Source organism: Homo sapiens, chromosome 7 (assembly GCF_000001405.40).
Source record: "Homo sapiens chromosome 7, GRCh38.p14 Primary Assembly".
Lineage (NCBI taxonomy): Eukaryota > Metazoa > Chordata > Mammalia > Primates > Hominidae > Homo > Homo sapiens.
Window position 1 is genome coordinate 23,077,344 of NC_000007.14, and position 573,520 is coordinate 23,650,863.

Here is a 573,520-nt window from a genome sequence, read left to right on the forward strand (position 1 = left end):
CTGGCAGAAAGGAGCCTCACTGTCTGTTCCTGAAGATCCCAGGGCATAGGACGGCAGAAGTTGTTACAGAGGTGTATCAGGCCATTCTTGCATTGTTATATAAAAAAAAATACCTGAGACTGAGTGATTTATAAAGCATTGGCTTAGGCAGGCAAGGAGAGCAACCAAGTAGGCAAGAGCTGAGAGCTAAGCTGGGGTCCTGACTTGTCACCCAGGGTTAGGCGAGAGAGGAAGTCACAACTATGGAGCCAAGTCAGTGCTGGGAGGGCAGGCAGGCAGGAATGGCTGCAACAGGGGACCAGAGGAGCCACAGCACAGGGGAGTCATATAAGGTCCAATTACCCCAAGGGACCCAGGTCCACTCAGTGGATGGGTGCCTGATACTTTTGGAGAAATACTTACCTCTCTATTCAGGGTTAGTATAATAGGAAACAGTGTGGGCTTCCAGAGTCAGACTGCCTGCCACTTTCTACCTCTGTGTCCTAAGGCAGATTGCTGAATCTCTTGAAGCCTCAGTTTCCTCATCTGTAAAACAGGGGTGGTAGTATTCTCTATAGCATATTTTTTTGTTTCCATTGAATGAAATAATGAATGTGGATTGTTTAGTGCAGTGTCTAGCACATAGTGCAAACTGAATATCTGGCACCTGTATCATCACTCTGGCCACAACTTTTAGTCTGCCTTAGGTGCTACACCATTCTGGGGACCATCACTGTCCAGTTCACTCAACTGGGATTTAAGCATCAACTTTGGAAAGTACTTAGGGACAGAGACCATATCTTTTATATCCAAAATTCCCTTTAGCACGTAACGATTTGATATAATCAGCATTTATGTGTCTACTGTGTTAGGTAGTTTATGGCAATAGACACTAATTCTTTTTATTAAATAAATTACTAGAAAATGACTTCAAACAGCAAAGCTAATAGAAGGAAGCAAATAGTTTGCTAATTTACATAATGAGAAAAGTTTCCATTTGCAATCAATTACAGCACCCAGCCTAGCTTAGGGCTTTGCATAAATATTTATATACTTGAATCAAGATGGCTGTGAGATACTCTGCACCTATTTTAAGTACTCAGGAGATTCAACACTTACATTCATCTAGCAAATCTGAAGCAGAATTAAATGCCTTGGACTGAAATCCTTTCATAGAAGGATTCACAGTCATGTTATCTTCTTTAACTAAAACAGCATTTCAATTACAAGCTGTGGTTACAGTGAATTAGTGTATGACCCACAGGCAAACAGCCAACTAAGTAATTATAAGAAATGTATCAACCTAAATAATTCCTTGAGGGTCCTTGAGATACAGTATTGCCTTTCATTCCTGAGCCTTTTTCATTAGCGCATCTATGTATTAATATATAATTTACATCTTTTAAATTGAGGATATGACTAAATAATACTTTTTTTTTTTCAACTTAAGAATTGGATGAAGTTGGATGACTTAAAATGTTTGGCACTTTAATTGGAAAAAAAAAAAAGAACTGCTCCGTTTCTGGGCACCAGCATTTGAATTGACATATCGACACAAGCTGAAGACCACCAACTTGCCATTTTACAATCACCTTTGAAAGAATGTTGACCCTTATATTATACTTTCAGTGTCAGATTTTCCCTTTAAGGTTTAGCCCAAAAGTGCATGGTTATGAAGGACATTTTCTAGACTTCTTGCCTATATATGAATTTTTAAAAATATAATACTGGGCTGGGCAGGGTGACTCACACCTGTAATCCCAGCAAGTTGAAAGGCCAAGGCGGGTGGATCATTTGAGCCCAGGAGTTTGAGATCACCCTGCAAAACCCCATATCTACAAAAAAACACAAAAAATTAGCCAGGTGTGGTGGCACATGCCTGTAGTCCCAGCTACTGAGGAGGCTGAGGTTGGGGGACCCCTTGAGCCTAGGAGGTCAAGGCTGCAGTAAGCTGTGGTCACACCACTGTACTTCATCCCGGGTGACAGAGCAAGACAATGTCTGAAAAAAAATCTATCTATCTAGAGATTTCATACATATATATATCTATATCTATACACATATATGTACATATATGTGTATAGATATACACATATATGTACATATATGTGTGTATATATATACACATATATCTATATATAGATCTGTATATATATATATACACATATATATGTACATATATGTGTATAGATATATATAAAGGCAAGGCAATGTAATTACCCAGAACACCTCAAATTTGAGATCAGCAAGGAGATAATAGTGCTTGGCAATTTAATTACTCAGTTAAGAGTTCAAGGCTGAGCCCAGTTCTTCTGGCTTCTTCCTTCATGTTCAAGGCTTTGTTTAATCAGGTCTAGGTACAACACGAGAATAAACAGGAATGTGGGAAACATGCGAAATAAGTTTCCAGCCCTCCAAGGTAGATGTTTATACAGTTAACAAAGTAATAATTACCACAATAACACACAATACTTTTGATTATCTATTATGTGACAAACACCATGTTAGGTACTATATGATCCCATCTGCAATATCCCTGGTGGTAATAATAGATTCCTACAGTAATACTCCATGACATACATTATTATCTCAATTTTCTAGCTGGGAACCTCAGGTTCAGAGAGGTTAAGTAACACTCCTTGCATGCATCATAACAGCTAGTAAGAAGTAGAAGGAGAAATGTTATTAGGTCAGCTGGATTCTTTATGCCATTTTTCCTCTTAGTTAAAAAAACAAACAACTTTTCACAAAGTTTTGCCAGAAATCAGGGATGGATCCAGATTTTGAGGAGCATAAAGTTTATATGATTGCGGGAAGAGAACTTCTTTAAGAAAAAGAATACAAGATATCTTTTTATTTATTTATTTATTTATTTATTTTGAGACGGAGTCTCATTCCGTCACCCAGGCTGGAGTGCAGGGGCGCAATCTTGGCTCACTGCAAGCTCCGCCTCCCGGGTTCAAGCCATTCTCCTGCCTCAGCCTCCCGAGTAGCTGGGACTACAGGCACCCGCCACCACGCCCGGCTAATTTTTTGTATTTTTAGTAGAGATGGAGTTTCACCGTGTTAGCCAGGATGGTCTCAATCTCCTGACCTCGTGATCCACCCGCCTTGGTTTCCCAAAGTGCTGGGATTACAGGCGTGAGCCACAGCGCCTAGCCACAAGATATCTTACTTTCACAAATTTTACAAAAATATATAAGCTTGTGAATACATTGTAAGAACCTTCCCCTGTCACTTGGAAGGAGCCAGGGCAAGTGACACCTAAGCTTCATTAACATCATAGAAAATCCGCCTCTGCTGGGGACTCAACCCTTCAAGTTACCTTTGCTGGCTGAGAGAGTGAGAGAAGGAGCTTTTGTGATGCAACAGGACATTTTGATAGCTTTAGACATCTCCTGCCACCCCCAAACGTATCCATTGCTGAGGAAACTTACATGCTGCTGGGAATTAGGATGTGTGTCGATCAGTGCCTTCAACACATGAGGGTACTCTTGAGGGGAATGGAAGTGAGAACTTGTCTTTTTGCATCCCAAGTCCAATTGAGTCAAATTTGTTTGATGGACTTTGGTGGCCTAACCCAAATTAGGCAACAGGGAAGAGCAGCAAGATCCTGGGAAATCTTTACCATGAAAACAGGAAAAAGGCAGGCTAGGAGGTCAGCTGGGAAAAGTGAACCTTGCATCAGTCAATCTGCTCTCAACCCAGCCATCCTGAAGGCAGGTTTGGGGCCCAAGGAAACACCTACATGAACCATAAGAGTTTGAAGGTGGTAAGGCTGGGCCATTTTTTGTGTTGACCCATTAGCCAACAAATTGTACGTCTCTCCAAAGAGTACATCATAAGGAATGACCATAGCCTGTGCTGGGATCTGCAATAACCCTGGTGGTAATAATTAGAGCAGGTGGCCCAGCTTGAGCCACAGTTATTTGGCTTACCCTATTTAACAGTAACCTTGAGGTTCAGCTTCAGCAACAGTAGCCACAGCATGGATGGTCATGGGGCAACGGGAGTATGGCCTGGTTAGGGCACACATCTCCAGACTGCCAGTATTATAGGAAAGGGGTCCTGATCCAGATCCCAAGAGAGGGTTGGTTCTTCGATCTCAGCAAGAAAGGATTCAGGGTGAGTCTGCAGTGCAAAAAAGCAAGTTTATTAAGAAAGTAAAGTGGTGAAAGCACAGCTATTCCATACATAGAGTAGGACGTTCCTGAAAGTAAAAGAAGGAACGCATCCACCCTAGGCACAATGCTTGTATATGTGGGGAGATGTGTTCTGCTACAAGGGTTTGTGATAAAGGATTGATTTTCTTAATTACTATATTTTGCAAGGATTGACATTATTATTATTATTATTTGAGACGGAGTCACACTCTGTTGCCCAGGCTGGAGTGCAGTGGCGTGATCTCAGCTCACTGCAACCTCTGCCTCCTGGGTTCAAGTGATTCTCCTGCCTCAGCCTCCTGAGTAGCTGGGATTACAGGCACGCGCCAACATGCCCAGCTAATTTTTGTATTTTTAGTAGAGACAAGGTTTCACCATGTTGGTCAGGCTGGTCTCGAACTCCTGACCTCGTGATCTGCCTGCCTCGGCCTCCCAAAGTGCCGGCCGATACTATTTAAATCAAAATTAGGAATGCCTTTGTTCTCCAGATATCAGGATACTGGACAGTCCCAAGTCTGGGTCTGTTTTGTAAACAATATTAATCTGTTCCCTTAACCATAAATATCTAGGGGCTAGGAATGCCTAACTTTCTGAGAATGCAGCCCAGCAAGTCCCAGCCTTATTTTCCCAGCCCTCACTCAAGATGGAGTTGCTCTGGTTCAAACTCTGACTTCCTCTGACATATCTCCCCCCACCCTTTACAAGAGGACCCTTAATCCTAAGGGTTGCAGAAGGATGAAGATCCGTCTTCTGCAACTTCTTCAGGCTGAATAGGGGTGATTATATTCCTGCCTAACTATTAGGGTCTCTTGCATTCGGGGTAGAGAGAAGCTCAGTCAGAGAGCATTGGTATGGTGAAGGTCATTCATAACTCCAAGTTCTGACAAAAGGTGATATCTGGAAGATTCATAAGTGTCCAATTTAAGAAAGCATTGAGTAAACTTGTCTTGCATTCCTACACAAAGAGTACAACCACAATATATTCCACAACAGCAAAGTAAAATAAGTAAAATCATTCCAAGTAAACTAAACAGGAAGGCTCTCCAAGAGCCGGGCAGTTGTTGGAACCAAGCCGATATAGGGTCGACTGACAGTGCATCAATGGCAGAGATATGAGTGTCTAAAGCTTTCATATCCCAGATAATATTATGTGAATAGTCTGAAACATACACTCATTTGGTTTTGATCAGAGCACAAGTTCCCCCTTGGGCCGCTGTTAAAATCTCCACATACCCAACGGTTTGTCTGATTAGGTAGAGAGGCTAAAGTCTATGCCCACTCGGTAAATAAGTTACTCTCTGCATGATTCCAACCTATACCCAAAAGTAGAATGCCCATCTATATCTTTATGTTATCCATCCCTTTCATTTCTTCTGAACAGGAGTCAGAGGTCACCGATTGTCTCACAGGAATAAACGAGATCACTTGGGTTCCCTAGGCCTGTGGGACTTCCTAAGAGACAGGTTTAATTCAAGATAAGTGGACCCAGCTGTTTTTTCTCAGCAGTTTAACTGCAGTTGGGGTACTAAGGAGAACTTAAGAGGGTCCCTTCCATTTTGGGGAAAGTTAATCTGCTAGGGATCCTTCCTTCCAAGTTCTTAATAGGACCCAGTCTCCCGGCTGGGTTGTAACAAGATTCTCTTCCTTAGTGGGGGAAGGGAGTCTTCGGTTTCCATAATCAAGGAGTGTGCTTTGCACTTGTCCTAAGTCGATCACATAATTCTGTAGCTTGAAAGTATCTACGTCTATTAGGAGGTGTGTAGTTAAGAAAGGCCTTCCATACATTATTTCAAAAGGACTGAGCTGCAGACTTCCCTTAGGGGCCACTTGAACCCATAATAAGGCTACAGGTAATAAAGACAGCCAGGTTTCTGACGTCGTAGTTTAGCAAGAGTCCTTTTTAGAGTTTGATTAGTTCTTTCTACTTTCCCGGAAGACTGTGGCCTCCATGCGAATGAGGGCGGTACTGAATTCCTAGGGCTGAAGATGTGTTTGGGGTAATTGTCACTGTGAAATATGGGCCATTATTGCTCTGTAAGCTCTTAGGCAGCCAAAATCTAGAAATTATTTCCTTTAGTAGGAGTTTAGAAACCTCAATTGCCTTTTCAGACCAGGTAGGAAAAGCCTCGATCCAACCAGTAAAGGTGTCAACAAATACTAATAAATAAACACTTTACATGGGGACATGTGAGTATAGTCTATTTGCCAATCTTCACCAGGGTACGTTCCCCTATGCTGAACAGGCCTTACTAGAGGAGGAGGTAAAGACTGGTTTTTTGGGTTATTCTGGGCACACAGTTCACAGGCCTGAGTTAGTTACCTGCTTTACACTTTTAAGTAAGCCTTTCCTATTAAATACCAAGACATTAATTGAAACAGGGAATTTCTTCCCAAATGAGTAGAGTCATGCAAATGTTTAACTAGTTTCCACTGATTAGCACCTGGTATTAGCAGTTTTTTATTCTGTTTCCCTGGTGCACAAAGCTACTTCCATCTGTAAACCATTCTAACTCAGGATTATCTAGAGTATCATCTTTTAAATCCGGACAGCTGGAGTAAACTTTCTCCATAACTTGTATGCAAGAATGATCTAGGGTACCTTTGGGTTCAGGCAAATAGGTAGCTTGATTCAAAGTTTGGCTTACTTAAAGAATTATATCAGGATGTTTAGCAACAAAGCCTGATATTTATTCAAAGGAAAGGAGAAGGAGCAATTTCTTGTCTGCTTTATGATTTCCAAAAGATACTAGTATTTTCAGCTGAGTTAACAAACCCCTTCCCAACAAGGGGTGCGGCATTCAGGAGAAAACCACAGTCCCTGAAGAGGAGCTTACAGGATAGGTAAATGTCATCTATGAGCTTGTCCATCTATCCCCATGACTATACAGTTTTGGGGTGACAGAGTCCCATTATAATGGGTCAAAACAGAGTACGCATTCTAGAAGGAAGTTAATATTCTTACCTGCCACATCAAGAGTTACCGAGGCTCCTCCAGAGATATGGCTAGCTGTCCAACAGAAGCTGTGGCAGAAGGTCTGAGGCCCCATCACTCTTGGGCTTGCCTGGCTATTTCTGCCATCATTGGTTCAGGTGCTGATGGCTCCCTTCAGAACACTGGGCAATCCTTCTTCCAGTGGCCAGTTTTCTTACAGTGTGCACACTGATTCATGCCTAAGGCACAGTGACTTGGACATCCAGCTTTGGGTTTCCTACCTTTCAGCTTCCCTTGTTCAGTCCAAGAGCCAGGAGGGCAACTCCATGTGGGAGGTGAGCTTAAGGCTGCAACCAAGAGCTGCACCTTGTGGGAGGTCCTTCTTGCTCTTTCTGCTTCCTCTACTTTGTCCTTGTTATTAGAAATTTAAAATGCCATATCCAAAAGCTGTTCTAGGTTAGGCACAGTGGCTCATGCCTGTAATCCCAGCACTTTGGGAGGCCAAGGTGGGTGGATCACCTGAGGTCAGGAGTTCGAGACCAGCCTGCAACATGGTGAAACCCCATCTCTACTACAAATACAAAAAAATTAGCTGGGCATGGTGGCGCATACCTGTAATTCCAGCTACTTGGGAGGCTGAGGCAGGAGAATCACTTGAACCCAGCATGCAGAGGTTTCAGTGAGCCGAGCTCATGCCATTGCACTCCAGCCTGGGCAACAAGAGTGAAAATCCGTCTTAAAAAAAAACAACACAAAACCTGTTCAATAGGAGTTTGGGGACCCATAGCTGCTTTTTGCAGTTTCCTGTGGATATCAGGGGCAAACTGGAATATAAAGTGTACTCCCAAAGGGTTTGTCCTTCCCTTGAGGCAGGATCAGTGTTAGTATATTTCCTGATTGCCTCAACTAAACCCCCTTGAAACAAAGCTAGATTCTCGTCTTTGCCCTGTGAAACTTCCTTAACCTTTTCATAGTTAACAGGCTTTTTCATACATTTCTTTATCCCTTCCAACAAACAAGAGACCATATTATCTCTACTCCCCAAGTCGTCACTGCACCTTTGATAGTTCCACCCTGGATCTTGATCTGGAACTGCTATACCTCCTGCCTGATATATATTATGGTTAGGGTTACGAGCCAATACCTCATCTGCATGGGTCCTAGCTGTCCCCAAAATGTGTTGTTTTGGCTGAGCACGGCGGCTCACATTTGTAATCCCAGCACTTTGGGAGGCCAAGGCAGGCAGATCACCAGGTCAACAGACCGAGACCATCGTGGCCAACATGGTGAAACCTTGTCTCTACTAAAAATATAAAAATTAGCTGGGCATGGTGGTGCGCACCTGTAGTCCCAGCTACTCGGGAGGCTGAGGCAGGAGAATCGCTTGAATCCAGGAGGCAGAGGTTGCGGTGAGCCAAGATCGTGCCACTGCACTCCAGACTGATGACAGAGCAAGACTCTGCCTCAAAAAAAAAAAAGGTGTTGTTTTTCTTCCACTGTACAACACAGAAACAACAAAACATGCTGATTCTGCCAAGTTAAACTACAGGTGAGAGTTAATTTCTCAAACTCATCTATGAATTTTCCTGGATCTTCAGAGAAATGACCAAACTTATCTTTACATAGAGCCAAATCAGACATAGAAAAGGAAACATACTCTCACAGTGCTCTGGTTCAAATGCCTCTGACACCAGGGCTTCAGAAGGTCACTGGGTGTCTTACTCAACAGTGCATGAGCAGCAGGTTCTGGAGTTACAGCATGGGAGTAGCTCTGTGGAACCCTTTAGCCCCAAGGGGGCGCACTGAGTTTGGTGTTTGCCAAGAGGAAAATAATAGCTAGAAGAACAGACACCTGGACATGTTTCAGCACCCCTGGGGCTTTTTGGAAATACTTGGGAAGGAAAACTCAGAAAAAAAAAAAAAAAAAAAAAAAAAAAAAAAAAAAAAAAAAAAAAAAAAGACGGACTTCCTGCAGTCAAGCATGCACGCTAAATTGGATAGTAAAAGGACCTGTGACTGGTAAGGGTCATATAAGGACATGTTTTTTCCAGGTCACTCTGAATACTTCTTTGCCTCCACTGGATCTGTTTCTTCCTTGGGCTCTGATTTCATAATCTGCTTTTGCTCATTTGTTTTATTTTCCTTGGAGACCTCATCCTGCATCTTCAATGACTTACTGGACATTTTTATATGTACATTATCTCCAACTCAGTTTGTCTGAAATCTACCTCAACCAAAAATCCTTACAAGTCAATAAGAAAAAAAAATCCAAAAGAAAAATGAACAAAAATATAAACAGGCAATTCACAGAAGAAAAAATACAAATAGTCAATAAATGTATGAAAACATGCCTAATCTCATTAAGAATTTTAAAAATAACAAGGAGGTGGGAGGATTGCTTGAGACCAGGAGTTCGAGACCAGCCTGGGCAATATAGTGAGACCCTGTCTCTACAAAAACAACAAAAAAAGAAAAATTAGCTGGGCATGGCAGTGCACACCTCTAGTCCTAGCTACTCAGGAGGCTGAGGCAGGAGGATTGCTCGAGCCCAGAAGATAGTTAGCTATAATTGTGGCACTGTACTCCTGGTGACATAGTGAGACACTGTCTCAAAAATAATAACACTGAAAAGTCTTTTTTTTTTGTATGTCATATTGATAAAGATTTCCAAAACCTAGGATTCCATTGTCATTTTATATATATATATAAAGCTCCTTTTAAAAAGTGATCCCAGCCGAGCGCAGTGCTCAAGCCTGTAATCCCAGCACTTTGGGAGCCCAAGGCAGGTGAATCACAAGGTTGGGAGTTCGAGACCAGCCTGGCCAACATGGTGAAACCCCGTCTCTACTAAAAATACAAAAATTAGCTGGGCGTGGTGGCACACCATCTGTAGTCCCAGCTACTCGGGAGGCTGAGGCAGGAGAATTGTTTAAACTCAGGAGGCGGAAGTTGCAGTGAGCCGATGTTGTGCCACTGCACTCCAGCCTGGCAACAGAGTAAGACTCTGTCTCAAACAAACAAACAAACAAACAAAAAGTGATCCCAATATCTCCAAGCTTGTTACCAGCTTAAATCTGTTAAATCTTTAGGTGCTTTTAAAAGTACTAAGGCAGTTCAAATAACATTTATTGCTCAAATGTACAAAAGCCTCCATGGCCTCATAGTTGTTTTTTAAAAAACAATTTTATTGAGGTATAATGGACATAAAATAAACTGCATATATTTAAAATGTACAATTAGATAATTTTTGCGCCCGTTAAATCATCACCACAATCAAGATCATGAACATATCCGTATCCCAAAATGCTTTCTCTATCCTTTTTTGTTTTTGAGAGAGAAAGTCTCACTCTATTGCCTAGGCTGAAGTGCAGTGGCACAATCTCGGCTCACTGCAACCTCTGCCTCCCGAGTCCAGGTAATTCTCATGCTTCAGACTCCCAAGTAGCTAGGATTACAGGCAAGCACCACCACGCCTGGCTAATTTTTGTACATTTAGTAGAAATGGGTTTTCACCATGTTGGCTAGGCTGGTCTCTAACTCCTGGCCTCAAGTGATCCACCTGCCTCGGCCTCCTAAAGTGCTGGGATTACAGGTGTGAGCCACTGCACCTGGCTTCATACATCTTTTTAATCCTATCTTCTTATTCCTCCTTTTCTTAAACCCATGTCCCAGGCAACCACTGATTGCTTTCTGTCACTAAATATTAGTTTGCATCTTCTAGAACTTTCTATAAATGTGTACATTTATAGAATGATACAATGTGTACTTTTTGTCTATATTATTCTACTCAGCATAATTATCTTGATATTTATGCATTTGTTGTATGTTCATTCCTTCTTATTGCTGCAGAATATTCCATTATATGGATACAGTCCTTTTTTAAATCCCTTTGCCTACTAATGGATAGTGGGTTGTTTTCAGTTTTTGGGTATTATAAATAAATCTGTTTGAACATTTACATACAGGTCTTTGTAAAGACGTATGCTTTCATTTCTTTTGGGTCAATACCTAGGAGTGGAGTAGCTAATTCATATCGGAGGCATATTGTTAGGAAACTGCCAAACTGCTTTCCAAAGTAGTTGTACATTTTGCATTCCCACTTGGCAGTGTATGAGAGCTCCAGTGCTTCCATATTTTCACCACCACTTGATATGGTCAACTGTTTTAAGTTTAGATATTCTTTCAGGTGTAAAGTGGCATCTTACTGTGGTTTTAATTTGTATTCCCCTGATAAATAAAAATGTTGAGCATCTTTTCATGTGATTTTTTCCTACCTATGTATATTCTTTGGAGAATTATCTCCTCAAATCTTTGGCCCATATTTTCCCCAAATGGTTTTTTTTTTCTTACTGAGTTGAGAGTTCATTATATGTTCTGGATACAAGACTTTTATCAGTATGTGATTTGGAAATATTTTCTCCCACACTGTAGTTCGTCCTTTCGTCCTCTTAACAGTGCCTTTTGAAGAGCAGATGTTCTTAATTTTCACAAATCCCAAATTATCAGCACCAAGCTCAGAGGGGCATGTGAAGGTAAAGGGAGACTATATAGAGAAAATACGTAACACAGTGATTGGCGCACAGTAAGTGCTCACTAAATGGTAGTTTTTGTCTATTTTACTGAAGGAAAACATGGCTTAAATACTTAAAACTAATTATCAGCTTAAATCCCTCATTTTCTTACTTTATATGATTGTGAGCCTTGCGGGCAGGAATTGGGGATCAAGGCAATTTTCTGGGGCTCTTTCCATATGTGAACATTCACAGCCATGGGTAATTCTCTTTTGTTGGCAATGATAAAATTCTATTTGCTAGACAAAAGCATATACTAAATAATTTCAAAGCATTTTATTTTAAGAGATATAATCTAACAGAAATAGTGACAACCATTTAACATTAATCTAAATAAAATTGAAATAAAAAAGCAGACCAAACTTGTGTTTTCCGTTATTGGTTGTTATGATGAATGTAAATGAATTATTTCTAGGAGGGAAATCACTCAGTGTCAATTGTATTTATCAAGAAACATTCACTCCTATTCAAGTTATTCTTTTATGTCACATCAAACTCCTATTATCTTTTATCACAGTCATTTTCTGACAGTTATATGTGATAAAGCTATGGTAGCTGGTGAAATAGATAAAACAAAACAAAAAGGTAGTAAAATGGGCCGGGCATGGTGGCTCACGCCTGTAATCCCAGCACTTTGGGAGGCTGAGGTGGGCGGATCACGAGGTCAGGAGATCGAGACCATCCTGGCTAACACGGTGAAACCCCATCTCTACTAAAAATACAAAAGAATTAGCTGGGTGTGGTGGCGGGCGCCTATAGTCTCAGCTACTCGGGAGGCTGAGGCAGGAGAATGGCATGAACCCGGGAGGCGGAGCTTGCAGTGAGTCGAGATCATGCCACTGCACTCCAGCCTGGGCGACAGAGCAAGACTCCGTCTCAAAAAAAAAAAAAAAAAAAAAATAGTAAAATGGACAGAGTAGGAAGCATTATATATTACCCTTGAGTCCTGAAGAATAAAGAGAATGTTTATTCCCCAGTCATGCCAGGGCAAAAAAGAGTAATGACAATTTGTTTTCACTGAGAAGGGAGGCATTGCTGAACAATATGTGCCAATTTGGGTGCTAAACGGTATTAATAGTTTAGAGTTGAGTTTTGAGAATCCTACTACTAACCCACTGCCCTACCAGGCAGGGTACCCAAGTATAAAAGCCACCCGTAGACGTGAGAAGCAAGAGTCAGAAGGGAGAAAATACCATTTTATGAACAGCTAGAGAAGCACTCACAGCCCCTCAAGGCAGAACTCTGGCAGAGCCAGAGTGGAGAATGCAACTCGGCAGACAGCCTCCCACCCTGGCCAGCACCCCCTAAATCAGAAATGGCCGTGTCAGAGGGGCAGAGCTCAGCCTGACTTACACATCAAATTGCAGGCTGGAAGAAGCTCAAATAAATAGACCTGCCCAACAGATACAAGCCCTGCCTGGGCATTTTTCAACTTCATAGAATTAGATAATGAGTGATGAGTGTGGGTGCCGTTCTTTAAATGCATAGTGACTCTACCCACTAGTAAAATGGTACCCAATGACTATTAGGCTCTGACCAATTAGATTAGCAGCTACTCCTTCCTTGGGGCAGAGCTATTTCGAGAGGTAAAAGGAGTGGATGTCTGGGAAAGAAGCAAAATGTTTTGGCTGGTTAAGTGAGAGTAGGCAGACATGCTCCTCTTTCCCCCCATCCACGTTCCCCATCCCCTCCCCCATAAGGAGCACCTTTTGACATGAGCAGAAATATTGAAGCTGTGACACTTGGTGGAGAAAAGAGTAGTTAGTGTCCCAGTGGACTAAAAATTAGAACCTGAAATTTAATCATGCTTCAACCACATGCAAAGTGACTTTGGAAAAATGGCTTAGCCTTTCTATGATTATATTCCCATCCTTAAAAGAGAAACACATGTAAAATATCATAAGAAATAATAAATATGCAAATATCCTATGAAAAATAAAATAATATAAAATATAAGGAAGATTGTTTCTGATGGAGCAGATATATAATACGTAGGAGAAAATGTTAATTTCTGATCTGAGAAAAAAGAAGAGACAAGAAATAAGCAACTACTGGACCATGCAGTTTGAGACTGATAAAACTGGGATATTCCCAAGTACAAATTTTTAAAAAGGAAATAACTGGGAAATAATTTAGATTCTGGACTATAAACAATGTCAGAATCATAAGCTTAAAGTGACATAAGGATGGTGATGTTCGTTTTTAGAGTGGTAACACTTTGAATATTCCTAGTTTCCATGTTTATTGCCCTTTTTTTTTTGCTAATCATTCATTTGTTTTGGTTTTTGTATATAAATTAAATTTAATATAGATAAACTTAATATTATATAATTAGATGATTAGATATGCAAAATGCATAATAACCATGTACCTAGCATCTTGCTTAAGAAAAACAAAACAAAAATAAAACACACATTACCCAAAGTGTCGAAGCTTCAAGTGAACTCAACCTAAAATTCACCCATCTCCCTTCCTCACGTAGCTAACCATTATACTAATTTGGTGTTTATCATTCACATACTTTTTAAAAAATAATACTTTTACTACCGATGTGTCAATTTCTAAACAATACATTGGTTTACTATTTCTTACACTTCAACACCATTTTAATGGCTTCATAATGGTGCATCTTTATGCATCTTACTTTCTTTCCTCTATATTATGTTACTGAATCTATGTTTATTCCTATGGCTCTAACTCATTTTTTACTGCAATATAATTATGGTACAGTGTGCCTTCTTTATTATTTTCCTATAAGTGGACATTTAGATTGTTTACAACCAAAAAATACTGCCATGAATGTGCTATTCCCATATATCTCTCCTTGTAGATATGCCCAGTCTAGGTGTGAAGTTGCTTAGGGAGTATGCATTGTCAGCTTTACTAGATTTCGTCAAATTGTTGTCCAAAGTGACTGTGCCAAATTATAATATTGCCAGCAATGGATAAATGCTAAATATCCTTAGTAATATTTGGTATTGTATCCCTGTAGAATTTTGGTCAATCAGATGGATGGATGGATGCCAAAACCTATCTCATTTTGTTTTTTTATATTTATTTTGAGTTGAGGTCTCGCTCCGTTGCCCAGGCTGGAGTGCAGTGGTGCAATCTTGGCTCACTGCAACCTCTGCTCCCAGGTTCAAGTGATTCTTGTGCCTCAGCCTCCCGAGTAGCTGGAATTACAGTCAACCACCACCACACTCAGCTAAATTTTTTTTGTATTTCTCGTAGAGACAGAGTTTTACCATGTTGACCGGGCTGGTCTCGAACTCCAGACCTCAAGTGATCTGCCCAACTCAGCCTATCTCATTTTGGATTTAACATGCACTTCTTAGGTTACTAGTGATGTTGAACACATTTTTATATGTTTATTGGTCATTCCAATTTCCTTTTGAGTACATTTTCTAATTATTTATTTTGTCCTTTTTTAAAGATGTTTTTCTTATGGACTTGTAAGCATTTTTTTATATCCTAGATACTAATTCATTCTCAATCACATGTGCTTCTGGGATCGCAAGACTTTATCAGGACATGATGCATTATATTGTCAAGATGTGGTCCAATATGCCAGGATGTATAAAATATGAAACTTCAAACATAGACAAACTCACTGTTGGTAGTACTGTTATAAAAACATAGTAATTCTGATAAATTCTATTTCATGCATTTCCCCTCAAAAATGAAGAAAAAGTTGCATTTATAATTTTTAAAAATATGCCAGGCACAGTGACTCATGCCTATAATCCCAGCACTTTGGGAGGCCAAGGCGGGTGGATCACTTGAACTTAGGAGTTTGAGACCAGCTTGGGCAACATTACAAAACTCCGTATCTACAAAAAATACAAAAATTAGCTGGGCGTGGTGGCACACACCTGTAATCCCAGCTACTTAGAGGCTAAGGCAGGAGGATCAATTGAGCCTAGGAGGCGAAGTTTGCAGTGAGCTGAGATCACATTACTGCACTCCAGCTTGGGTGACAGTGAGATCTCATCTCAAAAAAATAAATAAAAACAGCTATAGTAAATATAATTTGCATACCATAAAGTTTACCCCTTTACAATATACAATTCAGTGGTTTTTAGTATACTCACAAAGTTGTGCATTTATCACCACCATCTAATTCCAGAACGTTTTTATCACTCCAAAAAAAAAAAAGCATACGTATAAGTAGCAAATTCTCATTGCCTCCTTACCACCCCCAATCCCTGGCAAACAATATTCTACTTTCCATCTCTTTGGATTTGTTTATTCTGGGGATTTCATGTGAATGAAACACGTAAGTTGTGGTCTTTTGTGTCTGACTTCTTAGACTTAGCATAATGTTTTAAAAGTTCATTCACATTATACATGTATCAGAATCTAATTTCTTTTTATGATTCAGTAATGACTAATGTTCCATGTTATGGAACATTACCATTATATGGAATATACCACATTTTGTTTATCCAGTCATTAATTGATAAACATTTGAGTTGTTTTCACTTTCTGGCTATTATGAGTAACAGTGTTACAAACGTCTGTGCCCACATTTTTGTGTGGACATATTTTCAATTGCCTTGTATATATATCTAGGTGTGGAATTCCTGGGTCATATAATAATTCCTTTTTAAAAAAAAAACAACATTTTGAGGAACTGCTGAACTGTTTTCCAAAGTGGCTGCATCATTTTACAATCCCATGAGTAATGTATGGGCATTCCAAATTCTCCACATCCTGCCAACACTTGTTATTATACATTTTTAAAATTACAGTCACCCTAGTGGGTGTGAAGTGGTATCTTGTAGTTCTGATTTATTTTTTTATTTAGTCTCAGATGACTAACGGAACTGAGCATCTTTCATGTGCTTATTGGCCATTTGTCTGTCTTCTGGGGAGAAATGTCTGTTAAGATCCTTTACCCATTTTTAAATTGGGTTATTGGTGTTTTTTCATATTCTGGACACAAGTTCCTTTTCCAATATATGATCTTCAAATATTTCCTGTGATTCCATGGGCTGACTTTTCACTTTCTTGATGGTATCCTTTGAAGAACAAAAGATTTTCATTTTTATGAAGTCCAAATTATCTATTTTTTTCTTTTGTTGCTTGTGCTTTTGGTGCCTAGGAAGCCACTGCCCAAACCAAAGTCACAAAGATTTAAGCATATGTTTTCTTCTAAGAGTTTTACAGTTTTTCCTCTTATATTTAGTTCCCATTTAATTTTTGTATATGATGTGAGATAGGGATCTCAATTCATTCTTTTGCATGTGGCTATCCAGTTATATTAACATAATTTGTTGAAAAATAAAATATTCCTTCTCTCATTAAATGGTCTTGACACTCTTCTTGAAAATCAATTTACCATAACTACAAGAATTTATTTCTGGCCTTTCAATTCTATTCCGTTGATCTATACTTGCATTCTTATGTTAGTACTACATATTAACTTTGTAGTAAGTTTTAAAATATGGAAGTTTAAAATTTTTCAACTTTGCCTTTTTCTTTCAAAATGTTTTGACTATTCTGAGTTCCTGGCATTTCTTTTAGACTGAGTTTTGCTCTATCACCCAGGCTGGAGTGCAGTGGTGTAATCTCAGCTCACTGCAACCTCCGCCTCCCAGGTTCAAGTGATTCTCCTGCCTCAGCCTCCCCAGTAGCTGGAACTACAGATGCATGCCACCACTCCTGGCTAATTTTTGTATTTTTAGTAGAGATGGTGTTTCACCATGTTGGCAGGCTGGTCTCGAACTCCTGACCTCAAGTGATCGAATAGCCTCGACCTCCCAGAGTACTGGGATTACAGGTGGGAGCCACCATGCCTGGCCTCTTGGTGTTTCCATATTAATTTTAGAATTATCTTGTTGATTTCTGTGAAAAAAAAATAGGAGTTGGGATTTCGATAATAATTACATTGAATCTGTAGATCAACTTGGAGAGTACTATTATTTTAACAACGTTAAGTCTTTCACTCCATTATCATGGGATATTTTTCATTTATTTAGGTCTTCTTTAATTTTTTTCTATGATGTTTTATATTTTCCAGTGTATAAGCCTTGTACTTCCTTTGTTAAATTTATTCCTATTTTATTCTTGTTTATGCTATGATAGAATATTTTCTTAATTCCATTTTCATATTTATTATTTTTTAAGTTAGTACACAGAAAAACAACAGATTTTTGTATCTTGATCTTGTATCCTGAAACATTGCTGAATTTGTATTAGCTCTAATGCTGTGTGTGTGTATGTGTGTGTGCGTGTGCATGTGTGTGCGTGTGTTCCTTAGTATTTTTTATATATAAGTTAACGTCAATTGTGAATAAAGATAGTTTTCCTTCCTGCTTTCCAAGCTTAATGTCTTTTAATTCTTTTTCTTACATAATTGCCCTGGTTAGAACCTACAGTACAATGTTGAATAGAAGTGGAGACATGAGACATCTTTGTCTTCCTAATATTAGAGGGAAAATTTTCAGTCTTTCAACATTAAGTATGATATTAGCTGTGGGTTCTTCATAGATGCCCTTTAATGGGTTGAGGAAGTTCCCTTCTATTCATAATTTACTGAATGTTCTTGTCATGAAAGGGTGCCAGATTTTTTCAACTGCCTTTTCCACATCTATAATCATGTTATTTTTGTTTTTTATGCTATTAATATAATATATATTACATTGATTGATTTTTCATATGTTAAACCAACCTTGCATTCCTGGGATAAATCCCTCTTGGTCATGGTGTATAATCCTTTTTATATAAAAAATCACTTAAAACAATAATTCTTTTACTCTGCCAAAGGGTTCTATGTGTGTGTTGGGTTGCACCTTTAATGCTCCAGCAGGCAGCTTATAATTCTGCCTTACCTGTCACTTGTTGCTTGCATAGAGCCACAAAAGTCAACCAGAGGTAAGAGTTTCAGGCCTTCTCAGGTTTCTCCTGGCCTTCTAGATTCCCAAATATATGTCATAGTTTTCAAAGCCAACTATGGACATCTCATTACCTAATGTGGTGATTAATTTAAGGTGTCAATTTGACTAGGTTAAAGATACCCAGTAACTGGTAAAACATTATTTCTAGGAATACTGTGAGGATGTTTCCAGAAGACATTAAGCATTTGAATCAGTAGATTGAGTAAAGAAGACCCGCGGTCACCAATGTAGGCAGGTCATTCAAACCATTGATGACAGATAGAACAAAGAAGCAGAAAAAGTTTGAATTTGCTCTCTCTGAGCTGAAACAGCCATCTTTTCGTACCCTCAGACATCAGAACTCCAGATTCTCAGCTGGGCGTGGTGGCTCACGCCTATAATCTTAGCACTTTGGGAGGGACCTTAGGAACCTTACCTGAGGTCAGGAGTTCAAGACGAGCCTGGCCAACATGGTGAAACCCTGTCTCTTCTAAAAATACAAAAATTAGCTAGGCATGGCGGCACATGCCTGTAGTCCCAGCTACTCAGGAGTCTGAGGCAGGAGGATCACTTGAACCAGGGAGGTGGACGTTGCAATGAGCCAAGATCGAGCCACTGCACTCCAGCCTGGGCGAGAGAGTGAGACTCCGTCTCAAAAAAAAAAAAATGAACTCCAGATTCTCAGGCAAATGGACTCAGACTTACATAAGCAGTCCCTCCAGTTTTTCAGGCCTTCAGCCTAGGACTGAGAGTTAAACCATCTGCTCCCCTGGTTCTTAGGCTTTTGTACTCAGATAATTGCACCAACAGCTTCCCTGGTTTTGCAGTTTGCAGACAACCCATCTTGGGACATCTTAGCCTCCATAATTGTATGAGCCAATTCCCATAACAAATCTGTGTATATTTATGTATGTATGTATGCATGCATTTATGTATGTATATGTGATAGCAGCAGCAGACCATCTGGAGTGGCCACACTGTGAAGACACAGGCTGCAGTGGGGGAAGTGCAGCTGGGGCTGTGCACTCCCCAGAGCTAGCAGGGGCCAGGAATAGGTGGGAGCTCCTTGCCTTACCAAGTTGGTAGGCTAGGAGCACCATGCTCTGGGGCACAGCTGTAGCCACCCAGCCACAACTCCAGACCTGGGCATCCCTGTGCTCTCAGGGACTGGGAAGCTCCCCTGCTCCCGCAGGCTTGGAAGTGCCTGCTCCTGCTCTGTGGCCTCTCCCTGCTCCCAGCACCTGCTCTGGGGCAGAGCAAAGTTGTGGTTGAGCCTGGGCATTGTCATAACCTGGCCAGCTGTACATGGGCTCAGGGTGGTGCTGACACAACAGCCCCCAGCCACCTCAGCCCCCTCCAGACTTTGGGCGCCAAAGAGCATGGGAGGGAGATGGGAGGGGCAGTGACTGAGGGCAGCTTGGCATGGGCCTGCAGACACCCCTCAGTGTGGACAGCCAAGGTGCCATGGATGACATGTTGATGAGGGCAGGAGGCAGACAGGTTCCTGGATGGGAAGGGGCAGGTCCCCAGTAAAGCCCCTCCTTCGAGCCAAGAATGGCCTGAAGCCTGGGGGCCAGGCTGCCAGTTCTGGGTAGAGTCTGTGGCCCAGAGTGAGAACTTACGGTGCTTTTCCTGGGCCCACCCATGGCTGCCCATGGACCAATGAGCACACACTTCCTCCTTTCTGAAGCCCATAAAAACCCCAGACTCACACAGATTTCAAGACTACAAGCTGTGGGAAGGAGCTATCCAATTCGAGTCTCCTTGACTCATCAGGATGACCTGCCTGCAGAAAAGAGCTACCCACTATGGGTCTCCTCTCCACTGAGAGCTGGACACTCATCAGGATGACCTACCTGCAGAAAGGAGCTACCCACTTCAGGTCTCCTGAGAGCTGTTCTGTCACTCAATGAAGCTCCTCTCCACCTTGCTTGCCCTCTCCACCTTGCTTGCTTACCTCATTCTTCCTGGATTCAGGATAAGAGCTCAAGACCCAACAAATGACAGGACTGAAAGAGCTATAACACAAACAGGCATGAAACACGCCCCCCTGCTTGCCATGTTATGGACAACAAGAAGGAGAGAAGAGCTGTGGCCCTTCGGGAAGCCCAGACCTAGGGACTCCCCAGCCAGGGCTGTGACACCCTCTTTAGGGCTGTGTGGTTCCTGGCATCTCCAAGCTTCCGGGTGCCACTGTGTTCCCTTCATCCAGATGTGGGTGTCTGCAACAGAATCTGCACACAGAACATTTGGACCAGCCACAGCCTCGCACGGAGCCAGCACCTGTGCTGGCGCCTGGAGCTGCCTGCCTTGCCACAGTAGCCAGCCTGCCTGGCTGTGCACAGTGGCCGGACCCCACGCTCACTGGCCCACACACTCCTCACCATTCTGAACCTGGTTTGCTGTTGGCAGGTGTGGGATCCGGGCCGGTAGCCTGAGCTGAGCACAGCTTGCCAGGCCGAGTGGGCAAAACAAGTCCAGCAGGTGCAAGCAATATTCAGGCAGAAGGTACCACTAGCCACAGAGGTTTCTGGCTGGTGAAGCAACACCCTAAGGATCCTGTGACATATGTATGTATACATGTGTGTATGTATGTATCATCTATCTATCTATCTATCTATCTATCTATCTATCTATCTATCTATCTATCTTTCCATCCATCCATTCATCTTATTGGTTCTGTTTCTCTGGAGAATCCTGACTAATATACTCAGTTTTTCCATTTAAGTGTTTAGGTCAGCATTTTGAAAGCCCTAAATGGCAATACTGCCTTAGGCAGCTACAATATTAAACAACTGCTGCTTATTGTCTTTGTCAAATTCCCTGCTGGCGGAGCTGTTTGCACAAAGTGAGCTCTGATTCATGTCAAATAAATACAAGCCCTGAGAACGGAGCTTTTCAGTAAGGTGCCAGACAGGCTGAACACTAAAAACACCCTAGGGATGAGGCTTTTGAGGACCTCTTAACCTGTTCTGACTTCTCCAATGACAGTGGGCTGGTGGGTTTCACAGCTACCATAGTTGTGAAGCTGTTGGTTTTTAAGGCTACTATAAAGCTAGAGAGAGTGAGAAGGGATTAGGAAGAGTTAAAACACCTCAAGTCTCATTGTTATGAGATTCAGCCATTTGTCTTAAATAACTACTTCTTGGATTGTTATAAGCTTTTAGTTAGTTTCCAGAGATCTGAAAAAGTTAATTTTGACAATTTCCCAGTGTTCCTGTTGCTTTTATGGAGGAGTAGATTTTCAGAGGCCCTTATTTTACCTTTCTGGGAGTTGAGGTCACACTTACCATTCATACGTCATATTGTAAAATATACACACGACTGGCTGGGCATGGTAGCTCACACTTGTAATCTCAGCACTTCGGGAGGCCAAGGTAGGCAGATTACCAGAGGTCAGGAGTTGGAGACCAGCTTGTCCAACATAGTGAAACCCCGTCTCTGCTAAAAATACAAAAAAAAAAAAAAAAATTAGCCAGGCATGGTGGCAGGCACCTGTAATCCCAGCTACCTGGGAGGCTGAGGCAGGAGAATCACTTGAACCCAGGAGGTGGCAGTTGCAGTGAGCCAAGATTGCACAACTGTACTCCATGCTGGGCAACAGAGTGAGACTCTGTCTCAAAAAAAAATGCATGACATATATATTCCTTCCACTTCTGATTGGAAGTGAGTACCAACCTTCTGCTTAAAATTTTACGTATTTGATGACTGAAGAATTTTCCATAGACCAGCTTGTGGCTTAGCTGATGAAACCTGTTTAAAACTTGCTTCTCCTCCACTACTTAAATACTTTCAGTGCTGGTTACTGTAAGACATATTAGGAGATCTCAGGCCCTGCATCTTTGGCATCACAAGATAGGGTTGGCACAGTGGGACTAGGGACTATTCCTGAATGCCATTCTTACATTACAAGGGCTGGAAATAGCTTAACTGTATGGAAGTAACTGTGATCTACAAATATATATCCTGCTAGATGCCAAAAAATATATCCTCAGTTCAATTTGTGATTTGTTCCCAAAGATATATATGGCAATTTCAACACCACCAGATAGTTAAAAAAAAAAAAAAAAAAAGTATGATAGAGGGAAAATCAGGGTGAAATGAGACAATAGACTCAAGCTATTGTGGTTAAAATATCTTACTTTTATAAATTTTACAAAGCCAAATTGCTATGTGAACACATTGCTAGGCCCACAGCTTTGAAATCAGGCTGTTCAAGTTTAGAGACCCTGAATTTTAAGCTTGGATAATCCCCAGACCCCTGCCCACCACCTGGTCTTTTGTCTGATTTCTCTCTGGGTTTCTGCTTTTTTTTTTTTTTTTTTTTTTTCATTCTGCAGTCTCTGCAGACTGCTGCCTTTCTCTGCTTATCACATACACCGTCCAAATTGGCTGGCTGAGCCCCTTGTACATACTTCCAGTAGAACTGCTGCACACAAGCTCATCAACATCCATCTGTCCAGTGTCCAAAGAGAACATGATGCTCTTTACTTCAGCTTATTAATTGGGTCTCTTTGGTTTAGGTGTTCAACCTTAATCCAATAAACTGAGACCAGGTAGAGGTAAAGCCCCACAGAATAGGTACAGCTTTAGGAATCCCTCCTGTGGGTGAACAGAGGAGTAAGCAACTCACAGAAAATGGGAATTGGCTAAGTTGACACTTCAAGAAGTACTGGACTATAGAAAAGTTCAATAGGTTTAAGTAATAGGTACAGAAAACCTTCTCTAAACACTTAATATGCAAATATATTTTGGGATTTTTCACCAAGGATATATTTTACATGTCTCCCAAAATTGTCGCAAAGGTTCTCTACCAATCGCATGAGTCTGGTGAGAGAGACAGAACACTCACACAGGCTAGACAAAGATTTACTATGCACAGATAGATGAGCAGCAGGAATAAATAGAAGCCTAGGATCCACAGCAAGCCAGTCCTCTAAGGCTCAAGAAAGCTGCTGAGTGTGGAAAGGGTCTTATCTGTGTGTGCTCCACATTCCACTGCAGCTGAGGGACACTGAAAGCACTGTGCTCTGGGTTTTATACTCTAGGTGGCACTAGGATCACTGAGAACAAGCGCTGCAGTACACCCTGTTCTGGGAGGAACAAGGACACAATATGGATTATTCTGGACATCACCTCTCTATCTCAGAAAGTTGCATTCTCGGTTATTCTGAGAACTACAAGTTGCAGGGAGAGCTGGATTGGCCAAGATCACCCAAGGACCTATCCTCCTGTGGGTGCATTCCCAGAGAACCAGTTCAGGTTAGGGGAATCATAAGACTAGTTGTATTCCAAGAAACACATTTTGGGAAATGCTAGATTAAATAGTAACAAAGTTAATACAGGACAGGCACACATTTTATTTGCAGTATGCTTTATTGTGCTTCACAGATACTGCATGTTCTTTTGTTTGTTTTTTTTGCAAATTAATCGTTTGTGGCAACCCTGCATGGATCAAGTCTATCAGTACCATTTTTCCAACAGCATGTGCTCACTTTATTGTTTCTCTGAGTCACATTTTGGTAATTCTTGCAATATTTCAAACATTATTATTATTATCATTATCATTATATCTGTTATGGTGACCTGTGAACAGTGATGTTTGATGTTACTATTATAATTGTTTTGGAGCACCATGAACCGAGCCCATAAAACAGCGAATTTAATCAATAAATGTTGCGTGTGTTCTCACTGCTCCAGTGACCAGCTGTTCCCCATTTCTCTTTGTGTCCCCAGGCCTCTCTATTCCTCCAGACACAACAATATTGCAATTAAGCCAAGTAATAACCCTACAATAGCCTCTAAGTGTTCAAGTGAAAGAAGAGTTGCACATCTCTAACTTTAAATAAATAGCTAGAAATGACTATGCTTAGTGAGGAAGGCATGTTGAAAGCCAAGACTGGGAAGCTAGGCCTCTTGGCACCAAACAGCCACACTGTGAGTGAAAAGCAAACAAGCTTGGAGGAAATTTAAAGTGCTACTCCAGTGAACACATAAATGATAATAAAGCAAACCAGCCTTAATGCTGATATGAAGAAAGTTTTAGTGGTCTAAATAAATCAAACCAGCTACCACATTCCCTTAAGCCAAAACCTAACCCAGAGCAAGATCCTAACACTATTCAGTTCTATGAAAGCTGAAAGAAGTAAGGAAGTTGCCCAAGAAAATCTAGAAGATAGCAGAGGTTCGTTCCTGTGGTTTAAGGAAAGAAGCTATCTCCTTAACATGAAAGTGTAAGGTAAGGCAACAAGTGCTGATGTAGAAACTGTAGCAAGTTATCCAGAAGATCTAGCTAAGATCATCGAAGAGGGTGGCTACACCAAACAACAGATTTTCAATGTACATGAAACAACTTCTATTGGAAGAAGATGCCATCTAAGACTTTCATAGCTAGAGAGGAGAAGTCCATGCCTGTTTTCATACTTTCAAGGACAGGCTGACTCTTCTTGTTAGGAGTTAATGCAGTTGGTTACTTGAAGTTGAAGCCAGTGCCCATTTACCATTCCAAAAATCCTAGGGTCCTGACAAATTATGCTAAATCTGCTCTACCAGTGCTCTATAAATGGAACAACGATACCTAGCTGGCAGCACATCTGTTTACAACACAGCTTTCTGAATATTTTAAGTCCACTGTTGAGACCTACTGCTCAAAAAAAAAGGTGTCCTTTCAAAATATTACTGGTCATTGACAATGCACGTGGTCACCCAAGAGCTATAATGGTGCTATATGAGGAGATTAATCTTGTTTTCATGACTGCTAACACAATGTCTATTCTACAGCCCATGGATCAAGGAGTCATTTTGATTTTTAGGTGTTATTATTTAAAATATACATTTAATAAGGCTAGAGCTACCACAGACAGTGATTCTTCTGATGGAACTGGGCAAAGCACATAGAAAACCTTCTGGAAAAGATTCACCATTCTAGATGCCATTAAGAACATTTGTGATTAGGAGGAGGTCAAAATATCAACATTCACAGAAATTTGGAAGTTGATTCCAACCCTCACGGATGACTTTGAGAGGTTTGAAATTTCTGTGGAGAAAGTACCTGCAGATGTGGTGGAAATAGAAAAACAACTAGAATTAGAAGTGGAATTTGATGTGACTGAATTGCTGCAATCTCATGATAAAACTTGAATGGGTGAAGAGTTGCTTCTTATGGCTGAGCAAAGAAAGTGGTTGTTTGAAAAGGAATCTATTCATGGTGAAGACTCTGTAAATATTGTTGAAATGACAACAAAGGATGTGGAATAGTGCATAAACTTAGTTGACCAAGCAGAGACAAGGTTTGAGAGAATTGACTCCAATTTTGAAAGAAGTTCTACTATGGGTAAAATGCTATCAAACAGCATTGCATGATATGGAGAAATCCTTTGTGAAAGGGAGTCAATCAATGCAGCAAACTTCATTGTTGTCTTATTTTAAGAAATTGCCATAGCCATTCCCAACATTCAGAAACTACCATTCTGATCAGTCAGCAACCTGACCCTGATCAGTCAGCACCTATCAACATTGAGGCAAGACCTTCCACAAGCAAAATGACTGTGAATCTAGTGGGCATGGTGATGTGGGCCTGTAGTCCCAGCTCCTCAGGAGGCTGAAGCAGGAGGACTGCTTGACCCCGGGAGTTTGAGGCTGTAGTGTAGTATGATCACATCTGTGAATAAGCCACTGTACTCAATCCTGGAGAACACAGCAAGACTCCATCTCTTAAAAAAAAAGAAATAAAAATAAAAATAAATTTAAAACTTGCAACTTGCAAAGGCTTAGATGATCATTAGCAACTTTTTGGCAACAAAGCACTTTTTAAGGTATGTGCATTGCTTTTGCAGACATAATATTATTGCACACTTAATAGACCACAGTATAGTGTAAACATAACTTGCATATGTTTTGGGAAACCAAAAAATTTGTGTGATTCACTTTACTGCGATATTTACTTTATGTGGTGGTCTGGAACAGAACCCAAAATATCTCTGAAGTATGTGTGTATTATTAACTCAGTAAAGTAATTTTAAGTGTCTTGTGCTGGCACCCCTCTAAGCATTTTTATAAACCTTACGCCAGTTCCATGTAGTAGGTTCTACTTTCACAGATAAGGAGACTGAGGCATAACAGAAGTTAATCAATTTGCCCAAAGTTGCACAACTAGAAAGTTGAGATGTTTGACTTTGCATCCAGGCAAAGTCTCATGCTTAATCCCTGTACTATATAATCTCTGTGGCCTCTTTGAGCTCTGAATCCTATGGCTCTTCCATGAACTTTGATGTTTTATATTCAGCAATATGTAAAAAGACTGTTCTAACATCAAGGACTAAGGATGCTGTTCCTCGTTTCTTTTTTGCCTTATTACAGGACAGCATTCTTTTTCATCACTTACATTTCTGCCTTTGAATCACGGATCCTTCATCTCCCAAGGCCTTAGAGTTAGAAGACAGATTTCTACTTCTTTTCAATTAAAAAAAAAAGAAAAAAATTTATTCCGTTTTTCTTCAGTGTCCTGGGTCATTTAATAAAGTGAATGAAAAATTTTCTCATTTATAATTTTATTAACAATAAATTATTCCTATTGCCAGGGTTCACCTGAAATCCCCAAATCAACTAGTTAAAATAGAGGCACATCTGAGAACCTCTAGATTAATAGAAGAAAGATAAAGAGTACAGAGACATAAGTATCTTACTCTTTTGTAAAAATTGAGGCGTATATATAGCTTGCTCTTTCATCTGGATTATGCTATATGGTTTGTCCTCAACAAGAAAAGTATACTGTGGGCCAGGCCTGGCCGCTCATTCCTGTAATCCCAGCACTTTGGGAGGCCTAGGCGGGAGGATTGCATAACACCAGGAGTTCGAGACAAGCCTGGGCAACATAGTGTGACCTCTTCACCACCACCACCACCACCACCACCACCACCAAAAAAATTTAAAAATTAAAACTTAGCCCAGAGTGGTGTTGCACGCCTGTAGTTTCAGCTACTTGGGAGGCTGAGATGGGAGGATTGCTTGAGCCCAGGAGTGCTGAGGCTTCAGTGAGCTATGATTAGCCACTGCACCGCACCCCCAGCCTGGGCGACAGGGCCGAGACCCTGCCTCCAAAAAAAAAAAAAAAAGCCTCAATGGTGTAAATTATTTTACATAAAATGTCTCTGTATAGTCCTATATAGACCGAGGAGGAAAACCAATGAGATATAAAGTTTTCATAATGTTAAATAATGTACAATTTCAAATAATCCTGTATATTACTATACAGTAGAAAGAATATGGTTACAAAAAACATTTCCATGAGGGCTGTGATTGAGTTCCGTGTTCCCGTAAAACACTTAGAGAAGCCTAACTGAAGATTTCTAGAACCGACTGACAACTGATTTCAGTTGTAAACACACAGTAAGCCAGCCTAGTTAGGCAGACATTCATTGCACGCCAAGGAGACACCAACGGGACTGTGTGCTCTTGCGTTATGAATCCCACGAAAATAAATCTTGTGCTCCGTGTAACATGACTTTAACTTGCAGTAATATCCTTTCATCATTTAATATTTATTGAGCGCCTACCATACACCAGGCTCAGATACTGCACTGAACACCGACCCTGTCCCATGAAGCCTTACACTGATGGGAGACACCTTTGCATGTTCCACAACCCAATTATCAAAAAAAAAAAAAAAAAAAAGATAATCACGTAACCGAAACCTGGAAATCTGCCTTGGGCACACAAAAGAGCAGGCGCGACCTCGGACCAGCTCCGAGGCAAAATTCACTCAGCGCGGGACAGCGACAGGGAATCCGGCCGCACCTGTGCCTGCAGTCTCATTGCTCGGAACGGCGCGCCACTGTGACGTGTCAGGCCCCGCCCCTGACTCTCCTCATAGTGCCCCCGCCTCCTTGCGCGAAGTGCGCAGGCTCCTGGGCAGGGCTCGGGTTCTGCCCGGGGACGCAGCCCAGTTGGTAGCGTCGCTCCCTGAGCGTTTCTAAGGGGGCCGCCCGGCCTTGTCTTTCGGCAGTGGCCGAGCCACCGCCGCCTGCCGCGCGTTCCAGAGCTGGGCGCTGCAGCTGCACTGCCGATCGCCGTGTTTGGTCGATAGAATCCCCAGTGTGCCCAGAGAGTGCGACCCCTCGCCCGGCCCGGCGAGCCCCGGGCGTGAACCGAGCTGAGGGAGGATGGCAGCCTCTGGGGTGGAGAAGAGCAGCAAGAAGAAGACCGAGAAGAAACTTGCTGCTCGGGAAGAAGCTAAATTGTTGGCGGGTTTCATGGGCGTCATGAATAACATGCGGAAACAGGTACCGCCTCTGTGGGAGTGACGGACGACGGTGGGAGGTGGTCCGGGGCTCGGGCCCCTGGTTCCCGGGGTGGAACCCCGCGCCCTGTGGATCGCGCCCCTCTTTCTCTGTCCTCGCCCCTCCTTCCGTTTTCGCAGGCGAGCGATTCCGCAGTTGGTAGAGGGGCGCGTAAAACAATTCTCGAGCAAAAGTGCTTCTCGTCTGCCGAGGATGTAGCTCCCAAGTCAGACTCCTGGGGGACTCCTCAGGCTGGCTTTCGCCGTCGGGTATCGGTTGTGTAACAGCTCTGCCCTAGTTATCTCTTTGTGGGGCGAGGATCCTTCCATTGGCGAGCCGTTTTAAGGTGCCGTGAGATCTTGTGTGAAGAAACCCGTTGGCATAGCCCAAACCGAAGCCCCCAAAGGGAGGAGAGTTGCTGGCCTGACATCAGCTGCTCTTAAATAAGGATCCCCGCCCCCTCCTGTGTTCCCCGGTGGAGCTAGTTGAAGAGGAGTCCTCCTGTTCGTGCTAATTTAGAGCAGAAGCAGCCATCGATAAATACCATGCCATCTTCTAAGGGCACTGTGCGCCTCTGTTATTAAGAGGAGCTCTTTGTTCTGTCCTTGGTGTGTGGTGCATTCGTGAAATTCTGCAGCACATCGGCGAAAGGTGGGTTATGAAAAGAACGGATTTTAACGCTGGCGAAGGTGAAACAAAGAGGCTTTTTTTTTTTTTAATTCCATAACATCTACACCGATAAGCATAGAAAGTCACTTTTTCCTTTCTGTAAGCTTTATTTATAGATAATACACATCTAAGTAGATTTGTGGGAATGTTTGGGTTTTGTTGACTGGGATCCTGTTTCAAGGGGACAAAGCAGGATGTGAGTTATGTGTAACTGCAAAACCTAGTTTGCTTTGTCTGGTGGTTCTGCTGGGAATATGGGCAACAGTAGAGGAATTTAAGATTTTTATGAAGATATTAACTTCTGGTTTCTATAAGCAAACGCTGACTGCTGGGATTTTGTCTTTGTTCACCAGCTCCTGCTACAGTGCACCAGTGCAGTCTGTGGGAATGCTTTTAAATCTTTCCTGGCCTGGCCTTTGTGCTGAAGTACTGTGAATGCCTGAATTCGTTAATTTATGTAACTGACTTTCATGTATCTATTTTCAAATTCATGTTCCTTTCATGTAAACCTTTTTGTATCTACAATACCACAGACTTCAAATTGCTGGTGCATTTAGCTATTGCCTGCCTGTAATGGTAGTTGAACATAGTTAACCAGGGCTTAAACTCGTTGAAGACTCATTAGGTTCCCTCCCACTCCCTCGAATATATGTTTTCATTCGTGGATCATAGCATTGTAAAGCATTGCCTTAATCCCTAAATAGGGTGAAACTGGATTGCAGCAGCAAATATTTACTTGAGGAGCAGAGGATTATCTGAGACTGTCCGTTTAGCTCTTTGGATTTAAAAAGTGACTCACATTTCTTAGCTTTGGAGTATATTAACATCACTTATTTACCGTTACAATAGAAGTACAATTACTGAAAAATCAGGGTTCTGTTACTGAGTAGGAAGGAAAAAATGGTTACCTGGTGAACAACCAGGGGTCCCCTCCACAATGATTAACTGACCTTAATCTGCCAGGTTCTCCTGTTGTCAGTGGTTTGGCATGTGATTCAAACAGTTCTCCAATAGCACTTTTATCAACTTCATGGAATCATGCATCTTTTGCAAGATGTGCAGTTTCACTTCGCAATTGATTTACATTATGGTTATATTGTATTGTCCTGTTTAACATCATAACACAGGAAACAATTGACCGAGAATGACTGACAAGGGCAGTTGATGGGAATTGGCAGAAACAGTGGCTGGTCTGAGCCAGAGTAGGAATGTTTGAGTGAGGACCAACTTTATAAGTGCTCTTGTTCTTTAGTAAATATTTTTGTGTTATGACTACTTTTACATCCCTTTACAATCTCATTGCTTTAAGGATCAGGATAATGAGTGCCTAGATGACAAGGACCCCTCTGTAAACATCCAGAAACATTCCTTCAAGAATTTGAGAACATTGTGAGATTAGCATACCTCAGTTCCAATCCTGCTCTCTCATTATTTCATTTTGTTATTTTAGATAACATGATTTGGGTCATTCCATCTCTCTGTAGTATAGTGGCCGATTCTATACATAGAGGCAAAAGGGGATTCTGCAGAGCCAGCAGCCTCGGCTTCTTCTAAAGCCTTTTCCTACATTGTTTTTGTCATTTCTAGCCTTTTGTTTCTAAGTAAACTCTCCAGTGAAGTATGGGATACATATAAGAGGGCACAAATCATAAATGTATAGCTCAATTATTACAAAGTGCACATCCCACCAACAAGACGAGAACATGACCAGTACACCAGAGGTCCCCCCTTATGCCCTTCTCAGTCACCAACCCCACAGTAGTAACAACTATTCTAACTCTGTAACCATCGAAGTTAGAGCAGAAGCAACCATTGATAAATACCATGCCATGCCATCTTCTAAGGGCACTATGCACCCCTGTTATTAAGAGGAGCTCTTTGTTCTGTCTTTGGTGTGTGGTGCATTCATGAAAGTCTGCAGCACATCGGCAAAAAGTGGGTTTTTCCTGTGTTTGAACTTATATAAATGTAATCATATGGCATAAACTCTTGTGTTTTGTTTTCTTAAAGCCAACATTGTTTGTGAGATTCATCTGTGCTGTGTGTAGCGCTACTTCATCCTTGTGGTATATAGTATCCCATTGAATGAATATAGCACAATTTATCCATTCTATCATTATGAACATTTGGGTTATTTCTAGTTTGGAACTATTAAGACTAGTACTACTTTGAACATTTTTGTACACTTTGTACATGCCTTTTGGTATGCATATGTATGTATTAATATTTGTGTTGGGAAATACCAAACAGGAATTTTTGAGTCATAAGCTATACCACCTTCAGCTTTAAAAGATATCGTCGTGTAGTTTTCCAAAGTGATTGTACCATGTTACGCTTCTGCCAGTTGTGTGTGAGAGAGGTTTTTGCTCCGCATCCCTGCCATCACTTGATGTTGTCAGTCTTATCACTTTAGCCATTCTAACTGGGTGTATAGGAGCATCTTATTTAATTGGATTGAGTACCTTTTCATTTATTTCTTTAACTTTTTGCTTAGATTAATGTTATTACCTGATATGTAAAATAGAGGCTTTACAAGGCAGGTCTGGGTCACAGTCACTATTGCACATGCACATTGCTGTTGCCATACTCTTCTTTTGTGTTAATGAAGTCCAGGAGTCTCTTAACATTGGAGGAAGATGTTTTAAGACCTTCCTGAGTACCACCATAGTTTATAGTTTCTCCACATTAAATGAATTAAAGCATAACTGGAACTTGAAAGCTTATGTTAAAGTCCTTATTGAGAGTTATGTGAGAGAACTACAAAGCTGATTTCACAATTAGATACTGGGCAGTTAACTGGGCTCACCTTCCGGCTAAAATGACTTTGCTTCTGTATTCTCATCTGTCTGACTGTAAATTACTACATGTCATTATCTTTAGGTTCTCTTGTGAATAATCTAAACCTTCAGTGTTAAACCCTTGATATTAATAAGACTTCTTGAGCACTTATAACTGTTCCAGCCACTCTGCAGAGTGTTTTACATGCTTTGTCTCATTTAATTCTCTTAACTTTCATTGACAATTCCAGTCATCCAGACCTTCTTATTCTTTTTCCTGTACTTTACTGTTTTCTGTTTTCTTTTTCTGTCTGTCCAGCTTAGAAGCTATTGTCACTCCACTGTCTCTCCAGTGTCCCAGTTTTCTTGACCCTCTGTCCCTTTTTCATGTCCATCTGGCAAACTTGAGTATTGATGACTGATTACCTTCTTTGTGCAAGGCTCCAAGCACAGCTGGAAAATATCTCACTGGGCAACTTCTGCCAAGTAAGTGCTTGGCCACTAATTTCCACTAGACTATCAGTGCCCGTGAGCAATCTTTTTGTTTTACTATTTTCCTCCAATCTGAGTCCTTTCTCTAGATCCTCACTTTCAGCAGATCACCTTCTTTTGACACCATAGATAAATAGAAGTCATTAGTCTAGAACTGTCTACCTTTTCACTTTCTACCACCAGATCTATAAACCTATTTTGACACTTTCCCTTTTCTCTTCTTATCCTGCTACAATGGAGATGCTGCTGCTTTTTCTAAGGCCAGTACTTCTACCTAGGCTTTGGCTTCCTGGATGCTGGGCTTCTCAGAAGTATTATACTGTTGGTTATTCCATCTTTGTTGAGCATCTTTAACTTTTCTTCTTTGCTGGATTCTTGCTATTAGCACTTAAGCTTGTTTTAACCTCTCCAGCTTTTGAACCAAACAACCAGCAAACCCATTCTTAATCTCAACATACCCCTCTAAATACTTCTCTCCCCCCATTAAGATGAAAAGCTGAGTAAATTCACTACATTTTCTTTTGTTTTTTTTTTAATTTTATTATTATTATACTTTAAGTTTTAGGGTACATGTGCACAATGTGCAGGTTTGTTACATATGTATACATGTGCCATATTGGTGTGCTGCACCCATTAACTCGTCATTTAGTATTAGGTATATCTCCTAATGCTATCCCTCCCCCCTCCCCCCACCCCACAACAGTCCCCAAAGTGTGATGTTCCCCTTCCTGTGTCCGTGTGTTCTCATTGTTCAAGTCCCACCTATGAGTGAGAACATGCGGTTCACTACATTTTCTTACTTACTATTTATTTATTACTCTAGTTCAATTTGGCTTCCAAGTTCATTCATTGAAATGAATACTTATTGACAACCCACTGTATGCTAAACATTTTGCTAGATTCTGGGGTTGCAATGATAAGCAAACCCTGACAGTCCCAATCCTCTTGTGGTTTATAGGCTAGTAGAAAAGCAAGACATTAGTCAAGTAATCACACAAATAAATGTAATATTGCAACAGTGGTAGGTATTACACAGGAGAATAACATGGTACAACGAGGGCATATGGGTGGGTAATTTGACCATCAGGAAGTTTTCTCTAAGGAAATGGTCATTGAGAGCTGAAATAAGAGTAGGTGTTAACTAGGTAAAGAGAAAAGGGAAGAGTGACTCAAGTAGAGGGAACAACATATTCAGAGGCTCTGAGTTGGAGACCTACTTTATTATAGAATGGCAAGTTCGAGACTGATTAAAGGTCAGTGTAATTGGAGCACAGAACATAAGGCGGACGATGGTTCTAGATGAAACTGGCGAAGTAGCTAGAGACCTGCCCATGCATAGCTTCATAAGTCAAGTTAGGTGATTTGCCCTTATTCTAAAATCTGTGTATGCATGTTTGTGTGCATGTGCATGCATGTTTGTAGAGATGGTATGTTTTCTTCTTTAAAAAAGATGACTTGGCCTGGCACAATGGCTCACACATGTAATCCCAGCACTTTGGGAGGCTGAGACAGGTGGATCACCTGAGGTCAGGAGTTTGAGACCAGTCTGGCTAACATGGTGAAACTCCATCTTTACTAAAAATACAAAAAATTAGCCAGGCATAGTCGCACGTGCCTGTAGTCCAAGCTACTCAGAAGACTGAGGCAGGAGAATTGGTTGAACCCGGGAGGCAGAGGTTGTGGTGAGCCAAGATTGCACCATTGCACTCCAGCCTGGAGACAGAGTGAGACTCCGTCTCAAAAAAAAAAAAAAAAAAAAAAAAAAGACTTACTGCTTTGTGGTAAATGAATTAAAGAGTTTTCAGAGTGCTTGCTGGCAGACCAAATAGGAAGCTGTAGTGGTCCAGTGAGACATGATGGTCCTTTGGACTGAGGTGATGACAGTGGCAGCCATAAGCAACATCAATGAAGAAAAAGTGATAGATTAAAAAGATAATAAAATCAACAGGACTTGGTGATGATAACTGCCATATGTGGTTGTGATAACTAAATTAGGTAACCAAATTAAGATAACTTAAAATACGACCTGATAACAAGTAACATCTCAGTAAGTGTTAGCTATTTGTATTGTGATGCTGGTACATGATTGGATGTTGAGGGATTCAGCATAAGGTGTCACTTATGATCTCTAGGGTTCTGGAATGCATAACTAAATGGATGATGACACTATTCACTGAGAAAGGAGGTATTGGAAAAGGATCAAAGCATTGGGGAAAGGATTATAATTTGTGTTTTAGATGTGTTTAATTTGTGATATCATTGTGACACTGAAGTATATATGACAAATTGACAGGTCTGGAAAGTTGTGGGTTAGATGTATATATTTGTGAATTATCTGCATATAGAAGATAACTTCTTCATTGAAGCTGTGAAGAGTCAAGAGTCCAGAGTCCAGAATAAAGGATAGAAAATGGGCCTATGGAGGAGATAACAAAGGAATCACCAGAAGAATAGGAGAAAAATGAGAGTTTCGAAAATTGGGAAGAAATTGTTTCTCCTTCCCAGCAAGTCAGGATGGCCAAATGGTCTAAAGCACTGTATTCACAGGAGGACTGCAACTTTTGAAGCTGGTAAAAGATCAGAATAAGATTAAAACTAAAAATACTTATAGTAGGACATAGCAACACAGAGTGGTTTGTTGACTGTAGTAAGACTTATTTTGATGGGCAGACAAATGGGAATCAGATTAATGTAAGCTGAAGTGAGTAGAATATGAGGAAATTCTGGCAGCTGTTTTGAGAAATTTGGCCTTGAAGGGAGAGGGAGTCAAACGAAGGTTGCTGGGTTTTATTTGTTTAAATGGGAAAGATATAGGTGTCTTTAAAAACTAGTGGGAAAAAGAGATGTAGAGGTTGGATATATATGAGACAGAGTGGGCAATTAATAGATAATTCCTGATATGAGATCCAAAGCAAATGTGATTAATCTCAGACAGGGGTGGCGGGGCAGTTCCTCTTCCATAAGAAGTGGGAAGAAAGAGGGGATTGATAGTAGGTGTGTTTGGAATCAGAAGAATGAAGGAGTTTCTATCCAGTGATTTCTCTTTTCTCTAAAAAAAAAAAATAGAATGAGATCATCTGCTAAAATGAAGGAGTAAGAAGGCAAAGCTGGAGGTTGAGGAATGTAGTCTTTGCGAAGAATAGAAATGGTATTATGGCTGTCAGTATTTTTGAAGATTCTTTTGACATTGTTATGAACTTACGTTGAATATTAAGCTAGCCTTCAAAGCCCTGTCTTTTGTTCTTTTTACCTGAACAGGAGGTAAAAATGAGGAGGCTAATATAGGCAGGTCACAGTCTTAACTTTCAATCCCATGGAAACATTTTTCTATCACTTGGTGGAATCACTTTTCTTTTGGGCCTCAAAATCTCTAAACTAACAGAACCCACTAGCAGAAAGACTAATTGCTGAGATTAGAAGCAAAATTTTTGTAAGTGAATCATTAAGTATAATATTGAAGGGAGCCAGGCCGGGCACAGTGGCTTACGCCTGTAATCCCAGCACTTTGGGAAGCTGGGGCAGGCAGATCACTTGAGGCCAGGAGTTCACGACTAACCTGGCCAACATGGTGAAACCCCGTCTCTACTAAAAATACAAAAATTAGCCGGGTGACGCATGCCTGTAATCCCAGCTACTCAGGGGGCTGAGGCATGAGAATCGATTGAACCCAGGAGGCGGAAGTTGTTGTGAGCCGAGATCGTGCCATTGCACTCCAGCCTGGGCAACAAGAGCGAAACTCTGTCTCAAAAAAACCCCCCGAATATTGAAGGGAGCCTCTTCCATTTTTTGGTTGCCAGGCTGTTAATTCTTGCTACATAGAGACCATGCTGTCTATATAAATTATATCAGATTAGCTTATTTGAGAATGAATTCTGCTACATAAAAAAGAAGCTTGAAAAGCACGAATGTAAGAAGCTGAAAGGAAATGAGGCATCTTGAGCTCATATCTACCTCACTTCCTCACTTTGTCAAATGAGAGAGGAGTTGCTAATCTAATTAAGTTAGAACTGAAGACACTGTTGTTTTATTAATGGTAAAGTTACTCTGTTGAGGGCTACCTTGTTGTATTTAAGGAATCCATCTGCTGAGTAGGACAGGTAAGGTATGTGTTATGATGGACTCCATAAGCTGGGTTTGGGCCAAACCATCTCTCATTTTTCCCATGTAGGACATACGACTGTGCAGCTTCCAAAATTTAGATTATTGGGATATGTAGGGGCAATTTAAAGTTTGGCTTATCAAGCAAAGCCTCATTTTCCAACTTTGTTTTATGAGAGAAGCACTGCATATGGGAGATTAACAAGTACTTGCCCTTCAGTCAAAAGTGCATCTTCTTATGTCTCGTTTGGTTATTGATACTTCCTTATATAAACAACCTGAGTTGAGAATCTCAGTGGGCTGAATGATAGAATTCAGGCACCAAAGCCCCACCCCAAACTCCAGCACAAAGTAGCTGGACCAAGTAGCTGTAAGTTCTTTTTTCCAAGTTTGCCTTGTCTTTTGGTCTATTTTCTTACTAGCTCAGGGAATGCTTTGTTCTATCTTAAATGCTTATGTGGCTACTTTCCTCTACCAATAACTGTTCTTTTTTGTATCATCCGAATACCAGCTTAAGAGGTTATTTAAATTTTTACCCAAGAAAGCTTTGAAATGGGTGGATAACTATTAACACCAGGCCTTGAGATACTACAGGCTGGCAATTCACTTCTATTTCCCATCTCAAATTTTTCTAAGCCAAGGTGTCATAGCTCTCTAGATGTTCTGTGGTGAACCAAATGACAGCCTAAAGCACTCCATATAATTCTGTATTAGCAACACAGAATCTCCCAAATCTGACTGTTATGAGCCCTCTCATGATTAAATTCCAACATCTATGCTCATCCTCTGAATTAAAATGAAAGGCAATTGAATTCCAAATATGTGCTCACCCTGGTTTCTTATACTGTTCAGTTTAGTCAGCCAGAAAGCGTTTGCTTGAGTGTTTGGGTACAGTCAGGGTAGCTTCTTCAGCAGCTGCAATGTGGGCTGGCTTCCATTGGAATGGATTTAGTTAGCTTAGCACCTCCAAAGCTGAATTTGTCCAATTTCAAGGTAGTTGATGCCACACTTTCCGGTATGTTAGAACGTCCCTAGGATTGATATAAGAAGATCTCTCATCTCTGTACCAAACAGCCCAGATGTTGACATTTTATTTATACAGTCCTAACCCACATTATTTTTTGCAGCCAAAAACAGAATATAAACTTTGGTTTCTGGGGAACAGAGGGTTTTCAAAGAAAACATAACAATCTTGGCTTTTGGCTTGCCAGTCTGAATCAGCTTTCTGTAATCTATAGACTCTAGGGCTAAACTCAGTTGGGAGGAATCTTCCATGCTTATAGGGGCACTGTTTACCATCTATAGAAGAGATTTATTCAATGTATATTGATGCTTCTCTGGCATAGGACTCATTTTGGGTTTTTTTTGTTTGTTTTTTTTTTGAGATGGAGTCTCGCTCTGTCGTCCAGGCTGGAGTGCAGTGGCGTGATCTCGGCTCCCTGCAACCTCTGCCTCCCAGGTTCAAGCATTTCTCCTGCCTCAGCCTCCCGAGCAGCTGGGATTACCGGGCGTCCACCACCACACCCGGCTAATTTTTTGTATTTTAGTAGAGACGGGGTTTTACCATGTTAGCCAGGATGTCCTCGATCTCCTGACCTCGTGATCTGCCGGCCTCAGCCTCCCAAAGTGCTGGGATTACAGGAGTGAGCCACTGCGACTGGCCAGGACTCATTCTTTTTCTTAGACAATTGTTAGAGATTTGCCAGGGTGATAATACTCAGCTACCAGGTATCATAGAGTTTCCCTTTTTTCCCTATTATCCATCCTGCACATTTAAAGCTTAATTTTGATATCTTTTTTGAACCCTATGTTCCTGGCAACCTAATGCTGAAATGATTGAGTTCTATCTAATGACAAAGCCTTCTCTCATTTTTGAGAGGAGAGTGATTTACATTTGTAGCCAGCAGTTCTGCAGAGCACAGTTTGTGGCCTTGCATTCCTTACAATTCTGAGCTTCCTGATTGTTCTGCACTTTTGTGTGCCCATTAAGATCCTGTCATGCTGTGAAATTCCTTGTATCTATGAATCCTGTCTCTTGGAGGGGTTTGTCCTCCTTTCCTCTCCATTTGTCTCAGCTGGAGAATGGCCTTTAACATTCCTTTAAGGCCCGTGGTCCCACAGGGACCACTATGGCCCTTACAGCATGCTCCTCAAAACCTTGCTTTTCCTCAGTATTTGAAATTTCTAGGCCTTGCAAACTCAGCAGCAGCGCAGACATGTTCCTTTCTGTCACCTATTTGTGTCAAAATGGGCTATGTCTCTAGTGTTGCATTTTCCTCTGTGGTACATCTGTTCTTTCAGGCAGCCTCAGCTGACTTGTTAACCTGCTTAAGTTGGATCTTTTCCTTTCTACATCAGGTAGCTGACCTTTTTAGATTAGAATACCTTTCTTTTTCTTTTCCTTATGATTTTGGTGTTTGTTTTGCTTGCATACATATTCCTCTAATGCCTTTCCTACAGAACTTCCCCTAGTGGAAAATAAGAGAGCACATGTGTTCAGAATTAGCTCAGCTACTGCCAGCCGTCACTACTCTCAGAAAGGTAATTCTAATTGTGGGGATGTCCAGCATATAACTTAGAGCTGGACTACTTTTGGGTTATTTGACTTACTTTAATGTGATCTAGTACTCTCCCTTACAGTCTTAATTCCACAAACTTCTCAGTTCCACTATATACCATATGCCATATAGCAAATACCACACCTGTCTTCCCAGCAATATCACCTTGAAAATTACTTAATAATGCAAGAAATACTCTTGCTGATCTTTCTCCTTTTCAAATCTGTCTGAACTTAATTGTAATGGCCTATTATAGTTGTCCTATTCTTTAAGAGAAATCCTCTAATTTTCTCTTAATATCTTTAGCATTAAGAGGAATCATAAAATTTTCCTAGAGCCAGGCCTTTTTTTTTTTTTTTTTTTTTTTTGAGATCAAGTCTCGCTCTGTCACCCAGGCTGGAGTGCAGTGGCATGATCTCAGCTCACTGCAACCTCTGCCTCCCGGGTTCAAGTGATTCTCCTGCCTCAGCCTCCCGAGTAGCTGCTATTACAGACGCGCACCACCACGCCTGGCTAATTTTTGTATTTTTAGTAGAGTTAGGGTTTCGCCATGTTGGCCAGGCTGGTCTTGAACTCCTGACCCCAGGTGATCCACATGCCTTGGCTCCCAAAGTGCTGATCCAGGCCTTTCTGAGAGAACTGTTTTAACCTACTCCTGAATTCTTACTTCTCTTCTTCTATTCCTGTTTGGTCCATAACACCTTCCTTGAATAAATAACAAAAATAGCTTTTTTTTCTTAGTCCCAGCTCTTAAAGGGCAATTATGCCCAAGTCTCCTTTCCTTTGCAAAGCTGTTTGGCCTGACCTGGCATATGTTTCCCTTAAGGAAGGCAGTCCCTCTTTTCCTTCTGCTTAGTCTAGGTATCTTCCTTTGTTTTTCCTTCACTATCCCACTTGCCTTATTCTAATTGTGTATGTGTTTAAGTTCAATCCTGTTTTTCTCTGCTTTTCTGACAAATGTGATTTCTAGAGAAGTCTTTTTAATGTTTCTTAGCCTTTGCATTTATTATTGCTTTATTGAAGCTTTTCTAGTAACTAATCCAAGAAAATTATTTACCCCATCTAATAAGGGCCTCATTTCCCTTTATGTTTTCAGTGATTTAAATCTACCACCCAGCTGTAGTTGAATCTACAATCTGCTCAGGGATTTATACTCAATGCCAATTTGATATCATGCTGGGAGGGACTGATTGCAGAACCTTCTTGACAAGCCACATAAATCTAAAGGTTAGTCATTCCTCAGTCTTCTCTTTGGGATATAACAAAGAATAGAACGTGGGGCAGTTGACTGCATGCCTCTTACTAATGACAGCACATGTGATTAAAAGCTAATCCTCATACAGTGCTTTAGCACTTACATGGACCCAACTGCCTTTTGTAATCCTGTCGAGTAAACTTGATAGAGAGCAAAAGGTCATGATACCAACAGATGCCTAAAATGTCTGCTGCTTCTGAGGTGAGCCTTTACTAGAACCAAAGGATTCTTCCTGTAAAAGCCCCCAAATCTTTCAGGCACTAAAGCAGCACCAAAGTTTCTTTCTTTATGACGCGTTGAGTATCTGTGCATACATATTTGAGGACCCGTCACTACTAGTTCTAACTATAGGACATTGACCTGAGCATTAAATTGGGCTTTCTATTCTTTCTTCCCTAAACTAAACTTACCCACCCAGTCTGAGGCAGAGCAGCTGATGAGCAGGAACAGTCCTCTCCTGCCAGAGGAGCAACCCTGCCCCAATGATTGATGTCCCACTTTTGGGGCAGACCTAGGAAAGAAGAATGAGCCAGAATGCCTGGCTATCTGTTGTCGGTGTCCTCTGCCACACTCTTGTTCATCCTGTATTCACTCTTCCACATGTGATGGATGGAGACTGAAGCTTCCTTCTCAGTACTTACCTTCCCAGGGGAAGAGGGAATACATTATGAGTGAGGAATCTCATGGTTCCTTAAATGATTAAGTTATCTCAGTATCATTTTTGATTATCTGATCTCTTATCACATTATTTCCTAGACTTTTTTTTTAAGAGCAGTTTTAATTTCATAGAAAATTTGAGCCAGGTGTGGTAGCTCGTGCCTGTAATCCCTATACTTTGAGAGGCCAAGGTAGTAAGATTGCTTTAATGCAGGAGTTGGAGACCAGCCTGGGCAACACAGTGAGACCTCGTCTCTACAAAAGAAAAAAAAATTAGCCAGGCATGGTGGTACACGCCTGTGGTCCCAGCTACTTGGGACGAGGGGTGGGAGGATCACTTGAGCCCAGGAGTTCGAGGCTGCAGTAAGCCGAGATTGCACCACTGCACTCCAGCCTGGATGATAGAGCAAAACCTTGTCTCAAAAAAGAAAAAGAAAAATTGAGCAGAAAGTATAGTATTTAAATTTATTCCCTCACCTCCTTCTCTACACACAGTTACCCCTATCATTAACATATTGCATTAGTGTGGTATGTTTGTTACAATTGATGAGTCAATATTGTTCCTTTTTTTTTGAGACAGAATCTCGCTCTGTTGTCTAGGCTGGAATGTAGTGGCACGATCTCTGCTCACTGCAGCCTCTGTCTCCTGGGTTCAAGCGATTCTCATGCCTCAGCCTCCTGAGTAGCTGGGATTACAGGCGTGCGCCACCACGTCCAGCTAATTTTTGTATTTTTACTAGAGACAGGGTTTCGCCATGTTGGCCAGGCTGGTCTCAAACTCCTCAAGTGATCCACCCATCTCAGCCTCCCAAAGTGCTGGGATTACAGGGGTAAGCCACTGTGCCCAGCCCCCAATATTGTCACATATTATTAACATTCATAGTTTACATTAGGGTTGACTCTGTGTTGCACATGTTACAGGTTTTGACAAATGTATAATGACATGTATACACCATTACAATATCCTACAGACTAGTTTCACTGCCCTAAACATGTCCTGTTCTCCACCTTCTCACTACATTTTTGAAATGGTATCTTTGTCATATATCAAATTGCCACTTAATGAAGATCCCTCACATTTTTTTTGTTTCTCAATATTTAATTATTTTGTTGCTTCTATGACTTGGGATTTTTTTTTCATTTGTGTTTCTTTATGGCTTATTTCTCATACAAGATAGCTAATTGTGTTTCCATATTTATCTTATTTGTGTCTGGCCATTTTACTGACTTTTCTTGTTATTTCTATAAGTGTAACTTGATTTATCTTTATCGTCTTACTAATTTGGCTAAGATTTCCAGAGCAAGGTTGAATAACAGTAATGACAAGGATTTGTATACCTGGTTTGTTTTATTTTATTATTATTTTATTTATTTTATTTTATTTTTGAGTCTCACTCTCACCCAGGCTGGAGTGCCGTGGCACAATCTCGGCTCACTGCAACCTTTTGCCCCCGGGCTCAAGCGATCCTCCCACCTCAGCCTCCCAAGTAGCTGGGACCACAAATGCGTGCCACCACACCTGGCTATGTTTTTGTATTTTTGGTAGAGATGGGTTTTACCATGTTGCCCATGCTGACCTTGAACTCCTGAGATCAAGCCATCTGCCCACCTCGGCCTTCCAAAGTGTTTGGGATTACAGGCATGAGTCACCACACCCAGCCCCATATACCTTGTTTCAAGACTGAAATGAGAACATGTCTGATGTTTCACTATTACATGTGATGTCTGCTGTTGATTTCTTAAAAATTTTTTTTTGTTTTAATTGACAAATAATAGTTGTACTTATACGGAATGTAGTGATGTTTCAATGCATATAATGTCTAGTGAACAAATCAGGCTAATTAGCATATCCATTCTCTCAAACGCTTATTTCTCTTTGTTGGGAACATTCAATATCTTCTTTCTAGAATCTAATATTTATTATTATTATTTTATTAGAGACAGGCTTGCTCTGTCACCCAGACTGGAGTGCAGTGGCATGATCACAGCTCAGTGCAACCTCAAACTCCTGGGCTCAAGTGATCCTCCCATTTCAACCTCCCAAGTAGCTGGGACTACAGGCATGTGCCATCACACCTGGTTAATTTTTTATTTTTAGTAGAGTCAGGGTCTCACTATGTTGCCTAGGCTGGCCGTGAACTCCTGGTTTCAAGCAATTCTGCCTTAGCCTACCAAAGTGCTGGGATTACAGATGTAACCCACTGCTCCCAGCCTGAATCTATTACTGTTAACTATAGTCATCCTACAGTGATATAGAATATTAGAACTTTTTCCTCCCATCTGGCTGTAATTTTATGTCCTTTAACAAACCTCTCTCTATCCCTCCTTCCGCCTCCCCTTCCCTCTACCCTTTCCAGCCTCTAGTATCTTCTGTTCTGCTTTTTACTTGGATAAGATCAACCTTTTTAGCTTACACATATGAGTGAGAACATGTAGCATTTAACTTTCTGTTCCTAGCTTATTTCAACTAACATAATGTCTTCCAGTTCCATCCACATTGCCGTGAAAGACAAGATTTCATTCTTTGCTATGGCTGAATATTATTCCATGGTGTATATATACCATATTTTCTTTATCAATTCGTCTATCACTGGACACCTAGGTTGACTCTATATCTTGGCTGTTGTGCATAGTGCTGCAGTAAACATGGGGGTGCAGATGTCTCTTTGTTATAATGATATCACTGGAGTACAGTGATGCAATCACAACTCACTGCAACCTCCACCTCTGGGGCTCAAGTGATCCTCTTACCTCAGCACCACCCCCACCTCCAGTCACTGGGACTACAGACACACACCACCACGCCTGGCTAATTTTTGTATTTTTTTTTTGTAGAGACAGAGTTTCATCATGTTGCCCCGGCTGGTCTCGAATTCCTAGGCTCAAGCAATCCACCTGCCTTGGCCTCCCAAAAATGCTAGGATTGGAGGTGTGAGCGACCACACCGAGCCCCCATTTCTTGTCTGTGGATATACCTTTCTTTAGCTTATTAATAACAGGAGGGGCCTTTCACTATAGGTCAGTCCCATCCTTTTTTTTTTTTTTTTAGTTGAGATAGAGTCTCGCTCTGTTGCCCAGGCTGGAGTGCAGTGGCTCGATCTCAGCTCACTGCAAGCTCCGCCTCCTGGGTTCATGCCGTTCTCCTGCCTCAGTCTCCCAAGTAGCTGGGACTACAGGTGCCCACCACCACACCTGGCTAATTTTTTGTATTTTTAGTAGAGGCGGGATTTCACTGTGTTAGCCAGGATGGTCTCAATCTGCTGACCTTGTGATCCGCCCGCCTCAGCCTCCCAAGGTGCTGGGATTACAGGCATGAGTCGCTGCACCCGGCAGTCCCATCTCTTATTGGAAATTATCAGTCTATTGTAGTATAGGCAAATAAATGTACCATTTGGATACAAAAGACTCTTCCTACTTATTTTCCCCACCCCTCCAACCATTAATATCCAGCTGGACATTAATCTTAGACTAAAACTCAGTTGCTGTACAAAGATCTACATTTCTTCAACCTCCTTCAGTGCCTATAAAGTCATTCTACTTATAAACTCTGTTGTTGAGTATGCCTTGGAGATGTTTTTGCTGTATTTTGGTTTAACCCTATGTTTCATAGAAGTTCCATCACTGGCCATAGATTTCTCCCCATGATCTGATATAATCTGATTTGCTTGATGCTTTATCATCTTTATTCTTCACTCCCCACCCCTTTCTCCCTCTCCTTCTCTCCCTCCTTTGACCTCCAAGGCAACTTGATCACTTGTTTTTTGGTGGTAACCAAATAGTTAACTTGGTTATGCTACTTGGTATTTTTTGGTATAGTATGTAGCAAAAACACCTGAGAGATCTGCCTCTGTACCCCCTCCCCAAATGAAATAAAATTTAAAAATTCAAGACACTATGAGAATAAAAATAGCTTTAGTTATAAACCTGCATATAAGTTTTAAGCAATAGTCAATACTAGGCCTTATTTGAAAATCTTCAAATAAGCTGTAAAAGTGAAATTTTGTTCATTTCCTAGCCTGCTATTTGAGGCTTATTTTCTCTCTCATTCTAAACATTATTATTTTATTTTATCTTCACAAAATAATACAATAACAGATTTATCTATCAGAAACTATATTAACAGTTTTAGTAAAATACTTAAAATTTGCAAAATGCAAATCCTCTGAGCCATGAAGCCAATCTTAGATTTGTAAGCGATATTTTTTTTACTCTGAATATATTATTTGCCTCATATTCCCAGTGCCTAGGACAGTCTTTAATACATTGTATACACCAAGTTTTCTGTAAGCCTAATCTCTATATTTTGTCTTTAACTTCGTTAAGAAATTAAGATTTTATTTGGCAAAAAGGACATTTATTTTTCTTGATATTCATTTATAAGTGTTCTAGTAAGCCTTAAATTTTTTCTTTATTATTCCGTTTTCCCCACATTTTAATTAAGTATTACTCAGAGCTGCCTTCTTTAAGCAGCTTATGGTGATACTATTTTGACGTTGGTCAGAAATCAGAATTTAAAACTGGCTGCTATCCAGCTTCTATCAGAAGTGCATTTGAGAGAAGTGTTATTTAATAAAAGATTGCTGAAAGGACATTTAGTTCATCTCCTCTCTGTATTCTGAGCTGTTTCTGTTTCAAGTTAGATCTGTGAATGCTACTTTCTTAGGAAATGCAGTGTATGTTCTCAATTTCATCAAGGATAAATAATGGAAAATAAATCATATAAAAACTAATTGCTGTGTTTGAAAAACTGTCAGGGTGTCAGGGGCACTGCCATGATGTCATTGAATTTCCCCCAGAAAAGCTTACCATGAGAAATGTCCTAGAATCTGTGTCAGAAAAAAAAAAAAAAAAAGACTTCTCTGAAGGGTTAGTAGACTTGTTTCTGATTATGAGGAACTTTTTCTTTCCTCTTGACTGTTGGAAAACTCAGTGCAAAATTTTTATACTACATGGCAGCGACTCTGTAAGTCCTTTCTAAATATGTCTTCAAAAGAAATTCTGCGCTGGAAAAAGATTGGCTTTAAATAGAAAATAGAGATAAAGCATTTGGCAAGCACCTTTTTAACATGTATTGCCAAGCTAGGCTAGTGAGCCTCTTTTTATTTTATGTATTTTTCCTTTGATTAGAAAACGTTGTGTGACGTGATCCTCATGGTCCAGGAAAGAAAGATACCTGCTCATCGTGTTGTTCTTGCTGCAGCCAGTCATTTTTTTAACTTAATGTTCACAAGTAAGTATCTTAAGGTAAAACATGCCATTATTTCTTCTATGAGAATGAAGTAAAATCTAAAAGAGAATATGTCATTTTTCTAATTTTTAAAGCAGTTAAGAACTTAAGGCCACAGAACAGTGAAGAGATTGAAAAAGTAGTCAGCTGATAACCAAAGGAAAAAATGTCCTTTCATTAGACCTAAAGGCCTGATGCCTTTATTGATGGAGGTACAGCTTCTACTTAAAAGCCCAGGGTTGAGGTGGAGGTTGCAGTGAGCCGAGATTGCACCACTGCACTCCATCCTGGGCGTCAGAGCGAGACTCTGTCTCAAAAAAAAAAAAAAAAAAAAAAAAAAAAAAAAGCCCAGGGTTTTCTTTTTAACCTTAGGTGGAAAGACAAAGAAGCAGATAAATTTCATAATATTTTAGCCGGCAAGTTAAACTTTAAAAAAAAAATAGCTGTAGCATATTGTGCCAGAAAGAACCCTGGATTTGGTGTTCAGAACTGGGTCCAAGTCCTACTTCCTCTACTTAGTACTATTTTATGAGCTTGGGAAAAAAACAAAATCTAGTTTTATGTTTCTGTTAATATGGTCTTAAAAAGAAGTACACTAATTCACTCTTTTCTTAGCTTAATTTAAGGCACATCTTGGGTGGAGAATTAATTTGCATTGACTATAGAAATGTTGGGCTTGCTGGGGCATTTTCTTCCAGAGAGAACTGTCCCGTTATTTTTCTGCATATTTAACATGGCCTGGAATGCCGTGGTTCCTCAGTCAAACTTGTGGTAGTACAGATGCCATTTATGTTTCTTCTCTTCATTGTAGCTAACATGCTTGAATCAAAGTCCTTTGAAGTAGAACTCAAAGATGCTGAACCTGATATTATTGAACAACTGGTGGAATTTGCTTATACTGCTAGGTGAGTTAAGTATTATTTTTATTTTAGAGAAGTAATGTTGGTATCTACCATGGCAAAGCATTGTCGTAACAAATAGTTGCACTACAAATTCTTCAAAATGAAAAACCGCAAGGATGGAAGAGTTTCAGTATCCTATGCCATACTAATTCAAGGACTGAAAGTTTAATTTTGTGTTTAATTTCAGGGGCTATTAGGATACATTCCACAGTAACATTTAAATAATAAAAAATCATGGGTAACTAATATTCCCTCTAACTTATTTGCAGAATTTCCGTGAATAGCAACAATGTTCAGTCTTTGCTGGATGCAGCAAACCAATATCAGATTGAACCTGTGAAGAAAATGTGTGTTGATTTTTTGAAAGAACAAGTTGATGCTTCAAATTGTCTTGGTAAGAAATATCAGATTCCTGTTGTGTGTTTATTTTGTTTTATCCTTTATTTCTAATTTAATTTTTTAAAAAGGCTGATTTTAAGTATCCGCATTTAACCTTAAAGACATTGTCCACTAGAACGTTTTCTAGTAATAAAATTTAAGAGGGGCTTAGAGAGATGCATATTAACCTGGGCAGCAGCAAGCTTATTAAATATTATATCAACATTTTCTAAAACACAAAATGGCATTTTTAATGGTTTTTCACGGATCTAGGACAATGAATAAGGATTGCATGTGGTGATAGTAACATGATTATGAATGTTTCCTTTTATTTAAGCACTTATGATATGCTAAGGTCTATCACAGATGAGGCAACTTATAGTTAGGTAACTTGCCAGAGGTCACATAGCTAGTGTATGAACGAGCTGGGATTGGAACTCAAGTAATCTAATTCTTAGCTACTACACCTTGCTGCCTCCCCACATTGTCAAAATGCTGTTTTATACTAGAAAACATAACCTTAGTCTATAAATTAAGATACTAACTGAGGGACTGCTATAGCCATTTTGAAGCTATTAATAAAGTATTTTCTATTTTGTGATAGGAGAAGCAGAAAAAGTTGATCAGAGCCTTCCAGAGTGTGGTATGCTTTTCACTGTGTGATGATCCTTAGTGGCACATGAATGAACGTCCAGATGTTTGTGCAGTAGCCCACCCTTATCTGCAGGATACGTTCCAAGACCCCCAGTGAATGCCTGAAACTGCAGATAGTACTGAATCCTATATATACTGTGTTTTTTATGATACATACATGCCTATGATGAAGTTTAATTTCTAAATTAGACAGTAAAAGATTAACAACAATAATAATAAAATAGAACAACTTTAACAATATGCTAGCATCACTACTCTTATATTTTGGGGCCATTATTAAGTAAAATAAGGGTTACTTGAACAGAGCACTGCAATACTAGGGTAGTCCACTTCATAACCAGGATGGTTTCTTAAGTGACAGGCAGGTAGGTTATACAGCATGGATATGCTGGTCAAAGGGATGATTTCTGTCCCAGGCAGGATGGAGCAGGATGACGTGAGATTTCATCACACAACTCAGAACAGCACACAATTTCAAACATATGAATTGTTTGTTTCTGGAATTTTCCATTTAATGTTTTTGAACCACAGAAAGCAAAACCATGGATAAGGGGGACTACTCTAATTCCATTTTCCTACGCTTGTTGTGATTCAGAGGCTTTAAAGAAAGGGAAGAGCGCTGGTATAGGAGTGCTAGGAAAGCAGGGAGGAAAGAAAAGTAGAATGAAGGAAAGTATAAAGAGGGGTCAAAGAATCCAGTCAGTGCTAAGATATTTGACCCAGGAGAAAAGAAGAGGGGTGCTAAATGACAAGAACGCAAAGACTGATGCAAAGGGCTCCTGAAGATGCTTCAGAATTTTGGCAAGTCTCCTCTGTCCCTACTTTTTGTAGGCTTTCCTCCTTCCGGACACTTTAGTACTCCTTCCTGCATACCCCCTCACTGTGAGCACAGAGAGAGAGATCTTGGAAGGCAGGTGGAAAGCAGCAGAATAAATTTCAGGAGGAAGTAAAAGTCAGGTGAAGGGAATAAAAATGAGACTTAGCCTAATATCCAGAAAAGGGATTGGACTAGATGGAGCAGGAAGAGAAATAGCTATGCAGGTGAATATACTGAAGGAATTTTTAAAAGGTAGCCATGGGTCTACATATTGAAAAGATCCCTATATTAGAAAATAAAAGGCCAATCTCTAATCCTACCTGTACAGCAGAGACACTCTGGCATGAGTCCTTCCATCTCTTTGGGCCGTAATTGGGGCTTCACTCATCAATAAGATTTATATTCCTAAGACTTAAGGTTACTTCCATTATATAAATAATTATCTTCAGACAATACTATAAACGGGGAATTACCTTAATTAAGTTTTTGGAAATGATGGCTTATGTATGTTTCTATAACTCCCTAGCACTCTAAATTTCCTCCTGGGGTGATTCAACTACAAAGAAGAATGGCTGAAATATAGGTAGGTAGTAGATGTGGTGGTGCAAAGCATAGTGTGGAACCTGGAGTGAGTCTGTGCTAAGCACATCTTAGGCTTTGGGCTTCTGAGGAGACCATTTAGTAGTTTTGCCTCTGGATACCTTCTATCCTTACTGTTCACAAAGCTGGGAGGAAGGACAGCCCCGCCACCTAGAAAGTAGCCTGATTCCTGGCTAAGCTTCTGGCAAAGACAGTGGCCCAGCCAGGTGAGCCAAGTGCCATAGCCCAATAACTAGGGAAACTGCTTCTGCTTGCTTTCTGTTTAGCCTTGAGCATGGCTCTCAATGTCAGCTGATTGGATAATTCCTAGCTTAGTTTTCACCACCTGTCAATTCTCTGCTGCCCAGAAAGAGTCCATCAATCGAGCTTCCACAAATGCTAAAGGAACCGGTGGCAGCTGATGGAATCGGGCAAAGATCATGTAAAAAATTAAACCCAGTACCAGCCTGGCCAACATGGTGAAACCCCTCTCTACCAAAAAAATACAAAAATTAGCCGAGTGCAGGCGTGGTGGCACACACCTGTAGTCCCAGCTACTCCGGAGGCCGAGGCGGGAAAATCGTTTGAACCGGGAGGCGGAGGTTGCAGTGAGCCGAGATCTTGCCACTGCACTCCAGCTGCATGAGACAGTGAGACCCTGTCTTGGAAAAAACAAAAAAAAACAGTAGTTTGAGGAACAGAAAACCAAGCTAAACAGCCAAAATGAATGGCTCCTGTAAGGCAAATTTAATGTGAGAAATAGAAGGGAACAAATTAACCGGGCATGGTTGTGCGCGCCTGCAGTCCAAGCTACTCCAGAGGCTGAAGCGGGAAAATCGCTTGAACCGGGAGGCGGAGGTTGCAGTGAGTGAGCCGAGATTGCGCCACTGCACTCTAGGCTGGACTACAGAGTGAGACTCTGTCTCAAGAAAAAAAAAAAAAGCAAACTTAAAAATACGATGTGTAAAAATATGGTTTTACAGTTTTTTGACATTCAATTGAATTGAAAAATAGAATCGATACTCTTAAAACTCAAACCGAAGAAGATCAAACAGGAAGTTGCCTCATGATACGAAACAAAAATGCAAAGGAAGCCACTAGTGAGAAGATAAAAGAAAGGGAAGGAAGATACAGGAACTGCAGTGTGAGGTAGGAGTTCCAGAAGGAACAGATGGAGAAAGCAATAATCAAATAAGACTACGACTTCTTTGGGTTTAAAAAAAAAAAAAAAAAAAAAAAAAAAAAGAACTTTAACTTTCGGACTAAGTTATACTGAGTATTAAACCTGATCAATGAACTAAGATATTCCTCCCTCAGATATATTCTAGTGATATTTTTCACCTTCAAAGATCAAAAGAGAGCTTACATTTGGGGTGATAAAAATATTCTGGAACTAGATAGTGGTGACTGTGGTACAACATTGCAAATGTAGTAAATGTCACGGTAAGTTTTATGTGTATTTTACCACATTAAAAAAAAAAGTGACCCTACAGCTAGCAGGTCCCAAAAGAAACTCCCACACCCACTAGCAGTCACTCCCCATTCTTCCTCTGGCAGGCCTGGCAACCATGAATCTGCTTTCTGCCCCTATAAATTTGCCTATTCTGAGTGTTTCATATAAATTGAATCATACCAAAGGTGGCCCTTTGTGTCTGGCCTCTTTGAGCACAGTGTTTTTAGGGTTCATCCATATTGTAGCATTTATCAGTACTTCATTTCTTCTTATGGCTGAATAATATTCCATTGCATGGATATACCAAAATGTGTTTATCCATTTACTGATGGGTGAATGTTTGAATTGTTTCCAAGCCAGCACATTTTATAGAGGAAAAGGAAAGCACTGGTTAACTTGAACAAAAAAAAATAAAAGTGCTTTCTACCATCTGGGACCTTGGCTGTGGATCAGGTGAGTGCACAGGTCAGACGAAAGCCCTACAGTTGGCACAGCCTGGGCCTCTGTCCATGGTTGCAGGGGCATCTCCGCAGCTACTGCATGCAGTGATCATGGGGGCCCCAGACCTGGGCTTAGGCAAGGGCACTGTGTTGTTGTACATCACCAAACACTTCAAGCTGAGGCACCTCTCCAGCAGGGACTGCTCCAGGACAACATGCTACAGGGCACATAAATTGGTATGTTAGCCAAGGCTTTTCTTGACCAAGGGAAACTCATCCCAAATGATGTTACGACTCGGCTGGCCCTTCATGAACTGAAAAATCTCACCTAATATAGCTGGTTTTCCAAGGACACTGCCATAGGCAGAAGCCCTAGATGAGCTTATCAGATAGACACAATGATTAACTTGTATGTGCCCTTGGAGGTCATTTAAACAACACTTCACTGCTTGCTGTTCATCTAGCTAGTGGCCGAGTCGACTACATTGAATTCAACCGTCCCCAAACTGTGGGTATTGCTGATCTGACTGGGAAGCCTCTCATTCGGCCTGAGAATAATAGACCAGAGACACAGTTATCAAGAGACTGAAGACTTATGGAGCCAGTCCCAGAACTTTACCAGAAAAAAACAGGGATGTTGGAAACACTCTCCAGAGCAGAAACCAACAAGATTTAACGTCATGTTTATGCTTTCCTACAAACTAAAGTTCCACAAAATCAGAAAGCCCCAGTTACTCCATGAGGAGAAATGATTATAACTAGTAAGATGAGCAGAACCTCCTTGTCCTTGGATTTAGAGGCTCCTTTTCCTAAGAATGGAGCATGTATAAATAAGAATGTAGGCATGTATAAGAATGTATGCATGTATAAGTTCTTTGAAAATTATATTATTTCTACAGATTTTATTCTGGATACTAATGATGTGCCAGATGAATCAGGTACTGATTCATCTTTTGAAATCATCTAATGTGTTTTATCCAGTTATCTTCTAGCAGTGTGCAATTCAAAAACATCATTGGTGTCTAAACTTTTAAAACATCCGTTAGAGCAAAATTAAAAGAGCAATTAGTAGTCTTTTTTCTTCAGTAAGAATAAGTGGTTGATAAAATTTTCATTTTTTTCTGGAAAAGTTTTTAAAAGTTACATGTCATTTGGGGAAAATATCTCATAAGTTTTTGCATAGAGATATTTCTAGCCCTGTGGAACATGGTTTTGTGAGACATCATATCTATAAAATTCCAGAAAAACAGCAACTGGATTTACAGATCTGTTGCAAGATGCAAATTCACTGCTGCCTTTACACTAAGAAATTTATAAGCTAGCCATATATGCTATATTTATTTTGTTGTTAAACATACCTTAAGTTTACTCAGAATTTTCAATTTGCTATACAATTATCAATTAGCATATGGGAATATATTACTTTAAGATGACTTGTTTTCTTTTGAAAATACATATGTGCTGAGGGATATGATTTATATCCCTCAGAAATTGACATTGTAAGTTCTTGGATAAGTTCTTGCACCACAGTTGAATGAATTTTCAATGGAAAATGTAATTTAAAGACTTATTTTTTCATCTGTTACTCAGGTTTAGAAATGTATGTTTTAAGATCTACTTGCCAGTTTCTCTTTTTGATCCAAACATATGATCTGCCTCGATAAATAACAACATCTGGTACCAAGAAAAAGAAAGAAAGAAAAAAGATTAAGAGTAAACCTATGGCACTATGTAAAGTGAACATACTTTGTTGTTACGAAATAGAAATAATAGATCAGGCATGTCTGGGGAGTATTCCCTTTGCATAACAAACACAATTAGTAAACAGGTATAGCAACAAAAAGAATTTACATAATGGTTAACAGGGATCAAGAAAGTGACTTTCCTGAAAGAGTTATTTATTCCTGATGACATTGATACCTGGTAGTGTTCGCTGCCAACCTATCTTAAGGGTAAAGAATTCTGCTGGTGAGTGTCATCTGAGCAACCATTTAAAAATCCGAATCATTTTAGATTTCTTAGTGGGGCAACAAGGATGCATGCTTATGTACTGTGACGTGGTAGGAGAAGTGGGCCAATATGAGAGGTGGAGATAAAACTCGACTGTCTTCCATGGCATATTTACTTTTACTTGATGCTAAATCAAATGAAACAAGACCTTGTACAGCTGTTATTAACTGCCTTTGAAAATTTGGCCCTTTTTTCCCAGGAACTTGAAATAAAAATGCCAACAAATGGTTCTTGTGTATTTTGGTAGAAAAAAACTTATTTTCCTTTTCTTTTGATTGAAAAAAAATTATTGTTGATCTTTGAAAATGAATCAAGGCTTTAAAGAGGATTATAGTAGATATTTCATTCTTTATAAAACTTTCCTTAATGCCTATTTATTTTTGTGTTTGCATGTTTATTTTTGTGGGTACATAGTTGGTATATTTATGTGGTATATAAAATGTTTTGATACAGGCATGCAATGTGAAATAAGCACATCATGGAGAATGGGGTATCCATCCCCTCAAGGATTTATCCTTTGAGTAACAAACAATCCAATTACACTCTAAGTTATTTTAAAGTGTACAATTAAGTATTGACTATAGTCACCCTGTTGTGTTATCAAATAATAGGTCTTATTTATTCTTTTTTTTTTTTTTTTTTTGGTACCCATTAATCCTCCCCTCAATCTCCCGACTACCATTCCAGGCCTCTGGTAACCATCTTTCTACTCTCTGTAGAAAGATGAGTAGATGTAGAAGATGAGTTCAACTGTTTTGATTTTTAGATCCCACAAATAAACGAGAATATGTGATGTCTGTCTTTCTGTGCCTGGCTTATTTCACTTAACATAATTATCTCCAGTTCCATCCATGCTGTTGCAAATGACTAGATCTCATTCTTTTTTATGGCTGAGTAGTACTCCATTGTGTATATATACCACAGTTTCTTTACCCATTCATCTGTTGATGGACACTTACGTTGCTTCCAAATCTTAGCTATTGTAGACAGTGCTGCAGCAAACATAAGGATGCAGATATCTCTTTGATATACTGATTTCCTTTCTTTTGGGTATATACCCAGAAGTGGGATTGCTGGATCACATGTTAGCTCAATTTTTAGTTTTTTGAGAAACCTCCAAGCTATTCTCCATAGTGGTTGTACTAATTTACATTTCCACCAACAGTGTACGAGGGTTCCCTTTTCTCCACATCCTTGCCAGCATTTGTTATTAACTATCTTTTGGATATGAGCCATTTTAACTGGGGTGAGATGATATCTCATTATAGTTTTGATTTGCATTTCTCTGATGATCAAGGATGTTGAATACCTTTTCATAAGTCTGTTTGCCATTTGTATGTCTTTGAGAAATATCTATTCAAATCTTTTGCCCATTTTTTCATTGGCTTTATTAGATTTTTTTCTTATAGAGCTCCGTATATATTCTGGTTATTAATCCTTTGTCAGATGAGTAGTTTGCAGATATTTTCTCCCATTCTATAGGTTGTCTCTTCACTTTGTTGATTGCATCCTTTACTGTGCAGAAGCTTTTTAACTTGATGTGACTCCATTTGTCCATCTTTGTTTTGGTTGCCTCTGCTTGTGGGGTATTGCTCAAGAAATCTTTGCCCAGATCAGTGTCCTGGAGATTTCTCCCCAGTGTTTTCTTGTTATTTCATAGTTTGAGGTCTTAGATTTAAGTCTTTAATTCATTTTTATTTGAGTTTTCATATGATGAGAGATAGGGGTCTAATTTCATTCTTCTGTATATGGATATCCAGTTTTCCCAGCACCACTTATTGAAGAGACTGTCTTTTCCTCAGTGTGTATTCTTGGCACCTTTGTTGAAAATGAGTTCACTGTAGGTGTGTTGATTTGTTTCTGGGTCCTCTATTCTGTTCCATTGGTCTATGTGTCTGTTTTTATGCCAGTACATGCTGTTTCGATTACTATAGCTCTGTAGTATAATTTGAAGTTGGGTAATGTGATTTCTCCAGTTTCATTCTTTTTGCTTAGGGTAGCTTTGGCTATTCTGGGTCTTTTGTGGTTCCATATAAATTTTAGGATTGTTTTTTCTACTTCTGTGAAGAATGTCATTGGTATTTTGATAGGGATTACATTGAATCTGTAGATTGCTATGGGAAGTATGGACATTTTAGCAATATTGATTCTTCCAATCCATAAACATGGAATATTTTCCCACTTTTTGGTGTCTTCTTCAATTTCTTTTATCAGTGTTTTATAGTTTTCATTATAGAGATCTTTCACTTCTCTGGTTAATTCCTAGTTATTTATGTATGTGTGGCTATTGTAAATGGGGCTACTTATTTTATTTTATTTATTTTATTTTTATATTTTTTTGAGACAGAGCCTTGCTCTGTCACCCAAGCTGGAATGCAGTGGTGTGACCTTGGCTCACTGCAGTCTCCACCTCTTGGGTTCAAGCGATTCTCCCACCTCAGCCTCCCGAGTAGCTGGGACTACAGATACATGCCACCACACCTGACTAATTTTTTTGTATTTTTAGTAGAAACTGGTTTTCACCATGTTGGCCAGGCTGTTCTCAAACTCCTGACCTCAGGCGATCCGCCCGCCTCAGCCTCCCAAAGTGCTGGGATTACAGGCATGAACCACCATGCCCAGCCCTCTTATTTCTTTTTCACATTGTTCACTGTTGGTGTATAGTAATGCTACTAAGTTTTGTATGTTGATTCTGTATCCTGCAACTTTACTGAATTTATCCATTCTAATAGTTTTCTTGTGGAGTCTTTTAGTTTCTCCAAATATAAGATCATATTGTCTGCAAACAAGGATAATTTTATTTCTTCCTTTCTGGTTTGGCTGCCTCTCATATCATTCTCTTGTCTGATTGCTCTAGCTAGGACTTCCAGTACTATATTGAGTAACAGTGGTGAAAGTGAGCATCCTGGTTGTGTTCCAGATCTTAGAGGACAGGCTTTCAGTTTTTCCCCATTGAATATGATACTAGCTATGGGTCTGTTGTATATGGCTTTTATTATGTTGAGGTATGTTCCTTCTATCCCCAGTTTTTTTTAGTTTTTTATTATGAAAGGATGTTGAATTTTTTCAAATGCTTTTTCAGCATTGACTGAAATTTTCTTATGGTTTTTATCTTCATTTTGTTGATACGCTGTATCACATTGATTGATTCGTGTACGTTGAACCATCATTTGCATTCCAGAGATAAATCCCACTTGGTCATGATGAATTATATTTTTAATGTGTTGTTGAATTTGGTTTGCTAATATTTTGTTGAGGATTTTTGCATCAATGTTCATCAGAGATATTGGTGCCTGTAGTTTTCTTTTGTTTAATGTGTCTTCATCTGGTTTTGGTATTAGGGTAATGCTGGCCTCATCAAATGAGTTTGGAAGTATTCCCCCCTCTTCTGTTTTTTTGGAATAGTTTGAGTAGGATTGGTATTAGTTCCTCTTTAAATATTTGGTAGAATTCATCAGGGAAGGCATCAGGTCCCAGGCTTTTTTTACTGGGAGACTTTTTATTATAGCTTCAAGGTCATTACTTGTTATTGATATGTTCACATTTGTATTACTTCCTGATTCAATCTTGGTAGGTTGTATGTATCTAGAAATTTGCTCATTCTAAATTTTCCAATTTATAGGCATATATTAATAGTTGCTCGTAGTAACTGTTACTGATCCTTTGAATTTCTGCACTATCAGTTGTAGTGTCTCCTTTTTCATTTCTGATTTTATTTGGATCTTCTCTCTCATTTTCTAAGTCTACCTAAAGGTTTGTCCATTTTGTTTTAACTTTTCAAAAAAACAACTTTTTGTTTCATTGATCTTTTGTATTTTTTTCATTTCAGTTTTATTTTTTCTCTGATCTTTATTTCTCCTACTAATTTTGGATTTGGTTTGCTCTTGCTTTTCTAGTTCTTTAAGATACATCATTAGATTGTTAATTTAAGATTTTTCCTCTCTTGATGTAGGCACTTATAACTATAAATTCCCTCTTAGTACTGCTTTTGTTGTGTCCCATAGGTTTAGGGATATTATCGTCATTTGTTACTTGTTGCAAGAAATTTTTCAGTTGCCTTTTTAATGTCTTCAGTGATCCCCTGGTCATTCAGGAGCATACTGTATAATTTCCATGTGTTTGTATAGTTTACAAAATTCCTCTTGTTATTAATATCTAGTTTTATTCCATTGTGGTCAGGGGAGATGCTTGATACTGTTAAGTTTTTTTTAAATGTTTTAAGACTTGTTTTGTGACCTAGCATATGGTCTATCCTTGAGAATGATCCATGTGCTGAGGAAAAGGATGTGTATTCTATAGCTCTTAGATGAAATAGTCTATAAATATCTGTTAGATCCATTTGGTCTATAGTGCAGATTAAGTCTGATGTTTGTTGATTTTCTGTCTGGAAGATCTCTCCAGTGCTGAAAGTGGGGTGTTGAAGTCTCCAGCCATATAATGCCCTTATTTGAATGATATGTGCTTTCTAAAAATGTTGTGACCTGCTAAACATGTATTATCACTAGGCTATCAGGCATACATTAGTCTTTATTAGAATAAAACAAAATTTCATAACTGTGGCTATTTGTCTTTGGTCCTTCACAGGGCCTACTCTGTCCCGGCTTCCTTTCTGCTGCCCTGATGTCTCACTGGCTTCTGAATGAGTGACTGTGTAAAAATAAGTTGGTCTTAAAACAGTAAAAAAGAAAGAATATCAATATAAAAGAATTTACAGGCTTTCAAAGAGAAGCAGTATAGTATATTACAAAAAATAACCATAAATTCTTTCCATCCATTTGTGTCCACCCTTTTGCAATGTGACTTGGTAGCTCCTCCCATCTCCCTTGTAATCTGTGGCCGTGTGACTTGCTATAGCCTGTGGAACATTAGCAAATGTGAAGTTAGCAGAGGATAGAAAAATGCTTGTGCTTTGGGATTTGCCCTCCATTGTTGCTGGGAACTCTTCTGCTGCCATGAGAAGAAGGCTAGAGACCATAGGGCAGAGATCAACTATCCCAGCTGGTGTCTACAACAAGTTACTTAGAAAAGAAAGAGAATCAGAATGCCATTAATTTTTTATCTGCAGCACAAAATTAGAACATAATGTCACAAGGTTGCAAATGAGAGGGAGAGAAAATTGCATTTCAAGGCATCATTCATTTGGATATTGCAAGAAAACAATCACATGTATCCCTTCTGAGAAAAGTATTAGAAGTACTGAAGCTAGCTAAGTGAGAGAGGTAAAGAGCTCAAGATAAGGATGTACCGGTTAGGTTTCTTACTTGCAAGCAAAATAAACCAAATGTTGCTGGTTTACACAGAAAGGGAATTTATGGAATGGCTAGTGAGTAACTCATAGCATTGCCCAGAAATCTCAAGTCAGATTTTAAAAAGAAGGATTTGAATAACACAAACTTGTTTTAGCTAGATAACACAGAATGTTTTACCTAGTCATCAGAGAACACAGATTGTTTTCAGATACCCTTGGAGTATTTACAAGTACTGATCATCAGCCACAGAAAAGCTGGAGCACCTAAAAAAGAGGAGACACAGGCCACGTCCCCTGATTACAGTGCAGTAAAACTAAAAATTAACTATGGAAGGACAGCTTTTCTCTCCCACCCCATTCTGAACACTTGAAAATTTAACCAAAGAATTATTTAGAAAATTAATTTTTAGAGATATTAAAGGTAAACTTATAGGCTATATAGAAACATGGCAATAAGCACACAATAAACTGAAATCTTTGGAATATAACCAAAGTATTTCTTAGAAGGAAATTGGTAGCCTTAAATTTTTTTCCAAATAAATGTATTTATTTTTATTCTTTCTTGACTTATGTATCCTACTCAGAGAAAAATAATTTGTAAACACCTAATAAAAGTATAAAAAATATGATTTAAAATATAGATTAGGCCAGGTGCAGTGTCTCACACCTGTAATCCCAGCACTTTGGGAGGCCAAGGTGGGCGGATCACCTGAGGTCAGGAGTTCGAGACCAGTCTGGCCAACATGGGGAAATCGCATCTCTACTAAAAATACAAAAATTAGCCAGGCATGGTGGTGTGTGCCTATAATCCCAGCTACGCAGGAGACTGGGGCGGGGGAATCACTTGAACTCCAGAGGCGGAGGTTGCAGTGAGCTGAGATTGCGCCATTGCACTCCAGCCTAAGCGACAGAGTGAGTGAGACTCCATCTCAAGAAAAGAAAAAATAATAAAGCAGAGAAATAAAACTAATAGACTATAGACTTGGAAAAACTAAAGCTAAGTATTTCAAAGAATGATACAAAATAACCTCAGACTTAACAAGTCTTATCAAGAAGAAAAGATCAAAGAACAGCATCAAGAATTAGAACTATAGACATGAAAGCAAAAGGCAGTGACCAAAACTGTCTTTTTTTTTTTTTTGACAGAGTCTCATTCTGTCGCCCAGGGTGGAGTGCAGTGGTGTGATCTCGGCTCACTGCAACCTCCGCCTCCCAGGCTCAAGTGGTCCTCTTGCCTCAGCCTCCTGAGTAGCTGGGATTACAGGCACCCACCAGCATGCCCGGCTAATTTTTGTATTTTTGGTAAAGACAGGGTTTCACCATGTTGGCCAGGCTGGTCTCGAACTCCTGACCTCAAGTGAGCTGCCCGCCTCATCCTCCTAAAATGCTGGGGTTACAGGCATGAGCCACCACGCCTGGCCAGGTTTTATGCTTTTTAAGACAATTTTGGGCTGGGCACGGTGACTCCTAAAATGCTGGGATTACAGGCATAAACCACTGTGCCCAGCCCAAAATTGTCTTAAAAAGCATAAAACCTGGCCAGGCATGGTGGCTTATGCCTGTAATCCCAGCACTTTGGGAGGCTGAGCGGGCGGACCACTTGAGGTCGGGAGTTCGAGACCAGCCTGGCCAACATGGTAAAACCCCACCTCTACCAAAAATACAAAAATTAGCCTGGCGTGCTGGTTGGTGCCTGTAATCCCAGCTACTCAGGAGGCTGAGGCAGGAGGACTGCTTGAACCTGGGAGGCAGAAGTTGCAGTGAGCCGAGTTCGTGCCACTGCACTCAAGCCTGGGCAACAGACTGAGACTCCGTCTCAAGAAAAAAAAGGCACGGTGGTTCACACCTGTAATCCCAGCACTTTGGAAGGCCAAGGCGGGTGGATCATGAGGTCAGGAGTTTAAGACCAGCCTGGCCAAGATGGTGAAACCCCGTCTCTACTAAAAATACAAAAATTAGCTATGCATGGTGGCATGCGCCTGTACTCCCAGCTACTTGGGAGGCTGAGGTAGGGAATTACTTGAAACCTGGGAGGTGGGGTTTGCAGTGAGCCGAGATCGGGCCACTGCACTCCAGCCTGGGCGACAGAGCAAGACTCCATCTTAAAAAAAAAAAAAAAAAAAAAAAGAAGGTATAAAACCTGAAGCCAGTAACCTCAGAAACAATCAAAAAAGTAAAGATGTATTTCTTTTTTCTTTTTGAGACAGTCTCACTTTGTCGCCCCAGCTGGAGTGCAGTGGCCCAATCTCAGCTCACTGCAACCTCTGCCTCCCGGGTTCAAGTGATCCTCCTGCCTCAGCCTCCTGAGTAGCTGGGATTATAGATGCGCGCCACCACACTCAGCTGATTTTTGTATTTTTAGTAGAGATGGGGTTTTACCGTGTTGGCCAGGCTGGTCTCAAACTCCTGACCTCAAGTGATCCCCACCTAGGCCTCCCAAAGTGCTGGGATTACAGGCATGAGCCACCATGAAGATGTATTTCTAATTAGTGCTCCAGGCTTGAAGGCTTTGTGGGTTAATTCTATCAACCTTTCAAAGAATAGATTAATTCTTACGTTATTTAAATTGTTCTAAATCTCTAGAAAGGGTAGAAAACTTGCCAGCTCATTCTCCTGGGGTAGGGTTACCATAATAGCAACATTGGATGAAGAAAGTGTGGGCTTGTATATACGTGTATGTGTACAAACACATATAACATTTTAGTTTCATTGAAAAAGATTTATTAATGCTAAAAAAAAAAAAAAAACAAGAATACCCCTCGTGTGGAATGGGGATAGTGGGAAAGGTTATGCATGTGTGGTGACAACAGGGACATGGGAACTCTGTAATGTTTCTTCAGTTTTGCTATAAACCTAAAACTGCTCTGAAAAAAATGAAGTTTATTTTAAAAATAATAATGCTTTGTGACCAGCTAGGATTTACTTTAAAAATGACACAATGGTTCAATCATTTCAATGTCAAGAAATCTAGTAACATAATTTACTATGCTAACAAGCTGTAGGAGAAAACTGAGTACATAAAATCATAGCAGCAGATGCTGAAGGCACCTTTTGTGATTTCAGTAGCCATTTCTGATGTTTAAATAAGCAAAAATAATAATCCTTAAAATAGGAATACTACTGGGTGAAACTATTAGAAGTGTACAAATACAGCCAACTTTTCACCATGAGCATCAAACATGTCATGGCATTGGTTAGTAAATTTTACAAAGGAGGTGGAAAATGCCAGCTAATCTAAGTTGGTTAACAAGCATCAGCTTTGAGAACCTTTATGGCACAAATATGAAAGCATCAAAATTCATTAAATGAAGACAATGTGAAATTGAAACATGGAAAAACAGATAATGAATTGAAAAAAAGTCAACATGATTAAGGATGCTTGCCACTTGATCACATACAAAAATAATTTGTAGTTTTATATAGAAGAGGGAGCAGACTTTTCCTGTAAAGGATCAGAAAAGTAAATATTTTAGGCTTTATGGACCACATGTGGTCCTTATCCCTCCTCCTTTCCTTTCCGTCTTCACTTCTCCCTTTTCTCCTCCTCTTTTTTTTTTTTTCCTTAACCTTTCAAAAAAAATGTAAAAGCTATTCTTAGTTGCTGACCCTACAAAACAGGCTATGGGCTAGATTTTGCCCATAAACAGTACTTTGCAGACTCCTGACATAAAAGTTTATATCTGAATAAGTTTGATGTATGTCATGTTTTTAAGTGGAGCTCCTCCATGCTGCAGAAGTTGTCCCAAAGTAATACAAAAGTTCAGTGCAATTCTGATTAATATCACATGGAGATTTTGTAAAGTAGAATGTGATAAGCTTATTTTAAAATTTGTCTGCAAGAGAAAATGTTTAACAATAGCCAAGAAAAGTTTGAAAACACATTGAAGGGGGCTTCTCCTACAGAATATAAAAACCAGCTGGGCGCGGTGGCTCATGCCTGTAATCCCAGCACTTTGGGAGGCCAGGGTGGGCGGATCACGAGGTCAGGAGATCGAGACCATCCTGGCTAACACGGTGAAACCCCGTCTCTACTAAAAAATACAAAAAAAATTAGCCAGGCGTGGTGGCGAGCACCTGTAGTCCCAACTACTCGGGAGGCTGAGGCAGGAGAATAGCGTGAAGCTGGGAGGCGGAGCTTGCAGTGAGCCGAGATCGCGCCACTGCACTCCAGCCTGGGCGATGGAGCGAGACTCCGTCTCAAAAAACAAAAAAACAAAAAACAAAAAAAAAACCAGTCTTTTATAAGACAGTATAGTATTGGCACAAGAATAGACAAATCAATGAAACAGAAACGGATCCAGATTTATGAAATTTACTCAACTAATTTTCCTGAAGTCATGCTTCATCTTGAATGTATACTTGGTTTTTCTAAAAATGATTTTCTATTCTTTTATTTTCTTTCTGTGTTTAGGTATAAGTGTGCTAGCGGAGTGTCTAGATTGTCCTGAATTGAAAGCAACTGCAGATGACTTTATTCATCAGCACTTTACTGAAGTTTACAAAACTGATGAATTTCTTCAACTTGATGTCAAGCGAGTAACACATCTTCTCAACCAGGACACTCTGACTGTGAGAGCAGAGGATCAGGTGACTAAATTGCCTTCTCACATTTTTCTTAATAAAAATGTCTTTATTGGTTTCTTAAAACTCATGTTTGGACACATGACAAGGGAAAGAGTCATATTAGGAAAGAATATGTTCTTTACACTAAACAGAGTATTGTAATCTTAGGTGCTTGCCAGGCTGGCTCTTTGAGAAATAGGCCACTTCATAGAGATAAAGCCATTGGGTACCATGGTAGGCAGAACAATGCCTTCCCCAAAGAAGTCCACTTCCCAATCCCCAGCATCTGGAATATACCTGTGTGGCAGATAGGACTTTGCATATGTGACTAAGTTAAGGATTTTGAGATGAGATTATCCAAATGGGCCCAGTGTAATCATAAAGATCCTTAAATTTGGAAGAGGGAAGCAAAAGAAGGCAGCGTCAAGTGGTGCAATGTGAGAAAGACTTGACTGGTCATTGCTGTCTTTGAAGGTGGAAGGGGACCATAAGCCAAGGAATGCAGGCAGCTGCTAGATGCTGGAAAAGGCAAGGAAGTGGTTTCTCCTGTAGAGTCTCCAGGCAGACACACTGGTTTTAGTCCACTGTGACCCATTTTGGACTCTGACCTATAGAACTGTCAGATAAACTGTCAGAAGTGTAAGCTGGTTGCAGTCATTTGGGAGCTGGGTGGGAGAACACTTTATTTAATTCATTCATTCATTCATTCATTCATTTATTGAGACGGAGTCTCGCTCTGTTGCCCAGGCTGGAATGCAGTGGCGTGATCTCTGCTCACTGCAAGCTCCTTCTCCCGAGTTCACGCCATTCTCCTGCCTCAGCCTCCCTAGTAGCTGGGACTACTGGTGCCCGCCACCGTGCCCGGCTAATTTTTTGTATTTTTTAGTAGAGACGGGGTTTCACCGTGTTAGCCAGGATGGTCTAGATCTCCTGACCTTGTGATCTGCCCGCCTTGGCCTCCCAAAGTGCTGGGATTACAGGCGTGAGCCACCGCACCCGGCCTTATTTATTTTTTTGAGATGGAGTCTCACTCTGTTGCCCAGGCTGGAGTGCAGTGGCATGATCACGGCTCACTGCAACCTCCACCTCCCGGGTTCAAGCGATTCTCATGCCTCAGCCTCTCAAGTAGCTGGGATTATAGGTATGTGCCACCACACCCTGCTAATTGAGATGGGGTTTCACCATGTTGGCCAGGCTGGTCTCAAACAGTTGACCTGCCCACCTCAGCCTCCCAAAGTGCTAGGATTACAGATGTGAGCCACCATGCCTGGCTGTGGGAACACTTTAATATGCAGACTCACTTAATCTCTCTTTTCAGCCCCACATCCTTCTCTATATTTTAAGCCACTAAGTTTGTGGTAATTTGTTACAACAGCAATAGAAAACTAATATAGGTACTATAAGATCATATGTTTTAAGTTGCTTTTGTTCTAAAAACAAAAATTTGCACTTAGCAATGTTCTTTTGCCCAGTCTTCTTCGTGGCCCAGAGTATCAATTTGCAAATTGACAGGTTGGACCTGGAGGACCTCACTAGATAAATAGAAAAAATTTACTTCCATGATCAAAATTGGTTGACTTAAATGCAGTATGGAAAAGGAGTAACAAGTAACATTACACTGGAGAAACGTTATAAACAGTACCTGCAGATGGTCAGCATTAGCATCATCAGTGATGTCATGTTGATAGTATGCACACTTGATGTAATGAAAATGCCATTCACCTCTATGATCGTCCTCCTAAAAAACCATAACCTCAGTCTAATAAGTAACACATCAGATAAACCCATATTGAAGGACATTCTCAACAAAATACCTGACCAGAACTCAAAACTGTCAAGGTTGTCAAAAACAAGGAAAGGCTGAAAAACTGTCACAGTCTAGAAGATTCTAAGGTTTAATGACTACATGTAATATGGTGTTCTTTATAGTATTGTGGAACAGAAAAATAACACTAGATAAAAACTAAAGAAATCCAAAAAAATATGAAATTTAGTTAATGTGTCAATATTGGTTCATTAGTTATGACAAATATACCATACTAATGCAACACCTTAACAACTGGGGCAGGGTATGTGGAAACTCTTTGTGCTATCTCTGCAACTTTTCTATAAATCTAAAACTATTCTAAAATAAATTTGTTTAAAAAAAGACCAATTCCCATAAAAAATTAACTCAGAAAGAGATCAGAAGTTAGGCCTTATTAATATCACTCGAAAATTAATTACAAATATCACCCCAAAATTAATTTAGTGGGTATGGGAGATGTGTGTGTATATGAAGCAATTGATTTTTTGGGGGGTGTTTAATGATTTGTAAGTTAAATTATGTTGAGGAACTTGGACTTGTTCAGTGCAGTTAAATGAAGCAACAGTATTATTTTGGAAGACAATTCTTTTGAATATCCTGTAATTTATTTTTAAGTATAGAATTCTTTATATCTTAAAGTTTCTAAAAAGCAGATAAGTCTATCCATTCATAATGCAGGAATATAATATTGAAATAAAATCATGGGTGACCTTCGTATCTCCTGGAATGGACGGCCTCTTGAGAAATTAACCTGTTTTCCTGGTACTAAACTAAATGAGTATATGTTGAAACTTTTGTTGACTGATAGTTTTTTTTCAGTGCAATGTATATCATGTCTTTGTCTGAAAAGGAAGCTATCTTTTTTTTAATCATAAATTCAACATCCTCCCTGTCATTACACTACATAATAGTAGTTAGTTCTAAAAAACATATTACCTACAAGACTCACTAGAGCAGTATGTAAGCTGTTTTGAAGAACCAGCAAGTGTCCAGGGATGAAAAATACTAGAAATAAGTGGTTATCTCCTTATGAGGTTCTCTCCCTTCAATATGAGAGTAAACATAGGTAATTGGAAATGTTGCTGTCTTCTAAGAACTTTACTGTGCTGTTTTTCCCCCTTAGGTTTATGATGCTGCAGTCAGGTGGTTGAAATACGATGAACCTAATCGCCAGCCATTTATGGTTGATATCCTTGCTAAAGTCAGGTTTCCTCTTATATCAAAGAATTTCTTAAGTAAAACGGTACAAGCTGAACCACTTATTCAAGACAATCCTGAATGCCTTAAGATGGTGATAAGTAAGTTGCCTTAATAACCATTTATAACCTGATCATGTAGCCAGTTTCTCATGGGCTTAAAACCCTTTAGAATGGATTAGACTCAGTAGCCAGGGAGAAACATTCAAGATTTTGCTCTTCTAGATAGTTAATCCCTTGGGTTTCTGAACTGTACACCTGGAAGGGACTTGGCCTCAACCCTTATTTTATAGGGGTATATGTGATAGAAGGTACAAATTACTTATGCTTTTCCTATTCTTGTATACAATAACTTTCATGCGCTTTTGTTTCTAGTGTTTCCTTTTTTATTTTACTCAGCCAAGTAGTGTACTGTGATCACATTTTCTTTCTTAAACAGTATTTTGTCTTTTTTGGCCCAGAGATAAATATTGCCACATCGTTTTCATTTGCTTCCATTTTCTTGCTTGCTGGCTAAGTCCCAACCCCTCAACACCTTTGTACAATGCCACTTAATAAAATTGTCTATACAATTAAACAATCTGTTGCTTTTCTTTCTTGGAAATATGCCTTGTAGAACCTTTCTTCTGCCTATTCCAATATGAACTGTTTGCTCTCTAGGCCTGAGGCACAGTTCTTGTCCTAGGGTTTCCTTCTGCACAATCCTGGGAAGCCATTTCACTCCTCTCCTGTTAGATCGGTTGTCTTCTTGGATCCTGGCTGTCCTCTACCTTAATTCTTTTTGTTTGATGCAACATATCCTCTAAAAGGTTCCTGATAGAGTATATTATCAGTAAATATTTGGAGGCTTGACAAATCTCATATGTTTATTTTATCATAAATTATTGAAGGAGGCTGGGCACAGTAGCCCACAACTCTAATCACAGCATTTTGGTAGGTCAAGACAGGAAGATTGCTTGAGGTCAGGAGTTTGAGATTCACCTGGGCAACATAGCGAGATTCCAACTCTCCAAAAAAAAAAAAACCTAGCCGGGCGTGGAGGCATGTGCCTGTGGTCCCAACTACTCCAGTGGCTGAGGCAGGAGGATTGCTTGAGCCCAGGAGTTTGAGGTTACAGTGAGCTCTGATCCTGCCACTGCACTGCTACAGCCTGGGCAACAGAGTAAGACCTTGTCTATTTAAAAAAGAAAGAAAGATAGTTAAACTGAAGATAGAATTATGCTGAAAATCATTTTCAGTTAGAATTTATCTTCTAGCTTCCAGTGTTATTTTGAGAAGTCTAGTGCCAATCTGATCCTTTTCTTTCTTTTTTTTTTTAATTATCCATCTTTGTCTCTTGGCCTTTTTCTGAGAGAGAGCTTGATTTTTTTCAACCCTTTTATTTCAGCTATACTTTTTAATTTCTGGAGTTTTTATTCTCTAATTTATTATTTCATGGCTGCAATATCTTATCACTCTAAAGTAGTCTTTGTAGTGCTTTTGAAGTTTTCTTATGTTGTCTGTATTTTCTATATTAGAGTTTCCTTTTCCTTTTTTTATTGGAAGCTTTTCTTAAATATTTGGTTTTATATCATATGAGAGTGAGTTATTACAAAACTGATAGATAAGGCTGTATGTATGAGTGGGCATCTCAGTTCTTGGGCTAAACTGTAGCATAATCAGAGTAGCTGGTCATTTTTAAAATTGGGGACCCCCAGATGTCAGTATTTGTAGATATTGTCTCAGGGAACTATAAGCTGGGTGTAGGCATTTGGGAACTGGATGAAGTAATATTTTGCTATGCAGACTTTCACTTAATCCATATTTGTATTTGTTTTATTTTACTTTATTTTTTTGAGACAGAGTCTCCCAGGCTGGAGTACAGTGGTAAAATCACAACTCACTACAGCCTTGACCTGTCCGGCACGAGTGATCCTTTCACCTCAGCCTCCCAAGTAGCTGGGACTACAGGCACACACCACTATGCCCAGCTAATTTTTGTATTTTTTTGTCAAGATGATGTCTCGCTATCTTGTTCAGGCTGGTCTCAAACTTCTGGGCTCAAGCAACCCTCCTGCCGAGGCTTCCCAAGATGCTGGGATTACAGGCATGAACCACAGTGCCTGGCCTTAATCCATGTTTTCAGACTCCCATCCTTTTCTGTGCTGTTCTCTGAGTCTGGAACATTTCTCTTTCAGTATTTCCAAAGACGAATCCTGTCTCCTACAGTGGTACAGGTACAGTGGGTACCTGACTGTGCAACAGGGGAAGGAGAACTGGAAGTTCAATTGTCGTTTGTTCGGTATTTTAGAGTTATCTTGTTTTCATCCCTACCTGCACTTCTAGGTACTTAGTATCTCCAATTATGAGCCTTTTCAGGGCTCTGCAGGGTAATTTAGCTTGCTTTTCATTGGTGTCTCCTGGCACAACCATTTAGGTTTAACAGACACTCCATCTGCCAGCTGTCTTCATAGATTGTGTTTTGGGGTTGCAAGTCTCTTAGTACTATCAAAGACGGAGTTTGTGTTTGTTTCTTGTTTCTTTGTTGTTTGGGATAGCTTTCAAGAGAAGAGGAGAAAAAGGATCTTAAAATGGCCAAGTCTGATCTCATGTTGTTTTTATATTGTTAAGTCTGAACTAGTCTTTTCCTTTGTGATGTGGTTGGAAAGGTCTTCCCTGTTCCAAGGAGATTTTTAAAAATTAGCTAAATTTTCCTCTTGTGCATTTATCACTTATAGAGTTCTTCTTCTTCTTCTTCTTCTTCTTTTTTTTTTAATTTTAAGGCTATATCTTACTGAAATCTATTGGGTGTGAAATAAATAATATTTTTCCTAATATATCTGATAAGATGGCTCAATACCATTATTGAAAAATTCATTTTTTCCCACTGATTTGAAACACATTAAACTAAATTTCCATATATCTATATGTACACACATCACTTCTCAGTATTTTGGCTAAGATCAAGTATAGTGTAGGTACACATACACACAGTCAGTTTCTCTTCTACTTCATTCTAATACCTTTTAATTATTGTTGTACTTCATTTAAATTGCCATGTGTCTCTGGAGAATTTGTAATTTTCTTATGAGTAATTTTCTTATGAGTAATTTTCTTAATTTATTTCAGATATTTTTGTTGTCATTGTAAATTGTATCTTTTTCCTTCTATGTATTACTTATTAACCTGGACTTTTTTTTTTTTTTTTTTAGACAGTCTCGCTGGCTTCCAGGCTGGAGTGCAGTGGCATGATCTTGGCTAACTGCAACCTCCACCTCCTGGGTTCAAGTGATTCTCGTGCCTCAGCCTCCCAAGTAGCTGGGATTATGGGCGTGCGCCACCACACCCAGATAATTTTTGTATTTTTAGCAGAGACAGGGTTTCGCCATGTTGGTCAGGCTAGCCTCAAACTCCTGGCCTCAAGAGACCCGCCCACCTCTGCCTCCCAAAGTGCTGGGATTACAGGTGTGAGCCACCAACGCTGGCCTACCCTGGTCATTTTTTATGGTCTTTTTTCCTTGCTTGTGTTTTCAGTTCTTGCTTTACCTTAAACTCTTCAAATGTTATTTTATGTTTTATGTTTGGTAATGTCAGTATCTGAAGTCCCTGAGGAACAGTGCTGCTATTTGTTGGTTCTATTGACTTATTTCTGGTGGCGTAATTCCTTATATGTTTTGTAATTTTGAATGGTATGCTTATATTTGATTGACCTTAATCATCAGGAATATTGGGAGGCTTAGGTTGTGTCTTCTGTGTTCTCTGGCAGGTCTTCTCTCTTCTCCTCAATAGAACGGTGTTTGCTTTTGCCAAGTTCTATAGGGCACAACAATCCAGGACTACTTTGAGTTTTCTTTGGCTTATGGTTTCCTAGACTTGCAGGTAGGGTAAATTCAAACCTCGAACCTGCATGAGGGTAAGACTGTCCATATAAATTCTCAAAAGAGGGAGACTTTACCTCTACCTGAAGCTGAAGTTGAAACAGACAAATTATTGCTGCTGCTTCTGCCATTGGGCAGGTATTTTTCTTAGCCCATCCTTTCACTAAAAGTGTAACCACCAATCCTAGTGATCCAGCTTCATCTCAGTTCCAACTCCTTATCTTGAGCAGATCCAAGACTTTATCTCCTCTGCCTCATACAGCCAATAAAAACAATTTCTAGGTTTCCAGTATTTTCATTAGACTTATCACATAGCTACTGCTTACTAGTATGATGGGGTTTTAGGTAAGTAGACCCAATGTTGTCCATAGATTGGAAAGAAATATATCCATACAATGCAATGTTCTATAGTTACTAAAAATATTTTACATGGATATCTAATAATGAAAATTTTCATAAGTGCCAAATGCATATTTTTTTTAATTAAATGAAAACAAAACTGAAAAAGACTAAGTGTGTTTGAACCTAGTCGAGGTTGTCAAAGGAAAAGGAGAAGAGATGTGTGTCAAGGACACATCCTTACAAATACCTATATTTAAGGGGTACAAGAAAATTAAAAAAAAAAAAAAACAGCAGCCCCAAAGCTACTTGAACCAAAGGCTAGTGTCTTGGAAAACCATGGTATAAGAGAGTGTTTAGAAGATAGAACGTACATGGCCACTTGTCTCTTTAAATGCAGAGAGGAAAGAAAATCAGGACCAAGAAGATGCCTTTACATTAGGACTTTTGTCTCTTAGATTTTGTACATGCTAGTATCAGGTTTTTTGTTATGCCCAATTCCCAAACTGTGTGTTATTTTTCTGGCCTTAGAATTTCTATTTCTTCATACATGGTCTGGGCTGTTGAAAACAACCAGCCAGTCTCAGAATCTAGTGTTTAGTTATTACATGGATTCTGAACTGATTAAGAAACAGGATAGCAGTATTATTTCAGAAATTCAACCAAGTGTGAGGATTAGACACTTGAGCAGGATGCTTTGTTGTTTAGTTTAACTTACTAGGCTTATTACATTTTTTCTTTTCCTTTTTTAAAATAAATAATAGTGGATTGTTCTATTACTCCTTGACTAAGCACAAGCAGCTGAGAAGCTTCCAAGCTTTGGGGCCTGGGCAGAGCTAAACTGGGGAAAGGCTTCCAGCCTTTCTTTTTCAGATCATCAGTTGTCTTCCTACCACCGGACTTTGTTGCCTTTCCAGAGTAGAAGAAAAACAGAAAAGACGGTTGAAAAATAACATAAAACTAAGCTTAAAAATTTTACATCCAAAAGAAAATGAATTACAAAATACAAATGAAGTGCACAGCCAAAGCCACCACAAAGGGCCAGGCCAACTTCTTACTGAAAATTTAGAAATGATTATACCTAAATCTGGAAAGAATAACTCCCAAAGGAATAAGCCTAAGCAACAATTAGCTCCTCAGAGAAAGATACCAAAGTGTCCCCCAGCCCTATTCTTGGGGAGGAAAAAAAAGGCCCATTAGTGAAAGAGCCAAAGGCATGCCTCCTCCAGTGTGTCAGCACAGTTGGCCATGGTCAGCCACTTTTACCACATGGCCTGTTGGTGGAAACAGTTCCCTCTTGTCTCTCTCCTTCCCTCCTACCTTTCTCTTACTGGGAATATTGCGTTCATAGACTACACAGTCCACTTTCAGCCTGTGTGGAACCATCCTAGAGCAGTGGCTCTCAAACCCCTCCCTAGCATTTCTGATTCAGAAGGTCTGGGTTAGTGTTCAATAATTAGGATTTTCAACACACTTCCAGATGATACTGATGCTGCTGGTTATGGAAGCACACTTCAAGAACTACCCACAGGCTAAATGCAGACTTGAGCTAATGTGATTTTTTACAATTGTAAAGGATTATAAAATAAACAAAGAATATTCCACAGAAACCATATGTGGCCTGCAAAGTCTATCTGTCCCTTTACAGAAAAAGTTTTCAGACCCCTGACCTAGAGCTTGCGTCAGCATGCCTTGGCCTCTGAAATATCCAGCTGTTTGAATGCAAAAGAGCTTCTACTCAAACTCTGAAATGGAAGAAATGATAAATATTGATAAAGATGTTCATTAATTCACCAACTATTCTCCAAATGAGTTTTCTTTCTCTATCCTTTTAATAAAGACCCAACATAGCCTCATTTATAGAAATGTTTTGCATGTGTCAGGAATTTTTGGGCCAGGCATGCTGTTTCAGGCCTGCAATCCCAGTGCTTTGGGAGGCTGATGTGAGAGGACTGCTGAGCCTAAGAGTTCAAGGTTATAGTGAGTTGTTATGGCACCACCGCACTCCAGCCCAAGTGACAGAGCAAGACCCTGGCTCTAGAAAAAAATAAAATAAAATGGCCTTATTTTATTTTTAGATTGATAATATTGTACAATTCAAAAGGTATTAAAAGGATACATAGTGAAAAGTAAGTCTCCCTGATACCCCTTTTCCCTACTCTCTCATTCTCTTACCCTGGAGATTAACATTATTATCTTGTATATACCCTTCCAGAGGTAGTCTTGAGATTGTGCATACAGTCATTTACTTATATATCCATGTATAAATTACATGTGTAAAATTTGTATATTTGCATTAAAATATACATTTTTAACACAAACAGTAGTGCACTCTGCGTACTGTTCTACATCTTGCTTTTTTTCATTCCATATTATTTATTGGAGATCATTCCATGCGTACATACTAATCTTTCTCATCTTAACAGCCACATATAATGTTCTATTGTATAGACATAGCATAATTTTTTAACCACTTCCCTAACAGTGAACTTTAGATTGATAAACTCCTAGAAAGGGGAATTCCTGGGTTAAAGGGTGTATACATTTATAATTTTTGTAGATTGGGCTATATCACCCTTCCCATGGTTATACCCATCCACATCCCCACCATCAATGGAAGAGAGTGCTGCCTCCCCCGATACAACCATATTATACCCTGTGGTCCAGGCAGTTTGATCTTGGCCAATCTGATAAGTGAAAAAAGTATGATTTTAATTTGTATTTTTCTAACTAGAGCACTCAAGCATCTTTTCATATGTTTAAGAGTTATAGTTCTTTTTCTGTGAACTATATTCAGATACTTCACCAATTTTTGGTTAAGTTGCTGGTAATTCTTATAAATTAATAAAGTGTCTTTTAATAGTATTTTTTATTATTTATAAATATTTTCCTAGTTTGTCATCTTTTAATTCTGCCTTTTCTTTTTGCCATGCACTATTTTAACTTAAACAAAATTTCATATAGTTAAGTCTGAACAATTTTTTCTGGCTCCTATGTTTTTGGTCATTCTTAGGCTTCTCCATTCTGGGCCTGTTTTGTTTTTTTTTTTTTCTTTTCTTTTTTTTAAGCTTTTAGTGCATTTATGGGTTTATATATTCAGATTTTTATTGATTTGAAATTGAGAGTGAAATATGAGGTAGGGGTATAATTTCTTTCTTCATATTGTTGTCTAACATAGACCATCCTCCTTTCCCACACTGATTTGAAATGATACTTTAACAGTTTTTGATTGTTAAGTGGCACTGACAAAATTAAGGAATTGCTGAAGGAAAAGGATCATGACAGATCACAGTAGTTCTGACCTTATTGCATTTTAGAGTCATCTAAGACAGTGCTTCTCAAAGTTTTATGTACATCCTAATTACCGTGGGGTGTTAAATATGCAGATGCTGATTCAGTAGGTCTGGGATAGGGGCCTGGGATTCAGCATTTCTAACAAACTCCCAAATGCTGAAGCAGGTGGTCTTTGAACCACATTTTAAGTGGCAAGATTTAAGAAGCCCTTTAAAATACCAATTCCTAAACACTACCTAGAGATTTTTATTTAATTAGTCTGTGGTAGGTCCCAGGTATCAATAGTTTCAGAGATTTTCTAGGTGATTCTAATGTAAAGATCAAGAACCACTGGGTTAGGAGATCTGGATTTCAATAATTATTATTTTGGCAGCTGTTGCTTGAGGAGCCAGATAATTCACTGGTACATAGTAGTTGCTTACTGGGTGGGGCAGTCTTAGAATAATGGTGATTGCTGAGAATAAATGAATTGGTTAGTACTCGGATCCTTATGCATTTCTCCTGCCTCTTCCCCCTCACTTTCCTCAAATGCTATAGAGATATCATAAAAGTAAGTTACTGAAATAAAGGCCCTATTATGTCTGGGTATTTCGTTTTCAAAGCACTGGTTAGTGCCTGAAGTTCTTGAAGCGTTGCCATGTATTTTACTACAGGTGGAATGAGGTACCATCTACTGTCTCCAGAGGACCGAGAAGAACTTGTAGATGGCACAAGACCTAGAAGAAAGAAACATGACTACCGCATAGCCCTATTTGGAGGCTCTCAACCACAGTCTTGTAGATATTTTAACCCAAAGGTAACTAATTTTTATTCTTGGTTTTTGTTGTTGTCTTTGAAATCACTGAACACATAAGACACTCACCAACTAGAAGTAGTAATAACTCATACCTTTAGAGATGATAGTTTATGGTGTTCTTTCACATATGTTATGAGATACATAGATCATTTTACAGATAAGGAAATCAGGCTTAGATTCCAAATGTTTCCTTAATTGTTCTGGAATGCTGCGTGGTAACCACTGTCAAAGAAAAAGGGAAACTAGTTCTTCCTCACCCCTTTATGTCAGCAGCTCCTTGCATTCATTACAGTTTCTTCCTTATGTCCCATTTTCAATGAAAATCTCTTTCTGGGCCAAATTTGTTTGTTTTTTTCCCCTTAATAATTTTAATATGAAATAACACATAGTCATTCTAGAATATTTGGAAACCCTAGAAAACCACAAAGAAAAAAGATTAAATGACCTTTATTTGAACCACCTAGAAATGATCACCAAGTTTAGTGAACTTTTCATTACATATCATGCCGACCAACTGGGTCAGGAGAGCTTGAGTCATAGGTATAGGAATAAAAAAATTTTTAATAGATCATTACTTATAACCTTAAGACGGTCCACTCACATTTCTACTCCTTGTTTCATAGACCTGTGTGTTTTGGCTGTGGGAGAAAGAATACCATATTTTTCTGGTACTACATGTATTGCTGGGGAAGAGCAAATACCACATCCTAAAGGATAACACCCCAAACTTGCAAGGTGATATCCATAAGTGGTGCTGAATCCAAACACATAATGATCTCTTTCATGATTTTGCAAACCCATTTTTGGTTGGATAGATACCTGATGAGACCAGAGCATTATTTCAAGCCTACATCCTTCTGGATAAACCACTAGCAACTGCCCAAGACTTGATAAAAACTGACCTTAGGCTTTCTCTCCTAAAAGGTATAATGGACAATAAAATGAACTGCTTGGAATTCTGTCAAGTCAGAACACTTTCCTTCATATTGTCCTTCAAAACAATTCCTGAGGCGGCGGGGGGGCTACAACGCTTCTGCAGCTCATTATTGGCTATTACTATCAAAAGTGAACCAAGCCCAGGCCTCTCAAGTTTGTTAGCTGATATATTAGTGACACCCCTCCATGAAGGCACAGTCCTGGGTGAGGGAGAAAGATAGTGAATTAAGTGAAGGGCTACTGGATAAGCACTGTCATTAGTCTATTTGGGTATTTTGTGCCTTTGGAACCTCCGTAAGCCCAGTCTTGCATTTACATGCTACATTGTTGGTTGAAGGCATGCTGTATTTGTGGCTAGGCAGGTCAGGTAAAATTGTTCAAGATGGGTTAATGACATGGTCACCTGGTTTCCCTTGGTGTTAGACATTTGCCATCTGTCAGAACCTCATGGGCAGCTGGGAATTGTCTACTGAAAGAATGATACCTGCATAAAGGAGGCTGGCCTTGCTCCAGAATTTGGGGCATGCTCTGATTATATTGAGACATACCTCAAGCTATATGCAGCATCCTAATGCCCCAGGATCACAGGCAGTTGAGCCATACTACTGTAGCCTGTCCCACTTAGAAAGATTTCTCCTACTCTAGATTTTACTTGTAACTGATAGCTTTGCAGTTTACCCAGAAGTGTAATAACCATATGCCATCTCTAATATGTAGGAGGTGCTAGGGGTCAGCAAGCTGTCCATTTTCAAGGGGTTCTTCCAACATGCTGTAGATCAGGGCTCCACAGACTTTTCTATAAAGGGCCAGAGTAAGTATTTTCAGCTTTGCATGCCATTCATTCTCTGACCCAGTTGCAGGAAAGCAGCCATAAACAATACATAAGCAAATGGTCATGGCTGTGTTCCAATAAGACTTTATTTACAGGCCAGGTGCAGTGGCTCATGCCTGTAATCCCTGCACTTTGGGAGTCCAAGGTGGGTGGATCACCTGAAGTCAGGAGTTTGAGACCAGCCTGGCCAACATGGTGAAACTCCGTCTCTACTAAAAATACAAAAAATTGGCTGGGCATGGCAGTGCATGTCTGAAATGTCAGCTACTCGGGAGGCTGAGGCAGGAGAATCACTTGAACCCAGGAAGTGAAGGTTGCAGTGAGCTGAGATCACGCCACGGCACTCCAGCCTGGGCAACAGAGTGAGACTATGTCTCAAAACAAACAAACAAACAAAAAAAGACTATTTACAAAACCAGCTAAGGGGGTGGATTTGGCCTTCAGGCCATAGTTTGCCAACCTCTGCTCTAGACCTAAGAACATCTAGGGACTTTGAAGCAATCAGCACTGTATTCTAGGCTAACTTATCTTCTGTCCTGTCAAGCAACATTTCTTACCAAGACATATAGGATCCTTTCCATTTTCTGGTCTCCAGAAATGGTTAGCATTACGCGCATCAACACAGGAGACCAGTATGTGACCTTGGGAAGGTGAGATGGTCCAGGATGCCTGCAGCTTAGATTATGGCATAGAGCTAAAGAGTCAAGGGATCCTTGAGGTCAGACCATGACATTTAAAAATTTTCCCTGCCAGCTGAAAAGGAATTCAATCTAATGATCTGGGTAGATAGAAACAGAAATATGCGTTAGCCAAAGTGTTAGCTATATGGCAAGTTTTCCTGGTTATATTAATCTGATCCAGTAAGAAGACTATATCTGGCCCTCTTGTAACAAAGTTACCAGTCTCAGCAGTTCCTCCAAGGCAAGCAGTTCCTCTTATATTTTGGTAGAGAAAGAAACTTCCATCAGTTTCTCTTTCTTACCATAACACTTAACACCATACCCATAGAGCAAATATGCCACCAGATAGCAAAAACACCTCCCCAAGGAGGGAAGGATCAGGTTAGATTTGTTAATCACCATCATATTTGGACTGTCCCTATTGGCCCGCTCTTGGCTCAGACATCAATTTCTGGTCTATTCCTTCATCTCCAGAATATAGGCTGACTTTTTACCTACAGAAATCTGGCTTTCTCAATAGAAGACTGAGTGACTAGCAGGTGCCGTGAGAATTCATGGCCTGTGTGCTATCCAATAAGCACAGTGTCCTCACTGTGAGGACACCGGCAATGGCTATTTGTGTTTTTTAATTTTTCAGGATCCTTTTGAGTGAAGAACAGGAAAATTATAAACTTTTTTTTTCCCCAAAGAAAAACTGAAATGATAGTTTAAATTGTAATTCTAGGCCAGGCACGGTGGCTCACACCTGTAATCCCAGTACTTTGGGAGCCCAAGGTGGGTGGATCACCTGAGGTCAGGAGTTTGAGACCAGCCTGGGCAACATGGTGAAACCCCATCTCTACTAAAGCTACAAAAAATTAGCCAGGCGTCGTGGCAGGCGCCTGTAATCCCAGCTACTGGGGAGGCTGAGGCAGGATAATCGCTTGAACCCGAGAGGTGGAGGTTGCAGTGAGCTGAGATCACACCACTGCACTCCAGCCTGGGCAACAAGAGAACAGCAACCAAAAAAACAAAACAAAACAAAACAAAACAAAAATTGTAATCCTAAAAACTATAGATTAATAATAATTACACCCAATTTGTTTCCCAAACCATAACTATGGTGTTGATTTTGGCAGTTAAAAAGCAATTAAGCCAAGTGTTGGTGGAAAATATTTTATTTTAAAATAAAGTAGATGGCTATTTTGATGTACAGATGGGCAAGAAGAATTCTGAGTTCATTTAGGAGGCAGGGAGCATTGTTCCTAGAATAAGGCAAATGTGGGATGACTCTTAGCACTTTATTTTTAGTCTGTAGTTCTAATTCTTTCCTTGATTTTTTTTTATTGGACAGTTGAAAAGAGATGCATATTCTTCTACACGAGCCTGGAAGTGAGACTGTAACTTCAGAATTCTCATTTGTTGTCTTGCCTTGCTCTTATAAATGAGTCATTCCTAATTGCACTTTGAAAATTTATGGGAAAATTTAAATAATTGAGGAATGAACTACCAATAAAAACATTTTCATTCCATCAGTTATAGTTCTTGTATTTCATTGGTGACAGGAGGCAAATATTTGTATTTATTGATGACTAAAAAGTTATAGCAAAGAAAAATCTTTTTTCTGAATATTGACAGAAAAAGAAGTCTTGGGTTGCTATATTGAATTGAAATGATATTTTTCTTGTTATCATCCTTTTATAAAGCCTATTGAGCTGCCTCTTCCCATCCTGTATGTTTTTAAATCATCAAGTGCTTAGTGGTTTCTAAAAGAGTTATGTATTCAGTGTTCTATTTATCCTAGTATTGGTGTTCTCAGTCTGTAACATGGTAATGTCTTACGATATTAATACCTAAATAAAAGTTGACTTAACTGATCAGTTTTTATTTGGATTCCTCCTCCCAGTGAAATGGTGAGCTGGGGCTTTGTAAGGATCTTGGCTTCATACGGTGGAGAAACGGGAGACTATGCCCTGGAGAATATGGGACTCTGCATATTCCCTGCCAACAATAAACTAGTAGTAAGACTAGCAGGGCGAGGGCCAGAGCCTGTAAATTACTAAGGCAGAAAACTATGTGGCACCCTATTCATGGAACTACCAGGTTCAGAAGGTTTACCCTGGGTGCATTTTCATATTCAGAACTCTAAGGTAGACTCATTACTGAGCTCAGTGTCTGGCACAGGGTGAGTACTCAAGTTTATAAGGATGAATGAACCAATATAACTTTACATAATTTTCTCAGTTGGTTTTATAAGACTGGATCTAAATATAGAAGGCTCTAAATAAAAGAAGAGAAAAAGAAGTTATCTTTAACTTGGGACACATTTTCCTGTCAGAAATATTTTATATTAAAGATATTGCAGTGCCTGTATCATAGCCGCCTTCCCTCTTAAACAGGTCCTCCCTAAGGAGGAAACAGTCCCACCCTGTGATCATGGCGGAAATCAGCAGTTATAAATTGTGTACGATTTTAAAAGATCATGTGCATAAATGAAGTATAAACCTTAAAGGAAAATGGTGTTACATCACAAAAAATTGAGAGTTTTATAGCAGTATATCAGTAGCGTTTGTCACCAGCAAAGAGCTCTAGAAGTACTACACAGAAGTAAAAATGTGAACACTGCTACAATGATCAGAAGCACCTACAAGAACAAAATATCTAAAATAGGCAGCAATCATCCCAGATGAGGTGGACCTCTAGCTGCAGGCCCCAGCAGCTGACATTGCTGAGATGCAGGTGTGGGTCATCATGAGTATCCCTTAAGCTTCCTTAGTTGTCAGCATCATGGGCAGCCAGGGGTAAACAGTGTTCTCTGCAGTTTGTGCATGAAAGGTATTCTCCCTGATTCTTTGAAGGCAGTTTGTTAGACAGGTGGTCTTCATGTTCATGTAAAGAAGAGAGTAAATCACATCCTGAGGTAAGTTCTCAGTTATATGCTCTGGTTTCCTAGAAGGTCTTCCAAAATAGAGAGTCTCAATTTCTTTTCAAGTACCTCCATAATACACTGGTCGGTAGTTTTGTTCTAAAATCAACTTCACAGCCCCTTCCACCCCACCTTGGTATAGTGCCTGAAGTCCCCACATTCAAAGATTTGTTTCTCTTTGTGTTATGTCACTGCATCTCCAAGAAACCCCCAGTGAAAATATGACTGGTGCTGGGAGTCATGACATCAAACTCATTCTCCATAGCCACAGCTGGCCTTAATTATAAATTAACAGATCACTCTAAAAAGGGTCAGGGAGAGTGGAAACAGAGCTGCACATATTCGATTGAAGGCTGTAAATGGGAAGAAATGAGGAAAATGGGAATGTTATCTCCGTGAAGTTGTGTTGTGTCGTGTTTTTGAGACAGGGTCTTGCTCTGTCACCCAGGCTGGCGTGCAGTGGCACGGCCGTGGCTCACTGCAGCCTTGACCTCCCAGGCTCAAGTGATCCCCCACCTCAGCCTCTCTAGTAGTTGGGACTTTGGGCACTTGCCACCACACCCCACTAATTTTTTTCATTTTTTGTAGCAACAGGGGTCTCTCTGTGTTGCCAGGGCTGGTCTTGAACTTCTGGACTCAAGCAGTCCTCCTGCCTCAGCCTCCCAAAGTTCTGGGATTATAGATGTGAGCCACCACAGCCAGCCTGGGGTGGGGTTTTAAGGGACTCTAGCCTTTGGGAGGTAGCAAGAGAGCAGTGGGTCCATGAGCACAGGGCTGAAGGGATAAGTCAAGCTGAGGTTAACAGGGAATTCACACTCTTTACTAGACCATGTCACCAATAATTAATATTGGTTACCTTTGGTAATTGTTCATATGTTGACCCAGAGGTGCATTAAGAGCTGTCACCTCAGAAGTATTGAATCATATTCAGTTAGATTTGGTATGGATTATTTTCTATGAAAATTTGGTGATCCAGCTATAAAAGATAATTATCCTTACCTGTTACTAACAACAGAGTGTGTTGTATGGTTAGCTGGTTGTAAAAGTATGTTTAAATAAGTAATATTTTAGCATATATTCATGGTTCATATAGGATTTTAAATTTGTGGGTTGGACACCAGCAAGGGATATGAAAGACACATACTACAGGACCCTGTCCTCACACACACAGTGCGTGAGGTGTACACATAAGCACACAGCAGTTAGCACAGAGGTGGCTGTCAACACCTCTGCTGAACTTAACAGTTAATTGTCCTGATGTGTGATAGACAATGACTGTGTTGGTGGCATGGAAAGAAGAGAGCTCCCTGGGTCAGATATGTCAACCAGGAAACCTCTGTGGAAGCTTCATGGAAGTTTTCTTGAGGGAGACTTACTCGTAGGGTTTGGGTAGGAAGAAAGAGAAAAGACTTAAAAGTATATTGAATCCTGGGTATGAATGCATCTTGACTTGGTGAGTATGATTATTAAAATTTTTCATAAAAGCCCCCAAAAGTATTGTATAACTGAATGGAATCTAACTGGACTGCACTTTTTAAAAAAAAGGAAATTAGACATAGGTGGAAGAGCTGAAGGACTAGATCATTGGTCTTTTGTCTTTTGTGAGATCTTTTTGTTGTTTTGTTTTTAAAACAGGGTCTTCCTCTGTCAGACAGGGTGGAGTACAGTGGTAATCACTGCAGCCTTAACCTCCTGGCCTCAAGTGATTCTCCCACCTCAGCCTCCCAAGTAGCAGGGACTACAGGCGTGCATCACCACACATGGCCATTTAAAAAAAATTTTTTTGTGTGGAGACAAGGGTCTCACTATGTTGCCCAGGCTGGTCTTGAACTCCCAGTCTAAAGCCATCCTCCTGCCTTGGCCTCCCAAAGCACTGGGATAAAAGTACCTGAACCACCAAGCCTGGCTGAGATCTTTTTTTCCTTTTATCTTTTTTCTAGATATGACCTTAGGCAAGTCAGTTAGGATTTTCTCCTTCTTCTTCTTTGAAACAAGGTCTCACTCTGTTGCCCAGGCTGGAGTACAGTGGCGTGATCTCGGTTCACTGCAGCCTCAACCTCCCAGGCTCAAGCAGTCCTCTCACCTCAGCCTCCTGAGTAGTTGGAACTACAGGCACATGCCACTACACCTGCTAATTTTTAGATTTTTTGTAGAGACAGGGTTTTACCATGTTGCCCAGTCTGGTGTCAACTACTGAGCTCAAGCAATCTGCCTGCCTCAACCTCCCAAAGTGCTAGGATTACAGCCTTGCCCCACCATCAGTTAGCCTTTCTAAACCAGTTTTCTGGTCTAAAGCCAAAAAGTTTAAATCTTCTCAGGATTTGTGTGAATGTCAGTTATGTTCATCTGACTCTTTTTTCCTTTCTTTGCTCTCCTTCACTCCTCTGTCAGATTCTCCCTGTCACCCTTGGGTTTTCTAATCTTCCCATATTTAAATACAAAAATGCTTACCATCTTCCCCACTTTGCTTTTCCCTTCATCTTCTGAACTCTTCCAGACACCTGGGACATCTCCTGTACTCTGTACAAAGAGTAGATGTTTGTTTCATTGGTGAGAACGTTTTTATAAATGAGTATACTATTGCTTTCTGGGATTTGAGATAATTTAAAGTGTAATATACCTTGCTGCGCCAAGATTAAAAATTGCATGGCAAAGTTCACTTAAAGGCAATCTGTTTAGATAACTGGCAAGGTAGCAGCACAGGGATACTATATACTTCTCTAATATGTTATTTCTACTCAAAGGACAAGTACTGTTATCAAGCATAATATCCATGTCATGCTTACTCAACTTCAGACTGAGTTTTATTTAATGATTGAGTTTCTGAGTAGCTTAGGTTTGATTTTTGGTTTTTGGTGGTGTGGTTTTAATTTGAGAGTGGAGACAGGAAGAACATTTTGTGACTTTATAAAGCAGCAGTGATTCTTAATAATTCCCTTTCAGCTTGCCACTGGCCTCACTTTGGACTGTTTGCTAATTTTAGCTAATCATTAACAGCTAAGAAATGCCCATTTGTATATTGTTTGTTGCTAATTAAGCCTGATTTTATCTAGCAGCCTGCAATAGCACAACCTCCCTCCTCCTCCCCAACTGTGGAAGCTACTGAGCTACAATGTTACTGTTGTTGAAGAATTTGAGTTACAAGGATATTTTTCCTAATGGCTAATTACTAAATTTCTTTCTGGACTTAAGGAGGTTAATATGTTTCCAGTAATATTTATGTGACTACTGAAAATGAGCATATTTCAAAATATGTATACATCCTATGGAATTACTTGACATGATCAAGTGTTTGCTTCTGGAAAACCAGAGTGCCCTTAAGAACGTGCTATTTGGAAGGAAAGCAAAGACTGCCTCTAATCTGTCCTATAGTTTAAATTTAGTCTCATAATATAATAGCTATTTGTGTTTCTCAATTCTTAGAGCCTTTAAATTAGTTTGAATTAAATGTTCCTGTTAAAACATTTAGCACTAGTATAGGCTTCTGCTGACAAAAGTAGTTGTTTTCCTGGTACCATATTTTTGGTACCATTCATTGTATTTTCGTTGTTATTTTTTAAAAAAATACATATTCTTTGTAGAAAATATAGCAAGATATAAAGGAGAAAGTCAAAGTGCCCACAACGTCCAAAGACAGTCATCAGTAGTTAGTGAACATCATTTCAGTCCTTACATTTTACAAATACGGGATCATGCCTACATGCTATTTTACAGACTGTATTTTACTCTCACCATTTTATTATGGAGATATTTTCACATCAGTGAGAATGTCATCATTTTGAAGGGCTGTAGAGTATTCCATCACAAGGATACACCATAATTTAATACCTGTCTTCATCAAACACATTTAGTTGATTTACAGTTTTTTCCTGTTAAAATACTCCTGCAGTGAATTACCTTTATATCTGCCAGCTTTGTACACTGTCCAGTTTTTTCTTTAGGATAAATTCCTAGGAGAAAAATTGCTCTAGCAAAGGATGAAAGTGGAAACTATTTGGATTTACAAAAACAGGAGATGAAAGCCTGGCCCTCAACCCCAGGAACTGCCGGCTGGTTGGTTACAGGTCCCTCTGGTTTTCAGTGGTGCAGCCACCACAGAACCAGGAGCCATAATGATAAGATGCCAGCTGGAGCCAGTGTAACATAAAGATAGTGCTGCAATGAAGAACTGGTACAAACCAGGAGCAGAGTGCAGCATCTACAGTCTCTGACATTTGCAGAGTCAAAAATGAGGGTGGCCCTAATGGATGATATATACTTTTCTACAAATGTGAACTATCACTCAATGAAAACATTCCCTCAGTATGCTGAGCCCTGGGCCAAATACTATACAAACATATGGAGAAAAACTCATTTTCACAACAGCTGTGCTTTTGGCAGTTGAGCGTTGTGCTTATAAGTGAAAAGATACGGAGATTGTGCAGGACCTCAGCAGCCATCCTGCTAACCTCCTGATTTTATAGATGAGTCTGTTGAGATCCAACAATGACAATTCAAGTGCCCAGAATCACTTTGCTAGAAACACAACAGTGACAAGAGGAACCCAGATCACTCTACTCCCAGTCCTTTGTTCTTTCTAGTAGGCCATGAAAGACTTTTAGAGAAGCAGTGCAGGGGCTAAAGACGCAGCTTTGGAGTCAGATGGATTTAGATTAAGATCTTGGGTTCACCATTTTCTAATTATGTGACCTTTGGTAAGTTACTTAATATCTCTTAGTTTTCTTATCTGTAAATGAGTATATTACCTTATAGAGTTATTAAGGAAATTAAATAAGATGATGTTTTAAAATATCTCAGCATAGTTCCTGGAAAGGTAAGTACTCAATAACTAATAAATTAATAGTAGCTATTTGGTTAGGGATGCATCCTAAATCATTTGGATTCTAAGATCATTGGATGCTAGGACTGAAAGGGAAGAGACCTTTGGTCATTCAGTCATTTTGTTGTACAGATAAACTAAAGTCCCTTAGAAGTTAAGTGACCCTAATTGAGATCCATAGCTCCTCCATACAGAGCCTGGCTTCATACCCAAGTTTCCCAGTTCCTTTGAACTACATTCTTTGTGTCCTTGTAAGATGAATGAAGCCAAAACTGTTTCTATGTGTTTCTCATGAAATTACTTCTAGGAATGTTCTGGCATCTACATAAATTTGCTTTTCATGTAGATTGTCACCATAGGTGTATGACCTTTTTTAAAGCGCTTAGAAACTAAGATATATCAAATAATGGCTTAAGAGAAAGTACTTGTAATTTAGTCATCTTAAACTCAGGTTGGATTGATTCCCTGTGGTTTCTCTAAGAAATCTTAAAGTTTTGATAATTTTGCTTTCTTTTTTCCCTAAGACCCTGCCTTCCCTAATTCGGCTCGATTTTCTCTCAAAATGATCCAAAATAAAGTTCTCAGGTATTAAAAATGAAAAGTATTTCATTTTGGATTGTGGTTGCCTTTTTACTACAGTATTTCTATTATTTGAGGATCTATGTGTTTTCAGAATACATTATATAAAATCAGTCCTTACTTTGAAGGAAAATATCACACTGATCTTTTGCCTTGAGGCATTTAGAGAAAATATTTAGAACTTATCACTCCCAAGAAGCTTTTACTCTTTTTTTTTTGCTCGTTTGGAGACGGAGTTTCGCTCTTGTTGCTCAGGCTGGAGTGCGGTGGCGTGATCTCGGCTCACTGCAACTTCTGCCTCCCAGGTTCAAGCAACTCTCCTGCCTCAGCCTCCCGAGTAGCAGGGATTACACGTGCCTGCCACCATGCCCGGCTAATTTTTTGTATTTTTAGTGGAGACGGGGTTTCACCATGTTGGCCAGGCTGGTCTTGAACTCCTGACCTCAGGTGATCTGCCTGCCTCTGCCTCCCAAAATGCTGGGATTAGAGGCATGAGCCACCACATCCGGCCCGAAGCTTTTACTCTTGTAGGAGCAATGAGAACTATTGTATTACAGCTAGAAAATCACATAGGGCAAGATACAATGGAGTGTTCAGTCATCAAGCCTGGACTTCAAGTGGTAAGGATTCAGAAGAAAGAAATCAGGAAAACCTACAAAAAGGAAAGCAGTCTTGAGCTTAGAAAAAAAGTATAGCATGGCATATCACAGCAGAGGCAAGAAAGGCTGACTAGGACCAAGGAAAATAGGACTTTATACATGGATGTGTCCACATGTGTACGTGTGTATAATGAGAGATATATCAAAATTTAAGAAATCCTTCTACCCATATCTTTTCCAGGCTTTCCAATTTTCCGCATTTCACATCTCAGCACCTAAGTATAAGAACTTGCATGGAATAGATACTCAGTAAAACTTAAGTGAATTAAATCATATTTTTAGGGTAACAGCTCCCTGACCCTGCCCACACACATATACCGTCCCATCTGTGACTCTACTGTTATTTGTCCATCTTCTTGCTAACATGAGAACTGCATATTCCTCTAGATTTCCCTGTAGATTTCCCTATTGCAGGGAGCAATAAATAGCACTGCCTTCACCTGCAAGCCCAGGTTGGAACTAGTTTCATCACTAGGGTAATGCCCAACAGTCATAGCCACTGAGCTGACAAGACTGACTTCCCATCTATTCTTCCCCACCCCACCCCCCGCCAACTACATACAGTATCTAGGTACTATAATCAGCAAAAAAAAAAAAAAATTCCCATATAGCTCTCAAGTAATAAATGTCAAATAAATTAGGGGTAAGAGTGACAAGATTTGAGATTCACTGAGTTAATGCAGTTAATGAAATTGTAATTCTCTGCTACATAAACCTGATTAGATAGGTATTATGAGTAGATATGAAGAACATTTAAGAGAATGATTTAGTTTATCTTTGAGGGATTGTTCCCTGTACAATATGATCATTATTTTATCTCTTTATTTCATTCTGTGGTATACAGTTTCTCTAAGAGAACAAGTGAAAATATTTTCCCCCAGTTTTTCAAGTGTTTATTGAGTGGAATTGAAGTTTCACGAACATGTTATGTTTATCACATTGTTTTGTGTGCCCACCACTGAGTAACCTACGGGGATATTAATTAGAGAATAACATCCTAAGCTATTAAGGCTCTATTTTCCTGGTCACCTAAAAAGCAAAATGTTCATCTTTGTCAGGAGTCAAAGTATTCTACATTAGGGGCTCTTCCTTTCCTAAGAGACCATTCCTGATGTTCTGTGATACTTTAATCCAATGAATGCCTGAAACACTGGATACGATCATAGGTTATCAGTCAGATTTTCTCGAAGGAAACTCAATAATCACACATAGTGCTTTCCTTGGTGAGATTGGGAATGGTATGAATTCCTATCTGACCCTGATTATTTTCAGAAAATAGCAGGAACGCTGTAGCTTCCTATCTCAAAAAAAGAGAGGGTCCAAGATACTATAACTTTAGGGGCATCCCCCCATGCACATACATGGAAGGGCGGCACAAGCATTCTTCGATGCTATCAAACATAGTGAAGAAACAGATGCTGTGAACAGCCCTTACTGTCAAGTACTGATAGGTGTGTATTTCTAATCATTGGGGTGAAAAGTGAGTATCCAGAGTACTTAGAAGAGATTACTCAAGTATTTCCTTATAAACATCAACAGTTTTAAAGTCCAGCTGACTACATTGGCTCAACTCAATATAGAAAATTAATAAAGAAGTCCACAAAATACCTTCTGGCTTTAGACTATCAGTAGGATAATGGCAATTTGAGCTTCATATTATCCATTGATTACTTATATCACACTATATATCTGGCAGGGAAGGGATGGAGACCTTTACATTTGAAAAAGCTTTTTTAAAAAATAAAACAACTTATTTTAGAATCTTCTTGTATTGTCTTCAATAACAGAAGGAATAGAAGACAGGGTGGTGATGGTATATCCAAATATATTTAAGTTTATTTTAGAGCCAGAAAGGACCCAAAGCAGTCATGTGCCTGCCTTTTGCCCTCCGCCCCATCTAATCAACATTCTGCAGAAACCACACAAGATTAAATTGGTAATAGTCTCAAGCCAAACATTTGTATGTGTAGTCTAATAAATTAACATATTCTTATATGTTTTTTGACTGTATCTTTGCATTGTCCTTTTCAGTTATATTTTTTTCCTTACTGAAAGCTTCCCATCCTTTTCTGCTACAGGATTATAGCTGGACAGACATCCGCTGCCCCTTTGAAAAACGAAGAGATGCAGCATGCGTGTTTTGGGACAATGTAGTATACATTTTGGGAGGCTCTCAGCTTTTCCCAATAAAGCGAATGGACTGCTATAATGTAGTGAAGGATAGCTGGTATTCGAAACTGGGTCCTCCGACACCTCGAGACAGCCTTGCTGCATGTGCTGCAGAAGGCAAAATTTATACATCTGGAGGTTCAGAAGTAGGTAAGGACTTCTTAAGTATTTTGGTTTGGGGCATATGCTTTAAAGCCAAGTATCTTGGCTTTCATATTTAAATAAACAGCTGGTATTATTTGTCCAGATACTTTCTTGGTAATTTAAATATGTGTTTGTCACATTTTAGAGCTCATCTCCCTGAAGGTTTATGTCGTTGCTTTACAAACCATTAAATTACAGAACTTTAGCTTCCTAGATTAATGGCCCATTTTTTTTATCATAATGAAGCATTAGTTGACATTATCTGAATTATAGTTCTAAATTATTTGGGCTGCATAATATTATTTGTTTTAAAGATTTCAGAGTTCAACTTATAGACTCTTTAAGAACTCGTTACTATATTCAGGCTTTTAAAATTTGTATTATATTTGCTTTCTTTTTATTAGAAAAAAGAATGCTCTTTTTCATTTGTTTTATTCTTTAAGTTTTTAATGACTGTAGTGGTATTTATGCTTATTGAGCAGAATGGGATGTGGGTGTGGATATAAAAACCTTATTGGATAGTGTGTTAGTGTCCAGTAGTGCTCTTTTTCTAAATGAATAATTTTTCTAAATGAATAGGTGCAGGCTAGATACATAATAGCTTTTGTATGCTTTCATTTTCAAGTAATTTCTTTAGCTTAAATAATGGGCTAATAAAGAAAACTAGGGAGACCGTAAATGGTTATACTTTTGGTCTGCATACTTATGTTTTTACCCTCAACTATATGTCAAATGAATACAAGAAAAATCACTATTTCCTAAATGTAACCATTTCCTCTCTTTAAAAGCATTCTTCACAGACTGTTATAATGTAGAATATTTCAAATACAATAAATCCTAAAGATGATAGACGGTAACTGTTCTGTGGTACTGCAGATAACTTCATTTCTTCAGCCTTTGCTAAGTGTGTTTTTAGCTTAAGTAGTAGTTTTTTTTTAATCTACTATATACTATATATTTTCCTATAGTGTCCACCCACTGAACCTACCAAATCAGGAATGTTTAAAAAGTTAAAAATAAGTTATTTTTGGTCATGACCATTGCTTCTTCTAGTTGTTATTTTCTGATCTTTACTTTTCACAGACCTTAGTTGCAACGCAGAATTATAAAGGTGTTGTCGTTTTTAAATCATTTGATATTAGCCCAGAATGGTGGGAGATGAGAAATAGTTTGGTAACTTCTAAAATTTTTTGTCCTTGGGAAGGAAAAAAAAAAGCACTTAAACTTTAATAGTATCATTTCTAAAATTTTTTATTGAACTCCTACAGTGTGTAGAAGTTTCAAAACATGATGAATGTATGTTTTGCCTTTAAATTGTGTAATCAAAATACATCAGAAATATACATCAATATTTTGAGAATATACTCAAGCAGGGACCAGTGTGATTTCAGGATATACCACACTAACTGAGAATAGTTAGGAAATATAATTTTGTTAATGGTGCTGTAGCTATTCCAGAATATTAAATAAGAATATGATCAGATAGTAGTTTTCATATTTTAAGGTATGGGTCTACCATCTGTAAGGAACTATTATGCTTTTCCACTTTATATAAACATTTGAAGTATGGATAATTCCCGTCATGCATAATGGGGCTTGAAGACATATATAAGGCTTCTTATTTAATTTTTCTTTTGAAATCAAATTTATTTTTCTAAAGTTTAATTACCAATAAATAAGTATTTCCAACAGATCCTTTTAAGGATGTTTTCCAGGGTCTATACAAACAGGATTATTAGCGTTTTCTTAAACTATTCCTACACTTTGTTGTTGTTGATTGAGTATGAAAATGGCCGTATGACCCTAAATTCTTCCTTCCTTAACTAATAAGATCTACAGTCAGTTCTTTCCAAACCCCCGCACACACTAAAGTTAAGCATGATGGGGCCTTTTTCTTTTACAGGAAACTCAGCTCTGTATTTATTTGAGTGCTATGATACGAGAACTGAAAGCTGGCACACAAAGCCCAGCATGCTGACCCAGCGCTGCAGCCATGGGATGGTGGAAGCCAATGGCCTAATCTATGTTTGTGGTGGAAGTTTAGGAAACAATGTTTCTGGGAGAGTGCTTAATTCCTGTGAAGTTTATGATCCTGCCACAGAAACGTATGTATCTATTTAAAATTTATTTTACAGTTAACTGTATTCTATAAGCTCTGTAGGAGATGTCAAAAGACCAGAGGAACCCAACAGAAGAATTTTGTCCTTGAGTGAAGAGTGTATATAAACTTTTGAGTGTGCTAGGGTCAGTGGCATATTTATGACCTGGACCTTTCCCTTACACCAGAAATGGCTTGAACTTACACCCCATGGGAACCTCTTTCTTTCTGGTTCTGCGTGCAATAAATGCCTATGAATGAGACACATCTGATTGATTCGTCAACTCATAAAATGTTTTTGTTTGAGCGGTCAGGAAATGTAGAGGAGGAGGGGGGAGTTTATGACCAGCAATAAATTTATCCTTAAGTAGAAATATTAGATATTGGCTCATGGCATTAATAAATCATGCCTCCCTAGTTCTTTTTAGGTGTAAACTTCCTAAGTACATTTAGATTCATGTTTATTAAATAAAATTATTCTTAAATCAACTGCTTTTAAAAAGGCAAAGTGTGTCAAAAAGGTAAAATGCTAAAGAAATAACTGGTTAGCCAGTTTTTCTGACCTTGTAGTTAATGATGGAACACATTCAATGTAGCCAAAGGAAATGTGCTAATCATTGAATAATGGAGAGGGCATGAGGGCACGGGTTGTGAGTAGTGACATTAAAGCTGATGAGGACATAAAACAGATGATACCCTAGTCGTACCTTTTATGGAAACATCCAAAGAGCTTTGATAAGAAAAGTCACTTGATCATATGGCTGGATTGCCCATCGTTCTTCCCTTACTAGAACAAGTTACTGGGTGAATACGTTCACTAAAATGCTATGCCAGAGTTGCATCAAAACTCTCGTGCTTAAAGTTTTATATTTAGGAAATATTGCCAAACTACAAAACATGGAAGTCTTCAACTCCAGCTACTGCTTTTTTTAAAATTAAGAAATAAGATGCCAGGCATGGTGGCTCATGCCTATAATTCCAGCACTTTGGGAGGCTGAGGCAGGCAGATCACTTGAGGTCAGGAGTATGAGATCAGCCTGGCCAACATGGCAAAATCCCGTCTCTACTAAAAATACAAAAACTAGCTGGGTGTTGTGGCGCGTGCCTGTAATCCACTACTGGGGAGGCTGAAGCAGGAAAATTGCTTGAACCTGGGAGGCGGAGGTTGCAGTGAGCCAAGATTGTGCCACAGCACTCCGGCCTGGGTGACAGAGCAAGACTCCATCTCAAAAAAAAATAAAAAATAAAAAAATAAGAGCTTAATTATAAAATATGATTAATTATGTGCATTTATCTATGATTCCCACATATTTTTAAAAGATTTAAGGAAGCATAATCAATAACTTCTTTCCAGTGCAAATAATAGAAAAGCAAGTTGTCTTGAAATTTGTCTTTTGCTAAAGATGTTTACCAACTTTGCTCCCTTTTATGTGAACCTCTACCTTACTTCCCATAAACCCTAGGCTCAAAAAGTGTTACAGCATACTAGTTGGAAAACTGATTCATTCTGCTAATTATTTTTTATTTCTAAAAAATCTCTTAAAAGAGAAGCCATAACCATAAAAACTCTAGGTTTCTAAATTTTTACATCTTTATTCAGGCACTATCAATGTAAATTAATATTGATTTTTTACTTACTTTTTTGTTCAAAGTAAAAATATAAAGGAGTTCTGCAGCTTCTGTATTTTTTAAAACTAGGTGAATATTCAGTTTCAGGAATATTTAAAAACTTACAAGACCTAGCATTTCTTTCATTTTATATATATTGAGCTTAAATTTGAATTCTCTATGTTCCCTTCAATGCCCTTAAATTTTCACAAATGAAAAGCTAGTGTGAATATAATTATCCAACTCTCAAAATAAATGTTATATTATTTCCTTTTAAAAATGTTACCTAGTCCAGGTGTGGTGGTTCATACCTGTAATCCCAGCACTTTGGGAGGCCGAGGCTGGTGGATCGTCTAAGGTCAGGAGTTCGAGACCAGCCTGACCAACATGGTGAAACTCTGTCTCGTCTAAAAATACCAAAAAAAATTAGCCGGGCGTGGTGGCGCGTGCCTGTAATCCCAGCTATTCAGGAGGCTGAGGCAGGAGAATCATTTGAACCCGGGAGGTGGAGGTTGTAGTGAGCTGAGATCGTGCCATTGCACTGCAGCCAGGGCAACAAGAGCGAAACTCTGTCTCAAAAACAAAAACAAAAATAAAAACAAAAAGTTATCTAGCCAGCCAAGTTTTTTTTAATAAGAATTTCTTCCCAATTTTGACATTTTAAGTGTTTGATAATTAGAATGTGTTTAATTGGAAGCTGAAAAACTAAGCCTATGGACCATAGAAACACAAATAACACATGTTGTCACTCATGTGGGAGCTAAAAATGTTGATCTCATGGAGGTAGAGAGTAGAATGATGGTTATCAGAGGTTGGTTAACAAGTACAGAAATACAGTTAGATAGGATAAGTTCTAATATTCAGTAGTACAGTAGGGAGACTATAGTTAACAATAATTTATTGTATATTTCAAAATAGCTAGAGAAGAATTGGAATGTTCCCAACACAAAGAAAAGATATTCCTCAGCAGCAACATGGGAGGCCTGGGTTCCTTCCCTAGCCCAAAAAGAAACAAAAGGAAAGATAAATGTTTCAGGTGCTGGATATCCCAGTTACTCTGACTTGATCATTACACATTGTATACATGTGTCAAAATATCACAGGTACCATAAAAATATGTACATGTATTATGTATCACATTTTTAAAATCAGTTTTAAAAAAGATGGAGAGGAGCAGAAGCTCATAATAAAGTAACTGAAGAAAGAAAGAAATTATGTCTATGGAAACAATGTGACACAGTTTGAGCGGTCAGAATTTTAAGAAATGACTTTTTTTTTTTTTTTTTGTGAGACGGAGTCTCACTCTGTCACCATGCTGGAATGCAGTGGCACGATCTCAGCTCACTGCAACTTCTGCCTCCCAGGTTCAAGCGATTCTCCTGCCTCAGCCTCCTGAGTAGCTGGGATTACAGGCGCACGCCACCACACGGGCTAATTTTTGTATTTTCAGTAGAGACGGGGTTTCACCATGTTGGCCAGGATGGCCTCCATCTCTTGACCTTGTGATCTGCCCACCTTGGCCTCCCAAAGTGCTGGGATTACAGGCGAAAAAACGCTTCTAAACATTAAACTTCAGATTGCAGATAGCGGGGACCTAGTATGTACTCTGCATGTGAATTATAGGAGGAAGGGGAATTTGTGAAAGTTTTTTCTAAACCTTCAGGAGATTTAGATATACATAAAGACATGCTGTCTTTTTATATCATTAACATTATATTTGGAGAAGAAAGTGGTATGTAAATGGAATTTTTCCAAGTCAAATACTGTGTTTTAATGCATGATGATAGCTGAGTCTATAAATCTCACTACGTGCAGGGCAGTGAAGACCTAGTTTTTACTGCTGTCCCACTTCCGAGCTGTATGCCGGTCACTTCACCTGGATGAGCGTGTGTGTTTTTCCTAAAAACAGGAGCCATGCTGTCCACCTCACCTTAACAGAGAACTTTGAAAATGAGAGTGGTGACTGTCAAACCATTTTTAAAACAATACATAAATGTAAGACAAAAGAATTGTTAATACTTCAGAGTTAATCATTGTGCCTTAATTATGTTTTATAAAGTTGAATTCATCAAATTGTTTTTTGTTTTTTGAGACGGCGTCTGCCTCTGTCGCCCAGGCTGCAGTGCAGTGGCGTGATCTCAGCTCACTGCAAGCTCCGCCTCCTGGGTTCACGCCATTCTCCTGCCTCAGCCTCCTGAGTAGCTGGGACTACAGGCGCCTGCCGCCACGCCTGGCTAATTTTTTGTATTTTTAATAGAGACGGGGTTTCACCGTGTTAGCCAGGATGGTCTCGATCGCCTGACCTCATGATCCGCCTGCCTCGGCCTCCCAACGTGGTGGGATTACAGGCGTGAACCACCGCGCCCGGCCGGCCATCAAATTATTTTAAAGAAGAGATATAAACAATAATTATAGAGAGTTACTCTTATGCCAAGTTTCCCTTTTGTTGTTGTCCTTACTGTTGTTTGGCGTCTCTTGGTTTAAGTTAGCTGCTGAAAGCACAAGCCTGTGTGCCAGTACCACCTTCACAATCACAAATGTCAGTCTTGGGAGTGTATGCAGAAGAATGTATTAAATCTCAGAAAAAAATAACTAAACTCGATTGTCTGTGTATATATGCATAATGCTGCAACCTGTGAATTAATATCCTTTAACACTTGGGTCCACATTTATATTCTCAGTTTCATTATTTATATATTAGTGGCTGTGAACAGAGCAACATGAGGTATTAAACTTGACAGAATGATAGTACTTTTTTGTTACCAGAGCAGCATAAAGTTCTTAGTGTAGATTTAAAGATGGACATGTGAATAGTAACAGATACTATTAATTTCCTGATTGCCTGAGGCCCATTATAAGTTTGTGTTTTACTTACGCATATATAAATAATAATTAAAGCTAGGTGTGATAGAACTAGTTAATATTTCCTGCCAGCAGAGGTGTGAAGAAAGAAAAAAGAATTATTTATCTTCGAAGCATCTTCCTCTTCTTTTTTGTTCCCATATTACAAGTTTTTATGAACCTCAGGAAATGGATTTCCTCTAAAAACGTGTTTTTTAATAGATATCCTCATTTTCTTATATCCTATCAGAATTGAAAGGAATAAAATCCATGTTTTCCCCGTGTATTAATAAATTACCCATAATCATTGTTCAACTTTTGTTTTCTACCCTTCTAGACATTTTGTGCGTATATGTACACATATGTGAGTAGTAAATGAGCACTTAATTAGAATAATAGACCTTTCTCATTAGTATGAGTTCTTTTACTTCCTGTAAACAAGCACACTAAAAACTTTAATTTTTTCAGATGGACTGAGCTGTGTCCAATGATTGAAGCCAGGAAGAATCATGGGCTGGTATTTGTAAAAGACAAGATATTTGCTGTGGGTGGTCAGAATGGTTTAGGTATGTGATGTTAATTCACTGTTCCACTTTCCTGATGAGTTTGCTGATACTTCCTTAAATTATTGAAGCATTTTTAAAAATCTAGATAGAAGCATTTACCATGTATATTATTATATCTATTTTTATAGTTTCTGGGAATTAACATACTTGATAAAATATCGCAGGATGTTAAACATTCCTGTTTATGAAATGTCGCAGTAGTCACCAGTCATTGTGACAATTTTAGATGGCTCCTATACATTCCCAGATACCTCCTGGGGAATGATGTCGCACCAGCTTAAGAACTATTGAGCAATAGAAATATTTGAACTTTAAAAAACCTTTAAAAACTTTTTAAATACAAGTTTTAAGGCTTGTATCCAGGTCCTAAATGGTAAAGTTTCCTAAATATTTTTAAACATTGCATGAAAATATCAATATTGTAATTTTTAAATGACTAAATTTGGCATTTTGTTTTCATAAATAATGTACTAAAGAATCTTAAATAATTGTCTTAAATGAAAGGGAGTCGGAACTGAATCTAGACACAAGCTTCAATTTAGTCAGTACTTTAAGCATCACTTAAGTGTACCAGTAACTTCTTTTCCTTCTTCTGTCCCTGTCCATTGCTATTTTCCATAAAGTGCTAAAAGGAGGAAAAAGAAGGACATTTGAGTAATTATAATCAAAGTTAATCAGAGGGGAAATCACCGATTGGTTTATTTTGCATTTTTCCAGAATAGATAAAACATGTTTAATTTTGTAGAAAAAAATCAATATTTAAAAAGAAATATTAAATGTCTATTGTGTTAAGAGTAAGAATTTAGGTGGTGGCTATGTGGACATTCACTGTAAAATTATTACAGTTTTTCTGTGTGTTTGACATTTTTCACAATAAAATATTGGAAAAATACAAAAAGTTATTACTTTAAGAAACCTTAGAATTGTTGATATAGTTTTTCATGTTGTTCATGTTTTATTCTTTTGAAGGTGGTCTGGACAATGTGGAATATTACGATATTAAGTTGAACGAATGGAAGATGGTCTCACCAATGCCATGGAAGGGTGTAACAGTGAAATGTGCAGCAGTTGGCTCTATAGTTTATGTCTTGGCTGGTTTTCAGGGTGTTGGTCGATTAGGACACATTCTCGAATATAATACCGAAACAGACAAATGGGTTGCCAACTCCAAAGTTCGTGCTTTTCCAGTCACAAGTTGTTTAATTTGTGTTGTCGATACTTGTGGAGCAAATGAAGAGACCCTTGAAACATGAAAAATGAGTGGACTTCAGACTCATCAGAGACTCTAAAATATAGCCACCAGTGCTTTGTTCCAGGAGTTTGGTGACAAAGTTTTGGTTTGGTGTTTTGGTAAAGAAAGTTTCAAGTGAAATGAGGTTCCTATAAAATAGATGTTTCTTTTATATGGATTTCCTTAATTCAAAGATCATATTTTAGCTGGCCACAAAACCAAGAACATATCTAGCAAGAAAACTTGAAAAAGTATAAGCATTTGTTAAAAATGTGAATTTCTTGAATGAATTTCACATTTGTAACTATGATTTTGGCAGAATAGAAGATTGGCTCATCAGTGAAGCGCAGTATCTTAGCTCTAGATTCTATTTTCATGCATCACAGAAGTGCTATACGGTTAGGTCTGTTTGTGCTCAGTCAAGAACTAAGAAATAGTATGAATTGTAAGTCAAGATGGGCAACTCAGATGGAGCAGCTTAGTCTCACAGTTTGCTTGTCTATTTATTTTATTTAGTGCCAAATGTATTCCATTTTAAAAGTAAGCCAGAGTGAGTCAAGGCATATACACACTTTCTCACAAAACTTCCTAAACAGATTTGGGGGTTTAATATGTCCAACTCCTCATGAAATATATTCAATCCACTTAAATATATTCCATCTTTTTAACATAAAATGTAAAGCTTAGCACCCATCATTAATTTATGTCTCTGTTTTATCCAGTGGTTAAAAAAGGATTCTGCCTCTTTAGTCCTCACTGTTAAATAAAACCCAATCATAGTAAGTGATTAACTAGCAAAAAGTAAAGCTATTTATAGCAAATTTCTAGATCATTAGAAAAGCACTGGTAGTTGTACAATATCAGTGTTGACTTTGAACTTCTTTAACGAGATCATGAATTCTTTTCCCTTAGCCAAAACATGAAATATTTAACCTAGTTGTCTCTAAAAGTTTTGTAATCATGAGTTAGATATATGTCATCTCCTATTCATTGCTTTTATGTGATCAATAAATCTTTTACAAACCCAACTACTCATTTCCTTCCTAGTAATACTTTGCCTTTTTCACTGTGTATGGAATGAAACATGTAAAGCTGTCACAATCAATGTTTTTATCTGATAATATTAAATATTTTTTAACTTAAAATAGGCCACTCAGTTTGTTCTTCAAGTATTTTAGGTAATGGTTGTTTTTAGAATTTGTGAACCAGTGTCTCTTAATTTTCAGTTTTCTTTATATAGAGGTTATAATAGTCTTAAACCCTAAAAATGTTTAAATCAAAAAGGAATTAGGAAAAACATAATGATAGGTATATTTCTATTTGTGTAGGGTTTTTTAATGTACAGCTTTATTGAGATATAATTCACATACCATACAATTCACCATTTAAAGTATACTATTCAGGCCAGGCACAGTGGCTCACGCCTGTAATCCCAGCACTTTGGGAGGCCAAGGTGGGTAGATCATTTGAGGTCAGCAGTTCAAGACCACCCTGGCCAACATGATGAGACCCCGTCTCTACTAAAAATACAAAAATTAGCCAGGCCTGGTGGTGTGCACTTGTAATCCCAGCTATTCAGGAGACTGAGGCAGGAGGATTGCTTGAACCTGACAGGCAGAGGTTGCAGTGAGCTGAGATCAAGCCACTGCACCCCAGCCTGGGCAACAGAGCAAGACTAAAAAAAAAAAAAAAAAAAAAAAAATGTATTATTCAGTGGTTTTTAATATATCCACAGAGTTACGCAACCATCACCACAATTTTAGAACATTTTCATCACCCCAAAAAGAAACCTTGTACTGATTAGCAATGGTTCCCTATTTCCCCCAACGCCCCTGTATTTCCTAGGGCTACCATAACAAACTACTGCAAACTTGGTGGCTTTAAAGAACAGAAATTTATTCTCTCACAATTCAGGAAGCCAGCACTCCTAAATCAAGTTGTCAGCAGGGTTAGTTCCTTCTGGAGGGTCTGCAGCAGAAACCACACATGCCTCTCCCCTAGCTTCTGGTGGTTGCCAGCAATCCTCAGCATTCTTTGGCTTGTAGCTGCAGCACTTCAGTCTCTGTCTCTGTCTTCGCATGGGCTTTTTCCCTGTGTGTCTCTGTATCTTCACATGGTGTTCTTATAAGGACAACATAGGAGCCAGACACAGTGGCTCAGGCCGGTAATTTCAACACTTTGGGAGGTGGAGGCAGTAGGATCACTTGAGGCTAGGAGTTCAAGACCCTGTCTCTACAAAAAAATAAAAAGTTAGCAGGTGTGGTATATACCTGCAGTTCTAGCTACTCAGAAGGCTGAGGTGGGAGGATCACTTGAGCCCAGGAGTTCAAGGATGTAGTGAGCTATGATTGTGCCACTGCACTCCAGCCTGGGTGACAGACTGAGACCCTGTCTCATTAAAAAAAAAAAAAAAAAAGCTGGGCGCTGTGTCTCACGCCCTTAATCCCAGCACTTTGGGAGGCCGAGGCGGGTGGATTACCTGAGGTCAGGAGTTTGAGACCAGCCTGGACAACATGCCAAAACCCCGTCTCTACTAAAAATACAAAAATTAGCCAGGTATGGTGGTGTGCACCTGTAGTCCCAGCTACTCAGGAGGCTGAGGTAGGAGAATTGCTTGAACCTGGGAGGCAGAGGTTGCAGTGAGCTGAGATTGCGCCACTTCATTCCAGCCTGGGTGACAGAGCAAGACACCTTCTCAAAGCAAAATACAAACAAAAAAAGGACAACATAGGGCCCGCAATCCAGTATGACCTTATTTTAATTACACCTGTAAAGACCCCATTTCCAAACGAGGACACATTCTGAGCTTCTGGATAGACATGAATTTGGGGAGATGCTGTTCAACACAGAAAACCTCCCAAACACCATAGCCCTAGGCAACCACTAATCTACTTTCTGTCTCTAGATTTGATTATTCTGAACATTTTTAGTAGGGTTTTCAATTTTGCACTCTATTGAAAAATGTGGCTAGTTTAATTTTTTGAGAGTGAAATATCCATTTATTATATTACAATATAGCTATATAATTTGACAATCTCCTATGTAGAATATACAGTACCTGTCTAAGATATTTTAAGTACACCAGCATTTCCTTTTAGGCTATGTCAATTGACTAGAACACACTATAGTAAATACATACACAGGTTTGATGTGGATTATAATGAAGTGGTTTTTTTCCTTAGTAATCTGTATCATAATTCCCAATTAGTGTCTTTTTCTGCCTTGGAAATTTCTACAGAATTGTCAATATCAGGATAGTGCGTAAAAGTACACTCACCATACTGACAAGCACATTTTCTATTTTGTTGCCCAAAACTCCCTGTCCTGTAAAGTGCTCTGCTTGCTTTTTAGTAGACATTTGATAAGTTAATGTTATATCCTTTGCAATGATATTATTTTGATGACAAAGTAAGTTTATGCTTTCAAAAATCACAATTCGGTCAGAAAAGTTTAGCATCTTAAAAAAATTGTTGCTATTTGAAAAAAACAAAACAAAACATATACTTGTGACTTTGTGGTCCAGCTGGCAAAAACTTGACATATCATCCCATGAAAATTTTAAGTCATGAATTATTTTGACATGACAATATTGCTAACAAAATCAAAATCAGCCGTTTAATAAACAATTATTCCACCAAGCAGTCTATATTCCTTTTGCCATATATACTGTTAACAGCAAAAATTTTGGATTTGCTACATATGCATGGGTAAAGGAGGTATTTAGACGAAATTTTGCTTTCTAAGGTTATACCAAAGACTTGAGAAAATCCAATTTACTCCCACATGGCACCAAACCAGCTCTCACTGAGAGTCATTATTTGGACCCTTAAGTCCAAATAATCTGTTCTTTTAATGAAAGGACATTTTACAGGTGGCATCATTCAGCGTTTGATAAATCCTTCCTTTAAATAGCCTCCTCCCTCTTTACAGTTGCCTCAAAAGACTTCAAAAAGCTTGAATCCACTTTTATCTTTCTCACCTTCCTCCTTCCCAAGATGATTCACACTACTTTAGAAAAAATAAAAATTTTATTTAAAAAAGTCTGTGCTGGGAAATTGTTTGAAATGTTGCCCTTATTAACTAGAAATCTTTTTACTCTCCAGAGCTTTACGCCCTCTCTCATAACAGATTTAAAATGGGGTTCAAGATCTAGTTTGAATCTTATAGAAATTCCCTCAGACTTTATCTTCTAACCTTCTTTAATTTGTTCCCACTATCTACGTTTTCCAAGAGTACTTTATTTCTATAATTGTTCTTTTATATAGTATGCCATTCTTGTTTCATGTTATCCTCTCTGATGATATTTTAGTTTCTTTAAATTTTAAAAATATTTTAGTGTTTTTGTTTCCTCTAACTTCTTTTTCTGTTTCTTTGCTTTGCTCTTTCCTGTTGGCATCTGCCTTCAAATGTCTAGTCCCTGACTGTGCATTTGGATTTAAATGAGACATCTGAAAATTGATAATTCAGGGGTACAAGGGTGAGCTTAATCAATGAACTTCATTATATGATGAGGAGATGGCCAACTATTTTTGTTGCTAGTCCATAAGAGATCCATAGGTATTTTTCTGGGATGTTTGACTCACCATTCAATAAGCATAAGCCCTCTCTGTACCTGATGTCCTAGAATCTGAAGTGTCTCTCATTCCTTTTTATTGGGGAGGAATCCTATCTCCTATCAAGTCGAGACAGTTGCCTCATCCAATTGGAAGGGGAGGCAGCAGTATTTTTCCTCTGCCATCTTGAAGAAATCAGAAGTTTCCTTCCTGTAACCCCACTCTCCTGATTTCCACCTATATATACCCATCACCAAACCGATCACTACCAAGTCCTGCAAGCCCTAGGCTCTCATTGTCTCACACACACTCCACCTAGACAGTCTCAACCGGCATTCTGGCCTTGCCCCTCTCTACCTTCACCAAGCACTGGGCTTACCCTCACTTAAGTTTCAGTCACCACTGGTATTATTTTAGGTATTTGATCCCAGCAAAGTCCTTACACATGCTGACATGTGCAGGAATGAGAAGTCAGTGGCTACAAAGCAATACTGGTTAACACAAGGTGGTAATAAAATAAATATACTAAGGTTAATGAAAGCCAAGTTTCTTGTTATCAATGGAGTTAAAAATAGAGGAAAATAAAATGAATCATGTGATTTTGGATTGAAATTGGAGATTATCAGTGTGAACTCAAGTTTTTTTCTTTTTTTCATAGTCTTTGACATAGAAGGCATAATAGTTTTAATATATAAAATATAGAAATGTTTGATGTAAATGTTCGTGTTTGTTTATACATATGTATTTCCCAGCAATGTTCATGACAGCAAAGACATCCCAGTAGCAATAAGCACATTAAAGCTCAGATCTTGGTTTCTAAGCAGCACCAAAAGGACCCCTGGAGAAATAACTGATTTCAGGACTGGAGTAGAGAATGTAAAAATGAGCCTGGAACATCTCTGCACCAGAAAGTAAAAAAGTGCTCAAGTAATCATGGGGAATTTTTTTTTCTCCTTTTTCGAATGTGTAAAGGAGCTTAAAGGGGGTCCCATTGGCCAAATTGGAGATGATCTGAGCATCAAAATAAATAATGATAGTAATGGATTATAACCCATTGAATAACATTGGAAATCATGAGTCCATACTGATATAAATAAATAAGTGAATGAGCTAAAAGTTGGATGAACAATCAGATTTTTATATACTTTCAAAGTACCTCCCCACAAAATTCTTATTAATAACAAAAAGGAAAAGAATAACTTTATGGTAGAGCAGCTTGGCAGACACCACCTTAAGCAAGTAATCCATTGAGCATTACAGGTAACAGGACAAATTGAAATTGTGCACAACCTGCAATGTGAAAACCGCAGCATCACTTCTGTGATAATCCTGACAAAGATGCATAATCTGAATCTAATCAAGAGAAAACATCAAACAGACCTGCACTAAGGAACCTCTACAGTATAAGCAGCCTGTAGTCTTTAATAGTGTCAAGGTCATGAAAAGGAAAAACAAAAAATCTTCCAAATTGAAGGAGACACAAGAAATATGACTAAGCAACAATGATTCCGAACTGAACCCTTTTCCTCTAAAGGACAATATTGGGACATTTGGCAAAACATAAATGGAGTCTAAGGATTAGAGAGTAGTAGTGCATCAGTATCAATGTCCTAATTTTGTTGGCTGTGTTGTGGTTATGTAGAATGCCCTGGTTTGTTTGTAGAAAATATACAATAAGTATTTGGATCATGGGGCATTAGGTCTGCAACATAGTCTCAAATGGTTCAGGAAAAAAGTTCTTTGTACTGTTATTTGTAACTTTTCCATAAATTTGTTTCAAAATAAATGAATTGCATTGATTAAAGAAAATAAAAAACTAGTTTGGACAAGTAGTTCCCGTCCTGTAGATTCTGCTGTCTTCAAAATCCAAACAAATTACATGAGCAAGAATGATGGCTCACTCCCAGCTCAATAATCCTAAAACCACCAGCACAAACCTGTAATCCAACAAAGTCAGATCTATTGACTTATTGCAATCAAGAAGACTGCACACCAGAGGAGCTGTGGTGTGTCTCACCGTACAAAATAAAAGGTAGTTATTGTATGTTTTGGCGGGGAGAGTGAAGTTTAGGTGAAATTTAAATGAAATCTCAAAGCATAGCTGTGTGTAAAGGCATTAACATCAGGTCTGGACGAGAATTGAATGTAGGGCATGTTTCCTTGGAAACTGCAAAGTTAAGAAAATACAGAATGTTTTCAGAACCGTTTATCTGAAGCTCTACACCTGGATAGAAATTGAGGCTGCTTCTCTGCGTCAAAGAGACTTAGATCCTCCAGGCAAGGATGGGACTTTTCACTCGTTCTGATATAATTTCAAATAGCAACGTTTATGTGGACTTGAAAGAACAAGGTTTCGGCCAGACGCGGTGGCTCACACCTGTAATCGCAGCACTTTGGGAGGCGGACGCGGGCGGATCACGAGGTCAGAAAATAGAGACCATCCTGGCTAACACGGTGAAACCGTGTCTACTAAAAATACAAAAAAATTAGCCGGGCGTGGTGGCGGGCACCTGTAGTCCCAGCTACTCGGGAGGCTGAGGCACGAGAACGGCATGAACCTTGGAGGCAGAGCTTGCCTCCAAGCTCTGCCACTGTACTCCAGCCTGGGCGACAGAGCGAGACTCCGTCTCAAAAAAAAAAAAAAAAAAGAAGAAATAACAAGGTTTCTCAGTGTGTAGTAAGAATGTACTTAAGTGGTAATACTTTTCCGTTGCAGCATGTCCTAAAAGAAACATTGTTTCCTCTTAACGTCGTCTGGCTTTATTTGACTCTGTTATCCATCCAGATGAAAGGCTAGGCAGTTTGTTACTTTCTCAGCCCAAGCTAAGTTTTACCGTCTCAGCAAGAACGACTCAGTCTCTCAAATCATAGCTAATTCTCCTCTGAGGGCCTTGCTGAAGTTCTGCGTTTGCTTGCTCCGCTTTCCTCTCATTTTGGACCTCCAGCCTTCCTGTAGTCCGAGGCCCTGCACCGGGGTCAAACGCGCCTCCGGTCTTCACGTAACCGTTCAAGCATCCCTCCTTCCCAGGACACACTCAAAGCGTCAGAGCGGTCCGCTCTTCTCAAGTCCTATTGGCTCAAGTCCATGCGTCTCATGGCACTGCCGGGTGAGAGGCGGAAAAAGGCCTTCCCAGGCGCGAGAAGATGACGTCACAGTAGCCCGGCCGGGCGCCGAGGTTGCCTTAGGGCTCTCTGCCCAGTAACAGGCATCGAACGGTGCAGACTGAAGACGCCCTCCGTCAGCGACGCCGTCGCAATGGCCATTTGTCAATTCTTCCTTCAAGGCCGGTGCCGCTTTGGAGATCGGTGCTGGAACGAACATCCCGGTGCTAGGGGTGCAGGAGGAGGACGGCAGCAACCGCAGCAGCAGCCTTCAGGTGACTCTCCTCTGAATCCTCCGCGGTAACCGAGCCGGGAAGGGTCCGCCGGCGGGGACCGGGCGTCCCGCGTGTTTCCCGCTGCTGGTGACCCCAACGTGCCCGCGTCGCGGCCTTGCCGGCCCTACTGGGCCCTGCACAACGTTTTTAAACCGAGGGTTTTATCTACATATTATTCATGTGGTCCGTTTTTATTGAGCTTCTGAGGACCTGGGTTTGGGCCTGGATGCTTGTGCGAAACTGAGTTTTTAAATCGGAAGTACCTATCGAAACTACCTTGTAGGTAAATGCCGGAATTGAATATAATTTTTACTAAGTTGTTTTTTCGAGGGTGAGGCTAGCAGCTTGGGTCAGAATCAGGACTTCATTTTGGAGAAGTCGTGGACTTCTTTGAAAAAATCTAATAAAACCGGCCGGGCGGTGGCTCACGCCTGTAATCCCAGCACTTTGGGAGGCCGAGGCGGGCGGATCACGAGGTCAGGAGTTTGAGACCAGCCTGACCAACATAGTGAAACACCGTCTTTACTAAAAATACCAAAAAAAAAAAAAAAAAAAAAAATAGCCGGGCGTGGTGGCGCGCGCCTGTAATCCCAGCTACTCATGAGGCTGAGACAGGAGAATCGCTTGAACCCGGGAGGTGGAGGTTGCAGTGGGCCGAGATCGTGCCACTGCACTCCAGCCTGGGCGACAGAGCGAGACTATCAAAAAAAAAAAAAGAAAGAAAGAAAAGAAAAAAAGAAAATCTAATAAAACCTATAGAGCCATACCGCAAAAATGCACCTGCTCATAAATTTGGGGTGAAATTGGGAATGTGGGACGCCCAGTTAAGGGCTATCCGGGAGGTGAGGAAAGGAGATGCGGGGGCCACGTTGATCTAGTCCCTGGGCCTAGATCATTGTCAAAGCTTTTTATCTTCAAGGAAAGGAGAGATTAGACATGAAACCTTAGAACAACACAAGATTTTTAAAGATCGGGTTAATAATTCGGTGCTGTCTCCCTTCCTTCCCCTCCTTTAGGGCTATTCATCTGACCTTTATTTTTTTATTTTATTTTGAGACGGAGTCTTGCTCTCTCAGTCAGGCGGCTCACTGCGACCTCCGCCTCCCAGGCTCAAGCGATTCTTATGCCTCAGTCTCCCGAGTAGCTGGGATTACGGGTGCCCGCCACCATGCCCTTGATAATTTTTGTATTTTTAGTAGAGACAGGGTTTTGCCATTTTGGCCATACCGGTCTCGAACTCGTGACCTAAGGTGATACTCCCGCTTCCGTCTTTCAAAGTGCTGGGATTACAGGCGTGAGCGACCGCGGCGGGCCTCATCTAACCTTTAAACCTTGTATTGCGTGATGGTTTCACGTCTGATCCCACTTCAGGGAAGACAGTCCTTTTATTTCCTCCACAATTAATCTAGTGAAATATTTCAGACCGAAAATTAGGACTCATGTCTGATGAATGTGAGTGTAAACAAAATTTGGCAGACAAATTGTATTTAGCTCCCAGAAACAAATGAATGTTTCTGGAATTATAAGTATGAAGACCAAAAGCAATGTAAAAAAAAAAAAAAAAAAAAAAAAGGAGGAAGTGAGTTTCTTCAGTTGTATCATCCCCCAGTGAATTTGGAACTTTAGAAGAAGAAGATACCATTAACTTCTACTTGAGGGATCTGGTCTAGCAATCTCCACTTTTTTTTTTTTTTTTTTTAGGGTAGTTTAGAGTTGCAGGATGAACTTTCACAACTGGGCATGTGTGTCATTCTAACTTTTAATATAATTAATGGCTTATCTCTTTATTCAGTCAGAAACAAGATGAATTACCTTAATCTTGGCCCCAACTAGGAAGTGATGAGTAAATGAGATTGCTAAAATGATTTTAAAAAACAAAACAAAACCAATATATAAAGAGAGGAGAGAATCTTTTTGGCTCATTTTGATATTTATGAAATATTGGAAAGCTGGTAGAGGAACTACATGCATTCTGTACACATGTAAATACCATGTATAATCTCTCTGTGAAAATAGGTGTGTAGGTGTTTGCCCAGAGAAAAGACTGCGTCAAATAGACTTAAGCATCTGTACAAAAACAGAGGGTAGAATGTAATCTTTCATATTCGAGAAACTTTAATTCAATGTCCATTTTTCAGCCTTTACTACAGTATAGGGCCTGGTGGGGGAGCAAAGAATGATAAAAACCCAAGTTTTTATCCTGAAGGAGTTTATGATTTATGATGCATGCCTTCTGTCAACTTTTAACTATCAAGCAGTTGTTCATTTAATAAGCTTTGTCAGCTGAATTTAGTAATATATCACTATTTTTCTATATTATTTTCTTCTCAATCTCAAACAAAAATGCAATTGGCCACTATGTGATTTGTTGATATTACAACCTAACTACTGTATATAAATAAAAAATGAAGAGATTGTCATTTAAAATGAGTTTAAATGTAGTGCTTGTTGAATCTTTCTATATTGTCTAGACATACTAAGATATAATGAAGATTTTTGAGATTTTAAAGAACAGTTGCTGGGCACAGTAGCTCATGCCTATAATTCCAGCACTTTGGGAGGCTGAGGCAGGTGGATCTCTTGAGCCCAGGAGTTTGAGACCAACCCCGGGCAATATGGCAAGACCTTATCTCTACAAAAAGTACAAAAATTAGCCAGACATGGTGGTTTGCGCCTGTGGTCCCAGCTACTCAGGAGGCTGAGGTGGGAGGATCGATTGAGCTTAGGAGGTTGAGGTTACAGTGAGCCAAGATCATGCCACTGTACTCCACCCTGGGCAAAAGAGTGAGACCCTATCTCAATTAAAAAGAAAATAGAAAGAAAAGTTGCTAGTAAAATTATTTTGTTTTATTGTTTATTTTAGGTAATAATAGACGTGGATGGAATACAACTAGCCAGAGATATTCCAATGTCATCCAGCCATCCAGTTTCTCCAAATCCACACCATGGGGGGGCAGCAGAGATCAAGAAAAGCCATATTTCAGTTCTTTTGATTCTGGAGCTTCAACTAACAGGAAGGAAGGCTTTGGATTGTCTGAGAACCCATTTGCTTCACTTAGTCCTGATGAGCAGAAAGATGAAAAGAAACTTCTGTAAGTGAAAGTTTTCAGGAAAATTACTATCCATTTGCTTATGTTTTTTCACCTACAATCTTTGTTGTTTCTCTTTTTTTGTAACATCTTTTCACAATACAATATTTTCTTTAAAAAAAGAAATAATGCATTATTTTTAAATCAGAGTAGCAAAAAGAAGAAAAATCACCCACAATTCTATCACTCATAGATAGCCACTCTTTTGCTGTGTATTACCCTAGATTTTATTTCACTTAAAAATATATCATCTTTCTATAATAGTAGAGTGCCTTCCTAGGGGTAATTACGCTTTTTCCACTTTGTGTTGATAACACTATATTGTGAATATCTTTCTAAGATTAGTCCTGCTTAAGTTCATTCTAACTTACAAGTCCTTTACAAAGTATGATGTAATTTAGAACAACTTGTGAACTTGGAGGTCATTTTACCATCTCATTTATTTATTTATTTATTTATTTTGAGACGGAGTCTTGCTCTGTTGCCCAGGCTAGAGTGCAGTGGTACAATCTCGGCTCGCTGCAGCCTCCGCCTTCTGGGCTCAAGCCATTCTTCTGCCTCAGCCTCCCAAGTAGCTGGGATTACAGGCTCCTGCCACCAAGCCAGCTAATTTTTTGTGTTTTTAGTAGAGATAGGGTTTTACCATGTTGGCCAGGCTGGTCTTGAACTCTTGACCTCAAGTGATCTGCCTGCCTCAGCCTCCCAAAGTGCTGGGATTATAGGCATAAGCCACCATACCCAGCCACATATCTTATTTCTTTCTAAAACTTTTACTTGGATTATCCTATTCAAACTGATCTCATTTGATTTCCTACATTTATTATGGAGTAGATACATGACATTTCTTGAGAATATTTATGGTAAAATTTATGGCTGGTGTCAAAACAATGCTTGGCTATCTGTAATGTTCTCTCAACTCATGGTGACTAGGATGGAATTTAAATGTAATTGGTTAGTCTTTTACTTATCCTAATTAAATCAGAACCAGTTGTAGACATGTTGAGTCATATACCATATACAACCGATTTTTTTTTAAGTAAATGAGCAAACAAAACCTTCCTTTCTGCATTTGTTGCAATTCTAAATTTAATACAGTTTTCTCTGTGATAATTCTCCTTTTATTGACATAGTCTAAGTAGGGAGAAACTTTAATTTAGAGCCGAATCTACCCACGGCATTACCACAGATTAGTTGTATGGATGTGGGTCTGTTTCCCCTGTTGCAAAATGTGAGAATTAGATAAAATGATCTCTGAAGTCCTATAACCCACTTTTAAAATATTATGATTCTGTATCACGTAAGTGGTACTTTGTTCTTCCCAGTTAAATGATTATTGATGTTTGTGATAATTAACAAAGATTAAAGTTAGTATTTTAGATTTTAATTCCTAAAAAAAGTATGGTATCTATGATAGTATTTATGTAATTACTATCATAACCAATGTTACATATCATACCAATGATACCATATGATATGGTTACATATCATAACCAATGTTATGTATTAACATTGGTTAATGGGTCAGTGTATTGGAAAGCCAAACTCATTAACTTCTCTGACATTATAATACTATTTGTAACCATGAAATATAGTTCACACTTCTATAAACTTGTGCTTTAAAGAACACTCTTCAGAAAATATAATGGAAAAGTATTTACTAGAATTTAAATTTTCAGTTGTGGAAAACCATTAACAATAAATTTTACCAAGCAGCTAAGAAGATCCTTTACTCTTTTTTTTTTTTTCTTTTTTGCAGGGAAGGAATTGTAAAAGATATGGAGGTTTGGGAATCATCAGGGCAGTGGATGTTTTCTGTTTATTCACCAGTGAAAAAGAAACCTAATATTTCAGGTAACTGAAAAATTGTGCATTTTTAAAGTATGTTCTAAAACTATTATTTTCTAAAACCAAAAGAATGCCAAATAAAGAAATCAACTACCAACTTAGCTACAACTAGGAGAGTTTGGGCATTGTTTAAAGTATTCGAGTATTCTAGCCAAACTTCATAATTTAGAGATTAAGGTTGGAGAATATAGTCTTTTAAGACATATAGTTCTTGGGAGAAAACATTTAAATAAAGCCCAGGAAGAGACTCTACGTTCTTGATTCCCTGTATGTACAACTTTGGAACCTCTTAGCTTCCTGTTGTGAATAGAAGAGTCATCCTGCCTGTCATTAAGGCCTTGGCTGCCTGGTTCTGTTCTTTCTTCCCTGTCTTTCCTTCTAAGAATAGTTGTGTTGAGACCTGTTCTGGAGATAATGTTTAAATGTGAGGAGGCTTAGCTGGGCTACAGGGATAGCAACTTTTTTTTTTTTTTTTTTTTTTTTGAGACGGAGTTTCACTCTTGTCCTCCAGGCTGGAGTGCAGTGACGCGATCTCGGCTCACTGTGACCTCTGCCTCCCAGGTTCAAGTGATTCTCCTGCCTCAGCCTCCCGAGTAGCTGGGATTACAGTTGCCCGCTACCACACCTGGCTAATTTTTGTATTTTTCTAGAGACGGGGTTTTACCATGTTGGCCAGTCTAGTCTAGAACTCCTGACCTCAGGTGATCCGCCCGCCACAGGCTCCTAAAGTGCTGGGATTATAGGCGTGAGCCACCACACCTGGCCTGGAATAGCATTTGCTTTAGAATATTCTCTGTCTCTCTCTCTCTCTCTGGCCTGGAATAGCATTTGCTTTAGAATATTCTCTCTCTCTTTTTTTATTTTTTATTTTTATTTTTTTTTTTGTCCATAGTCCCTAAGCCCTTTCTGGGCTGAAACCTAGACCACCGGGCTTTCCCAAGCCCACTCTGGGTGTTCCTGGGCCTCCGTCCTTTTGAGGAAACAGTGGGTACCTTGCAAATGGGAGCTCTTGCAATCAATATCGCAGAACCTTGGGATCTTTCCTCTGTCTCAGTTCTAGTTGCTCATTTTCTGTGAGCATTTGCATTACAACGCTTCTTATTTATTCACTTGTCCATTTAACAAATATTTACTGAATTTCTTTTGTGCTAAGTGCTAGGAATATAGTGATGAGCAAGACAGACAAGATCCCTTCCTTATGAATCTTACATTCTTGAGGGAGGAAAACAATAAGTGATGCAAATAAACTAAGATAATTTCAGATAATGATATTTTCTATAAAGAAACCACAAAGTATTAAGCCCTTAATCAGCTTAAGTATTAGTACTTGAGTATTAATCCATTCCAAATTGAACCTAATGCCTGTTGCCCTAAAGCAGTGGTTCTTAAAATGTGGATTCCTGAATATAGTTGTCAGATAAAATATGGGACATCCGGTTAAATTTAAATTTCAGATAAACAGTGTTTTTAGTATGTGTACATGCCATGTAATATTTGGGGCACATTTATACTAAAAAAAGTATTTATTGTATATCTGAAATTCAAATTTAACTGGGCATCCTGTATTTTTATTTGCTAAGTCTGGCAACTTTATCCCTGAGGCCCTTTTAGGAGTTGCCTGAGTTCAAAAATATTTTCTGATAATACTAAGTGATTAATTGCCATTTTTCACTGTGTTGACATTTGCACTGTTGGTGCAGCAGCATTGAGGAGTAGAACTACTTGTATCTTAGCAAGAATCAAGGCAGAGGCAATAAATTACTAGTAGATGTCACAATAAAAAAATGTTTAATGCCATTTGAACTTAAGAACTTCCTTTATGAAGAGATAAAAATTATTAATTTTGTTAACCCTTGACCCTGAGTACGCACCTTTTTAGTATTCTGTGTGACAAAATGGGAAGCACACAAAAAGTGTGTCTGCCCCATGCCCAAGTGTGATGAACAATCTTGTGTAATTGTTCAAGTTGGACTGAGCTAGCCACTTTTTTCAAAGACAATATTTATTTGAAAGGAATGACAACTATGGTTATTTAGAAGAAAACAGTTGATAGTGTTTATTGCCAATGAAAAAAATTAAAACTTTCAAGCAAAAATTGAAATTACGGAAAACTTTGTCATCGTGAGCATGATGGCTTCTCAGTACTTAAAATCTCTTCTGATTAAATGGATGGCAACATTCACAAATGTGAGGGCCACACGCAGCAGCTCATGCCTGTCATCCCAGTGCTTTGGGAGGCTGCGGTGGGAGAATGGCTTGAAGCCAGGGGTTTGAGACCACCTGGACAATATAGCAAGACCTTGTCTCTACAAAAAATACAAAAATTAGCCTGAGTATGATGGCATATGCCAAGACTCTTAGCTACTCTGGAGGCTGAGGTGGGGGGATCACTTGAGTTCAAGAGTTCAAAGTTATGGTGAGCTCTGATGGTGCCACCACACTCCAGCCTGGGTGACAGAGCGAGACCCTGTCTCTTTAAAAAATTTTTTTGGCTGTGCACGGTGGCTCACACCTGTAATCCCAGCACTTTGGGAGGCCGAGGTGGGTGGATCATGAGGTCAGGAGATGGAGACCATCCTGGCTAACACGATGAAACCCCATCTCTACTAAAAAATACAAAAAATTAGCCAGACATGGTGGTATGCGCCCGTAGTCCTAGCTACTTGGGAGGCTGAGGCAGGAGAATGGCATGAACCTGGGAGGCGGAGCTTGCAGTGAGCCAAGATTGTGCCACTGCACTCCAGCCTGGGTGACAGAGTGAGACTCTGTCTCAAAAAAAAAAAAAAAAATTTTTTTGATGTTGTATAATAACGTGCCAATGTTTAGAAGTTCTGCATAACTCAGTGAACTGGCATTTTTCAAATGACTTATATGTGATATTACAAAATTATGCATGGCTGAAAGTCCATTCTACATGCATGATAAACCAGTGAATGTTAATATAATGCCACAAAAAGTTCATTAGTATGGCTTGAGTCTATGTTATAGTTAACCTTTAAAAAACTACCACTTGTTAAGTTTTGGTGTAGTATCAAAGAAAAATGTCCACAGTTATTTGAAAAAGCCATTTAAGTCTTCCTTTTCCAATACGTGTCTGTGTGAATGCCCATTTTCTTCATACACTTCAGTCAGAACAACATATTGCAACAGAATGAATGCAGAAGCATATGTAAGAATCCAGCAGTCTTCTATTAAGCCAAACATTAAGAGATGTATAAACATAAAGCAAGGCTATTCATCTTACTAAATTTTCATTTTTTGTTTTGGAAAATAGCTTTTTCATTTATGTAGATAAGTAATTGTTTTCTTACTTTTAAATGAATTAATACTAAGTTTCTCAGTTTTCATTTCAAATGTGGTAATTATCAATGTAAGTAACCCTTGTAAACAAACATTCTTTGGGGTCCTTAATGATTTTTAAGAATGTAAAGGAGTACTGAGACCAAAAGTTTGAGTACTTCTGTCCTTAGGCATCCATTGTATTAATAAATTAACTTTTTCCATGCAGCTATAATAGAATGATACTACTTTTGTCAATTTTGGCTTTTGTTGCCATTGCTTTTGGTGTTTTAGACATGAAGTCCTTGCCCATACATATGTAACAAACCTGCACATTGTGCACATGTACCCTAAAACTTAAAGTATAATAAAAAATAAAAATAAAAAATTAAAAAAAGAATGATACTACTTTTGCCCCATTTTGCAAGACTTGAGAAAATTATCACTCAAATCATTTTCTGTGTTCTGTGGTTTGGATGAGGAATTCTGGTTGAGCACAGCTGGAAGGAATAGGCAATTAGGGGAACAATATTTCTTTAGATAGAGTGGTTATCTATTCCTGGGAGACAGTATTGGAAATGAGTCCTGAATAAAGAGAGGGTATCAGTTATGGGAAGATTTGGGGAAAACATTCCTGGCAGTAGGACTAGCTATTGCAAAGGCCCTGAGGTAAGAACAAGGTTGGCAGTGTTTACAGACTAGTGGGGCCTGAATTACTGGAGGAGAGTAAACAAGGGAAAGTAATATGACAGTAAGGCCAGAGAGATAGCCAGGGGCCAGATCATGTTGGGCCTAATTGCACTGGGCAGGCAGCCATGAAGAACTTTAAGCAAAAGAGGGACGTGATCTGATTAGAAAAAGCTAACTCAGCATGCTGTGTGAGGGGGGAGAAAGGTCTGTTGGGAGCCGTGGCAAAAGTAGAGATAGGGAGACAAGTTAGAAGACATTGCTGCTTGTGACTAGAGTTCATAGCAGTGAAGACAGAATTGGTCATATTTGGGTTCTCTGTTGGAGCTTGAACTGGCAGGATGCTGATTAACTAGATATAGGGAAAGAGAAATCCAAGGTGATTCCTAGGGTTTTTTGGCCTGAGAGGTCAGTAAAGATGGGGAAGACAAGTCATTAGAAGGAATCCAGGGAAACATTTAGTCTTTCCTTTACTCTGAAGCAGGTGTCCTTGGAGTTAATAATAACTGGATTACAAGGAATTCTTTGTAGAAAATATCTTGAACATTTTTTGCCTTTCTTAGTAAGTTTGCCCAATTATAAAAGTTACAGCTTTTGGGCCAGATGTGGTGGCTCATGCTTGTAATCCTAGCACTTTGGGAGGCTGAGGCAGGTGGATCACTTGAGCCCAAGAATTTGAGACCAACCTGGGCAACTTGGCGAAACCCTGTCTCTACCAGGGTGTGGTGGCACATTCCTATAGTCCCAGCTACTCAGGAGGTTGAGATGGGAGGATCACTGGAGCCTAGGAAGTCAAGGCGGCAGTGAGCCACTGCACTCCAGCCTGGGTGACAGGAATGAGACTGTGTCTCAAAAATAAAAAACAAGTTACAGCTTTTGCTTTAGAAAACTTGGAAAGTACAGAAATATATAAATAAAATAAAAATAACCTGATATCACAGAGGTAACTACTACATTTTAGTATATTTCTTTCGAAACATATACACACACAAACATATTTCTTGTTTATGTATACAATTGACCCTTGAACAACATAAAGTTTAGCGGCACTGATCCTCTGTGCAGTCAAAAATCCACGTATAAGCTTTGACTCCCCAAAAGCTTAACTACTAATAACGTACTGTAAGAGAAAAGAAAATGTTAAGAAAATCATAACGGATCAGGCGCGGTGGCTCACGCCTGTAATCTCGGCACTTTGGGAGGCTGAGGCGGGTGGATCACAAGGTCAGGAGTTCGAGACCAACCTGGCCAATGTGGTGAAACCCCATCTCTACTAAAAATACAAAAAAAATTAGCCGGGCTTGGTGGTGCATGCCTGTAATCCCAACTACTGTGGAGGCTGAGGCAGGAGAATTGCCTGAACCCAGGAGGCCGAGGTTGCAGTAAGCCGAGATGATGCCACTGCACTCCAGCCTGGGCAACAGAGCAAGACTTCATCTCAAAAAAAAAAAAAAAAAGAAAAAGAAAATCATAAGGATAAGAAAATATATTGACCATTCACATAGTGGAAGTGGATCATCATAAAAGTCTTCATCCTTATTGTCTTTATGTTGAGTAGCAGAGGGATAGGTGGGTGTGGTCTTGCTGTCTCAGGAGTGGCAGAGGCGGAAGAAAATCCCTGTACAAGTGGCCCCTGTACAAGTGGACCCTGTACAGCTGTGTGTACAGTTGACCTTTGAACAGAACTGCAAGGGTCCACTTGTACAGGGATGTATAAGTTGTTCTATGTGTGTATATATGTATACCTATGTGTCCGGAATTGGTGGGTTCTTGGTCTCACTGACTTCAAGAATGAAGCCACGGACCCTCGCGGTGAGTGTTACAGTTCTTAAAGACATCGTGTCCGGAGTTTGTTCCTTCTGATGTTCAGATGTGTTCGGAGTTTATTCCTTCTGGTGGGGTCCGTGGTCTCGCTGGCTCAGGAGTGAAGCTGTGGACCTTCGCGGTGAGTGTTACGGCTCTTAAGGCGGCCCGTCTGGAGTTGTTTGTTCCTCCCAGTGGGTTCGTGGTCTCGCTGGCTTCAGGAGTGAGGCTGAAGACCTTCGCGGTGAGTGTTACAGCTCATAAAGGCAATGTGGACCCAAAGAGTGAGCAACAGCAAGATTTATTGCAAACAGCAAAAGAACGAAGCTTCCACAGTGTGGAAGAGGAGCTGAGCGGGTTGCCACTGCTGGCTGGGGCAGCCTGCTTTTATTCTCTTATCTGGCCCCACCCACATCGTGCTGATTGGTTCATTTTACAGAGAGCCAAGTGGTCTGTTTTGACAGGGTGCTGATTGGTGCGTTTACAATCCCTGAGCTAGACACAAAGGTTCTCCAAGTCCCCACTAGATTAGCTAGATACAGAGTGTGGACACAAAGGTTCTCCAAGTCCCAACCAGAGTAGCTAGATACAGTGTTGATTGGTGTATTTACAAACCCTGACCTACACACAGGGTGCTGATTGGTGTGTTTACAAACCTTGAGCTAGACACAGAGTGCTGATTGGTGTATTTACAATCCCCTAGCTAGACATAAAGGTTCTCCAAGTCCCCACCAGACTCAGGAGCCCAGCTGGCCTCACCCAGTGGATTCCACACCAGGGCCACAGGTGGAGCTACCCGCCAGTCCCGCGGTGTGTGCCCACACTCCTCAGCCCTTGGGTGGTCGATGGGACTGGGTGCCGGTGGAGCAGGGGGTGGCGCTCCTCGTGGAGGCTCAGGCTGCTCAGGAGCGCACGGAGGTGAGGGGGAGGCTCAGGCATGGCGGGCTGCAGGTCCCGAGCCCTGCCCCGCAGGGAGGCAGCTAAGACCCGGCAAGAAATCCAGCGCAGCGCCGGTGGGCCGGCACTGCTGAGGACCCAGCACACCCTCCGCAGCCGCTGGCCCGGGTGCTAAGCTTCTCATTGCCCGGCAGGGCCAGCCGGCAGCTCTGAGTGTGGGGCCCACCAAGCCCACGCCCACTCGGAACTCCAGCTGGCCAGCAAGGGCCCTGGGTAGCTCTGGTTGCCACTCGCGCCTCTCCCTCCACACCTCCCTGCAAGCTGAGGGAGCCAGCTCAGGCCTTGGCCAGCCCAGAAAGGGGCTCCCACAGTGCAGCGGTGGGCTGAAGGTCTCCTCAAGTGCCACCAAAGTGGGAGCCCAGGTAGAGGAGGTACCCAGAGCGAGTGAGGAATGTGAGGGCTGCCAGCAAGCTGTCACCTCTCACCTATACATATATACGTATACATATATATGATTAGGATCATAATCTAGTTTTTCTTTGTTTTTTGTTTTGTTTTGTTTTTTTGAGACAGAGTTTCGCTCTTTGTTGCCCAGGCTGGAGTGCAGTGGCGCCATCTCAGCTCACTACAGCCTCGGCTGGCCTTCCGGGTTCAAGCGATTCTCCAGTCTCAGTCTCCCGAGTAGCTCGGATTATAGGCATATGCCACCACGCCGAGCTAATTTTGGTATTTTTAGTAGAAACAGGGTTTCGCCGTGTTGGCCCGGCTGGTCTTGAACTTCTGGCCTCAGGTGATCCACCGGCCTTGGTCTCCCAAAGTGCTGGGACTACAGGCGTGAGCCACCGCGCCCGGCTGTAATCCAGTTTTTTTTGTTTTTGCTTTTGTTTTTGTTTTTGTTTTGAGACGGAGTCTCGCTTTGTTGCCCAGGCTGGAGTGCAGTGGCGCAGTCTTGGCTCACTGCAACCTCTGCCTCCCAAGTTCAAGCAATTCTCCTGCCTCAGCCTCCCGAGTAGCTGGGATTACAGGCTCATGCCACCACACCCGGCTAATTTTTTGTATTTTTAGTAGAGAGGGGGTTTCACCATGTTAGCCAGGATGGTCTCAATTTCCTGACCTCGTGATCCATCCGCCTCAGCCTCCCAAAGTGCTGCAACTACAGGCGTGAGCCACCGTGCCCGGCCCTAGTTTTATATTCTAATTTTTGCTTTCAGTTTGTCTCTGGTACTAAAAATATTAGAATGAACACCCTTATACATAGCAACCTTTGTTTACATATATAACTATTTCCCAAGGTTAAATCCTATAAATTGTATTATAAGTCACAGGATATGAATGTTTTTCAGGCTTGTGATGCTTATTAACAATTATCCCTCCCAGAAAACTTGTACCATTTTAATTCCCTTAACGGTAATTTAGGAAATGATACATTTCACCACATTTGGAACAACAGTAAATACCAGCTTTTAAAATTTCTGCCAGTCTGATAAGTAAAGCATTTTATCTCTATTTTAAGTTGCATTTAACTTTATTTCATTTATTTACTATTTGATTTTTTTTGTGTGTGAATTGCCTGTTCATTATCTTTGCCCAAATTCATTTACTTTTCTCATTTATTTGTAAGAGCTATTTGTACATTAGGGCATTAGTTCTTCTCTTGTCATATATGTTAAAATTGCAATTTTCCTAGTGTACCATTTGCCTTGTAATTTTGCTTAGTATAGTTTCTGGCAGAATTTTTAAAATAAAAGTTTGAATATAAATGTAGTCAAATCTTTCTCCTGTGTTTGTTGTTCATTCTACGCCACTTATCTTTAGAAAATCTTCCCCATTTAAAGATCAGAATAACCAACTATATTTTACTGTAATTTTACACTTTATTAAACATTAAGTAGAGTGTAGGCTTTAAGTTTCTTCCTCATGGTTATGAAAATTTTCTAATCAACATTAGATATTTTCTTGTTTAGCACCTCTAGCTTTACTATCAAAATTATTGGCATTTATTTTAAAGATTCCGATTGATTCCTCACTTCAGGTTTTACAGACATTTCACCAGAGGAATTGAGGCTTGAATACCATAACTTCTTAACCAGCAATAACTTACAGAGTTATGTAAGTTTGTTTCCTATTAATCTACTGCAATAACAGATGAGCTCTTAATTACTGCTTTCTTTATCGTGGCTTGTGTTTTGGCAAAACCGATGAGGTCTATGATCTTTTTTCAGGAGTAGGCTATTTTTCTTTTCTATATTATTTTCATTGAATTTGGTTGGTTATTAAAATGATAATATATTTTTACTTTAATAATTAGGAATATTACTATTTTTATTATAAATTACCCAACAGTCAATCCCAGAAATGAAACCCTTTTATCATTTGACAGATATTTATTGAACATCTGTTAGGTACCAATCCAGTGATGAATGCTAGAAAAACAAAGTTAAATAAGATACAGTCTGTAATACAGATTAACATCCTCATATATCAAATATCAAAAAAAATTAAAAATCTTGACTAGAATAAGTTGAGTACCTGAAGGAAGCAGTTTAAATGCTGTATTTTTCTGTTTCTACAGTCATGATCATGCATTTCAACTAGTACATGTATTCACCGCCCATCCAAATATAACTAACTACGTGCTGCCAGGTACTTGTGATACTAACCAGATGATACAAGGAGTTGAACGGGAGAGGGAACTGGAGCTGGCATATCTTTGACAAATAGGCCAAGTCAATGCAAATTTTGCAAGTCATGGGCCATAAAACTGTTACATAAACCTTTTGTGATTTTGGCAAAGAAGTATGTGAAGTTTTTATTGAAGAAACTAACTTAAACATACAATATTGAACTGTTATTTTTCTGTCTTCCGTTTTCAGCTAAATTCTGTCCAACGTTTAATAAATCAATGGAGGAACAGGGTAAATGAACTGAAAAGTCTAAATATATCAACTAAAGTAGCTTTGGTGAGTATGGGAGAGTTTTCTTGAGGGAAGTGTCTTACCTATTGCTTTTTTGCAGAGGATATTTTACTTTAGATTTGGAAAGCAAAACAAAAATTTTCTATCAAGAATTATGATACACACATTCCCAAAATAGCATCACTTAAGAGTCAGGGTCTTGAAATAGTTTTCTCTGTGTTCCTTGGTCAGAAAAGCAGAAATAGTTATGCTTTTTAAAAGCTTTTTAGGGTAAAGTTTTTAACTTTGGTAGTGCTAGTTTTGAAAATGGCAAACTATTACATAAGTTTAAGTATTTAAGGTTATCTGTATGTAAAAAGAAATTACTTTGAACAGTTATATGAATGCACATTTAGAATGTAATGTATCGTTTTGCGACTGAAGAACACAGTATGTTCCTTGTCTTAAACAGAAATGCCTTTGGAAGATATATACCCACCTGTCTCCAAAGATCTATGGTCCCGACTGTGGCAAGTTCATTATCTTTGTAAATAAAGTTATGATGTTTCTACACCCATTAAAAAGTTCTTAAGAATTTTATTTTAAAATAAGATATTCACATTTATAATTTTAATATTTCCAATTTCTCAGATGGTTTCTACTCTGTATAAGGATATGAGAGTAATGTCTCCCTACACTTAGTGAATGGTTGACAGTCCCAACACCCCACCCCTTTCTTAAATATGTGCTTCCTGAATAACTAGACTCTTGTGCAAGCTAATTTCTTTCATCTTTTAGTTCTTGTAATGCTATTTGAATTTAGTGGGACCTCTTGGAAGTAGTCTGTCCTTGTGTGAGAGGTGGCCCACCATCACCATGGATGAGAGCTGATGGAGAAAGGATAACTGAGTCCAAAGAACTGTGGAACTTCCCTCAGGGCTGGAAGGTCCCTGCTCCTTGCTAACTGCCCAGGGCCCCTTCCATAGGTTAGAATGTGGGACAACCCACCCATAGCTGACTTAACATGTATCAGGAGTTCATGCCTTCTTTATACTGAATGGTAACCCATTGTATGGATATAATTTGTTTATCATCTGCCTGTTAATGAATATTACACTGAGGGAGAGAAACCAGACCAAAAAAAAAAAAATAGTGTAGACCATGTGATTCCATTTGTATGAAACTCTGGAAAAGACAAGTCTCATTTGTAGTGATAGAAAGCAGACAGAGTGGTTGCCAGGGACCAGGAGCAAGAATGCTTTTGAGGGCTGGGTGCAGTGGCTCACGCCTGTAATCCCAGCACTTCGGGAGGCTGAGGCAGGCGGATCACAAGGTCAGGAGTTTAAGACCAGCCTGACCAACATGGTGAAACCCGGTCTCTACTAAAAATACAAAAATTAGCCAGGCATGGTGGCACACGCCTGTAATCCTAACTACTCAGGAGGCTGAGGCAGGAGAATCACTTGAACCCAGGAGAGGTTGCAGTCTCAAAAACAAAAGCATTCTTTTTTTTTTTTTTTTTTTTTTTTTGAGGCAGAGTCTCACTCTGTCACCCAGGCTGGAGTGCAGTGGTGCCATCTCAGCTCACTGCAAGCTCCGCCTCCCGGGTTCACGCCATTCTCCTGCCTCAGTCTCCCGAATAGCTGGGACTACAGGCACCCACCACCACGCCCAGCTTTTTTGTATTTTTAGTAGAGACGGGATTTCACCATGTTAGCCAGGATGGTCTCGATCTTCTGACCTCATGATCCGCCCGCCTCAGCCTCCCAAAGTGCTGGGATTACAGGCGTGAGCCACCACACCGGCCAAAGAATGCTTTTGAGGCTTCCAAATGAAAGAAATCGCTTATGTTTGCTTTGGATGATTAAGAAAGTCTTCTTGAAAGGAAGGAGCAAATACAAAGTTCCTTGAAAGTAGGATTAAGATTTCAGTAAGCAGAGATGAAAGACATTTCTAGAGCACAGAACAGCAAGAACATAAAGTACTTTCAGGGAATGGGAAATGTTTAATGGATTTTTAGTCATAAGCTTTTAATTATATAATAGTGGATCTACTTCGAGTATTAGACTGGGTATTCTATAAAGGTCCTTTTTACCTAATATCTAGATTTCTTGATAAATGCAGATCTACCCTTATAGACACTGAAAAAAATTTAAAAATATTTTTCTGATTATAATATCTGCTCATTGTAGAAATTTAGAAAGTATAAAAAAGCATAAATAAAATTTAAATCACCTGTAATTTATCAGCCAGAGATAATCACTGTTAACTTACTAATGTACATTTTTTATGCATATTCATATTACTAGTTGTGATTATACTGTTTATACAGTATTATGTCTTATCCTTTTCAACATCATATTATGGGCATTTTCCATGTTAAGCATTTAACTTTGCCTTTTTTAATGCACTTTTTTCTTCTCTTTTCTTTTTTTGAGTCAGAGTCTTACTTTGTCATCCAGGCTTTCCCAGGCTCAAGTGATCCTCCCACCTCAGGCTCCCAAATAGCTGGGACCACTGGCTAATTTTTTATAGAGATGGGGGTCTCGCTGTGTTGCTGAGGCTGGTCCCAGACTCATAGGCTCAAGCCCTTCACCCTCCTCAGCCTCCCAAAGTGCTAGGATTACAGGTGTGAGCCACCACACCCAGCCTTTAATGCACATTTTAAAAACTTGAATTTGTCCATAAAGTGTATAGAAAAGATACTGGAGCACTATTCATCAAGCACTTTATTATTTGCACACTTTTTTTTTTCAGCTCTCTGATGTAAAGGATGGAGTAAATCAAGCAGCACCTGCATTTGGATTTGGCAGCAGTCAAGCAGCAACATTTATGTCGCCAGGTAAGTGATAAAGTAATGCAGGACTTCACTGATTTAGAAAAATTAGATTTTATAGGTTTCAAATTACAAGCCTGAATCGCCATTTTAAATTACCTTCGTAAATTCTACAACCTTCCATCATAGAGCCTCAAAGCATTTGACTCATTAGACATTTGTGAAAGGGAGGCCAGATTGGGCATGTTCTTTGAAAGACACTTAAGCTTTAGAAGTACATTTTAGGAATGAGTTTTCAGGAGTTTCGTAGAAGTACATAGCTATGATAGCAGCACCTTTGAGAACTTTCTTGTCACTGTGTATAACAGCATAGCATTGTCCTCAGGTAGCAGCTCTGGTGAGGTAAGTAGAAACCAAAGTGAAAGTCTATTCCCTAGTCCCTGTGGTTTCTCCTTGGGTGAAGGTCGATCAAGGTGAAAATGGGATTGTTAGCAGAAAAGACAGGCAGCAGGCTTTAGTGGGTAGTTCTAGCCTCTCATTTTTACTTTCCTCATCTCGTCCGTCCAGTAAGCTTCTCAACACTGAAACATGACATAAATAAGAAAAAAAGATAGGGGGAGGAAATAATTGTGACATTTTTCTGACCGTAATAGATTTTTGTTGTTTTTTTTGTTGTTGTTGTTGTTTGTAGGCTTTCCAGTCAATAACAGCAGCAGTGATAATGCTCAGAACTTTAGTTTTAAAACAAACTCTGGATTTGCTGCTGCCTCTTCTGGAAGCCCTGCTGGTTTTGGGAGTTCCCCAGCATTTGGAGCTGCAGCCTCTACCAGTTCAGGTATCTCTACTTCTGCTCCAGCTTTTGGATTTGGGAAGCCTGAAGTCACATCGGCTGCATCATTTTCATTCAAAAGCCCTGCAGCTTCCAGTTTTGGATCACCTGGATTTTCAGGACTTCCAGCTTCCTTGGCAACAGGTCCTGTCAGAGCTCCAGTGGCCCCAGCCTTTGGAGGTGGCAGTTCTGTGGCTGGTTTTGGTAGTCCGGGCTCACATTCTCACACTGCTTTTTCTAAGCCATCCAGTGACACTTTTGGAAATAGCAGCATATCCACTTCTCTGTCAGCCTCAAGCAGCATCATTGCAACAGATAATGTGTTATTCACACCCAGAGATAAACTAACAGTAGAAGAACTGGAACAATTTCAATCCAAGAAATTTACTCTGGGAAAAATTCCATTAAAGCCTCCACCTCTGGAACTTCTAAATGTTTAAAAGGGCAATTTTAAATACAAAAAAGAATGATGTTTAAAATTGCTTTGAGTGATTCATACAGAGATGTATATATGCATACATGTATATATTCATAAGGAATATAAGCTTCCATCAATAGTGATTTTAAATTTGATTTTTTTCTTAACTCTAAATATTTAAGTAAAAAGTAACAAAAACTCTGCAAGCAAGGGAATTTTTTTGTACTGTAATTTTGAATGGAACTGAAAAATTATGCACGAATAAAGTACTTTTCTCATGCCATACCACTTTACTGTCTCACAATTTAAAGTTTTAAACTTTTTTTTTTAGGAAGGAGATAATTTCTGTAATTATTAGGGGGAACATGCTCAAATATTTAACCTACTTTTAGAGTAAACATTAGTAGCATGACTTCATGTTCAGGATTCTCTCAAAGAGATAAATCAGTTTGTAAAGAGTGACAAGCTTTTAGTTTTAGAACCATAGGGGCATTTCCCCCCCGATAAGTTTGGTTCCCTCTCAACTTTGGCGGTCTCGTGGACCACCATTTGAGTTTTCTTCAACAATCTTAGGCTGCTTTTTATTTTGGCCTCACTTTTATAGAATTCTATTTATTCATCACATTAGTCTGTCAAATGGATGAGTTGTAAGAGAAACAAATTGTGATCTCATGTGAATAAATAATGTGTGTAGTGGGGTCAGGATTCACCAGTTTCTGTTTCTAGATCTTCTCAGGCATGGCCAGGTACAGTAGCTCACACCTGTAATCCCAGCACTTTGGGAGGCTGAAGCGGGCAGATCACTTGAGGTCAGGAGAGTTCGAGACCAGCCTGGCCAACATGGTGAAACCCTATCTCTACTAAAAATACAAAAAATAAGCTGGGTGTGGTGGCGGGCACCTGTAATCCCAGCTACTCAGGTGGCTGAGGCAGGAGAATCACTTGAACCCGGGAGGCAGAGGTTGCAGTGAGCTGAGATCACACCACTGCCCTCCAGCCTGGGTGACAGAGCGATACTCCATCCCCTTTCCTGCCCTCCCCCAACAAAAAAAGAATTATTGTGCATGTTTGGATCTCCCTGTGTCCTCAGATTGAGGGAGTAAGATTTATATTTTACATATGGATGATCCAAGAAACTAAATGCCTGTCACGAGTTGAAGCAGGTATATCAGACTTCTGCGCTTTCTCAGTCCTCAAAAATTGCATAGCTAGCACTGCCAGAGCAGTTACTAACACGGTTCTGGCATTCAGCTGATTTTTCTAAGTGAATATAAAACCTTACATAATAAAAGATATGCCCTCCAAATGATTTTAACGTATGCAAAGGATTCAGTCCTCAAAAGACCTGCATTCTCCATTACACTTTTGTTGTTGTTCTTGTTGTTGTTGTTGTTATTGTTGTTGAGACGGAGTCTCACTCTGTCGCCCAGGCTGGAGTGCAGTGGCGCGATCTCGGCTCACTGCAAGCTCCGCCTCCTGGGTTCACGCCATTCTCCTGCCTCAGCCTCCTGAGTAGCTGGGACCACAGGCGCCCACCACCACGCCCGGCTAATTTTTTTGTATTTTTAGTAGAGACGGGGTTTCACCATGTTAGCCAGGATGGTCTTGATCTCCTGACCTCATGATCCGCTTGCCTCAGCCTCCCAGATTTCTGGGATTACAGGCATGAGCCACCATGCCTGGCTCCATTACACTTTTTGAGGAGCTGCATGACTCATCTGACAGTTCTGGAACCCCAGTGTTTGGTACAGAATCTATACTATAACCAGGGGATATATATTTGAAACCATGCTGGTGTAGAGATGGTAAATAGAGCATAAGTTCCTTTAGAAGGAGCAAGATTAAAACAAAAAGAGCATAAATTCCTTCTTTGGTCTCAAGCTCTACAGACTTTCCAGTATTCGAACTAATACTTGAATCCTAGAATTTTCCTGCCCCGCCCCCCCCCCCCCCGGGATGACCCCTACACTACCTCTAAATTGCATACAAGCTCCCTGAGGTCTCAGTTGAACTTCCCAGTGTCCTGGAAGATCTCAGAAAATCCTAGTTAAAAGCCCATTGTTTCCAACTGTGCCTGATTATAGGAATCACCTGGGGTGTTAAATAATATATCCAGATAACATATCCAAATTACAGGAGCTGCCCATTGGGATGGGCTTGGGAATATGTCAACAGGTATTCCTTGTGGTCCTTCAGGCAAGTTTGGGAAACAGGACTATCCAGCTGGATTTAGGCTACTTAGTAATACCTGATTTGGGAGTTTTAATTGTTGAAGTCTGTTTTCTGTGCTCCCATATAGACAAAAATGTGGGAATTTAACAGGATCCGAAGTTTTTTAAAAAGCACAAATAAGTGCTACAGGCTACTAAAAAATTTTGAGAAACTAAAGCAGAGAGGCCCACAAAGTAGAAACTAGCACCATGCATACATACTGGTGTCAGAAGTCAAGAAAACTGGTAACTCCCAGACCTAGGCTAAGGGGCATCGCGGCTTCAGAAAATCAGAAACAGGTAACAATGAGGTGGCAGCAGCTGGGTATAAAGGTAGGTTGAGTGTTCAGACCCCAAGAGGGAGGTAGTAGAAGGGAAAAGGCACCCACAACAAAAGGATGTGCCAGCATCTTCTGGATGGTATCTCCTAATCTCATATCCAGTGAGACTAGCAGAGCTGGACTAACTAAGAGGCATACCCTAAAATAGGCAAAAATAGCCTGCCTTCACAGCTGCTGTAATAGCTGTCCTTTTCACCTAAGGTCTAGAGCAAGTGACAGAATTGTAGATAAGGTATAGCAAATAAACTGATTTAACTCGATTGATTATCTGATCACAGATTAGAAGGGGAGAATGGTAACAGCTGAGAGCTGATTAAAAGGGGAGAGAAAGTGAGCTGATATTAAAACTAAAAGGTATAAAATGATTTAGCTATGCAGTATTATTCATGAGTAAAATAATTCAACTTGAAGCATCAAACAATGATTTAATTGTGGTAGATACATACATTGGAATACTAAACAGCCTTTCTAAATGACTTAATAGAGAATAACTTGGAAATGTTTTCATTCTGCAATCAGTGGACGAGAGTTTGCTATAAAAAGAGCATGTACAGTGTGATCCAATTTGGAGAGAAAGAATATATTAATGGGGGGGAGGCTAAAACTTAACAATAATAGCTCAAATTTTAGTGAGTTTTTGCTATGTGCCAGACAATGTCCTAAGCATTCTGTATCTAGTATATTAGCAAATTGCCTCATCACAACCATATAACCTAGGTGCTATTATAACAATTCTCATTTTCAAAATGAGAAGAGCAAGATTTGGAGACATTAAATGACCTATCCAAAGTCACTCAACTTCCAAGTAGTTGAGTTGTAATTCAAACACTGAATTTAAAGGGGCCATGCTTTAAACCACTCTGCTATACCACATACTAGATTATGAGGACACTTTGTCTTTTTTTTTTGTATTTTCTACAATAGCATTACCTTTATATGTTTCCCCCATTTTTCCTCATATGAGTACAATTTGCAGTCCCACCCCAAACTTACTGAATCAGTCTGTATTTTAACAAGACCCACCAAATGATTTGTATGCACATGAACATGTCAGAAACTATTTCATGTGTAAAGGAGATGTACAAAAATGTACACAGTATTGTTTATATAGCAAAACAGAAAGCACCAGAAGTCCATCCACGGGATAATGGATAAACTTTGGCATAATGGAATATAACTGTATAATGACTCAAGTTACTTGTATAAACAACCACCAAAAAGGGGGAAGGTACAGAATAGTATGTATGATATACCATTTAAAGTACAAAAGAGCAAAACAATACTGTAGTATTATGTATGGATTCATAAACACAGGAATAATAGCATGTGGATAATAAGCACTGATATGAGTTGGCTGTGTCCCCACCCAAAATCTCATCTTGAATTGTAATAATCCCCATGTGTCAAGGGCAGGACCACGTGGAGACAATTGAATCATGGAGCTGGTTTCCCTCATTCTGTTCCCACGATAGTGAGTTCTCATGAGATCTGATGGTTTAGGGGCTTCCCCCTTTCCTGGGCTCTTATTCTCTCTGCTGCCGCCATGTGAAGAAGGATGTGTTTGCGTCTCCTTCTGCCATGATTGTTAAGTTTTCTGAGGCCTCCCCAGCCATGCAAAACTGTGAGTCAATTAAACCTCTTTTCTTTATAAATCACCCAGTCTTTATTAGCAGTGTGAGAATGGACTAATACAAGCACCAAATTCAGAACAGTGTTTACCTAGGGAAAGAAAAAAAGAAATGGGATCTGAAAGGCACAGACAGGGAGCTTTATATGTGACTTAAAAAAAAAAAAAAGCTTAATATGAGAAGCATAAAATTTGACAGAGCTGGGCATGATGGCACAAACCTGTAGTCCCAGCTACTTGGGAGGCTGAGGCAGGAGGATCATTTTGGCCCAGGAGGTCAAGGCTGCAGTGAGCCATGATCACACCACTGCACTCCAGCCTGCATGACAGAGTGAGTCGCTGTCTCAAAAAAAAATTTTTTTTTAATTGACACTGGGTGATGAGTAGTACATAGTAATACGCTGTTGTTTTCTATACTTTCCCACATGCTTGAAATAAGTCTGCAAACTTTTAAATATTTGATTTAGGGGGAAAATGCCTTTTTCCCCACCCTAAATTGTGTATTATCAAGTCACTTTCAGATTTCTGCAGTGATCACTGTGAATCCACTGGTTTGCCAAATGGTGTCCAAGCCTGTTGGATTAAATATGTCATGCTGATGAGGCTTGTCATTCAAACACTGAAGCACAGGAGTAAAACTAGAGAACTGACTGTAGAGGTGGAAAATGTAATTTTTGCTATCAGACTAACGAAATATAAAAGGTACACATTTGTGGAACAAAATAAAAATCTTTGATTCACTAGTTGTGTGTTTGTTTCTCTAATTACACTGGACGAGGAAAATAATCTAGAATCAACATATTAAGTAGTTACCTTGAGGCTCTTTTCTCAACCACACATCATCAACCACCTGGAAATCTGTTCCTTTTTCCTGGTTATTTACAATGCAAGCAGCTTTTAGCCCTGGCAGCACAGAAGCAGAAGAATTGAGGAATTCTCTGCCACTCCTGTAGTATCCTTTAACAGGTTAAGTGGTTGTCAAGCTTCTTTTTTAAATTTGTAAACCTATTTGAATCAATTTGTGACTCCTGCATTCCGGCCCGGCAGAAAGAGCTCGAAGAGACGCAGAGCGCGGCGCGCTCCCCCACGGCCCTCCAGGCCGGCGGGTGAGATGGGGAGATGAGCTAGGGGGCCCCGGACTGGCTGCGCCCTCTGCCCTGCAGACACGGGGGGCCCCGCTGTGGCTGCCCACTGGCCGGGCGCAGGCCTCGAAGCCGCGGCGAACCTCTCTTCCCCACCCCACCTCGGTGACTGTTGGCGGCGGCTCTCCCTGCCCAGACCCCGCCGCCGGATCCTGCCCGGCCTCGACGAAACCCCGCCGAGCCGCCGAGACGCAGTGTCTCCGGGTGGCGGCGGGAGAGGCGGGCCGGGAAGCATGGCGGCCGCCCCAACACCGCGCGGCGGAGACCGTTAGGGTGTGCAGGGCCCGGGAAGGCGGTCTCGCGACGCAGGCAAGCTCGGCCGCCTCTTTAGGCCACGGAGCCGCGCGAGTCCGGGCCCGGGTGACCGCTCTGTTCCCACTGGACGAGACCTGCCGAGTCCTCAGGACAACGGACAAAGGCCTTAACGGGCTTGGGAGGTGAGCGAAGTCCCGAACGATGACGGGTGGAACAGTTAGCGGCCTTCGGGCGGTTGGTCTCGTTCTACCAGAGCTTGCTGTCGGAAGAGAGAAATGGTGGAATGACAAGCCACGTCTGGCCTCTTGGAAATGCCCACCACCCTTTGGGAAGATTTACTGGCCGTTTATGGAAGGCCTGTGTATTTAATATGAAACAGCTGCTCTCAACACTACCCAAACCTTTTAATAGAAAACATTTGCCACATCTAGCCCTTCTATGAGCTAGATGGAAAGAGGTTGCTGATGTATGATAAAGTTAGAAAATCACACATCTTGTAAATTCTCATTTGCTTAAAAGAAATCATAGAAAATAAATGTCTTCTGGAGACGACTTTTGGAAATGGAGTTGTTAACACGGCCTCTGGAAGCGAGACGTCCACGTTTGTTAAGTGGTTTAGAGGACATGGAGCTGGAAGACCTGAGAAGGAAGAGAAGAAGCTTCTGTGCCAGACTGGTCATATTTAGAAGACATTTTCATATTCTCTCCATTGTTTTGTGTGCATTTCATTCCTCACTACTGTGTATATGGTTGACAATGCTAAGCTTTTTTGAAATGTCTATTCTTTTTAGATATTCTGAAGTGCCTGATATATGTAGAAAAAAATAACCTTTTGTAAATATCTTTTTGTTACAATTCATATGAAATGTTTGGTGGGGGAATGGCCCAATCACCTGTTGAGTAATACTCATTGTGTTTGTGCACTGGTTCAGGGGAGGAGGGGGAAGTGCAGAGATCTCTATGCCACTGTGCTTACAGCGAGGCAAGATTAATCATTATCTCTGCGCATTTTGTTTTACTTGTCTGTGTATATAGTGTACATAAAGGACAGACAAGTCCTGATTTACAACATCTAGTCTTTCTAGATATTAAAGAGGTTGCCAGTACATGATAAAAGTAGAGTTAGTAAACTAATATATTTTGTACATTTTGTTTTAGAAGTCCTAGGAAAGATTGTCTTCTGAAAATTTGAGCATTCTTGCCCGCTGGGTTGATGGAGATGGGAAGGGTTCTAGGCCAGAATGTTCCTATTTGGAAGACTCTTTCAAATTATAACTGTTGTCACATGTTTGCAGTTTATTCAAGACTGCTGTGTTCGTAGTGGACAAATGAACTCCTTACTTGAAACATCTAGTCTATCTAGATGTTTAGAAGTGCCCAATGTATGTTAAATGTAGAGGTAGTAAAATACCACTTCGTAAATATCTTTTTGCTAAAATTCATGGGGAATGCTGTCTTTTGGAAATTGAATTGTGAAGCCACCTTTGTGAGCAGTATAGTACTGTCTATACTTGTTCAGTGGTTTAGAGGAGATGGGAGGGAAGACATTGCAAAAGATAATATGCCAGTGTGTTCATACTTGGACATTTTCAGACACCATTTTTTGCATGTTTTGTGCATGTTGTTTTGCTCTGTATATAGTGTATAAAACGGACAAATGAGTCCTAATTTTGCAACATCTAGTGTCTAGATGTTAAAGAGGTTGCCAGTGTATGACAAAGTATTTAGTACAATTAGCATATTTTGTAAAAAAAAATTTGTGACTCTTTATGACTCATACCTCTCCTCCACAAAAAAAAAAAGAAGACATTACTTGAATTATCTATTATTTCAGAAGTTTCTCAACTCAGAGACATTTACATAATTCGGTGGATTCAGCATATAGTCCGGTATAAGGAAAAGGTTGCTTGATTGGTTAGATTGTTATTCCTCAATATTAAGGACCCATCAAATGCTACACTTAAGGATTCAGTCCTAACACCTACCCTGTAGGTTTGGAATCAGGCTCTGAAGGATCACGGGAAGTTCCAGGCAAATGATCAACGCTCAAGCAAAAGAGGGAGAGGAAAAGAATAGAAACATTGCATACAAATCCAAATGGTGACAGGTGCAAAGACCAAGAAAGGAGTGCATTAAAATGCTAGAGAGTAGAGTGAATGCAGTCACTAGGGGCTACAGCCTGTGATAACTTCCCAGAGGAAATGGATTTGAGTAGTTTTGAGAGGGAAGTGAAATCATAACGGGAAGGAGAAATAGCCAAAATAGAAGTCACCTTCTCATAGAGACAAAATGAGCCTGTGGAGATTACATTAACCTTAGATAGCGTTTGAAAATATTCTTTAAAGAATATTTACTACCTTGCTGAAATTAGGTTAACTTTTCTAAGTATCACCTGTAGAATATGTAATACCCACCATCTGGTGATTTTGTGAATAGTAAATGAAAAAATGAACTCTAAATGCTTAGCAGAGAAATTATGCTCAATTCTATCATTGAGAAAAATAATGCTTATTCACTATAGAGGATTCCAGTCACATAGAAATACATAAAATGGGTCAGGTGTGGTGGCTCATGCCTGTAAGCCCAGCCCTTTGGGACACCGAGGTGGGAGGATCGCCTTAGTTTAGGAGTTCAAGACCAGCCTCGGCGACATGGTGAAACTCCATCTCTACAAGAAATACAAAAAATCAGCCGAGAATGGTGGTGTGTGCCTGTAGTCCCAGCTATTTGAGAGGTTAAGGTGGGAGGATCGCCCGAACCAAGAAGCCAGCAGTTGCAGTAAGCCAAGATCATACCACTGCACTCCAGCCTGGGTGGCAGAGTGAGACTCCCGTCTTTTTAAAAATAATAATAATACAAAATTAAAATGATATTCTACCTTCCCAATAACAGTCTTTAATGTTTTGCACACATTTCTCCAATGTTTATACAGTCTCATAATTATCAATGTTATACTATTTGCATCTTCTCAAAGAACTTTCTCTGTCAGCACAAATAGATTAATGTGCCTGTTTGTTTGTTTGAGACTCACACTGTCACCAGGCTGGAGTGCAGTGGCACGATCTCAGCTCACTGCAACCTCCGCCTCCAAGTTCAAGCTCTTCTGCCTCAGCCTCCCGAGTAGCTGGGACTACAGGCACAAGCCATCATGACCAGCTAATTTTTGTATTCTTAGTAGAGACGGGGTTTCACCATGTTGGCCAGGATGGTCTTGATCTCTTGACCTCGTGATCCACCCACCTCGGCTTCCCAAAGTGCTGGAATTACAGGCATGAGCCACCGTGCCTAGCTAACACGCCTGTTTTTAAAGGCCGTGTAGTATTCCATTATATTTCCATTGTTTAATTGATTTAACCATGCCCCTAGTTCTGAGCCAATAATGCTTCAATAGAACTTTCTAGAAAATATATCTTTGCACAATGCAGGAATGTTTCGTAAGTGAAAATGTTGAGTTGGAAAGTATGAACAATTTTAATTGTAATATATTTGTTAAATTGCTCCCTGCCCCCATCCTCTCCACAGTGTACATTCTGAAAACAGAAAAAGCCTCTCACATTTCAAAGGGGAGCAAGTAATGAGTTTGCTGTAATTGAATACATACAGCAATAAGAGCCATGGGGATGGGGGGTTTGATCAGCAATGTTTTCATAAGTCCCTTGCAGGGAGCCCCCTGGACCAGCATTGCATGGACATTGCTTTGGGTCTTCTGGGCTTTTTTTTCCCCCATCAAAACCAGAGAAAATGTCCAGGCACATGGCCCATACCTGTAATCCCAGCACTTTGGGAGGCCAAGGCAGGTGGATCAAATGAGGTCAGGAGTTCGAGACCAGCCTGGCCAACATGGCGAAACCCCATCTCCACTAAAAATACAAAAATTAGGCAGGCATGGTGGTGGGCTCCTGCAATCTCAGCTACTTGGGAGGCTGAGGCAGGAGAATTGCTTGAACCCAGGAGGCAGAGGTTGCAGTGAGCCGAGATTGCACCACTGCACTCCAGCCTGGGTAACAGAGCGAGACTCCATCTAACAAACAAACAACAACAACAACAACAAAGATTTGGAGGGAAAGGACTTTCAGCTGCTCTGAAGATGCATCAGGCATTGATCGGCTCTGCAGACTAGTTTTTACAATATCTAATGGTACCGAATGTATGAGCCTGTCATTCACCCCAGAGATGAATCTCGACAAAACAAAAGGAAAAAAAATTTTTACTTCTAGAAAGTAACACCTTACACAGCTCACTGGTCCCCAGAGAAGTGGACAGAGGTGACTCTAATACAACTCCAGCTTTCTAACTAGCCAAGCAGCTTCTAAAAAGCCAAACCTGAGACCAAAATGGGTATAAGCTGCAACAGGGAGAGGAAAACTCAAATAGGGGAAGAGAGAACCATCCCCACATGATTTCGCCACCTCCTGGCCTTGCATATTTCTTTAGCCAAGATTGCACGGCCCATGGCTATAATCATTCTTTTGAAAATGTGTTAACTTCAACTCCTCTGTCTCCTCTTCCTCCAAGCACTTGGCTGGCCAACCTGTGCTCCTGGGAGGCTGTCTCCTCTGCCCAGCCCACCTGTGGGGTGGAGGGCTGCAGAGGAAAGTGCCCTGTGAGGTTGCTGCCTGCCACCTCAGTGACCCTGGGCTGCAGTCCACGTGGCACCTCCAGTGGGCTCAGCACCTGTTCCCACAGCAGCAAGTCCATACCTTCACCACTGTCTTCTCATCTGTCCTCTCTCTGAGGAATAGCCCACCTCCTGCTTCACAGAGAAAACAGAAGGCATCACAGAGGACACTGGTCACTGTCACCTGCACTCCAAGGCCAGCCCTCCACACATGCTGGGTGGCACTCACAATCAACACCCTCTTCTCCTGCATTCCCTGGTCTCCCTCTTCACCCAGTCATGGAAGGACACATGACCCAAGCTGGGCCAGAAAGCATCCTCTCTGGGACTTCCTCTATTGTCCCCAGCATTCATTGGTCCCAGCTACTTGGGAGGCTGAGGCAGGAGAATGGCGTGAACCCGAGAGGCAGAGCTTGCAGTGAGCCAAGATCGCGCCACTGCACTCCAGCCTGGGCGACAGAGCGAGACTTCGTCTCAAAATAAATAGAGAGAGAGAGAGAGAGAGAGGGAGGGAGGGAGGGAAAAAGAAAGAAAGAAAGAAAGAAAGAAAAGAAAAGAAAAAGAGAGAGGATAGCTCTCTCTCTTCATAGCCTCTTCTCCCTTCCCATTTGAAATCCCCCTCCCAAGAGGTCATCGCTGTGAAGTCTGGTGGGCATTCATCCCTTTTCCTCGCAGCACGCTCAGACTGCACGGGCAGTCTGCAGTTAACTGTCCATCACCAGTACCCACTCTGCGGGCTCCCAGGTGAGACGCCGGAACTACATTTCCCAGAGTCCCTATCATCCCATGGTTCCGGATTCAAGTTGGCCTGCAAAAGGTTCCTGCTCAATATCTGCAAGAAGGAAGGAGAGATGCCATTCTCCTCTGGAGGCTGCTCCCTCTAGGCATGTGGGAGACATGAGGTTCCAGCGGCCCGCCACAACCTTGTGTGAGGTGGAGCACGGACCCTCCCTTTTTTTAGAGGCCTGTGGACCGTAAGCATGGAAATAAATCTTAAGTTCCTTCAGGGGAAATTCCAGGCGCCTAGCTAGCCCTGAGAAGTAAATAAATAACTTGTTAAACAAGAAGGTGATAGTAGCCTAAAACAACAGCTAAAGAAGTTGGAGTCCCAGAGATGTTTGCTTTCCCTATAGAAATTAAAGATAGTATCTTCACGTATGTCCCTGAGTTGTCTTTCAGAGGCTTGGACCCCCTAACTGAGGACCCCCCAAACTGATCAGGGGCATGGCAGGTAGACCCCAGATAAGGGGGAAATGAAGACTAAACTTTATTGTCCTTTGTTCTAAGTTTTTTCCTGAAGGGCTTGGAGAAAGTCACTCCCCCTAACCAGTTAACTCTACTGGCTTTACATTTTTAAACAAAGTTTCTCTTCCTTAGCCAATTGCAAACCAGAAGATGTTTAAATCTACCTATGACATGTAAGCCCCTAGCTTCAATATATCTCACCCTTTTCGGCCAAAATCAATGTGGAGCCTCCATGTATTGATTTATGATTTGCCTGTAGCTTCTGTTTTCCTGACATTTACCCCTGCCCTTAAAAACCTTACCTGCAAGCCATCAAGGAGTTAGAGACTTAAGCATAAGCTGACGATTTCCCTTGCTTGGCACCCTGCAGTAAATGCCTTCTTTTCTATCACTGCAAAAACCTCAGTGTGAGTATCTGGTTTTACTGCACTGGAGGAGCAGGCCCCAGTTCACTTCTATAACCTGTGTGAACCTCTCACATTGGTCCTTCAGGCTGAGGTCACCAGCAGCAGCTTCCCTGACCTCCACTCTTTCAGCCTTTCCAATAACTCCCTACAGTAAAAGTCTCCTAAATGGAATACACAGAGGCTCTTCTGATATCCTGATCCAACCGTGATACAGAGATCTACCTTGCTCGTTTTAACAGCTGAATAGTATCCCAGTGCCTAACTGTCTTATAATGAATTTAACTTCTCCCTTAATGATGGACACTTGGGTTTTTCTAGCAATTTACTAACACAATTAATGTCAGGATGAACTTTCTTTCTTGCACACACATACACACATACAAGTTCTTTATTTGCCACCCTCAAGCACATGACTGCTGAATTGTGCTTTAAAGAACTTTCCATCACACCACGAACATGTCACATTGTTAGGTTCGTGTGATCACTATGAGGAAGAGGAGGGGGAGGGGACCATGGAGGCCGTAATGTCTAGACTCTTTCTTCCCTGTCTTCAGTTCACCAAATGTAGTTCAACTGTGGACAAAGGGGCTCTTTGAAGCGTCCTCTAAATGTTTAAAATTTTGTTTTTAGAGATAGGATCTTGTTTTGTTGCCCAAGCTGGTCTTGAACTCCTAGCATCAAGCATTCCTCCCATTTCATCCTCCCAAAGTGCTGAGATTACAGGCATGAGCCACCACACCAGGCCTATATTTATTTATTTATTAGTTTTTTGAAATACAGTCTCTGTCACCCAGGCTGGAGTACAGTGGCACAATCTCAGCTCACTGCAACCTCCTTCTCCCAGGTTCAAGCCATTCTCCTGCCTCAACCTCCCGAGTAGCTGGGACTATAGGTGTATGCCACCACGCCCGGCTAATTTTTGTACTCTTAGTAGAGACCGAGTTTTGCCATGTTGGCCAGGCTGGTCCTGAACTCCTGACCTCAAGTGATCTGCCTGCCTTGGCCTCCTAAAGTGCTGACATTACCGGCGTGAGGGATTACCGGTGTGAGCCACCATGCCCTGCCCCTAAATTTATTTTTTAATTGTCAAGTTGTTACCAGCAGTGAATCCATACAGGTCTGCAACAACCTCAGTTCTTGCCTCCTCAGAAGAAAGAATTCGACCAAGGGGGCATAAGGTAGAGTGAGAGACCAAGGCAAGTTTTACAACAGTAGTGAAAGTTTATTAAAAAGTTTTATGGCGGGAATGAAAGAAAGTGAAGTACACTTGGAAGAGGGCCAAGCGGACAACTTGAGAGAGTCAAGTGTGCTGTTTGACCTTTGACTTGGGGTTTTATATGTTGGTATGCTTCTGGGGGTTGCATCTCTTCTCCCCTGATCCTTCCCTTAGGTTGGGCTGTCCGCATGCGTGGTGGTCGGCCAGCACCTGGGCGGGGGGAAGCATGCGCAGTATGTTTACTGAGGTTGTACGCATGCTCACTTGAGGCGTTCTTCCCTTACCAGCGCAGTGCTACCAGAGGAAGCTAAACCAGTTAAACTACGCCATTTTGCCTCTTAGTGGGCATGCTTGAGTCCACTCACCCAACTCCTGATATCTTATTCGTAAGTTGCTAATCACCAATTTCAGATGTTTCTATTTATTGGGAGACAACCTTTCCCTGGCACTGCGACCAATTATTATTTTAGAGAGACAGCTTAACAACCGCTTGACCATCACCTGATGGTCCCCTGACATTCCTGGTGGGGGCAGGGGGCCTCTCCTGTTCCTGGGGCAGGCGCAGCACTCTCTTAGCTCTACCCTGTAGCCCCTGCTTCCACCATAACAGTTCACAAAGAACTGGCAAACCCTTGAAATTTCCAATTTCCCTTCTTTTGCCATTTTCTGTAGGCTGCTATGATTCAAGCCAGAGAAAGCTGCCGCCTCAGCCCCCACCTCCATCGCCGCGGGGGTGAGGCCCCAGATACCTGCCTGGCTTCTTCAGCTCTCCCCTTGGCTCCTAGCTTTGTGCTGAATGGTCCTGCCTTCCCACAATGCCCTTATCTCACCAAATCTTCACCCTGAAGCCATGAATTAGAGCTTCTAGCTGACTAAATGCAGTATCTCTCAGAAATCTGTCATGTGTCCTTTCTGCTTCTCGTGCCCAATTAACTAATTAGCATCATTTTACAAACTTCTCTGGGCTAGCCCTAGAGCTCAGCTCTAACACCACCCAGGTCTCCAGGTAAAGCCTGGCTATACCTCCTATCCTTGTTTTGTTGCTGATAAATAAGCTTTTTATTGATCTTGCAGAAAAATTATTTTTCTAATTTTTTTCTCTTTTGCCTTTCTATCTTGAGTTGTGCCATGACAAAACACCACCAACCCCATTTTCCAAACCTTACATAGAGGTTCTCTTCCCCCTTCTCCCTGTGTGCCCAGCATGGTGTGAAAACACAGCCTGAAAATATTCTCTCCAGCTTCTTCTGTCAGGTTCCCCACCCTTCTCCATCAGCATTCTTAACGCCACAGGGATTCCTTCCAGCCCACTTTGGAGTACAGTTTCCCTCAGGCCACAACATTTACTGTTATTTTATGAATAAAACTTTATTTTACTGGCGGTTGGTAAACTGAACGAACAAGTACTATTTATAAAATAAATACAGAACATGATACAACAGCCAGCATTTTTTCTTTTTTTCTTTTTTTTTTTTTTTTTTTTTGAGATGGAGTTTCACTCTTGTTGCCCAGGCTGGAGTGCAATGGCGCGATCTCGGCTCACTGCAACCTCCGCCTCCTGGGTTCAAGCGATTCTCCTGCCTCAGCCTCCCAAGTAGCTGGGATTACAGGCATGTGCCACCACGCCCGGCTAATTTTTTGTATTTTTGGTAGAGACAGGGTTTCCCCACGTTGGTCAGGCTGGTCTCGAACTGCCGACCTCAGGTGACCACCCGCCTCGGCCTCCCAAAGTGCTGGGATTACAGTCATGAGCCACTGCGCCCGGCCTACTGCCAGCTTTGTTTCTAAAGGGCATTACAAACATTGCCCTACTGGTGTTAGTAAACATACTTGTTTTAAAGGCTCAATTTTATCAGAAGAAACCTAGAAACAGAAACTGGAATGGTGTAAAAGGCTCTACCCTATGATTATTTGGTTTTCCCAAACCTAATTTTTTTTTGTAGATCTACATACATTAGCTATTCTTTATTCTTTGAAAATAGCACTTTAACTTAGCGTAACTACCTAATCCCCATTTACTCATGAGATTTTAGAAGAGAGGAGTTCAGAAGGAAAAGTTATTCAACTTAAAACAAAATCTCTAAGTAAATGATGCTTGAAGCAGATGAAAAACCAGCTGACCTACTTCCATTACTTAATTAAGAAGGTGGAATCAATATACAAGTGTTTGCTAATTTTATTCATTTTTTTGGTCAGTTACGTTTATGATATTCAGTGATGTCTGTTTACAGTAATGTATGTGTGTATATATATATACACAGTGAGGCAGTGAGGCAGAATCCACCTGCTAGATTAATTGCATTGTGTTTGGGTATCAGAAAAGGCCATGGAGCATTTATCTGTCCAGTGGCCAGTGAGTTGATTTGGGTTTGTTTTGCTTTTAAAAAAGAGGAAGAGGGTGGTAGTGATCTCCTCTCCAAGAGCCCTAAGCAGCTGACTTCAGGGTGTCACGGGGTCTTGCCGGCCTGGAAGCATTTCAACACCAGGCTCAGGTCCCTGCAGAGCAAATCCCATGACTCCAGTCACTGTTGTGCCAGAATTCTGTTGTGGGCAATTCAGTTTAAGTGAGCAAGTCTTGAAACATCTTTTTATGTTATAGGGATTTTATGGGAAGAGAGGCTTAATTCTGCAGGATTTGATTTATTTTAGTATTAATAATTTTTGATTATTTTTTCTAGAAAAGGTGTGAGATGACTTATGAAAATATATACAGGCTGGGTGTGGTGGTTCACGCCTATAATCCCAGCACTTTGGGAGGTCAAGGTAGGCGGATCACTTGAGCTCAAGAGTTTGAGACCAGCCTGGGCAACATAATAGCTGGGCATGGCAGTGTGCGCCTGTAGTCCCAGCTACTCACGAGGCTGAGGTGGGAGGATCACTTGAGCCCAGGAGGTGGAGGTTGCAGTGAGCCAATATCATACCACTGCCCTCCAGCCTTGGTGACAGAGCAAGACTATGCAAAAAAAAAAAAGAAAAGAAAATATACACAATAAAATAAAACTTTAGACAAGTGGATGAGAAAACAGAGGCAAAAGGAAAATGAGGACAGGAAAAAGAAAATGAAGCCACAAAATGTGTGCTCTGTGGGCTCTATGCTTACTGGCAGTGCTGGCAGAGTTGGTTCTTAGCTTCCTAATAGCAAGATAATGAAGGCAACAGTGAGCTCTGTGGCTCACAGTGTCCCTAATTTCTTTCTTTCTTTTTTTTGAGACAGAGTTCTGCTCTGTCACCCAGTCTTGAGTGTAGTGACACGATCTTGGCTCACTGCAGCCTCGGCCTCCGGGATTCAAGTGATTCTTGTGCCTCAGCCACCCAGTATCTGGGACTACAGGCATGCGCCACCGTGCCCGGCTAATTTTTGTATTTTTAGTAGAGGCGGGGGTTTCACCATGTTGCCCAGTCTGGTCTCGAACTCCTGGCTTCAAGTTATCCACCCACCTTGGCCTCCCAAAGTGCTGGGATTACAGCCGTGAGCCACCGTGCCCAGCCGCTAGTACTTTTTTTCTGAAAAGAGAATACAACTGCTCAGGAGAAGGCTAAGCATTCTGTATGCTGAGATCAGAGAGAAATTTCTCACGTACATGTAATGCCTTCAAAAGGATCCTCAGTGAATTCCTTTGGATGGACCACAGTGACTTCCCAGGGCTATTTCATATGATGTCCTTTTGCAGAATAGGGCGCTTCAGGCCAAAGTGAGCATGGGAAATCAGTTCTACAGGGAGCCAAGATGATGCCCTTTGGGGACCCATCTCAGCTTGTTAGCTGAGTGGGTTTTGGAGGGCCTGATGGGTGGTCAGACCTATTATCACTGAGCAAGCTCTGCAGCATCAGTGAGTTCAGGAAAGCATATTAATAACTGCTGGGCTTTGGTGCTGTGTGCTTAAAGGTGCTGAGCGAGAGGCAGGGTTAGGACTGGCTGCATGAATTGTGAGATCCAGGGCAAAATGAAAATACAGGGTTCCTTGTTCAAAAATTAGGAATATCAAGATGGTGACAACAGAGCATTAAACCAACCGAAGCTCGTTTCTAAGAGTGGGGCCCTGTGGGACTGCACAAGTCACACCTCTATGTTGCTGGCCCTAGGCAGGAGATATGTCCTCATGAAAAGTCAAAGAACCTGGTGAGGACACAGCCTGAAGAGAAGGTCAAGCCAACCTGCATTCTGCTGAGCCCCAGACTGCAAACAGGTTCCTAAAGACTATGTCTCTCAAATCCCAAACTCGGGTGTGGGAGAAATACTACTTTATTTCTCATAACAAGTTAATTTTTGGCTCCACACCTCACATTACAAGGCTGACAGAAAAGTAAATGAGTAAACAAACCCCCACCACCAATCACATCCTAAAGCCCAGTACCCCCTGCAGTTTTTGCATAGGAAGCTTTATTATTTGAGTTATTCAGGGTGCTTCCCCATAACAATCTCCTGCAAGAAATATTGGGGAGAACAGGGACAGTGGCATGTAGCCCCACTTGGTCTAACAGAGTGTTTTAATGAGAGCTGGAGGAGGAAGGTCAGTCTCTGGGTGACAGGCAGCCACTGGTGGGAGGATCCTGCCCCATTAGATGCTTCTCTGCCACCTCAGACCCGGGTGGGCCCAGCTCCACCTCCCAGGCTAGATGTAGCCAGGCCCCAAAGCTCAGGACGTTTACAGGAGGTCTAGAGCAGGAACCACCAAAGAATCAGAACTGTTCGTTCATTCAATGCATGTTTATTGAATGCCAGCTAGGTCAGGCACTGCTCTTGGGGCTAGGGAGACAGTCAAGAATAAAACAGACCCAAATCCCTGCTCTTGTGGAGCTCATATACTATTTATGGAAGACAGTCTGTTTTTAAATGAGTCAACCATCTTGTATCTAGGAAAATAATAAGTGCTATGTTAAAAAATAAACATGAAAGGAAATAGGTTATACTAGGTGTGGCTATTGCTATTACCAATAAGGGTGTCAATGACGATCTCACTGAAAAGGGGCATTTGGGCAGAATACGAAGAAGTCAGGAAGCGAGCCAGGCAAATTCCTGGGGGAATGGTGGCTAGTGCACAGGCCCTGAGGTCAGAGAGCCTGGTGGGCTTGAAGCATAGCAGGAGACTGTGGGGACCTTGAGCAGAGTGGGGTTGGTGCTAGGGGGTGAAGTCAGGGAGGGAGCAGTGGCTGCAGCAGCACTTGTGGAAGGATTAAGTGGCGTATTAGAGATAGAGAGGAATGAAAATTGGAGTTTAATTTTGGACACTTGATATTTGAGATGTTATTATATATCCACATAAGTTAAGGTTAGGTTACCCATATGGAAAAAATGGACATCGATCAGAAGTTAACTCTAATTGAATCATAGACCTGCATGGAACTAAATACAGAAGCTAAAATTACTATTAAAATTCTTGGAAGAAGACAGATGAAAGTCTTTGTGACTTGGTGGAAGGCAAGGATTTCCTATATAGAACAAATAAAAGCATGGAATTTTCCTACTAACTTGATAAATTGGACTTTATTAACATTTAAAACTCTTGCTCATTGAAAGATACCATTACGAAAACAGAGACGGGCCAGATGCGGCGGCTAACGCCTGTAATCTTTACACTTTGGGAGGCTGAGGTGGGTGGATCGCCTGAGGTCGGGAGTTCAAGACCAGCCTGGCCAACATAGTGAAACTAAAAATACAAAATTAGTTGGGCATGGTGGCGCACGCCTGTAATCCCAGCTACTCGGGAGACTGAGGTGGGAGAATTGCTTGAACCCAGGAGACAGAGGTTGCAGTGAGCCGAGATCTTACCACTGCACTCCAGCCTGGGTGACAGAGCGAGACTCCATCTCAAAACAAAAAACAAAAACAAAAAAAAAACAAGAAAACAGACAAACCAGAAAATGGGAGAAAATATTCACAGCATAGAAAACTGTTACATTTTCATAATAAGACAAGTAACCCATTGTTTTTAAATGGGCCATCTATTTGAACAGACACTCACACAAGGATGTATAAAAATGGCCAATAAACACATGAAAAAATGCCAATATTATTTGTCATCAGGTATCTGTACTTAAAACCACAATGTGATACCATTACCCATTGATAAAAATCGCTAAAATTTTAAAATTTAGCAGTACCAAGTGTTGATGAGGACGTGGAATAACTAGACATCTAACCATTGCTTGTGGAAATGGTACAGCTGCTTTGTAAAAGTTTGGTGTTTTTGTAAAAAGTTAACCATGCACCTACCTCCAGTAAGACCCAGCCATTCCACTAGGTATTTTTCCAAGAGAAATGAAAATATATGTTCACACAAAGACTTGTACACAAATGTTTATAGCAGATTTATTTGTAATAGCCAAAATCAGGGCGAGGGTGTGGACCCATCAACAGGTGAATAGATTAATAATTAGATATACCCACACAATGCAATACTATTCAGCAATATGAAAGAGCAAACTTCTAATACAAACAACAACATGAATCAATCTCAAAATGATGCTGAGTGGAAGAAGCCAGGCACACAAGCATACATATGGCACGACTTCATTTGTGTAAATGAAAACCAATCTACAGTGACAAAAAGATCATTTTGAGACCCTGTGCAAAGTGACACAAAGAATCTTTTGGAGGTAATAGAGATGTTTTCTATTTTGATTGTGGTTGTGGTTTCATAGGTGTGCACAATTATCAAAATGGATTGAATGTATGTTTACTGTATGTAAAATAATCCACAATGGAGTCGGTGAGAAAAATAGCCAATTCTATAGGCCCCTTCATGACCTCTCCCAGACGTGCTTTTACCCTTTTCACTCCAGACCTTTTGCTAATAGGCTAACAGAACCATAGACAAAGGTCTCCCTTTGGATCCAAAAAGGAGTAGAATAAGCTGGACAGTGACTCTCAAGTGGCTGGAGTTTTTTGTTTTGTTTTGAGTAAATCTAGGAACATTCTACTACGAGATCTGAGAAGGTTGTATCCTAGCCTAGAACACAGCCAGAGGCAAAAGCTTGCACGCTAATGTCTTACTGAAATATACAATCCAAGAGAGGCAGGAGTGATAGAAAAGGAGACCTGGGTCAGGGAAGGAGGGAGAACAAAGAGCAGGGGAGGGACTGCTGAGCTTGTCACAGCTTGCAACAAACGCAGCAGGTTGCTCCTTCTCACAGGACATCTCAAGAGAGGCCAGAGAAACCTACTGCATTTGAAACAGTCTGTTGTTGGGGAGGAAAGGCGAGTCACTTATCTGCTGGCTTCTTTCCATCTTCTCTCAAAATCCCCATAGGGCGTCAGCTTCCCAGTACTGCTCCACGTTGCGGAAGCCGAAGCCTCTGTCAGTGGGCTGTGCACATAGGCACTCCTTGGTCTGTGGTGGCCGAGTCTGTGGCCAGGGCTTTGCCACAGTGGGAGGAATGGGAGCTTTCACTGAGACCACTCACGCTGGGAGGGAAGGTCACTAGGGTCAGCAGGTCTGGGAGGATGCCAGGCTGGTCTGGTAGAGTTGGGTGCCTGCAGTCTGTGCACAGAAAGCTCCCTATATCTGGGTAAGTGTGGAGTTTCCAAAAAGGGTGATGGAACCCAAGGGACACTGCTGTGGTGGTGTTCCCAGACCCAGCAAGACTGACAAGAGTAGGTGCACTAATTGGAAACAACTTTACCCTCTTTTGAGTGTTACCAATTCTACTGGGTTGAATAGTGGCCCCCCAAAATTCGTCTTCACCCAGAAGCCTGTGAATGGGACCTTATTTGGAAATATGCCCTTTGCAGAGGTATTCAAGTCAAGATGAGGTCAAACTGGATTAGGGTGGCCCCTAAATCCAATGACTGGTGGTGTTACAAGAAGAGAGAAATTTTGGCCAGGCACGGTGGCTCACATCTGTAATCCAGCACTTTGGGAGGCTGAGGTGGGTGGATCACCTGAGCTCAGGAGTTTGAGACCAGGCTGGCCAACATAGTGAAACCCCCTCTCTACTAAAAATATAAAAATTAGCTGTGGGGCTGTGGGCATTGAGTGCTCACCGGAGAGGGAAGAAACAGTAGCGCTAAGCATAGCTCTGGTTTTTCTGGTCCACGATGGCCCCAAGTGAAAGAGACATTTCTGCTGATATATTTAGCCAAACATTGCTCACTAAAACTACCTATTCAGAAATTACTCAGACAGGCATTCCCTGTGATTTAAGAGTCCATTAATTATTTTGTCTTCTGGAATGAGCCATCCAGCCTAGGGCAGTGTTATGGCTGAATTGTGTCTCCCCAGAATTCACATATTGAAGTCCTGCCCTGCAGTGCCGCAAAATGTGACTGGGTTTGAAGATAGGATCTTTAAAGAAGTGATTGAGGTGAAATGAGGGCATATGGGCAGGCTGTAACCCAGGGTGATTGGTGTCCTTATAAGAAGAGACTAGGACACAGGCATGTGTGTACATAGCAAGAAGACGGCCATCTGAAAGCTAATGAAAGAAGTCTCAGAGCAAACAAACCTGCCAACACCTTGATCTCAGACATCAGCCTCCAGAACTGTGAGAAGTAAATTTCTGTGATTCAGGGTTCCCAGTCTGTGCTACTTTGTTATGGCAGCCCTAGCAAACTAGTACAGGAAGCATCCTGGTGGCAAGAGATCACTTCGTTGGGAGCATCAGACATGCCTCAGGCAGGATCAGAAGTTGCACAGAGGCTTAGGGCTTGGGAGTAAATGATTTTTAGTTTTCAGTTTCCCTGCTCAGGTCTATTAGCGGAAATGAAAACGTCTAGGATCACTTCTTAGGGCTCCCAAGGACCCTCTCCTGGAGGGATTTAACAAAACAGAACCCAGGAGAGAAGAGGCAAGGGACAGCCAGGGGGCATATTATTCCACACTCGTGGAGCTCAGGAACAGTGCCACCTATGGCACTTCCTATTGATTGATATTTGAGAAGAAGCCCAGGCTGCCCTTTGACCTCTGTTTTTGGTCCAGAGAAAACGGATGCAGCTAGGAAGCCTTGCTCAGTGTGCAGCTAAATTGAGGACACATTCCAAGATGCTTATTGGCCAGTGGCCAAGGCCCCTCAGCCAAACCCCACTTGCCAATAAAAGGAGACCATGACCCAAGTAGTGTGCCCAGAGCAACAGCTGGACAATTGTGTCTGGCTGTGAAATTCGAGTCCCAGGTCAGCACTGGCCAACAGGCTGCTGCACTTAGATGTTATAGCCAGGGAGGAACCAAGTCAAAGTACTGTTACTTGGTGAGGGGAGCAGAAGCCAGAGCCTGAGTTACTCTGAGAATGTATCCCCACAGCCTCTTACCAGTGGGGGGACTGGAGAATTGGTGGAATCCACCCAGCCTCCAGACAGGAACAGCCTCTATCAGAGAGCTGACAATGTTCCAAGTTTACCCCCACCCACTCACCCCTAACCTCTGCAAAGAGAAGGTTTGGGACAATTAGTGGGTGGAGAGCCCAGTGACCCCCCAGTTTTAGCTAGGGGTGGATCCCTTCCCATAGAGTATCAGGGGCAACCAACCTCCTCCCCTAGAATCCTCAGAGGGCTGACTTCAGGAAGAAGGCAGCAGGGCCGGGTCAGTGATGAGGCTAATGTTGTCATGGAAGGAGAGGGAAGTTTTCTGAGCAGAGAGGACCCCACCGTGCAAAGTGTAGGAGCCAGGGACAGCTCCTCACAATGTGTATCAGGAAACCATCTCATTGCAACTGACCTACGACTGGCTCAGTGCATTCCAGGAGACCACCTCTCACATAGCCCAGCAGGACCACCAGCTCTTCTCTATCACTAAACATGGGGGCAGGGTCAGCCCCACCCTTAAAGAGTCGGGAGCTTGTGGCTAAAAGGAACTGTTTGTCTCTTTGCCCATTTTGTCCCTTCACCTCCTCCTCTGTCTGCTGGTGGGATGAGCATATCTTTCAGGATAATAATCTATAGGAGGTAACCAGTATTAGAAAGAGAGAGGTTTGTTGATGTTGAAGCTACTCCAGTCTGAAGAATGGGAATATCTGTGTGGTCACCAGCCTTGGACACAAGGGCACAGCATGAAGCCAGAACTGGATGAGACAGAAGATGGGGGTTAGAGGACGACCGAAGGTAAGGGATTACAAGCATTTGATGGACACAGACTGTCTCTCTATGGATTTGCCTCTTCTGGACAGTTCATATAAATGGAGTCATACAGTGTGGGTCACAAGATGTGCCTAGCTTCTTTCATCCAGAGTAATGTGTTCTTTTTTGTTTTTTGTTTTTTTGGGGGTTTTTTTGTTTTTTGTTTTTTGTTTTTTTCGAGACGGAGTCTCGCTCTGTCACTCAGGTTAAAGTGCAGTGGCACGATCTTGGCTCACTGCAACCTCCACCTCCCAGGTTCAAGTGATTCTTCTGCCTCAGCCTCCCAAGTAGCTGGGGCTACAGGCGCCCGCCACAACATTTGGCTAATTTTTGTATTTTTAGTAGAGACGGAGTTTCTACTAAAAACCCATGTTGGCCAGGCTAGTCTCGAACTCCTGACCTCAGGCGATCCACCCACCTTGGCCTACCAAAGTGTTGGGATTACAGGCGTGAGCCACCATGCCTGACCTCACTCAGGGTAATGTTTTCAAGGTCCACCCTTGAAGCTCTTCTTTCCTTTCCATGACTGGAAAATAGTCCATGGTGTGGATATGCCACATTTTGTTTATCTGTTCATCCGTTGATAGACATTTGGGTTGTTTCTACCTTTTGGCTATTGTGTGTAGTGCTGCTATGAACATTCATGTACAAGATTTTGTTTAAACTCCTGTTTTCAATTTATGGGGGTATAGGAGTGGAACTGCTGGGGCATGCGGTAATTTTATGTTTCACTTCTTTTTTTCTTTTTTTTTGAGACAGAGTCTCGTTCTGTCACCCATTCTGGAGTGCAGTGGCACAATCCTGGCTCACTGCAACCTCTGCCTCCCAGTTTCAAGCAATTCTCCTACCTCAGCCTCCCGAGTAGCTGGGATTACAGGCATGCACCACCATGCCCAGCTAATTTTTGTATTTTTGGTAGAGACAGGGTTTTGCCACGCTGGCCAGGCTGGTCTCAAACTCCTGACCTCAGGTGATCCACCTGCCTTGGCCTCACAAAGTGCTGGGATTACAGGCATGAGCCACCGTGCCCAGCCATGTTTCACTTCTTTAGGAACCACCAAACTGTTTTCTATGGCAGCAGCACCATTTTACATTCCCACCAGCAATGTATGAGGCTTCCAATTTCTCTACATCCTCACCAACACTTGTTATTTTCCATTTTAAAAAATTGTAGCCATCCTAGTGGCATGGAGTGGTATCTCAGTATCTCATGGTGGTTTTGATTTACATATCCCGATGAAGAGTGATGTTGAGCATCTTTTGTGTGCTCTTTGGCCATTTGTATATCTTTTAGAAATGTGTATTCCAGTCACAGGTAACGTTTGAAGGGAGCATTTTGATTTTATACCCTCAGACTAAAGACAAAAAAGAACTGTAAGCAGATATCAAACTCTATTAGCAAGTTGGTTTTTCATACAGGGTTGAAAATTCTGAAACTACTTTCTTTATATTCTAGGGTTAAGCAAACAAGTGATTTTGTTGTTGTTGTTGTTGTTTGTTTTTGTTATTGTTTTTGAGATAGTGTCCCACTCTGTCACCCAGGCTGGAATGCAGTGTTGCGATATCAGCTCACTGCAACCTCTGCATCCTGGGTTCAAGCAATTCTCATGCCTCAGCCTTGCAAGTAGCTGGGACTACAGGCATATCTCACCATGCCCAGCTAATTTTTGTATTTTTAGTAGAGGGCTTTGCCATGTTGGCCAGGCTGGTCTCAAATTCCTGGCCTTAAGCAATCCTCCCGCCTCGGCCTCCCAAAGTGCTGGCATTACAGGCATGAACCACCGCACCCAGCCACGAACAAGTATTATATTGAGGATAACGAGAGCCAGGTTTCTCACTTTTGAACAGTGGATTTACAAGGATGAAAAGGGGTAAGATTTGAATGAGTCCTGCGATATTAGATTGGAATTGAAGGTATTGGTGTGAATGCAAGATTTTGAATATAGATAGAAAAACAGAATTACATGTGGTGCAGATACACAGACACACACACAAAGAAAGGACCTACAAGTAACAACACCCAGTAGCCATGAACACACCTAGCACCAAGGTCACAATTTCTAAATATCACACTGCACTGAGAATTAGGGCTCTTTGGGGAAATATCTGACTCTTCGGCTGGGCCAGGGAAAATACAAGATGAGCCTGGATCATGACAAAAAAGTAAGGGCTCAGTAAGTCTTGGGGCCATTTCAAAAGAATGCAGGAGCTAGCTCAAAGAGACCCTACTGGCCAAATATAGAACAATTAAAATAAATAATTACAGTATAAATTTTAACTCATCAAATAAGATAAGAATCTATCAGTCTAAAGAACAACAAACTTGGAGGACTAACACTGTCTGATTTCAAGTTGTATTATAGGTAGGGCCCAGTGGCTCATGTCTATAATCCCAGCATTTTGGGAGGCTGAGGCGGGAGGATCGATTGTGGCCAGGAGTTGCAGACCAGCCAGGGCAACATAGCAAGACCCCATCTCTACAAAAAATATAATAATATAAATTATAATATAATAATAAAATACATTTTAAAATAAAGATGTATTATAAACCTACAGTAATCAAGACAGTGTAGTGTTGGCAAGAAGACAAATAGCTCAATGGAACAAAATAGACTCCAGAAATAGATCTATACATGTATGGACAATTGATTTTTTTTTTTTTTGAAACAGGGTCCGGCTCTGTTGCCCAGGCTAGAGTGCAATGGTGCAATCTTGGCTCGTTGCAACCTTCACCTCCTGGGTTCAAGCCAACCTCCCACCTCAGCCTCCCAAGTAGCTGGGACTACAGACACATATCACTACACCCAGCTAATTTTTGTATTTTTGCTAAAGACAGGGTTTCTCCCTGTTGCCCAGGTTGGTCTCAAATTCCTGAGCTCAAGTGATCTGCCTGCCTCAGCCTCCCAGAGTGCTGGGATTACAGGCATGAGCACCATGCCTGGCCTGACAACTGATTTTTTTACTAAGGTGTGAAGACAGTTTACTGAAGAAAGGATGGTCTTTCCAACAAATTGTGCTAGAACAACTGGATATTTATATGTATAAACTGAACTTCGAGCTACACCTCACATTATATATAAAATGAACTCAAAATCAATTATATTTTAAATAGCTCTGTTGAGGTATAAGAGACAATAAGCCACACACATTTAAAGTGTACGGTTATATCCACACCCATGAAGAATGGCATTGTCACTCAGATAAGGAAGACTGCAAGCACCAGTCAAGTTTCAGTTGCAGAGAACAGAATCCAGTCGAGCTACACTAAGCAGTAGGAGACATTTTTGAGTATAAAATGAATTACAAGATCATTAAGAGGGCCAACAATGTAGCTGCTAGACTCAGTATCCAGGAACAACTCTTGGAGACACATCATAAAACTTGTTGCCAAGGGAACTGCTGTCCCTGCCACAATCAGCAAGCTGCCTCTGCTAAATTGGGAAGCCACCACTCCTTCCGCCAGCCTCAGAGCTGTACCACTTCTGGTGGGGTTTTCACTAACAAAACAGATGCATATGCCTTGCCTCTCTTCCTCATTAGATCAGTTCCAAATTCAAGTCTCAGGTCTGATTGTCAAAAGCTAAATGACAGTCCAGGCATGGTGGCTCACACCTGTAATCCCAGCACTTTGGGAGGCCGAGGCAGGTGGATCACCAGGGGTCAGGAGTTCGAGACCAGTCTGGTCAACATGGTGAAACCCCCATCTCTACTAAAAATACAAAAATTAGCCGGGCATGGTGGCGGGCGCCTGTAATCCCAGCTACTTGGGAGGCTGAGGCAGGAGAATCACTTGAACCCGGGAGGCAGAGGTTGCAGTGAGCCTAGACAGTGCCATTACACTCCAGCCTAGGCGACAAGAGCGAAACTCTGTCTCAAAAAAAAAAAAAAGAAAAAAAAAAGCTAAATGACATCTGGAACCCTGGCATCAAGGAAGTCTGGAAAATGTGTGTTTTTTTCTGGCCTCTGCAATATTGAAAGGCATTCTTTTTGTTTGTTTGTTTGTTTGTTTTTTTGAGACAGAGTCTAACTCTGTTGCCCAGGCTGGAGGGCAGTGGCACGATCTTGGCTCACTGCAACCTCCACCTCCCGAGTTCAAGCGATTCTCCAGCTTCAGCCTCCTGAATAGTTGGGATTACAGGCATGCACCACCACATCTGGATAATTTTTGTGTTTTTAGTAGAGACAGGGTTTCACTGTGTTGGCCAGGCTGGTTTTGAACGCCTGACCTCAGATGATCTGCCCACCTCAGCCTCCAAAAGTGCTGGGATTACAGGCATGAGCCACCACGCTCAGCTGTGGAAGGCACTCTTAGAGGGTGGTTGGGATAGATGTTGAGCGAGTCAATCCACAATATCCATCACAGTGTGGATGGAATCAATTTGGGAGGGAAAATCAGGAGTTCAGTTTTGAACACTATAAATTTAAGTTGTCATTTCGATATATGACTAGAGCTGAGTAGTAGGCAGGGAAATAAAATGCAGTGTAATGTAGTGGTAAGAGCACAGATTCTGGAACCAGTCTGCTTGGTTTCATATCATAGCTACCTCATTTATTAGCTGTGTGACATTGAGCAAGTATCTTAACCTCCCTGTGCCTCAGTTTTACCAGCTGTAAAATGACAATAATAATGTTATTTAATAACCATTTATTTCAGTATCTTCCCGAGTAGTGTCGTTATGAGAAATTAAATGAGTTAATATTTGTAAAGCATTTAAAACACTGCCTGGCACAAAATAACCAATGTATATGTGTTTGCTATGATAATAATAATAATAATTTTAATTAATAATGGTTTGTTTAATTATTATTATTTTAATTAATAACCTAGCAAATACACATACACAAATGCACTGCTTATTTTATTGTTGTTACTATGAGCTCACCTAAGGAGTACATGTAGCTAGAGCAGAGAAGAGATTGGAGCACTGTGACATCCAGAGGTCAAGGAGATGAGAAGGAACTAGCAAGGTGACTGAGCAGGAGGGACAAGGAGAAGTTGGTTCAAGAATCCAGGAAAAAGGATTGCAAGGAAAAGGGTGACCAGCAGTGCCTGATGGTGCTCTTAGTCGAAACAAGATGAAGCCCGAGAATGGACCATCAGATTTGACATAATAAGAAGGTCATGGTGACAAGAGCTGTCCAATGGGAAGGTGGGAAAGAAACCCTGATAGCAATGGTTTCAAAAGGGAATCAGGGAGAGGGTGTGAAGGCAGCAAGTGTGGCCATTCTTTTGAGGAGCTGCACTGCAAAGAGGAGCAGAGAACTGGGAGAGTAGCTGACCAGAAAGAAAATGGAAACCTCAGTCCTACAACCACAGGAACTGAATTCTGCTAACACCATATGCGTTTGGAACAAGACCCTGGGATCTAGAATGAACACAGCCCACCTGACACCTTAATCACTGCCTGTGTGATGCTGAGCAAAGGACCCAGTTGAGCTGCGCTCAGACTTCTAACCCATGGAGATTATGAGATAATGAATTTGTGCATTTCCAAGCCGCTAAATTTATGGTAATCTGTTATGTAGCCCCGGGTAACTAATACAATGACTAAGTATAATGCAATATTAAGGAATTATTGTTAACATGTAACTGTTGTAATTTGGAGTTACAAAAAATGCTCTTTTTTTAGTGATGCATATGAAAGTGCTAAGGAAGTATCTGTGATTTGTTTAAAAATAAAGATAAAGAAGGCCGGGCATGGTGGCTCACATCTGTAATCCCAGCACTTTGGGAGGCAGGCAGATCACCTGAGGTCAGGAGTTTGAGACCATGTTGGGTTTCACCCAACATGGTGAAACCCCATCTCTACTAAAAATACAAAAAAAATTAGCTGGGTGTGGTGGCGCAGGCCTGTAGTTCCAACTACTCAGGAGGCTGAGGCACGAGAATCACTTGAACCTGGGAGACAGAGGCTACAGTGAGCCAAGATTGCACCACTGCACTCTAACCTGGACGACAGAGCGAGGCTCCATCTCAAAATAAAGAAAGAAAGAAATAAGTAGGATCAAGTGTGGTGACTCACGCCTGTAATCTCAGCACTTTGGGAGGCCAAGGTGGGTGGATTACCTGAGGTCAGGAGTTCAAGGCCAGCCTGGCCAACATGGTGAAACCCCGTCTCTATTAAAAATACAAAAATTAGCCAGGTGTGGTGGCGCACACCTGTAATCCCAGCTACTCAGGAAGCTGAGGCAGGAGAATCGCTTGAACCCAGGAGGCGGAGGTTGCAGTGAGGCAAGATCACACCATTGCACTCCAGCCTGGGTGACAGAGCGAGACTCTATCAAAAAAAAAAAAAAAAAAAAAAAAAAAAGAGCGAGAGAGAGAAATAAAGAAAGAAAATATGAAGAAATATGGTAAAATGTTAATAATTATTAATCCAGGTGATGGATATACAGGAATCATTATACTGTTTTATGTCTTAAATTTTCATAATAAAATGTAAATATATACATAATGATGTGTGTGTATGGGTGGGTGTGTGTGTTAGAGAGAGAAAAAGTGAGGGCCTAGTCTTAAGGCCCCTTTCTTCTCCTCCTGCTCCTCCTCCTTTATGTTGTTTCCTGATTGCCCTTTTGGTCTACCTCTCTTACAGGGCTGTCCCCTTTTGGCCTGCTGTCTTTCTGAAGATTGTACCTTCTAGAGCATATTTTCATAATCCCCTCCTAATAGAAGTTGTATTGAGCCTTTAATCTCCAGCCCTGTGTGTCATGGAATCTGGCGTGAGCTGACCCAGAAGGACAGCCACCTCCCCTCAGTAGGTCTGGGTGAGCCCCTGGGGGCTGAAGTGTCATTGTACAATGGCCCTTATTCACAGCAGGGCTGCCTTTCAGGGGGCCTGGTGTGCTCTCCTCGTGCCAACCCCAGCTGTCTTTCTCACCATTCTGAGCTCTCCTCTGCCACCTTGGCCCAGGCCTTAATACTTTCTCAGAAACCCAATTCCTTCGGCAGAAGCCACATGTTCCGCTCAGGCCCCATCTGACAGCTGTGGCCCCTGGCCCAGCCCCATAGACGTTCAGTGTTCCCTTTCACAGGCCCTGGTGTGTTCCTGCCAGAAAAGTCCACTTCCTTTACGATTCTCTTTTTCATGGTGTCACTTTTTTTGGCCTTGTGCATCATGCCAATTCCTTGCACACTTGATGAAAGGATTCAGGGGCAGAGAACTTGAATCAATGGGGTCTTTTTATTTTTGAACATCAGTAAACAGCACAAATCAATTCAATGAGTTCAGCCCCCTTGGTTATTTTCGTGCTTACTGCAGTCTATGCCCAGCATTAAATCCCACTGAAAATGCCTCTTGTTATTGCCAGCTAATGAAGAATGTCGCTCTTTTTTCTAGGTTTGAACACACTCCAAAACATTGGCCTGAAAGATCAGTTTAACATTGGAAAGCCCTGAATGTAAAATCTTTAACTTTCCCCCTTAAACAGTTCATTGACATTATTCTAATCATTTTCTTTCCTCTGCGTTTTACTGTACTCACTGGCAGTATTTTGATCTGTTTGTTAGTGCAAAATGCAGTCATTTATTTTCGAGACTTAGGAAGATATGCCAAAATCTTTCCCACTGATTAAGTTAAAGATTATGTAATTAGAGATTAAAAGGTACAGTTAACCTGTTGACTTGTCATAGTTGTACTTCCATCAAAGTGGCCCCTTTTCACCTTTTTTGGTCATTCTCAATATCCAGGCCCAGAAAGGACAGTTCACAGTATGTTTAGTGGCACTAGCAAAGAACGTAGACTGGCTGGGTGTGGTGATCACCCAGTGATCACACCCTTGATCCCAGAAGTTTGGGAGTCTAAAGTGGGAGGATCTCTTAAGCCCAGGAGTTCGAGGCCAGCCTGGACAAAAAAATTTTAAATAGTGAGACCCTGTCTCTACAAAAAGTGAGCTCTGATTAATATGCCACTGACCATTTTTAGTCAGAAATGTGGAGGGGCATGTTCTTTTTTTAAAAAAATGCATATATATATATATATATATATATATATATATATATATATATATATATATATATATATATATATATATATATATATATATATATATATATATATATATATATATATATATATATATATATATATTTTTTTTTTTTTTTTTTTTTTTTTTTTTTTTTTAAGAGACAGGGTCTTGCTCTATTGCCCAGGCTGGACTGCAGTGGTGCATTCATGGCTCGCTGTTGCCTCTACCTCCTGGGCTCATGTAATACTCCCACGTCAGCCTCCCAAGTAGCTGGGACTATAGGTGCACACCACCATGTCCGACTAATTTTTAAATTTTCTGTAAAGATGAGGTTTCCCCGTGTTACTTAGGCTGGTCTTGAACTCCTGGGTTCAGGCAGTTCTCCCACCTCAGCCTCCCAAAGTGCTGGGATTACAGGCATGAGCCACTGTGCCCAGTCTATACCCATTACTTGAGAAATAAAACCACAAGAAAAAAAATCCTAAAAAACATATTCAAAACAAAATCTGTATATTTTCCCCTGTAGTACGGAGTGCCTCATTTTATTTATTTATTATTTATTTATTTATTTACTTATTTTTGAGACAGAGTCTCACTCTGTTACCCAGGCTGGGGCGCAGTGGCGTGATCTCGGCTCACTGCAGCCTCCACCTCCCAGGTTCAAGCTATTCCCATGCCTCAGCCTCCTGAGTAGCTGGGACTATAGACGTGAGCCACCATACCCGGCTTATTTTTGTATTTTTAGTAGATATGGGGTTTCACCATGTTGGCCATGCTGGTCTCAAACTCCTGAACTCAGGTGATCCACCCACCTTGGCCTCCCAAAGTGCTGGGATTACAGGCGTGAGCCACCTGGTGGGCTGCCTCATATTTAAGGGGAAAAAAAGACAAAAAAAAAAACCATTAAACTTTTGTTCCCATTTGAAATATCAAGACATGAATTAAGTGGTGCAGACAGGTGGCTTCACCAGATACTGCTAACATCTAGTGAGGCCCTCTGCACAGTGAGAAGGTTCAATGGTAGATTCTGGAACCAGACAGCAGGGATTCAAATGCCAGATCCAGTACTTACTAGCTGTGTGATCTTGGACAAATTACTTCTCTCTGTGCCCTAGTCTGCTCATCTATAAAATCAGAACAATTAGAGTTTCTACCCCACGGGGTTGTTGTGAGTGTGTAGAATGCTTCGATTACTGTCCAGCATATGAAAAGCAATCGTCACAGTCATCATTATGTCCTGGGTGGATGACAATGACTTTCTGGTCCAGCCTTCACAACATTGCCAGAATGGTCTTCCTGGAAGTCTGCTCCTGTCCTCTCTCACATTCCTGCTCCCTAACACAGGATCTGCCTCTCCCCCTAGGAGGAAGTCACCAGGTGATAAACTACTTTCACTCAGAAGGCAGGAATGAGCAGGAAGCCTCCAGGTCACAACAGGAAACTGAGCTGCTTTTTCAAGATGTTCTTCAATTTTTTTGGGGGGGGTGGTTATTAACCTAGGTGAGGAGAGTTGAGTTCATTTCATTCCTCAGTTCAAGGCACATGCTTGTGATTAGTCGGCATAAGTCCCTTCCCTTGCTTTATATTTTATTTATTCTCTTTTATCCACTTTCCTTACTCCTACATCCCCCTACCCCACCATTCTGTTTCCAAGTATTTGTGTAAAGGGAGTGTTGTGGTGGTGAATGCCTGACTTCAAGTTACACGGCTGATGAATGGAGTGTTCCCCACACAGTCTTAAGATCTGTGCTGCCATGAGGACCTCTCATCTTCTCTTCTGACATCTGCCTGTGACCCCCTGGTGTGCATCCTTACATTTCATGCTCCCCTTCCCCAGGTGACAGACACCCAGGTTGCCTCCAATCATCCTCTGCAACGAACCAGGGAAAAGACGGATTTCTCGGAAGATGGTACCAGGAAATCTTGGTACTATGTGGATAAAAATACAGCTGGATCCCCACCTAAGTTACTCCATATGAAGTGAACTCTAGGTCAGGTCGATTAAAGATCAAAATATAGGGCGTGGTGGCTCACACCTGTAATCAGCACTTTGGAAGGCCGAGGCGGGTGGATCACCTGAGCTCAGGAGTTCGAGACCAGCCTGGCCAATATAGTGAAACCCCATCTCTACTAAAAATACAAAAATTAACTGGGCAAGGTGGCATACACCTGTAGTCCCAGCTTCTTGGGAGGCTGAGGCACCAGAATCACTTGAACCTGGGAGGCGGAGTTTGCAGTGAGCCGAGATCATGCCACTGCACTCCCACCTGGGTGACAGAGCAAGACTCCATCTTAAAAAAAAAAAAAAAAAAAAAGACCAAAATATAAAACAATGAGATTACTAGAAGGAAATGTAGGTGAATGAATATCTCAGTGACCTAGGGAAAGAACCTCTCAGGCAAAACTTCAGATACATACAATTCCTTGAACATTTCTTCCATTCAGATTGGTTTTTCCAGTTCTCTCTCACCTCTTGGTCAGCCCTTCTCAACTGCTGAGAGATTATCTTTTGTTTAAGGATAAAAGGGGAAGAAAACCAAAACCTTGAAGGCTGCATTTTCTTTACCTTCAGTTTTGTGTCTGTTTTTTGTTTGTTTGTTTTTTTCTAGATTTCTCCTTTGCCCAGAACAGAGGTCAGCAAACTATGGCTGTGAGGCAAATCCAGCCCACTGCATATTTTCGTACAGCCTACTAAGAAAGGCTTTTACATCTTAATTGGTTAAGTCAGAGAAAACAAAATAAGAATAATATTTTGTGACACATTAACATTATGTGAAATACAACTCTCACTATTCATGTGTTTCATTGGAACACAGACTGTGGATGGCTGCTTTCTCACAACTGCAGAGTTAAGTAGTTATGACAGAGACCATATGGCCCACAAAGCCAAAAATATTTTCTACCTGGCCCTTTGCAGAAAAAAAAAAAATGCCAACTCCTGAACTCTTGTGTGCCCCTTGAGGATGGAAATCATATCCAGTATTTGTCTTGTTTCCCTGACTGCTCAGCACAGGGCCTGGCAGGTAATCGGTGCTATTTCTACCACTTTGGACTACTTTCAGTTTCAAGTAACAGAATACCCTACCGAAAGGGTTTTAGTTCTCACATAACAAGAACTCTAGAGAGAAAACCGGCACTGCTTCAATCTCGGTGACGTTGCATCAGGGACTTGGGTCAACGCCTTCTCCCCCTGCCCTAATGGTTTCAAGATGGCCATAGCACCCACCTCCTTGGGTCATTTCCTCGTACAACCTTTGTTGAAAGACAGAACATGCACAGCAACATATGCAAATAACTTGACCTAGTAAACAAGTCAAGGAGGAAAATAATCCCTGGAGCCCCAAAGCAGACTTCCCCTCATGGCATTAGCCAGGAGTGGATCACATGCTCCCTCACACTAGGGTCCGGACCCCTTCCCTTGAGAACTAGAGATTTCCACCCAAAACTCCAGCAGCATCAGGGAATGAGGAATCAAGAAATGTCTTTGGGGTCGGCAAAGAGAAGTATCTGCCCCAAGGCTGATTAATAGGGAGGCTGATTTCTGACTTTTGAAAGACAACCCAGAAATTAGAACTATTTTTTATGTGCAGAACCAAATTTAATTCCAACCTTTCTTAAGACGCGTAACTCATTTTAAAATAAGATAATTTCTTGGTGGGGCACAGTGGCTCATGTCTGTCATCCCAGCACTTTGGGAGGCCGAGGTGGGCTGATCACTTGAGATCAGGAGTTCGATACCAGCCTGGCAAACATGGCAAAACCCCGTCTCCACTAAAAATACAAAAGTTAGTGTGGGATTACAGGCATGGTGGCACACACCTGTAATCCCACCTACTCGAGGGGGATGAGGCAGGAGAATCATTTGAACCCGTAAGGTAGAGGTTGCAGTGAGATTGCACCACTGCACTCCAGCCTGGGCAACAGAAAAAGATAATTTCTTCAAGTGATTTCACATGGTTTTCAAACCATAGAAGCACAAAAGTTAGCTAAGTAGCTTTTATAAATTCTGGGTGGCTTTTTTGAATCAAATTCAATGTTCCACAGTCAGGACTCTTCTGTTGCTGGACAGTCACGTGGTGCAAGGCTGTAAGTTGAAGAGTGTCCCATAGGCCTTGTGCAGTAAAAGCTCTGCTCTTCATCATAATGGTTGGCTCATCAGGACCATCAGAGTGATCTCTTGGCAATAGTTAAGCAATCAAACGGAGCTATAGTAATGGCTTATAACCAAAGTACACAATCAGTGTCAAAAAGAAAGACAGGGATGTGAACACACAGGTTCCCAGGAGACGCGGAGCCAGAACTTAGCATGGGATCCCAGCCCTGGTGAGTCAGAGCCCATGAGCATGCCCTGGCAGGTGGCCCGTTTGATTCTCCCGGCTCACAGGTTGCATGCTCTGCCTGTGACCCTCTGCCTACAAGACTCAGCAGATGAGCAAATGAAGGCCCAATCAAACAAGAACTAACAAGAAATGCAATATAACTTTTAAAATTAGAAATCTCGAAATGCATCCCAGCACTTTGGGAGGCCGAGGTAGGTAGATCACTTGAGACCAGGAGTTTGAGACCAGCCTGGCCAACATGGTGAAACTCCATCTCTACTAAAAATACAAAAATTAGCCAGGTGTGGTGGTGGGTGCATGTAAAACTCAGGAGACTGAGGCAGGAGAATCGCTTGAACCTGGGAGGCAGAGGTTACGGTGAGCCGAGATCGTGGCACTGCACTCCAGCCTGGGCGACAGAGCTGTCGAGAGAAAGAAAGAAAGAGAGAAAGAGAAAGAAATAAAAAGTGCCAACTTTACAGAGAGCTCTGAGATGATGGTTTTTTATACCTTTTAAAAATTTCCTTGCTTTGCTTGTTACTTATCAGCATTTCTCAACTTTTTTTCAGTCTGTGACTTTGGTGGGATCTGTCTCCCCACTCTTTGCCTGTCCTGCTCTGACCATCCCATCTGACCCAGGTATGAACACAGAGTCCATCCACGCAGTCCTCCCCAAGAGGAACTTGGAGGAAGTAGGGGCCATGGTAAGAAATTACAGATGTCTGTGGGGCAAATAAAATACTGTTTGCACAAAGGCAATTGCTTTGGCCAATCAAGTGCGAAGTCCTAACTTTGTAGATGTTTCCTAATGTGAGAAGACTGCGAAGAATTGCTCAAAAGAGCAACAAAAAACATCTAAACTTTAAAACATCAACTACTGCTATGAACCAGAATCTATCCATATGTCCGGAAATTTAAATATAGCCAAGAGGACGCTCTCTGTGTCAGTCAAATATTGCACCTTTTGTGACCTCTTGTTACCTGCTGCCCAACACACACACACACTCACTCAAAAATCTTAATAGAATTTCCATTTTGTGGAGAACAGGTGGAAAGGAAGGGAGTCAAGAATGCTGCGTCAGCTTCCAGCCATAGCCCTTTCCACCCTATCTGCAGGTTCCTGGAAAGAATGATAGTGGGAAGCCCTGATGCTGGGCCCTAAATCTAACTCTGCTCAGAGGTTAGGCTCTGGAACATCATCCTGTTTCATTTTATACAGGTGTGCACACTCTTTACTGCATTGTATTTCTTTTGCCTCTATTTCCATATTTAGCCTTTAGTTAGAGGTTCTGAGCAAAACTTCCATTTCATTTGCAGTCATTCCATTGTAAAGAATTAGTGAAAATATACCATTTAGCTATAAATATTTGAGCTTTCGAATTCACATGATTAATAAAAGGAAGGTAAGTAAATGTGCAAGAAAGTTATTGTCCAGGCCCAGTGAACTAAGAAAACTCTGAAGGTAGAGGGCAAGATGGAAAACTTCTAGAATGTAGCCTCTTATAAAAAAGGATCTGCTATAATAAGAAAGAGTGTGTTATTTTATATATCTTTTTTTAAGAGTGTGTTTTTATATAGGTGAGCTGAGGTATATATCTCATTACATTTATGTGAATATTCTCTATGAGAGCATGTTCTAAACATTTTTCAGGATTTTCCCATATAGACTAAAATCAGAGAACTTTGCTGCTGTTTATGTGCATGAAACTTTAATTTGTTTTATAAATTTCTTGTGAGAATAGGAATAGCCTCCTTACTGACATAAGGTCTCCAAGCCTCAATCAATTCATAAGAATGTTTCAGAGCCTACTCTATGCCTGGCCCTGTAGTAAGTCTGTAGATATTTCTGTTTAAATCATATCGTCTTTAATTTAATGAATGGAAAGTTATTGGAAGATGTAATGCACTGAAAAGGAAGTAATATCAGGTACGTGGTGTTCTTGTCCAAAACACATAACCTGAATCTACATCATACAACTCCAAAATGGGGGGCACTCTATTAAAAACTAGCCTATGTTCTTCAAAAATATTAATGTCATGAAAGACAAAGTTAGGAATGTTCCAGATTAAAGAAGACGAAAGAGACATGACAACAATATATAAAGCATGATCCTCGATTGGATCCCGAATTAGAGGGGGAATATAGGGCTGTAAAGGATGTTATTGGGATAATTGGCAAAATTTGGGGATTAGATAGTAGTATTGTATTGATGTATTGATGTTACATTTCATGTTTTGTATTGATGTTAAATTTCATGATTTTGATAACTGCACTGTACTTACATTAAGAGAATGCCATTGATCTCTGGAAATAGCAGCTGAAGAAAATAAGAGTAAAGGAGTATGATGTCTGCAACTTATAGTTCATTATAAAACTAGTAAGTATATATGCTTACTACACACACATATGTAAATTAGATATCGTGCAAATGTGGCAAAATTTTAACATTGGTAAATCTGGGTAAAGGATACATGATAGTTCTTGTACTATTCTTTTTTTTTTTTTTTTCGAGACGGAGTTTCACTCTGTCACCCAGGCTGGAGGGCAGCAGTGAACCTCAGCCTCCCGGGCTCAAGCAATTCTCCTACCTCAGCCTCTTGAGTAGCTGGGATTACAGGCACCCACCACCATGCCAACTAATTTTTGTATTTTTAGTAGAGACAGAGTTTTACCATGTTGGTCAGGCTGGTCTCAAACTACTGACCTCGTGATCCTCCTGCCTCAACCTCCCAAAGTGCTGGGATTACAGGCATAAGCCACCACTCCCGGCCCTCTTGTACTATTTTTGTAACTCTTCTGTATGTTTGAAATTATTTCAAAATAAAATTAAATTTTATAAAATTGTTGGTACATACACTAAACTTGTCCTGAAATTAGTTGCCTTGTGAGATTTTACTCTTGGCTAACACTTAAACATTATCTTGAGCAAGGCACTGATGACTAGGTTGAGATCAAAAAGTTTTACAACCAAGTTTTGCAAGATTTATTTCTACTTTGAAAAGAAAGCTGGAGACGGACAGTCGGGTGTGGGGAGTGGTCATTAAATCAATTATGTGTAATGGGAACTCGGCCTCTACATTTCCACTTCTTTATTGCCACTCCTGGGAAATCGGTCAGAGAAAAAAATACGAGATGCACATGCAAACATCTTCCCTGTGATACTCACTTTCCATAAAAATCAGGCACAACCCTGTACCCTTGCCCACTGGAGTTTGTCACCCTCAGGGCTGGCAGGCCTCAGCACTCTCCTGGGCCAGGGCTCCCACGCCGTTTCCCACTGAGAGAGGCCCAAGCTGTGGCTCCTCCAGAAGCCTTTTGTGTCCCTCCAGAACTATGCCGTCCAATACAGTAGCCACTGGCACATGTGGCTGCGAGCTCCTGCGATGAGCTGGTCTGAACTGACATGTGCTGTCAGTGCAAAACCCACACTGGGTTTCAAAGACTTTGCACAAAAAAAAAAAATAAAAGATCTCAATAATTTCATATAGTGATTACATATTGAAATTACGATGTTTTAAATATATTGAATTGAATAAAGTACATTATTTAAATAATTTCAACTGCTGCTTTTTACTTTTTGTTTAATGTGGCTACCAGGAAATTTCATATCATTCACGTTTCACTTCCACTACAAAATAGTAAAAAAAAAAAAAAAATCATATACGTGGTTCACATTATGTTTGTATTAAGCAGACCTACCCAGATGCAGATGAAACTGCACAGCCCCTTTCTCACGCCCTGGCTGCACGCTCTGTCATGCTCTGAGAGCATCTCCCCCTGCTTCTCCAGCTGGCTGCTGCCTCTTACAGCACTACAGGCTCCACAAAGCCAGGAGCCTTGTTCTCCTTGGTCCCTCAGTTTCCAGCATTGTGCCTGCCATAGCTGATCAAGGGTGTTGCTTAGCCAATTTAACTCCTCATTTAAGAACTAGGCCGGGCATGGTGGCTCACAGCTGTAATCCCAGGGCTTTGGGAGGCTGAGGCAGGAAGATTGCTTGAGGCTAGGAGTTTGAGACCAGCTTAGGCAAGATAGTGAGGCCTCGTCTCTATAAAAAAAAGAAAAAATTAGCAAGGCATGTTGGCCTACACCTGTAGTCCCAGCCGCTTGGGAGACTTGAGCCCAGGAGCTGGAGGCTGCAGTGAGCCATGATCGTGCCACTGCACTCCAACCTGGGCAACAGAGCGAGACCTTGTCTCTAAAGCAAAAACGAAATAAACCATATATGTATATATGATTTTATAGTAACTAAGTCAAGTTATACTTCTTCCATAAAGACCTCTCTGTATCCTCCATCTCTCTGCACTCCTGTAGTTCTGTCTTTATGACTTAGTTTGACTGCCACATGATGTTTAGGATTCATTTTTAAATACTCCAGTAGATAATGTTACTGCAGAAGGTGGACAAAACAAGCTTGGCCATATATTGATGATCACTGAAGTAGGTGAGGAGTACATGGAAGTTCCTTATGTTAGTCTATTTTTGTGTATGTTTGGAAATTCCTATAATAAAAAATGTAAATAATGTCTCATACTATGCCTACTTTGAGGGTTAATGTCTCATCTTCACAATGAGTGCCTATGCTCCTAAGATTGTTGTTCATGACTTGTAGATGATGGCTACTGTAGAACAGAGGACCTACATCGGTACTTGCTGAATTAAACTCTATCTTAGGTGCCAAAAATTCCATTGAGAAAAGCTGGATTTAGGTGTAAGAATAAGGATACAAGGTGCTATTCTAGCTTTTGTTTCCTGGCCTTTATCCTACGGTCAACCCCCTTTTTGATTTCTGCTCTAGCTTCTTCTCTCATGGGCTTATGATTAATCTTCAGTGAATGCCTGCAGTGCCCCTGCTCCAGTGTTCTGCGGCATTTCTGGATAGCCCATAGTTATCATAAAACTAAGAACCATCTGGGTGTGGTGGCGCATGCATCTAATGCCAGCTATAAGGGAGGCTGTAGCAGAGGATCGCTTGAGCCCAGGACTCCCAGGAGTTCAAGGCCAGGCTGGGCAGGGTAGCAACATCCCATCTCTAAGTTAATTAATTAACTGGAAGCCAAGTTTGCATTCAGATTTCTATGTTGGTCCCTCCCTTTTTTCTTACTCCATAGATCCCATTCTGCTTCTCTCACTATGTCTCCCTGTTCTATGGGTACTAAAGGTAGAAAAGAAAAGAGTACATTTGCCATTGCTTTCACATCTGCACAATAAGTGTTCATGTCTTACTTTCCTTCTATACTGTAATTCAGAGAAAGTGGTCTAAAAACAATACTAGGATGAAATATTGTGATCATCCACATTTTTCTTTTTCTTTCTTTCTTTTTTTTTTTTTTTTTGATATGGAGTCTCGCTTTGTTTCCCAGGCTGGAGTTCAGTGGCTCAATCTCGGCTCACTGCAACCTCTGCCTCCCAGCTTCAAGCACTCCTGCCTCAGCCTCCCAAGTATCTGGGATTACAGGTGCCTGCCACCACACCCAGCTAATTTTTGTATTTTTAATAGAAATGGAGTTTCACCATGTTGGCCAGGCTGGTCTCAAGCTCCTGAACTCAGATCTGCCCACCTTGGCCTTCCAAAGTGCTGGGATTACAAGCGTGAGCCACTGCGCCCGGCCATCATCCACATTTTTCTATACGTACTGCTCTTTGCCATTTCAAATGGAGCCACTAATTCCATGAGAAGAGTCCTTTTTTAAAAAAAATGTTTGTAGCCAGCACTCCAAGAAGAAAACCCCTTTGCCTGCATCCAGTATCAAATTCCTCCAGGTGAAAAAACAGGCTAAAAACACAGTAGCCATTGTCATTGCAAAGGTGACTGAAAAGGATGCACTAACCTTTGTGATGTTTTTTGTTTTTTTTTTTTGAGACAGAGTCTCACTTTGTCACCCAGGCTGGAGTGCAGTGGCTCTATTGCAGCTTACTGCAGCCATGACCTCTGGGCTCCATTGATTCTCCCACCTCAGCCTCCCGAGTAGCTGGGACTATAGGCATCCACTACTATGCCTGGCTAATTTTCTTTCTTTTTTTTTTTTTTTGTAGAGATGGGGGTCTCACTATGTTACCCAGGCTGGTCTTGAACTCCTGAACTTAAGCGATCCTCCCGCCTCCACCTCTCAAAGTGCTGGAATTACAGGGATGAGCCACTGCACCTGGCCTGTGATTCGCTTTCTTTTCTTTTTCCAAAAAGCCAGGGAAACACATTTTGGTGGGAGAGTAATTTGAAAGCTTAGTAAACCTGGAAACAAGGGATTTTGATTACCCATTCATGTAGAGAATACCCAGACAGGAGAGTCCGAAGAACTATACACAAAGCAGAAGTCTCTGAGTCATTGGCTAATGCTTAAATCTGAAATCCATGACTCTGATTATGACATGTAAAAACGCCCACATTGGGACAGGGCAGTCACATGAGCTGTCTCTCTTTTTGAACTGATTCCTCTACCTGTAGTTTGTTCTTGCCTTTCTGTTCTGCCAAATATCAAAGCTTTGTTTCAACAAGTCTGTAACCTGTGAGAGGTACTTTCCATCACTGCTTCCATCACATGCTTTCTTTAAAAATAGAATTTGTTGAGCTGGTGCAATGGTGTGCACCTGAAATCCCAGCGACTTGAGAGGCTGAAGAGGGGGAATTGCTTGAGCCCAGGAGTTCGAGTCCAGCCTGGGCAACATAGTGAGACCTCATCTCTAAAAATAAAAATTAAAAAAAATTGTTTTTACCATGTCGTCTGCTGTATAACTGTGCTAGACAGAATAATGGTCCCCGAAGACTTCCACATCCTAACCCCCAGGACCTGTAAATGTGTTATATGGCAAGGAGCAGATGAAGGTTGCTAATCCGCTGGACTTAAGGCAAGGAGATGATTTCAGATTATCTAGGTGGGCTCAGTATAATCACAAGGGTCCTTGTGAGTGGGAGAGGGAGACGTGGGAATCAGTGCCAGAGGGCTGCCAGAGACAGAGGGGCCAATGAGACAGGAAATGTGGGCAGCCCCTAGAAGCTGGAAAGGCAAGGAAATCAATTCTGCCCTAGAGCCGCCCTGCCAACACTGTGATGTTAGTTCAGTGAGGCCATTTCACACTTCGGCTTCCAGAAATGTAAGATCATAAATTTGTGTTGTTTTCAGACTCCAAGTTTCTGACCATGTGTTGGGAGAAAAGGATCTTAACTAATTTTTATGATCTTGCTTACAAACACCAGTTTAAATTGAGCAATTCCTAAAATTAAAGATGTTAATTCCTTTTTTTCTTTCCCTGAAAAACTAAGGAAAAACATTTTGGTAGGAGAGTAATTTCAAAGCTTAGTAAATCTGGAGACAGTTCAAATACCAGTTTAAACTGAGCAGTTCCTAAAATTAAAGATGTGAATTCCTTGGCAGCCTGCCGGGATTCCTGGGTGTGCCTGCTGCCTGCCATTTCGAAGGTCTCCTTTGGGGTGGCTGCCTCAGTCCTCACAGCTCAAGCATCGCTCCTCAAGTCGGGACTGTGGCCACCAGGAGGAGTGTCAGAAGCCAAGAGAAGGCAATTTGGGGCATTTCTCAAAAGTTGACTATTCTGGTCGGGCGCGGTGGCTCACGCCTGTAATCCCAGCACTTTGGGAGGCCGAGACGGGCGGATCACGAGGTCAGGAGATCGAGACCATTCTGGCTAACACGGTGAAACCCCGTCGCTACTAAAAATACAAAAAATTAGCCGGGCGAGGTGGTGGTCGCCTGTAGCCCCAGCTACGCGGGAGGCTGAGGCAGGAGAATGGCGTGAACCCTGGGGGGCGGAGCCTGCAGTGAGCCGAGATCGCGCCACTGCACTCCAGCCTGGGCGACAGCGAGACTCCGCCTCAAAAAAAAAAAAAAAAAAAAAAAAAAAAGTTGACTATTCTTTGCTTTCCTCCACATCATTTCCGAACAGAGTAATTGTATCTGTAATTCCAGATAATTGAGATGTTTCCCTTTTCATTTCTCAATTGCCTTAAGGCGAGTTGATTAGCAACCTTCATCCCCCCAGCCATATAATATATTTACCAGACCTGGCAATTAGGATCTGAACGGAACAATTTTTCTTTCTTTTCTTTTTTCTTTTCTTTTCTTTTCTTGTCTTTTCTTTCTTTCTTTCTTTCTTTCTTTCTTTCTTTCTTTCTTTCTTTCTTTCTCTTTCTTTCTTTCCTTTCTTTCTCTTTCTTTCCTTCCTTCTTTCTTTCTTTTCTTTCTTTTTCTTTCTTTCTTTCTTAAGAGATGAAGTCTCACTACATTGCCCAGGCTGGACTCAAACTCCTGGGCTTAAGCAATCTTCCCGCTTCAGCCTCTGAAGTCACTGGGACTTCAGGTACACATCAGTACACCAGCTCAAAAAATTATTTCAACAAAATATTTCAAACTTTCTTTACAGTATAATTTTATCTTTCCAAAACAAACAAACAGGCTTGAGAATATTCTTTACCCAAAATGGCCCTGTCTCTGAGTCCTACATAGAGTTAACTACTTTATATATTATCAACCATTGATTATCAAGAAACAGATTATCCAACTTGTAGTTCTTTGGAATGAAGATCTTTCTCTTGTTCTCTTATTCACCTCTGTCCAGCTGCCTACATTTTGACTCTTGTCCTATCAGTGCCTCTTCTCTTTGATGGTGCAGGGAAGGAAAAAAGACATAAAAGTTGATTTGATCATTGTGTCTCCCTAAACAAAACGAAGGTTTTGTTACAGAAGAATTTAACACTTCCAATTTATTTAGAGACGGGGTGGCTAATCTGGCTAGAAATATGAGCCAGAACTGTGTCTGCAACAAAGGACAAAAATATCTTTAAAAATGTTAATAGTAGCTTTTCCTTAAATTGAAAAGGTGTTTTTTTTTAATTGTAAAAGTTATGTGTTTGTCATAAAAAGCAAATAGTGCTGTAGGCAGCTGAGGTGGGAAGATCACTTGAGGCCAGGAGTTCAAGACCAGCCTGGGCAGCATAGTGAGATTTTTGTCTCTACAAAAAATAAAAAGCAAATAAAAAATTAGCCGAGTGTGGTGGTGTGTGCCTGTAGTCCTACCTACTTGGAAGGCTGAGGTGGGAGGATCACTTGAGCCTAGGAGTTCAAGGCTGCAATGAGCTATAATCATGCCACTGCACTCCGGCCTGGGCAACAGAGTGAGAGCCTGTCTCTAAAAAAAAAAAAAAAAAAAGTTTTTAAGTAATTTAAAAAGCAAATAACTATATACATTATTCGCTTTACATTACATGAAACTAATAAGTATTTCCATTATTCCTTTATTCATCAATATTTGAAAATTGTTTCAGTCATGAATAATGTGTTCCTTTCGTTGTTTTCCCCTTCATATTTGCTGCAAAGGCTGTAAAAGGCACTCTACAGAGTTGTTTGCCGCCTTAGGGATGGAAGTCAGCCACTCCTGCTGTATGGATTTTAGTTTCATAGGCTATTTCCATTCCTCCTTGACACACTGAACCATAAATCAATACCCCAAGTTTTACCCTCACCTGCAACCAAGGTTTCTACTGCACTGAAAATGGCCATGTGAATGTGAGTTTGAGAAAGGTCACATATGGTAAAGTTTTCATGTTGCCACATTTTCTGCATACTCTGTAACCAGGAATGATTTGACTGTATAAATTTATCTTACAGACACACTTGTTTGTACATTTAATGCCTGCTTTCTATAATATGAAAAAATACACAGAACGTTTTATGCAATTGGCTCTGAGTAATGCAACACATAAATGCTTTGAGAGCAGTTACCAAAAATTATGCAGGTTATTACAAAAGTTATATGGAATTGCACAGATATTCTAAATGTGCTTTTGAGTAAATTTCTCAGCTACCAGAGGCCTGGGCAGCTGTTTCCAGCACATCCTGGCACAACATTCATGTTATCATCCACTTATGTATTCCACAATTTCAAATGATTGATAAGACACCTCCCCCATCTTTGCTTCCTCTTGGAGGAAAAAAATATACAAGCAATCACGAGCACAGGAGCAGGTGGACAACTACATCTTAGGAAAGGGTGCGTAACTGTGAACTCTAAACGTGAGCTGGGTGCCTGATGCAGTATAGGAACCACAGTAAGTCGATAATCAGTGAGGCTGGAGGATTGAAATTTTATTTGGTAAAGAATATTGAGCCAGGCGCGGTGGCTCATGCCTGTAATCCCAGCACTTTGGGAAGCCGAGGCGGGCAGATCACAAGGTCAGGAGATCGAGACCAGCCTGGCCAACATAGTGAAACCTGCCTCTACTAAAAATACAAAAAATTAGCCGGGCATGGTGGCGGGCACCTGTAATTCCAGCTACTCAGGAGGCTGAGGCAGGAGAATGGCTTGAACCTGGGAGGTGGAAGTTGCAGTGAGCTGAGATCGTGCCATTGCACTCCAGCCTGGGAGACAGTGTGAGACTCCATCTCAAAAAAAAAAAATGAATATTGAAATAGAGTCTATAGGAAAAAAACTCCTTGAATCTAGTAAATGTGGAATCACAAAATTGAAATAATGTGCATCTGAAAAGTGAATAAATAGATGCCAAGAAGGAGTGAGTCATAAGCACATGAGTTGTAAGAGGTTGAACTTGAGAGACCAGATCAGGCAGTGCCGCTTAATACCATCACATGATCCTCCCCGAGGCCCTGTATTTAATTAAAATAGAGAGGGAGGCACCACAGATGCCAGAAGAACACTGTTGCTCTTGGTGGACGGGCCCAGAGGAATTCAGAGTTAAACCTTGAGTGCCTGCGTCCGTGAGAATTCAGCATGGAATGTCTCTACTATTTCCTGGGATTTCTGCTCCTGGCTGCAAGATTGCCACTTGATGCCGCCAAACGTGAGTAACCCTTAATTTCTATGTTTAACCCATTCTCTGGCCATTGGCTGAAATGATGGCTAATAATATCCTCTGAACTAGAGGTTGGACTGAAGTTCTTCAGGAAGCTTTCATCTCTGGCTCACTCATCTCTTCTTCTGCAAACTGTTGGGAAGGCTGAAACTACAGCAAAATGCCTCCAGCTCCATTCTTTGCTTTCGGCTCATGGAAAGTAAAAACTATGCTGCCCTTCTCTTGTGAAGCTTCTTTTCCATTGCAATTGCAACCCATTCTTGCCAGACAGTGGTTGGGGGAGGGTTGGACAGCCTCCGGCCACAGAACAAAGCAACTCCACCAACTAAACTATGTCCAGCTTCCATCCAAAAGGGTGGAGACCTCACATGAAATGGGGTCTCCAATCTGGAGGCAAATTTACGAATCTCCCCAGCCCTGAAGCTATTGCTCCTCCTGCGGGGCTTCCTCACAGACCTGCAGGAGCTTGCTGGGAGAGGAGCTGAAGCCCAGGCTCTCTACCCTGGTCAGGCAGGAGAGGCCAGGGCATTTTTAACAATACTGATACCCACGCAATGAAACCGGAATCTTTGGGAGTGGGGTCAGAGGATCCTTGTTTTAAAAGTTCCTCTTGGGATCTGCCTATGCAGCCAGGGTCCAGACCACTGAAGCAGTGTGCAGATTCGCGAGAGGAAGAGAGCTGAGCCGCTGTAACCCTGGGCCTGGGATTGCGGGGACGGGACGGGTGGGAAGCGGCCAAAGGCGCAGCGGCTTCTGGTCAGAGCCGCAGAGGCCTGAGACGTGGGCCGCGCCCCGGCCCAGGAGACCCCGCGGCCGCGCCCTAACCCTCAGTCTCCCGACTGCGACTGCGACCCGGGAAAACGCCTACGTTTTTGGAAAGGAAGTCCCATCACAGGGAGCTGACCCGGTGTCAGCGCGCAGCACGTTCCCGGCCCGCAGTGCGCCGCGCGTCCTCCTAGCAGCCCGCGGAGCCCGGCACTGTGATGGTCCCGCTTCCCACACGAGGCCACGGGCCACAGAGTGGGCAAGGAACTCGCCCCAAGCCACACAGCGGGTAAGTTGAGGAGGCAGCCTTCCATCCCGACCTCTGTCCTTCCTGCCCGGGTTTGGGGTTGGACAGGCTCGGGCTCCCCGCCAGCCTAGGGGCTGGGTCTCCAGTGGCTTTGCTCCATTTCCTCATTTCCTTCAAAACGAGGAGTTTTCGTTTCCTCATTTGCAAAACTGGGTAATTGTGTTCTTGTGAGATCAGCTGCTTGGCGTGAGAGACGTGCATGGTGGGGATTGTTCCTACGGAGGCAGACCTGCACCCACCCTCAGGATACCTCCCAGGACAGGCTACTTTAAAGACGAAGGAACACAGAATAGACCCGATGGGGGACACCTGCTATTATTCCACCCTCTTTCACCAGTCCACTTCGCTCTGCTCAATAAAACAGATTAGCAGGAGGCCGAATCAGCGCTGTCAGCTCGAGAGGAGTCCTCAGCCTCTTGGGCAGTGTAACAAAACCCAGCCATTCACCAGGTTCACCTTGCTCTGGACTAAATATTCTGCCCAGAAAAAAATAAGGGCAGGCAGAATGTAGCAGTGTATCAAGCACTAAAGATTTCCTACCATTTTCCATTCGTAGCCCTGAAGGAAGGAGAAAGTGTGGACAAGGTAGGTGGAGGCAGCCCAGCCACCACCTCTCTGCTGGTGGACACAGCAAGGATGCCAAAGTGTGGAGGCAGAGTCGGCTGCAGCACTGGGTGCGACCTCAAATTTACCTTCACATTGATTGCCCCCAAAACCCACCCCCACAGGCTTTTATTTTTCTTTTAAAATCTGCTTACTATTGGGTTTTTTTTTTTTTAATCAATTTTTTTAGAGACAGGGTCTTACTCTCACCCAGGCTGGAGTGCAGTGGTGTGATCACAGCTCACTGCAGCCTCCAACTCCTGGGCTAAAGGTGATCTTCCACCTCAGCCTCCTGAGTAGCTGGGACCACAGGCACGTGCCACCACACCCAGATAATTTTTGTATTTTTTGTAGAAATGGGATCTTACTACATTGCCCAGGCTGGCCTCAAACTTCTGGGCTCAGTCCTCCCTTGGCCTCCCAGAATGCTAGGACTACAGGCATGAGCCACCTTATCCGGATGGGTTTATTTTATTTTTTAAATTTTTGTAGAGACAGGGTTTTGCCATGTTGCCCAGGCTGGTCTGGAACTCCTGGGCTCAGGCAATCGCCCACCCTCAGCCTTCCAAAGTGTTGGGATTACAGGCATGAGCCATTGCATCCGGCCTTTATTTTTAAATTCAACTTTTTATTGTGAGGTATTTATAGATTCACATACTGTTGTAAGAAATAATACAGAGAGATCCCCATGCACCCTTTACCTGGTTTGCCCCAGTGGTATCATCATGCAAAACAGGACATCACAGCCCAGATATTGACATTGATACAGTGAAAACACAGCAGAGCTCCATCACCAAAGTATTCTCATGGCTATAGATGTATAGCCAAATCTACTTCCCTCTTTCCAAACCTCACCCAGTCCCTGGCAACCACTAATCTGGTTTCCATTTTTATCATTTTGTAATTTCCAAAATTCTATACAAATGGAATTATCCAGTATGTAACCTTTTGAGATTTGCTTTTTTTAAAACCCAACATAATTTCCTGGAACTTTATTGATTTATTGAAGTAACTGCATCAATAGTTTGTTCCTCTTTGTCACAGAGTAGTATTCCATGGTATGGATGTACCACAGTTTGCTTAACCATTCACCCATTAAAGGACATCTGGGTTATTTCAATTTGGGCTATTATGAATAAAGCTGCTATAAATATTCATGTGCAGATCTCTGTGAGAATATCAGTTTTGTTTCTCTGGGATGCATGCCAAAGGGTACAATTTCTTGGTTGTATGATAGTTGCATGTTTAGTTTTGCAAGAAACTAACAGAGTGGCTGTACCATTTTACATTTCCACTAGTAATGTGTGAGCAATCCAGTTTCTCTACATCCTTGCAAGCATTTGATGTTGTCACTGCTTTTTAGTTAGGTCTTACTGATAGGGATATAGTGATATTTCACTACTGGCTAATGATGTTGAATATCTTCTTGTGTGTTTATTTGCCATGAGATGAATGAAATGGTGAAATATCATTTCATTAATTTTTACCAATTTTTCTAATTGAATCCCGTGGTTTTCTTATAGTGAGTTTTGAAAATTCTTTATATATTCTAAATACTAGTCCTTTATTGGAAGTGTAGTTTACAAATAATTTCTCCCAGTCTGTAGCTTGCCTTTTCATCCTCTTTCATGTCATGTTTCAGAGAGCAAAGGTTTTTTATTTTAATGAGTTCCAATTTCCTGTTACGGGTTGTGTTCATGTCAAGTCTAAGAATTCTTGCCTAGTCCTAGATCCTGAAGATTTCACCTATGCTTTTTGCTTTTTTACAGCACCATATGTTGAAAAGGCTATCTTCCCTCCATTGGCTTGTTTTTGCATCTTTGTCCAAAATCAAGCCAGGCACTGTAGTGCTTGCCCGTGGTCCTAGCTAATCGGAAGGCTGGGGCAGGTAGATCACTTGAGCCCAGGAGTTTGAGTCCAGCCTGAGCAACATAGTGGGACCCCCATCTCTTCAAAAAAAAAAAAATTAGTAGAGCATGCTTGTGTGGGTCTATTTCTGGATTCTCTCTTCTATTCCATTGACCTATGTGCCTATCCCTTGTAACTCTCCTTTTAAGTTTATACTTTTCCTGGGCTTCTGACATTTAAAATCGGAAGAGAAATCTGCGTTTTGATTATGTTCCTGGAAACAATAACTTTCTTTCAAGATCTGAGGAAGAGGAAGACTCTCTGGAACAGTGGAAAGAACTTGTCCTTGTCCTGGGAATCAAAAGATGTGAATCTTGATTTCTACTAAAGATGACCCTAGGTGAATCATATCATTTCCCTAGGCCTGAATTTCTTCATATATAAAATGAAGGGATTTGAACTAAATAATCTTAGTTCTTTTCATATGACTCAAGTGAATTTCCAATTACAAATACTTATTGATAAACACAAATGTCCTCCCCTCACTTAATGTCTATTTCCAAATAGGAGCAATCTCATAGAATCACAGGACATTTGGCTTTTGTCAGATGTGAAGGCCCAGAGAAGACACATGGCCTGAGGTCACACATCCTGTTTAATAACAGAACCAAGGCTAGAAAACATGTTCCATGACTCCGACTTTGCTGCTCTTTCCCATTCTCTCTGCCTCCTGGAGAAGAAGGGAACGTGTTGCTCCCTTCTCCTACCAGAGAAGAGGAATAGAAGGAATAGGTCAGAGACATGCATCCAATATGGCTTCTCTGAGCACCCACTCAATACCACACCTCATGGAGGATCTCTCCCAGGATTTAAGAGAAGAACAAGACAGAGTTTCTCTCCTCCAAGAGTCTATAGCCAGGCCAAGACATAGAACCACAGAAATTAATGGGAGAACAATTTAAGACCATTGGCTGAGGAATACAGATAATTGAGCTTTGGGCTGTAACAAAATAGGTTAAGACATTTATTATCTTAGTCAGTCCCGAGGTAAGCAAGACTAGAGCAACAGCCCAACAGTTTCATTGAAGGCTCCATTTCTTTTCATCTTTCCACTCTGACACCCTTAATGTGTTAGCTGTTTCCTCAGATTTGTGTCCTCATAGTTAAATATGGCTGCCATAGCTCTGGGCATCACATCATTACACTACCATCTCCAAAATCAATTCTGAGGAGGAAAAAATTGAGTTTGTTCTCACATATCTCTTGTTATAAAGGAGGAAAACCTTTCTCAGAAGTTCCCAGAAGACTGCTTCTCAGCTCTCACTGGCCAGGATCAAATCATCTATCTGCTCCTGCCCAAATTGTAAGGAAAACTAGGAAGTGATACTCTGGAATTTTGAACTGTTAGAGTAGAAACTCTGCCAGCAAGGGGAAAATAGGAGGAGGCGTGCAGGCGGGAAACAGCTTCTTGGAGGCAACCAACCAGTCTGCTACAATTCTCAAAAGAAAGAGACCATGTGACCACCAGACTGGTCAGGCAAGGCAAAATTGCAGACACTAACTCAAGATTAGAAAGATTTTTAAAAGAACTGTAATATTACAAACCTAGAGCAACCACTCAGAACAAAGTAAGTGAAAGAGGTATCACTAACAAGCTAGTTGTAGAGATAAAATGGAATCCAAATGTAACTCCAAAGAGTACAGGAAAAGAAGGAAAAAAGAACAAGTGGAACAAATAGAAAACAAATAACAAGGTAGTACACTTAAAATTTCATCATATTGATCATTACATTAAATGTGAATTATCTAAACCCTGCAACTAAAAGGCAGAGATTGCCAGACTGGATTTTTAAACATCCAATTATATGCTTTCTATGAGAAACTCACTTCAAATATAAAAATGCAGACAGGTTTAAAATGTAAGGATGAGTAGAAACATACATCAATCTGAACATTTTTTAAAGTAAAAGAATGGAAAAAGATATACCAGTTAAACACTAAGCATTCATATCAAAGTATTCTTTAGAACAAGGGATATTACCAGGGATAAAGAGCATCAATTCTTATTGAGAAAAGGGTCAGTTCATCAAGAAGCTGTAACAATTCTAAATGTATAGTATGCACCTGACAACAAAGCTTCAAAATACATACAGCAAAAACTGGAAGAAGAAACAGGCAATTGGAAAAACCACAATATAGTTGGAGATTTCAAGATTTTTCTCTCAGTAACTCAAATAACAAGTAGAAAATCAGTAGGAACACAGAAAATTCAAAAAAACACTATCAACTAGCTTGACATAAATGACATTTAAAAAGAAAACACTCTACCCAACAAATGTAGACTACACAAAGTATATGGAACATTCACCAAGACAGACCATTAAAAAGCTGTTTATCAGTAAACTTCCTGGTACTAGTACGTGTCGCTTGGAATCTTGAAGGCATTCCTGAGCCTGGCATTCCTTTAGCCAAGTGAGTAGTTCAGAATGGGAAAAAAAAATGCAAAAATCTGAAGATTATTGGCATCAGTGTTTTCCTAATAATATTGTATCAAATTTAAATATTCAGAGGATGTGTATTGAGAAGCCAAGTGATGGCTAAAAAATATTGACTTTCAAAATTTTTCTTTGATTCATTTAAAGTTCATAAAGACATAGGGTCTGAATGCTTGTAATCAAGGTATTTCCAGGAGACTTCCTTTAAAAAACAAAGCACCCTCTGTTTACTTGATGCACTGAATATATTATGTATGTGCTTTTCAACAGTAAGAAATAAAAAGTTTCTTTAACCACTGTGAGGTGATTACTAAATGAAGAATGGAATTTGTTTCGAATATTGATACAGGATTTCATGATGTGCTGGGCAATGAAAGACCTTCTGCTTACATGAGGGAGCACAATCAATTAAATGGCTGGTCTTCTGATGAAAATGACTGGAATGAAAAACTCTACCCAGTGTGGAAGCGGGGAGACATGAGGTGGAAAAACTCCTGGAAGGGTAAGTCAAAAGATTCAAACCAAACACCTGCAATTTCCTACTTCAGTAAGTCTTGTAGATGGTAAAGCCTTTTAGATCACACGGCTCACGTCATTTCCACGAATGACAGTGCTCTCATTACCAAGTGGGGAGGCACCTGGACTTGGCAATATTTTCTTTAGCCCAACACTATCACTTCCTAAACCACAAGTAATCTCCTTAGAAATTTCCACATTGGTAGCTCTTGGAATACTTTTGAAGGGTGAGCAGATTTAGCTTTAAACCTATTTAGCCAACCTGGGAATGATCATCTTCAGAAACCCAGTCACCCCAAAGCCATTTTTACTGTCTCAAAGGTGTGGCTTATCAGAAACGGAAAATCTTTCTTTTTAGATAAAAGAATGCATCCTTCAGCCATTGGTTTCGAGATTTAAAAATGCAGACTTCTAAAACTTGTCTCCTTAACCCAACAGAGCTGATTTGTTTTATTATCATAGGTAAATGTTCTTGCTGTGATTAGAGAATTCTTAACTGGTCTGATTTATTTTTTAATTTATCTTCTAGAGTGTTGTACTCTGAAAGCTAAAGTGAGGAATACAAAATATAAATTTAATATATTATAAAGAGGCATATGGGTCCTCTGGTCCTTATTAATAAAGTTAGCTCTAAATGTTTATGAACGAAAGGAAAAAGATGCTGGATCATCGAGCCCCACTTTTTTATACCCTAGGAGGCCGTGTGCAGGCGGTCCTGACCAGTGACTCACCAGCCCTCGTGGGCTCAAATATAACATTTGCGGTGAACCTGATATTCCCTAGATGCCAAAAGGAAGATGCCAATGGCAACATAGTCTATGAGAAGAACTGCAGAAATGGTAAGAACACAGTATTCTCCTAAACTACTGGAGACCCAGTTTCTAAACCTTAATGATCACAGGTGCTTCTGTAAGTGCCAGATGCTGATCTCATCCCTTGCCACTGCACTCCATGAGCTGGATGACAGAGACAGTGAGTGTGTGGTCCTACCCAGTGCCTTCATCAACATCAACGTCAGCCAGACCTACTGCAGCAAACCAGTGGCTCTCCCTTGCTTGGAGCCCTCTTCAAAAGCCACATCACCACCTCCTGCTTTTCCTTAGTGTCCAGTTGACTGGACAGAGAATACCTTGCTGAGTCTCAGATTTTGCTTTTATTACTTGGAACTCTTTTGGCTACTCAAAGAATAGCCAATTTGACAGATGTTTGCTGATCAGTCTAATTTAGGCTGACAAGGATTTCTCAAGCAAATGCTGTGTAGCTGGCGCAAATGCTAAAATGTGTATATTTTGGTTTTGCTTTGCTCTTAGTGAAAGAAATAAGCTCTCTATCTATGTTAAAGAGGACCAAAGGTGCAAATACATCAAGGGAAATTATCTTGTCAGAATGGTACATGCTCAAAAAACGGAGTTAATGGCCGGATACCATGGCTCATGCCTGTAATCCCAGCACTTTGAGAGGCCGAGGCAGGTGTATCACCTGAGGTCAGGAGTTCAAGACCATTCTGGCCAACATGGTGAAACCCCATCTCTACTAAAAATATAAAAATTAGCCAGGCGTGGTGAGATGGAGTCTTGCCTTGTCACCCAGGCTGGAGTGCAATGGCGCGATCTTGGTTCACTGCAGTCTTTGCCTCCCGGGTTCAAATGATTCTCCTGCCTCAGCCTCCCAAGTAGCTGGGATTACAGGCACCCACCACCATGCTCAGCTAATTTTTGTATTTTTAGTACAGACGGGGTTTCCCCATGTTGGCCAGGTTGGTCTCAAACATTTGACCTCGTGGTCCGCCCGCCTCGGTCTCCCAAAGCGCCGGGATTACAGGCGTGAGCCACCGCGCCCAGTCAGCATTTGTCTTTCTATGCCTAGCTTATTGCACTTAACATCATGGCCTCCAGTTCCATCCATGTTGCTGCAAACGATGGGATTTAATTCTTTTTATGACTGAGTAATATTCCATCACATTTTCTTTATCCATTTATCTATTGATGGATACTTAATTTGGTTCCATATCCTGACTATTGTGAATACTGCTGCAACACAGGAATACATACATCTCTTTGATGGATTGATTTCCTTTCTTTTGTATATATTCCCAGCAGTGAGATTGCTGGCTCATATGGTAGCTCTATTTTTAGTTTTTTGAGGAACCTCCATACTGTTTTCCATAGTGGTTGTACTAATTTACATTCCCACCAACAGTGATATACTGTTGGTGATTTGTATGACTTTTTTGAGAAATTGTCTATTCAGATCTTTCAGCCATTTTTGATTAATTTTTTTATTGATACATGATAATCATACACATTTCTGGGCTATGCGTGTTATTTTGATACATGCATACAATTTATGGTGATCAAATCAGGGTGATTGGGATATCCACCTCAAATATTTATCATTTCTTTGTGCTGAGAACATTCCAAATCTTTCTCTTTTTTTTTTCTTTTCTTTTTTGAGACAGAGTTTCACTTTGTCACCCAGGCTGGAGTGCAGTGGCACAATCTTGGCTCACTGCAACCTCCACCTCCCAGGTTCAAGCAATTCTCCTGCCTCGGCGTCCCAAGTAGCTGGGATTATAGGCGCATGCAGCATGACTGGCTAATTTTTGTATTTTTAGTAGAAACGGGGTTTCACCATGTTGGCCAGGCTGGTCTCGAACTCCTGACCTCAAGCGATCCGCCCATCTCGGCCTCCCAAAGTGCTGGGATTACAGGTGTGAGCCACTGCACCCAGCCTAAATCTTTCTTCTAGCTGTTTTGAAATATACAACAAATTGTTGTTAACTATAGTCACCTAGATTCAACAATTTTAGCACTTTGTCATAACTGCTTCTTTCCATATATCTATAATCATATGTAGATATAAGGATAGCTATATATATCTATCTACATCTAGAGACAGAAAGAGGGATTTTAAAAATCATTTAAAGCATCAAAAATAGCCAAATATACAAACCTTGATTGGGGTGATAATGGTGTCAGGGCTATTTAGGACAATGCTCTTATTCTTAGACATGTGTGCCGGAGTCTTTATGAATAAACAGTCATGATGTCAAGTGTGTCAGGAAAAAAACCTACAGAAAGAGGTGTGTCAAAATAAAAAGATAAAGTATCTCTGATTTGAATAGGATTGTGACTTGAAAACCCGATAGGAAGAAAAATACATTAAATGATATCTCTACATTGGATTTTTCTGAATAATTGCTTTGTATAAAACCTTCATTGAAATATAACAAATTCAGAAAAGTGCACAAGTCATAAGCATACTATTGGATGGATTCTACATATTAAGTGTTTAGTTGTCTAACTACTTTTAAACTAGTTATGAAAAAAATACGAAAAAGTGTTTAATTCAGTGATGCATGCACATTGGGTTTTCTGAGCCTAGATAACACTCATGGCTGGTTTCTATCTCTGTTTAGAGGCTGGTTTATCTGCTGATCCGTATGTTTACAACTGGACAGCATGGTCAGAGGACAGTGACGGGGAAAATGGCACCGGCCAAAGCCATCATAACGTCTTCCCTGATGGGAAACCTTTTCCTCACCACCCCGGATGGAGAAGATGGAATTTCATCTACGTCTTCCACACACTTGGTTGGCTTTTACAAACCCCTAAGCTTCTTCTTTACCTTTCCTTAAAATTTCAACCTTCTCTTTTCTTACTCTATAATTGAGAATGATAACACAGAGAGTTAATAACAGTCACCCTGCTAACTTTCCTTAGCATGAGTGAACAGTGAGAGATAAAAATGAAATCTTGGTTAACCTTGCCAAATCTCCAGGACACCGAAGAGTTAAAAAGAGAGAAAAACAAAAAGATTAAGCTCTTTTTCAAAAAAACAAAACCACTTAATTTTTTTCTACCTAAAACCATAACAAGAAAAAATGCTAACACTTATTTATTTGAATGGCACATGGAGACCGGGCATGTGGCTCACACTTGTAATCCCAGCACCTTGGAAGGCGGAGGCGGGTGGATCACCTGAAGTCAGGAGTTCAAGACCAGCCTGGCCAACATGGTGAAGTCCCGTCCCTACTAAAAATACAAAAATTAGCCAGGTGTGGTGGTGCGCACCTGTAATCCCAGCTACTCAGGAGGCTGAGGCAGGAGAATCACTTGAATCCGGGAGGTGGAGGTTGCAGTGAGAGGAGATTGAGCCATTGCACTCCAGCCTGGGCAACAGAGTGAGACTCCATCTCGAAAAACAAACAAACAAACAAAAAACAGAATGGCACATTGATGAGCATTCATTGATTGATTCTTTAGTTTTTTTATGTTCTCTAAAGAATTTTTAAGATTTAAAGAAGCATGTGCTATTTATTTGTAGGAAATCCTCAGAAAAGGTACAAATAAAAAATAAAAATTATCCATAATTAATACCAGAGATTATAATTGTTAATTATTATGGTGTTTTCTTTGCTAGTATTTAAGATCATTATTAAGATCACATACACATTTTTGCTTACTATCATTAGCATTTGATGATATGATTTTTTTAATTTTTATACATTGTTTTAATGGCTGCACGATATTTCATTGTGTACAAATAAAATAACTACTGTTCCGCTTTGACCTAGCCCATTCTGTCTTTTTTTAAATTACAAATGGTATTCATTTTGTTGTATTATTGGGGAAATGATTACTTTTAGAAGGAGCAAATTGAGCTTATTATTAATTAGGCTGCTAAATTCTTAGTTTAAAATGTCACTAGGTGCCACCTGGCACTGAGTATTTGAAAATTGCTACCAATCAAGCAGCCTCCAGATTACTAAATATTTCATCTTTCATCACAGATTAGAGAGAGCTCCTCTTCCTTCAATTAACTTATTTACAAATCAGGACAAAATATTAACAATACATACCCATTGAACAGAGTATAAGCTATGTCAAATATTATGCTCATCTATATAAATCAATTGCCTTAAAGCTAACTTATTTTTCACTGCCATTACGACCCCATTAGCCAACTCACCAAACATTTCTTTGACTTGTCACTCTCATGACAGAATTCTGACATTTTGCATGGAGTCACTTATGTTCACTAACACTCGCCGACTCTTTAGCCTAGTAAACATTCCAATAACTTAACCAGATCAAATGTCTGTATTTAAAATCAACTTTCAGCCTAGAACTTGCTCTGTTTGTCTAACAAGACTGCCTTGAATTTCTGTCTTCCACTGAGGTCTCAGAGTTAACTGATATTCTCCCTCAACTAAGTATGGTCTCACCTCTCAGAGCTGAAACTAACATTTTCCTCACGAATAACCCCTGAGAGACATCTCTTCCCCTTATAACTTCTGATGGAACTACCCCTGCATCTCAACGTGAAGGAGGATTCCAAACCACACATCCCTGGAGAGACCAGTGTGTTTTTCTCACACGTTTGACGGTGTGATACACGGGGTCTTGAAACAACCCGGTCTCAAAAGCATGCAACCTAAGATACCCAGTCAGTGACAGGTCTAAACCAGGCCCCCTGGCAGGATTAGAAAAGTTCTTGATTTGGGAATGATAGTAAGAGGAGTTACAGAGTTTTAAAATTTGTTTAAATGTCCTTGAGCCCTGAAGGAGAGGAATTACTTCCACCTGTTAGCTAGCAGCAGGGAGGGTTGGACAAAGAAAAGGAATGACTCAGGGGTGTCCTAGGAAAGTGCCTGTGGAACCACCCCATTCTGTTTTATGTCTGCCATCCTCTATTTCATCACTTACGGGATTTTTATTTTTATTTTTTTGAGACAGAGTCTCGCTCTGTCACCAGGCTGGAGTGCAGTGGTGTGATCTCAGCTCACTGGAATCCCCGCTCCGGGTTTAACCAATTCGTCTGCCTCAGCCTCCCGAGTAGCTTGGATTACAGGCTCGTACCACCACACCTAGCTAATTTTTTGTATTTTAGTAGAGATGGAGTTTCACCATGTTGGCCAGGATGGTCTCCATCTCCTGACCTCGTGATCCGCCTGCCTCGGCCTCCCAAAATGCTGGGATTACAGGCATGAGCTACCGCGCCCAGCCACTTGCTGTATTTTTATATACAAATACTATTAGGAGATGGAGGATTCCAGTCCCCTTTTAAAAATCCACTTAATAATATAGCGGAAATAGTAACAAAAATAAGGTAGGTTATTGGATAAATAATTTTTTTAACTCTTCTGGACACCTCATCATTATATTAAATGTATTTTCTATGGGGAAAACATGTATTTCAAGTGCCAAATTACTTAGCACAAACAGCATTTATTTGTAAACTAAGGGCTAACTGTTTTATGCCACTAAACAGCTTTTTAAATTTTAACCAACTGTATACAATTACATGTATACAACTGTGGGTTTGTTTTATAAGATTTTACATTAAAATGAGCACCATCTCCCTTTCTGAAGCAGCACCACAGGCCCATCCTATTTTCCCTCCTCAGAGCAATCTATAAATGGTGGTAGCTAGTCTTTAAGGAACAGCTTCCTATAATGATGATATAATGCAGCCAATAACTAAAAATTTCCATCCTCCCAAAGGTCAGTATTTCCAGAAATTGGGACGATGTTCAGTGAGAGTTTCTGTGAACACAGCCAATGTGACACTTGGGCCTCAACTCATGGAAGTGACTGTCTACAGAAGACATGGACGGGCATATGTTCCCATCGCACAAGTGAAAGATGTGTACGTGGTAACAGGTGAGTGGTGTGAACTCTAACTGAGGATGAGGCACTTCATTCTGTTGACGTCAATGGGTTAAAAAAGAGGTAAGGCCAAGTGTTCGGGGTTAGGTTACAATGCATCTGGCCCACCTAAGCTTGTGTATTTAATTAGTTGTAGTTCATCTGTTTTCCAGAATAGCTTAGGGAAACCCCAGAAAACTTGCATGTGAAAAGGAAAATAATGCTAAATTATCCCTCATTTTAATATTTCAACCTAAAAGCATCGTCGAAGCCCTCCACTTACAATCAAGCAATCATGCATTCTTTATTTCTTTGGGGGATGTATCTTTTAGATCAGATTCCTGTGTTTGTGACTATGTTCCAGAAGAACGATCGAAATTCATCCGACGAAACCTTCCTCAAAGATCTCCCCATTATGTTTGATGTCCTGATTCATGATCCTAGCCACTTCCTCAATTATTCTACCATTAACTACAAGTGGAGCTTCGGGGATAATACTGGCCTGTTTGTTTCCACCAATCATACTGTGAATCACACGTATGTGCTCAATGGAACCTTCAGCCTTAACCTCACTGTGAAAGCTGCAGCACCAGGACCTTGTCCGCCACCGCCACCACCACCCAGACCTTCAAAACCCACCCCTTCTTTAGGTAAGGTTTCGCAGTGATCTTTGAGGGAGGCTCCTTAATGGCTAACAAAATATTCACGCAGGTCATATTATTAAATCCCTCCTTAAGGGGATATTGTAAGGACTCTGCGGTGATTCCATTTTCTACCTGTTGATTTTTTAAAGCAAAGTTATCACCATTTTACACCTATAGAACACAGAAGAAGGAAGAATGTATGTAAAGTCACTTTGCAAATAGAATTCAGTGACTTGTAGAAAGTTCTTTGACCCTCCTCATTTGCACTGGTCCCTGCTATGTGTACACACTCTCCCCTCTTCTAACCTGTCACATTTTTGTTTATCTCCCATTTTTTATGGCTATGAGAAGGCACACTGGCTCCTTATACGATCAGGTCATTTCTATGTTCCTTCCTCTCCCCCACTAATTTCTTTCCCTACCCTGCCCACACCTACCCAGTGTCCATGAAAACACAGCTGTACTTGAAAGCAATTTCCAAATGGTCCAAGAAAGAATGTAGCTTGAGAGTATGTCTGGGTTAGCAAGCTGCAGTGACTCCTGACATTAAAATTGTGCTGCATCGTATGTTTATTGCGGCACTATTCACAATAGCAAAGACTTGGAATGAACCCAAATGTCCATCAATGATAGACTGGATTAAGAAAATGTGGCACATATACACCATAGAATACTATGCAGTCATAAAAAAGGATGAGTTCATGTCCTTTGTAGGAACATGGATGAAGCTGGAAACCATCATTCTGAGCAAACTATCACAAGGACAGAAAACCAAACGCCGCATGTTCTCATTCACAGGTGGGAACTGAACAATGAGAACACTTGGACACAGGGCGGGGAACATCACACACCAGGGCCTGTCGGGGGGTAGGGGTAGGGAGGCGGGATGGCATTAACAGAAATACCTATTGTAAATGACGAGTTAATGGGTGCAGCACACCAACATGGCACATGTATACATATGTAACAAACCTGCACTTTGTGCACATGTACCCTAGAACTTAAAGTAAAATTTAAAAAAAAGAGAAAAATAAATAAAAATAAAACTGTGCTGCATTTAAGGCATGATTAATTCAATACCACCCTATATTAATAGTCTGGGGACATTCAAGAAGTCCTTAAGAGTCCACTTTGGGTAGCACTGGCTTCCATCTGATTCCCCACGCTACCCCATGCCATCACCACCCTTTTCCCACTGGGCCAGTTGCACTCAGCACCCCAGGATCCTGGGGATAGCAATAGGCTGACATCCTCTCACTGGTCACAAGAGGGCGCCAGGGACCAAGCCCACGACGGTCCATCATGACGTCTGGGGCTTCTTGTTTTTACAAAATCCTGTTTGTTATAAATTATAAAGTTTTACAATAAGATGTTAGTAATAAAATGAGAGCTTGTTAAATCAAGCATATCTAAGTCAAGACAACACAAGTTATCACTGATTTCGATTATCTCAAAAATGTTTTAAATTACAAAGTTTATGCATGTTCCTTAGTAAAAATTAAAACAATGTAGATGTCTAGAGTAAAAAGCAAAAGTCCCCACTCGTACTCTCCTCCCAAGAGTTAAACCCTGTTAATAATTGGGAGGATTTCTTTCCAGATATTTTTCTATGCATTTATAAACATATACTATATATACACATAAGGTTTGTTTTGGTTGTGTAAATGGGTTCATTTACACAAGAGGGCTATTCATATTGTTTTACAATTTGCTCTTTTTCTAATTTAACAAACATTATAGACATCTTTCCACTGTTAATACATATAAGTCTATCTCACTTTATCCAGTGGCTGCATAGTGTTTCATAGAATGTATGTACTGTCATTTATTTCACCATTCTCTTTTTTTTTTTTTTTTTTTTTTTTTTTTGAGACAGCGTCTTGCTCTAACACCCAGGCTGGAGTGCAGTGGCACAATCTTGGCTCACTGCAACCTCCACCTCCTGGACTCAAGTGATCCTTCTGCCTCAGCCTCCCAAGTGGCTGTGGCTACAGGCATACACAACCACACCCAGCTAATTTTTTTATTTTTTAGTAGAGATGGGGTTTCGCCGTGTTGCCCAGGCTGGTCTCCAACTCTTGAGCACAGGTGATCTACCCACCCCAGCCTTCCAAAGTGCTGGGATTATAAGCGTGAGGCACTGTGCCCGGCCCACCATTCTCTTATTGATGGATGATTAGATTAATCCTAATTCCAACTACAATTATAACTGTATTGAACAACTTTAAATATACAGCTTCATTCTAGTAATCCTTTAGGAGAAGCAATTTTTTTTATCTACAACTATTAATGATCTTCTTTACAAATAAGAGGACCAGGTATAAAATTCAAAATAAATTACAGATGCTTTTAATATTTAAGTTCCAGAATGGTAAAAGACTTAATGTTAGGTTGTTTAATGTTAGTCTACTTTGAATTGCATTTTTATTAAACTAGCTTGTTTTTCTTATAAACTATTTATATCATAGCATGTTTTAAAAATATATTTGAAGCCAATGAAAAGCTATTTAAAATTTCTGTTGTAATTTCTCCCTAGGTGACACCATAAGATATAAACTAGTGGGCCAGGCATGGTGGCTCACATCTGTAATCCCAGCACTTTGGGAGGCCGAGGCAGGTGGATCACCTGAGGTCAGGAGTTCGAGACCAGCCTGGTCAACATGGTGAAACCCCGTCTCTACCGAAAATATAAAAATTAGCCGGGTGTGGTGGAGAGTGTCTGTAATCCCAGCTACTTGGGAGGCTGAGGCAGAAGAATCGCTTGAACCTGGGAGGTGGAGGTTGCAGTGAGCCGAGATCGCGCCATTGCACTCCAGCCTGGGCGACAAGAGAGAAACTCTGTCTCAAAAAAAAAAAAAAAAAAAGATATAAACTAGCAACCCCTACAAGTTAGTTAAGTTTTATTGCGAAGGAAAGCTGCCTGGCTTTATCTAAAGGTGTTAGATCAATCATAATCAACCCCAAAATGCCTTAAACCAGCATCTCTCTTAGGGAGAGCGAGGAGGGACGTTTCTAAAAGGGGTCTCTTCTAGGGAGCATTTCCAGCTGTACAGGCCATATTAAAGGGCTTGGATGACCAAGTATTATATTATTGTTTGGCCAAAAAATATGTTCTCTCTGCTTTGGTAAGTGGCTTCTTAATAATGCACAGCCGAAAATAGAAATCAAATGCAAATGCAGGAGTGAGGCAGAAGCCAGTTGAAGAGGTGACCCAGGTAGATGTGTTTAAATCTGAGGGCAGATGCATGTGTGCTATTTTTAAGTCACGGAATTCTCTTCACTTAGCTAACAGTGCTATTATTTGTTTTTCAGACTTGTGAACAAATCTGAAAAAAAAAAAAAAAACCTTTTGTAAGACTGATGCTAATTACTGTAATACTCTCTCTATATATAAAATAACATCATATCATAGAGAACTTTCCCAGAGAATCAAGAGCTCTCACACCGTTCTCTGGGCAACAGGGACATAAATACCAAATTAAGGATGAAGTTGACCTTCTTTCTCATCTGTCTTTTAAGGTGTGCGTTTCTCTCCATTAGCCCTTGAATCATACCTTGACTTTATAGACACAATGTTTGCGAAGCTCCATATGCTTTTTTATTTTTATTTTTATTTTTTTTTTGAGATAGAGTCTTGCTCTGTTGCCCAGGCTGGAGTGCAGTAGTGCAATCTCAGCTCACTGCAACCTCTGCCTTCTGGGTTCAAGTAATTCTCCTGCTTCGGCCTCCCTAGTAGCCAGCACTACAGGCATGTGAACCACCATGCCCAGATAATTTTTCTTTATTTTTAATGGAGACTAGGTTCCACCATGTTGCCCAGGTTGGTCTCGAACTCCTGACCTCAAGTGATCCACCTACCTCAGCCTCCCAAAGTGCTGGGATTACAGGTGTGAGCCACCATGCCTGGCCTCCATATGCATTTTAAAAGCATTCTATCTAAGGTAGAATCACTGACTTTTATTATTTGGTCATTTTTTAAGAAAATAAGCTTTATTTCATTTTTAGCACTAAAGTATATGCAGAACAAGAGAAGTTTTATTTTAAAATATGCAGGGTCGTGATTCCATGCTCTAACTTGACAACTAAATTCTGCCTGTCAAGAACTTTCAAAAGAAGAAATTTTATGGTTTTCTGGAGAAGAGCTACTGAACTCGAATGGCCTGCACAAACAATCCTATTGCTGTAGAGTAGATCATCTGAATCTCAGGACAGACAGAACGACTGTCTTGTCATTTCCAGAGGACTAATATGAAACTCAAGGGACATTCCCAAGAGGCTGCCACAGTTCTTCCTGCTGGTAAACCACTGCATTCGATCTAACACAGTGTCTGGGCCTTTCTGGCCTTTACCTGAGCAGCATTTCCCAAAGTGTGTGCCATGGAGCAGTCATTTCTAGACCTGTTCTGAGAACTGCTCTGAGAAATCTGCTTTGGGCACAGGAAAATCACAGGGATGTTCACCCGCTGACGATTCTGAGAAGCCCTGGGGAAATCTCCCAGCCTGCTTCACTCACATGTCACTAAGTTAGAGATGCAGCTCTTATGAGGCTTTGATGTCCTTCCCCAAGACTGAGTCTACTTCACATGTCTTTTGAAATTAAAAAGAAGATTGTATTTTCAGTATCGTTATTTTCTTTCTAGATTTTTTATCTTGCTAAAGGAGCAGCGATGTCTTAATTAGAGCCTGTTAAATTGTAACTAATAGGGCATTAGATTCTTTGCTCTAATTATATTCAAGGCTTATTTTTCAAAAATGTCTTGTATTCCCTCCTTTCCTTCCTCACATCTCTGCTCATCACAGTAAGACTTTTAGAATTTAAGCTTTGGAGCTGTGAGACATCCAAACAGGGAAAGAATGATCTTTTCCCATATTACTGAAAGAAAGAAACTGTGATTTATTAAGTACTCCCTCTGCAGCAGTGATGAGCAGCAGGTTTTATATACTTTATCTCATTTAAGTTTCATAGTTCAGCCCCCAGAGGACAGCAGGTATTGTTCTTATTTTACAGATGAGCAAATAGAGGCAAAAACAGATTAAATGATGTGCCTGTGGTCTCAAACAGCTAAAAACAAGGGAAGCTGGAATTTGAGCCCAGAATACCTGCTTCCAAAATTAAAATATAACTGCATCTAGTATGGCCAGGTTTATTTCTTCATGACCATTGTATCACACATTTTAATACAGTTTCAACCTTTTTTTGAGACGGAGTCTCGCTCTGTCACCCAGGCTGGAGTACAGTGGCGCCATCTCGGCTCACTGCAAGCTCCGCCTCCCAGTTTCACGCCATTCTCCTGCCTCAGCCTCCTGAGTAGCTGGGACTACAGGCGCCCACCACCACACCTGGCTAATTTTTTGTATTTTTTAGTAGAGGCGGGGTTTCACCATGTTAGTCAGGATGGGCTCGATCTCCTGACCTCATGATCTGCCCCCCTCGGCCTCCCAAAGTGCTGGGATTACAGGCATGAGCCACTGCACCCGGCCAGTTTCAACGTCTTATTTGCTTCTTGTGTTCACACAAAATGTGGGATTATGCTTCCTTACATAATTTAGCAATTATAATACCTTATAGCTCTCACATCTGTGTAAATTATGACACATTTAGTTCAAATTTCTATAGCAATTTCATAGTATAGTGTTCCTGATATTTTTCTAAAAAGCAAATGGCAAATGTTTAGATTTTTTATTATATCACATGTATCTTTTATGTTCGTAGCAACTACTCTAAAATCTTATGATTCAAACACCCCAGGACCTGCTGGTGACAACCCCCTGGAGCTGAGTAGGATTCCTGATGAAAACTGCCAGATTAACAGATATGGCCACTTTCAAGCCACCATCACAATTGTAGGTAAGGCTGAAGATGATGACCAGTGAGGAAGGATGCTAGACTCCACCTAGGGTCACCCACTCTCTCTGCTAACTCTGAAGGGGTAGAGGTAGGTGGTAAGGGCACCCCTCTGCTTGTCTAAGATGACACCACACATGCAAGAGCAAAGACCCCATTCATTTCTAGATTCCCACCTGCCTCCCCGGCCTTCCTTCCACATCCTGGTGGAAACAAGCCTTCTGTGAAGGCCGCATGCTAATGAGCCTGCCCTGGGCCTGTATCCCGCCTCTGCAGCCCAGCCATCTGAATGGGGTATGTAGGGTAAAGGAAGGCTAGCATCGAGTTCCTACAACTTCCACTGTCTTCCCCTAGTTAATTTTCACAAAGTCAGACTTGTATGTGAAAAGGGGAAAGAGCAGGCCACCACACATGGCTGTGCATTTGGGCACAGCCCTAAGGCATACAACAGAGAAGACAGAGGGGAACTGAAGCCCAACCTGTGCTCACCAGTTCTGGGAGTGAGGATGGAGGTGGAAGCCCAAGCAGTGTCCCCTGAGTCCAAGCCACTTGAGAAGCTGGCCAAGGCCTGAGCCTGGGGCTGCGTCTACCCAGGATTACCTTTTCCTGAAACACTTTCCAAGATGGAGTGCTACTTTCTGATGCACACAAAGGCTCTAGGAACAAAAATCTAGGCTGGACTGAAAAACAGTTCAGTTTGACTTTGGAAATGCTGCATGGATATGTATCCTAAGCTATGGGGGTAGATTGCCAGATCTGATGTGTTTCTGTATGGCAAGAGGGCTGTCTTCCTTTTTTAATTTTTTTCACTTTCTGATGTCTTAAGAGCTGTACCTTAGTCCATTCAGGCTTCTATAACAGAATTCCATAGACTGGGTGGCTTATAAACCAACAGCAGGAATTTATTTCTCGTAGTTCTAAAGGCTGGGAAGTCCAAGTTCAAGGTACCAGCACATTCGGTGGCTGGTGAGGACTCACTTCCTGGTTCATAGATGGCAGATAGCAGTCTTCTTGCTGTGTCCTCATGTGGTGGAAGAGGCAAAAGGGCTCTCTGGGGTCACTTTCATAAGGGCATTAATCTCACACATGAAGGCTTCACCCTCATGACCTAACTACCTCCCAAAGACCCCCCTCCTAATGCTATCACCTTGGGGGTTTCAACATATGAATTTCGGAGGGACACAAACATTCAATCTATACCAGAGTGATTGTTTGGCTTTGTTTGATTTCTGTTGTATTTTGATGTGTTTTTCTCTGGGGGTTATTTTGTTAGAGGGAATCTTAGAGGTTAACATCATCCAGATGACAGACGTCCTGATGCCGGTGCCATGGCCTGAAAGCTCCCTAATAGACTTTGTCGTGACCTGCCAAGGGAGGTGAGTATATTATCTCCGACAGAGGCATGGGTGGGTCAACTGAGGACCTCAAGTCTGAACAAAGGCATTGACCACCAGTTACCCCTTTTAAGTTGATTTGAATTCCTATTGATTTGAATTCCTATTTACTGGTAACCCTAGACAGGAAGGTCCCTAGGAGGTGCTATCAAGCACACACATGTTTTGCTACAGTTGAGCAATTGAGAAAGCTTTAACAATTAAGTTGAATAATAATTATGATAACTGTTTGAACACTTAACTGAATTTTTTAACACCTTATACCTGTTCTCATATTGAATCCTCACAACAATCGTATGAGCCTCCCCATTTTGCAGATGAGGCAACTGAGGCCACCAGTGATCACAAAACTTGCCTACCAATGGAATGCTGGTGGCCAGGAGAGAGCAGCTCACAGGAGTGCTCTTAAGCTCCCAGGTAGTTGTCTATGCTAACATTAATAGCAACGCCTGATAATCCTCTCTCTTTAGAATTTACAAAGCTCTTTCCAATGCATTATATAATTTGGTTTCCTATGATTTGGTCATGACCATATGTAATAAACTAAATATAAATGAATGAATATATAAATACTATATCGATTAACTAAATATACATTAGCAAATCATTTGCATATAATATATAAATTACCTGATTAAAATATATGTGTGTGTAGATACATAAATTAATCAGGAGAATGAAGTGGTATGAAGATGTGGCCTTATTTGGTAGAAGAGAAGAGCTAAGAAGCTCTCCACCTTGGGGAGAGGACCAGAATGAGGGTGAGGGTGGCAGAAAACAGTGAAAGCTGACCCAGGGAGTGAAGCTGCTGCGAGAGGCCTGGCTGGTGAGAAGGGGGACTGTCCCCATCCCAGGCCCCGCCCCATGAGTCCAGCATCAGAGCCTGGTCTCTCCATCTAAGAAGGCTGCCATGAGATAGCGGTCAGGACAGCAATGGCAGGTAGCCCAGCATCAAGGACAGATGAGTCAAACCTCTTCTGTTCAAGTCCCAGCTCCACCCCTGGCTGCTTGTATGACCTGGACTCGTTAATCTCTCTCCCTGATTTGTCATCTGTTAAACTGGGGTAATGTTACTTTCTTCAAAAAGCTATTGAGAGAGGCTGGGTGCTGTGGCTCATACCTGTAATTTCAGCACTTTGGGAGGCTGAGGCGGTTGATCACCTGAAGTCAGGAGTTTGAGACCAGCCTGGCCAACATGGTGAAACCCCATCTCTACTAAAAATACAAAAATTAGCCAGGAGTGGTGGCAGGTGCCTGTAATCCCAGCTACTCGGGAGGCTGAAGCAGGAGAATCTCTTGAACCTAGGAGGCAGAGGTTGCAGTGAGCCAAGATCATGCCATTGCACTCCAGCCTGGGCAACAAGAGCAAAACTCTGTCTCAAAACAAACAAACAAACAAAAAAACTATTGAGAGGAATAAGCAAGATCATGTCATATATCTAAAACTCACTCAGAACAAAGGTCTCTGAGGAAAGATAAATAAATAAATAAAATTCAGTGCCCGGCACATAATAAGTCCTGCAAAAACAGCTGCTGCTGTTGCTGTTACACTTCTACAGGAACCTAGGCAGGGCCAACTATGGCATCTAATAATATGTCTGCCTAACACCCAAGCTATCTGCATCTTCGAACATTCTAGGGATGTAGAAGGAATATAGAGGGAGTGAGCTGGGCTTCACGTGGTTTCCATCAGCCCCTTCCCCTGGGGGAGATCTTTTTTTTCTCCTCCACCCCAGGGCCTCACTTTCCTGAGGATGCAGAGAAAGGCATAGCTCAGCGCACAGGCTTGCTTAAGAGCAGATTATAAGACTAACAATTCAGCATCTTATAGTTTGAGTAACAATGAGGTGGAATTCAATTTCATAGAAATGTAATGACTTTCCCTTTGTAAAATGGATCTGACCTTCCTCTCTCCCCTTCTCTGTGCCCTGTGCGCCCTCGCCCACCTCCCCTGTCGCAGCATTCCCACGGAGGTCTGTACCATCATTTCTGACCCCACCTGCGAGATCACCCAGAACACAGTCTGCAGCCCTGTGGATGTGGATGAGATGTGTCTGCTGACTGTGAGACGAACCTTCAATGGGTCTGGGACGTACTGTGTGAACCTCACCCTGGGGGATGACACAAGCCTGGCTCTCACGAGCACCCTGATTTCTGTTCCTGACAGAGGTGAGTTTTGTTTTATGGCCATATGAGCATTTCATACTGCAAGTAAAGTGTGTATCCCATACTAAAGCTATTTAGGCCTTTGTTTTCAATGTTTAATTCTATTTCAGTACAAAATTCATTGAACTCTTATTAATAAGGATCTGAGGACTGGCATTACAATCCAACAGCAAATCTACTTAGGGAAGTGATGAGACATCTGGTGAAATAGTGGCCAAAGAAAAGCCTTTTGATGAAAAAAAATCAGCTGTGATCATGGACCAGTAACAATGGGATATGATCACTGCACGCTTGAATAGATTTGTATTTCAAGGAGAAAGTTTAAAGGCCAATATCAAAAAATAGCAGTGTTCTCCAATGAAACAACAACAAAGGAGAGGCTGATATCACATTTTCATGAAAATCCACCTGAGCAAAGATATGAAGCCTGGAAGAGAAATGAGACACAAGCTGTTCTCCTTGGTCCCTTCTAACTTACCATGCATCCTCTCTTTCCCTTCCCAAACTCTACCGAGCATTACAGAACACAGTAAGAAACCAACTTATTATTCCTCACATGTTCACCAGAAAAACTACTCTCTTCCCTCTGAATGCTTGGAAAGGTACAATGTTAACAAAGAAGACAAAGGAATTTCATTTAGAAATTTGCATTTACTGGTAGCATCCAACTTCCCCCAACCTCCAAATTAGGGCTCTACCCTAATGGCCCTAGCTGACTGTCACTGATAATCAACTTTGTTGTAAGATATTACTTGTGGCTTAGAAGAAGTGCTACGTGGTAGGATGAAAGGGAAAGACTAAGTTGTGTACATATTACAGCAGCAGTCCCCAACCTTTCTGACATCAGGGACCTGTTTTGTGGAAGACAGTTTTTCCGTGTAACGGGGATGGTGGGGGATGGTTTCGGGATGAAACTGTTCTACCTCAGATCATCAGGCATTAGTTAGAGTCTCATAAGGAGCATGCAACCTAGCTCTCTCGCATGTGCAGTTCACAATAAGGTTTGCACTCCTATGAGAATGTAATGTTGCCACTGAGATGACAGGAGGCAGAGCTTGGGCGATAATGCTCAGTCGTTTGCTGCTCACCTCCTGCTGTGTGGCCCAGTTCCTAACAGACTGAGGACCCGTACCAGTACTGGCCATCGGTCTGGGGGTGGGGGACCCCTGCGTTAAAGCACTTACTTCACTCCTTAATTGGAGTATTGTCAGGTACAATCTAATAGCTCATTCACTTATAACTCCTTTGAACTTGAAGCCTATCTCATAAGGTAATATGTTCTTAAACATGTATTTCCAGCTACAAAAACAAACAAACAAACAAACAAAAACACATATTTCCAGCTGGGCGCGGTGGCTCACGCCTGTAATCCCAGCACTTTGGGAGGCCAAGGTGGGCAGATCACTTGAGATCAGGAGTTCCAGGCCAGCCTGGCCAACATAGTGAAACCCCATCTCTACTAAAAATACAAAAATTAGCCAGGCATGGTGGTGGGCGCCTGTAGTCCCAGCTACTCGGGAGGCTGAGGTAGGAGAATAATTTGAACCCTGGAGGCAGAGGTTGCAGTGAGCTGAGATGAAGACACTGCACTCCAGCCTGGCCAACAGAGTGAGACTCCATCTCAAACAAACAAACACAACAAAAAAAACTAAAAAAAAAATTTTCTCATTAATAATATAAATGGCAGTTTTAATCCCATTAAAAGAAGAGATTTAATCCCATTAAAAGAAAATAATCATACATCTAATTATTTGCGTGAGGGCTTATTGTTGGTGATATCCAAGGTGCAGATTTAAAAGCAAAACCAACGATGCAAGGGTGCCCTGCTTCCTGCCCAGGAAGGTGGATCAGGGCCTGGGTGGAGAGCCGGGGAGGGTGGGAACTGGAGAAGGGAGCCAAAACCTCTGCATCCAAGTGGCCATGGACTCGGATGCAGTCACCATCAGAAGCTGCTAATGTTATTCCTTCAGTGCTGCCACAGCTCAAAGTTTGTTTAGAATTACCTTTAGAGTCTTAATTCATTCTATTAAGCTTCCTCTGCACTGGCAAACCACTGATCTCTTATGTGAATTAGATGTTTTAGACATTTGCTTTCCTTTAATTCTTCTTGTAGTGAGTGATAACTTTAGGTGGGACCTGAGTCATTTTCAAAAGCCAAATAAAGAAAGCTCAGAATGCCAGGCACAGTGGAACATACCTGTAGTCCCAGCTACTCAGGAGGCTGGGGCGGGAGGATCCCTTGAGCCCAGAAGTCCAGCCTGGGCAGCACAGCAAAACCCTGTCTGAAAGAGAGAGAGAGAGAAAGAGAGAGAAAAAGAGAGAGAGAAAGAGAGAGAGAGTGAGAAAGAGAAAATGAATGCTCAGAAGGAAAGGTTTTAATTCAGTGGGGATTGCAGCTTAATAGCTTGGGTTTCAAAGGCAGAATTTCAGAAATAGATCATTCTTCAAAGCAAACCTATAGACTTTAGTTGAAGTGACTTTTATGTATCGATTCAATGGATATTCATGAAGCACCTGCAATTCTTTCAACAAATATCCCTGAGCATCTACTCCATGCTCAGCACAGTTCTAGGCAGAAGATACAGTTCTAGATCGAGTAGAAACCAAGACAAAGAAGTCCCTGCTTCTGTGAGCAGTGACAGATGTTACATGGAAAACTTTAAAGGTGGTGATCTTTTTTTTTTTTTTTGAGGCAAGGTCTTGCTCTGTCACCCAGGCTGCAGTGCAGTAGGGTAATCATGGCTCACTGCAGCCTCGACCTCCCGGGCTCAAGCAATCCTTGACTTCTGCCTCCTGAGTAGCTGGCACCACAGGCATGCGCCACCATGCCAGGCTAATTTTTTAATTTTTTGTAGAGCTGGGGTCTCACTATGTTGCCTCTGCCTCCCAAAGTGCTGGTATTACAGGCATGAGCCGGGGAAGGGCACTCCTGTAAGGGGGCACGGAGGTCTGAAAGAGCACGGGGAGTATGGCCAACTTTCAGGATTTTTAGCACAGCTAGAAGGTAAGTAGAGAGAGAGGAAGCTGGAGGCACGGCCGCCTGATCACAGGAGCCCTTCCACACGGTGGCGCTGCTGGGTCACCCAAGACCTGAGCAGGTGTCTCCAGGACGTGACATCTCTCCCCCGCGCCCTTACCACAGTGTTCCAGACATGCTGACTCATTCTCTAAATAGAAGATAAGCTGACCCAAAGACTATGTATTATTTAATAGAAAAGATTACTGAAAGCCCAGAGGGAGCCATATATCTTCTGTGACGGCTCCCTTCCTCATTTATTTAATGGCATTATAAGCGGCATGTCCTCTAGGTGGAAGACATAACTAACATGCTCTTGCTTCTGTTTTAAGACCCAGCCTCGCCTTTAAGGATGGCAAACAGTGCCCTGATCTCCGTTGGCTGCTTGGCCATATTTGTCACTGTGATCTCCCTCTTGGTGTACAAGTAAGTTTTTGGTTCCTACGCTTTATATCACTATAGTGTATTGTCAAAAGTGAATATATCTCTGTGTAAATAGGCATTTTTCCCTTTTTTGCTTTTAAACATTTTGTGTAGGGGAGGAAAATATTACATTGAATGGTGAATACCAAACTGGCCTGTTAATCTTGTTGTGGTTTGTTTTTAATCCTAAAAGATGCTACCAGATCTCAGTAACTTTACAAAATTATGTCAACTTAATTTTAACATGATAGTCTCAAATTATAGTAAGCAGGCACATTTCTTGCATGAACAAGAGTAAATAAATGTACTTTCATAAGACACCAGTGTCTTGCAAACTGTCAATCATGTTAAATGGAATGAATCCTTTTATACCTGGCATGAAAAAGATTGTAGAAAGTTGTATATTTCAACTGAAGATCTTTTAAAAATAACTAACCAACAGATTGTTTTCAGAAAACACAAGGAATACAACCCAATAGAAAATAGTCCTGGGAATGTGGTCAGAAGCAAAGGCCTGAGTGTCTTTCTCAACCGTGCAAAAGCCGTGTTCTTCCCGGGAAACCAGGAAAAGGATCCGCTACTCAAAAACCAAGAATTTAAAGGAGTTTCTTAAATTTCGACCTTGTTTCTGAAGCTCACTTTTCAGTGCCATTGATGTGAGATGTGCTGGAGTGGCTATTAACCTTTTTTTCCTAAAGATTATTGTTAAATAGATATTGTGGTTTGGGGAAGTTGAATTTTTTATAGGTTAAATGTCATTTTAGAGATGGGGAGAGGGATTATACTGCAGGCAGCTTCAGCCATGTTGTGAAACTGATAAAAGCAACTTAGCAAGGCTTCTTTTCATTATTTTTTATGTTTCACTTATAAAGTCTTAGGTAACTAGTAGGATAGAAACACTGTGTCCCGAGAGTAAGGAGAGAAGCTACTATTGATTAGAGCCTAACCCAGGTTAACTGCAAGAAGAGGCGGGATACTTTCAGCTTTCCATGTAACTGTATGCATAAAGCCAATGTAGTCCAGTTTCTAAGATCATGTTCCAAGCTAACTGAATCCCACTTCAATACACACTCATGAACTCCTGATGGAACAATAACAGGCCCAAGCCTGTGGTATGATGTGCACACTTGCTAGACTCAGAAAAAATACTACTCTCATAAATGGGTGGGAGTATTTTGGTGACAACCTACTTTGCTTGGCTGAGTGAAGGAATGATATTCATATATTCATTTATTCCATGGACATTTAGTTAGTGCTTTTTATATACCAGGCATGATGCTGAGTGACACTCTTGTGTATATTTCCAAATTTTTGTACAGTCGCTGCACATATTTGAAATCATATATTAAGACTTTCCAAAGATGAGGTCCCTGGTTTTTCATGGCAACTTGATCAGTAAGGATTTCACCTCTGTTTGTAACTAAAACCATCTACTATATGTTAGACATGACATTCTTTTTCTCTCCTTCCTGAAAAATAAAGTGTGGGAAGAGACAAGACCTTGGTATTGTAATTATTTTTCTGATTCATCATTTGCTTTTCAATTTCACTTACAGTTGTTTCTTTTTTTTAGATGAGGGTCTCCCTATATTGTCCAAGCTGGTCTCAGACTCCTGGCCTCAAAGGATCCTCCTGCCTCAGCATCCCAAAGCGCTGGGATTACAGGAGTAAGCCACTGTACCCAGCCTCAATTTCATTTATAGTTTTTGACAAGTAAAAAGTTGTTTAACAATGTCTCATAGAGCATTGATAATCTCATAAATATTTTTTACCTAACTACATATATATATATATATATATATATATATATATATATATATATATATATATATGGCTGAGCACAGTGGCTCACACCTATAATCCCAGCACTTTGGGAGGCTGAGGCAGGCAGACTGCTTAAGCTCAGCAGTTTGAGACCAGCCTGGGCAACATGATGAAACCCCGTCTCTACAAAAAATACAAAAATTAGCCAGGCCTGATGGTACATGCCTGTAGTCCCAGCTACTCAGGAGGCTGGGGTGGGAGGATCACTTCAGCCCTGGAGGTCAAGGCTGCAGTGAGCCGAGATGGTGCCACTGCACTCCAGCCTAGGAAACAGAGCCAGATTCTGTCTCAAAAAAAAAAAAAGATATATATATATATATCTTTCAAATATCTGTATATACACACAATCACATCATATGTGAAACTTCAAATAAAAGTTTAATGTGTAAATGTATATAATCAGATCAATCTAAAAGAAGAGATTTTCTATAAGCGATTGTCCTGGACTCTTTGAGTAATCAGTATCATATTAAAAATAAAGGCAGGGGGTGGAATTCTAGGTCACAGTTTAGTAAACTTTTTCCATAAAGGGCTGGGTACTAAATCTCTTAGGCTTTATGGGCCACACAGTCTCGATCGCAACTGCTCAACTCTCTCATTGTAGCGTGAAAACAACCATAGACATTACATAAATAAAAGAGCCTGGCTGTGTTCCAGCAAAAATGTATTTACAAAAACAGGTGGTAGGCCAGATTTGGCCCATGGGACATAGTTTGCCTGTTTTACACTAATGGAGACAAAATGGACACAGCAACCAAACGCAATTTGAGAATCTACATTGGATCCTAGCTTGAGGAAAAAACAGTGATGAAAGATATTCGTGGGACAACTGGGGAAACTTGAGTACACACTGGATACCAGATGATATTATAGAATTGTTAATTTTCTTAAGGAATGGTAAAGGTATTGTGGGGATTAACATTTAGTCTAGGTTCTTCATTTCCTGGATGACCTAGAGGCCAAAAAAAATACAGCTATTTGTTCTAAAATCGCTTCCAAAGAGTGTAAAATTTGCAGAACAAGAATTGAGATTTCTCCCCATTTACGTGATGACTGTAGGGCCATGGTTCTCAACCAGGGGTGATTTTGCCCCCTAGAGGACATTTGGCAATGTTTGGAGACATTTGTGGTTGTCACAACTAGGGTGGGATACAACTGGCATCCCGTGGTTAGAGGCCAGTAATGTTGCCCAACATCCTACAATCTACAAGACAACCACCACAACAAAGAATTATCTGGCCCATGGAGGGCGCAGTGGATCCTGCCTGTAATCCCAGCACTTTGGGAGACCGAGGAAGGTGAATCACCTGAGCTTAGAAGTTTGAGACCAGCCTGGTCAACACAGCAAAAACCCCGTCTCTACTAAAAATACAAAAATTAGCCAGGTGTGGTGGCGCACGCTGGTAATCCCAGCTACCCAAGAGGCTAAGGCATGAGAATCACTTGAACCCAGGAGGCAGAGGTTGCAGTGAGCTGAGATCGCACCACTGCATTCCAGCCTGGGAGACAGAAGGAGACTCCATCTCAAAAAACAAACAAACAAACAAAAAACAATTATCTGACCCTGAATGTAGAACCACCCTGCTTTGTAGTGACTACTGAAGCTCTGGGCATGGACATGAAGACAGAAGACTATTTGAATCCAGCCCTGCCACTGAAGTCTGAGTAACTCTGGGCAAGTTGTTTGACCCTTCCTGAGCCTTTCCTTTCTCAGTCTCCTCATCTGTAAAATGGGTATGTCTGCCCTCCTTGGCTACTTCACAGGGCTGCGGCACATGCATCTGCCCGAATGAGTGGGCATGGAAGCACCCTGTTTATGGCATGGTGGTATGTACTCCATGTGAGGCCTGAGGACGGAAGCAGTGTGGAGAGGCTGTATCATCTTTATAATGACTAGGAGGCCAAGACATTAGTACCTAAAGCAAAAAAGTAATTTCAAATTGCAGCAGAATCACCTGAAGTTTGGTTAAAACACATATTGCTGGGCCCACCCCCAGAGCTTCGAATTCACTGTTCTGGGGTGAGGCCCCTTAAGGCTTTCTAACAAGTTTCCAGATAATCCTGCTACTGCTGGGTGGAAGGAACTAACGTTGAGAAATTTGGTCTTGAAATCCGCTCTTTCCTTCCCTTATCAACAGGGGGTAGCAGAGAGCAGCAAATAGACAGTCATTCTTTGAGGAAGCAGGTCAAAATCCTCATCAAACCTCCCTCAGTTTCAATCTAACAAGTGGCAGGAGAGAGGGCTGAAATAGTGAATTATTTAAATTTATATTATCCCTATGACCCCAGCAACAAGTCATTTAACTTGTGCTGAATCACAATTTGTGAAACGGGGGAAGCAACCTAAAAGATAGTGAGATAATTTGATTAATGTTTGTTGAGCGTTAGAACTTCCAAAGAAAATTGAAATGTATAGGTAATAAATTATTCTGGGAATTTCTTATTCTTGGGACTTTTTCTAAATGTCTGCATTTTAAACACTTCTGACTCATTTATAAACATTGGTTGCCCTCATTGAATTTTCAATTGTTTAATAGTTTAGAGGGCAATACGTTCAATGCACTCATTACATCCAGAATGTGTAGCAACTTCAAACCAGAGTGACAGTGTAAGGGCAGATGAGAAGGTGGTCATCCAGGGGTGATGGTGACCACATTCTGATGGGGCTTTTGGTGGGGGAAAATCCTTTAAGGTTTTTAAAAGAATGGTTCCAAAGCTGCCAGAATAGTTACCTTAAAAAATCAGAGTTCAGGCCGGGCGCAGTGGCTCACACCTGTAATCCCAGCACTTTGGGAGGCCAAGGCGGGCAGATCACCTGAGGTCAGGAGTTCGAGACCAGCCTGGCCAGCATGGTGAAACCCCGTCTCTACTAAAATTACAAAAATTAGCTGGATGTGGTGGCAGGTGGCTGTCACCCCAGCTACTCGGGAGGCTTGAGAATCGCTTGAGCCCAGGAGAAGGAGGTTGCAATGAGCTGAGAGTGCACCATTGCACTCCAGCCTGGGTAACAGAGTGAGGCCCTGTCCCAAAAAAAAAAAAAAAAAAGCAGAGTTCAGCTCCCAGGAATCACCCCTTGCAGACTGATTTCAATTATTCAACTGTCATTTACTGGGCACCAGTATGTCCCAAGCTCTTGTCTAGGAGAGGACTCAATAGTGACAAGAGAGACAAGGACTCTGTTCTCATAGAGCTTGGATTCCAGACTAATGTAACATGTCACCGCACAAGTGTCACTGCAGGAAGAGCGCTAAGCTCTGACCCGGAGTCCCCCATCTTGGTCAACCCCACTGGCCTCAGCTTAATCTGCAGGGACAGTTCCTCTGCTGCTTAGAACTGAACAGCCATTCCTATTGTCCTTGAAATTCTGGAATAAATTTTTTCTTTGGCGCTCTCCCATAGGCATTTTGGGATTTGGGTACCTTAATGGTATATTAGTATTTAACCAATTTTCATTCTATGTATAATTTTCTCACAAATGTCATGTCATCTCACTAATCAAAATGTTTCTCCAGTTTACAATGTAACTGCCATTATTAATTTCACTGCATGGGTTTGTTGTTTTGTTTTATTTTGGTTTTGAGACAGGGTCTCACTCTGTCACTCAGGCTGGAGTACAGCGGTGCGATCTCAGCTCACTACGACTTCCGCCTCCTGGGCTCAAGCGATTCTCCCACCTCAGCACCCCAGAGTAGCTAGGACCACAGGTATGCACCACCACACCAGACTAATTTTTGTATTTTTAGTAGAGATGGGATTTTGCCATGTTGGCCAGGCTGGTCTCAGACTCCTGAGCTTAAGTGATCCACATGCCTCAGCCTCCCAAAGTGCTGGGATTACAGGGAGGAGCCACCATGCCTGACCTATTGTATAGGTTTTAATGATGCAAATTAAGTATCAAGATTTGGGCTTATTGAGTCCTTAATTTTAAAGTGTTTATTTTTTATTTTATTTTTTGAGACAGAGTTTTGGTCTTGTCACCCAGGCTGGAGTGCAATGGCACAATCTCGGCTCACTGCAACCTCCGCCTCCTGGGTTCAAGTGATTCTCCTGCCTCAGCCTCCTGACTAGCTGGGATTACAGGTACCTGCCACCACACCCAGCTAATTTTTGTATTTTTAGCAGAGGCGGGGTTCCACCATGTTGGCCAGGCTGGTCTCGAACTCCTGACTTCAAGTGATCCACCCGCCTCGGCCTCCCAAAGTGTTGGGATTACAGGCATGAGCCACCACGCCCAGCTAAAATGTTTATTGAAATAAATTCCTTTAGAGCAAAAAAAGATTAGCCACTGATGAGAATGTGGCAGAAGGATTTTGTGGCTGTGGATATGGCTTCAAAATTTGATTTTTGGAATTGAGTAGAGGAAGATAACTAGGACTTACATTGAGAGACCTGAGCTGCAGCAAGATGTCTTAGCTAGATGACCTGAAACCAGTCATTCTCCCTTTTCTCTACTGCAGCCTCCTTATCTGCAAATTGGAGGCAAGAAGGTGGCGAGGGAAATTAAACTGGGTGAACTCTAAAGTCTCTCCAGGTTCTCATGTTCTACTGTGCAATATGGGGAGGATAATATTACCCAGTTTCCTTATAGAGATGTCAGGAGGATTATATTCTAAATCAGGGGTTGGCAAACTGCAGTTTACCGGCCAAAGCCAGCCCTCTGCCTATTTTTGTATGGCATACAAGCTAAATATAGTTTTCATATTTTTTAATGGTTTGGGGAAAAAATCAAAAGAATGATACCATTTTGTGACACATAAAAATGACATAAAATTCAAATTTTGGTGTCCATAAATGAAGTTTTGTTGGAACACAGCCACATTCATTCATTACATATTGTCTCAGCTCTGCTTCTGCATTGCAACAGCAGAGCTGAGTAGTGTGACAGAGACTGCATGGCCTGGGAGCCCTAAAAATATTTACTATCTGGCTCTTTACAGAATGAGTTTGCTCATCTGTGTTCTAAAGCATGCTGGACTCCACTTAGAACTGAACTGGGCAAACAAGATTTATTCAGAGAACTTCAATTATGTGAGACATAATTTTCTTTCTTTTTACATTTCTTTAAAAAAAAATTTTTTTTTAGGGGTTTCACCACATTGCCCAGGCTGGTCTTGAACTCCTGGACTCAAGTGATCCACCCACTTTGGCCCTCCCAAACTGCTGGGATTACAGGTGTGAGCCACTGCACCAGGCCAATTTTCATAATAGAGCACTTTGATCTCTTACCCTCAATTTCATGTCACATTCATTATTCTGAAGTGATGACAAATGTTGTATTATGTGCCATAGTAAGCTAAGTGTATATTGCTAATGAATTGCCATCCTGGGATGTCATAAAAGACCTTTCTGAAGAAAAAAAATTCTAAGAATCCTCTCAAGAGCTTATACAAATAGGAGAATCATAACACGAGGAAGCAAGTGATTTGGGGAGAATTTCACACATCCCCAAAAGCACCAACCATAAAGAAAAAGATTGATATATCTGATTATGTCATCATTTAAAAGTATACAAAGGGCCAGGCGCTGTGGCTGACACCTGTAATCCCAGCACTTTGGCAGGCCAAGGCGGGCGGATTGCCTGAGCTCAGGAGTTCAAGACCAGCCTGGCCAACATGGTGAAACCCTGTCTCTACTAAAATACCAAAAATTAGCCAGGTGTGGTGGTGCACGCCTGTAGTCCCAGCTACTTGGGAGGCTGAGGCAGGAGAATGGCGTGAACCCGGGAGGCAGAGCTGGCAGTGAGCTGAGATCACGCCACTGCACTCCAGCCTGGGCGACAGAGTGAGACTCCGTCTCAAAAAATAATAATAATAATAAATAAATAAAATAAAAGTATATGAAAAAGACATTACAAACTTCTTGTTTGTAGAAAAGAACCACAGAATTCTCATTCACTGCTGGTGGAAATGCAACATGGAACAACCACTTTGGAACAGTTCAGCAGTTTTTTATAAGGTTAAATATACACATACCATAACTCCTAGGTATTTACCCAAGAGAAATAAGATATATGTTCATACAATGACTTGTACTCAGATGTTCACAATAGTGTTATTTCTAATAGCCACAAACTAGAAACAATCTTAAGTTTCCACCAACTGGAGAATAGATAAATAAATTGTGGTATATCCATGTACTGAAATACAGTCATGCACTGCATAAAGACATTACATATATGCAACAGTGGTCCCATAAGATTATAATGGAGCTGAAAAATTCCTATTGCCTAGTATTTACAATATTATACTTTGTATCATTTATTTTAGAGTGTAGAGTGTATCATCTATTTTATAAGTAAAGTCCTTCTACTTATTTAAAAAAAAAAAAGTTAACTGTACACCAGCCTCAGGCAGGTCCTTCAGGAGGTATTTCAGAAGAAGGCATTGTTATTAAAACAGATGACAGTCCCATGGGTGTTATTGCCCCTGAAGACCACCCACTGGGACAAGATGTGGAGGTGGAAGACAGTGATACTGATGATCCTGACCCTGTGTAGGCCTAGGCTAATATGTGTGTTTGTGTCTTAGTTTTTAATAAAAAGTTTATTAAGGTCTCTTGGCATTGTGTTTTGTTTTTGTTTTTGAAATGGAGTCTCTGTTGCCCAGGCTGGAGTGCAGTGGCATGATCTTGGCTCACTGCAAGCTCCACTTCCCAAGTTCAAGTGATTCTCCTGCCTCAGCCTCCCAAGTAGCTGGGACTACAGGCACGGGCACCACACTCAGCTAATCTTTGTATTTTTAGTAGGGATGAGGTTTTGCCATGTTGGCCAGGCTGGTCTCGAACTCCTGGCCTAAAGTGATCTGCCCACCACGGCCTCCCAAAGTGCTGGGATTATAAGCGTGAGCACTGCGCCCAGCCACTTGATGTTGATTTTAAAAAGTTTAAAAAGAAAAAAAATAAAAATATTTAAATAGAAAAAAGCTTATAGAATAAGAATAGAATTTTATAATATTGTAATATTATTTTACAATACTTACAATATCGTAATAATTGTATTATTACAAAAGAGTCAAAAAGGGCCAGTTGTGGTGGCTCATGCCTATAATCCCAGCATTTTGGGAGGCTGAGACAGGCAGATTGTTTGAGCCCAGGAATTTGAGACAAACCTGGGCAACATGGTGAGACCACATCTGTACAAAAAATACAAAAATTAGCCAGGCATGGTGACACGTGCCTGTAGTCCCAGCTACTCAGGAGGTTGAGGTGGGAGGATTGATTAAGCCAAGGATGGAGAGGCTGCGTTGAGCTGTGATCACACCACTGCACTCCAACCTGGACAACAGAGTGAGACTCTGTCTCAAAAAAAAGAAAAAAAAAACTGTTAAGAACTGTTCTTTGGGAGGCCGAGGCAGGTGGATCACAAGGTCAGGATTTCCAGACCAGCCTGGCCACGATGGTGAAACCCCATCTCTACTAAAAATACAAAAATGAGCCAGGTGTGGTGGTGGGCACCTGTAATCCCAGCTATTCGGAGGCCGAGGCAGAGAATTGATTGAACTCGGCAGGCAGAGGTTGCAGGGGGCCAGGCTCATGCCTGTAATCCCAGCACTCTGGGAGGCCAAGGCAGGTGGATCACCTGAGGTCAGGAGTTTGAAACAAGCCTGACCAACATGGTGAAATCCCGTCTCTACTAAAAATGCAAAAATTAGCTGGGTGTGGTTGTGGACACCTGTAATCCCAGCTACTCAGGAGGCTGAGACAGGAGAATCACTTGAACCCGGGAGGCGGAGTTTGCGGTGAGCTGAGATCATGCCACTGCACTCCAGCCTGGGTAATAGAGCAGGACTCTGTCTCAAAAAAAAAAAAAAAAAAGAACTGTTAGGGAAATGGAAACTACCATACAATGAGACATCATTTCACACCCACCAGATTGCCAAAGATGAAAAAATATCTGACAAAATCAAGTGTTGAAAGAAAGTGCAACTTTGCTGTTGGGATTTTAAATTGAAACAATGGCTCTGGAAAACAATCTGGCATCATCTGGTGAAACTGAAGATGCACATGCCTAGGATCCAGCAATCTCACTCCTAGGTAGGTAACGCCCCAGAGAAACCCTTGCAACATGTGTTCCAGGGGACACACATAAGAATACTCAGAGCAGTAGGAGGAATAACCCAAATGTCCATCAACAGCAGAATGGGTAAATCGGTTGTGATATGCAATGGAATGTGTTTTGTTTTGTTTTGTTTTGTTTTGAGACAGAGTCTCGCTCTGTCACCCAGACTAGAGTGCAGTGGTGCCATCTCAGCTCACTGCAAACTCCACCTGCCGGGTTCAAGTGATTCTCCTGCCTCAGCCTCCCAAGTAGCTGAAATTACAGGCATGCACCACCACGCCTGGCTAATTTTTGTATTTTTAGTAGAGATGGGGTTTTACCATGTTGGCCAGGCTGGTCTCGAACTCCTGACCTCAAATAATCTGCCTGCCTCAGCTCCCAAAGTGCTGGGATTACAGGCACCCAGGTGATATGCAATGGACTATGAAGCCATATTCTAGTAAAAACGAATGAGATGATAGCTATAAGCACCAAGAGAGAAGACACCAACATAATGTAGACAGAAAAAAGCAAGTTGCAAAAGAATGCATACAACATGATACCATTTATATAAAGTTTTCAAACTCCAGGCTGGAGTGCAGTGGTATGATCTTGACTCACTGCAATCTCTGCCTCCCGGGTTCAAGTGATTCTCATGCCTCAGCCTCCAGAGCAGCTGGGATTACAGGTGCCCGTCACGACACCCAGCTAATTTTTGTATTTTTAGTAGAGATGGAGTTTCACCACGTTGATCAGGCTGGTCTTGAACTCCTGACCTCAAGTGATCCACCCACCTTGGCCTCCCAAACTGCTGGGATTACAGGCATGAGACACCACGCCTGGCCTCTGTAACATTTTATTTCTAAAGGATAAAATAATTAACATAAAATAAAAATTCGCTGGGCTGAATTTTTAATACTTTTTTAAAAGAACAAGTTAATGACTATCTTTTCATTCCTTGTGAGTCTGAACAACCTAATATGAATAAAATGTAAAGAATTCCATTCAAGGCCGAGCACAGTGGCTCATGCCCATAATCCCTGCACTTTGGGCAGCCTAGGTGGGTGGATCACCTGAGGTCAGGAGTTTGAGACCAACCTAGCCAACATAGTGAAACCCCATCTCCACTAAAAATACAAAAATTAGCCTGGTGTGGTGGCACACGCCTGTAGTCCCAGCTACTCGGGAGGCTGAGGCAGGAGAATCGCTTGAATCCAGGAGGCAGAGGTTGCAGTGAGCCGAGATCCCATGACAAAGCGAGACTCTTTCTCAAAAAAAAAAAAACAAAAGAAAGAAAAAAAACAGTTCCATTCAAGACTGTCTAGAGCTTCTTGGCCTTTTCCTGTAAAATCTACCTTCCAAGTTAATGATGTTATTTCTGGTTGGTGACTGTTGGTGGCTGACTCAGAAAATTTACTTGGCCTCATCTCTAAAATGAGAAGACTGGACTTCTGCAACCCTGAAAGCTCCTAACAAGAGGTAGCCGAGAACATTTCGCACTCATGGGGTCCTTGGAGGGCTACAGCAGCAAGCTTTGCTTTGGTAACAGAAGGCTGCTTCAGCAGGTGAGCTGTGTTTCAAAGCTCCCAGCTGCTGCCTTCCTTCATTTTAATGCTGTATGAAAATAGCTGCTAACCCATTGGTCCTGGGCCCCATAGATATCAAACATGTCCTGAGGGGACACTTGGCTCAAAAGCCAGTGACATTTTGATTCCACTCCCAGCCTGAGTCTTCCCTAAGCAACTCATAAGGTTATTGAGGAGAAAAATGCAAATATGTTCACCAATACCATTTCATCCCCTGAGGACTGGGTTAAAAATGCTCTTAAATCAAACTTGTCCAATCTGTGGCCCACGGGCCACACATGACCCAGGACAGCTTTGAATGCACCCCAACACAAATTTGTAAACTTTCTTAAAACATTGGACTTTTTTTGCGATTTTTTTTTTAAAACTTATCAGCCATCATTACTGTTAGTGTATTTTATGTGTGGCCCAAGACAATTCTTTTTCGAATGTGGCCCAGAAAAGTCAAAAGATTGGACACCCCTGTCTTAAATGATGGACTCTTATGATACCTTTAGGTAATAAGTCCTTGTATGTTGTGTTTTTCTTAACAAACAAAATCTCTTTTCTCGACAACATTCTTCCATAAGGCTATCAATCCAGATCTGGATTATACAGTAATGAGGCAGAACAGGGAATTAGGGTAACCAAGGGTTAAGGTAGAAGCAAAAGACCAGCAGGTGCAGCCAGTTCTAGGCAAGATTAGGCAGCAGACAGGCAGCAGACCGGCCACATCCTCACTCCTGTGATGAGACAGAAGTTTCCACTTTGGCCTCTGATTAAGCGCGGACGAATCTCTACTTTAGCCTCTGATTGGTCACGGGCCAATCCTTCATAGAGTGTAACCAATTGGAGCCCTCTAATGGGCACGTAGGGGTGTTACCAAATACTTTTAGCTTAATAAAAACCCTTGAAGACCATCATAACGGGAAGTCTTCGGCCGCTTGCTCTAACCTGCTTCCGTTCTGTGAGTTGTACTTTTGTTCTAATAAGTCTGTGATTTCCTGACTTCGTTGTTTTGTTTATCTTTTGTTGCTTCTTGTGTTTTGTTCAACTCTGTCCAAGACACCAAGAACTTGGACCATTCACAGTCAAGACCTTCCATCCAGTAAAAGTAACGTCCTCTAAATGGTTTTCCCAACTCCCTCTCTCTCCACCCCTCTCCTTCCCCTCTCTCTCTCCCTTCCTTCCCCCTCTCTCCCTTCCTTCCCCCCTCTCCCCCCTCCTTCCCCCTCTCTCCCCCTTCCTTCCCCCTCTCTTCCCCTTCCTCCCCCCTCTCTTCCCCCTCCTTCCCCCTCTCCTCCCTCCTTCCCCCTCTCCCCCCTCCTTCCACTCTCTCCTCCCTCCTTCCCCTTTCCACTACCCTCTCCTCGCTTCCTCCTTCCCCTCTCCACTCCACTCTCCAACACCCCCCCTCCCCCGTCTCCTGCTCATTGCTTTCAAGGCTATCTTTTTGTTGTTGTTTTTGGAGAGAGAGTCTCACTCTATCGCCCAGACTGGAGTGCAGTGGCGTGATCTTGGTTCACTGCAACCTCTGCCTCCTGGGTTCAAGTGATTCTTCTGCCTCAGCCTCTGAAGTAGCTGGGACTACAGGCACGCGCCACCACACCTGGCTAATTTTTATTTTTAAAATTTATTTATTTTTAGTAGAGATGGGGTTTTGCCATGTTGTCCAGGCTACTCTCGAACTCTTGAGCTCAGGCAATCTGCCCACCTTAGCTTCCTGAAGTGCTAGGATTATAGGCATGAGCCACCGTGCCCGGCCTCAAGGCCATCTTTTTTATTTTTCTTATTTTTATTTTTGAGACAGAGTCTCTCTCTGTTGCCCAGCCTGGGGTGCAATGGCGCGATCTCAGCTCACCGCAACCTCCGCCTCCCGGGTTCAAGTGATTCTCCTGTCTCAGCTCCCCGGGTAGCTGGAATTACAGGCGCACGCTACCACGCCCGGCTACTTTTTGTATTTTTTTTTAGTAGAGACGGGGTTTCACCATGTTAGCCAGGCTGCTTTTGAACCCCTGACATAAGGTGATATGCCCGCCTCGGACTCCCAAAGTGTTGGGATTACAGGCATGAAGCTGCCGCGCCCTGCCAAGGCCATCTTTTAAAAGGTAACTTTGGAGGCTGGGCACGGTGGCTCACGCCTGTAATCCCAGCACTTTGGAAGACCGAGGCGGGCAGATCACGAGGTCAAATGTTCAAGGCCATCCTGGCCAACATGGTGAAACCCCATCTCTACTAAAAATACAAAAATTAGCTGGGCATGGTGGCGCACACCTGTAATCCCAACTACTCCAGAGGCTGAGGCAGGAGAATCGCTTGAACCCGGCAGGCAGAGGTTGCAGTGAACCGAGATCACGCCACTGCACTCCAGTCTGGCTGATAGAGCTGTCTCAAAAAAAGAAGAAAAAAAGGGTAGCTTTGGAATTGTCGAGCCACTATTAAGAAGCCTTCAGTGGTCCCCCATCACCTACAGGGAAAATCCAAACTCTTCGGTGTGGCCTCCATGGCTGGCTGTAGTGGCGGTTGGGAAGTGCGACCTCTGTAAATACCAAGTGCCTTCGTTCATATGAGGATTTAAGTTTTGCCCTAAATCCTTCCTTACCTTGTAATGCGCCTAGAGCAAGAGGAGACAGGTGTTGCAACAAAGGCCCGGGGCCCTGTGCTGGGGATCATGCCCTGTATATGATGCACCTTGCTGTGTGTGGCAAGGCTGAAAAGGGCCTATAGTCCCTCTTCATCTGTGCCACCCTCCCTCTCCACCCTCAAGCCCCACCACTTCCTGTCTGAACCCTGTCATCTGGCCATTTGGTTGATTCACTCTGTCTTGCACCACACATGTCCCCTTCCTGCCTCCAGTCTCGGGGCTCTCTCTGTTCTCTCCATGCTCCTCCTTTCCCGCCCGGCACAAAGTGCTTTCTCCTGTTTTCAACAAAATGCCTATTGAGTACCTGCTTTGTGCTGGAATCTCTAATCTTTTTGCACACAATTGGAACAGGTTTTTTTTTTCTTAATTTAGGTGGATCCCAGTGACTATGGCTGCATAACAAACACCCCCAACTTAGTGGTATAAACAACTGCTTTATTATGCTCACAGGTTCTGTGGGTGGAGGATTTGGACAGGGCACAACAGGGATGGCCCATTTCTCCTCTACAATGTCTGAGGCCTCAGCTGAGAAAACTCAAAGCTGGGGGCTAGAATTATCCAGAAGCTTCTTCACTCATGTGTCTGGGACCTGAACTGGGATGAATCAAAGGCTGGGCCCAGCTGGGACTATTGACCACAGCATGCATGTGGCCTCTCGTACTTCTCACTTGATGTGTTCTGAGAGTGTCCCCAGAGGGATGACTAGAGAGATCTAAGTGGGGCTGGGCATGGTGGCTCACGCCTGTAATCCCAACACTTTGGGAGGCCAAGGTGGGTGGATCACTTGAGCCCAGGAGTTCGAGACCAGCCTGGGCAACATGATGAAACCCCATCTCTACAAAAAACTTAAACTAGTCAGGCGTGGTGGTGCAGACCTGTGGTGCCAGCTCCCAGGGAGGCTGAAGTGGGAGGATGGCATGAGCCTGGGAGGTTGAGGCTGCTGCTGCACAGCCTTTCCAAATCTAGCCTTGGATGCCATGTAGTGTCACTTAAGCCATGTTTTATTGGTGGGAACACTCCTGAGTCCATTCAGGTGTAAGGAGAGGAGACATAGACCCCACCCCTCAATGGGCAAAAGTGTCAAAGAATTAGGAGTTATGCTTTTAAATGGCCACAAGGCATCATTCTACTGTGGGATACACTGTTATTTAAATCCCTTATTTTTCTACTTCAAACGTTTGTGTCTTCTTCTACATGGTAAGCCCAGTGAAGCCAAAGCCTGGGTATTCCTGGAGTACCTACCTGGTCAGTCCCTTTCTGGTACAGAAAACCCTTCGAAGCCATCTAATTCAATTCCATCATTAAATGGTGGCTCCAAGGCAACTTGCTGATTGACTGCTATTTACAGGCCATAAATACAAACTTTATTTTTTATTTATTTATTTTTTTGGAGATGGAGTCTCTGTTGCCCAGGCTGGAGTGCCATGTTGCGATCTTGACTCACCCAGGTTCAAGTGATTCTCCTGCCTCAGCCTCTTGAGTAGTTGGGACTACAGGTGTCTGCCACCATGCCCGGCTAATTTTTGTATTTTTAGTAGAGACAGGGTTTCACCATGTTGGCCAGGCTGGTCTCGAACTCCTGACCTCAGGTGATCCACCTGCCTTGGCCTCCCGAAGTGCTGGGATTACAGGCGTTAGCCACTGTGCCTGGCCAAACTTTAGATCTTTAACTAAGATTTTCTTACCTGATTTACTGGTGCAAGTAGAATAGCTGTTCCAGTTAAAACTCCTGACACCCAAACCCGTTGCAGCTTCTGCAGAAGCAGATCTTGTAATCAAGTAGGTAGGGAACCTCGGACAAGCATGGCTCAAGAGCCCCACACTGGGCTGGGCGTGGAGGCTCATGCCTGTAATCCTGGCACTTTGGGAGGCCGAGGCGGGCAGATCACGAGGCCAGGAGTTCGAGACCAGCTTGACCAACATGGTGAAACCCCCTCTCTACTAAAAAAAAAAAAAAAAAAAATACAAAATTAGCTCAGCCTCGTGGCACGCGCCTGTGATCCCAGCTACTAATGAGGCTGAGGCAGGAGAATGGTGTAAACCCGGGAGGCGGAGGTTGCAGTGAGCCAAGATCGTGCCACTGCACTCCAGCCTGGGCGACAGAGGGAGACCCTGTCTCAAAAAAAAAGCCTCACACTTAAACCCTGTTGCTACTGGAGGATCTGCCTTTGATGTGGTAACCTAACAGAGAAGAGCAGAACCAGTGTGAAAACGAAGGCAAAACAATGCAGAGTTCAAGTCACATTTGTGTTCTAGCAAGGCAAAACCCTCTGCATTGGCTTTTTTTTTTTTTTTTTTGAGACGGAGTCTCGCTTTTTTGCCCAGGCCAGACTGCAGTGGCGCGATCTCGGCTCACTGCAAGCTCCATGCCAATTTCCTGCCTCAGCCTCCCGAGTAGCTGGGACTACAGGCGCCCGCCACCACGCCTGGCTAATTTTTTGTATTTTTGGTAGAGACGGGGTTTCACCGTGTTAGCCAGGATGGTCTTGATCTCCTGACCTCCTGATCCGCCCGCCTCGGCCTCCCAAAGTGCTGGGATTACAGGCCTGAGCCACGGCGCCCGGCCTGCACTGGCTTTTTAGTCAGCTGAAAACGTATTTTCTGGAATGTTTTCCCACCGTCATTACCTGTACAGCCTAGAGCCTGAACACTTCTGGGAACACAAATTCTAGACAGAGAAAACTTGAGGGAGTTGTTCTTGAAAGAAAACACTGGCTTAGAATTCTTCTCAATTGAGGATTTTAAAAAACAGGATGACCTTGAATTGAACTTCTTAGAATCAGTGCAGGCCACTCTGATTCGCTCCAAACTTGGAGGTCTCATTCACAGCAGTCTCTTGGTGGGGCACATTGCAAAAATGTTGTAACAGCGGTTGTTGCTATAACATCCCCCCAGAGACTGTTAGGGTCTTAATTAGATCGTAACATATTATTTCCAAACTCTAAATAGAGAACAAATAGCTTTCCTCCACATCCTCGCCCACTTTCATCTTTTTGATATTAGCCATTCTAACAGGATGAGGGGCCGTCCCATTGTGTGGTTGTGTTTCTTTTTCTTAATTGACATAGTGTTCTGTCATTTTTCCTCCCGATTGTTACTGTAGTTCCAATTTGCGTTTCCCTAATGGTTAGTGATGCTGAACGGTTTTGCATGAACCTGTTGGCCATTTTTATGTCCTTTGCCCATTTTAAAAATCAGGTTTTCTTGCTATTGAGTTGCATGAGTTCCTTAAAGGGTTAATATACAAAACGTTTACCAGATGTGTGGTTTGCAAATATTTTTCCTACTCTGTGGAGTATCTTTTCACTTTGTTAATTATTTTGCTGTACAAAAGCTTTTTAGTTTTACGCAACCCCATTTGCCTATTTTTGCTTTTGTTGTTTGAGCATTCAAGGTCATAGCCAAAAAAGAAGAAGAAAAAAAAATCCTTGACTAGATCAGTGTTGTAGAGCAAGCTTATCCAACTTGTGGCCCACAGGTCATATGCGGCCCAGGATGGCTTTGAATGACGCTCAACACAAATACGTAAACATTCTTAAAACATTACGAGATTTTTTAGGCCAGGCATGGTGGCTCATGTACTTGGGGAGGCCGAGGTAGGCAGATCACCTGAGGTCAGGAGTTTGAGACCAGCCTGGCCAACATGGCGAAACCCCGTGTCTCCTAAAAATACAAAAATTAGCCAGGTGTGGTGGTGCGTACCTGTAGTCCCAAATAGTTGGTAGGGGCGAGATCACGCCACTGCACTCCAGCCTGGGCAACAGAGCAAGATTCTGTCTCAAAACAAACAAAAAAATACTGAGGTTTCTTTTTTTTTTTTTCCAGCTCATCAGCTATCATTGGTATTAGTGTGTTGTATGTGTGGCCCAAGACAATTCTTCTTCCAATGTGGCCCTTAAAAGAGGTCTTCAACCTCTTTTAAGATTTTTTTTCCAAGGTATAAAATAAGGGAGCTGTACTTCTGATATTGTTACCTTGTTCCTAAAAGTAGTAGCAGCTGTAAGCGCCAAATAATAACATAGCCTGACAGAAATGGAGTGTCCTGGCTGGGCGCAGTGGCTCACACCTGTAATTCCAGCACTTTGGGAGGCCGAGGTGGGTGGATCATGCGGTCAGGATTTTGAGACCAGCCTGGCCAAGATGGTGAAACCCCGTTTCTACTAAAAATACAAAAATTAGCCAGGCATGGTGGCAGGTGCCTGCAATCCCACCCTCTCGGGAGGCGGAGGCAGGAGAATCACTTGAACCTGGGAGGCGGAGGTTGCAGTGAGCCGAGATCATGCCATGGCATTCCAGCCTGGGCGACAGAGCAGGACTCTTTCTTGAAAGGAAAGAAAGGAAAAGGAAAGAAAAAAAGGAAAAGGAAAGAAAAAAAGGAACAGGAAAGAAAGAAAAAGGAAAGAAAGGGAAAGAAAGGCGTGTCCTTGGAAGCCACTCACACCTCACTAGGACTCAGGCTTGGACCTTTTCCCAGGAAGCTAAGGCAGCCTCTTGATATTTTAATAAGGCTGAATATGGATCAGCCTGTAGTGTTCCTGAACTCATTAGCTACACTTCTCAGAATTTCTTTGCAGTTTGGATTTGTGAAACCACCAGGCAGATAGGAGAATTGATTGGCCACAACTGTTTGGGAATGAATGTCTATTGTCAGATGCTTTCCTGAAGTGTGACCAAAAAGTTTGGAGTAGTAAAGTCCAAGGCCAAAGTTCCAGCTTGACCTGCTCTGTGAGGTGTTCCCTCACCCCCCTAGGTGGAATTAATCACTCTGACCTGCCTTCCTAGAACTTGGGGCTCCCTACTGTGGTGGAAGTGTTCCTTCAAGGGACTTGCCCCCAAACCACAAGCTCCCCAAAACGCACTGGCAGAGGAGGCAGGCTTTGTTTCTTTTGCCCAGCCCTCTAGAGTTCAGCAGCCAGAGGTTCCCCTCACCCGTTAATCACAATGCCTCAAATCTCACAATAATTCCAAAATGGAGGAACCTCATAAAACTGGGATAAGAAAATGAAAAGCAGAAGTTTTACTGGATTGTCAGCAGAGCTGATCAAAAGAAATCGGAGGCCCTTTAGAAATCAGGTTTTGGCAGAAAGAAAACAACCCAAGGTCTGGTCTTATGACATAGTGGGGAGTGAGGCCGTGTCGCACCTGTGAATCAATACTTAATATCACAGTTCAGCTCTGGGGACAAAACACTTCACAGGCTGTGGTAGATATGGCAGTAAAAACCCATGGGCTTCTCCAGGGGTTGATACCGTCACTGTGGTATTCTCCTGGCCTGTAACATCACCTCACAGCACCTCCAAGTTGCATCCCTTTAGGGGTTTCCATTCCCCCCAAGTCCATTGTGAAAGGGGCCCCCTGAAGTTGGCTAATTTGGGGCCCTGTAGTCCACTCTCCTTACCTCTGCCTCAAGACCCAGGTCTGTTCAAATAGCACCTCCCTGCAGAGACTTTTCCAGCTCTGGGGGAGAATTGCTGCTGTGTACCACAGCAGGTGGGCTCTCCTCTTTCAAACACAATTACACGGTATTGATGACATTTAATCATCATCTCTCCTACTCTCTGGGAGCTCCCTGGGTACAGATACTATGTTTTGTTTTTTATTTATTTATTTATTTGTTTATTTTGAGACGGAGTTTTGCTCTTGTTGCCCAGGCTGGAATGCAATGGTGTGATCTCACCTCACTGCAACCTCCGCCTCCTGGGTTCAAGTGTTTCTCCTGCCTCAACCTCTTGAGTAGCTGGGATCACAGGCACCTGCCACCATGCCTGGCTAATTTTTTGTATTTTTAGTATTGGCCAGGCTGGTCTCGAACTCCTGACCTCAAGTGATCCACCCACCTCGGCCTCTGAAGGTGCTGGGATTATAGGCGTGAGCCACCACGCCCAGCTGAGACAATGTTTTATTCATCTTTCCTCTCTCTGGCCTTAGTCCAGCGCCTGGCACAGAATGTTCACTTGAACCTTGGTGAGGCTCCTTGGGAGGGTGAATCACAAGTCTACGCAGAGTGACCCACAACCTGCAAAGCCCACCTACCAACATCGGGGTGACAAGAGGGGACCCCAATACCAATTTCTGAGGCTGTGGGAAAAACAGTCTGGCTCTGTGACAGGGCCCAGTAATCCAAGGGGCCAATGTGAGTGTTCAGAGGCACAGCTTCAGAACAAACAACGGCTGTGAAAGCTGAGGAAACAATGCTGCAAGGGATGGGAGTCACAGCCTGCACTTTGGTTCCACAAATAGACTAGGCAAATGGTGGAGGAGCGGCCTCCTCACATGGGAACCTCCTATGGGAGAGGCTGCAAGCAGTGCTCTGGGACGCTTGCAAACCACAGGCTCGGTGCCCTGAGAAGCCAACAGCTCATCTCATCGCAGGCCTCGGTGCCCACCCCAGGCTGCTCTCCCTGCCCTTACAAGCCCGGAAGACATGCCTGGCAAACCCACACAGAACATCTGAGTGGGACAGACAATACGAACCCCACAGCCCCAGGGGAGTTTGGGGTGCAGAGAGCTAGTACCTTACTCCTAGGTTTATAAAATACAAAGTCCCTGTTTGTCTTCTCTTGAAAAGGATTTTGTCTTCCTTCCAATGAGGATATTTACAAAGTGGGGGACAAAATAATTTTAAAAATATAAATATACAAATCCATAGTATTTATAACATTATAAGAGAGGTCATTTTAATCCTGGCCCTTCCTTCTGCAAGGTCTCTGGAGGGCAGAACCAGTACAAAGGCAGTGGAAATCCAGGAAAAAGGATTAAGTTTACATGAGGTGGGAATATTCACCAACAGCTACAGCTGCCTGGTGGTGGAATGAGCTGTCCTATGATGATGGGAAGGGTAAGCTGAGGCTGCAGGGTGAGCAGTGATTCCAACATTTTAGTTATAATGAACTTTTGTCGTAAAATGTATGGCTCTTTAAATGTCTGTTATTGAGCTCGGCATGGTGCCTGTAATCCCAGTGCTTTGGGAGGCCAAGGCAGGAGGATTCCTTGAGGACAGGAGTTTGAGACCAACCTGGGCAACGTAGCAAGGCTGTGTCTCTACAAAAAGTTAAAAATTAGCCAGGCATGGTGGCATATGCCTGTAGTCCCAGCTGCTCAGGAGGCTGAGGCAAGAGAATTGCTTGAGCCCAGGAGTTCAAAGTTAAGTGAGCTATGATCATGTCACTGCCCTCCAGCCTGGGTGACAAAGAGATCCTGTCTCAAAAAAAAAAAAAAATCATTCAGTACATGCATGACAAAGAGCTACTTGAAACAAAGCCACACTTTTAAATTTTTATTGAATTGCAATACCATCTACACCTATTTGCTGTGAGGGACACATTTATTTGGCCCAAAGACAATGTTTGATGCACATGTGGATTTGAGGGTCCTCTGCTGTCAAAAGGGGGTTCATGGTCCACAGCTTAAGAAACACAGATGCATAATAAATTCATGCATTGAGTAAGCAGAGGTCAGAGTGATAAGCTTCCCAGTATCAAAATTATATAAACGTAGTCATTTATACACTATGTGCCAGTCCCGTAATGTGTGATGTTAAGGTCCCTATGGTCCAGTATGGGCACATCAGGAAGCTTGCGCAATCTCTCCCTAGTTTAGCCCTTGGGCCTTTGGCCCAGCCTGCTCTGTATTTCTCTGAAGCAAGATCCTGAGGTCTGTGTGGTGTCATCTCCCAAAGTAGGCCCCTACCTTCTCCCCAGCCCCTGAGGCTAGCTGCAGAGAAAGTGTTTGTGACTGCAGCTTCTCACCTTCCCATGAAGCCCCAGGACACAAATTTGGGAACCTTTTGGCTCTGCTGCTAACACAGCAAACAGGAGGCTCCCAAATTACCACACCAGGGATGTAATTAGGGTCTGTAATAGGGAAGTCCTTGTACTAATGGACTGTAGTTAATTTATAATTCCTGACTCAGGAAGTTGCTTTTGGCTTCAATCCTCTGGCTCAGTACCCCAAAGGTAGTGATTATCAAACCACCCCCACTTCTGATTCTGCCTTTACTAAGCAACCAATGTCTGAAAACAATGTCCAAGCCCATGAGTAGATGGCAGTTTTGGGGGAAAGAGGGGCATTTTGCATTTCTGAGAACCTCTCTAATTTTCCTCAGGAAATATGACCTGTAAAAATGGATTTTGGTAATTAACATTAAGGACATGCATAGTGCTGGCAAACCTTGTCTCTGAAATCACAGATGATGAGAAACTGTTGTTTGGAATCATTTCAGTGAGAATGGAACATCCCGGTCTTGCCTGAAGACTCCGCATGGGGGTCATTTCACATCATTCCACACAAAGACACAGCTTCAGCATCAATCCTCCCCAAGGGCCAGCACTCCACATTTATCTTAACTTTTATAGTTCTAAGGAACAAGGACCCTGAGTCTGTTTCTCAGCCCTGCTGCTAATCAGAATGTGATGTTCCTAGTGAAGCCTAAAATAATGTTTTTAATAGGACATGATTCTCCCCAGACCACACGACTCTTGTGAGTGACTGACCAATAACATCTCCAGCCCCTGTGAACATTCTCCTGTCTCCTGAACAAAGATTACTGAGAAAAATTCCTAAACTTCCCTTGCTTCAGGACAGCACCCAGTCCACAGCTGACACCACTTCCTCTGATCTCTCCTTAGACTCACTGAGCATAAGCACGAGCCCTAAACAAAGCCCCTTCTAGTCCCTCTTCCTGAGCTGCTCCTCTGTCCTCCATAGCATGCAGTCTCCCTTGCTACAGCGAGTTAATAAAACTAACTTTGGGCCAGGTGCGGTGGCTCACACCTGTAATCCCAGCACTTTGGGAGGCCAAGATGGGAGGATCACAAGGTCAGGAGTTCGAGCCTAGCCTGGCCAACGTGGCGAAACCCCGTCTCTATTAAACATACAAAAAAATTAGCCAGGCGTGGTGGTGCACGCCTATAATCTTAGCTACTCAGGAGGCTGAGACAGAAGAATTGCTTGAACCCGGGAGGCGGAGGTTGCAGTGAGCTGAGATTGCACCACTGCACTCCAGCCTGCGTGACAGAGCGAGACTCCGTCTCAGGAAAAAAAAAAACTTTGACCACACGTGTTCCTGGTTGTCTTTTTCTGATGGGCTTTATCATAATGACTGGGTTCAAGCCATTTCCTCTCCATGAGGTCAATTTGTAGACAGATACTAATTTCCATATGATTACTACATGCCAAGCACTATGGTATATAATTTGTGCTGCATATTTTATCCAATTTTTCGAGACTCTGTGAAGAAGGTATCATTCCCTCATTTTACAGATGAGGAAACTGAGGCTCAGATTAAGAACTTCAATAGTACACTGCTAATAAACAGAAGAGGTGGAATTAAATCTAAGTCTTTTCTAGTGGGGTATCATGCAGTCAAACATAAATGTTAAAGACATTTATGAACAAAGGGATGAGGGGTTTCTGAGGGGCCATCTGAGAGAGTAGGGGGAGATATCTTAATGCTTAAGGTATGTCTTACAGAGTGAGTCTGAGTTTGTCATATGAAAAAATGGGAAAAGGGTGCTCTAAAAAGAGTAGTGGCCAAGCACGGTGGCTCACACCCGTAATCCCAACACTTTGGGAGGCTGAGGCGGGTGGATCACTTGAGGTCAGGAGTTTGAGACCAGCCTGGCCAACATGGTGAAACCCCGTCTCTACTAAAAATACAAAAATTAGCTGGGGGTGGTGGCACGTGCCTGTAATCCCAGCTATTTGGGAGGCCGAGGCAGGAGAATTGCTTGAACCCTGGAGGCAAAGGTTGTGGTGAACCGAGATGGTGCCACTGCACTCCAGTCTGGGTGACAGAGCGAGACTCCATCTCAAAAAAAAAGTATATGCAAAGCTTGGCATTGAAAGGATATGGTGAGGTTGCCAGGCATGGTGGCTTATGCCTATACTCACAGCTACAGTGGGGTAGATTGCTTAAGGCCAGGAGTTTGAAACCAGCCTGGGCAACATAGTGAGATCCTGTCTTTAAAAAAATTAAAAACAAAAATTAGCTGGCCATGGTTCCACATGCCTGTAGTCCTAGCTAATTGGGAGGCTAAGGCAGGAGCACCGCTTGAGCCCAGGAGTTTGAGGATGTAGTTAGCTATGATTGTGTGACTGTACTCCAGTCTGGGTGACAAGAGTAAGACCCCATCTCTTTAAAAAATAAAAATAAAAAAGGGTATGGTGAGTTTGAAAAACAGCAAAAAGCAGATAAAGCGAAAATGATTGTAGTTGATAGAAGGGCAGCATGGAGGATGAAAAGAGTAGAAACAGACTGGAGACAGGAAAGCCAGGTAGGAGGCAGTCTCTGTAATTAGGCAAGAACTAATGAGGGTGTGGACTAAGGAAGAAACAGTGGAAATGAAGACAAGAAGCTGAACTCACAGAAACATTTTGGAGGTCACATAAGCAGGATTTTGACAACAGATTCGTTTGTTGTATGAAGATCCTGGACTGAATGAAGTCTAGGGTTTGGGAGTTTTGAAGGGATAATGACCCATTAAATGAGCTGGCAAATACAGGTGGTAAAGCAGGTCTGGGATGTTCAGAGAAGGGTGGGAACACGGAATGGATGCCAGAAGCTGGGAGAAAAGCCAAGTTCATGCCTGTGGAAAAATGGAATTGAGGATGGGGCTAAAATTGGACAGAGGAAACTTAATCTGTAATGTTTTTCTTCTTTTCAAAAATAACTTGAAGTGGTTGTACATATCTGGTGTGATATACACAAATGCTTAATTTCTCTATTTTTAAAAAACTTCCCAAAATTAGTGCTTGGAATTATTTAAAATAATGTAGCAAACATTTTTGGAGTGCCTGCTATGTGTCTGGCACTGTTTCAGGCATTTGAAATATTTGCTCTCTATGAAGCCTTCCTTTCAGCAGTTAGCAGGCCTGGAGTTCAGAAGCCAGAAACTGGCTTCTGATTCTGACGCAGTCAGTAAGTGTATGACCTGGGCAAGTTGCTTCCCTGCGGCGTCCCACGCCCCCAAAACCCCCCACCCCCCCACCCGTGCCAGGAATCTATCGCAGTTCTCAAGTCCTGTGACTTAATACCGCAGCTGGCACCTCAGAATTCCTTATTCTTACAGAGCTGGTCCCCACAGTACCGCCCCTGGGCGTAAACTCCTCCATACAGGGAGTGTAGATGATGGGCTGACCTAAGAACGGTTTCCAAATGGTCCTTTACACCTCTGCCTCCCACCCCACTCTAGCCCAGGATAACAGATTTTCCTCGCGCAATTTCAAATTTGCAAGGGAATCTTGAATATTTTCTGGTAATGAGAGAGGGTAGATTATATGTCCTAATCCCAGCCTAATCAGATTAACAGCAACTTCTGGACATTCAGTACCAGGAACTGTTTTAGGTGCTGTGGAGAGAAGAGTTAAAAATGAAACAAAAATTATTGCCTTCATGAGCCTCACATTAGTGGACAGAGTCCAAAAAAAAAGTGACAACGTAATGCGCTACTGCGACACAAAGCAAAGCAAGGTGGGCAAGCAACACTAGTTCTTTATTCCCGCACGCCCTAATCCCCAAGTAGCTCTTCCGGGTCACTGCAGTCTTCACGGGCTCCAGACTCCGCCCATGGTCCGTCCTTCAGGCCTTGACTCCGCCCACGCATCGACGTAGAATTTCCCGGCCGGGCTCCATGAAGTACCACCCACCCGCGACGCCGACGCAAGGCTGCTGCTATGGGGCCGGGCGGCCGTGTGGCGCGGCTGCTCGCCCCACTAATGTGGCGCAGGGCGGTTTCCTCGGTGGCGGGGTCCGCGGTTGGAGCCGAGCCCGGGCTTCGGCTGCTGGCCGTGCAGCGGCTTCCCGTAGGAGCAGCGTTCTGCCGGGCTTGCCAGACCCCAAACTTTGTCCGCGGCCTGCACAGCGAGCCTGGGCTGGAGGAGCGGGCGGAGGGGACGGTCAACGAGGGACGCCCAGAATCGGACGCGGCAGGTACGGGCGTGGAGAAGAACGAAGGCGACCCTCTCCGGGCAGTCTGGAGTCAGGTCCCAGCCAAGGTGGCTCTGGGTTCCCCTCTATGTGCATTTCTCTTGGAGTCACAAAACTCCTGCACATCCAGAGCTGGAAGGGACTTCAAAGGTTGTTGGCGCCAACCTTCCCGTTTCACAGTGAAGAAATTGAGGGCAAGAGATGAACTGCAGAATCCCAGCCTCCCGGACGGCCATCTCCCACCCTTGGCATCACAGTCTCACCGTCCTCACTTCCTTTTACCCTCTTCCTAGGATCCTGGGAAATGGGTTTGTGGGGACTGTTGGGGCTTGAGGATTCTGAGGAGCCAGGGTCTGGGTGCGAAGGGGTGCGTAGGAAGCGCCAGTAGGAGATGGGTCCAAGTTAATATCCTCTAGTTATTGCTGACGTTTTTAGAAACTTAAGAATGGTAAACAGATCACATCTAAGAATGTAGAGTATGAGAGGGAGAGGCCTTAGTGGGCTTAGCTACTAGGTCCTTTGGAGTCGGCTTTAGAACTTGGGCGAGCTTTTAAATTTACAGCCTGTAATACTCCAAGCTGAAGATCAGAATATCTAAATCTTTACGGGAAAAAAAATTAGATTTTCATAGGTAACAGTTGTTAATAACCCGGTGGTTTTATATGAAAACTGGAAGGTTCAAAATAATAATTACTCAAAAATGTAGCTCTTTCAGTGACTGATCTTAGGCCACAGTAATTCTCCTAGGCCTCAGTTTCTTCATCTCTCAACTGAAGGTTGTGGACCAGATACTGCCTAAGAGCCCTTCCAGCTCACAATTCTGTGACCCGTTATGACTGAGATTCAATTTAATATGCTCCAGGATATCACCTCCTACCCATTTTGTGGTGCTGTTTTTCTTTGCACAGCATTTCTGTGATTGTGGTGTATTGCTCCTTTTAAGTATTAGTAGAAAGTCATTTGTCACTGGTGTCTGGTTCTACTTGCATATGGTTAATAGCGAAGGATGTATAGTGGCTCTGCGTAATCTGAGCACCCTGACCATAAAAGTTGAGCGGTGCTATGATACTACTGCCCAGGTTCACCTTCCAGGAGGCCTTTACCCTGCTATCTGTAAAAACACTTTGGATCTAAACACCCTCATGGAGGAACAGTCAGCTGCCGGCATCTCTGGGTGCATACACGTCTATCTGCTTGGCCATCCTGATACAAACAACTATTTGTGCATTTCAGATCATACTGGTCCCAAGTTTGACATCGATATGATGGTTTCACTTCTGAGGCAAGAAAATGCAAGAGACATTTGTGTGATCCAGGTTCCTCCAGAAATGAGATATACAGATTACTTTGTGATTGTTAGTGGAACTTCTACCCGACACTTACATGCCATGGCCTTCTACGTTGTGAAAATGGTAGGATGCTTTCTTTTCTCTTTTGGACCATTAACTGAGTGGAATAGTGACAGTGCATCAGGCCAAGGAGCAACACTTAGAGGGTAAACCCATCATACAAAGTTACAGAAGAAGCCCAAATTTTCAGAATTTGCATGAATTCATTTTATGTTCTTTGATAGTGAAACATATGGGAGCAAATATCCAGCCCTATTGAGTTAGGATATATCAAAATCTTTTCTCTTGTGACCGCAAGGAAGATTTTTTTTTTTTTTCTAATTGAGATGGAGTTTTGCTCTTGTTGCCCAGGCTGGAGTGCAATGGCGCGATCTCTGCTCACCGCAACCTCCGCCTCCCGGGTTTAAGTGATTCTCCTGCCTCATCCTCCTGAGTAGCTGGGATTACAGGCATGCGCCACCAGGCCCAGATAATTTTGTATTTTTAGTAGAGACGGGTTTCTCCATGTTGGTCAGGCTGGTCTCAAACTCCTGACCTCAGGGGATCCGCCTGCCTCAGCCTCCTAAAGTGCTAGGATTACTGGCATGAGCCACCTCACCCGGCCGGAAAATAATATTTTATAACCTGAGGCAAGCTAGAAGACAGTATAACCAGAGGGATTTCTAGAGGCACTATCCATTACGGTAGCCACTAGCTACATGTGCCTATTTAATTATAAATTAAAATATAAATTCAGCCGGGCGTGGTGGCTCAAGCCTGTAATCCCAGCACTTTGGAAGGCCAAGGTGGGTGGATCACAAGGTCAAAAGATCAAGACCATCCTGGCCAACATGGTGAAATGCCGTCTTTACTAAAAATACAAAAATTAGCTGGGCATGGTGGCGTGTGCCTGTAATTCCAGCTACTCGGGAGGCTGAGGCAGGAGAATGGCTTGAACCTGGGAGGCGGAGGTTGCAGTGAGCTGAGATTGTGCCACTGCACTCCAGCCTGGTGACAGAGCCAGACTCTGTCTCAAAAAAAAAAAAAAAGATATAAATTCAGTTCTGCAGTTATATTAGCTATATTTCAAATGCTCAATAGCCACGTGTGGCTAATGGCTACCATATGGGACAGCCATAAAGCATTTTCATCATTGTAAAACGTTCTATTGGACAGTGCTGGCCTGGAGTTTCATTCAAAGATTTGAGCATGTCCAGTGTTCCCAAGCACTGTACGGGGTATTGGGAAGGTAAGAACAAAAAAGATGTAGTCCTTGCCCTTACAGGTCTAGTTGAGGAAAGAAAGGGGGATTGTTTTCCAGTTGCACTGAATATGAATCAGAATGAGGAAGAAAGTACTTGGAAGCCTCTAGCTGACTCTGGTACCATTCCACGGGGCCATGATACCTTTCTTAGTCTTAGTCTGTTGAGAATTGGTCATAGAGGAGGCAGTTAAGACCAAAAGAGTAGCCAAAATTGTATAGAGAAAGGTTGTAAAATAAAAAGGTGGGGCCTATACACAAAACCCTGGTACATGACAGAGCAGAAGAAGATGCCAAAAACAGGGTAATTGGAGAGATAGGGAGAGAACTAGGAAAGCATAAAGAAGAGATATACAAAGACAGCATACCAGGGTCTCTATCAGATGTAATAGTGGGATGGAGTCAGAAGACTTAGTGACCATTGGACTTGCGGATGTAAAAAGAATGGGAGGTTTTACAGAGAAGTTTCTGTGAAAGAATAAAGAAATAGAAATTGCCTTTACAAAGATTTTAGATGAGAGAAATGCAAAGGCAAGAAAGTTTTGTTGTTTGTGGTAAAATATATATAACGTAAAACCTACCGTTTAATCTTTTTTTTGGAGACAAGAGTCTCGCTCTGTCGCCCAGGCTGGAGTGCAGTGGCTCGATCTCAGCTCACTGCAGTCTCCGCCTCCCGAGTTCAAGTGATTCTCCGGCCTAAGCCTCCTGAGTAGGTGGGATTATAGGCACCCACCACCACGCTTGGCTGATTTTTCTATTTTTAGTAGAGATGGGGTTTCACCATGTTGGTCAGGCTGGTCTCAAACTCCTGACCACCTCGGCCTCCCAAAGTGCTGGGATTACAGGCATGAGCCACTGTGCCCAGCCCATTTAACAATTTTAAACTGTGTTGTTCAGTAGCTTTAAGTACCTTCACATTGACTTACAATCATTACCACCATCCGTCTCCAGAAATTTTTTCATTTTGCAAAAACGAAACTCTGAACTCATTAAACAATAACTCCCCATTTCTCCTTCCGTAGGCAGCTACCATTCTACTGCCTGTCTCTATGAATTTGACTACTTTTCAGTATCTCATAAAAGTAGAATCATAGATTTGTGACCGACTTATCTGACTTAGCATAATGTCTTCAAGGTTCATCCATGTAGTAGCATGTGCCAGAATTTCCTTCTTTCTTAAGGCTGAATAATACTCTATCTTACGTATATACCACATTTTGTTTATCCCCTTATTCATTGATGGACACTTAGATTGCTTCCACCTTTTGGCTATTGTGAATAATGCTGGTATAAATATGAGTATAGAAATACTGTTCATGAGGCTGGGCGCAGTGGCTCATGCCTGTAATCCCAGCATTTTGAGAGGCCAAGGTGGGCGGATTGCTTGAGCTCAGAAGTTTGAAACCAGCCTGGGCAACATGGTGAAACTCCATCTCTACAAAAAAGACAAAAAATAAAATAAAAAATTGGCTGGGCTTGGTGGTGTGTGCCTGTAGTCCCAGCTACTTGGAATGCTGAGGTGGAGGATTGCTTGAGCCCAGGAGCTTGAGGCTGCAGTGAGCCAAGATTGTACTACTGCACTCCACCCTGGGTGACAGAGCAAGACGCTGTCTCAAAAGAAAAAAAAAAAAAAAAAAGGCTGGGTTCACACTTGTAATCCCAGCACTTTGGGAGGCCAAGGCGGGTAGTTCACCTGAGGTTAGGAGTTCAAGACCAGCCTGGCCAAAATGGTGAAACCCTGTCTCTATTAAAAATACAATAATTAGCTGGGTGTGGTGGAGGGTTCCTGTAATCCCAGCTACTTGGGAGGCTGAGGCACGAGAATCGCTTGAACCTGGGAGGTGGAGGTTGCAGTGAGCCGAGATTGTGCCACTGCTCTCCAGCCTGGGCAACAAGAGCGAAACTCAGTCTCAAAAAAAAAAAAAATTGTTTATGTCCTTGCTTTTAATGCTTTGGGGTATGTGCAAAGAAATGGGATTGCTGGATCATATAGTGATTCTGTTTTTAATTTTTTTTCTGTTCACCAGCCTAGCACAAAGCTGAATGTTTTTAATTTTTTGAGGAGCTCCTGTATTCTTTCATAGTGGCTACACCACTTTACATTTCTCTAGCAGTGCAGAGTTTCCAGTCTTCACATCCTCATCAACAACTTATTTTCTCATTTTGGTAATAGCCATCCTAATGGGCATGACGTGATATCTCATTGTGGTTTTTATTTGTATTTCCCTAAGGATTAGTGATGTTGAGCATATTTTCTTTTGCTTATTGGCCATTTGTATATATTCTTTGAAGAAAAGTCCTTTGCTTTTTTGTTTGTTTTAAAGAGACAGTGTCTCACTTTGTTGCCCAGGCTTCAGTGCAGTGGTGTGGTCATAGCTCACTGCAGCCTGGAACTTCTGGGCTCGAGTGATCCTCTCACCTCAGCCTCCCAAGTTGCTAGGACTAGAGGAGTAGGAGTAGTCAAATTCATAGAGACAGAAAGTAGAATGGTAGGAGTTACTCCACAGTGCCCAGCTAATTTATTTTTTATAGAGACAGGGTCTCACTATATTGCCCAGACTCTTTGCCCATTTTAAAATCAGGTTGTTTGTTGTTTTGTTGTTGAGTTGTAGGAGCTCTCTATATATTCTGGATATTAATCCCTTATCAAATATGTGATTTGCAGATGTTTTCTGCCATTCTGTGGGTTGCCTTTTTACTCTTTAGAGTGTCCTTTGATGCACGAAAGTATTTAATTTTGGTGAAGTTCAGTTTATTTTTTCTTCTGTTGCCTGTGTCTTTGGTATTATATCTAATAAATAATTGCCAAACCAGTATCATGTTTTCCCTATTTTCTTCTAAGAGTTTTATAGTTTTAAGTCTCCTGTTTAGATATTTAACCCATTTTGAGTTAGTTTTTGTAGGCGGTTAGTTTTCCATGTGGACATTTCCTCAGCAACGTTTGTTGGAAGGACTGTCCTTTGTGCATTGAATGGTCTTGGCTCCATTGTTGAAAATCATTTGACCATAGGCACAAGGGTTTATTTCTGGGCTCTGTATTCTGTTTCATCAGTCTGTGCGTCTGTCTTTTTGCCAGTTTCAGACTGTTTTGTTTACCATAGCTTTGTTCTAAGTTTTGAAATCAAGAAATATGAGACTCCAACTTTGTTCTTTTACAAGATTGTTTTGGCTATTTGGGGTTCCTTGAGAGTCCATATAATTTTTTTTTTTTTTTTGAGATGGAGTTTCGCTTTTGTTGCCCAGGCTGTAGTACAGTGGCACAATCTCGGCTCACAGATTCAAGCAATTCTCCTGCCTCAGCCTCCCAAGTAGCTGAGGTTACAGGTGCCCGCCACCATGCCCAGCTAATTTTTTGTATTTTTAGTAGAGATGAGGTTTCACCATTTTGGCTAGGCTGGTCTTAAACTCCTAACCTCAGGTGATGCACCCGCCTTGGCCTCCCAAAGGGCTGGGATTACAGGTGTGAGCCACCGTGTCTGGCCCCACATAAAGTTTAGGTTGGATTTTTCTGTTTCTTCAAAAAATATTGTGATCTTGATATAGATTGCACTGAATCTGTAGACTGCATTGGGTAGTATTGGCATCTTTACAATATTGTCTTCCCATCCATGAATATGAAGTATCTTTCCATTTACTGGCATCTGTAAGTTCTTTCAGCAGTGTTTTGTAGTCTTCATTGTACAAGTCTTTTGCTCCTGTGGTTAAGATTATTCTGCTAGGCTGCTCACGGTGGCTGATGTCTGTAATCCTAGCACTTTGGGAGGCCGAGGCAGGCAGATCACCTGAGATCGGGAGTTCAAGACCAGCCGCACCAACATGGAGAAACCCCGTCTCTACTGAAAATACAAAATTAGCCGGGCGTGGTGGCGCATGCCTGTAATCCCGGCTACTTGGGAGGCTGAGGCAGGAGAATCGCTTGAACTTGGGAGGTGGAGGTTGCTGTGAGCCGCGATTGCGCCATTATAGTCCAGCCTGGGCAACAAGAGCGAAACTCAAAACAAGAACGTCTCAATTAAAAAAAAAAAAGTATTATTCTGCTATTGTAAATGGAATTCTAAAAACTTTGTTTCCAGGTTGCTCATTGTTAGTGTATAGAAATACGATGGATTTTTGTGTGCTGAATTTGTTTAGTAGCCCTAACTGGGTTTTTTTTGTGGAATCTTTGGGGTTTTCTACATATGAAGTTGTATTGTCTTCAGAGATAATTTTACTTCCTCCTTTCCAATTTGGGTACCTTTTTTTTTTTTATTGACGAATTGCTCTGACTAGAACTTCCAATACTGTGTTGAATAGAAGTAGCAAAAGCAGGCATAGTCTTGTTCCTGATCTTACAGGAAAGCTTTCAGTCTCACCATTGAATATATTAGCTGTGTGCTTTTCTCACATGGCCCTTATTATGTTGAGGTAATTTCCTTTTATGCCCACTTTGTTGAGTGCTTTATTGTGAAAGGGTATTGAATTTTGTTAAATGCTTTTTCTGCGTCAGTTCAGATTATCATATAGATTTTTTCTTCATTCTGTTAATGTGGTGTTATTGCATTGATCCGTTTTTATATGTTGAACCACCTTGCATTCCAGGGATAAATCCCACTTGGTCATGGTCTATAATCCTTTTAATATGGTGCTGAGTTTGGTTTGCTAGTATTTTTGTTGAGGATTTTTGCATCAAATGTTCATCAGGGTTATTGGTCTTATGGAATGAGTTAGGAAGTGTTCCCTGTTCTTCAATTTTTTGGGGAGAATTTGAGTATTGCATTCTTGTTTAAATATTTGGTAAAACTCATCAGGGAAGCCATCTGGTCTAGGACTTTTGTTGGGAGATTTTTGATTACTGATCCAGTCCCCATACTAGTTATGGTCTATTGAAACTTTATATTTCTGCATGATTCAGTCAGTAGATTGTGTTTCTAGAAATTTTGCTATTTCGTCTAGGTTACCCAGTTGTTTGGTGTACAGTTGCTCATAATACTCTTACAATCCCATTTCTCTAAAATCAGTAGTGTCACTTCTTTCATTTCAGATTTTAGTTGTCTTTTTTCTTAGTCATTCTAAGAACCAAATCCTAGTTTCATTGATTTTGTCTTTTTCCTGCCCTAATTATCATTTCCTTTGATTTTGGGGTGATGTATATGAGATGTCCTTTGTCTCTTGTAACAGTTTTTACTTAATTGCCATCTTGTTTGATATTAGTATATCTGTTTTAACAAAAGAACTGAGCACATTTATAGGATGACGGGGTCCCATTAACATGTCATAAAGGCAGATGAGATGAAATCAGTGGCACTGAAACAACCTGGCTTTATAAACAGAAGGTAGTATCTGCAGCCCCTAAAGGTGAAGGAAAGCTGGGATGAACACAAGTGATGGATGTAGGTGGGTACCAAATGCTGACTGAGCTTAGCTTTTTCAGCCTCAGAGGCACCTTGGTGAATGAATGGGGTGACCCTCTCAGAAGGGCTGGGGCAGGAGAATTCAGGAGAGAGGTGAAAGTGAATAAGATTTAGAGGGAGAAATAGTTTCCCTAAGTTATTCATCACAGGGCAAAGTATAGCAATGAGAAATGAGTAAGAAAGATTAAAAAAAACAAACAAACAAACAAAAAAAAAAGACCTTCAGCAAGAACAGGCTTCCCCCATCCCCTCTCCCTTTAATAAACCACCTGGCTTTTTGCAGTACAAACACCTGAAATGTAAACGTGACCCTCATGTTAAGATAGAAGGGAAGGACACTGATGACTGGCTGTGCGTGGATTTTGGTAAGTTATTCTGGCGTATTTTACAGGTAACTGTTGGTACTACGCTAATCTTGAATTGTTTTCAGTTGCAAAAGGATTGAGATCAAATTGATGAATGTATTTCCAGGTAAGATTTTTGAAGTGTGTTTAAGGTAACAAAAGTTTTTTTAGTTATAATCCAGGTGGTCTTATTCACATGTAGAATTTTCACCTAACCAAACCAAAGTACCCTAGATGATGCCCTCCTGGAGGAAGATATATACTACATGGTGTGTATCTACTAGCCACACAGATCAGGAAGGTGGTGGACAACAGGATAACATAGTAGAGGCGGGAGAGATTCCTTAGTAGTGGTAGAGGAAGGTTTGGGGGCTGTGGTGCATAAATGAGATGAGGATGAGGTTATTCCAGGCACAAAAAAGGACAAGAGCAGAAGACTAGAATTTTGAAAAGATCTAACAACTTTGGGTATTAATGTGTACATAGTTTCAAAGCACCTCCCAACAAGATAATATTTACAAAGGGGAAACATAACTGTATGTCAAGAACTGAGGAGTCTGAGATTTTATTCTGCTTGTAAGCTAATACATTGTCCCGCCAGTTTTCATGGACACTGGTAAAAGACAAGACTATTAGAGGGTTAGAGACAAAGAACAGTTTATTACTCACAGCAGTAGCCAGCATCCATTTTGCACTGGTTTCCTGAGCTCTGGATTCCATAGGGCAACATGGGCCAGATGACACCAGCACACACAGTTGTAAAACTGGAACTCAGATGAGGGTGTCTAGGTTTTTTATAACTGGCAGGAAGCAGGCCTACTTTTGCTCTGATGGTTTCTCACTTTTGTCGCTATTAACGTTTTGGACCAGGTAATTTTGCATGTGGGGGAGGGGTGTCTCTTGTGCACGGTACGATGTTTAGCAGTATCCTCCCTTCTCCAATTGTGACAATCAAAAATGACTCTAAACATTACCATTATTACCTAATTGAGAAATGCTGCTGTAAGCAAAGCTGCCCTTTGCCCTGGAGGGAGGCAGTATCTTTCTGTTAAGAATATTCACGATACAAACATTCTTGGATAGTCAAAACAAAAGGCAGTCAGTGTTTTTGCACAAAAGATGTGCAGAAGTGTGTTACCCATGGAGAATTGTCACCGAAGAGAATCCTGACACCATTAGTCTCTTTGATAAAGTTACTATCACCAGCAATGTTATATATTGACATATGCCTCCTGTAGGTACACTGAGAAAGGCATAGCATCACTTCTGTGGTATTTTTGCTGGGATGGAGTCCACAGTGATGCTAATCTGGGAACCACACTTGAGAACCACTGCTTTATTCCTAGAGTTAGCCAGTGTGTGTTGTAAGGTAAGAATAAAAGCAAATGAACTATTCCTTCATTGTATCTCTTATCTGTCCCTGACAGGCAGCATGGTGATTCATTTGATGCTTCCAGAAACCAGAGAAATCTATGAATTAGAGAAATTATGGACCCTACGTTCTTATGATGACCAGTTAGCTCAGATAGCACCTGAGACAGTACCTGAAGACTTCATTCTTGGAATAGAAGATGATACTTCATCTGTGACTCCAGTGGAGTTAAAATGTGAATAAAATATTTTATGCACTGCGTTAGTCATTTCAGATTTGGATTGAGTCACTTATTGGAAAATACAGCTCCTAAAGTCCGTCTCCTTGGTTAGGCTGCTCTTAGGACAAGGCTTGTGTACCTCATGGGCACTCCTGCTAACTGGCATGCAGAGACTGTCGATAAGTGAGCTATACCTGCAACCAAAAATCAGTACATTCTACCCAAAACTTATGACACGCTGCCTTTATCCTGGAAATGTCATCAGAATTTCCTGGAGTTAGCACTGGCTCCTGTGCTTGACTTCTCTGCTCAGATTTTTATTAATTTAATTTAGCTTAAATGTAAATCTTAACCCTGTTTGTTTAATGGAATGGCAAAAATTTTAAAAAATAATATAAAACATAGCCCACTGGTCTTATTTTTATACTTTGAGGTGATAATATTCTTCTAGGAGGACTTCTGTAACCCTTCCAGAATACTCCAGTAACACAAGAAAGTAAACAAAGTGTTTGTTAGGAAAAACTCTGAACGCTCTAGTTCTTAGTTCATATGCAAGAGTATTATCAAGGTTCACATTAAGTACCATGGCTGGACATGGTATAACAGAAATCTGCGTAGAGTTTGAAAAAAAATTCAGAACATTCCCATTCAATTGAAAACCAAAAATAAAACATACTACACAACAAGCTGCACCTAAATGATGAAAAAATTTATTCTGCGTCAAGGTATCTGGAAAATGAAGCTGCATTTGGGGCACATTATACATGAGGAATGATCCATATATGGTGAGTACAAAACTCAATTATAGAATTATTTCTTAGCTAGTACCAGATACTCCAAATTACAAATGCTTAAGTAAAAGTAAAATATGATTTGCCATACTAAAAGGCTAGAAGTGAAATATGACAGAATTTAAACCAGCAGATATAAATGCAGCACCTATGTGTATATTTTTAAAAAATCAAATATTGGGGAAAAAAATCAAATACTGAGAAAAGCTCTGGCCTTAAACACATCTTACCTGAAATCCAACCAGAAAGCCAGTCCATGATTTTAGCAATTTTAATTCATTGTATGAAAAAAAAATCATGAATGCTAGGAGAATCCAGTGACAAAAAGGGCACTTTTTTGGTTAAAACTACAAAAGAAACTTGTTTTCAGAGAACATTAAGGAAAACACTTTAAATCATTTTCAAAATGTCTAATTGATCTTCAGAAAAACATCTAGTCTGTATAGAAATTCATCTTGAAATAAGAATGAGGCAGTGATTTTTTTTTTAAAGGGTTATATATATGTCCTTTAGATCAGTGTAACATGACTGTGATCATCTTACAAACAAAACTCAAAAAATCAATTCAGAGAGCAGCGTGGCCTTGGAGACCACCCACACCCAACACAATTGTACGTACTGGGCTTTGCTGTCAAGGAGTGAGCAAATGAGTTCGTTATCAAAGGTCATATGTTTTCACAGTCATTCAAATTATATCCCAAAAACTTTTCTTGTATTCTCTATCTTTTGACTTTTTTTTCAAAGAACTGATTGCACAGTATACAGAAATCCTGTTATACTTTACTACTTAAGGTGGAGTCTAATTTTTTTTTTTTAATTTATCAGTGCTTAAAAATCTTCAAAATAGCTTAGTGAGGCTCATGACAGTGCTGGCCCCATGGAAATGTAGCCTTTTGTTGCGTTTAAACACTGTCACACCATCTATGACTGTCCCATTGGTCTGAAGTGTAGTGGCAAACTAAGCATCCTATAAGACAAGCTAAAGCTTGCTTTTTGCCAGTCAGTTGAAAGTCTTGCATCTCTTCACTGATGCACTTTCTTTAGGTATTGATAGTCAGAAGCACAAAGCATTTATTATGCATTCAATCATGTAGCTAAACAAAAAACTGAAGTCTCCTGAAGCCATTTAAACCAGCCGTTCCAAAATCTCCTGCGACCACTTTGTTAGTACCGTCAAAAACTTTCCCAACTATAAATGAAAGAATAAATGGTAGTGCTGCTCTCCAGATACTAGGCACTGCTCCGTATTTTTGAACATTTGATTTAACTAATAACTGTGTCAAAAGCCTCAAAAAACCCTGAAATTAATTTTCCAGCTTTACTGTCACCAGCCAGAAGTAAAAATCTTAATTTGCCTGTTAGCTGATTGCTGTTAAATTTTAAATTTATTTTTTAAAAAACGGTTGGACTTCTATCATTATAAAGTATATAAAATTTTCAAAAAAAAGGAACAATTTTGCTTTTCATTGTATTACTGAATACCTGAGGTAGTTGAGTAAAAATGCACGTTTAATACCCCTGCCAACACCATTCAGCACTTCCCTTAGGTTACTCATGTTAGTGTTAGGTAAAAATAAAACTGAGAACAGTTTTTCTATGCTAATGGCTTAACATTTAAGTTCCTGTGATAATTATTCTGATCCAATTTTAACAATTGGATTTAGGAGCAATCTATTTGATGAATTTAGTGAAAGCATCATTAAGCCAATTTCTGGCATTATGGGGGAATATTAAGAAGAATTAGAATATCTGTTATACTGTGAGACTACAACAAAGGGAAGTGCAGAGCTCTTCTCTTTCCCTCCCTCCCCCACCCTTTTTTTGTTTGTTTGTTTGTTTGTTTTAAAGCTGGGTGTCATACATTTCAGAGAGCATAAAGTATACATTCTCACAGAGACAGGAGTTCAAAAGTTGCCTGGTCCTCAGAAACAACTGGCTAGGTAAAAACTTGTGCATGTGATTCTGGATAGGGGGTCAGCGCCCATCTGTTGGTTAAGCAATCTGTCTTTGGTTTGGCATCTGCCTCTGTGGTGGGCTGTTTCCTGAGCCTTTACTTCCGTCTTGACTGAGGTGGTCCACTTTGCAGAGCCTTCTGTTGTTGGTGCTGCTTTACCTGAGTCAGAATTTCCTGAATTTTTCTCTGGGCAACCTAGAAAAGGACAGAGCTTTGAAATTCCACTTGATCAAAAGCTACTAAAAGTTATTGTACTCCTTCATTTCAACAATTTCAAATAGAAATCCATTTGATGATTAAAGATACATACTAGTCAGTTTGCTAGTAGTCTCTGAAATCACCCGCTAAAAGGGAGATGAAAAGTCTTAAGCATCAAACAACCTTAACTAATTCTATCAGGTAGGAGCACCTGTGGGAGAATTGCTTCCACGTGAGAAAGATACAATAGCTTATTTTAGAGCCCACTTGCCTGGCAAGCATAGAAGTGACCAGTTATTTTGACAACCACTTGGTCATTCTCATCAGGTGTCTGGTCACGAGGGACAACAACTTCTGCACTTGACAAATTCTGAAGTTCATTCACCTGAAAGAGATAAATATAAATCACATTAAGTGGCAGTTTTAAAACCTTACTTCCTAAGCACTTACTGTGCGCCAGACAGTGAGCTATGTATGGCTTTACAAATTTCATTTAATCCAGTGGTAATTCCATGAGGTTATTAGAATTATCCCCACTTCAAGATGATTAAGGCTCATCCAAAGAAACTGATTTGTCCAGTTATACAAGTGAATGGCAAAACCAGATTCAAATCCTGAGTCTGATTCCAAAGTGTATGTACTCAATCACTTCAAAATTATAAATAGCTTTGAAACCCACTTACAAGTTATATGTATTAGAGACTAGAAACAGTTTGCTTTTTTTCCATTACAGATGTAACAAGCTGTAGATGAAATTTTTAAAATTCCTGTTAAGTGTCTGTTCCATAAAAAGCTAAAGTTTTATCAGGAGAACGTTAAATGCCCTTTATAAATATAGGACAATCCTCTCACACAAAGTGATCTGAAAGAGATGCATTACTTTCACTAATAGCTGGCACCAACACTCAGACAGGAAACAAAAGGCAATCTTCTCCAAACCTTGGTCAAGATGGTCCTGCTTTTTATAAATTAGCCAAAATTCGGGGACTTGGAACTCCTAAGTACCTTTCAACGCTTTCCCTTTCATACCACTGCACAGGTTTTGCTGAAGTACTTGCCGTTTTGCCTCCTTTTCCAATAACTCTGCCAGCAGCAAAGGATGGCACTCTGATATGAGCTTCAAGTTTCACCTCTTCTTTAGGACTAACAAAGTTTTCTTCTTTAATTTTTCCATAAATTCTTCCCTGAGCCTGCAGATGAAAACACATCCTATTAGTGTCATTCATGTATGAAATGGAAAAGGTCAGTTAACTTGAAAGATGGCCCAAATCCAAGTGGGATAGCCCTTTGCAGTGATACATCTACATTTCATAGATTGTTGAAAATAACATAGAAGAGAGCAGTTAGAAGTCCTAAAAGGTTGACAATAACTACTGCCCATCACAGTAGAGGCAACTGAATGCTTGGTGAAAGAAGGATAAACCATATTCTTCTGATGAAAACAGTTAAAGGCAATTAATAACCTAATAAAAACGAATTTTTGTGGGCAAATGGCCATTCGTACTAAAATTGTGATAGGTAAAACTTCTCATGCTGGCCATGAGACATCAGTTGCATTTTTCTTTCCTTTTTGTTGGAGTCAGGGTCCTCCTGTTGTCCAGGCTGGAGTGCAATGGTACAATCATAGCTCACTGCAGCTTCAACCTCCTGGGCTCAAGCGATCCTCCTACCTCAGCCTCCTGAGTAGCAGACTACAGGCATGCAACACCACACCTGACTTATTTTTTTTTTTTTTTTGAGACGGAGTCTTACTTTGTTGCCCAGGCTGGAGTGCAGTGGCACGATCTTGGGTCACTGCAACCCCCGCCTCCCAGGTTCAAGTGATTCTCCTGCCTCAGCCTCCTGAGTAGCTGGGACTACAGGCACTAGCCACCACACCTGGCTAATTATTTTTGCATTTTTAGTAGGCATGGGGTTTCACCATGTTGGTCAGGCTGGTCTCGAACTCCTGACTTCAAGTGATGTGCCCACCTCAGCCTTCCAAAAGTGCTAGAATTACAGGTGTGAGCCACTGCGCCACTAATTTTTATAGAGATGGGGGTCTTGCTATGTTGCCACGCTCATCACAAACTCCTGGGCTCAAGAGTCCTGCCTTGGCCTCCCAAAGTGTTGGTATTACCAGTGCAAGCCACCACACCTGGTCACATTTTTTTTGAGCAAAAGAGACAGAACTGCAGAGTCAGCTATGCCAAGCTCACTAAAAGTCAAGCTCACATCTACATGGGCCAGTTAGAAACCTGCTGAGAAAAATGTTTTCAATTTAAATGTGTTTCATACTCTTAGAAAGGTGGTTTTTCCTTTGAATATTTTAAAGAGGCTACAACATCAAGGTAAGACACTTTTTTCTTTTTTGAGACAGAGTCTCACCCTGTCATGCAGGCTGAAGTGCAATGGCATGGTTTCGGCTTACTGCAACCTCCGACCCCCGGGTTCAAGCCATTCTCCTGCCTCAGCCTCCCAAACTAGCTGGGATTACAGGTGCCCGCCACCACACCCAGCTAATTTTTTGTTGTTATTTTAGTTGAGACGGGGATTCACCATGTTGGCCAGGCTGGTCTTGAACTCCTGACCTCAGGTGATCCACCCACCTTGGCTTCCCAAAGTGTTGGGATTATGGGCATGAGCCACTCACTGTGCCCTGCCTTTTATTTTTTTTTATTTTTTTATTTTATTTTTTTTAGAGACAGAGTCTCTTTCTCTGTGGTGCGATCTCAGCACACTGCAACCTCTGTCTCCTGGGTTCAAGTGACTCTCCTGCCTCAGCCTCCTAAGTAGCTGGGATTACAGGCATCCACCACCATGCCTGGCTAATTTTTGTATTTTTAGTAGAGATGGAGTTTTGCCATGTAGGCCAGGCTGGTCTGGAACTCCTGGACTCAAGTGATCTACCCACCTAGGCCTCTCAAAGTGCTGGGATAGCAAGCGTGGGCCACCGCGCCTGGCCAAGACACTTCTGATATTTAGAGTCAATACATCCTATCACCTACTGCATGCAACTATATAAACAACCTATTATATATAAACAACCTATTACATACAGCAAAGCAGAAAGGAGCCTGAGAGTTGGTTTGACAAGCTGCCAGGGTAAACCACAAAAAACAATAGTACCCAACACGCGTTCACTGATTCAGAAAGCTGAGCTCATTTTAGGGCACTACCGACAAAACAAAATTCATCTTGATACCCTATATTCCAATGATCCTTAATGCCTCAGGCCAATGACGTAGATATTACTATTACTTAAGACAGTCAAAAAGACACTAGGGATATACACTATCCTCCAAAACTGAAGCTCTTGAATTTGTAAGGAAAAATACGGGGTAGGTGGTTTACCATTCCTTAGATCTCTAAAGTAAAACATTCATTTAGCATTGTCACCAATCACATAAATAAAATTTAACTACTATGGCTTAAGTGTTACATTTAAGTTAACTATAAAACATGAGTTTTATTAGTGAATACAGGGAAAGAACTTTGAAGTTCCTATCATACAAACATCATAGGAGTTGCAGGACAGTAATTCTACTTATAAGACTAAAAGCTCAGCACCAAGGAAAGACATGTTTGTATTTATCTTTTAAGATTTCAAACTAAAAGTGACCCTGAGAGTTTGGGATAGGAAGCAGTTTTCAACAATTCTGAGTTAAGATTTGAACTGCCTGGATCACAAGGCTGCTGTGAAGGAATAAATTTCTTCACATGATTTTCTTTCTTCACCTAACCACCCACATCTCAAAGCACCTCCTTCGTTTCCCATTCTTCACATAAGTGAAAGCAGCTTTGGGTTTTTAGTGAAAAAATGGCCCAGAGAAAATAGAAGTCAAAGAAAGTGATTTTTTTTGTTTGATTTAAGGGAGAGAGGTGGGGTGGGGAGAGAACTGTATGCACTGTTACTAGTTACTGTTACACTTTAAGGCTAAAAAAACTAAGGCTTGGCCAGGAGCACAGTGGCTGATGCCTGTAATCCCAGCACTTTGGGAGGCTAAGGTGGGCGGATCACTTGAGGTCAGGAGTTTGAGTGTGTGGCCAACATGGTGAAACCCCATCTCTACTAAAAATAAATTGGCTGGGCGTGGCGGCACATGCCTGTAATCCCAGCTACTCGGGAGGCGGAGGCAGGAGAATCGCTTGAACCCAGGAGGTGGAGTTTGCAGTGAGCTGAGATCACGCCACTGCAGTCCAGCCTGGGCGACAGAGTGAGACTCTGTCTCAAAAAAAAAAAAAAAAAAAAGAGAAAAAAAAAACTACAGCTTAAGGTTAAATAGTTGTCTTCTTACACAGCCACTAAATGTTCTAAGACAAGACACCCATACTAAATTTTGTGGGAGAAATCATACACTAAAAGGAATATATTTATGAATTTGGCATGGTCTTAGTCTGATTCATCCATAGTCTGTTGAATACCCCCAGCACGCTAATTTTGTGCTGCCCATGTGTTAGGCACTTTTCTAAACATTTCATATATTGTGTAAACCTTAAACTACCTTAGGATGTAGGTGCTCTTATCCCTGGTTTTACAGAAAAAGGTTAAGTAACTTGCCCAATGTCATACAAGGCAAATGGCAGAGCTAGGATTTGAACTAGCAGCCTGGCTGCCAAGTCTCAGCTCTACCATCTCTCAGTAGACATTGAAAGGCACACTGCAGCCCCAAAGACCTCAAATCCCACTAAACGTGCAATGGTTCATACCAGAACAAATGCTACAAGAGCTCCTGCCATTCCTATCTCTAAGATCCCAGGGATTAGAGAGATTTGTAGAGTCTATGGGCAGGGTCTAACAGAGATAATCCAAGGGTAAGGAAAAAGGGGGCATTTTAATTCAAGTCTAGGCAATCTCAGGGACAGGAGGGAAAACATCTGAAAACAAGTTTCCAAGGCATATTAACCTGGCAGGTTTGTAAATTTTAAGGTCTCACCTTAGCATAGGATTACAAACCATTAAGCAAAATTAACCTTTGAGAGACAGGTAAATCCAGCAACCAGTACAGAACTCTTAAAATTAAAGACTTTTGGTTAATTTCGAAATATAATTTTGAGTGTGATTCTACTCAGCTCTTAGATAAGAATTTCCATTGACTCTTTCTGAGATTTAGACATATTTAAGGGAGACGCCAGGTTATGGACTACCTGTGCATTTGTTACCTGTGGACATAGCACATACTCTAGAGCACATACCTTGAACTGAGCCTCTGGTGGTCCAGTGATAATCACCATCCTCACTTTAGCATCTGGTGCTTCCGCTGGAGCAATCTGTAACAGACCCAACAACAAGTTATGATACTTTCAGGTATCACTGATAGGCATCTTGGGCCAACCAGCCTAACATTTGCATGTGACTGGCTGAAATGCAGAATTAAAGCCTTCGTGAAGGAAATTAGGGAGAGGCAGCAATTCCTGTGGGTTCACAATTTAGGCCTCCCTCCTGCATATACTATATGCTTATTCTGTGCCGGGCCCTAATGGAGACCTCCACGTGCTGTCTCTCAGCTAATCCTCACCACGTCCTGATGAAGTAGTATTACCTCCACTTCACAAATGCGGAAATGGAAGGCTGGAGAAATTGAGTTATCTGGACCATGATCACACAGCTAACAGAGCTAGAGGGAGAGCTGGGTCTGTCTCCATTGCCTGTGTTCACTACACCAGTGGTGCTCAAAGTATGGTCCTTGGCCCACTTGCATCAGGGCTCCTTGGGCTTCCTGTGTATGCAACACACTCTAGGAATCTCTGTACCCTAAGTTTCAAGGATACTGCACACCACATGCCTTTGTTTGTCTGAGGCAGGGTCTTACTGTGTGGCCTAGGCTGGAGTGCAGTGGTGTGATCATAGCTCACTGCAGCCTCAACCACCCAAGCTCAAGTGTTCCTCCCACCTCAGCCTCCCAAGCAGCTGGGACTACAGGTGTGTGCCACCATGCCTGGCTAATTACACTTTTTTTTTTGTAGAGATGGGGTCTCACCATGTTGCACAGTCTGGTCTTCAGCTCCTGGGGTCAAGCAATTTGCCTGCTTTGGCCTCCCAAAGTGCTGGGATTACAGGTGTGAGCCACCGCACCTGGCCAACCTTTATTTTCCTTAAATAAGGCATCAAAATACAGAATCTTCAGAACACACAGTTATCTATTACGGCAGACACCATTATTTGTCCTCTGGTATGTTACCTTCTGTAGTTACAAAATGTTTAGCTGACTGTGCATAGCCTGTATTTTGCCCCTTCAACTTCGTCTGGCCAAGTTCTGGGCAATGGAAATATAGGTAGAAATATCCCACAGTAGCTAACAAGAAACCTCCCTAGAAGAAAAGCTCTTTATTATGTTCTCCTCTCCTACTGGCTGGGCAACAGACCTGATTCCTGGAGCACTGAATGGTGTCAATCTGGAACCAAGAGGGACCAAGGCCGTACCTGGGGAAGGTGGCTTGGAAGGAACTTAGGTCCAAGGACTTGGTGGGGGCAGAGCCAACACCCAGCCCGGATGTTCACCTCCTAACTGTGTTTTCTGCACAGAGAAGTTAGCCTCCTTGGTGTAAGCCACTGTTGTTTGGGGGTTTCTTCATATCCTTATGTAACCCTAACAGTGTCTTTTACATTCTATTCAAATTATAAAGTGGCAAGAAGATTCATATTTCTGTAACTTACTTAAAGAACCAGAGAACCACAGCTGGTAGAACAGTACCTTAATTGAAGCTCCAGCAAAGCGAGAAAGCTGCTTGATGTGCTGGCCCTGCTTGCCGATGATGGCACCGACTGATAGAGCTGGGATAAACAGATGAACAGTCTCCGTTTCTGATTGCTGTTAGAAAAGAAAGCCAGGACACCCATGTTTATTTGCTACAAATCAGGCTTTTGTTAACATTAGCTTTAGGAAGGACACCTTCTCATGCAGTAGGAATACCAGGAAAGTTTAAGGAAAAGCTACCATAAGAAGTTGACCAGACCTTACCTAATAGGTCAAGAAGATCTCATACAGTCATCCTGAAAACAGTGGTATTTAAAATTTCACTTTTCTCTACTGTTGCCTTAAACTTTAAAATGTCACTGAGTTATGGATTTAAAAGATATGTAGATGTTGTAAAGTTTAATCATATTAGAATAGCGGGACATGCTTGCATTAAAAATTAAGTAAGAGCCCCCTACCACTCTCAAGGTAGATTCTTAACAAGTAAATGAAATTCTGGGCTACATATCAAACACAACAGAACTCAAGGACGCCAGCTCCACACCTTATCTATGTAGGTTTCACTCCTTAAACACATACACAGTGAAGTGTTTAAGAGAAAAGCTGAATTTTGTTACATATGACTAAATTGTATGAAACCTTACCACTGTCATTCAATAGTTATCACATCCAAGCACAGGACAGGATTAGGAGAGAGCTAATTCACTTTAGTGGTAAGATGCCCTAAGATGCTTTCCCACAGAATTCCTTATTCCTTCCATCTGTGCCTTCCCTTTGCTTTTTTTTTGAGATGGAATCTCACTCTTGTTGCCCAGACTAGAGTGCAATGGCACGATCTCGGCTCACTGCAACCTCCACCTCCCGGATTCAAGCTACTCTCCTGCCTCAGCTTCCCAAGGAGCTGAGATTACAGGCACTTGTCACCACACCCGGCTAATTTTTTTTTTTTTTTGTAGAGATAGGGTTTCACCATGTTGGCCAGGCTGGTCTTGAACTCCTGACCTCAAATGATCCACCCGCCTTGGCCTCCCAAAGTGCTGGGATTACAGGCGTGAGCCACTGCGCCCAGCCCCCTTTGCATTTTATACATGAAAAAATTAGAAAATATTTTGTAGGCTAACTCCTGAAAGGTCATTCATAAATAGATTTTATCTATGTACCTCATTCCTTCACTACTTCCCACTTCAAGCCAGTTGTGCCCTTCCTGGGTCTCTTTTCAAATAGTCCTTGCAGGGATAAAGGACACATTTGCTCAAGAGTTCACAGTGACTGGGCTCCTAAAAAGGCCAATTCAAGGTTCAAGGTTCAGTAATGCTACCAGTCAACTAACAGTTCTAAAGTACAGAAGCAGTGCACATAATTTATGCATTTTCCACTTTGTTTACCTTCTAACAATATAGTGAGAAAAACACTTCCAAGGATAAGCTAGTTCCAAGACACATATTACAAGAAATAGTTATTGAAATGAGCCACAACTGAAGAAGCCAGTAATATGCTTTTGTTTAAAAAAAAAAAAAAAAAAAAAAGCCAGGCACAGTAGTTCATGCCTGTAATCCCAGCACTTTGGGAGGCCAAGGTGGGTGGACTGCTTGAGCCCAGGAGTTTGAGACCAGCCTGGGCAACATGGCAAAACCCCATCTCTTCAAAAATTACAAAAATTAGCCAGGCATGGTAGCGCTTGCCTGTGGTCCCAGATACTCAGGGGAGGCTGAGATGGGAGGATCACTTGAGCCCAGGTGGTTCAGGATGCAGTGAGCTGAGATCACACCACTGCTCTCCAACCTGGGTGAGAGTGAAACTCTGTCTCAAAAAAAAAAAAAAAAAAAAAAGAAAAAACAAAAAAGAAAAGAAAGGAAAAACCCAGTATGTATACCCAATCAGCAAATGTTTCTAGAAATATTAGAAGATATTTTGTCGGGAGGGAGGAGCCAAGATGGCCAAATAGGAACAGCTCCAGTCTACAGCTCCCAGCGTGAGCGATGCAGAAGACGGGTGATTTCTGCATTTCCATCTGAGGTACTGGGTTCATCTCACTAGGGAGTGCCAGACAGTGGGCGCAGGTCAGTGGGTGCATGCACCATGGGTGAGCCGAAGCAGGGCGAGGCATTGCCTCACTCGGGAAGCGCAAGGGGTCAGGGAGTTCCCTTTCCTAGTCAAAGAAAGGGGTGACAGACGGCACCTGGAAAATCGGGTCACTCCCACATGAATACTGCGCTTTTCCGACGGGCTTAAAAAACGGCACACCAGGAGATTATATCCCGCACCTGGCTCGGAGGGTCGTACGCCCACGGAGTCTCGCTGATTGCTAGCACAGCAGTCTGAGATCAAACTGCAAGGCGGCAGCGAGGCTGGGGGAGGGGTGCCCGCCATTGCCCAGGCTTGCTTAGGTAAACAAAGCAGCCAGGACGCTCGAACTGGGTGGAGCCCACCACAGCTCAAGGAGGCCTGCCTGCCTCTGTAGGCTCCACCTCTGGGGGCAGGGCACAGACAGACAAAAAGACAGCAGTAACCTCTGCAGACTTAAATGTCCCTGTGTGACAGCTTTGAAGAGAGCAGTGGTTCTCCCAGCACACAGCTAGAGCTCTGAGAACGGGCAGACTGCCTCCTCAAGTGGGTCCCTGACCCCTGACCCCCAAGCAGCCTAACTGGGAGGCACCCCCCAGCAGGGGCACACTGACACCTCACAGGGCCGGGTACTCCAACAGACCTGCAGCTGAGGGTCCTGTCTGTTAGAAGGAAAACTAACAAACAGAAGGGACATCCACACCAAAAACCCATCTGTACATCACCGTCATCAAAGACCAAAAGTAGATAAAACCACAAAGACGGGGAAAAAACAGAGCAAAAAAACTGGAAACTCTTAAAAAGCAGAGTGCCTCTCCTTCTCCAAAGGAACACAGTTCCTCACCAGCAACAGAGCAAAGCTGGACGGAGAGTGACTTTGATGAGCTGAGAGAAGGCTTCAGACAATCCAATTACTGTGAGCTACGGGAGGAAATTCAAACCAAAGGCAAAGAAGTTGAAAACTTTGAAAAAAGTTTAGAAGAATGTATAACTAGAATAACCAATACACAGAAGTGCTTAAAGGAGCTGATGGAGCTGAAAACCAAGGCTCGAGAACTACGTGAAGAATGCAGAAGCCTCAGGAGCCGATGTGATCAACTGGAAGAAAGGGTATCAGCGATGGAAGATGAAGTGAATGAAATGAAGCAAGAAGGGAAGTTTAGAGAAAAAAGAATAAAAAGAAACGAGCAAAGCCTCCAAGAAATATGGGACTATGTGAAAAGACCAAATCTACGTCTGACTGGTGTACCTGAAAGTGACGGGGAGAATGGAACCAAGTTGGAAAACACTCTGCAGGATATTATGCAGGAGAACTTCCCCAATCTAGCAAGGCAGGCCAACATTCAGATTCAGGAAATACAGAAAACGCCACAAAGATACTCCTCGAGAAGAGCAACTCCAAGACACATAATTGTCAGATTCACCAAAGTTGAAATGAAGGAAAAAATGTTAAGGGCAGCCAGAGAGAAAGGTCGGGTTACCCACAAAGGGAAGCCCATCAGACTAACAGCAGATCTCTCAGCAGAAACTCTACAAGCCAGAAGAGAGTGGGGGCCGATATTCAACATTCTTAAAGAAAAGAATTTTCAACCCAGAATTTCATATCCAGCCAAACTAAGCTTCATAAGTAAAGGAGAAATAAAATCCTTTACAGGCAAGCAAATGCCGAGAGATTTTGTCACCACCAGGCCTGCCCTAAAAGAGCTCCTGAAGGAAGCGCTAAACATGGAAAGGAACAACCGGTACCAGCCACTGCAAAATCATGCCAAAACGTAAAGACCATCAAGACTAGGAAGAAACTGCATGAACTAACGAGCAAAATAACCAGCTAACATCATAATGACATGATCAAATTCACACATAACAATATTAACTTTAAATGTAAATGGACTAAATGCTCCAATTAAAAGACACAGACTGGCAAATTGGATAAAGAGTCAAGACCCATCAGTGTGCTGTATTCAGGAAACCCATCACGTGCAGACACACACATAGGCTCAAAATAAAAGGATGGAGGAAGATCTACCAAGCAAATGGAAAACAAAAAAAGGCAGGGGTTGCAATCCCAGTCTCTGATAAAACAGACTTTAAACCAACAAAGATCAAAAGAGACAAAGAAGGCCATTACATAATGGTAAAGGGATCAATTCAACAAGAAGAGCTAACTATCCTAAATATATATGCACCCAATACAGGAGCACCCAGATTCATAAAGCAAGTCCTGAGTGACCTACAAAGAGACTTAGACTCCCACACATTAATAATGGGAGACTTTAACACCCCACTGTCAACATTAGACAGATCAACGAGACAGAAAGTCAACAAGGATACCCAGGAATTGAACTCAGCTCTGCACCAAGCAGACCTAATAGACATCTACAGAACTCTCTACCCCAAATCAACAGAATATACATTTTTTTCAGCACCACACCACACCTATTCCAAAACTGACCACATACTTGGAAGTAAAGCTCTCCTCAGCAAATGTAAAATAACAGAAATTAAAACAAACTATCTCTCTGACCACAGTGCAATCAAACTAGAACTCAGGATTAAGAAACTCACTCAAAACTGCTCAACTACATGGAAACTGAACAACCTGCTCCTGAATGACTACTGGGTACATAACGAAATTAAGGCAGAAATAAAGATGTTCTTTGAAACCAACGAGAACAAAGACACAACATACCAGAATCTCTGGGATGCATTCAAAGCAGTGTGTAGAGGGAAATTTATAGCACTAAATGCCCACAAGAGAAAGCAGGAAAGATCCAAAATTGACACCCTAACATCACAATTAAAAGACCTAGAAAAGCAAGAGAAAACACATTCAAAAGCTAGCAGAAGGCAAGAAATAACTAAAATCAGAGCAGAACTGAAGGAAATAGAGACACAAAAAACCCTTGAAAAAATTAACGAATCCAGGAGCTGGTTTTTTGAAAGGATCAACAAAATTGATAGACTGCTAGCAAGACTAATCAAGAAAAAAAGAGAGAAGAATCAAATAGACACAATAAAAAATGATAAAGGGGATATCACCACCGATCCCACAGAAATACAAACTACCATCAGAGAATACTACAAACACCTCTACGCAAATAAACTAGAAAATCTAGAAGAAATGGATAAATTCCTCGACACATACACCCTCCCAAGACTAAGCCAGGAAGAAGTTGAATCTCTGAATAGACCAATAACAGGAGCTGAAATTGTGGCAATAATCAATAGCTTACCAACCAAAAAGAGTCCAGGACCAGATGGATTCACAGCCGAATTCTACCAGAGGTACAAGGAGGAACTGGTACCATTCCTTCTGAAACTATTCCAATCAATAGAAAAAGAGGGAATCCTCCCTAACTCATTTTATGAGGCCAGCATCATCCTGATACCAAAGCCGGGCAGAGACACAACCAAAAAAGAGAATTTTAGACCAATATCCTTGATGAACATTGATGCAAAAATCCTCAATAAAATACTGGCAAACCGAATCCAGCAGCACATCAAAAAGCTTATCCACCATGATCAAGTGGGCTTCATCCCTGGGATGCAAGGCTGGTTCAATATACACAAATCAATAAATGTAATCCAGCATATAAACAGAACCAAAGACAAAAACCACATGATTATCTCAATAGATGCAGAAAAGGCCTTTGACAAAATTCAACAACCCTTCATGCTAAAAACTCTCAATAAATTAGGTATTGATGGGACGTATCTCAAAATAATAAGAGCTATCTATGACAAACCCACAGCCAATATCATACTGAATGGGCAAAAACTGGAAGCATTCCCTTTGAAAACTGGCACAAGACAGGGATGACCTCTCTCACCACTCCTACTCAACATAGTGTTGGAAGTTCTGGCCAGGGCAATCAGGCAGGAGAAGGAAATAAAGGGTATTCAATTAGGAAAAGAGGAAGTCCAATTGTCCCTGTTTGCAGATGACATGATTGTATATCTAGAAAGCCCCATTGTCTCAGCCCAAAATCTCCTTAAGCTGATAAGCAACTTCAGCAAAGTCTCAGGATACAAAATCAATGTACAAAAATCACAAGCATTCTTATACATCAATAACAGACAAACAGAGAGCCAAATCATGAGTGAACTCCCATTCACAATTGCTTCAAAGAGAATAAAATACCTAGGAATCCAACTTACAAGGGATGTGACGGACCTCTTCAAGGAGAACTACAAACCACTGCTCAATGAAATAAAAGAGGATACAAACAAATGGAAGAACATTCCATGCTCATGGGTAGGAAGAATCAATATCGTGAAAATGGCCATAGTGCCCAAGGTAATTTACAGATTCAATGCCATCCTCATCAAGCTACCAATGACTTTCTTCACAGAACTGGAAAAAACTACTTCAAAGTTCATACAGAACCAAAAAAGAGCCCGCATTGCCAAGTCAATCCTAAGCCAAAAGAACAAAGCTGGAGGCATCACACTACCTGACTTCAAACTATACTACAAGGCTACAGTAACCAAAACAGCATGGGACTGGTACCAAAACAGAGATATAGATCAATGGAACAGAACAGAACAGAGCCCTCAGAAATAACACCGCGTATCTACAACTATCTAATCTTTGACAAACCTGAGAAAAACAAGCAATGGGGAAAGGATTCCCTATTTAATAAATGGTGCTGGGAAAACTGGCTAGCCATATGTAGAAAGCTGAAACTGGATCCCTTCCTTACACCTTATACAAAAATCAATTCAAGATGGACTAAAGACTTAAACGTTAGACCTAAAACCATAAAAACCCTAGGCATTACCATTCAGGACATAGGCATGGGCAAGGACTTCATGTCTAAAACACCAAAAGCAATGGCAACAAAAGCCAAAATTGACAAATGGGATCTAATTAAACTAAAGAGCTTCTGCACAGCAAAAGAAACTACCATCAGAGTGAACAGGCAACCTACAGAATGGGAGAAAATTTTCGCAACCTACTCATCTGACAAAGGGTTAATATCCAGAATCTACAATGAACTCAAACAAATTTACAGGAAAAAAACAAATAACCCCATCAAAAAGTGGGCCAAGGACATGAACAGACACTTCTCAAAAGAAGACATTTATGCAGCCAAAACACACATGAAAAAATGCTCACCATCACTGGCCATCAGAGAAATACAAAGCAAAACCACAGTGAGATACCATCTCACACCAGCTAGAATGGCAATCATTAAAAAGTCAGGAAACAACAGGTGCTGGAGAGGATGTGGAGAAATAGGAACACTTTTACACTGTTGGTGGGACTGTAAACTAGTTCAACCATTGTGGAAGTCAGTGTGGCAATTCCTCAGGGATCTGGAACTAGAAATACCATTTGACCCAGCCATCCAATCACTGGGTATATACCCAAAGGACTATAAATCATGCTACTATAAAGACACATGCACACGTATGTTTATTGCGGCATTATTCACAATAGCAAAGACTTGGAACCAACCCAAATGTCCAACAATGATAGACTGGATTAAGAAAATGTGGCACATATACACCATGGAATACTATGCAGCCATAAAAAATGATGAGTTCATGTCCTTTGTAGGGACATGGATGAAATTGGAAATCATCATTCTCAGTAAACTATCGCAAGAACAAAAAACCAAACACCGCATATTCTCACTCATAGGTGGGAATTGAACAATGAGAACACATGGACACAGGAAGGGGAACATCACACTCTGGGGACTGTTGTGGGGTGGGGGGAGGGGGGAGGGATAGCACTGGGAGATATACCTAATGCTAGATGACGAGTTAGTGGGTGCAGGGCACCAGCATGGCACATGTATACATATGTAACTAACCTGCACATTGTGCACATGTACCCTAAAACTTAAAGTATAATAAATAAATTAATTAATTAATTAATTAAAAAAGAAGATATTTTGTCTTACACAACTTAGACATGAACTACTTGATAAACACTTTCATGGGATTCTCTTGAATCTTAGATTCCTATTGCATAATACTATAAATTCAGCTCCCAAGTACTCAAGTTAACCCATCAGTACTGTAGTATGTATACACACAGCCATAAGACAGATCCTAATTTCTAATTTTTTTTTTTTTTTTTTTTGAGACGGAGTCTCGCTCTGTGGCCCAGGCTGGAGTGCAGTGGCGCAATCTCGGCTCACTGCAAGCTCCGCCTCCCGGGTTCACGCCATTCTCCTGCCTCAGCCTCCCGAGTAGCTGGGACTACAGGCGCCCACCATCACGCCCGGCTAATTTTTTTGTATTTTTAGTAGAGACGGGGTTTCACCGTGTTAGCCAGGATGGTCTCGATCTCCTGACCTCGTGATCCGCCCGCCTCGGCCTCCCAAAGTGCTGGGATTACAGGCGTGAGCCACCGCACCCGTCCTGAAATTCTTAAAAAGTCTCAAACAACCGCAGAGCAACAGTTTTGCTTTCAAAAATCTCAGGAACTAGGTAGAAATCTTTAAAATTTTAAGCCGTTTTCAAAAATCAGCCAAAGAAAACAGTAACACTGGGCTCTGACAGCTTTACTAGATGTAGAAACCAATTTGTGCCATTTAATGTCGGACTACCAAATGACATCACTCTTCCCACATGGAGATCACTAGTGGCACTAATGGTTCCACCTTTTTCCTGTGAGCCCAGAGCAGAGGCAAAGAGCAGAGCACTAAGCACCATAAATCCATGGAGAGATACTGATCACCAACGGCAGAACCCCACATCAGACACACAGGCCGTGCCACTCGCTTGTCCCCCAATGCAGACTTACCAGGAGGCCATTCCGTAGGTCACAGTTTACTCACCCTGTTTGGTAGGAATTTTAATCGTGTTTATTTAAATCTGAGAGTCTCTTTGTCTCTCTAGACGCCCACCTATGACACAGGTGAAAAATCAATCCCACTCAAAAGTAGTTGGGCTGTATCCTTTCTGCTACCTCATTTGTTTACATTTTTCAAGAAAAATCTCAACTACTATCATCTTAAATCTTTAAAGGAAAAATTCAGTTAATTGTTTCCTTTTTTTCTTTTTTTGAGACAGAGTCTTGCTCTGTCTCCCAGGCTGGAGTGTAGTGGCACAATCTTGGCTCACTGCAACCTCCACCTCCTGGGTTCAAGCGATTCTTCTGCTTCAGCCTCCTGAGTAGCTGGGATTACAGGCGTGTGCCACCATGCCCAGCTAACTTTTGTCTTTTTAGTAAAATTGGGTTTCACCATACTGGTCAGGCTGGTCTCCAACTCCTGACCTCAGGTGATCCACTGCGCCTGGCCCTTAACTACTTTTTTTAAACAACTTTAAGCCTTTGGTTTCCTCTGAAGAAAATATTTTTAACAAAAACACTCCAGAAATAACAAAAGGGCTGGTTCTTTGAATATAAGGAATAACTTTTGCCTATTTTCCAATAAAATTGAAATGGGAAAGGATAACTGGACAAGAGAAAAATTAAAGTACAACAATGTGCTAACAAATCTGAAAATAGCAAGAATTTGTCTAGGAATTACCAAGGTTAATCACAAAAACTTATACATGACCAAGTAATTTAGACCTCTACAATCAACTACCTACCTAACCTAAAGTAAGTGCTATACCCAAACAGCTTCAGTACTTCGTTCTTTCAAGCCAAATGCTCAAGAAGAATGACAGAAGCCCAGTGAAAAGACAGACATGGAAAACCAGAAAGGTCAGGCAGACATATTCTATGAGTAAAAAAAATGTAGTAAAAATTTAAAACAAGAGCCGGGCGCGGTGGCTCATGCCTGTAATCCCAGCACTTTGGCAGGCTGAGGCAGGAGGATCACGAGGTCCGGAGATCGAGACCATCCTGGCTAACACCGTGAAACCCCGTCTCTGCTAAAAAAGAAATACAAAAATTAGCTGGGTGTGGTGGCGGGCACCTGTAGTCCCAGCTACTCGGGAGGCTGAGGCAGGAGAATGGCATGAACCCGGAAGGTGGAGCTTGCAGTGAGCAGAGATCACGCCATTGCACTCCAGCCTGGGCGACAGAGCAAGACTCCGTCTCAAAAAAAAAAAAAATTAAAACAAGGAATGGATACAATAAATAACATCCTAATTTGCTTTTTTACCTTAACTTGGATATCTTTTTTCACTCAAACGTCCCTACTGCATTTTGACAAGAGTATTCCCTCAAATAGATATACCACAGTTGATTTACCTCACCTACAGTGTGTGTGCATAGTTTCCAACTTCAATGTTTCAATAAAATCTTTGTACATAAAATTTGTGCCCTGTTTGAATACCTCTACTGCAACACGTTCTTAGAAGTAGAACTGCTGAGTCAAAAGGGCCTGAACATTTAAAATTGGTAAATATTAAATTCCCATACAAAAAGGCCCCTGCTCAGTCTATGGAATTCTAGTTATTCCATTCCAGTAGGACTCCAGTTAATACATTTATGATACCTTTGAATACTGCCTTTGTTTTCACATAAGAGTAGTGGAGATGGGTAAAAAGCATGCTGAGATAAAAATTCAGGTTGAGGCAAAAATAACTTTGACAAGGGTGAGTGTATGCAGCAGCCATGTGGCAAGATCAGTTTGGGTCTCCTCTGTGTGAGGTGCTGTGCATGACCTCATTTGTACCCCACAACAGATCCAATTTCTAGAAACTAACAACATTCTCATTTTAGAATTGAAAAAACTGAGCCAGAGAGGTTAAGTTATTTGCCTGAAGTCACACACCACCTGGTGGAGCCACGATTCAAACCTGGGTTTCTCTATCTCCTAAGCCAGATTCATAAACCAGTATGAAGCTCTCAATGGGTATAGATATGCTTTAAAATACAGCCAGAGCTGCCAGGCACGGTGGCTCACGCCTGTAATCCCAGCACTTTGGGAAGGCCGAGGTGGGCAGATCACAAGGTCAGGAGTTCGACACCAGCCTGGCCAACATAGTAAAACCCCATCTCCACTGAAAATACAAAAAATAAGCCAGGCATGGTGGCAGGCACCTGTAATCCCAGCTACTCGAGAGGCTGAGGCAGGAGAATGGCTTGAACCTGGGAGGCGGAGGCTACAGTGAGCAGAGATCACACCATTGCACTCCAGCCCGGGTGACAGTACAAGACTCTGTCTCAAAAAAATAAAATAAAATAATGTATAATATTTATACAATATATATTTATATAATATTTATATTATATATATATTTCTCTAGAGCTGTCAAAAATATACATGAAAGCTTTAAAGAAAAGTGCCCACTAGAACTGTCACTCGAGGGGCTGCCTTCCCCTCTCCTCTCACAAGTCCCTTGATTGGCCTTGGTATGACTTCCTGTGAGTCAAAAGAAATTTCTTTTGCGTAGTTGGCAAAAGCTTAAACCTATGATCATCAAAATGCTAAAAAGGGCATCCAGAGACAGTCAGTTATTTTTATTTTGAAAAATAGGGGTGGACTGAAGATTAAGAACTGAAAGCAACAACTGAAAGCAAGCAATGTTGGCCGGGCTGGTCTTGAACTCCTGACCTCAGGTGATCCGCCCGCCTTGGCCTCCCAGAGTGCTGGAATTACTCAGGTAGTTCTTTATAGCGGTGTGAAAACAGACTAATATATACTAGACATACGGTCTAGAATCATACATTGCTTTTTCTTGTTTTTTCTGAGACGGAGTCTTGCTCTTTTGCCCAGGCTGGAGTGCAGTGGCACAATCTCGGCTCACTGCAACTGCAACCTCCGCCTTCCAAGTTCAAGCTATTCTCCTGCCTCAGCCTCCCGAATAGCTGGAATTACAGGTGCACACCACCATGCCCGGCTAATTTTTGTATTTTTTAGTAGAGATGGGGTTTTACCATGTTGGCCAGGCTGGTCTCAAATGCCTGACCTCAAGTGATCCGCCCACCTCAGCCTCCCAAAGTGTTGGGATTACAGGCATGAGCCACTGCGCCCGGCTGCTTTATTTTTCATAAAAGTGAAAGGCATGATTTATACTAAGATGATTTCTTCCTTTCTTTAATAAATTTATTGACCATAAAATACATGTACTACCATGATGATTTGGGACCATGATGATTTGGAACTGTCTGTCAATTTTAAAAGTTTGTGCTCTTTGACTTAGAAGTTCTATTACATAAATTCTTAGAAGTATTTGTACCAAGGCACAGAAGTTTATGTTTAAAAATTTGATTGCATCATTACATGAATTAGTGAAAAATGGAAAACTGAACTTTCTGAAAATCTTTATAAAGCACCTTCAGATATAGCTAAATAACTGTCAGGTGAAGATAAAGGAATTGAAACTTTTAAGTTGCAAAGTATCTTAAACGTGCATAAGATGGGTGTGTACAGATGAGACAGAGTGAGACTCTGTCTCAAAAACAAAAACAAAAAACAAACAAAAAAAGAACTACCCAAGAATGGGTAATTTATAAAGAAAAGGAGTTTAGACTCACCCCTGTAATCCTAACACTTTGGAAGGCCAAGGTGGGTGGATCACCTGAGGTCAGGAGTTCGAGACCAACCTGGGCAACATGGTGAAACCCCGTCTCTACTGAAAATACAAAAATTAGCTGGGCGTGGTGGCGTGTGCCTGTAGTCCCAGCTACTCGGGAGGCTGAGGCAGGAGAACTGCTTGAACCTGGGAGGCAGAGGTTGCAGTGAGCTGAGATTGTGCCACTGCACTCCAGCCTGGGTGACAGAGCGAAACTGTCTCAGAAAAAAAAAAAAAAGAAAAAAAAAAGGAGTTTAATTGACTCAGTTGGCTGGGCAGGCCTCAAAAAACTTACAATCGTGGCGGAAGACAAATGGGTAACAAGGTACGTCTTACTTGGCGGCAGGAGGGAGAGAGAGAGAGTAAGGGATGGGGCAAGTGTCACACCTTTAAACCCTTAGATTTCATGAGAACTCACTATCACAAGAACAGCAAGGGGGAAATCCGCCCCCATGATCCAATCACCTCCCACTGACAAGTGGGAATTACAATTCAAGATGAGATTTGGGTGGGGACACAGCCAAACCATATCAACTAGTTTCCTACAAATGAAAATCACTTAAACTCTATTGTCTCTTCCTTTATATCTTCAATCCCCATCATGTACCTCTTATTTATGTAAGAGTTAACCCAAAATTCAATTCATCATCTCTAATCACCCACCCATCTCTAATCATTTGTTTCTTCAGCACCTGTATAAACAGATGTACTAAATTTGTACCATATTGTTTACAACTTGGCAAAGTTCTCTGGCATACTCCATGTTTTCTAGGATAATGTAACACACTGCAAGTATTAATATAGCTGTTAGCTAAATGAAATCTCCCTTCTGGCTATTCAGCATTTTTAGAACACATACATCAGAAGAAGACTTGCCTTCCTACTAAACTATTATGTGGAGATTTGTGTTAGGGGCCTGTCCTGCACAGCTTGGCCAGATCACTTCTGTTTCTCTTCACCAACAAAGAACACAAAATAAAATTATTTCATTCTTCACTATTTAAGTCAGAAGAACAGCATCTCTCTTTGGAAGATACTATATAACTCACAGCCCCCAGTGTGTCACACAATTACCATGTGTCATTTATCCCTTTATGGCCTTTTTTATTTTATAACTGGATAGACCAAGTGAATTAATGCCAACACTGACTATCAACTGTGCTCAATGTTAGCATTACTTCATCATTCTGGTCCTTGTATCAAGACCATTAAGTTAATCTTGACCATTTTAAAAAAAATTAAGGGTGGGATCTAAATATTTTATCTCACTAAGAATGTCCGTATTATGTTCTTCTGAACAATATACTTGGGGGAAGCTGGTGGTGATAAAGACCTTTTCAATGGTCAAACTAAACCTAATGTGTAACTTTCCCAGATTTACCCCACAGTATTTTGTCATGACTGTGTAATTATTTGTTTCCTGGGCTTTGTTCCAAAAAGAATTTTATGCTGCTTATAAAATACACATAATCTGTAAAGATAAAACAAAGGAGGTGAAGAAATAAGAGCATAGGGAACTGAACACTCAAGATAAGATGAAGCCAAAAATGCTGTTATACAAATCTGGCTTTAAGCTTCCTCGCAGCTAATTTTTTAAAAAGTTAGTTGCATGATTTCCCATGACTATGAGAGAAAAACTATTCATTTACTTATTAAAAAATGACTATTCCTGGTACTGGTTTCAGAGAGCAATTCCTAAATATCCCCAGAGAACACTAATGTAGCAGCATCCTCCTCAGAGTGAAAGCCTGGCCCGAACATGCATGTGTCTTAGCCTGGAACACGTCCAAGGCTGCTGTTGTGAGAAACAAAAACAAAGTTATCTTTCTGACATAGTGATGAAGGGCTGTCCATGTTCTTGTTTTGCTGATGAGAAATAACAAACCCAAAATGAAGCTTAAGCATAAACTTAAGAGAAATGTTGTGTGAAGCTTTGGAAAAGGAATAGTGGCCAGTAGATAAGGGTCAAAAGGACCAAAATGTAACAGAAAAAAAGGGCACATACATGAAGAATCAATGTGTAGACTTTAAAATGTCCTATCCTGGAATGAAAACAGAAGCAACAGAACTTGTCAAATAGAAGCAGCAGAGTTAGAAGCAAACTAAGTGTTTTTCCACACCAGGAGATGCTGCCCTAGAATGACAGACAATGATGTGTGCTGTTGGCAATCATGTCTTGAAGAAAAGTTGACTCATCAGATGTCTGAGGCTTGGTGAAGACATTTCTGAACGTCGTCCAATTCCCTTTGCTCCAATTTCCTATCCATGAAGCATCTTCTTAACCAAAGATTACTTTTCAAGAAAATTTTCCTCTGGGAATGTAAGGCAGCTCACATAAATATGCTGTCAACTTTTGCCAATCATTAAATTGGCTCTCTGGTACACTTCATTCTTATATGGGATTCAGAATAAGCCATGAGCCGGGTGCTGTGGTTCACGCCTGTACTCCCAGCACTTTGGAAGGCTGAGGCGGGCGGATCCCTTGAGGTCAGGAGTTCGAGACCAGCTGGGCTGATATGATGAAACCCCATCTCTACTAAAAGTACAAAAATTAGCTGGGCACGTGACTGTAATTCCAGCTACTCAGGAGGCTGAGGCAGGAGAATCGCTCGAATCTGGGAGGTGGAGGTTACAGTGAGCCAAGATCATGACACTGCACTCCAGAGCCTGGGCAACAGAGCGAGACTCTGTCTCAAAAAATAAAAAAGAAAAGAAATCGAGACTAAAATAAGCCTATGCTAGAACAAGCCTGTGTCAGGATTTGGACACCCCAAATAGGCAGATAATTTAAATTTTTACTTGCAAAACTCAGCAGGCAGAGCAAAAGTTATAAGCCTTTTTCACCTGAATTTAAGTCTATGAGACCTAGGTTGGAAAAGGCCCATTAGCGTTACCCAGTCTTGTTACACATTCCTTCCATTTAAGTTAAGGTCTAGTTGCATTGTCTGAACCTTTTCTTGGATACATTCTTTGGGACTGAAGGATGTTCACAGGACATAAGCTGCTTCCCAATGGATTTGTGCCAGATGCCTATCGGCAAAACTTCCTTTGGACTTCTTGGCAGACTCTCAACTACGGCTTGAAATAACAGAAGAACAAAGCTGCTCAACTGAAAGTTTGCATAACTGGTGAAGTCTGCCAATGAGTAATTCCTAATCATCTATCGTGAAGACATACAAGTATGAGCAAACAGTAAGGTTAAGTGTATTTACTTTGTGGGGGACAAAATCTAAGACATCACAAAGGCATGGAGACATGCATGTCAGCCAACATGATCAGCCTCCAGGTACCTGGAAGGATGCCACGGTTTCCCTTTGGCTTGTAAAATAGATACTCCTGGGTTTTTTTGTTGTTGTTTTTAAATGGATTTTGGTCTGGAACTGAAACTAAGTTTACTCAACTCCATGACCTGAACAAAATATTGAAGTCTTTAACATTAAAAAAAAAAAAAAAAAAAAAAAGGCAAAGAAAGTTTTTCACCATAACTAGATAACCAAGGCTTCTCAGAGATAATAAATGTGCACAGTGAGTTACTTACTTAGAAATTGTTTACCAACAAAAGAGTTGCACCCACTGTGAGAAATCTTAAGGAGGAAGACTAAGAGACTCCCTGAAACACTCATCTGATTTAAAAAATTCCTTCCAACTCATAATTTTTTTTTTTTTGGACAAGGTCTCACTCTGTCACCCAGGCTGGAGTGCAGTGGCTCAATCACGGATCACTGCAGCCTTGACCTCCCTGGGCTCAGGTGATCTTCCTACTTTAGCCTTCCAAGTAGCTGGGATAGGCAAAGGCCACCACCCCCGGCTAATCTAAAAAAGTTTTTTTTTTTTTGTAGAGACAGAGTTCTCCCTATGTTGCCCAGCCTGATCTCAAGCAATCCTCTTACCTTGGCCTCCCAAAGTGCTGGGATTACAGGCATAAACCACCGCGCCTGGCCCTTTGTTTCTTAAAGAGTACCTTAAGCCTAAAAAAGTGCTAATCTCTCTTGCCTCTTTCATAAGCAGAAAGCTAGCCATTTTAAGATTACACTATCATTTTGGAGACTTCTGAGAAGACTCCAAAGAGGCTATCAAAACTGAAGCCAGCAGCCCTTGGGATTACTTCTGCCAATCCAACTGTATGCTGCCAAGACCATCCAGCTAAGGCGACACGCACTATGCCAATTCCAGCTCTTGCTCTGCTTCACTAGCTGCCAATTCCTTCTTCCCTACTGTTTGAGCATTTCTGAAAGGCGCGTTTCCTGTCATTTATAAACTCGAAGTTTGCCAGTTAAGTACTGTACGAGCCAGCTGCTAGGCAGGAACTAGAGACTTTTTGTCTGTTGGAAGAACCAACTCTTTGGCTCTGGGGAGACTCAACCTGGCAAGTTCTGGGAAGAAGAGAATATTGTGGGGGAACTAGTAGGCAAAGTTCTAGAATGGAATAGAGGCAAGGGATTTATCCAAAGAAGAGATGCATCATTTCTACTTTCATGCTACAAAGCAGGAATGAGAAAACATGAGTAGAGAAATGCAACAATTCTAAAAGAAAAAGGAAGTAGTATATATTAAAAAAAAAAAATTATTTGAAACATTTAGCCATCAAAACCTACTTCTTGACAGGCAATATACATTTAAAATAAAAGCAGAAGTTCACTGTTAACCTACAAGACATCAAGGATAAACACGATCTTAGTACGTAATCTGTGATAGCTTCAAAGGAACAGCAAGCTTCTCATCAGCAAGTATAGATACCAGAATGCAGTTCAGGAACAGTTTAAAAGTGCTGAGAGCAAAATGCCCGTCCATCTTTAACTTTCTAAACCATTTTTTTTTTTTTTTAAATAACATCATAGACCCTCACAAACATAAAACAGTATGTTCTTTTTTTCTCTTCTTTTTTTTTGAGACAGAGTCTTGCTTAGTCACCCAGGCGGGAGTGCAGTGGCACGATCTCGGCTCATTGCAACCTCCACCTCCTCGGCTCATCGCAACGCCTGGTTGTTATCATTGCTTCTTTTTGGCTTCATTTTTCTTGCTAAAGAATAGGCCGGCTGCAGTGGCTCACGTCTGTAATCCCAGCACTTTGGGAGGCCGAGATGGGTGGATCACTTGAGGTCAGGAATTCGAGACCAGCCTGGCAAACATGGTAAAACCCTGTCTCTAATAAAAATACAAAAATTAACCAGGCATGGTGCTGCGCACTTGTAATCCCAGCTACTCGGGAGGCTGAGGTATGAGAATCACTTGAACCCAGGATGCGGAGTTTGCAGTGAACCGAGATTGCGCCACCACACTCCACCCTGGGTGACAGGGCAAGACTCTGTCTCCAAAAGAAAAAAAAAAAAGAAGCAATGATAAGCAAAGAAACTGGTAAAGCTTTGGGAAATTTACTGCCTTTAAAAACAATAGTTTATTTGTATTTCAAAAAGTGGTGACCACTAGGTACACAAAATAGTTAAGTATTAGTGATTTCGGTTTAGAAAAAGAACAAAGTCTAAAAATAGTGAAGGCAAAGCTATTCCAACTGAGTACTTGCAACCACCCCCCACCCCCTGCAACTTGAAGTTATATACTCAAACAACACTTGTTAAAGAATTGTTCCCCTGAACATTAAGCCAGAAAATTGCCTAGCAGCTGTTTGAAAGTAGAATTTACTCTAATTGTATCCAGGGACAATATGATTTTCTGAATAATGGTGTTTTCTCTTTATTTAGATGAAAATAACCACAGGAATGGGAATCTGGAATATGGAATTTTCTCCTCCAGAATTTAGATTCTGCTTTTTGAGAGAACTTAAAAGCTTGCTTCCTCTCTTCCAGGCTCTGGGAGGCTCCTTTAACAGGCAATAGTGCCAAATCCAGTGAAGCAGACAAATAGCTGTCCCCAACATGTATTTTCCTTTAGTAACAGATCCTGTGTTTAATGGGCACATTGCTGCCCTCACACAGGGATTGTCTCCCAGCTTCTCTTGCAGCTAGACACAGCCAGTGGTATGTTCTGGCCAACATGAGGCAAACAGAAGTATGAAAAGCTATCCTCAGGCAGTGTCCTTAAATAAGGATGCTGCCAATTTTGATCCTTTATCCTTTTTTCAGTTTGAAATGAGGTCTCACCACATTGCCCAGGCTGGACTGAAATTCCTGGGCTCAAGCAATCCTCCCACCTCCGCCTCCCCAGTAGCTGGGACTACAGGTGTCTGTCACCACATCCAGCAATCCTTTATCCTTCTTGTTGGCTGGAAACAGACCCAATAGTTGGAGCTTGAGCAGTTATCCTGGGCCAGGGAATGGCACACAAGGCAGATAGAAGCACCAGTCCTGAAGGATATGGTGGAACCACTTCCAGCCTTGGATTGTCTACCCTTGAACTCTTCTCATGAAAAAGGAAAACGAATTTAAGCCATTTTTTTTTCTAGTAACAATACATACCCAAACCTAATCCTGATACATGTAGTATGCCAAAATAGAGTTAGAAGGGTAAAAACAGACATAACGGCAACATCCCACAGAGGTTTTTGGCATGATATTTCCTACGAGTTGGGATGGCAGGTGGTCCAGAGAGAAAGAGGTGAGTTTTTTTTCACTCTTCAAAGCATAGAACAAGGTAGAAAAAGGGATATACACAACTAGTATGTATTTGTGCTTATCCTGAACTTTTTCTCCCTTGCAATTGGTACTGATAGAAACTGTTCTTTTCAACATTGAAGCGCCCCTCCAAAGACTAGTAAACATTCTTTGTAGAACAGAAGTTCTTAGCTGGGCGTGATGGTGTGTGCCTGTAGTCCCAGCTACTTGGGAGTCAGAGGTGGGAGGATCACTTGCACCCAGGAGTTCAATTCCAGCCTGGGCAACATAGTGAGTCCCCATCTCTTGAAAAGAACAGTTCCTGACAATAAACGGGTAGCATAAAACTCCTGATGACCTTTATGAAACTACACATTTTTGAGCTTCCACCTGCTCCCACTGAGATTTTTATTTATTTAAGTGGGACACAAGTTCTTAACTAATCAAACAGTTGTTGTTAGCCTTGGCTACACATTGGAGTCATCTCGGGAGCTTTCAAAATTGATACCTTTGCCTCACCCCTACCCCCAGGGATTTTCATTCAAATTGTCTGGGATAATTATAATTTAAGTATGGGAAAAACATTTTTTTCCCCTTAAGGCAGGGAATAATTAATGCTGAACTTTACAGATTGTCAATCAATGTAAAATAAGAAATAAAAACAGTAATATATGATTTAGGGAAATATATGATTTGGATAAATGATTTAGGAAAATATTCAGTTATAAAGTTGAGAACTCCATTGTATCACTGCCTGGAACACATGTAGAATAAAATATCCACTGGAATTCTGCAAAGAACACAGATTGTTAAGACTGTCCATGTTGTTGTATTCCTTTAAGAATGCGAATTTCCTTTGCCTGTCCTTGAAACCACCAGACTGTTACATCTTTGCAGCTCTTGCCCTGTGGCAGTGTTTTTACTGTTGGCAGCTTCTGCAACTTCTGTTCTCATTTGCTCCTTCTAATTGCACCTATTTGATTTAGCTTAAATGACAGGAGAAGCAAGATGACCTATTCCAGTGACATCTTCCTTACATTTACTCTTGGCTCAACTTTTATTTAAGTAAACATCACCGACCTCCTCCTCCCATTCTTAAAACAAAACTGCCACTGATTTAAGTCATTCAGACATTTAAGACTGTAGAAGTGCTGGAGAAATATAAGTTCTTAATATGATCTCACTTCTCTCAAAGCATTCTTAATTTTTCTAACATAGGAACCTGATACACAGAACTATACCATAAGTCAGAAAAATGACTAAATCCAGAGAATATGCAGTCTTATCTACATATTTTAAAAATAGTTACCTACAAGTTCACTCTAGGAATTTTGGCTACTGAAGCATCCATGTAAGTGTAAAAGACTGATGTCCAAGAATGTTCTATTCTGTGATCACTTGTAATGTGAAAAGCTTTGTTGATTGGAACATGTCACCAGTATAGAGAGAAAAAAAGAGTTAAAGGGACACCTCAGTTTACAAACTGGGAATGAAACAGAGAGGTTAAGCAACCCACCCAGAGAGAAAGCTAATTTAGGGGAACCAGCAGAAATGTGGGTTAGATGCGAGCTTTCCTAGCACAGAGTTACGTCACATGATCAGCTCATTGTACCTTTTAGTAAGTGTCATTTTATACAGAAGTGTTGGGGACACACCTGCCCTAAACCAATCCTATGACACACACATAAACTAGTGGACATGTTCAAAGTTAAGTCCCTAGATGTACTCTCAGATTCCTATTTTAGGCTCATTCTCCCCTATTCCTCCTTAAACCTTTCATATTATTTAATTCTGTAGAAACTAGAAATGTGTGACCTTAAAGGCTTTAGACACAATTCTTATAGTTCAGGTTTTTTTTATTATACAGGTGAGAAAACAAATCCAGAGCCAAGGAGTCTGACCTTCAGTGACACAAAATTGTGTCAGAGGCAGTGGGCCAGACCTGGGCTCTGACTCCAGGGTTCTTTCTACCAGTCCCCTTTAGCATCAAAGTAAAAACATGCCAGCCACTTCAGGGGGCACGTAATGAATCTATGCACACTTCACTTGTAGCTGAAATTTTGATGGCTATCATTCTGTTACATGATTTCCAGGCCAAAACATACTAGAAACGGCAGGTGAATTGCAGGGGAGACAAGATGCTGCTGACAGTAAAGGCAGAAACACACACGGCAGGAGGGCAACTGCTTAGAACCCCAATCAGTTTGGTGGGTTCAAGGACAGGAAAAGGAAATTTTCATTTTTAAAAGGATAAAAGGGGGACAATCTGAGCCATCTGTATTTTCTGTACAATTTCAATGTCATTTTACTCTACATATTTATTCTAGGTAGTAATACAGTGGAATCACCAACCTATTCCACCTGGACATTTCCCCAAATTGGTGTAAGAGGTATCACTCAAAATATTAATATTAAGTAAGTGAGCCAAACAAAAAGGGAGAGATGTCAAAACAAATTCATGAAGGAAGATCCTAGAATGTCACATGAATACCTCCGATTATCGATAATGCAACTGAATTATTAACTACTTTCAAAATAATTTATTCCATCAGGTGTCTGCTGTGCTGCGATTATTTTCATACCATCACTAGTCTCCTATTTCTGACCTCAAGGAAACTGCTATTCTTAAAAAGCAAGTATAAAATATTTCTTTCTTTTTCTTTTTCTTTTTTTTTTTTTTTTCCCAGACAGAGTTTCGCTCTGTCGCCCAGGCTGGAGTGCAATGGCGCAATCTCAGCTCACTACCACCTCTGCCTCCTGGGTTCAAGCGATTCTCCTGCCTCAGCCTCCCAAGTAGCTGGGATTACAGGCACCTGCCACCACTCCGGCTAATTTTTTGTATTTTTAGTAGAGATGGGGTTTCACCATGTTGGCCAGGCTGGTCTTGAACTCCTGACCTCGGGTGATCCTCCCGCCTCGGCCTCCCAAAGTGCTGGGATTACAGGTGTGAGCCATGGCACTTGGCCTAAGATTTATTTCTTATATAACCTACCTCTTTACAAAATAAACATCTGCTTAATGTATGCACGCACACACACAATATAATTGTGCACAAAACTATCTTATCTCTTTGGTTTAAAAAAGTACACTCAACATGGAAAACACACAGAGTCACTCCTGACCTTTCAAAGCCATTGACTTCAGGTGACAAAGATGAAAGAAGCCTTTAAAAAATCTTTTCCTTTAGTATTTAATAATTACTGGCCAGGTAATAGCTCACGCCTATAACCCCAGCACTTTGAGAGGCCGAGGCAGGCAGACCACTGGAGGCCAGGAGTTTGAGATCAGCCTGAACAACATGGCGAAACCCTGTCTCTACTAAAAATACAAAAAAAGTAGCCGGGTGTGGTGTGGCACACACCTGTAATCCCAGTTACTCAGGAGGCTGAGGCATGAGAATCATTTGAACCCGGGAGGTGAAGGTTGCAGTGAGTCAAGATTGTGCCACTGCATTCCAGCCTGGGCGAAAGAGTGGGACTGTGTCTCCAAAAACTTTTAAATAACCACCATGGCACATGTATACCTATGTAACAAACCTGCACATTCTGCACATGTATCCGAGAACTTAGAATAAAAAAAAAAGAAAAAAGAAAAAAGAAAAAAAATTTTTTTAAATAAGAAAAACAATTACTAAGTTTCTTCCCCTGCCACCTCAAAGTCCCAAACTTTTGTTGTGATATTTGAAAACACATGTTGACAACCCCGCTATCCAAAAACTGCAAAATAATCCCATGTCTACTCCACAAAGGGCCAAATAAGAAGGCTCCATTAGCAAGAACTGGAGAGCATATGTTGGCATCTAAACAGATGATCACGCGGGGACTAGGTTTACATTAAGATTTTGCCCAATCACAAAGAAAGCCAAGGCCAGTTATCTTACCTCAAACTGCGGGTAGGGAGGAGTCATGGCTGAAGGGGGCCCTGAGGTGGGAGGTGGCATCCCTGAAGTGGGTGGGAACAGACCCAAGGCGTTCAGATTTAATCCAGGAATTAAATGTGCTTGAAGCTGCAACAGTAAAAAGGCCCCTTAATTTGACAATTAAAAGAATCAAGGGAAAGTGAGCATTTTTAAGTGACAGTATTCAAACTGATCTCTTGTCTAATAAAGAAATGATTGTATAACTCAAAGCAGATGTTCCATGGGACTCTACTTGAGTACATCGTTTACATCTGTTTATATCCCTTGGTATTTTAAAATCTGTGTGCTGGTTTGCCCCCTCCTTGGTCCACAGCTGCATTAAGATATCTCAAGGGAAGCTTTCCTTTCCCTTATGACTAGCCCACAGGACTTAGACAAAACCGTATTCTGCATGCTGTGGGCAAACTAAATATAGACAAAAAGCAATGTATCAGAGTTGAAGAGGTAATCAAGTAAGATTGGTTCATTGAAAAGCAAACCAGCTATTAAGAGATCTTTACTTGCTGGGTAAAACTTAGCAACCATGGGTCTAGAGGCCTCAAAGTTGAGCCCTCTGGAAATCAGGACCCATCCCCATGTAACTACTGCAAGTAAACATATCACTGGAATGGAAATAGGAGCCAGAAAGGGTATTTTAATTTGTTTAATTTTATAAGGGTTGAGGACGTAATGTAGACGGTGGAAGGGAGATTTGAGTGTACTTGAAAATCTTTTTAAAAGGCCTAAGGGGGTTAGATTTAATCCCAGTTGATTCCAGAACATTTGGAGCCAAGCAGTGAGAATTGAAGCAGGTTGGCAAGAAGTCACGTGGGGTGTAAAATGGCTAGCATTCTAGGCTCTTCTCACAAACGCAGTATTTGCACATTTCCCTCGTCTCAGGTTTTGTGTTTCAGATGACTGGCCCAATTGAAAAAAAATTATTTTTTAAAGTCATTTACTTTAAAATTTAAGACAGGCTTTTGAAGTATTCCATTTTCAGCACCATTTCACTGATTAAGGAATGTCAGCAATTTGCTTTAATAGCCTCAGATGCACTACACAGATTGTTTTATCAATTGAAATTCTTGTATCTCCAAGGTTTATATGGCTAACCAAGTTTTAAACCTGTAATCTTAACATTAACTTTTATATGCATTATATCTATTGTAATCCTAATAAGAATGCAAGGTAGGCAGTAGTCCCATTTTACAGATGAGTAAACTGAGCCTCAGAGAGACTGAGTAAATCATATAAGAGAAGAGAGCTGCAGCTCATAAATGGTTCAGCTGTGATTCAAATCCAGTTCATGTAACATTTCTTCTATATTAAACTCTCTCAAATTAACATTGTAAGAGAGGTACTATATTAACCTTTGTAGGTAGACACTAGCCTTACTTCAGACAGAAGGAAGCTAAGGCTCAAAGACTGAATAATTTGCTAAAGTCACAGAGACAGCAAAGCTTAATGTCAAAGCCAGTATCTTCCCTACTATCCCAGGGTACTTGCTGAGGTGCTAAAAATCAACTAGAACTACTTCTAGTGATAATGCCACAAAAGAATTCAATATTAATGCAGTTAAAAACATTGTTTTAACTATTTGTTAAAATAAAGACATGCCCTTCATAACAAAACTAACATTCATAGAAGCAATATCATTTTCATAAGACTCCCTGATTTTCTTCATGATCTCCTCCTCAGCTTTGGCACATGTCTCAACATTGCCTTTAACTGTAATAGTGCGTTCTGGATTATACAGCGTCAATTCCTGCAATCTGCAGAATGAAAAAGAAGGGAAAGAAAAAGAATGAAAATTGGAGGAAGACAGCTAATAATTCAGCCACAGACGGCAATTAAAAACAAACTGTGGAGCCTGGTAATATGTAAAAGTGGGTGGTAAAACATGATGGGAAATGAGTAAGCCCCAAAAGACGTAAATCCGAAACTGTAAAGCTGCAAGAGAGAAGAAAATATTTGCCCTCCCATTTTCTCAACTAACGATTACTGGATACATATAGTTCAATCAAGTCCATATTTTAAATAAAGCTTACTTCTCAACCGCTTAAAGTTGAACCATTTTCACAATTGAACAGTGAATTAAAAAATGACTGGAAAGATGTATAGTTTTTGAGGAAACCAAATACCCTAAGTACATAACCTTTCATAAGTATGTTCCTAGTCTGTATTAACCAATTCTAGGCATAATTGGCATTCTCGTGCAATTGCATTTTCTGGGTCACCAAGCAAGGAGAAAGCATGGAAATATTCCAAAAACACAAGCCAGAATTCCTGTGTCTAAACTTAGTTTTTACCAGTTTCTTTAGAATTTAGATTGAAGTAGGCTGGAGGAATATCAATCCATCTTGACTAAAATTTAAAATGGTTCACCGATGCCATTTAGATAACAAAAACGTTAGATAGTGGCAGAAATATTCAGAAACTCCCTGCGGGACCTAGGTCCTGCTGAACCTTCAAAAGCCACTGAATATCATACCTGAAAACACCTAAGCCTATGCTGGTCAACAGCCTTGAGAGGAAAAGCAATGGGAGACATGTGCCATGGAAAACAGAACTAAGTACATAAATTGAGAGGATATGGATTATTGGTACAAATCTCCTTCATCTTCCTGAAGTTCTCATTTTCACTACTAGTATAATGTCACAGGCTAACCTTGAGCCAGATGAATGGGAAGTTATTCCTTAACATTTTCCTCAAACTTGTTAAAAATGTAAACATTTGTATAATGAAGACTATTTCTCTTAGACTACTTTAAAAAGAAGTCTATAATTCTAATTCAGTCTCAACCTGGCCCTGCCAAGCATTTTGTATTACAGTTTTAAAAATAGCTGCTTCTAGAATAACTTTTGAGATTTTTTTCTTTTAAAACTCTCCCCTTTCTGGGGGTAAATTTAAGACAAAGTAGTATTACTTATTGAATTTACCACTTTGTGGGGTTTTTTTCCCCCTTTCTTTACAACCAAACAGAAGTTTCCTGCTTCCTTACTACCTCCTTTGAAAACTCCTTGTACACAAACACCGTGCAGTCTTTCCCCTACCACTCTTCCTCAGTTCATCAATCTTTTCCCACCTTTTTGAGTACTCTGAGTGAAACTAAGAATGGCCACCCTCAGAAAAACCTTTCCACGTAATTTCAGAGCATCCACAGATTCTAAGTGTGGTAGCCTGCCTCCAAGGTGATTCCTGTCACCCAGTTATCTGTAGTCCCACACATACATACCAAATAGGGCTGACTTGTGTAAACAACATTAGAAAAATGATAGAGTATAACTTCTGAGGCTATGTCATAAAAGACATTGCAGTTTCCATCTTGACAGCTGCCATGTCTTGAGAACACTCAAGCAGCTCTGTGGAGAAGCCCATGTGGGAGGAACTGAGGCCTTCTGCCAACAGCCAGCATCAACTTGTCAGCAGCATTGTGAGACCCCAAGCCAGAACCACCCAGCTAAGCTGCTCCTGCATTCCTAACCCACAAAAACTAGCTGAGCAATTAATGTTCACATTGTGTTAAGCTGTCAAATGTTGGGATAATGCGTTACACGACAATGGATAATAAACTGGGTTATATATTCCAACTTTGGGAATAAATGTCATAAAACATAGTTAAGACTGCTTTAGAAAACATGAATGTAAAGCATTTGGTTCCTCCTGCCAGAAGCAGATAATGCTTTCAATACGGGTCAGAAACCTAACAGGCAGCAAGCTGTATTTGAGAAACCATGTGTAAGTACGGCAGCACAGGCTAGCTGAAGCAGCTGTAAAGTGGGAAGCTAAGCCCAATACACAACATGCAGCTTACAGTGTTGGAAAGTTTTCTTATTCAAAAGCAAAGGAGCACTCACGGAGATATCGTGATTTTAGTGTCTGTGTCTTGCTCAATTTTTTTAAGATTTCTTCCTTCTTTACCAATAAGACGTCCAACAAAGTTATTATGAGCTAAAATCTTCAAGGGGATCTCTTCTGTGCTGTAAATAGAAAAGTGGCCATAAAATTAGAATAAGTAAACCTATTCGTGGGTAAAAAGACAATATTCACTCATTAAACATTTACTTCCTACCTACCATCTGGGAAGCACTGTGTTAGGTACAGCTTAAAACTTGCTGACAATTGGCCAGCATTCTAGCAATGCATGAATAGAAGGGGAGAAAAAATACAGAAGTTAACTTCTAAAATAGTTCTTATTTTATTCACTTCAGGAAATATCTTCAGTGATGGAGTCTCTTACTCAAAACCATATTCCTAAACCCCTACTACCAGAACACAACGTACAAATAAAAAACAGTACCATCCAGTACAAATATACACCTGGAGATATGTGCATAATTTATAGAAGGAAACAGAAGAAACAACAGTGGTTACACTTTGGGGGAAGGGCATAAGAACAGGAAGGGGAGCTTTCACTTTTCATTTTGTAGCTTTCTGAATTTCCCAGTCATATATATATAAAACTGTTTAAAATGTCATTGTGGTTAATAGATGGTGGGCTTTTCCTTTTTCTTTCTTTTTTTTTTTTTGAGACAGAGTCTCCCTCTGGCGCCAGGCAGGCGTGCAGTGGCGCGATCTCGGCTCACTGCAACCTCCGCCTCCCGGGTTCAAGCCATTCTCCTGCCTCAGCCTCCCAAGTGGCTGGGACTACAGGCACATGCCACCACGCTCATCTAATTCTTGTATTTTCAGTAGAGACGGGGTTTCACCATGTTGGCCAGGATGGTCTTGATCTCTTGACCTCATGATCCACCCGCCTCGGCCTCCCAAAGTGCTGGGATTACAGGCATGAGTCGCCACACCAGGCCTATTTTTCTCTATACTAAAATAATTCTTCTTTAAAATTTTTACTTTAATAATTACATTCTTATGATATGGCACCCACATATAATATTACTAAAACATATTTAAAGTTCTCTACAAATTAAGGTTGGTAATGAGGTCCCCACACTAACTCCAGTGCCTTACTCTCGATTCTACTTTCAGTGCAGCGCTGTTCTGTACGCTAAACGTGGCACAGAACCCAACCTTCACTCAAAGTTCCTGTGGAAGAAATAGAGTTCCCGCCTGCATTACCCAGATAAATCTCCAGTTTGCCTTAGAAGAGACTTAGGCACTTCCCCACCTCCACACTCCCTGCTGCTCCAAGGTGGGGCCAGGCAGTGGACAAGAACAGAGCTCCAATGAGCTCCGAGTAAAGGATGAGTCAAGATTTGGGGCTCCTGTTTTGGGTTAATCCAGGATACCTCCTGGTCCTAGGTTCCCCAAGTTGCCTTCTTCTATAGCTGCATTTCTCTTCCCCGTTATCACCACTCGCCTATGTTCAAATGTGAATGAAAATATTTAAATATTAAAAGACATACACTTCACAACCAGATCAACAGTGCCAACCACTGTAGCTCATCAGGATATCATTTCCCTCTGTTTGTTGGCAATTCCCAAGAATTGTGTCAGAGATGTCAAAAATACAAGAGCACAAATATCAACCTCTTTCACAGGACAATCTTCTTTACTCACAATTTTATATCTTGAGCTTCCTTATGCATAATCTCCAGAATAGACTTACAAGCCGCAGAGGTGCCTTCAGGAGTAGAGAGGATAGTAATCGACTTCTCAGCAGCCCCCGCATTTTCTTTACGGTGGACATCGATTCTGATAGTGGGCGCAAGCAGAGAGGAAAACGAGAGCAGTAAGCGTGTATTCACAGTGGAGTCTGTAATTACCAAATGCAAAGTCATAGGGCTTCAGGGCAAAGCAGATGACTCACTTCCCTCAAGAGCATAAACTTTCAATAAGCTGTCAACATTAATGCCTTAAGAGGCAAATTTTAATTCTAGGAACATTCCCCTTTCTCTTTCCTCAATCCAACCAAGCGGGGACATCTTTTCATTCTACCCAAGCTGTTTGTGCTTACAGCTTCCTTTCAGATGCCACAGAACAAATGTCTCATGACAAAGAGCCTGGATTCAATCTGCTCTAAAACAAATAGGAACTGGAGGGCATGCCAAGAGAGGAGTTGGAATCCCATAAGCCAAGTTGAACTGCTTATTCTGCACAGTATATCATTCTTCATTCATTGGATGAGCAGATTTCACCAATCTGCTTCCCCTTTGCAAGGTTCTTCCCACATTTTGCCTCCTTGATAGAGGAAAGTCTGCAACGAACAGTGATAGGAATGGAACCTGGACAGATGGCAATTCTACTTCAAGAAAAGCAAGTGGCCAATAAACTCAAAATGATGTTTAATTTCACTAGTAATTATATGTCTGCCAGCTAAAAGAATGTCATTTTCTTCTAGACTTGCAAAAATTGAGATAGAAAAAATTAAATATGGGCAAGATGATGGGTAACAAGGCACACTCAACACTTTTGGTAGGAGCAAACTGGTCAGCAAAATGCTGAGCACCTTGTGACTCAAGAACTGTATTTCTTGTAACATCTACTCCTGGTAACATCTACAGATATAGTCTCATACATGGGTCAAGAGTGATGTTTCTTACCCTTGGCACTACTGACTTTTTGGGCCAGATTCTTTGTTGTGGATGGGGTGTCTTGTGCATTGTAGGAAATTTACTAACTTCCCTGGCCTGTACCTACTAGATGCTAGTAGCATGCCTCTCTCTCAACTCTAACAGCTAAAAATGTCTCCAGACATTGCCAAATGTCTACGGGGGTTGGGGCAGAGAGATGATCATTTGTAGTTGAGAACCACTGGCATGGGAAAGTTCCGTTTCTAACAGATAGAAAATTAGAATTATCTAATTGCGGGAAGAGATGGTTAAATAACAGTATATTCATATCATACAGATGTTTTTGAAAATGTGGTAAAATTACAAGTACCAACACAGTAAAAAGTCCTTAAGTGAAATAATGCAATTCACATCATGACATGATTTCTTTTTTAAAGTCACACATGTTAGTAGATACAGGCAACAAATCCTATAGAGATACATCCCCAACTTACCAACAGCTACCCAGGTGAGACGAATGGTAACTTTTTAATTTACATATTTATATGTTTTGAATTAAATATAAAATAAGCCTGCCATTTTTTAATAAGTACAAGAAAGAAAATTAGCTACTCAAAAATATGTGTTTTTGGGAAAATTAAGTATTTGTTGAGTTCCTTTGGCCATTCAAACACTTAAAGGGCTAAATAACTCATGGCCATGAGAGTGACCACTTGATCATGCCAATAAAATCAAGATTTGGCTTTCATTTTCCTAAATGTTTGGTTGAAATCTGAAGATTTACCTCAAGAGTAAAAGATAAAACTAAAAATAAGGGCATGAAACAAATTAAGGGCTACCTAAAAATAACTAATAAAAAAATAGTGTCTTAGATAACAGTCCCAATCTTAGGAGTCATCTTCCCGGCTGCTGTTTCAATCCCCAGTCACTTTCAGGGATGCCTGTCTTCCAGCAACACATTAGCATCCCTCTTTGCAGTTTATTTTCACCCTTTCACTGTGCTAAGGATTACTAAGCTCCGATCCCCTGAGAGAAAGGAATGTGGCTTTGGAGATTAGAATGGCCCTCTGAGACCATTCCAGAAACGAGGTTCTGATAATGACTAATTTCAATGTCAAGAGTTAATTAAATCCACTGGCAGAGCTCTGCAAATGAATCATCGGATATAACAAAAATTGCTTCCCTTCCCCTATCCCCATCTTCCTGCCTTAAGTAAAACAAACAGTTCAATTTAAGTCACAGCTCTTTCATCTGACAGGGAAATGAGTAGCTCGAAAAGGAACAATTCTAATCTGCTACATGAGAAGGAAGGGAAGCCATATAATGAATTTCTGCAGGTAACGGTGGATCAAGGGAAGCAAGAAGCCCTTAAATTTTAAGATTAAAGCCAGGCCGACTGACTAGGTTATGGTCCAGTTGTCTTTCCCACTCCTACATGATGAGGTCAGGGCGATTAATTTTGCATTCAGGTAACCAGCACCCAACATCTCCTGCTTCAAAGCAGGGGAAGGCAGGATCAGATGCCACTGCAGGGAGCAGGTGGGTATGGACCACCACTCAGTACAGTTCTTTTTGGTTCTACATGAGAAATGGGTCAGCTAGTCCAATGCAGGCATGGTGCCTATGATGAACATGCATGTCCTCTTAGGCCTGCTGGAACAAACACATAAAGTATACACAGCAGTGCAGTTCTAACTTTTAGAGAAAGATTAAGCTTATTTCGTTGGATCACACTGAAAAAAAAGAATTCTCCTTTCTAAATTTAAAAGGAAAAATAATCTTGCCACTTCTGTAGCTGGCTCAAGGCTTGCACAATGGTATTTTTGGATACAACCTCTTCTTCCCAGCACACTCACAGGTTCTTCAGGAAATACAGTAGTAACAGGATGTGCCTCGTAGCACGTTACGGAGCTAGGTATGGGGGGAAGAGTTTGTCACCAAGCTTCTTTGGGTCAAAAAATATCCACATACTGTACAACAGTATGGTTTCTAAAGCAAAACAACATATAATGCATGAGAACTGAGAAGTATCTTAGATACACATGAAAGGCTTCAAACATAATTCACATACAGTCATTTTAGTCATTTGACAAATAAAAGATCCTTCTATGTAGCAGGGCCCTGGCCTTGGCCCTGGGGCTACAGTAGTGAATAAAACAAATAGTTCCCGCTTTCTGCTCCTGATAATTAGCTCCAACATTTGAATGGGAATATTCCAATCCCTTAAATCCCACCAATTAAAACCATCAAAAAATATCCAGAAGAAAAAGCCATTCTAATTACATGGCTTAATCAGAGGAAAAATTCGGACAAATAAGATGAGCGATTCTTTATTCGAGTAAGGCAAGACTGAAAAACCACCTCTGTATTGAGGCCACAAATAAAATGGATTGGACCCAGAAAATTACTTCCAAAAACAATGAGGGCAGGTGGGGGGTAAGGGGTGGGACAGAGGACAACCTGGAAGCTGCCTTTCTGTCTTCCAGAGCTTCCCCAACCAGAAGAGGATTAGGTATCATTTGTTTTCCATTCATGTGTGAAAATCTGACGTTCCCTTTGAGAATGAGGATTAGCTCCAGATTTATATGAAATGAACACCAAGATACTGCAAGATTTTTACACATTCCCAAGTACTGTACAAGGAGTCCTCATGGCTGTGTTCAGAAGGGCACCAAGTACCAGAACGACACACTGTTACTAAGATTCCAAGGGGAATTCTCATGAACACCCACCACACACTCAGCATACTCACTTAGACTGGGTCTGTTTGGTGATGTTCCGAATGGTGGCACCTTCTTTTCCTATGATGGCTCCAACAAATTGGGTGGGAACCAGCAGGCGCAGAGGCAAATCACATGGTTTCTGCTTGGATACGGATCCTGGAGACCCCTGCCTTGAGGAGCCCCTCTGCCCAAGCCCCCGGCGACCTCGGGGCTGCTGCAAGGGGTTTTGCTGGGCGGCCATTTCATCAGGGATATAGGCTACTTTCAAGGTGAAATTCTCTAACTGAAATCCATTCAGTTTGTCTAGTGCTCTGAAAGTTGAAAAGGGGCAGGGGTGGGAAAAGGAATCAGGCTATATGACACATCTTTTAGCAAAGCAACACCCATCTCTTCTACTCAGCATTACTAGCTCTAAACTTCTGAGTGAAGCCCCAGCACAAGCAGCAAACCCGCAACACACATAATCCTCCCCTCTCCCACCCCGCACCACCACCACCCACACACATTTTCCTTTGAGACAGGCACAGTGGGGAAAAAGACCACAAGTTTCCAAAGGGAACCTATGTGCCATCTCCTAATGAAAAATAGAAAAACAAAAAACATTTTGTCAAACTCTTGGTTAAGTTTAACCCATAAGGTTACTAACGGTTTAGGAATAGCTAAGCAGCAAGAGAGAAGCAAGTGGGCTTCTTGCCTTGGCTAATGTTTCCAAACCACAGTGGAAGAGACATCAGAAATATATACTTCCTTCACTTCAGCCTCTAAAATATGAAGTATTTAAAACCATTTTAAGAACCAGTGGACAAATATCTCTAAACCATTTACAAGAGACTATTCTGAGTATTAAATTCTACCAATCACACTCAGTACCTATTATGAGCCAGTCCCTGACTTTGTGGTTTACGATCTGATTTGGAGCAAAGAGGCAGGGGTGGTGATAAACCAAAAAAAAGAGTGTGCCCATTCTACCACACTATTTGGGGGAGAGTTTCTCTCTTTTTCATTTTTTTTTTTTTTTTTTTTTTTTTTTGGAGACAGAGTCTTGCTCTGTTACCCAGGCTGGAGCGCAATAGAGCCATCTTGGCTCACTGCAACCTCTGCCTCCGGGGTTCAAGAGATTCTTGTGCCTCAGCCTCCCAAGTAACTGGGATTATAGGCATGCACCATCATGCTTGGCTAATTTTTGTATTTTTAGTAGAGATGGGGTTTCACCATGTTGGCCAGGCTGGTTTTCAACTCCTGACCTCAAGTGATCTGCTGCATTGGCCTCCCAAAGTGCTGGGATTACAGGCATGAGCTACTGTACCCAGCCTCTTTTTCATTCTTGATCTTTATTTTAACATGCAAGGAAAAGTGCCCAAATCTTGAGCATAAATTTCAGTGAATTTTCACAAGGTGAACACACACATCCAGATCCAGAACTAGAACACACCAGGGCCCCGGAAGCCCCAACAGTACCTGCTTCCGGTAGTCACTGCCCCCCTACCCCTTGCAGACTTCTAATACCATAGATTAATTCTGCCTATTTAAAAATTTTATGTAAATATATATGAGTATACATGATATGTATTTTCTCATATCTGGAAACTTTTAATTTATTGTAATATTCATCCAAATTGTTGTGTTCTGTTTTCTGGGGTTTTTTGTTTGTTTGTTTTGCTTTGTTTTGTATTCATTTTGTGTGTGTGTGTTATGTTTTCAGAAGGGAAAATAATAAACTAGTAGAGACGAAATAGCCCAGATTTCATAAACATACACCTAACAATACATCCCTTTTTAACTCCCCAGTGCACAACAAAATGAAAAACAAAAAGAAAGAAGTCCCCACACTTCCCAGTGTCACTCAGGTTCTTTGCTCAGATTCTGTTCCAATGGCCCTGAGTTCACCCCAGGTGGGAAAGAAAAACAGGCATAAAATGGTCTCTTTCTAGTTGCTTGGTGTGGTCATTTCCGGCTTATACACTGCTTTATTTGCAAATCTACTCTCAATTCTTAAATAGAAAAAAGGGGGTGGAGTGGGTGACAGTTCTAGTACCAAAAAGGTCACTGAGGGCTAGGACCTGGAAGGCAGACCTGGGCAAGCAGACAGAGGGCTCGCTGACATTCTCCGGCCCAGAATGATTCTCGGTTTCTCACTTCAGTCTTCTATCACTGTCCTACCTTCTCTGGCACATGAATGAACTCTTATTGTAAAAGATCAGTCATGCAGAAAGTAGCAAGAGGTTGCTCTGGCACCGTCACCAACCCTCCAAGGCCCTTCCCAGAACTGCTGCTCACTGCAGTACTTCTACAAATGGACCAGTCCTTTCTATATGTTTACAAACACATGTATTCATATTCGGTTCCTTCATTAAAAGCATAATTGGGGTTGTGATGTACACTGCTCTGTGGCTTGTTTTTAAATACAATGTCTTGCGATATTTCCATGTGATTTCTATGTCAGAGGGCATTCTTTTCATAAGCTTCAGAGGATGATAGCTGACACATGCCACACTTATTTTGCCAATGCCTTGATGACAGAACGTTAAGTTAACGCTGTACTTTCCTCCTGTCCCCTTTTTTTCTTAAGGGAATGTGGATTAAGGGACCTAAAATATTTTGGTTATTTCTAAAGGAAGACGACAGCTGATATATTTTAATATTTATGGTGTATATTTGTTATAAAAAGTTGGAGATGCAGAAGAGTCAACCAACTACAGATTCTTTCAAAACAGCTTTATTTATTTATTTTTTTTGAAATGGACTTTCGTTCTTGTTGCCCAGGCTGGAGCACAGTGGTGCGATCTTGGCTCACTGCAACCTCCACCTCCTGGTTTCAAGCAATTCTCCTGCCTCGGCCTCCTGAGTAGCTGGGATTACAGGCGCACGCCACCACCCTCAGCTAATTTTTGTATTTTTAGTAGAGATGGGTTTTGCTATGTTGGCCAGGCTGGTCTTGAACTCTTGACCTCAGGTGATCCACCCACCTCGGCCTCCCAAAGTGCTGGGATTACAGGAGTGAGCCACCACACCTGACCTTAAATGTTTTTAAAGTCGGGAATAAACAGATCACTGAAGGTTCTTTCAAAAAATCAGGAAACTTGAACCCACTGAAGGCATCAATTACATCTAGGCATAAAAGGTAATCTAGGCTTTTTCATTATAAATGGCGTATTGCCAGCTTCAGAAGAGAGTAAGTATATTTTGACTAGTAAATTAAGTCATTAATGTTACAAAAATGGTAGATAACTCTCTTCTTGAGTGAGATAGACACATACAGATATCATTCTCCCTGGGGTAAAAGGTACACACGTCAGTTACCAGATGCTTCTATATTCTAGAACCATCTAAATAGTCACATGTATCACAAGAAACAACTTTATAACTTGGCAAAAACTAACTTCTAACTTTTATTGTGCTGCTTTAAAAAGATTTTTCTTTGTGGGGAAAAGAAAAGATTCTCTCACTGAAGAGGTCAGGTGGCCCGGGGCTCTAGTCCCCAGTGTACCTTCTGGGCCCCAATGGCTCCAAACTCAGGCTGTTCCAGGCAGAATGCAGACAGCCACTACTGTGTGTACCTGACTGTCTAATTGCCATCTAAGCAGAGTTCCTAACCCCTCAAACCACAGTGCTCCATCCACAGTCAGACACAGCTGAAAAGGTACAGGAGGAACCTAACATGCAGAATGGCGGCTTTCTCATGATTGCAGCTCCTAAATTACTGAATTTAAGTCAACTACTAGAATCTTTCTAGGCACAAAGTTTGTTATTCATCTATGTCATATGGTGATCTGCTGAGTTCACGAGGAAAAAAAATTTTAGTATTTTCACCAAACCCACCGTAGATGCAAGACATGAGATGAACGACTGTCATAATTATTTGACACATATGTATTCAGTTAAACAGAACTTAAAGATGTTTATCCAACATGTATATTACTCAGGAGCCTGGTTTTGTCTTTTTATTTTTATTTTTTTTTTTTTTGAGACAGAGTCTCACTTTTTTGCCCAGGCTGGAGCGCAATGACGCGATCTCGGCTCACTGCTGCAACCTCCACCTCCTTGGTTTGAGCAATTCTCCTTCCTCCTCCCAAGTAGCTGGGATTACAGGCGTGTACCACCACACCCAGCTAATTTTGTATTTTTTTTTCTTTTAACTAGAGACGGGGTTTCACCATGTTGGTCAGGCTGGTCTCGAACTCCTGACCTCAAGTGATCTACCTGCCTCAGCCTCCCAAAGTGCTTGGATTACAAGTGTGAGCCACAGCGCCAGACCAGGATCCTGTCATCATTACTTAACTCTTTGCTCTTGGTGCTATTTTAAGGGTCGCTGAGAAGATGATGAGTAATTTTGCCAGTTGGTAGAATTTAAATGTATTGATAAGAAGTTTACTGGGGCCAGGTGCAGTGGCTCATGCCTGTAATCCCAACACTTCGGGAGACCAAGATGGGTGGATCACTTGAGGTCAGGAGTTCAAGACCAGCTTGGACAATATGACAAAACTCTGTCTCTACTAAAAGTACAAAAATTAGCCAGGCATGGTGGCGTGAGCCTATAATTCCAGCTACTTGGAAGGCTGAGGCATGAGAATTGCTTGAATCTGGGAGGCGGAGGTTGCAGTGAGCCAAGATTGCCCCACTGCACCCCAGCCTAGGTGATGAAATGAGACTTTGTCTCCAAAAAAAAAAAAAAAAATTGTTCATTGGGGTAGATCACAATTTAGAGCTGAATGGGCCTCAATAGAGACAATAAATAGTTCAACTTGAGGAAGAGGGGGAAAGAGAAAGAAAAAAGGAGAAGAAATGAGACCCAGACAAGTTAAACGTACCCAGGAGTCCACACATACAGATCTGAATAGTGGAAAAAGAATACGGACTAGAGACCAGAATTCTAGTCCAGCTTGAACATTAAATAACCACGTTATCCTCCAAAGGTCATTTTCCTTTTTGGCATTAGCCATCTCCCTATAAAACTAAAAGATTAGATTCATGGTCCCTTTCAGCTCTAAAATTTCATGCCTGGCTGGGTGCAGGAGCTCACACCTCTAATTCTAGCACTCTGGGAGGCCAAGGAGGGAGGATCACTTGAGCCCCGCAGTTTGAGATCAGCCTCGGCAACACAGTGAGACCCTGCCTCTACAAAAAAAAAAAAATTAGCTGGGTGTAGTGGCACATGCCTGTAGTCCCAGCTACTTGGGAGGCTGAGGTGGGAGGACTGGTTGAGCCCAGGAGGTTGAGGCTACATTAAGCCATGATTGTGCCACTGCACTCCCAAGTCTGCCTGGGCAACAGAATGAGAACCTGTCTCAAAAAATAATACTAAAATAAATAAAATTCCATGTCTAAAAATCTCTTCTTTTTTATTCCCAGATATCACCCTGTATATAATACAGGGTCCTCACAAAATGAGGTTTAACCCATTATTGAAAAGTCATAAATTCAATTATCTCCTTGTATCAAGAATAAGAGGTTGACAATTTGGCAATCATTATTGAAAGCCTGGGTAATATGATTTTAAGGATGTACCGTAATGCAATAAATATGGATGAAGCCCAAATGTAAGGCTTCATGACTAAATTGGTTCTAAAAACAAAACAAAACAAAACGGTATGGGCAAATACCCTAGATGACACACAACAGAAGACGGGATAGGAAACTGTGGTGAGGATCCAACACTATGCAGAGATTAGAATCAGTATAAATACACTGAATGAAAAACCCACAAAACTCTGCAGAATGATCTTTGTAATTCTGAAAGTTATAATGCATGGGACAAAGTCTACAAAACTCTATGGCAAATTTAACAGTGGTTATCCCTGAATGGCAAAAAATCCCTTTGTCTCACTGCTTTATTTCTTTTTCCAAAATAAATCTTTTATTTACATAATTGTTAAAGTTTAAATGGGAATTTTCTTACCTTTAGCCACTGGCCAAGTTGCTTCAAACACTTCTAAACATAACCATATTTACCTTATACAGATCTTCACAATGATACAAAGGAACTGCAATGATAGTTTCTTTCTTTTTTTTTTTTTTGAGACGGAGTTTTGCTCTTGTTGCCCAGGCTGGAGTGCAATGGCGCAATCTTGGCTCACTGCAACCTCCACCTCCCAGGTTCAAGCAATTCTCCTGCCTCAGAATGATTGAAGTTTCAAAGTATGAATAAACATTCCTATTCCCTAACAAAAATAAACATCAGGATAACCCCAAACAAAAGAAAGTATAAGAACTCAATGTCTACACATTTTCTAGGGGGTTATTTCTTTGTCACACATGACAAATCCTCTCATGAGTAATGTCTGTCCTTGACTGGCTTATCTCAACATCTCTGGAAGAGGGAAGGAAATAGGTGAGCCTCTCTCGCTCTGAGGAACAAGAAAAGGTGCATTCACTAAACACATACTTCCATTTTTAATGAAACTAATGAAATGAAATTTAAACTTGTCAAATTTTTATTTTAATAATTCAAGACTTAAGCCTAAAATGAACACATGTATTAATATTTTCTAAAATATGTGTACTATTAACCTTTGATTTATTTTAGCCACAAGGTGGCAGGAATTTCCACGTTAAGTTCTGTCTTAAAGATACAGCCGTATTTGAGGACTCTTCTTAAGTGACATTCATAGAGCTTTAACTAACAGAGGCAGCTACAACCACGTTAAAACTAGCTGCCTGGCTCCTCAGCATCAGTGACCAGCCATCACTGGAAATGAAGTATACCAAACAATAACAGGGGAGCAGAAGCAGCAATCAAACATGTTGGAAAAATACATAATAGCTGCTAACTTTTGAGCTCTACCTTACAGGTATTATGAAACATGTTTTGGAGGCATTATCTTAGTTTTTCTCAGTAGCCTCATTAGCTAAAGACTACAGTTATTCCCATTTTAGAAATGGGGCTGAACCATAACAGATTAACTTGACCAAAGTCAGCTAGAAAAGTGGTGGCACACAGTCTGTTCCATGCAACTGGGCTCTGGAATTGAACTCTTAACCTCCAAGCTCACTCATACTTTCACAAGTACATCAAGGTCACATAGCCTTCCAAACAACAGATGTTACAAAGAGAAAACTGAGAATTACCAGCATAGCCCTTTCACCTAAAGATTGAGCTTTGGGTGGCTACCGAGAAACATGGAGAAATGACACCAGGTTGGTTTAGGCAGCAGGCTGTCATGTTTGGAACCCATGGAGCAGGCCTATGGGGTTCATTGGAAGTCCAGGCTCAAGCCACTTCAAACTGCTCCAAGCAGCCCAGAACCAGTGGGTTAAACTATAAATACATGCATATATGCACAAATATTTGTTTCTCTTTAATCTTCACTTTGTAGCTGAGAAAACCAAAGCTCAGAAGTCAAGGTTACTAAGTCAGGGCTACCTGACTTTGGTGTTTACGCTTTCTCTGCTACACCCAATGCCTCTCAAATAAAATTAATTCTCCTCACAGAATGAAAACATATTCCATATCCCTTTTAAAAGCTTATTAGAAAACTGATAATTTTTTTACCACTGTAACACAAAACTGAGTTTTCCACTCCTTAGATTAACTTTTAAAAATACCTCATTGCTTTCTAATTTTCTCAATCTTTGAATTCTTGCAGAGGGAGTGAGAACAATACTCTTATAAGGCCGCTTGACAGGGAGGAACTAAAATTAGGTAGTCCCTCTCCAAATATTCTTATTGGCAACTTTTGGTCAGTATTTAGTATTTAATAAATGTTAACTGACTGAATATTAGAACAAAGGACATGAAGACTACTTCCCTAATCAAAATGCCTAATTTATTTAAGTTACCTAATTACTAAATTATACAATTCTTAACAGCCTTTTCCTTCCTCCTTGGGATCAACAGAAGCCTACCAATCTCTTAACAACTACGCTAAAGAATTTTGAGAACACCAGTGTGTCTACATTCAGTTTGCTGTCGTGGTTAGGATTCTTTTCAGCAATAATTCTGCCTTGACTAGCCAGTCTACCTTTCCTGTGCTTGCAGTCTTAATGCTTTGTTTTTTTGTTTTTAAAGGAGGAAGGCTAAAATGTCAATTACTTTATCCCTACCAAAGTTCATCTTATGCCTCTTCAAATCTACATAGCTTATGTCTCCAACTTATGTTCTCCCATTCAACTAATTAACTATTAAATAAGCATTTTGTTTCCCTTTAGCTAATTTAAGTTTTCAAATAAGGCCACAACAACAGGTCTCTGACAATCTCCAAATATCCTTGGGTTTATCACATCATCCTATATTTTCCAACAGGGACTTGGCTCTACCAAGTATTCAGTATAAATCTTTGTAAAGTAAAACATGGCCGGGTGCAGCGGCTCATGCCTGTAATCCCAGCATTTTGGGAGGCTGAGATGGGCAGATCGCTTGAGCCCACGAGTTCAAGACCAGCCTGGGCAACATGGTGAAACCCCATGTCTACAAAAAAAATACAAAAAAAAAGACTGCCAGTCTCATAACCCAGCCTCAAAATAAATAAAAATTAAAACAATATGGAGCCTCTGCTTTCTCCCTGCCCTCACTTTTATCCCCAGTTCTACTGAGGGTATAAAAGGTAAAATTTTCCTGGTCTTCTTACATGATACAACTAAAGAACAAAATTAGTCAAAAAAAGAAGAGAAAGAAAAATAAATTTGTTTTATGACTCATACCACAATTTCTATAATGTCCGAGACCTTATATAAATTGCCAAAAAATTTTACATGAACAAAGGATACCAACAGAAGAAATACAGAATGTGTTTAAACATATTAAAAGCCTCCAGTCTCACTTATGGGAGAAGTGAAAAACACAAGATATCACTTTCACATACTAGATTGGCAAAGTTTGATAAAGTCCTGTGTTAGGGAGAATTGGAGAAAGACTCCCCCACAATGCTGATGGAAATTTAAACTAGCTCCAGCTCTACAACACAATTTAAAGTGCAGTTCTACTTCTGGGAATTTATCATGTGGATACATGCTTACATACACACGACATGCAAAAACAGATTCACTACAATATTGTTCATAACTGCAAGAGACTGGAAACAACCTAAATATCCAAACTGCGATTAATCAAAGTCATGCCATATCTGTACAATCAAATACTATGTAACTATAAAAAATATATTTATATACACAAAACATTCAAATGTTATGGTATCATTTGTGTAAAAGGAGGAATACATACATGTAGCATTTGTTTTCCACATGGTTATCTCCCAAGAGATAAGGTAGTTAGGGAATAATACTGGGAGGAAGATTTGTACTATGTGCATCTTCAAATCTTTTATATTTTGAACCATGTGAGTGTTATTGATTTTACAAATAAAGTTCCATTTACCTTATACACATTTCCATCTTCTTCTCAGTCTTTTCTTTCATAGTCCCTCCTGAGTGAGTACTGCCTATAGTAACCTAGCTGAGCTCCTACTCTTGCAGCTCGTTTTACTTTTCCCCTTCAGGGCTCAGAGTCAGCCAGTGTGGTCTTTTCTTTCACCTTTCTGACACAGAGGACAGTCAGCCTGCTCCTGCCAGTATGGTATCTGGAGGTAGGTAGTTCAGGCTTCCATAGTTAGCTAACACCCAGTGCTGTGCTACTGAGCACTTTGTATGCCATTCTTTCATGTTCATATTCTGGGCAGATCTGTTAAAGGCCATATTTGTGGGACCCCCATTTCTCTCTCTAGTGCTCAGTTTATTAGATCTTTTCCAGCCTATAGAATTATCTTTTCCTAGGGGAGACTGTTTGATCTGTCAAGTATTGCCTGTTTACTGCACTGGAATATATTTTTTTCCATAAATCTAAGAGCAAATTACATTAATCCAATGTCTGCACGCTCCTAAATGACAATGGTAATCAGGTAACCAGTGAGTAAGAAGACTTATCATTTAACACTGTTGTTTAACACATGATCCAACTTACCAGCTTCAGATAAAATAGCCATAATATATGTGTCATACAAGAGGGGGAGACGGGGAGAGACTTTATGTTATTTGGCAACAATACCAAGGCCCAGAGCTTCTGCAAATAGGGTGTGATTCAGTTTCATACTAGACCACTCTATTATTGGCATTAAAGATATATTGAAAATGTAATACAACTTTAACCAATGTAGATTTTTACTAGACATTCAAACTTAAAAAGAAAGGCACGATTACAGGGTCAAATTTTGTAAAATAAAGTTTCTCTCTGCCACCTACCAGCCCTTCTCAGTTGAGAAATCCGCAAAATATGTTACTGTACTTAACTTAGTTATTATATATAGATTAAAAGCTTCAAGCTGCTTACTGTCTAGCTTGGTCCTTACTGGAATAGGTTACATTTACAACTGCAGTTTCCGAGTCAGTGTTCACTAGAGGAAGAGAAAAACGAAGAGAATAAAAGTTAGTTTTCTTTCTACTTCCTTCCTTTTACAAATTTGAAAGCAATTCAGAAGACATGTACCTTGCTCACAGCTCTCCACCACTCCATACTGGACTAGTAAACTATCCAGCACCTATCAGGAGGGGGAGAGAAAATTATAAATTTTGAGTTTCCCAAGTTATTATCAAGGGCAGGAATATGTCTTAAAATCACTAAGTAATTGTGATGGAAAAGAGCCAAAAAATTATCTGGGGCTTTGGACTGCAGAACTAAGGGATGGATACCACAAATATCACACTCAGACTTGTCTCTTCTGCCCTCTCCTAGATCCCTGACATTAATCTCATTTCCTATGGCTAACCAAGAACTGGCTCAGAAAAGTATGCAAAGCCACAGCCGCCTGGTTCCTGAGGCTGAAGGAGAAAGAGCATATATTTCTCATACATACACAAACACATCATCATACTTTCTCCTTGTAAACAAAGTCACTAGACAAGGAACCAAGTTACAAACTAAAGTTTAACAGGGCGCGGTGGCTCGCACCTGTAATCCTAGTACTTTGGGAGGCCAAGATGGGAGCATAGCTTGAGGCCAGGAGTTCGAGACCAGCCTGGTCAACATAGTGAGACCCCCCATCTCTAAAAAATAAAGTAAAATAAAAAGAGAAAAAAAAAACTAAAGTTTTATCTATAAGATGTTCTTTTCCAAAGGACTTCTTTTACAGCTCGAATGGTTCTTACAAAACAGATTGCTCAAGGCAGGCTAGAAAAATGAAGACAGCACAGTGCATACTCTACCTGGAGTGGAATTTAAAGCCCAACATAAATACATAGACAGCAAAAGTGTGAAATGAAGCAAACATTTCTAAGTCTACACGGGGTTGGGAAATGTACAATTTGAAGCTGTCTATGTTTTTACCATCTTTCCTGTAGCTGTATTATTATACTATGCATGTTATCCAAATGGAGAGGCTGTTAGAACAGTAACTGTAAGTTTATTATAATATCAACTGCAGATGTACGTCTCATCAATATAAACCAAATTCAGGTGTCCTTAGCTTCTAAGAGCTATAGCAAAACAAAGTAAGTTTCTGTAAATTATAGCAAATTACTTACTCATCAGTTTAACTACAAATTTTCTTATTTATTTATTTATTTATTTATGAGACAGGGTCTTGCTATGTCACCCAGGCTGGAGTGCAGTGGCATGATCACAGCTCACTGCAGCCTCAACCTTCTGAGTTTAAGTGATCTTCTCACCTCAGCCATCCAAGCAGCTGGCACTACAGGTGCACGCCGCCACCCTCAGCTAATTTTTAAAATTTTTTGTAGAGATGAGGTCTTACTACGTTGCCCAGGCTGGTCTCAAACTCCTGAGCTCAAGGGATCCTCCTGCCCTGGCCTCCCAAAGTGCCAGGATTACAGACGTGAGCCACTTAGCCCTAGCCTAACTGCAAAGTTAAAAGGGCGGTTCCTTGAAAATGTTTTTCAGGTGCCAGGAAATAGAAAACAAATTTTATGGTAATTTACTACTAAACTTAAGCAATTTCTTCTAAAGGAAGGTTTATCTTATGTGGTATATTTTAGGCTTTTGTCTACTGTTTCCAGTTTGAAACATATAACAAGGTTTGTCTGGGGTGAGCTTCTGTTTTTAGTTTTGGGACAGGGTCTCACTGTCACCTATGCTGGAGTGCAGTGGCACGACCATAGATCACTGTAGCCTCAACCACTGGGCTCAAGCAACCCTCCCACCCCAGCTTTCTGAGTAGCTGGCACTACAGGTGCATGCCACCACACCTGGCTAATTTTTAAGTTTTTCGTAGAGATGAGGGTCTCGGTATGTTGCCCAGGCTGGTCTCAAACTCCCAGATTCAAGGGATCATCCCAGCTGGGCCTCCCCAAGTGCTGAGATTACAGGCGTGACCCAGCACCTGGCCTGGTTTTTCTTTTAAATAAGGTTAATACCTATTTATGAGTGAAATGCCCTTTATTTTTATTTGGTAAATTTCCTTTGCATGAGGTAAATTTAATTTTTATTTGGTAAATTTCTTTTGCATGAGGTATACACACAGAAGCACATTAATCTTTGTCTCTGATTATAGCTATTCTTAAATCACAAAAAGACATTCAAATATTTCATGAGTGAAGTGAATACTTCATAGGAGGAAATCCTGGTATATCTTATAGGAAGAGTACTCTGTAAAAGTGCTTGTCTGTTTTATAGGTGAATTTGCCATGTGATGTTGATCACAGACACATTTTATAAACGCCAAAAATTAAGAAACCTCTCACGTTGCCATTCAAAGATAAAATATACAACACATAATTCCTTAAATTAAAAACAAGGGTGGCCGGGCACAGTGGCTCATGCCTGTAATCCCAGCACTTTGGGAAGCCATGGCGGGTGTATCACCTGAGGTCAGGAGTTCGAGACCAGCCTGGCCAACATGGCAAAACCTTGTCTCTATTAAAAATACAAAAATATTCGCAGGGCGCGGTGGCTCACGCCTGTAATCCCAGCACTTTGGGAGGCCGAGGCAGGTGGATCACGAGGTGAGGAGATCGAGAGCAGCCTCATCAACATGGTGAAGCCCCGTCTCTACTAAAAATAGAAAAATTAGTTGGGCACGGTGGTGCGCGCTTGTAGTCCCAGCTACTCAGGAGGCTGAGGCAGGAGAACTGCTTGAACCCAGGAGGCGGAGGTTGCAGTGGGCTGAGATCGTGCCACTGCAGTCTAGCCTGGGCAACAGAGCAAGACTCCATCTAAAAAAAAAAAGAAAAAACAACAAAATTAGCTGGGAGTGGTGGCGGGTGCCTGTAATACCAGCTACTTGGGAGGCCGAGGCAAGAGAATTACTTGAACCTGGGAGGTGGAGATTGCAGTGAGCTGAGAGCACGCCACTGCATTCCAGCCTGGGAAACAGAGCGAGACTTTGTGTCAAAAAAAAAAAAAAAAAAAAAAAAGCGGGAGGTTGGGGGGTGGGGGGTGGCGGTGCAGTGGGCAACCTACTTATTTTCTAAACAAAAATGAAATTTTTTCAATACGAAAAATGTTTTACTTCATACTTAAGTCAGAATTCTAACAAATTCATTCCACCTTCAGTAATGAAGTCAGGAGGAAAAGTATGTCTACCATTAAAATTTAGCTTTTAAATGAAAGCCACACTAATAATAATAGAGCTTTACAGCAACTTGGATGGAGGTGGGGGTAGCGGAGGGGTTCAGGGACTAGGAGGTAGTTGACAGTTTAATATGTTATTTAAAATATAGCTTTTAGGACCAGACACGGTGGCTCACTCCTGTAATCCAGCACTTTGGGAGGCCGAGGCAGGTGGATCACTAGAGGTCAGGAGTTTGAGACCAGCCTGGCCAACATGGTGAAACCCCATACCTACTAAACATACAAACATTAGCCTGCAGTGGTGGCGCATGCCTGTAATCCCAGCTACCCAGGAGGCTGAGGCAGGAGAATTGCTTGAACCTGGGAGGTGGAGGTGGCAGTGAGCAGAGATTGCACCACTGCACTCCAGCCTGGGCAAAAGAGCAAGATTCTGTCTCAAAATAAAATTTAGTTTTTAAATGAAAGCCACACTGATAGTAGAGCTTTATAGCAACTTGGATGGAGGCAGGGGTAGAGGAGGGGTTCAGGGAGTAGGAAGTAATTGCCAATTTAATAAGTTTAATTAAATAAACATCCTTCTTAATTCTTCTGAAAAGCAATTTGTTCAGTAATTAAGTATATTAGTCTCCACACAGATTACCTTATGCCACCTTAACTTTTATTACTCTTAGAGATAACACTACAAAAGTTAAACACCTGTGATCTATAAACAATACCGACTAAACCTACAATAATGTCAAGGCAACAAATGTTCTTCAAAAGCTACAGTGCCAAAGTGATAAATATTTATATACACACACATACAAATGATACAGGTAAATTTTTTAACTTAAAAAAAATCGGGGGACAATCCTTTCATGCTCTTCCTTTCCAAGTTAGGCCTGGTAGAATGGCTTCTACGAAGAAGGGTTGTGACAAGAAGGGCCGCTCTGCCACCAACAAGGTGATGACCTGAGAATGCATCATCATTTACAAGGGTATCCATGGAGTGGGCTTCAAGAAGACTGCCCCTGGGCATTCAAAGAGATCTGGAAATTTGTTATGAAGGAGATGTGTTCACTGACATGAGGCTCAACAAAGTTGTCTGGGCCAAAGGAATAAGGAACGTCCTATACCACAATCTGTGAACAGCTGTCCAGGAAATGTAATGAAAATGAAGATTCACCAAACGAGCTCCATATTTTGATTACCTATGTACCTGTTACCACTTTCAAAAATCTATAGTCAGTCAATGAGGATGAGAACTAGCCACCGATCATCAAATATGTTAAAGTTATAAAACCACACACACACACAAGTAGAAATATACATTAAAATTTTCACTGCATATATTCAAAACAAAATTGCCTGTATAGTTAAATATTCTATTCCTAAGAATAGATAAATGCTATTGGTTGTCAACTTCCGTGTAAATCTTTTTTTTTTTTTAGACAGAGTCTCACTCTATCACCCAGGCTGGAGTACAATGGTGCAATCTTGGCTCACTGCAACGTCTGCCTCCCAGGTTCAAGCGATTCTCCTGCCTCAGCCTCCCAAGTAGCTGGGATTACAGGCACACACCACTACACCCAGCTAATTTTCGTATTTTTAGTAGAGACGGGGTTTCACCATGTTGCCCAGGCTGGTCTCGAACTCCTGACCTCAAGTGATCCACCCACCTTGGTCTCCCATAGTGATGGGATTACAGGTGTGAGCCACCACACCTGGCCATGTAAAGTCTTTAGAAAGATAACTAGAAACTACAATCCTGTGCACTTTTTTTAAATGGTGAGTTTTATTGTCTGTGAATAATACTTCAACAAGCATGGCTTTAAAACAAAGTAAAAAAGAAAAAAAAAAAAAAACCACAAGCAAAAAAACCCCTCTAATCCTTAGAAGAAATAGGTGCAGAATCAATCTTGGTACCTAGCTGTGGAAAAAATTTAACAACACAACTTAGGAGATTTTACATAGCCCCATAGATGGATTTCAGTGGATCTTTGATGTCTTACTCAAAGTTTCATGTACAAGGCTTGGAAGTAATGACAACAGAATAGGGAAAGGGCTGTCAATAGCCTAATAAGATTCCCAAATCTCAAAAGGATTTCCAACCCCCAAATGACTTGAACTGTACTATAGTAATCCCATCAATCTTAAGGCAGGCCATTATTTGAATATGCTCTTTTATATCAAGGCCTATCAAATGGTATCATGCCACTCCAGCCCACTGAACTCTCAAAGAATAAATACAACTTACACTTGGTAAGTTCTCACATTTTGCTTTTTTTTTTTTTTTTTTTTTAAAGACAGAGTCTTACTGGAGTGCAGTGACATGATCTTGGCTCACTGCAACCTCCGCCTCCCAGGCTCAAGCCATTCTTGTGCCTCAGCTTCCTGAGTAGCTGGGATTACATGCATGTGCCACCACGCCTGGCTACTTTTTGTATTATAGTAGAGACAAAGTTTTGCCATGTTGGCCAGGCTAGTCCCGAATTCCTGAGCTCAAGTGATCTGCCTGCCTCAGCCTTCCCAAATGCTGGGATTATAAGTGTGAGCCACAGTGTCCGGCCGCATTTTGCTTAATTCTGCATTAAACAGGAAGATAAGACAGTGTTCCTGTTACCTGTCACATAAGCTACTTATGCACCTGTTTTTGTCTCCTAGATTCTTGTCCCCTCTCAGTACTGCTAATCATTCTATGTCAGCCACAAATACTTCTTTTAAACAGTCTTAAAGGCCAAAAAAAAAACCACGAAAAAAAACAAAAAGCTTTCCACTCTATATTTCCAACACTTTCACAAGTTCCCATACCTAAATAAAATCTTAAACCAGAAAGGAAACATTTCTCTATGCTTAGGTAAGTTTAAATTCCAACGACAGGGGAGGGAGGAAGGGGTATAAATGCAAAGTAAAGCCTCATAGAAAATGTCTTTCTAGAATTCCCCCGTTATGTATTTAGGACGTGAAACCCTCAAATGTTCAGCCTTTTTAAAAAAAAAAAGTTCATCCACGGCTGGGCGCGGTGGCTCACGCCTGTAATCCCAGCACTTTGGGTGGCCGAGGTGGGTGGATCACTTGAGGTCAGGAGTTTGAGACCAGCCGGGCCAACATGGTGAAACCCCATCTCTACTAAATATACAAAAATTAGCTGGACATGGTGGCACGCACCTGTAGTCCCAGCTACTCGGGAGGCTGAGGCAGAAGAATCCTTGAACCCGGGAGGCAGAGGTTGCAGTGAGCTGAGATTGCACCACTGCACTCCAGCCTGGGCAACAGATAGAGACTCCATCTATTTAAAAACAAAAAAAAACAAAAAAACAAAGTTCATTCAAATGTATAAACAGTACAGAAAGAATCACATGAAAAATGCAAAGATTATCACTTCCTGAATGTAATGGTACAAAATTAAGATCACTCATAATAGTCTGAAGTAGAAACAACCCGAATGAATGCTTACTGACTGATGAATGGAAACAAAATGTGGTATATTTGTACAATGGAATATTATTCAACCATAAAAGGGAGGTACTTATACATGCTGCAACAGACAGACCTTGAAAGTATTATGGTTACCTTGTTAGTATAGCGAAGACAGAAAGAGAGAAAGAGAGAGAGAAAGAAAAGAAAGAAAGAAAAAAAGAAAGAAAGAAAGAAAGAAAGAAAGAAAGAAAGAAAGAAAAGAAGGCATTATGCTAAATGAAAACAGTCACAAAAAACTACTTATTATATGATTTTTGTTTGTATGAAATGTCCAGAATAGGGAACTCTACGATAGACAGAAAGTAGATTAGTGGTTTCTATGGGCTGAGGAAAGTGAAAGTGGAGGGTGACAGTTAAATGTTTCTTTTTGAGGTGATGAAGGTGTCCTAAAAATGTGGTGATGGTTGCACGTATCTATTAACATACTAGGCCGGGCGCGGTGGCTCACACCTGTAATCCCAGCACTTTGGAAGGCCAAAGCGGGCGGATCACCTGAGGTCAGGAGTTTGAGACCAGCCTGACCAACATGGAGAAACCTCGCACCTACTAAAAATACAAAATTAGCCGGGCGTGGTCGCGCTTGCCTGTAATCCCAGCTACTCGGGACGCTGAGGCAGGAGAATCACTTGAACCCAGGAGGCAGAGGTTGTGGTGAGCTGAGATGGCGCCATTGCACTCCAGCCTGGGCCACGAGAGCAAAACTTTGTCTCAAAAAAAAAAGAAAAAAAAACTTAAAAAAAAATAATTGTACACTTTAAATGGTGAATTGCATAGTATGTGAATTATATCTCAATAAAGCTGTTAAAAAAATACTAAAAGCAACTTTACCAGGTAATGGCCTAGTTTTGCCTTTTAAACTCTGAAGTATTATTGATCACTTCTTGGCCTTTTGGCCAAGCATCATCCACAGAACCGGCCTAGTCTGGTTCAGCTTTGTGTGACAAAATGGTGATTTGTTCTTCAGTTGCCATGGATCCCCAGGTTGCAAGTTCTGTAACCTGAGCCTGTCCAGATGAACCACGCATGCAACCACAAGCAGAACCTAAGTGCCTGGACCGAGACAGGACCAAATTAAGAAGTGGACACCACATGACATGATCCATGATCCAATCAGATTGAGCCCTGGTGTCACCTCCTGGTATGATCCAGTCAGATCACACCTCCTGGCATCACATCATTGTAAGATTCAATCAGATCATACCTCATTACCCTCTGTCTATAAAATATGTCCCAGCCCCCAGCTGGGGGAGACAGATTTGAACCTGACTGTCTCCTTGCTTGACAGTCTTACCACGAACTTTTCTCTTTACAAAAGAACCTATGCTTTGGTGTTTGCTTTCCATTGCACATGGACAAACAGAACCAGTTTGGTTCAGTAACAGTATCATTGAAATACAGAATAAACTGCAAGAAATTTGATTCACTTTGACATTATGTATACACTCACTAAACTATCACCATCATGACAAGTTTCTTCATGCTTCTCTTCAATCTAGTAGCCTAGTTTATTGACACATATAGAGATCACTGCAATAAAGACAGTTTAAAAAACTGTCTTTGACCTGCAACGTGATCAGATTTTCTCAGCCACATACCAGATATATCCCCACCTCCCTCACAAAACTGGCTGTATTTTAGTTGATACCACTATGGGCGTGAGGTAGATAATTTATGTTCTGCAGATAAGCCTTCTGCTGACTGCTTATTCTGCATACCCACTGCTCAAGTCCCATCACTCCTGGGCTATCTGAACCAAGTCTGATTAGCATGCTTGCCTGTAGCCTAACACTCCATGACTATATCCTCCTGCCAGCAGTTACTACCCTTCTGTGGTTTCAAATTGCCAGTATAACTTGTCCAAACTTCAACATGGCATAAGAGGTTGTCAGTTACCTGGTACTACTTCTCTCTTCCATATATCCAACATACTTCCCACACCTATGCTCTAGTCACGCCCTCAAAACTGGGTAAAGTACCTCTCTCGTCATCTCCCTAATACCCATTCTTGGAAATGAAAGCAATGTCACTTTATAATCTCTTTCCTGATCTTTATTTTCCCACTAGACTAGTGATTATTAACCATAGTGATGTGATTGTCAGGTGTGTCACAGTAATCTAGTTTTCAGAGTCACACTGACTTCCATGCTTAAGCTGGCAGGTAATTTATCATACATACGATCTTAGATTCCAAATCTTTTTTATTTGACTGTTACATTTGCCTTATGTGTTTCAGAAGATGGAACAACAATGTCGGGCATTATAGTCTGTGTACCAATATATATCCTGAAAATCTCTCTGGAAATGGGTTACTCCTTCAATGTGGCTCTAACACAGAGCTGCACTATCCCATAAACCTCATAAGGGAAGGGGCCATGTCTTACCTTTGAACTCACTGCTCAGGATCTGTGATGAACAATAAAAGGTTAAAAAGGAGTCACACTATTTTTTTGTTCTACAGGGCAAAGGAAGCTAGTTCTAGGTTTTTTGGTTTTTTTGTTTTTTTTTTTTAAGACAGAGTCTTGCTCTGTCACCCAGGCTGGTGTGCAGCAGTGTGATCTCAGCTCACTGCAACCTCCACTTCCTGGGCTCAAGCCATTCTACCACCTCAGCCTCCCGAGAAGCTGGGATTACAGGCGTGTGCCACCACGCCCAGCTAATTTTTTGTATTTTTAGTAGAGACAGAGTTTTGCCATGTTGGCCAGGCTGGTCTCGAACTCCTGACCTCAAGTGATGTGCCCACCTCGGCCTCCCAAAATGCTGGGATTACAGGCGTGAGTCACTGCGCCCAGCCAGTTCTAGGTGTCTTTAAAAGTCCATAATAATATAAGCAAACAGGTATTTGTCAGGAATTTATACAAAAGATATAGAAGTGGAACAAGCATTACAAAAATCACAGTGAGATTAAAGTATTAATAAAATGCAAAGCGGGATATTTAATGCTTACTTGCCCCAACAAACACCTTGCCAACACACACACACACACACACACACCCTTCCAAGCACCAAAGCCAATGTCAGTCATTGGGGAGGGGTTTCTAGAAAGGAGTCACCTTGACTACTACTCATTGCAACAAGAGAGGCAAAAAGTCTCCACAGAATCACCCTTAGCGCTAGGGATATGGAGATGAAGGGAACATCCTTCAAACAGCTCAGCACAGTTTATACAAACAGGAACTACTTATCTGTCATGGGCAAGATCATCTCAGGAACTGTTCTTTTACATCTATTTGTGAGAAATGGCTATATTACAAAATGAAGAACAATCTGTATTGCAGGTTCCAAATAATCATTTCCAGTTAAATATTGATATATAATTCTAAAACAAAATAAAGAAATATCCACCTTAATGTATATTTCTCTAAAATGTTAGCACCGTAATTACTTGGATAACACTCAAACCATTCCTCACACTGGTGTGAAAATGACTGTCAAGTTAAGAAAGCCAGCACCACAGACCAGACCATTAATAAGATTGTAAACCATGCTGCATATCCCCTTTATCATCGAAAAGCCCCAGAGGGAAGCTCAGCCTCCATCATACCACACGGAGCAAAGCGTCCCAACTTTCTAGCCACTTTCAATGTTCACAAGTTAGATCCTCTAACATGGGGAGGAGATGATGCTTTAGGACTCCTAGGAGTCATGTGATCAGAGCCTCTGAGAGAGAACAGTCCAAGTTATCCGGCCACACTGGACTCTCTGAGAGAGAACAGTCCAACAATCCAGCCACACTGAAGTCACAGTGGAAAAACCGAATCCAGAGCTTAAGGGGCTTACGTTATGTTTCTCTTTGGCAATGCTGAGCTAGACTGATTTTTATTTTTAATTTATTTTTTATTTCAATAGGTTTTTGGAGAATAGGTGGTATTTGGTTACATGAATAAGTTTTTTTTTTTTCTTTTTTGAGATGGAGTCTCACTCTGTCACCCAGGCTGGAGTGCAGTGGCACGATCTTGGCTCACCGCAACCTCCGCCACCCGGGGTTCAAGCGATTCTTCTGCCTCAGCCTCCCAAGTAGCTGGGACTACAGGCACGTGCCTCCACCCCCGGCTGATTTTTGTATTTTTAGTAGAGATGGGGTTTCACTATGTTGGCCAGGCTGGCCTCAAACTCCTGACCTCGTGATCTGCCCCCCCTGGCCTCCCAAAGTGCTGGGATTACAGGTGTGAGCCACTGTGTCTGGCTTACGTGAATAAGTTCTTTAGTGGTGATTTCTGAGATTTTGGTGCACCCATCACCCAGGTAGTGTATACTGTACCCAACATGTACTCTTTTATACCTCACCCTCCTCCCACCCTTTCCGCCGAGTACCCAAAGTCCATTGTATCATTCTTATGCCTTCACATCCTCATAACTTAACTCCCACTTATGAGTGAGAGCATACGACGTTTGGTTTTTCCATTCCTGAGTTACTTCACTTAGAATAATACGGAACTAGACTGATTTTAAAAGCCGAGCAGAACAAGTCACACCCTACTATAAACTCTAAGAGATCCCTAACAAGTGCCCTGAAGGCCGTGTTCCACTCATCCTTTAAGGCCATTCTCTTCTCTCCAACCACACCAGCCTTCGTTCAGTCATGAATCAGGGCTGCTAACATTTGAGTGCTTTCTGGCAGCAGCATTGTCCCAAATGCTTTATCTACTTTAACTCAAATCCACACAATCCCATGAGGCAACATTATTCCATGTTATAGATGGGCAAGCTGCAGCACAGAAAAGTTCACAGTGTCAGAACTTGGACAGATAAATGCTGGAGAAATGATTCAAACTCCAGCTCACAGATTCCAGAGCCCATACTCTTAATCACTTGGTCTAATAAGTTGCCTCATTTCCCTATGCAATTTAAATAAAATATAAATACACCGACGGAAACCAGTTCAATCCTTACTCGGCCATTACCTGCACTAGAAAATCAAATCTGTCCATAGGCAGGTTAAGAGCTTTATTAACTCCCATGTATCCCCTTGCTCATGTTCCAAGTACTAAATACGATACTTCTATACATCTTAGTCAGAAGAAGGTACTAGCCAGCATTAACTTGTGCTACATTTTACTCACAGAAATGCTCATAAAAACATTCAAAATAGTTCAATGTTAGGTGGTTTTTGAACCACCTGCTTTCAAAACAGGGACTTCCCCCAACCCCTAGAAGAAACCACTGTCGCTTTGGTGGGGTCTCTCCAGGTGTTTTTAGAAGTGTGTGTGTCACACGAAAAGACGCTCTGCACCATTAGTCATTAGGGAAATGTAAATCAAAACCACAAGGAGATACCACTTCACCTCCATTAGAATGGCCATAATTTTTTAAAAAGAAGGAAAATATGATTCAAGGGGCATCATAAAAAGAAAAACAAAGGAAAATAATGAGTGTTGACACAGATGTGGAAAAATCAAAACCCTCATACATTGCTGGATAAAATGGTGCAGCTGCTATGAAAAACAGTACAGCAGTTCCTCAAAAAAAATTAAAAATAGACCTACCATATGATCCAGCAATTCCACTTCTGGGTATTGATATGGTTTGAACATTGTGTCTTCTTCGAATCTCATGCTGAAATGCGATCCCCAGTGTTGGGGATGGGGCCAGGTGGGAGGTGTTAGGGTCATGGGGGCAGACCCTTCATAAATGGCTTGGTGCCATCCTTGAGGTAACAAGTGATTTATTGCTCTGTGAGCTCACATGAGATCTGGTTGTTTTAAAAGAGGCTGGAACTTCCTTTTCTCTCTTGCTCCCTCTCATGCCATGTGACATGCCCACTCCCCTCTACCTTTCACCATGAGTAAATGCTTTCTGGGCCTTGCCAGAAGCTGAGCAGATGCTGGAGCCATGCTGGTATAGCCTGAGGAACTGTGAGCCAAATAAACCTATTTTCTTTACAAGGTACCCAGCCTCAGGTATTCCTTTACAGCAACACAAATGCACTAACCGAGTATACGTCCAAAAGAACTGAACACAGGGACTCAAAGAAGTACTTCTACACCCATGTTCATGGGAGCATTATTCAAAATAGCCAATAATTGAAAGGTGAAAGCAACCCAAGCATCCTCTGACTAATGAATGGATAAAACAAAACATGGTACATATAAACAGTCATCCCTCGGTATCTGTGAGGGATTGGTTTCAGCAACCCCCTACCTTGGATACCAAAATTCACAGATGCTCAAGTCCCTTATATAAAAATAGTATAGTAGAGGCTGGGCATGGTGGCTCAAATCCATAATCCCAGCTCTTTGGGAGGCCAAGTTATCACTTGAAGCAAGGGATCAATTGAGGCCAAGAGTTTGAGACCAGCCTGGGCAACATAGGAAAGACCCCATCTCTACAAAAATAAAAATAATTAGCCAGATGTGGTGGTGAGTGCCTGTACTCCCAGCTACTCGGGAGGCTGGGGTGGTAGGACTGCTTGAACCCAGAGTTAGGAGGATGCAGTGAGCTATGATGACGCCACTGCACTCCACCCTGGGTGACAGAGTGAGACTCTGTCTCCAATAGTGACGATGATGATGATGATAAATAAGTAAAAGTATAAAAAGAAAATGATTTGATATCGGGGGAAATTCACCCCCGATATTTCACATAGGTTCTTTTCTATATTCCCTAAGTGTCGGCCGGTCTGAGAAATAAAGGGACAGAGTACAAAAGAGAGAAATTTTAAAGCTAGGTGTCTGGGGGAGACATCACATGTCGGCAGGTTCCGTGATAAATGTCCATGAAATCTTCACAGTTTATGTTCTTCTGCCAAGGCTTCAGCCGGTCCCCCCGTTCAGGGTCCCTGACTTCCCGCAACAATTTTATATTATGTGAATTTCTCAATTTTTAAAAAGGTATGTGTATATGCTCATATATTCACATATATACCCAAAGAGCAATATTTGTTGAGTTTTAAATTTTCACACTAGAGTGTCAAATACTGTTTTAAACATTTTATATAATCCATCTTATTTATGCCTCAGAATGTAGCAATTATCCCCATTTCATATATGAATAAACTGAGGTCGATTTTAAGTAACTTGCTTAAGTATGACATTCCTTATCTTGCTACCCTCCCCCACCACCCCAATCTGTCATCTTGGTGATCCATCCGTGTTGGTAAATGCAAACCTTTGGAACTGCCACATGGAATTCAATAGGTGGGAGTCCCAGCTATTGATCTGCTATCTTTCTTTCATTCCACCCCCTTCAGGCATAGGGTCCCCCAACATGCCACACAGTCTGGGGGAGTCAAGCAAAGAACTAGGACAGCACTGACTGCCCAGGCCCCCTTCTAGGCTTTTCGCCGCTAAAACAAAATGCAAAGGCTAGAGAATCCTAGAAGCAAACACCAGTTTTAGTAACTAGCTTACTCCTTTAGCAGAAAGGCAGGAATACCACTCCAAACAGCTATAAATTACTAGAGAAAAAGGGAAAGACAGCAGTTCAGAACAAAGCCTGATTACAACTCCAAACATAATTCTGGTAAAATCACAGAATAAGAAGTGAATTTTCTAAATGAGGTGATAAATGTCCACGATTGTATGGTCTCCAAAAGCAGTAGCAGACCATCCCAGATGCTGGCATTTTACCCACTACCCCTATTTAAAGCTTAGTTTAAAAGTAAGAATAAAAGCAACTGGAGGAGGAGAAGAGGTAGATTCCAAAGTCAATAATGATAGGAATGTTTCCTACAAGAATTAGTCCTTCAGGTGTGCAGCAGTTATCCTTCTGGCTCTATGGGGCCTTATAATAAAATTCCTAAACTAGTTCAATAAAGGGAAAAAAGAAAACTCAATCTCTCACTACCGACTTATGCTATAGAATTGAATTTAGCATGAGCAGTTCTCAACATCCCATCAATAGGTGCAGTTAAGAATACCACACTACATGAAAACACATGATTTGGTAAAACTGACTTTAAAATACACAAATAATTTTGGGAAAACACAGCAGCTCCACTTGCAAAAGGGCAAAGGAATCACAGCTAACAGATGCTAACATCAACATACAGCACTAACAAGGGATCACTGGAAGAAGTCTTAAACTCTGCTGGGAGGAGTGTTACTTGAGATATTTCTCAAAATAAATTTAGCAATTAAAAAAAGCCTTGAGGCCAGGCGCGGTGGCTCACGCCTGTAATCCCAGCACTTTGAGAGGCCAAGGCAGGCGGATCACCTGAGGTCCGGAGTTTGGAGACCCTATCTCTACTAAAAATACAAAAATTAGCCGGGCATGGTGGCGGGCACCTGTAATCCCAGCTACTCGGGTGGCTGAGGCAGGAGAATGGCTTGAACCGGGAAAGCAAAACTTGCAGTGAGCCAAGATCACACCACTGCACTTTAGCCTGGGCAACAGAGTAAGGCTCCATCTCCCAAAGAAAAAAAAAAAAAAAAAAGAAAGAAAGAAAGAAAAAGCCTTGAGGCTGGGCACGGTGGCTCACACCTATAATCCCAACACTTTGGGAGGCCCGAGGCAGGCGGATCGCTTGAGTCCAGCAATTCAAGACCATTTTGGGCAACATGGCAAGACCCCATCTCTACAAAAAATACAAAAAATTACCTGGGAATGGTGGTGCATGCCTGTAGTCCCAGCTACACGACAGGCTGAGGCAGGAGGTTGGCTTGGCCCAGAAGGCGGAGGCTGCAATGAGCCAAGATCAGCGTGGGCAACACAGCGAAACCTGTCTCAAAGACCAAAATTAACTAACTAAATAAAAAAACCTTGAAAGATTGCTAATCTTTGACCTGCTAATTTTATTTCTGTTCAATTGTCACTAAAGAAATCAGCAGGAATGTGGGTGTAAATTCATCCACAGATATGTTCACAACTGTGGTAATGGTTAAACATGAGGAATGGTTAAGTAAATTACCAGTTACACATAGAACAGAAAAAACATCCATTATAAACTTAAGGAGTCCAATTACATAATGTTTATGACAAAATTTAAAAAAAAAACTGTGCTAAAAAGAAAAGAACAAAAAAATAAAACCTTTGTGCTTCAAAGAACACTATCAAGAAAGTGCAAAGACATAGATAATGGGAGAAAATATTTGCAAATCATATATCTGATAAGGGACTTACATCTAGCATATACAAAGAACTCTTAAAACTCAACACTAAAAGGCCAAATAACCCATTTTTTTATGCAGAGGAAGTGAATAGACATTTCCTCAAAGAAGATATACAGATGACTAATAAGCACATGAAACAATGCTCGACATCATTAGTCAGTAGGGTAACAGAAATCAAACTAAAGTGACTTATCGCTTCACACCCACTAGGATGGCTATAATTGAAAAGACAAATAATAACAAGTGTTTAGGCAAAGGATATAGGGAAACTGGAACCCTCAGACATCGTTGGTGGGAATGTAAAATGGTACAGCCTCTTTGGAAAACTGTCTGGTTGTTCTTCAAAAAGTTACCATATGATCTAGCAATTCCATTCCTGGGTATACACCCAAAAGAACTGAAAATCTATGTTTACACAAAAACATGTACACCAGTGTTCAGAGCAGCATCATTCAATGGAAACAACCTAAATGTCCATCAGCTGCTGGATGGATAAACAGTAAGTGGTATATTCACACAATAATTATTACCCAGCCATAAAAAGGAATGAAGTACCTACTAAAATCTGGCTGCACCTTGAAAATATTATGCTAAGTGAAGGAAGCCAGACATAAAAGGCCACATATATATGATTCCTTTTATATTAAATGTCCACAATAGGCAAAGCTAGAGACTCAGAAAGTAGATTAGTGGTTTCTAGGGCCTGGGAGGAGACTGGAAGATAGGAGGGGCAAGTGACTGTTAATGGCTATAGGGTTACTTTTGGGAGTAATTAAAATGTCTTAAGATTAGTGGTGATACTTCCAAACCTTTAGACTATACTAAAAACCACTGAATTGTATGCTTCAGAAAGGTGAATTTTATGACATCAAATATAGTTCGATTTTTAAAAAAATTAAAAATGTTTAAAACAGGATATAAAATTATACATGCAAGACCCAACGATGTTGAAAAATGCCTAATCATTAAACTGAACTATTAGTCACGGAATAATGTTGCCATTGGGAGAAAGACTTTTTCTTTTCACTTTTCAAGTTTTCTACAAGGAGTATATAATTTTAGAATCAGGAAGAAAATGAAAACAAATATCAAATCTGAATTACACTGGCCTTTAGATAGTTTTCAAAAAAAAAAAAATGCCAGGAAAATAGACATTTCTCTTCTTGGTTTTTTTTTGAGACAGAGTCTCGCTCTGTCTCCCAGGCTGGAGTGTAGTGGTATGATCTTGGCTCACTGTAACCTCTGCCTCCCAGGTTCAAGCAATTCTCCTGTTTCAGCCTCCTAAGTAGCTGGGATTATGGGCGTGCACCACCATGCCAGGCTAATTTTTGCTTGTTTTTTTTTTTTTTTTTTTTTTTGAGACAGAGTCTCGCTCTGTCGCCAGGCTGGAGTGCAGTGGCATGATCTTGGCTTACTGCCACCTCCGCCTCCCAGGTTCAAGCCATTCTCCTGCCTCAGCCTCCCGAGTAGCTGGGACTACAGGTGCACGCCACCATGCCCAGCTAATTTTTGTATTTTTAGTAGAGACGGGGTTTCACCATGTTGGCCAGGATGGTCTCAATCTCTTGACCTCGTGATTCACCCACCATGGCCTCCCAAAGTGCTGGGATTACAGGTGTGAGCCACCGTGCCTGGCCTTCTCTTCTATTCGTAAGGCTCCCCCGGAAGAGTACTGGAGAAACACAATTGAATGAGCAGAACCAAATGTATGAATTATTTGGAGACCAAGCAGAGGAAAAAAAGATGCTTACCACACCAACTCATTGTGGCATATTGAACACACTGCTAGGACAAGGTCAGAGTTCTATGGAAGAAAGCGGACTAGTGGAGTCCCTCCCTCCATTAGCATTTGTTTCCTATGATGGACATGTGTTTCATAATAAGTTCAGCTGCTTTTGAACAATGGGTGGACAAATTATCAGTGTTACAAATGTCTTTGAAATTTTTTCCTTTTGAAATTTATTGGTGGGGTGGAGCAGGTAGTTCTACAAGGCAAACCAAGGTTTCCCCACACCCACTGTTGCTCTGTCTCAGCTAGTGTGTATTCAAGATAAAGGCATTTTTTGATCCCAGCCATGTTCTCTTATATCTGCTGTAGTTAAAAAACTGCTTAAGTCCACAAGTACTGCTTTTGGTCCAGAATTCTATTAATCCAACTTTTCACTCAGATCCTACCCCTCAGATGTGATTCCACTTCATGTTGTTTAGAAAATATTTGGGTACCAATTTGGATAGCACCTATTGCGAATGAACTGGGACTAGAAGCAGGCATTCTCAAGTAATTTTAAAGGTTTTAATGAGTAACAGGGGTCCATTAATAATCAAGGAGAAGTTATGGTTAGCAGAAGACAGTTCAGTTAATGGCAAATCTTTTAGGAAATCAATTCTATAAAACAGTAAATTGCCCTCACAGAAGCTCTATTCACCAACCAAGTTCACCTGGAGTTTAAAGATACTACAAAACAAAATCTCAATTTTCTAGTCTTCAAACTGCTCCTCCCCATGTGCCTGCTTCTGTCCTCAACAGCAGGATTCCAGAGTTGTGTCTGCAACTCGCCACTCCCAGTCCATACTTGGTTTGGAACCTATATGCTCTTATAGCTTATATTTGGTCCCTACAAAATATACATCCATGCACTGGCTATACACGGGGCAATTCCATGCATCTCTTATTGTTAACGAGTGAAGTCTTACACAGGTGCACTTGAGAGGTCAAGCCATGGTCAGCTAACTGGTGAGAGGTCAGGGGATGCAGAGAATTTGAATGTCAACTTCTAAGATGGGTTGGGAAAGTCGTAACTTGGTAATGTCTTTAAATATAAAAAGGCTATTTCAAAATTAATGTTCAGCCGTGAATACAAAAGAATACCCACTGCACTGTGAATTTTGAGGTAAAAACCGTGGAGACTGCCCACTATGCCTCTTTTTTTTTTTTTTTTTTTTTTTTGAGATGGAGTCTCGCTCTGTTGCCCAGGCTGGAGAGCAGTGGCACGATCTCAGCTCACTGCAACCTCCGCCTCCCGGGTTCACGCCATTCTCCTGCCTCAGCCTCCCGAGTACTAGGACTACAAGTGCCTGCCACCGTGCCCAGCTAATTTTTTGTATTTTTTAGTAGAGACGGGGTTTCACTGTGCTAGCCAGGATGGTCTCGATCTCCTGACCTCGTGATCCATCCGCTTCGGCCTCCCAAAGTGCTGGGGTTACAGGCATGAGCCACCGTGCCCGGCCTACTGCCCACCATGCTTCTTGGCCGATGAGTGGCATCCATGCAATTTAATATGGTTCAAGACTGTCATACATTACTCTCATCCACTCCCAACTGATTCCCTACTAACTACCTTTAAACTAGAACACACTATGTCTTCTTACTTCTAGGACACAATCCCTGATCACCCCAGTCTTGGTTAACTCCCTGTACTGGGATGAATAGCGCCCTTTAAAAATTCACCAGTACCTCTGAATATAGCTCTAATCCAATGACTAATATCCTTTTAAGAGGGAAATTTGGACGGACACACACAGGGAGAACACAACGTGACTACAAAGGCAGAGACTGGGATGATGCAGCTACAAGCCAAGGAACAGCAAAGATTGGGCACAGCCACTAGAGGCTAGGAGGAAGTCTTGCCAGCACCCGATGGCAGACTTCTGGTTTCCAGAACTAGGTTTTAAGCTTCCCAGTTTGTGGAAATTAGTTACAGCAGCCCTGATAAATTAATACACCTCTCTCCCATCTTCCATAGTAAGCACCCACCTCCAACCTAACCCAGGGGCTTGTTTTTACTGTGGAAGGCCATTCACTTGTCCATGTCTAAATCAGACTCAACTTCACAGCTGTATCTAGAACAGGCCCTAGCACAGAGCTATAGACTTTGGGACTCCCACACAGCAATGGAGAAATCCCTCCTCCCAGAAGTCTCTATATCCACACAGTAATCAGCCACCAAACACACTGGATTCTTCACACACATTATTCCACTTAGTCATCTGAACAATCTTCAAAGGCAGATATTAACCCTGTTTTCAAGATGCAAAAATTGAGTTTCAAAGAGGAAAGGCCACATGCCCAGCGGGACAGGAAATACGAGAAGAGTCAGGATGTGAACCCACACTACGTGACTCTAAAGTCAGTGCTCAATAGGCTACACCCGTTTCTCAAAAAGTCACCACCTTGTAAGGAAAATGATTCTTCAAAAGCTCTTCATACCAGCAAGCACAGAAAGTTGATAAATTTTGAAGCTGGTTGACAGGTACATGAGGATTTATTATATACTCTCTACTTGTATATGCTTATATGTTCATTAAAGTGATGGCTGATTTTAAAATTTTAAGTTAAATTTTAATTTTTTTTTTAGATGGAGTCTCACTGTGTCACCCAGGCTGCAGTGCAGTGGCATGACCTCATCTCACTGCAACCTCCACCTCCCAGGTTCAAGCAATTCTCCTGCCTCGGTCTCCTGAGTAGCTGGAATTACAGGCACGTACCACCACGCCCAGCTAATTTTTGTATTTTTAGTAGAGATGGGGTTTTGCCATGTTGGCAGGGCTGGTCTCGAACTCCAGACTTCAAATGATCCACCCACCTCGGTCGGCCTCCCAAAGTGCTGGGATTACAGGCTTGAGCCAATGCACCCGGCCTTAAAACTTAATTTTTAACGTCAAAGTCCAAAGTTTAAAATTAACAGTAATCACTGGGCAAAGATGTAACATTTGCACTGTTCATTAAAATGCCACTATGTGACCTGGTGCAGTGGCTCACACCTGTAATCCCAGCACCTTGGGAGGCTGAGGCGGGAGAATCACTCAAGCTCAGGAGACTAGCCTGGGCAACATAGGAAGACCCCATCTTTACAAAAAATAAATTAGCCAGGTGTGGTGACACACCCCTGTGGTCCCAGCTATTCAGGAGGCCGAGGTGGGAGGATCACTTGAGCCCAGGAGGTTGAGGCTGCAGTGAGCCGTGGTTGCAGCACTGTACTCCTGCCTGGGCAACAGAGATGCTGTTTTAAAAAAACAAAAAACAAAAAACTTCACTATGTAATGGGCACTACACAGGTTATTATCTCTGAATACAACAAAACAGGTTGGCAGGATAGCAACTCCTGCATCTTTCAGAAAACACTGTAGTTTGAGTAAAATGAAATTTGATCTTACCAGGTTTTTTTTTTTCCAAGATAAAGTTTCCTAGGATTTCAACTGTATCGTAAGAGAAATATTCTCTCATTGTTTAACATATTTTATAGACAGAAGCAGTAAAATTGCTAAAAACAAATTCAAGCACTACATCTGTCAGGATTTTAATCATGACCAAAAGTTCAGCTAAATACAAATTCACTTATATCACAATCAGTGCCTCATCTGCCATCTCAATAACTATCCTCCTACCATTAATTTTTATCCAATTGCTATACACCTTATGGTAAAACAAAAATGGCCTTGCCCATTAGTGACACCTCAGACAAGTAAGTATAAAGATCAAAATTCTAGAAGCCCATAACAAACTCAATACTTAAGCAAGGCTGGGTGTGGTAGCTCATGTCTGTAAATCCCAGTGCTTTGAGAGGCCAACGCAGGGGTGGAGGGGTAAGGGAGGGTAGAGATTTGCTGGAGCCTAGGAGTTTGAGACCATCCTGGGCAATACAGAAAAACCTAGCTCTACCAAAAAAAAAAAAAAAAAAAAAAAAATCAATCAGCTAGGTGCAGTGGCTTGCACCTACAGATGCAGCTTCTTGGGAGGCTGAGGCAGGAGGATCATTTGAGCCCAGGAAATAGAGGTGAGCTATGATGGCGCCATTGCACTCCAGCCTGGGTGACAGAGCGAGACTCTGTCTCAAAACAAACAAACAAACACACCTAAGCAAAGCCATGTGTGGAAACAATATAACTACATAGTATTAAAGACTAGTTTATCAAAATAATCTAATTATTTATTAAATACAGGGAATAGTGATGGAAGTGTAGCGCAAAAATCAGGACACGTAGGCTGATGGATTTAGATGTTTACATGCAGGCTAACAAGCAAGTATGTGAGTAACTTTTACAACTCAGTAATAAAGACAAATAATCCATTAACAGATTGGAAAAATGTCTACTCAGATTATTTGTCTAAGAAGATATACTACAAATGCTCAATAAACACATGAAAAGATGCTTGATATCATTAGTCATCAGGCAAATGCAGACGAAAACCACAAGAGGATACCACTTTACACCCAGTAGGCTATAATCAAAAAGTCAGATCATACCAAGTGTTTGCAAAGAAAATGAAGAGATTAGAACCATCTTATACCGCTGGCAAGAATGTAAAATGGTGCAGCCACTTTGGATAACAGTCTGGCAATTTCTCAAAATGTTAAAACATAAAGTTACTATGTGACTCTGCAAGTGAACTCCTAGAAACATACCCAAGAAAAATGAAAACACATGTTCACACAAGAAATCGTACATTAATGTACATAGAAGCATTACTATAGCCAAAAAGTGGAAACAACCAAAATGTCCATGGACTGACGAACGGATAAACAACGTGGTATATTTATGCAGTGGAGTATTACTCAGCAATAAAAAGAGTGAAGTCTGGAGCCGGGCGCGGTGGCTCACACCTGTAATTCCAGCACTTTGGGAGGCCGAGGCGGGCAGATCATGAGGTCAGGAGATCGAGACCATCCTGGCTAACACGGTGAGACCCCATCTCTACTAAAAATACAAAAACTTAGTCGGGCGTGGTGGTGGGCGCCTGTAGTCCCAGCTACTCGGGAGGCTGAGGCAGGACAATGGCATGAACCTGGGAGGAAGAGGTTGCAGTGAGCCGAGATTGTGCCACTGCACTCCAGCCTGGGCGACAGAGCAAGACTCCATCTCAAAAAAAAAAAAAAAAAAAAAGAATAAAAGTCTGGATACAGGCAACAACATTGAAGAACCTTGTAAACACTTTCCTAAGTGAAAGAAGCCAGACACAAAAGACCACATATTATATGACTGCATTTATATGAAATGCACAGAATAGGGAAATATAGAAAGATTAGCAGATGCTTAGGACTAAGTGGGGTGGGGTGATAGGGGTTCAGTGGGGGGAAAGAACAAGAGAGCAATATCTGAAGGGTGCAGAATTTGAGGTGACAAAAATATTCTAAAATTAATTGTGGTAGTATGTATTTGTGAATACACTAAAAACCACTGATTTGTACACTTTAAATGGGTGAATTGTATGGTATTTAAATTGTATCTCAAAGCAGTTTAACAAAGTCCTATTTATAAGAATGAGACTGGAAACAATTTATACAACCCCAACAAAAGATATATTAGTCTTTTCCAATTATGCAGCCCTTTAAAAAGAATGGCCATAAATGGATCTTTATAAAACAACCTGGTAGGCACTGGGCGAGGTGGCTCATACTGTAATCCCAGCACTTTGGGGAGGCAGAGGCAGGCAGGTTACTTGAACCCAGGAGTTCAAGACCAGCCTGGGCAACATGGCAAAACCCCGTCTCTACAAAAAATACAAAAATTAGCTGGGTGTGGTGGTGCGTGCCTGTGGTTCCACCTACTCAGGAGGGTGAGGTGGGAGGATCACTTGAGCCTCAGAGGCAAAGGTTGTAGTGAGCCAGGATCGTAACACTGTACTCCGGCCTGGGTGACAGAGTGAGACTATCTCAAAACAAAACAAAACAAAACAAAAATATCCTACCTGGTAGGTTAGGTGTATTAAATGAATTTTCAACTTACAATATTTTCAACTTATAATGGGATTATCAGGACCATAACCCCATTATAAGTTGATAAGCCATCTGTAAAATCAAACATTAATGCCTTTCTTATAGAAATTAAATTTTGGCAGTAACCAAATAGTATCTGGGAGTTTCTCTTTATAGAAGTGTTTCAATTAATAAATGAAAGAATAATAGAATTGGAAAATGACCTTTTTGCCTCCCTTTATGAAATAATGGAGCTCTCAAATCTATGGCTGCTAACATTACAAAAAGAGAAAACCAAGTATGTACTTCCTGACAGAAGTCTGTACTACCATCTATGAAGTATTCTTGCTTAAAGAGAAAGAGGGGAAGTGGAAGGGAGGGAGAAAGAAAGTGAATCTGAATATGCCCAGATCTACTGTGGTTCTCAATCTTGGCAGCACAGTACAATCACCTGAGGAGCTAAAAATACTGATGCCTGGATCCTAAGACTAGAAATTCAAATTAGTATGAGACATAGCCTGGACATTAGAATTTTTAAAATTTAAGGTTGAGATCACTGCTCTAAATCTAACCACCGATTCACAAGAATTCAGAAGACTGAGGAACATGTACTGTACTTCAAGGATGAAGTCAGCCAACCTAAACATGACAGGATAAAAGAGTTTCTTCAACCAATGGGGTAGGGGGTGGGGGGAAGATAAAAAAAGGAATGGGAACCTAAAAGTCAAGGGACTTAAATCGACTAACTGCAAAATATAAACCTCATTTGGATTCCCCCTACCGCCCATCTATTTTTATTTTTTTATTATTTTTTTTTTTAGAAAGAGAGACAGGGTCTCACCACATTGCCCAAAGCTGGTCTCAAATGCCTGGGATGAAGCAGTTGTCTTGCCTCTGCTTCCCAAAGTGCTGGGATTACAGGCATGAGCCACCACATCCAGCCTATTTGGATCCTAATACAATTTTTCAAATGTGAACCAACTAAGATATTTGAACAGACTTCATGGTTTATGAGAATTTTTTATATGTGATGATATTGATTTTTTTAAGCCCATATCTTTTAGAGATACATGCTGAAATAATTTCTAATGAAATTACTTATCTAAGATTTGTTTCAAATTATCTGATAGAGAGAGGTGGGATAGATATAGAGAAAATGAGATTGGCCTTAAGCTGATAATTGAAGTTAGGGGATAGGTACATGGGGAGATTTATTATACTATTCTCTCTACATTTGTAAATGCTTAAAAATTATCCATTTCATAAAGTTTTTAAGATGTGAAATATTGGCCAGGCGTGCTGGCTCACACCTCTAATCCCAGCCCTTTGGGAGGCCAAGGCAGATGGAGTGCCTGAGCCATTCTCCAATAAAAGGAACCAAAGCTCCTTAGACAAATAGCTATTTCAAGGACTGAAGCAGCAATTCTACAAGATAATCCTGAAATATCTTGTAGTGCCAGAAAGTACGTACTCAAAAAGAAAAAACCAATCGCAACCAACCAACAAAAAACCACCACACACAGAAACACACAATGATGGAGTGACCAAAGGGACACAGGAGCCCCCAACAGCCAAAGCTGGAACATCAGAACAGCAAAATAGTTAAAGTAGTATTAGACTATAGCTCAGAGTACAAAATAAATATCCACAAGCCAAATGACTGAACAAATAGGGAAGATTGAACAGATCTCCAAGGAGAGAAATTCCAAATAATTTATGTAGACGGTCCACCCTCAAGGAGATAGAGCGTAATTCTCCACTACTTAAGTACGGGTTGTGCAAAGTATTGGCAGGGAGGGGTGGTGGTGCAAACTAACAAATACTATTTCATCCAGGTGATCAAGGTTAACATCAGTGGGCTGGGCATGCTGGCTCACACCCATAATCCCAGCACTTTGGAGGCCAAGGCAGGTGGATCACCTGAGGTCAGGAGTTCGAGACCAGCCTGGCCAATATGGTGAAACCCCATCTCTCCTAAAAATACAAAAATTAAACAGGCATGGTGGCAAGTACCTGTAATCCCAGCTACTGGGGAGGCTGAGGCAGGAGAATTGCTTGAACCTGGGAGGTGGAGGTTGCAGTGAGCAGAGATCACGTCACTGCACTCCTGCCTAGCAACACGGCAAGACTCTGTCAAAAAAAAAAAAAAGAAAGAAAGAAAGAAAAAGGAAGGAAGGAAGGTAGGTAGGTTGGTTGGTTAACATCAACATCAGTGGTAAGTCATATTGCTTGTATGTGCCCTTGATATAATGAGAATGACATTTTATCTGAAGTCTTCCTCCTAGAAAGTCCATAAACCCAGTCTAATAATGGGAAAAACTTCACACAAGTTCCAACTGAGGGTCATTTGACAAAATACCTGATCAATATTCCTGAAAACTGTCCAGATCATCAATAAGAAGGAGAGTTTAGGAAACTGTCACAGTCAGTCAAGAGAAGCCTAAGGAAACATGACAATGAAATAGTGTCCCAGACAGGATCATGGAACAGATAAAGGATATTAGGTAAGAACTAAGGAAATCTGAGTAACAATATGGAATTTGGTTTACTATAAACCATGAAATAATAATTTGGTTCTTTAATTGTGACAAATGTGCCATACTCAAGTATTAATGTTAATAACAGAGAAGACTGGGTCTAGGGTGTGTGGGAACTCTACACTATCTGTACTACTTCCCTGTAAACCTATGGTTATTCTACAATTTGTTTTAAATTATCTGATTTAAATTATCTGATTTTAAAAAAGGAACAAAGCACTGAAAACCTGCTACAATACCCATGAACACTGAGAGCATTATACTAAGAGAAAGAAGCCACTTGGTATGTGAATATCTCAATAAAGTTATTATAAACACACACACATACTCACACAATGAGATACTACACACCTATGGCAAGGATGCAGAGCAATTTTAGAATGGCTAATATTAAACCACCAAGTGTTGTCAAGGACTGGACCTGCTGGTGAGAACATAAAGTGGCACAACTACTATGGAAAAGTTTAGAATTTTTTTTTTCTTTTTTTTGAGATGGAGTCTCGCTCTGTTGCCCAGGCTGGATGAAGTGCAGTGGTGTGATCTCAGCTCACTGCAAGCTCCGCCTCCCGGGTTCACGCCATTCTCCTGCCTCAGCCTCCCGAGTAGCTGGGACTACAGGTGCCCGACACCACGCCCGGCTAATTTTTTGTTTTAGTAGAGGCGGGGTTTCACCGTGTTAGCCAGGATGGTCTCAATCTCCTGACCTCAAGATCCACCTGCCTCAGCCTCCCAACGTGCTGGGATTACAGGCTTGAGCCACTGTGCCCGGCCTAGAATTTTTTAAAAACATTAAATATATGATCCAGTTATTCCACCCCTGTGTATTTACCTGAGAGAAATGAATATACCAGGAAGAAAAACTTTCTCCTTTATCAACTTAGGTTCAGTAATTGAGGGCCTACGTATTCAACTGACAATGCACAGATGAACAGGAGGAAAAAACCAAAACTTTTTCATACGCATATGGAAGTGCACAAAAGCAGTACTCTAAACAGCTAAAAAAGGGAGTTTACAAACTCAATTAACCGAGGAAAAAGGATACGGGAGAAAAGGCTTCTATGGGAAAATAAATCGGTTTCAAGGGGAACAGAGATAAATTTTGTCGTAATGTTTGTTTATGCAGATGAGTGGTCTTCTCCATCTTTTTTTTTTTTTTTTTTTTTCCAGTCCAAGAACATTCCCCAAGGGAGGAGATTTTTAGCAGCCTCATTCCCAGAAGTTTCTGCCTTTAGTTAAAGTAAGGAATTTCTGATTAGGCTTCTTTCTGCATCTGTTGAATCTCAAATGTCTTTAGTTTAAAATAATCTTCATACTATCTCTGGGGGTTACAAGTGGGTCCTCACAAAAGCAAACATCCACATAGAGACCTACACATAAATGTTCATAGCACCTTTACCTGTAGTAGTTAAAAACTGGAAACAGCCCAAATGTTCAACAGGTAAACAAGTAAATAGTAGTATATCTACACAACAAACCACTACTCAGCTATGAAAGGGAATAGGCTCTTGACTCACACATCATAGGTAAATCTTAATGGTTTCACATGTGTATATGTATGTTAAAACTTATCAAAACGTGCACTTTAAAGATGTGTTTATGTCCATCATACTTCAATAAAGCTGTTTTTTAAAAAGACCTACTAATTCAACGATTTAAGTTGTTATAAATCAGAACAAAAGTGAGAATTATTCCCTTTTTTTTTTTTTTTTAATTGAGACAGAGTCTCACTCTGTCGCCCAGGCTGGAGTGCAGCGGCACTATCTCGGCTCACTGCAACCTCCATCTCCCAGGTTCAAGTGATTCTCCTGCCTCAGCCTCCTGAGTAGGTGGGATTACAGGCACACGCCACTACACCCGCCTAATTTTTGTATTTTTTAGTAGAGAAGGGGTTTCACCATATTGGCCAAGCTGGTCTCAAACTCGTGACCTGGTGATCTGCCCACCTCAGCCTCCCAAAGTGCTGGGATTTACAGGGGTGAGCCACCATACCCGACTAACTCCCAATGTTTAATGTGTGAAAAGGCTTAAGGTTTAAGTGAGAAAAAAGCAGGAAATTACATGCAATATATTCAGTACTGTTTTTTTTTTTAAATTACAAGACTACACAGATGGGAAAAAGAAATTGGATGATAAATCTTTAATCAACACACTGTAACTGTTTGCCCAAAAAGTGTGAAGAATATCAGACATATACAGTTGGAGAAAAGAAGCCATGAATAGAACTGAGAGTCAAAAATAAATGGTCAGGCTGGGTGTGGTAGCTCATGCTCATAATACCAGCACTTTGGGAGACCAAGTCAGGAGGATCCCTTGAGGTCAAGAGTTCAAGACCAGCCTGGGCAACATAGCGAGATCCCTTCTGTAAAAAAAAAAAAAAAAAAAAAATTAGCTGGGTGTGGTAGTATGCATCTGTAGTCCCAGCTACTTGGGAGACTGGGAGGTCAAGGCTGCAGTGAGCCGTGACTGAGCCAGTACACTCCAGCCTGGGCAACAGAGTGAGACCCTGTCTCTAAAATACACACACACACACCCCTTTGACTATTGGTCAAAGATAGGCAAATATGCCAAGTGAAATAACGATGCTAGTTTTTGCAGACAAAATTGGCTAATATTTTGAATTATGTTAGCATGAAGTATGCTGGGGAGGATATGGAAAAACAATGTCTTGTCCATTAGTGGGGGAAAGTATAAAGCAACATAGAATTTCTATAAAAGTTTTGTTAATATCAAATAGCCTAAAAATTCACTCTGATCTAATTCAATTTGTGTGTATACCTGCATAGAAGTATGAAAGGTAATATGCCAAGATATTTTTGAACTTTACTTTCCAAATTTTATTCAACGAGCCTGTATCACCTATAATGGGGAAGAAGTATATTTAAGTCATTCTTTAACTGAGGCTTCTGAAAAGAAAAAAAAAAATCAGTTTGAAGCCAAAATACCAACTAAACAAGCGTAGATCTGTCCCTTGACTGACCAAGACAAGAAAACAGATGAAGCCACTGAGCTACAGGAAAGCAAAGAGTGCCGCTAGATTAGGGTAAACCACCAGAGCTCGTTAGGAGTAGCTGGTGGGAAGATTCAGACAGCAGGGCAACCCCACTCCAGGACCTCCCACTCTGGCACATGAATGAAATCCCTCACATGCCAGCTAGAATTAAATACAAAACCTGTAACAGCACAACCACCTTTACCCCCTTTTCTCCCTCTTCATAGCTTGTGTATAGGCAGCACAGGAATGCCAAGACCACAACTGTACAGCATACAACTTTCGTTTTTGAAAAGACAGCTAAAAACTTTACAGCTGTTTTTGTCACCTTGGATTTATTGTTGCCTTTTTTTTTTTTTTTTGAGACAGAGTCTCGCTCTGTTGCCCAGGCTGGAGTGCAGTGGCATGATCTCGGCTCAGTGCAACGTCCGCCTCCTGGGTTCAAGCAATTCTCCTGCCTCAGCCTCCTGAGTGGCTGGGATCACAAGCACCCACCACTACGCCAGCTAATTTTTTGTATTTTTAGTAGAGACAGGGTTTAGCCATGTTAGCCAGGGTAGTCTTGAACCCTTGGCCTCAAGTGATCTGCCCGTCTCGGCCTCCCAAAGTGCTGGGATTACAGGCGTGAACCATCGCGCCTGGCTTTTTTTTTTTTTTTTTTTTAAGACAGATTCTTACTCTGTCACCCAGGCTAGAGTGCAGTGGCACGATCTTGGCTCACTGCAACCTCCACCCCCTGGGTTCAAGCGATTCTTGTGCCTCAGCCTCCTGAGTAGCTGGGATTACAGGCGTGTGCCACTACACCCAGCTAATTTTTATATTTTTAGTAGAGACATGGTTTAGCCACATTCGCCAGGCTGGTCTCGAATTCCCGACTTCAAATGATCTGCCTGCCTCAGCCTCCCAAAGTGCTGGGATTACAGGTGTGAGCCACCGTGCCCGGCCTTGTCATTGCCTTTTAAAATCTCAGTTGTAAGGTTACTGACATAGCCACAACCCATCCATGACACTCTCGCTTTCCACGGGTGCAAGGACAGCTTTAACAGCTGTAATGGGTTTAGACACTCAGACTTTCTGATCTATTCCTGGAAGCCAGTGCTGATTAATTTTTAACTTCTTTGGAACTGAGCCCCAAACAAAACATGAAACTGGGACTTATATTACAATGACTAAGGTACTACAAGACATCTACTTAGAATCAAGTATCACCAAAGGCAGAATAACCTGAGAAATGTTTCATCCAAAAGATTGCAAATGAAAAAGTCTTTTTAAAATGATAAAAAGCACTGATCATTGTCTGTAGACAGGCCCAGTACACACCCTAGTTGAATAATTTGTAACACAGAAGGTAGAATGGCAAGATCAAAATGAGTAAGAACTTGAGGCAAGGAGAAGGAATGTTTCTGTTTTTACAAGTGAATGTTCATGAACCACTACTTTTAGGCCTTACTCTTCAATGTATTTAGTTCAAGAAACAATAAGTAAATTGCTAAGCATCTGAAACAAAACTGAAAATCGAACAACCCAGCAAGTGTTATTAATAGCTCTTCTAGGATATTAATGACATAAAAGATAATGCACCCAGATTAAAACACACAATACTGGTGTCACCCGCTACACACCCTAACCAACAGAGCTAACCTACAGAAAGTATTTAAGGTAAGCAGTAAAGAAGGAGAGACTACTCTTCTCTGCATTCATGAATGTTGTAAACTGATGGCCAGTACTGTCCACAGTATGGCAGATGTGGCCAAAATGAGGGCAGAACCATCAGTCCCTTCTTCACTAACCCTAATGAACCAAGACTTCCTCAAGCTTAGCTAAGCCTCAAATGAGAAAGGCAACACTTTCTGCGAACATGTCACAGTGCTGGATAGCACAAAGGCTGACCTCAAGAAAAGGCTGATTCAGTAAGTAGTGCTGTCACAAATGGAAAACCATTTGGAAGAAAAAAAAAAAGACAAGGACAGCTTATCATCATATATATATATATATATACACACACACACATATATATGTATATATATATATACACACATACACACATATGCACATATATATACACACACACATACACACACACACACAAATATACAACTATTAATGATAGTTAACTCTGAATGGTAGGATTTTAAGCCCTTTTTTCTGTTTTCTACAGTGAACACAAACACTTTTTTTTGTTTGTTTTTGGAGACAGGGTCTTGCTGCTCTGACACCCAGGCCACAGTATGATTGCATGATCACGGCTCACTGCAGCCTCGACTTCCCAGGCTCAAGGGATACTCCCACCTCAGCCTCCCAAGTAGCTGGGACTACAGACGTGGGCCACCACGCCTGGCAAATTATTGTACTTTTTTTAAGAGATGGGGTTTTATCATGTTGCCCAGGCTGATCTTGAACTCTTGGGCTCAAGAAATCCTCCCACCTTGGCCTCTCAAAGTACTGTGATTACAGGCATGAGCCACTGTGCCAAAAACATTTCTAATTTAAAAAATTAAAGTGAGTGGCATATAACTCCCAATTGCTATAAGGTGGCCACTCATCAATTTCTTAGGAGTTTCTAGAGGACACTCTGATATCTGACTTCCTTAGGGGACACTCAGCAAGTCTCATTAGCGTCCTTGGAATTAACCCACCTTTGCTTCTGTGATCAAGAGAACTTGCTTTCATCCAACTCAAGATGTCTTCTGCCCGCTGGAGTGGCCTTCCAGAAGGACCCTTTACCTACAGAACTGTGCTATCACCTCACCAATGTTCACTCAGAATGGTCCTTCATGCTAGTACCAGGCAACGTGGTTAAATCAGACAACTCGTTCACAAAAGCCTCCCTCCCATACATACCTTGTAACATGTAAATCAATAACAAGTTATTATTAATAACTAAAAGCTAGTTCAATCGTAACCGATGATCATCTCATGCCTAAGGAATACGGGCATGTGATCTTCTATTCACTGAACAAATGTCAACAAATGTCAAGGACAGCTAAGATCCCACCCTGCAATAAGCACAGTTTAGACCTGTAGCAAGTACTATGCTCAATTCTGAACCCTACTCTAAGGGGCTCGGAAACCGTGCCCCCAAAGGGAAACAGGCTGAGAGGGGTCAGTGGAGGGGAATCTGGGAGGGACAGATGAGTGGTCTGGAGAGTTTCTCAGACGATGAACCATTTGAATGTGCTCTCTTCACACATTGGGAGAATTTTTATATTCTCAAAGGAGCTAAAATAAACATGGAAGTTGAAATGAACAGGCTCTTAAAAGATCATCTAGCCCAAGGGGGGCAATCATGTTCATTTTGCATGCCAACTGCAAACAACTGGCTGTGATTATCCACAGCCTGTGTGAGAAGGATTCTGCGGCCTAATCTAGGATCAGTGAGAAGAGTCTCTCCTTGAGAGTCCCTCCTGCTGCGGAAGGAAGGAGGCTGAACAAGTACCATGGATTCCCAGCAGTGACCTTCACCAATGGACTGGATACTTAAGAGGCCAGTCGAGTTATTAGGAGGGTACACAAATCCATAATGCTTTCAAGACTTTCTGATAAGGCAAATAAACAGTAATTCCTACACTTGTGTATACCATAATCTTTCAGACAGGTATAGGGGTTGTGTGATTAAAAAAAAAATTATTAGTGTTATAGGTTTCTAAAGGTAATCTAGTTCACACAACAAGGTCTTTCAGCTACAGACACACCTGCACAACTTAAAAAATCTACTTCCCAAAATGATAACGCTATTTATAATCAGCAAGACTTTTTAACACATCTACTTTGGCAGGCCAGGGCAAGCTAAGTGTATAAGCCCAGGAGTTGGAGACCGGCCTGAACAACATGGCGAAACCCTGTCTCTATAAAAATTACAAAATTTAGCCAGGTGTGGTGGCACGTACCTGTAGTCCCAGCTACTCGGGAAGCTGAGGTAGCAGGATCGCTTCAGCCTGGAAGGTCGAGGCTGCAGTGAGCTATGATCATGCCACTGCACTCCAGCCTGGGTGACAGAGGGAGACTCTGTCTCCCCTGCGCCTACCCTCCCCCAAAACAACAACAAACCATGAGAGAAAAATAAAGCCAGGAAAAATTAAGACTGAAAATAAATTGGTATGAAGTTAGTGGTGAAGTTAAATATTCTAACAATATATAGTAGAGGTGACCCTTAAACTCCGTAGCAGACAACACCAAGGCAAACACAGTCAGTGAGAAATTATGCAGGCTCCATCATGCGCTACAAAGCTGTCTCTGGTAGCCAAGGGAAGCATATAAGCAAAGGTCCTGTTTTCAAACATTAATTAAACAGCACGTCAGAATAGAATTCCTACCATACAGAAACAAAGCTGTGACAAAAGAAAGGTTTGCTTGTTTAGTTAAGCAAGAAAGAAATTAACACAATGAAGCCATGTCCTTTATGGGAAAGATACCATGTAAATTATCTGAAGTCAGAAATGTTTGTTCAGCTGGGCAACTTCAAGTAGTGGTAAACAATAATGGAATACTGGAAGTGCACAGAACATGCTCAGAATTGATGGGCATCAGATTTGCTGAGAAAGAAGAACATGGAGTAATGATGGGTGTAAGCTCAGAGGAGCTTAGCATTAATCCACCCTAATGAGGCTGGCATCTGGAGGCACAGCCTGCTCAATTTCACAGCCATAAGGAGCAGCCCTCACTGATGTTTCTGACTTCTTTGTGACTCATTTTTTCAACACTAAAGTCTGAGGTTTTCCTTAAAGTTTTTTTAATAAGAAATTAAACTTTCCCCAAAATAGAAAGCTGAGTATTATGATCAACTACTATTAGAAAGCCTAACCAAAACAACCTGAACTATTTAAAGCAAGTAACCAGATCAAGATAAAACACCCGCAATATACTTTCCAAAACATCTGATCCCTGCTAGTGAAGGGCCAACACAGCTGGCACCAAGATTTCCATTTGCCACCACCAAAAAATAAAAAACAACACAAAGAAACAAAAAAACGAAAACATTTGTAAGAACTTCAGTGATTTCTGCATCAATAAAACTCAATGACCTCGGGCCAAGTGCAGTGGCTGACACCTATAATCCCAGCACTTTGGGAGGCTGAGGTGGGAGGACAGCTTGAGCCCAGGAATTTGAGACCAGCCTGGGCAATATGGCGAGACCCCATCTCTACCCCCACCCCCCCAAAAAAAGAAAAAAATTAACTGAAAAACCAACAGGCCAGGCACAGTGTTTCACGCATGTAATCCCAGCATTTTGGGAGGCTGAGGCAGGTGAATCACTTGAGGTCAGGAGTTCGTGACCAGCCTGGCCAACATGGTAAAACCCTGTCTTTACTAAAAATACAACAATTAGCTGGGCGTGGTGACAGGTGCCTGTAATCCCAGCTACTCGGGAGGCTGAGGCAGGAGAACTGCTTGAACCTGGGAGGCAGAGGTTGCAGTGAGCTGAGATCACATCACTGCACTCCAGCCTGGGCAACAGAGCGAGACTCCATCTCAAAAAAAGAAGAAAATAACAAAAATACAAACCTCAATGACCCGAGACAACAAATTTATATCCTATTTTCTTATACCCATCCCCCTACCCCACCCCTACACAAAAAAATCCAGTGAGTTTTTTTTTTTTTTTTTAACCCAATAACCCATTACAGAGTTGAAAAAATTCCCAACCAATACACTTTCAGTGAGTGAATACTGACCAGCAAGTCCACACCAGCCATTGTTCTGGGTCTTTGATAACATGGGAGGACAGAGCCCTACCCACCTTAGCTCTGGTGGGAGAAACAGACACAAGTCATAAGACAATTAAATATAAAGTGCTGGCTTGGGGGTAGGGGGCAGGGAGGGGTGCACACCTATAGCCCCAGCACTTTGGGAGGCAAAGGAGGGAGGATCACTTTAGCCTAGGAGTTTGATGCAGCAGTCAGCTATGATCTCACCACTGCACTGGGCAACAGAGAAGACTCTGACTTCTGAAATATGTACTTACACACACACACACACACACAATGCTAAGTCAAATAATGAAATCACCCAAAATAGCTGGAATTACTGGCAGATTGTGTAGCAATAAACCTAGTTTTCTGAAGAAAAAAAAAATACATGAGATAATGCAAGCCTACATGTTAAGTGCTACCATAGTGTTAAGTATGGGAGAAATACAGGAGAGATGTCTAATCCAAGCGTGGTAGGAATGATGTCTAAATTGAGGGCTAAATAATTGGTGAGAATAAAGAAAGATGGAAAGGATCCAGAACAAAATAAGACTGTTGGGGGGGAAAAAAAAGAGCAAATGGATTCTTGGCAAAGAAAATGTATGCAAAAAGTCCTGAAGCTAAGAGAAGGATGGGGTTGAGGAAGTAAAGTACTTCACAGTACTGGAGCACACAGCATGTGAATTTCAGCCAAAGGACAAATGCCTCCAAAAAAAGTTAATTCACAGTGCAGCAGGGCGAGGCACTTGTCTTATTCGCTGGTTCTCACATTGACCCTGAAAGGACTTTTTTTTGTTAATCCCATTTTCACAGATGGGAAAGGGACTCTGTATGGTTGTCACTTTTATCCAAAGTCTCATAGCCAGTAAGAAGCTGCCCTCAAAGTCCCTACCCTGTCTTCCATTCGACTATTCTGAGGTTCAGACCCAGAAACCCCATACCTCTGCCTTATATTTTAATGAAAAGTATGTCTCCAGGTTTATGTGGAGAATAACCAAGACCTCAGAAACATTTAGTGAAAATCAGAGCTAGAAGGAATCTGTTTTTTTGCGAGTTCAGAGAAGCTGACTTGGATAAGACATCAAAGTTGTCTTGTGCAGCAAATTCTCCTCCGGCACATAGTAGGCACTCTGATAAATTCAAAAAGGCTTCTAAGAAGAGGCAGAAGCAAGGACAGGGAAGGAGCTCAGCTCCACAGCTCAGGGAGGGTGACAGAATGGCCTAAGGCCCAGGAGAGCACCGTGTTGTCAACTGTCAGTGTCAAGCCTGAGACAGGAGCCATGAACTAGCACCATCTCAGCTCTGATGTTGAACTGCAGCCGTCTCCTCTAAGGTCTCAAACTGGCCTTATACCAACACATGCCTCCTTCTATCATCTAACTAGCCATACGCCATGCCTCCTTCAACACCTAACTGGCCTTACACCAACACATGCCTCCTTCTATCTTGTCATCTCATAATAGGAATGCTGCATCCCCTACATGAAATGACAAAATGTATTCTGCATAGAAATCCCTCTAGGTACTGAAGAACTTTATCTTAATGTATTTCACCACTGAGTATTTAGAGTCCCCACTCTCAAGGCTGTGGTCCTATTAGCATTTATTTGACACTTGAGTGCTGATTACACTGGTGGTAAATTGAATAATGGTCCCAAATATATCTACCTCCTAATGCTTAAAAACTGCGAGTGTTACCTTATATGGCAAAAGGGACTTTGAGGGTATAAGTAAGTATCTTGAGGTGGAGATATTATATGGGATTACCCGGGTGAGCCTTATGTAATCATGGATCCTTACAAAAGGGGCGAGAGAGGAGGCAAAGTCAGAGAGAAGACAATCTGAGGACAGAAGCAGAGGCTGAAGTGGTACACTTTGAAAGAGGAAACCATTAGGTATATCTCCAAATGCTATCCCTCCCCCCGCCCCACCCCACAACAGTCCCCAGAGTGTGATGTTCCCCTTCCTGTGTCCATGTGTTCTCATTGTTCAGTTCCCACCTATGAGTGAGAACATGCAGTGGTTGGTTTTTTGTCCTTGCGATAGTTTGCTGAGAATGATGGTTTCCAGTTTCATCCATGTTCCTACAAAGGACATGAACTCATCATTTTTTATGGCTGCATAGTATTCCATGGTGTATATGTGCCACATTTTCTTAATCCAGTCTGTCATTGTTGGACATTTGGGTTGGTTCCAAGTCTTTGCTACTGTTAATAGTGCCACAATAAACATATGTGTGCATGTGTCTTTATAGCAGCATGATTTATAATCCTTTGGGTATATACCCAGTAATGGGATGGCTGGGTCAAATGGTATTTCTAGTTCTAGATCCCTGAGGAATCGCCACACTGACATCCACAATGGTTGAACTAGTTTACAGTCCCACCAACAGTGTAACAGTGTTCCTATTTCTCCACATCCTCTCCAGGACCTGTTGCTTCCTGACTTTTTAATGATTGCCATTTTAACTGGTATGAGATGGTATCTCATTGTGGTTTTGATTTGCATTTCTCTGATGGCCAGTGATGATGAGCATTTTTTCATGTGCTTTTTGGCTGCATAAATGTCTTCTTTTGAGAAGTGTCTGTTCATATCCTTTGCCCACTTTTTGATGGGGTTGTATTTTTCTTGTAAATTTGTTTGAGTTCATTGTAGATTCTGGATATTAGCCCTTTGTCAGATGAGTAGGTTGCAAAAATTTTCTCCCATTTTGTAGGTTGCCTGTTCACTCTGATGGTAGTTTCTTTTGTTGTGCAGAAGCTCTTTAGTTTAATTAGATCCCATTTGTCAATTTTGGCTTTGGTTGCCATTGCTTTTGGTGTTTTAGACATGAAGTCCTTGCCCATGCCTATGTCCTGAATGGTATTGCCTACGTTTTCTTCTAGGGTTTTTATGGTTTTAGGTCTAACATCTAAGTCTTTAATCCATCTTGAATTAATTTTTGTATAAGGTGTAAGGAAGGGATCCAGTTTCAGCTTTCTACATACGGCTGGCCAGTTTTCCCAGCACCATTTATTAAATAGGGAATCCTTTCCCCATTTCTTGTTTTTGTCAGGTTTGTCAAAGATTAGATGGTTGTAGATATGTGGCATTATTTCTGAGGGCTCTGTTCTGTTCCATTGATCTATACCTCTGTTTTGGTACCAAATGCTAAATGACGAGTTAATGGGTGCAGCACACCAACATGGCACATGTATACATATGTAACCTGCACATTGTGCACATGTACCCTAAAACTTAAAGTATAATAATAATAAAATTAAATTAAATTAAAAAAAAAAAAAGAAAGAGGAAACCATGAAAGCCAAGGACTACAGCCAGGCACTAGAACCTGGGAAAGGCAAGCAAACGGATTCTCCCCTAAGACTTCTAGAGGGAGCCAGTTCTCATGACAACCTTGACTTTAACCCACAGAGACTGATTTCAGACTCCTGGCTTCTAGAACAAAAATTAATTTCTGTTGCTTTAAACCACCAAGTTTGTGATTAATTTGTTACAGCAGCATAGGAAACTAATATACCTATTCTTATTTTATGTTAGCAATGTAAATTTTCTATACCATCACTCATATTGAATTGCTCTAAAATAATACACCTCTCCTCCACCTAAAAACAGTGAAGCAATATTGATCAGTAAAACAAAAGCAGAATGTTGACTATCATTAAGGTCGGTAGATGGGGGGTTCAGTATACTATTTTCTCAATGTGTGTATGTTTGAAAACTCCCAAAGTAGAGAGTTTAAAAAGTCACTTTAAAATTCCTAAGAAAGGAATCACATTTCTACACCATCTCCCACTGAGCCATATGAGCCAGTTTTTTTTTCCCCAACATTGGAACAAGTTGTCATATCTTTACTTCAATGCCACACCAGGTCCTTGGCTAGTGGATAAGGCATACATGGTATAAAAAGTTTGCATCCTTAAACATGTTCTCAGTACATCTAAGAGGCACACAGGAGCTGAGCAACTAAAGAAACATTTGTGTTTCCAATATCTTGTTTCTCCAGGATAGTAAATCATGCATTAAAACAATGTGAAAAAGTTCTCCAAAGTATTATATTACTTTTTGCTGATCACAAATAGGCAAATGCATCTAAGATTATCTGATTTCTAATGCAATTCAATTCTGTGAAAGTCTAAAACAAAGTATTAGGTTGGTACAAAAGTAATTGGAGTTTTCACCATTAGAAGAAGTAGTATCTCTAAGCTATATAATAAGCAGGTGGTTTTGGACTTAGAGAGCCACAGCTGACCTTGTCCTGCTCCTCCAGGGTAACATTTTGAGGACAATGCTATCAGAGGTTCTTCATATCTCTGTGTTGGTGTGGCAGCCTAAGTACTGTCTGCCACACCAACATTACAACCAAAAGGGGCCATTCTGACTAAGGCTGACCCAGCCTCAGAAAGCAAGGCACGTGATAAAAGCACATCCTTCAATCTGGCTGTACTTGTTCCACCCACTGAAAATTAAGAAATACTTAGATGCCCAAGAATTTCCATTTCACACGAGAACAACTTCAAAAGCCACCTCATGACTGTGTGCATGGATCCAACCATAAATACCTACACAAGCACACACCAAAGCCAACCATATGCATCGCAGTGTAATGACTGTGTATAAAATGAGTGAGCTGGAAGAGCAGAAGTATTTAAGATGCTGTCAAAACCCTATTTTTCTGAGATGGAGCCTTGCTCTGTGGCCTAGGCTGGAGTGCAGAGGCACGATCTTGGCCCACTGCAGTATCCACCTCCTGGGTTCAAGTAATTCACGTGCCTCAGCCTCCCGAGTAGCTGGGATTACAAGCACGTGCCACCACACAAGGCTAATTTTTGTATTTTTAGTAGAGACGGGGGTTTCACCATGTTGCCCAGGTTGGTCTCAAACTCCTGACCTCAAGTGACCTGCCTGCCTCCCCCAAAGTGCTGGAATTACAGGTGTGAGCTATCACGCCCAGCCCAAAACCCTAATTGTTAAACCATGATTGAAGAAATGGTCTCCTTTTAAAAATTGTAACTTTTCTGCTGATACAGAGTAACTAAAAGTAAGGACACCATCCATATTTAAGATTCAGTCACTGTGGCCGAGTAGTAGGACCCCTTCCCAGCAGTACTTGCCTTCACACAGACCCACCAGAGGAACAGTTGCGGGCCCCCTGCTGAGGGGGTTCACCATCAACATCATGGCTGCCAGCATCATGGAGGCAGCATCATGAACTGCCGGGAGTCTGATAATCCAGGACCCTTCCTGCCTTGTATTAGGAATTGTCTTCCATCATTCAAACTCACAGTACAAAAAATACAGCAGGAAGTCTTCTGAAATTAAGATTTGAAAAGTCACTGCTATGCCAGGCACGGTGGCTCACGCCTGTAATTTCAGTACTTCAGGAGGCCAAGGCAGGTGGATCACCTGAGGTCAGGAGTTCGAGACCAGCCTGGCCATCACGGTGAAACCCTGTCTCTACTAAAAATACAAAAATTAGCTGGGCTTGGTGGCAGTCACCTGTAATCCCAGCTACTTGACAGGCTGAGGCAGGAGAATGGCTTGAACCCAGGAGGTAAAGGTTGCAGTGAGCCAAGATTGCACCACTGCACTCCAGCCTGGGTTACAGAACGAGACTCGTCTCCAAAAAAAAAGTCACTGCTGCCCTAGGGATTGGCATGAAGCAAAATGCAGTCTAGGCCGGGCACGGTGGCTGAAACCTGTAAAGCCTGTAATCCCAGGAATTTGGTTGGCTGAGACAGGTGAATCACCTGAGGTCTTGAGGTCAGGAATTCAAGACCAGCCTGGCCAACATGGCAAAACCCCATCTCTACTAAAATTACGAAAATTAGCCAGGCATGGTGGCGTGTCCCTGAAGTCCCAGCTACTCGGGAGGCTGAGGCATGAGAATCACTTGAACCCAGGAGGCAGAGGCTGCAGTGAGCCGAGATTGCACCACTGCGCTCCAGCCTGGGTGAAAGAACAAGACTCTGTCTCAAAAACAAAAACAAACAAAGAAATGCAGTCTAAGTCCAAAACCACCTGCTTAATACATAGCTCAGAGATATTTTTAGACTTTTAGAGTTGAGTTGTATTAGAAATCAGATCATCTAAGATGGATTTACCTGTATGTGATCAGCAAAAGTAACATATACTTTGCAGAACTTTTGCACACTTGTACTGCATGACTTCCTATCCGTAAGTATATAAAGCTAAGAAGAAATAAACAGCTTGAGTTATGCCTGTTAAACTACTCTGCAAATTTTATCATGGATAAAAAGAGACTGCTGATGGTAAAGGCAGTTAAGTTCATTTCCATCATTAAATGATAATTTTTATAGAAAGTGATACTTATGCAAAACAAAGGAGGTGATGGGAGTAAAACATTTGAGCATTTGGCCAGGAAGAGGGGAACTTACACCTTCCACGGGAAAGTATTTTAGGAACATACCGTCATTTTGGGTGACTGTGGGAAGAAAAAGAGTGAGATGAAGATAGAGACCATATCATGACAAGACAAACTTATAAGTGGAGATTAAGCATTTACAAATTTTTATAGCAGACTGACAAGAATTTTATGTCTGTTGAATCTAATAATAAAAATCAGCTTGTCTTTTGGCTGACTTTAAAATTTCATTGTAATAATTTATTTTCATTGTGTTTTACAAAAAAGTCAGTAATCAATTAGAAATTTAAAAATAACTGGTCCTTCAACACAGCTAAGGAAGGAATGATTTAGAACAGTAATTCTCAATGGAGAAAGCTTCACCCCTTAAGGAAGTGGTTTTAGAAATCTGTGGATCTTTTGGGATTAGGAAAAGAGTCTTTTACTAATATTTGATAGTCACAGACCAGGTATGTCACACATCCTGAAGTGTGCAGTACAGCTTCACACAATAAAGAGAGGTGGCCTCATGTCCTGCACAGCCTTTGAAGGTCCTTGATATTCAGATACAGGGGAAACCCATTTATCTGACCCTATAACCTGACAAAATATTTATTGCTCAGTTTTCATATATACTGCATCTTCCAAAACTGTATCATGTAAATCAAGATACTATTATATTTTGGTCTGCTTATCACTAGAGAAAACCACTAAACTGAGAGCACACAACTTTGCATTGCCTGTATATTATTCCTGTCTCAACACCAGTATTGGTCCACTGAGGATTATTCTACATATGGTACAAGCACTTAGCTATTTCATTATGCCTAAACTCTGATCATGCCTAAGTATTTATGTACTAAATTTTTTTGTATAAATAATTTTTATGTCTCCTTTCTGGTATTACTAGGACATTACATTGATTTTTAAATTATAGATATATATAAGTGGCTATATTTTCTGTGAATTTCACTTCAGGATTGTAATTGGAACATTACATAGGAGGAAATTATAGATCTCAATAAAAACACTGATGAAATTGGTGCTAAAAGTCAAAAATGCGTAAGTGAACTTGCAGGAGATATTAGAAGTCATCCTTATTTCCACGTTTGAGATGACAGAAGAATATACAGTTTAGATACAGTAGCAGCTAAAAAAGGAGGTTCTGCCTAGTTTAAATCCTAATTCAGCCAATGGTAGCTGCAAGACCTTGGCAAGTTTTTCCATTTCCCAATTACTTTGTTGTTTTTAAAAATAAGAATAGCACAATTCCCTTCTATATCTAGGGTTGGCTCTAAGAATATAACAAGAAGAGAATCCATCTAGAGAGGTACTTGGCCAGGCACGGTGACTCACGACTGTAATCCCAACACTTTGGGAGGTCAAGGGAGGAGGATCGCTTAAGCTCAGGAGTTTGAGACCAGCCTGGGCAATGTAGCAAGACCCTGTTTGTAAAACAAAAAAAAAAATTTTTTTTTTTTTAAATTAATGGGGCACAGCGGTATGTGCCTGTAGTCCTAGCTACTCAGGAGGCCAAGGCAGGAGGATTGCTTGAGCCCAGGAAGAGTTTAAGGCTGCAGTGAGTCGTGATCGTGCCACCTGACTCCAGCCTGGGTGACAGAGTCTTGAAAAAATCAAATGGAAAAAAAAAAAAGAGGTTCGCATATTGCTCTGCTCATAATCGACACAACCCACATGTGTGATATTAAGTTACTCTAAAACCCAAAGGCAGAGTACTAAAGAGAAGGAAATGAGCTAAGAATATGAGAGTAGGCATAAAAATGAGTGAAAGATAGACACATCAAATATAGGCCTTCTTTTAAAAAGAAATCTGAAATATCAGTCATTACCATTAGCCAGAGTAAGCTAATTAAACAATTTCAATCTTTGTATATATACCTGGACACATGTGAGAGTCTAGGAGTAGTGGACACAAAACAAGAAAAAAAATCCAGCAAGATGAACACAGAAATCTCTATCTGGGTTGATAGTCAAGCTTTGAAAAGCATCATACACCCTCAATTCAACCAACACTTAACTTACTGAGCACCACCTTTGTCTACCAGATTGGAATAAAAAACTGAGGAAAGGTATTTGTGAATATATACAATAGACATCTAGGCAAGATCGCAGTAAATTATAGCCTTTCTCATCCCCACATGGAAAGTAATACTGAATAGTAATTACTGAATAGTAATATTGTGTTTTGAGTAAGACAAAGTAGGCCATTCAGGAAATCAAAATACGGCAAGTGGGGGGTGGGGGTGGGGATGGCCTTAGTACTGAGAAAACTCTTGCTTTTCTGGTTGCTGATAATAAAATTAGACACAGCATTAATAGTGCCCTGTCACTCCCAATTGGTTTACTGTTCTAAAACCCTACCAGGAGACCTTTGCCCTCCCCAGTCTTAACCTTGTATATTTTGTTCATTAAAACTGGAGGTAGAAAGACAGGAAAAGAGCAACAAGTGAAGGTTTTTATATACTTAAATTTAAAATGATGAGCACTGCATACACATCTCTAGTGCTGAGTCACATGGAAAAATTGAACACGCATTTCTTTTAAGAGGGTAAGTCCTGTTCAGTCTCAATTCAACCAAAGGTTATCTACAAGAAAAAAGCAAATCACTTATGAGTAGTTACTCTGTTCTTGAGAAATGAAAAATTCAAATTCACCTCTTTTGAAATTTAAAAGGCATCAAAAAACAATATTCAAAGAAACAACTTAAACTTTAGTTCCAGGTTCTAGATCCAGACAAATTTCAATAAGCACACCCACCTTGTTTCTCCCACTGAAAGCAGTTAAAAAATCTAGACAGAAAGTATCAAACAATAATTTGAAGACTCAAAGTAAAGATAACAGACAGACTAGGAACTCTATAGTACTACAGAAACTGAAGTGATTTGCTTCTTTTTTTCCCTCTGCTATGCCCCAGCCTAGACTCAGCAGCAAAAAACTTTCAAGTTGTTAGTGGATACAGACAGATCTTAGGAGAAGCCTTGTAGTTTAGGCTGGAGAAGCAAGAAAGGGGAACCGGGCCGCACAGCAGAAGGTGAGAGGAGGTGAGCAGGCTTAAATGCCTGAGCCCCGCCTCCTGTCAGATCAGCAATGGCAGCGTTAGATTCTCATGGAAGTGCGTACCCTATTGTGAACTGCGCACGCGAGGGATCTAGGTTGCATACTCCTTATGAGATTCTAACCAATGCCTGATGATCTGAGGTAGAACAGTTTCTATCCCGAAACCACTCCCCTTCCCCAACCATGAAAAAATTGTTTTAATGCATAAAAAGAGTTTCTGAACTCTTCAACCAGGGCTGTATGGATTTCCTGAGAACAAACAAGTCCATCTTGGTGAAAGAATTCGCCTTCACTGATGTGAAACTAAAGGTTGAGCAAGTTTGCTTCTGGAGAAGAATGCTGTGGACAGGCTTACACATGATGATGGAGCAATGGAAATATTAATGCTGGGTGATTAACACAGACTCTACAACCGGTGAGTTCTCTTCAGAACCTCTGGACGACTGTTGCAAAGAAATAAAAGCCATGATCAAAATTTTCTGATTAAAAAAAAAAAAAAAGAAAGAAAAATTGTCTTCTACGAAACCAGTCCCTGGTGCCAAAAAGGTTGGGGATCACTGATCTAAAACACTGATGGAGGGAAGAAGCTATAGTTCCAAGGGGATGGATTGAACCTGTTTGCTTCTTTTCCGTCTGTTTGCCTCTCGTTAGCCCTGGACATGTATACAGTTACAGGAAGTGCACAACCACGCAAGGTATCTAAGGTCCTTGCTTTTCTGATTGGAGAATCAAAAAGGGAAGCCTCAGGGAAACAAAATACTAATCAAATTGTGTCCGGAATTGGTTTCTTCCAGTGGGTTCTCGGTCTCGCTGACTTCAAGAATGAAGCCGTGGACTCCCACGGTGAGTGTTACAGTTCTTAAAGATGGTGTGTCTGGAGTTTGTTCCTTCAGATGTTCAGATGTGTCCAGAGTTTCTTCCTTCCAGTGGGTTCGTGGTCTTGCTGACTTCAGGAGTGAAGCCGCAGACCTTTGCAGTGAGTGTTACAGCTCTTAAAGGTAGTGTGGACCCAAAGAGTGAGCAGCAGCAAGATTTACTGTGAAGAGCAAAAGAACAAAGCTTCCACAGTGTGGAAGGGGACCCTGGCGGGTTGCCACTGCTGGCTCAGGTGGCCAACTTTTATTCCCTTATTTGGCCCCACCCACATCCTGCTGATTGGTCCATTTTACAGAGTGCTGATTGGTCCATTTACAAACCCTTAGCTAGACACAGAGCACTGATTGGTGCGTTTTTATAGAGTGCTGATTGGTGTGTTTACAAACCTTTAGCTAGAAACTGAGTGCTGACTGGTGTGTTTACAATCCTTTAGCTAGACAGAAAAGTTCTTCAAGTCCCCACCTGACCCAGAAGCCCAGCCACCTTCACCTCTCAAAATCATGGAGACAGAGAAGCTCATTCAGCTTCAACATCATGAAGTTATTAGAAATCAATAAAACAGATAAAGCTCTGCAAGGCTGATGAAGATTTTAAGAGAGAGAACACAAAAATTACTAGTATCAGAATTAAAAAGTGGAGATATCACTAGAGACCCCACAGACATTAAAGGATAAGCGAATACTACAAAGCTTTATGCAACTTGTCCATGATGATGTAGTTATTAAAAAAAAAAAAAAAGAAAAAAAGAAACAACTTGGATGAAATTGACCAATTCTTTGAACACTACAAACGACCCAAGATGAAATAACCTGAAGAACACTATAATTACTGAAGATATTGAATTTGAGCATAAGAAAAAAAAAAAAAGGGCTGGGTGTGGTGGTTCATGCCTGTAATCCCAGCACTTTGGGAGGCCGAGGCAAATGGATCACCTCAGGTTGGGAGTTCGAGACCAGCCTGACTAACATGGAGAAACCCCATCTCTACTAAAAATGCAAAAATTAGCTGGGCATGGTGGCGCATGTCTGTAATCCCAGCTACCTGGGAGGCCGAGGCAGGAGAATCACTTGAACCAGGAGGCAGAGGTTGTGGTGAGCCAAGATTGGGCCATCGCACTCCGGCCTGGGCAACAAAAGCAAAACTCTGTCTCCAAAAAAAAAAAAAAAAAAACTTCTGAGAGAAATTATTCAAGTGGTTTCACAGGTGAATTCTATCAAATACTTAAAGAAATAACACCAATTCAGCAAATCACTTCCAGAAAAGGTAAACATGTTTTCCCAACACATTTTAAGGCTGTGTTACCCTGATAACAAAATCAATGGCAATACAAAAAACATCAAACTACAGACCAATATCCTTCATGAGCAGAGACACAGTAAGTCCTCAACAAAAATGTTAGCAAATTAAACCAAGCAAAAAGAATAAAATACCACAATAAAGTGGAGTTTATCATAGGAATGCAGGGTTGGTTCAACATTTGTGGGGGGCAGGGGGCGGGGGGCGGGGGGGGGGGGAGTCAATGTAATTCATTTACAGCCTAAAAACTACATGATAATATCAATTCATGCAGAAAAAGCATTTGAAACAATCCAACATTCACTCATCATATAGATTGTCAACAAACTAGAAACAGAAGGCAATGTCTTCAACCTGATAAAGAGTATCTACAAAAAACCCACAGCTAACATTTTATGTGATGATGAAAGACAATGTTTTCTCACAAAAATTGAGGAAGGGTAAGGATGTCAACTCTCATTGGAGGTCCTAGACAGTACATTACAGCAATAAAAGAAAAGGCATACAGACTATAAAGGAATAAAACTATGCCCATTTGAATACATAATTGTCTAAGTAGAAAATCCCAAGCAATCTATTAAAAAATAAAAAACAAACTTTCAGAACTAGTAAGTTTAGCAATGTCAAAGGATATAAGGTCAACACACAAAAATTTAAAATACTTCTACATACTAAAAACAAGTGGAAGTCCAAACTTAAAAAATAATATTCACCTACTATTTAGAAAAAAAAACAAAACAAAATAACAAGTGTTGAAGTGGACATGGAGAAGTTAGAACACACTTGGGCACTGTTGGTAGAAATGTAAAACAGTACAGCTGCTATGGAAAACAGTAATGGCAATTCCTGAAATAATTAAAAACATAATTGCTATAACATCTTTTTCACTGGTTTATTCAAGGAGAGGAAAAGAAGAACTGCTATAACATCCAGCAATCCCACTTCTAGGTACATACCCAAAAGAATTGAAAGCAGAGTCTCAAAGAGATATTTATTCACCTACATTCACGGTGGCATTGATCACAATAGCCAAAAGGTAGAAGCAATCCATATGCCCATGGACAGAAGAATAAACAAAAGGTAGAATACACAGACAGAGGAATACTACACTTAACTTTCAAAAGAAAATTCTGACACATACTACGACAGCGGTCCCCAACTATTTTCGCACCAGGGACTGGTTTCATGGAAGACAATTTTTCCACGGACAGAGAGTGGGGATGGGGGGGATGGCTTCAGGATGAAACTGTTCCACCTCAGATCATCAGGCATTAGATTCTCCTAAGGAGTGAGCAACCTAGATCCCTCAACGTGTGCAGTTCACAATAGGGTATGCATTCCTATGAGAATCTAATGCTGTCACTGATCTGTCAGGAGGTGAAGCTTAGGCAGTAATGCTCGCTCACTTGCCACTCACCTCCTGTGGTACAGCCCAGTTCCTAACAGGCCACAGATGGTACCAGTCTGAGGCCTGGGGGTTAGGGACCCCTGTGCTACAACATGGTTGAACAGCATACTAAGTGAAATAAGCCAGTCATAAAAAGACAACTTAGTAAAGTTGATAATTATTCCAAAAGGGTTTTTTTGTTGTTAACTTATTGCAATCCCAATAAACATCCCAGCAGAATTTTTGTGTATAGACTTGCTGGTTCCAAAATACACGTGGAAAAGCAAAGTAAAGACAATAGCCACAATTCTGAAAAACAATAAAGTTGAAGGAATAATACTATTCAATTTTAAGACTTATAAAGATACCGTAACCAAGAAAGTGTAGTAGCAAAGGGACAGACACATAAATCAATGGGATAAAAGAGTCCAGAAACAGACCCACACAAATATGGTCAATTGATTTGTAACAAAAGTGTGAGGGCAATTCAATGGAAAAGGAACAATATTTTCAATTTTTGGTGTTAGAATGAGACATTTACATGCAAAAAATAAAACCACAGCCTGTGAAGCATACATTACATAAAAATTAACTCAAAATGCACCATAGGCTTAAGACAATAGGAGAAAACCTTCATAACTTTGATTTAGGCAAAAAGTTTTTAGACAGGACACCAAAAATACTATTCATAAAATGAGATTGGCACAAATGAATACACTGAACTTCATTAAAATTTAAAACTTTTGGCCAGGTGCGATGGCTCAAGCCTCTAATCCCAGCACTTTGGGAGGCCAAGATGGGTTGATCACCTGAGGTCAGGAGTTTGAGACTAGCCTGGCCAACATGGTGAAACCCCATCTCTACCAAAAATACAAAAATTAGCCAGGCATGTTGGTGGGCGCCTGTAATCCCAGCTACTCAGGAGGCTGAGACACGAGAATCGCTTGAACCCAGGAGGCAGAGGTTGCAGTGAGCCGAGATCGCACCATTGCACTCCAGCCTGGGTGACAGAGCGACACTCCATCTTAAAATTTTTTTTAAAAATAAAGATACAAAAGAAAAAAAAATAGCCAGGTGTGGTGGTATGCACCTGTAGTCCCAGCTACTGGGGAGGCTGAGATGGGAGAATCACCTGAGCCCAGGAAGTCAAGGCTGCAGTGAGCTGTGATTGTGCCACTGCACTCCAGCCTGGGCGATAGGAGTCAAGATTCTGTCTCAATCAACTGATAAAGGGCATGATGACCTTTAAGATGATCATATCCAGAAAAATGACAGAAGCACAGGACAAAAGTCCAGGCAGCATAGCACAAAGGACATGGGGTAAACATGGAGGGAGCAGGGTGGGGTCAGAAATGCTTGCCTCATACACCATTCATATATACCGGTTGTAGAGAACTCTGGTATTCCCCTTGCACACCCATCACCAGATTACCTCTAGTGATGTAAAGTCTGGCCCATCCCAGAGCAGCCATGCATGAAGAACTCTATGTCTACAGTTCTTTAAACAGAGAACTTTACTAATAACTTCCCCAATGAAATTCATTCATCACTCATAACCATACATTACGTCCAGACCTGGGGAGGATCCAGTTTCTATTGGCTTCACTGTCAAGCTTTTCAGAGGCATGTTGAAACCAAATCATAATAACTAGAAGAAACAGGAACAACCCTTTGGGAGGAAGTTTTCTGTTAGAGCAACCTGATTAAGAGGAGACACTAACACTTTCCAGCTGCATGATCCCAGACAAGCTACTTCACCTCTCTGTACCACCACTGCCTTATCTGTAAAGTGGGGACATGGGACTGCTGTGAAGATTAAAACGTGTTAATTCAGTACCCGGCACATAAGTGCCTAGTACGTGTCAGCTACTTATTGGCCGAGTGGCCTGCTCAAAGTCAGGCCACTGAGAAGAAGAAAGGCACCTACCGAGAACATGCAGTTTATCTGCTATTTATTTAGAACTCCAAGCTGTCTGCTATAAAGGCAACCTTTAAACTGGTTATTTCTAATATTTAACATCTCTGACTCCCATTACTACTTCTCGCTCAGCTCATGGACAGTCTCAACGTCACTGTTTCTACAGATGTTTTCTTCTGTTGAGTTAAAGCACCTCATGGTGTTAGCTTTATGTTGCCAATTACACCTAAAATGCTTCTCAGCCAGGCACAGTGACTCATGCCTGTAATCCCAGCACTTTGGGAGGCCAAAGTGGGTGGATCACCTGAGGTCAGTAGTTTGAGACCAGCCTGGTCAACATGGTGAAACCCCGTCTCTACTAAAAATACAAAAATTATCCGGGCGTGGTGGCACACACCTGTAATCCCAGCTACTCAGGAGGCTGAGGCGGAGAATGGCTTGAACCCAGGAGGTGGACACTGTAGTGAGCAGAGATCACGCCACTGCACTCCAGCCTGGGCAACAAGTGTGAAATGCTGTCTCAAAAAGTAAGTAAATAAAATGCTTCTCAAATTTCTATTTGACATTAATTCCTGTATCCACATGGACCAAGTAGCACCTAACACAGCATCAAAAACAATCAGCAGTTGGACAGAAGATGAATGACAGTTCCTGCCTTTAAAGATGCCAACATCCAGCAGGGATGTCACCTAACTCACTCCGTGGTCCCTGCCTACTCTCTTCCCCAGGAAGTCATCTACCTCCCCACAAACCTCAAGACAGCTTTCCACTTCTCAGCACACGTTCATCCACGGCTTACAGTGGGGTCTCTCTGAGCTATTTTATATTAACTATGGTATTGTTTCGTTTTTCCTCCAGACTAGATAACATGGCATCACTACTTTTCCATTTACTTATTTCTTCACTACTTTCCCACTTATTTCTCTTTTTTTTTTTTTTTTTTTTTTCAGTAGAGTCTCGCCTGCCGCCCAGGAGTACAGTGGCACAATTTCAGCTCACTGCAACCTCTGCATCCTAGGCTCAAGCAATTTTTGTGCCTCAGCCTCCTGAGTAGCTAAGATTACAGGCATGCGCTACCATGCCTGGCTAATTTTTGTATTTATAGTAGAGATTGGGTTTTGCCATGTTGGCCAGGCTGGTCTCAAACTCCTGGCCTCAAGTGATTTGCCTGCCTCAGCCTCCCAAAGTGCTGGGATTACAGGCCTGAGCCACCATACCAGGCCTACTTGTTTCTTCTAAATAAGGAATACTTGGTTTCCCTTCTTTGACCAGAGCCTCACTTAATACTCATCTTCCCAGATCAATTAAGTCCAGGAAAAAAATCAAATATGCAAGTGTTGAAGTAAAACCAAGAAACGTTCTGAATTTTCTAGCAAGACTGTGATTTTTAAGTATGTATTCCCCATAAGTACCTGTCAGATCACGTATTCAAATCTTTGCTCGGAAAACAGTCATTCCAGTCATGAGTGATGTGGGGGCCCCACCAGCATGGAGAACCTGGTGCATAGGCTGTTTCCCCACACAGTAAACACAGGGAAATATTGTTTCACCTTCCTCATCAGCCCCCAAAATGACAACCTTCCTTGCCCTTTCCTCTAGGACCACTTCATTTACCTAATGTCTTCCTTTACATAAGGTCTTATGCTTCACTTCAGGGAAGGTACCCCCAGCTTTGGGCATTTTTTGAGTACTTATTAGGAGTTTTGATTCTTTTGACTGGAGAGTAGTTTCAAGGAAATAACATTAGGAGAAACTGAGAAATCCTTTCCTTAAGACTCTGGCCTTTTTTTTTTTTTTTTTTTTTTTTTTTTTTTTTTTGAGACAGAGTCTTGCTTTGTCACCCAGGCTGGAGTGCAGTGGTGCGATCTTGGCTCACTGCAACCTCCGCCTCCCGGGTTCAAGAGGTTCCCCTGACTCAACCTCCTGAGTAGCTGGGATTACAAGCCTGTGCCACCACACCCGGCTAATTTCTGTATTTTTAGTTAAGATGGGGTTTCTCCATGTTGGCCAGGCTGGTCTCGATCTCCTGACCTCAAGTGACCCACCTGCCTTGGCCTCCCAAAGTGCTGGGATTACAGGCGTGAGTCACCGCAACTGGCCCCACTTACTGTGTATTTTTTACATACAAAAAGACATTCCTGCCGGGCGCAGTGGCTCCCGCCTGTAATCCCAGCACTTTGGGAGGCTGAGATGTACAGATCACTTGAGGTCAGGAGTTCGAGACCAGCCTGGTCAACATGGTGTAGCCCTGTCTCTACTAAAAATACAAAACTCAGCCGGGTGTGGTGGCAGGCACCTGTAATCCCAGCTACTCAGGAGGCTGAGGCAGGAGAATTGCTTGAACCCAGGAGGCGGAGGTTGCAGTGAGCCGAGGTCGTCGCATCACTGCACTCCAGCCTCGATGAAAGAGCAAGACTCCGTCTCAAAAACAAAACAACAACAAAAAGACATTCCTTAAATTTAGAAAATGGAGCCCACTTGAGAAATTGAGTAGGCAAAAGAAAAAATATCTAAAGGTGTTTAATGTCAAGTACTCCACTAAGGCTTTCTCCCAAAGCCCTACCCTTATCCATTTAAGGAAGGGCTCTCAAATCCTCCTTCTAATGTACACTTCCCCTGTGGCATCTGAACATCCACATCGTTGTCTGCTGGGACTGTTTCTGTGGAGGAATCCTTCCAGTCTGGTCACACTGAGTCTACTCTTCAGGTACCTCAGGCAAAACAGGATGGATGAGAAACCACCATTTTCCCTTATTTCTTTGCTATATTCCATATATTTGGGAGAAAACAAACCTACCTAATTCTCTAGCAGTGAGTCCTTCAGAAAGTTAGTCTGTAATCCCAGCACTGTGGGAGGCCAAGGCGGGCAGATCACAAGGTCAAGAGATTGAAACCATCCCGGCTAACAATGAAACCCCGTCTCTACTAAAAATACAAAAAATTAGCTGGGCATGGTGGCGCGCACCTGTAGTCCCAGCCACTCAGGAGGCTGAAGCAGGAGAATCACTTGAACCCAGGAGGCAGAGGCTGCAGTGAGCCGAGATTGTGCCACTGCACTCCAACCTGGGTGACAGAGCAAGACTCTGTCTCCAAAAAAAAAAAAAAGTTAGTCTCCCAGTATCTTCATCTGCCATAAACATTTAGCAGAATCCAGTGCCCACCCATAAGTGCTTTATCATCATCTAAAACTAAGTGGTTAGAAACTGTTTAAAGCTGCTTGACACAGCATGTAAGATATGCGGTCCAGAGAACTTGAGGAATCCCCTTCTGATCATTTAGTAGTATATGGTGGAATACAGATAACATAAATAATAAAGATCTAACAGTAACAGAAAGGTAACACTCCAGGTACAGATCTTACAAAACACCAAACGTCACAAGCGTTTCTGCTGTGGTCCCAGATTCTGTTACCTCTTCAGTGACTTCACAGAATCTGGCTTACAAGATGACTCCTAGAATTGGGGCAGGAGATTGTCTTACTTCAAGGTTAGAGGTTTGCCTTGATATTAAGCTCTCAGTTCCATCAGACTGACAGGGTATATGAGGCATTAGGGCAAACAAAGAAAAATAAGCTCTCAGTTCCAAATGTACTTCTCAGCTTTGTGATGCCAGGTCTAGGACTATGGACTCTAATCTCTCCTTTGCCAGCTGTTACCTGTTAGTTTCTGCCAATAGAAGGCACCAGAGGGGTACTAGAAAGCAGGAGTCGGGATAGAGATGACATGCTCTTGCCCGTCTGTCAGTCGGCATCCCCACACCCACAGGTCCCGTCCATCAGTCGACATCAGCAGGCCCTGTCCGTCAGTCGGCATCCCCACATCCGCAGGTCCCTGTCCATCAGTCGGCATCACCACATCTGCAAGTCCCTCTCCGTCAGTCAGCATCACTGCATCCATAGGTCCCCATCCGTCAGTCAGCATCACTGCATCTGCAGGTCCCGTCCTTCAGTTGGTATCACCGCATCACCAGGTCCCATCCGTCAGTCAGCATCACCCCACCCGCAGGTCCCCATCTGTCAGTCGGCTTTACCACATTAGCAGGTCCCGTCCGTCAGTCGGCTTCACTGCATTACCAGGTCCTGTCTGTCAGTCAGCTTCACCACATCAGCAGGTCCCGTCCGTCAGTCGGCTTCACTGCAACACCAGGTCCCGTCCGTCAGTCGGCATCAACGCATCACCAGGTCCCTACCCATCAGTCGGCATCACCGCATCACCAAGTCCCTGTACGTCAGTCAGCATCACCACATCCGCAGGTCCCCGTTCATCGGCTTCACCGCATCCGCAGGTCCCGTCCATCAGTCGGCATCACCGCATCGCCAGGTCCCCCTCCATCAGTCGGCATCACCGCATCCGCAGGTCCCCCTCCGTCAGCCGGCATCACCGCATCCGCAGGTCCCCCTCCGTCAGTCGGCATCACCGCATCCGCAGGTCCCCCTCCGTCAGTCGGCATCACTGCATCCGCAGGTCCCGTCCGTCAGTCGGCATCACCGCATCCGCAGGTCCCTGTCTGTCAGCCGGCGTCACTGAATCAGCAGTTGGTTACAGCCTCTAGCTCCTCTGGACACTCTGAACAAGATGTATAACTCCTCTCTCCTCCCCACATCCCAGGCGCCAGCCATAGCCAAGGAGCTCCCATGGCTCAGAAATCTAAGTCTCAGGTGCTCAGGGCTCTTCCCTCCAAGTCTCTAGGATCCAAAACCTCAACTTCCTCTTTGGCCTTCCAACCCTCAGGCCGTGGCTGCTCCTTACAGTCACTACTCTGGATTCTCTTTGTTCTTTCGCCTTTCAGCACCTGTGTGATTCTCCCTGGTGAAATACCGAGTATGTTATCTGTGCTCCTGCCTGGATCTCACTGAGACAAGCACAAAACCTAAGGCTGAGAGCTGGTGAATTTGTTGTTCTTATTATATCATAGCTAAAACATATTGTGTACTTATATGTACCAAGCACTGTTTTAAAGGCTTTATCATGCATAATCCTATTTAATGCTCAAAGCAACCCAATGAGGGGGCCACCATCATCACCCCTGGTTAGAAAAGAGGAAAATGAGGCTCAAAGAATTTTAAAAACCTGTTCAGAGATCCCATAACTAGATCACACAATGAGAAAGTAGTGGAGCTAGGACATAATTCCAAGTCTGACCTCAAGGCTGCCCCATTTCCTGCAAAAAAAATAAAAATAAATAAATAAAATACAACTATAAGGCTTTTTTAGGTGCTCCAAGCTGCTTCACAGGGCTATTTACATTGCTCACAGAGAACTTACTATAGTGCTTTTTTGTTATCCTCTTGAGTCTTACTCTGTAACAGGCCCCTTCCTTTTTTCATCCCACTGCTCCTCTAGCAAAACAGGATGTCCTGTGGAATATCCCATATTTAGGACATGGCTAGTTGTTTCTTTGATGCATCATTTAATTTGTCACTCTATCTTCTGTATTTCTTGTAAACTCAAAGTTAGATTAAGACTGAAGCCAGTTGAACCTATTGAGATAAGACTATTTCCTCTGTGGTGACATGTATATTCTACTGCATTAAAGTAGAAGGTACATAAGGTCCGGTCATTCCACTTTCAGTGATTCTAAGATTAATCAGGGACTCAATGCCTAATCTTCCATTATAAAAATTGTCCAGAACTGCAAAATTATCGCTGTTTATGATAAGGCTTTGGCACAAAACAAGCGGCATACCCAGCGTGAATAAATAAAATATATACAGGCTGGGTGCAGTGGCTCACGCCTGTAATCCCAGCACTTTGGGAGACCAAGGCTGGTGGATCGCCTGAGGTCAGGAGTTTGAGACTAGCCTAACCAACGTGGTAAAATCCCATCTCTACTAAAAATACAAAAAATTAGCCAGGCGTGGTTGGCGGATGCCTGTAATCCCAACTACTAGTGAGGCTGAGGCAGGAGAATCATTTGAACCTGGGAGGCGGAGGTTGCAGTCAGCCAAGATTGCACCATTCCACTCCAGCCTGGGCAATGAGAGCGAAACTCCATCTCAAAAAACAAACAAACAAACAAACAAAAACATACAAAGTGACCCTTCTCAAAAAGGAAATAGTGTTCCCTCAAGCCTTTAAGGAAAGAAACACCTAACAGCAGCAGCCCATCTTATTCCTAACGAACTCTCAATAAAATTGTTTTTGTTGATCAATATGTAAATAATCATTAAATTTTTAAAGGGAGTCAAAGGTGAAGAATTCCAAAGTCTAGTTCCAAGCATCTTACGATTCAGTATGTGCTCTTGCTTAATTAACTTTATCTTGCGTGCCCATATTTGCCCATTTGAAAACAGAGATAATCCACTAACTTGACACTACCTCAAAGGACAATGAGGAGAGTAAAGTGAAATACAAAAATTAAGAAAAGTTAGATACGGCAAATACCCAGAATAAGGGAAAATGCAATAAACTAAAAGCTAAATTCTCTAAATTTGAAGAGATTATGAATGAATTAAAAGGAAACTCTGCCCATAGCAGATATGCTAGTACTCTAATAATTTACTTAAACTTGGTTTCTACCATTTGGCTGTTTCATAGAAAGCTACATCATACCAGATGTAGCTCCTGAACAAAAAAAATCATATTAAATTACATTTTAAATCATATTTAATATGGCTCATCTTAAAATAAGGGGATTGAACTAGTAATCTTGCTATTACAACACTTGAGGACCTATCCCACAAGCTACTGAATTCCCTAAATAAATGTTAATCTAAAACAGGAACATGTAAAAAGTTTAATCTTATAACCCACCGTTTCCATCTATAAAGTATATTTTTAGTGCATTATATAACTTGCAATATATTCAGCATATACCAAAAACCAACCCCTTCCTGCAAAGCTTAATCTCAATAATACTGTTCTGAAGATAAATATTCTCAGCACAAATCACCTGTGACCAACTGAGAAACCTTGGAGAATCAGACTTAGATCAACTTCCCACCAAACTAACCTTTTAACCAAACTTTGCATTTTGATGGGGGTTATGATTTAGTGACTCATCAAATGTCATTTTAGAAGACTAGTCTAAAACACACAAAACTAGTTAGTCTTGATTTTTTTTATATTAGAGATACATAAAAGCTAAGCAGTTTCTCTGCACCACCCTCTCCAAGGTGGGTTTTAAGAACTTTCAGGTTCCATTGTCTGAAGAGTCAAAAGACATTTTCTTTTATCCCTTCAACTACTGGTGTCTCAGATTCTCACCATGACATCATTATTATGCTTTGGAAACTGCTGACACAGGCTATTCAATTGTGCTAAATAGTTTGTGTTTATGCATATTACACAATCAGTGCAGTGCCACCATCTGAGCAAAAGGAAGCAGAATAACATTTTAAAGTAACAGCACAAAATAGCAGGTATTTGTCTTTTTAAAACTTTGCCAAGATAGGAACTTCATATTTAAATACAATTGGCAAACTCATCAGAAAGAACTGAAATCAACAAAATCCTGTTGGGAAGTGACTGAATGAGAAAGATTACCCAGTTACCCAAGAATATATTTCAATATTTGGTTTCTTATCCCAAAGAGCAGATTTTTAAAAGATACACTGTGCCCTTACTAAGAAAAACCCACACCAAGGCACGGGTCATAGGAGAAGAATTTTATGTTCTAGCACACCCAAGAGTTGAGGAAAGGAGAAAAAGCTTTGAAAAAACTAACAGCAATAGGCTTCCATACTTAGATCTTAATTTTAAATACAGAAATTCTTACCTCCCACTGTAAATGAGGCGGGATATTTCGTATCTGAAGTTTCCGAATCCTGCAGAAGAATTAAAATGTTTTTTAAAAGAAAAAAACATAAAAGCAAAACAATAATAGCCAACATGGAAGTTTAGAAACTACTTAAAATATTAACTCTATATTAATTACAAACCAATATCTATTAAGAAAATACAGCCCAAGAAGGAAAAGCAAAGAAGCAAAGTCATAAAATGCATAGAGACCATTTGGAGATCCAGCATTTATCGGACTGTTATGACTTATTTTAAAAGCCACTAAAATTGGCAGATAGAATGTTTAAAACACACTTATCTGATGACTACATTCTAAGTTCAAATCCGTTAGCTTCAAATTAGGCATCCCAGGACACAAACAAGGCCTTAGTCCAGGTGACCTTACTCTGACCGTTACAGCTAAGGAGTCCATGGATAAAATTCAGGGAAATAAAAATGAGGTGTGGGTGGCAGGAAATTACACATTTATCTTCACTATCCCCTAAATGAAATTTAACACGTCCTTCAATTATGAATGCTGGCACTAAACCACAGAATTACAGTACTTGTAATTTTGACATCAATATAAATCAGATATTTTCATACCACATTAGACTGTTGGAGATCTTTATCATCTATACTCATTACTGTGAAACTTAGATGTGTTGCTAGAACTTGTTGCTTATTATACTAAGCACCTATCACCAAGTTTTAACATTCTGCTAACTACATTTTAAAATAATTGGTTTCCTTTATAATCCTACGTATTTTATGCATTTTAAAACATCCTGAGGCCAGGCACAGTGGCTCAGGCCTATAATCCCAACACTTTGGGTGGCCAAGGCAGGTGGATCACTTGAGGTCTGGAGGTCAGGACCAGACTGGCCAACATGGTGAAACTCCTCCTCTACTAAAATTACAAAAAATTAGCTGGGCATGGTGGCAGGTGCCTGTAGTCCCAGCTACTCCAGATGCTGAGGCAGAAGAATCACTTGAACCTGGGAGGCGGAGGTTGCGGTAAGCCAAGATTGCATCACGGCACTGCAGCCTGGGCGACAGAGCGAGACTCCATCTCAAAAAAATAAAAAATAAGACATACTGAAACATAAGAAGAGATCCATAGGTTTCAGACTGCTAAAGGAGTGCACAGTACAGAAAATGTTAAGAATCAGCACCTTAGTCCAAATGCCTCCCTACACATGTATATATGTATGTATAAGGGAAGGAAGAGGGCGACACATATAACACAACTGCATGTTAACTGTATGAGACTATACCATAGAAGTCACATGCCAGTCACCTCCTTTGAAGGAGGAAGAATTTATAGTCAACTAGCTATTAAAAACAAAACAAAAACTAGCAATTGAGCTTGACATCTCAAGTGAAATAAATTACTTAACTTTCACAATTAGAACTATAGGACAGGCCTTGTGGCTTATGCCTGTAATCCCAGCACTTTAGGAGGATCACCTGAGCCCAGGAGTTCCAGACCAGCCTGGACAACATAGCCAAACCCCATCTCTACAAAAATCTTTTTAAAATTTTTTTAAACTAGCTGGGCATGGTGTTGCATGCTTGTAGTACCACCTACTCAGGAGACTGAGATGGAAGGATTGCTTGAGACCAGGAGTTCAAAGCTACAGTGAGCTGTGACTGCACCACTGCAATCCAGCCTGGGCAACAGAGTGACAACCTGTCTCAAAAAGAAAAGAGAAGAAAAAAGAAAAATAAAAAACAGAAAAAAAACAAAGAACTATAGTGAACTTCTCTTTCCAGGTCAAATAATCCACAATTTTGAAGTATCTGAGGAAAACACCAGTTTAGTCTAGATTCATAACCTAGTTTAGTCCTTTGCCTCTTCCCTTTCCCCAAAAGGGTGAGAACAAACAAATACCACAGCTGCCATTGATCCCTTCGAGAACAACAAAGAAAACCTAGATTAACTAAACTCAGGTACATCCTGTCTACAATCATAAAATGGAGGAGGGAAGGAAGAGAAGCACTTTTACATTATTTTCATGACAAAGTAAAAGCACAGTCATCAAGGTAAAATATACCAAAGAAATAAAAGAGAATGCCAGTTTAAGAGATTCAAAAATCCAAACTATAGCTAGTACAAGTTTACAGACTAAATGCTAGTTTGGGATTTGTTTCAAAATAACTCATGTGGTAATAACTGTTAAAGCTTCAGGACAGGTACCTCTCTGCTTTTATGTAAGTTTTATATTTTCTTTTTCTTTTGTGTGTGTGTGACAAGAGTCTCGCTCTGTCGCCTATGCTGGAACTCAGTGGCACAATCTCAGCTCACTGCAGCCTCTGCCTCCCGGGTTCAGGCAATTCTCCCACCTCAGCCTCCTGCGTAGCTGGGATTGCAGGCATGCGCCATCACACCCAGCTAATTATTGTATTTTTAGTAGAGACGGGGTTTCACCATGTCGACCAGGCTGGTCTCAAACTCCTGACCTCAAGTGATCCGCCTGCCTCGGCCTCCCAGAGTGCTGGGATTACAGGCATGAGCCACTGTGCCTGGCAGTATTTTCTATAAAAGGTTTAAAAAATATACCCTAATAAAAAGATTTATAATTCATAGATTTCACAACTGTTATATGTTGCTTCAATTAAAAGAAAGTTGCGGCCGGACACAGTGGCTCACACCTGTGATCCCGGCACTTTGGGAGGCTGAGGTGGGCGGATCACCTGAGGTCAGAAGTTCGAGACCAGCCTGACCAACATGGAGAAACCCCATCTCTACTAAAAATACAAAATTAGCTGGGCATGGTGGCACATGCCTGTAATCCCGGCTACTCGGGAGGCTGAGGCAGGAGAATTGCTTGACCTGGGAGGCAGAGTTTGTGGTGAGCCAAGATTGCGCCACTGCACTCTACCCTGGGTGACAGAGCGAGACTCCATCTCAAAAAAAAAAAAAAAAAGGTGCTCACACTGTATTTACCTGACTAATGAAGGTATGATTTACTACATATATGCAAGTACTAATCTGGTTTTTTGTTTGTTTTTGTTCTGTTTTGAGATGGAGTCTCACTCTGTCGCCCAGGCTGGAGTGCAGTGGCGTGGTCTTAGCTCACTGCAACCTCCGCCTCCCGGGCTCAAGGGATTCTCCTGCCTCTTCCTCCGGAGTAGCTGGGACTACAGATGCATGCCACCACATCCAGCTAGTTTTTTTATAGAGATGGTGGTCTTGCTATGTTGTCCAGGTTCATCTTGAACTCCTGGGCTCAAGCAGTCCTTCTATCTTGACCTCCCCAAAGTGCTGGGATTACAGGTGTGAGCCACCATGCCTGGCCCTATTCTGTTTTAATCAAGTATCTAACACAGTAAGGATTAGCAGCAGAGTTAAGAAACTAAGTATTCACACCTACACTGGCCTCATTTTGGAGGGTGTATATATTACCAAAAAATTTTCCCAAAAGTACACATGTAAATATACATAGAGAGTTCAGGTTAATTAGCATGTGATCATACATATTACAAAAATAAATATCCACTTCACAAAGAGGATACTATCTTTTGTTTATTAAGAGTAATCCAGGCAATACACAGTGGCTCATGCCTGTAATCCCAGCCTTTTGGGGGGCCAAGGTGGGAGGAGTGCTTAAGGCCAGGAGTAAAATTAGCGTGGTGTGGTGGCACACGCCCGTAGTCCTAGATACTCAGGATGCTGAGGTGGGAGAATCACATGAGCCCAGGAGTTTAAAGTTTCAATGAGCTATAATCATGCCACTGTACTCCAGCCTGGGCAAGGGATTGCGACCCTGTCTCACACACGCACACAAAGCAATCCATTTGCCATGTTTTCCCAAAGACTTTTTAAGAATCTCATACTCAAGGATCCCACGGATTTTCTACCCACTCTTCAAAATTTACATCCAACACCCATTTAATTATTGGAAGTTTGGATGTTACTCCAGAATAATTATTTCCCTTAAATGGTTTTCTCGTTTCCCTTACCTGATACTCTTAAGTTTCATTTTAGACAAACATCTGAGTTATTTTTATGCAGTGTTGTGCTTTGTTTTTCAGATGGGAGTCTCGCTCTCTCACCCAGGCTGGAGTATAGTAGCGTAATCTCGGCTCACTGCAACCTCTGCCTCCCAGGTTCAAGCAATTCTCCTGCCTCAGCCTTCCTAGTAGGTGGGATTATTAGATGCCCACTAACTTTAGTAAAGATAGAGTTTCACCACGTTGGCCAGGCTGGTCTCAAATACCCGATCTCAAGTGATCTGCCCGCCTCAGCCTCCCGAAGTGCTGGGATTGCAGGCGTGAGCCGCTGCGCCCAGCCCTGCAGTTAGCGTTTGATATCTAGAATTGTTCTTTCCCATTTGCTCAGTAACTAATCTTAAACTGTGTGACGTTTACCTCTGGCTCCTAACCCCGTGCTCTGCTCTTATCAGTACAAGAGCCAAAAGTCTCAACATTAACAAGAATGAACCAAAGGCATGAATTATAATCATCCAGCACAGATAAATACAAACTTCTGGCATGGAAAGAACTGGAGAAAAATCTATCTCAGTCAGCTACACAATTAAAATACTCTACTGCTTCTTTGGTCATGTTCCATCTGAGATTTGAGAATGAGTTTATATTTGGGTTTGATTCTAAATACTTACAAGTCAAGAAAAGGTATTCATATTTTAATAGAGTGTTTCTATCATATTAATTACCAAGTCATTAAAGTTCAATATAACTATCAGAAAATAAATTAGCATTTCACCATCTCCTAAAACATACATAAATACATAGGATGCACACTCCATAACAACAGGGACTAATTAGGTTATCTTGTTTGTTGCTGCATTCAGAGCCTGAACAGTGCTTGGCATCTGATAAGCATTCAATTGATAGTTAAAATGTTACACTATATGGTGGAGGGGGGGAAAGACTCACAGAACCACTATCCAGAAACTAACATTTCAAATGATTTCCTTATAGCTTATAAAGGGACCGAGAAAAACAACTGCCACACATTTTTGAGAATGGAAAAAAAAAACAAAAACCCCAAAATATTGAATTATTTAAGCATTTGCATTAATTTTAAAAATTCAGGCCAGGCACAGTGGCTTAAGCCTGTAATCCCAGCACTTTGGGAGGCCGAGGCAGGCAGATCACGAGGTCAGAAGTTCGAGACCAGCCTGATCAACATGGTGAAACCTCGTCTCTACTAAAAACATAAAAATTAGCTGGGCATGGTGGTATGCGCCTGCAATCCCAGCTACTCAGGAGGCTGAGGCAGCAGAATTGCTTGAACCCGGGAGACGGAGGTTGCAGTTAGCCAAGACTGCACCACTGCACTCCAGCCTAGGCGACAGAGTGAGACTCCATCTCAAACAAAAAAATTTTTTTTTCAACACAGTTTAAGGGTTCCCCACCAGAGGGGAAATACGGTAAATTTTAGTTCTCAGGCTAATAGATTAAAAATTTAAAGGCCAGGCGCAGTGGCTCAAGCCTGTAATCCCAGCACTTTGGGAGGCTGAGGTCGGGGGAATCATTAGGTCAGGAGTTCAAGACCAGCTTGGCCAAGATGGTGAAACCCCGTCTCTACTAAAAATACAAAAATTAGCTGGGCGTAGTGGCAGGCACCTGTAATCTCAGCTACTCGGGAGGCTGAGGCAGGAGAATCGCCTGAACCAGGAGGCGGACATTGCAGTGAGCCGAGATCGCACCACTGCACTCTAGCCTGGGCGACAAAGCAAGACTCCATCTCAAAAAATAAAAATAAACAATTTAAAAACTGCCCACTCTGCTAGAAATATTAGTTACTATGAAAATTCAATCATTATTTATTAAAAGCATGTTTAATCACAAAAGAAAGAGTCAATGATAGGCCCGGCAGGGTAGCTCATGCCTGTAAACCCAGCACTTTGGGAGAACTGCCTGAAACCAGGAGTTCCAGACAACCCTGGGCAACAAAATGAGACCCCCCACACCGGCCCTGCCTATCTACAAAAAAATCAAAATTAAAATTAATTTTTAAGAGCCAATAGAGCAGCTCATGTAGACTCTGAAGGGCATCTTCAAGATGTTTAGTAATCGATGAAACTGATTTAAGTTGATTTTATAGAAATGTTCAAATTGTCACCAATTAGAGAAAGTGAGCCTCCAAATACCCATCACCTGTTTCAATTAACGAGTATGATAATCTGATCTTGTTTATTCTATACCCACACCTGTACCAAGTCCCCCTTACGTAGCATGCCATGCTGAACTACTCCAGTAAACAACAATGAAAAATAAGGAGCTTTATTTCAACATAACCACAACAGCATTACTGCTCCTAGAAGTGATTAGCAAAAATTCCTCATTATTAGATATCCACTAAGTGTTTATTTCCAATTGCTAATAACTATCTTTTTACATGAGGTTTGTTCGTATCAAGATGCCAACAAGATATACATATGCATACAGTTGATATGCTGATATATAATCTTAGGTCTATTTAATACAAGAGTTTCCCCTCACTGTTTTCTTCACATTTATGTAGTGGTCCAAAGTCATAAAATACTACATGATTACTCATTCTGGATTTTACTCACTGCAACCCCCTTTGTATCATTTTAATAATTGTTTACTACATAGAATTAGATATATAATAATGTATTTTTTCTAAGAGATAGGATCTTGCTCTATTGCCCAGACTGGAGAGCAGTGGTACAATCACCTCACTGCAGACTCAAACCTCTGGGACTCAAGTGATCCTACCATCACAGCCTTCTGAGTAGCTGGGACCACAGGCATATGCTACCATGCCCAGCTAAATTTTTTGTAGAGATGGGGTCTCACTACATTCCCCAGGCTGGTCTGGAACTCCTGGCCTCAAGCAATCCTCCTGCCTTGGCCTCAATAATGTATAATTTGTTTATATATATAAGACATCTATGAACCCACCTCCAATAATTAGAAGATAATTGAAGATAATTGCATGCTTCTCCCCCAACCCTCCTCCTCCCAGAATATAATTATCACCCCTAATTTTTTATTCTCATGCTTTGATTTACAACAGTTATCTGCTAAAACTGACTTTTTTAGCCTGGCATAGTGGTGCATGCTTGTAGTCCCAGCTACTCGGGAGGCTGAGGCAGGAGGATCAACTGAGCCCTAGGGAGGTCGAGGCTGCAGTGAGTGGTGGTGGTACCACTGCACTCCAGCCTGGGCAACAGGGTGAGATCCTATCTCAAAAAAAACAAACAAAAAAACCCTGACTTTTAAAAAGTAGACAAAATGGTGCCAGCAGTCCTTAAAAATGACCAAAATTGTCTGGGTGCAGTGGCTCGCGCCTGTAATCCCAGCATTTTCAGAGGCCAAGGCAGGCAGATCACCTGAGGTCAGGAGTTTGAGACCAGCCTGGCCAACATCGTGAAAACCCATCTGTACTGAAAATACAAAAATTAGCCAGGCATGGTGGCACAGGCCTGTAATCCCAGCTAATTGGGAGGCTGAGGCAGGAGAATCGCTTGAACTCAGAGGCTGCAGCAAGCTGAGACCGTGCCATTGCACTCCAGCCTGGGCAGTAAGAGCAAAATTCTGTCTCAAAAAAAAAAAAAAAAAAAAGGGGGGTGGGGCCAAAATTGCCAGAAATGGTTGGGGGGAAAAAATTTAATGAGCAAAACTTAATACTATCTAGTCAGTACTCAAATTTTCCTGATTAAAAAATATCTTTCTTAACAACTGGTATGTTCAAATCAGTATTCAGATAAGATCCATATGTGGCATTTGCTTATGACTCTAGTCTTATAACCTAAATGTTACCCTTTTTCTTGCAACTTATTTGGATAAAAAACCAAAAACCTAAAATGCTGTCATTTGTCTTTGAGTTTCTCACTACCTGGAGTTTGCTAGTGACACTCCTGTAATAGTGTTTAATACATTCCTCTGTTCCCTATAAAGTTGTAGTTAGATCCAAAGGCTCAACTTGGTTTCTCTTGTTTCATATTTGAGAGAGGCAATATTCCATAGGGAGTGTTCTGTACTTCCATGGGAGTTGTTACCTCTGATATCTTTCTATGATGTTGGCAGCTACTAGTGATCACTGCCTAAACCCACTATTTCATTCAAGGTTGAAAACCATGATTTTCTCATTCTATCATGCCTTCTGTGTTTTTTAGCCAGAGTTATTCCATAAAGAACAAGTGTCCCTCATCAAATATTTGGATGCTCTGAAGCATACTAAGTATAGTAAAGACAGGATAAATACTTTATTCTTTCCCTTCTGCAGCAGATGGTTTTGTGCTCCTTATCACATCACCTGACTCATCGCTGTGGTGGACAATCAATCCCACACACATTTCAGTTGTCTCGCTTCTTTCCACCCAAAAGCACACACCTTACACAAGGCTGCTTCTTTATCTCAGGGCTTTCTCCAAAGTCTCTAGAGTACAGGAGCAGCCCAGAAACACTGGACAGACAAAATCCTTAAGAAGAACTTGCATAAATATAGGTGTATGAGGGTGCGGGCAGGAAGCTCCAATTTTTCAGATAGATAAACCTGGGAGGCATTCCGTGAATTTCTTGGAGGTCCCGTTTCCCTATAGGAAACTCAATAAAGTATCTATCATTGGCTTTTCCTCACTCCCCAATTCATTCTTCCCCTTCCCTCACTTCTTCTTGAAATCATCTCCAAAATAAACCAACTTTGGCAAATCCCTGTTTCAATCTCTGCTTTAAGAGGAGTCCAGGCTGGGCACAGTGGCTCACATCTGTAATCCCAGCACTTTGGGAGACCAAGGTGGAAGGATCGCTTGATGCCAGGGCAATATAGCGAGACCTCGTCTCTACAAAAAAATTAAAAACTAAAAAATTTTGCTGGGTGTGATGGCTCACGCCTGTAATCCCAGCACTTTGGAAGGCGGAGGTGGGTGGATCACCTGAGGTCCAGAGTTCAAGAACAGCCTGGCCAACATGGTGAAACCCCATCTCTACTAAAAATAGAAAAATTAGGCCAGGCACAGTGGCTCACGCCTGTAATCCCAGCACTTCAGGAGGCTGAGGAGGGTGGCTCACGAGGTCAGGAGTTCAAGACCAGCCTGGCCAAGATGGTGAAATCCCATCTCTACTAAAAATATAAAAAATTAGCTGGGCATGGTGGCCGGCATCTGTAATCCCAGCTACTCAGGAGGCTGAGGCAGAGAATTGCTTGAACCCAGGAGGCGGAGGTTGTAGTGAGCTGAGATCGCACCACTGCACTCCAGCCTGGGTGACAGGGCGAGACACCATCTCAAAAAAAATAAAATAAAATAATTAACCGGGTGTGGTGGCACGCACCTGTAATCCCAGCTACTTAGGAGGCTGAAGCAGGAGGATCACTTGAACCCAGGAGGTGGAGGCTGCAGTGAGCCAAGATCATGCCACTGCACTCCCGCCTTAAGAGACAGAGTGAGACTCCATCTCAAAAAACAAAAAAAGCCAGAAGCAATGGCTCATGCCTGTAATCCCAGCACTTTGGGAGGCCAAGGCAGGCAGATCACGAGGTCAGGAGATTGAGAACATCCTGGCTAACACGGTGAAACCCCATCTCTACTAAAAAGTACAAAAAATTAGCCGAGCATGGTGGCATGCGCCTATAATCCCAGCTACTCAGGAGGCTGAGGCAGGAGAATCGCTTGAACTCGGGAGGCGGAGGTTGTAGTGAGCTGAGATCGCACCACTGCACTCCAGCCTGGGCGACAGAGAGAGACTCCGTCTCAAAAAAAGAAAAAAATATTATTGGCTTCTCTTTGATGCTGTATAAAAGAAAAAAAAAATATATATATATAATATATATTTTTAAAAATTAATGGGTATGGTGGTACATACTTGTAGTCCCAGCTACTTGGGAGGCTGAGGTGGGAAAACCGCTTGGGCCCACGAAGTTGAGAGGCTACAGTAAGCTATGACTATGCTACTGCACTCCAGCCTCAGCAACAGAGCAAGCCTCTTTTTCTTTTTTTCTTTTTTTTAGGGGGAAAAAAAAAAAAAGGAGTCCAAAGATATTATTTCAAATTTTTCAGAATAACATGTTAGGGACCTGACATTGCCCAAAGACAATCAAATATTTCATTCCTTCAGTATCATTATTAATTCAGAGTCATACATATTTTGCTTGTATCAATCTTTTTTGATGCTCAAATTGTCCCATCTTTGGCCAGCAAAACGGCTTCTTCATGTTAGCTCCTTCATCTTTTGATGTGACTCCAATAATATTTGTGAGCATTTCTGCTTTCTGTTATGACGTGATATTCTAGGTTTAGCTTGTATGTTTCTTGCCCCCATCTATAATCAGCCTTATCAGCATGGATCCTTGATCCCTTTTAGTCAGAAAAAGTACAGAGAGACTACAATCTGGTCACTAGAGGCACTCATTAGATTGGTTATTGCTTCCAAGCCAGAGCTAGAAAATACACTTGGAAAGAAAATAAACCATGGGTTCATACTGATTATTTCCAACTCAGATTTTGGATGACTGGAATTTCACAGAAAGTCTCTTATATTTGCATATTTTCTTCCACTAAAAAATCTGACAAAAGATAGAAATAAGAACCCAAAAAAGTGCTTTATGTTTATTTTCTCATTTAACCCTCAGAGTTGGCATTTTACAGATTAGGAAACAAAGGCAGAAGTAATTTAATTTGTCTGAATACACACACAGCTACTGTGTGGCAGGGTCAGCATATGTATTTGAGCATTCTGGCCACAGATTCTATCCTCCTAACCATACTCTAGTCGGTCTTACTGATTTCACTTATAATCCAACCAACAGCATAACCATACCAAATAACTTCACAAAAAAGTATAGATTGCACATGAAATTCAAAAGATAAAAATATATGCTAATCCTAAGCAATATTTTCCCTTTACACCTTAGCTTTAAACCACAATAACTTACATATGGCGACTCAATATTGAAATTAAGTGGACAAGCTTACATATTAATACCAAGAAAGAAGGAAGAGAGGAAAGGCAACTATGAGGAAAACACAACTACTCAGTTGTCTCAAGCATTACAAAGATTATATACATAGGCACCTCAGGTACTTCTGAAGCTAGTCATATCAAGTCAAGTCCCAATGCAAGACACAAAACTGTATTAGACCTGCAACCTTTCATCCAAATTACCTGTAAGTCCTGGATGCACCTTTAACTTATTCCTCTGGAAAAGGCTCTGTCTCAGCCCCTTCCTTCTACCAATGCTTACATACAAATCAAGTGGGAATCACTGCTTCCCTGCTTTATAAGACAGATACTGACATAATGCTGCTAACACCAGCTGATGACAGAAGGAGAAAACCAAGTCTAACTTGTAACATGTTCTTCTTTGCCTCTTTTTTTTTTTTTTTTTGAGATGGAATCTCGCTGTCACCCAGGCTGGAGTGCAGTGGCACGATCTCGGCTCACTGCAACCTCCACCTCCCGGGTTCAAGCGATTCTCCTGCCTCAGCTTCCTCAGTAGCTGGGATTACAGGCGCGCGCCACCATGCCCAGTTAATTTTTTGTATTTTTAGTAGAGACGGGGTTTCACCATGCTGGCCAGGCTGGTCTCGAACTCCTGACCTCGTGATCCGCCCGCCTCGGCGGGATTACAGGCAGGAGCCACCGCGCCCAGCTGCCTTATTTCTTATGCAAAAAAACTGGAACACAAGGTTCGGATTTGGACTGGTATTTTCAAGTAAAAAGCCAAGCCTTATGGCTCAAAGCAGTCTAGCATGGGCTTTCCAACCCGCCACTTGGTGGCACTCTGTACCGGCTGCAAATTTTCATTCCAGCTGTGCCGAACTAAACCTATGTCCAAAGAGGACTTCATTCAGCCTGGCTAATTTCAATATGGCTATACTGTAATTACACCTATTCTTTCTTGGTTTATACAGTTAAGAATCAGCTCTTTAAAAGGTCAACCTCAATTTTCAAGAAGTTTAATACTGTACTCCAAGCAAATACTTGGGAAAATGATCAGTCTTACATTCCTGGTCTATATGTCAACTGGCATAACTCTGCCTCATTGCTGACTTGGCAGTGTCTTATCCTCTAACTCAAGAATTATCTTTCTTACATCATTTCCTTAGGTAAAGTTGTAACACGCTCAAAGGCTTAGCTGTCTGTAAATAGGGAGAACTAGGAAGAACTTAGAGGTCCAGGAAAAAGGGATTCAATTACAATACACAGAATGAAATCTCATGGAGATATTATAAATATGAAAGAATATTTAATGAAGACATGCGCTTATGACACTGTTCACTGAAAAAAGTGCATCACTAAAAGAGAACATGGAATATGATCTCATTTTAAAATACGTGGTTTTATCACAAAAAGAACATTCCAACCAGGAACAAAATGTACATATCTGTACATACACACATACACATGAACATTAACAGAAGTAAGGAAGAGAGAGCATTACGATACTGACCGTGATGAGCACTGGCTGGTAGAATCATCTGCAGTTTTCCATTTCTTCTAGCTTTTGTGTTTTATAAAATGAACTTTACTAGTTGTTGAGGGAAAAATAAGCTATTGTTTCTAGCCAGCAGCATAATATCAGAATGAACCAAGAGGAAAACAATTCTAGATTCTAACAGTTCTAACTAGTTCTGTGACATCAGTTCTCCATCCCCCTATAAAATTCCTATAGATTTTATAGTTTAGCAGAAGAAACTAGATACTTTAGGTCAGTCTTAAATAAGTATCTGTAAAAGTGGAAAGGAGGAAACATAACTTAGGAGTAACACAGGTAGACCCAGGTCAAAAATCCCTATGAAAGATGGCATTGCATCTAGTGGATTAACAGAGGGTCACAGGTACACTAAAGAAAAGCATACTTCCTGCAACAGTTAAAAAGAATGCCAGATTCTAGTGAACTGAACAGGAGGAAGGAAGGGGGAAAAAAAAAAGATTACAAGGTCCCCTACACCGTAAAATAAAGAGATGTCCTTCAATTATGGTCCGAGAACCACCTATGTTAGAATCACCACAAGGGACTAACTAAAATGCAGATTCCAGGGCCCCAAAACAGACTTAAATCGTAATTTCTGGGGGTGGGGCAGGGGAACTTGGCCCCTCCCCCGCCAACCCACACACACACATTCTCTCTCTCTCTTATGGATTGGTGGCCACTGTGGTATAGTTAACAGGGCGAGTCTCAAAGGCAAAATTACTTGTTTTATTCACTGTTGCACATTCCACTGGTTAACAGATTGCTTAGCTCATCTCAGGCAATTATTCAATATTACTTAAACAATGAGCAAGGGAACAAAGTCTCTTTACATCACAGTTCTAAGTGAGAATCTAAACATGGTTTTTTCCATTATCCCCAGCTCCCAGATCTCCATGGTAACAGCTATGTTTTAGTCCCGTTAACTAAAACAGAGGTATATTTTATCTTTTACATTTGCACACGTTATCTCCATCTATGTAGAACAGAGTCTGACAGCCAGACGTGCATGGATGAAAACTTGACTGACGCCATGAGTATGCACTAGAAGAGTCCAAAAAAGACTGAATGTTTTTCTACGTACTCTCTTACTACTATTGTTTGCTTGCATTTACACACTGCTATGTCTTTCTTTTAGAAGATTAAATGTTCCTTGAAGAAACATAGTCAAAGTTTTTATACTTCCTTAGGACATGTGCAAGTTAGGAAAACCTAACACTGTTCGAAAGACAATTGATACAGGCACACATCATCACACTGGGCCTTTGTTTTACTTCTTAATGTGACTACTAGAAGGGCACGCACATCTTAATGTAGAATGTCAAACAGGAAAAAAACAAACAAACAAAAAAAACAGGGCACAAACTAATCCTTGATCCCTAAATAACCAAAGATTTTTATAGTCTTCATACTGAGATTTTAACTAAGTAAATGTGCTTCATTTTTTAATTTTTTTTTTTTTTTGGTGGAGAGAGGGTCTTGCTCTGTTGCTCAGACTGGAGTGCAAACGGCATGATCTCTGCCCATTGCAGCCTCAACCTCCGAGGTTCATGAGATCCTCCTGCCTCAGCCCCTCAAGTAGCTGGGACTACAGGCATGCGCTACCGCACCCAGCTAATTTTTGTATTTTTCATAAGCTGTGGTTTCACCACGTTGCCCAGACTGGTCCTGGGCTCAAGCAATCCACTTGCCTCGGCCTACCAAACTGCTAGGATTACAGGCATGAGCCACTGCGCCCAGCCTGTATATGTGCCTTTAAACTAAAAAGTCACCACCAGTATTACAACCACAGAAACACACGCAGTTGAACAGTTACTATTTAAATAAAAGCCTCACTGCCTGTATGACCTAAAAGCATAGCTCTTTCAAAAGTCTTAATATTAACACAATATAGTAAATTGTACTTATCTTCCTAAAAAATTAGAGTGGTAAGAAAGGAATAAAGAACTTGGATATAAAACCTCTAACATGCTTGAGTAGCACTGAAAATTAATTATTCCCATACTTTTCCATAGCTAAAACTAGTTTTATAAATATCATTATATTTTTTTCCCAGCAACAAGATATTTTTAAACAGTGATTTTTAGAAACCGTACATCTTAAGCTGCTCTGTCCAATAAAGAAGCCACTAGCCACATGTGTCTAACTACTTGAAATGTGGCTAGTCTGAATTGAATCGTTCTGTAAGGATAAAATACATACAGATGTTGAAGATTCAATACCAAAAAAAGCAAAATTTCTCAACAATTTATTATACTGTTACATTTTAGATATATTAGGTTGTATATAATAACTAATTTTTTTTTTTTTTTTGAGACAGGGTTTTTGCTCTCTCGCCCAAACTGTAGTGGCACGACCATAGCTCACTGCAGCCTCAACCTCTTGGGCTCAAGCAATTCTCCCACCTCAGCCTCCCAGTCAGCTAGGATACAGGCACACATCACCACACTGGGCCTTTGTTTTACTTAATGTGGCTACTAAAAAGTTAAAATCATATATATTTAGTTCATGTATTTCTATTGAACAGAGCTTATCTAAAACTAATTGATTAAATTTAATTTGTTTGTCAAGGGAATTTGAAGAACAATCAAGAAAAAGTTTTAGGCCGGGCACAGTGGCTTATGCCTATAAACCCAGCACTTTGGGAGGCCGAGGCGGGAGGATCATCTGAGATCAAGAGTTCAAGACCAGTCTGGCCAACATGGCGAAAGCCCATCTCTGCTAAAAATACAAAAATTAGCCGGGCATCACGGAGGCGTGTGCCTGTAATCCCAGCTACTTGGGAGGCTGGGGCAAGAGAATCGCTTAAACCTGGAAGGCAGAGGTTACAGTGAGACAAGATTGTGCCACTGCACTCCAGCCTGGGAGACAGAGTGAGACTCTGTCTGGAAAAATTAAAATTAAAAAAAAAAAAAAAAAGAAAAAGTTTTATATGGAATACGTATTTTCCACATAAAAGTAACCATCACTAAAACTGTACCTGCAAGAAGAGGTGTTTTAAGATTACTAAACTTTTAAAACCACTGTATTTTGAATACGGGGTATGTCTACATTAACAGTTTTTATTTCGTATTACTGCTAAGTGGATGTGGTTCTTAGACAAGGCAGATCCTTGGGTTTGTTTTTGTTCGTGGGAAAGTTGCAGTTGATCATTATCAAATTATACCACCTTCTCATCAACTTTAGAAACTATAATAATCTCACCACCCCAAAGCTTGAAGACTGTTTCCCAGAGGTAGACTTACACAGCCAGACTTGTTTATATTTCCATTTTTAATGTTTTCTACAAGTAGGCAAAGAAAATAAGCAAATAATTGTGTTCAAGAAACTCAGTATGAGAATTCTCAGTTTCACGCACTCTGAGAACTCCAATGTATCAACAAAACAAAAGGTTGACAAGTTTGATCTAAATATTTCTGCCTGACATTCCTCATCCTAGGTAACTCAACTCTTTCTTTTCTCCCAAGATATAATTTCACTAGGCTTTGTAGATAACCCTTCTCCTAGCAGAAAACACAATGCAAATGCAATGCTACGTTACCAGTCTCCAATAGCAGCAAATTGTTCCTGATTACTAAGCTCTTTTTCCTTCTAGTGAGATAGAACAGGTATGTTTACCACACTTAAGGACAAACAAGTTAAAAAAAAACTTTCACTTAAGTGCAACATGCTTCCCCAACTACATCAGTATTTTCCCAAATTTGAACTCAGTCACATTAATCCATCATTTCCTTGAATGAATAAAACCTTGGCCAAAGTATTAAAATTTTCCCTTTTCTCACCTATGACATATTTGCCAATTAAACACAAAAATCCTGAAAATGGGCCAGGCGTGGTGGCTCCTGCCTGTAATCCTAGCACTTTGAGAGGCCGAGGCAGGTGGATCACGAGGTCAGGAGATGAGACCATCCTGGCTAACATGGTGAAACCCCATCTCTACTAAAAGTACAAAAATTAGCCAGGTGTGGTGGCGGGTACGTGTAGTCCCAGCTACTCAGGAGGCTGAGGCAGGAGAATCGCTTGAACCCGGGAGGCGGAGGTTGCAGTGAACAAAGATCGCACCATTGCACTCCAGCCCAGGCGACAGAGCAAGACTCTGTCTCAAAAAAAAAAAAAAAAAAAAAAAAAAAAATCCTGAAAATGATGAAGTCTCTAGCCCTATCATGTCTTCTGAGAACAGAATTACATATAAAAATACACCACAGAAACACTGTCAGCAACATCCAGACCTGGGAAACTCTCCAGCACAAACATCTAAAGTTTTTTTTTTTTTCTTTTCTTTGAGACGGAGTCTCGCTCTGTCGCCCAGGCTGGAGTGCAGGGGCATGATCTCACAGCTCACCACAACCTCCGCCTCCTGGGTTCAAGCGATTCTCCTGCTTCAGCCTCCCGAGTAGCTGGGATTACAGGCGCCCACCACCACGCCCGGCTAATTTTTTTGTATTTTTAGTAAAGATGAGGTTTCACCATGTTGGCCAGGATGGTCTCGATCTCCTGACCTCATGATCCACCCACCTCGGCCTCCCAAAGTGCTGGGATTACAGGCGTGAGCCACTGTGCCTGGCCTTTTTGTCTTTGTTTGTTTTTTGAGACAGTCTCGCTCTGCAGCCCAGGCTGGAGGGCAGTGGTGCAATCTCAGGTCACTGCAACCTCCACTTCCCAGGTTCAAGTGATTCTTGTGCCTCAGCCTCCTGAGTCATTGGAATTACAGGCGTGTGCCACCATGCCTGGCTAATACTGTATTTTTAGTAGAGACGGGGTTTTACCATGTTGGCCAGGCTGGTCTGGAATTCCTGACCGCAAGTGATCCACCTGCCTCGGCCTCCCAAAGTACTGGGAGAACAGGCATGAGCCACATGCCCGGCCAACATCTAAATTTTTTAACAAATAAATTTCAAAGTGAAAAAAGGAGGAGGGAATCCTTGACATTAAGTAAAACAAACTTAAGACCTATTAACCAATCATAATGGAAGAAACTTATTTAAATCCCAATTCAAATACAATGGAAAAAACTAATCAGGAAAATTGGAATATTTAATACCAGTGAGTTAGTGTCATGTTTTTTAATATGTAATGATAATGTCTATGCTTTTTAAAAGTCTGTCTTTTAGAGATACATGCTGAAGAATTAGGAATGTAAAAAGCTTGCTGTCTTCAATTTGTTTTGAAATAATTTGGGGAGGTGTGGCATTGAGGCACAGAGATGAATCAAAGCCAGTCATCATTTGGTGATTCTTGAAGCTAGGTGATCAGTATAGGAGGATTTATTATACCATTATCTCCTCTGTGGTACTTTTAAAATTTCCACTGTTTTTCCCTACTCTCTTAAATCTAGAAGTCACCATCGACACAAATGTTAAATTCCATTAAAATCAAACTCTGGGCTTGTTAGTACCCAGAAGAAGGAATTTTTAAGAGAAAAATATAATTTAACTTTACATGACTATCTGGTAGTAAAGAGATGTTAAATACTTTCCATGCACATAACCTGAGATGATATTAGTATTTCCTATACCACAAAAAAACTAGAATTTTCTAAGATTGTTACATTAGACAGTGTTAGATGTCCTTCCTTTGCCTAGGAAAGTACATTTGGATTTATTTTGCTGCAGTAACTATAGTATAACTTCAAATATAGGATATTGGCTGGGCCCGGTGGCTCACACCTGTAATCCTAGCACTTTGGGAGGCCAAGGCGGGTGGATTACCTGAGGTCAGCAGTTCAAGACCAGCCTGGCCAACTGGGTGAAACCCTGTCTCTACTAAAAATACAAAAATTAGCCAGGCATGGTGGTGGTGTGCGCCTGTAGTCCCAGCTATTTAGGAAGCTGAGGCAGGAGAATTGCTTGAACCCTGGAGGCAGATGCTGCAGTGAGCTGAGATCGTGCGACTGCACTCCAGCCTGGGCGATAGAGTCAGACCCTGTCTCAAAAAAAACAAAACAAAAAAGCAAATATAGGATACTTTTTAAACTTTGTTCTATAACTTAATGTATATTAATAAAATTATCGGCCAGGCATGGTGGCTCATGCCTGTAATCTCAGCACTTTGGGAGGCTGAGGTGGGTGGATCACCTAAGGTCAGCAGTTCAAGACCAGTCTGGCCCACATGGTGAAACCCCCATCTCTACTAAAAACACCAAAAGTAGCCAGGCATGGTGGCAGGCACCTGTAATCCCAGCTACTTAGGGGGCTGAGGCAGGAGAATCGCTTAAACCCAGGAGGCGGAGGTTGCAGTGAGCCGAGATGGCACCATTGCATTCCAGCCTGGGGGACAAGAGCGAGACTTCATTTCAAAAATAAATAAATAAATAAATAAATAAATAAATAAATAAAACAATCTGGACTGTCCACTTAAATGAAATCCTTTGTTACATTAAGACAATTCTGCACAATTCATATTTATGCCAATTCTGATAGAAGCAAAAAAGCTGCTGTACATGAAAAGTTACATCTTCTAGCCAGCAAAACAAAGTCATTAACATATAGGAAGCTTAATCATTTCCAGATTATTTCTGCCACAACTGCAATTTAACAACAAACTTTAAGATTTCACCAATATTGAGAACAAAAGTAAAAAACTATTCAGTGACTCCTTATGGGTAAAGCCATACCAAGTACTTGAAATACATTTCCACTGTACCCTTACACCAAACAAGTGAGGTCAATTTAAGACTCCCATTTTACAGATTAAGGAAACAGCCTCAAAGGATTATTTTAACCAAAGTCAAAACGCAAGTCAACGAAAAGCCAAATTCAAACTCATACCTCCCAATGTCCATGCTACGTCTACCTTTATCTTAGATGAATACTATTTGGCTTCTGTGTAAATAAAACTCACTTACACAGATATTCAGGAAAATTGTTCAATATAATAACAACATGAATCCCAATCTCCTGGAGGAAACACTAGAAATTATCGAACTTACTTTCAAATTTTAATTTTTTTGAGACGGAGTCTCACTCTGTTGCCCAGGCTGAAGTGCAGTGCCACGATCTCGGCTCACTGCAACCTCCACCTCCCAGGTTCAAGTAATTCTCCTGTCTCAGTCTCCCAAGAGATTACAGGCACCCACCACCATGCCTGGCTAATTTTTGTATTTTTCGTAAAGACGAGGTTTCTCCATGTTAGCCAGGCTGGTCTTGAATTCCTGAGCTTAAGTAATCTGCCCCCCTTGGCATTCCCAAAGTGCTGGAATTACAGGCATGAACCACCAAGCCACTACACTGGGCCACATACAAATTTTATAAAGAAGACTCAAGGTCACATCAACATAGATCATTTCAAGGCAAATATCCAACCTCAGTCACCATCTAAGGTAAATGAGACAAATAAGTACACTAACTGACAAAAGATCCAATGCATATGATGTTTCAAGAAGTTCCCTTTGACCAGCCTGGGCAACACAGTGAGACCGACTCTATTTTTAAAAAATTTTTTAATTCCTTTCTACTGGGAAGTCATTTCAAGGACCCCACACGCTTATAATGGTTGTTAGGCTGATAAAATAATCTTTAAAAATTTAGTTAAATAAATTTAGTTATAATAACCCTAGTTGTGGTCCTTTAAAACTTCAGTAACTATGTCACACTTCCAGTTAAATTACTTTCTCAGAAAAGATGACAGATTTCCAGTAGCAATAATGTAAAATCTACTTAATAAACTCATAAGACTGAGATGCTAAAAAAAATTTAACGATTCTACTTTCCACCATTATAGTTGTTAAAAATGTTACATATTTTTCAATTTCAATTTAAAAAGTTACATGTTTATAGGCCAGGCATGGTGGCTGACACCTGTAATCCTAACATTTTGGGAGGCTGAAGTAGAATCACTTCAGTCCAGGAGCTAAAGACCAGCCTGGGCAACGAAGTGAGACCTCATCTCAACAAAAATTTTTAAAACTAGCTGGGCACAGTGACATGTACCTGTAAGCCCTAGCTACTCGAAGGCTGAGGCAAAAGAATCCCTTAAGCCCAGGAGTTTGAGGCTGCAATGAGCTATGATACCACCATTGCACTCCGGGCTGGGGACAGAGACCTTGCCTCAAAATAAAAAATAAAATAAAAAGTGACATGTTTGGCCGGGCACGGTGGCTCACGCCTGTAATCCCAGCACTTTGGGACGCCGAGGTGGGCAGATCATGAAGTCAGGAGATCTCAAGACCATCCTGGCTAACACGGTGAAACCCCACCTACTAAAAATACAAAAAAAAAAAAATTAGCCGGGTGTGGTGGCGGGCGCCTGTAGTCCCAGCTACTTGGGAGGCTGAGGCAGGAGAATGGCGTGAGTAGGGGGCGGAGCTTGCAGTGAGCCAAGATCGTGCCACTGCACTCCAGCCTGGGAGACAACGAGACTCCGTCTCAAAAAAAAAAAAAAAAAAAAAAAGACATGTTTAAACTCTGTCCCTTATGATAATGTAGGTTGTGATATCATGCTTATAATCAGTGTGATTACACAACACACACTACCCCTATGAGTTTAACACGTAACCAACCAATCTCACAGAGGATACAAGTCTCTCAAAGGAAGAAAAACTCTTGGTCTCCTTTCCAGTGTTGATATAATTGGTCAAAACATTTAACATAAACAAAGAAACTGAGGTGGGTGGGAGCACCAAGCACCAAAGATAGAAACAAATGGCTCTCACCTTTGCATAGTACTCACACTCAACAGTACCTAGAGCACATCTACCTGCCCTCGGGCTTTCTCTGTAACAGAACCACAAAAATTTACAATGGCCCTTTCCTCTCTGCCAAACCTTCTATCTCTTTTTTGAAAGCTTTACAATTAGTTGAGGGAGGTGGCTCACACCTGTAATCACAGCACTTTGGGAGGCCGAGGTGGGCAGATCACGAGGTCAGGAGATCGAGACCATCCTGGCTAATACGGTGAAACCCCGTCTCTACTAAAAATACAAAAAATTAGCTGGGTGTGGTGGCACGCGCCTGCAGTCCCAGCTACTCGGGAGGCTGAGGCAGGAGAATCACTGGAACCCAGGAGGCAGAGGTTGCAGTGAGCCAAGATCGTGCCACTGCACTCCAGCCTGGACAACAGAGCAGAAATTGTTTAGTTATTTCAAAAAAAAAAAAAAAAATTAGCTGGGCATGGTGGCACGTGCCCTTAATCCCAGTTACTGCAGAGGCCAAGACAGGAGAATCACTTCAACCCAGGAGGCAGAGGTTGCAGTGAGCCGAGATCGTGCCACTGCACTCCAGCCTGGGCAACAGAGAGAGACTCTGTTTCAAAACAAAGCTTTATAATTTGAAAAATCATCATAAACTAAATCTGTTATTAACAATCTGTATAGGGTATTACACTTTAGTGGGATGGGCCTTAACACCTTGTAAAAATGTTGAAATCAGTGTTTTGGAAATGCGTAAGCTTTAAGAATGTGTTACACAGCCAAGTACTTTAACAACTGCCTGAAACAGACTAGTAGAATCAAGTGCAAACATAAGCTATCCCGACATACTGTCTATTGGGGGAGCGGCACACCAGGACTCCAACAACCCCTAACCACCAGCCACCTGTCCACATATCAGGTCATTTTTATTTTTACGCAGGCTCTACTAGGGCTATAGAAGGACCTAAGTCAAAGTTTTAGCTTTTTTCTAAGAGGTCCCACATCATATACATAAACAAATTTAAGCCTACTCTACTGACGATTAAACCTTGAACATAAGAATACAATATCAGTTGCAAGCATTTGGGATTCTGAATCCCTTCTCTATAGATTTATCTATCAGACATCATTTAAATAGTTATTTACCCCTATGTTTACAACTTTAGGTATCCTGGGACTTGGGAAGGCTTTACACACATAAATAACTTAAAAATTAGTTGCAGAATCCTACAAGCAGAAAAGAATAGCAAATAATATACTTGAAGTATTTTTTGGTCTACCATTTCAAGAGCCTATATATTCAGAGTCATGACAGTTATGAGACTGAATAAATAGCATCAAAACCACCAGATCTGATTTACTTCTAACAAGACACACATCTTAAGGTGGAAGGATCGCTTGAGGCCAGGAGTTCAAGACCAGCCTGGGCAATATAGTGAGATCACATCTCTGCAAAAAATAAAGACACATATGTTAAGACCAGGCACGGTGGTTCACACCTGTAATCCCAGCACTTTGGGAGGCCGAGGTGGACGGATCATGAGGTCAAGAGATCGAGACCATCCTGGCCAACATGGTGAAACCCCATCTCTACTAAAAATACAAAAATTAGCTGGGCTTGGTGGTGCACGCCTGTAGTTCCAGCTACTTGGGAGGCTGAGGCAGGAGAATCGCTTGAACCCGGGAGGCCGAGGTTGCAGTGAGCTGAGATCGTGCCACTGCACTCCAGCCTGGGGACAAGAGTGAGACTCCATCTCTTAAAAAAAAAAAAAAAAAAAAAAAAAAAAAAGACACATATGTTAAAATTCTGTAGATTTAGGGAAAAAAAAAAAGACTTGCAGAACCTTAACTGCTCCCACCTCTACCAGAAATTGCAAATTACCTACTCAGAGAGTGTGAAAACTCAGTCCAGCTAAGCATTTAAAGTGACTGCCAATTATGACAGTGGTTAAAAATATTATACTTGTATCATTCACATAAATCTGTTTATAAATTGAATAAGATTACTATAAAATGTTAATTATTCTGGCTGGGCGGGGTGGCTCATGCCTTTAATCCCAGCACTTTGGGAGGCAGAGGCGGGCGGATCACCTGAGGTCGTGAGTTTGAGACCAGCCTGGCCAACAAGGAGAAACCCCGTCTCTACTAAAAATACAAAAAAATTAGCCGGGTGTGGTGGTGCATGCCTGTAATCCCACCTACTCGGGAGGCTGAGGCATGAGAATCACTTGAACCTGGGAGGCAGAGGCTGCAGTCAGCCAAGATCATGCCATTGCACTCCAGCCTGGGCAACAAGAGTGAAACTCTGTCTCAAGAAAATTTTTTTAAAAAGTTAATTTTTCTCTTTCAAAATTGTAAATTAATGCTTTTCTGTCTCCCTAGCACCTAGGCATAATGGTTGTCATTGGCAGGGCTCAAAACATAAGTTGAAAGAAAATGAAATTTCAAGTAAGCAATGGAAATCAAACTGCAAACATCAACAACATTAAAATGTAATCCCTTAAGGCAGATTTATCAGTTGTGTAACGGATTAATGTCATCTTAGGTTTTATGCAAGGTCAATAACATAGAATAACATTCCATTTTTGTTTTGTTTTTTTTAGATGGAGACTTGCTCTGTCACCCAGGCTGGAGTACAGTGGCCTGATCTGAGCTCAGTGCAACCACCGTCGCCCGGGTTCAAGCAATCCTCCTGCCTCAGCCTCTGGAGTAGCTGGGATTACAGGCACCCACTACCACGCCCAGCTAATTTTTGTATTTTCAGTAGAGACAGGGTTTCGCCATGTTGGTCAGGCTGGTCTCGAACTCCTGACCTCAGGTGACCCACCCACCTCAGCCTCCCAAAGGGCTGGGATTACAGGCTTGAGCTACCGAGCCCAGTCTGTTTTTTTCATTTTTAAAATAACAAGAAATAACATATTATAATCAGACTTTGCATATACCAATCTCTAGATTTTAAGGAGTTACAGTTTCAATTTTAATTTATAAATATTCATTTTACATGTTTTGATGTTATTTTACTAAAATGTCCATCTAGTCCTTTGATAAATTCAGAGATTTATGGTGGCAGTATGTAAACCAAATTAAAATGTACCATAAAACCAGGTAACTAGAATTTTATGTTTAATCAAACCATTTGGAAGCAGTTTAGTGAAATTTCAGTATCTTAAATTATACTGTTATTAAACTTATTTTGAAAAAGTTAAATATTAATACTGAAACACAAATCGTCCACAACCAAAAGTAAACCGTATCAATCAGATCTACATATTTAAACATTACAGTGATTTTTTTTTTTTTTTTTTTTTTTTTTTTGAGACTGTGTCTTGCTCTGTCACCCAGGCTGGTGACACCACACCCAGTGCAGTGGTGCGATCTCGGCTCACTGTAAACTCCGCCTCCCAGGTTCAAGCGATTCTCCTGCCTCAGCCTCCAGAGTAGCTGAGATTACAGGCATGCGCCACCACTCCCAGCTAATTTTGTATTTTTAGTAGAGACAGGGTTTCTTCATGTTGATCAGGCTGGTCTCGAACTCCCGACCTCAGGTGATTCACCTGCCTCGGCCTCCCAAAGTGCTGGGATTACAGGCATGAGCCACCGCGACTGGCCTATTTTTGTATATTTTAGTAGAGACGGGGTTTCGCCATGCTGACCAGCCTGGCCAACATTGGGAAACCCCATCTCTACTGAAAACACAAAAATTAGCCAGGTGTGGTGGCATGCACCTGTAATCCCAGCTACTTGGGATGGGAGGCTGAGGCAGGGGAATCTCTTGAACCTGGAAGGCAGAGGTTGCAGTGAGCTGAGATCACACCACTGCACATTCCAGCCTGGGCTACAGAGTGAGATTCCATCTCAAAAATAATAATAATAATAAGCAAAAATAAAAAATAAAATATACAAGATTTTCTGGGCTGGGCACAGTGGCTCATGCCTATAATCTCAGCACTTTGGGAGGCCAAGGAGGGTGGATCACGAGGTCAGGAGATTGAGACCATCCTGGCTAACACGGTGAAACCCCGTCTCTACTAAAAATACAGAAAATTAGCCAGGCATGGTGGCACACGCCTGTAATCCCAGCTACTCAGGAGGCTGAGGCAGGAGAATCGCTTGAACCCAGGAGGCGGAGGATGCAGTGAGCTGAGATCGCGCCACTGCACTTCTGCCTGGGAAACAGAGGGAGACTTCGTCTCAAAAAACAAAATACAAAACAAAAAAAACACCATTAGAATTAAATTTAGAGCACTGAACAAGTTCCAGTTAATACAATGTGTTGTGCATATGCTATTTAAAAAGACTGCTCTGAGGTTTTCAGAGGTTTGGGGGTTTTGTTCTTTTTTTATTTTTGGTTAAACATTGCACAACACATTTCTTCTTTCCATCATAATTGGGGTAAACCACATGCTGGAGTTTCCTGAATATCAGAAAAATCTTTAACAAGTACAATAATGAAACCTAAGATATTATTAATATCCTATTAATGACAAGATGTTTAAATAGGTTATAATGTATTATTGACCTACATATGGGTGAATATACTTTACTCCTAAATCAAGTCCACTACTTTAATAGTATTTAACATATCACTTTACTGCAATTATTCCCTATCCCACCTTCCAAAGAACCTTTAAAATTGCTTTTTAGGTCAGGTGCGGGGGCTCACACCTGTAATCCCAGCACTTTGGGAGGCCAAAGCAAATGGATCACTTGAGGCCAGGAGTTCAAGACCATCCTGGCCATCATGGTGAAACCCCCATCTCTACTAAAAAATACGAAAATTAGCTGAGCATGGTGGTAAGTGCTGGTAATCCCAGCTACTTGGGAGGCTGAGGCACGAGAATCGCTTGAACCTGGGAGGTGGAGGGTGCAGTGGGCTCAGATTGCAACACTGCACTCCAGCCTGGGTGACAGAGCAAGACTCTGTCTCAAAAAAAAAAAAAAAAAAAAAAATTGCTTTTTAAAACAGTGAGGTAGTTGGGTTCGGTGGCTCATGCCAGTAATCCCAGCAATCTGAGGCCGAAGGAGGAGGAACACTCAAAGCCAGGAGTTGGTGACCAGTTTGAGCAACATAGAGTTCCCATCTCTACTAAAAATTTAAAAAGAAAGCCATTAATCAGGTGTGGTCTCAGCTCCTCAGGAAGCTAAGGTGGAAGGATTACTTCCATCCAGAATTTAGAGGCTGCACTGAGCTATGATTATACCACTGCATTCCAGCCTGGGCGGCAGAGTGAGACCCTGTCTCTAAAAAACAACAATAAATAAAACAAAACAGTAAGGTATGGTGCTAAGTCGTATTTTTTCTAAAAAAGCATACATTCACAGATGCTCACATATACATGTAAATTTTCCCTAAAGGAACACAATAAACTGCACAGTAGTTGCATTTGAGGAAGGAGAAAAATAAAGTATCATTTAAATTTTGCCATGTGCACTGTTTTTCTAAAACCTTCCAAGCTTTTTAATTAATTTAGAGAAAACTACTTTTACTTAGTTCCTGTGGGTGTTTTGTATACAGTGTAACTAAGTATTACTTAGTTCCTATGGGTGTTTCGTATACACTATAGAGTATTATTTAGTATGACTAAGTAAAACTGCTTTTACTTAGTTCCTGTGGGTGTTTTGTATACAGTGTAACTAAGTATTACTTAGTTCCTACGGGTGTTTCGTATACACTATAGAGTATTACTTAGTATGACTAAGTAAAACTACTTTTACTTAGTTCCTGTGGGTGTTTTGTACACAGAAAATAGCTTAAGATTCCATTAGATTTGTTTCGGTATGTACATTATTCATCAAGAGACCTAAGAATAAATAGGAACACTGAAGAAGCGTGTAACAATGCTTTACCAATATTGTTATAGATAGCACATCAAAATGCCAGAGACTGGGGAAAAATGCATGATCATGAGCTAAAGTTAGACTGGTATGGAAAAAATAACCTGCAGGTGATTAACAATTACCATAAGTGACATACACAACATACAATAGTTATGTTTAAGTAGAGGGCAGTATCTGAATTTAAGGCAATGCATCATGTATATGAAGAATGACCTTATTTCCACTAGTTGTAAGATATCCCCAGAAAAGTATTAGATTTATTACATTTAGGTAGATAAGTCTGTAGTAAGTATAAAGCTGCTCGTCTAAAATGAAGCACAAAACAAATTAAAAGAAAAAATAAAATGAAGCACAAGCAAAGATTTCATCTTTGAAATTAGATGATCATAATCTTTGGACATTAGATGGTCATAATCATCTTTCCCTCTGTGCTGAATCATTGCCTTCAGAATACCACCACGTTAATACACTTGCCTTTAAAAAACCTCACTTCCATAGTCTGAGCAACAAAATAACAACTGTAACATGTTATAATCTATGCAATAAGATTCCATGAGTCTAATATTAATATAAACAAAGTAAATTGGGGAAAGTAAAGTTTATTCCAAATAATAAATGTAGATGCCCAGTGTGGTGGCTCATACCTTTATGTAATCCCAGCACTTTGGGAGACCAAGGTGGGTGGATTACCCGAAGTCAGGAGTTTGAGACCAGCCTGGCCAACATGGTGAAACCTCATCTCTACTAAAAATACAAAAAATTAGCTGGGCATGGTGGCGGGCACCTGAAATCCCAGCTATTCGGGAGGCAGGAGAATCACTTGAACCCAGGAGGCAGAGGTGGCAGTGAGCCGAGATCGCACCACTGCACTGCTGCCTGGGCGACAGAGCAAGACTCCATCTTGAACAAAATAAAAAACAAATAATAAATGTAGAAAAAATAAAGAGAAGTAGAAAGCCACTATTTGACAGCCACTATAGTAGCAGTGACAGTTGCTGACAAGAATCATCAATGGATGCTAAAATTAGTGAAAGTATTGAGAGACAGAATCTCTACATTGTCTCAAAATATCTCCCCACAAAGTTCTTATTACAAAAGAAAAAATAGTAACTTTACCCTGAAGAAGCCTGGCAGACACTACTTAACCAATTGGTCAAAGTTACCACCACTACTGAAACAAAAATCAACAAACACCATGTGCCTCTAGATGAGGTGCACTGAAAGCAATATCACTTCTGAGGAATTCCATCAAAAATGCCTCACCTGGTGCCAGGCACGGTGGCTCATGCCTGTAATCCTAGCACTTTCGGAGGCTGAGGCAGGAGGATCACTTGAGGTCAGGAGTTCAAGCCCAGCCTGCCCAACATGGTGAAACCTCATCTCTACTAAAAATACAAAAAATTAGTCAAGTGCAGTGGCGGGCACCTGTAATCCCAGCTACTTGGGAGGCTGAGGGAGAATCACTTGAACCCGGGAGGCAGAGGATGCAGTGAGCCGAGATCGCGCCACTGCACTCCAGCCTGGTCGACAGAGTAAGACTCTGACTGACACACACACACACAGCCTCACCTGATGCTAACCATGGGAGACATCAGATAAACCCACATTGAGGGGCATTCCACAAAATAAACAAACAAACAAAAAACTAGCTTATACTCCTCAAAAACAGGAAAGTCATTAAATCAAATGAAGGATTACAGGTCGCTCATGCCTGTAATCCCAGCACTTAGGAGGCCAAGGCAGGTAGATCACTTGGGGCCAGGAGTCTGACACCAGCCTGGCCAACATGGTAAAATCCCGTCTCTACTAAAAATACAAAAAAATTAGCCAGGCATGGGGTGTGTGCCTGTAATCCCAGCTACTCGGGAGGCTGAGGAATGAGAATTGCTTGAACCTGGGTGCGGAGGTTGCAGCCAGCCGAGATCCCACCACTGCAGTCCAGCCTAGACAACAGAGCAAGACTCTGTCTCAGAAAAAAACAACAACAACAAAAAAATGAAGACCAAGGAACTGTCCCAGATTAAAAGAGACCAAACAGGCTGGGCATAGGGACTCACACCAGCAATCTCAGCACTTGGGGAGGCTGGAATTTGGCAGGCAGATCTACCTGAGCTCAGGAGTTCGAGACCAGCCTGGGCAAAACAGTGAGATCCTGTTTCTACAAATAAAATTTAAAAATTAGCCAGGCATGATGGTGTGTGCCTGTAGTTTTGGCTACTCAGGAGACTGAGGTGGGAGGATCCCTTGAGTCCAGGAGTTCGAGTTGCAGTGAGCCATGGTCACAGCACTGCTCTCCAGCCTGAGTGACAGAGCAAGACTGGCTAAAAAATAAAAATAAAAAAAGACAAGAACCTATCCAGTGATAAAAGTCAGCCAGTTATTTTTTACATTTAACTAATATTTACCCAGGGCAAGGAAAGCTGTCTGAAACATGTCAGAGGCCGGACTCTCCATTTGGTCATCCTTAAAAATACAGTGAGTGACCACAAGGTTCCAGCCTCAAAATGTAAACTGTCAGAAGAAATGTTGATGGGGTCCTGAAATCATTATTAGATTTTGTTAAAGTTTTAGGAATAACAGAAGGAAACAAATGCTATTCATTTCCTTAGGCACGACCTGGTATCAACATGTAGGGTTCATTTCAGTTTGAAGAACTTAAGTGTATCGATAGATGCCCAGATGTCCAAATTCATTTCATCCTCCTCATGTGTACTTGTTTTCAGCAGTCCTTAACTGTTTATTCTAAACACTTATCTTTTCAAAAATACATTTTAGAGACAGGATCTCACTCTGTTGCTCAGGCTGGAGGGCGTAGCACAACCACAGCTCACTGCAGCTCACTGGGCTCAAGCAATCTTCCCACCTCAGCCTCCCAAGTAGCTGGGACTACAGGCATGCACCATCACACTCAGCTAATTTTTTATTTTTTGTAGAGATGAGGGTCTCACTATGTTGCCCAGGCTGTTTGTTTGTTTGTTTGTTTGTTTGTTTTTTTGAGGCAGAGTCTCGTTCTATCACCCAGGCTGGAGTGCAGTAACCTGATCTCAGCTCAGTGCAGCCTCCACCTCCTGGGTTCAAACGATTCTCATGCCTCAGCCTCCTGAGGAGCTGGGACCACAGGCCACAACACCACACCTGGCTAATTTTTTTGTATTTTTAGTAGAGATGGGGTTTCACCATGTTGGTCAAGCTGGTCTCGATCTCCTGACCTAAAGTGATCTGCCCGCCTTGGCCTCCCAAAGTTCTGGAATTACAGGCATGAGCCACTGCATCCAGCCACCCACCCTGTCTTGAACTCCTGGGCTCAAGCAATCCTCTGGGCTGCAGTTTCCCAAAGCGCTGGGATTACAAGCGTGAGACATCACACCTGGCAATATTTTATCTTTCATGCACTTAGATTTTTCTTCTTTTTGTTTAGAATTTGACATTTTTTCATTTGCTTATCTTCCTATACCGATTTATTATCTTTTTTTTTTTTCCAAACTGACTTCCCTATCAAGGCTAATATGCCATGGAATTGCATAAAATCCTCACTTGCTCTTGTTATGATGTAAATACATATTCACCAGAATACCTGATACAGGCCGGGCGTGGTGGCTCATGCCTGAAATCCCAGCACTTTGGGAGACCGAGGCGGGCAGATCACGAAGTCAAGAGATCGCGACCATCCTGGCTAACACGGTGAAACCCCGTCTCTACTAAAAATACAAAAAATTAGCCGGGTGTGGTGGTGGGCGTCTGTAGTTCCAGCTACTCGGAAGGCTGAGGCAGGAAAATGGCATGAAACCGGGAGGCAGAGCTTGCAGTGAGCCGAGATAGCGCCACTGCACTCCAGCCTGGGACACAGCGAGACTCCGTCTAAAAAAATACCTGATACAATTTTTTTTCCTTTTTCTTTTTCTTTTTTTTTTTTTTTTTTTTTTGAGAGAGTCTCACTCTGTCGCCCTGGCTGGAGTGCAGTGGCGCAATCTTGGGTCACTGCAAACCTCCGCCTCCCAGGCTGAAGGGATTCTCGTGCCTCAGCCTCCTGAGTAGCTGGGACCACAGGTATGCGCTACCACACCCCGCTCATTTTTTGTGTTTTTAGTAGAGACGGGGGTGGTTTAACTCTATTGGCCAGGCTGGTCTCGAACTCCCGACCTCAAGTGATCCATGTGGCTACCTCAGCCTCCCAAAGTTCATGTGAAAGGCATGAGCCATCACACCCAGCCACCTGATCTAATTTCAAACCACACATTAGAGCAGAGCAGCCATTCTCAAAGTATGGTATAAGGAATCCCTGACACACTTTCAGGAGGTCCAAGAAGTTAAGACTATTTTCCTAATAACACTAAGATGTTATTTGCCTTTTCTGCTGTGTTGTATTTGCACTGGTAGAGCAAAGGCAATGATGAGTAAAGCTGCTGGTCCTTAGCATGAAGCAATGCAGTGGCACTGAACTGTACTAGTAGTCACTGTATTCTTCTCTGGCATTTGCAGCGAAGAATTATGCAAACTGTTTAAAAATGTCCTAATCTCAATCCTTCAGTATACATCCTTTTATGATCTGTATGAAGAAAAGGGAAGCATGCATAAAGCACTTCTGCTACCTATCCTGGTTGTCTGCACAAAAAGCACTGTGCAGTTGTTTGAGTTGCAAGACGAACCAGTCAAGCACCGTTTCTACCTGAAGAACTAGAAGCAAAATGTAGTTACTTAAAAACTTGAGTATCTGGCAGATATTTTCTCAAAAAGGAATAAAATGAGTCTGTCACTTCAGGTAAAACGATTTTCCTGAAGTATCTGTTGCCAAATGACTAAATTTGAGCTTTTAAGTAAAAACTAGTATTTTGAAAAACTTCTATCTATTACCAATGAGCTTTGACAGCCTCCCAATCCTCGTGGATAAAGATCCTTTCCGAGTATAAGACAATCAATGGATTCTTTTTGTAACAAGTACAAAAAAAATTCACTGATATGATTTCAGATTCCACATTGAAACTAGACTTTAAAAAAACTACCACTTGGTGTTACAGCTCTTTTAGAATTTGTCCAGCAGGTGGTTTTCCGGTCTTTACCAGTAAGCCCCCACCCCCGCACCTCCGCAAAAAAGCTACCACTTGTAGCTGGGTGCAGTGGCTCACGCCTGTAATCCCAACACTTTGGGGAGGCCAAGGCACAAGGATCACTTGAAGCCCAGGAGATCAAGACCAGTCTGCACAACATAGTGAGATCCTGTCTCAATTTAAATTTAAAAAGGAATTTTTTTTTAACTACCACTTGTCATATTTTGATGTAGCACCAAAGAATATCTGTAATTATTTATACTCCTTCCTTTTCTAAACACATATCCATATGTGGCTGGATTTTCCTCATATACTTCAATCAAAACAATACATGACGACAAACTGAATGCAGTAGTAGTTACCAGTTTCCAGTTGCCTCTTAGGCCAAAGAAACTTACAAAAATGAAAAACAGTTCTCTTTTATAAGAGTGTTTTAGGGCCAGACGCAGTGGCTCATACCTCTAATCCCAGTACTTTGGGAGGCTGAGGTGGGCGGATCACTTGAGGTCAGGGGTTTGAGAACAGCCTGGCCAACATGGTGAAACCTGGTCTCTACTAAAAATACAAAAACTAGTCAGGTGTGGTGGTGCATGCCTGTAGTCCCAGCTACTCGGGAGGCTGAGGCAGGAGAATCGCTTGAACCCAGAAGCGGAGGCTGCAGTGAGCTGAGATTGCATCACTGCACTCCAGCCTGGGCAACAGAGCAAGACTCTGTCTCAAAAAAGAGTTTTTTATTTAAAATTTTATGATAACATGTAATGGGTTTTTTATAAAACCCCTATCATTCCAGGAGGCTGAGGCAGGAGAATCGCTTGAACCCAGGAGGTGGAGGTTGCAGTGAGATGAGATTGCACCATTGAATTCCACCTTGAGCAACAACAGCTAACCTCCATCTCAAAAACAAAACAAAACAGACCTCTATCATTCCTTATAACTGCTACAAAATATGCCACAGAATATATCGTTAGGGCTGGGCACGGTGGCTCACGCCTGTATTCACAACACCTTGGGAGGCCGAGGCAAGCAGATCATTTGAGGTCAGGAGCTCGAGACCAGCCTGGCCAACGTAGTGAAACCCTGTCCTACTGAAAATACAAAAATTAGCCTAGTATGGAGGCAGGCGCCTATAATCTCAGCTACTCAGGAGGCTGAGGCAGGAGAATCACTTGAACACGGGAGGCAGAGGCTGCAGTGAGCCAAGATTACACCACTGCACTCCAGCCTGGGCGACAGAGCAAGATAAAAAAAAAAAAAAGGAATATATGGTTAGAATAGGGTATGTTTTCTTTTTTCCTTTTTTTTTTTTATTTATTTTTTATTTTTTGAGATGGAGTCTCCCGCTGTCACCAAGGCTGGAGCACAGTGGCGTGATATCAGCTCACTGCAAGCTCCGCTTCCTGGGTCCACGCCATTCTCTTGCCTCAGCCTCCTGAGTAGCTGGGACTACAGGCGCCCGCCACCACGCCCAGCTAATTTTTTGTGTTTTTAGTAGAGATGGGGTTTCACCGTGTTAGCCAGGATGGTCTCAATCTCCTAACCTCGTGATCCGCCTGCCTCAGCCTCCTCAAGTGCTGGAATTACAGGCGTGAGCCACCGCACCTGGCCAGAATAGGGTATGTTTTCTTTTGATGGCCATTTAGGTTATTTCCTATTTTTAACTATTAAACAATATGGAAAAAACACATGTCTTTTTGCCAAGTATGTCTTTGTAATAGAATACTACAAGTGAAATTGCTGTTATGGAGAAAGGAATTAAACATGCCTCAAAGTTACAAATAGTTGAACATTAAAGTGCTTATTCTTTCCCTTTAAAACATGGGTTCCCCCAGGCGTGGTGGCTCATGCCTGTAATCCTAACACTTTGGGAGGCTGAGACGGGTGAATCACGAGGTCAGGAGTTCAAGACCAGCCTGGCCAACATGGTGAAACCCCATCTCTATTAAAAATACAAAAAATTAGCTGGGCAAGTGGTGGGCACCTGTAATCCCAGCTACTCGGGAGGCTAAGGCAGGAGAATCGCTTGAACCCAGGAGGCGGAGGTTGCAGTGAGCCGAGATCGTGCCATTGCACTCCAGCCTGGGCAACAGTGCGAGACTCATCTCAAAAAAAAAAAAAAAAGTGGGGGGCGCACAGGGCTGGGCGCAGTGGCTCACACCTATAATCCCAGCACTTTGGGAGGCCGAGGCAGGCAGATAACGAGGTCAGGAGATCGAGACCATCCTGGCCAACATGGTAAAACCCCATCTCTACTAAAAATACAAAAATTAGCTGGGCATGATGGCGCACACCTGTAGTCCCAGCTACTCTGGAGGCTGAGGCACGAGAATCCCTTACCCAGCAGGCGGAGGTTGTAGCGAGCAGAAAGGTTGCAGTGAGCCGAGATCGCGCCACTGCACTTCAGCCTGGGTGACAGAGCGAGACTCCGTCTCAAACAAACAAACAAACAAAATACAAATAAACATGGGTTCTTGCTGTGTTACCCAGGATGGTCTCCCAAAGTGCTGGAATTACAAGTATGAGCCAAGCACCTTGGCCTTAAAGCACTTTTAAACAAGAAGAAAAAAGGAAGGACTCTCAGTATTGTCTTCCTTTACAAAAATTCCCCTTCTACAACTCAAAGATAGGCAATTGCAAAATGTCCCAAACAGTAAAATTAGAGCTAGAGATCTTTTTTGCTCGAAAAGTAGACAACAGTGTTAGTTTCAGATTATCTGTACGATACTGTTAAAATGTGACGTGTAATATAGTATAACCTAAGAATTCTGTGTTTTACAGACTCCCACCTACTAGAGACCCTTTTTACCAATTCCTGCTTGGCGATTTGGATGGAGCTCTTTTACAATATTGTACGATATTGCTGATTAAAACTGTGCTTACAGATTACACAAAGCCATGAGGACTGGGTTGTTTTCCATAACACTTAGTTGAAAGGTATTCTCATTTTAAGTTCTAATAGATACTGCCAAATAGTGTGCCAAGAAGTCTTTGCCAATTTACTCTTTAGCTATATGAGTGGCCATGCCTCCACAACCTTGCCAACACCAGATACGGCCAATCTTATTCATTTTTCTCCAACCTCATAGGCAGAAAATGTCATTATCGTTGGCACTTCCCTAATAACTAGTTAGACAAGGGTGTTTTTTTTGTTTGTTTTGCTGTTGTTGTTCTTTGAAATAGGATCTCACTCTATCGCCCAGCTTGGAATGCAGTGGTGCAAACCTGGGCTCAAGCCATCCCCCTGCCTCAGCCCCCCAGTTAGCTGGGACTACAGGCACGCACCACCATGCCTGGCTAATTTTTGTTATTTTTTGCAGGGACGGGGTTTCGCCATGTTGCCCAGCCTGGTCTCAAACTCCTGAGCTCAAGCGATTCATCCAAGTGCTGGGATTACAGGCATGAACCACCGTGCCCAGCCTAGATTGGATATCTTTTTGTACACAGACTGACTTTTCAGCTGTGCCCTTCTGAACTGCCACTTCTCATCCTTCGTTCATTTTTATACTGTTTCTACCTCTTTGGAATTAGGAATTCATCTCCTGGTCTATTATTTCCTTTACGTATGATCTCTCCTAAGATAATTCCATAACTAAACACATTTTAGGGATTCTAAGATCCATGCACCTAGATATAAAGCACCAATTCTTAACTTATTCACAGTGCATAACCCATATTTTACAAAGAAATGTGAAACACTCCTATGTCTCCGTATATATGAAACATAAACCATAAACCACGGGGTCATACGGGAATAGGCACACCCATCCCCCATTTTCCACTACCACATGGTAAACACACAAACTTATTAGTGAGACAATATCACTTTAGTACCAGATAATCCAAGAAGTCCTTTACAGACATTATCATTTAATTCCCAACAACCCTCTGCCATAGGTCTTATTACCCTCATTTACAGATTTTAAAAACAGAAATCTCAGAGTTTAATCAGTTTGCACAAGATCACAGGGCTAAGCAAAGGTTCCTACTGAGGCCTGTGTAGCTCCAAGCAAGATGCCACTGGCCCACCCTTACCACTGTGCTGTACTGCTGTCCCCAACTTTAGGTAGTAGTACGTGCACACAGAAGTGTCTATCACATTTTTCTCCAAAGGTTCATTACATCACTTGGGATGTCTTTAACAAAAATCATATAATACCAGGAGCTTTAACCAGCACCATTGATTGTCTTGCCACAGCTAACCTTAAAAAAATTACATGGGCTCAGTCAACCTTATTATAAGATTCCTAGTCCTGTATCACAATTTGCCTTAATTACCCTGTCAGAGGATACCCTAAGAACAGCTGTGAACTCCATGAAATGTTTTGGGAGCATAGCCAGACCCATGCTTATAAAGTACTGAAGACGCAAAAGTTCAGTGGGATCTCTGGTGAGCATTTTCCAAAATTAACCTAGGCATCAGTCTTCCATGATAATCCCAAATCAGCATTTGCTAAATGGCATGAACTAAACTACTTAGCTCCTAAAGTCAAACACATGAAGAATGAGAATAATGCAGTCACTCCATCACGCACGCAGGCTGCTCCAGCTGCCCTCTCCGCTCAGCCTCAATCACCATCCTGCCTCACACTCCAGCCTCTTTAATCTCAAACAGCTTGTAGTTCCCACACACACCCCAGGATGTTTCACACTTACATGAGGTGGCTCCTGCTGTCCCTTCTGCCTCTTCCCTCCTGGGTGCACACGGTTATTAGCCTCTGCCTATTTTCACATCCCTCTCTGAATGTATTTCTCACTGGTAACAACCAGGCTAAGCCTAATAATGCTCCCTCCTCCTATGTTCTGGGGCATCTCACATATACCCTATGACATATTGACAACTTCTCTTTACTTGGAGAGATTTTAACCCACCTTTAGGATCACTACCACAGTGAACCACCATTACTGTTGAAAAATAAAAAGACTGTCACCCAGGAAATCAGACAGAACAAAGTGAAAGCCACTGTACTCCATGTCTTTCTTCAGGACAAGGGTCTTACTATTTTTTTTGGAGACGGAGTCTCCCTCTGTTGCCCAGGCTGGAGTGCGGTGGCGCGATGTCGACTCACTGCAAGCTCCGCCTCCCGGATTCGAGCCACTCTCCTGCCTCAGCCTCCTGAGTAACTGGGACTACAGGCGCCCGCCACAACGCCCGGATAATTTTTTGTATTTTTAGTAGAGACGGGGTTTCACTGTATTAGCCAGGATGGTCTCAATCTCCTGATCTCGTGATCCACCCGCCTCTGGCTCCGAAAGTGCTGGGATTACAGGCATGAGCCACTGCGCCCGGCAGGGTCTTACTCTTCTTTCTAGCCCCTGAAACCTAGCATAGAATCAACTATGAGCACAGGCACTTAATCTATGCTTGTTAAACTAAAAATTTACATAAGATATTAAGTCATTTCAGAAACTCAAAAAAATGCAAAAATAGGTAAACTCGCATACAAGAAATACAGAAACTAAAAATTTCAACTTAACTCTCCAAAGAAAGAGCAAGAGCTTCTCCATTTTTTGCAAAACCAGCTGGAAAAAAAAAAAAGACATCTGGGGAGAGCTCAGTCACTTTTCAACCAGCATTTTTTTTGTTGTTTTTTTAACCACTATTACCACAGGTTCTCTTAACTAGATTCTCTCATTATCTGCCCTGCTGGGACCAAAAGCTGAGTAGCACCTTCTTTTGGAAGCTAATTCTTAATCAAATTCCTCCTCAAAATGTGGACCTTCTTGAAGTTTCCTCCGCAAGAAACTACTGTTAGTTTCTGAAGTAGGATGCAAAATTTAAGGTGCTAAGTACGGGAGAGCATGAGTCCTAGACATCTTAGCTATAAGGTATCAGAACTTCAGCTTTACAGCTTTTTACTTAATTTTTATATACAAGGGGCACAAATGAAATGGGCAAAGACTTGTCAGAGTTAGCACATCCATGGTAGAAGAGTGTGTTCCTACAATTATATAGTCCTCCATGTTTGATGAGACAGTTCTTACTCAAACGGTCTCACTGCACACTTCATTGAAAGAAGCTCTTTGTTGTCAAACTTATAACTAATTATGTCAACATAAGAAATTTAGTTTTGAGGCCAGGCGCAGTGGCTCACGCCCGTAATCCCAGCACTTTGGGAGGCCGCGGCGAGGGGATCACGAGGTCGAGATCGAGACCATCCTGGCCAACCAATATGGTGAACCCCGTCTCTACTAAAAATACAAAAATTAGCTGGGCGTAGTGGCACGCGCCCATAGTCGCAGCTACTCGGGAGGCTGAGGCAGGAGAATCCCTTGAAACCGGGAGGCGGAGGTTGCAGTGAGCCAAAATCGCGCCACTGCACTCCAGCCCAGTCGACAGAGCAAGACTCTGTCTCAAAAAACAAAAACAAAAACAAAGAAGAAATTTAGTTTTAGGTTTTTCAGAGAGCTTTCAAATTTAAATGTCCACATCTTTTGACATAACAATTCCCAGTTTAAGAATTTACGTTATAAAAATTCTCAACCAGGGGCTGAGTGCGATGACTCACTCAGTACTCCCAGCACTTTGGGAGGCTAAGGCAGGAGGATCACTTGAGGTCAGGAGTTCAGAGACCAGCCTGGCCAACATGGCAAAACTCCGTCTCTACCAAAAAATACAAAAATTAGCCGGGTGTGGTGGCACACACCTGTAATCCCAGCTGCTCAGGAGGCTGAAGCATGAGAATCCCTTGAACCCGGCAGGTGGAGGTTTCAGTGAGCAGAGATCGCGCCACTGCACTCCAGCCTGGGCGAGACCAAGACCCTGTTTCAAAAAAAAAAAAATTTTTTTTAAACTTCTCAACAAGAAGTCTGATGGCATACACGTAGGTACACTTGAATAAAGTTACTATGAAAAGGATGGCTAAATTATTGCACACCTATGCTGAACAATGCATCTGTTGGTTACAAAAGAGAACTATTTGTACCTACATTGAAGATTCTTCAGGATACATTATTTAGTAAAAGCACAAATTATAAACAGTATGATTTCATTACTATATTCAAAGATGTCTGTGGACACATGCATAGAGCTTCTAGAAAATATATTCAGCAACGAGTGTAAGCAAGCCCTGGGAACTACTAGAGAGAGTGAGGATTGAAAAACATTTTCCACATTTTATGTATTTTGAATTAATCTGAATGTGCACATATGTAAAAATTATCAACCTGTTTAATATTTATACAATCTGTTGTATCTATGTTGTATCTGAACAAAAAAGGTAATACATGCTCATTGTAAATTAAAAACACACCACCTGCAGATTATTACTTGAGTCCACATCCCAAAAGAGAACAAAGATCTTCCATGTTTCTGTTATCACCATCAAATCTATTTACATCCATCCAGCTTCCCCATCTGAATCTCAAGGAGAAAAATACAACGGCTTCCATTGGAATGACTACTGGGTGACGTTGTATTCATCCTTTACACACATTGTCCAACAGGATCCTATGAAGCATCATGTCCATTCTAACTTCCCAAGACCTCAAATTCCTCATCCTCAAGCTACAGCATGCATTTAGTAAGTGGAGCTGGAAATCAAGCCCAGATCTAGACCTCATATCCCACAAAACAAGCCCAGATCTAGACCTCATATCCCACATCCTCCTGGCTTTTCCCTTCAGTTCAACAAAGACACATGTGGCAAGCAACCAGTCTCCTCACCGAGAGGTTTCAGCATAGTTTCTCCTTCCTACTCTCCTGTTCCTCAGCAGTATCTCACATTCAAGACATTTTTTTCTGCATGTCAGGGTCATACAAAACTTGCTAACAAGCTGAGACAGACAGACACCGTGGACTCCACTCCAGATACCTCTACCTCTTGCAATCTAAGAACATATCCCCAGGAACCACAATCAGCCTCCTGAGACAAAGCCGTGACATCTACCTCCCCATGCCCTCTGCTCTAACCTCCTATCTCTTTAGGCCCCTCTCCAACTTCTCCGCAAGCCACTTATATTAAGATGAAGCTACTAAAAAACACATTGAAACAAAAAAAGTCTCATTTTTCTGTCTTAAAACAGGATATCCATGTTTTTATTCTACAATAAGCCCTGGGGCACAGACTACCTGTATACTAGTCTTTTTCCTAAATAAAGAAGATAAATCAACCCTTCAAAAAAGCCAAACAGGATTTCTGTACTTAGAGAAGGCAAGAAATAGGACATCTCTGCTCTGACTTGCCACTGCAAACATGATTGGGCTCCTGTGCAAGCTACTTTGAGGATTTGGACAACTTAAATGGGAGGGATGAAGTCAGGCAGAGTTGCAGCAGGTGGCAATGGGTTCCCATGATTATCTGGAGGGCCTTAGGCAGGTTGCTTCTCCCAGGGTTCTATGGAGAATCCTTTGGTAAAGCATCTACTGTGCTATCTCATTTTTATTAGTTTTCCTTTCTTATAATATTTAAATACATCCTGGAAGTAGTACTCTATTGATCAAAGGACTTGCATAGACAGCAGAAAAGTCTCGAAAGGAGTTATTCAGAACAAGTCCCCTATCTCAAAATCAACTGATCTAACATATCACCCAGTTTTTGATTAATAGTTTTGGTCACTATTGTGACCAAAGACAGGATTCATAATTGGGGAAACATGCTACTTTACCAAGGACCAGATTTTTTTAAATGTAAAAATGAGGGAATTTAGCTCCTCCCAAAAGATTTCTTCTATTTCTTTTAGCAAAAGTTTAATGAACAAAATGGAAGGAATACTTAATTTATGCCAGTGCCCTAAAATAACCAGGTAAAGGTATTTTAAACCTGGCTCATGATATCCATAAACGTTTTGGCCAACAGTTTCAACCTCTGCTTGTCAAATCACGCATTTAGACCACCATTTGGAAGAACTGGACTTGGGGCCAGGTGCGGTGACTCAAGCCTGTAATTCCAGCACTTTGGGAGGCCGAGGTGGGCAAATCACAAGGTCAGGAGTTCGAGACCAGCCTGGCCAACATGGTGAAACCCCATCTCTACTAAAAATACAAAAATTAGCTGGGTGTGGTGGTGTGCGCCTGTAATCTCAGTTACTCGGGAGGCTGAGGCAGGAGAATCACTTGAACCTGAGAGGAGGAGGTTGCAGTGAGCTGAGATCATACCATTGCACTTCAGCCTGGGCAACAAAGTGAGATTCTGACTCGAAAAAAGAAGAAGAACTGGACTTGGTCTACACTCTTTTGGAACCTAAGATAGGTTCAGACAATTTTCCCAATGTTATGTTAATAAGAAAGCAGAATGAATTTGTAAGAAAGTGAAGGCCAGGCACAGTAGTTCACGTCTGTAATCCCAGCACTTTGGGAGGCCAAAGTGGGAGGACCGCTTGAGCCAAGGAGTTCAAGACTAACCTAAGTAACACAGCAAGACATCGTCTCTACTAAAAATTAAAAAAAAAATTAGCCAGACGAGGAGGCATGTGCCTGTAGGTGCCTGTAGTCTACACCTGTGATCACTGCACTCCAGCCTGGGCAACCGTGCGAGACCCTGCCTCAAAAAAAAAAAAAAAAAACAAAAACGAAAGTGAGCTCACACTCACCAGAAATGTTAAAAAAGTGCAAGAGTAGATCAACTGGCCAGGAGCGGTAGTCCCAGCACTTTGGGAGGCTGAGGTGGGCAGATTACCTGAAGTTATGAGTTCAAGACCAACCTGGCTAACATGGTGAAACCCTGTCTCTACTAAATATACAAAAAAAAATCAGCCAGGCATGGTGGCGGGTGCCTGTAATCCCAGCTATTCAAGAGGCTGAAGCAGGAGAATCACTTGAACTCAGGAGGCAGAGGTTGCAAGTGAGCCAAGATCGCCACTGCACTCCAGCCTGGGTGACAAGAGTGAAACTCCATCTCAAAAAAAAAAAAAGAGTAGATCAATCGTCATTTGTCACAGACAAGCCTTGTCCATTGAGTCAGAGGATCTACTGAGGAGATTCTTCCATCTCTAACATATACATAAGTACTCAGATATTTCTAGAAACTAAGAAAATGCCAGGCACAGTGGCTCACGCCTGTAATCCCAACACTTTGGGAGGCCGAGACAGGTGGATCACCTGAGGTCAGGGGTTCAAGACCATTCTGGCCAACATGGTGAAACCCTGCCTCTACTAAAAACTACAAAAATCAACTGGGCATGGTGGTGCGCACCTGTAGTCCCAGCTACTTGGGAGGCTGTGGCAGGAGGACCTCTTGAACCCGGGAGGCGGAGGCTGCAGTGAGCCAAGATCGCACCACTGTACTCCAGCCTGTCAACAGAGCAAGATTCTATCTCAAATAAATAAATAAATAAAAAACTAAGAAAGTGAACAAAAATTGAATAAATGAATTCTGAAAGAAAGGTTACATCCCAGGTTGCTCCAAAATTTGTAAATCGTTCTCCTTCTATTTACAGCAGAGCCAGGCCGAGATTTAACACCACCCTCACTCACTTATTCATCCATCTACATCACTCTCGGTGGTATTCTACACAGCTGATTACACCCTCCTTCTCCACAGGCTTTCTTCATTTATCTCCCAGAAACAGTTTGCCCTGCTTGCTTTCTTCTACTTTACTGTCCTTCCTCACCCTCCTTTGCTGGTCTTTCCTTCATCCTACAGCCATAGGCTCAGTCCCTTGATGATCATGTCCAATTCCATGGTTTCAAATGCCACAAGCTAATGAAGTCTCCAAATGTCACTTCTATGTCCCATCTCCCCCTGAGCTCCAAATTGATATATCTGCCTACTAACCTTCTTCACTTAAATTTCTAGTAAGTATTAGAAACACCATATCAAAACCAAAGTTCCTATTTTCTACCCAAGAATCTGCTCCTCTCCCAATATTCTCCATTTTGGTAAATGGCACCATCTTCCACCCAGTTGCTCTGGCCAAAAAATCTTGCAATTCTTCACTTTTCTGATACTCCTCAGCTAATCCATCAGCAAATCCTGTTGGCTGTTCCTTACAGCTATACAGAGAATAGCCACTACTCATTACCTCCAAAGCTAGTAACATATCATCTCCTGCCGGAATATTACAACTGTGCTAAATGCAATTTTCAGGTATTTTCTGTTGCAAGCATTTTGAAACCACTACTCCACCCTTCCTTCAATTTGTGGAAGATGACATACAAAGATAGCCACCATCAATTCCTCTCTCGGTACATGCATGCCACTCTACCAACTAAAGATGGAGTCTATTTCCATATCTCCCCTGAATCTGAGCTAGCCTGATGACTTGCCTTAATCAATAGAATGTGACAGAAGTAATGTGCCAATTCTGAGCCCAGCCTTTAAGAAGACTAGCAGCTTCCATTTTCACTTAGGGTAAGATCAGTCAACTCTGCCAGGAAAAAAAAACTCCAGCTTCTTCTGAACAATAAGGTATCATTTGGAGAAAGGTTACAAGGACGGCCAGTTACATCAGCAAAGATTCCCTGGTCCTTTTAGCCCAGTTTAGTAATGGACCTGAGTGGCACATGTGGATCAGAAACCACCACCTAACAGACACAGAATGAGAAAGAATAAATTGCTCTGAGCCACTAAGTTTTGGGGTGGTTTGCTTATGCAGCAATAGATAACTGATATACCATAACCACAATAGAATCAGCTCCCTCAACAACTAATAATAATGCAATAATGCCAGACATTCTAAAGACTTAGGCTCCTTTCAGCTTATAGTTCAATAGATTCCTCTAAGAATATTTCTTTTTTTTTTTTTTTGAGACGGAGTCTTGCTCTGTCACCCAGGCTGGAGTGCAGTAGCGCGATCTCAGCTCACTGTAAGCTCCGCCTCCCAGGTTCACGCCATTCTCCTGCCTCAGCCTACCGCGTAGCTGGGACTAAAGGCGACCGCCACCACGCCCGGTTAATTTTTTTGTATTTTTAGTAGAGACGGGGTTTCACCGTGTTAGCCAGGATGGTCTCGATCTCCTGACCTCGTGATCCACCCACCTCGGCCTCCCAAAGTGCTGGGATTACAGGTGTGAGCCACCTCGCCTGGCCCAAGGATATTTCTACAATAACTTTAAACTATTTCCTAATCAAGTTATATGGTCTCAGGATAATTCTCTAAAATATCTATAGTTTATGTACTACAAAGTAGTCCCCTTCAGGGCAACAAAATTCACAGAATATGTCAATATTTAGAACTGTGTTTATTTACCAATACTGAATACTTGCCAAACAGCAATTTCAGACCATGATACATTACACCCTTAATTTTAATGGAACACTCAAAACTATGTATGCTTGCCATCAGCCTTCAAGCAAAATTCTGGCAATCCAAGCCAATTTGTAACATCAGATTTATGGGGCTGAGATCTTAACTAAGAATACCAATCCTACCCCTTGGTCATTGCTACCACACTGCCACCTCCTGTCTTATGACTCTGGAAGCTTGAATCAGAGGCAACAGTTGATAAAGGAAACTCAGCTAAGAATAGCACAGCTAACCATCTCGTCTTTCCGCCTCTCCTTCCTCCCAGACCAAACCAACCACCAGAGTTACTGAATGGATAACTCACACCTTCCAAAAATTAGTTATTGCTAGAAAAGTTGCTGCCTGGATGCTGCTGCTAAAAACAATTATAATGGAGTCACTTCAAATACATGAAGGTAGTTTGACAGCTTCACTTTAATACAAAATCCCAATCCTATAACCACACATTAACTAAACTTGTGTCGCTCATAATAGTTTCAAAGCGTGGCAAAGATCATTTCCCCCTTGCTAACTGCATGAAAGAGGTACACAGGCAAAAACAACAGAGCTACAGAAAAAAAATTTAAGTCAAGCTCCTTACAGGAAAAACCCCAGATCTCTGTAATTCCAAAAGATATTTTTAAGCCTTAGCTGATAACCTATTTATTTTGAGCACAATGGCAAAACCTCAGAACAAAATACTATATACCCCTTGTAGTTTATCATAATGGCATCTGGCCTGAAAAGAGAATGTAACTGATCACACAAATCAAAAGGAAAGCCAGAAACAGAAGCCAAGATTCTCGATTTCCACTGGCTCCTGGCACATGTCATGTTTCCGTAACATCTTCCTCAGAGTTACTGTGGACAGCCATACAGTAGAAGCCACTTATCAACATGCATCTAATTTTTTTAAACTCTTATTAAAACCAAAGTAAGAAATCTTTCAAGATCTCTGAATTTGTTTTGAGAAAATATGAAATTAGGAAAAAAAATCTTTTTAGCTACAACCACTTAGGCAATCCCACGCTGATCTTAAACTGAGCACTTGAAAGATAACCTAGTTTATAATTATTTAACCAGCCAAGAAAGTTTCCTAACATTCAGAACCTCAAGTCTCTGCATGTGTGAGAAACTTTCCCGAATCGCAAGATTCACCTAAGCCATACACTGATAAGGAAGGAGTACCACTGCTATTCGTACCTGTGTTTAAACGTTCTACATTAAAAACAGCTTTTGCTGTCCTAAGACTTTGAAGTCGGAGGCAGCATTGAAGGATCATGTGCCCTGGCTAATGGGCACGTTGCTGGTCATGACACTAGCCTATTCTATCCTTAACACCTATTAAAATGCAACACTAGCTTTTAAATAGCCACTTAAAGTAAGTTACATTTAAAACCCCGATGACTTTTATAAGTTCTATCCAATTTACATTTTAAACACAAGACTAATATGGAAATAAGTTCTTCACTTTCTTTTTTGCATTTTCCCCCACTTTTACTGTGGTAAATACACATAAAATTTACCATCTTAATCACTTTTAAGAGTACAATTCAATGGTGTTAAATACATTCATAGTGTTGGGCAACTATCACTGTTTTCTTTTTTAAGGAAACAAACAAAAAACAACGTTTGAGCTTAGGCACCACAGTCTGTTTTAAAAGATCTTACTCTAAATTAGCCAGGCATGGTGGCGCATGCCTGTAATCCCAGCTACTAGGAGGGCTGAGGCAGAAGGATCGCTTGAACCTGGGAGGCAGAGGTTGCAGTGAGCCGAGATCGTGCCACTGCACTCCAGCCTGGGCAACAGAGAGAGACTCCATCTTAAAAAAAAATAAATAAATAAAAATAAAAATAAAAATAAAAATAAAAATAGAAAAAATCCTACCCTGAAAGGAAGAAAAAGGTAAAGGATCCTGCCTAGAAAAATATTAACTATAATATCCTATTATTTTTTTCTCCTTTCTTCAAATGTATTTTTCCTACACATAATCCTAAACAATGCCAACCGCTAAATCATGAGGAAGTTTAATAAAAATATGCTTAGGTTCTTCATCACATAGGAGGCAGCAACAACAACAAAAAGGTTAGGTTCTAAAAAACTGAACATATGAAAAATTATTTTCGTAATTTTAAAAAGTAATGGAAATTGAACTAAAACCACCATCCTCTCAGTTCCCCAGTGTCAGCAATTTTCCTCTTCCCTCTCCCATGCCCAACAGCCCACAACATAACAAAAAAGGACATCAGTGCTATTTACATAATCACATAGGGGCACAAACAAGGCCCCACAGGATACCAGCAGCTCTTCCAACCAAACACAGCTACAACATTTCCAAGTACCAACTATTTTCCACACCTACCCTTACTTCCAAGGTGGAGGGAAAAAAGTTGAGCCTATACTTCGGAGTCAAAGTCTTCATGTTCTGTATCTTTTATATTTAGAATAGAGAGTGCAACACTATCACAGATATCCAATGCAATCTTCTCTTTAGTCCAGCTGCAGGAGACTTCAATGTCTGTAAAGTAACTGCTATAATCTTCCCCAACTGAGGGGTATCTGAATGCAGAAAAGCCACATTCCTTCCACATTCCCTTGAGACCTCAGTAATTGGGAGCTAAGCTTGGTCTGAACCAAATTCAACCTTACTACTTCCTGAAAGGGTCCCCCCCCAAGCTCCACTGGAAGTCAAAGCCAGGCCAGCCTGCCAAGCCTCCAATCACCTCCTGGGCCTGCTCCCCTGTTTAGTCAGTGCAAGCCCATTCATCCATCTCAGCGTGCATTCTCCAGCACCAGGTTCCTGACATGCCTTGTATATCAAGTACAAAGGTCACTGCTGCACATGTGGGTGTGCCTGCCTCAGATGCCCACATGATGATGGGATGGAATGAAATGACTGCTAAGCAGAAAGAACTCCACCCTAAAGTCCAGCAGGCTTGGCAAGGATTGGTTTGTGGCATTCAACTATCAGAGCAACCCCCATCAGTCAGTACAACCTCTTGACCTTCCCTTAGGTGCTGGGCATGTGGTCACCCTGATGCCTTCTCTGCCCGCTTCCAGAGCCTATGAAAATGGTGGAACAGTCCAGATATAGGAAACTGCATCACAGCTCCAAGGGTCAGTTAAAATAACTGTAATATAGATTTCCAGAGGCAGAGAAAAAAGGTTTTTTTTTTTTTTTGAGGTAGAGTTTCACGCTCTTGTTCAGGCTGGAGTGAAGTGGCACGATGGCTCACTGCAACCTCCAGCTCCCCAGTTCAAGCAATTCTCCTGCCTCAGCCTCCCGAGTAGCTGGGTGGGATTACAGGCACCTGCTACCATGCCCAGCTAATTTTTGTATTTTTAGTAGAGATGGGGTTTCACCATGTTGACCAGGCTGGTCTCGAACTCCTGACCTCAGGCGATCCACCCACCTTGGCCTCCCAAAGTGCTGGGATTACAGGCGTGAGCCACTGCGCCCAGCCAAAGGCTCTACTTTTAAGACATTTCAACACAAGCAAGGAACATGATTGTTCTATCAGTAAAAACAACCTCCAATGTTCTCATCCCTGTTTACTTTGTTAGTAAGATAGTACTGTATCATTTAAAATCCTGAGCATTTTAATGAACTTGAAAATTCAATTTACATTGTTAAAAATGAACTTGAAAAATGAACTTGAAAATTTAAATCTACATTGTTAATAAACTGAAGATACATTGATAAATACTTGCTGTCACTGGTGACATCTTACCTTATGTGCTTTCCTAAAGAGGAACTCCTGTTTATTATAAAGTAACAAGTAACTAAGTATATATATGCTTTTGGACTAAGCAAAAGCCTTTAAGAATAAAACAGGCAGTTGTTAACAGGTAATGTTTTTAAATTAATCCCCTACACCTGGGGAGAAATTCCCATCGGTTAGCAAAAGAAAAGCAGCAGGGGAAGGCACAGTAATCTGTATTTACATGTAGCTCGATGAATTGTAAAAATCCAAAACATTTCATTTTTAAATTTAGAAACTCTCTCAAATGTTAAAATGCCAGTCCTTGAGGCACAACCATTTGCTTATTTATTCAACATTTTAACAAAATTAAGACATACTGACCAAACATAATAACAATTAGAATTTGTAAAATGGGCTTATGTTTTTTTCCTAACCAATTCAGGCTATGGCTTTAAGCTTCTTTTTACGGGAATATGACTTCTCCCTCGATTTTCAATTCTTGTTAAACCAAGCTCAATTTATATGAAAATCATGTGACCCCTACCAAAATTCCCAACTAGAACTAAATCTATCAGGTCACTCAAATCCCTTTCAATTATCTTAATGAAATTTAAGTATGAGAACAAGAAAAATCCAAACCAACTCATCCTTAAAAACAAGATTTGTGAAAATGCTTTGCCTGGGAAGAGAGCTGAAATCTACACAGGCATACAGATGAGATGTTTTGTAGCCATCTATTTCTGCACAGCACCAGAGAAATGCATAGCAAACCCTCCTGCTCTCCAGCACACACTCTCTCACCAATATCTAACCAGATACACGCAGCCCTGATTTAAATTAACTTTCAGCTTATTATTTGGCTCAGGTTGGGAGTTGGGGGGATGGGAGAGGGGCAGGCAGAAACCCTAACCCCACCATGCAAAATCCAGAAAGGCTTAGAGGCCCACCCCGGTGCGACTGGGAGGGAGCAGTGCCTTTCCAATTGCAGTTAGAGCCGGAATCTATGGTGTGAGTTGGCTGAAGGTTTTAAAAAACAAAACAAAACAAAAAAATAGAGCCGGAATCCGGCCTGCTCTAGCGAAAGGAAAGGAGTCTCCACTGCTCCATAAGGCTTCATAAGAAAAAGAAAAAGGGAAAGAGCCATGTCTCCAAAATGCTTCAGAGGCTAAAACAGTCTATAAACATTCTGTAAAGCGACATACTACACACATGATCTCGGAGACGAGAAATCCCCGTCCTTAAGTAGTACGAATCTTCCTGTCTTCATCTTTTGGTGGTTGTAAGCAAAAATGTACCCAGGAGGAGTGGGGTGGAAAGCGGGGAGACAAAGGTGCTGACTGCAGGAACCTGTAGAACTTCGGAGTGACTCAAAGGCACTTCTGGGCCAGAGAGGCCCCAGCGTTTACGCACGCGTTCCAATACCCCTGGCGAGCTCACAGGGCAGAGGCAAATTCCTCTCCACTCGGCCGCGCCCACGGCCTCCCAACCCCGGACAGAGAAGGAAAGGAGGGACCCCCGCGTGTCCGCAGCTGCTTTCGCCTCTCCTGCTCCTGGAGGGGTGGGGGAATCATCCGCTGCTTCCCAAGCCCTGCAAACCCCCCAAACTGCTTGTTGGGACCCATTTCCCGTAGGAGCAATTTGACCCGCTCGGACCGAGGACATTCAGCTGTGAGCTTTCGAGAGATTTTGTAACCAATAACCATAATCCCGCGGCAGAGGCCACAGAAAAGCTTTCAATTCCTGCCCAGCATCATCAACACACACACCCCCGCCATAAACTTAAAAGCAAGGATTAAAGACCGGAACACCACGCCACACGGCAGGGGGTAAGCACCAGAGGACAAGAAGTTCTCAGCTGAGTCTCTCCACCCAATAACGGAGTGAGAACAGAATCGGGGCAAACAGAAGCAGCAGCTCACCTTTGCCTTTTTGGGACCGAGTGCTCAACTTCTATGGGTTTCCCGTGCAGTTCTATTTTACCTGCGGACACACAAGAAGTGAGACGGTCGGCCGAGTTCAGCGGCTCTCCCTGCCCGAAGACCCGCACAGCCCAAGCGGCGACACAAATGGCCTCCTGAGGCCCTCGAAGGGCCCCCGAGGCCCGGACGCGGCTCCAGGCGGAGGGAGAAGCCGACCCCCTCGAGCGGCGTGGGCATTTAACTCGCAGATGGTTGGGGAGCAGGGTCCGCTGGCGGGCCCACTACTTGGGTATCAGTCCAGTCTCCAAGCCTCCCCCACCCACCCCTGGGGGCCACCAACACCACGAGGCCCGCAAGAGGGACGCGGCCCACCCTCTCACCGCCCTGGACACGCTCCACAGGGCAGACTCGGGGCAGGGGGCTCCCCTGGCTTTCTTCAGGAGGGGGCGCCCTGGCCCTGCCCTCTGCTTCAGCCCAGACCCGCCGGGAACACTCAGCGGTGGGCTTGAGGAAGACAGGGAGTGGCGAGAAAGGGTCGGGGACGGCAGGGGAGACCACGAACGGGAGAACTGGCAGAGGCGCAGCTCGGCACAGGCTGAACCAGGCGCGAAGGACGGCGAGGCGCCCGCACCACGTCTGAATTGATTAAAAGGGAAGCCGAAAGGCACGGGGCTCCCATGGGGACCCCAACGCAGCCTTCCCCCTGGGCGTCCTGCTCCGCCCGGCACCGTCCCTCGCCCTGGCGGAGCCATACCCGGAGGCCGCAGCCCCGCGCCAGGGCCCGGAGAGCGGCGGGCGGCCGGTGCGTGGCGGCGACTCCCTTCCAGGCGACCAGCCGCCCCCGCCCACCTGCCCCTATCGCTCGTCGGACCAGGGGAGGTGGAACGGGGAAACCGGGCACACACTCTCTCCTCCCACAGGGTGGGGAGGAAGCGCGGGGCCGCCTGTGCGAGGCACCAGCCTCGCGGTCTCACTCGGCAGCACGGTCGAGGCCACTTTCCGTTCTCCACGGCCGGGGGTTTCGGGGCGCAGCACAGACAGCGCCGTAAATAACGACCGAGGAAAGCAGGAAGGAACGAGGCACAGGCGGGCATTCTAGCTCGGCCCCCGAGGCCCAGCGTGCCGGGGCCTGGAGCACGCGCCTGGGCCCGGGCGGGGCGCCGGGGGAGCGCGCCTCCCCCAGCCCCGCGCCCCCCTTAGCCAGCGCCGGGGCTTTCTTGACAGCGCGTTCGCCCTCACCCAGCAAACCCCGGCCGGGGAAGCAGAGCCGCGGGCCGGAGTGGGAGCCGGAGCTGAGGAGAGCCCCGGCCCCCACGCGCGTGGGTGTGGGCGCTCAGGCCTCACCCCCGCTCCCCCAGCGCGCCGGGCCTGGGGCCCGCGGAGCCACCCGGTGGGCCTGGGCGGGCGGTGCAGGGCTGGGGCGAGAGCCCGGGTGGGGCCAGGCCCGGGCCCACCTGAAAGCGCCTCGATGGCCTTGAGGGCCCAGCTCTCGTCCGGGCAGTCCACGAACGCGTAGCCAGTCTTCACCAGGAAGGGTCCCGACACCGGGATCTTGGCGTCCTTGAAGATACTTTCTAGGTCCGAGGGGGCGGCGTTCTCGCTGAGGTTTCCGATATACAGTTTGTTCATTGTGAAGAGTGGTTGTTTAAAAAAAAATAACGAGAAAAAACGAAAAATTAAAACCACCCACGGTGATGGATGGATCCAGCTGGTTTTGTTCCCCTCGTCTTCTCGCCTTTAAAATACACAAACACAGTAAGAACCAAGCACAAGAACGAGGAGTGAAAAATCAGATCCGAGGCTTGTTTTTTCCTTGTCTAGATGTGTTTTAAAAGAGAAAGAAAAGAAAAAGCCTAGCTACAACCCAAACGCATCCACCAGTCTTCCTAAGTCTTAGGAGGAGGCGGGATTAGCAAGAGAAAGGAGGAGGAGGAGGGGAAAAAACTACTTTTTGTCTCTTCCTTCCCAACCCCTTTGGCTTCGGCCAGCGGACTGTGAAAATATCACACTACGTGAGGCAGGCGCCGCCTCCCCATAAAAAACCCAGAAGGGTGACTGGCAGGAGGGAGGGGAGAGGAGGAGGAGGAGGAGGGAGGAAGGCGCAGGAGGCGGAAAAAATCCGCTCCGAGTGTCCGGCTTTTTGAATGAGCCACGTGTTCAAACTACAAATCAACGTCTCACGTGAGGAATCCCAGAGCCTCAATTAGAGTGGGTTTCGGAGAAAAAAGCGAGCGAGAGGAAGAGGGGGAGGGGAAACGAGATTGGGAGAGGGACTCTGAGAAGGGGGAGGAGGAAGAAGGAAAATGCTAAAGGAACCGCAGCCGGCACCAAGCGGGGCGCTGACGGTCACAACTCGAGTTTGTAAAGGGTTATCTGGTCTGGGCGGATCCTGGGAGGGAGGGCTGGAATATTGATTTTTTTTTTTTTAATGAGGAAATGGGCAGAGGTACTAACAGGCAGTTCCTCAGCGCTAGTTACCGTAGTTTTAATCATTCGATTTTTCAAAATAGGTTATTAACAACAAAACCAGAGTCACAATCCCGAACTCGCCTGGTGGCTTTAATGGCATTAGAAGTGTAACCCCAGCAAAGCCGCAGGCACGTTTCTAAGGCTGGCATGGACGGAAATGCTGCGAGGAGGGGTGGGGGAGTGGGTGAGGGGGGCAGGGGGTGGGGGCAAGACAGGCGGGCGACGCGCCCCACCCCGTGCGCCCTTCTCGGGCCCTGGGCACCGCGCGAGTGGGGGCGGCCCGGCCCCGGAGTGGTGGGGGATGGGATCCCGCAGCGTCCTGGGCGGGTGTCTGGGCGACACCTCCTCCGCCTCCGCCTGCGCTCGCGGTGGCTCTCGGCTTCGCGTTTGCCATTGGTTGCGCGATTCAGAAAAGGCTCCAGGATAAATGAGGCCGGGGGCGGGCTTGGCCACTGGTGGGGGAGGGGAGTGCAGGGGCGGAGGTTTCTGGCTAGGGGCTGGGGTCGTCGGGGGCCTGGGCCGCTGGAGGAGAGAAGTCAAAGTGGGAAAAGTCGGTAAAGGGAAACCCTCTCTTCCTGTAGTTTTTAAAGGGGGAGGAGTGGAGTAGGCTGGTACTTTTATTTAAGTAATTTTAGTTGGAGAACTTGAGACTTAAAACTGGAAGACCGTCGTGCATTACCCCTAGGTGGTATTCGCATTTGAAAAATTGTTCGAGTCTCTTTCTGCCTCTTTTCTGCCTGGATTTGGCCATGAGAGCCATACATAATTTTCTCTATATGTAATGAGTACAATGGTGGTTGTCGGGGGAGGATTTGGGCCCGGTGGAGCCTTGTGGGCCAACAAAATGTGAACTGGAGACGAGCAATACGGAAACGAAGGCAGTGCTGGGGTTCTAGTGGAATCTCCAACTGTCGTTTAAAGATTGTGTACTCCACTCAAAGGTTTCATTTGCACCAGATACTTGTGTGTTTTTAACAGGTATATTTTTAACAGGTATTCTATTGAAAAGATAGAAAATTCTAATTTTTTAAGTGAAAGAAATTCTATATAACATGAAAATATAGACAAGAATCTTTAATGACTTGGTACTCTTACTGGTAGAAAAAAGGTATCCTGAATAGAGGAAATATTATGATTTACACTGGAAACATCTTCGGTAATTGATACAGCCTTGCTTCTCTGTCAAAACCGTTGTTAGCATTTTAAAATGTGTATTTTTCATTTAAAAGATGAATGGTAGACTTAAACATGGGAATTGTTGCATGATATAAAGAGTATTTACATTTTGTCTTTTAAAGGGAACTTACTTTGTAATTTTGTGTTAAGGAACCGGAAGGTGTCAGATCATCCATTTTAAATGCAACTGTTCTTTCTTACAGGTTTTTCTTTCCTGCCAAGCGAATCCAACATTTTAAACGTAAACACACTTTCACAATAATTTCATTCACGTTTAATTTAATAAAATGTTGTTACTTTATAAAATAGGGGGACAGACGTGTTTTTCTGTTACAGTATTTGTAACTGAATTAAGAGCTCAGCCTTGAAAGAACGTTTTGGTAAAATTTTTCTTTAAGTTTATGGTTAGGTTGAACTTTTTAAAAGCATTTTTTTCTTTTTTTAAAAATAACTTTAGTTCTAAAGAAGAAATGTATTCTTTCTTTTGGCCTCTGTGGTATGCAAAATGTAAATATCAAAAATTATGGATTTATTTTAAATGTACCTGTTGTAGAACAAAAGCCATTTGGAGAAATGTTCTACATTCATTCATTTGGTAATATTTGCACTTCTCAATACCACTGTAAATTTTACAACCTGTTGATCATTTAACACTTTTAGTAATTTTTCATAAAAACAAATTGTGTGTGTTCAGCTTGCTTCCAAAATCAATTCAACTATGGCTTCTGGGTTGACTGTATTTGCTCTTATTAAAACTGAGACCTAAGGAAATATCTACTTCTAAAGCATGGAATAAATTGTTTATTTTCCATAAATACTAGTCCATGCTTGTCTGGCACTATCAAACAAATCTAACAGCTGGAATTTAAAACAAGTGTGTGTTTTGATGAAATATGTTCCTGGGACTCCTGTTAACCTAATCTGTGTATTATTGTAACAAACTGGATAGTCCATCTAGGACCTTAAAAACATACATGAGTAATACAAGCTCAGACATCAAAGAGAGAGGTGGATACAGTCCACTCCACTTCCAGTCTTCCAAGCATTTAAGGGTTGAGTCAAAAGATCTTAGGTAGTTGTCTTGCACTAGCACTTCAAGTACAAAGATACCTTTGGTGAATTTTCAAGAATGAATATAAAATCAATTTAAGTTCCAGTTTTTTTTTTTTAATGACTCTCACACAAATCAACTGGTTATAGGCTACTTCAGCTTCTTCCTGAAGCAGTTGTAGCTCCTAATTAATGTGAACTCCACGAAGAAAGAACTCCCACCATTTTATGTGCTCTGGGATGCGGCTGAGTCTTTCCAATTGCAGTCTGTTTACTCTTTGGACAGCTGCATCTCCTCCTTATCTGCTGAACTGAGGACTGTACAAATGTTTCTTGTGGGTCAGTGTAATATTAAAGAATAGCTATGTTTAGAAGGCCAGTTACCGTTGCTGTACCCACACGTCAGGGGCAAAGGCTGAGTGGGCAGATGGGGGGCTGCCACCCCTCCTCACGCCCGGCTTGGGACCAGCCTGGAGTCTCAAGCCGAAACCCCTCACGCGGGTGGGCACACAATGCCCGGCGTGTCGCCTGGGCCTCCTCGGAGGTGCTTTAACAGGCTCTTGCGCTTTTGAACGGCCCTCCTGGACTCTGATCTGTTTAAACTAGAGGCGTTAATAAGTGATAACCTGGATCTGCCCTCCTTGGAAGCTGCCTGCCTATATTTTATTGTTTAAAATAAATAAAAATGGTGCCCCGGGAGAGAAGATGGGGTTGTTTCCTTTTTCCTCTGGCTCTGCCCCGAGAAAGAGGGCGGGATCCTCACGGCTCACAGTGGGGAGGGTCTTTCGTCGGCCGCCGGCTCGCCTCGGAGGGCCTGGACCACTGGACCGCCCTTCCCCGGGGCCCTGCCGCGGGACCGCGGGCTTCTGGCTCCTCCTGGGGCTGCGTCCGTATGCGCGGAGCGTGTGGCCGGGCCGTCGCCGCGCCACCCCACCTGAGTCCGCCGGCCAGCGCGGGGACGCACCGGGCAGCGTGTGTTTGGCGACCCTCCCGCACCTCTGGTCTCAGTTGCGTGTGTGCACGAGGGGTTCCATAGGGCCCAGGGATGCTTGGTACCCACGGGGGAGAATCCCTCGCCGAACCCTGCGGGTCTGCGGGGCGGGCCGCGAGACTGGCGCGCAAAAGCGGCTCCAAGGCGGGGCTCCCGCGCTCCCCGGGGCCGGCTTGCCGAGTCCAAGTTGAGCAACCGGCGTCGAGAGAGACACCGCCCCTGCTGCGGGCGGGGGCCTCTCCTCGCTTCCGATTGGCTGACGGGGGGAACCTATCGCCGTCGGCCGCCTCCGCCAGAGCGGTTTGCTGGTTTTCATTCATTGGCCCCGGAGCCGCCCCTGGATTTCCATCTTTTGTGGCGCGAAAATAACCCTTTGCTCCCTCGTTGGTTTTGTTGAGGTTGAGGGGTGGGACTGTGTTCCCCTCTGCTCGCTCTCGTTTTTCCTGCCCTTTAACAGCTCGCCCCCAGCCCCAACCCCCAAGGAAGAAAGAGGGAGGTAACGCTGAGGAAGGGTGGAAAGCAGTTCTGCGTCCGTGGGTGGAGCCCGCCCCTTGGCTGACCGCATGGTGCCCGCACGGTCCCTTCCCTTCCCCCAGCGTCCAGCGCCCGGAGGTTCTGGATTTGCGCCATGCTCAGCAGCTGGAGTCACATCTTCGTTTCCCTGCCCATTTCCAACATCTTAGAGTTGATGCGTCCTTTTTTACTTAAAACAACTACAACCAACCATGTTCTCAGGTACCAGAACTTTTCTGGGCTTCTAGAGAAATCGACTCGCCCTGCCCGCTCCCTTCCTAAACCCCTTTGTGGTCCACAGGGTTGTTTTAAGCAAAATCAAACAACCCCTCCAAAAAAAGCAAACGAAAAATTCCGGGTAAAATCAACTATGCTGAGACCACGTTTTCGTTGAAGCTGCCCTAAGACCAATGAAGCTGAGACCGACCTTCAAGGATTAACGATTTCTGTAGCTGAAATGTTCTAATTTCACTGACGTTTGGTGGAGACGGTGAGAAAAAATAAATATGAATTTGACTTGGAAAAGCACAAAACAAACGAAATAATAATATTTAATTTGATTAACTGAGAAGGCAAACAGCCACAGTGGTGTATTCTAGGTACTGGTGTCTTTGGTGAGTTTGTAATTATATAAATAAATTGCTGTTGGTTTCATCAAAAATACAGATCAGAACTCTGGCCGTGACAAAAAAGGAAGGAAGTATAAATTTGTTTGGTATATCTAATTTTATAACAGACTTTACCAACCTTTCATTATCTGGAGAAAAGGAAATGTACCAGTTAACAATATAAGTTAATTTGTTTGCAGATAATTGTTCATTTTTTGTCTTGACAAAATACTCTGTTTGGTTAAAAACGGTAAAATGATAATTCAGTAAATATTTAAAACTTTGAGAGAATTGGTTTAAATCAGGGAGTTCAAAGATTTTCTCTGTGTTGTTTACTCTTAGTGATGTTACATCTTGTGATGTTACATCTTCTTCTGAGTGCTTTTGAAAAAATTATTAGTTCTGTGTTAGTCTCTAAAAACTAAAGTAACATAAATTGCCATGTACCAAAATTTTAAAACAAATTTTAACAACTGAATTGGTTAGTAAAGAAAAACTACTTTAAAGTAGAAGTAATCATTAAACATATTTTATTTACATTTGTATATTTCAACTACATTTCACTAATGTGGTTGATAGTATTTTTGAACTTGTCATGTAAAATTATTCATCAGAAACATTAGAATAACTTAGAAATGGTTTGAGTTGAGTAAATTAATTAAAACTTAAGGACTGAATTTGTAGTATGCTAAAGATTATAGAGTTAATAATTTAAATAATCCTTTATCACCTAAGAAATTTAAATTGTGAAGATATGATTATTTGTGAAATGATTCTAGGTTGCAATTTATATATTCAATTATTTTTATATTTTGGAAATGATACAGTAGAAAACTATTGAGGAATTTATTAGAGAAAATTGTGATTGTAAAAAAAAAGTCAAAATTAATCATTTAGACAAGCCAAGACTCTAAAACCTGGTATATTTTTTAATGTTTTCTCAAAATCAAAGATTTATACAATCAATATTTTAAAAAAACAAACAAAAAACTGTTCTGTTTGAGAGAAACTCATTTTTTAAATTTTCAACTACTAAGTCAGGAATTGGAATTTTTATCTGGTAAACATGCATAGTTGTTAAAGTAGTAGATAAGCATGAGTACTTTTATTGGAATTATATCCTGTATTAATACTACTTCACTTAGGTGAAAACTTTAAAATACTCATTCTTCTGGAGAGGGGGTGGGAAGGATGAGACCTTCAATAAAGACTCTTTGGTGATTAGTGTGTACATATGTATTTGCAGACCAGCCATAGAAAACAGAGGGTAGGCATTTGTTTAATAGGGGTAATAGGGGGAGGGGTCTGGGGAAACTGGAAAGATTAGGGTATTTAATCTTGTTTCTTGGTTGCAACTCATTTATCCTGCAGGTTTCCTTGCTCAGTGTGGAAGGAAGAGGGTAGAGAGAGAATGTATTAACTAATGGTGTAAAATGGGAAAGTAATCCATGCATGAAATCCTACTGGAAAGAACAGTAAGAACCCACTCTCCCCACTAAAATAATCTGAAAACAAAGCACATGCTGAGGTTATGGCTAGTTTTCAGCACTCTCTAACACCTACATTTAAAAGACACATGCTAGGTTGCTGTGTTCATATTTGGACCCTTTGTTTTCTTGACCATTTCTATTCCAGAAACTAATTCCAAAAATCTCAGGAATTAAAGATTCTTTAATAAAACAGCAGATCTCATGACATATATTTACATACACATTAACTCTTTCTAGGCAGTCTTTAAGGTAAATTGATGAATGCCTCATGCTATCTATAAATGTAAAGTTAATTTTTAGATGTACTAAGGCAGAATCAATTTTACAATTCCTTACTTGCAAGATGATAATAGATCATAACCATTTCCATTTGGACTGATTAAAATTCATTCCTTCTTTATTTTAGTTTACATTTTGGTCCTAAGCTGCTCTCTAGCATGATGATCCTAGCTTTAAAGAGGGAAACAGCAGGCTAAGTAAGGGGTTTTTGTTTTTTGGTTCTAGTTCAAAAATCTCAGCTGAAGTTCATAAAGAATCTGAGCGCATAAGATAAAGTAGAGAAAAACAAAACTTAATCATCTTTCTCACAATCTACACTATAAAAAATTTGTCCTGAAATTCATGCCTAACATACTTCTACTGAAACATTGACTTCTTTTTTTATATATATAGAGGATTGTTTAAATATAAACACATGTATATTCTTAATCTGTGTATATTCTTAATCCCCAATGTGATTGTTGGCACTATCACATTGGGGATTAAGAATACACAGAGAGAGAGAGAGTTTTTCTTGCTTTTTCTCAACTGACTTAAATTTCATGATCAATTATTTCTAAGTTGACAATACTAGTGCCTTCTTAAAGGCAAAATTTTGTTTGAACTGAGGTTTAATTTAATACCAATAATTGGATCTGATTGATAATTTCCAATTCTTGATTGATTTTGTTTTGGTGGGTGGGGGAGGGGTCTTGTGTCATTCATTGAAGCAGTTTTTCTGTTTTTTAATACTTTTTTATTTGTAGGGTAAACTACTCATATATTATTTGTAACTTAAAATCTTTTTCCTAGCACTTTCCAAGACTTGAAGAATAATTTAAAAGTAACTAAATCTTACTTATAAGATTTGAATAAAGACTTTTTAAATTGTGTACAACTTAATATAAATAAATATGAAATATTTTGTGTTTTAATCATCCATTAAGCTGAAATAACTGCATGGTCCCTTTTTTATAAGTAGCCTAAATCTAATCCAGCTATTAGAAATCTAATTCATAAAAAAGATACCAACGAAGTAACAATTCATAAAAGCCAAAAAAATCAGTTTTTGTTATAACAGAAATAGATACTGTTTCTGTCATCTGGTGAACATTTTGTTATTAGACAATTAAGTACAGAATGACATTACCATGTTTTGTTTTCGTTTGTTCAAAATTGCCTAGAATTTTGTCCCTTGACTCTGTTACCATATATCTGATGGTAATTTCTTTGCTTTTGTATTTCTTTGCTACCAAGATTCAAATAATATCTTTGCTTTTCATTTAAATAAATATCTGTAAAAAGCCAAATAGAAAATAAACTGAAGCATCAAAAGTTGTAGTGTAGTACACTGTAAGTGCTTATTTCTGCAACCATAGTGATATATTCAAGTTTTATTTTAATCTCGTCAATATAGTGACTTTTTTAAAAAGATTAAATTGAATTTTGTTTTAAATATTAATTAAGCAAAAAAAAAGTCGAGTAGATGTTTTAATTCAATGAAATAGACAATAGGGCGAAAGGTAACATTACTCTGTTCCCTCAACAACAACAGATCTTCCAGTTGAGGGCAGTTTTGTCGGATATGGAATGAACTCAGTGTGTGCACTTGGACATATGAATATATGCACATATTTCTGCTGAGAAGCCCTTTAGAGAGATTAGTGAAGGAGAAAAGCAAGATAGAACTTGTGTTCAAATTCTGAGGTTGCAGGTTAAAACAAGCAAGGCAAGCACTACTTTTAAAGTGTTTTCTTAACCATCAGAATACTTCAGTATGATGTCTTTAAAGCTGGGGAGATAAGACTAACAAAACAGTATAGATTGAACTGAAATTACGATGCTACTAGTATATCACCATTAGAACTTACATCATATAAATGTGTTTTCCATTTTATGTCTTTCTATAACTCGTTTTCTATTTAAAATATATGTAGTTAGTATTATACATATAAAACATCCATCAACATTATTAAAACATGAACGTAAGCAGTTTAAAAATTGGTAGAAATAATACGGGTCACATATTTTGAAGTTAAATTTATCTCGAAAATATGAAGTTATCACAAATCCTTTCTGTTGGATTGTTCTACCACTTCTATTTGTGTACATTATCCATAATAGATACATTAATCAAAATAAGCAGTGTTATTTGAAAAAATGTCTCTATAAAAAAAGAGCTAAAGATAGATACTGGTCTGTTCTTGTCGTGAAAACAACAATGGTTTTTGAAACTTAAATAAGGAGAGAAAACTCAGATTTAAGTGAAGTGTGGGTCCTGTTATTTACTGTCTTTATTGGGGGTTAGGAGAGCTGAGATTAAACTGTAATGTTGCTTCAGGAATGACTACCAACAAAGTTTTAAGTTGCTATAAATGAAGAATATTATTTCAGTCAAATGATAGCCCCTTCCTGTTATTCTTTAAAATAATTATTTCCTTGTTTATTAAATATCCTTAAATTATTTCATTGCAAAGTGAGGGGAAGTCATATTGTATTAGGATAACCAAACATTTTAACACTTTGAGCCTCTAAATGGATGAAGAATGCCCATTGCTTTTTAAACAAACCAAAACAAAAACAAAAAAAAGTTTATCTTTGTTAAAATAAGTGATGCATTTATCTTCTTTCTTTACCTATGGCAATGTTCTGCTAACATAGTAATAAGCTGAGTTACTCTCTGGATGTGGCAATTAATAGAAATAAATATATTACAGTGAAGCACAGAGAGGATATATAAGCAAAAAAAATAAAAACATCAGATTTATGGAACTCTGGATTAAGCTAAAATTTAGAGTATCTTCTTACAACCAAATCCAGTGATCAAGCTTATAGTCTTTAAAACCTGTAACAAAGTAAAAACTTGAAAGTATTGTTAATATGCAGTTATTACTAATTATGATAAAAATCTATTTGTGGTTTTGTTTAATGTAACTATATAATATAAAATACAATTATTTTGTTTTTAAAGGTTTTTTCCCATGTTTCTTTTGAGTAAATTCAAAAACTTGAAAGTTAAACTGAGCCGGGCGCAGTGACTCATGCCTGTAATCCAAGCACTTTGGGAGGCTGAGGCAGGCGGATCACAAGGTCAGGAGATCGAGACCAGCCTGGCCAATATGGTGAAACCCCGTCTCTACTAAAAATATAAAAATCAGCTGGGTGTGGTGGCACGCACCTGTAGTCCCAGCTACTTGGGAGGCTGAGGCAGGAGAATTGCTTGAACCTGGGAAGCAGAAGTTGCAGTGAGCCATGTTGGTGCCACTGCACTCCAGCCTGGGCAACAGAGCGAGACTCCATCTCCAAAAAAGAAAAAAAGAAAGTTAAACTGAAGACTGTTAAAGTTGTTTTATAAAAATCAGATATCTGTGGATTAAAACATGGTCCTTTTCTAACTTTTCCATGAAAGCTTGGAATATAACCTATTAAAAGCTAACTGACAGCCAGGCGCAGTGGCTCACGCCTGTAATCCCAGCACTGTGGGAGGCCGAGGCAGTCAGATCGCCTGAGGTCAGGAGTTCGAGACCAGCCTGGCCAACATGTTGAAACCCCGTCTCGCCCTCCCCCCCAAGCTGTTTTTCTAGCATGTTGCCCTTTTTCAACCACATTTGTGTTTCAGGTGTAGAGAGGAGAGTGAACAGGGAGCGGGGCTTTTGTCTGTTGGTCTCCCTGGACTGAAGAGAGGGAGAATAGAAGCCAAGACTAAGATTCTCAAAATGGTTTATTACCCAGAACTCTTTCTCTGGGTCAGTCAAGAACCATTTCCAAACAAGGACATGGAGGGAAGGCTTCCTAAGGGAAGACTTCCTGTCCCAAAGGAAGTGAACTACAAGAAGAACGATGAGACAAACGCTGCCTCCCTGACTCTACTGGGCAGCAGTGAACTCCGCTCCCCAAGAATCAGTTACCTCCACTTTTTTTAATCGTAACACCTCCATTTGTATTACATACGGTGTATGGGTATTCATGAGGTCATGGTACCATATATGGGATTTTTTTCTGTGTAAATCATTAAGTATAAGAGGAAACTATGGGACTCTGAGCCTTGCTTTAGAGAATTTACAGTGGACAAATAGGTATCATCAAACCAGTTTTTAATCATTCTGACCCAAGTGAAAATGCTCAGAATTTCACACTGTGAATCCACGTTTACAACCCTTACAGGTGGGCCTTCAGGCCTGGTTCGCTACAACAATGTCTTCCACAACTCAAATTCCCACCGCGTTCACACAACCAGTGCACTCCTGCCTTTTCACTCACACAGCTCCCGACCGCTTCTTGCAGAGGCTGAGAGTCCCCCCCTTTTTCTTCATTTAGATGTAACAAACCTAGTAGTTTATGTTTATCAATTGTCTGTATATCTCTATATTTTATCCATGTACTCTTGATGTATAGACATAGTTTGAAACTCGTTTCCTTGTGGTAAGTGACCGAGATGCTGCCACAGGACCTGAGACACTGATGAATGGTGCTATTTTGGACTTTCATCATGCTCCTTGGCGAGGTAGCTCTGATGGGGTTATTTTTTATTTCCATGTTCTAAGAAGGTGTTGGTACTCTGTTTCGCTGAATGTTTTTCTCTAGACTGGATTGACTTGTTTTCCTTGTGTCTTCAGTGTGGCTTTCTTCCTCAGTGTTGTAGGTTGAGCGAATGCTACCGAAGTGTGAGAGACGATTGTCTCATTGGCTGGCACTCACGGACATGCAGTCACGGTAGCGGGAGCAATCACAAAACTGTAATTTACTTACCAAATCTCTTCCTTTCTATAGCCTCGCCTGCCTGACTTACAGAAAGAAAAGCAATAATTTTACAGGCATTTTGAGGTGTCTCTTTGGGTTCTTTCTGTTTGAAAGGATATTTGTGGAAAAAAAGAGCAAAACCTTTTTAAATAAATTCCCCCTGAAAAAAACCCAAAACACTGGCATCTGAGTAGGAATATGGAAATGACACCTTTTCCAAATATTACATTGGAAAACAATGTCTTTACAAAATCACAATACTTTTTTAAAAGGCAGAGCATTCTTTTTTTGGCAATTTTGATAAGCAAGGTATAGGTTTACATTTTTGTCCTTGCTCCCAACGAAATGGATAAACAAAAATAAAATACCATCTACTCATGGAATGTTGTTGTGTTAGCCAGTCTGAACGCCCACCTTAATTTTCATATAACTGTCTTTCAGCTCTTCTTTTGATAGGACAGCCCTTGTTCTGAACTGTTATGCTTCTGACTGTTAAACACTGATGACGCATGCACTGCACTTCTTCGTTTTCTTGCTCCCCCATTGGCCTGAGTTTCTTGTGCATTCCTCCTCTCCCTCCTTCGTTAGAATAGGTATATCAGCTGTGTAAATAGAGCAAGAAAACAGTATTCTGCATCCGTGGTATTTATGTAGAGTTGCAGTTGTGTACTGCTGAAAATGCAGGCTTTTGTAACAGTGTGATCTTTACTGATGCACTCATGACAAGTACCCAATGTATTTTAGCTATTTTAGTAGTATTTGTTCAATAAATATGCAAGCTGTTAGGTAAAAAGAAAAAAAAAAAAGAACTCTGTCTCCACTGAAAATACAAAAATTAGCTGGGCGTGGTGGCACGCACCTGTAGTCCCAGCTACTTAGGAGGCTGAGGCAGGAGAATTGCTTGAACCTGGGAAGCGGAGGTTGCAGTGAGCCGAGATCACACCATTGCAAAAAGCTCATAAAACAAGTTTTGCTGATTTTTTTTTAAAAAAAATCTTACAGGTAATGTAAGGACATTGGAGATTTTGATTGTATATGTATGTAGCTGATTAGAGGTTGGGTATTCAAACAAATTCATTTTGAAAACAATACCTTTGAAGAAAATTGCCACTTCGGCATTATCAAAGTGATTCTGCAATGTAAAATGAAGTAATAGATTCTGGATTTTGAATCCTGCTATGGACATACCGATATAAATATGCAAATATAGTCTTGTTTTCAAAAGCCAGTCTAGAGTGCATGTAGTCAAGAAATCAGACTCTGACATAAAGGGAAGTCAAAGTGTTTAAAGCACTTGTAACTGGAAAAGAACGCATAACTGGAAGGTATCTTCCAGTTACATCTACTATAGTAAATAGTACATCCATTATAGTAAATATTAGGTTACAATTTCACTAAAATATAATTTTGGTAGTTAAGATTTTATCTTTGGAAGTGTATGCTTTTAGCACTTTTTATTTAATAAAAAGAGAGATTGAGGCAATGTGTGTTACAGCCTAGTACTAGAAGACTCAGTAGGAAGATACAATATTTACCCGTTTTGTTTGTTTCTGAGACAGAGCCTTCCTCCATAGCCCATGCTGGGATGCAGTGACTTGAACACAGCTCACTGCAGCCTTGAACTACTTGACTTAATCAATCCTCCCACCTCAGCCTCCTGAGTAGCTGGGACTACAAGGCACGCACCACCATGCCCAGCTAACTTTTTTTTTTTAATACAGTGTCTATAATTATATTGCTCAGGCTGGTCTTGAACTCCTAGGCTCAAACGATCCTCTTGCCTCAGCCTCCCAAAGTGCTGGGATTACAGGTGTGAGTCACCACACCTGGCCCTATTTATATATATTCCAAATTCTTAGATACTTTGGATAAGGAAGTTTGGTGTTTGTTTGTTTTCTGTTTAATAACTAGGGGATTGTACCTTCTCTTTTACATGACTTTCAATTGAACTTGTTTCATAAAGATGTTTCTATAATTTGAAGGCGCAGGGCGCGGTGGCTCACACCGGTAATCCCAACACTTTGGGAGGCTGAGGCAGGCGGATTGCGAGGTCAGGAAATCGAGAGCATCCTGGCTAACACAGGTGAAACCCCGTCTCTACTAAAAATATAAAAAATTAGCCGGGCATAGTGGTGGGCGCCTGTGGTCACAGCTACTCCGGAGGCTGAGGCAGGAGAATGGCGTGAACCCGGGAGGCGGAGCTTGCAGTGAGCTGAGATCGGGCCACTGCACTCCAGCCTGGGTGACAGAGTGAGATTCTGCCTCAAAATAATAATAATAATAATAATAATAATAATAATTTGAAGACTAGACAGATTATTAGGGATCTACTAGATACCCATTTTACCATTGAGGCCAAGGAAGGTCAATGCAGGCAGACACACAGCTAGTTCAGTGGCAGGACCAAGATGTGTTTATCACCGAAGGACATCATAGAACAACGCAAGGTTGAAGTAAGAATAGTATGTTTTTCCTATTTTTGGTGACAAGAAAACAGACCCAAGGTGAGGTTTGCCCAGACACAAAATCATTACCTTTTTAAATAAAACGCCTACATTTATGCTTATCAGGGGTTCTGCATGTTATGGAAAGCATAAGGTTGAAAGTCTTTATGGTGGAGGAGACCTTGAAAAAAGTCATCTGCTTCACCTCAGTAACTTCAGTCAGGATCTCATTTAAACTGTCGCAAACAGGTAAAATCAGTTCACTAAAATGCTGCTAGGGAAGAAATTCCATGATTTATTTAGCCTGTGATCTCTCTCCTGTCTCTCAAAAGCTTGATTCAAGGCCCAGCTATATCAGAATCGCTAGATGACAAGGAATCTGCTTGCTTTCTTTTTTTTTTTTTTTTCTTAGACAAGATCTCACTATGTCACTATGTTGCCCAGGCTGGTCTCAAACTCCTGGCCTCGGGTAGTCCTCCTGCCTTGGCCTCCCAAAGTGCTGGAATTACAGTCCTGAGCCTCCGTGCCTCGCCAAGAAATCTGCTTTAACAGTCACCTCACACACTCCTAGTGGTAAGGTAAATTCTTCCTTATATCAAACTTGAAAAATGTTATGCTCTGGTTTACTCCAAATTACCAATTGACAGGGTTGAATTTTATTTTTGCTTCAGTGAAATATCGGAGGCTGGGCGTGGTGCCTCATTCCTGTAGTCCCAGCATTTTGAGAGGCCAAGACAGGAGGATCACTTGAGCTCAGGAGTTGGAGACCAGCCTGGCCAGCATGGTGAAACCCCATCTCTACCAAAGTACAAAAATTAGCTGGGCATGGTGCTGCGCATCTGTAGTCCCAGCTACTCCGGAGGCTGAGGTAGGAGGATCGTGTGAGCCCAGGAGTTTGAGGCTGCAGTGAGCTGAGATTGAGCCACTGTGCTCCAGCCTAGGGGACAGAGCAAGAACCTGTCTCAAAAAGAAAAAAAAAAAAAGGAAAGAGGGCACATGTCATCAGGACTTCCTGGGGCTGGGACTTCACAGGCAGCAGGCATCCTTAAATTTCAAAAATGTATTTTTAAAAAGGGGAAAAAAAGATAAATAGCAGGGGGTGGAGGGACTGTGTATTACTATTTAATATTTCTTACCTAAGTTCACATGAAGCACAAGCGTCTGATTCTAGCAGAAGGAAATCTTTTATGAAAACGTATTGTTGGCCGGGCACGGTGGCTCACGCCTGTAATCCCAGCACTTTGGGAGGCTAAGGCGGGCGGATCACCTGAGGTCAGGAGTTCAAGACCAGCCTGGCAACAACTGGCGAAACCCCGTCTCTACTAACAGTACAAAAATTAGCCAGGCGTCGTGGCAGGTGCCTGTAATCCCAGCTACCCAGGAGGCTGAGGCAGGAGAATCACTTGAACCCAGGAGGCAGGGATTGCAGTGAGCTGAGATGGTGCCACTGCACTCCAGCCTGGACGACAAGAGCAAGACTCCGTTTCAAAAAAAAAAAAAAAACGAAAGAAAATGTATTGTTTTACTTGGATTGTTGAGACAAATTTCTTATATTTGTCCAGGATGTCGGCTCGTGTTAATGGCTGGCATTAATAAGGGATTCCTCTACAGGGGATAGTTTTTTCTTTTCTTATTATTTATTTTTTTTCTGCTTTCCCCACAAACTATTACTTGGGACTCCCCCAACTCCTATCTCCTAAGGAGTTGAAGAACCACTGAGGGAATTGCAAGCCCAAGCTCTCACCCCTAACTAGATACATGAACTGAAAAGTAAGACGGTCACAGTCCTTAGCTGTGCCTTTGAATTAGAAGCTGCTTTTCAATAACTTCATTTACCTGTCAATCGGTTTGTCTTCCTTCCTAAACTGTGGATGCTGCCCTGGTGCCTGTTTTGTGTGTGCGTAGCTGATGTTGCTGTGGCCCCGGGTCAGTTTTCTTCACCTCCCGGGCCTTTGTTTCCACAGCTGTAAAAAGAGTTAAAACTACTTCTACCACCCTTTATCTTTTTCATCCCAGGAGAGCACTGAGTAGTTTTCAACAGGTATTTGTGGAATGTAGTTTTCAACAGGTATTTGTGGAATTTAGTTTTCAGAAAAAGGACTAAGACTGGGAATATCGATAAAATGATTGGACCAGTTTAGAAAGTTCTATAAAATGCGAGAGAGAAAGGGATAATTGCTTGACACTGGAAAATAATGCAGGGAGGGATATTTTGTGTCCATATAACCAGGATCAGAGACAGAGAGAAGGAAAGAAAAATTTATTCAAATAACACAGCTAGGTAACAGTTTGTGGGGAAAGCAGAAAAAAAACAAAGTATCTATCCCCTGTAAAGGAATCCCTTACTGGCCGGGCGCAGTGGCTCACGCCTCTAATCTCAGCACTTTGGGAGGCCAAGGTGGGTGGATCATTTGAGGTGAGGAGTTTGAGACCAGCTTGGCCAACGTGGTGAAACTTTGTCTCTACTGAAAAAAAAAAAAAAGAAAAAAAGAAAAAAAAATACAAAAATTAGCCAGGAGTGGCCGGGCGCAGTGGCTCACGCCTATAATCTCAGCACTTCGGGAGGCCGAGGAGGGCGGATCACGAGGTCAGGAGATCGAGGCAAGCCTGGCTAACACGGTGAAACCCCATCTCTACTAAAAATACAAAAAATTAGCCGGGCGTGGTGGTGGGCGCCTGTAGTCCCAGTTACTCAGGAGGCTGAGGCAGGAGAATGGCGTGAACCCGGGAGGCGGAGCTGGCAGTGAGCCAAGATCACGCCACTGCACTCCAGCCTGGGCGACAGAGCGAGACTCCATCTCAAAGAATAAATAAATAAATAAATTAGCCCGACATGGTAGTGGGCGCCTGTAATCCCAGCTAATCGGGAGGATGAGGCAGGAGAATCGCTTGAACCCAGGAGACAGAGGTTGCAGTGAGCTGAGATTGTGCCACTGTACTCCAGCCTGGCAACGCAGAGGTTGCAATGAACCGACACGGTGCCACTGCACTCCAGCCTGGGCGACAGAGTGAGACTCTCTCAAAAAAAAAAAAAAAGAAAAAGAAAAAATCATTTCCTCCTCTGATTTCAATTTTTTTTTTTTTTTTTTGAGATGGAGTCTTGCTCTGTTGCCCAGGCTGGAGTGCAGTGGAGCAATCTTGGCTCACTGCAACCTCCGTCTCCTGGGTTCAAGGGATTCTCCTGCCTCTGCGTCCCAAGTAGCTGGGACTACAGGCGCATGCCACCACGCCTGGCTTATTTTTGTGTTTTTAGTAGAGACGGGGTTTCACTATGTTGGCCAGGCTGGTCTCGATCTCCTGACCTCATGATCTTCCCGCCTCGGCCTCCCAAAGTGCTGGGATTACAGGCACAAGCCACTGCACCCGACCTAGATTTCAGAATTTTTAAGTGTGAATTTGATATAGCACTTTGTTTATTGCAAAATATTTATCATTTAAAAAGATTTTCACACTTGTCTCTTCCATTGGAGTCTAAACTGATTAGCAAGGTCTAATTTATCTTTGTATATAAGTAAACTACATGAAGGCAGAGTTTTTTTGGTTTATGTTGTTCACTGCCACTTTCCCAATACCTTAAATTGTGCTTGGCCCATAGTAAATACTCAGTAAATATTTGTCGAATGAATGTATGATACTGTCTAACATTCAGCCTTCCATGCTGCAAGTCGTCAGTACACATCGTTGAGCATACAAATGTTGGAGTTTTTTTGTGCAAATACATTCTCCACCCCACCCCTTAAAAGGCATGTGGTGACCTCGTTTGAAACAACAGCAGCAACAACAAAAACCCAGTTACTTTGGGATTGAGAATATAGACCAATTTTTCAGAACTAAAATATCTTCAAGCTTTATGGTTTCAGTTATCTAAGAGTGATGAAAAGCTTGGTCATAATTCAGTATCAGTACATCCATGTCAGAAACAGCATCATGAACTTTTATTACTTCATATATGGACTACCCTTTAAGAAATAATAGAGGCCTGGCACAGTGGCTCACGCCTGTAATCCCAGCACTTTGGGAGGCCGAGGCGGGTGGAACACCTGAGGTCAGGAGTTCGAGACCAGCCTGGCCAACATGGCAAAACCCTGTCTGTACTAAAAATACAAAACTTAGCCAGGTGTGGTGGTGGGTGCCTGTAATCTCAGCTACTTGGGAGGCAGAGGCAGGGAGAATTCCTTGAACTCAGGAGTCGCAGGTTGCAGTGAGCCAAGATTGTGCCACTGCACTCTGGTCTGGGTGACAGATGGAAGCTCTGTCTCAAAAAAAAAAAAAAAAATAATAATAATAATAATAGCAGAACTTTATTTAAAGGAGATTTTGAGGCTTACTATGGATGATTATTTTCACTTTTGGCAACATATACTGAGTTAAGGCTGGGCGCCGTGCCTCACGCCTATAATCCCAGCACTGTGAGAGACTAAGGCAGGCAAATCACCTGAGGTCAGTAGTTCGAGACCAGCCTGGCCAACACGGTGAAACTCTGTCTCTACTAAAAATACAAAAATTAGCTGGGTGTGGTGGCACAAACCTGCAATCCCAGCTACTTGGGAGGCTGAGACAAGAGAATCCCTTCAACCCAGGAGGCGGAAATTGAGCTGAGATCATGCTATTGCACTGTAGCCTGGGTGACAGAGTGAGACTCCGTCTCAAAAATATATATATATACACACTTATATACCTATAATACGTATATACGTATATACCTATAATACGTATATACGTATACGTATATACGTATTATAGGTATATACGTATATGCATGTATGTGTATTATATGTAATATACGTATATGCATGTATGTGTATTATATGTAATATACGTATATGCATGTATGTGTATTATATGTAATATACGTATATGCATGTATGTGTATTATATGTAATATACGTATATGCATGTATGTGTATTATATGTAATATATGTATATGCATGTATGTGTATTATATGTAATATACGTATATGCATGTATGTGTATTATATGTAATATACGTATATGCATATCATTATGCATATTATTATACATATACATATTATTAACATGAGGTTTTTACGATGTCCTATTTGAAGAGAAGAAATGGCAAAATTGGTCTGCAAAAGAACAATCTGTAATCTAAACTGATTGAACAGTAATTCTCGGGTTGAAAAGTAGAGTTCGGCTGGGTGCCGTGGCTCCTGTAATCCCAGCACTTTGGGAGGCCGAGGCGAGTGGATCACCTGAGGTCAGGAGTTCGAGGCCAGTCTGACCAACATTGCAGAAACCCCCTCTCTACTAAAAATACAAAATTAGCTGGGCATGGTGGTGTGTTCCTGTAATCCCAGCTACTCGGGAGGCTGAGGCAGGAGAATCACTTGAACCCAGGAGGCGGAGGTTGCAGTGAGCTGAGATCACGCCATTGCACTCCAGGCCGGGCAACAAGAACGAAACTCCCTTTTTTTTTTTTTTTTTTTTTTTTTTTTTTTGGAGACGGAGTCTCACTGTGTTGCCCAGGCTGGAGTGCAGTGGCGCGATCTCAGCTCACTGCAAGCTCTGCCTCCTGGGTTCAGGCCATTCTCCTGCCTCAGCCTGCCCAGTAGCTGGGACTACAGGCGCCCGCTACTACGCTCTGCTAATTTTTTTGTATTTTTAGTACAGATGGGGTTTCACTGCGTTAGCCAGGTTGGTCTCAATCTCCCGACCTCATGATCCGCCCGCCTTGGCCTCCCAAAGTGCCGGGATTACAGGCGTGATCTCATTTAATTATTAAATGAAATTCTAGGAAGTTACGGTAAACTTATTTCACCTTCTATTTTAAAAGAGCTATAAAAATATATGTTTTGGTTATTATGGGATACTTTTGTTTGTTTGTTTGTTTTTATATGGGGGCTGGCTGTGTTGCCCAGGCTGGCCTCAAACTCCTGGGCTCAAGCAATCCTTCCACTTCAGCCTCCTGTGTAGCTGGGATTACAGAGACACAACACCACATCAGGCTGGGATCTTTCATTCTTACATTTATTTCATGATGGGTTACATGAAATAGTTAACACTATTCAAAATGTAGTGAATGTCATAAGGTTTCATTGTGTTGTTAGCTAATTAGCTAACAACAACAACAAAAGATTTATATAATCCCTAGATTGTAAAAGTTGTGACTATAGCAGATATATTTTTCTGTAAAGACACGAATGTGCTGCTTCTCCGAGAAAACACCAAATGGCGGATGACGCCAGTGCAGAGGGCGGGGGCGGGCGGGCGCGGGCGGGCGGGCGGGTGGTGTGGGCGCCGGAGGCCCCGGGGGCCCTGGGAAGGGGAACTGATGTGACTTCCGCTGAGGGTTTCAGCAGTGGCATCCGGGTCCGGGGTCACGGCCGTGGATGGGGCCGGGGCCGGGGTCGCGGCCGTGGATGGGGCCGGGGCCAAGACCGCGGAGTTCGCGGAGGCAAGGCCCAGGATAAGGAGCGGATGCCCGTCACCAAGCTGGACGGCCTGGCCAAGGACATGAAGATCAAGTCCCTAGAGGAGATTTATCTCTTCTCGCTGCCCATCAAGGAATCTGAGATCATTGACTTTTTCCTGGGGGCCTCTCTCAAGGACGAGGTTTTGAAGATTATGCCTGTGCGGAAGGAGACCCGCGCCGGCCAGCGCACCAGGTTCAAGGCGTTTGTTGCCATCAGGGACTACAATGGCTACGCTGGTCGGGTTGAAGTGCTCCAAGGAGGTGGCCGCCGCCATCCGCGGGGCCATCATCCTGACCAAGCTCTCCATTGTCACCGTGCGCAGAGGCTACTGGGGGAACAAGATCGGCAAGCTCCACACCGTCCCTTGCAAGGTGACAGGCCGCTGCGGCTCTGTGCTGGTGCCCTTCATCCCCGCGCCCAGGGGCACTGGCATCGTCTCAGCTCCTGTGCCCAAGAAGCTGCTCATGATAGCTGGTATCTACGACTGCTACACCTCAGCCAGGGGCTGCACTGCCACCCTGGGCAACTTCGCCAACGCCACCTTGGATGCTGTCTCTAACATCTACAGCTACCTGATCCCCTGAAGGACTTCTGGAAGGAGACTGTATTCACCAAGTCTCCCTATCAGGAATTCACTGACCACCTCGCCAAGACCCACACCAGAGTCTCCGTGCAGAGGACCCAGGCTCCAGCTGTGACTACAACATAGGGTTTTTATGCAAGAAAAATAAAGTGAATTAAAGCCTATTACTGTCAAAAAAAAAAAAAAAAAAGACATGAATGTACTGGGTATGATTCGAACTGGATTTGTTTCAAGCCTACAAGTCTCTCTCTCTGATAAGTGTCATCAAAAAACACTGGGTGAAATAATGTTTACTTACTTATTTATTCAACACATATTTATACCCCAAAGGGAGTCTTGTGGAGGATAGAGATGGATGTATACTGTGGGTCCTTGCCTGCCCCTTGAGAGGCAGCCTATAAATGCCATTCATGTTATTCTTAAAAGTGTGGAAAAGTACCCAAGCTGCTCTTAGCTTTCTTCTTCCTCCTCCTCCTCCTCCTCCTCCTCCTTCCCCTACTTCCCTCCCTCCCCGGCTCCCTCCCTCCCTCCTTCTCTCCCTGCCTTCCTTCCTTCCTGGCTAATCAAGTGAAGCAGTGGGAGTGGAGAAGGAACGAAGAAATCTATAACTGGTTGTGATCAATTAGTTGTAAACACCACTGCACTCAGACCGGCCCTTAGTTTTCTTTAATGTCTCATTTTAAAGCTTTTGTTTAGGAATGTATCTTTTTTTTTTTTCCTTTTTGAGACAGAGTCTTGCTCTTGTCGCCCAGGCTGGAGTGCAGTGGCACGCTCTCAGCTCACTGCTGCCTCTGCCTCCCGGGTTCAAGCGATTCTCCTGCCTCAGCCTCCAGAGTACTTGGGATTGTAGGCGCCCACCACCAAACTTGGCTAATTTTTGTATCTTTAGTAGAGATGGGGTTTCTCCATGTTGGCCAGGCTGGTCTTGAACTCCTGACCTCAGGTGATCCGCCCACTTCGGCCTCCCAAAATGTTGAGATTACAGGCATCAGCCACCATGCCCAGCCAGGAACACCTTTTAGAATCTGATGGAACCACTTAACTTTCCTTAGAAAAAATACACACAAGGCCGGGGGCGGTGGTTCACACCTGTAATCCCAGCACTTTGGGAGGCTGAGGCGGGTGGATCACTTGAGGTCAGGAGCTTGAGACCAGCCTGGCCAACATGGAGAAACTCCATCTGTACCGAAAATACAAAAATTAGCCAGGTGTGGTGGCGGGCGCCTACAATCCCAGGTACTCTGGAGGCTGAGGCAGGAGAATCGCTTGAACCCGGGAGGCAGAGGTTGCAGTGAGCCGAGATCGCGCCACTGCACTCCAGCCTAGACGACAGAGCGAGACCCTGTCTCAAAAAAGAAAAGAGAGGGAAAAAAAAAACAAAATCACAAATGCAAGCACATCAAGTTCTGAATATATGTTCAAAGGGTAATGATCTCTTAAAGTTTATCCATTACCTCCTAGCCATGGACCCTAGGTTAAAACCCATTTCCTTAAACTAGGTACTCTAAAGAATATCTTATTTTAGAGGGGATACAATCATTAGAAAGTTGGATTAGACAATTTTAAGACATTACTCAACCTAGAGATAGCTACATTACTAAAAAGAAAAAAAAAGCAGAAAGATTGACTACGTCTTTTTAATTTTGTTTTGTTTGTTTTTGAGACAGTCTTGCTCTGTTGCCCATCCTGGAGTGCAGTGATGTGATCTCAGCTCACCTCAACCTCTGCCTCCTGGGTTCAAGCAGTTCTTCTGCCTCAGCCACCTTGAGTAGCTGGGATTACAGGGGCATACCACCACGCCTGGCTAATTTGTTTGTTGTAGAGATGGGTTTCACCATGTTGGCTAGGCTGGTCTCAAACTCCTGACCTCAGGTGTTTCACCTGCCTCGGCCTCCCAGAGTGCTGGGATTTCAGGCATAAACCACCTCACCCAACCCAATAAATAACTTTTAGCAATCTTCCCACACCTTAAAATTAACTCTAATTGCATTTTACTGTGGAAATTGTAGAGCATTTTCTAAATCTCTCTATAGACTAAAGGCCATAGAACGAAAATTGTTTCACTAAAGGCCGTAGAATGAAAATTGTTTCACTAAATAAAATTTTGGTTACGGCCAGGTGCGGTGGCTCACTCCTGTAATCCCAGCACTTTGGGAGTCCGAGGTGGACGGATCACAAGGTTAGGAGTTCAAGACCAGCCTGGCCAATATGGTGAAACCCTGTCTGTACTAAAAATACAACAGTTAGCCGGGCGTAGTGGTGGGCGCCTGTAGTCCCAGCTACTGGGGAGGCTGAGGCAGGAGAATCACTTGAACCTGGGAGGCAGAGATTGCAGTGAGCTGAGATCATGCCACTACACTCCAGCCTGGGTGACAGAGCAAGACTCCATCTCAAAAAATAATAAATAAATAAAAATAAAAATTTGGTTAGCACTTTGTTTTCTCATGACACACATCTGTCATCTAAAAGTACAGTAGGCTGGGTGCAGTGGCTCACACCTATAATCCTAACACTTTGGGAGGCCAAAACGGGAGGATGGCTTGAAACCAGGACCAGTCTGGGCGACATAGAAAGACCCTGTCACTACAAAAAATTGAACAATTAGCTGAGAGTGGTGGCAGCACCTGTAGTCCCAGCAACTCCGAAGGCTGAAGAAGGGGGATGGATTGAGCCCAGGAATTAGAGGCTGCAGTGTTTTGTTTTGTTTTTGTTTTGAGACAGGATCTTGCTCTGTCACCCAGGCTGGAGTGCAATGGCACCATCTCGGCTCACTGCAGCATCCAACTCCTGGGTTCAAGCAATTCTCCCACCTCAGCCTCCCGAGTAGCTGGAATTACAGAGGTGCACCACCATGCCCGGCTAACTTTTGTTATTTTTAGTAGAAACAGGGTTTCACCATGTTGGCCAGGCTGGTCTCAAACTCGTGACCTCAGGTGATCCACCCACCTCGGCCTCCCAGAGTGTTTGCATTACAGGTGTGAGCCACCATGCTCGGCCGAGGCTGCAGTGTTATGATCACACCACTGCATTCCAGCCTGGGCAACAGCGCGAGACCTTGTCTCCCAGTAAATAAATAAAAGTAGAGTAAGCCTTAGTTTACGGAGGGCTTAATTTAGTTAACTTTTACTTAAAATAGAATTTAACATTCTTTTTTTTACACCAATTCAGTCTGTCTTGAAAGTCAATTCATACAATTGACTTAAATATACTCGGTACTAAAGAAGTTCTAAGAATAACTTATATGGAAAGATTTCTGCTTTGTAGCTGTCAAAGTAGATTACAAATTAATGTATCCTTTATTGGACTTGTGCTACAGAAAAAAATGATGTAAACCCTGTGTACATTTAATCAAAACATTACAATATTACTCTCAAAGTGGTGGATTTTTTGTGTTCAAAGGAAGATTTTGTTTAAAAAAAGTCAATTTTATGTGTATTAACTAAACCTCAATAAATCTGATTTTAAAGAGACGCATAGCTGGGTCCGGGGGCTCATGCCTGTGATCTCAGCACTTTGGAAGGCCGAGGCAGATGCATCACTTGAGTCCAGGAGTTTGAAACCAGCCTGGGCAACATGGCGAAACCCTGACTCTACAAAAAATATACGAAAATGAGCTGGGCATGGTGGCACACGTCTATAGTCCCAGCTACTTGGGAGACTGAGGCAGGAGGATCAATTAAGCCTGAGAGGTGGAGGCTGCAGTGAGCAGAGATCCCACCACTGTACTCCAGCCTGGGCAGAGAAAGACACAGTCTCAAAAAAAGAAAAAAGGGAGGGGGATAGCCAGGCACAGTGGCTCACGCCTGTAATCCCAGGATTTTGGGAGGCCGAGGCCGGTGGATCACCTGAGGTCAGGAGTTCAAGACAAGCCTGGCCAACATGATGAAACCCTGTCTCTACAAAAATACAAAAATTAGCTGGGCGTGGTGGTGCGTGCCTATAATCCCAGCTACTCGGGAGGCTGAGGCAGGAGAATTGCTTGAACCCAAGAGGCGGAGGTTGCGGTGAACCAAGATTGCACCACTGCACTCCAGCCTGGGCAACAGAGCAAGACTCTTCTCAAAAAAAAAATGGGAGGGGGATAGAAGAATGGCTAACAAATGATTGTATAATTCCCTACGATTGAAAATGAAATTATCTTTCAAATCATGTTTTAAAAAGAGTTTTAAAAATGGCTGGGTGTGGTGGCTCACGCCTATAATCCCAGCACTTTGGGAGGCTGAGGCTGAAGGATCACCTAAGTTCAGGAGTTCGAGACCAGCCTGGCCAACATGGTGAAACCCCATCTCTACTAAAAATACAAAAATTAGCCGGACGTGGTGGCATGTGCCTGTAATTCCAGCTACTCAGGAGGCTGAGGTGGGAGAATCACTTGAACCTGGAAGGCAGACGTTGCAGTGAGCCGAGATTACACCACTGTACTCCAGCCTGGGCAACAGAGCGAGACTCTGTCTCAAAAAAAGAATTTAAAAAGAAAAACCCCAGATCATGGCTTGTATTTAGTTATCATGTCTTTTCAGTCTCCTTTAATCTGCAATATTCCTGTCTTTAACTTTTATAATATTGAAATTTTTTAAGCTCCCAAGTCAGTTATTTTAGACTGCTTCTCTTTTGGGGGGTATCTGATTTTTTCTGATTATAGCAGTGATTATACTTATTTTTTGTGAAATATCACCAATGTCTTTAGTGCATCAGGAAGCACATGATATCCATTATTCCCATTACTGATGATATTAACTTTAATCACATGGTTTGATATGCCAGGTTTCTCCAGTGTAAAATTACAAAGTTTTTTTGTTTGGTTTTTGTTTTTGTTTTTGTTTTGGAGATGGAGTCTGGCTCTGTCACCCAGGCTGGAGTGCAGTGGCGTGATCTTGGCTTACTGCAACCCATCTCCCAGGTTCAAACAATTCTCCTGCCTCAGCCTCCCGAGTAGCTGGGACTACAGGGGCATGCTGCCATGCCTGGCTAATTTTTAAAAATATTTTTAGTAGAGGCAGGGTTTCATTGTGTTGCCCAGGCTGGTTTCGAACTCCTGAACTCAGGCAATCTGCCTGCCTCAGCCTCCCAAAGTGCTAGGATTACAGGCGTAAGCCACCACGCCTGGCCCAAAGTTTTTTCTTATTTGTAATAGCTTGTGAAGATATATTTTCAGATTATATAAATTCCTTGTTATTCCTTTTTTTTTTTTTTTTTTTTTTTTTGAGACGGAGTCTCACTCTTGCCCAGGTTGTAGTGCAGTGGCACGATCTTGGCTCACTGCAACCTCCGCCTCCCAGGTTCAAGCGATTCTCCTGCCTCAGCCTCCCAAGTAGCTGGGACTATAGGTGTGTGCCACCACACCCGGCTAATTTTTTATTTTTAGTAGAGACGGGGTTTCACCATGTTGGCTAGGCTGGTCTTGAACTCCTCACCTCAGGTGATCCACTGGCCTTGGCCTCCCAAAGTGCTGGGATTACAGGTGTGAGCCACCACGCCTGGCCTATTCCTGAAATTTTTATGTACTAGTTTTAGTACCAATCAGAGTCTTGCCTTATCAACTATTATTATCATGGTTGCCAAATAACATATAGTTTTTTTACATTTATATATTAACCCACCTATAATTTGTATTGTTGTAATATTGTATGAAGCAAGAGTCTAAATCTATTTTCTTCCAAATAGCCATATACCATTCTTTACTGATCTGTCATTTTCCCATAAAAATAAAATGCTACCTTTATCATTTAAGTATGTATGTTTTCTTTCCTTTTTTGAGACAAGGTCTCATTCTGTCAGCTAGGCTGGAGTACAGTGGCACAACCATGGCTCACTGCAGCCTGGATCTCCCAGGCTCAACTTACACCTCATCCTCCTAAGTAGCTAAGACTACAGGTATGCACCACCAAACCCAGGTAATTTTTTATTTTTTGTAGAGATGGGGATCTCAGTATGTTGTCCAGGCTAGTCTTGAACTCCTGGGCTCACGTGATCCTCTTGCGTTAGCCTCCCAAAGTGCTGGGATTACAGGCATGAGCCACCACGCCCAGCCCATGTAAGTTTTCATAGGTACTTGGATCTAGTCTGGACTCTATTCCTGATTGTTTATTCATTTCTAAGTACATTCTTCCATGTGACCTTTGGTACTATTTCATTGAACTCCCCGCCCCCAGCCCCAAATCTTGTAGGGACTACTATAAACTGTTTAATAAGAACTTTCCCCTTCTGTGTGGGAATTTGGCCTTTCATTAAATTTCTAGTTGTTTCTCTGGCACCCTGATAAGGCTAGTATGTCAACTGTGTTACAACATTGCTTGTGGTAAAAATGATTTGACTGGTAAATTGCGTCTTCACTGGGAGAAACTAAAGTATCCAATGGAGACCCTACATCTTAAGTGCAATGACATAAGAGGCATATGTCTCAGGAAGCTTAGAAGCTATGCCTGTGGGTAACAGGTCATAAAACTTTTAAAACCAGGTGTCTTGTGCACTTGCGTGATGTGGATCTCACATCTCAGACCTAAGTTGTATTGCTGCGTGAACTGCTACAAGGATCCCTGTGGAATGCCTGGCACTGCCCTACTTGCTGCATCCTATCCTGTATTTTTCTAAGTGAATATGCCAAATGTGGACTAACGGTTTTCTAAGTCTGAATGTTTAACTTAAGACACCCTGCTGAACATAGCATTCTCACTCTAACTCCGTGAAGTGCACAATAATATACATTTGAAGGTAAGGATTGAAATATTTATAGTACTAGGTTTTCCCATACAGTAATATGAATTCAGGATACATACATAAAAGACAACAAATGTTTTTCATTTTCTTCATTTGAGCTTTGCACTTTAATAACAAATTTAGTAATTTGTTATTAAAAAATAGTATAAACTCTAAATTACCTTAAGAACAACCAAAGCATACAAATCGTACTTTAAAATGTTAAATTTTGGCCAGGCACGGTGGCTCATGCCTGTAATCCCAGCACTTTGGGAGGCCGAGGCGGGCAGATCACGAGGTCAGGAGATCGAGACCACCCTGGCTAACACGGTGAAACCTCGTCTCTACTAAAAATACAAAAAAATTAGCTGGGCTTGGTGGCGGGTGCCTGTAGTCCCAGCTACTTGGGAGGCTGAGGCAGAAGAATGGCATGAACCTGGAAGGCAGAGCTTGCAGTGAGCCAAGATCACGCCACTGCACTCCAGCCGGGGCGACTGAGTGAGACTCCGTCTCCAAAAACAAAAACAAACACAAAAAACAAAAACAAAAAAAGTTTTATTAAAAGTTTGATTACAAATATATGTGTATGCCTTTACAAAGGTTTGAAACTTTGCCTACATTCATTGTTGAAGGAAATGCTACATTTCAGCTGGAAGTTTGTGAAAATAATGTATCAATAGCTTTGTTAGTATTTGAAAATAAATCCAGCTGGGCATGGTGGCTCACATCTGTAATCCCAGCAATTTGGGAAGCTGAGGTGGGTGGATCACGAGGTCAAGAGATCGAGACCATCCTGGCCAATTGGTGAAACCCCATCTCTACTAAAAATACGAAAAAAGTAGCTGGGAGTGGTAGCGCGCGCCTGTAGTCCCGAGCTACTCGGAAGGCTGAGGCAGGAGAATCGCTTGAACCCGGAAGGCAGAGGTTGCAATGAGCTGAGATTGCGCCACTGCACTCCAGCCTGGGCCTGGCGACAGAGTGAGACTCCATCTCAAAAAAAGAATATAAATCCATATCCCTTTTAAGTTTTTAAAAAAGAACATTTTCCATTGTGACTTTTTTTTTCTTTTTCTTTTTTTTTTTTTTTTGGGACAGAGTTTCACTCTTGTTACCCAGGCTGGAGTGCAATGGCGTGATCTCAGCTCACTGCAACCTCCACCTCCCGGGTTCAAGCAATTCTCCTGCCTCAGCCTCCCGAGTAGCTGGGATTACAGGCATCAGCCACCATGCCCAGCTAATTCTGTATTTTTAGTAGAGACGGGGTTTCTCCATGTTGGTCAGGCTGGTCTTGAACTCCAGAGCCCGGGCGATCTGCCTGCCTCGGCCTCCCAAAGTGCTGGGATTACAGGCGTGAGCCACCACGCCCAGCCTATTGTGACATGTTTGCACTTGATATTCTTGTGAATGTCAAATAGAATGGTTAACTTATCTGACATTATCAGGGATCCCAGTGTTCCATATCAATGAATTTTCTTTTTTTATTTGGAGACAGAGTCTTGCTGTGTTGCCTAGGCTGGAGTGCAGTGGCATGATCTCGGCTTACTGCAACTTCCGCCTCCCAGGTTCAAGCCATTCTCCTGCCTCAGCCTCCCAAGTAGTTGGGACCACAGGCGCATGCTACCACACCCGGCTAATTTTTTGTATTTTTAGTAGAGACGGGGTTTCATCGTGTTAGCCAGAATGGTCTCGATTTCCTGACCTCGTGATCCGCCTGCCTTGGCCTCTCAAAGAGTTGGGATTACAGGCGTGAGCCACCGCACCCCACCATAAATGAATTTTTAAGGCAACTTAAGCACCAACACTTTAATGATAATTAAACTGCCATTTTTCTTCCCTCATTACACAGATTACTAAAAGTGATTTTTAACCTTTGTTAGGGTTGTCACGATTATTTTCAGCCTAGATCCCTTCTGTCACACTGCCCTTACACTTTAGCTCTTTAAATTACTCCTCTATCCTCATTCATCTATGCAAATATTTACTGGACATCTACTCCATGCCAGGCACCATTCTGTGCAGCAGTCACAAAGCAAGGAAGTTACCTCATTGGTTACTTAATCATTTTACAACTTTCAAATTGCAGAGTACACCAGGAACAGTTATGTAGCAACAAACTACATATATGTGGATTTTTTTTTTTGATATACATACTTGAAACTATACCCATTAAACACTAACTCCCCATTTCCTCTCTCTGTATATACTTTGAATTTTTCCTAATGATTGCAGCCATACTCCGTAACAGTCTAAAACTAGTACCTCAATTACCCATGTATCCATTCTCTCACCTCTGACGGGTGAATAGGATAGTCATTTTAAAATAATTTTGTGTTGTAAATAATTGAGTATATAAGCTTATTTTCCTTTGTATAACTCCATCTTTTTTTTTTTTTTTGAGACAGAGCCTGGCTCCATCACCCAGGCTGGAGTGTAGTGGCACCATCTTGGCTCACTGCAACCTCCACCTCCTGGGTTCAAGCAATTCTCCTGTCTCAGCCTCCCAAGTAGCTGGGACTACAGGCGCCTGCCACCATGCCTGGCTAATTTTTGTATTTTTAGTAGAGACGGGATTTCACCTTGTTGGTCAGGTTGGTCTCGAACTCCTGACCCCAGGTCCACCAGCCTCGGCCTCCCAAAGTGCTGGGATTACAGACATGAGCCACTGCGCCTGGTAACTCCCATCTTTTTTTAAAAAATAAAAAAAGGCCTCCCCCACATTTATTTATTTATTTCAGATAGAGTCTTGCTCTATTGCCCAGGCTAGAATGCAGTGGCATGATCTCAGCTCACTGCAACCTCTGCCTCCTGAGTTCAGGTGATTCTCCTGCCTCAGCCTCCTGAGTAGTTGGGATCACAGGCATCCCCAACCATGACCAGCTAATTTTTGTATTTTTAGTAGAGACGGGGTCTCGCCATGTTGGCCAGGCTGGTCTTGAACTCCTGACCTCAGGTGATCTGCCAACCTTGACATCCCAAAGCGCTGGGATTACAGGCATGAGCCACTGTGCCCAGCCTTGTTTTCTATATTCATTACTCCTATGGATGTTACACTTCTTTTTTTTTTTTTCCAATTATTGAGCAGCTTCCCTAGCCAGAGTATGCTCAAAGACTCCTCCCCTGATCTTTTAATGTCAATAAGTATCTGAATTGTTTCATAGAATAAAAATATGCACTAGTTTTGACCATTTGATTCATTTAATTTTAACTTAATTGGGAGGGAAAAAGAAAATTCATACTAAAAACCCAAAGCATTAAGTGTGACATCAGGGATAGGAATACATTAAAATGCTGGGCTTTTAATTGCCACAGCAAAGCAATATGTATTTGTGTGTAATAGTTCAAGTTGCTGTGCAATTCAAACTGTTCTCGGTGGCTCATGCCTGTAATCCCAGCACTTTGGGGGGCCAAGGTGGGTGGATCACCTGAGGTCAGAAGTTCGAGACCAGTCTGGCCAACATGGTGAAACCCCATCTCTACTAAAAACACAAAAATTAGCTGGGTGTGGTGGCACATGCCTGTGATTCCAGCTACGGGAGGCTGAGGCAGGAGAATCACTTGAACCCGGGAGATGAAAGTCGCAGTGAGCCAAGATCGTGCCACTGCACTCCAGCCTGGGCAACCCATAGCGCAAGACTCCGTCTCAAAAAAGAAAAAAAAAGTTCTAACATTGATAAGCAATGACAGCCTAAACAAGCAAGGGCCAGGCTTGGTGGCACACAGATCTACTCTTGAGGGCAAAGCAATAGGGTTGCTTGAGTGCAGGAGTCCTATGATCATGTGAGTAGACACTGAACTCCAGCATAGGCAACATAGTGCCCAGCATAAAACTGTTTTATTGGTTTTATGAATGTTCATCTTACCTCCTCTCTCCACAGATTACCACTCCACAGGGTAACTACTATGAGGAGATTGGTGTATATTCTTTTTTTTTTTGAGACGGAGTCCCCGTCTGTTGTGCAGGCTGAAGTGCAGTGGTGCCATCTTGGCTCACCGCAACCTCCGCCTCCTGGGTTCAAGTGATTCTCCTGCCTCACCCTTCTGAGTAGCTGGGATTACAGGTGCCCACCACCATGCCTAATTTTTTTTTTTTTTTTTTTTTTTTTAGTAGGGATGGGGTTTCACCATGTTGGTCAGGCTGGTCTCAAAATCCTGACCTCAGGTGGATCCACCTGCCTTCGGCCTCCCAAAAGTGCTGAGATTACAGGCGTGAGCCACCACGCCCAGGCTGGTGTATATTCTTTTTTTTTTTTTTCTTGAGACTGAGTCTTGCTCTGTCACCCAGGCTGGAGTGCAGTGGCGTGATCTCGGCTCACTGCAAGCTCCGCCTCCCGGGTTCATGCCATTCTCCTGCCTCAGCCTCCCGAGTAGCTGGGACTACAGGCACCCGCCACCACGCCCAGCTAATTTTTTGTATTTTTTAGTAGAGACGGGGTTTCACCATGTTAGCCAGGATGGTCTCGATCTTCTGACCTCGTGATCCACCTGCCTCAGCCTCCCAAAGTGCTGGGATTATAGGCGTGAGCCCGGCCCCTGGTGTATATTCTTATAGATCTTATTCTATGCACAAGATTATAATTTAAAAGCCAAATACTCTGCTGGACGTGGTGGCTCACACCTGTAATCCCAACACTTTTCGAGGCTGAGGGAGGTCAATTTGTTTGAGCCCAGGAGTTTGAGACCAGCCAGGGCAACATGGCAAAGCCTCTTCTCTACAAAAAAGTACAAAAATTAGCCAGGCATGAAGGCGTGCGCCTGTAGTCCCAGCTACTTGAGAGGCTGAAGTGGGAGAATTGCTTGAGTCTGGCAGTCGAGGCTGCAGTGAGCTGTGATCCCACCACTGCACTCCAGCCTGGGTGACAGAGTGAGACCCTGTCTCAACACAAAAACACCAGAACGTTTCACACAAGTGTTTCTGGGAAGACAGACTGCAGGTTTTTCAGATTTTTTTTTTAGGGCTCCAGGACCTAAATAAGATTAAGTGGGAACCACCGTTGTAAGAAGTTAGAGAACCAACAGCAGCAGTTTTTCTTACCCGCCAGTTGAAAACACTTATATCTTTGAGATGGAGTTTTGCTCTTGTTGCCCAGGCTGGAGTGCAATGGCATCATCTCAGCTCATTGCAACCTATGCTTCCCAGGCTTAAGAGATTCTCCTGCCTCAGCCTCCCAAGTAGCTGGAATTAAAGGTGTCCACCACCATGCCCAGCTAATTTTTTTTGTATTTTTATTAGAGATGGGGTTTCACCATGTTGGCAAGGCTGGTCTTGAACTCCTGACCTCAGGTGATCCACTCACCTCAGCCTCCCAGAGTGCTGGGATTACAGGTGTGAGCCACAGTGCCCGGCCACATTTAGATCTTAATAGTAAACAGAAAAAGTGGAGGTCCAGAAATATCTAAGCTTTTATTTCTATTTTGAGTAGTTATGCTCAAAATAACTTTCTGTCTCAGCATCCCTAGTTGTGACTACAGGTGCACACTACTGAGCTCAGCTCCCTAGTCACAAAATATACTTAAAAAGGACAGGACTTTCAAACAGTAAATTTTTTTTTTTTTTTTGAGATGGAGTCTTGCTTTGTTGCCCAGGCTGGAGTACAGTGGTGCTCTCTGCAACCTCTGCCTCCCAGGTTCAAGTGATTCTCCTGCCTCAGCCTCCTGAGTAGGTGGGACTACTGGAACCCACCACCATGCCTGGCTAATTATTTTGTATTTTTAGTAGAGACGGGGTTTCACCGTGTTAGCCAGGATGGTCTCAATCTCCTGACCTCGTGATCCGCCCGCCTCAGCCTCCCAAAGTGCTGGGATTACAGGTGTGAGAGCCACTACGCCCAGCTGCCCAACACCTTTTTTTAAAGGTCACTTGAAACACCCTCTTCTTCTTTTACATTACAGTTATTTAAGTGTGTTTCCTACTGGAATATATTTAGACTTCTTAAGATATTATCTACCTATAGGCCGGTCGCAGTGGCTCACGCCTGTAATCCCAGCAATTTGGGAGGCTGAGGCGGGCATATCACGAGGTCAGGAGATCGAGACCATCCTGGCTAACATGGTGAAAACCCTCTACTAAAAATACAAAAAATTACCCGGGCGTGGTGGTGGGTGCCTGTAGTCCCAGCTACTTGGGAGGCTGAGGCAGGAGAATGGCGTCAACCAGAGAGGTGGAGCTTGCAGTGAACTGAGATCACGCCACTGCACTCCAGCCTGGGCAACAGAGCGAGACTCTGTCTCCAAAAAAAAAAAAAAAAAAAAAAAGTAGGCCGGGTGCAGTGGCTCACGTCTGTAATCCCAGCACTCTGGGAGGCCAAGGCATGTGGATCACAAGGTCAGGAGATCGAGACCATCCTGGCTAACACCGTGAAACCCCGTCTCTACTAAATACACAAAAAATTAGCCGGGCGTGGTGGTGGGCGCCTGTAGTCCCAGCTACTCGGGAAGCTGAGGCAGGAGAATGGCGTGAACCCGGGAGGCGGAGCTTGCAGTGAGCCGAGATCGCGCCACTGCACTCCAGCCTGGGTGACAGAGCAAGACTCCGTCTCAAAAAAAAAAAGGTATTAGCTACCTATCTTTCCTTCAGCATGGTGCTGGTACTGAATATTCTCAATATTTACAATTCGGTCTCCCCCAAAAGAGAAGAAAAACAAGGGTTTTAAAAGAACCAAAGAAAAGACAAGGAATAACATTCTAGTGTAAGAAAAAATATTTTTAAAAATGAGAAATATTGGGAAGTTAAAACTCAGGATGGGTAAACTTTCATATAAATACACACTGGGGGGATGTGAGGGAAAAGGAAGGACCAGTTCCTCAATCATATTTCTCCATGGTACCACAATAAAGAGACAATCCCATTTTCAAAGAAATTAGCTTTTATTTGAGACTACTTTTCCCCACATGTATCTTTTAAGAATTCTATGCTATGTGATAACCTGCTTATCCACTGTCCCAATACCAAAATTTCTAACAGCGAATTATACAACTGCTCTAGGTAATAAATAAGGGTTGTCCTTCACTGATTAAGGGAATAAACTTCAATAAACTTAACAACAACAAAAAAAATCACACTTTAGTTTTTAAGTTTTAACAGATGTATTTCAAATACAGCATGTTTTACAGGAGTTCACAAGCTTTTCATCTCTAAAAAAAAACTTTCAACTACCTGACTGTTCCATTCCACCCCAGACAAACCTGACATGACTGAACTACTTCATGTGTTACTTTCCCAAAAATAAAGTTAAAAAAAAAAAGGAACTCATGATAAATGCAGATCTCTAATACAGTATCTAACACAAAAGAAGCTTTAAAAAGACAGTTTCTTTCCTTATTTGATTAGCTAGAAGTTTATCTAGGTAAAAGCAAAAAAAAAAATTTACAAAGCATAACATAACATTGGGGTTCTTTTTATACTCAAGATGTTTAACTGTTCAAAATGACAACAATTACATCTTTTAAGAGTATAATAAAATGGGTGGAAAACAGCAACACAACTGACAAAAGTGTAGATGCTAAATAAACCAAAGTTTTTTTCTTAAGGAGTAGGAAGAATCCACAGCTTGGGGAAATCTCAGAATTAAAAAAAAAAAAAAAAAAAAGAGGAAAAAAAATGTCCTTAATTGCAACCATTCCGTTATCAATAGCGTCCTAAAAGAGAAAAAGCAAAAAAAAAAAAAAAAAAAAAAAGTTAACAATTATAGTTTAATTTGCCTCATATTTTTCCAACTATTAACTGCCACCTTCCACCTTATACTCTAATATTCTAAAGTAAGCCATTAATTAGAAATGAGGTTTTTTATGCTACAAAAGTAAAGTTCACATACTTGGGCTGTAGGAACGAGATCTTGATCGTGATCTATATCGACTATAATAAGGAGAAGGTGATCGTCTTCTGTAAGAAATGAAAGATTACTTAGCATACTATATAATCACTCCACTGAGGCAGATGAAAATAAAAATTCCTCATCATTCAAAATAATAATGTACCTAAGGTGATAACTACTTAATATTAAGTTCTCTTTCTGCCAATGAGACCAGAAAAGTATATAGCACAACAAAATACTGACATATACAGACTGCTAACTTCTGCTCCCAAAGGCGTCATATATGATCTATTTTAAAAATCAAGTTTTTATTCATATGTATCCAACATAAAAGTGCCAAGTAACACTACTATCATCTAATTTAGAACAGAAAGCTCAAGTTAAAACATTACCTGTATCGGTAATCATAGTCTTCATATCTGTCATACCCACGATCATATCCTCTATCATAGTAAGAATCTCGACGTCTGCCACCACCTCCACCTCCACCGCCGCCGCCTCCTCCACCACCCCCACCACTACTGCAGAAAAATGTAAAAATTCTCCATTAGTGTGAATGACTATTTTCCAGGACACTTTAATACAAATTGAATGGCTTAAAAAAGAGAAAAGTGAGGAAGAACATCCCTTTCATGAGAAATTGCCTCCGTATCTCATTTTACTGACTCCCATGGTATTCTGGTTTGCCTTATTCCCTACATACATAATCAAGAAGGGCTTCACAAAACTCTCAAAACTATTAACTGCTTTTCTACTAATGCACTGCCCAAATTAAAATCTTTTCAACAAATTGAAACGATGAAGCACTGTGTTGAGCAGCAGTATAAAAATGCTAAGATGCATTCCTACTGCTAAATGAGACTGGTAAATAAATAAATAAATGAATAAAAGGTGTATCCCTGTGACTAAAAGGCAATAAACACCAAGAATTTTTAAGTAACTCTGGACACCAAAGAGAATACCAAGGAATGACTATATTCCTTCTTTTATTCCCAAGAAATACCTCTGTGAATACTGCCTTTGGTTGTATATTTTATTTTTATTTTTTGAGACGGAGTCTTGCTCTGTCGCCCAGGCTGGAGTGCAGTGGTGCGATCTCGGCTCACTGCAAGCCCTGCCTCCGGGGTTCATGCCATTCTCCTGCCTCAGCCTCCTGAGTAGCTGGGACTACAGGTGCCTGCCACCATGCCCAGCCAATTTTTTGTATTTTTAGTAGAGACGGGGTTTCACCGTGGTCCCGATCTCGTGATCTCGTGATCCACCCGCCTCGGCCTCCCAAAGTGCTGGGATTACAGGTGTAAGCCACTGCGCCCGGCAAATGAACATCGTGAGCCAGCCAGGAGGGTTGTATATTTAAAAACATTATCAAAACCCCTACTTATGTTTTTTTTCTTTTTTGAGAAAGAGTCTCACTCTGTTGCCCAGGCTCACTGCAACCTCTGCCTCCCAAGTTCAAGTGATTCCTGTGCCTCAGCTCCCGAGCAGCTGGGATTACAGGCATGTGCCACCACACCTGGCTGATTTTTTATTTTTTTTTAGTAGAAGCAGGGTTTTGCCATGTTGCCCCTTGCCAGAATCAATTCTAATTATAGGAAAAAAGTTTCTGAGTAATCAAAATTTTGCACATATTTCTGGTGGATTTCATAGTTTAGCTTAGGAAACTTGAACTCTTACTGAGTTGGTCTGCCCATGTAGATGCCTGGTGTTGGTGTGTGCGCTCTCTTGGTTATAGAATAATCCACCCGAATTCTTCTACCATCCAGCTCCATTCCATTTGCCCTTTCCATAGCCTATAAAGAACAGGCACAAAAAGTCACGTATAATTCACCAGTCTTGAAGTAATCATTACTTAAAATTAAGCACAAAGTATATGTAATCCAAATAAACTCCTGATTTTGAAAATGACAGCAATGTAGCTTGTACAGGGCATTGTATAGACAATTCTAGACCTCAACAATGTCCAGAACACATTTAAATTTACTCAGCAGAAAGAGTAGTTAATAAACTTTCCCAAATAATTTTCCAGTTCTGGTTCAATTCCCATTCCCCACTCCATGAGATCAACAAAGAGTAGTTAACAAACTTTCCTAAATAATTTTCCAGTTCTGGTTCAATTCCCATTCCCCACTCCATGAGATCAACAGGGGAGCGGAGACTGAAGTCTTTTCAAGCTAAATTTTTTGTAGGTTGCCCAGGTAGACTGCCATTTCATACTTTCTAGTCTCCAGCGATTTCACTTACAAAGACTGACTTCAGAACATTAAAAAGGGTTTGCTAAGCTTTATACATGTTCTTTTTATAACCTGCCCCCAATCTTATTCTTTAGTTTGCAGTCTAGTACACTGATTAAGACTCAGTGAGCAGCCAAGAAGAAATGATATAAACAGACAAGAACAAATTTATCGTAATGCCTTTCAACCTTTTATTGAGACTGAACTAATAAAAGTATAATAAACTAATAAAAACTACACAATTTTTATGTATCCACAAATATTTCTCCGTAAGAGTGTCCCATAAACTAAAGGTCATTAAAAAAAAAAAAAAAAAAAAAAGGAGGTCTCACTCCATTGCCCAGGCTGGCAGTGGATCATAGTTCACTGTGGCCTCAAACTTCTTGGCTTATGCAATCCTCCAGCCTTAGTCTCCTAAGTAGCTAGGACCACAGGTTTGTGCCACCATGCTCGGCTAATTAAAACAAAAATTCTTGGTAGAGAAGGGGTCTAAACAGTATTCCATTCAATGGAATGCATTTTATTATTTATTTATGAGACCAAGTTTCGCTCTTGTTGCACAGGCTGGAGTGCAATGGCGTGACCTCGGTTCACTGCAGCCTCTGCCTCCCAGGTTCAAGTGATTCTCCTGCCTCAGCCTCCCAAGTAGCTGGGACTACAGGCATGCGCCACCATGCCCAGCTAATTTTTTGTATTTTTAGTAGAGATGGGGTTTCACCATGTTGGCCAGGATGGTCTCGATCTCTTGACCTTGTGATCCTCCTGCCTTGGCCTCCCAAAGTGCTGGGATTACAGGCGTAAGCCACCACGCCTGGCCTGCATGCATTTATTTTTGTAGAGACAAGATCTGTTGCCCAGGCTGGTCTCTTAACTCGTGGCCTCAAGTGGCCTTCCCACCTCAGCCTCCCAAATAGCATGAGCCGCCTTGCACAGCCTAATTCTTGAAGATAAGAGTTGTCTCTTTGGTCTCTTTGAAAAGAACTCTGAGAGTATTATTTGTTTCTGGGACAATTTTTTTTTCCTATTCTCTCACACACATATATATATTTGTAGAGACCAAGTCTCCCTATGTTTCCCCAGGCTGGTCTCAAACTCCTGGGCTCAAGTAAATCCTCTTGCCAAAGTGCTGGGATTAGAGGCATGAGCCACCACACCCGGTCCAATTTTTAAAAAGAACTTTACATCACATAAATGTCTGCAAAAGCAAAGCTGCAACAAATTTAACACATCTTCCATTTGAAGTTCCAAAAATCAAAATTCTCTAAGTTGATCTCCCTGCACCCCATCCTAAGCACCCCCCAAAAAAACACACACAAAATCTCTAAGTACTTCTTACTAAAACAGGGTGAGGAGCTTATATTATTATCTTCACCATATGCACACTAATAACTTTGAAACTTCAGTGAAATTTTCAGAATCAGGGAGAAGTTAGTCAAAAAGGAATACAAATTTTAAAAAGATTTTAAAAATCACTTTAGGCTGGGCGCGATGGCTCACACCTGTACTCCCAGCACTTTGGGAGGCCAAGATGGGGGGATCATGAGGTATCAAGAGATCAAGACCATCCTGGCCAACATGGTGAAACCCCATCTCTACTAAAAATACAAAAATTAGCTGGGTGTGGTGGCATGCACCTATAGTCCTAGCTACTCGGGAGGCAGAGGCAGAATTGCTTGAACCCGGGAGGCAGAGGTTGCAGTGAGCCGAGATTGTGCCACTGCCCTCCAGCCTGGCAACAGAGCAAGACTCCGTCTCAAAAAAAAAAAATCACTTTAGCCAAGTGAAGTGGCTCATGCCTGTAATCCTGGCACTTTGGGGAGGCCAAATCACTTGAGGTCCAGAGTTTGAGGCTAGCCTGGGCAATGGGGCAAAACCCCGTCTCTACCAAAAAATACAAAAATTAGCCGGGCATGGTGGTGCGCACCTGTTGTCCCAGCTACTCGGGAGGCTAAGGTGGGAAGATCACTTGAGCCTGGGAGGCGGAAGTTGCAGTGAGCTGAGATCGTGCCACCACACTCCAGCCTAGGCGACAGGGCAAAGAGCAAGACCTCATCTCCAAACAAACAAAGAAACAACAAACAAACAACAAAAAAAGAAAAAAATCAAATCACTTCAGATTGCCTGTCCCTAAAGACTGGAGACAGTCTCAGCCATACAGAAGAAACCATACAACATGCCTGTGTTAGCTGAGAATTCAGCCTGGGCAACTGAAAAGAGAAACTGTGATTTAGCTGACAAGCCTCGTCACCCCGCTCCTTAAGTAACATATTGTCACCTAGTGAACTAAAAGGAACTTCTAATCCTGCCACTAAGTAACTGCTCCTGTCTTTAAAGTTGCCAGTTAAGCTTTTTTTTCTTTTCTTTTTGAGATGAAGTGGAGTCTCACTCTGTTGCCCAGGCTGGAGTGAAGTGGCACAAACTTAGCTCACTGCAACCTCCGCCTCCTAGGTTCAAGCAATTCTCCTGCCTCAGCCTCCCGAGTAGCTTGGGGTTACAGGCGCTTGCCACAATGCCCGGCTAATTTTTGTATTTTAGCAGATGGGGTTTCACCCTGTTGGCCAGGCTGGTCTTGAACTCCTGACCTCAGGTGATCTGCCCGCCTCAGCCTCCCGAAGTGCTGGGATTACAAGGTGCGAGCCACTGTGCCCGGCCTGCCATTTTAGTTTTATCCAGAAGTGGAAGGGGACAGGTGGAATCAAGAGATAAACACGTTTCACATTAAAAAATATTAATAATAAAAAAATTACACTGTTCTGGCTTGCATTTTGCAACTTTTACTTCAGCTCAGATATCCTAGTATTTCTAAATTGATAACATGTATCTCTTAATTGAGAAAAGGAATATATAAATCACAAATACGTAACAGTAAAAAAAAAAATCATAAGACTGACAAATTAAGGCATTAAACTGCCTGTGACATAAATGACTTAAAAACTAAAGTACTAGTTTGTTAGAGTTATCCGGGGTTTCTCAACCTTAGCACTATTGACATTTTGAGACTGATTCTATGTTATGGGGTGCCAGCTTGTGTACTGTATGGTTATTTAGCAGTGTTCCTGGCTTCTACCCACCAGATGCCAAGAACTTACTGTTTTTAAAAGATAGCCTTATTTGGCCAGGCGCGGTGGCTCACACCTGTAATTCCAACACCTTGGGAGGCTGAGGCGGGTGGATCACGAGGTCAGGAGATTGAGATCATCCTGGCTAACACAGTGAAACCCTGCCTCTACTAAAAATACAAAAAATTAGCTGGACATGGTGGCGGGCGTCTGTAGTCCCAGCTACTCGGGAGGCTGAGGCAGGAGAATGGCATGAACCCGGGAGGTAGAGCTTGCAGTGAGCTGAGATCGCGCCACTGCACTCCAGCCTGGGCGACAGAGCGAGACTCCATCTCAAAAAAAAAAAAAAAAAAAAAAAAAAAAAAAAAAAAAAAAGAAAAGAAAAGAAAAGAAAAACACCCTGATTATTAAGGTCTAATAAAACTTCCAGATATATACAAATATATATATATTAATTTAAAAGACAGAAGGTCTAACAAAACTAAAAGTATTGAGCTTCAAATTCTTTAAAATGCAATTTTCTAAATCAATTACTATCAACTTTTAGTAAAGAGTAAGCGAGCCTAGGCCAGGTATGGTGGTTCACATCAGTAATTCTAGCACCTTGGGAAGCCAAGGCAGGAGGAACAGTTGAGGCCAGGAGTTGTTCCGAGACCAGCCTAAGCAACACAGCAAGACTCCCTGCAAAAACTTAAAGCAAGCCTACCACTTCCTTTATAATACCGAACATGTTAGAATAGCACTATTTCAAGTCATTGACATTGATTAGTTCATTGTGTTAGGCAAGTTAAGAATAGCACTAAAAAATTATCAATTCTTTCCATGTACTATTTTTCAATTATTGAACACACTGATAAATGAACATTTAGAGAATAGAAAAACAAGTTCCTTCCTCATTATAGACACAAAATTAAACATATCAAACCCACACATCAGAATTATTTTTTAAAAGTTAATGTAATCATCTGTTTGGAGCATCATTATGGCTTATTCAAAAGAGAACACTTACACATATACTTTTTCCATTAATTTAAACACATATAGCTCACTTTACACAGCCAGATTTCAATTAGGATATGCCTATAGCAGAGAGCATAACCAAAAAAAGTGAAACTGTAGTCACTCCAATTGTTAACACTGAGAGGCAGAGTTTGAATCAGGTCAAAATTAGAAAGGACACAACAGGCCATGTATGATGGCTCATGCCTGTAAACCCAGCATTCTGGGAGGATCACTTGAGGCCAGGAGTTCGAGATCAGCCTGGGCAACATAGTGAGACCTCATCTCTACAACAAAAAATTATCTGGGCATGGTGGCCCACACTTGTAGTGTCTGCTACTCAGGAGGCTGAGGTAGGAGGACTGCTTGAGCCCAGGAGGTCGAGGCTGCACTCCAGCCTGGGCAACAGAGCAAAATCAGCAAGATCCTATCTTTTTTTTTTGAGACGGAGTCTCACTGTGTCGCCCAGGCTGGAGTACAGTGGCGCAATCTCGGCTCACTGTAAGCTCTGCCTCCCGGGTTCGCGCCATTCTCCTGCCTCAGACTCCCGAGTAGCTGGGACTACAAGCGCCGGCCACCACGCCTGGCTAATTGTTTGTATTTTTAGTAGAGACGGGGTTTCACCGTGTTAGCCAGGATAGTCTCGATCTCCTGACCTCGTGATCCACCTGCCTCGGCCTCCCAAAGTGCTGGGATTACAGACATGAGCCACCGCGCCTGGACGCAAGATCCTATCTTTAAAAAAAAAAAAAAGAAAAAAAGGAAGAAAAAAGGATGCAATGTTTACAGAAATAAGTCTATTAATCAACTTTTCACACTAATTCAGTACTATAATCAGGCATATAAAAGACAAATTTACCTCCTTTGAGTCATCTATTCTCTCAAAATACACAAAAGCAAATCCTCGAGATCGCCCAGTTCGCTGATCATAAACCACATTGACACCACTCAATGGTCCATATCGAGAAAATACTTCACGAAGATCCCTCTCTGTTGTGTACAAACTGAGGCCAAACACTCCAAGGCAAGTGTTGGGATCTGGATTTGCCTATTGAATGGAAATATTATTTAAAACTCCAAATTAAAATCAAAATCAAAGAAACACAGAAATACTTTGTTTAGAACACCTCATCTAATACACAATAAATATATTGTTTCTAATAATTTGGAGATAAGATTTTAAGAGAACTAGAGCAGATGAGCCATATTTTACAATTCACAGTACACCCAAGGCCTTCTTTGGGATATGCTTTCTGTCTATAGCCTGAATTAAAATGTTCTTACTCTCCAGCCCAGCAATGTTCATAATGTATCCTGAAAATCTTGTAATCCCAGCATTTTGGGAGGCTGAGGTGGGTGGATCACCTGAGGTTAGGAGTTCGAGACCAGCCTGGCCAACATGGTGAAACCCCATCTCTACTAAAAATACAAAAATTAGCTGGGCATGGTGGCCGGCGCCTGTAATCCCAGCTACTCCAGAGGCTGAGGCAGGAGAATCGCTTGAATCCAGAAGGTGGAGGTTGCAGTGAGCCAAGATCGAGCCATTGCACTCCAGCCTAGGCGACAAGAGTGTTAGAAATGTTTGTTTCTCGGTGTTGTAAAGAAATAGCACTTGAACATACATTTTTTTAGTAAGGCCATTTTTATTTTCTGTAGAAAGGGTACGCTTGTCAGCAGTTTTGTCACAAGAGTACACTGAACAAAGGAGACAGGGTCATTTATAATCTGACGTGTCTACCTTACTGTTGTGTCTGTTTTTTATTGGCTGGAATGGGACTTCACATTCTGATTTGTCTTGATTGGCTAGTAACTTCAAACTTTTTAAAAGAGGCAAAGGCGGAGGAGAACAAAGGAAGGAGGAAGTAATTTGTGGAATGTTGAGAAAGGTAAAAACACCTTTAAATAAGGAAGAGGAACAGGCTATGACCTAATGCTTGTTTGGACCAGTATAAGCATGTTAGGGCAAATACTTAGGCTAAATTGTGGGAGCTAAGAACATAAAGTACATTGATTTTTTTACTACGGCTAGTAGATTTTTTTTTTTTTTTTTGAGACGGAGTTTCACTCTTGTTGCCCAGGCTGGAGGGCAATGGTGCGATCTTGGCTCACCGCAACCTCCACCTCCCGAGGTCCAGCCATTCTCCTGCTTCAGCCTCCCAAGTAGACGGGATTACAGGCATGCACCACCACCCCCAGCTAATTTTGTATTTTTAAGTAGAGATGGGGTTTCTCCATGTTGGTCAGCCTGGTCTCCAACTCCCAACCTCAGGTGATCCACCCCACCCGGCCTAGCAGATATTTAAGAATGTTAGCACAGCTCTTTGAATAAATTTTGCTTCTAAGAGAAATTATTATCTATTTCTAATTAGATGGGGAGGAAAATCTCTTTGAACAACCTTTACTTTTTATAAGAGTGAAACTCCGTCTCACTTATAAAAAAAAAGTATCCTCAGTTTAATACCATCTTTCTAGTTAATTCAAATGCTTTACATCCCTTACAGATTTGTACTTAATCTGACTTCATCTGTAATTGTTGATTTAGACCTCCTCTCCTCCATTTTCTTTCTTTTTTTTTTCTGAGACAGGGCCTCACTCTCTTGCCCAAGCTGGAGTTTACTGGCCTGATCATGGCTCACTGCAGCCTTGGCCTCCTTGGGCTCAGGGAATCCTCCCATCTCAGCCTCCCAAGTAGTCGGGATTACAAGCGTGAGCCAATATGCCTGGCCCATTTTCATTCTTTAGCGAGGATATTCTTTCAGTGTTCCCACAATCCAGATTTTAGAAATAAATTTACAGATTTCAAAACATTAAATAATGACATGCTCCACCACAGTTTAAGTTAGTATCCTGTGGGAGAAGCATAGTACAGCATGCAAACATGTTCTAAGAACTTTAGAGCCCGGCTGCCTGGTTGAAACCTAGACTGCTAGTTAGCAAAAACTAAACCAAAACCAAAACTAAAACTCCTTCAATGTCATACATCCAAGACTCAATTTTTTTTATATATAACATAACTTGCCTCACAGAAATGTTAAAAGCTTTAAGTGTACTGAATAAAAGTGTTAGCTATGATTACTACAAAGTTTTTAATATTTCTTTGACCCCCTTACCCCATCAAAAAACTTTGAATATAACCCAGTATTCCCAACTCAATTTATGCTTTTCACTTGAATTCGTGGAACATATTTCTTTTTTTTTTTTTTTTTTTTTTTTGAGACGGAGTCTCGCTCTGTCGCCCAGGCTGGAGTGCAGTGGCGCCATCTCGGCTCACTGCAAGCTCTGCCTCCCGGGTTCACACCATTCTCCTGCCTCAGCCTCCGGAGTAGCTGGGACTACAGGCGTCTGCAACCGTGCCCAGCTAATTTTTTGTATTTTTAGTAGAGACAGGGTTTCACCGTGGTCTCGATCTCCTGACCTCGTGATCCGCCCACCTCGGCCTCCCAAAGTGCTGGGATTACAAGTGTGAGCCACCACGCCCGGCCGGAACATATTTCTTCCCAAATTTCATCTCCTTTTCTTTTTTTGAGACAGAGTCTCGCTCTGTCTCCCAGGCCAGTCTGGAATGCAGTGGCACAATCTCGGCTCACTGCAACCTCCACCTCCTGGGTTCAAGGGATTCTCCAGCCTCAGCCTCTCAAGTAGTTGAGATTACAGGCGTAAGCCACCACGCCTGGCTAATTTTTGTATTTTTAGCAGAGATGGGGTTTCACCATGTTGGCCAGGCTGGTCTCGAACTCCTGACCTTAGGTGACCCACACCCTTTGGCCTCCCAAAGTGCTGGGATTACAGGTGTGAGCCACCACGCCCAGCCTTCATGTCCTTTTTACTCAAACGTCATGAAAAGAAAAATATACTCCCGGCCAGGCATGGTAGCTCACGCCTGTAACCCCAGCACTTTGGGAGGCCAAGGCAGGTGGATCACCTGAGGTCAGGAGTTTGAGACCAGAGGGGTCAACATGGTGAAACCCCATTTCTAAAAACACAAAAATTAGCTGGGTGTGGTGGTGCACACCTGCAACCCCAGCTATTCAGGAGGCTAAGGCCGCAGTGAGTCGAAATTGCACCCCTGCACTCCAGCCTGGGAGACAGAGTAAGACTTTGTCTAAAAAAAAGAAAATATACTTCCTTTGCATTCTTTGTCATAAAACATGGTAAGCTTACGAAAGATGGTGGCATTTCCTTTACTTTGAAAGCTAAAGCAGCTTATTAAGGATGTTTCCAGAGTATCACTTCTAAACAATGGCCAAGCTCCCCTAAAAGCAAGATATGCCATGACTAAACACATAAAAGAGAAAATAAGTCTTCATTAACTTTTATAAACCACGTACCCTGCTGCCAGTATGTCTTCTCCGGTTAGACATTGGAGAATGGCTTCGGCTCCTTCGCCGCCGGTATTCTGGTGTATATGATCTACTTCGAGATCGTCTCCTATGAGAGTGAGAGTGGGATCTGGATCGAGTGTAACGTCTATGAGAATGTCTCCTTGACCTCGACCTTTGAGAGAAATACATTTAGGTAAAAATACTGAAACAAAATGGCTAAAGTCCTTCCCTCTTCCAAGAAGGTATACATATATCCCTAACTATTCTCAGGTCCTTCCTCCTTGCTTCTGAGGAAAGGGTATTCTTCCTTTGGTTCACTTAAGTCACTACATCTTCCACTCTTCTCAGTCAAGCCCCTCTACATTCACCCTTTTCACCTAACCTTACAAAAATGTTAAGGCCCCATCTTCTTTTAAAAAACAAAAAAAAAACAAAAAACAAAAACCCACTATTGCTATAAAATAAAATCGTGGCCGGGTGCGGTGGCTCATGCCTGTAATCCCAGCACTTTGGGAGGCCGACGCGAGCAGATCGCGAGATCAAGAGATCAAGACCATCCTGGCCAACATGTTGAAACCTCGTCTCTACTAAAAATACAAAAATTAGCCAGGTGTGGTGGCAGGCACCTGTAATTCCAGCTACTTGGGAGGCTGAGGCAGGAGAATCGCTTGAACCCAGGAGGCAGAGGTTGCAAGCCGAGATTGCGCCACCGCACTCCAGCATGGTAACAGAACGAGACTCTGTCTCAAATAAATAAATAAATCCTTTGATTCTTAGCTAAGTGCAGTGATGTGTGCTTATGTTCCCAGCTACATGGAAAGATGAAGCAAGAAAAATCACTTGGGGCCGGGCACGGTGGCTCATGCCTGTAATCCCAGCAACTTGTGAGGCCGAGGCGGGCGGATCACGAGGTCAGGAGATCGAGACCATCCTGGCTAACATGGTGAAACCCCTCTACTAAAAATACAAAAAATTAGCTGGGCATGGTGGCGGGCACCTGTAGTCCCAGCTACTTGGGAGGCTGAGGCAGGAAATGGCGCGAACCCAGAAGGCGGAGCTTGCAGTGGGCTGAGATTGTGCCACCGTACTCCAGCCTGGGCGACAGAGCAAGACTACGTCTCAAAAAAAAAAAAAAAAAAAAAAAAAAAGAGAGAAAGAAAGAAAAATCACTTGGGCCCAGGAGGACAAGTCTAGCCCAGGCAACATAGCAAGACTCCACACTTCTATTTTAAAAAAAAAAACAGAAACAAAGACAAAACAAAACAAAAAAAATCAGGCTGGGCGCAGTGGCTCATGCCTGTAATCCCAGTACTTTGGGAGGCCGAGGCAGGCAGATTACGAGGTCAAGAGATCGAGACCATCCTCGCCAACATGGTAAAACCCTGTCTCTACTAAAAATACAAAAATTAGCTGGGCGTGGTGGCGCACACCTGTCATCCCAGCTACTTGGGAGGCTGAGGCACGAGAATCACTTGAACCCGGGAGGTGGAGGCTGCAGTGAGCTGAGATCGTGCCACTGCACTCCAGCCTGGGAACAAGCACAAAACTCTGTCTCAACAAACAAACAAACAAACAAAATCCTTTTTGATTTTCTGCTACTTTCTCCATATAGTTCTTTGTCGCCCAGGCTGGAGTGCAGTGGCATGATCTCAGCTCACTGCAACCTCTCTCTCCCAGGCTCAAGAAATTCTTCCACCTCAGCTTCCCAGACAGCTAGGACTACAGGCATGCACCACCATGCCTGGCTAATTTTTATATTTTCTGTAGTGACAGGGTTTCGCCATGTTGCCCAGGCTGGTCTTGAAGTCCTGTTCAAGCAATTTGCCCACCTCGACCTCCCCAATTAAGCCAGTGTGCCTGGCCCATAAAGTTCTACATTCCCCTCTCTGCTAAGTATCATTTCCATTTCCAATTCTTCTTTAGCCTGCTGCAATCTAGTATCTGCTAAACTAATTCAACAACCACCTAAATGCCCATCAAAACTGGTAACATTTCTTTTTTTGGAGACAGAGTCTCACTTCTTCACCCAGGCTGGAGTGCAATGGCACAATCTCAGCTCACTGCAACCTCCGCCTTCTGGGTTCAAGTGATTCTCCTGCCTCAGCCTCCCAAGTAGCTGGGATTACAGGCACTTGCCAGCATGCCCAGCTAATTTTTGTGTTTTTAGTAGAGACGGGGTTTCCACCATGTTGGCCAGGTTGGTCTCGAACTCCTGACCTTGTGATCCACCCACCTCAGCCTCCCAAAGCACTGGGATTACAGGCATGAGCCACCGTGCCCAGCCCAAAACTGGTAACATTTCTGAGTCTTCATTTCTTGTTTTTTTTTTTTTTTCCCCCTTCTTGAGACAGAATCTCACTCTGTCACCCAGACTGGAGTGTGCAGTGGCCTGATCTTGGCTCACTGCAACCTCCACTTCCTGGGTTCAAGCGATTCTCCTGCCTCAGCCTCCCGAGTTCCTGGGAACTACGGGCCTGTGCCACCACACCTGGCAAATTTTTTGTATTTTTAGTAGAGACGGGGTCTCAACATGTTGGCCAGGATGGTCTAGAACTCCTGACCTCAAGTGATCCACCCCTCCTTGTGCTCCCAAAGTGCTGGGGTTATAGGCATGAGCCACCACACTCAGCCTAAGCCTTTACTTATTGATGCTTTCTATAACATTTCACTTGTCTACTGCTGCTTTTCTAGTTCCCAGTTGCTCTAATTCCCAGTTGCTTGCAGTCCTTTCTTTGCCTGTAAGACTAATCCGACAGGCCGGGCACGGTGGCTCACGCCTGTAATCCCAGCCCTTTGGGAGGCCGAGGCAGGCAGATCACAAGGTCAGGAGATCGAGACCATCGTGGCTAACATGATAAAACCCCGTCTCTATTAAAAATACAAAAAATTAGCTGGGTGTTGGTGGCGTGTGCCTGTAATCCCAGCTACTCGGGAGGCTGAGGCAAGAGAATCACTTGAACCAGAGAGGCAGACATTGCAGTGAGGCCACTGTACTCCAGCCTGGCGACAGAGTGAGACTCCGTCTTCAAAAAAAAGACTAATGACCCACCCTTAACTAAACTGACACAGACCAGCAGTGATGACAGTCATATAAAATACCTTCTATACGGTACTCAATGAACCCAGGAGGTGGAGGTTGCAGTGAGCCAAGATCACACCACTGCACTCCAGCCTGGGCAAGAGAGCAAGACTCCATCTCAAAAAACAAACAAACAAACAAACTCTTCAACAGTCTCTACTTTTTTTCAGCTCAATAATAACCCATTGTTGATACTGCTAACTGTCCTCAGTAATTCCCTACTTGAACCAGATCACCCATTTTCTGTTAACTAAGTAATCAAGCAAAATTTTTTTGCACGATTTTACAAAGTGAGGATATGGAATACAGGAATAAAACTAATGAGGAAAGACCTTATGAAACACAATAGGTGAACAATAACGCTAGAAGAGTTGATATTTCCCATTTTAGCTAGCACCAATTTACAGTTCCAATTTTTAAAATGAAGAAAAAAAAGTAAGAAAATCCTTAATTTAAAACATCAATTATTACTTTTAAACAGCAATGAAAGTGAGACAATAAAATTCTTCCAGCTGGGCGCAGTGGCTCACGCCTGTAATCCCAACACTTTGGGAGGCCGAGGTGGGCGGATCACCTGAGGCAGGAGTACAAGACCAGCCTGGCCAACATGGTGAAACCTCGTTTCTACTAAAAATACAAAAAATTAGCCAGGTGCCTGTGATCCCAGCTACTCGGGAGGCTGAGGCAGGAGAACTGCTTGAACCCGGGAGGTGGAGGTTGCAGTGAGCCAAGATCGTGCCACTGCACTGCAGGCTGGGCAACAGAGCGAGACTCCATCTCAAAACAAAAACAAAAACAAACAAGAAACTCTTCAGGAGTCTCTATTTTTTTTAAATCAGACAGTGACAACATAAAAAAATTAAGAGTAAGGGAATAATGGATATGTGAATAACAATGTTCTCAGGTGACAAATGAAATGAGACAGGAGAAAAACGTTCTAGGTTGAAGGTGGCAAATGCAAAGGCCCTAAGGCAAAAACATGCTCCTTTCTATTTCTAAGCTCAAATTCTAGCCAGTGCTATTCTGCACATAATAAATTTAATAACTGAGTAGTAAGTAATCAAGCACCGGGCTAGACCCTTGCTGTAACAGAAAACAGTATGGTTGCTAACCCCAAGAAAAGGACAGCCTTTTAACTGATTTTTCTGTCTCATGCCCCTTTGCAAGTAGACTATTCAAAGACATAAAATCTATCCCTCCACCCAAGAAATGACAAGGACGTAAGCTAACTGGTCAGGCTGTTTTAAATTTTTTTTTTTTTTTTTTTTTTTTAAAAAGAAAGAGTCTCTCTGTCACCCAGGGTGGAGTGCACTGGCGCCATCTCTTGGTTCACTGCAACCTCCGCCTCCTGGGTTCAAGCGATTCTCCTGCCTAAGCCTCCCAGGTAGCTGGGACTACAGGTGCCCGCCACCCCGCCCAGCTAATTTTTGTATTTGTAGTAGAGGCAGGGTTTCACCATGTTGCCCAGGCTGGTCTAAAACTCCTGACCTCAAGTTATCTACCCACCTCGGCTTCCCAAAGTGTTGGTATTACAGGTGTGAGCCACTGCACCCAGCCTGTCTTAAAACTTTTTATCCCACCTCAGTACACCTGGGGCATTTGACAGTGAACTTTGCATTGGTTCACTATTGCGTTTCTGTTATCCATGGTGGTGGGACTCCAAATCAGCTAAGGACTTTTCCGCCCAATTACATCTCACCAGAGCTCTACGCTGGACAGAGTCAGAATCTTCAGATAAAAATGTAGCTGGAATGTAAATCCTAAAAATGCTTCTCAATCGTTCTGACCAACCAGCATAGCATACACACATCAACTTTCTCTGCATTAAATTACATGTGAGACTCCAATGCAGAAAACCGCCTTTTTGTTGTGCAAATATTGTTGGCATAGAAACCAGACACTAATTATCAAATGCCAAACACATTTAAATTGATGGCTATATACACATAATTTGTACTGGTTGCAACTATCCAATATATTAATTGGGCTGGGAGATGATTTTAGTATTGATTTCTTATTTTTTCAGAGATAGGGTCTCCCTGGCACCCAGGCTGTGGTGCAGTGGTGCAATCAATGCAGCCTGGAACTCCTGGGCTCAAGCCATACTTCCAAGTCTTTGTCTGGGATATAGTATTCATTTACAAAGAGCAGTCTGAGAAAAACTATAATTTTGAGTCTTTCGTGAAATTTCTACACAAAATGCAGCCAACAACTGCTTTGTCCTCAAAAACCCCAGAAGAATATTTTAAGTATTATCTTAAACACACTTACCTGGATTTTGATCTTGATCGAGAATGGGATTCAGAGTGTTTGGAAACCCTTGATGGACTACGAGATCCTGACCTGCTCTCCGATTTTACACGAGCAGGAGTTCCCGTTGGAGATTTTGACTGAGAGCGAGACTCCTAACAAAGAAGACAGTATTACAAATGGCACTGGTCATGTAGATGCCTAACACCTAACATTTAAAGTACCGTAATTATTTATATTGATTGCTCCTGAAAAACAAATGGTTAGACAACACCCTCCAGAAAAAATTTCAGCTCAATAATAACCCACTGTTAATACTGCTAACTGTCCTCAATAATTCCCTACTTGAACCAGATCACCAATTCTCTATTAACTAAGTAATCATGCAAATTCATCTACAACTTGATCATACAGACACTGGAACATAAACCATACATTTACTTAACCTAGGACCCATTCATTCTTCCAGATTCTTTTAATTCTACTTCACTCTTGCTTTCTACTTCTCTTCATTCTTCATTGAGTTTTTCATTTTTCATACTTCGTGTATTCTTCCCCAATTCAAACAATTCAAAATAGCCTTAAAAAAATATTCAAGTGCTTCTATCTGACCAATCTTCTGTTCAATTTTTTCCCCCATTCAATTTTAATTTTCTGATCTTTAATACTTTTCATTAGCCTTCTTTTATCTTGATTTATCTTCCACATTCTTGGAAAAAACTCTTCAATTTCTTCACGAACATTAACCTTAATGGAAAAAGAACATTTAGTATATTTAAGCACGTGGGGATTATAAAACTCTGCTGGAGTTCAGAATGTTATCTACCAAATGGAAAAGCCAGCAGGTAAAGTGCAAGTAACTAGTTTATTTAAAAAAAAAAAAAAAAAACAATTTTATAGTCTTTAAAATTGTTCAAAACTCTAGTTTCTAACAAAGAGAATTTACTAAATTTCTCTAAATGCTTTTTAAACCATACTCTTCACCCTCCTCCCATGTTTCATTCTAGTTCCTAAAATGTGAGCAATTTTAATATAATTCAAATATAAATCTAACAACTATAATTTCCCCCCACCTAAGTGTTAAATTTTCACTACTTTATAATCTGAAGATTCTTAAAAATAAGCTTTCACTAAGTCATGCTAAGAAATCAAGATATAGTTAGAGCAAGGCATCCCAGGCTGAAATATTTGTACACACCTATCTAAACTCACCCATAGCACATGTCAAGGTTCAAATAAGTCAAAAAGAAAAAAATCAGTAAAATTACACCTTCTCCCAACTTTGACTACTATCTTTGCTCATTCTGACTTAAAATATGTTCTGAAGACAAACATACCGAAAAAACTAATAAGCATGAAATTCTTAAAATTTCCCCATTAGCTTATTAATTCCTGATATACACATTTTTGCAACCAGATCACTTTAAAATGCTCTATTATCCACGACATACCACAATGTGCAAGAAGGTACAAAATTTATATCATAGTCTTTATCTTTGATTCCATCTCTTTAGAATTATGTTCAGTTTTTACATAATTTATGCATTTATGTATACTGGTACTCCCTTCAGTGACTATATTCTATATCCAAAAAGTGATGGGTTTCTGAAAAAATTGGGTGTAAATCAAAGCATTCCAAATAAAATAACTTACTGATCATAAGCTTGTTTTTTTTAACTGCACAGATATGAGGCACTTATGATCAAAACAGGATGGACAGCTTGGTTTCTGTGTCCAGTTAAGCCTTGATTATCAGTGTAAATAATTATCTCAATTTCACAGAAGTAATTTCACACCAATTTATTTATGCCTTAAGACTATCACACAACTCAAACAGCTTTCTGAAAACTTTTCCTTTGCTTCAAGTTTAATGTCAAGACTTATTTATCAAGAACTGTACAAATGCCACCTGGTCATTTTCTTTCAGATAAAAACAAAACTGAAATACACAGCTACCTTTCAGCTCAATACCAACCTTTCCCATTTAGCTACCTACAAGTCTTTCACTGCATCTCAGATACTCTAAACCACTCAACAGATGTCTGGAGCAGGCATAGCAATCTGGGCTTTTTCATTCACTGAAACTATGAAAGCAGCATATTCAGTATCTTATAAAAAAAGGCATGGCTAATTTGCTTGTAATTTAAGTTTCACAGACTGGTTCATTAATCAAACTCATAAGAGTATCTTCCCCTCTTCTCTTTTGGCTTTCCTTTCCACAAAACAGACCCTGTGACATAACATTCATTTATGCTACTGTTGAATAGCAATAGCTGGATTATTATCTACGAACGCTGCTACAGTCCTTCTCAAACATACACAGGAGGCTTTGCTCTGTAAAACACTACAATTCTTTAATTTTACTAGGATGGAAATAAAAACCTTTTATTAAAGTAAACAAGATAATTCAGTAACATCTTAAAATTCCAATTTTAAATCCCAGTTTTGGAGTAGCAACAAAGCATTATGGTATGATAGAATGTCTTTTTAAGAGATGTTAGCTTATTTATTTTAAGAAGGAGGAGTCTCATTCTGTCACCCAGGCTGGAGTGTAATGGTGCGATCTAGGCTCACTGCAACCTCCACCTCCTGGGTTCAAGTGATTCTCCTGCCTCAGCCTCCTGAGCAGCTGGGATTACAGGCATGCACCACCTTGCCTGGCTAATTTTTGTATTTTTAATAGAGATGGGGTTTTCCCATGTTGGCCAGGCTGGTCTCAAACTCCTGACCTCTAGTGATCTGCCCGCCTCAGCCTCCCAAAGTGCTGGGATTACAGGTGTGAGCCACCGCGCCCGGCCAACATCAGATTTATTTTAAAAGAAGCTTTGCTTTTTATTATCAAAGGTGTCACAAATACCTAACCTCCTTTGTTGTCTGCCCTTCTTTCTTTTTATCTCAGAGGAAATCTCAGTCTGCACAAATTTCTTCATGGAAACATCTAAGCTAAAAACAGTCCTCTTAGCTGTCTCTAACTCCTAGCTACAAAGTTGTCACTATGATTTTAACTATTTTTTTTTTTTTTGAGATGGAGTCTTGCTCTGTAGCTCAGGCTGGAGTACAGTGGCACCTGATCTCAGCTCACTGCAACCTCCGCCTCCCGGATTCAAGCGATTCTCCTGCCTTAGCCTCCTGAGTAGCTCAGCTTACAGGTGCACGCCATCACACCCAGCTAATTTTTGTGTTTTTAGTAGAGATAGGGTTTCCCTATGTTGGCCAGGCTGGTCTCCATCTCCTGACTCCTTGATCTGCCCGCCTTGGCCTCCCAAAGCGCTGGGATTACAGGTGTGAGCCACCACACCCAGCTTCATTTTAACTTTCAAAAACAACTTACAAACTTATATTAACAAATCAGTAACTATTAGTAAACTTAACTGGAAGAATAAACTGCCAAGTATATAATTATTTAGAAATAAAGTAACATTTCTCAAAAGCTGTTACCAAATAAATGTCACTTTCACTGAACTCTGCATTAGGAATCAGGCTATAAGAAGTCCTTTATATAAAGAGGACAAATGCTAGGCTAATCCTTTTCTCTCTGACTCGTCTTCATTATGAAATAATTTCAACTTTTTCTCAAAGAAATTCATAAAACTATCCACAATTTGGAAAATGAATTGAAATTGCAAACAAAAAAGATTGCTGGGAATGGGTGGTATCTGCCCTGTTTCACTAGACTACTTGTTCTTAAAGCTGTCCAGTCAAGGAATCCTACCATTTCCTCAGTAATCTGGCTCCTGCATCCAATAACCATTAAAAATACACTGCCCGGTTTAAATGGGCAGATTAATAACTCAACTCGTATCATGAATTTTAACAAAAGTCTTAAATAGGCCTCCAGTCTATCTTATAGGCTATAAAGCAGAAGCCAGGCAGAAAAGTTCTTCTCACAGCACAACCTGCTTTAACAGGTTTTTGTTTTGATGTTTATTTGCTTGTTTGGTTTTTCTGTCACCCAGGCTGGAGTGCAGTGGCACAATCTTCTCATTGCAACCTCCAACTCCTGGGTTCAAGCAATTCTGCCTCAGCTTCCTGGGTAGCTGGGATTACAGGCACCCGCCATCGCACCTGGCTAACTTTTGTATTTTATTTTAGTAGAGACGGGGTTTCACCACATTGGCCAGGCTGGCCTCGAACTCCTGACCTCAAGTGATCCACCCGCCTCAGCCTCGCAAAGTGCTGGGATTACAGGCATGAGCCACTGCACCCGGCCTGCTTGTTTAAACTATTCTTTATTATCAAGATGACCCTGCTGTTGGTTGAAGGAAATGGCCAAAAATTAAAAGGAGGGAACTAACTAAAACACTAAGAAAGTGTTATAGTGTAACCAATACAAGCTGGTTAAGAATTGTCTTTCTGTGTTAAAATAGAGTTGTATTTTACACACTGTGAATAACCACAATAACCATGTACTATTCTTTTAATCAGGAAAAGGGTTATTATATACATGTACACAATGTTGCGGAACATGAACAATTCCTACAGCAAGCAATAACTGCAGTCTTTTAATATAGCCTGTGTCATACTATAAAAAGAAATTCCAACACAATATATATATGTGCTATCCATTAAAATAAATAAACTATTAAATGCTATACTGTAACTTACTCTAACATTAAGGCCAGGCAAATTCTATGCCATTTAATAGGGCCAAATTTACTCAAGTCCAAGTCTATGAGTATAAGCTTGTAAAACAGACTTACTAAAAATGTATTTTCCTGCTACTTTATGACACTGGCGCTCTATTTCCATAGATACACACTAGTGCATTGAGGAAAATCACAAGTACCCAAAAAGAAGGGAAATGTACCGAAATTATTCAAATACCTTACAATATTCATTTTACTACTTACTAAAGAACTTCTTTAGGAGTTGTAAAAAACCTGTATTTACTCAACCTCAGCCTATAGAAAGAACAACAGTTCTGCTTCCTTCCCCTTGAGTATGGGAGAATACTCTTACAGACCCCTATGAAGTTAAAGCAACACTTCCATTATCTTCTTAAACCGTAACTGCTATTAGAACAAATCCCTTAAAAAGAAGATAGCGACTGCTCATATTAAATTGAAATAATAATTTCCCTTCTTTTAAATGCAGCATGCCTATATGCTGCATTCTGAAGTCAATGTGGTCTTTATCTGCAAAGACTCAAACATATTCTAATTCTGTATGTTTCCTTATTCTCTAAAATTTAGAAGTCTTATCATAAATACATGATTTAGTAACTGACACCCACATATAATCAAATTTAAACTCATGCCATAATTGTGAAATCACCTGTAAAATTTATAATCTTTTGTACAAATTTTAAACGTGGTTCATAAGTCTCATAGCTTATATATCCTGATCAATTGTAATGTTCAAAAAACTAATGTATAAGTGGCAATTTCAAAGGTAGAAAAAACAAGTTTGTAAGGACTAATGTGATTTAACATTATGTTCTAATCTTCTGGAGTTATACAGTATTTATGAATCTTGGTAAGTCAGATGATAGGGTCCTGGTTTCAAGGAAAGATCACAACTTTTCTTCTACATATCAGTCAGGCCTAGTCACTCCATCTTTGGTGAAAGTCATGGGACAGTAAGGATTATATATAACTATATATATAAGTAACTTAAAAGGAGGGAAGGGAAACCATATTTCCCTTTAGTATTCTCCTCTCAACTTTTCTTCAGTGTATACAATCTTTCCCTCATCTAGTTGTTACTATTTTTTTCACCTCCATGCCTGTCTTGCTAAATTTGTGAGGACATATGAACAAATAGCAATCAGTTTTAATTCATTAGCACGTGAATACACATCTTTTAGTTATCTAATGGGTGAGCACCCACTGATACTATCAAAGAAAGTTTTCTGCCAGTCAAGTTCTAGGAAACTACTATGCTGATTATTGATGACATTTCACACTTCTTATAATACACATGCTACATCGTAGGTTAGAGTTTGGTTGATTTACAAAATTAAGCCCACAGACAAAGTGTTTTCCAAACCACACATCCCTAAATATTTAAATCCCTGGACATTCTTTCAGATCTCAAGGTTCTATATTCCATTTAATGAGTGGTACAAAGTATAAGCCTCTATGACAGATCTGTAAAATTAGTTATGCGCTGTGGGTATAATTACTTGCACTGCTCCTTTTCAAAATCTTGCCCTCTACTTATATTGAGCAGATCAACATCCTTCAGTGAAAGAACCTCAAATATAAAAATTTGAGATTTTAATTTTTTTTAAGTTTACAAATTCTTTGCTTAAATGGAAGGGGAGAGGAGAACAACTGAAAGCATTAAAATCAGATAAATGATAGTACTTAAATTTAGGAAAATAGATTAAACCCAAGACTCTCTTAGGTTAACACTATCCCTACTATAAGAAAGAAAGCTTTACCCTTATGTAAGGTCAATTTGATGATATATGGAATTAAATTGCTAAAGACGCTGAATAAGCAAAATGCTATGACATCTCTCACATTTATCTTAAAACTTCATACACAAAAAAATTTTAAGCCCAATTTAAAAGTTCTGTGTTTTTTTTTGTTTTGTTTTTGAGACGAGTCTCGCTCTATTGCCAGGCTGGAGTGCAGTGGCCGACCTCGGCTCACTGCAACCTCCGCCTCCCGGGTTCAAGTGATTCTCTGCCTCACCCTCCCGAGTAGCTGGGACTACAGACGCGCGCCACCACGCCCAGCTAATTTTTGTATTTTTAGTAGAGACTGTATTTCACCATATTGGCCAGGATGGTCTCCATCTCTTGACCTTGTGATCCGCCCGCCTCAGCCTCCCAAAGCGCTGGGATTACAGGCGTGAGCCACCGGGCCGGCCTTGTTTTGTTTTTAAACAAGCCAGTCACAGGCCTGGGTTTTGATAGTCATCATCCCTATCATTCTCAGATTTCAGAAAAGGACCCTCCCCCTATTTCTTCTATTTTTAACAAAAAATCTATACACACAAATCTTTTAATTCCAAATTGATACAGATAAATTTGTTTGCCTTTTTTTTTTTCGAGACAGAGTCTTGCTCTGTCGCCCAGGCTGGAGTGCAGTGATGCGATCTCGGCTCACTGCAACCTCTGCCTCCCGGGTTTAAGCAATTCTCCCACCTCAGCCTCCTAAGTAGCTAGGATTACAGGCATGTGCCACCCCGCAGGGCCTGTAGGAGTCTCTCAAAAATACTCCAGCTACTCAAGAAGCCAGAAGAAATCCTGAAAAGGAGGCAATAAGAAGCGGTATTTTTCCTCTTCAACTGTAGAAAACATAAATAACTCTGGAATTACAAGATAGGTCCCTAACAATAAAGAATCATTAACCTCCATGATCAACACTGGGATGCTGTATGAAAATTGCACATTTTTATAAAGTACAGTTCTTAAAATTTTAGGGGTAGAGGTGTAAAATGTTAAGAAAAGATTTCCATTCCCCTTAATTTCTATGAAGGGCATTAACATTTTTTGAGCTCAAAATCCGAATTTTAGTTGAAGCTGTATTGAGGCAAACAACTCATTACTTTTATCAAGACATGCAAAGCCACCGCTTAAGTGCTACCTTCACTCCCAGCTCCAAAGGACATCTCCACTTAAAATTGCTTTTATGGACCTACGTATTTACTTATTTTTGAGACAAGAGTCTCATTCTGTTGCCTAGACTGGAGTGTCGTGGCGCAATTCCGCCTCCCAGGTTCAAGTAATTCTCCTGCCTCAGCCTCCTAAGTAGCTGTGATCACAGGCGCACGCCACCACGCCCGGCTAATTTTGTATTTTTAGTAGAGACAGGGTTTCACCACGTTGGGCAGGCTAGTCTCGAACTCCTAACCTCAAGTAATCCACCCGCCTCAGCCTCCCAAAAATTGTTGGATTACAGGCGTGAGCCACTGCGCCCGGCCAGAAACGATTTTAAAAAGGGCATCTCCAGACAAGCTTCTCGCATTGTTCTAATTCTTTAACCAATTACAAATAAAGACAATTATCTCATCCTATAAAAACTAAAAGACGAAAAATAAAAAGATACAACAGGTGAGCCTACAAGCACTAGTTGATTTACACTAAAATACACTTGGGTACCACTTGTGAAAAAAATATTTCCTATGACCACAAAGGGCCGTAAGAGGGCCCTTTATTTCTATTAAATAAATCTTTAATGCCTACATATACTTTAGCTTAAAAGTGGGTGGGAATCTTTTTTTTTTTTTTTGAGACGGGAGTCTCACTGTCACCCAGGCTGGTAGGTGGGAATCTTAACATGTTACTTTCTTAGGAGGGAAAAGTGACAATTGTCGGCAACTTACTCCTTTCCTAGACTTGATGATAAATTAAAAAAAGAAAAAAAGCAAGCAAACAAGGTCCCTCCAGTAGTCCTCTTCACTCCCCACAAACCAAACCAAACATCAATCCCCCAATTTTTTAACAATGAAAGTTAATTGAAGGAATGTATGAATGGACAGCAAAATTTCTATCGATAATTACTCAACATTTTCAAAACAAGAAGCATTTTACAACTACTATCATATATGTTTATCGCATGATTTTAGAAAGTTCTGTTGGGGCCATCAATACACCATCCTAAAAAATAAGCAGGTTCAATTTTCATTTGTTTCCATGCTCCAAACTTTGTAAAAAAAAATTCCAATCAAAAGAATTAAAGGCAAATTTTTTAGTCTACCGGGTAACTATTATAGTCTATTGCTTTAAATCTTTCCTCAAAGAGAACTAAAGCCTAAACTGACCTTCTGATTTGACTTTTTGGTTCTAGATGTTTATATCATGAACTCCCCAAAAGGACAAAATTCGCCCTTCAGCACACACACCTCAGGTGTTTTTATGTGCTTCCCCTAGTGACTAGAATAAACATCTACACAACAGCCCGGAACGTGTTGCATGGGGCTTTTGTTTTCTTTCCAGGGTTTCACACGAACTCACTTCTACTAACTCACTTCTACAATTCCCTATGTAGGGTAAACTTTGGAAATGAAACTCACTGACAAACGTTCCAGTACATTTAAGCTGGGGATATCGTATTCTTTGTGATGTTTGTATTTCTCCGACCCCAAATATATTAATAAAAACTTTTTTCTGAGCCCTCTTCGGTGGGGGATAGAGTGAGAAGAGAAATGGGAGAGGGCCTGTTAATTTTCAGGTCATCTTTTAAGTTACAGAACAGTATATACTGACTAGTTATCTTAAAAATACTGAGCCAATGAATTCGTTCAGCTATGTAAGATTAAAGAAAGACAGATTTTTTTTTTTTTACCGTAAAAACCTGTAAAGGAGTGGTCAGTTTTTAGATGAAAGGTCATAGGAAGAAGAGCATTAAAAGTTGAGATATAAAGAAGAGAAAAAACCCAACATCGAGGAATTAGAAAAATAAGGCGTGACAGCATTTCCACATTCATTTCGAAGTGAAAGGAAAGTCGAAGGGACATTAAGGGAAAAGGGCTCCTTGCGTAGTTTCCCCTCACAGCTCTCGTCTTAAGAACGCTTAAGGGTCGGTGCGGTCGTTGACTAACCACTTCATTAGGCTCGTCCCACCTTCAACCTCAAGGCTTTCGCCTTTTTAGACGCAACGCCGCCGGTTCCAACAGAGACGCGGCCGCTCACTGAAATAGAGAGCCAAGGAGACACAGGCCCCAGCTAGTCCCACGCCAGCTTCTCCCCGCCCGGAAAGCAGCCCCGCGCACTTTCGATCCCGAGACCCTCTACGATGCTCGGGGTCGCCAGAAATGCCACCGCAGGAAGCACCTACCACTATCCGGACGGAGGGGAGCTCCCTGCCGCCTCCTCCCGCCCAACCGCGACGGGGACCCACACCTCGGAGCAGACATAAGGAAGCCTCAGGGGTGGGGAGAAGGGAGGAAGCAATGCGGGGGCGGGGAGGGAAGAGGACCCAGAAGTCCAGGTATCAGTCAGCCTCCAAAAAAGGGGGAGGGGTGTTATCCGTGGTGTTTGGGGAAGGAGTGGAACCCAGAAGCCATCTTGGGATGGGAGGAATCAATCGCGATGGCTCCAGAGGTTGCTCCTCGCGGGACTACCCGCAACCCCGCCCGACCGCGCTTGTTCCCGTGAAACCCCGAGCATTGGGCCGCCGCCTAGACGGCTCCCGCGGCTTTGTACTCACTCTGCCCTCGAAGTTGTTTTCCTCCACATCACTCATGTCGACGAGGCGCTCCCCAGAACTAAATAAGAGACAAGTCTCGGCTCGAGGGCCGATGGCCTAATTAACCCGCTGACTGGACCGTGGGGAAGAGGAAAGAGTCGGCAACCACAGCCGCTCCACTCCACTCCCACTCGGTCGCAGGCTCCAGCAAAATGGCGCCGGCGCCGCCAGAAATCTCCTGGCCTCCTCAGAGCACGACGTAAAGGGGGCGGGCGTCTCTGTGACGTCACGAGGCTCCACCTCCCGCGAGGCTTTGTGTCGGCTGGGCCTGGAGCGAGGGTGGAGGTTGGCGGGCGGCCTGCGCTCTCAACCTGGGCGCCTTGGAATCGCGGTCCCGTGCTGTCCTCCAAACTTCAGACTCACCTCGGACGCGTCAACCTCTTTGAAGACTTTTCAGTCGCCAGATGAGCCTTATATGACCTTAGCCCCTTTAAATATTGTCCAAGTGGATTCTGATGTAAGGGAACAAAACATTGGAAGCGTTTTTTTATGTTTGTTTATTTTTTGAGTCAGGGTCTCGCTCTGTCACCCAAGCTGAAGTGCAGTGAAGCGATCACTGCTCACCACAGCCTCAAACTCCCGGGCTCAGACGATCCTCCCACCTCAGGCTCCCGCGCGCGCCACCACGCCCGGCTAATTTTTTTCTTTTTTGGGACGGAGTCTCACTCTGTTGCCCAGGCTGAAGTGCAGTGGCGCTATCTAGGTTCATTGCAACCTCCACCTCGCAGGTTCAAGCAATTCTCCTGCCTCAGCCTCCCCAGTAGCTGGGATTACAGGCATGCACCACCACGCCCGGCTAATTTTTGTATTTTTAGCAGAGACGGGGGTTTCACCATGTTGGACAGGCTGGTCTCAAACTCCTGACCTCAGGTGATTTGCCCGCCTGGGCCTCTCAAAGTGCTGAGATTGCAAGGGTGAACCACCGTACCCGGCCCACCCGGCTAATTTTTGTGTGTTTTGCAGAGATGGGGTTTTGACATGCTGCCCAGGCTGGTCTCGAATTTGTGGACTCAAGCGATCTGCTCGCCTCGGCCTCCCAAAGTGCTGAGATTACAGGCCTGAGCCACCGCGCCCGGCTGGAATCGTGTATATATAACAGGCTTTTGGGGGGCACGTTGTCAGCTGACTGTATTACTTTTCTTCCATATTTGCCCTGTGTAATGTCGACGTAGTACATGCACAGATGAGGTTATGATGCAAAGCCGCTGCTCCTTGCCTCGTGTCCCTGCTCCAGTTCCCCCTCCTAGAGACAGCCGTGTAGTTTTTTTTTTATAATGCTTAGCTCCCTACTAGTTTTTTTGACTTAGATATTTCCATAAAGCTTCACAGTGAAGACCTCCCAAATCTGTCAACTTGGTTCCCAATCATAGTAATAATCTCTGAGATGAGTTTTACTTGTGTAATGCAACTTTAAAAATTAGTTTCATCTTAAATTTTTTTCCTACAGTGCTTTGTAGTAAAAAGATTGACATAGACTTTCAACTATAGTTCTATGGTAGGAAAGTTCATCTGGCATTATTATGAAGATTGCTACCACTGGGGGCAAGATTTCAGCATTTGAATGTCAGTTATTGATAGGGATAAACTTAAATGACATCTGGCTCTTAGAAAAGATGTTGAACTTGGCTGGGTGTGGTGGCTGACGCCTGTAATCCCAGTACTTTGGAGACCCTAGGCGGAAGATCGCTTGAGGCCAGAAGTTCGAAACCAGCCTGGTCAACATGGTGAGCCCCCATCTCTACAAAAGAAATTATTATTATTATTATTGAGACGGAGACTTGCTCTGTCACCCAGGCTGGAGTGCAGTGGCGCGATCTCGGCTCACTGCAACCTCCACCTCCGGGTTCAAGTGATTCTCCTGGCTCAGCTTCCCGAGTAGCTGGGATTACAGTGCGTGCCACCACACCCGGCTAATTTTTGTATTTTTCGTAGAGATGGGGTTTCACCATGTTGGCCAGCGTGGGCTGGAACTTGTGACTTCAGATGATCTGCCCGCCTCAGCCTCCCAAAGTGCTGGGATTACAGACGTGAGCTGCCACGCCCAGCCAGGTTGATACCATTTGAACCACTGATCAATCTTAGTACCATTAAAAGTGAGATAACCAGATACGAGATACCTCATGATGTGATGCAATAGAAAATACCCAGTTCCTCCTGTGAAGTATTCCTGATCCCTCAAATTGAACTCAAATCTAATTAAACCTTAGATCTAGCCAACAGTTTACAGGAAATACAAGAAAGGGAAAAATAAAAACACCGAGATGAAGTAATCAACTTCCACAGGACAAATAACCACATTCCCCAACAGATTAAATTCACAATCAAGGATGGGAGAAAGGTAGACTATTATGGACTAAGAGTCTTCCCCCCTACCCTTTTTTCCTTTTATTTATTTTTTGGAGACATAATCTGACTCTGTCACCCAGGCTGGAGTGCAGTGGCACAATCATGGCTCCAACGATCCTCCCACCACACCCTCTCACATAGCTGGGACTACAGGCCCCCAACACCATGCCCAGCTAATTTTTAAATTATTGTAGAGACCAGGTTTTGCCATGTTGCCCAGGCTGCTCTCAAACTCCTGGGCTCAAGTGATCCTGCCGCCTAGGCCTCCCAAAGTGTTGAGGAACCAGGCCGGGCCTAGAAGAGTAGTTTCTTTTTTCTTTGCCTTTTTTTTTGAGACAGAGTTTCACTCCCGTGCCCAGGCTGGAGTACAGTGGCACAGTCTTGGCTCACTGCAACCTCTGTCTCTCGGGCTCTAGAGATTATTCTGCCTTAGCCTCCCCAGTAGCTGAGACCACAGGTGCATGCCACTGTGCTCGGCTAATTTTTGTATTTTTTTGTAGAGACGGGGTTTTGATGTTGGCCAGGCTAGTCTCTAACTCCTGGCCTCGAGTGATCCACCCACCTCGGCCTCCCAAAGTGCCGGGATGATAGGAGATATTTGCTTTATGAGTTATAATCCATTGCTATCATTATTTATTTTGTTGCTTGAATTGTCCCAGATTTCAGTTATAAACTTTTGATATGTTTAAACATATATATAATGTCCTTTTTTCGGAATTGTCTATTTTCCATTTTTCTTTTTTTTTTTTTCCGAGACGGAGTTTCACTCTTGTTGCCCAGGCTGGAGTGCAATGGCACGATCTCAGCTCACTGCAACCTCCGCCTCCCGGGTTAAAGCGATTCTCCTGCCTCAGCCTCTCGAGTAGCTGGGATTACAGGCATGCGCCAGCACGTCTGGCTAATTTTGTATTTTTAGTAGAGACGGGGTTTCTCCAGGTTGGTCCGGCTGGTCTCGAACTCCCGACCTCAGGTGATCCGCCCACCTCGGCCTCCCAAAGTGCTGGGATTACAGGTGTGAGCCACTGTGCCCGGCCTATTTTCCATTTTTCTATTGGATTTTTATCCTTTGTCCCTCAAGTTTTATGAGTTCCTTGTATATTAGGAATATTAGCCTTTTATTTGTGCTTTATGTTGCAAATATTTTCTCCTAGTTTGTAAATTGTATTTGACTTTGCTTATGGTATATTTTGCATACTATTTTTTGATTTTTTAATTTAATTAATTAATTTTACTATGGCAATAAAAGATTCCCAAATTAGCATACTTTTTTTTTTTGAGACTGAATTTTGCTCTTGTTGCCCAGGCTGGAGTGCAATGGCTCATTCTCGGCTCACTGCAACCTCCGCCTCCCAAGTAGCTGGGCTTACAGGCATGCACCACCACACCCAGCTAATTTTTGTATTTTTTAGTAGAGATGGGTTTTCACCATGTTGGCCAGGCTGGTCTTGAACTCCTGACTTCAGGTGATCCACCCACCTTGGCCTCCCAAAGTGCTGGGATTACAGGCGTGAGCCACTGTGCCTGGCCACTATTTTTTTTTTTTTTTTGAAATGGAATCTTGCCCTGTCGCCCAGGCTGGAGTGTAATGGCGCAATCTCGCCTCACTGCAACCTCCACCTCCAGGTTCAAGCGATTCTCCTGCCTCAGCCTCCTGAGCTGGGATTACAGGTGAGGACCACCACGTCCGGCTAATTTTTGTATTTTTAGTAGAGATGGGGTTTCACCGTATTGGTCAGGCTGGTCTCAAACTCCTGACCTCGTGATCCGCATGCCTCGGCCTCCCAAAGTGTTGGGATTACAGGTGTGAGCCAGTGCACCCGGCTGCCCCTGGATTTTAAGTCATAGTTAGCCTTTTCCCATACTGAGATTAAAGAGGAATTCACTATGTTTTCTTCTAGTAGTTATGTAGCTTCATATTTTACATTTAGATTCGTGATCCATTTGGCATTTGTTCTTATGTATGATGTGGACTATAGATCTAATTTTACCTTTTCCAAATGGCTACCCAGTGATCCCAGCATTAAAAAGCCCATCTTTGCTTTTTAGATGTCACCTTTGTTATACACTACATTTTCTTACGGAGTTGAGTCTATTTCTGGGTTTTCTGTTTCCCTGGTCATACACCAGTGCCACACTGTTTTAATATAGAGGCTTTCAAATTTTTGTTTGTTTTTTTATTGTTTGAGATGGAGTCTCGCTCTGTCAGCAGGCTGGAGTGCAGTGGCACAATCTTGACTCACTGCAACCTCTGCCTCCCTGGTTCAAGCGATCCTCCTGCCTTAGCCTCCCAAGTAGCTGAGACTACAGGCACTCACCACCATGCCCAGCTAATTTTTTGTATTTTTAGTAGAGACAGGGTTTCACCATGTTGGTCAGGCTGGTCTTGATCTCTTGACTTCATGATCCACCCACCTCGGCCTCCCAAAGTTCTGGGATTACAGGCGTGAGCCACCACGCCCAGCCAGGCTTTCAAATTTTTATGTCTGATTGGGCAAGTCCCCCTTCCTATATATTTTTAAGTAAGTCTCATTGCTTAATAGCCACAATTCATTTTAAAAATCTTTTTTATTTTGTTTTATTTATTTTCGAGACAAGTTCTCACTCCGTTGCCCAGGCTGATTCTCCCACCTTAGCTTCCAGAGTAGCTGAGACTACAGGCATGTGCCACCACACCCACCTAATTTTTTTTTCTTTCTCTTTTTCTTTTTTTTTTTGAGAGGGAGTTTTGCTCTTGTTGCCCAGGCTGGAGTGAAATGGGGTGATCTCGGCTTACTGCAACCTCTACCTCCCAGGTTCAAGCAATTCTCCTGCCTCAGCCTCCTGAGTAGCTGGAATTATAGGCATGCGCCACAACTCCCAGCTAATTTTTTTGGTACTTTTAGTAGAAACGGGGTTTCTCTATGTTGGTCAGGCTGGTCTCGACCTCCTGACCTCAGGTGATCTGCCCACCTCAGCCTCCCAAAGTGCTGGGATTACAGGCGTGAGCCACCATGCCCAACTTTTTTTTTTATTTTTTAAGCAGAGATGAGGTCTCACCATGTTACTCAGGCCGGGTCTTGAATTCCTGAGCTCAAGTGATCCTCCTGCCTTGGCTTCCCAAAGTGCTGGGATTACAGGTGTGAGCCACCATGCCCAGCTTTTTTTTAAAATTTTTTAAGCAGAGATGAGGTCTCACCATGTTACTCATGCTGGGTCTTGAATTCCTGAGCTCAAGTGATCCTCCTGCCTTGGCTTCCCAAAGTGCTGGGATTACAGGTGTGAGCAACCGTGCCTGGCTCCTTGGGAGAAATTGAAAATGTGAGTGTGTGAAGTATCTTTCCTCTCCCAAAACCCAATCTCTCACTTTTGGCATGTGAGGAGTGTTTGGGTATTTGAGGCTAACTCTCCTTATTCATGTCTTACTGGGAGTTTAGGAGAGGATCCTGCATGAGGAGCAATATTAGAAATAGGAGGTGTCTCCAGTTCCCTCATTTTATATGCAGAAAGAAAGACTCAGAAACAGAAAGTCATTTGCACCTTTATGCAATGACATAAAGACATAAACCTTTATGCAATGCAGAGAGAGAGATGGACATTGGGTACGGTGTACACTGCTCGGGTATTGGATGCATAAAAATATCAGAAATCACCACTAAAGAACTTATCCAAGTAACCAAAAACCACCTGTTCCCCAAAAACTATATAAATAAAAAATTTGAAAAAACTATTAGAAAAAGAGAGAGAGATGGAAACAAGCTTATAGATAATGTAATTACTTGGTTTTACAGAAGCAGAAGTCACAAGTTGCCCACCCAAAGTCATGTGGCAGTAATAATACCATTGAGTCCTCACCATGCTTCAGGCACTGGGCTATTTTATTTGTTTGTTTATTTATTTATTTTGAGACAGAGTCTTGCTCTGTCACCGAGGGTGGAGTGTAGTGGCGCCATCTCAGCTCACTGCAACCTTGGCCTACTGGGTTCAGGTGGTTCTCCTGCCTCAGATTACAGGCACCCACCACCACGCCTGGCTAATTTTTGTATTTTTAGTATAGACGGGGTTTCGCCATGTTGGCCAGGCTGGTCTTGAACTCCTGACCTCAGGTGATCCACCCGCCTCTGCCTCCCAAAGTGCTGGGATTGCAGGCATGAGCCACTGCCCCTGGCCTGGGCTACGTATTCTAAATAGTTTGTCTTATGTATTACAACAACCTAAAGATTAGATAATATTATTGCCTCCATTTTTTTTCCATTTATTTATTTATTTAGAGATGGGGTCTTTCTATGTTGCCCAGTCTGGAGTGTGGTGGCTATTCACAGGTGCAATCATAGCAAACTGAAGCATGGAACTCCTGGGCTCAACTGATCCTCTTGCTTCAGCCTCCCAAGTAGCTGGGACTACAGGTGTGTACCAAGTGGCACAATTGCCTCCATTTTATAGATTTTTTTTTTTTTGAGTTGGAGTCTTGCTCTGTTGCCCAGGCTGGAGTGCAGTGGTTCACTGTGATCATGGCTCACTGCAAGCTCCGACACCCGGGTTCACACCATGCTCCTGCCTCAGCCTCCCGAGTAGCTGGGACTACAGGTGCCTGCCACCACGCCTGGCTATTTTTTTTTTTTTTTAGACAGAGTCTTGCACTGTCGCCCAGGATGGAATGCAGTGGCATGATCTCGGCTCACCAAAAGCTCTGCCTCCTAGGTTCATGCCATTCTCCTGCCTCAGCTTCCCGAGTAGCTGGGACTACAGGCGCCCGCCACCACGCCCAGCTAATTTTTTGTATTTTTAGTAGAGACGGGGTTTCACCGTGTTAGCCAGGATGGTCTTGATCTCTTGACCTCGTGATCCGCCCGCCTTGGCCTCCCAAAGTGCTGGGATTACAGGCGTGAGCCACCACGCCTGGCCACGCCCGGCTAATGTTTTGTATTTTTAGGAGAGATGGGGTTTCACCGTGCTAGTCAGGATGGTCTCGATCTCCTGATCTCGTGATCTGCCCGCCTCAGCCTCCCAAAGTGCTGGAATTACAGGCATGAGCTACCGCACCCAGCCATTTTATAGATTTTTAAAGCTGAGGCGGAGAGTAGTAAAGCAACTTGCCCAGGTGAGTCAGACAGCTGGCACAAAGCAGAACTGGGGATTAAACTTGGGTAGATTAACACTCTTAACCATTAGGCTCCTGTGCCTCCCAGCAAGCCACTGGCATTACAGATAAAGAGCTCAAATGAGCAGACCTAAGTTTAGTCTCCAGTCACTCAAAAATTACTTGTTTTAACCAAGAACTGAAGTGCTGATATTGTACAAACTCTTGCATGAAAGTAAAAACAGATACACTGAACAGTTTATATTAATGATTTCACGATGCACCAGGCCAAGCCAAGAAGGTAATTGTCTCACAGTGGTAGTTTTTTTTTTTTCAACGTATACAGCTTGAGCTTTTGCTTTAAACATGTGCACATCTGCACATGTGCATTTCTTCCTTTTGACCAGCAAGCAGAGAGATACCTCCACACCACCTGAATATCCATTTGCCCATCAACCATTCAGTGGGTTCGGCATCCATTGAAAAATCTTTGCCTGAATCAGCCATGCTATTCAAAATGTGGACTTTCCAACTCTATCTTGTCCCTATATTCACCAGCTGGCAATCTTCTAGTAAATAGTTTCGTTTTTCTTTGTTTTGTTTCTTGCCCACTTCCTCTCTCTGCTCAATAGTGTTTTTTTTTCTTTTCTTTTCTTTTTAAAGAGCTTTCTCCATCAACTACAGGTTATTTGACTATTTTGAAATACAGTTCCATCGCTTCTCAGCCTTTTAGCTAGGATCACATGCAAAATATAGTTCCTACTGGAAATGATAAATGCTTAATTATTTCCTTTAATTGCCAATTTCAGAATAAGGTGTTTGTAAAACAGCTCCAAAGGTGGAATATGAAGCTTTTCGATGATATAACTGAAAGGGATTTTCACTTAGAGTCCCTTTCCACTTACATACTGTGGTGTTATGATATTCTTGTACCCATTTTCGTCCAGGTTCCTGGCTGATAACTCCCCATAGGCCTTGTTACAGTCTTTTGTTATAATGTTAGGTGTGTTAGGCTTCTTGCAGGCCTCAGGCCTCTTTGACCTTCTCCTCTACTCCTTTCACTTGACCCAAGGCAGGACTCAATACTATTCCCCTGCCTTTCTGATTGTGGGTCATAAGACCCTCATTCCAGAGAGGCCAATCACATTTCCAAATAATTGTCCATAAAAACCCAGGAGGACTGGGTTCACAGAGTTTTCAGATAGCTAATACTTGGAGGTTCCTGGAGGGTGGCTTGCCCAGGGAGGGCATGGAAGCTCCACACCCCTTCCCCCATACCATATATTTTGTAATGTTTCTTTGAGTTTTGTGAGCTGCTCCAGCAAATTTATTAAACCCAAAGTGGTGGATGTGGGAATGCCCAAAGCACTAGGGTTATAGGCATGAGCTATCTCTTCTTTTTAATATTATTACTGTTATTTTTTGAGACAGAGTCTGGCTCTGTCTCCCAGGCTGGAGTGCAGTGGCACAGTCTCTGCTAACTGCAACTTCTCCTCCTGGGTTCAAGTTATTCTCGTGCCTCAGCCTCCCGAGTAGCTGGGATTACAGGCGCCTGCCACCATGCCCAACTAATGTTTGTATTTTTGGTAGAGACAGGGTTTCGCCATGTTGGCCAGGCTGGTGTCAAACTCCTGACCTCTAGTGACCCACCCCTGGCCTCGGCCTCTCAAAGTGCTGAGATTACAGGCATGAGCTGTTGTGCTCGGCCAAAAATATATTTTGTGGCCTCCCCAGTACCTCAAGCCTGTAATCTCAGCACTTTGCAAAGCTGAGGTGGGAGGACTGCTTGAGCCCAGGAGTTTGAGACCTGGGCAACAAAGTGGGACCCTGTCTCTAAAAAATTTAAAAAATTAGCTAGGTGTGGTGGTGCATGCCTGTGTCCCCACTACACAGGAGGCTGAGGCAGAAGGATCACTTGAGCACAGGAGGTCAAGGCTGCAGTGAGCAGTATTTGTGCCACTGCACTTCAGCCTGGGTGACAGAGCAAGACACTGTCTTAAAAGAAAAAAAACAACCAACCAACAAACATTTTATCACCTCAAGCACTCAGAGTAGAACACAACAAAATTAACCCATAGCATTTAGCCAGTTCTTAGGAACTAGATCTCAACACTGAAAGAGAGAAAGATCAACCACATTCAAAGAGAAGATAGGTAAATTAGAACATCAAAATTTACAACTTTTGTGCATTAAAGGATAATATCAACAGAGAGAAAAAACAATCCACTGAAAAGGAGAAATATTTAGAAATCATATGTCTAATAAGGGTCTAGTATTTAGAGTAAATAAATAACGCTTACAGTTTAAGAAAAAACAAGCGGCTTGGCGCAGTGGCTCACGCCTGTAATCCCAGCACTTTGGGAGGCTGAGGCGGGCAGATCACAACGTCAGGAGATCGAGACCATCCTGGCTAACATGGTGAAACCCTGTCTCTACTAAAAATACACAAAAATTAGCCGGGCATGGTGGCGGGCACCTGTAGTCCCAGCTACTCAGGAGGCTGAAGCAGGAGAATGGCGTGAACCCGGGAGGCGGAGACTGCAGTGAGCCTTGATCGCGCCACTGCACTCCAGCCTGGGCGACAGAGCAAGATTCCGTCTCAAAAAAAGAAAAGCAAAAACAAGCCTGGGCAACATAGTGAGACCCCTTCTCTATTAAAAAATTTACTTATTAATTATTTATTATATTATTATTTATTTTATTTTTTATAGAGACAGGGTCTTACTATATTTCTCAGGCTAATCTCAAACTTCTGGCCTGAAGTGATCCTCCTATCTTCGCCTCCCAAAGTGCTGTGATTACAGTCATGAGCCACCATACCCAGGCTATATCTCTTCCGTAGGGAGAAATCTACTGAAGTCCTTTGTTCATTTTCTAATTGTTGGTTTTTTTTTTCATTTTTTATTTAATTTTAAAAAATTGTTAGCTTTTGTTGCTGTAAAATTTTTTTTTCTTAGTTTCTTGTTTTGTTTTTGTTTTTTGGTGTTTTGGGGGCACAGGGGCTTGCTCTGTCACCTCATAGCCCACTGCAGCCTACAACTCCTGGCCTCAAGCAATCCTCCCACCTCAGCCTCCCAAAGTGCTAGAATTATATATATATATATTTTTGTAATTAGCTGGGTATGTTGGTGTGGGTCTATAATCCTAGCTACTGTGGGAGGCTGAGGTAGGGGGATGGCTTGGGCCCAGGAATTGGAGGCTGCAGTGAGCTACAGTGGCAGCACTGCACTCCAGCCTGGGTGACAGAAGGAGACCCTGTCTCTAAAAAAAAAAAAAAAGCAAGATGATATATAAATGGCAAATGAACATATGAAAAGATGCTCAACACCATGAGTCTTAGAGAAATGCAAATTAAAACCACAATGAGATACCACTTTACACCTACTAAGATGGCTACTATAACGTTGAAAAAAGAACAATCAATGACAGGTATTGAAAAGGATATGGAGAAATTGGAATCTTCATACACTGCTAGTGGGAATGTAAACTGGTGCACCTTCTCTGGAAAGCAGATGGGCAGTTCCTCAAAAACTTAAACAGAGAATTACTGTATGACCCAGCAATCCCATTCCTAGGTATATACCGAAGGGAAACATATGTTTGTTCACATGAAAACTTGTATGCAAATGTATATAGCAGCATTGTTCATGATAGCCAAAAAGTTGAAATATTTCAAATGTTTATCAGTTGATGCATGGATAAAAAACTGTGGTATGTCCATACAATGAAATACTATTTAGTCATAAAAAGGAATGAAATACTGTTACATGGTCCATCATGGATGAACCTTGAAAACATTATGCCAAGCGAAGGAAGCCAGACACAAAAGGCTATACATTGGGAGCTTCTGGATAGTGCGTGAAGGTTCCTGGAGGGTGGTGCACCTGGAGAGGGCATAGAAGCTTCCAGCTCCTTCTCACATGTCTTATCCTATGTATCTTGTCATCTGTATCCTCTGTAATATCCTTTATAATAAGCTGGTAAATGGGACCAGCTGGATAAGCAAGGGCCCTCTAGTTTCATCTCCAAACACAATGTGGGCCACTTCATATTGTGCTGCCTCACCACCAGTTAGTACGATGGGCGTAGCACCTGCTCCTCCCACCTGTACAACTAGGACTCTGGCCCTATCTAGGAGGATGGAGTTCTAAAAAATTAGGAACAATTGAAGGAGCAATGAAGCTTGAGCCAAGAACTTCAAGTTAAAAAAAAAAAAGGCCACATTTTGTTTTTGTTTTGAGACAGGGTCTCGCTTTGTAGTCCAGGCTGGAGTGCAGTGGCGTGATCTCGGCTCACTGCAACCTTAGCAGCTGGTCCCATTTACCAGTTTATTATAAAGGATATTACAAAGGATACAGATGACAAGATACATAGGATAGGACATGTGGGAAGGGGCTAGAAGCTTCTATGCCCTCTCCAGGTGCACCACCCTCCAGGAACCTTCACACGCTATCCAGAAGCTTCCAATGCATGGCCTTTTGGGTCTTACTCAGTTGCCCAGGCTGGAGTGCAGTGGTGCACTCTCAGCTCACTGCAACCTCCGCCTCCTGGGTTCAAGCGATTCTCCTGCCTCAGCCTCCGGAGTAGCTGGGATTACAGGCACCTGCCACCACGCCCTGCTAATTTTTGTGTTTTTTAGTAGAGACAGGATTTCACCATGTTGGCCAGACTGGTTTTGACCTCCTGACCTCAGGTGATCCGCCTGCCTTGGCCTCCCAAAGTGCTGGGATTACAGGCATGAGCCACTGCACCCAGCCAGTATGGAAACTTCTAAAGAAATTAAAAATAGAATTACCAGATAGCCCAGCAATCCCTTTGCTGGGTATACATAGCCAAAGGAAATGAAATCACCACCTAGTAAAGATATCTGCATTCCCATGTTCATTGCCATGTTCACTGCAGTACTATTAACAATAGCCAGGCCCGGTGTGGTGGCTCACGCCTGTAATTCCAGCACTTTGGGAGGTTAAGGCGGGTGGATCACCTGAGATCAGGAGTTCGAGACCAGCCTGGACAACATGGTGAAACCCTGTCTCTATTAAAAATATAAAAAAAAAAAAAAAAAACAGCCAGGTGTGGTGGTGGGCGCCTGTAATCCCAGCTACTCAGGAGGCTGAGGCAGGAGAATTGGTTGAACCTGGGAGGTGGAGGTTGCAGTGAACTGAGATAGTGCCATTGCACTCCAGCCTGAGTGACAATAAAAAACTCCATCTCAAAAAAAAAAAAAAGCCAAGATTTGGAAACCACCTAGGTGTCCATCAATAGATGAATGGATAAAGAAACTGAAACTGTGAGATAGACACACACACACACACACACACACACACACACACACAGTGGAATACTATTCAGCTATAGAAAAGGAGATCCTGCCATTTGCCACAACACAGATGAAACTAGAGGGCACTATATTAAGTGAAATAAGCCAGATACATAAAGAAAAGTACTGCATGATCTCACTACTTATATGTGGAATCTAAAAAAAGGAAAGAAAAAAAAAGCAACTTCAGGAGCAGAGGTACCCTTGCAGAGCAGAGAGAAAATTCACAGTATCTTTAAACACCTTGGTAGGACTGACTTTGGTCTGTCAGTCGCCAAAATGATACCATCTGGGGAGTGTAGAAAAGACCTCTCTGCTTAATTTATTCTCAACTTTTCCACTTTACTGAGACTCGTGGTTAATCATCAGCAAACCCCCCTGGTGTCCTCTATCTCCTCTTTAAATAGTTCATTCACCTTGCTGTAGCTCAGAGATTCTCACCTGGAAGCAATTTTTCCTACCTCCCCAGAGGACATTTGGCAACGTTTGGAGGTATTTTTAGCTGTCACAACTGGAGATGGTGCTACTGACATCTAGTGGGTAGAGGCCAGGGATGCTGTTAAACACCTTACAAGGACAATGTACAGGATGGCCCCTCACAGCAAAGGATTATCAGACCCAGATGGCAATGGCCAAATTGAGAAACCCTGACTCTTTTCTGTAGGCACTACTTCCTCTTTAGCCCTCTCAGATCATCTGTGTTTTCTCATACCACTGGGTTTGGAGGCGGAGTGGGAGTCTTTTTCCTTTCTTATTGCTGCTTGCAAACAATTCTCCCTCCCCAAATCCTTAAAAAAGCCCAGCTTAACTTTGAATTTTACATCATCAGACATTATCACCCACTACCTCTCCTTACTGCAGTCATCTACAGATTTTCACTCCTTTCATTGTCATTCTCTCCAACACTAAAACCATCTTAAACCTTGGTGACTTCATCATCCACACAGATGATCCTTCCAACATCTTGGACTCTCAGTTCCTTGTATTCCACTCCTGCAGGGAGTACGACTCTCCACCACAGTCACTTCCTCACCTACATTGCCATAATTGCCATCATCTGAATTCCACTTTCTGAGCACTACATCCTATCATTTTAGCCCACTCCCTATAGTAGGTTTATTTCAACAAATTTTTGATCTCATTAGGTAGTGAGTGATAATGTCTGATGATGTCATTAGGACAACCAATCCATCAATCAACTGCATAGTATTTATACTATGAAAATCAACAAATCTACAAATTAGTGTTCTTTTCCTCTTTCTTTCAGAAAGCTAGTTGTTAAACATTTAACTCTTGTGTATTCATGGGATATACCTTAAGCAATCTATGTATGTGTGTGTATGTATATATATGTATGTATATATGTACACATATATAAAATGTTGCTTTGCACATTTAAACATTTTATATACCTGGTTTACTATAGTATGTTTTCTGATATAACTTTCCCTCCACAGCATTTAGGTTATGAGATGCATTCATGTTGATATGTGTAACTCTGGATTACTGTTTTTTTGTTTTGTTTTGTTTTGTTTTTGAGACAGAGTCTCACTCTGTTGCCCAGGCTGGAGTGCAGTGGCATGATCTCAGTTCATTGCAGCCTCTGCCTCCCAGATTCAAGTGATCTTCCCACCTCAGCCTCCTGAGTGGCTGGGACTATAGGCCTGCACCACCATGCCTGGCTAATTTTTGTATTTTTAGTAGAGAAGCAGTTTCGCCATGTTGGCCAGGCTGGTCTGGAACTCCTGACCTCAGGTGATCCGCCCGCCTTGGCCTCTCAAAGTGCTAGGACTACAGGTATGAGCCAAGGTGTTGGCTGGTTCATTCATTTTTACTGTTCTGCCCTACACGGCAAGAATGTAAGCTCCATGAAGGCAAAGATTTTTATTGGTTTTATTTTCTGCTATATTCCTAGGATTTGGAACAGTGCCTGGCACAAAGCAGGCTCATATTTATTTGAAAAAACAGGCCCAGGACAGTGGCTCACACCTGTAATCCCAGCACTTTGGGAGGCCGAGGTGGGCGGATCACTTGAGGTCAGGGGTTTGAGACCAGCCTGGCCAACATGGGGAAACCCCATCTCTAATAAAAATACAAAAATTAGCTGGGTGTGGTGGCTCACACCTGTAATCCCAGATGCTTGGGAGGCTGAGGCAGGAGAATCACCTGAACCTCGGAGGTGGGGGTTGCAGTGAGCAGAAATTGTGCCACTGCACGCCAACCTGGGCAACAGAGTGACACTCCGTCTCAAAATAAAAAAAGAAAGAAAGAAAGAAAAAGAAATGAATGGTGTGCCTGAAATTCTACCTTTGCCACTTATTTAATTTAAAATATTGCTAGGTTATTTTTCTTTTTGTTTCTGTTTTTGGTTTTTATTTTTTTGCTGTCCCTTGCGGAGCAGGGCTACCCCATACGCGGTGTGCGCGGAGTAGCCTATGTTGCTGTTTGGTAGCTTAGTAGATCTTACTACACTGAACCACTTGGGTTTTCAAACCTTGTCAAGGAATTTATTTTGCATATCATTTGTAACCAGAAGAGGGCAAGCTTGGAGAGAAAAAGAAATTGGTGAGAAACGGAAACAAGTCCTAAATGCAGGACGCTGCCTGTTTTGAATGTCTACAGCCACCAGGTGGCAGTATGAGCATGCTGGAAATTTAAGGTCGGTGATCCAGGCTACAGAGGTCTCCAGATGCAGATGGGTGCCCCAAACTTACACATTTTCCACTTTATTTCTCCTTTTGGCCAACTTGTCATTTTTTAACATCATTATTATGCAGATTTATATAAGTTGATACTTTCTATTTTCCCTTACATTTGACAATACTAAATTTAAAATATTGGCGCATAACAGATAATAAAAATCACAAGGCAGGGGGCAGTGGCTCACGCCTGTAATCCCAGCACCTTGGAAGCCTGAGAGAGGAGAATCGCTTGAGCCCTGGAGCCTGGGCAACATGGGGAGACCTTGTCTCAAAAAAAAAAAAATCTACGCGTGGTGGTGAGCACCTATGGTCCCAGCTACTTGGGAGGCTGAGGTGGGAGGATCACTTGAGCTCAGGAGGTCGAGGCTGCAGTGAGCTGTGCCACTGCATTCCAGCCTGGGCGAGAGCGAGACCATGTCTCAAAAAAACAAAAAACAAAAACAAAACAAAACAACAAACAAAAAGACAAAAAGCAAAACAAAACAAAAAACTCATATAACATACAAATCACTTTTAAGCCTGTCTGCTTCCTTGCTTTCTGCCTGCTTGCTTGCTTCCTTTTCTTTCTTTCTCTCTCTCTCTTTCTCTCTTTCTTTCTTTCTTTCTTTTCTTTGTCTTTCCCTCCTTCCCTCCCTTCCTTCCTCCCTCCCTCCCTCCTTTCCTTCCTTCCTTCCTTCCTTCTTGCCTTTTCTTTTCTTTTCTTTCTTTTTTGACATGATCTGACTCCATCACCCAGGCTGGAGTACAGTGGCACGATCTCGGCTCACCGCAACCTCCGCCTCCTGGGTTCAAGCAATCCTCCCACCTCAGCCTCCTGATTATCTGGGACTACAGGTGTGTGCTACCATGCCTGGCTAATTTTTGTATTTTCTGTAGTGATGGGGCCTTGCCATGTTGCCAAGGCTGGTCTCCAACTCCTGAGCCCAAGCAATCTGCCTGCCTTGGCCTCCCAAACTGCTGGGATTGCAGGCTGGAGTCACTGTGCCAGCCCTTAAACCATTTTAAAGTGTAAAAATCAGTGGGTTACCTTAAACCATTTTAAAGTGTAAAATACAGTGCGTTTTAGTATAATATATTCACAATGTTGTGCTACCATCACCATGACCTAATTCTGGAATATTTACATTAAACCAAAAGGAAACCTTATACCCATTCAGTCACTTGCCAGCCTCCCCCCATCTTCTGACAAGTACTAATCTACTTAATGTCTCTATGGATTGCCTGTTCTGGGGATTTCAGGTAAATGGAATCATACAATATAGCAACATTTTTTTTTTTTTTTTGAAACAGAGTCTTGTTCTGTTGCCCAGGCTGGAGTGCACTGGTGCAATCTCAGCTCACTGCAACCTCTGCCTCCTGGGTTCAAGCGATTCTCCTGCTTCAGCCTCCAGAGTAGCTGGGATTACAGGTGCCTGCCACCATGCCTGGCTAATTTTTGTATTTTTAGTAAAGACTGGGTTTCACCATGTTAGCCAGGCTGGTCTTGAACTCCTTAACTTAGGTGATCCACCCATCTCAGCCTCCCAAAGTGCTGGGATTACAGGCATGAGCCACTGCACCCGGCCAGCAGCACATATTTTTAATCGCAATATTTATCTATGGCATCATACAGATGGACACTGGAGACAGATGGGGGACGTTGAAGGCACGTGAGGGATGAAAAACTATCTGTTCGGTACAATGTACACTATTCAGGTGACCTGTGCACTAAACATCTAGACTTCACCATTCCACAATTAATCCATGTAACCAGAAACCACTTGTACCCCTAAAGCTATTGAAATTAAAAAATGTTATAAAGGACTTATCTATGGCATCGAAATAAGGCTATGTTTTTAGGAATTTCATCTAAAATATCAAAGTTATATACAAGGTGGAAAAATATACATTTTGGAACAATTAGTAACCCTAACTTCCTTTAATATTACATAATAAAAATTTAAGGGCTACCTAAATTGTGTTTGCCTGCCTTCTTGGGCAGGGACGCACTTTGATTGTCTTAATTGCAATGAGATAGAGACTGAAGAATGGAAGTGATGGAGAATGATTAGCAGGATTCATGTTCCCTTAATTCCCTAGCAAATAAAATGCAAAGCAATATCCAGACATTACCCATCACGTTTTCAAGCTCCTACGTAGTCTTCATGGCTCTGAGCTCAGAGCTGGCTGCAAGTGGTCCCTGATGGGTTTTGCCCACGGCACAGGCACGGCACCTCTGGAGACAGCTGGGCTAATGTTCAGCAAAGGTTGGCAGAAGCAGGGAGAGGGGTTTGTCTTCCTTTCATAACTTTTCCAAAAATAGAACTTGTGAGTTCATGGCAACATTTAGTCACAACTTAATTTTGTAAATAGAGACAGGGTCCCACTCTTTCACCTGGACTGGCATGCAGTGGTGTGATCATAGCTCACTGTAGCCTTGAACACCTGGGCTCAAAGAATCCTCCTGCCTCATTCTTTCAAGTAGCTGGGACTTACAGGTGCGCACCACCATACCCAGCTAATTTCTTTTGAATTTTTGGTAGAGACAGGGTTTTGCCATGTTGCCCAGGCTGGTCTTGAACTCCTGGGCTCAAGGGATACTCCCACCTTGCCCTCCCAAAGTGCTGGGATTACAGGTGTGAGCCACCATACCCGGCCTCCTTCTTTTTCTTTATTATTATTATTTTTTAGATGGAGTCTTGATCTGTCACCCAGGCTGGAGTGGAGTGGCATGATCTCAGCTCACTGCAACCTCTGCCTCCCGGGTTCAAGCTATTCTCCTGCCTCAGCCTCCTGAGTAGTTGGGACTACAGGCACATGCCACCACGCGTGGCTAATTTTTGTATTTTTAGTACAGACAGGGTTTCACCATGTTGGCCAGGATGGTCTCGATTTCCTGACCTCGTGATCCACTGGTCTCGGCCTGCCAAAGTGCTGGGATTACAGGCGTGAGCCACTGTGCCCAGCCTCCTCCTCCTCCTCTGCCTCCTCCTCCTCCTCCTCCTTCTTCTTCTTCGAAATTTCTCTCTCTCTCTCATGTTTTGAGACGTAGTCTTGCTCTGTTGCCCAGGCAACAAGAGGAGTGCAGTGGCACGATCTCGGCTCACTGCAGCCTCTGCCTCGCAATTCTCCTGCCTCAGCCTCCCAAGTAGCTGGGATTTACAGGTGCCCGCCACTACGCCCGGCTAATTTTTGTATTTTAGTAGAGACGGGGTTTCACCATGTTGGCCAGGCTGGTCTTGAACTCCTGGCCTCAGGTAATCCGCCCTTCACAGCCTCCCAAAGTGTTGGGATTACAGGTGTGAGCCACTGCACCCAGCCAAAATTTCTCTTTTTTAATAGAGATGGTGTCTTACTTTGTTGCCCAGGATGGTTTCAAACTTCTGGCCTCAAGCAATCCTCCCACCACACCCTGCCACACTTGGATAATTTTTAAGTCTTTCCTTTTTTTTTTTTTAAGATGGGGTTTTGCTCTGTCACCCAGGCTAAGTGCAATGGAGCAATCTCAGCTCACTGCAACCTCTGCCTCCCGGGTTCAAGTGATTCTCCTACTTCAGCCTCCCGAGTAGCTGGGATTACAGGCACCAGCCACCACACCTGGCTAATTTTGTATTTTTAGTAGAGACAGGGTTTCACCATGTTGGTCAGGCTAGTGTTGAACTCCTGACCTCAGGTGATCTACCTGCCTTGGCCTGCTAAAGTGCTGGGATTACAGGCATGAGCCAACGTGCCCAGCCAATTGTTAAGTCTTTTATAGAGACTAGGTCTCATTATATTGCCAGGGCTGGTCTTGTACTCCTGGGCTCAAGTGATCCTCTTGGTTGGCATCCCAAAGTTCTGGGATTACAGGCGTGAGCCAGGGTGCCTGGCCTCCAAAGGGTTTTTCTGAGGGACTCCCACAGCACTGAATTAACGTCTTCATTAGTGGCAAACACAGAAAGATGCATATTCTTTAAAACTGAAATTCACTGAAGTAAAAGGGACAGGAACATAGGGAGAAAATGATTCTACAGCCGTCATAATTTTTTTTTTTTTCGCGATGGAGTCTCGCCCTGTTGCCTTGGCTGGAATGCATTGGTGGGATCTCAGCTCACTGCAACCTCTGCCTCTCAGGTTCAAGCGATTCTCCTGCCTCAGCCTCCCAAGTAGCTGGGATTACAGGCATCCACCACCATGCCCGGCTAATTTTTTGTATCTTTAGTAGAGACAGGGTTTCACCATGTTGGCCAGGCTGGTCTTGAACTCCTGACCTCGTGATCCGCCCACCTCGGCCTCCCAAAGTGCTGGGGTTACAGGCATGAGCCACAATGCGCAGCCTCCAAAGGGTTTTTCTGAGGGGCTCCCACAGCACTGAATGACGTCTTCACTAGTGAGAAACACAGAAAGATGAATGTACTTTAAAATTGAAATTCGTGGCTGGGCGTGGTGGCTCACACCTATAATCCCAGCATTTTGGGAGGCTGAGGTGGGTGGATCGCCTGAGGTCAGGAGTTCGAGACCAGCCTGACCAGAAGGGTGAAACCCCATCTCTACTAAAAATACAAAAATTAGCCAGATGTGGTGGTGTGTGCCTGTAGTCCCAGCTACTTGGGAGGCTGAGGCAGGAGAATTGCTTGAACCCAGGAGGCGGAGGTTGCAGTGAGCCGAGATCCTACCAATGCACTCCAGCCTGGGTGACAGGGCAAGACTCCGTCTCAAAAAAAAACAAAAAACAAAAAACCAAACCAAAAAATCCCAAAACCAAAAACTGAAATTTACTGAAGTAAAAGTGACAGGAACATAGGGAGAAAATTATTCTACAGCCGTCATAATTTTTTTTTTTCGAGACAGAGTCTTGGTCTGTCACCCAGGCCAGTGGCATGATCCTGGCTTACTGCAACCTCTGCCTCCCGGGTTCAAGCGATTCTCCTGCCTCAGCCTCCCAAGTAGCTGGGACTATAGGCGCGTGCCACCATGCCTGGCTCATTTTTGTATATAATTTTTTATAATAGGAATAGCCAGCTATGTCTTGAGGATTACAAAAACATTCAGATTTTTAAAAATTCAGAGAGCTCGGTGTGGGTGACTTGCACCTGTAATCCCAGCTATTTGGGAGGCTGAGATGAGAGGATCACTTTAGGCCAGGTGTCCCAGGCCAGCCTGGACAACATAGCAAGATCCTCATTTCTTAAAAAAGTTTTAAACAATTATCTGGGCTTGGTGGCACACACCTGTAGTCCCATCTACTCAGGAGACTGAGATGGGAGGATCACTTGAGTCCAGGAGTTCAAGGCTTCAGTGAACTATGATCATGCTACTGCACTGCAGCCTGGATGACAGAGTGAGACCCTGTCTCAAAAAAAGAAAAAATAAATTCAAAGAAAGGAGAGGCATAATTCTTTGGAATGATGGCCTAGTACAACGGTTCACACCTGTAATCCCAGCACTTTGGGAGGCCAAGGGCAGGTGGATCACCTGAGGTTAGGAGTTCAAGACCACCCTGGCCAACATGGTGAAACCCCATCTCTACTAAAAATACAATAATTAGCCGAGTGTGGTGGCGGGCACCTGTAGTCCCAGCTACTCAGGAGGCTGAGGCAGAATTGCTTGAACCTGGGAGGCAGTGACTGCAGTGAGCCAAGATCGCATCATTGCACTCCAGCCTGGGCAACAGAGTGAGACTTGGTCTCAAGAAAAAAAAAATTCATTGGAATGAGATTTTCTTTCATTTATTGTAATTCATTCATTAAATATTTAGTAAGTTCCTATTATTTGCTCTGCACTGTGTTAGATGTGCCATGATCAAGAGGATTGGGTTGTCCTGAAATAGTCAATTCTGATCACATAATTTAAAATGACCTCAGTGAAGAAGAGAAAAAGGAGATGTCTGAAAAAGCCATTGTGATAGTATGCGGCATTTTCTAATTAGTTCAGATATTAATAGAAAATATATGCATGACAGAAATAAGGAAATGTGACTAAAGATGAATAGAGTTCCACAAATCTGTGAAAATGGCATGAGGAATACTAAAGCTCAAATGAGAGAAGAATTGCAAAGCCACTAACAACAAATAAAACAGTTTTTTAGGCCAGGCACGGTGACTCATGCCTGTAATCCCACCGCTTTGGGAGGCCAAGGTGGGTGGATCACCTTAGGTCAGGAGTTTGAGACCAGCCTGGCCAACATGGTGAAACTCTGTCTCTACCAAAAATACAAAAATTAGCCGGGGGTGGTGTCGTGTGCCTGTAGTGCCAGCTACTCGGGAGGCTGAGGCCGAATCGCTGGAACCCAGGAGGTGGCAATTGCAGCGAGCCAAGATCACACCACTGCACTCCAGCCTGGGCGACAGAGTGAGACTCTAACTAAAAAAAAAAAAAGATCACATTTACCTCCAGAAGATAAAAGAAGACCTAGGTCTGATGCTTGGGCTGTGTAGTGTGAACAAGTGACAGAGGAAGCAGAACTCTTTGAGTCTGTCTTCAGTGTCTACGAAAATGGTCTGGATACTGATGAAGGTAAAACAAAAGTGGGTCAGAAGGAACTGGAGCCCAAGATGGGTGAGAAGTGTGAGAATATATAAATTGTACAGTGATCTAAATAATTTTCAATTATCAGGCCTACGTGAATTATATCTCAGCTTACTCAGAGAACCCTGAATGAGTAGATTAACAGATATTCTGTTATTTGAAAATCAAGGAGAATGAAATCAAGATCGGATATTAACAAATACAGTGGCAATTTCTAATAGGAGAAGGTAGAGCTCTCAAATTATATGCTGATGAAATTGGTTTTGATTCTGGGCAAGATTCAAGAAATAATTCTTCAAAGTATCATTTATGTGGTCATATAAAGGAAACACATTCTTAGAAGTGAGAGTTTGATAAAGACGTGTATTTTCAAATTCACTTTATTTTTATTTATTTATTTTTTTGAGACAAGGTGTGGCTCTGTCACCCAGGCTGGAGTGCAGTGGCACGATTACTGCTCACCGCAACCTCCATCTCCTGGGCTCAAGCCATCCTCCCACCTCAGCCTCTTGAGTAGCTGGGACTACAGGTGCACGCCACCATGCTTGGCTAGTTTTGCAATTTTTTTTTTTTTTTTTTTGGTAGAGACGGGATTTCCACATGTTGCCCAGGCTGTTTTCCAACTCCTTGGTTTTTCAAAGTGCTAGGATTACAGGTGTGAGCCACTGTGCATGGCTAACTTTACTTTCTTTCCTTTGACATGATTAATGAATTTGTAAAAGAAGGAATGCAATAGACAGGAAATTTTTTTTTTTTTTTTTTTTTTTTTTTGAGACAGAGTCTCACTCTGTTACCCAGGCTGGAGTGCAGTGGTGCAATATCAGCTCACTGCAACCTCCGCCTCCTGGGTTCAGGTGATTCTCCTGCCTCAGCCTCCTGAGTAGCTGGGATTACAGGTGCACACCACCATGCCCAGCTAATTTTTGTATTTTTTAGTAGAGACGGGGTTTCACCATATTGCCCAGGAGGGTCTTGAACTCCTGACCTTGTGATCCGCCCACCTCAGCCTCCCAAAGTGCTGGGATTACAGGTGTGAGCCACCGCACCCGGCCAACAGGAAATCTTGACTTCCATAAGGCTATAGAATAGGTTTCTCAGGGTACCTTCCAGACTGCAAGGTCCTTGAGTGTAAACGATTGTGCCTCATTTGTCATTGTGTCCTCCAATGCCTGCCTGAAACAGATTTTTCTTTTTTGAAGAAACATCCTGAGATTTAGCTTTTATTTATTTATACACAATAGTTGTACATATTTATGTGGTACATATGGTATTTTGACACATGCATACAATGTGTAATGATCAAATCAGGGTAATTGGAATGTCTATAACCTCACATATTTATCATTTCTCTGTGTTTAAAACATTCCAAATCTTATCTTCTAGCTATTTTGAAATATATGATAAATTATTATTAACTATAGTCACCCTACTGTTCTATTGAACACTAGAAATTATTCCTTCTATCTAACTGTATTTTCGTACCCATTACCTAACCTCTCTTCATCCCCCCTTCCTCCTACCCTTCCTGGCCTCTGTAACCACCATTCTATTCTCTACCTCCATGAGATCAAATTTTTAGCCCTCACATATGAATGAGAACGTGCAATATTTGTCTTTCTGTGCCTGGCTTATTTACCTTAACATAACATCCTCTAGTTCCATCCATGTTGCTGCAACTGGCAGGAGTTTATTCTTTATTATGGCTGACTAATATTCATATATAAATATCACATTTTCATTTCTCTCTGTCTTTTTTTTATACCACATTTTCTTTATCCATTCGTTCACCCACTGATGGACTCTCTTAGGTTAAGATTCCATTCGTTGGCTATCGTGAATATGCCGCAATAAACATGCAAGTGCAGATATCTCTTTGGAATGCTGATTTCCTTTGTTTTGGGTATATAACCAGCAGTGGAATTGCTAGATCATCTGGTGGTTCCCTTTTTAGTTTTTTGAGGCACATCCTCTGTACTGTTTTCCACAGTGGCTGTACTATTTTACATTCCCACCAATAGTGTAGAAGTGCTCCTCTTCTCCTTGTTAGCATCTATCCTTTCCTTTCCTTTCCTTTTCTTTTCTTTCTTTCTTTTTTTTTTTTTTTTGAGACAGAATCTTGCTCTGTCGCCCAGGCTGGAGTGCAATGGCATATGGGCTCACTGTAACCTCTGCCTCCTGGGTTCAAGCAATTCTCTGCCTCAGCCTCCCGACTAACTGGGATTACAGGCACCCGCCACAAGGCCTGGCTAATTTTTGTATTTTTAGTAGAGACCATCTTGGCCAGGCTGATCTCGAACTCCTGATCTCATGATCTGCCTGCCTTGGCCTCCCACAGTGTTGGGATTACGGGCATGAGCCACCGTGCCTGGCTTCTTCTTTTTTTTAACCTTTCCTATGGTGCTGAGTATTTGTTATTTTTTATCTTTTTGATAATAGCCATTTTACTGGGGTAAGATATCTCATTGTGGTTTGATTTGTGTTTGCCTGATATGATTAGTGATGTTGAGTTGGTTTTTTTTTATATACCTGTTGGCCATTTGTATGTCATTTATTTATTTTTAGAGACAAGATCTTGCTATATTGCACAGGTTGGACTTGAACTTCGGGCTTAAGAGATCCTCCTACCTCAGCCTGATGAGTAGCTGGAACTACAGGCATGCACCACCATACCCTTGTACATCTTCCTTTGAGAAATGTCTATTCAGATCTTTTGCCTATTTTAAATTGAATTATTTATTTTTGCTATTGAGTTGCATGAACTCCTTGTATATTCTGATTATTAATTCCTTGATAGATGGATAGTTTACAAATGTTCTTGTAATTTTTTAAATTAGTTAATTATTTTGTAGAGACAGGGTCTCACTGTGTTGCCCATGCTGGCCTTGAACACCTGGCCACAAGCCATCCTCTTTCCTTGGCCTCTGAAAGTGCTGGGATTACAGATGTGAGTCACTGCACCCAGCCAGTTTGCAAATATTTTTCCCTTTCTGTAGGTTGTCTCTTCACTTTGTTAATTGTTTCCTTTGCTGTGCCAAAGCTTTTTAGTTTAATATAGTCCTATGTGTCTATTTTTGTTTTTGTTGCTTGCACTTTTGAGGTCTTACACAAAAAAAATCTTGCTCAGACCAGTGTTCTGGAGCATTTCCCCAATGTGTTCTAGTAGTTTTGTAGTTTCAGGTCTTAGAATCAGCTCTCAAAGCCATTTTGAGTTTATTTTTGTGTATAGTGAGATATAGGGGTCTAGTTTTATTCTTAGGCACAATGGATATCAATTTTCTGAGCACCATTTATTGAAGAGACTGCCCTTTCCCCAGTGTAAATTTTTGGCAGCTTTGTTGAAAATGAGATGGCTGCAAATGTGTGGCTTTATTTCTGGGTTCTCTATTCTGTTCCATTCGTCTATGTGTATGTTTTTATGCCAGTACCATGCTGATTTGGGTACTATAACCTTTTAGTATATGTAGTATACTACTGAAGTCAGGTACTGTAATGTCTCTGGCTTTGTTCTTTTTGCTCAGAATTACTTTGGCTATTCAGAATCTACTATGGTTCTGTACAAATTTTAAGATTAAAATTTGTAACAATCTGGTCTGGCATGGTGGCTCACGCCTGTAATCCCAGCACTTTGGGAGGCCAAGGCCAGAGGATCACTTGACATCAGGTGTTTGAGACCAGCCTGACCAACATGGTGAAACCCCGTCTCTACTAAAAATACAAAAATTAGTCAGGCATGGTAGTGCACGCATATAGTCCCAGCTACTCAGGAGGCTGAGCAGGAGAATCGCTTGAACCTGGAGGCGGAGATTCCGGTGAGCTGATGTGGCACCACTGCACTGCAACCTGGGTGACAGAGGAAAATTCTGTCTCAAAAAAAAAAAGTAACTGTTTCTTTTTATGTAAAAATGTCATTGGTATTTTGATAGGGATTGCATTAAGCCTGTAGGTTACTTTGGGCGGTATGGACATTTCAACAATATTAACTCTTCCAATTCGTGAACATCAATTATCTTTCCATTTTTTTGGTGTCCTCTTCAATTTCTTTCATTAATATTTTATAGTTATCATTGTAGAGATCTTTGATTTCTTTGGTTAAATTGATTCTTAGGTATTTTATTTTATTTTTGTAGCTATTGTAAAATGGGATTGCTCTCTTGATTTCTTTTTCAGATTGTTCACCGCTGGCATATAGAAATGCTACTGATTTTTATATGTTGCTTTTTGTATCTGCAAACTTTATGAAACTTATCAGTCCTAAAAGTTTTTTGTGATATCTTTAGTTTTTTCTCGAAATAAGGTAATGTTATCTGCAAGGAAGGACAGTGTGACTTCTTCTTTTCCAATGTGAGTGTTCCTTATTTCTTTCTCTGGTCTAACTGCTCTGGCTAGGACCTCCAGTTGAATAAAACTGGCAAAAATGGGCACCCTTGTCTTGTTCCAGATATTCAAGGAAAGACTTTCAATTTTTGTCCATTCAGTATGATGTTAGCTGTGGGTTTGTCATACATTGCCTTTATTGTTTGAGGTGTGTTCCTTCTATACCCAGTTTGTTAAGAGTCTTTATCATGAAGGGATGTTGAATTTTATTCAGTGCTTTTTCAGTATCTATTGAACTGAACTATGGTTTTTGTCTTTGATTCTGTCAATGTGGTATATCATGTTTATTGGTTTGCATATATTGAACCATCTTTGCTTCCCTGGGATCAATCTCACTTGATCTTTTACATATTAATTATTAATTTAATAAGTAATTATTATTGAAGAGACTGTCTAATAATATTAATATTAATAAATTTAATATTTATTTTTAATTTAATTTAGTTTGTTAGTATTTTGTTGAGGATTGTTGACTATGTTTCTCAGGGGTACTAGAATATAGTTTTCTTTTGTTATTGTGTCTTCATTAGGTTTTGGTATCAGGGTAAAGCTGGCCTCACAGAAGAAGCAGTACCTTCTTATTAATTTTCTGGAATAGGTCTGAATAGAATTGGTATTATTTCTTTACAAGCTTGGTAGAATATAGCAGTGAAGGCATCTGGTCCTGGGCTTTTCTTTATTGGCAGACTTTTTATTATGGCTTTAATCTTGTTACTTGTTATTGGTCTGTTTAAGTTTTCTATTTCTTCATGATTTGATCCTGGTAGTTTGTATGTGTCCAGGAATATATATATATATTCCTAAGTTGTCCAATTTGTTAGCATGCTGTTGTTTATAACAGTCTTTAATAATCCTTTATGTTTCTGTGGCATCAGTTGTAATGTATTCTTTCTCACCTCAGATTTCATTCATTTTATTTTTATTTATTTGTTTATTTTATTATTATTTTTTAGAGATGGGGTCTTGCTATGCTGCCCAGGCTGGCCTTGAACTTATGGGCTCAAGTGATCCTCCTGCATCAGCCTACCAAGTAGATGGGATGCATGCACCACCACATCTGGCTATTTTTCTTTAATTGATACTAATATTTGTACATATTTATGATGTAACTGATATTTTGATATATGCATAGAATGTGTAATGATCAAGTTAGGGTACTTAAGATATCCTTCACATCAAACATTGATCATTTCTTTGTGTTGGGAACATTTCAAATCTTCCCTTCTTGCAATTTTGAAATATACAATATATTGTTGTTAAACATAGTCACCCTACTGGGCTATTGAACACTACCTACTACCTAACTGTATGTTTGTACCATAACTTATTTTTTTCCTTTTTGAGATGGATTCTCACTCTGTCCCCCAGGCTGGAGTGCAGTGGTACCATCTTGGCTCACTCCAAACCCTGCCTCCTGGATTCAAGCGATTCTCCTGCCTCAGCCTCTGAGTAGCTGAGATTACAGTCGCCTGCCACCACACCCAGCTAATTTTTGTATTTTTAGTAGAGATGGGGTTTCACCATGTTGGCCCGGCTGGTCTAGAACTCCTGACCTCAAGTGATCCACCCACCTCGGCCTCCCAAAGTGCTGGGATTACAGGTGTGAGCCACCATGCCTGGTGTGTTATTTTTTTTTCTTTTCAATAATAACCATTATAACTGGGGTAAGATGTTGTCTTATTATGGTTTTGATTTGTATTTTCCTGATGATAAGTGATGTTGACTTTTTTTTTTTTTTTTTTTTTTGAGGCAGGATCTCACCCAGGCTGGACTGCAGTGGTGCGATGAAAGCTTACTGCAACCTCGACCTCCCACCTCAGCCTCCTAACTGGCTGGGACTACAGGCATGCATCATTACATCCAGCTAATTTTTAAATTTTTTGTAGAGATGGGTCTCACCATGCTGCCCAGGCTTATCTCAAGCTCCCAGCCTCAAGCAGTCCTCCCAACTCAGCCTCCCAAAGTGCTGGGATTACAGGTGTGAGCCACCACACCTGGTCTTATAATGTTTACATTGATTTGCATATGTTGAACCATTGTTGCATCAGCTGGATGAATCCCATGTGATCATGGTATCTGTCTAAATATCTTTTTAACGTGTTTTTGGATTCAATATGATAATATTTTGTTGAGGATTGTTGACTCTATGTTTATCAGAGATCTCAGCCCATAGTCTTTTTTTGTGATGTCCTTGTCTGGTTTTGGTATCAGGGTTATGCTGATCTGACAGGATGAGTTAAAAAGTACCTCCTTCTCTTAGTTTCTTTGGAATAGTTTGGGAAGAATTGGCGTACATTGTTCTGTATACGATTGATACGATTCAGCAGCAATGCCATCTGGTCCTGGACTTTTCTTTGTCGGGAGTTTTTTTAAATTACTGATTCAATCTCATTCCTCATTATTAGTCTGTTTAGGTTTTCTATTTCTTTGTAGTTCAATCTTCGTGGTTGTGTGTCCAAAAATTTTCCATCTCCTTCCATTTCTTAGCATATAGTGGCTTGTTATAGTCTCTAATAATCTTTTGTGTATGTGTGGAATCAGTTGTAATGTCTCCTTTTTTCCCCCAATTTTGATTATTTAGGTCTTCTTCCTTTTTTTTCTTGATTAGTCTAGCCAGGTTTATCAATTTTGTATATCTTTTCAAAAAACCAACGTTTTCTTTCATTGATCCTTTGTATTGTTTTTAAGTCTCTATTTCATTTAATTCTGCTATTTTTTATAGCTTTTGCTTATTTTATTCAATATTATTTGAACTTAATCATTCACAAATTTAACCTATCCTTAAAAGTAGGCATTACTTATTTTAGTATAATCCAATTTGCATAGAAAACAAACCCTTTACATATTCACACTTAGGAAGTACACAGAAAAAAACATGAAAGAATATACATTATTAAATTCAAACACTGGGAACCTTTGGGAGGGTAATAAAGGGAGATCATTTTTTATCCCATTCTATATATTTGAATTTTTACAACGTGTATTTATGGATTACTCACATAAATTTTTTTAAAGAGGTATAATGAGATCCAATTAAACCACACTTTCTAGCCATTATTTGCATATTAATCAAGACTTCTATTATTTCAAGTAGCTCTTAAAGTTTGTGAAATGCTTTCTAATTTCCCCCTCAATTTTGCTTGCTCTAGTCATTTATTTAGTAAACCCTCTTCCTCACTCATAAGTTAATTCCAGTTTTGTCAGAAGTACAACTTAAAGTGGCTCCAGGCTACAGGTAATCCTGTTCAAAATTCAGGAACTAAAGAAATTTGGATGGGTTTTTGGAACTAAAAAAATGTTTAGATAATGTGTTCTATATCCAAACTCATAAATGAATGTATGTGGTATCAAGGAATACTTCGTATTGCTATTTGGGGACTTTTGCATTAATGTTGCCTTTAGGGAAGTGGTTTATAATTCTTGGGTGCCCACTGGAAAAATCTGTGGAACTTTAAAAAAATACATAGATGCTTAGGTTCCATCTTTAAAGATTTTGAGTCTGTGGTTGTAAGGGAAGCAAATATTCTTTAGAAATGCTTTTTCCTAAGAAGAAGAAGAAGAATAAGAAAAAAAGAAATGCTTTTTCCTAAATCTCGATCAGTGATTATATAAATATATGTGTAAAAAAATGACATTACCCAGAGAATGACTGAATACAGAACCTTACGGAATGCAAAAACTAAAAAATTCAGAGTAAAGTTAGGTTTTTTTTGGGAGGAAGGGAACAGAATTGGTTTCTGCTAAACATGTTCAAAAGCACCAAAAAGATTAAAAACAATTAAAAAATACTTATTTTTCCAACAGTGGTGTTTTGCAGTAGATAATCTTTCTCGGAAACCATATACTGATAATATAGTGCAAAGACTGAAAACAAATAATAAACATAATCCTGATGTTTATTTATCAAATGTCAATCAGTGGAATCTTTGACTGGCTTTTAAAATGAGGGCAGTTTCGTTACACTGGCATACTTGGCAAACCAGGTAAATACAGAAACCCTTTTCAAGATTTAAAAAATGGAGCAACACTGGTCAGCATTTGGTATGTGAATATAATACATCTACTGAAAATCTTCCCATACATCATGAAAACTTGAAGGTAATTTGTATAGCTTGAAATGTCTTTAGAATATTAGGCACAAAAGGGCCTCATCAGGAACAGTAAAGTGGCATTTTCTGTGTTTCAACTACAATTTAGAACCCAACTGGCTTTGATGTTATATTAAGTAAATTATACTTCAAGCTCCAGAGTATGTGGGGCATAAAATCCTGATTCGAGTTTTATATGACAAAAATTCTAGTAAATATTCCTTTTACTAAGTGGCTTATCAATATTCTCAGACTCAATCTAATCAAGAAAAAGTAGTTTCCACTCTTCTTTTGTTCTACATCCTTAATTAAATTAAATTAATTTATTTGTGGTCTATAGTGGTTTGGATCTCTTCTGAATGTAGTTTCAAGCTGAGACTAAAATGTATTCATGCCAGCCAAAAGGGTTTGAGGACTGTTTGCAACTGTGTTCTTAGTAGATGGAACACCATCGAAAATGATGACATGATCCGCTAGATAGGTGGCCATGATGAAGTCATGTTCCACAACAAAGGCTGTCTTTTTTGCATGAAGTATGAAACGTTTGACAACTCGAGCTGCCATCAGTCTTTGCTCAGAATCCAAATATGCAGATGGTTCATCAATTAAATAGACATCAGCAGGTTTGCCCAAACAAAGGGCTAAAGCTACTCGCTGTAGTTCACCACCCGATAATGTCTGCACCTCTTGATCGATGATGTTTTCAATTTGCAGAGGCTTCATTACATTAGTCACAAATTGTGGATGTGTATAAGCATCTCTTATCTTTTCACGTAGTAACTGGCGAACACTTCCAGTTGATTTAGGACTAATTTTCTGTAACTTATAACTGACATTTAGAACTGGTACTTCTCCTTCTTCATCAGGTTCAAGTCTTCCAGCAAGCATTCTGATAAATGTCGTTTTACCCATTCCATTTTCCCCTAGCATCATCACCATGATTTCAGAATCTGTAAACTCTCCAGCTACAATTGCTAGCTCAAACTCTCCCATTTTTAATTCATTCCTGAATATTTATACATACACATCATTTTGACTTCTTCTTCATTTGCTGTCTCAGCCACTTTAAAAACAAGTGATGCATCTTGGAATCTCAGGTTTTCTGTTGGAACATAGCCATCCAAAAAAATGTTTATGCCCTTTCTTACACTAAAAGGCACAGTGACAACTCCATAGGTGCTTGGTACACCATATAAACAGCAGATGAAATCAGAGAGATAGTCTAATACACCTAGATCATATTCCACTACAACGATATATCTATCTGGATTTATCAGAGATTGTATAGTAATAGCAGGCTTTAAATGCTGTTTGACATCTAGGTAACGAGAAGTCTCACCAAACATGAAAATATCAGCTTTCTGTATGCAAATGACAGCACAGGCAAATCTCTGCAACTCTCCTCCTGAAAGATCTTCAACATTTCGTTCTGTTAGGTGGGTTAATTCAAGCTGCTGACATACAATTGCCTGTGTCTTTGTTTCATCTTTTCAGTCCAAAATAGATCCCACTGTCCCCTTTGCAGGCTTAGGAATCTGGTCTACATATTGAGATTTGATGATGGCTTTTAGGTTCTCTTCTAGAATCTTGGTAAAGTAATTCTGTAATTCAGATTCACGGAAATAAGTCAAAATGTCTTGCCAGTCAGGAGGATCATCGTACTTTCCAAGGTTTGGCTTTTGTTTTCCTGCTAAAAATTTTTAAAGCAGTTGACTTTCCAATACCATTAGTTCCAACTAATCCCAAAACTTTACCTGGACGAGGGATAGGCAACCTGTTAATTTAGATGACATTGGCACAATATCAATGTGTGGTTTCTTTTTCCAAGTTGCTTGGTAAATTGTCAATTGATAGGGCGCCAAAGGGGCATTTCTTAATACAGATACCACAACCAATACAAAGAGTTTCAGAAATCCATGCTATTTTGCTCTGGGGTGTAACTTCTATGCATAATTCTCCCATTTGAACTACAGGACAACTCTTTTTGCATTCCTGTTGACATTTCTTAGGTTTACATTTGTCATGATTGACAATAGCAATTCTCATTAATTTGTCTGCTAGAACTGTGCGAAAGAATATCCAGCTCTTCTGGAGAAAATGATCCCCTTGAGGAGGGGAGCACAGAGGCCAAAGCAGCTCTTGTCTTTACTTTTCAGTCACACAGCATGTTCTCGTGGCCACTGGCCAAAATGGCTTTTTTTTTTTTTTTTGAGATGGAGTCTCACTCTTGTTGCCCAGGCTGTACTGCAATGGTACAATCTTGGCTAACTGCAACCTCCGCCTCCTGGGTTCAAGCTATTCTCCTGCCTCAGCCTCCCGAGTAGCTGGGATTACAGGCCACCGCCACCACGCTTAGCTAATTTTTTGTATTTTTAGTGGAGACGGGGTTTCACCATGTTGGCCAGGCTGGTCTTGAACTATTGACCTCAGGTGATCCACCCGCCTCGGCCTCCCAAAGTGCTAAGATTACAGGCATCACTGTGCCCGGCCTATTCTTTTTTTATTAATAAAAGAAAAATTAAAATAGAGGCAGGGTCTCATTCTGCACTCACCCAGGCTGGAGTGCAGTGGTGCAATCACAACTCACTGCAGCCTCAAACTTCTGGGCTCAACAATCCTCCTGCTTCAGCCTTCTCAGTAGCTGGGACTACAGGCACCCACAACCATGCCCAGCTAATTTTTTGTTTTATTTATTTTATATATATATATATATTTATTTAATTAATTTATTTTTGAGAAGGTGTCTTGCTCTGTCGCCAGGCTGGAGTGCAGTGGCGTGATCTCAGCACACTGCAACCTCCGCCTCCCAGGTTCAAGTGATTCCTCTGCCTCAGCCTCCCGAATAGCTGGGACTCCAGGCACGTGCCACCATGCCCAGCTAATTTTTGTGTTTTTAGTAGAGATGGGGTTTCACCATGTTGGCCAGGATGGTCTCAATCTCTTGACTTCATGATCCGCCCACCTCAGCCTCCCAAAGTGCTGGGATTACAGGCGTGAGCCTATGTGCTTGGCCAATTTTTTATTTTTTATAGAGATGGGGTCTCATTATGGTGAAATGATATTGCATTGTGGTTTTGATGTGCGTATCTCTGATGACTAGTGATGTTAAGCATTTTTTTCATATACCTGTTTGCCATGTGTATGTCTTCTTTTGAAAAATGTCTGTTCAAATCCTTTGACCATTTTAAAATCAGATGATTATTACTTTTTGCTATTGAGCTATTTGAGTTCCTTACATATTCTGATTATTAGTCCCTTGGCAGATGGATAGTTTGCAGATATTTTCCTCCATTCCATGGATGATCTCCCTCTCTGTTTTTTTTTGAGACAGGGTCTCACTCTGTCACCCAGGCTGGAGGGCAGTGGTGCAATCACAGCTCATTGTAGTCTCAGCCTTCTGGGCTCAGGTGATCCTCCCACCTCAGCCTCCCAGGTAGCTGGGACTACAGGTGTGTGCCAGCATGCCTGGTTAATTTTTTGTAGAGACAAGGTTTTGCTATGTTACCCAGGCTAATTTCAAAATCCTAGGATCAAGCGATCTGCCCGCCTCAGCTTCCCAGAGTGCAGGGATTACAGGCGTGAGCCACTGTTCCTGGCCTCTGTGAGTTATCTCTTCACATTGTTAATTGTTTCCTTTGTTTTATAGAAGCTTTTTAGCTTGACATAATCCAGTTTTCTGTTTTGCTTTGGTCACCTGTGCTTTTCAGGTCTTACAGAAAAAAAATCTTTGCCCAGATGCATGTACTGGAGCAATTCCCCAATGTTTTCTTCCAGTAGTTTCATAGTTTCAGGTCTTAGAATCAACTATTTAATCCATTTTGAATTTATTTTAATGAATGGTGAGAGATATAGGTCTAGTTTCATTCTTTTTTTTAAAATTTTATTATTACTATACTTTAAGTTTTAGGGTACATGTGCACAACGTGCAGGTTTGTTACATATGTATACATGTGCCATGTTGGTGTGCTGCACCCATTAACTCTTCATTTAGCATTAGGTATATCTCCTAATGCTATCCCTCCCCCCTCCCCCCACCCCACAACAGTCCCTGGTGTGTGATGTTCCCCTTCCTGTGTCCATGTGTTCTCATTGTTCAATTCCTACCTATGAGTGAGAACATGTGGTGTTTGGTTTTTTGTCCTTGTGATAGTTTGCTGAGAATGATGGTTTCCAGCTTCATCCATGTCCCTACAAAGGACATGAACTCATCATTTTTTATGGCTGCTAGTTTCATTCTTTTGCATAGAGTTATGTAGTTTTTCCAATACCATTTATTGAAAAGACTGTCCTTTTCCAATTGTATGTTTTTGGTGCCTTTCTCAATAATGAGTTGTTGTAAATGTGTGGATTTATTTCTGGGTTCTCTATTCTGTTTTATTGGTCTGTGTGTTTGTTTCTATGCCAGTACCATGCTGTTTTGGTGACTATAGTTTGTAATAAATTTTGAAGTCATGTAGTGTGATGCCTGTAGCTTTGTTCTTTTTGCTCAGGATTCCTTTGGTTATTTAGGGTCTTTGTGGTTCCATATAAATTTTAGGATTGCTCTTTCTATTTTTGTGAAGAATGTCATTGGTAATTTGATAGGGATTACATTGATCTGTAAATTGCTTTGGGAAGTATTGTCATTTTAACAATATTCTAATCTATGAGCATAAAATATTTTTCTATTTTTAAATGTCCTCTTCCATTTATTTCATTAAAGTTTATTTTTATTTTTATTTTGTTGTTGTTGTTGTTGTTTTGAGACGGAGTCTTGCTCTTGTTGCCCAGGCTGGAATGCAATTGCATGATCTCGGCTTACTGCAACCTCCGCCTCCTGGGTTCAAGTGATTCTCCTGCCTCAGCCTCCCGAGTAGCTGGGATTCCAGGCACCTGCTACCACATCCGGCTAATTTTTGTATTTTTAGAGACAGGGTTTCGCCATATTGGACAGGCTGGTCTCGAACTCCTGACCTCAAGTGATCCACCCGCCTTGGCCTCCAAAAGTGCTGGATTACAGACATGAGCCACCACGCCCGGCTTAATTTTGGTTTCTATGTTGATTTTTCCGTCCGAAAAATCTATCTAGTTTTGAAAGTGGGGTGTTGAAATGTTCTACTATTCTTGTGTTGAAGTCTCTCTCTCTCTCTAGCTAGAATAATATTTGCTTTATATGTCTGGGTGCCTTAGTGTTGGATGCATATATATTTGCAACCGTTATATCCTCTTGCTGAACTGACTCCTTTATCATTATATAATGACCTTCTTTGTCTCTTTTTACAGTTTTTGACTTTGTCTATTTTATCGGATGTAAGTATAGCTACTCCTGCTCTTTTTTGGTTTTCATTTGCATGAAACATTTTTTTTCCACCCTTCTCTTTCAGTCTATGTGTGTCTTTATAGGTGAGGTGAGTTTCTTTTTTATTTTATTTATTTTATTTATTATTTATTTATTTTTTTGAGACGGAGTCTCGCTCTGTCGCCCAGGCTGGAGTGCAGTGGCACAATCTCGGCTCACTGCAAGCTCCGCCTCCTGGGTTCACCCCTTTCTCCTGCCTCAGCCTTCCAAGTAGCTGGGACTACAGGCGCCCGCCACCACGCCTGGCTAATTTTTTGTATTTTTAGTAGAGACGGGGTTTCACCGTGTTAACCAGGATGGTCTCGATCTCCTGACTTCGTGATCCGTCCACCTCGGCCTCCCAAAGTGCTGGGATTACAGGCGTGAGCCACTGCACCCGGCTGGTGAGGTGAGTTTCTTGTAGGCAGTATGTAGTTTAGTCTTTTTATTTTTATCCATTCAGCCATTCTATGTTTTTAAATTGGAGAGTTTAGTCCATTTACATCCAATGCTATTATTGATAGGTAAGGACTTCTTATTGCCGTTTTGTTACCTGTTTTCTGGTTGTTTTCTAACTCTTCTTTCTTTCTTACTGTCTTCCTTTGTGGTTATTTTCTCTGGTAGTGTGGTTCACTTTCTTGCTTTTATTTTTTGTGTGTCTATTATAGGTTTTTGTTTTGTGGTTACCATGGGGGTTACAAAAAAAATCCTATAATTATAAGAAGTCATTTAAAACTGATGACAACGTTGTAAAGAAAAGAAATAGCTAAAACAAAACTAAAAAATTCTATACTGTTACTGCATTCCTCTCACATTTTCATTTTTTTGTGGTCTCAATTTATATATTTTTTATCTTAAATTTTTTTTTTTCTGAGATAGAGTCTTGCTCTGTCGCCCAGGCTGGAGTGCAATGGGGCAATCTCAGCTCACTGCAACCTCTGCCTTCAGGTTCAAGCGATTTTCCTGCCTCAGCCTCCTGAGTAGTTGGGATTACAGGCACCTGCCACCACACCCAGCTGATTTTTTCTTTTTTTTGAGACAGAGTCTCGCTCTATCACCCAGGCTGGAGTGTAGTGGTGCAATCTCGGGTCATTACAACCTCCGCCTCCTAGGTTCAAGCGATTGTCCTGCCTCAGCCTCCCGAATAGCTGGGACTACAGGCGTGCACCACCATGCCCAGCTATTTTTTTGTATTTTCAGTAGAGACGGGTTTCTTTTTTTTTTTTTTTTGAGACAGTCTTCGCTGTGTTGCCCAGGCTGGACTGCAGTGGCACGATCTCGGCTCACTGCAAGCTCTGCCTCCCAGATTCACACCATTCTCCTGCCTCAGCCTCCCGAGTAGCTGGGACTACAGGTGCTCGCCACCATGCCTGGCTAAATTTTTGTATTTTTTGGTAGAGGCGGGGTTTCACCTTGTTAGCCAGGATGGTCTCAATCTCCTGACCTAGTGATGGGCCCGCCTGGGCCTCCCAAAGTGCTGGGATTACAGGCGTGAGCCACCGTGCCTGCTAATTTTTGTGTTTTTAGTGGAGTTGGGGTTTCACCATGTTGATCAGGCTGGTCTGGAACTCCTAACCTCAGGTGATCACCTGCCTCAGCCTCCCAAAGTGCTGGGATTACAGGCATGAGCCACCGCGCCCAGCCTTTATCTTAATTTTTAAATTTTAAAATAATTTCTCTTTCCCATTGGTCTGTGTGATGCATCACTTTATATCTTTTTATAGTGTCTTCCACTTAATAAAATGCTGTATTATTTTTCATGTATTTTTTAATCTTTATACTTAAAACATAAGTGGTTTCTACACTACAATTACAGTTTTAGAGTATTGTGAATTTGTCCATGTACTTGCTTTTACCAGTGAGTTTTATACCTTCAGATACTTTCTTGTTGCTTGTTAGCATCCTTTTCTTTCAGATTGAAGAACTTCCTTTAGGATTTCTTGTAAGACAGATCTGATGGTGATAAATTATCTCAGCTTTTGTTTGTCTGGGAAAGTATTTCTCCTTCATATGGGAAGGATAGCTTTGCTGGAAACAGTATTTTCAGTCAAAAGTTTTTTTCCTTCACTTTGAATATGTCATATCATTCCTTCCTGTCCTATAAGTGTTCCACTGAAAAGTCTGCTACTAGACATATTGGATCTCCTTTATGTGTTACTCGTTTTTTTTTTCTTGCTGCTTTTAGGATCCTTTCCTTGTCCTTGTCCTTTGAGAGTTTGAGTATTATATGCTTTGGAGAGTCTTATTTTAATTGAATCCCCATGGTGATTTTTGACCTTTTTATACCTGGATATTAATATTGCTCTCAAGATTTGCATACTTCTCTATTATTATTTATTTGAATAAATCTTCTATCCCTATCTCTTTCTCTACTTTCTCTTTTAGGTCAGTGACTCTTAGATTTGCTATTTTGAGGCTATTTTCTATATCTTTAAGTGTTTTTTCATTCTTTTTTCCTTTTTTCTCTTCTGCATATTTTCAAATAGCTTTGAGCTCACAAATTCTTTCTTTTGCTTGATCAGTTCTTCTGCTGACACACTTGACGCATTTTTAAACTTGTCAATTGCATCTTTCAGCTCCAAGTTTTCTGTGCTTAAAAATTATTTCAATCTCTGTTAACTCTGATAAATTTTAGAATTACTTCTCTGTTTTATTGAAGTTCTTTGAGCTTCCTCAAAATAGCTGTTTTGAATTCCCTGTCTGAGAGGTCATATGTCTCTATCTCTCCATGGTCAGTTATTGGTGTTGTATTTAGTCAGTTTGGTGAGGTGATATTTGTTCTTAATGTTCTGTTCTTTTTTTTTTTTTGAGATGGAGTCTCACTCTGTTGTCCAGGCTGGAGTTCAGTGGCACGATCTTGGCTCACTGCAACCTCTGCCTCCTAGGTTCAAGCAATTCTCCTGCCTCAGCCTCCTGAGTAGCTGGGATTACAGGCATGCACCACCACATCCAGCTAATTTTTGTATTTTTAGTAGAGATGGGGTTTCACCATGTTGGCCAGGATGGTCTTGAACTCCTGACTTTGTGATTTGCCCGCCTTGGCCTCCCAAAGTGCTGGGAGTGCATGAGCCACTGCGCCCGGCTTTGTTCTTAATGTTCTTAATGCTTGTGGACATTCATCGATGTCCAGGCATTGGAGAGGTGGGTATTTATTCCAGTTCTCACAGTCTGACTTAGTTTGTTCCTGTCCTTCAGAGGGCCTTCAAAAGATTCAAAAGGAACTCTTGGGTTCTTGTCTATGGTCACTGCAGCCATTTCAGCACCAGAGGGCACCCTAAGCCCAGTTATGCTGTGACTCTCTTCCAGCCTCCTAGATACCCAGCCCAGATGGACGTGGGGATGATCAGGGAGAAATCCCTGAGTTGCAAGGGAAAGTCACTCATTCATTTTCCTCTTTGTCACCCAAATGCCCAAATAGAAGGAGTCTCTCTCAGCACTGAGCTGCCTGAAGTTGGGGGAGGGGTTATATGGGCACCTCTGTGGCCATCACAGCTGGTATTATGCTAGGTTACACCCCAAGAACATAGCTTCCTGACCAGTGCAGCACTAGGGGTCACACAAAGACCGAGGTCACTATGGCCTGGCTGCCACTAACACTTATTCAGGCTTTACCACCCTTTCCTTCCCCACCCACCCCTCCAGCACACAGATTCTTCCTACAAGCTGCTTTAGTTGCTTGGGGTTAAGGGAGGAGTTGTGTCGGCAATGTGAGACTGTCCCTTCTACCCTTTTTAATGTGTCTTTTCTTCTTATTATGCTAAAACCAGGTACTGTGATTGCTCCTCTGATTTTGTAATTCTTGTGAAGGTGCTTTCTTACGTGGAGATTTGTCCAATTGGAGGTTCCTGTGCAGGGACGATTGCTGGAGGGTTCTTTTCAGCCATCTTGCTCCACCTCCCTTGAGACAGTTCCTATTAGTTTGCTGAAGTCTGTGCTCTGGCAAGCAAATATACTACTTGGATGAAGGAGGCAGAAATATAGATCAGATGCTAGTACAAATGAGTGGTTACTGGTTAGATAACTTTGCTTATAAAGTGTTTAGCCAATGGATCAATATCAAACTAGACAAATGAAAAATTCAAATTGTGAAAGAGTAGGTTGAGAACAATACCATTTTGGTTTTGAAAATGATATATTTGAATTCAAAATATAAGCCTAGGCAGCGTAGTGAGACCCTGTCTCTATAAAAAATGAAAATAATAGCTGGAGATGGTGGTGTGTACCTGCTAGGGAGGCTGAGGTGGGAGGATCACTTGAGCCCAGGAGTTTGAGGTTACAGTGAACTATGATCACACTGTTGCACTCCAGCCTGAGTGACAGAGTGAGACCCTGTCTCTGACAAAACAAACAAACAAAAAACAAAAAACAAAAGAGAACAAGGAAATATTTATGTATTATCAGCAGTGTAAGGTAGCACAGCTGTCCAACAGAGCAATACTCAGTGATGTTAAGAATATGTGTACTCTGTGACTCTCTACAACAATTTGACTCCTGAGAATATATCCTAGAGGAACCCTTCATTGACAATCAGGGAGACAGAAATAAGGATGTTCATCATATTTTTGTTTGTAGCAAACAAGAAGCAACATAAAAGCAGTACCTTAGACCTGGACAAGAGGGGCCTCTGCTCTAGATCTGCACTTCAGAATTCTTCGTGTATCACAATGACATAAAAAGTACACATGGGCACCCTGGCCACTGACTTCATATTTAGGGCTGGCACAGCCTGACCTGTGACCCTGCATATTCTTTGTTGTGACTGATGTTATTCAGGCTCCAGGGCAATGCATCCATATATCTTGCTCTACGTCCTTAAAAAAGGGGGCTGAATTAGAATGTTGCAAAGGTCTTTAGATTGTACTGTTGCCAGCCTTGGAGATGGGCACTGCTTCGGAGCATAGAAAACACTTGAGTGGCAAAAAAAACTCAGGTAAGGGATAAAATAAATTAATTACAGAACTTGACAAATCCTTCCTCTCAGATGCTACAAATACATTAGAATCTCACATAATGAAGCATCGTTTCTCAGTAGTGCTGGGGATCCATTTCTTTGCTTCTCTCGATGTTCCAATTCAGGTTACTCACAAATTAACACTGTGTTTGCAACACACAAACCTAGCAGCTGAGGTGCATTTGCAATAATGAGCAATTCATATTACTAAATATATATATATGTGGTTTAGACAAAGGGGCTTAAAATGAATAACTGATTATTTACATTGGCAACTAAATGGACACAGTGCTAGAATTGTAAATAGTTTTATTTTTGTAAAAATATATTAAGCTTGTAATCCCAGCACTTTGGGAGTCTGAGACAGGAAGATCACTTGAGCCCAGGAATTTGGGACCAGCCCAGGCAACATAGTGAGACCCCATCCACACACACACAATTAGGAGAATTGTTTAAGCCTGGGAGGTCAAGGCTACAGTGAGCCAATATTACACCACTGCACTCCAGCCTGGATGACAGAGCAAGACCCTGTCTCAAGGAAAAAAAAAAATATATATATATATATATATAAAAATACATATGAAATATGTATTATATATGTACATGAAAGTTTAGTCAAATTTTCAAAAAACTAAATTTACTTATTTATTTATTTATTGAGACTGAGTCTCGCTCTGTCACCCAAGCTGGAGTACAGTGGCGTGATCTTGGCTCACTGCAACCTCCGCCTACCGGGTTCAAGCAATTCTCATGCCTCAGCCTCCCAAGTAGCTGGGATTACAGGCACGTGCCACCACGCCCGGCTAATTTTTGTATTTTTAGTAGAGACGGAGTTTCACCATGTTGGCCAGGTTGCTGTCTAACTCCTGACCTCAAGTGATCTGCCCACCTTGGCTCCCAAAGTGCTAGGATTACAGGCGTGAGCCACTGCACCCGGCCAGAAAACTAGATTTAAAATTCCACTTCATTTCAACTATTTTGACCAAATATTTGTTTTTTTGTTTGTTTGTTTGTTTGTTTGTTTAGTGAGATGAATGATTGCCTTTATTTATTTTGAGATAGCTTTTTGCTCTGTTGCCCAGGCTGGAGTGCAGAGGCTTGATTATACCTCACCGCAGCTGCAACCTCTCAGGCTCAAATGATCCTTCTGCCTCAGCCCCCCAAGTAGCTGGGACCACAGGTGCATTCTGCTACACCTGGCAAATTCTTTATTTTTTGTAGAGCTGGGATTTTCCTATGTTTCCCAGGCTGATGTCAAACTTCTGGGCTCAAGCAATCCTTCTGCCTTGAACTCTCAAAATGCCAGATAGTAAGTGGGAGCCGCCATGCCTGCCCAATATTATTTTAACCGCACAATGATTACAGAAAACAGTGTGACCTTTCTAGGTTTAGAATAAATTATTTTGAAAATAGAAGCTAAACATTTAAGACAGATAAATAGCAATCACGGTCCAGGATAAAAATTCAAAATAATACAAAATAATAATTATTTTGAATGGCTAAACATTTAAAACAGATAAATAACAATCACTGTCCAGGATGAAAATTCAAAATAATTCAAAATAATAATAATGGTTAATAAAGTGAGAAAAGAAATCATACACAAAATAGAAATCGAAATATTTACATTATTCACTTCAACTAGATTGCAGAAAGTCATGTTGAATAATTATATATACACACATATTTGAACTACCAAAAAACCCACAAAGAAGTAGAAAATTAAGGAATGCTTCACTGATTTTATACCTGCTATAAAAAAAAAGTTCAGGCTTTTGGCTTAAGTCACAAAGTGAGAAAACATTTCTCAGTTTTAAGCATTGATTCAAAAGATTGCCCAAAGCAAGCCAGCGAAGAAGTCTGGATGGCCCTGGAAGCACATTTCTTTCCCTCCTTTGGTAGCTTAGCAGGGAGCTGGCTCATCAGGACTGAGCCTGTCTGCAGAGGGACAGCTAGGCCACTGGCTGATGCTAATGTTCCCAGGAGGTAGAGATTCTTCAGGGCTGTTCCCAAGACCCTTGATGTGTCACTCTACACTTGGTGTTCTTCCTGGACCTGAGATCCCTTGATACATATATTTTTTTCTTTCTTGGAGAAACTAGGTCGTCCCCACTGTCTTTTTTTTTCTTTTTTTTCTTTTTTTTGAGACGGAGTCTCGCTCTGTCGCCCAGGCTGGAGGGCAGTGGCGCGATCTTGGCTCACTGCAAGCTCTGCCCCTGGGTTCACGCCATTCTCCTGCCTCAGCCTCCCGAGTAGCTGGGACTACAGGCGCCTGCCACCACACCTGGCTAATTTTTTTTTTTTTTTTTTGTATTTTTATTAGAGACCGGGTTTCACCGTGTTAGCCAGGATGGTCTCGATCTCCTGACCTCGTGATCCGCCCGTCTCGGCCTCCCGAAGTGCTGGGATTACAGGCGTGAGCCACCCCCACTCCCGTTTAGTTCAAAAATTTTTAAGTATGTAACAGTGAGGAGGCAAGGTCCTGTCTTCTCGACTGCTGTTCATGGCATGTCTAGTCTTTTGCCTTAGGCTGGCCCCAGAGACTTTGGCCAAGTTGCATTCAGAACATGTAGGCCAGGGCCAGGCATGGTGATTCATGCCTGTAATCCCAGCACTTTGGGAGACCCAGGTGGGTGGATCACTGGAGGTCAGGGGTTCGAGACCAGCCTGGCCAACATGGTGAAACCTCATCTCTACTAAGCATACAAGAATTAGGTGGGCATGGTGGTGCATGCCTGTAATCCCAGCTACCTGGGAGGCTGAGTCAGGAGAATTGCTTGAACCCAGGAGGTAGAGGTTGCAGTGAGCCGAGATCGTGCCACTGCACTCTAGCCTGGGTGACAGAGTGAGACTCTGTCTCAAAATAAAACAAAAACATCTAGGCCAGGCCTGTGTTATGAAATAGCAAGAGTTCAGGGGACTGTGTGTGCTCTACCAGTAAATCCTGTTATAGATGCACATATGGCACTAGTAGTGTGTGTCTGTAACTTTGTGATATCCTCCACCCCAAGCACAATAAAGCCTACAATAAAGGCCTTGCTAAAATAAAGTATACATGCTATAATTTTAGCCAAAAATCCAGAAACATTCTTGAAATCACTTATGCCACTTCGAATTAGTTGGATGTTAATCAGCCAATAGCAATGATATTCTCTGGATCAAATCAAAGACTAAATACACTATTCTTTTTTTTTTTTTCTTTTCTTGACACAGGGTCTCGCTCTGTCACCCAGACTGGAATGCAGTGGCACGGTTTTAGCTCACTACAGTCTCCACCGCCAGGTTCAGGCGATTCTCATGCCTCAGCCTCCCCAGTAGCAGGGATTACAGGTGCATGCCAGAATGCCCAGCTAATTTTTGTATTTTTAGTAGAGACAGGGTTTCGCCATGTTGGCCAGGCTGGTCTCGAACTCCTGGCTTCAAGTGATCCACCTGCCTTGGCCTCCCAAAGTGCTGGGATTACAGGCCACCGTGCCTGGCCTAAATATAGTATTCTTGATCTGCCCAAACACTGAACACCCTGATGAAGTATAAACAAAATCACTTTTGAACACAGGAGGAAAATGTTTATTAAATGTTGTTAACGTAATTGGATTTAATTTAGACAAGATATACAATGCACTAGAAAAGTTAAACAAAACAAAAGAAGATCTTTAAGCAAAGAGCAATTTGTGAGCTTTGTGGGAGAATGAAATTTATTTTGAAGTTGCACTAGTCACAGTTATTTGGTATTACTATTTCTAATGTCATTAATTCCTATTCATTGCTATTACTAATGTTAGCAAAGCTTTAGCAAAAAACCTTACATATCCAAGTTTCACTTTTGAGAAAATATTTTTTAAATTTTAGAGAAAATAGTTCTTTTTTTTCTGAGTCTGTTTCTAGGGAAGAGAAAATAGTTCTAAAACAAAGTATACTGAACAAGATGACATTCAAATAAAATATGCAGAAATTAGAGCAAAGAAACAGAAAAGTTTATATAAATTTCATAAATGAGATGATTCATGTACAAATAACCATCAAACATTTCCATAAAGCATGCTTTCTAGATATGATAGATTGAAGAGACATTTAAACAAATTGATTAGCATACTCCCAATTTTAGTTTTTTTTGTAATGCCCCAGCATTAAAAACTTTGAAACAACTTAATAAATATTCTCCTTCTTTTTTTTTTTTCTGAGACAGAGTCTCACTCTGTTGCCCAGGCTGTAGTACAGTGATGCGGTCTTAGCTCACAGCAACCTCCACCTTCTGGGTTCAAATGATTCTCCTGCCTCAGCCTCCTGAGTAGCTGGGACTACAGGAACAAGCCACCATTCCTGGCTAATTTTTGTATTTTTGGTAGAGATGGGGTTTCACCATGTTGGCCAGGCTGGTCTTGAACTGACCTCAGGTGATCCACCCGCCTCAGCCCCCCAAAGTGTTGGGATTACAGGTGTGAGCCATCATGCCCGGCCAGAATTTAATATTCTATGGATATATTGTTTTTAAAGAGATAATAGGCCAGGCATGGTGCTTCACGCCTGTAATCCCAGCACTTTGAAGGCCCAAGGTGGGAAGATTGCTTGAGGCCAGGAGTTCGAGACCAGCCTCGGCAAAATAGCCAGACCTCCGTCTCTAATTTTTTTAAAAAATAAGAAAAAGAAAATTGCAATATAACTGAAAGCAATTTGTATAGTAAAATTAAAATATTTGCAATATTTTTATTATAATAATTTATTATATGCATTACAATAAACAATTAATGGCATCATTTTATTGTCATGGTATATGATGCTAGAGGTAAGACTAGTGCTTACTTTAGGGCCGGGTACAGTGGCTCACATCTGTAATCCCAGCACTTTGGGAGACCGAGGTGGGTGAATTACTTGAATCCACGAGTTTGAGATCAGCCTGGGCAATATGGCCAAACGTTGTTTCTACAAAAAATACAAAGCTGAAGTGGGAGGACGACTTGAGTCCAGGAGGCAGAGGTTGCAGTGAGCTCAGAAAGCACCATTGCACTCCAACGTGGACTACAGAGACCCTGTCTCCAAAAAAAAAAAAAAAAGAATACTGCTTACTTTGTGGGGTACAGAAAGAATAGAAAGGGGCCTGAGAGATCTTACTGGGGAGCTGATCTATTTCTTGATCTGGGTGGTGGGTTTCATGGGCATAAACATGCACAAAGGTATTGAGTTATACACTTAAGCTTTGTGCACTTTACTGTATACAGGTTGTACACCTCAATGTGAATGTTTAAAAATTCATGGTTCTTTTTTTTTTTTTTTTGAGATGGAGTCTTGCTTTGTCGCCCACGCTGGAGTGCAATGGCACAATCTCAGCTCACTGCAACCTCTGCCTCCCGGGTTCAAGCGATTCTTCTGCCTCAGCCTCCCGAGTAGCTGGGATTACATGCATGTGCCACCACGCCCGGCTAATTTTTGTATTTTTAGTAGAAACGGGATTTCACCATGTTGGCCAGGCTGGTCTCCAACTCCTGATGTCAGGTGATCCACCCGCCTCGGGCTCCCAAAGTGGATTACAGGCGTGAGCCACTGTACCCAGACCATGGTTAATTTTTTAATATAAGTATGGCATCAGATGAGTGAAATTTCTCCAAATTAATACAAAAATTGGCCGGGTGCAGTAGCTCATGCCTGTAATCCCAGCACTTTGGGAGGTCGAGGCGGGTGGATCACCTGAGGTCAGGAGTTCGAGACCAGCCTGGCCAACATAGTGAAACCCCCATCTCTATTAAAAACACAAAAATTAGCTGGGCGTGGTGGTGCATGCCTGTAATCTGAGCTACTCAGGAGGCTGAGGCAGGAGAATCACTTGAACCCGGGAGGTGGAGGTTGCAGTGAGCTGAGATGGTACTACTGCACTGCAGCCTGGGTGTTTTAGCAAGACTCTGTCTCAGAAAAAAAATTATATATCTATAACCACTCGAAAACGTGTGTCTGCATTGGTCTTGCTGCCAGTAGAAAAGAAAATAGGGGAAGGTTTTGATTGTTATAGTGATTTTGCTGAAAAAGAAAGGCAAGAAAAATAAAGTTTTAGAATAAATATCTAATTTTTGAATTACATAGGTCTTTAAAACTCATCCAGATGTCATCATCCATCAACAGAAGATGTGGGTAAAAATAATTAATTTTAGCCTTCTTGGATGTTATGCCAACTCTAAGTCATATAAAACTCAGAGTTTTACAGATACATTTCAATTTTTCTTTTTAAAAAATTAAGGCTGAATGAAAAGGTTAAATTTGTCTTTACAAAGGAATATTTGGCAAGGAAGAAGAATAAATATCTAATTTTACAGCATGTTATTATCACTTATGACTTTTTTTTTTTTTTTTTGAGACAGAGCCTCACTCTGTTGCCTAGGCTGGAGTGCAGTGGTGCTATCTCGGCTCACTGCAACCTTCACCTCCCGGGTCAAGCGATTCTTCTGCCTCAGCTTCCCATGTAGCTGGGACTACGGGCGTGCGCTACCACTCCTGGCTAATTTTTGTGTTTTTGGTAGTGACAGAGTTTCTCCACGTTGGCCAGGCTGGTCTTGAACTCCTGACCTCGTGATCCACCTGCCTCGGCCTCCAAAAGTGCTGGGATTACAGGTGTGAGCCACCACGCCCGGCATCACTTATGACTTTTAAATATTTAAACTTATGATATATAGGCTGCCTTTGGTTTCTTGCCTCAGACCCCACAAATGTTAAGGGTGGGCCTGATTAAGGGAATGGACAGGTGAACTGTGGCATGGAGTTAGATTTATGTATCATAATATGGGTAGATCTCAAAAAATAATATTGAAAGAGATAAAGAAGAAACTGAATATTATTTATGTTTTTCAATAATAAACATTTATTTGACTTTTTCTTTCTTTCTTTTTTTTTTTTTTTTTTTTGAGACAGTGTCTCTGTGGCCCAGGTTGGAGTGCAATGGTGCAATCATGGCCCACTGCAGCCTCGACCTCCCAAGCTCAAGCAATCCTCCCACTTCAGCCTTCTGAGAGGCAGGGATTATAGACGCGTGCCATAGCACCTAACTATTTTTTGTATGTTTTAGTAGAGATGGGGTCTCTCCATGTAAGCCAGGCTGGTCTCCAACTCCTGGGCTCAAGCAATCTACCTGCCTAGGTCTCCCAATGTGCTGGGATTACAGGTGTGACCTATCTTGCCTGGCTGACATTTATTTAATACCATATAGCGTCTACTATGTGCCAGACTCTGTTCTAAGCACTTAATAAGTATTAGCTCATTAAACTAAATATTAACTCTTTACAACAATCCTATGAGGTAAGTACTAGTATTTTTTTTTATTTTTTTTAATGAAAAAACTGAGGCATATAGAGACTAAGCAAGTTGCCTGTGGTCACGTAGCTGGTAAGTAGCAGAGCCAGAATAGAACTCAGGAAGACTGTCTTCAGAGTCCTAACCAGTACTCTATACTATTTACTTAAATAAACGTAGGAAAGAGTATTGGAAGAAGCTTTAATTAAGTATACTGGAGTGGGTTTCTGTAAGGAGAAGAGAATGGGGATGAAGGAATAAATAATACAAATAACAAAGAGGAACCTTGCGCTGATCAATGGTAGTAGCAGGGCATGAACTGAGGGGTATGAGCATCTCATTTCTATGCCCCTGAGTGACTTTTTAAAACTTATTCGCTTGATAAACCAGTTGTCTTGAAGAATGGGATTATGGGAGATGTTCAGTTTCTATATTTCTATATGTTTGAATTTTTGAAAAAAGATTAATAGGTATTACCTTTGTGATAAAAAACACTGTATCCAGCTGGGCAGTGGCTCATGCCTCCCAGCACTTTGAGAGGCTGAGGCAGGAGGATTACTTGAGGCCAGGAATTTGAGACCAGCCTGGGCAACATAGCAGGAGCCTGTCTCTACAAAAATTTTAAAAAACTAGCTGGGTGTGGAGGGGCGTGCCTATAGTTCTAGCTACTCAAGACGCTGAGGCAGGGGCAGGTGGGGGTGGGTGGATCACTTGAGCCTGGGAGTTCAAGGCAGCAGTGAGCTATGATGGCACCACTGCACTGCAGCCTGGGCAACAGAGCAAGACTGTCTCAAAAAATAAAATAAAATAAAATAAATCCCAGAACAATAGGTTAAATCTCCCAAGATGAAATTCGTAAGCATATTTAAGACGCTAATTTTTTTGCAAGGAAAAATAAGAATATCTTTCTTTCATTCTTTTTAACTTTTATCTTAGATTTGAAGATACATGTGCAGGTTTGTTACTTGGTTATATTGCATGATGCTGAGGTTTGTGGTATGATTGATCCCATCACCCAGGTTCTGAACATAGTACCCATGACAGTAATTTTTGAATCCAATTTTTCTTTTTATTATCTGTGACCTAGAACAAGTTATTTAAAATTTTAAAGCCTTACTTTCCTCATGTAACGGAATGTTAAAATAGGACTCTTCTCTCAGATCTTTCCTGGGTACGTAAAAACATTTAAGAAAAAAAATAAAATAAATATAGCTGGGTGTGGTGGCTGATGCCTGTAATCCCAACATTTTTGGAGGTGAAGGCAGGAGGATTCCCTGAGCCCAGGAGTACAAGACCAGCCTGGGCACTATGGAGAGAACCTGTCTACAAAAAATTAAAAAATTAGTTGAGCATTGTGGTGAGGGCCTGTGGCCTGGGTGACAGTGTGAGACCGTGTCTCTCTCCCTCCCTCCCTCTTTTTTTTTTTTCGATGAGGTCTCACCATGTTGCCCAGCCTGGTCTCGAACTCCTGAGCTCAAGCTATCCTCCCACCTTGGCCTCCCAAAGTGCTAGGATTACAGGCATGAGCCACCATGCCTGGTCAGACCCTGTCTCGAGAGGAAAAAAAAGCCCAGGCGCGGTGGCTCATGCCTGTAATCCCAACACTTTGGCAGGCCAAGATGGGAGGATTGCTTGAGCCCAGGAATTCAAGAATAGCCTGGGCAAGACAGTGAGACCCCTATCTCTACAAAAAATTAAAAAGAATTAGCCAGGCATGGTGGCATATGCATGTAGTCCCTGCTACTGGGGAGGCTGAAGTGGGAGAATCACTTAAACCTGGGAGATAGAGGCTGCGATGAGCTGTGATGGCATCACTGCACTCCAGCCTGAGTGACAGAGTGAGACTCTGTCTCTTAAAAAAAAAAAAAAAAAAGAGAGAGGGGGTCTCACAATGTTGCCCAGGTTGGATCTTGGATCTGAACTCTTGGGCTCAAATAATCCTCCTGTCTCAGCCTCCTGAGTAGCTGGGACTACAAGTGTGTGCCACTGTGCCCAGCAAAAATCAGACTTTTTATTATCTAAGAGTGACCAGATAAGTCACAGGGCTTGCTTCTAAAGCAAGCCATCCCTCTAGAGCAGCTTTGAATGAAAAGCGGAGAAAAGAAAGCCAGTTGTTTTTCCAAATACAACTGTGAGTCCCGCCTGTTCAGTGTATCAACTATATTCATTTCTTTTTTATTTTTTTAAATTTCTTTTTCACCTATATTCATTTCTAATACAACATAATAATAGGGTTTATCTCCTAGGTTGTTGAGAAAGTAACAGAGATAATGCAAGTAAAATGCTCAGAACAGTGTTTGATACAAGGAATGAGGTCATCTTAGACCATCTAGCCCCAGTCAGACTGCCTGATGATTGCAGCGGCATAAGTGATTCCAAGTAAGACTGGCAGGAGAACCACACAGTCAAACTCAACCCAAATCACTGATCCTCAGAACTGAAAGGCCTTGGAGCCAGGTGTGGTGGCTCATGCCTGTAATCCTAGCACTTTGGGAGGCTGAGGCAGGAGGATCCCTTGAGCCCAGGAGTTCAAGACCAGTCTGGGCAACATAGGGAGACCCTGTCTCTTAAAAAAAAAAAAAAAAAAAAGAACCTGATAGACCTTGGAAAAGAGCAGATGCAGAGGGTGCATGAAGAGCAATTGTTCCTGAAAGTACGGTCCTAAAGGATAGGACTCAGGCCAAGAGGTAGATGGAAGAAAGATTTCTTTTCAATATACAGAAGAACTTTAAAAATGAAGTTTCCTGAAGATTAAATAAAGTTCCTTTGAAAGTAGTGAGTTTACTATCACTTGAGTGTTTTGTTTTGTTTTGTTTTAAGCTGGATGACCTTCAAATGTCAGGGATGGTGTAGAATGAATGAATTCAAGTCTTGTATGGGTCCCTTTACCCTTACAGTTTTTGGAACCTAAGAAAACTCTGCACATCAATTTGGCCTGGAAGTTTTGAAAATACTTTCCTTTTATTATTCACTATAGTAACAATTTTAACAGTTTTCTATGAGTTTACAGCAATAAAGATGATTCATTAGAAACGTCTGTCACAGCTATTCCTTTTTGTCCTTTTAGTTTATAAAATTGCAATTAGCCAAGTAAAATTACTTTATCCTTGGGATTTATCAAACACACATATATATACTTTTTTTTTTTTTTGATACAGAGTTTCACTCTTGTTGACCAGGATGGAGTGCAATGGCACAAGCTCAGCTCACTGCAACCTCTGCCTCCCGAGTTCAAGCGAATCTCCTGCCTCAGCCTCCTGAGTAGCTGGGGATTACAGGTGCCTGACACCATGCCCAGCTAATTTTTTGTATTTTTAGTAGAAACGGGGTTTCACCATGTTGGCCAGGCTGGTCTGGAACTCCTGATCCACCTGCCTCAGCCTCCCAGAGTGTTGGTATTACAGGCATAAGCAACGGTGCCCAGCCATATATATATATATATTATATATATATATATAATATATATATAATATATAAATATATAAAATATATATATGTATATATAATATATTTATATATTATATATAAATATTTATACATATATAAATATTAAATATATAGATATTTATACATTTATAAATATTTATATAACTATATATAAATATATATATTTATATATATATTTTAAGAGACAGGGTCTCATTCTGTTGCCCAGGCTGGTGTGTTATGGCACTATGATAGCTCACTGCAGCCTTGAACTCCTGGCCAAAAGCCATCCTTCTGCCCCAGTCTCCCAAAGTGTTGGAATTACAGGCATGAGCCACCATGCCCGGCCTATTCGGAGACTTTAATTTCTAAACCTAGCTCCTTATATGGAAAAAAGTTATAGTAATGAGTTTTAAATAAAATAGCATTCATCATTTCATTTACTTTACATGGGGTAATTATTTTGAATTTTATAATAATGAACACAACGTAGGTAATTTTTGCCGTCAGGCAAATTAGTGAGAAAAGATACATATTTGTGCCTTCTGTTTGGTTAAAATCCATCTCACTGAATGTGTGTGAGCATGACATTGAGTCTGCTAGGAAAAATAATAGTCATTATGATCTTACTTGAATGTTCACCTTTGCCTTTTTGCCCTTTATATCTGGGAGTTTTAAAGATTAAGATTTACTTTCTAGGCCAGGTGTGGTGGCTCATGCCTGTAATTCTAGCACTTTGGGAGGTTGAGGCAGGGCAGATCACCTGAGGTCGGGCGTCCGAGGCGAGCCTGACCAACATGGAGAAACCCCGTCTCTACTGAAAATACAAAATTAGCTGGGAGTGGTGGTGCATGCCTGTAATCCCACCTACTTGGGAGGCTGAGGCAGGAGAATCACTTGAACCTGGGAGGTGGAGGTTGCGGTGAGCCGAGATCATGCCATTGCACTCCAGCCTGGGCAACAAGAGCAAAACTCTGTCTCAAAAAAAAAAAATTACTTTCTATAAGGAAGGCTTACATTTGAATTGGGGCAAGATGAGTTCCCAGCACAAGGCATAGAGAATTAAAATGTTTGTCTTGGCCCAAACTCTTTTCTTTATTTTACTTTGGATTAGGAGTTTTTCTCATGGTTAACAGGCCTCTCTCACATTCCCAAACCCTACCAAACCCTAAGAGGCAGGTTGGGCCTCTCCCTCCCCTGACCTGTCAAGACTCCTCCATATGAAACCTTTTGGACTATTATTATGTGGAAAAAGAGAACTTCCATGAAGGGTCAGGCACTCCTCACTGAAGGATCAGTGGAAGGCACTTCCAGATTTAGGCCTTCCCAACAATGGTGCCCTTTAGGGAGGCTCACTTCACTTTTTTTTTTTTTTTTTTTAAATTTTTGAGACAGGGTCTCGCTCTATCACCCAGGCTAGTGTGCAGTGGCATAATCTTGGCTCACTGTAACCTCTGCCTCCCAGGCTCAAGCAATCTTTTTGTGTAAGCTTCCTGAGGAGCTGGAACCACAGGTGTGCACCACTACGCCCAACTAATTTTTTGGGGGGCGGGTCAAATGAAGCATGTTATTTCATTTCACAAAGACTGTACAAAATTCCTTATAAAACATGGGGTAGATGCCACCTGGTTACCTCACTCGGCCCCCATCCAACTCTGTATGAGGGGGCAGGTGAGGGTGGAAAGTGTGTAGATGGAATAGCATTATGTACAACGCAGGGGTTGAAGTGATAGGTACAAGTTCTTTCATATTTACTGTTTCACATATTCACAGGTATATAGAGAAGCAGCAGGAAGGAGTGAACTCTGGCTCTGTTCTCTTTTATAAAAAAGCACCAATGTCCTGGACTGGACACTCACTGCTATAAAAGATGCAGGGAGGCCCAGGGCCTGGTGGTCACGGACTGATATCCTGACTGGAGTCCCACAACTTGTTGGGTGGCTCAGCCCAAAGGCGGGAGAAGAAAGGATGCTGAAGGGCTTCACCCAAGGTCAGCCGCTGAGCTGGTTCATACTCTAGCATGCTTTCAATCAGATCGAAGAGCTGGTGGTCTTCCTCTGCCTCTGAGGTCAGATACTGCCGCAGCGGTTTGCAGTTCTCACGAACATAGCGTCCAGCTGATGTGTTCTCATCCCAATCCAGGCGACCCCGGTAAAAATATTTCTGTTTTCTTGTCTTTCGGATCATCCGGGAAGGGATAGGACCCAAGATCCTTTCCATCGTGGCTAGATGCTGTCTGTTGTCATGGGTCTGGAAGAGGGTGAAGCCCACATAGTACTCAAAGATGATGCAGCCTATACTCCACACATCACAAGGCTGTGACCAACCCAACTCAAGGATGACTTCTGGTGCTCGGTAATGGCGAGTGGAGACAATGGTGCTATGGTGCTCATGGTCAAAGGTGGCACTGCCAAAGTCTCCCACCCGCACAGCTGTGCTCTTCACACTGCGCTCATGTCGCTTCTTCTCTAGGTTGTAGGTGAGCTCATAGTCTGAATTCACAAACAGAATATTTTCAGGCTTGAGGTCTGTATGTGTCAGCTTGTTATCATGGAGGAACTTGACAGCCTGGCACAGCTGGGAGGCCATGTGGTGCACTTGGTGGATGGGGTAGGGCAGGTGGTTGTTGTCTTTGAGGAAATCGAAGGTGCTAAGGCCCAGAAGCTCCAAGGAGATACACATGTGGCCATGGTAGTCGAACCAGTCAAACATCTGGACACAGAGGTTCTTGCCAGGGTCTTTCTCGTTGATTTTCTCCAGCACTTTGATCTCAAGTCGAGCTGCTTCCTTATACTTCTCCACATTCTTAATGATCTTCAGGGCAACTCGAGCCCCACGCCTGCGATGGTCAACACATTGTACAACTCGGCCGAAGGTCCCCTTTCCTAAGGTGCTGACGATTTCATATCGCTCTTGTAGCCAGTCCCCGACATGGTAGATGAGGTGGCCCTCAGTGTCGTCCTCTACACTCTTGGCTTTCCGGCTGCTGTGCTGCGAAGACGAGCGGCTAAATGTCCGGCTGCACCTCCTCCGGACATGGTAGCTGTCCTCTCGCCGGCGCCGTCGTGTCCGGTCACTACTACTTGACCAGGAACGGCTTCTTCGTTGCTTGTTTTCGGCTCCGATAGTGTTCACAGTAACTCCCCCGGCTGCCTCGCTCTGAGGAATGGTACCTTCGAGGATGAGGCATCTTTCTGGCGGCCAGGCCCGTGCGCTTGTCCCACAGGAAGTCCATGATGGCGGCGGCACTGCGGCCGGAGTCCCAGCACCCCCGCGGCGATGAAGTGCTGCTCCACCCCCACCAACCCGGGACCCTGGGACCTCCAGCCCCGTTCTCGGGCTCTGCTTCAGTCCCGCCCGCCTCTCCTTAACTGTCGGCCTGTTTCCAGTATTGGCGTTTTCAAAAACTCTGATGTAACAATCAGTAGTCCTGGGTATCTGGATTCACTTTGGGGGTTGCTAAAGCAACATGTTCTTCAAAGGAACCGAATAACTGATTTAAGGTGAAGCAAGTAAAAACAATTTAGGTGAAGTTTTTTTTTTTTTTTTAACTTTTGGAAACACTCTGCAAAATATATTTAGAAGCTGAATTACCATGCGATTGGTAATTTGGCCATAATTTGACTTAGCACATTGTGGAAAAGAATAGGAAATCGTCAGGCGAAGTCATTAAATTCTGAAGCTCCCAGGGGATCAGCTTTAGTGCCCTCTGTAAATTATCTGGGAGGGAGAATATGCAAACAATAAGAAAAATATTAAACTTCAGTACAGTACTTTAGTTTCAAAGTACTTTTCTACATATTTCAGGTCCAAAAAACATTATGTAAACAAATTGTTTGGGTACCACCCCCCTCCCTTCTCAGTGCTCTTTCAACAAACCCCACCCTCTCCCCAAAGTCTTCCTCCTGTTCAGAGGCATTCTTGACAGTCAGATAAATGAATGATCCTGAAATCGGATTCAAATTTTAGGAGACTGATCTCAGCTCAGTATTCTCTCCTATCACACCTGTGGTTTGCTGCTGTCCATTTTACTTCTTCCCCCCGACACCGCCTAGATGTAGTCTTGCTCTGTCGCCAAAGCTGGAGTGCAGTGGCTGAATCTCGACTCACTGCAACCTCTGCCTTCTAGGTTCAAGCAATTCTCCTGCCTCAGCCTCCTGAGTAGCTGGGATTACAGGCATGAGCCACCACGCCCGGCTATTTTTTTTTTTTTTTTCAGTAGAGACGGGGTTTCACCATGTTGGCCAGGCTGGTCTCGATCTCCTGACCTCGTGATTTGCCTGCCTTGGCCTCCCAAAGTGCTGGAATTACAGGCGTGAGCCACCGCGTCCAGCCCCATTGTACCTCCATGAGAGCCTAGTCTTGCTTTTAGGCAGCAACTAAACTAACAACTAATTTTTGTATTATTATTTTTTTTTGAGATGGAGTCTCACTCTGTCTTCCAGGCTGGAGTGCAGTGGCGCCATCTTGGCTCACTGCAATCTCTTCCTCCTGGGTTCAAGCAATTCTCTGCCTTAGCCTCTTGAGTAGCTGGGATTACAGGCACCCACCACCACTCCTGGATTTTTTTTTTTTTTTTGTATTTTTAGTAGAGATGGGGTTTCACCATCTTGGCCTGGCTGGTCTTGAGCTCCTGACTTTGTGATCCACCCACCTCAGCTTCTCAAAGTGCTGGGATTACAGGCTTGAGCCACTGTGCCTGGCCTAATTTTGGTATTTTTAGTAGAGATGAGATTTCACCATATTGTCCAGGCTGGTCTCGAACTTCTGGCCTCAAGTGATCCTCCTGCCTGGGTCTCCCAAAGTATGAGGATTAAAAGCGTGAGTCACCATGCCCAGCCCTTATTTATTTATTTATTTATTTTGAGACAGAGTCTTGCTCCATCACCCAGTCTAGAGTGCACTGGCATGATTCTCAGCTCACTGCAACCTCTGCCTCCCAGGTTCAAATGATTCTCCTGCCTCAGCCTCCTGAGTAGCTGGGGATTACAGGTATCTGACAGCATGCCCAGCTAATTTTTTGTATTTTTAATGGAAACGGGGTTTCACCATGTTGGCCAGGCTGGCCTTGAACTCCTGACCTCAGGTGATCAGCCCACCTCCCTTACTTAACTTCTTACTTGTCCTTGTCTCTCTTTCCTACTGTTCTGCTCCAAACTTCAAATTCTCAGAAAAGAGCCTCCTCTGCCTTCAGTAAAGAGCCACTGTTTCCCCACGAGGTTAGTCCGGAGTTCTTTTCATGGGCTCAGGAAATCTGAGGAATACTTCAGGACTGAGCTGTGTCATATTCTGCCTTATAAATAAGAATGTAGGCTGAACATGGTGGCTCACGTGTGTAATCCCAGAACTTTCAGAGGCTGAGGTGGGTGGATCACTTTAAACCAGGAGTTCAAGACCAGCCCGGGAAACATGGTGAAACCCCATCTTTACTAAAAAAATACAAAAAATTAGCTGAGCATGATGGTGTTCACTTGTGGTCCCAGCTGATCAGGAGGCTGAGGAGGGAGGATGGCTTGGCTCTGGCAAGTTGAGACTGCGAGTGAGCCGAGATCACGCCACTGCACTCTAGCCTGGTGACAGAATGAGACCCTGTCTCAAAAAAAAAAAGAAAAAAAAGAAAAAGAAAAAGAAAAAAATATATATGGAAGTAGGTACTCCAATTCCAATTTTTTCTCCCAGTTCAGTTTCTAACTCTTTTCCTCAGAGACAGCCATTAACCTCTGGAAAGGCTATTTTTTCTTGTTACCATGATATTCTGAGCTTGCCTTTTAGGGATAGACTAGTTTCTCCCCTATTATGGCATTGAGGAAGGTGGCACTTTCCTATCTGGGGCCTGATACGAGTTGGCTGTGGTTTTTCTCCTTGATTCCAGAAAGGAATGGCTTCAACTCTGATTGAATTAATTTGAGCAGCTAATTATGTTCTTCTGATTCTAGGTCTTTCTTTGACAGATGAGTGGGCAGAGTTTGGCAATACATCCCATTACTTCTAGGAAAATGGTTTCTAAAGTGAAAAGTGCTATAAAAGACAACAATTATTTTTATTATTCTTATTTTAATCTCTTGAACCTTCCAAATTAATATACTCTTGTCTACCAAGGTGTGGAATAGAATGGAAGTGACAGGAAACTTGAAAGTAGCGTTACATGAATCGTTAGACAGAGGCCAGGAAAACCTCTGTCAGAGAGCCAATCAACATGTATCAAATAGATACAGTGTCCAGAGATTTATGTACTGGGGTTAGCAGAAAAATTCATTCATTCACACTTAATCTTAGCCAAAAGGCTGAGAAGTGATAATTCATTTATTCACAATTTGTTTTTGTTTTTGTTTTGTTTCTATTGCCCAGGCTGGAGTGCAGTGGCGTGATCTCGGCTCACTGCAACCTCTGCCTCCTGGGTTCAAGCAATTCTCCTGCCTCAGCCTCCTGAATAGTTGGCATTACAGGCACTGCCACCACGCCCAGCTAATTTTTGTATTTTAGTAGAGACTGGGTTTCGCTATGTTGACGAGGCTGGTCTTGAACTCCTGATCTCAGGTGATCCACCGGCCTCGGCCTCCCAAAGTGCTGGGATTAAAGGTGTGAACTATCATGCCTGGCCATTCACTATTTATTTATTTATTTATTTATTTATTTATTTATTTATTTATTGAGACGGAGTCTCTGTCACCCAGGCTGGAGTGCAGTGGCGCGATCTCGGCTCACTGCAAGCTCCGCCTCCCGGGTTCACGCCATTCTCCTGCCTCAGCCTCCCGAGTAGCTGGGATTACAGGCGCACGCTGCCATGCCTGGCTAATTTTTTGTATTTTTAGTAGAGACGGGGTTTCACCGTGTTAGCCAGGATGGTCTCAATCTTCTGACCTCGTGATCTGCCCGCCTTGGCCTCCCAAAGTGCTGGGATTACAGGCGTGAGCCGCCGCGCCCGGCCCAATGTATTTATTGAGTGCCACTACAAGTGTTTGGAAACAGTGAATAGTGAGGTGTTTAGAATCAAATATAGGCCATTGGCTTAACATACATACTTTAGCATAAAGGACCATTGCATAAGTTACTTGTTTCAGTGTCTTTCTTTAATGCTTTAGTGTGCTTACAATGATAATAGTGGATGCAGAACCTGTGGATACGGACAGCCAACTGCGAGACTTGAGCATCCGCAGATTCTGTTATCCTATGGGGTCCTGGAATCAATCCCCCATGGATACCAAGGGACGGCGGTACTGTGAAAACTACTTTATACACATCAGCTCACATTCTCATTGTAATCCTCACAATATCCTTTTGATGTACTCTTATTACTGACACTTTGCAGATGGGAAACGGAGGCTTAGAGAGGCTATGGAGCTTGCCCAAGGTTACACAGTTGTAGGTCTTAGAATTGAATGAAGGCAATCTGACTCCAGACCCCTACTATTTTATTTTTTAAACTGGGAAACGTAACACATATGTGGAAAAATGCATAAACAATAAATACATACTCTAATGAATTATTACAAAGCCCACAGCAGTGTAACTACCACCCATACCAAGGAATAGAAGATTTGTAGAATTACAACCCCACTTCCTCTTTGCAGTCTCAAATCCCTCCTCACAGGGCTCCTTTGGTCTCAGAGGTAGCCACTAACCTCCCTTTTATGATGATCAATTCCTTGCTTTTCTTTACAGTTTTAACACCTAAGTATACATCCTTTTTTCCTGTTTTTGAACCTTACAAAAATGGAATAACACAGTATATATTATTTTGTGAATAGTTTCCTTTTCTTAATATTAAGTTTTTAAGATTCATCTCTATTGTCGAATGTAGCTTGTTCCTTTTTCCGAACTGCTGTATTAGTTTACTTTACCTATGGCAAAGTATGAGAATTACCATTGCTCCACTGTGATCAACATTTGTAATCGTCAATCTTTTTCTGTTTTAGCCATTCTGGTGGGTGGCGTGTTATTCTCTCATTGTGATTTAAATTTTCTTATCCTCATATGAGGTTGATGCTTTTTCATATGTTTATCGGTTATTTGGATTTCTTCCTTAGTTAAGAGCCTGTTCAGCTCTTTTTCTTTTTTTTTTTTTGAGACCAAGTCTCACTCTGTCGCCCAAGCTGGAGTTGGAGCTCAGTGGTGTGATCTCAGCTCACTACAACCTCCGCCTCCAGGGTTCAAGTGATTCTCCTGTCTCGCCCTCCCGAGTAGCTGGGACTACAGGTGCGTGCCACCACACCCGGCTGATTTTTTTTATTTTTAGTAGAGACGGGGTTTCACCATGTTAGCCAGGATGGTCTCAATCTCCTGACCTCGTGATCCGCCCGCCTCGGCCTCCCAAAGTGCTGGGATTACAGGTGTGAGCCACCGCGCCCGGCCAGCTCTTTTTCTTTTTCTTTTCTTTTCTTTCTTTCTTTTTTGAGACAGTGTCTTGCTCTGTCGTACAGGCTGGAGTGCAGTGGCGTGATCTCTGCTTACTGCAACCTTGGCTTCAGGCATGCATCAGCACATTGGGCTAGTTTTTGTATTTTTAGTAGAGACAGGGTTTCGCCATGTTGCCCAGGCTGGTCTTGAACTCCCGGCCTCAAGTGATTTGCCCACCTCGGCCTCCCAAAATGCTGGGATTACAGGTGTGAGCCACCGTGCTCGGCCTGAACTCTTTTTCTTAATGATTATAGTTCTTTATATATTCTAGATACAAGACCTTTCTTGGTTATACATGTTGCAAATTTCTTTCTTTCTCTCTCTCTTTCTTTTTGATGGAGTTTCGCTCTTATCACCCAGGCTGGAGTACAATGGCGCGACCTCGGCTTACTGCAACCTTCGCCTCCCGGGTTCAAGCAATTCTCCTGCCTCAGCCTTCTGAGTAGCTGGGATTACAGGTGCCCGCCACCACACCCGGTTAATTTCTGTATTTTTAGTAGAGACAGGCTTTCACTATGTTGTCCAGGCTGGTCTCAAACTCCTGGCCTCAGGTGATCCACCCGCTTTGGCCTCCCAAAATGCTGGGGTTATAGGAGTGAGCCACTGCATCTGGCCCATATTGTAAATTTCTTAATCATCTGTGAGGCTTGCCTTTTAACTCTTTTAATGGTGTAATTTGATAAAACCAAGTCTTAATGTTTTTTTTTGTTTTTGTTTTGTTTTGTTTTGTTTTGTTTTGTTTTGAGACAGAATCTCGCTCAGTCACCAGGTTGGAGTGCAATGGCGCGATCTCAGCTCACTGCAACCTCTGCCTCCCGGGTTCAAGCAATTCTCCTGCCTTAGCCTCCTGAGTAGCTGGGATTACAGGCATGCACCACCTTGCCCAGCTAATTTTTGTATTTTTGTAGAGATGGGGTTTCACCATGTTGGCCAGCTGGTCTTGAACTCCTGACCTCAGGTGATCCGCCTGCCTCAGCCTCCCTAAATGCTGGGATTACAGGCGTGAGCCATTGAGCCTGGCTGTCTTAATGTTAATGTGGTCAAATTTACCTATTTTCCTATTATAGGTAGTGCTTTTTGGATTCGTTTAAAAAGTCTGTCCCCTTACCCTTGAGATCAATATACTGTTTTATTATCTTTAAAAACAATAAAAGCATTATTTCTTTTTTTTCCTTCTCACTTTAAAGTCTGCAGATAGATAGCTTCATTCTTCTGCCTTTAAAATTTATGTTTCAGCTGGGCATCATGACTCACTCCTGTAATCCAGCACTTTGGGAGGCCGAGGCAGGAGTTTGAGACCAGCCTGGACAACACAGCAAGATCCCGTCTCTTAAAAAAAATTACTTGGGCTTGGTGGCACATGCTGGTAGTCCTAGCTGCTTGGGAGGGTTGCTTGAGCCCGGGAGTTTGAGGCTGCAGTAAGCTATGATCACAGCACTACACTTCAGTCTGGGCAACAAAGCGAGACCCTGTCTCTTAAAAATAAAAAAAGTGTCTGTTAGTTACCTGAAATTGACTTTTGTGTATAATGTGAAGAGTCCAATTTCATTTCTTTTCCAAATAGAGCACTATTTGTTCCAGTGCCATTCAATCATTGAAAAGTGTTCTTTAGGTGTTGCTTTGCATTGCCAGGCAGTCTCAAACTCCTGGGCCCAAGTGATCCTCCTGTCTCAGCCTCCCAAATAGCTGGGGCTACAGGTGTGCACCACCACACCCAGGTCACTGGGCTCTCTATTCTGTATTACTGGTAGATTTGTCTATTTTTGATCTCCTTCCACACTGCCTTAATTACTATGAAAGTTGACAGTATCAAAATGGAATCATTTGTGTAAAAATTCCCCAAAGACCCTGACAAATACAGCCAGGAAACCTAAGAAGAGAGCATTCTCACACTTGCATGCCTGATAACAAAATTACCACAGAAGACTCTGGAAAATCACAACATTAACAATGGTCATTGTAACCTTACACAAAACGTACTTCTATGAGGATATCTGCTCAGCAATTGTCTGTCTAACCTCAGACTCGAGCCACCCTTGTTATTATAGATTCTTGTAGCCAAGGATAATTTCAAAACAATTATGTAATGCCCCTAATTTTTCCTGTAAAAACCTTTGTCTTCCTTTACCTCCTTGAATACACACATAGTTTACTGTGGCATGTGTATTCCCATTGCAATGCCCTATTCCCAAATAAACATATTTTTCTTTTAGAGAGCCTCTCTCTGTTGTTTAGGTTGACACAAATGGTGCCAGAAACAGGACCTGAAAAAAGATCACTATCACAAGGAACTGACAGTTCTTGAATCTGGTGCAGTACTCATTTCAGTTCTCTGCTTCCATGGCTCACTTTTTCTGCCCTGATGAGTCTTCTCTAAGACCACGCCCCCTTCTTTATGGTAGAAGCTCTTGACTTTATTTGGGGTCTGATTTGAATAAGGCAGCCCTAAATAAAGGACTTTACATCCCTCCTGGGATTAAACAAAGACTTTTTGTATTTTCTGGGAAGTCTTTTCTGATTTCTACAGAATTTCCATTCTGTCTGTGAGGCATATCTTTTCTGATGAATTTACTTTTGGTCTGTGTGCCTACTTTAATATTTTGTCTGATCCACATGCCTGGGTTAAAATTTTTATGAACTTTCTTGGTTTTATTTTGGTTACATGCAACTTTTTTGTTGTTCTTTTCCCTTTATGTTGCTCTTTTCCCTTGCTTGTTTCTGAAAATCTTCTGAGAGCAAAAATAAACATTCTTTTAGAATGGACACATTCTAAATGATGGACACAGGATGGCTAAGTAAAAGCCACTAGAGTGGTTGCTACCATCAAATACATTGGTCCAAACTTATGACATTCTGACAAGATTGATAATTTTCTTTGCTCTTGAGAGATTGATAAGTAATGTAATGGGGTTTTCTTAATTTTTCTTTCTTTCTTTTTTTTTTTAAGAAACAGAGTCTCACTCTGTCTCCCTGGCTGGAGTTCAGTGATGCAATCATAGATCATTGCAGCCTTGAACCCCTAGGCTCAAGTAGCTAGGACTACAGGTACACGCCACCATGCCCAGCTACTTTTTTTGTTTTGTTTTGTTTTGAAGAGACGGTGTTTCACTATGTTGCTCAGGCTGTCTCAAACTCCTGGCCTCAAGAGATCCTCCTGCCTTAGCCTCCCAAAGTGTCAAGATTATAAATGTAAGCCACTGTACTCTGCCTGGGATTTTCAAACATTAAGGCATGCCAAGTTTTCTGGGACTCCAACCAGCTATATTTGATGGCCCATTCTCATGCACACTTAAAAAACTGATGGGTTTATGAAACGTTACAACAGGTCTCACTTAATCCTTCATGGTCATTTCATTTATTCAGCTGGTTAAGCCTAGGTTCATGGCTCAAAACTATTAAGCAAACTGAGATTATCATTTTACTTTATATTTTTCCTTTTTTAAACTTTGTATCTGTTACTTGTTAAATTTTTGCAGAAGTATAGGTCTTAACAAAATAATGCTGGGCCAGCACTTTGAGATGACAGCCAAAGACTATAGACCTCAATAATAAACTCCAGGTAGACTTAGCCTGAGAGCCATTTTCTTCAAACCTCCCTTATTGCCCAAATATGGCTTAATGGTTTTTGACACTGACTCATCACCAATCACTCCCCACAATGAGGGAAGAAACCAGCAACCAGGACAGGTTCAACCTGGCCTCCAGGGACATCAGAATGTAACTACAAAATGACTGATCAGTGATGCATTCTGAGAAAGCTCTTGATCAAAAAAGGGAAATGTGAAAATTGTCAGAATCAAAATGGAGTCACTTGTGTTAAAAACAAAACACCCTGACAGAGCTGGGGAAGGCTAAGAAGGGAAGGCTTTCACATGTGTATACCTGATAACTAAACTATTGCAAAAGACTCTGCAAAAACCACAACCTTACATAAAGACCACTGCAACCTTACACAACAAGTACTTCTGTGTGGACATCTGCCCAGCAACTGCCTGTTGAACCTAGAACTGGAGTCACCCTTATTATTGATCCTTGTAGCCAAGCATAATAATTTCAAAGCAATTATTTAATCCTCCTCATTTTTTCTTTGTCTTCCTTTACCTCCCTGAATACACACAGAGTTTACTGTGGCATGTATATTCCCATTGCAATGCCCTATTCTTAAGTGAGTGTCTTTTTCTTTTAGAGGTCCTATTATTTAGGTTGACAGCTTTAAAATAAAGCTTGTTTTTGTTTTGTTTTGTTTTGTTTTTGAGGAAGAGGCTTGCTGTCGCCCAGGCTGGAGTGCAGTGGCACAATTATGGCTCACTGCAGACTCCACCTCCTGGGCTCAAAGTGATCCTCCTGCCCCCAGCCTCTTGAGTAGCAGGGACTATAGGTGCATGCCACCACAACTGGCTGACTTTGGTATTTTTTTGGGGGGTACAGATGGGGTTTTGCCATGTTGCCCAGGCTGGTCTTGAACTCCAGGCTCAAGCAATCCACTTGCCTCAGCCTCCCGAAGTGCTGAGATCATAGGCATGGGCCACCGTGCCTAGTCTATAATAAAGCTTGTTATCCGGTAGCACAAGTTTTCCTCCTCCCACTCCTTCTCCTCTTCTTTTTTTTTCTTCCTCCTCTTCCTCATGAATGCTTGTCTTTGCTCTTCCATAACATTTTGAATTAGCTTGTCAAGTTTCTCACACATACACAGAAATTTATTGAGATTTTGTTGGGAATTGCACTGGCTCTGTAGGTAGGTTTGGAGAGACTTGGCATTTTTCAGTATTGACTCTTCCAATTTATGAACATGTTACATCTTTATTTAGGTCTTCTTCAGTGTCTTCCAATGTTTTCTTCAGGCAGGTTTTGCATTTCTTTGATCGATTTATTCCTAGGTACTTGATATTTGTTTGGAGCTGTTGGAAATGGTATCTTTAAAAAAATTATCTTTTTTACTAGCATATATAAATAAATATTGATTTTTTAAAATATGATTTTTGTATCTATTAACCTTGTTAAAAACTTTTATTGTTAACAGTTTATCTGCAGATTGTTTTGAAGTGCCACAAACAATTTTTTTTTTTTTTTGAGACGGAGTTCTGCTCTTGTTGCCCAGGCTGGAGTGCAGTGGCGCGATATCAGCTCACTGCAACCTCCGCCTCCTGGGTTCAAGCAATTCTCCCGCCTCAGCTCCCCGAGAGGCTGGAATTACAGGCGTCCGCCACCTCGCCCTGCTAAGTTCGTATCTGTAGTAGAGACGGGGTTTCACCATGTTGGCCAGGCTGGTCTCGAATTCCCGACCTCAGGTGATCCTCCCGTCTTGGCCTCACAAACTGCTGGGATTACAGGCATGAGCCAACGGCGCCCGGCCTCCACGTACATAATTACATAATCTATGAAAAAATAATTTTGTTTCTTCCTATTTAATCTTCAATCCTTTTATTTTTCTTGCCTCACTCCACTGGCTAAGGACCTTTGGCTTCAATAATGGGTAGTCTCATCTGTAGCACACTTAATCATCACTAAGCTTTCCCAGCCTCAGGTCAATAGTATTAGGAGGTTGGTTCCTCACCGGAGGGTCGGGAACAAGACGCCAGAGCCCTTCTTCCAGCGCCTGCAGCGAGTTAAGGCCGAGGGTATGCCTCTGGCGGGCTCATCTTCCAACACAGAAGACCCCGCCGCCCTCTCTGGTTGCCGCGCAGCTGCGTCGTTCTGACCCAGGGTAGGTGCAGGGCGGCTGGAAGCACGTGCCGCCGCTTCCTCATTCTGGGACTACATCCCCCACAATGCCGCGCGCCGCGGGCGGCTGGCCCCCGAGTGCGGGAAGGGCCGGCAGGGAGGCGGAGCGGAAGCCGAGTGCGAGGGACGAGCGGAGTAAAATCTCCACAAGCTGGGAACAAACCTCGTCCCAACTCCCACCCACCGGCGTTTCTCCAGCTCGATCTGGAGGCTGCTTCGCCAGTGTGGGACGCAGCTGACGCCCGCTTATTAGCTCTCGCTGCGTCGCCCCGGCTCAGAAGCTCCGTGGCGGCGGCGACCGTGACGAGAAGCCCACGGCCAGGTAATGAGTAAGGGGCGAGTCCGCCAGCCGGGCCCGCACCTCTCGCGCGCCCCTCAGCCTAGCCGGCCGCTCCTCCCCCGCCGCGCCCCCGTCCCCGGTCCCCGCCCCGCTAGGGCCGCTGCTGCGGAAACCCGGCTTAGGAACGGGCCGGCAGCCTCCGGCCGCGGCCGGGAAGGCTCTTTGTCCCTTCCTTTGGGCCGCGTCTCTGCCCCTCCGCGTCTGACAGCCGCGGCGCCTCGGCTCGGGCGGAGAGCCGAGCGTGGCTGGGGCTGCGCGAGTCGAGCGGGGCGGGCTTGGTCCGGAGCTGCGGGATGTAGATCCCGGGCGGCACCGCACTCACTTCTTTTTCTGTTTTTGACAGCTCAGTTCTCTTCTACTTTGGGAGAGAGAGAAAGTCAGATGCCCCTTTTAAACTCCCTCTTCAAAACTCATCTCCTGGGTGACTGGTAAGGATGAACTTAAACTGCCGTGTTGATTGTTGACTGTGACGGTAATGAGAATGGCTCAGCCAGCTAGGGTTCGAATCCTGCCTGGGTTTCTCTCACTGCCTGCCTTGGTGATCTTGGTTACTTAAAGGCTCTAAGCTTGAGTTTTCTCATCCATCAAAACACACACCTGTAAGTGGTTAGAATTAGGAATATAGACCTATAACGTCATTAGTTCTTCATTTGATGAAAAGATCCTTTGTGATACTTTCATTAGCTATGACTGAAGTGACCGAAGTGGCCTCTGGACTTGAGTTTTGTGCTTTTGTTTGTTTAATCATCCTGGGTTGTGTGTTCTTCACTTTATCTTAAACCTAACCAAAGGATTCATTAAAATATGCCGTCTTCCTAATTTTTGCTGTTTTAAGATGGCTGAGAATGTTCTTAGGAAATTGATGACTCTGCTTTTCTGTGGATCAGCTTCAGAGGTACAAGTATTCACCTCTCCCCTCCCCCTCAGGTGTGTCCTTTGGGAATCCTTAGAGGCGCTAAGTGTTTGTTTCGTCAGAGTAGGCATCCAGGTATTTTACAGTCCTGCCTCTGGGCTTCACCATATTTAACCTGGGTCAACTTTTTTCTACATCTGTCTGCATCTTCTCACTGATTAATAATTTCTCACTCTAAAATGTGTTGCAAAAATACTTGTTTTGAGGAAAATGTTTCTATGTTGGTGTTATTTAGTGCAGTGTAGGACAGAGAGTAATGGCTACGGAAATAGGAGTCCTTAGTTTTGTCCTTGCTCTGTCACTATCTGTGTAACCTGAGATTACTTTGTGGTCCTCAATGTCCTCATCTCTAAAATAGTGAATTGGTCTGATTCCAAGGACTCTTCTAGCTCAGACTTTCAATGATAAAGGTTTTTAGAGGTTTTTTTTTAAATGTGGAAACAAAATTTGTGTAAACCCTTTTAGTCATTTGTGTTCTTAGTGTTTCTTCCTGCTTCAGGTCATATAATTCTTTCAAACTACCTTGAAAGAAGGAATACATTTAAGAGAACAAGAAAGCTGCCAGAAATAAGAATCTCTACCAGCCAGTTATCACTCTCTCATGAGCTGCACAGTTTCTCTGCATTTTTGACATGCTTTGTTCTCTTTCTCCCTACTCTGTATCTTTTGCTCATAGCCCCTATACCTGTTGTGCCTGATTCTTCATAACTTTAGCTTGTCAATCCCCTCATCCAACTTTATTATTTATTTTCATGACTTCTCCTTCAGCTCCTTCTGCCAACTGCCTGGTTTTCCCTGGGGCCTCTTTGTTTGAGGCCAGAGATGCTAGCCTAGTTGGCTTTGGAAGGGGAGGTGGGGACATGTGGCACAAAACATGATTGGCCACGGCTGTGACAGGTGAAGCTCTGTGATTGAAGTATCTAGTGCTGCATAGTGTGTGTCTATGTATATGTATATATATAGGTTTTGTTGTTTTTTTTTTTTGAGACAGAGTCTTACTCTGTCACCCAGGCTGTAGTGCAGTGGTGCTGGCTCACTGCAACTTCTACCTTTTGGGTTCAAGCAATTCTTGTACCTCATGCCTGGCTAATTTTTGTAGTTTTAGTAGAGACAGGGTCTCACCATGTTGGTCAGGCTGGTCTTGAACTTCTGACCTCAAGTGATCTGCCTATGTCAGCTTCCCAAATGGTGGGATTATAGGTGTGAGCCCTGGAGCCCGGCCTGCATAGTTTATTTTATTGCATATTTTAGTTTAGTTAGTTTAGTTTGAGACAGCCTTGCTCTTTCACTCAGCTTGGAGTGCAGTGGTGCGATCTCTGCACACTGCATCCTCTACCTCCCAGGTTCAAGCGATTCTTGTACCTCAGCCATCCAAGTAACTGGGTTTACAGGCATGCACCACCATGCCTGGCTAATTTTTGTATTTTTAGTAGAGATGGGGTTTCACCATGTTGACCAGACTGGTCTTGAATGCCTGACCTCAAGTGATCCGCCCTCTTCAGCCTCCCAAGGTGCTGGGATCACAGGCATGAGCCACCACGCCAGGCCATATTTTAAATTAAACTTTTACTGTAGCATAATGGTTAGTTTTCTTTTTGCCTTAACATTTTCTGTTTTTATCCCTGCCTCACTTTACCATTTTTCTTTTATCTGTTTTTGTAATATTCAGTGCTATTGTCTTCTATTCTGTCTCCCAAATGTGCCATCTAAAAATGATCTGATATCTTGACACTCATTATTTCCGTATCTTAGCTGGAATTTTAGTGTAGCTTCTCTCAAGGCAGTGCATTTTAAATCTTAGACCTTATTATGGAGCGAATGGCTGTGTTCTGTGTTAACCCCCCCCCCCCCACCACCATATTAGCCTCAGGCAGTGTTACATAGAGAAAATATTTTAGGAATGCCCCTTTTTCCCTGAAATTACATTCCGGGGTCAAGTCTGTGGAGGACTTTTTTTTGGGTCGTTTTTGGAGAGAACTATTTGAACCTCTGAGCTGTGGTGAACATACTGTGTCTTTTTGTAGTAAATCTATGCCTCTCTAGCTGAAATTCCTTTGGAGACTAATAGGCAGTAGTTCTTCTAGTACCTTTGGCTGAGTGAAAGCTTCTCTGCCTGCTAGTTGCTGCTATTGCTGTTGATAGTTACTTTAGCTATAGTTATAATGGCACAAAATGTAGAGCACTGAATAGATGCAAAAATGAGATTTGAATGAGAGATTTTAAGGTATGATTAGCCATCTATTTGTGTTTTTAATATTGCTGTTGCTATGTTTGCATAAAATACAAGGAAGTACTTCATGACAGATGACAGGGAGTGTGAAATGCAGTATTTTTTAAACTTTTTTGTTACAATCCGTAGTAAGAGATCTTTTTATAGCAAGACTCCATTGATGGCTGAGTATGGTTGTGTGCACCTGCAGTCAGTCCTAGCTACTAGGGAGGTAGAGGTGGGAGAATCATGTGGGCCCAGGAGTTTGAGACTGGCCTGGGCAACATAGTTAGATCTCATATCAATAATTAAAAAAAAAAAAAAAGACTCCATACACGTGTAACTGTGTGTGCATAGGCTGGACTCAGTGGCTCATGCCTGTAATCCCAGCGCTTTGGGAAGCTGAGGCAGGAAGATCGCCTGAGCTCAAGAGTTTGAGACCAGCCTGGGCAACATAGTGAGACCTTGTCGCTGCTAAAAATAAAATTTGTCAAGTGTAGTGGCACACACCTGTAGTCCCAGCTGCTTAGGAGGCTGAGGCAGGGGCAAGGGTGGGGGCCTCTTCAGTCTGGGAGATCAAGGCTCAGTGAGCTATGGCCACTGCATTCTAGCCTGGGCAACAGAGCCAGACCTTATCTCAAACAGCAACAACTGTGTATGCATGCATATGTCTGTATATGTAAAAATAAACTGGAAATTTAACAAAACAAAATTGGTAGTGTGTACGGTCTACTCTGATGGTTTCTATTTTATCTTGTGTTTTGAAAATTGCTCATTGCAAACTGTTGATTTTGTTCCCTGCTTTTGAAAAACAGTGGAGTCCTGTGCTGAAAGTTTGGATGCCTAACGTTTCTCTGTATGTTTGACTTTGAGTAGTCATTAATTCTCTTTGTGCTTCATTTTCCTTATCTTTATAATGAAGTTGTTCTAGTTTAAATATTTGCTGATTCTTTGTTTGATTTAATTAATTAATTAAATTTTGAGATAGAGTCTCTGTCACCCATAGCTCATTGAAACCTGGCACTCCTGGGCTTGTGTAGTAGTCCTCCTGCCTCACCCTCCAGAGTAGCTGGGACTACAGGTGCGCACCACCATGCCCGGCTAATTTTTATTTTTTTTTTGTAGTGACTGCGTCTTGCAGTGTTGCCCAGGATGGTCTTGTACTTCTGGCTTCAAGAAGTCCTCCCACCTCAACCTTGTAAAGTGCTGGGATTACAAGTGTGAACCACCATGCCCAGCCTGTTTTACTTTTCTCTGGAAATAATGTTGGACTAAAGACAAGCACATATCTTTATGTCTGTGGCTAGGGAGAAACCACTGAAAAATGGCTTAAATATTTGGTTGTTTACATATACATAGTGTGCTGTTTGTCAAGTAGCATAATGGAGCTTGGAATAGCACTTTTCTCCGAAGATCTTGTAAAGTGGAGTGGACATGTTAATGCCTGTAATAAATATACAAATTTAGAAAAAAAATTTATCCATGTTTTTCTACTTTTGTGTTTCTTAACAGGGAATATTTTGGAGTTTGAAAAATTATATTTAAAATGCTTAATACAAGTTTTAAGTAAATGCACTGACAGATTGCTACCTAGACCTTATTTCGTATCTGATCTTGCCACTGCCCCTTTCAGATTAGAGAACACCAATAAGAATATATTTTTCTTTGTAAACACCACCATATCAGATCATTACTATTCCTGTATATTACCAAATAGTGGAACTGCCATTTTCTTAAGACAGGGGAACACAAAGCTTTCTTTGCTTGTGGGTTTCCTTCTGTTCAGTTTGTATGATTTCTCCAGACCAGGCCATTTCATGCTGTGCTTTGGGAGCCTTCTCATTCTCATTTGTTTGTACTGAGGAAAATAGGAATAAGGAATTTGTTGACTGCTCCCGAGATTCTGGTAAAAGAAGAATTCTAAAGGTTTTGTTGGAAGGAAATTGGAACCAGACTTTGTACTTCCTCCTCTTTCTGAAATCAGATATTACCCCCTCATTATTCTTTGACCTCACACCTCAGGCAGATGTTCCAAGACACATCACCATTTTTTTTTTTTCTTCATAGCAGTTTATCACAAACTGAGATAACTTGTTTGTTTGCTTGTTTGTTGTCCCGTTCCTATTAAAATAGTATCCAGAAAAACAGGAATCCTGTCTTTCATATCTTGCTTTACCTTTCACATCTATGGTTCCTGGCACATGGTAGGTACTTTGCTATTGTGAATGAATTAGTGAACAAATGAATGAGTAAACCAAGTTCTTTCATGCCTTAAATAGAACTGCATGTAGTAAAGGTTGTGTTTGAGCCTAGGCCTTTATGCACTGCCCCCCACCCTCCACCTCCAATTCTTTTTTCTGGAAGTGTGTTATCACTATGTTTACTGATCATGGTGAAGGTCTCTACCTTTAGAAGACTTTGTGTTTATCTTTGTTTTACTTCATATGTTTTTATCTTCTAGTTTTTTGCCTGTATAAAAACTAACATATAAGACTTCCGAAATCCTTCTTGTAGCAACTTTATAATACTTTGATTTATGTGAATACAGTTTACTTGAAACTTTAAGAGCCAGCTTAATAATTTAGTGAATAGTTCAAATTAGGCATCTTCAGGATCATTGTCCTAAACTGCCATTACTATTTTCTGGTTACATTCTTTTAAAGCAAAAAAGAACAAAACTTCATTTAATACAGTTTATTCCGTATTTACAAACACAATCTTTCTAGGGGAAGTAAGGAAGGTAGTGTGGTGTAGAGAAAACCCTAGACAGTGAGTCAGGACCTGTATTCTGGACCAGTAGGATTTCTGCCATTAACTGGGTTTCATTTTTAGGCAAGACACTTAACATCTCTGGGCTTCAGTTTCTTTATCTGAAATGCGAGGGAAATGGATTAGGTTTCTTCTCAGGTTCTTCCAGTCTAGAAAAGGATAATTGAAGGTACTTTACCCCCAAATTTCTATCCTCTGGTCCTCTACCCCAAAACTCATTGCAGAGAGGTCACATTGCTGCGTGGGAGAAGGTGGGGTTAGGTTCAGGGATGTGTTTTAAAGTAAACATAAGGCATTTCTCAGTGACGGCTGATTGTTCACTAGGCTCTGTGGGGGATGTGGCAGCAGTGTAAGGCTTGTTGTTCTTGCCCATAAGGGACCTGGGACTTAATCAGGGAGACATGGCTTACACACATGCTTGGATGTGTGATATATAAAATTAATTGGTATGAAGTAACATGCTGTGGGAGTTAGAAGAAGATCAGTGTGGGGTAGAATAAGGTAAGGAGGTTTTGAAATCATTCTATCCGAGGTAAGATTTAAACAGGTATTTTACCTCGTCTCCTTTCAGACTACTTGGAAGATGAACTGTTCTCATCAGCAACATGCTATTATGTCATCTTTTAGGACTAGGTAATGCTCCAGTGACTTAATACCAATGACATTTTCATGTTGTCCACAAATTCTGAGTAGAAACCTTTTCAAGCCTGTAGCCTCTCTGAGAGCTGACTGTTATTAACTGAATGAGAGGATGTCAGCAAACAGGTAAGACACATGCTGGGTAAATAAAATTATCATATAAATGTAAGATATAATTATTACTATTGTATGAAGCAGAGAGAAGACTGGCTGGATTGGAGGAGATATTTTTGTGACTAATGAGAAATAAACTTGGTCTTTGGAGACTGGGTTGTGGAGGCCCATGAGAGCTAATCAGGAGTTTTATTTGAGTCTGTTAAGACATTTCCTGTATTACCTAATGTTACTCAGATTACCAAGAATTAGTAGCATTGTTGCATAAATGCCTGACACTAATGATAAAGATTAATATTTATTGAGTAGTATGTCAGTTATTCTTTACCAGTATTAAATAGGTATTGTTGTCCCCATTATATAAGTGAGGATATCAGGCCTTAGGGAGATAAAATAACTTTTACAAGGTTTTAAAGATATACTATAATTTCATATAGAAAATGATAGGGCCAGGTGCGGTGGCTCACACCTGTAATCCCAGCACTTTGGGAGGCTGAGGCGGGTGGATCACAAGGTCAGGAGATCGAGACCATCCTGGCTAACATGGTGAAACCCCGTCTCTACTAAAAAAATACAAAAAATTAGCCGGGTGTGGTGGCGGGCGCCTGTAGTCCCAGCTACTTGGGACGCTGAGGCAGGAGAATGGTGTGAACCCAGGAGGTGGAGCTTGCAGTGAGCCGAGATTGAGCCACTGCACTCCAGCCTGGGCGACAGAGCAAGACTTCGTCTCAAAAAAAAAAAAAAAAAGAAAATGATAGAGAGTACCTTGTGGCTAGAGTGGGATAGGAATTGGAGTGCAACTTTTTGAAAACATTTTGAAGCGATGACATTTGAACTAAGTACTAAAGGATGAAAAGGAACAGGTTGTAGGGAAAGTACTCCAAGCTAGGGAATAGCAATTGTATAGACCCTGAGGTCAGAAAGAATTTAATGTGTTTTCCCTAGCATGGGTTTAGCATGGTGAGCAAGAGGGAAGTGGTATGAGATTAGGACAAAGAGAAATGGGTAGAAGTCAGATTATGTAGGGCTTGTGGATTGCATGTTGTAAAGGTTGGTACTGAGTTTGCATGTTAGATTCTAAGTGCAGTGTGAAACTGTTGAAAGGTTTTTAAGCAGGAGAATGTGATATGCTTGTGTGTGTGTGTGTGTGTGTGTGTGTGTGTGTGTGTGTGTGTGGTAAAAAAATACATAATCTAAAATTTATCATTTTAACATTTAAGTGTACAGTTCAGTGACATTAAGTACGTTCACATCATCATGCAACCATCACTACCATCCATCTCCAGAGCTTCTTCATCATCTCCATCTGAAACTCTGTACCCATTAAATCATAACTTTCCATTCTCTTCTTCCATGTGGTAGCATGTATCAGAACATCTTACTTCCTTAGGGCTGAATAATATTCCATTGTATGTAGATACCACATTTTATTTATCTGTTTATCTGTTGATGGACACTTGGGTTGTTTCCACCTTTTGGCTGTTATGAATAATGCTGCAATGAACACTGGCATACACATATCCCTTTGGGTTTCTGCTTTCATTTCTTTTGTGTATATATCCAGAAGTTCAATTACAGATTGTATGATAATCCTATGTTTAAGTTTTTGAGGAAATGCCATACTGTCTTCCCCAGCAGCCACACCATTTTATGTGCCCACCAGCAGAGCAGAAGAGTTTCGATTTGTTCACATCCTTGCCAACACTTGTTTTCTGTTTTTTTTTGTGTGTGTGTGTGTGTGATAACTATCCTAATGGGTATGAAGTGGTATTTCATAGTGGTTTTATTTATTTATTTATTTATGTTTTTGAGACCGAGTCTTGCTCTGTCGCCCAGGCTGGAGTGCAGTCGCGTGATCTCTGCTTACTGCAAGCTCCGCCTCCTGGGTTCACGCCATTCTCCTGCCTCAGCCTCCCAAGTAGCTGGGACTACAGGTGCCCGCCACCACACCCAGCTAATTTTTTGTATTTTTAGTAGAGACGGGGTTTCATCATGTTAGCCAGGATGGTCTCGATCTCCTGACCTCGTGATCTGCCTGCCTTGGCCTCCCAAAGTGCTGGGATTACAGGTGTGAGCCACTGTGCCTGGCCTCATAGTGGTTTTAATATACATTTCCCTATGATTAATGAGGTTGAGCATTTTTTTTTATTGGCAAAATGTCTTCGAATTATGAGTTTTGTTTTTGGAAGAATATTTGACTGCTCTGAGAAGAATGGATTGAAGTAGGGTTGGAGAGGAGTCTGGCAAACCACTTGACAAGCAGCTATAGGAATCCACTTGGAGGTGGTGATAGTTGGATCACACTCTGTTGCCCTTCTTCAGGTCTAGTACTTTACTGATACTTCATTTTAAGTGTGTCCCCTCTCCTTAGTTATTCTACTTTTGTGCCATATAGACTAATTACTTTTGTGACTTCTGCAGTTGGTTGAGCACTTTCTCCTGGGAATCTTAAAAATATTCAAGGTTTATCTTAGGCCAAAATAACAATGATGATGATTATTTTATTTTTTGCCTTTAAAACTCCAGACCAGGCACAGTGGCTCACACCTGCCATCCCTTTGGAAAGGCTGAGGCAGGAGGATCACGTGAGGCCAGGTGATCACGTGATGAGGCAGGAGGATCACGTGAGACCAGACTGGGCAACGTAATGAGACCCCTCTAAAAAAAAAAAAGTACAAAAATTAGCTAGGCCTGGTGGTGTGCACTTGTAGTTCCAGGCTATTCAGAAAGCTAAGGTGGGAGGATTGCTTGAGCCCGGAAGGCCGAGGCTGCAGTGAGCTGAGATCGTGCTACTGTACTGCAAGCCGGGGCAACAGAGCGAGACCCTGTCTCAAAAGCAAAAAACAAAAAACAACTCTCTAGTTGTTAATTTGGTGAATTTCAAGTTTTGTGTTTTTTTTAAGTGATTAATAGAAAATTAATATAGTGGCCTAGAAATTAAGATTTAAAAGTTTTTAGATTGTAGACTGTTTTGATGGAAGAAGTACTCCAATAAGAACTATGCCAGATGGTAGCCATAAGCCCTTGGCCTCAATGTTGGCCTATCAGGTTTCTGCTTAGTGACTCTGTCCTTATCTAAGTGGCCTTCTGGGGGCTGGATCAGTACTTGAAACATAAAGAAAAATTGAGGAGGTTCAAAGTGCAAGTTCTTCTGTTATTTGCAGCTTTGAACATTGCACAGAAAGAAAGGACATTGAATCTTTCCTTTCCTTTTTTTTCTTTCCTAAGGATGGAGGCTAATAATCATTTTCCTTTCTAATCACTAAATTAAAAGTACATAAGTAAATACCTTCAGTTGCTAAAGAAGTCAAAACTTCTTATCTTTTTTTATTTTTCTTATGTGAAATCACAGACAGTTCTCTGAGAATAGAACAGTGAGTGTATTCATATTGGCCCCGGAGAATAAAGTAATACCAGTGGAAATTGTTTCCTCTTCACTTTACTTCTACTTTTGCCTTATAAATACAGGGCCTAGCCTACCCTGGGGGTAACGACTCAGGTTCCAGCAGAGGTCACCTATTTTCAATCCCCTTCACCCCTTCCCCTTCAAGGTCGTCATGGTGTCATCTGAAGAATGACAAGGTTCATAAATTTGGAAAGGAGAGCTTTATTTCTTATAAAGGGTTGCAACCTGCACGGTGGTCTTTCTGACAGGCTGGGAAGCATAGCCTCCGTCCAGAAGCCAGAAACAGACACTTGGAGAGAGGGACAAAGGGAACAGGAATTTATGCTGAGCAGGGTGGCCGAATATACATATTTAATAAGTTTAAGGCGTCATGAATATTTATGAAAGGAGAAACGTGCATGCACAATTGAGCTTCATACCCATTCCTAGGTCCTGCATATAAAAAAATTGTGGCGTTAGCATGATTCCAGGGTGGAGTTTTCAGCCCTCTGATGTCAAAAGGTGAAGCGGAGGACACGAAAACCCTTACTGTGCATCCTCTGTAGACTGGCCAGAACTACTCTGTGGCTGGTGGTCTCTTATCAGGAAGAAATGCTTGTAGGTTGTTTCGTTGGAACTGCAGAATGGAGAGGCAGCAGTCAGGCAGTTGGTTGAGATCAGTGGTGGAGTCTTTTGAAAGGCCTGGTTTCTGTTTAGCCCAAGCTTGTTCAACCTGCAACCCATGGGCTGCATGGGACGGCTTTGAATGTGGCCCAACACAAATTCATAAACTTTCTTAAAACACTATGATTTTTTTTGTGATTTTTAATTTTTAATTTTTTTTAGCTCATCAGCTGTCGTTAGTGTTAGTATATTTTATGTGTGGTCAGAACGATTCTTCTTCCAGTGTGGCCCAGGGAAGCCAAGAGATTGGACACCCCTAAGTTAGCCCTTAGAGAATAATGCCTAATGGCATGATGATAATGGCAGTTGTCAAGGGAGGGAAGTATAATGAAGTGTATCTGACTGCCCATCCTGTTAGAACTGCCTAATGGTGGTTCTAATGGGTTCTCCTTGCCCGATGCCTAGACAGAACCAATTTATCAAGATGGGAATTGCAATAGAGAAAGAGTTTAATTCATGCAGAGCCAGCTGTATGGGAAACCAGAATTTTATTATTACTCAAACCCATCTTACTGAAAACTCAGGGATTGGGGTTTTTAAGGATAATTTGGTAGGTAGGGGGCCAGAAGGTGGGGAGTGCTGATTGTTCAGGTTGGAGGCAAAATCATAGAATCATGACTCTTCAAAGCTGTCCTCTTGCACCGAGTCACTTCCTAGGTGGGAGCCACAAGACCAGATGAGCCAGTTCGTTGATCTGGGTGGTGTCAGCTGATCCATCTAGTTCAGGGTTTGCAGAATATCTCAAGCATTGATCTTCAGTTTGACAATAATGGTATTACCTCCAGGAACAATTTGGGGAGGTTCCAAATTTTGCAGCCTCCAGCTGTGTGACTTCTAAACCTTAATTTCTAATTTTTTTTTTTTGGGATGGAGTTTCACTCTTGTTGCCCAGGCTGGAGTGCAATGTTGCAATCTCAGCTCACTGCAACTTCTGCCTCCTGGGTTCAAGTGATTCTCCTGCCTCAGCCTCCCTAGTAGCTGGGATTACAAGCATGCGCCACCACGTCCGGCTAATTTTGTATTTTTAGTAGAGATGGGCTTTCACCATTTTGGTGAACTCCTGACCTCAGGTGATCCACCAACCTCGGCCTCCCAAAGTGCTGGGATTACAGGTGTGAGCCACCATGCCTGGACAATTTCTAATTTTGTAGCTAATTTATTAGTCCTGCAAAGGTACTCTAGTCCCCAGACAGGAGGGGGGTTTTGGGAAAGGTAAACTAAAAACTAAGTTAAACTATAAGCTGAGTTCCTGCCAGTGCTGTGGCTTATGCCTCTAATCCCAGCACTTTGGGAGGCTGAGGCAGGTGGATAGCTTGAGTTCAGGAGTTCGAGACTAGCCTGGCAACATGGCAAAAGCCCTTCTCTACAAAAAAAAATTAGCCAGGTGTGGTGGTGCATGCCTGTGGTCCCAGCTACTCGGGAGGCTGAGGCCAGAGGATAGCTTGAGCCTGGGAGGTGGAGGCTGCAGTGAGCTGAGATTGCACCACTGTACTCCAGCCTGAGTGACAGAGCGAGACCCTGTCTTAAAAAATAAATAAATAAATACAATTTTAAAAAAGTTCTTAAGGATTATTTTCAGTAAGCTGTGAAATATCTTTGTGAAATGCACTGTTCTGACTCGAGATACATTTCTATCTAAAGAATTTTGCTCCATTTGATGTAGTCAAAGAGTTTTTTTTACTGGACACTGGTGATTCACACCTTTTTTACTCTCCTGGTTTTTCTAGATTCTGTGATTAACACCTTTCTGTGTTTTAAAAACTTGAAGTATAACCTTTTAATTTTTTCTTAAATTACATAAATGCATACCTTTCTCATTTAAAATTTGGAATTGTAAATTTGGAAATATAGAAAAATGTTCCAACCTGTTTGTTTGTTTATTTATTTGTTTTTGAGACAAGGTCTTGCTCTGTCACCCAGGCTGGAGTACAGTGGAATGATCATGGCTCACTGTACCCTTAACCTCTCAGGCTCAAGCAGCCCTGCCGCCCCACCTTCCTGGGTAGCTGGGACTACAGGCGCATGCCACCATGCCTGGCTAATTTTTAAAATTTTTGTATAGAGATGAGGTCTTCCTATGTTGATCAGACTGGTCTCAAACTCCTGGGCTCTAGGGATACTCCCACCTTTGCCTCCCAAAGTGTTGGGCTTACAAGTGTAAGCCACTGCCCCTGGTCTCAAGTGTTTTAGTACTTGCCGTTAAATGATCATCATTCTTTATGTCTGGCATATTTTTGTATGATATAAACTTAGAAATTATAACTTATTTTTTATCTTAGATTGCATCTTGGATTGGATGCTTCCTAAGGTTACCTTATGCCCATTAGTAATAATTTCTGGTGACATTTTCAAATGTTGGCACACTCTGTTTATATTGTGGGAATTCTTTTTAGACAGGCATTTTGATTTTCCGATCCTTTTTCTTTCCTTCTTCCTAACTTTCATTTTGATGTTTTTTCTTTTTTTTTTGAGGAAGAATAGCTTTTAGGCATTTAGGTTGGTGACACGTATTTGAATAGACTGAGATCTCCTATATATCTCATTATAATATCCATGGTTTTAGTTACAAATGAGAAACAATTTGAAGAGTTTTATGACCATGGTTGCATTTTTTCAGTTATTTTCAATGAATTGACATTTGTTTCTAGTTTAAACTTTGAAAAGATACGTAAGTGAGACTGATAAAAGACTAGAAAGCTTACTTAGTGGTGGAGAAAGTTGTCAAATATATGACACAGTTCCAAATAAAAATTATAGAATATTTTCTTTATAGTCGTCTGTTCTGTTACTGATACAGATTAAGACTAATACTGTTTTTCTTCTTAATTTTACAGAGTTAATAGAGTGGATACAACCTTGCTGAAGATGAAGAATATACAATATTGAGGATATTTTTTTCTTTTTTTTTTCAAGTCTTGATTTGTGGCTTACCTCAAGTTACCATTTTTCAGTCAAGTCTGTTTGTTTGCTTCTTCAGAAATGTTTTTTACAATCTCAAGAAAAAATATGTCCCAGAAATTGAGTTTACTGTTGCTTGTATTTGGACTCATTTGGGGATTGATGTTACTGCACTATACTTTTCAACAACCAAGACATCAAAGCAGTGTCAAGTTACGTGAGCAAATACTAGACTTAAGCAAAAGATATGTTAAAGCTCTAGCAGAGGAAAATAAGAACACAGTGGATGTCGAGAACGGTGCTTCTATGGCAGGATATGGTAAGATAACCGTAGAATATTTCTAGTTTCCTCCAATCCCTGTTTAAAGATGGTTTTGGAAATTGAACTTATTACTTCATGCATAGGTCTTTGCAAAGTAATTTTTTCTTGACTTTTTATTATGAAAATTTCAAATGTACTGAAAAATAGAGATACTATGATAAATACGTACATATTCATCATCCAGACTTAACAGTTATTAACATTTGGCAACATTTGTTTTATCTAATTGTTGAAGAATATTTAAACTATAGAAATTATGACATTTCGCTGCTAGATATATATCGCTGAAAAAAATGTATGTTGGAGGCCGGGCGTGATGGCTCACGCCTGTAATCCCAGCACTTTGGGAGGCCGAGGCGGATGGATCACGAGGTCAGGAAATCGAGACCATCCTGGCTAACACGGTAAAACCCCGTCTCTACTGAAAATACAAAAACAAATTAGCCAGACATGGTGGCACGTGCTTGTAGTCCCAGCTACTTGGGAGGTTGAGGCAGGAGAATCATTTGAACCTGGGAGGCGGAGGTTGCAGTGAGCTGAGATCGCGCCGCTGCACTCCATCCTGGGTGGTAGAGCAAGACTCCGTCTCAAAAAAAAAAAAAAAAAAAATGTATCTTGGGCTGGTGTTGATGGCTCACATCTGTAATCTTAGTACTTTGGGGGGCCAAGGTGGGAAGATTGCTGGAGCCCAGGAGTTTGAGACTAGCCTAGTAGCCTAGGCAACATAGTGAGACCGCTACTAAAAATACAAACAAAAAATCAGCTGGGCGTGGTGGCAGGTGCCTGTAATCCCAGCTACTCGGGAGACTGAGGCAGGATGAGGCAGGAGAATCGCTTGAACCCAGGAGGTGGAGGTTGTGGTGAGTCGAGATTGTGCCACTGAATTCTAGCTTGGGTGACAGAGTTAGACTCCATCTCAAAAAAAAAAAAAAAAAAAAAAAAAAACAAAGAAAAAAGAAAAAAAAAATTAGCCAGGCATGGTGATACACACCTGTAGTCTTAGCTAGTCGGGAGGCTGAGGTGGGAAGATGGCTTGAGCCCAAGAGGTCAAGGATACAGTGAGCCATGTCTGCACCACTGTACTCCAGCCTAGGCAAGAGAGTGAGACCTCATCTCTTAAGAAAAGTCTAAAAAAATGACCTTCTTGGACATAATACAATACCATTATCACACCTAGTTTATATTTAAATTTTCCTGATTATCCTAATATAAGCCATCAATTGTATAGCATTTATTATTTCCTAAGAAGCAGGTTTTGCCTATATATCTCCAGTATTGTTTATTGCTGTTCTCCCTTTCACATTACTGGGTCCTGTTGTGTTTTAAGTTTCTTATCATGACATGTTCTTTCTTTCCTTTAAGACTTAAAAAGGAGAGAGAACAGATAGTATGGTTCTGTCTGGAACAATGTATATACATGAATGTGTGGACATTTTCTCTATTTCAGTTTTGTTTGTTTAATTAAAAGTTATGGCTGGGCACAGTGGCTCACATCTGTAACCCCAGCATTTTGGGAGGCTGAGGTAGGTGGATTGCTTGAGTCCAGGAGTTTGAGACCAGCCTGGGCAACATAGTGAAACCATTTCTCTACAGAAAATACAAAAGTTAGTGGGGCGTGGTGGCGCGCACTTGTAGTTCCAGCTACTTGGGAGGTTCAGGTGGGACAACTGCTTGAGCCTGGGAGGTTGAGGCTGCAGCAAGGTGTGATCACACGCCACTGCACTTAAGCCTGGGTGACAGAGTGAGACCCTGTCTCAAAAAAAAAAAGTGGTACATGCATGTATTTAAATAATCAAAGTGTGTTATGATTCCTGTAATGAAAAAGGGCAGTTTTTTCTACTCCCAAAAGTCCTCAAATTTCCTGTTCTTTAGAGCCACCCATTTTAAATTCTTTCATCTCATTTTTTTGGTGATTATTTCTGCATCTAAATAATATGCTCTGTGAGCTCCTTTCCGATTTTTCAGTTATAGGTGTTATCTGTTAACTTCTCATTAAGCAAGGTGAGAGTTTAGCTTTCTTTCTCACTTAAAAATGCATTCCATCCACCCCCCAGGCTGTTGTCACATCCATATCCTTCTTATCCTTTCATTTTCCCTTCATAATTTTGTTTAGAATAATATTCAGTATTTATACTATTATGACCATGTTGATGGTATTCATTATTGAGCCATATAAAGGCATACCTCAGAGATACTGTGGATTCTGTTCCAAACCACACAATAAAGTGAATGTCACAATAAGCAAGTCACACAGATCTTTTGGTTTCCCAGTGCATATAAAAGTTAAGTTTACACTATACTGTAATCTCTTAAGTGTGCAGTAGCATTATGTCTTAAAAAACAATGTACATACCTTAATTGAAAATACTTTATTGCTAAAATATGCCAAAAATCATCTGAGCCTTCAGCAAGTCATAATCCTTTTGCTGGTGGAGGATCTTGCCTTGATGTCAAAGGTTACTGACTGATCAGTGTGGTGGTTACTGAAGGTTGGGGTGGCTGTGGCAATTTCATAAAATGAGACAATAATGAAGTTTGCCACATTGATGGACTCTTCATGAAAGATTTTTTTTGTAGCATGGATTATTTGATAGGATTTTACCTACGGTAGAACTTCTTTCAAAATTGGAGTCAGTCCACACAAATCCTACTGCTGCCTTGTCAATAAAGTTTACATAATATTCTAAATCCTTTGTTGTCATTTCAACAGTGTCCACAACATCTTCACCAGTAGATTCCATCTCAAAAAACTACTTTCTTTGCTCTTCCGTAAGAGCAGCTCCTCATCTGTTCAAGTCTTATCATGAGATTGCAGCAATTCAGTCTCGTTTTCAGGCTCTACTTCTCATTCTGCAGTTACTTCTTCCACTGAAGTCTTGAACCCCTCAAAGTCATCCATGAGGGTTGGAATCACCTTCTAATTCATTCATTCATTCTTATAAATGTTGACATTTTTACCTCCTTTCATGAATCATGAATATTATTAATGGCATCTAGAATAGTGAATCCTTTCCAGAAGGCTTTCAGTTTACTTTGTCTAGACCCATCAGCTCTGGCCTTATGGAATGTATTTCTTAAATAATAAGACTTAAAAGTCCAAATGACTCCTTTATCGATGGGCAGGAGAATGGATGTTGTGTTAGCAGCCATGAAAACATGAATCTCCTTGTACATCTTCAGAGCTGTTGGGTGACTGGGCACATTGTCAAGGAGCAGTAATATTTTGAAAGGAATTGTTTTTTCTGAACAGTGGGTCTCAACAGTAGGTCTTAGTGGGCTTAAAATGTTCAGTAACTCATTCTGTAAACATATGTTGTCACCCAGGCTTTCTTGTTCCATTTATAGAGCACAGGCAGAATAGATTCAGCATAATTCATAAGGGCTCTAGGATTTTCAGCATGATAAATGAGCATTGGTTTCAACTTTAAGTCACCAGATGCATTACCCCCTAAGAAGAAAGTCAGCCTGTCATTTGAAGCTTTGAAGTCAGGCATTGACTTCTCACTAGCTATGAAAATCCTAGATGGCATCTTCTTCCTAGAGAAGAATGTTTTGTCTACACTGAAAATTTGTTACTTAGTATAGCCACCTTCATCAATGATCTTAGCTAGGTCTTCTAGATAACTTGCTGCAGGTTCTCCATTAGCACTTGCTGCTTCACCTTGCACTTGAATCTTATGGAAATGGCTTTTTCCTTAAACCTCAAAAGCAACCTCTGCTAGCTTCCAACTCTTCTTCTGCAGGTTCCTAACCTCTCTTAGCCTTCATAGAATTGAAGAGAGTTGGGGTCTTGCTCTGGATTAGGCTTTGGCTTAAGAGAATGTTGTGGCTGGTTTGATGTTTTATCCAGACCACTCAAACTTTCTTCATTTCAGCAGTAAAGCTGTTTTTCTTTCTTATTGTTCATGTGTTCCCTGGAGTAGCACTTTTAATTCTCTTCAAGAACTTTTCCTTTGCAGTCACAACTTGGCTGTTTGGCACAAGGCCTAGCTTTCAGCCTATCTCAGCTTTCAACATGCCTTCCTCACTAAATTTAATCATTTCTGGCTTTTAGTTTAAAGTGAGAGAAGAGGGACTCTTCCTTACACTTGAACACTTAGAAGCCATTGTAGGGTTATTAATTGGCCTAATTTCAATATTGTTATGTCTAAGGGAATAGGGAGGCCTGAAGAGAGGGAGAGAGACAGAGGAAAGGCCATTGGATGCAGCAGTCAGAACACATGTAACATTTATGAATTAAGTCTGCTGTCTTATATAGATAGAATTCAAGGTGTCCCAAAACAGTTCCAATGGTAGCATCAGCAATTGCTGATCAGCTCACCATGGCAGATACAAGAATAATGAAAAAGTCTGAAATATGATGAGAATTACCCAAATGTGACAGAGACACAAAGTGAGCAGATATTGTTAGAAAGATGGCACCAATAGACTTGCTCCATGCAGAGTTGCTGCAAACATTCAATTGTAAAAACACAATATCTGTAAAGTGAAGTGCAATAAAACAATGTATTCCTCTATTACATTATGGTTACTTTCCTATAAACTTTTTCACCCTAGAGTTTAATAAGTATCGATTTTTGCTTCTTTGCCTAGTTTTCTACTGCATCCCCCTACAGTTGTTTAAATATTCTCCTAGCATATTCAGACACATTAGGTATTTTAGCACTTTCTTTATATTGAAGAAATCTTTCCTGATGCCTTCCAGTCATCTCTGGCCTGGACTGTTTGCTCTCTAGGATTGCAGCAGTGAATTGTTTTAAGATCACAATTTGTCATCATCTTGTAGATTTCTTTTACTCCTCTATTATATTGGATCTCCTATTTTCTAGAATTTTTAAGCTTCCTCTTTATTGGTTATCCCCTGATTTTAAGGGAACAGATCTTCTGGTAGGTTCCTGAGAAAGATGCAGATAGGTAAAAGTTTTGAATTCTTGTATATCTTGAAAAGATCTTTTTCCCCTCAACCCTCATGCTTCATTGTAAGTTTGGCTGGGTGTAGAAATAATTTTCCTTGAGATGGAAATAATTTTCCTTGAGATTTTAAAGGCTCTGCTCTGTTCTGTTTTACTCCTCATCCCCCTAGGTTCCAGTGTTCTTTTTGAGAAGCTGATGCTCTTCTTTATCCTTTTTATGTGACTTAATTTTTGGAATCTTGTAAGGTCTGTGTCCCACACCATTCTAAAATTTCTCAGTGATGTGACTGGGTATGGGTCTCTTTCGTACATGTGTTGGGCCCTCAGTGGGACATCCTGCAATTTATGTCATTCAATTCTGGGATATTTTCTTAATTTATTAATTTGATTTCTATGTTTTTCATTCACTCTTTCTGGCATTCTGTTAATTCCAGCATTTGGGCTCTCTGGACTGTTGTCCTCCAGTTTTCCCTTATTTATTTTCCATTTCTGTCTTTTTACTTCATTTTTTGAGACGATTTCCTTAGCTTAATTTCCAGATCTTTACGGAGTTTTTAATCTCATCTAATATTTTTAATTTCTAAGAGCTATCTTTTGGGCTGGGCGCGGTGGCTCACCCCTGTAATCCTAGCACTTTGGGAGGCTGGGCAGGTGGGTCACTTGACGTTAGGAGTTCGAGACCAGCCTGGCCGACATGGTGAAACCCCATCTCTACTAAAAATACGAAAATTATCTGGACGTGGTGGCACACACCTGTAATCCTAGCTACTCGGGAGGCTGAGGCAGGAGAATCACTTGAATCCAGGAGACGGAGGTTGCAGTGAGCCAAGATTGCACCACTGCTCTCTAATCTGGGGAACAGAGTGAGATGCTGTCTCCAAAAAAAAAAAAAAAAAAAAAAAAAAGAAAAGGAAAAAAAAAGCTGTCTTTTGTTACATCTCTGAGGTTATCAATGGTAGCTTTTCTGAAGCGTTTTTATGTTTCTTCCAAATATATCTGGTGATCCTTATTCTTTGTCTGTATTTGAGAAATGAGGCACTAAAAGGTTGATGGCAAATGCTGAGCTTTTGTGTGGTATTCACTATAGGATGATCTGGCTGGGACATTTCTTTGGGTATATCCTTAATATTTATAATGACTTCTCATACCAACTACCTGCAGTTAAGCCTGCAGTAAGGGCACAGTGCTCCACAAGACTGCCCTCACTTCAGACACCAGCCACTAGTTAGGGTATTCCCAGGCCACTTTCACTTCTGATCAAGTGGCTACAAATTTGTGGGTTATTACCTCCTTATGTTTGACAATTCACTAGATTGACCTGTAAAACTCACTGAAAAGTACTGTGCGTCACTTTTGATATAAATACTTTATTTTCAATCTGTAATTGAATTTGTGGATGCAGAACCCACAGATACAGAGATCTAACTAAGGGACATGAAAATCCATGGATTTTGGTATCCGTGGTGGGTCCTAGAACCAATTCCCTACAGATACAGAGAGCCAAGTATACTTACTATTACAGTTTTAGTGTAGAAGAAGGATAGATGCTAGAGCCAGCCAAAGGGAGATACGCATAGGACAAGGTCTGGGAGGGTACGAGATGCAGTTTCTGTTGTCCTCTCTTCATAGAACCAGGACACATTACCCTCCTGGCATATCCAACACACATCAGTGTGTGATAATATGCAGAATATTGCCAACTAGGGAATCTCACCTGAACTTCAATGTACAGTTGTATTGGGGTCTCATTATGTAGGCATGATTGAATCATTGCCCACGTGGTTGAACTTAATCTCCACCCCTCCTCCCCTCCCTGGAAGTCAGCTGAAAATCCCCAACTCTCTAATCACATGGTTGTCCTTTCTGACATGGCCAGCTCCCCAACCCCCCATTCTGGGTCTTCCCATTAGCACAAAATATCTAGAGCCCCACTCTGAGTTGCCTCCTTAAGGTAAACTAACAGATGTGGTCCCAGGGGCCTACCATGACTAATAAAGACATTCGTCACTCAGGAAATTCCAGGCACTTAGTGGCTACCTCCCAACAACTGGAGACAAAGATCAGCTAAATTTTTTTTTTTTTTTTTTTTTTTTAAATTTGAGACAGAGTCTTGCTCTGTTGTTCAGGCCGGAGTGCAGTGGTGCAATCTTGGCTCACTGCAACATCCACCTCCTGGGTTCAAGTGACTCTCCTGCCTCAGCCTCCCGAGAACCTGGGACTACAGGCATGCACCACCGCGCCCAGCTAATTTTTATGTTTTTTAGTAGAGATGAGGTTTTACCATGTTCAAGGCCAGGTTGGCCTTGAACTCCTGACCTCATGTGATCCACCTGCCTCCACCTCCCAGAGTGCTGGGATTACAGGGGTGAGCCACCGCGCTTGGCCTAAATTTTTTATTACACAGTATCAATGTATTTTATTCCTTTGAGATGATCTCTAATATCAGTATATTTAGGTCTCTCCTGTTGAGCTGGTCAGATACCCTGGAGAAGCACTTCCTGTCTGTTGCTGGAGAGTATAGGCCTGTAAGTGTTCTGGGATCTGAGCGAGAGAAAAAGGCTGGGCAAGGAAGAGTGATCTCAGCACTCACTACCTTCATTTACTCTTCCAGTTTCCAGTGTAAACCCAGGCCCTCAACTGCTCTATCCCCTTAAGAAAATACATCTCAGATCTTCTGCAGTGGGGGAGGTTTTGGAGTGGTGCACAGAATTTAAGGATGAATTGCTTCATAGAAAATAGTTAATGCATGCTGGGCTTAATACCTACCTAGGTGATGGGTTGACAGGTGCAGCAAATCACCATGGCGCAGGTTTACCTATGTAACAAACCTGCACATCTGAAGAAACAGGAGTGTGGCGTGACCATAGGGAAGCAAAAGAACACAAGGAAGTATGCAACCATGAAGCGCATGCTTAAACTCAGAGATCAGAGGCTTAAAGAAAAGGATAGATTAAAACCTACAAAGAAAGAAGAAAAGGATCCCAGCGCATTAAAGGAAAGAGAAGTTCCCCAACACCCTTCCTGCCTATTTTTCCAATGTAATGCACAGCTGGGCCCACCTTACTACATCCTTGTTGATACCAACTTTATTTATTTTTTCTTTTTTTTAAGAAAAATATATTTTTATTATACTTTAAGTTCTAGGGTACACGTGCACAATGTGCAGGTTTGTTACATATGTATATATGTACCATGTTGGTGTGCTGCACCCATTAACTTGTCATTTACATTAGGTATATCTCCTAATGCTATCCCTCCCCCCTCCCCCCACCCCACAATAGGCCCTGGTGTGTGATGTTCCCCTTCCTGTGTCCTAGTGTTCTCATTGTTCAGTTCTCACCTATGAGTGAGAACATGCGGTGTTTGGTTTTCTGTCCTTGCGATAGTTTGCTGAGAATGATGGTTTCCAGCTTCATCCATGTCCCTACAAAGGACATGAACTCATCCTTTTTTATGGCTGCATAGTATTCCATGGTGTCTATGTGCCACATTTTCTTAATCCAGTCTATCATTGTTGGATATTTGGGTTGGTTCCAAGTCTTTGCTATTGTGAATAGTGCTGCAATAAACATACGTGTGCGTGTGTCTTTATAGCAGCATGATTTATAATCCTTTGGGTACATACCCAGTAATGGGATGGTTGGGTCAAATGGTATTTCTAGTTCTAGATCCCTGAGGAATCGCCACACTGCCTTCCACAATGGTTGAACTAGTTTACAGTCCCACCAACAGTGTAAAAGTGTTCCTATTTCTCCACATCCTCTCCAGCACCTGTTGTTTCCTGACTTTTTAATGATCGCCATTCTAACTGGCGTGAGATGGTATCTCATTGTGGTTTTGATTTGCATTTCTCTGATGGCCAGTGATGATGAGCATTTTTTCATGTGTCTGTTGGCTGCATAAATGTCTTCTTTTGAGAAGTGTCTGTTCATATCCTTCACCCACTTGTTGATGGGGTTGTTTTTTTCTTGTAAATTTGTTTGAGTTCTTTGTGGATTCTGGATATTAGCCCTTTGTCAGATGAGTAGATTGCAAAAATTTTCTCCCATTTTGTAGGTTGCCTGTTCACTCTGATGGTAGTTTCTTTTGCTGTGCAGAAGCTCTTTAGTTTAATTAGATCCCATTTGTCAATTTTGGCTTTTGTTGCCATTGCTTTTGGTGTTTTAGACATGAAGTCCTTGCCCATGCCTATGTCCTGAATGGTATTGCCTAGGTTTTCTTCTAGGGTTTTTATGGTTTTAGGTCTAACATCTAAGTCTTTAATCCATCTTGAATTAATTTTTGTATAAAGTGTAAGGAAGGGATCCAGTTTCAGCTTTCTACATATGGCTAGCCAGTTTTCCCAGCACCATTTATTAAATAGGGAATCCTTTCCCCATTGCTTGTTTTTGTCAGGTTTGTCAAAGATCAGGTAGTTGTAGATGTGTGGTATTATTTCTGAGGGCTCTGTTCTGTTCTATTGGTATGTATCTCTGTTTTGGTACCAGTCCCATGCTGTTTTGGTTACTGTAGCCTTGTAGTATAGTTTGAAGTCAGGTAGTGTGATGCCTCCAGCTTTGTTCTTTTGGCTTAGGACTGACTTGGCAATGCGGGCTCTTTTTTGGTTCCATATGAACTTTAAAGTAGTTTTTTCCAATTCTGTGAAGAAAGTCATTGGTAGCTTGATGGGGATGGCATTCAATCTATAAATTACCTTGGCCAGTATGGCCATTTTCACGATATTGATTCTTCCTATCCATGAGCATGGAATGTTCTTCCATTTGTTTGTATCCTCTTTTATTTCGTTGAGCAGTGGTTTGTAGTTCTCCTTGAAGAGGTCCTTCACATCCCTTGTAAGTTGGATTCCTAAGTATTTTATTCTCTTTGAAGCAATTGTGAATGGGAGTTCACTCATGATTTGGCTCTCTGTTTGTGTGTTATTGGTGTATAAGAATGCTTGTGATTTTTGCACATTGATATTGTATCCTGAGACTTTGCTGAAGTTGCTTATCACCTTAAGGAGATTTTGGGCTGAGATGATGGGGTTTTCTAGATATACAATCATGTCATCTGCAAACAGGGACAATTGGACTTCCTCTTTTCCTAATTGAATACTCTTTATTTCTTTCTCCTGCCTGATTGCCCTGGCCAGAACTTCCAACACTATGTTGAATAGGAGTGGTGAGAGAGGTCATCCCTGTCTTGTGCCAGTTTTCAAAGGGAATGCTTCCAGTTTTTGCCCATTCAGTATGATATTGGCTGTGGGTTTGTCATAAATAGCTCTCATTATTTTGAGATAACGTTCCATCAGTACCTAGTTTATTGAGAGTTTTTAGCATGAAGGCCTGTTGAATTTTGTCAAGGGCCTTTTCTGCATCTATTGAGATAATCATGTGGTTTTTGTCTTTGGTTCTGTTTATATGCTGGATTATGTTCATTGATTTGTGTATGTTGAACCAGGCTTGCATCCCAGGGATGAAGCCCACTTGATCAAGGTGGATAAGCTTTTTGGTGTGCTGCTGGATTCGGTTTGCCAGTGTTTTACTGAGGATTTTTGCATTGTTGTTCATCAGGGATATTGGTCTAAAATTCTCTTTTTTTGTTGTGTCTCTGCCAGGCTTTGGTATCAGGATGATGCTGGCCTCATAAAATGAATTAGGGAGGATTCCCCCTTTTTCAGTTGATTGGAATAGTTTCAGAAGGAATGGTACCAGCTCCTCCTTGTACCTCTGGTAGAATTCGGCTGTGACTCCATCTGGTCCTGGACTGTTTTTGGTTGGTAAGCTATTAATTATTGCCTCAATTTCAGAGCCTGTTATTGGTGTATTCAGAGATTCAGCTTCTTCCTGGTTAGTCTTGGGAGGGTGTATGTGTCAAGGAATTTATCCATTTCTTCTAGATTTTCTAGTTTATTTGTGTAGAGGTGTTTATAGTATTCTCTGGTGGTAGTTTGTATTTCTGTGGGATCAGTGGTGATCTCTCCTTTATCATTTTTTATTGCGTCTATTTGACTCTTCTCTGATACCAACTTTATCAACTTTTCCTTAAAAGCGAAACTGGATTTAGTGCAGTCAACGATGGACTGTCTGTATGCCAGGTGTATCCCTTGTGTAACTGATTGTGTAATGGCTGAAATTGAGAAATTGGGGCAGAAGTATTGAGTGGCTCTAAGGATAGCCAAGGATCCAAGGTTTGTACTGTGTACACACAAAGGAACCTATGCAGATGACTGCTTAGTACAGAGAGTAGCTCAGCATAAATGTTACATTGTGGCCACAGTTGACCCTTAAGATTCCTGGAGTTCCTGTCATGTACATTTCTAACCATAGATACAACATTGAATGGTTGCCAGATGATTACAGAGCCCCTCCATTCTAAATCTTACAAGACACAATTCCTCTGCCTTTCTGCAACCAATGTTCTCTTGTTGCGAGTTCATTACACATGCAGTAACATGAATTATTATTCTGTTGACCTGTTTGCTCTGCTGTGAGCTGAGGATGGTTAAATATGCTCACTCTTTTTTTTTTTTTTTTTTTTTTGAGATGAAGTTTTGCTCTTGTTGCCCAGGCTGGAGTGCAATGGCACAATCTCAGCTCACTGCAGCCTCTGCCTCCCGGGTTCAGGCGGTTCTCCTGCCTTAGCCTCCCAACTGGCTGGGATTGCAGGCTCGCGCCACTATGCCCAGCTGATTTTTTTTTTTTTTTTTGGTATTTTTAGTAGAGACAAAAACTTTTGTATTTTTACTACAGAAAAATATGCCTCAGCCTCCCAAGGTGCTGGGATTGCAGGCATGAGCCACTGTGCCTGGCCTGCTCACTTTTTGATGCTGTTTTGGAATTGATATTTTGTCTCATAAAAATTTTAGACCAGGCATGGTGGCTCATGCCTGTGGTACAGCACTTTGAGAGGCCGAGGTGGGCGGATCACCTGAGGTCAGGAGTTTGAGACCAGCCACGACAACATGGCGAAACCCCATCTGTACTAAGAATACAAAGTTGGCCAGGTGTGGCGTTGCTTGCCTATAGTCCCTGCTGCTGTGGAGGCTGAGGCAGGAGAGTCACTTGAACCCAGAAGGCAGAGGTTGTGGTGGGCCGAAGTTGTGCCACTGCATTCCAGCCTAGGTGACAGAGTGAGACTGTCTCAAAAAAAAAAAAAAAAAAATTTAGTGATGGTCAAAGGGTACAAAATCTCAGACAGGAAGAATATGTTTTATACTTTATTGAGTTCTGTTGTACAGTGTGGTGCATATACTTAATAATGGGGTATTATACATTTCAAAATTGATGTTCTCATCACAGAAATATATTTGAAGTATTGGATATGTTAACTAGCTTGATTTAATTATTCCATATTGTATCCACAATTTATGACATCACTTCGTAACCCATAAATTTATACAATTATAAATTGTCGCTTTGTAGTAAAAAATTTTTGTTGTATCTTTTTAGGAATAAAAACCCCCTGCACATCCTGCACATATATCCCAGAACTTTGCACCTAGTCCTTCTAGGTTTTTAGTCCTTTCTTTACCTCTGTTTTCAGTAGTACATGGTGTAAAATTTCTGGGACCTTTCGGGGTAGGATTCTGTGGAGAAAACAGGATTGCTTCCTGGCTTTTCTTACTTCTCATTAAAGATTTAGCTTTCTCAGGTCTGCTAAGTCAGTTACCATTCAGCCCTGGAGTTTTGTTACTGTGGTCTCCTTTCTTGTTTGTTATCTTTAGCCTTGTGGATTTGTGCTTAAAAACATAAAGAGAAAAACAGTTTACTGTTTCTGTGGGTACCTAGACTAAGCTTATTCTAAATGCCTGTGTTCACTTCACCATCTTTACCTGGGAATGCCCTGGACACATATTTTTCCTTCTTCCCTTCATGATGATTTTCCTGAAATAATGATGGTTAGTCTGGTCTCAAACTCCTGGCCTCATGTCGTCCTTCCACCTCGGCCTCTCAAAGTGCTGGGATTACAGGCATGAGCCACCCTGGCCAGCCAGATATTATAGAAATAGATAACATAAATAAGCAAAAGCAGAGCAGAGGTAATTTCAGTTAATTTGGTATATATCAGCATTTGGCTATATATTTTCTTAAAGGGCTATGTCATAACTATTTTCAGTTTTGTGGGTTGTATATGGTGTCTGTTATAATAAATGAGCATGCCTATTTCCTAATAAAACTGTATTTTCAAAGATAGGTGGCCATTCAGCTGTAGTTTTCCAACCTGTGGTACCTATGCACGCATATTCCAACACATTGCTTTATTTTGAACAAAAATGGCATCGTACTGTACATGTTGGTTTTGCAACTTATTTATTTTCACTAAGTTACTGTAAATATACTTCCATTTTATACACATAGGTCTATTTTATCCTTTTTAATGACAATATTATTTCATTTTATTTTAATTTTTGAGACAGGATCTCATGCTCTTGCCCAGGCAGGAGTGTAGTGGAGTGATCATAGCTCAGTATAACCTCAAATTCCTGGGCTCAGGTGATCCCCCCACCTTAGCCACCCAAGTAGCTGAGACTACAGGTGTGCTCCACCCTGCCGGGCTAATTTTTTGTTGTTGTTGTTGAGTCAGGGTCTCACTGTGTTGCCCGGCATATTCTCAAACTTCTGGAATCAAGCGATCCTCCCACCTTGGCTTCCCAAAGTGCTCGGATTACAGATGTGAGCTACTATGCCTGGCCTATTATCTCATTTTATAAATGTCTTTCGTTTACTTCCCTAATGATCAATAATTTGGTGCTGAACTTTTTTTGTGTGTTTTATTTAGTGCTGTGGTGTATTTGTGTGTATGAAATATATGTGTGTGTATATGTATTTCATATTTGTGTGAATGTTTAAGAATAGATTACCTAATTGTGGAATTTTGGGGTCAAGGATGTGCACACGTTAAATTTAATAGACATTTGTCAGATTGCCCTCCAGAATGGTTCTACCAATTTACATTCTTACTATACCACTTTCCCGTCAGTGGGAAGGTGACCATTTATATGCAGACTTTGACCAATTCTATTTAATTTTAAATGGCATTTAGTTGTTTGCTTTTGGATTTATTTGCTTTCAGGGGAGGTTAAAAGATTTTTTTAAATGTTTGTTGGCTGTTTGTATTTCTTGTACATATGAGAATGTGAATTATTTGAGTCACGACAATTTTTCTGCTGGGAAATTTGTTTATTTCTTATTTGACTGATTTTTTTTTTTTTTTTTTTTTTTTGAGGCAGAGTCTTGCTCTGTTGCCCAGGCTGGAGTGCAATGGCGCTCTCTCAGCTCACTGCAAGCTCTGCCTCCCAGGTTCATGCCATTCTCCTGCCTCAGCCTCCCGAGTAGCTGGGACTACAGGCGCCCGCCACCACGCCCAGCTAATTTTTTTTGTATTTTTAGTAGAGACGGGGTTTCACTGTGTTAGCCAGGATGGTCTCGATCTCCTGACCTCGTGATCCACCCGCCTTGGCCTCCCAAAGTGCTGGGGTTACAGGCTTGAGCCACCGCTCCTGGCCTTGACTGATTCTTTATAAAGATGCTAATGCTGTCATGTGTTACAGAGGTTTTTCTTTTGATTTTCAGTTGCCTAATAACTGGGTGTGCTGTTTTAAAATTTTATGTAGTAAAATACATTTTTTATGATTTAGTTTTGTGCTGAAAATTTTTTTCTCCATAACTTATATTCTAATGTATTATGCTTTTTGTTGTTTTTTGTTTGTTTTACATTTATAGTTGTAATACAGTTGGGACTTCTGGTGTAAGCAGTAAGATGCAGCTTCTTTTCTCCAGATGAGTTAGCCAGTTATTCTAGTTTCATTATTTGAATTTCTTCCTTGGCTCCATTAATTTGAAATAGGAGTACAAATTATAATAAGATTAGAATTCTACAATAACTTAAACATTTAGCCATCTATAGAAACCATTTATCCATAGCCTTTCATTACTATACAAATAAGCTAGTCAATCAAAAATATTTATTGAATGGACCTCTTTTGAGCTGTTTATCCTATTTTTTCCAGTTGGTAAAATAAACATAAGCTAATATATTTTTTAATGGAAATTAAAAAAAATATTTATTTTAGGTTTGGGGGTACATGTGAAGATTTGTTATATAGATAAACACGTGTCTTGGGGGGTTCATTGTACATATTATTATATCATCCAGGTACTGAGCTTGGTACCCAATAGTTATCTTTTCTGCTCCTCTCCCTCCTCCCACCCTCCCCACTCAAGTAGACCCAGTGTCTGTTGTTTACTTCTTTGTGTTCGTAAGTTCTTATCATTTAGCTCCCACTTAGAAGTGAGAACGTGCAGTATTTGGTTTTCTGTTTCTGCATTAGCTAATATTTTTTAAAAATGCTAGTCTATAATAAATTGTTACTGTTTTGAAGACTGTGGACAGATTAATTCAACTTTATAATGACCTGTACATTTTGAACAGTTAATGTGTGCTTTCTCTTTAATCTATAATCATTTCCATCCACCTTATATCTTTTCCTCCACATTCTTAGTCCTCTGTGATGGAATTTTGTTTTCTTCCTATGTAATATTATCTCTGTTGGATTCTGTGATTTGCCTAGAACAATGAATTGGGAATACTTGCTCCAGCTTCACACTGACTGCTCTGGAACACTTTGCAGTTGGTGCATGGTTTCCTACACCTGGTTCTGAATCTCCAGCAACACCAGTCCTTAACCACATCAGGCTTTCCGACTGACCCTGCTTTCTTTTAAGGGTTTTGGCTTTCCTCTTTATCAGTGTAGCTGAACACTTTAAATAAAAAATAGATGCCAGCCAGGTGCAGTGGCTCACACCTGTAATCCCACCACTCTGGGGGACTGAGGCAGGAAGATCACTTGAGGCCAGGAGTTGAGACCAACTTGGGCAACATAGTGAGACCCTGGCTCTAAAAAAAAAAGGCCAGTTGCGGTGGCTCACCTGTAATCCCAGCACTTTAGGAGGCCCAGGTGGGTGGATCACTTGAGGTAGGCAGCAGGCACCCGTAGTCCCAGCTACTCGGGAGGCTGAAGCACAAGAATTGCTTGAACCGAGGAGGTAGAGGTTACAGTGAGCTGAGATCGCACCACTGCACTCCAGCCTGGGTGACGAGAGTGAGACTCTGTCTCAGAAAAAAAAAAAAAGAAAGACTGTATAAATATTTTAGGAGAATAATTTTTGATAGGGTCTTGCTCTGTCACCCAGGCTGGAGTACAGTGGCACGATCATGGCTCACTGCAGCCTCGACCTCCTGGGCTCAAGTGATCCTCCTGCTTCACCCTCCCTAGAAGCTGGGACTGCAGGTGTGCACCAAAACACACAGCCAATTTTTTTTTTAAGAGATGGGGTCTTGCTCTGTTGCCCAGGCTGATCTCAAACTCCTGGGCTCAAGCAGTCCTGTTTCGGACTCCCAAAGTTCTGGGATTGCAGGTATGAGCTACCACTCCCAGCCAGGAGAATAATTTAATGTTAATATTTAAATGTTCTTCAGAAAATAATAGTTTAAAAATTATTGCTCTTGCACACAAATCCAGCAAAAATTTTCCTTAGTAAAATGACCAAGATTAAAATTTCTTTAATTCATTTTAAAAATATATAAATTATTGTATAAGTAATGAATGGAAAACAGTGTTATAAGCATTTTCAGAAGCAGGCTATTGGAGATTATCTTTTATAGTTTGAAGAAAACCAGTTTTAAAAATTTCTCACACCGGGGACTTCTAGGAAAATGGAGATCTATCCTCATCTATGTTATGCATCTCTCCCCTGTTCTTTCCATCCAAATACAACCAAAAGCCTTGGACATTTTATATAAGACTCTGGAGGAGAAAAAGTCAGACAGTCTAGGGACCTCAGGAGACCAGGAGTGACACAGTGGTATGTTCCCTGTGTGTATTTCAGAGTTGGAGCTGAAGAAGTCAGCAACCTAGATACTGCCAACAGGCAAAGACAGAAAAAGCCCCAACAAAAGCCTGTTCTCTCTAGCCAAGAAAAGGCAGCCTAGCAAGCTAGAAAACTTGTAGTCAATAACAGCTCTCCTCTAGCCAAACATCACAGAAAAAAACTGTTGCTGCACTACCAGCTACCTGATCAAAGGCCAAGTGGTAAGCCTAGACTTTTATCCTTTCAAGGCTACAGTGAGGCATACAACATTCCTGCCATGGAGGTGTTAGAGAAGGCAGTAGGAGCCGGAAATGTCACCCCTGCCAGCCAGCCAGGAGTGAGAACTGCCCCCACTGTACTCATGGGACCAGTGGAGACCACATGGAGAATCAGGACTTTACCTCCACATGGCAGTAACGAACTGTTCATCTCCCTTCCCTCTGGTGTGATGTCAGGGGAAGCCTGTGGAGAGTCAGGACATTCATCATCCCCAGTGAGTATGAGGCCATCCCCACCACACTGTCAGTGGAGAGTACATGGGGACCTGGAACTCCCTTCTCCACCCAGCAGAGTGAGGAGCCCACCACCCTTGAGTATTGTGGAAGCTGAATGGGGCACTTGGACTTCTGCCTCTGCCTGGCAGTAACAAGGTGGCACCCCTCCCCTGCCAGAGTGGTGTTAGAGAAAACCACCTAAAACAGGAGGTTTAAATAAGATCCAGAGTCTCATAATATGAAAATGTCCAAATTTCAAACACAAATCACTTATACCAAGAACCAGGAAGGTCTCAGACTGAATGAAAAATGACAGTGACTGCTATGGTTTGAATGTATGTGTCCCTCCAAAATTCATATGTTGAAACCTAATTTGGTAGTATTAGAAGGTGGCGTCTTTGGGAGGTGATCATGTCACGAGGACTCTACCCTTATGAATGGGATTAATGCCCTTTATAAACAGAGGCTTCAGAGAGCTACCTTGTCTCTTCCACCCCTCTGCCATGTCAGGACACCTAGAAGACACCATCTGTGAGGAACAGGCTCTCAGCAGATACCAAATCTGCCGGCCCCTTGATAGTGTATACTTTCCAGCCTCCAGAACTGTGAGAAATCAATTTCTATTAATTACCTAGTCTGTGGTGTTTTGTGATGGCAGCCTGAATAGGCTAAGACAATGATATATTAGAATTATCTGAAAAAGATTTTAAAGCTGCTATGATAAAATTTCTCCAAAGAGCATTTAATGAATATGAAGCAAATGAAAAAGACACCTTCAAAAAAAAAAATAGAAAGTCTCAGGAGAAAAATAGATCATATGAACAAAAACCAAATGGAAATGTTAGAAGTGAAAAATACAATTAAATTAACAAGTTCAGCAAATGGACTCAACAACAGAATGGAGGGGACAGGAAAGAATCGGTAAACTGGAAGATAGAACAATGTAATTACACAATCCAAATAACAGGGAGAAAAACAGACAAAAATAAATAAAAAGAATAGAGCTTCCAGAACCTCTGGGACCATAACTAAAAATCTAACATTTGTGTCATCAGAATTTCAGGAGAAGAGAATGAGAGCAGAGCTGGAAAAGCAATTGAAGAAATGCTGTAAAATTTCCATATTTGGCAAAAGACAGAGTCCTCAGATTTAAGAAGCTGAGCAAACCCCAATCGGGATAAACCCATGCTAAGAATTTCATGCCAAGACAACATAATAATTAAAATTTGGAAAAAAGAAAAAAGGAAAGAGACCAGCCTTACCTATGAAAGACAAGTTTTAAAATTTGTACATAAAAAGTTTACATATTGACATATGCAGAATGCTCTGTTTATCCAATTTACATATATATATATGACATTCCAACAATAGTGGAATGCACATTTTTCAAGAGTCCATGGAGGCAGGGTGTGGTGGCTCTCGCCTGTAATCCCAGCACTTTGGGAGGCCAAGGCAGGCAGATCATTTGAGGTCAGGAGTTCAAGACCAGCCTGGCCAAAAAGGTGAAACCCCATCTCTACTAAAAATACAAAAATTAGCTGCTTGTGGTTGTGCACGCCTGTAATTCCAGCTACTCAGGAGGCTGAGGTATGAGAATTGCTTGAACCGGGAGACAGAGGTTGCAGTGAGCCGAGATTGTGCCACTGCATTCCAGCCTGGGTGACAAAGTGAGACTGTTTCAGTCAATCAATCAATCAATCATCCATGAAGGCTGGGTGTGGTGGCTCACACCTGTAACCCCAGCACTTTGGGAGGCCAAGGTGGGCAGATTGCTTGAGAACAGGAGCTCTTAACTAGGGAGTCTGAGGTGGGAGGATCCCTTGAGCCCAGGAGGTTGAGGCTGCAATGAGCCATGAGCATGCTGCTGCACTCTAGCCTAGGTGACAGAGCAAGACCCTATCTCAAAAAAAAAAAAAAAAAAAAAAAAAAAAAGTCCATAGAATATTTACCAAAGTAGACCTTGTTCTGGGCCATAAAACAAGCCTCACAAACTTAAAAGAATTGAAATCATTCTGAGTATATTCTCTGACCACAGTGTAGAAATCAATAATGGAAAGATGATAGGAAAATCTCTAATAGTTGGAAACTGGACAACATACTTCTAAATAATGAGTCAAAGAGGAAATCTCAAGGGAAATGAATACAAATGAAAATGCAACATAAAAAATTGTGGGACACAGCTAAAGCAGTGCTGAGAGGGAAATTTAGATTTATGCACTAAGTGCATAAATCAGAAAAGAGGAAAAGTCTCAAATCCGTAATCTAAGCTATTAGAGAACCTAGAAAAAGAAAAGCAAACTAAATCCAAAGCAAGCAGAAAAAGGGAAATGGTGAAGATAAAAGCAGAAATCAATGAAATTGAAAACAAAAACAGTAGAGAATATCAATGAAACAAAGAACTTGTCCTTTAATAGGGTCAAAAAAAAGGGACAAACTTATGATAAGACTGAAAAAGAAAAAAGACATAAATTACCAACATCAGGAATGAAAAAATGAATATCAGGGCAGACCCTGCAGATATCAAAAGGATAATGAACAGTGAACAGCTCTAAGACACATAAATTTGATAACTTGGATGAAATGGATCAATTTCTCAAAAAACAAATTGCCGCAATCCACCCAATATGAAATAGATAATTTGAATAGCCCTATTACTGTTAAGGAAATTTGGCCAAGTGCGGTGGCTCACGTCTGTAATCCCAGCACTTTGGGAGGCCGAGGTGGATCATGAGGTCAGGAGTTCAAGACCAGCCTTACCAACATGCTGAAACCCTGTCTCTACTAAAAACAAAAAAATTAGCCGGGCGTGGTGGTGTGCACCTGTAATCCCAGCTACTCAGGAGGCTGAGGCAGGAGAATTGCTTGAACCCTAGAGGCAGAGGTTGCAGTGAGCAGAGATGGAGCCACTGCACCTCAGCCTGGGTGACAGAGGGAGACCCTGTCTCAAAAAAAAAAAGAAATTTAATTTATAATTTAAAAGTCCCCCCCCACCCTGAAAAAAAATCTGTAGGCCCAGATGGTTTTGCTGGAGAATTTTCTCTGCAGTTTAAAGAAGAATTAGCATACTTTAATGCAATCTTTTCCAGAAAATAGAAGGGGAAGGAGCAATTCCTAGTTCATTTTATAAAGCTAGTTTTATCCTTACACCCAGCTAGGCAAATACAGTATAAAAAATAAAAACTGCAGATCAAAATTCCCCCAAATATAGATGTGAACATTCTTAAGAAAATATTAGCAAACAATTCAGCAGCATATAAGAAAATTAAACACCAAGTGGGTTTTTTTTTTTTTTTTTTGAGATGGAGTTTCACTCTGTTGCCCAGGCTGGACTGCAGTGGTGTGATCTCAGCTCACTGAAACCTCTGCCTCCCAGGTTCAAGTGATTCTCCCACCTCAGCCTTCCAAGTAGCTTGGATTACAAGGTGCCTGCCACCATGCCTGGCTAATTTTTGTATTTTTAGTAAAGACAGGGTTTCACCATGTTGGCCAGGCTGGTCTTGGAACTCCTGACCTCAAGTGATCCGCCCGCCTTGGCCTTCCAAAGTGCTGGGATTACAGGCATGAGCCACCACGCCTGGCCACAAAGTGGCATTTATTCCAAAGATGCAAAGCTGTTCAGTATTTGAAGATCAATCATTGTAATACCATATACCAAATAAACAGATTAATGGGAGGCAAGTGGGTTTTACTGTAAAAGGGCAACATAGGGATCCTAGTGGTGATAGAAATATTCTGCGTCTTAACTCTTATCAATGTCAGCATTCTTGTTGTGATATTGTATACAGTTTTGCAAGATGTTACCATTGTAGGGAAACTGGGCAAAGGGAATTGGAATTTTTGTATTTATTATTTCTTACAACTCTTTGTAAATCTACGGTTATCTCAAAACAAAAAGTTAATTTAACAATTAAGGAAAAAACCCAAAGCCAAACCTGTAAAATGCGTGGTCCTTGTATTCCAGATACGTTAAAGGAAAGTCAATCTCAGAATTCCTATTAGATATGATTTTGATGTAGATATTTAAGACGTAGTCTATTTATGGTGATTTGTATCATTTAGGCAAAGCCATTATATAGCATTTCTTAGGAAAAATTAGGCTTATTTTAGGAACTGAGGTATTTGTATTTAATGTCTGATGAGAACTTACCTTAGTTCACTCATGTGATCTAAACTGCCTTGCAGTCCTTTTTTTTTGAGACGGAGTTTCGCTCTTGTTGCCCAGGCTGGAGTGCAATGGCGCGATCTCGGCTCACCATAACCTCCACTTCCTGAGTTCAAGCGATTTTCCTGACTCAGCCTCCTGAGTAGCTGGGATTACAGGCATGGGTCACCACACTCAGCTAATTTTGTATTTTTAGTAGGGAAGGGGTTTCTCCATGTTGATCGGGCTGGTCTGGAACTCCCAACCTCAGGTGATCCGCCTGCCTCGGCCTCCCAAAGTGCTGGGATTACAGGCGTGAGCCACTGTGCCCGGCCCTGCCTTGCAATCTTAAGAAGAGAAGTAATAAAGTAATTCTTGAGTGACATAATTTATTAAGCACTGAGTGGGAGAAGGTAGCTATATTAAAAATACAAAAGATTAAACAATGAATGTACACTTAATCATAGAATTGATGAGGTCTTTGAAAGCACTTTTACCTATGGTGTTCTCTTTGCTATGATATTTAGTTTGTATTTCTTTGGAAGCATTCTTCCTTTACTGCTAGTAGCTTCATAGTAAAACTTTACACTGGGTAACTCACTTTGATAACCAAGAAGCGACTTCTGGCTGGGTGTGGTGACTCATGCCTGTAATCCTAGCACTTTGGGAGGCCAAGGAGGGAGGATCACTTAAGATCGGGAGTTCGATACCAGCCTGGCAACATGGCGAAACCTTGTCTCTACAGAAAAGTAGCTGAGTGTGGTGGTGGGCACCTGTAATCCCAGCACTTGGTAGGCTGAGGTGGGAGGACCTCCTGAGCCCCGAGGTCGAGGCTGCAATGAGCCGAGATTGTACCACAGCACTCCAGCCTGGGCAGGGACAGAGTGAGACCCTGTATCCAAAAAAAAGAAAGAAAAAAGAAAAGAAGTGATTTCTAAATTTTCTTGCTTGCACCATTAAGCTGATATTTAGTGGTGGTAAAGTATTGATTTGAATTTGAAAAATATTAATAAGGAAAAGTGTTTGACTTGTTCAATGTATATGAAACACTTCTGTGTCATTTTACATTTTACAACAGTTTTATTCCTTCTGTGTGTACATACAGGTTTATCTATTTAGACCTGCCTCTCTACAAAATAGATTTGAGGCAGCTGACATTAAGAGTACAAACCAGGAAACAATATTTAGGTATAAAAAGATAAAGTACGGCCAGGCCTGATGGCTCACGCCTGTAATCCCAGCCCTTTGGGAGGCTGAGGTGGATGGATTGCCTGAGCCCAGGAGTTCAAGAGTAGTCCAGGCAACATGGTGAAACCCTGTCTCTACAAAAATTAGCCCAGCATGGTGGTGTGTGCCTGTAGTCCCAGCTATTTGGCAGGGGGTGGGGAGGGGGCACTGAGGTGGGAGGAAATCACTTGAATCCAGGAGGTCGAGGCTGCAGTGAGCCATGATTGTGCTATTGCACTCCAGCCTGGGCGATAGAGCAAGTAGAGCAAGACCATGTCTCAAAAAACAAACAAACAAACAAAACATAAAAGACATGTGACATAAGTAGGGGGTCTGCAAGAGCATGTGTGCTTATGTTTGTGCCAGTACTGTGGCTGGTTGCCCTCAGATTTATTCCTTACCCTTTCTCTGTTCTATTTCTCAAGGAAGAGTGAGCGATTCCAGTAGGTGGCATTTTCCAAGTTCCCAAATCAGCTGGCTTCTGCCTGGGTTCAGCCAGTGGGAGGTATGGGAGGAATTTGGAAAGTAGGAGGAAGGGAAGGTATTTTTTCCCCTCCGTCTCTTCTTCAGGTGGGGTCTCTGGCGGTACCCATGATTGTTTTGTAGTGTTACCTTCTGCCAGACAGCCTGCCTTGGTTCTGTTTTTCCACGAGGTGACCTTGGACTTGGCCTCTGGTAAATCACTACATTCTCCCTCTCTTCCACAGTTAAAGGGATGATAGTAGCTTCCTGCTGTGCCTTATAATCACTGATTATGTTTAGCATAGTTAGAATCTTTTTATACCCAATATCTTTAGCATACTTAATAGCATCATATACCCTTCTTTTGATTTTTGTGTGCTATGAAATAATCAGGCTAGGTCTATGTTTTTATGTGATTCTTTTCCCTTCTTAAACTATTTGATCTTCTCCCAGAATAAGGAAGTTAAAGTAGAAACAGAGCAACCTTAAAGTGGTTTATTTTCTAAATTGGATCCTTCATTTCTATCTCAGTGATGATGCCACCTACCAAACATGTGAATTAGACCTTCAGCAAATGTTCATTTCAAACATTTGTCGAGTGTCTACTGTGTGATGAAGCACCAAGCTGGGTGAGCTGAGAGTAAAAGGATAGATAGGATAGGATCTCTGTTTCCAAGTTGCTTTTAGGGGTTCAAGGTCTAAGATAGGGAAGGGGTTCTTACTGCTAGCACCTTCAGTGACAGAGCTTTATGGGGGAAAGTATTATGGATGCACATATAATATTAATACAAGCATAGAATTCCCTTAAAGATGTCATCTCATGACATGTAAACATAAAATTGTATTGTGAATATAGAGAAAGGAGGATGTTTGGTGTATTTGAAAGAACTCCAAGAAATAAGAGTTTTGTTCTGATATTCAATGAAGTGATTTTATGTCATGGAGAAAGATAGATATAATCTCTTAGTCTCTTTTTTTGTAATATTAAAACAGTTGATTTTAGAAAATTTAAAAGCTCTGTATTTAATAATAATTTAGAACATTGTAAAGTTATCATATAGTTGTTTCTCATTTATCCTGACTTTTTCTTTAATTGCCAATTTCTAACCCTGACTGAAATAAGTGATTAGACTGCACCTTTATAATTCTCACACCTCAGTTTAATGTCAAACCTTCTAGGCTTTTAGCTTCATTTTGTTAATGAGTTAAGACTGTCCCCTGCTCTCCCTCTCCCTCTCCCTCTCCCTCTCCCCACGGTCTCCTTCCACGGTCTCCCTCTGATGCCGAGCCAAAGCTGGACGGTACTGCTGCCATCTCGGCTCACTGCAACCTCCCTGCCTGATTCTCCTGCCTCAGCCTGCCGAGTGCCGCCACGCCTGACTGGTTTTCGTTTTTTTTTTGGTGGAGACGGGGTTTTGCTGTGTTGGCCGGGCTGGTCTCCAGCTCCTAACCGCGAGTGATCCGCCAGCCTCGGCCTCCCTAGGTGCCGGGATTGCAGACGGAGTCTCGTTCACTCAGTGCTCAATGGTGCCCAGGCTGGAGTGCAGTGGCGTGATCTCGGCTCGCTACAACCACCTCCCAGCCGCCTGCCTTGGCCCCCCAAAGTGCCGAGATTGCAGCCTCTGCCCAGCCGCCACCCCGTCTGGGAAGTGAGGAGCGTCTCTGCCTGGCCCCCCATCGTCTGGGATATGAGGAGCCTCTCTGCCTGGCTGCCCAGTCTGGAAAGTGAGGAGCGTCTCTGCCCGGCCGCCATCCCATCTAGGAAGCGAGGAGCGCCTCTTCGCCGCCGCCATCCCATCTAGGAAGTGAGGAGCGTCTCTGCCCGGCCGCCCATCGTCTGAGATGTGGGGAGCACCTCTGCCCCGCCGCCCTGTCTGGGATGTGAGGAGCGCCTCTGCTGGGCCGCAACCCTGTCTGGGAGGTGAGGAGCGTCTCTGCCCGGCCGCCCCGTCTGAGAAGTGAGGAAACTCTCTGCCTGGCAACCGCCCCGTCTGAGAAGTGAGGAGCCCCTCCGTCCGGCAGCCATCCCGTCTGGGAAGTGAGGAGCCCCTCCGCCTGGCAGCCACCCCGTCTGGAAAGTGAGGAGCGTCTCCGCCCGGCAGCCACCCCGTCCGGGAGGGAGGTGGGGGGGGGGTCAGCCCCCCGCCCGGCCAGCCGCCCCGTCCGGGAGGTGAGGGGCTCCTCTGCCCGGCCGCCCCTACTGGAAAGTGAGGAGCCCCTCTGCCCGGCCAGTCGCCCCGTCCAGGAGGGAGGTGGGGGGGTCAGCCCCCCGCCCGGCCAGCTGCCCAGTCCGGGAGGTGAGGGGCGCCTCTGCCCGGCCGCCCCTACTGGGAAGTGAGGAGCCCCTCTGCCCGGCCAGCCGCCCCGTCCGGGAAGGGGGAGGGGGGGTCAGCCCCCCGCCCGGCCAGCCGCCCCGTCCGGGAGGGAGGTGGTGGGGGTCAGCCCCCCGCCCGGCCAGCCGCCCCGTCCGGGAGGTGAGGGGCGCCTCTGCCCGGCCGCCCCTACTGGGAAGTGAGGAGCCCCTCTGCCCGGCCAGCCGCCCCGTCCGGGAGGGAGGTGGGGGGGTCAGCCCCCCGCCCGGCCGGCCGCCCCGTTCGGGAGGGAGGTGGGGGGGGTCAGCCCCCCGCCCCGGCCAGCCGCCCCGTCCGGGAGGGAGGTGGGGGGATCAGCCCCCCGCCTGGCCAGCCGCCCCTTCCGGGAGGTGAGGGGCGCCTCTGCCCGGCCGCCCCTACTGGGAAGTGAGGAGCTCCTCTGCCCGGCCAGCCGCCCCGTCCGGGAGGGAGGTGGGGGGGTCAGCCCCCCGCCCGGCCAGCCGCCCCATCCGGGAGGGAGGTGGGGGGGTCAGCCCCCCGCCCGGCCAGCCGCCCCGTCCGGGAGGGAGGTGGGGGGATCAGCCCCCCGCCTGGCCAGCCGCCCCTTCCGGGAGGTGAGGGGCGCCTCTGCCCGGCCGCCCCTACTGGGAAGTGAGGAGCTCCTCTGCCCGGCCAGCCGCCCCGTCCGGGAGGGAGGTGGGGGGGTCAGCCCCCCGCCCGACCAGCCGCCCCGTCCAGGAGGGAGGTGGGGGGGGTCAGCCCCCCGCCCGGCCAGCCGCCCCGTCCGGGAGGTGAGGGGCGCCTCTGCCCGGCCAGCCGCCCAGTCCGGGAGGGAGGCGGGGAGGGGGGGGTCGGCCAGCCGCCCTGTCCGGGAGGGAGGTGGGGGGGTCAGCCCCCCGCCCGGCCGGCCGCCCCGTCCGGGAGGTGAGGGGCGCCTCTGCCCGGCCGCCCCTACTGGGAAGTGAGGACCCCTCTGCCCGGCCAGCCGCCCCGTCCGGGAGGGAGGTGGGGGGGTCAGCCCCCCGCCCGGCCAGCCGCCCTATCCAGGAGGTGAGGAGCGCCTCTGCCCGGCCGCCCCTACTGGGAAGTGAGGAGCCCCTCTGCCTGGCCAGCCGCCCCGTCCGGGAGGGTGGTGGGGGGGTCAGCCCCCCGCCCGGCCAGCCGCCCCATCCGGGAGGAGAGGGGCGCTTCTGCCCGGCCGCCCCTACTGGGAAGTGAGGAGCCCCTCTGCCCGGCCACGACCCCGTCTGGGAGGTGTGCCTAGCGACTCATTGGGGATGGGCCATGATGACAATGGCGGTTTTGTGGAATAGAAAGGCGGGAAGGGTGGGGAAAAAATTGAGAAATCGGATGGTTGCCGGGTCTGTGTGGATAGAAGTGGGCATGGGAGACTTTTCATTTTGTTCTGTACTAAGAAAAATTCTTCTGCCTTGGGATCCTGTTGATCTGTGACCTTATCTCCAACCCTGTGCTCTCTGAAACATGTGCTGTGTCCACTCAGGGTTAAATGGATTAAGGGCGGTGCAAGATGTGCTTTGTTAAACAGATGCTTGAAGGCAGCATGCTCGTTAAGAGTCATCACCACTCCCTAATCTTAAGTACCCAGGGACACAAACACTGCGGAAGGCCGCAGGGTCCTCTGCCTAGGAAAACCAGAGACCTTTGTTCACTTGTTTATCTGCTGACCTTCCCTCCACTATTGTCCTATGACCCTGCCAAATCCCCCTCTGCGAGAAACACCCAAGAATGATCAATAAAAAAAAAAAAATTAAAAAAAAAAAAAAAAAAACCAAAAAGATCTATAGCAGTAGTCTGCCAGAAAAAAAATCTCAACAAGTTAAAAAATGTTTGATTTCATATAGGTGATATGTTGTTTGATTATGATGTAATACAATAATAAATTAACAAAAAAAAAAAAAAAAAAAAAAGACTGTCCCCTGCCCATTTTAGGTTGCTACTTCTTTTAATATTATAAAGGAGGTGATTGCCATGGAAAAGGAGATCCAGTATTTATGATTTAGTCTTACTGCTGAAGGGTTTTAAAAAATATGATTATCTCCTGTTTACCAAATACTATTGCAACTCTTGATTGAAAGGTATTAATAAATAAATGTCCCCTCTCCCAATGTTTTATTTTGAAAATTTTCAACTCTACAGAAAAAATTTAAAAATTGTGTGGTAAACATCATATATCTTTCATCTAAACTCACAATTGGCTAACATTTTTTTTATGTCTTTTTTTTTTTTTTTTTGAGATGGAGTCTCGCTCTGTCACCCAGGCTGGAGTGCAGTGGCACGATCTCAGCTCACTGCAACTTCTACCTCCCAAGTTCAAGCAGTTCTTCTGCTTCAGCCTCCCGAGTAGCTGGGACTACAGACATGTGCCATCACGCCTGGGCTAATTTTTTTGTATTTTTAGTGGAGACGGGGTTTCACCATGTTGGCCATGGTGGCCAGGCTGGTCTTGAATGCCTGACCTCAAGTGATCCATCCTGCCTCGGCCGCCCAAAGTGCTGGGATTACAGGCGTGAGCCATCGCACCCAGTCCTCTTTATATATACAAATATCTATGTTTATTTCTTTTTGGTACCATCTGAAAGAAGTATATATCATGATATTTCATTCCTGGGTACTTCTTGCTGAAAGATTTTTGTAAATGTTTTTCTTGTATATTCCCTTTAAACTAGAATGTTGAGGTGTTCATGATGAATGATGCCAGAGATGCACTCTTGGAAAATCTCATTTTACCATAAGACTTGCTCCAAATAGTTTCCTCCTCACTTTATATTACATTTCTCTTTTTTTGATAAGTATTTTTTGATCACCCTCTATCACGACCACTACGGTAGTACTACTCCTTTCTGATACCTTTTTTCCCCACTTCTAAACAATTGTAAAATATCGATAACAACATTTGCCATTAAAATAATTTTTAAGGCTGGCTGCGGTGGCTCACGCCTGTAATCCCAGCACTTTGGGAGGCCGAGGTGGGTAGATCACCTGAAGTCAGGAGTTCGAGACCAGAGACCAGCCTGGCCAACATGGTGAAACCCTGTCTCTACTAAAAATACAAAAATTAGCTGGGTGTGGTGGTGCATGCTTGTAATCCCAGCTACTCGGGAGGCTGAGGCAGGAGAATCGCTTGAACCTGGGAGGTGGAGGTTGCAGTGATCCGAAATTGCTCCAGTGCACTCCAGCCTGGGTGACAGAGTGAGACTCCGTCTCAAAAAAAATAATAATAATAAAATAAAATCTGGGGGCTGGGCATGGTGGCTTATGTCTGTAATCCCAGCACTTTGGGAGGCCGAGGCAGGCAGATCACCTGAGATCGGGAGTTCGAGACCAGCCTGACCAACATGGAGAAACCCCACATCTACTAAAAATACAAAATTAGCCAGGCATGGTGTTGCATGCCTGTAATCCCAGCTACTCGGGAGACTGACGCAGGCGAATCACTTGTACCTGGGAGGTGGAGGTTGCGATGAGCCGAGATCGCGCCATTGCACTCCAGCCTGGGCAGCAAGAGTGAAACTCTGTCTCAAAAAAAAAAATTTTTTTTTTAAATATGCAATTCATCAATATTCATTATATTCACAGTGTTGTGCAGCCATCACTACTGTATCTTTCCAAAACTTGTACCACTCCAAACAAGAAATCTATAAAATTTGAGCAGTAAATCTTTATTCCTTCCTTCCCTGATCCTTAATAACCTGTAGTCTACTTTCTGTCTGTATACATATGCCTATTCTACATATTCTATATAAGTGGAATTGTACAATATTTGATTTGATTGATGTCTGGCTTATTTCACTTAGCATAACGTTTTCAAGGTTCATCTGTGTTGTAGCATGTATCAGAATGTCATTCCTTTTTCTGGCTGAATAATATTCCATTGTATTTACATATATACCACATTTTGTTTATCTGTTTATCTGTTGATGGACACTTGAGTTGTTTCTACCTTTTGACTGTTGTGAATAAACCTGAAATGAACATTGGTGTATAAGTATCCCTCTGAGCTCTGAATCCTTTTGGTTTTTTTTTTTTTTTTTTTTTTTGGTATATACCTAGGAGTGGAATTCCTAGGTCACATGGCAATTTTATGTTTAAGTTTTTGAGGAACTGGCAAACTCTTTTCCACAGCAGCTGCACCATTTTATATTCCCACCACTAATGTATGAGGGTTTCAGTTTCTCTGCATCCTTGCCAACACTTATTTTCCATTTCTTTGATGATAGCTATCCTAGTAAGTGTGAAATGGTATCTCATTGAGTTTTGGTTTGTATTTCCATAGTGGCCAGTGATATTGAACATCTTTTCATGTACTTACTGGCCATTTGCACATCTTCTTTAGAGAGTATCTATTCAAGTCCTTTGCCCATTTTAAAAATTGATTTATCTTTTTGTTCGTGAATTGTAAGAGATCTTTATATATTCTAGGTAGTAGATCTTTATCAAATTTATGGTTTGCAAATGTTTTCTCCCATTCTATAGGTTGTCTTTTCATTTTCTTGATTAATGTCCTTTTATGCACAAAAGTTTTAAATATCGATGAAGTCCAGTTTATCTATTTTCTCTTTTGTTGCTTGTGCTTTTCTGATAGAACCATCAGCACATTTATCAGTTGTTAGATGATTTCTCTCCTGGTGATCCCGGATTAGGGCTTGGGCTCATTTTTTGGTCCAGGATCAACAAAAATAACAGTATTCGTTGTCACTAACTGAGTACCTAATATATGCTAGGTGATTCTGGGAAACCTGAGAAAGAGAATTCTAAGGCAGAAAAGCCTCATAATTTTATTCTTGTCAAGTAAAGTTTACTGAAACTCCATAACATTACAAAGAGGTTAGAAGATAGTCTTCCCCACCATTTTTCTGCAGGAAATTTAAGTCAGAACTACTGCTAGTGTCCTACTGCACTGAACAGGTTCCTGGCATTTGCACTGGACCCTAGGCTCCCCCACAACTCCACCCCTGTGGAGGTTCTCGATTTCTGTATTTCATGGACTCTCTTTCTTAGCTAGCTTTTTAGTTTACCAGCTTAGTCTGTGTTTTTTTGGTTTTTTGTTTTTTGAGAGGGAGTCTTGCTCTGTCGCCCAGGCTGGAGTGCAGTGGCGCTATCTCTGCTCACTGCAAGCTCTGCCTCCCCGGTTCAAGGGATTCTCCTGCCTCAGCCTCCCAAGTAGCTGGGACCACGGGCGCATGCCACCAGGCCCGGCTAATTTTTTTATATTTTTAGTAGAGACGGGGTTTCACCGTGTTAGACAGGATGGTCTCAATCTCCTGACCTCGTGATCCCGCCCGCCTCAGCCTCCCAAAATGCTGGGATTACAGGTCTGTGGTAGTTTTTACAAAATGCTTAAGAAACTCAAGGTAAATGAGTTACTCACAGCGGGACTAACATTTTGAACCAGACTTTAAAATCCATTATATCGCACTAGAAAAGCGAGAGTTTCCCCCACATTTACAACTCTGAAATTCCTTTTGGAAACTCTGTAAATGATGTTGTTGATTTAAAAATTAGGGCCAGGAGCAGTGGCTGACACCTGTAATCCTAGCACTTTGGGAGGCCGAGGAGTGCGGATCACCTGAGGTCAGGAGTTCAAGAGCAGCCCGGCCAACGTGGTAAAATCCTGTCTCCACTAAAAATACAAAAATTAGCTGGGCGTGGTGGTGGGCGCCTGTAATCCCAGCTAATCAGGAGGCTGAGGCACGAGAATCGCTGGAACCCAGGAGGTGGAGGCTGCAGCGAGCCGAGATCATGCCACTGCACTCCAGCCTGGGAGACAGAGGGAAACTCCATCTCAAAAAAAAAAAAAAATTAGGCTTTTCCTATTTGTAGTATGAGTGCATTCTCTCTAGTACATTTTCCCTCAGATGACCCAGTAGTTGTTCACCTTTTTCCTTCAAACTGTAAAAACACAAAAATGAAGAGCTCTATTAATGTTAATTTTATTCTGATTTATTCCCCTAGCGGATCTGAAAAGAACAATTGCTGTCCTTCTGGATGACATTTTGCAACGATTGGTGAAGCTGGAGAACAAAGTTGACTATATTGTTGTGAATGGCTCAGCAGCCAACACCACCAATGGTACTAGTGGGAATTTGGTGCCAGTAACCACAAATAAAAGAACGAATGTCTCGGGCAGTATCAGATAGCAGTTGAAAATCACCTTGTGCTGCTCCATCCACTGTGGATTATATCCTATGGCAGAAAAGCTTTATAATTGCTGGCTTAGGACAGAGCAATACTTTACAATAAAAGCTCTACACATTTTCAAGGAGTATGCTGGATTCATGGAACTCTAATTCTGTACATAAAAATTTTAAAGTTATTTGTTTGCTTTCAGGCAAGTCTGTTCAATGCTGTACTATGTCCTTAAAGAGAATTTGGTAATTTGGTTGATGTGGTAAGCAGATAGGTGAGTTTTGTATAAATCTTTTGTGTTTGAGATCAAGCTGAAATGAAAACACTGAAAAACATGGATTCATTTCTATAACACATTTATTTAAGTATATAACACGTTTTTTGGACAAGTGAAGAATGTTTAATCATTCTGTCATTTGTTCTCAATAGATGTAACTGTTAGACTACGGCTATTTGAAAAAATGTGCTTATTGTACTATATTTTGTTATTCCAATTATGAGCAGAGAAAGGAAATATAATGTTGAAAATAATGTTTTGAAATCATGACCCAAAGAATGTATTGATTTGCACTATCCTTCAGAATAACTGAAGGTTAATTATTGTATATTTTTAAAAATTACACTTATAAGAGTATAATCTTGAAATGGGTAGCAGCCACTGTCCATTACCTATCGTAAACATTGGGGCAATTTAATAACAGCATTAAAATAGTTGTAAACTCTAATCTTATACTTATTGAAGAATAAAAGATATTTTTATGATGAGAGTAACAATAAAGTATTCATGATTTTTCACATACATGAATGTTCATTTAAAAGTTTAATCCTTTGAGTGTCTATGCTATCAGGAAAGCACATTATTTCCATATTTGGGTTAATTTTGCTTTTATTATATTGGTCTAGGAGGAAGGGACTTTGGAGAATGGAACTCTTGAGGACTTTAGCCAGGTGTATATAATAAAGGTACTTTTGTGCTGCATTAAATTGCTTGGAAAATGTTAACATTATATTATATAAGAGTATCCTTTATGAAATTTTGAATTTGTATAACAGATGCATTAGATATTCATTTTATATAATGGCCACTTAAAATAAGAACATTTAAAATATAAACTATGAAGATTGACTATCTTTTCAGGAAAAAAGCTGTATATAGCACAGGGAACCCTAATCTTGGGTAATTCTAGTATAAAACAAATTATACTTTTATTTAAATTTCCCTTGTAGCAAATCTAATTGCCACATGGTGCCCTATATTTCATAGTATTTATTCTCTATAGTAACTGCTTAAGTGCAGCTAGCTTCTAGATTTAGACTATATAGAATTTAGATATTGTATTGTTCGTCATTATAATATGCTACCACATGTAGCAATAATTACAATATTTTATTAAAATAAATATGTGAAATATTGTTTCATGAAAGACAGATTTCCAAATCTCTCTTCTCTTCTCTGTACTGTCTACCTTTATGTGAAGAAATTAATTATATGCCATTGCCAGGTAGAAGTTTGGAATAATTGTTTAGTCTCTCCTATTAGATGTGGACATTTTTGTTTTTGTTTTTGTTTTCAGGGATGAAATAAAATATATTATTTCTACCTACAAAGTATTACAGTCTTTTTTCTTTAATGTTGGTTGTGCATTTAATAAATGATAAATGGTTAAAAGGAATCTTAAGAAAAATTCGGTTTTGTTTCAATTCCAGATAACTTTTCCAAAAGAGAAAAATTGAAGGTTACCCAATAGTGCCTCTCATTTGATACTAGGGTAGGAGAGTCTGAGTGCAGAGATAGATTGGAGAACTAAGGCTTGACTTCTTAAAAATCAACAGTAAACTGATAATCTGAAATGGGTATGAGCTTCATTTAAAAATCAACAGTAGACTGTTGATTTTTAAGAAGTCAAGCCTTAGTATTTATATCTTCAGTTAATCTTAATTTGGACATTAGCACGGAGGGCATCACTAAAGGTACTAAAAACTTGCAAACTTTTATCAGGGTGTCTTTGGGTTTACTTTAAGCAAATATATGAATTAAAAAGTAATTTAAACATTATTTCAGGTAGTTAATGATAACTTAGGTCTCAGTTTTCAAGAAACACTTATGATTTTGACTCTGGAGTTACACAGACTGTAGAGACTCAAGTTTGCTTTTTAATGACCATATTACTTTTTTTGAATTTATAGAAATTTGTCTCATCTCAGTTATGCCTTGGAAACCTAAAGTGTTAGCAGCTTACACAGGAACCTCAGTCACAGTTTTGGTTTAAATGTAAACAATGTTCTGTTTTTAACCAAACACTTTGAGCTGAGTAGCTTATTAATATAGTTACCATTTTTTCCCCTTTCTCTTATAGAAGTATCTACCTGAAAAGGGAGCATGATGTAATGAAACAGACCAAAAAATATGTAGTTAATTGAAACCATTTTTCTCCCATAATTGAAAGTGCTGAATGATTCTTAAGAACTTTTTGTTTAGGGGACTGGTATTGCTCATGTAGTCTCAGCTACTCAGGGGCTGAGGCAGGAGGACTGCTTGAGCCTGGGAAGTGGAGGCTGCAGTGAGCCATGATTGCACTACTGCACTCCAGCCTGGGCGACAGAGCAAGATGCTGTCTCAAAACAGTAACAACAACAACAAACCAGGAGAAACAATGAGAATATAGAGAAGCACAATGGGAAAAAGTCTGAAATGTTTCTACCCAGGGATAACTACTGTTGATATTTTAGTAGATAAATGTGAATCTGATCTCCCCTCCCCACACTCTCTATTGACTTCCTATTTCTACTTAAAATCCAAAGTTCCCACTGTGGCCTTCAAAGCCCTAATGTGCTCCTGGATGCCTCCAGACCTCATTTCTTACCACCCTCCTCCTTCCCAATTCCTGTTCAGTCATACTGTCTTGTCCTTCCTAGGACATACCAAGCATTCTTTTGCCTCAGTAACTTCAAACATGATATTCCTCTACCTGCCACCACTCTTAACCCCAGATAACTTCATGGTTCCCTCCCAAACAGCATTCAGGTGTTCATTCAAATGTTACTTCTTAAGGGAAGTCATCTTTGACCACCTTCCTAAAATACTAGGCCTCAGCACGCTTAGCCATTTTACTTTTCTTTGTAGTTCTGATATACTCTACTTTAAATGGTATATTAACTTATTTTGTTTTCTCTCATGTTTCTTAGAATATAAACTCCATGGAGGCAAGGAGTTCATTTTGTTCATTTATGTAACCTGGGCATTTACAACTGTGTCTAGCTCATAATAGGTACCCAATTAATATTTGTTAAAACAATGAGTTACTAAACCCATTCTATACTTTTTTTGCTTTGTGCATATATACGTATGTTTTAAAAATAGTATACTTTTTTTGTACCATGTAGGATGAATTTCTTTCTAAGTCAGAAGGTAAATAACTTTCATAGTTATTCCATTGTGTGGCTATATCACATTGGTATATCTTTCTCTTAATTATTAAGCATTTTGGTTGCAGAGAAAAGATTTAGCCTGAGGTGTGAGACAGGTCTAAAGAGAAGTGGGAAGTCAATAGAGTGTGGGGAGGGGAAATTAGACTCACATTCACACTCTTTTTATGCTTCATGCTGTTACTGTTATTTTAGATGTTGGAGGTAACATAACAAAATATGATTAATACCCATATGGGGGAGACAAAGCGGTGAAATATCTCCACTTGTATCGATATATAAGGACATAGAAAATCCAAAATAGGTGTTCATCCTCAGACTTTGTTTTATATCAAGAGCAGCAGGCTAGAAGCATTTTGCAGCATAGGGAGAAGACTGGGAATAAAATGTGCAATGGCTAGTTCATAATTTTGTTTGAGAGTGGGGAGGAGATTGAGTAGTGGTCAGACTTTTGCTTGAAATCAGATTGAGTTTGTCGCTTTTGGCTTAAATGAATCAATAATATTAGTGTGCATTTAAGTAAGGAAGTTAGGACATGAAGATTTAAAAAAAAATTATTGTTCTTCAGATGTTACCAGTATCAGTACGTTTCACATATCTTTTCAGATGAGTTTTGGACCTCCATTGAGTCCTTCATAGGGCAAGTGTAACTTCACACTGCTTTTAAGTGTTGGTTAGCAGCATAATCTATTTGAATAAATCACTGTTTTTAACTTAACCTTCTTTGGTGCTTAATTCATCCACCCACTCTCCCACCCTTTCTTTACTAATTATTCAGGCAAAGAAATAAACTTTCTGAGGAATCTATGGAGGGGAGAGGGTGATACAGTTGATGTGATATCAAGGCTTGGGGAGAGGAAACATTTTTGTGATTGTTTCTATGCAAAAACGGCATTATTTTAATATAGAAAATATTGTTTAGAAGTTGTTTTAAAATACCTTAGATTTTTAGAATGGAGGTTGGGAAAATTTGGTTCTTCCAGCAATTTAATGGTATGACTGTGGGCAAGTATGTATGTGCTTTCTTTTCTTTGTTTTTTCTGAGATAGGTTCTTGCTCAATTGCCCAGGCTAGAGTAGAGTGGCGCAATTGGCTCACTGCAGCCTGGACCTCCTGGGCTCAAGCAGTTCTCCCACCTCAGCCCCCAGAGTAGCTGGGACTACAGGCATGCGTCACCATGGCCAGATATTTAATAATTTTTTATGTTTCTTTTTTTTTTTTGAGACGGAGTCTTGCTCTGTTGCCCAGGCTAGAGTGCAGTGGCGCAATCTTGGCTCACTGCAACCTCTGCCTCCCGGGTTCAAACAATTCTCCTGCCTCAGCCTCCCAAGTAGCTGGAATTACAGGCACATGCCACCACACCTGGCTAATTTTTTATATTTTTAGTAGAGACAGGGTTTCACTATGTTAGCCAGGATGGTCTCGATCTCCTGACCTCGTGATCCACCCGCCTCAGCCTCCCAAAGTGTTGGGATGACAGGCGTGAGCCACCGCGCCCGGCCTTTTTTTTTGAGATGGAGTCTTGCTCTGTCGCCCAGGCTGGAGTGCAGTGGCGCAATCTTTGCTCACTGCAAGCCCCACCACCTGGGTTCACACCATTCTCCTGCCTCAGCCTCCCGAGTAGCTGGGACTACAGGCGCCCGCCACCACGCCTGGCTAATTTTTTGTGTTTTTAGTAGAGACAGGGTTTCACCGCATTAGCCAGGATGGTCTCGATCTCCTGACCTCGTGATCTGCCTCCCTTGGCCTCCGAAAGTGCTGGGATTACAGGCGTGAGCCATCGTGCCAGCCGATTGTTTATGTTTTGTAGAGATGGGGTCTCGCTGTTTTGCTCAGGTTGGTTTCGAACTCCTGGGCTCAAGCCATCCTCCCTCCTCCCACCTCTGCTTCCCAAAGTGTTGGGATTACAGGTATGAACCACCACACCTGGCCATGTGTGTACTTTCTGATTTGGTGTCTCCGGCTCCAAATCATTGGTAATGTCTATCCTATGTGACTACATGGAGTTTTGGTAACATAAGCATATGTGTTTAAAACCCTTTGAATTCTTAAGGAGAAAATATATAAAAGAATTATCAGATTGTTCACCTCAAGTTTATGAGGACTTGCACAAATAGTGTTCAATATGTATTTGTTATATGAGAAAAGGCATCTTTGGAATAGCAAATATAAAGCAATATAAAGATATTTCATGGTCCTACAGTTCTTAGACTGTATCACAACACAGTCCAAATCCAGTATTTCTAAAAAACCTTAAGGACTGCATAGTACCGTGTTTCAAAGGTATGTTACAATCCGTTAGATGTTATCAATTTAGTGGGTTGTGATTAGCATTTTAAAGCAATGGAATGTGAAATATCATGAGCTTTAAATTGGGGCCAGTAAGAAAAACAGAAAAATTCAATTATAAGTAAAAAGGGTAAATGTTTCCTGAAGTTTCAGTTCAACTGTGTGTGTGTGTGTGTGTGTGTGTGTGTGTGTGTGTACTGGGTCATGAAATAAAATGTATTCCTTAGATAAGTTAAAGTTTTATAAGCCATTGACCCAGTATAGTTATACAGATTATAATTTACACAGTGCTGTTCTCATTTTGCTTGATTTAAGAAAACAAAATAATGGATGTAGAAGGGACTATTTTTCTAGTGGAGGAGGTAATTAGAAGAAACTAAAATACACCTGCTTTACTAATAAGCTCAGGTCATGTTCTGGGCGACTCTTGGTCAAATATTTTTGAAGACTTTCCCCCTTCGCTCATACTATGCAATTAATGATTTCTCTCATTTCTTATGAGAAAAAAATGGAATTGTCAAATTTTTAACTGTCAACTGACATGTGTTTGTTTGTTTGTTTATTTTTTGAGATAGAGTTTCACTCTTGTTGCCCAGGCTGTAGTGCAATGGTGCAATCTTGGCGCACCGCAACCTCCGCCTCCTGGGTTCAAGGGATTCTCCTGTGTCAGCCTCCTGAGTAGCTGGGATTACAGGCATGCGCCACCACGCCCAGCTAGTTTTATATTTTTAGTAGGGACGGGGTTTCTCCATGTTGGTCAGGCTGGTCTCCAACTCCCAACCTCAGGTAATCTGCCCGCCTCGGCCTCACAAAGTGCTGGGATTACAGGCGTGAGCCACGACGCCCGGCCTCAACTAACATTCTAAAAGTCACACTAAGAATTGTGAACACCCTACCCTGAAGACAAATTATATGTGTTGCTTAACAGGAATGAAAATTTGTAATGTTTTAAAAAATCCCTGTGTCAAGTTCCTCTTCAAATTATGCTTACTTGCTACTTAATATATCAACTTAGAGAAAGCTTCCTTACTAACTTGCTTCAAATGAGGCAATAGCGCTCAAATTTTTTTCAACATTTTATGAAATATTTCAGGCATGCAGCAAAATTGAAAAAAATGTCAGTGAACACACATCAGATTATGTATAATATATATATAATCCCCTGAGTAGCTGAGATTACCTGTGCATGCCACCATGCCTGGCTAATTTTTGTATTTTTGGCAGAGATGGGGTTTCACCATGTTGGCCAGGCTGGTCTCAAACTCCTGACCTTTATGTGATCTGCCTGCCTTATCCTCCCAAAGTGCTAGTTTTTAAATTATACTCCACCACAGCTACTAATCCATTTTTTTTATGCTTTTCAAAACAAATTACAGACATCAGTACACTTCCCCATAAATAATTTAGCATGTAAATCATTAGCAAATTTGGTATTTGTTTAAGGTTTTCTTCTTTCGATGTAAAAGTAAAAAGCACAAATTTTAAGTATGCACTAGCTGAGTTTTGACAAATGCATTGACCTGCTACTCAGACTCCTATAGATATAGACCATTACCGTTACACCGAAAAGGCCCCTCATACTCTTCCTAGTCAATTCTCACCTCTCTTCCCACAAGGCAAAATTTTCCGCTGTAGATTTGTTTTGCCTATTTTAGAATTTCACGTAAATGCTATCATAAAACATGTATTATCATGTCTGGCAGCTTTCACTCATCAGTTTTTGGTATTCATTCACATTGTTTCATGTGTCAGTAATTTATTGCTGAGTTGTGTTTCGTCGTATGAATCTGACATAGTTTGTATATCCATTCTCCTATTGATGAACACCTGGGCTATTTCTAATGTTTGGCTATCATGAATAAAGCTGATATGAACATTCTAATAGAAGCCTTCCTGTGAATTTAAGCTTTCATGTCTTTTGGATAAATATCTAGGGGTCAAATTACTGGATCATAGGATAATTGCATTAAGAAATGCACCTTTTCCAAATGATCTTTCCCCAAAGTGTTTGTGCCATTTTACATTCCCAATGATTGGATGTCTC

The 573,520-nt window shown here is 41.6% G+C and overlaps 7 protein-coding genes, 4 long non-coding RNA genes, 1 other non-coding gene and 7 pseudogenes across 47 annotated transcripts, besides 53 other annotated features; 12 read left to right on the forward strand and 7 right to left on the reverse strand.

The window, feature by feature from the left end:
* Positions 1-358: 358 nt before the first annotated feature.
* Positions 359-21,852, reverse strand: LOC105375186 (uncharacterized). The gene is made up of 3 exons (XR_927096.2): positions 21,814-21,852; positions 3,918-4,110; positions 359-525 (listed from the first exon to the last, which is right to left on the reverse strand). It is a non-coding gene; the product is annotated as an uncharacterized LOC105375186 (long non-coding RNA).
* On the reverse strand, positions 23,885-28,360 carry KLHL7-DT (KLHL7 divergent transcript). Its single transcript, NR_046220.1, has 3 exons — positions 28,216-28,360; positions 26,907-26,974; positions 23,885-26,235 (listed from the first exon to the last, which is right to left on the reverse strand). It is a non-coding gene; the product is annotated as a KLHL7 divergent transcript (long non-coding RNA).
* Positions 27,630-28,616: an enhancer, noted in NCBI's record as "H3K27ac hESC enhancer chr7:23144592-23145578 (GRCh37/hg19 assembly coordinates)". NCBI's record gives its function as "activates a minimal SCP1, AML or CMV promoter by ChIP-STARR-seq in primed H9 embryonic stem cells {active_cell/tissue: H9 hESC(primed)}" and the evidence as "EXISTENCE:reporter gene assay evidence [ECO:0000049][PMID:30033119]".
* Positions 28,239-28,428: an enhancer, noted in NCBI's record as "active region_25716". NCBI's record gives its function as "activates an Ori minimal core promoter by ATAC-STARR-seq in GM12878 lymphoblastoid cells {active_cell/tissue: GM12878}" and the evidence as "EXISTENCE:reporter gene assay evidence [ECO:0000049][PMID:35858748]".
* KLHL7 (kelch like family member 7) lies at positions 28,442-100,571 on the forward strand. Of its 8 annotated transcripts, NR_033328.2 has the most exons (12): positions 28,442-28,803; positions 40,491-40,621; positions 46,434-46,536; positions 47,345-47,438; positions 47,705-47,829; positions 63,426-63,601; positions 66,508-66,682; positions 74,724-74,866; positions 88,355-88,595; positions 90,493-90,694; positions 95,605-95,702; positions 96,672-100,571. NR_033328.2 is itself a non-coding variant. In NM_001031710.3 (11 exons), the coding sequence occupies exons 1-11, from the start codon at positions 28,684-28,686 to the stop codon at positions 96,953-96,955; spliced, it is 1,761 nt and encodes a 586-aa protein (NP_001026880.2). In that variant the 5' UTR covers positions 28,442-28,683; the 3' UTR covers positions 96,956-100,571. The 8 variants fall into 8 exon arrangements, 6 of the variants coding, with proteins under 6 accessions (NP_001026880.2, XP_006715820.1, XP_016867929.1 ...); NM_001031710.3 differs by lacking the exon at positions 40,491-40,621; NM_018846.5 differs by lacking the exons at positions 28,442-28,803; positions 40,491-40,621 and adding an exon at positions 29,318-29,451.
* Positions 28,549-28,828: an enhancer, noted in NCBI's record as "active region_25717". NCBI's record gives its function as "activates an Ori minimal core promoter by ATAC-STARR-seq in GM12878 lymphoblastoid cells {active_cell/tissue: GM12878}" and the evidence as "EXISTENCE:reporter gene assay evidence [ECO:0000049][PMID:35858748]".
* Positions 28,549-29,603: a biological region, named in NCBI's record as "H3K27ac hESC enhancer GRCh37_chr7:23145579-23146565".
* Positions 28,617-29,603: an enhancer, noted in NCBI's record as "H3K27ac hESC enhancer chr7:23145579-23146565 (GRCh37/hg19 assembly coordinates)". NCBI's record gives its function as "activates a minimal SCP1, AML or CMV promoter by ChIP-STARR-seq in primed H9 embryonic stem cells {active_cell/tissue: H9 hESC(primed)}" and the evidence as "EXISTENCE:reporter gene assay evidence [ECO:0000049][PMID:30033119]".
* Positions 29,309-29,388: an enhancer, noted in NCBI's record as "active region_25718". NCBI's record gives its function as "activates an Ori minimal core promoter by ATAC-STARR-seq in GM12878 lymphoblastoid cells {active_cell/tissue: GM12878}" and the evidence as "EXISTENCE:reporter gene assay evidence [ECO:0000049][PMID:35858748]".
* Positions 36,771-37,716: an enhancer, noted in NCBI's record as "H3K27ac-H3K4me1 hESC enhancer chr7:23153733-23154678 (GRCh37/hg19 assembly coordinates)". NCBI's record gives its function as "activates a minimal SCP1, AML or CMV promoter by ChIP-STARR-seq in primed H9 embryonic stem cells {active_cell/tissue: H9 hESC(primed)}" and the evidence as "EXISTENCE:reporter gene assay evidence [ECO:0000049][PMID:30033119]".
* Positions 38,506-39,148: an enhancer, noted in NCBI's record as "OCT4-NANOG-H3K27ac hESC enhancer chr7:23155468-23156110 (GRCh37/hg19 assembly coordinates)". NCBI's record gives its function as "activates a minimal SCP1, AML or CMV promoter by ChIP-STARR-seq in naive and primed H9 embryonic stem cells {active_cell/tissue: H9 hESC(naive and primed)}" and the evidence as "EXISTENCE:reporter gene assay evidence [ECO:0000049][PMID:30033119]".
* Positions 51,757-52,573, forward strand: AK3P3 (AK3 pseudogene 3; annotated as a pseudogene).
* Positions 104,300-104,899: an enhancer, noted in NCBI's record as "active region_25719". NCBI's record gives its function as "activates an Ori minimal core promoter by ATAC-STARR-seq in GM12878 lymphoblastoid cells {active_cell/tissue: GM12878}" and the evidence as "EXISTENCE:reporter gene assay evidence [ECO:0000049][PMID:35858748]".
* NUP42 (nucleoporin 42) lies at positions 104,705-123,663 on the forward strand. 7 transcript variants are annotated; one of them, NM_001370443.1, is made up of 8 exons: positions 104,705-104,863; positions 107,727-107,955; positions 109,709-109,803; positions 118,496-118,572; positions 119,337-119,423; positions 119,830-119,904; positions 122,115-122,199; positions 122,825-123,663. In NM_001370443.1, exons 1-8 carry the CDS (start codon positions 104,743-104,745, stop codon positions 123,400-123,402), a joined length of 1,347 nt encoding a protein of 448 aa, NP_001357372.1. In that variant the 5' UTR covers positions 104,705-104,742; the 3' UTR covers positions 123,403-123,663. The 7 variants fall into 7 exon arrangements, with proteins under 7 accessions (NP_001357372.1, NP_001357375.1, NP_001357374.1 ...); NM_001370446.1 differs by having other exon boundaries at positions 119,830-119,887; NM_001370445.1 differs by lacking the exon at positions 119,830-119,904 and having other exon boundaries at positions 107,727-107,959; positions 109,714-109,803.
* Positions 105,000-105,069: an enhancer, noted in NCBI's record as "active region_25720". NCBI's record gives its function as "activates an Ori minimal core promoter by ATAC-STARR-seq in GM12878 lymphoblastoid cells {active_cell/tissue: GM12878}" and the evidence as "EXISTENCE:reporter gene assay evidence [ECO:0000049][PMID:35858748]".
* Positions 115,918-116,489: an enhancer, noted in NCBI's record as "H3K27ac-H3K4me1 hESC enhancer chr7:23232880-23233451 (GRCh37/hg19 assembly coordinates)". NCBI's record gives its function as "activates a minimal SCP1, AML or CMV promoter by ChIP-STARR-seq in naive H9 embryonic stem cells {active_cell/tissue: H9 hESC(naive)}" and the evidence as "EXISTENCE:reporter gene assay evidence [ECO:0000049][PMID:30033119]".
* Positions 128,621-128,900: a silencer, noted in NCBI's record as "silent region_18006". NCBI's record gives its function as "represses an Ori minimal core promoter by ATAC-STARR-seq in GM12878 lymphoblastoid cells {active_cell/tissue: GM12878}" and the evidence as "EXISTENCE:reporter gene assay evidence [ECO:0000049][PMID:35858748]".
* Positions 129,091-129,150: an enhancer, noted in NCBI's record as "active region_25721". NCBI's record gives its function as "activates an Ori minimal core promoter by ATAC-STARR-seq in GM12878 lymphoblastoid cells {active_cell/tissue: GM12878}" and the evidence as "EXISTENCE:reporter gene assay evidence [ECO:0000049][PMID:35858748]".
* On the forward strand, positions 136,732-162,416 carry LOC101927890 (uncharacterized). 2 transcript variants are annotated; one of them, XR_927097.3, is made up of 3 exons: positions 136,732-136,827; positions 159,346-159,480; positions 161,066-161,292. It is a non-coding gene; the product is annotated as an uncharacterized LOC101927890 (long non-coding RNA). The 2 variants fall into 2 exon arrangements; XR_242147.3 differs by having other exon boundaries at positions 159,346-162,416.
* Positions 157,235-157,464: an enhancer, noted in NCBI's record as "active region_25722". NCBI's record gives its function as "activates an Ori minimal core promoter by ATAC-STARR-seq in GM12878 lymphoblastoid cells {active_cell/tissue: GM12878}" and the evidence as "EXISTENCE:reporter gene assay evidence [ECO:0000049][PMID:35858748]".
* A 7,015-nt stretch (positions 162,417-169,431) lies between the features above and the next one.
* On the forward strand, positions 169,432-197,765 carry GPNMB (glycoprotein nmb). 5 transcript variants are annotated; one of them, XM_047419776.1, is made up of 12 exons: positions 169,432-169,467; positions 169,505-169,584; positions 175,964-176,116; positions 176,826-176,969; positions 179,549-179,722; positions 182,637-182,795; positions 183,113-183,430; positions 189,138-189,272; positions 190,543-190,645; positions 192,624-192,832; positions 196,178-196,271; positions 196,722-197,765. In XM_047419776.1, the coding sequence occupies exons 2-12, from the start codon at positions 169,515-169,517 to the stop codon at positions 196,879-196,881; spliced, it is 1,719 nt and encodes a 572-aa protein (XP_047275732.1). In that variant the 5' UTR covers positions 169,432-169,467; positions 169,505-169,514; the 3' UTR covers positions 196,882-197,765. The 5 variants fall into 5 exon arrangements, with proteins under 5 accessions (XP_047275732.1, XP_005249635.1, NP_001005340.1 ...); XM_005249578.4 differs by having other exon boundaries at positions 169,432-169,584; positions 196,711-197,765; NM_001005340.2 differs by having other exon boundaries at positions 169,432-169,584.
* Positions 170,884-171,003: an enhancer, noted in NCBI's record as "active region_25723". NCBI's record gives its function as "activates an Ori minimal core promoter by ATAC-STARR-seq in GM12878 lymphoblastoid cells {active_cell/tissue: GM12878}" and the evidence as "EXISTENCE:reporter gene assay evidence [ECO:0000049][PMID:35858748]".
* Positions 181,434-181,634: a silencer, noted in NCBI's record as "peak6433 fragment used in MPRA reporter construct". NCBI's record gives its function as "represses an SCP1 promoter by STARR-seq MPRAs in K562 erythroleukemia cells {active_cell/tissue: K562}" and the evidence as "EXISTENCE:reporter gene assay evidence [ECO:0000049][PMID:32103011]".
* Positions 194,325-194,529: a silencer, noted in NCBI's record as "fragment chr7:23311287-23311491 (GRCh37/hg19 assembly coordinates)". NCBI's record gives its function as "represses an EF-1alpha promoter that drives an FKBP-Casp9 reporter gene in an ReSE screen in K562 erythroleukemia cells {active_cell/tissue: K562}" and the evidence as "EXISTENCE:reporter gene assay evidence [ECO:0000049][PMID:32094911]".
* Positions 200,194-200,253: a silencer, noted in NCBI's record as "silent region_18007". NCBI's record gives its function as "represses an Ori minimal core promoter by ATAC-STARR-seq in GM12878 lymphoblastoid cells {active_cell/tissue: GM12878}" and the evidence as "EXISTENCE:reporter gene assay evidence [ECO:0000049][PMID:35858748]".
* Positions 200,264-200,313: a silencer, noted in NCBI's record as "silent region_18008". NCBI's record gives its function as "represses an Ori minimal core promoter by ATAC-STARR-seq in GM12878 lymphoblastoid cells {active_cell/tissue: GM12878}" and the evidence as "EXISTENCE:reporter gene assay evidence [ECO:0000049][PMID:35858748]".
* Positions 221,813-222,302: an enhancer, noted in NCBI's record as "active region_25724". NCBI's record gives its function as "activates an Ori minimal core promoter by ATAC-STARR-seq in GM12878 lymphoblastoid cells {active_cell/tissue: GM12878}" and the evidence as "EXISTENCE:reporter gene assay evidence [ECO:0000049][PMID:35858748]".
* Positions 221,996-234,386, forward strand: MALSU1 (mitochondrial assembly of ribosomal large subunit 1). Its single transcript, NM_138446.2, has 4 exons — positions 221,996-222,265; positions 223,496-223,674; positions 230,525-230,606; positions 232,013-234,386. The coding sequence occupies exons 1-4, from the start codon at positions 222,010-222,012 to the stop codon at positions 232,198-232,200; spliced, it is 705 nt and encodes a 234-aa protein (NP_612455.1). The 5' UTR covers positions 221,996-222,009; the 3' UTR covers positions 232,201-234,386.
* Positions 231,034-231,234: a silencer, noted in NCBI's record as "peak6435 fragment used in MPRA reporter construct". NCBI's record gives its function as "represses an SCP1 promoter by STARR-seq MPRAs in K562 erythroleukemia cells {active_cell/tissue: K562}" and the evidence as "EXISTENCE:reporter gene assay evidence [ECO:0000049][PMID:32103011]".
* IGF2BP3 (insulin like growth factor 2 mRNA binding protein 3) lies at positions 232,866-393,148 on the reverse strand. 7 transcript variants are annotated; one of them, XM_011515089.3, is made up of 16 exons: positions 392,593-393,148; positions 391,139-391,199; positions 341,433-341,481; positions 325,228-325,242; positions 284,347-284,398; positions 284,191-284,254; positions 273,962-274,243; positions 270,257-270,391; positions 268,597-268,719; positions 266,375-266,510; positions 264,721-264,846; positions 241,795-241,911; positions 240,296-240,370; positions 236,179-236,310; positions 235,392-235,505; positions 232,866-235,117 (listed from the first exon to the last, which is right to left on the reverse strand). In XM_011515089.3, exons 1-16 carry the CDS (start codon positions 392,765-392,767, stop codon positions 235,019-235,021), a joined length of 1,755 nt encoding a protein of 584 aa, XP_011513391.1. In that variant the 5' UTR covers positions 392,768-393,148; the 3' UTR covers positions 232,866-235,018. The 7 variants fall into 7 exon arrangements, with proteins under 7 accessions (XP_011513391.1, XP_011513394.1, NP_006538.2 ...); XM_011515092.3 differs by lacking the exon at positions 392,593-393,148 and adding an exon at positions 392,113-392,179; NM_006547.3 differs by lacking the exon at positions 325,228-325,242.
* Positions 258,327-258,621: a silencer, noted in NCBI's record as "tiled region #6228; K562 Repressive non-DNase unmatched - State 15:Elon". NCBI's record gives its function as "represses a minimal TATA promoter and a strong SV40 promoter by Sharpr-MPRA in K562 cells {active_cell/tissue: K562}" and the evidence as "EXISTENCE:reporter gene assay evidence [ECO:0000049][PMID:27701403]".
* Positions 277,378-277,537: a silencer, noted in NCBI's record as "fragment chr7:23394340-23394499 (GRCh37/hg19 assembly coordinates)". NCBI's record gives its function as "represses an EF-1alpha promoter that drives an FKBP-Casp9 reporter gene in an ReSE screen in K562 erythroleukemia cells {active_cell/tissue: K562}" and the evidence as "EXISTENCE:reporter gene assay evidence [ECO:0000049][PMID:32094911]".
* Positions 281,087-281,381: a silencer, noted in NCBI's record as "tiled region #10260; HepG2 Repressive DNase matched - State 5:Enh". NCBI's record gives its function as "represses a minimal TATA promoter and a strong SV40 promoter by Sharpr-MPRA in HepG2 cells {active_cell/tissue: HepG2}" and the evidence as "EXISTENCE:reporter gene assay evidence [ECO:0000049][PMID:27701403]".
* Positions 319,103-319,173, forward strand: SNORD65C (small nucleolar RNA, C/D box 65C). Its single transcript, NR_145734.1, has one exon. It is a non-coding gene; the product is annotated as a small nucleolar RNA, C/D box 65C (small nucleolar RNA).
* Positions 333,471-333,550: an enhancer, noted in NCBI's record as "active region_25725". NCBI's record gives its function as "activates an Ori minimal core promoter by ATAC-STARR-seq in GM12878 lymphoblastoid cells {active_cell/tissue: GM12878}" and the evidence as "EXISTENCE:reporter gene assay evidence [ECO:0000049][PMID:35858748]".
* Positions 357,973-358,474: an enhancer, noted in NCBI's record as "H3K27ac hESC enhancer chr7:23474935-23475436 (GRCh37/hg19 assembly coordinates)". NCBI's record gives its function as "activates a minimal SCP1, AML or CMV promoter by ChIP-STARR-seq in naive H9 embryonic stem cells {active_cell/tissue: H9 hESC(naive)}" and the evidence as "EXISTENCE:reporter gene assay evidence [ECO:0000049][PMID:30033119]".
* RNU7-143P (RNA, U7 small nuclear 143 pseudogene) lies at positions 373,315-373,379 on the forward strand (annotated as a pseudogene).
* Positions 390,507-390,556: an enhancer, noted in NCBI's record as "active region_25726". NCBI's record gives its function as "activates an Ori minimal core promoter by ATAC-STARR-seq in GM12878 lymphoblastoid cells {active_cell/tissue: GM12878}" and the evidence as "EXISTENCE:reporter gene assay evidence [ECO:0000049][PMID:35858748]".
* Positions 391,787-392,366: a silencer, noted in NCBI's record as "silent region_18009". NCBI's record gives its function as "represses an Ori minimal core promoter by ATAC-STARR-seq in GM12878 lymphoblastoid cells {active_cell/tissue: GM12878}" and the evidence as "EXISTENCE:reporter gene assay evidence [ECO:0000049][PMID:35858748]".
* Positions 391,787-392,676: a biological region, named in NCBI's record as "H3K27ac hESC enhancer GRCh37_chr7:23508953-23509537".
* Positions 391,991-392,575: an enhancer, noted in NCBI's record as "H3K27ac hESC enhancer chr7:23508953-23509537 (GRCh37/hg19 assembly coordinates)". NCBI's record gives its function as "activates a minimal SCP1, AML or CMV promoter by ChIP-STARR-seq in primed H9 embryonic stem cells {active_cell/tissue: H9 hESC(primed)}" and the evidence as "EXISTENCE:reporter gene assay evidence [ECO:0000049][PMID:30033119]".
* Positions 392,407-392,676: a silencer, noted in NCBI's record as "silent region_18010". NCBI's record gives its function as "represses an Ori minimal core promoter by ATAC-STARR-seq in GM12878 lymphoblastoid cells {active_cell/tissue: GM12878}" and the evidence as "EXISTENCE:reporter gene assay evidence [ECO:0000049][PMID:35858748]".
* Positions 393,727-394,066: a silencer, noted in NCBI's record as "silent region_18011". NCBI's record gives its function as "represses an Ori minimal core promoter by ATAC-STARR-seq in GM12878 lymphoblastoid cells {active_cell/tissue: GM12878}" and the evidence as "EXISTENCE:reporter gene assay evidence [ECO:0000049][PMID:35858748]".
* Positions 394,457-394,566: an enhancer, noted in NCBI's record as "active region_25727". NCBI's record gives its function as "activates an Ori minimal core promoter by ATAC-STARR-seq in GM12878 lymphoblastoid cells {active_cell/tissue: GM12878}" and the evidence as "EXISTENCE:reporter gene assay evidence [ECO:0000049][PMID:35858748]".
* Positions 396,131-396,400: an enhancer, noted in NCBI's record as "active region_25728". NCBI's record gives its function as "activates an Ori minimal core promoter by ATAC-STARR-seq in GM12878 lymphoblastoid cells {active_cell/tissue: GM12878}" and the evidence as "EXISTENCE:reporter gene assay evidence [ECO:0000049][PMID:35858748]".
* Positions 396,571-396,750: a silencer, noted in NCBI's record as "silent region_18012". NCBI's record gives its function as "represses an Ori minimal core promoter by ATAC-STARR-seq in GM12878 lymphoblastoid cells {active_cell/tissue: GM12878}" and the evidence as "EXISTENCE:reporter gene assay evidence [ECO:0000049][PMID:35858748]".
* Positions 397,231-397,280: an enhancer, noted in NCBI's record as "active region_25729". NCBI's record gives its function as "activates an Ori minimal core promoter by ATAC-STARR-seq in GM12878 lymphoblastoid cells {active_cell/tissue: GM12878}" and the evidence as "EXISTENCE:reporter gene assay evidence [ECO:0000049][PMID:35858748]".
* LOC389473 (chromosome 5 open reading frame 13 pseudogene) lies at positions 403,298-405,223 on the forward strand (annotated as a pseudogene).
* On the forward strand, positions 413,045-414,085 carry RPS2P32 (ribosomal protein S2 pseudogene 32; annotated as a pseudogene). Its single transcript, NR_026676.1, has one exon. The product of NR_026676.1 is annotated as a ribosomal protein S2 pseudogene 32 (transcript).
* Positions 413,050-413,309: a silencer, noted in NCBI's record as "silent region_18013". NCBI's record gives its function as "represses an Ori minimal core promoter by ATAC-STARR-seq in GM12878 lymphoblastoid cells {active_cell/tissue: GM12878}" and the evidence as "EXISTENCE:reporter gene assay evidence [ECO:0000049][PMID:35858748]".
* Positions 413,810-413,879: an enhancer, noted in NCBI's record as "active region_25730". NCBI's record gives its function as "activates an Ori minimal core promoter by ATAC-STARR-seq in GM12878 lymphoblastoid cells {active_cell/tissue: GM12878}" and the evidence as "EXISTENCE:reporter gene assay evidence [ECO:0000049][PMID:35858748]".
* Positions 413,890-413,939: an enhancer, noted in NCBI's record as "active region_25731". NCBI's record gives its function as "activates an Ori minimal core promoter by ATAC-STARR-seq in GM12878 lymphoblastoid cells {active_cell/tissue: GM12878}" and the evidence as "EXISTENCE:reporter gene assay evidence [ECO:0000049][PMID:35858748]".
* Positions 414,086-427,436: 13,351 nt separating the features above from the next.
* TRA2A (transformer 2 alpha homolog) lies at positions 427,437-454,638 on the reverse strand. Of its 9 annotated transcripts, NM_001282759.2 has the most exons (10): positions 454,446-454,638; positions 453,838-453,927; positions 444,789-445,089; positions 444,364-444,497; positions 439,020-439,185; positions 435,551-435,739; positions 430,077-430,192; positions 428,795-428,923; positions 428,403-428,467; positions 427,437-428,226 (listed from the first exon to the last, which is right to left on the reverse strand). In NM_001282759.2, the coding sequence occupies exons 5-10, from the start codon at positions 439,050-439,052 to the stop codon at positions 428,216-428,218; spliced, it is 543 nt and encodes a 180-aa protein (NP_001269688.1). In that variant the 5' UTR covers positions 439,053-439,185; positions 444,364-444,497; positions 444,789-445,089; positions 453,838-453,927; positions 454,446-454,638; the 3' UTR covers positions 427,437-428,215. The 9 variants fall into 9 exon arrangements, with proteins under 9 accessions (NP_001269688.1, NP_001269686.1, NP_001349689.1 ...); NM_001282757.2 differs by lacking the exon at positions 453,838-453,927 and having other exon boundaries at positions 428,403-428,470; NM_001362760.2 differs by lacking the exon at positions 453,838-453,927 and having other exon boundaries at positions 428,403-428,470; positions 444,778-445,089.
* Positions 453,696-454,266: an enhancer, noted in NCBI's record as "NANOG-H3K27ac-H3K4me1 hESC enhancer chr7:23570658-23571228 (GRCh37/hg19 assembly coordinates)". NCBI's record gives its function as "activates a minimal SCP1, AML or CMV promoter by ChIP-STARR-seq in primed H9 embryonic stem cells {active_cell/tissue: H9 hESC(primed)}" and the evidence as "EXISTENCE:reporter gene assay evidence [ECO:0000049][PMID:30033119]".
* Positions 454,267-454,836: an enhancer, noted in NCBI's record as "NANOG-H3K27ac-H3K4me1 hESC enhancer chr7:23571229-23571798 (GRCh37/hg19 assembly coordinates)". NCBI's record gives its function as "activates a minimal SCP1, AML or CMV promoter by ChIP-STARR-seq in primed H9 embryonic stem cells {active_cell/tissue: H9 hESC(primed)}" and the evidence as "EXISTENCE:reporter gene assay evidence [ECO:0000049][PMID:30033119]".
* Positions 454,378-454,427: an enhancer, noted in NCBI's record as "active region_25732". NCBI's record gives its function as "activates an Ori minimal core promoter by ATAC-STARR-seq in GM12878 lymphoblastoid cells {active_cell/tissue: GM12878}" and the evidence as "EXISTENCE:reporter gene assay evidence [ECO:0000049][PMID:35858748]".
* Positions 454,448-454,497: an enhancer, noted in NCBI's record as "active region_25733". NCBI's record gives its function as "activates an Ori minimal core promoter by ATAC-STARR-seq in GM12878 lymphoblastoid cells {active_cell/tissue: GM12878}" and the evidence as "EXISTENCE:reporter gene assay evidence [ECO:0000049][PMID:35858748]".
* Positions 454,508-454,727: an enhancer, noted in NCBI's record as "active region_25734". NCBI's record gives its function as "activates an Ori minimal core promoter by ATAC-STARR-seq in GM12878 lymphoblastoid cells {active_cell/tissue: GM12878}" and the evidence as "EXISTENCE:reporter gene assay evidence [ECO:0000049][PMID:35858748]".
* Positions 454,875-455,376: an enhancer, noted in NCBI's record as "H3K4me1 hESC enhancer chr7:23571837-23572338 (GRCh37/hg19 assembly coordinates)". NCBI's record gives its function as "activates a minimal SCP1, AML or CMV promoter by ChIP-STARR-seq in primed H9 embryonic stem cells {active_cell/tissue: H9 hESC(primed)}" and the evidence as "EXISTENCE:reporter gene assay evidence [ECO:0000049][PMID:30033119]".
* Positions 454,898-455,017: an enhancer, noted in NCBI's record as "active region_25735". NCBI's record gives its function as "activates an Ori minimal core promoter by ATAC-STARR-seq in GM12878 lymphoblastoid cells {active_cell/tissue: GM12878}" and the evidence as "EXISTENCE:reporter gene assay evidence [ECO:0000049][PMID:35858748]".
* Positions 455,377-455,876: an enhancer, noted in NCBI's record as "H3K4me1 hESC enhancer chr7:23572339-23572838 (GRCh37/hg19 assembly coordinates)". NCBI's record gives its function as "activates a minimal SCP1, AML or CMV promoter by ChIP-STARR-seq in primed H9 embryonic stem cells {active_cell/tissue: H9 hESC(primed)}" and the evidence as "EXISTENCE:reporter gene assay evidence [ECO:0000049][PMID:30033119]".
* Positions 462,372-462,561: an enhancer, noted in NCBI's record as "active region_25736". NCBI's record gives its function as "activates an Ori minimal core promoter by ATAC-STARR-seq in GM12878 lymphoblastoid cells {active_cell/tissue: GM12878}" and the evidence as "EXISTENCE:reporter gene assay evidence [ECO:0000049][PMID:35858748]".
* Positions 467,622-467,671: an enhancer, noted in NCBI's record as "active region_25737". NCBI's record gives its function as "activates an Ori minimal core promoter by ATAC-STARR-seq in GM12878 lymphoblastoid cells {active_cell/tissue: GM12878}" and the evidence as "EXISTENCE:reporter gene assay evidence [ECO:0000049][PMID:35858748]".
* Positions 484,921-487,050, reverse strand: ABCE1P1 (ABCE1 pseudogene 1; annotated as a pseudogene).
* Positions 503,619-503,810: a silencer, noted in NCBI's record as "fragment chr7:23620581-23620772 (GRCh37/hg19 assembly coordinates)". NCBI's record gives its function as "represses an EF-1alpha promoter that drives an FKBP-Casp9 reporter gene in an ReSE screen in phorbol 12-myristate 13-acetate-treated (for megakaryocytic differentiation) K562 erythroleukemia cells {active_cell/tissue: K562(+PMA)}" and the evidence as "EXISTENCE:reporter gene assay evidence [ECO:0000049][PMID:32094911]".
* On the reverse strand, positions 507,373-509,184 carry CLK2P1 (CDC like kinase 2, pseudogene 1; annotated as a pseudogene). The gene has a single exon (NR_002711.3). The product of NR_002711.3 is annotated as a CDC like kinase 2, pseudogene 1 (transcript).
* A 166-nt stretch (positions 509,185-509,350) lies between these two features.
* LOC105375187 (uncharacterized) lies at positions 509,351-519,982 on the reverse strand. Its single transcript, XR_927098.2, has 2 exons — positions 519,774-519,982; positions 509,351-509,542 (listed from the first exon to the last, which is right to left on the reverse strand). It is a non-coding gene; the product is annotated as an uncharacterized LOC105375187 (long non-coding RNA).
* Positions 516,399-516,448: an enhancer, noted in NCBI's record as "active region_25738". NCBI's record gives its function as "activates an Ori minimal core promoter by ATAC-STARR-seq in GM12878 lymphoblastoid cells {active_cell/tissue: GM12878}" and the evidence as "EXISTENCE:reporter gene assay evidence [ECO:0000049][PMID:35858748]".
* A 56-nt stretch (positions 519,983-520,038) lies between the features above and the next one.
* CCDC126 (coiled-coil domain containing 126) lies at positions 520,039-567,365 on the forward strand. Of its 2 annotated transcripts, XM_017012775.3 has the most exons (5): positions 520,039-520,262; positions 520,624-520,708; positions 526,743-526,936; positions 533,828-534,210; positions 565,588-567,365. In XM_017012775.3, exons 4-5 carry the CDS (start codon positions 533,973-533,975, stop codon positions 565,770-565,772), a joined length of 423 nt encoding a protein of 140 aa, XP_016868264.1. In that variant the 5' UTR covers positions 520,039-520,262; positions 520,624-520,708; positions 526,743-526,936; positions 533,828-533,972; the 3' UTR covers positions 565,773-567,365. The 2 variants fall into 2 exon arrangements, with proteins under 2 accessions (XP_016868264.1, NP_620126.2); NM_138771.4 differs by lacking the exon at positions 526,743-526,936.
* Positions 520,281-520,520: a silencer, noted in NCBI's record as "silent region_18014". NCBI's record gives its function as "represses an Ori minimal core promoter by ATAC-STARR-seq in GM12878 lymphoblastoid cells {active_cell/tissue: GM12878}" and the evidence as "EXISTENCE:reporter gene assay evidence [ECO:0000049][PMID:35858748]".
* Positions 528,889-529,023: a silencer, noted in NCBI's record as "fragment chr7:23645851-23645985 (GRCh37/hg19 assembly coordinates)". NCBI's record gives its function as "represses an EF-1alpha promoter that drives an FKBP-Casp9 reporter gene in an ReSE screen in K562 erythroleukemia cells {active_cell/tissue: K562}" and the evidence as "EXISTENCE:reporter gene assay evidence [ECO:0000049][PMID:32094911]".
* FCF1P1 (FCF1 pseudogene 1) lies at positions 541,965-545,550 on the forward strand (annotated as a pseudogene).
* Positions 567,366-573,520: the final 6,155 nt, after the last annotated feature.

Coding starts and splice junctions, on each gene's coding strand:
- MALSU1 (NM_138446.2), top strand. CDS start 222,010: ATGGGGCCGGGCGGCCGTGTGGCGCGGCTGCTCGCCCCACTAATGTGG. Junction 222,266..223,495: donor CCCAGAATCGGACGCGGCAG/GTACGGGCGTGG, acceptor TGTGCATTTCAG/ATCATACTGGTCCCAAGTTT. Junction 223,675..230,524: donor CCTTCTACGTTGTGAAAATG/GTAGGATGCTTT, acceptor GGCTTTTTGCAG/TACAAACACCTGAAATGTAA.
- TRA2A (NM_013293.5), bottom strand. CDS start 454,481: ATGAGTGATGTGGAGGAAAACAACTTCGAGGGCAGA. Junction 439,186..444,363: donor CGATCAAGATCAAAATCCAG/GTAAGTGTGTTT, acceptor TTTCTCTCAAAG/GTCGAGGTCAAGGAGACATT. Junction 430,193..435,550: donor GAATAGATGACTCAAAGGAG/GTAAATTTGTCT, acceptor TGTTCTTTATAG/GCTATGGAAAGGGCAAATGG.
- GPNMB (NM_001005340.2), top strand. CDS start 169,515: ATGGAATGTCTCTACTATTTCCTGGGATTTCTGCTCCTGGCTGCAAGA. Junction 179,723..182,636: donor CTACGTCTTCCACACACTTG/GTTGGCTTTTAC, acceptor ATCCTCCCAAAG/GTCAGTATTTCCAGAAATTG. Junction 189,273..190,542: donor AGCCACCATCACAATTGTAG/GTAAGGCTGAAG, acceptor TTATTTTGTTAG/AGGGAATCTTAGAGGTTAAC.
- KLHL7 (NM_001031710.3), top strand. CDS start 28,684: ATGGCAGCCTCTGGGGTGGAGAAGAGCAGCAAGAAGAAGACCGAGAAG. Junction 46,537..47,344: donor TTTTAACTTAATGTTCACAA/GTAAGTATCTTA, acceptor TCTTCATTGTAG/CTAACATGCTTGAATCAAAG. Junction 74,867..88,354: donor GTAGATATTTTAACCCAAAG/GTAACTAATTTT, acceptor TTTCTGCTACAG/GATTATAGCTGGACAGACAT.
- IGF2BP3 (XM_047419782.1), bottom strand. CDS start 392,232: ATGCCCGCCTGTGCCTCGTTCCTTCCTGCTTTCCTCGGTCGTTATTTA. Junction 284,399..341,432: donor CGCCTCATTTACAGTGGGAG/GTAAGAATTTCT, acceptor CCCTCCTGATAG/GTGCTGGATAGTTTACTAGT. Junction 274,244..284,190: donor AGTAAGGACCAAGCTAGACA/GTAAGCAGCTTG, acceptor TTCAACTTTCAG/AGCACTAGACAAACTGAATG.
- NUP42 (NM_001370443.1), top strand. CDS start 104,743: ATGGCCATTTGTCAATTCTTCCTTCAAGGCCGGTGCCGCTTTGGAGAT. Junction 104,864..107,726: donor ACCGCAGCAGCAGCCTTCAG/GTGACTCTCCTC, acceptor TGTTTATTTTAG/GTAATAATAGACGTGGATGG. Junction 119,424..119,829: donor TATCAACTAAAGTAGCTTTG/GTGAGTATGGGA, acceptor TGTCTTAAACAG/AAATGCCTTTGGAAGATATA.
- CCDC126 (XM_017012775.3), top strand. CDS start 533,973: ATGTTTTTTACAATCTCAAGAAAAAATATGTCCCAGAAATTGAGTTTA. Junction 534,211..565,587: donor TGCTTCTATGGCAGGATATG/GTAAGATAACCG, acceptor TTATTCCCCTAG/CGGATCTGAAAAGAACAATT.